This window comes from Antechinus flavipes, chromosome 2 (assembly GCF_016432865.1).
Source record: "Antechinus flavipes isolate AdamAnt ecotype Samford, QLD, Australia chromosome 2, AdamAnt_v2, whole genome shotgun sequence".
Lineage (NCBI taxonomy): Eukaryota > Metazoa > Chordata > Mammalia > Dasyuromorphia > Dasyuridae > Antechinus > Antechinus flavipes.
This window is the reverse complement of record NC_067399.1, coordinates 319261040-319837755: the sequence shown is the minus strand read 5'-3', so window position 1 is coordinate 319837755 and position 576716 is coordinate 319261040. Positions and strand designations below refer to the sequence as shown.

At 36.0% G+C, this 576716-nt stretch overlaps 9 protein-coding genes across 22 annotated transcripts; 6 read left to right on the top strand and 3 right to left on the bottom strand.

Moving 5' to 3' along the window:
* The first annotated feature begins 14067 nt into the window (after nucleotides 1-14067).
* PTGR2 (prostaglandin reductase 2) lies at nucleotides 14068-67117 on the top strand. Of its 3 annotated transcripts, XM_051977630.1 has the most exons (10): nucleotides 14068-14181; nucleotides 25480-25563; nucleotides 36543-36661; nucleotides 52577-52768; nucleotides 54928-55098; nucleotides 56161-56370; nucleotides 60427-60548; nucleotides 61341-61428; nucleotides 65719-65758; nucleotides 66722-67117. In XM_051977630.1, exons 2-10 carry the CDS (start codon nucleotides 25524-25526, stop codon nucleotides 66784-66786), a joined length of 1047 nt encoding a protein of 348 aa, XP_051833590.1. In that variant the 5' UTR covers nucleotides 14068-14181; nucleotides 25480-25523; the 3' UTR covers nucleotides 66787-67117. The 3 variants fall into 3 exon arrangements, 2 of the variants coding, with proteins under 2 accessions (XP_051833590.1, XP_051833591.1); XR_007950646.1 differs by lacking the exons at nucleotides 60427-60548; nucleotides 66722-67117; XM_051977631.1 differs by lacking the exons at nucleotides 14068-14181; nucleotides 36543-36661 and having other exon boundaries at nucleotides 25479-25563.
* A 12983-nt stretch (nucleotides 67118-80100) lies between these two features.
* Nucleotides 80101-114707, top strand: ZNF410 (zinc finger protein 410). 6 transcript variants are annotated; one of them, XM_051977622.1, is made up of 12 exons: nucleotides 80101-80199; nucleotides 87361-87543; nucleotides 92669-92804; nucleotides 96744-96962; nucleotides 97438-97629; nucleotides 101524-101683; nucleotides 102495-102676; nucleotides 108965-109054; nucleotides 109904-110029; nucleotides 110547-110687; nucleotides 113140-113278; nucleotides 113911-114707. In XM_051977622.1, the coding sequence occupies exons 2-11, from the start codon at nucleotides 87511-87513 to the stop codon at nucleotides 113265-113267; spliced, it is 1407 nt and encodes a 468-aa protein (XP_051833582.1). In that variant the 5' UTR covers nucleotides 80101-80199; nucleotides 87361-87510; the 3' UTR covers nucleotides 113268-113278; nucleotides 113911-114707. The 6 variants fall into 6 exon arrangements, with proteins under 6 accessions (XP_051833582.1, XP_051833579.1, XP_051833584.1 ...); XM_051977619.1 differs by having other exon boundaries at nucleotides 110529-110687; XM_051977620.1 differs by lacking the exon at nucleotides 80101-80199 and adding an exon at nucleotides 80200-80297 and having other exon boundaries at nucleotides 110529-110687.
* A 2711-nt stretch (nucleotides 114708-117418) lies between these two features.
* On the bottom strand, nucleotides 117419-142043 carry FAM161B (FAM161 centrosomal protein B). 4 transcript variants are annotated; one of them, XR_007950644.1, is made up of 10 exons: nucleotides 141941-142043; nucleotides 139295-139617; nucleotides 134565-135118; nucleotides 133447-133784; nucleotides 132108-132235; nucleotides 128430-128597; nucleotides 128060-128159; nucleotides 126807-126952; nucleotides 124879-125141; nucleotides 117419-121209 (listed from the first exon to the last, which is right to left on the bottom strand). XR_007950644.1 is itself a non-coding variant. In XM_051977615.1 (10 exons), the coding sequence occupies exons 1-9, from the start codon at nucleotides 141992-141994 to the stop codon at nucleotides 124994-124996; spliced, it is 1959 nt and encodes a 652-aa protein (XP_051833575.1). In that variant the 5' UTR covers nucleotides 141995-142043; the 3' UTR covers nucleotides 117419-121209; nucleotides 124947-124993. The 4 variants fall into 4 exon arrangements, 3 of the variants coding, with proteins under 3 accessions (XP_051833575.1, XP_051833573.1, XP_051833576.1); XM_051977615.1 differs by having other exon boundaries at nucleotides 124947-125141; XM_051977613.1 differs by having other exon boundaries at nucleotides 117419-125141.
* Nucleotides 142044-142305: 262 nt separating this feature from the next.
* COQ6 (coenzyme Q6, monooxygenase) lies at nucleotides 142306-160432 on the top strand. The gene is made up of 12 exons (XM_051977625.1): nucleotides 142306-142513; nucleotides 145388-145522; nucleotides 146974-147032; nucleotides 147893-148016; nucleotides 155777-155907; nucleotides 157298-157405; nucleotides 157500-157562; nucleotides 157809-157916; nucleotides 158822-159024; nucleotides 159106-159221; nucleotides 159343-159509; nucleotides 160289-160432. Exons 1-12 carry the CDS (start codon nucleotides 142339-142341, stop codon nucleotides 160316-160318), a joined length of 1419 nt encoding a protein of 472 aa, XP_051833585.1. The 5' UTR covers nucleotides 142306-142338; the 3' UTR covers nucleotides 160319-160432.
* A 151-nt stretch (nucleotides 160433-160583) lies between these two features.
* On the bottom strand, nucleotides 160584-203996 carry ENTPD5 (ectonucleoside triphosphate diphosphohydrolase 5 (inactive)). Of its 2 annotated transcripts, none has more exons than XM_051977628.1 (14): nucleotides 203852-203996; nucleotides 175774-175994; nucleotides 175104-175183; nucleotides 173574-173717; nucleotides 173037-173112; nucleotides 172739-172774; nucleotides 172272-172360; nucleotides 171867-171946; nucleotides 171019-171080; nucleotides 169533-169634; nucleotides 167811-167951; nucleotides 167546-167602; nucleotides 166431-166546; nucleotides 160584-165185 (listed from the first exon to the last, which is right to left on the bottom strand). In XM_051977628.1, the coding sequence occupies exons 2-14, from the start codon at nucleotides 175982-175984 to the stop codon at nucleotides 165099-165101; spliced, it is 1281 nt and encodes a 426-aa protein (XP_051833588.1). In that variant the 5' UTR covers nucleotides 175985-175994; nucleotides 203852-203996; the 3' UTR covers nucleotides 160584-165098. The 2 variants fall into 2 exon arrangements, with proteins under 2 accessions (XP_051833588.1, XP_051833589.1); XM_051977629.1 differs by lacking the exon at nucleotides 203852-203996 and adding an exon at nucleotides 180437-181133.
* Nucleotides 203997-204191: 195 nt separating this feature from the next.
* BBOF1 (basal body orientation factor 1) lies at nucleotides 204192-311883 on the top strand. The gene is made up of 11 exons (XM_051977618.1): nucleotides 204192-204353; nucleotides 214392-214620; nucleotides 216837-216902; nucleotides 218518-218661; nucleotides 272110-272190; nucleotides 272660-272730; nucleotides 273911-274055; nucleotides 276067-276560; nucleotides 297180-297287; nucleotides 311011-311085; nucleotides 311213-311883. Exons 1-11 carry the CDS (start codon nucleotides 204295-204297, stop codon nucleotides 311325-311327), a joined length of 1587 nt encoding a protein of 528 aa, XP_051833578.1. The 5' UTR covers nucleotides 204192-204294; the 3' UTR covers nucleotides 311328-311883.
* A 1282-nt stretch (nucleotides 311884-313165) lies between these two features.
* On the bottom strand, nucleotides 313166-333802 carry ALDH6A1 (aldehyde dehydrogenase 6 family member A1). The gene is made up of 12 exons (XM_051977617.1): nucleotides 333653-333802; nucleotides 331047-331106; nucleotides 325662-325736; nucleotides 325289-325450; nucleotides 324931-325009; nucleotides 324222-324524; nucleotides 323236-323357; nucleotides 319124-319313; nucleotides 318722-318903; nucleotides 316814-316993; nucleotides 316519-316617; nucleotides 313166-313287 (listed from the first exon to the last, which is right to left on the bottom strand). The coding sequence occupies exons 1-12, from the start codon at nucleotides 333704-333706 to the stop codon at nucleotides 313183-313185; spliced, it is 1611 nt and encodes a 536-aa protein (XP_051833577.1). The 5' UTR covers nucleotides 333707-333802; the 3' UTR covers nucleotides 313166-313182.
* A 103-nt stretch (nucleotides 333803-333905) lies between these two features.
* On the top strand, nucleotides 333906-467891 carry LIN52 (lin-52 DREAM MuvB core complex component). 3 transcript variants are annotated; one of them, XM_051977637.1, is made up of 6 exons: nucleotides 333906-334311; nucleotides 339020-339094; nucleotides 339548-339585; nucleotides 342049-342115; nucleotides 344899-344982; nucleotides 467608-467891. In XM_051977637.1, coding segments are annotated over exons 1-6 (297 nt in total). In that variant the 5' UTR covers nucleotides 333906-334280; the 3' UTR covers nucleotides 467610-467891. The 3 variants fall into 3 exon arrangements, with proteins under 3 accessions (XP_051833597.1, XP_051833595.1, XP_051833596.1); XM_051977635.1 differs by lacking the exon at nucleotides 467608-467891 and adding an exon at nucleotides 440240-443151; XM_051977636.1 differs by lacking the exon at nucleotides 467608-467891 and adding an exon at nucleotides 369363-370901.
* A 65998-nt stretch (nucleotides 467892-533889) lies between these two features.
* VSX2 (visual system homeobox 2) lies at nucleotides 533890-563498 on the top strand. The gene is made up of 5 exons (XM_051977611.1): nucleotides 533890-534259; nucleotides 536029-536113; nucleotides 540761-540884; nucleotides 559335-559515; nucleotides 560980-563498. The coding sequence occupies exons 1-5, from the start codon at nucleotides 533890-533892 to the stop codon at nucleotides 561321-561323; spliced, it is 1104 nt and encodes a 367-aa protein (XP_051833571.1). The 3' UTR covers nucleotides 561324-563498.
* Nucleotides 563499-576716: the final 13218 nt, after the last annotated feature.

Below are 576716 nucleotides of genomic sequence, written 5' to 3'. Positions count from 1 at the left end.
ATTAAGGAACTTAACACCAAGATGGCTTAGGATCCTTGTTTAAATGGAGGATTCTGGGAAAAGGCACAAGGGCAGAGGATTCTTCTAGAGGTATGAATTCTAGAATTTTCATTTTCCAGGAGGAAGCCTTTTATATTCTGAGTCTAGGGAAATTTTCCAATTGATTACTCCTTAGTTCCCTTTTTCCTCCATGAATTCCATAATCCATATCCATGAATTATCCTTATTTACTTCCCATATATTTACACACTGTAAATGTTTAACAATTAGGTCTCAAAAAAAAGTAACTCAATACACCTTTAAGTTTAACCTGAATTATTAATGTAATTTCTATCTCGAAGCACATTGGTTTAGGACTCTCATTATTTGTGGAGATGAATGCCTTGTTTTATGTGGAAGTAAGAAAGATCCAGCTAGCCTGTTAGCTGCTTGCCTTTTTAATGTACAGAGATCATTGTGTATTTATTTTGTATGTATCTTTGGGATACCCCTAAAAACAGAGTACCTAGGCTATCTTTAGAGGACAATTACTCCAGGTTCAAGATACTATTTGAGTCTGTACTTCTAAAACTATAGTTTATAAGCCCCTACCAATACATTACCTTTAATGTAAGCCAATTGACATGAATAATTGAAAGCAAAGACACTTGTGAATGACACTATCCTTTCCACATCTTAGGGATTAGGGATTAGGGTTAGGTTTAGGATAACATCGGGTTTAGGTCTAGATTCCTAAAATCTAGAAAATCCACATAAAATTTTTTGGTCCTCCCTTTGTACCAAAAGAGAAATTTGAATTATTATGCTATTTAAAGATAATGTTGACATTATACATGTTATACATATATTTTATGAATTTCACAGTTTCTAACCTTTTTTCTTTGTTGTCTGCTGGCTTTTGTGTATCATCTGCAGTTTCTGCAAAATTCCCAAAAAATTCTTGTTTAATTTCCTATGCTGACTCATCATATTTCAAAACCTCAATGAGGAAAAATCATGATATGAAAGGGATAACTGTATTCCTACTCCTTTCCCCCCTCAATAGTATTTTATTTTTCCAAATACATGTAAAAATAGTTTTCAACACTTACTTTTTAAAATCTTTGTGTGCCACATTTGTCTTCCTCCTTTCCTTACCTTCTCCTCTCCAAGATAGCAAACAATCTGATTTGGTTAAATATGTGCTATCCTTTTAAACATGTTTCCATATTTCTCATGTTATACAAGAAAATCAGACCAAAATGAAAAAATATGACAAAGAAAACAAACAAAAAGGTGAAATATACCATGCTTTGATCCACATTCAGTCTCCATAGTTTTCTTTAGATATTATTGGCATTTTCCCAATTCTATTGGAATTGACTTGAATCAGCACATTGTTGAGAAGAGTCAAGTCCATGATCATCCCACAATTTTGCTGTTGCTGCATACATTTTCCTGGTTCTGCTCACTTCACTCAGCCCAGGGAGCTGGTGGTCACCCTAAATTTTTTTTATTATAAATTATCCCTTTGTTACATTCTGCAACAAAATCTTTGGTTTCTTTATGTTCCTATTACTCAAATATGCAAAGATAGTGGAACTACTCCACTTAAATTCTAATACCTCAACCACAGATGTGCAAATAAGAGAGGGAAAAATGTTATTATAGAGAGCAAAAATAAAAAAAAGTAGATCAGATCAAGCATATATAGTGGAGGAAAGACACCCTAATTGTGAGGACTTTGAAAAATTAACCATCAAGATATGTGAGTGAGGGAAAGATACCAAAAGCATGGGGGAGGGGAATCTTGGATGTTATTTAATGTCCTCTCCCTCAAAAGGGAATAAAAAGAAAGAGTAACAGCTACTAACCTACATATCTATTTTCTCATTTATATAAAGCCTTTATGAGAATGACCTATATACAGGTTAAGTATATTCTCAATGAAGATATTAAAAAGGATCACCCCTATTACATTTCATCTTATCATTTTCAGCCAATTTTTCCTGCTCTTTGGCAAGATCTTTTTGGATATCAATTCTTTCATTCAAACATTTTGCTGTTGTTTCAGTTGTCACTGACTCTGTAAACTCTGGGGTTTTCTTCGCAAAGATACTGGAGTGGTCTGCCATTGCTTTCTCCAGCTCATTTTACAGGTGAGGAAACTGAGGCAAATATGTTGAAATGACTTGCCCAGGATCACATGGTGTCTGAGGCTGAACTGAAGAAGATAATTCTTTCTGAATCCAGACCTGGCACTTTATTCACTGTCCCACCTAGCCACCTGCTGTTACCTATCCTCCAAGCTTTGTTTCATCAGAAGATCTGATATCATCATGCCTTCAACCAAGTAAGTCATTGAAATTTTTAAAAATTGAAATAAATAGAACAGAGGACAGATCTCTAGGGCATTATAATAGAAATTCTCTTCAAGGAAGACATTAATCCATTAATCATGACTCTTTGGGCTTGGTAATTTAGCCTATTTCAAATGTACCGAACTGCAATAAATCATTCAGCCCTCATCTTTCCATCTTGTCCATAATAATATACCAAAAGAGTGTGTCAAATATATTGTTGAAATACTCTGATCCAACAGTCTGGAAACCTCATCACAAAAGGAAATGGAGTTAGTCCCCCATGACCTGTTCTTGATGAATCCATGCTAGCTTTTAGTCACTGAATATTGTAATTCAGCTTTCACATCTTTGTTTCAGTGATCATAAACTGCTCCCTTATATAAATGGAGGCTATATAAATGTGAATCATAGAACAACAACTATGAAGAAATAAAATTGTGGGTTACCTAAAAGGCATAGCAAGTATGAGCAGGCTGCAGTATGTTACCAACAATGACTTGGATACAAGAAGTCGCATAAAAGACATTTTCATGGAAATATATTCTCAGAAAGGAAATGGGTCAGTCACATAGAGAAGAATAGAATGCCTGAGTGCTGCACTAGTATTTGTGAAATATTTAAAGGCACAGAGGAAAATCTTTGATATGTCAGGAGGATTTATGGAAAAGCAGCAGGAAGATTTATAGAGGAGAAGAAGACATAGATAGGTTGCAAATCCATGCTTTCTCACAGAGAGAGCACCCACACTGATAAAGTTGCTGATCTGTCAAAGAATTAAAATCTAAGTTTTTGTTCTTTTGTTCCAGTTATGCCATGGACATTTAGTTCATCATCAGGATAAAGATTTCCATTTCATAACAGAATATATTATTTTTGTGATATGTTACTCTTTGGTGATTAATACCACTATATAGATCAACTACCTATAATATTGTATAATAAGGGAGGGAAAAGACAATTTACTTCAAAGAGATAAAATTGTAAAATATACCTAATGAATGAATGAAAAAGCATGTATTAATTGCTTGCCTATATACAAGTTCTATGGGCACACTTAAAAAAGCAAGATAAGATATTACCTAACCTTAAATTTAATAGAAGGATTTTTTTCCCTGAGGCAATTGGGATCAAGTGACTTGCCCAGGATCACATAGCTAAGATGTGTTAAGTGTCTAAGGTCAGGTTTGAATTCAGGTCCTCCTTACTTCAGAGCTGGAGCTCTATTCACTGTCATCTAGCTGCCCCAATAGGGGTATTTTTAATACAGGAGTAGTTAAGTATGCTTGGAAATCAAAAGGATAGTGAAAGCACTCAGAGGGAAAATTGACTGACATGTCCTTTCCAATAGGAATGGTAATATTAACTTTATTTTGGTTCTCATTAGAAAGAAACACTTTAAATTTCCATTCCCCAAAACAACCCAATTTCCATAATTGAGAGGTTTGAGTTCCTCACTCCCATTTCCTACACTGCCTTATTGGCACAATTCCACGAAGTAGGGAGAAAGACTGGGTTTAATCAGTTGCCTATCAGATGAATACAGGAATGGTCGCATATATTGTTGTTAAAGTTGCTATCATATTTTGCCACAAGGATCTAGAGATGCTGCCCATTAGGAATTAAGGATGAGGTCTGCCTGCCTAGAACAAGCAGGACACACCCATGTAGTTTTCAGTCTTGAATTTTAAGACATGAGGAGGCTCAGTGTCTGCAATAGGATTGCCACAGCTCAAACCTCTGTTGTTATGGGAAGAGAATGGAAAAATTTCAATTTCTCAAATTCTATTGAGGTTGTTTACAAAAAGATCCAAATAGTATATCTCTAATATACACTGCTTTCTCTTCTTTTTAAATATATAATTAATTCAAAATATAGCTTTCAAAGCTATCCTGGTTTTTTATGTATGTGTGTTTCTCTCTGGCTTCCATCTGTTCTCTTCGTTTGTAAAAGATGCCTCAATGACCTCAGTATAACTCAGTGGTGTATCTAATGTGATTTATAAAAATCTCAAATAAATTGGGCATTTTCTTATAAGCTCATAGACTAGAGTTTCAGAATTGTAAGGGTATTTAAAGGTCCTGTAGTTCCTCCATTTGACTTATGAGGAAACAAAGTCAGAAAGGTTAACCTAGGTCGCATAGGTAGCAAGAGATAGAGTCAGGATTTATAAATAAATACATTTCCCACCAGCAAATTTCCTTGCCATATGGTTCAATATCAGAAATAGATGTGGTTTTATCAATGTAAACGAGATTAAGAAACATGTATTACTATTTATTTTACCATTGTACCCTAAGATCAGTCGGCCTTTCCATTTCACTTGCGACTGAATCCCCTTACATACGTTGTTTCATAGATATGTGGGAGATGTGAGAGCTTGCTAAGCCCTTTTCAGATCTATCTTCACCCAGCTTTCACCTGTGATTTCAAGAAGCTGTTAGCATACCTAGTAGCCACATCCTAGTAAAATTGTCTCACAGATAGGCTAAATCAGGTTGAAGGTAACTGACAGGCCTCAAGTCTATTAATAAATTAGGGGGATACTTCCCTCAAGTATTTGAAGACTTCCTTTTGTAGAATGAGCAGGTAAGAATAATTTGTTCCGATGACCATGGAGGTGGCTGAAGTAGACATTGTGGAGCACTTAGAGCTTGGTCAGACATAGAAGATGCCAAAATCATCCACTGTGTCCTGGACCATCACCAGTCATCCTGATTTTTATCAAGCCATTGGATTTCAATTGACTAGGAAAGAGAAAGTGAAGCTGACAACTTTGTGCAGCTCTGCTTTACTTAAATCCAACTGATGCATAAGGCATGATCTCACCTGTGATGTCCTGGATCATCTCTGAAAACAAAAGACAAACAACATGTCTCTTATTAGATTAAGAGCTCCTTAAGAACAGGGGTTGTCTTGTTTTTCTATTTGTATGTCCAGTATTATTACAGAACTTAGTTTATAATAAATGATTAATAAATACTCATTCATTCATTTAAACTCAGGTCTTTGGAATGAGATGATTCAAACCAGTTCCAATTATTCAGTAATGAAGAGAGCCATTTTACACCCAGAGAGAGGACTATTGGAACTGAGTGTGAATCACAACATAGCATTTTCATTCTTTCTGTTATTGTTTGCTTATATTTTTGTTTTCCTTCTCAGGTTTTTTTTCTTTCTAGATCTGATTTTTTTTTGTGCAGCAAGATAACTGTGTAAATATGTATACATATATTGGATTGAACATATAGTTTAACATATTTAAGATGCGTTGTACTACCTGCCATCTAGGAGAGGTAGGGGGGAAGGAGGGGAAAATTTGAAACAGAATTGTTAGCAAGGGTCAGTGTTGAAAAATTACCTATGCATATGTTTTGTAAATAAAAAATAAAAATAAAATAAATTCAGGTCCTTGGCATCTAAATTCATTGTGCTTTCCCATGTTCTCTCCCCATATTTCCTCCTTCTCTTTCTTCTCAGAAATGTTTCTTAAACTTCACATCTTGAACTATAGGTGCAGAATTTAATTGAATGTTTTCAGAAGTAGCTAATGTGAAAGTTGTTTTTTCACATTATTTGAATATTTGATACAAAGGACCTGATTTATTTTTTTCATTTGGAAGGAGTAAGAGGAAGATAGGAATAGGAGAGTAAGGGAGGACAGAAAAAAAAAAAAAGATTGCTTTTACAAAAAGAGAAAATAACAGAAGGAAAGTCAGGAAAAAAAGAAAAAAAAGAACAGCTTTGAAAACTAGAGGTTGAATTGATAATATATTTAAAAAGAAAAGCAAGCTTATATAATGGATATCTGCAGTTTTATTTACAATCTTCCTCTTATGTTCTATTTTGTATATGGAAATGTACATTTTATTTGATTTCAAGTTCATATTTTTTTTTAAAAAAAAGCTTTTTTAAAGGGTTGTACTTCTCCAATTGAAAACCCCCACCAACTTCACTTTAGTGATATTCCTACACAACATGCTAACACATGACCTGCTGGTACAAAACATTCAGAGCCCTCTCCCCATTAAGGAGATCATTGTTCCCAAAGCATTGTGGGAACATGGTGATCCTATGGTAAGAAATTCTAAACCATTTTATATTTCATGGCTGAGTCAGAAGGGAGTAAAATTGATTTAGTTTGTGTCTATACCAACATGATAAAAGACAGGAATAGGAAACATTTGTAGGTGCCATAAAAGGTCAAAACTTTAAGGGGACAGATTGAATCATATAAATATCTCATTTATTGGATACTCCCTGTCTCCTGATGACTGATTTGTACTAACCTTAATCAGTCATCACACCTATGACCTTTAACCTGAATGTTCCCCAGACTCTTTTACTGCCAGACAGAACTTCTAGGACTCCTAGATTAGTACATGCTGGATACGATGAATAATAATAATAATAATAATAACTAACATTTATATAGCATTTAAAGTTTGCAAAATACTTTAAATATAGGATAGTGACTCCTCTAAAGTAAACCCCTTCCCCCAACCCACGTTCACAGGTTAGATCCCTGGGAGGGCAACTAACTGATATTCAAAGTATTTTGTGAGTCCAATATCTCAAAACTATAAGTCACAAATCTCTACTGATATAATTGCCTTTAATAGTCAGCTGTAACTCCAATTACCTCAAAGCAAAGGCATTTACTGAGATGGCATTATAGAAACAATAATAGTAAGGCATCCTATGGTATACTCTCCCACAAATATTCATTGTGTTTTTTGGAAAAGTGAGCATACACATAGAATACACTACTAGAGAGGCACAAACTTAGGAAATACATCTGATTATGGCAACTAATACAACACTACAGGGCCCCAGTGTCCATTCCCTTCTCATGCTTCTTCTTACATTGTTTTTCTTGTGCTCGGTCAGGTCACTCAATCTGATTCCAGGAGGCTGTGCTTCTCTAACTCAACTCAGAAAGTTCACACTCATCAGAGCTCTCTTCTGCCTCTACAATCTGGGCTCATTCCCTGCAACATGTGATATTAACTGTTAGAATAGCTTTGCTATAAAATATCATCTGAAGGGACTCTCCCTACAGAGAACTCTACTTCCTCTCCTCCCAGAGAAATGATTTCCTCTCTAAGTCTCCTATTCTTCAGAGCTTTGGTTTGCCTTGAATGCTTAATTAAAATATATCCTGATTTTTAAAATGGTCACTGGGAATGTGACTGATGGTTGGCTAGCCCAATGGCTTAGTTCCTCTCTAATTGCATCAGCAATAACCAAAAAACTTCAAATCTCCTAAAAGGGTAAGAAAGTATGTATCCTCATTGTTGGTGGAATTGTGAACACATCCAGCCATTCTGGAGAGCAATTTGGAACTATGCTCAAGAAGTTATCAAACTGTGCATACCCTTTGATCCAACAGTGTTTCTACTGGGCTTATACCCCAAAGAGATACTAAAGAAAGGAAAGAGACCCGTATGTGCCAAAATGTTTGTGGCAGCCCTGTTTGTAGTGGTTAGAAGCTGGAAAATGAAAGGATGTCCATCAATTGGAGAATGGTTGAGTAAATTGTGGTATATGAATGTTATGGAATATTATTGTTCTGTAAGGAATGACCAGCAGGATGAATACAGAGAGGACTGGCCAGACTTACATGAACTGATGCTGAGTGAAATGAGCAGAACCAGGAGATCATTATATACCTCAACAACGATACTGTTTGAGGATGAATTCTGATGGAAGTGGATCTCTTCGATAAAGAGAGCTTTTAATTGATCAAAGATGGACAGAAGCAGCTACACCCAGAGAAAGAACACTGGGAAATGAATATAAACTGCTTTCATTTTTGTTTTTCTTCCCGGGTTATTTATACCTTCTGAATTCAATTCTCCCTGTGCAACAAGAGAACTGTTCAGTTCTGCACACATATATTGTATCTAGGATATACTGCAACCCATTCAACATGTAAAGGACTGCTTGCCATCTGGGGGAAGGGGTGGAGGGAGGGAGAGGAAAAATCGGAACAGAAATGAATGCAAGGGATAATGCTGTAAAAAATTATCCTGGCATGCGTTCTATCAATAAAAAGTTATTTAAAAAAAAGAATGTATCCTGCTTTATACTTCATTTACAATTTTAACACTTTCTCTTTGTCATTTTCCCTATAAATTCTGTGATTTCATCACATGGGCTTGGGAGAAATCAAGCTTTTCTTATTCACTCTTCTTTCTAAGCATATATGAAATCATTTAATCATCACAACAGCTTTGTAATGTAGATATATATATATATATATACAAGTTCAGGACATCCCAAAAGTTTTAGTGTCGTTTTAATAAGCTTTAAGCTGAATTAAGACTTTGGGGATACCCTATATTATCAACCCCATTTTAAAGATGAAGATACCTGTACTGGGTTAGGATTAGAGGCCACAGTCTCTTCTGGGCCAGGGTCAGCAAAAGAGTCCAGAAGGATTCCAGGTGTTATCAAGGGTCTTAGTGATTAGCCCCTGCTCCCTAACTCCAAAGTTTGCTAAGCGCAAAGTAGCAAATTCCTTTAAGAAACAAAGAAGCATTTTGTATTGCCATCTATTGCTGCAGCACTAAGGTCTATGGAGCCCTCTACTGGGGGGCTTTCAATATAGTCAGTTATTCCACCACACTCAGAGGCAGGCAATCCATTGAAAAGCCATATCCAACCTATAGAAGGGAAGTCCTTTATCTTTGATTGAAGCATCAAGTCAGGGAGGGGAAGGGGGGGGGGGGTTGAGGTGTTGGGGGAAAAGAGCAAATATTTTCCAATAGAAATCGGAGTGTGGATCAGGATCAGGTGAACTCAGAGGCAGGGCTGGGATTCTTTGGAATGGCAAAAAAGGAAAGAGCTGGGATATTATGTACAGTTAGGTGGAGAAGTAGTTACTCAAATAGGGAGGACAGAGACAGGTCTGATCATGTCAGTCCCAAGGTTGTCAGATGAGACAAAAAACCCTCTGAATGGTCTCATTGTGTTTGGAAGATGGCAAGGAAAAAAAAAGGGAGGGGAAGAAAAAGTATATAGTAAAGGAAAAAGGGAGAAAAGATGGAGGAACATGTTAAGACATATAATCAGGCTATATAAATAGAACTACATACAAACATGGAAAGGATGGAGGAATAGGCTTTTACTTTCATCTAAGCTGGTCAAAAAAGGCCAGAGCACATGCACAAATAATTTGATATAGAAATGCATTCAACTCAACAGATTGGAATGGGGGAAAAGGGAAAGGAGATTTAGGGAAGGATTAGAAATTCCCCCCTTTTCCAATAGGTGGAAAAGGGAGAAAATGCTCTTTTATTAACTTTTTTAAAATGGAGATGCTATTTCACACATGTGAAATTTTGTCTGCCCTTTCAGATAAAATCATTATTATTGATTTTTATAATAACAAGCATTTATATAGCACTTTAGAGTTTAGAAAATGATTTATAAATATTTCATTTTATCTTCACAACAACTGTGAGTTAAGTGCTATTTTCATTCCCATTTTACAGACAAGGAAAGTGAGGCAGACAGAAATTAAGTAACTTGTCCACAGATACAGGGTTAGTACCTGAGACTGAACTTGAACTCAGGCCTTCTTCTTCTACAATATTAACTAACTTCCTTTAAGCAAATCTACTGCTTTTATTAATTTATTTAGTTGTTTTATTTTATTATAAAAACTCCAAATATAATGCAAAAACAAAACATATCAGTAAAACTTAAAAAAAATCTTTAATGGTTCTCTTCTGCTTCTATAAAAATATACAAACTTTTCAGCGTGGTTTTTAGTTCAGGTGTCTCAATCTCAGTGACATCTTCTTCACTATTGTTAGCAGATTCTTTCTGCTCAATTTACATCATATTGTACTTTGATATTTCCTGCATCCCCTTAGTAGAATATAAACTTCTTGAGGTTTTTAACAACATATTAAAGAAATTAAACATTTTTTTTGGTTTTGCCTATAAACCCTACTAATGCAGTAACTTGAATATAGTAGATGCTTAATAGATTTTGTCAAATGAAATCATCTATCAGAAAATTAAATGTTTAACTTAATTTATTGGTTGAGGGAACCCTATGGAAAATAATATGGAGAATTTGTTGGTTGGATCTGTTATTGGATGTCTTCAGCAGACTTGTATGAAATGATACAAAGCAAACTGATAATTATTATAATTATTATAATGATATATTGCAAATCTTTTGTCACCCCATTTTCTCCTCAGTGAGAGAAAGAGAAAACATTTCTGTTAAATTTTTTTAAATAGAGGTACTAATTCATAGATGTGAAATGTTGCATGCGTTTTCAGATGAAATCACTATATTATCAATTTATAATAATAACCAGTATTTATATAACACTTTGTAGTTTGTAAAATTATTTACAAACATCTCATTTTATCTTGAAAGCAACCATATGAGGTAAGTGTTACTCTCATTTCCATTTTACAGATGAGGAAAGTAAGGCAGTAACTTGCCCAATGTAACAGAACTAATGTCTAAAGTTAAATGTGAAGGTTGGTTAACTTTAGGGACAACTACCCAAGATATTTTCTGTATCCAGATACCTAACGCAGTCAGTTATTTATTTAAGCACTTACTGTGTGGCAGACTCTGTGCCAAGTAAGCACTGAGGATACAAAGAAAGGCTAAAAAAAAAAAAAAAAATCCAGTCATTGCCCTTAAAAGAGATCACTGTCTAATGAAAGAGACAAAACTCAAAAAAATTAGATAACATGCAGGGTAAACTGGAGATAATCATTGAAGGAAAGCACTAGTATTAAGGAGATTCAGGGAAGGTTTCATGTAGATGTTGGGATTTTAACCTGGATCTGAAGGAAGCTGTGGAAGCCAAGAGGAAAAGGTGAGTAGGAACAGCATTTCAGGCTTGGGGACAGTCAGAGAAAATACCAGAATCTCCAGATGGAATGTCTGATTCCAGGAAGAGCAGAAAGGGCAGGATCACCGGATTTTAGAATCTTTGAGAGTATAAGAAGGCTAGAAAGGTTATGATGGACTTTAAAAGTCAAGCAAAAGATTTTTTTAAACTATTTTTAAACTTCAATAGTATTTTATTTTTCAAAATACATGTAAAGATAGTTTCAACATTCATATTTCATAAGACTTGGTGTTCCAAATTTTTTTCCCTTCCATCCTAAGCTCTTCCCTCCCCAAGATAGCAAACAATCTGATATAGATTAAATATGTGCAATTCTTTTAAACATATTTCCATATTCCTCATATTGTGCAAGAAAAATAAGATCAAAAGGAAGAAAAAAAGCATGAGAAAAGAAAAAACAAACAAAAGACAACAAAAAAGTTAAAAATATTTTGTTTTGATCCACATTCAGTCTCCATAATTCTCTCTGGATGCGGATCGCATTTTCCATCCCAAGTCTATTGGAATTGCCTTGAATCACATTATTGAGAAGAGCCAAGTCCATCACAGTTGATCATCACAGGATCTTGTTGCTATGTATAATGTTCTCTTGGTCCAAACAGATCTAGTTGATCCTAGAAGTCCAAGGGAGGCCCTGAAGATTAGCGTAACAGTTCAGCGGAGGATAGTTGGAGACAGACAAAGAAACCAACTAAAAATCTATTGCAACAATTCAGGCCTGAGGCTTGTACCAGGGTTGTGTAGTGTCAGAAGGGCACAATGAAGGGAGGAGGCATAATAGCATAGCATATAGCATAGCAGGAATAACAAAATATTTCCACAAACCTAGGGTAGACTGACTCGTAAATATACATGACATCAGAGGGAACTCACGTGGCTAAGGAATATGGCAGCCAGTCATGCCTCTGACACTTCAGAGCTATAGGAGGACTGATGTTCTCAAACCATTTCTCACACATTTTCTATCAGTCTCCATTGGACTCCGCTTCAATGCTTGCTTGTAATCATCCCTGCCCTCATTTTGGGACTCAGCTGATATCTTTGCCTAGTATATTGCTGTGCACTTTTTCAAAGAACTGGAACCCAAGAGGAATCTGGGGCATTGTCATTTCCTGACCAGGATCTCTAGAGGCCAAATTCTACTCCTCACACTAACATGACTTTGCAACTGGTCTCTTCTCACAGGCTGTATGCAGTATATGCCTCCTTTCTATATCTATTTGCCTTTAAAATAAACCATTGCTGTTGGGGATGTCAAATCTGAAAACAAATGACCAAAAAGTCACAAAGGCTGTACAACTGCTAATAACTCTGAAACCAAAGCGTTCACACAGGTTATCACAACCACAGTTAATTCAGAAAAATATGAAAGAACTTATACAGATTGTAAGGGGGGGAAATTATTCCCCTGGAGGAAGAAAACTAGACACATGTGTGAGTGTCTCTTCTAGGAGGAGACCCACTTTAGGAAGCACAAACCTTACTACATATAGCAATGATGATGAAGTGAAGCTGTAGCCTTGACAATGAGAACAGCAATAATCAGACAAGTTTTATTAATAGCAAGACTTCAGGACTGGAACATGGGTTTGAAAGGTGCTGGTCTGATCTTAGAGACCACCTGGCGCTGTTGTGAAACAAGTCTGGGATTTTGTAGTGGCAGAGTCTGTCCAGCAGTTGAATGCAAAGGATTGTTGTTGTGCCAAACTTAGAGCACACAGTTTGTTTGCTGGGCCTTAGCTCTGGAAAACAGGATGTCTCCTAATAATAAAAAAAGAAAAGTAAAAAGAGAGGGAGTGATCTTGGCACAGGGATCCTGAGGGGAAGACAGAGAAGAGGAAAGAGATACCACCTCCCACCTTCCACTTTTTTTTTACTATAATTCTCCAAGAAATACAAAGGAAAAAGTGAAGAGTAATTTCTTCCATGGCAGGCTTTCATCTACACTAATCTGAAGTCTAATTGTTAGCAGATTCAACTCCTCTACTTTTTGTCTTTGCTGTCTACTTACATCAATAAGTGGGTGGAGAAAAGACACTGGTATATTAATTTTCTTTATCAGGCCTTAACAGAATCTTCTAACTCTTTCCTATGGAAATATGTTGTTGGAATGTGACCCTATCACTCGTTCTGAAAAGGACCATGTTTTACAGCTTAGAAATGCTATCACTGAAAATCTCTCAAATGTAGCCTTTATATTTCATTATCTGTTACATTTTGTAATTTTACAAATTATAATGTTACATTTTATAATTTCATCAATCAACCCAGGGGACTTGATTGAATTGATTGGTTGCAACAAGTATAAATTGATATGATATTTTTATCAAACTGTACTAATGAATCTCAATTGTATTTTAGTGTAATCGGTTCCTTTGTAACTCTACGTATTTTATGTCTTTAAACACATCATTCTGAGAAGGCGTCCATAGGCTTTACTAGACTGCCAAATGTGTCCTTGACACAAAAAATGATCAAGAACCTCTGACTCAGATGCTTTAACATTAAAAAACCAAAACAAAACCTAACACTTTTTGCAAAAGACTTTCCAAATATGATCCCATTTCATTTTCACAAAAAACCCGGGGAGATAGGTACTTCTATTCTATTTCACAGGTAAGAAAATCGGGGTACATAGAGCTCGAGACTCGTTCGGGGACCCCCAGTTAATAATAAGCGCGACAGGTTTTATTTCAGCTCTTTCTGACTCCAGGCCTAGGTTCTTTTCCACTGCGCCACCAAAGAGCTTTTGAAGAGGGAGGGCTTTTTGTGGGACCGGAGTGGCTCCCTTCCAACTGGGGCAAAAGTGCTCGGGTACTCCGGCCTGGAAGCCGAGGCCGGACGGAGGAGCCAGACGCATGCGCAAGGCAGGCAGTTCCAGCCTCTGCAAGAAGACTTTGGAGGTCCACCCCGGGCACACCGGCGTCCTCCTCAGAAGACTCTTCACCGGGTGAGTAACTGCCCCGGGTTCTGATTAAGGATCTCCCAGGCCCCAAGGGTAAATTACGCGAGGAACTGAATAACCGTGGCGGCGGACGCGCTGGGGGAGGGGGTGGGACTCGAACATTACTCCCCACCTCCACCTCTTCCGTAGCCTAGGATCTGTCCCACCTCCCTGCTCCCGTCTGCTCCCGGGGTATCTAGCTGCCTCGGTGGGCCTGCTGTGGGACACTCCTAGGAACTGAGTGATTGGAACGAGATCTGGAACGGACCTTTTAAAGATGGCCATCAAATCCAACCCTTTTTTTTTTTTTTTAAACCAAGGAGGAAACATGATATTCAGAGGTTAAATAACTTTCCAGCGTCGGAAAGGTTAAATGATTTGCCCCAAAATCACACTGGTATTTGAATTCAGGCTCTTGGAATCTCAAATTTTGCCCTGCGTCAATTTACGTTAACAAGCCTTTATTAAATACAGCATGTGCCAGGTACTGTGTTAAGTATCGGGGATATGTCCTTGCAATTAAGGAACTCCAATTTTGTTTGGGGTATACGGCATGCAAAACAATTAACAAGATATATGCAAGATAATTTAGGGATAGTTGGAGAGGAAAGGCACTACTATTTAGGAGGAATTGCAAAAGGTGGCACTTTAGTTGAGACCTGACAGAAGACAGGAGGCAGAAATTATGGTGGAAGTGTGCCATATCTGGGGGAGCAGCCCTAAAAATGCAGTCAAGTGATGCTAGTGTTCCAGCAGAAGAACTCCTAGGAGCCCCGACTCACTAGATATAGGGAAGAGAGTATAGAGTGTAAGAAGACCGAAAAGATAGTGATGAAGAAATCCCCAATCCAGAACTCATAAAATCTTCCCAGAGAGTAATTCTACCCTCTTTGGCCCCTTTGGTTGGTGACCAAAACAAGAGGCTAGGCTAGAAGATAAAAAGTTTAATTATCATCAGCTGATCAGTTGCCAAATGCCCAACAAAGAGTACACACAAAAGGTTTTACACAGTTTTTGTTTGTTGTTCAATGTGTTCAATTCTCTGTAACCCCATTTGAGGTTTTCTTGGCAAAACTACTGGAGTAGTTTGCCATTTCCTTCTCCAACTCATTTTACAGATGAGGAAACGGAGGCAAGCAGGAGTAAGTGATTTGCCCAGTGTCACACGGCTTGGGGAAAAAAACCCACTTGCTCATCATGTAGGAATCAACAATTATGTAACTTCATGTCAGGATATTTCTTTGTTAGACAGGAAATGGGCTTTCTGTTTCAAGTAAGAAACAGAAATAGAATGCATCTTCATTCTCTACTTCCTCTCCCCCACAAGAAGTTGCTATAACTGCTATAACTCCTGCACATTGGTAGATCAGAATTAAGATGTTTATGAAGCAACAAAAAGTAATGATTTTTATTTTATTCCCTTTGTTATTCCATATTATTTTGTTTCTGTTTCAGTATATGACTATATTCAAATGGCAGAGATGGAATAAAATGAATTAAAATTCTATTAAGTGCCAAGCAATATTCTAAAAGCTTTACAAATAATATTTCATTTGACTCTCATAACAATCCTGTGAAATAAGGTGTTATTATTTCCATTTTACAGTTGAGGAAACTGAGGTAGACAGGATGACACAGCTAATGTTATGTTTGAATTAAAATCTTCCTTACTTCGGGCCAAATCCTGTATCCACAAGGATCACAAAGAGTTGGAAACCACTGAAAGGACTGAGCAACAATGAATGAGCCCTTTTTCATAGGTGGTATAGTTCTTTTACCATTCTTTAAAAATAACCAATAAGCCACTTGGAAAAATGTATAATTTCATAAGGAATAAAAGAGATGCAAATCAAATCCACCTTAAAGCATTACTATATACCTATTAAATCAACAAAAGCAATTTCTTAAACAGTTTCTCAATGTTAGCAAGAATATGGTTCAGTTAAGGAATAAGTTTTGTAATAAAATTTTTTCCTACAGTTTGACCCAGTAATTCTGCTTTAGGAACACATCTCAAAGAAATAACCAGAAAGAAAAAAAATGTAATTAGCACAAAAATGCTCAGAATAGTGCTATTTGTAATCATGGATTACATGTAATCATGATTCCCCTCCCCCCACCTTGCCCAGTAGTTGATGTCATAAAGAGTAGATAAAGAGTAGATGATGAAATATTAACTTAACAGCACTCAGCATTCCCTTTACAAAATGTGAATTGTAAACTTACTGCTTCTCTGAAGTAGTAAGGGAATGTGATTGGCTGGGTGAAAATGGGTCCTATCCCTGGGGTCTTTAGCAAAGCCCCCAGAGAGTTTGGCACATTCTAAATAATTATTGATCAGAGAAATGCAAATTAAGACAACTCTGAGGTACCACTACACAGCTCTCAGATTGGCTAAAATGACAGGAAAAGAAAGATAATGATGAATTTAGAAAGAGAGAGAGGAAAATTGGGATACTAATACATTGTTGGTGGAGTTGTGAACTGAGCCAACCATTCTGGAGAGCAATTTGGAACTATGTTCAAAGTGCTATCAAAATGTGCATACCCCTTAATCCAATAGTGTCTCTACTGGGTCTGAGTCACAAAGAGATCATAAAAGAGGGAAAGGGACCCACCTGTGCAAAAATGTTTGTAGCAGCCCTTTTTGTAATAGCAAGAAACTGGAAATTGAATGGATACCCATCAGTTGGAGAATGGTTGAATAATTTATAGTATATGAATGTTATGGACTATTATTGTTCTATAAGAAATGATCATCAGGATGATTTCAGAAAAGCCTGGAGAGACTTAGATAAACTATTGCTGAGTGGAGTAGAACCAAAAGAATGTTGTACATGGCAACGATAAGATTATACAGTGATCAGTTCTGACAGACATGGCTCTTTTCAACAATGAAGTGATTCAGGCCAGTTCCAATGGTCTTCTGATGAAAAGAGTCATCTGCACCCAGAGAGAGGATTGTAGAGACTGAGTTTGAATCACACCATAGTATTTTCACCTTTTTTATTGTTTGTTTGCTTGCATTTTGTTTTTTTCTCATTTTTTTCCCTTTTTAATCTGATTTTTCTTGTGCACCACGATAATTGTGAAAATATGTATAGAAGAATTGCACGTTTAATATATTGATTACTTGCCATCTATGGAGGGGGTGGGAAAGGGTAAGAAAAAATTTGGAACACATGGTTTTGCAAGAGTGAATGTTGTTGAAAATTATCTATGCATGTGTTTTGAAAATAAAAAGCTTTAATTTTTTTTTTTTTTTAAAGAAGAGAGTTTGACATTTTTAGAGTTATAGCCTACAACTACCTCTGGAAGAAACTAATTAGGAGAATTGAGGGTGAGAGTGGATAATTGTCTTTATCCTATGTAGATTTGTAGGAATTCTAAAAAGGAAAAGGGTATCAGGGACTTATAATAGTACTGAAGTTGTGAATTAGTTGATTTAACTCCAAGTATTTCCTACATGTGTGTTTCATTACATTGTACTTGGAGTTCAAGAAAATTTTAATTTGCCCATTTAGTAAATGCCTTAGTAAATGTCTATTGGCTCACTGATGGGAACACTAGTTAGGGGTTCATGAACTATAGTGTCTAGGTACCCTAGAATCTGTTCAGCAGCCTTCTAGGAGATCTAGCCCACAAGTAGCATGAAAGTAGCTCAGACAGGGTACAGCAGTAAAAGATTAGAAACAATCCAGATGCCCAAAATTATGGGCATTTTTATTAACATTTTGCATATATCCACTCATTTAATTTTTAAAATAGCAGCATGTGGTAAATAATATTAAGTCCATTTTACTGTTTAGAAAACATCCTTAGAGGTTGAATGACTTGTTCAAAACTAATAAATCCTGATTTTTAAAATTTTACTTTGTCCAGCGCTCTTTCCATTCTCAAAATGTCTCATTAGGGGACAGCTAGTTGGTGTAGTGGATAGAGCAACATCTCTGAAGTCAGAAAGACCTGAGTTCACATCTGGCCTCAGAGACACTTAATACATCCTGGCTGTATGACCCTGGGCAAGTCACTTAACCTCATTGCCTCAGCAAAAAAAAAAAAAAAAAGTTTCATCACACTGGATGTTATATAGTTGAATCCTAGAAAAAGTTGTATAAGATGTGAGCTGTCTTGGACATGTGTGCTTCTGTTCTAATGCCCCAGATTTATTGGGAAATTGTCTTGCAGCTATTGTTTTCACTATGCCAATTCAGTGAATGCCTTTGAGCTAATTGTGTTAAATGCATTGCTGAATACATAGCTCAGAAGTTATAATTTTTGAAATGTGGACTTACATGGTATCTTAAACTTGGGGTAATTGGTGTTGAAGGCCAGAGTTAACCAGACTGGTCTTGTACCTTGGGTTTTATATTAGAAGACATAAAACACTCTTAGATAATCTGACAGTTAACAAAAGGCAATTTACTCAGTAATAACAGGGGGAAAATATTGTGAAGGACACTATATTGATTTAACTAAGAACATCTATGTTGTCCATGGTGGTCCACCAAGCAGAGAGTGTTTTATACTGGAGTCACCAGGGAGCCACATCAGGTGTGACAGGTACTATATATATACTATATATATATATACAGGTACTATGTATATATATATAATATATAATATATATACAGGCCACATTCCATGTGGATAAGTTTAGTTTTTCTTTAAAAGATATTGAAACTGATCTCAATATTTAATTGGCTCAGACAACTGATGTGGCCTATAAGTGTGAATCAGAGGCAGGGGAGTAGACCTATAAGAACTACATATATTTGGAAATTTCCATGTAGAACAGAACATTGTGGGTATGTGTGTGTGTGTGTGTGTGTGTGTGTGTGTAAAATAATGCTATTTTAAAAATTATATACCTTCAATCTCAAATGCTAGTCTTTAATAAAAAAGCTGATTACATGTAAATATATATGTATAATTTCATAACATAAATATGGATGTAGGGAGATGTGGTGGGGAAAAGAGGGAGAAAGGAAGAGGAAGGAGAGAGAGGAAGAGGGAAAAAGGGAGAAAAATTGATTGAGATTTTATGTTTGCAGTGGACATAACCTAATAGGAAAGCACTTACTTTTCCATATTTCTTTGAACCTGAATAAAGTATAGGACTGAATGAGAAAAAATAAGGTAATGTTGCTGGGAGTGAGAAGACAAACTGCTTGCAGAAATAGTAGGGCATTTTTATGGTGATGTGATGTCAGAACTGGTTGAGCAAGTTGAGCTGGTTGCCATTTTTGTGACAAAGTATATTTAAGTCAAACAGAGCATGTGAACCACTACAATTAGCTAATGCTTTGTATAAACTCTGAAGCTGACAAGACTGACTAGAAGGCAAAATACAGAGCGAGTGATCTCATTTTGGAATGATGGAACAAGAATGTCCAGGGAAAAGAAGCAAGGAGAGATGGCTGCTACCTTCAACAATTTCCAACTCTTTTCATATGCAACTGGGACTTACCATATTGATATCTGAGATTGTTTATGGAGGGAAGAGGACTTACCCTCCAATAAGGGAGAGGTTTTCCTTTATGTCCCATGATATTTGGAGTTCAAATGTCATCCCATTTTTGTTTATTACCTGCCGTAATATACTTTGTTGTAATAGACTATTGTATGGTGGAGTGGAAGGATGTGCACCTAGAAACAAGACATTCTGATATTCTCAAAGTTGATCTTCATGTGGGGATAAACATGAATCAAACCACTACTGTCATCATATTGATTCTACCACAACATTCTGTGCTTTCATCCCTTTCTCTTTTCATATAGACACCACTAATTTTGACCCTCTCCATCTCTTGGATAATTGTTTTAGCTTAATAATTGGTCTTTCTAATCTCCACAAATCTATCAAACTAATATTCTATTTTTTTGTTTTCCTCAATGGCATTTTATTTTTCTAAGTACATATAAATAGAGTTTTCATTTTTCATTTTTGTAAAATTTTGAATTCTAAAGGTTTTTCTTCCTCTCTTCCTTACCTCCCTGTAGAGGACCACAGATAGTGAAAAAATTCTGAGAAAGATATACTTGAAGCAAGTATACTTACAGCAAGGTGTTTACTCAGTGTAACTGATGAGATGATGGTTCTTTAGTTTGAATATACTTAGTGTGATATAATGATGTAATCACTCTAGTATGATACAATGATAGGATCACTTTAGTCTGATATAATGATATAATCACTCTAGTTGGCATATACTTAGTGTGATGTAATGATGTAATCAGACTGGGGTATTTAAGGGCGGAGAGGACTGGAGATAAGAGCTTGAGCTCAATCTCAGATGAGGACTTGGACACAGAAGAGACACAGAAGATGGAGACAGAAACAGAGATCCTCCTGGTGGCTCTCCTGTCTTCCTTCCACTTAAGACCAATGCTTGTTCAGAGATCCTCCAGAGAGCTAGACCAGACATTACACCTCCCCCTTGCCACCAGACAGCCAGCAATCTGATACAAGTTATGTGTCAATTATTTTGAACATATTTCCATATTAGTCATGTTGTGAAAGAAAAAGCAATAAGAAAGAAAAAAGAAATTAAAAAAGTTCAAATAGTATACTTCATCATAAAAGAGGGGAAAGAACTTCTCTGTGCAAAAATGTTTATAGCAGCTCTTTTTGGAATGGCAAAGAATTGGAAAATGAGTGAATGCCCTTCCACTTGGGGAATGACTGAATAAGTTATGGTATATGAAAGTAATGAAATGTTATTGTTTTATAAAAATAAACATGTTAGAAAAGCATGTAAAGATATATATAAATTGATGCCGAGTAAGGCAAGTAGAACCAGAGTGACAGCAAGATTGTATGATGATCCATTATGATACACTTAGCTATTCTCAGCAATTCAGTGATCCAAAGCAAATCCAATCAATTTTGGATATAATGTGCCATCCTCATCCAGAGAGAGATCTGTGTACAGATCAAAGCATACTATTTTCACCTATTTTTTCCTTCCATTTTATTCTGATTTTTCTCTACCAATGTGACTCGTATTGAAATATGTAAAAAATTAATGTACATGTATAACCCCCCAAAACAAAATGAAATAGCATATTTCAATTTGCATTCAGTCTGTACTTCTTTCTCTGGATGCAAATGGCATTTTCCATTCCAAATCTATTGGAATTGTCTTTGATCACTGTATTGCTGGGAAAAGCTAAGTCTATCATACTTGCTCCTCACACAAGCTGTTACCGTGTACAGTGTTCTGGTTCTGCTCACTTCACTCAATATCAGTTTATGTAAATCTGCCTGCTCATCATTTCTTATCAATAATAATATTTCATTACATTCATATATTGTAACTTATTCAGCCAAACTGATATTCTTAAAATTCAAACGTGACCATTCTATTTCTCTCTCAAGAAGCTCCAGTGGCTCCCTATTATCTCCAGATTCAATAACATTTGACATTTAATATTTTTTACTGTCTGGCTCTGATTTACCTCTCCAGACTTACATTCCTTCCCTTCATGAATTATGTGACCCACCCAAACCAAATTGACCTGTTTGGTGTCCTTCTTACATAAGATCCTATTGCCATGCTTTTGCAAAGCAGTCCCTGATACCCTCAGTGTGCCCCTTTCTCACTTTGGCTTGGAATCAACAATTTGCTCATAAACTAAGCTGGAATTTCTTTAATTGTATGCCAATATTTTGTTCTATTTTTAGTTTTCTACTCTCAGATTTATTTTGATCTTTGCTCAAACAAGTTAGATTAAGCTAACTTTCTAGAGACAACTAATTCAGATATGAATCCTACCTTGCTTATCATTTGTTATATATTTCTTTCTTTCTTTCTTTTTTTTTTTTGCTGAGGCAATTGCAGTTAAGTGACTTGCCCAGGGTCACACAGTTAGGAAGTGTTAAGTATCTGAGATCACATTTGAACTCAGGTCCTTCTGACTTCAGGGTTGGTGTGCTATTCACTGCGCCATCTAGCTGCCCCTATTATGTATTTCTTAAAATAAGTTTCATGTTTATGATATCCTGTGCTTGCTGACTTGTTACCCAAAGAAAGTATTCATGATAAATAGGCATGGTTTTTATAGGCATTAATTTGATTTGATTTGTTTGTCCTTCATTTTTTAAATTTTTTCTTCAGTGGTATTTTTTGCTAAATCCATTTAAAACAAGTTTTTTTAAATAAACCTTTTTATTTATTTATTTTTTAAAACTTTTTATTGACAGAACCCATGCCAGGGTAATTTTTTTACAGCATTATCCCTTGCACTCACTTCTGTTCCGATTTTTCCCCTTCCTTTCTCTACCCCCTCCCCCAGATGGCAAGCAGTCCTTTATATGTTAAATAGGTTATAATATATCCTAGATACAATATATGTGTGCAGAACTGAACAGTTCTCTTGTTGCACAGGGAGAATTGGATTCAGAAGGTATAAATAACCCAAGAAGAAAAATAGAAATGCAAGCAATTTATATTCATTTCCCAGTGTTCTTTCTTTGAGTGTAGCTGCTTCTGTCCATCCTTGATCAATTGAAACTGAATTAGTTCTCTTTATCGAAGAGATCCACTTCCATCCGAATACATCCTCAAACAGTGTCGTTGTTGACGTATATAATGATCTCCTGGTTCTGCTCATTTCACTTAGCATCAGTTCATGTAAGTCTCTCCAAGCCTCTCTGTATTCATCCTGCTGGTCATTTCTTACAGAACAATAATATTCCATAACATTCATATACCACAATTTACTCAACCATTCTCCAATTGATGTGCATCCATTCAATTTCCAGTTTCTAGCCACTACAAACAGAGCTGCCACAAACATTTTGGCACATACAGGTCCCTTTCCCTTTTTTAGTATCTCTTTGGGGTATAAGCCCAGTAGAAACACTGCTGAATCAAAGGGTATGCACAGTTTGATAACTTTTTGAGCATAGTTCCAAATCGCTCTCCAGAATAGCTGGATGTGTTCACAATTCCACCAACAATGTATCAGTGTCCCTGTTTTCCCACATCCCCTCCAACATTCCGCATTGTTTTTCCCTGTCATTCTAGCCAATCTGACAGGTGTGTAGTTGTATCTCAGAGTTGTCTTAATTTGCATTTCTCTGATTAATAATGACTTGGACCATATTTTCATATGGCTATAAGTAGTTTTAATTTCTTCGTCTGAGAATTGTCTGTTCATATCCTTTGACCATTTATCAATTGGAGAATGGCTTGATTTCTTATAAATTAGAGTCAATTTTCTATATATTTTGGAAATGAGGCCTTTATCAGAACCTTTGACTGTAAAAATGTTTTCCAGTTTATTGTTTCCCTTCTAATCTTGTCTGCATTTGTTTTGTTTGTACAAAAACTTTTCAATTTGATATAATCAAAATTTTCTATTTTGTGGTCAAGAAACCTTTTTATTTTCAAAACACATGCATAGATAGTTTTCAACATTCACCCTTGTAAAACCTTGTGTTCCAATTTTATTCTCCTTCCTTTTCCCTCACTCCATTCCTTAGATGGCACCATGTGTTAAATATGTGCAGTTCCTTGGAAAATGAGTAGATGCCTATCACTTGGGGAATGGCTGAACAAGTTGTGGTTTATGAAGGCAGTGGAATATTATAATTCTATAAAAAATGATGAACGAGCTGGAAAGATTTACATGAACCAATGCTGAGTGAAACAAGCAGAACCAGGAATACAATATACACAGTAACAGCAAGAGGATCACGTTGTGATGATCAACTTATATAAGACTAGGTTCTTCTCAGTGGTTCAGGGATTCAAAGCAATTCCAAAATACTTTGGACAGAAAATGCCAACTATATCCAGAAGAAGAAATAAGAGACTGAATATAAAGCAACACCTGCTATGTTCACATCTTTTTTCTGTTTCTGTTTTTTTTTTTTTTATCTCTCTCATGGATTGTCTTTTGCCCTTATTTTTCTCTTCCAACTTGATTCATAAAGCAATGTGTGTCAAAAATTAATTAAAAAATAAATTCTATCCATTTTAAAAAAGTATAACTCTTCTATACACATTTCCACAATTATGCTGCACAAGAAAAATCAGATCAAAATGGGAAAAATGAGAAAGAAAACAAAATGCAAACAATGACAAAAAAAGTGAAAATATGTTGTGATCCAAACTCAGTCCCTACAGTCCTCTCTCTGGATGCAAGTGACTCTCTCCATTACAAGACCATTGGAACTGACCTGAAACCCCTCACTGTCGAAAAGAGTCACGTTCATCAGAATTGATCATCATATTGCTGTGTACAATGTTCTTTTGGTTCTACTCAATTCAGCAACAGTTCATGTAAGTCTTTCCAGGCTTTCCTGAAATCATCCTGATGATCATGTCTTATAGAACAACAATATTCCATAACATTCATATACCATTATTCAGCCATTCTCCAGCTGATGGGCATTCACTCAGTTTCCTGTTCCTTACCACTACAAAAAGGGCTGCTATAAATATTTTTGCCTATGTGGGTCCTTTTCCCTTTTTTATGATCTCTTTGGGATACAGTCCCTGTAGTGACACTGCTAGATCAAAGGGTATGCACAGTTTGATAGCCCTTTGAGCATAGTGCCATGTTGCTCTCCAGAATGATTGAATCAGTTCACAACTGCACCAACAATGTATTAGTGTCCCAGTTTTCCCACGTGGCCTCCAAAATTCATCATTAACTTTTCCTGTCATCTTAGCCAAGGTATGTACTGAGGTATGTACTGGTACCTCAGAGTTGTCTTAATTTGGATTTTTCTATCAATAGTGACTTAGAACATTTGTAAAGATAGTTTTTAACATTCATTTTTGTAAGACTTTTGTGTTCCAAATTTCTCTCCCTCCCTTCCCCCTGACCTCCCCCAGATAGCAAACAATCTGATATAGATTACATTTGTGCAATTCTGTTAAACATATTTCCATATTTGTCATTTTATACCAAAAAAAAAAAAAATCAGACCAAAAGAAAAAAAAAAACACAAGAAAAAAACAGTTTCAAAGATGAAAATACTGTCCTTCAGTCCACGTTCAATGTCTATAGTTCTCTGTCTGGATGCAGATAGCATTTTCCTTCCCAAGTCAATTGGAATTTAGGCATTAATTTTATAATCAGATACTATGACCAGCTTTGGAAGAAAATACCATTTGGGGTTTTTCAATTGAGTAGGCTTTGAGAAAACCAAAAGTTAAAATTCTTGTTTGAATAAGTAATGCATATGCTGCTTTATTTCAGTTGGTAACAGTCATGATATTAATGCATTTCTTTTATTCCTTTGATAATTCAACTTTTAAAAGTCTTTTTTTGGTTCTCATTTTTTAGGAAGCTTTGAAGATAGATCTTTGTAGCTCCACTGCCTGAACATAATGATGCGTGTACATAGAATCATACTAAATTCCCGACCGGGTAGGTATTTGTTTATGATTAATGTGCATCTGTGACTACTTGCTACTTCCTTAAAGAAAGAAAAGTAATAATAACAATTGTTGACCTAACATGCAAAAATTAGATGATAGAAAATAATCTTATATTAAAACAGAAAAAATTCCACATTAGTACAAAGACCAAAGTATGTGAACAAACTGAATTACTTTTCTTTGTATTGATTTGGAATCATTTGCAGTAATTAGAATGATATTATGTATAATAGATTCTTTTTATTTATTCTTTTTCAAATTTATTATGGATATTTAAAATGTATTCTGTAATTCCTATAGAAAGAATCGGTTTACTTTCATGCCATTTGGGTAATCATAGAAGCTTAGATCTAGGAGAGGTTCTAGAACTCATCCAATTCATCTGTTGATAGATTTTATGTGTACTAGAGGTTATCTATCAGTTCATATTCTTAAAAATCATCAGAGAAGGTGAGATCTCTTGATGAATGTGAAAAATGAATGGGCATTTGTTTTCCACAGTTATGAAAAGTAAATTGGAGAAATGAAACTTAAATTAGAAAACCAAAACCCTCAAAGACATCAAGAAATAGTCAAGGGTGAAGATTATCTTCCCCCAAAAGAATGTAAGCTCCTTGAGATCAGGGACTGGCTATATAATGAGGGATAGAGATTCATGTTATATAACTTCTGTAATATCCAATTAATGGGGAATCAGGGAAAGGACTTGTGCTTCAGAATGGGAAATAAGGACTGCCTTTGGAGTCCTAAAGGTATATCTTTTCACCTAGGCACCCATTCTTGCAGGAATGTAAAATAAATCTTTTCTGCATTCATCAGTGAGTTACGGGAGTTTTTCATTAGATATTTGCTCTTATAATGGATCTAGTTTTTCCTAATATATCCTGACTGATTATCGAATAGTTATTAACTGTCTGTTGCATAGTGTCAAGAGCATTAGATATGTAATTAAATGATCTGACTCAAATCCTGGCTCTATCACTTATTATTTTGTGACCTGAGACAAATCACTCATCTCTTGGGATCTCAGTTTCTATGTTTATAAAATTAAGAAATGGAAATATAATCCTCAAAAGTTCTCAAAGTGTGATTTGGATTACCCTGAAGGATTTTAGTTCAAAACAGTTTTCATATTAGTACTGAGATGTTTTAATTTCCGATGTGGTAAAAACCCCTAAATATAACCCATACAAATGAAAGATCTGTTCAATTTCAAATTATATGTGTTAGTCACTAAATATTTATTAAGTGCCTACTGTTTGCTAGGCAATGTACAAAGCACTAGAATATGAAACTTCATCTCCATTTATTACTACTTCCTTTACAAAAAAGCATGTAATATTTCCATGTATTAATTTTCAAAACTGGCCTGATTATTTGTGCATCCTTCTTAATTTCCTTCTGTTCCATCTTATGCATTAAAAAATACTCCAGTGGCCCTCCTTTTTGTGGGGAAATGATTATTGCTAATCAACCCTAATCCCGAACTCTTCCAACCTATCTCCTTTCCCTCCATTTAAAAATGAAGAGAAAGTTAAATAGAAAAAGTAATGGTCTAGTCAGGGGACCTGGATTTTAATCCTGGTTCTGAAAGTAGTCATATGATCTTGGTTTTTGTTTTGAAAATTACGTTTTCTAAGCTTCTCTTTTCTTATCTGGAAAATTAGGACATGATTTTTATTACTTATCTTGCAAGCTAACAATGAAATATTGTTATTGTTATTATTACACTTTGTATTTCATCAGCAAATGCACAGAGGATAATCTGATTTTTATATCTAGACCTCACACCCAGCTCTGTATAAATTCATTTTTTTCCTCATTTGCTTTTTGCTATTACATAAATTCTTCTTACATCTTTCTACAGCATTTTGCTATTGAGGTTCTCTGTCTCTCTGCTTGACCAAGTGATTAAGTGTTTGCTGACTAGTGTGATTTCTAGCCTCTTTTAACCTTTCTGTTGTAATGACTATTTTTCTTCTATTAAAAACTCAAGATTCTTCCTCTGAAACTCTTTCATGACTATGGATCTCATGTAGGAGACTCTGCTGTATTCTAGGAATTAATGTAATCAGCACAAATGTCTTCTACAAATATAATCATTTGGAAGAGCTTTAGGAATAAATTGCATACTCTGTATTTTAGGTACAAACCTGCCAGAAATTTTTTTTTATTAATTTAGATTATCCTTATTAGTATTTCTACTTGAAAAGGCTAAATAATGAGGTGTTAAGCTATCAAAAGATGATCCTTTTATTAGTTGTAAATTAGTCCCTTGAGATAATCAGAAAGGAAGCAATAGACATATACAAACTTTACCTCTGAATAATATTAGAAATCAATTCATTGAGTCCACAAGAGAGACTTGGAGGAGCCTAGTTCCTAGAAGACATGGAACTGAAGTTGGAAGCTATGAGAAACCACATTGAACTAGGAGAATAGATGCAAAGACAGAAGTAGCCACCACAAAAAAAGGGGACAAGGATTCCAGAAACTATTGGGCTGATTAACATGAGGATTATATGGATAGATTCTCTGTTGCTGAAATCTCTCTCTTGTTTCTTGATTCTGACTCATGTTTCCCAATACATTTTTTGGTCATCTTCCCAATACTTAATCTTTGCACTGAAGTCACTGTATTAATATTTATCTTTATTTAATGTGGAGAGTCTTATCAAATTCTTTGTAGTATTTCTTGACCTCTTGCTATTGATATTGATATAAGCTACAATTACCTTCTCAGGGATCTTTTTGTTTATGCTCATCTTGAACAATGTAATGGAAAATAACCAAGTATCTCACAAAATCATGTTTCTTTTTGCTTTTTTGAGGTACATTGAAACCAACTCCCTAATTTTCAATTCTGAAACTTTTTCACCTTTTCTGTTTAGTTATAATTTCTTTATATCTTTTAGTTTCCTTTATAGTTAGAATAAAGCTATTAATATCTATTTCCTTCAGTAGTATGAAACTTAGTCTTTGGACAAGTATTTTGCATTTTGAGTGCTAACAAATTTATATGTAATGTTTAACCTATATCAAATTGCTTGCTATCTTGGGGAGGTGGGGCAGTGAGAGAGAAAAATTTATAATACAAGGTTTTGCAAAGGTGAAGGTTAAAAACTATCTTTGAATGTATTTGGAAAAATAAAGTACTATTCAAAAAAAGTAAGAAAAGCTTACATGTGCGCTAAAAACTGTGATTTTTAGAATCCATTTTCCAGCCAAACATTTCTTCATTCTTTTCTGTTTTTAGAATTCCTTCTTTTTAAGGATTTAAATTCTCATATTTTGAGTAGGATTAAATTATCATTCTTAAGGTAAAGATGGGAAATTTTTGCTATGCATTGTTAAATATGGGAGACAGCACTAATAGAGTGAATGGAAAGAAGATAGACCAGATAGTCAGAAAGAATTGGGTCTAAGTCTTGAATTTTAAATCTTGAGAACTAAAAGTAAAACTTTTTTTACCTTCCTAAATCCTTCTATAATTTTAAAACAAGTGATTAGGTAGTTTTAGAATGGAAGATTTAATGATTAAAGTCTGATATCTAAGATAGGTAGAAAAATAACACAAATATATAATAACAAATGTGAACAAATAGTTTTCTTTTTTAACATTGATATTTTTCCCCAGTAACGTGTAAAACAACTTTTAACATTTGTTTTAAAAGTTTAAGTTCCAAATTCTCTCCCTTCCTCCCTCCCTACTCATTCCTCTTACTGAGAAGGCACAGAAGAAGTTATGCAAAACATTTCCATAAGAAGTCATGTTGTGAAAGAAAGCATAGATTGCTCCCCAAAAATAAACTCAAGAAAACAAGTTTTAAAAAGTATGCTTCAATCTGTATTCAAACACAGTTTTTTCTCTGGGTATGGATAGCATTTTCTATCATAGGTTCTTCAGCGTTGTTTTGGATCATTGTACTGCTGAGAATAGCAAAGTCACTCACAATTGATCAGCTTGTATTATTGCTGTTACTTTGTACACAGTACATTTCACTTTCCATGAACTCATGGAAGTCTTTCCAGATTTTTCTGAAAGCATCCTGCTTATCATTTCTTTTAGCACAATAGTATTCCATCATAATTACATACCACAATTTATTTAGTCAGTTGATGTACATCTTCTCAAAGTTCAATTCTTTGCCCTGCGAAAAGAGTTGCTATAAATATTTTTGAACAGACATTTTACTTTAAAAAATTTTTTTGGGGGGATTCATATTTAATAATGGTATTGTTAGTTCAATAGGATATGCATAGTTTTATAGTCCTTTGGGAATAGTTCCAAATTGCACTATAGAATAGTTGAATCAGTTCACAATTCCACCAACAATGCATTAATTTTTGTTTTTCCCACATTCCCTCCAACAACAAGTAGTTTTCAGAAGAACTTCAAAGTATAATTGATCATTTGAAAACTTTCCAAATAAGCATAAGAACCTTGGTGGTAAAATGGAGTCAGGAAAACCTCATTTTTACTAAATAATCCAGTTCTAAAGAATAAGTGGGTCAAATATCAAATGACAAATAGAAACAATCAATAATTTTGTTAAAAATATTGGCAATGGTGGGTCAACATACAAAAATTTATGGGATGTAGCCAAAGCACTACTTAGGAGAAAATTTATTTCCAATTTCTTGCATCAACAAAATGAATATCAATGCAATTTTTTTCTCAATAGTATTTTATTCTTACAATTACATAAAAAGTTTTCAGCATTCATTTTTGTAGGATTTTGAGTTCCAGATTTTTTTCTTCCTCCTTCCCTTCTTTATCTCAACCCTCCCCAAGCAATCTGATATAGATTATACATAGTCATTTAAAACATATATCCATATTAGTCATGTTGTGAAAGAAAAATAAGAACAAAAGTGAAAAACCACAAGAAAGGGAAAAAAAAGATAAAAATAGTGTATTTTGATTGTATTTGGTTTCCATGGTTTTTTCTCTGCAGGTGGATAGCATTTTCTATTTCAAATGTATTGGAATTGTCTTGGATCATTGTACTGCTGAAAAAAGCTAATTCTGTCATAGCTAATCATCAAATAATCTTGTTACTGTGTACAATGTTCTCCTGATTCTCACTTCACTCAGAATTAGTTCATGTGAGTCTTTCCAGACTTTTCTGAAATCAGTCTAATGCAAAATTTTGAATAAAGTATTTTCAAGATGATTTTTAGCAATAAATCACAAGGATCATACACCATGACAGGTGGGATTTATTCCAGAAATGCAAAGTTGATTCAATATTAGGAAAACTAGCAACATAATTGACTATCTCAATAACAAAATTAACAGAAATCATATAATTATCTCAATCCATGTTGAAAAGACTTTTGAAAAAAAATATAGCATTCATTCCTATTAAAAACATTAAAGAGCATAGTAATAAAGAGAGCAGTCCTTAAGATGATAAGGAATTTCTATTTATAGATCTCTTGCAACAGCAAGCATTTTGTAATAGGGATAAGCTAGAAACTTTACCAGTAAGATCAGAAGTGAAGTAAGGATGTCCATTCACCTCTATTATTCAATATAATACTAGAAATGTTAGCTATTGCAATAAGAGAAGAAAAAGAAATTGAAGGGATTAGAATAGGCAATAAGGAAACAAAACTATTTCTCTTTGCAGATGACATGGTGATCTATTAGAGAACCCTAAAGTATCCACAAAAAGTTGCTTGAAACATTTAACAACTTTAGTAAAGTTTCAGAATAATAAGATAAATACCACATAAATCATAAACATTTCTTTATGTGACCAACAAAGCCTAGTAACAGAAGATAGAAAAGAGAGATTCCATTTAAAATAACTGTAAACAATATAAAATTATGAGGTGTCTACCTGTCAAGACAAACCCAGGAACTATGTAAACACAATTACAAAACACTTCACACAAATTTAAACATGATGGAAAATGCTACTAAATGCCATTAAACATTTAAATAATTGAAAAAATATCAATTGCTCATGGGTAGACTTAGTCAATATAATAAAAATAAAAATTCTGTTTAAACTAATTAACCAAATCTACCAAAATTAAACTACTAAAAAATTATCTGATAGAGCTAGAAAAAATGACCATCAACTTTCTTCTGGAAGAACAAATTGTAAAGAAAATTGGAAATTAATGAAAAAAAATACAAAGGAAGATAGCTTAGAAATAGCAGATCTCAAAGTATTTTATAAAGCAATAATTATCAAAACTATCTGGTACTGACTAAGAAGTAGAGTGGTAGACCAATAGAATGTATTGGGACCCATGACACAGTAGTCAATGACATTGTAACCTAGAGTTTGATAAACCTATAGACACTAGCTTTGGGGAGAAGAATTCACTATTTGACAAAAACTGCTGGAAAAAAAAAAAAAAACAGAAAACAACAGGACACAAACTAGACATGGACCAACATTTCACACTAGGGTAACACCATAATCAAATTAGAAGAGCAAGGAATAGTGTACCTGTCAGATCTATGGGGAAAATTTACGGTCAAACAGATAGCGAAAATTACAAACTACAAAATAGATAATTTTGATTATGTTAAATTAAAAAGGTTTTTTTTTTTTTTTTTACAAAAAAAAACCCAATGCAGCCAAGATTAGAAAGAAAACAGAAGGATGGAAAACAATCTTTACAGCAGATATCTTTGATAAAGGCCTTATTTCTCAAAATTTAGAAAATTTAGTAAAATTTATCAGCATATAAGGCATTCCCCCATTGATACATAATCAAAGGATATGAATAGGCAATTTTCAGATGAAGAAATCAGAATTATCTGTAGTCATATGAAGTGCTTTGAATCGCTTTTGATTAGAGAAACTCAAATTAAAACAACTCTGAGATACCACTTCACACATATCAGATTGACTATTATGACAAAAAAGAAAGTAATAAATGTTGGAGAAGATGTGGGAAAATTGAGACGCCCATGCACTGTTGGTAGAATCTCTGTCCCAAAGAAATCATAAAAAATGAAAAAGGACCTACATATATAAAAATATCTATATCAGGCTTTTTTGTAGTGGTAAAATATTGGAAGTGGAGGGGATGCCCATCAACTGGCAAATGACTGAACAAGCTATAGTATATGAATATAATAGGATACTACTGTGTAATAAGAAATGGTAAACAGATTTCAGAAAAACTTGGAAAGGCTTGTACGAACTGATGCTAGTAAAAGAAGCAAAACTAAAAAAAATTGTATTATCAGCAACATTGTGTGATTATCAACTATGAATGATTCATTCTCAGCACACAGCACACAGTACAAAGGTCTCATGAAGGAAAATTCTAATAAAATTCTGATTGCAAATCAAAGCATATTTTTTGCACTTAACATTAATCTTTTTTTCATGTTTTTTTTTCTTTTAGATCTTTTTCTTCTTTCACAACTCTATTATGGAAATATGTTTTACATGATAGCACATGTATAAACTATATCAAATTGCCTACCTCATTGGAAGTGGGGTAGAGATAGAAGGAAAGAGAAAAATTTATAACTCAAAGTCTTGTAAAAATGAATGCTAAAAATTTTCTTTCCATGTAACTGGGAGGAAATAAATTTCATTAAAAATATAAAAATTTTAAAAGACCATATTTTTAATTGTGCCTTGAATGTTTATTAGTTGAGTGTCCTGGAGCAAGTCATTTAACCTCTCAAAGCCTCAGTTAATCATCTATAAAATAAAGATAATAATAGCACCTTCCTCCCAAAGTTGGTGGGAGGACAAAATGAGATGTACTGTATAAATAGTTTTTTGCAAACCTTAAGTCACAATATAAATGTTGCTATTTATTATTAGCTTTATTATTTTATAATTAATAATCAGAGTTATATAAATTAAAGGAACTCTAAGGTTGAATTTCACACCATGGAAATTGGGGAATAGAGAGGATAAGCATTGATATAGTATTTGGCACTGGTCTAAGCACTTTAGAAGTATCTCATTTGCCTGAATTGGAAAAACTGACCATAAAATTGGAAAAAGCTGATTTTTTTATTGGTTATTTGGAAGACAGGCACATTAATATATTGTTTTTAGAGCTATGAATTAGTCCAGCCTTTCTGGATAACAGTTTTTAGTTATGCATGAAAAGTATCTATATTGTCCATATGATTTGATTCAATGATTCTACTATTGGGCATATAGTCTACATAATTCTATAGAAACCAAAATCTATTATGTGCCAAAATATCAATTGCTTCACCCTGGGGATTTTATAAATTAGAAACAAAGTAAGTGCCCATCAATTGGAGAATGGCATTTGAATGTAATGGGATATTATTGTGTATTAAGAAATGATGAGGCTGTCTCCAAGCAATACACTTAATCTCAGTGTCCCAAGCAAGCAGCAAGTTTATAAATTGTAAAGTGAAGATGATGAGTTCTAAATATCTAGGTTCTTAATCTTTTTACTAAACACTTCTGAGAATCTTATTTATAAATACATAAAATAAAATGTACAGTATTACAACGGAAATGATTTATATTAATATACAATTAAATCTGGAACAAAAGAAATTATAATAATGGGGAATTCAGAGAAACATGGGAATATTCATGAGCAATGTGAACTGATGCAGAGCAAAATATGCAGCTTTAAAAAAACAATATTTACTGGACCACAGTGATAGTAATGAAAAAATTAAAAGGAGTGTATAGTTGATGTGATTTAGGCGAGCAATTTCTAGTTCCAGTTCTATGTGTTTGGGGTTTAACACCAAATGAGATTGTAGGCACCAAATGTTGAGGTTTGGTCATGTGAAGAATTCACAGTGGTCTTTCTCTTTGGCAAAAGGAGAAGAAATTATAGACATCATTAATGATGGAAAAGACAAGTTCCCTAGTTGAATTCACAAGTTCCCAGAAGAAAGGAAACATCTTATCAGGTTGAAGTATGCCCTTAGCTGGAAAGCTAAATCTGTAAAATAATTTAGCATTCCAGATGTTAGTTAGCTATAAGAAAGAGAAAGAATAAAGACAAGGTGGGGAATGAAAAGAGAAACACCATATAGCATGGTAGGGATGAAAGGGGAGACACTATGTAGCATGGAGGAGGGGTAAAAGGAAAGACACCATGAGACAGAGTCTTGGTGGACTGACCCAAAAGGGGTTCAGCAATGATTGCATGAACCATGGACAGATTTATAGGGGAAAATTAACTCGGATTTCTAATCAGCATAGCAACTTGGAATTAACCACGACCTCCACAGAAGGTGGCACCATAAGGCTAAACTGATCCCCATTAATGCCCCTCTCTGCCTGCTTCAGGGAGCAATTCCATCACTATTTCTGTCTTTCTCTGCCAACTGCCAATAGTTTACAGGATCTCATCACAGTGAGTAATTGAAAAACCAATCAAGTGGGGCAGCTAGTTGGTACAATGGATAGAGCACCAGCCCTGAATTCAGGAGGACCTGAATTCAAATTTGACCTCAGACATTTAACAAAAAAAGAAAGAAAGAAAAGAAAAAGAAAAAACAATCAAGATTTGAGAAAAGAGATAATCAAATATAGTACCTTCCTCACAGCAGAGAGATAGGTGACTTCTGGGGCCAAATGTTTTATATATATATATATATTCAGATGGAATCTCTGGCTCAGATGTTTTTGCTTAACTGTTTTGTCACATGGAAGATTTGAGGAAAGGGAGGATTCAAGAAATATCTTTGAGGTAAATACAATAAGTATCAATAAAACTTTTAAAAATACATGTAAAAAGATTTGTGTTTAATACCAGTTATAAAATCTGTAGTTTCAAAGAAATATTTTTGAGAAAATCAGCAACAATTAAAAAATAAGTAGTCTCAGTGTATAACTTTAAATTATTGGGAAATGCAGCTCAAAAACAGACATTATTCAGTTCAAGTCAAAATCTATTAAATACCTTCTATGGGTCAGGCACTAAATATTGGGGAATACAGATTTTTTAAAAAGACAGTCCTTGTTCTTGGAGACTGTTTACAACCAAATAGGGGCAGAGTATAATGAAGGGAGCAGCAATGGGAGTACTCAACATGAAGACATCATGAGGTTTGATGGATTGAAAAGTAATAGAACTGCTGATAGAAAATGGAGTTAATTCCAAGGAACGCTTTGGGAGGAGCTTGTGGCTTTATCCTCCATCCTTCTAATCTGAAGGAAGAGGCAACTAAGAGAGTTGAGAAGGTGTTGATTATCAAAAACTGTGTCAGTCTGCATAACAATGAGGTTTCAGTTGATCAACTTATCTTGAGGGGTGCATGATGTTCTGTGGAGTGAAAACAAGTGGAGCTACTGATGGAAAGTGGTCATTTAAAGTGAATAAAGGAATAACTGCTAAAGGGAATTATTTTAGAAAATAATAGTTAATGAGTGGCTGCCATCAGTTGGAGAATGGCTGAATAAGTGATGGTATATGAATGCTATGGAATATAACTCTTCTGTAAGAGATGATCAGCAAGATGATTGCAAAGAGGCCTTGAGAGACTTAAATGAATTGATGCTAAGTGGAGCAGAACTAGGAGATCATTATACATGGCAACAACAAGACTATACAATGATCAATTCTGATAGACATGGTTCTTTTCACCAATGAGATGATTCAGGCTAGTTCCAGTGGTCTTGTAATGAATAGAACCATCTGCACAACATAGCATTTTCACTTTTTGTATTATTGTTTGTTTGCTTTTTGTTTTCTTTCTCATTTTAAAAATGGAATGGAATAGAAAATTCTGTGGAAATATGTATAGAATTGCACATGTTTAACATATATTGGATAACTTGCCCATCTGGGGGGGGGGAAGAGAAGGAAAAAATTTGAAATACAAGATGTTACAAGAGTGAATGTTGAAAATTATCTATGCAAATGTTTTGAAAATAAAAAAAGCTTTAATAATAATAAAAAGAACATAATAGTTAAAGAATAATTATTCTAAAATACTTTTATTGACCTTTTGTTTATCCAACATTATTTTAGGGAAAAATGGCAACCCAGTGGCAGAGAATTTCCGTATGGAAGAGATTAATTTACCAGATAAATTAAATGAGGGACAAGTAAAAGTCAGAACTCTTTATCTCTCTGTGGATCCTTATATGGTAAGTAGTAAGGTACTATGATTAAAATAATAACAATAATAATAATTTTATGAGATACACTGCATATGCAGTATTGAAAACAATTATTAGAAGGGAACAGTTAGACTTTTATAAGCATATGCCATATTTTGGACATCATATTATTGACTAAAAGGCATAGAGAATATAAAATTCCAGTTATTAATTGTTGGTTATTAAAATTTTTTTTGATTTAATCCAAGTGCTGCTTTACAGTATTTCCTCTAACAAAACATCTCCCTACATATGTCCAAATTATAAAATTCCTTGAAAAATCTAAGAGAGAACCTTTTCTTTCAGTCCTGTGACCTTTAATATTAGGTGAGATATATGCTCACCAAAGATGTTTAGTCTTGTCATGAAGAATCTTCAGCACAGAGTTCAAATCATAATGAGATTCTTTACAAATAATGAAGCTTCCTAAATCTTCCTGTTTATGGTTGACATGGTAGTAAATTTCATTTAGCCCTGGGTATTGCAGAGCTTTCTTTAAAACTTTTACTTTTAACATTTTGAATTTGATAATCATCAACAAAGATGAACATTTTCTATAGAAAAAAATAGAAAAAGGAGACTCCATATGAAATTTCCTGAAACATATAATTTGGTTTGTTTTTTATAATACATATTTAATATGATAGTTCAAACACTGTCTTTTTTTGTCTCTGTTTCTTATTTTCATCTTTCCTGTTTTCTTTAAAAAAGAATGTGTTAACACTTTTTTCTTCATTTCCTTCCCTTACCTTAATGCAGTGTTGGTAGAGTTGTGAAATGATCCAACCATTCTGAAGAACAATTTGTAACTATGCCCAAATGGCTATAAAACTGTGCATACCCTTTGATCCAGCAGTGCTACTATTGGTCTGTATTCTAAAGAAATCATAAAAGAGGGAAAAGGACACATATGCAAAAATGTTTGTAGCAGCTCTTTTTGTGGTAGCAAAGAATTGGAAAATGAGTAGATGTCCATCAATTGGGGAATGGCTGAATAAATTATGGTATATGAAAATAATGGAATATTATATTTCTATAAAAATGCTGAAGAAACTGATCTGAAAAAGAGATTTACATGAACTGATGCTGAATGAAAGAAGCATCAGCAAAAGGCAAACATTGTACATAATAACAGCAAGATTGTGTGAAGATCAACTGTGATAGGCCTGGCTCTTCTCAGTAGTTCAGTGATCAGTAGTTCAGCAATACCAGTTGCTTTGGATGGAAAATGCCATCGCATCCAGAGGGAGAACTATGGAGAAGACTGAATGTAAATCAATACATGCTATGTTCACTTTATAAATTTTTCTTCTGCTATTTTTTCTCTCATAGTTTTTCCCTTTTGTAATAAGTTTTCTCTCCCAACATGATTCATAAGGAAATCTGTTTAAAAAATGCATGGGTATAACAAAAAAAATGTTATTTTTTACATATAAATGAAAAAAAAATTTCCTTCCCTTCTTCTCCCTCCTTCCCTTCATTTTCTTCCTTCCTTTTTCCTTTTCTTCCATCTTTCTTTCTTTTCTTCGTCATTTCCCTTCTTCCTTTGTTTCTGGCTATCAGTATCATCCTTTCTCCATCCCAAAACAAAAATCCTTCCTTATAACAAATAAGTATAGTTACTCAAAATAAAATTATGTATTGGCTGTTTCTGAAAATACAGGGCTTATTCTGTACTTGTCAATCATCACATCTCTACCAAGTTGTTCTCAGTGATCTTTGCATTGATTTTAATTATTTAATTTTTCATAGCTGTTTTTCTTTACAGTGCTGTAGTCACTGTTTAATTTGATCTTCTGGTTCTGCTCATTTGACTCTTTTTCAATTCATACAAGTCCTCTCAGGTTTCATTAAGACTATTTCTGTATTCATTTTTATGATGAAATAAATAATTAAAAACATTTATTAAATGCCAACTATGTGCTAAGCATATGTGCTATAGACAGGTAGCACAGTCTGTAGAGTGCCAGACCTGGAGTCAGGAAGACCTGAGTTCATATCTAGCCTCAGAAACTTAACAGCTGTGTAATCCTGAGCAAGTTTCCTCATTTGTAAAATGAGCTAGAGAAGGAAATGGCAAAAGTACTCCAGTATCTCTGCCAAGAAAACTCCTAATGGAGTTATAAAGAATAGGACACAGCTGAAACAGCTGAACAGCAACATGTGCCAGGCTGTGCTAAACTCTGGTGATACAAAAAGAGGCAAAAAATAGTCCCTATCCTCAAGGGCTTATAATCTAATGGGGAAGACAATATGCAAACAAATATATGCAAAGCCAGTTATATTTAGGCTAAATAGGATATAATTAACAGATGAAAGGCTTCCTAGAAGAGCTAGAATTGTAGTTGGATCTTAAAGGAAGCCAGGGAAGGTCATTGCATCCATATATCATAATTTGTTCAGCCATTCTCAGAATAATAGCTACCATTTTGTTTTTGTTTCTTTCTATGACAAAAAAAGTACTGTTATAAATATTTTTGTATATGTTGATCCTCTTCATTTTTCTTTGATCTTTTTGGAGCATAAACTTAGTAGTGGTATCGAGCCAAAGAATAAATACAGTTCAGTAACTTTTTGAATATAGTTCCAAATTACTTTCTAGAATGATCAGACAATTTCACAGCTCTCCTGCTGGTTCATTAATGTGCCTTTCCTGCCATAATCCTTCCAGTAATTGTTATTTTCTACTTTTATTATTGCTTTAATCATGGCATTAATGAAACAGATGAAATGAAATTTGAGTTGTTTTTGTTTGCATTTCTTTATTATTAATGATTTGAAATATTTTTTTACATAATTGTTTATTGTCTGCTTTTCTTCTTTTGAGTATTTATCTATTAGGAAATAACTTTTATTCTTCTATATTTGTATCCCCATAGAATTTGGATCTTTTTTCAAAATTTATCAAAAAAATTTGCTGAGAAGATTCTTTTGTTTTCTTAATTATTATCCTTTTAATTCTAACCACATTTATTTTGTGTAAAAAAAAAACCCTTCAATTTTGTGTAATCAAAATTGTCCATTTTATCTTGTTATAATCTCTATTCTCTTTTTTTTAGGGAGTATTTTCCCAAAGGCATCGTTTATTTGAACAGGCTCAACAATACTTTGCTATGAATGATGAAAATGGACATCCCTCCCATACCCACTGAGTTTATTTTCATTGTTATTCTTCATTTTCATCATCTATAGCTGCAGTTTTTTTAATATTTATTTTTTTAAATAATTATAACTTTTTATTAACAGAACCCATGCCAGGGTAATTTTTTACCCTGCTCTCACTTCTGTTCCGATTTTTCCCCTCCTTCCCTCTCCCGCCTCCCCCAGATGGCAAGTAGTCCTATACATGTTAAATGTGTCACAGTATATCCTAGATACAATCTATGTGTGCAGAACTGAACAGTTCTCTTGTTGCACAGGAAGAATTGGATTCAGAAGGTAAAAATAATCCAGGAAGAAAAACAAAAATGCAAACAGTTTACATTCATTTCCCAATGTTCTTTCTTTGGGTGTAGCGGCTTCTGTCCATCATTGATCAATTGAAACTGAGTTAGATCTTCTCTTTATCAAAGAAATCCATTTCCATCAGAATACATCCTCATACAGTATCATTGTTGAAGTGTATAATGATCTCCTGGTTCTGCTTATTTCACTTAGCATCAGTTCATGTAAGTCTCTCCAAGTCTCTCTGTATTCATCCTGCTGGTCATTTCTTACAGAAAAATAATATCCCATAACATTCATGTACCACAGTTTACCCAACCATTCTCCAATTGATGGGCATCCATTCATTTTCCAGTTTCTAGCTATAATCTCTATTCTTTATTAGATCAAGAATTCTTCCTTTTTCACAGTCATGAAAGGTATTTCTTTCCCTACTCCTCTGATTAATTAATGGTACAAGAGCTTTTAAATCTAGATTTCCGGTCCATTTGGAGCTTATTTTATTATATATTATGAGTTAATGATTTATATCTTGTTTCTCTTATAATGCTTTCCATTTACACAAGAAATTTTGTCAAATAGTCTTTACTCTAGTAATTGGGTGTTCTTGGGTTTATCAAATACTATGCTATTGTATTTGATTGTTTCTGGGTCTTCTACATCTTTTTTTTCCCCTTAAGTCCAGTACTAAAAGTGTTTTGATGATTATTGCTCTGTAGTCTTAAGATGTGGTAGTAGTAATCCCTTTTTGTTTCTTATTTTTTATTATTTACCTTGAGATTCTTAATCTTTTCTTCCTTCAGATTTTATTTTTTTTTCTACTTCTGAAAGTAATTCTTTGGTTACTTTGGTTATTTAATTTAGGTATTGTTGGCATTTTTGTTATATTAGCATAGCCAAACCATGAGCAGTTATCTTTCCAATTACTTAGGCCTATTTTCATTGCTGTAAAGTGTGTCTTGATAGCTAGCCTCTCATTTTATGTATTTGATACCTATTTTTAAATAATAGCTTTTTATTTTCAAAATATATGCAAAGATAGTTTTCAACATTTACCTTTGCAAAATCTTGTATTTCAAATTTCTTCCTTCCTTTTCCCTGCTCCCTTCCCTAGACAGCAAATAATATAAAATATGTTAAACATGTGTAGTTCTTCTTTACATAGTTCCACATTTACCACGTAGTATAAGAAAAATCAGTCAAAAAGAAAAAAATGAGAAAGAAAAAAAAGCAAACAAAGAACAATAAAAAAAGTTGAGAATATTTTGTTGTGATCCACATTCATTCTCACAGTGTTCTTTCTGAATGCAGATGGCTCTTTCCATCACAAATCTATTGGAATTGGCCTGAATCATCTCATTGTTAAAAAGAGCCACATCCATCAGAATTAATTGTCACAAAATCTTCTTGTTGCTGTATACAATGTTCTACTCACTTCACTTAGTATCAATTCATATAAATCTCTCTGGGACTTTCTGAAATCTTGATACTTATTTTTAATATATTTTTTCTTCTTTCTTCCCTTTGGTTTGTCTTGGTAATATATAGGAAAGTTAATAAATATGGGTTTATTTTATCGTCTTCTATATTCTGAAGTTGTTGATTATTGACTATGTAGCTTCTCTAAATAAGCCATTATATCTTCAGCAAAAAGGTTACAATTTGGTTGCTTCTTTGACTATGATTGTTCCCTTAATTTCTTTTTTTCTTATTCCCATCTGCTAGCATTTTTAGACCTACATAAAATAAGTCTTGATAATGGACATCTTTGCTTTACCCATGATCCTACCAGAAAAGTGTCTAATTAGAGAATCTTTTAAAAGTAATCCATAGTTATTTTCAAAATTTTGGCCTTATGGCCAGATTATAAGGTGTAGTTGTCTAAAGATTGTCTATCAGTATGTGTCTGGAACAAATGCTACAAATTAGTTGACCCTTGAATTGAACAAGACTTAATAGGCTTTATATATTATTCCCTTTGAGAAATTGCACAGTATTTTTAAAAAATGATTCCAACTTTCTTTATAAGACAAAGGTCAATATTTAATTTATTTAAAATTTGCTATTTATTATTTGCATTCTTTTCTTTTCAAATTTTGAGTTCCAAATTCTTCTACTCCCACCCCACTCACTGAGAAAGAAAGCAATATGATATTAATTATACATGTAAAATCAGGACCAATATTTTTAATAGCAATAATTAAATCTAATAGTCTAATGGTAGTGTTCTATATTTGAATCATGAAGTACTGTAATCTCTGTAAAACTAACACTGAAAATTATCCAAGGAAAAAATAATATTATCCATTTTTGTAGATCATGTGATTAATTTAGAAAAATCTAAATGATTGACCTTTTAAAATTGAAGCAATTCAGTAAAATTGTAGGATACAAAAATGTAATGGTATTACTAGTGTACCATAAGAAACTACCAACATGAAGAATTGGGTGGGGATGGAGGAAAAGAATTGGGAAGACAAGAAAAGACACATGAATTGGTGAAAAATGAAATAAGTTGAAACAAATACACACACACATAATGAACGGAAAGAACAAAAAAGTGTAAAGGAATGCTATCTAATTATAATGACTAAGTTTTCTCTGAAGAAGAGATAAGAAAATGTACTTACATGCAGAAGTAGGAGAATTGTGGTTATAGAAAACCTAATAAATTGTCATACTATGATGATGAGTTGATGTTTTTGTTGTGCTGTTCCCCCCATCTCCACCACTACTGCCCTTATTCTTTGTTAACAGCGATGTTTCTGTGGAATGATATATTTGTAAAATGGAGTTAATATATAAAAAGATGATATCAACAAAACATTTTTTAAAAGAGGGAAAATGTTCTGGTCCCATGGCAAAAGCAAGCCTGTATAATTCACTCATTTATTCAAGCAATCTTTAAGTCCTTAATAAGTACCAGGTAATGTGAGAAGCACTAAGAATACAAAGAAAATGCCAAAAAAATTTTCATTCCCAAATGAAAATGGTATCATTGTCAATATAAAGTCTGTCCCTAGAATCATGAGTCAGTAGACCTCCTATGAATTCACCACAGGACAAGAATTATCCAGGAGGGGAAGGTAGCAATGGATTGTGATTTTCACCATCGGAGTAAATAATATTAAAAAGATCACAGGTCTTTTAGAATCTCGAGTCTCCAAAGTGGAGCATTACTGACGTTATACCAAGGGCTTTGTGATCAGTAAGTCAGAGGGTAAGAAGATGGATCACATCTCACCTTGCCCAAAGTAGCCAATCAAAATACTCATCTCCAACCCAACTATACCAATTCTTATGTTCTACCTCCTCTTCTATTCTTACCCTTCCTTATGCTATGCAAGCTCCTAAGCTCCCCACCTCTGACCTGGAGGGGGAGCAGTGATAACCTAACTGATACCCAAGCACCCATAGCATTAGCAGTGAAGGTGCTTTTCCCTGTATATCCATCATTTGGCAGATCCCCCTTCGAGGGTAGGCTCTGCTTTCTGGGCCCCAAACCAGATGAGTAAAGGGCTGCCTCTGTCCTTTTTACATTGGGTGGAATAGTCAAGTAGTTAAACAGACACAGAAGAGTTTTAGTGTTTATCATGGGTTTCATTACATTATCTTTCTCTGAAACCTTCCCTTTTCAAACATTTCTGCATTGAGGAGACAACTATCCTTCCACTTAGATTTACAACATCAGTGTCATTAGGTACCCCTCTCCTTCACCTCACATATCCAATGCTTTGTCAAATCTTGTCATTTCTGAATAATGTCTCTCCCTTTCTCCCCATTTACACCCCTAGTACAGGGCTTCATCATCTCATGGTTAGACTGTTGGCAATAGTTGAGTAGTGAAATAGTTTCATTCCTGTCCATTGTTCATTCAGCCATTAAATTCATCTTCCTAGCACTTAGATCTGATTCCTTATTCAGTCAACTCCAGTGACTCCCTATCACCTCCAGGATTAAATATAAAACTCGCTGTTTGGCAACCAAAGGATTTCACAACCTTACTACCTTTCAGTTTTCTTACACCTTACTCTTCCTGCCATGTATACTGCACACCAGTGATACTGACTTTGTGACTATTCCTTGAACAAAATACTCCATTACTTGATTCCGGGCATTTTCAGTATCTATTCACTGTGCCTAGAAGTCTCTCCCTCTCCACTTCCTGGTGTCCCTGGCTTCCTCCAAATCCCAGCTAAATCCTACATTCTATAAAAAGCTTTTCCTTACCTCCCTTATTTCTAGTACTTCCCTCCATTAATTATCTCTAATTTATCTCTTGCTTGTTTAGTTTTGTTTTCATCTTGTCTCCTCTTTAAGACTTCATAAGAGCAGCAACTATCTTTAGCCATTCTTTGTATTTCCAGAGTTTAGTACAGTGTACTAGAGTATTGGAATATCTTAATTGGATAACTTGATTTTCTTTCTTTCTTTTTTTTTTTTTTGTATTTGATTTATTTATTTAATATTTTCTCCCAGTTACATTTAAAACAATTTTTTTACATTTGTTTTTGAAATTTTTGAGTTCTAGATTCTCTCCCTTATCCCCACCCAAAATTAAAAAACCACATGTGAAGTTATATAAAACATTTCCTTAAGTCAAGTTGTGAGCTGTGTGACACTGGCAAGTTATTTAATCCCAATTGACTCAGCAAAAAAAAAAAAAAAAAGTTAAGTTTTGAAAGAAAACAGATCTCCTACCCTAATGAAAATAAAAATCCTCAAGGAAAATTAAGTCCGAGAGAGAGAGAGAGAGAGAGAGAGAGAGAGAGAGAGAATATGCTTTAATCAGTATTCAGACATAATTATTTCTTTCCCTTGTATTTTTCAATATAAGTCCTTCAGAGTACTCATGGATCATTGTACTGGATGGCTTGATTTTCAAAGAATGGTACATTTTAACATCTTATAACAATTTTGATGAAGTGTCTAAAGTAGTTTGCTTTTATTCTTGACACCCCTAACAGTATCCTTAAGATGTGTAATTATTTCAGCAAACTTTAGGAAGCTCAGTGTTTTGGTGCTTTTATCTAACATTTTCTTTATATTTTTTCTTATTTCAATTTATAAAGGATGATATTGTCCAGGGCTATGTTTCTTAAATTGTGGATATATTGTTTGCATTGGATTCTGCAAGGATAGCTGATGTTTTTGAAAAAGCTAATTTTGCTTTTTTTATCCTCATCCATAAAATGAAGATAATATGATTGTACATATATAGCCTGTATTGGATCACTTGCCATCTTGGAGAAGGGAGAGGGGAAGAAGGAAAAGAGAACAATTTGGAACTCAAAAATGTTATAAAAAATAAATATTGAGGATTATGTTCACATGTAATTAGAAATAATAAAAGACTATTTAAAAAATAAAAACAAAATAAAAGGATGAGAATAGCACCTGTCTTACAAGTTAGTTGTAAAAATCAAATGGAATAATACTATATTGTTCAAGTGTTTAGAAAATCTTAAAGCTCTATGTAAATGTTTGCTCTTATAGTTATTCTTTGGGTCTTGGTTTCTCATTTGTAAAACTGGAATATGTGCAATATCTACCCCATAGTCACAGTGTTGATTTTGGAATCAGAAAATTCTTTATGAGTTCCAATATGGTCTTAGAGACTTACTAATTGAATGATACTGGGCAATTTATAACCCTGTTTGCCTCGGTTTACTCATTGATAAAATGAGCTGGAGAAGAAAATGGCAAACTGCTCCTGTAAATTTTGCCAAGAAAATTTCAAATGGAGACATGAAGAGTTGAACAAAACTCATAGACAAATGTTTGTCAAATTCAGTGATATTTATTAAATAAGCATTTGTGTATTCCAGGTATTATGTTAACCACTGAGGATACAAATACAAGCAAAAAGAATAATAGTCCCTGCCTTTAAGGAATTTACTTTCTAAGTGGGAAAAGACAATATTTAATAATAATTAAATAGTAGTTTCTATGTTCCTGGCACTGTGCTAAAGGCTTTATAATTATTATCTCATGTGATCTTTATAATAACACTGGGAGGTTAGTGTTATTATTATCGCACTTTTACAGTTGAGTAAAGTGAGGCAAATAGTGACTTACCCAACATTACACATCTAGTAGGTATATGAAATTGGATTTGATTCAAGTTTTCCTAACTCCAGGCCCTATGTTCTAGCTACTGCACTACCAATATATAAAAATTGCTGGGGTGGGAGCAGTGGGAAGGTATCTGCTCAGGCCAGGAATTATCCTAACAAACCTTCTATGGTGTAGTGGAAAAGTTTAAAAAATGAAGGATAGTTTGAGCCTTTCCTGAAAATAGATTCCTGAAAGAACTCACCTATGGGAGAAGGGACCATTAGCAGAAAATAGGCTGCTGACATATAGAGGCAGAGTCTAGAGAATGAAATGTACCCAGCCTAGGCTTTTCCTCTAATGCTTCCTTTGTAAGACTTTAAAGCATTATATAAATGAGCACTTTTTAATAAATATTAAGGTATGGGGAAACAAATATTATTGTTTTGGTCATGGAGAGAAGTCCCTAAGAAATATCTTAAAACATTAGGAAAAAGTAGATGAATGACATATAGGTTTGAAATAGTGATCAGCTCAAACCAATTCCAATTGTTCATTGCTGAAGAGAGCTGTCTACATCTACACCCAAAGAGAGGTCTGGTGGGAGCTGAGTTAACATAGTATTCTCACTCTGTTGCATTTTGTTTTCTTTGCTAGTTTTTTTTTTTCTTAATCCGATTTTTCTTGTGCAGCAAGAAAACTGTATAAATATGTATACATTTATTGGATTTAACAAATATTTTAACATATTTAACATGTATTGGACTACCTGCCATCTAGGGAAGGGGATGGGGGGAAGGAGGGGAAAATTTGGAACAGAAGATTTTGCAAGGGTCAACATTGAAAAATTACCCATGCATATGTTTTGGAAATAAAAAGCTTAAAAAATAATTAGTGATCAGCTTTAAAGCCAATTATTAAAAATTTTACTCATAAAATGAAGTCTAAAAAACTATAGAGTTCTTGTATATCAATAATCAGATGTTTTGTTATGTCTTTGTTTAGGAAAAAAATGTATTTGAAATGTTCAGCATAAAAAATAGTATTTTAGGTAAATATTCTTGAGGTTAAAAAAAAAGAACCACTACTTTGTAATTCAATTGTTTTTTAGTTGTGTTTGACTCTTTGTGATTCTATTTGGATTTTCTTGGCAAAGATATTGGAGTAGTTTGCCATTCCCTTTTCCACCTTATTTTAGAGATGAGGAAACTGAGGCAAACAGGGTTAAGTGAGTTGCCCAAGGTTATGCAACTAAGAAGTATCTATTGCTGGACAAGTGTATCAATACCAAGTATTTTCTCATTTCTTTGTTCAGAAAAATGTACTTAAAATGTTTAACATAAAAAATAATATTCTAGATTTTATTCCTGGAATTAAAGGAAAAACTACTTCTTTATAGTAAGGATCAAAAAATCCAAGGATCAAAGACTAATAACAATAAGAGCAAACATTTACACAACAAAGATTCACAAAACGCTTCATACTTGTTTTGTTCCTAATCATCAAAATCATATTTTTAATAATTTTCAGTCTCAGAAATGGCTCGAGTGTGTTAACAGACACTTAAATAGCGAGTAGGAAGAAAATGTAATTAATCCAGATGGTGATATCAGGATTCTTATTAGGGAAATGGACTTTATAAAATGTTCTTTTGGACAGAGATGGTTTAGAAATACAAAGCATAAGGTTTTTAAATAGCTGTACTCCACAGAGATGCAATCTTCAAATTTCTAATGGATCATCTATGCTTTTTATCATATCAACAAATATTGTGCAAGTTATTTACTTCCTTACAATGTTGTAAAATTGAAATTGTCTCTAGCCCCTTCTTTTCCCTTTGTTTTTCCTAAATGGTGGGGCTGCCACTATTCTAATAGTATTCAGTTATGTTATGAATCATTTTATGGATCAATGGATAAATCTTTTATTATGTATTTTACATCACAGATTACTATAGGAATTTTTAAATTTTTGTATTCCATTTCAGCATAAAAATTAACCATCTAATCTGCACTGTGCTAAATGCTGGGGATAAATACAAAAAGTGAAAACAGTCCCTACCTTCATGGAGCTTCCATTCTAATGGGAAAAACTAGAGAAATCATCTCATATACAACAAATATCATATAAATGGAAGGAAGCCTTAGTGGGAAAAACACTAATTTGGGGAGACCAAGGATGGTATAATGGTGGTGGCCCTTGAGCTGAATCTTAAAGGAGAATAGATAAGAAAATGAGTAAAACTTAACACTTCCAGGCTGTGTGACTATGTGACCTTGGGCAAGTCACTTACCCCCAATTGCCTCAGGGGAAAAAAAGAAAGGAAGGAAGGAAAGAAGGAAGGGAAAGAGGGAGGGAAGGAAGGAGGAAGGAAAGGAAAGAAGGAAGGAACAAGGAAAACAGGGAGGGAGGGAGGGAGAAAGGAAAGAAGGAAGGAACGAAGGAAGGAAAGAAGGAAGGAAGGGAGGAGAGAGGGAGGGAGGAAAGAAGGAAGGAAGAGAGGGAGGGAGGAAAGAAGAAAGGAACAAAGGAAGGAAGGGAGGAGAGAGGGAGTGAGGAAATAAAGAAGGGAGAGAGGAAGGGAGGAAGGGAGGGAAGGAGGGAGAAAAAGAAAATGAGTCAAACTGAATCACAAAGCTAGAAAATCTGAGGTCAATGTGAACTCAGGTCTTTATGACTCCGGACTTGATGCTGTATTCACTGTTCCACATAGATAAACTTTTATTGAAAGGTTTGCTAAAATATAGGTAAATTAAGTCTATAGCATTCTCTTCATCCATTATATGAGTAATCCTTTCAAAAAAGGAAATAAGGTTAGTCTGCCAAGACTTGTTTCTGATAAAGCCATGCTATCTCTTTGTAATCACTGACTTTTGTCTTGCCACTGGACTCACTGACTTTGGAGGAGAGACTGAGGCTGACAACTTGTGCAGCTCTGCCACACTTAAACCCAATTCATAAGCAAATCAAGAGACCACCACATGATATCATTGGCTCTCTTTGAGAATGAAAGTTGAACAGCAACAACTGTTTTTCTTCTAGATCTTTGTTTCTTTTTCCAATTCCATTTTCAATTTTTTTAGCATCTACTATGTTCGAGGCATCCAATGATAAATTTGTCCTAAAGGCAATAATAACACACAATGATTATTAAAATATCTATAATTTCATCTTTTCTAAATAATTGCCAATCATTTCTCTAATGATCCTTTCAATAACTTCCTTAGGCATCAAAGTCCCACCATTTGGGGACTTTGTAAATAGTTTGCAGTCTCTGTTCTCTTCTTTCTTTATTTATTTTTTTGCTGAGGCAATTGGGGTTAAGTGACTTGCCCAGGGTCACACAGCTAGGAAGTGTTAAGTGACTGAGCTCATATTTGAACTTGGGTCCTCCTGATTTCAGGGCTGGTGCTTTATCCATTATGCCACCTAGCTGCCCTCCCCCCCCTTTTTTAAAAATCTAGGTTTTTGTCCATCTCCAATCCTTTGGTACCTCTCTCATTTTCCATGGCTTTTCTGATGTCACTGATAGTGATTCAATAGTCAAATCTGGCAGATCTTTCAGATTATCTGGACCAAGTCATTGGACTTAATCTAAGAAAGCTAGGAACTGTCTTACTCTCTTCTTATTTATCTTGGATATTAATTCCTTGTTAGTTTTGTTCTGTCATTTTTAATGTGAAGATTATTCTCTGCAGAGAGAAATAAAATAATAAAATAAGAATTGATCAGCTCTGTCTTTTCTCTGTTTTCAGTTTTCTCATCCATCCAAGCAAGGTTCCTCTCTTTGTTTCCCTTTTTTCTTTCAAAGTAACATTAAAAACAAACAATTTGTTGTCCTGAAATTTCCTTATCATCCTCAGAGTCTAAGTTTTAATATTCCTAGCAATTTTTTTGTTCTGAGAGTTCAAGATTTAACTATTTTTAAAAATTTTAATTCATTTTTATTTTATTTTGAGTTCTCTCCTTCCTATTATTATTCCCACATCTCTATAAGGGAAGTCAAGAAAAATAAAACCTATTACAAATATGTTTAAACATACAAAACAATTTTCTTCTTTAGCTATATTCCAAATAGAAAAAAATGAGAAAAAGAAAGATAATACAATATTTCAGTCTGAACTCTGAGGCTATCAGTTCTCTTTCTAGAATTTGATAACATAATATCTAGATTTCCTCTTTTCTATCACAAACTCTCATAAGAAATGATAACTTTTATCTGGGATCCCATTATTTCTACCTCAGTAACCAGTTTTCCCTGTTAGTAAGAATGAGATTTGGAATAGAAATTCTCCTTGTAGGTTCCTCCACCTTTTGAGGGGTGAAATTGTCACTAAGATAGAAAGGTATTATTAGTTTCTCTGCTTAATAATTGAAACACTTTATCATTAATATATCATGCATCTATATCAGGCTTGTAGTATTTCTGAAGCTTCTTAACTGTCCCTTCTTTCTGTCCAAGTTGTCTCTATTATTCTCATACTTAAAAGTTTTTATATATTTGTATTAGTTAGCCATCTCATAATTTGTATGATTTTATGAAAATTATTCCTCAGAGGTCATTATGATGAATAACAATATGATCAGTAAACCACTTAAATAATTCCTGTTTAGGTAGGGTTTCATAAGCCTTATTTTATAATGTTGCTAAAATGGGAGATCTTCCTTGATTTTTGTGGAACTGCCTAATGGAATAAATCATACTCCTTTGAGCACTGTCAATGACATTTTTTCCCTGACTGCTTGAGAGTAATCAAATCTTTTATATATGTTTTATGGCATGTCACATTTCAGAGAATCAAGAAAGAAGCCTTATAGCTTGTGGCTTTGTCTTCCTGTATCCTTTACATTTTTTTTAAATCACAAATTTTAAAAATTGTTTAGAACAATGTGTTCCCTATTAATATTTAACTTCTTTAGAAACTGTTCCTTTTATTGGTAAAATTGATTAAGATTTAATAGTGCCCTCTTCTGGGGACTCTTGAAGTAACCCTTTTGTTGTGTTTTTCATTGTTAATATTAAAGACTTATCTTTTAATAAGAATAACATGTCTAAAAATAGTCATAGCTAATCTTTAGCATATCTCTTTTTAACTGTAGTAGTGGTGGCTAGAAACTGGAAATTGAAGGGATGCCCATTAATTGGAGAATGGCTGGATAAATTGTGGTATATGAATGTTATGGAATATTATTGTTCTGTAAGAAATGACCAACAGAATGATTTCAGAGAGGCATGGAGAGACTTACATGAACTGATGCTGGGTGAAATGAGCAGGACCAGGAGATCATTATGCACGGCAACAACAATACTACATGATGATCAATCCTGATGGATGTGGCCCTCTTTAACAATGAGATGAACCAAATCATTTCCAATTGATCAGTAATGAACAGAACCAGCTACATCCAGTAAAAGAATACTGGAAAATGAATGTGGACCACAACATAGCATTTATACTCTTTCTGTTAATGTTTGCTTGCATTTTTGTTTTTCTTCCCAGGTTATTTTTACTTTCTTTCTAAATCCAATTTTTCTTGTGTAGCAAGACAACTGTATAAATATGTATACATATATCATATTTAACATATACTTTAACATATTTAACATGTATGGAACTACCTGCCATCTGGGCTGAGCGGGTGGTGAAGAAAGGGAGAGGAAACGTTGGAGACGAAGTTTTTGCAAGGGTTGATGCTGAAAAATTACCCATTCATTTGTTTTAACAATAAAAAACTATAATTTTTTTTAAAAGTGAAAAAAAAAGTAATGGCATTAAATTCATAATTTATCCAAAGAGATAACTTATGTAAAGCCCTTTGCAAAACTTAAAGCAGAATATAAAATTTCGCTATAATTATTATGAAATTTTCTGGCATTGTTCAATAAAGTCCTCCAGAAATAAGCTCAAAAAAAAAAAAAAAAAAAAAACAAAAACAAAAACCCAAAACTGTAGTATTGGCAGTGAATTTTGAATTGAAAACAGTTCTTAGTCAGAGATAAAAGGTTAAGTAAGGGCTTTGGGAAGAAGGACAATTAAAAGCAAAATAAATACTTTTGGGTTTTGGTATTAGAAGGATTTATGAGATAATAATGCTTCATGGTTCCAATACAATCATAATTACGTATTATGTAATTGTAGCAGAGGATATTAAAAATCCTCTGTATTCTCTAAACAGGCTTTTCTGATACCCTTTAAAGAGACATTATTTAAATAGACAATAGTTTAGACAAAAGAAAGGGCAAGATAAAATTTTGTTTTATATCTCAGAGGGATGCTTTACACATAACACTATCTTATTTTTTCTCAATACTTTCAATATATCCCTTTTTAATGGTTTCTAAATATATATATATACAGGTGATTTCGATATTTTCAGAATTCTAATCAATTTTTCATTTTTCAGCGTTGTAGAATGAATGAAGACACTGGTACTGACTATATAAAACCTTGGCAGCTGTCAGAAGTAGTTGATGGTGGAGGAGTTGGAATTATAGAAGAGAGTCAATATGCAAATTTGGCTAAAGGCGATTTTGTGACTTCTTTTTATTGGCCCTGGCAAACTAAGGTTATTTTAGAAGGAAAGATCCTTGAAAAGGTAATCTCTAATAAAGAGTGTGTATATTTTCCTTGGCATTTGATTCTATTTAATCTCAAGAAAGTAATGAAATCATATAGTTTCTTCTGCCTGCTAACTCATTAAATGTAGCAAAATCTATACCAACAATTGATTGATTACTTAGTTTTCATTCTTTTTTATTGCCTGAAAATTTATATAAAGAATAACATAAAAATTAGCTATGTTTTCATTGAAAGTATAGTTAATGACTTTCATTTACTATCTAAATAATGGAAGAATTAAGTATGCTTAAAATTGAATTGAGACCTTTGTGACATCATAGTAATAGCGAAATGCTTTATGGTGGTTTGGGGGCACTTCCTCCTAATTTCTCACTCACCAGTTGTCTTGTCTCAGAACTTGAAACTTTCATCATTAGTTAAAGGTAACTGTTAAAATACATATATGTATTATTAGGATTAGTGTACCAGCATTAGTGTGGCATACATCTCAACTAGATTTTTTTTCTAGCAGAAGTTGGAGGTTTCTAAAGAACTAATTTAGGAGACAGATAAATTTTGAAAGAAGTATATAGGAAAAAGGTTCAGGAACTTGGCCTGTGGCTGACTGGAGGAATGTTGCAGTTGAGAGCTAAATAGATGAAAGATAGCATGGGAACAGTAAGTGCTCAGAGGCAGGAAAGGTGTTTAAGGAGCAGTAGGGTGCCAGAAAGAGCAATGAAGAAGTCCTGAAATCTTCACAGTTTACCTAATGTTGGCCCTGGTGACAGCCACTAACAGTATTTGTATTACTTGCCTTACATGGTTATAAGGCTTGTGTTCCAAACCTGAAAATGTTATTATGTAAATGTGAAAAGTTATTATTTTATTGTGGTGATTGATCTACAAATCTGATCTTAGCTGTAAGGAATTTGAAGGTTATCTAGTTCTATCCCCCTTGTTTTACAGATCAGGAAAATGAAACAGAGACAGATTGAGTTACTTTCCCGAGATCATATAGTTAATTAGTGGATGAACTATATAGAATAAAAAAAAAAATCTTGAGCAGCTAAAGCAGAAACTTGGAGGTTAAACTTATTTTTTTTTAAATTTTTAAGCATTCTTTTCACTTCCTTGATATTTCCTTTCTTCCCCACTAAAAAATAAAAACAAAATTCTTATAACAAATGTGTATAATCAAGCAAAACAAATTTTCATATTGATCATGTCCAGAAATGTGTCTCACTCTGAATCCTAGGTTATCATCTTTCTGTCAGGAGATTTTTCATCATTGGTACTCTGAAATTATGATAAGTCAATGCATTGATTAAATTTCTTAAGTCCTCCAAAATTGTTTTTCCTCCAATATTGTTATATTTTAAGTTATTCCATTGATTCTGCTCACCATGTTCTGCATAAGTTCAAGTACTCCCAAGTTTCTTTGAAATTATTTCTTTTATTATATATTATAATTTGTTCATTTATTCAAATAATACTCATTTCATTTCTTATCTGCCTTTTTTTTTCTCTGAGACAATTGGAGTAAAGTGGCTTGCCCAGAGTCACACAGCCAGGAAACATTAAGTGTCTGAGGTCATATTTGAACTCGGGTTCTCCTGACTTCAAGCTGGTGCTCTATCCATTGCACCACCTAGTTGCCCCTACAGTTCACTTCTTTAACACTACAAAATGCAACCATAAATGTATTTATACACATAGAACCTTTTCTTTTCTTTGAGTTCCTATTTTCCCACTGCCACAACATTTGACATTTTAGAGATTGAACTTTGGCTTGAGGCTTTGATTAGAGATTCCATATTCTAATGTTGCCATTTTTATTTGATGGCATGTCATAGTATTCCACTGAGGAAAACTCCCCCCAATGCAAATTAACAACTATTTGGCAGCTTAGTGTCTGAGGATTATTTATGGTCAATGAGAGGTTATGTGACTTGCCTATAGTCGTACAGCCAATTGTGATAGGCAGAACTAGGTCTTCCTGATTTCCAGTTCCAATTCTTTATCTGTTTTGCCATATTGCTTTCAGTCAAACTTTATGCTTTAGTTTCTATAAAGTATCAGTACTTTACCAGAAATCACACAGGGTTAATTTCCACCAATGTTTTGTAATAAATGTTTGAAATGTTATGGAATAAAATTCCATAGGGTGAAATAAAATATATGCATATTTTATTTTAGGTAGACCCACAATTTGTAGATGGACACCTTTCTTACTTTCTGGGTGCTATTGGTATGCCAGGATTGACTTCTTTAATTGGAATTAAAGAAAAAGGTCACATAACTGTTGGTTCCAACCAGACAATGGTTGTCAGTGGAGCTGCAGGTGCTTGTGGATCATTGGCTGGCCAGGTAAACTTTTCTTATCATTGACTTATTTGATTTTTAAAAAGAAACATTTATAACTGAAGTCTCAATATAAAACTGTTCAGGCAAAAGCATAAAACTGAAAAGCACTAAGAAAACACACAATTTTTTGCCTAAATATTTATGATAGAAGTGTTATGTATAAATAGCCAACTATATTACTGCCATTATTTAAAAATAAACATACTGATTTGGGGGCCTAGTTTTCCATTTATTAGAAATTTAGAAAAACCAAAATTAAATGTAAATGATTGAATGCTATAATGGAAACAATCAGAAAAAAAATCTACCTCTTTGTAATTTCATATTCTGAAAAGTAAATCTGTTAAATCATAAATTAGATGATATTAAAAATTCTAAATAAACAATAAATTAATGGGGATGAAAATAAAGAACTTAATTCAGACACTCAGTTTAATGTTAACTAAACAACACATAATTTTGTTAAATTGTTGTGCCATAATTTGGAACAAATCAAATAGTGTCAATCTGAGCTCCTGTCTAGTCCCCAGTGACTGTAACTTTTGAATATCACTTGAGTTATTACTGTGTTAAGTATTATTTCTATGAAACTATTTGTTTGCTGATTGTATTATCTGATTTTTTTTTCCAGAATCCATGAGTAACCTTTAGAACATGTTTTTAGGCATATTTTTAAGTATCTGTATTGTATACAGATGAATGTAATAAACACATCTTCAAAATGAGAACTTACAGAAGTGTAATTTTTTCTGAATGCTTTTTTGACACCTCTCAAGCTCAGAAACTGAGGTTCACATGTAGCGTTGTGATGTGTTAATGATCTTGGGACTTCTTTTATAAAATTGCATCTAATATGTCCACTTGTATATCCATACAGTGACTCTATATAATCTTTATGATGTGTTTTAAACATTGCATCATATCCTGGCTTTGCTCTTTAAATCTTGTGATAGCCTTTGGCCAAAAGTTTAAAAATTCTGACCTGACCTGAGCAGCTTACAACTTTTCTGCATATTAGGTGTAACAATATAAAATCATTTAATTTTCAGACTTTTATTCTTATAGATTGGCCATTTGGAAGGCTGTTCCAGAGTGGTGGGAATTTGTGGAACAGATGAGAAGTGCTCCATCTTGGTCTCAGAACTGGGCTTTGATGCTGCAATTAATTATAAGAAAGGAAATGTGGCAGACCAACTCCATGAGCTGTGTCCATCTGGAATAGATGTTTACTTTGACAATGTTGGTGGTGACATCAGTGATACTGTTATATGCCAGGTGATCGATGAGTTCCTGCTATAAATTTGAATAAGTAATTTTTTATTTCTGTTATTTTGTATATATACATATATATATATATGTTTACACATACATACATACCTATTTTGTTACATACACATATGTGTATACATGCACACTTATTTTGTTACTCTGAGCTGCCAGCCAAAAATTCATTTGCTCTGATAGAACAGCCTGATAGTTTATTATTGTATTCTGTAGTACAATTATGTTCAGTATCTAATTGTGTCTCTTACAAAGGACAATTGTCAACAAGCACTTATTAATCATCTACTAAGTATCAGGCAAAAGCAAAACAGATGTTGCTCTTCTAATAGAGGAGACATTACATATGTTCATAAACATAAAATATATAAAATATATAAATATATATAAATATATAAAATATATAAAAAATAAATACAAAGTAGTTTGGGGAGAGGAACGACATTGGTGGCATCCAGAATATGAGTCTTATACTTGAACTGAGTCTTGAAGGAAAATGGGAATTCTTTTCAAGAGATGAGAATGAATTTTAGGCATTTGGGAGCAGCCAAAGCAAAGGCAGCTAGGTTGCAGTGGATAGAGCATCAGATCTGGATCTAAGAAGACTCTTCATCTTCCTGAGTTTAAATTAGTTCTCAGACATTTGTTAGCTATATAAACCAAGTCACATAACCTTTGTTTGTATCAGCTGTAAAACTGTAAAATGTAAAAAAAATTTTTTTCATCTGTAAAGTGAGCTGGAGAAAGAAATGGAGCAGGAAACCAGTTCAGTGTCTTTACGAAAAAGTTGGATATGACTGAAAATGACTGAACAACAATGCAAAAGCATAATGAGCATTTTGTGTGAGGAACTATAAGTAGGCCAGTATGGCTAGACTCTTGAAAATATACTGAAGAGTTGTAGGTTAAGAAGACTGGAAAAGTAGGAAGAGACCAGGTATAAAGATCAGTAAGTGAAAAACAGAGGAGTTTTTATTTTATTTTAGAAGTAATAAGGAGCCACTAGAGTTTATTGAGGTTAGGTATGATGTTGTCAGATTTGTGCTTTCGGAAAATCACTTTGGCAGCTTTGTGGAGGTTGGAATGGAAAGGAGAGACACAGGAGGAAGGGAGGCTGCCACAGTAATCCAGGCAAAAGGTACTTATGGCCCGAATGAACTAGGGTGGCAGCAGTGTGAATAAAAGAATATTGAAGAAGGGGAAATGACAAGGCATGCAACTGACTGGATATATGAGATGAGTGAGAGGGAGGAAAGTGTAACTAGAGCAAGGCTAATGACCTGGGATCGTACTGAAGACTGGAAGAATCTGGAAGTCATGATGAGCATGAAGGATAGGTTTAAGAGGAGTAATGCATATCAAACTGAAAATAAATGAACAGAATGACAGAGGTTGTATACCAACTGTTAAACTCTGACAAAATAAAACAAACCAAAGAGCCACAGAGTTTAGAGCAAAAGCTTTATGCCAACTATCAACTCTGAAAAACAAAGCCAAACAAGCAGAAAACTCAAAGAGCCACAGAGTTTATAGGCAAAATGCCTTCTTTATTCTGCTGGAGAACTAGACATATGTGCTAGGGTCTCCTCTAAGTCCAAAGCAAGAAGACTAACCTTCAATACATACAGTGGAGCCTCGACAAAGAACCAACCAGTGAAGTGTGACCACAGTAGTGAGGTGTAAAAGTGGTAAGTTTGCCAAGTGAGAAAAAGTCTGTTCATAGCAGGGTTTTATGGACCAAAGTCTTTAGGTACCTGTCTGAACTCAAGGACCTCCTGGAGCTGTTTTAAACCAATTCTGTGATTTAGCTGCAGCAAATTTTGTCCTGATGGTGAGTGAAAAGATTGTTTTTATGCTAAACTTAGGGCACAGTTGGCTTGATGGACCTTAGCTCTGGAAAACAAGATACCTTCTAATAATAAGAAAAGAGAGGAATAAAAAGAGGAGTGGTCTTGGGGTGTGGGTTTACAGCATAAAAGCATATGTAACTATAGAAGATTAGAATAAAATAGAGAAATGTCAGAGTTACTCATTATGGAAGAGTAATATATTTGGATAATGGCAAGATAAAACATCAAATTGAGGTGAGTGAAGAAATGGCTCATGAAAACTAAGCAGTATTTAAATAAATATCAAATACATGTTGAGTTCCTTAATATAAAGCATGAACTTGGACAGAAAAGGAGCCTGTGAGTCAAGTACTGAATTCATTGAGAAAAAAAGGAGGAAATATCCTGGGGGGGAGGGGAAGGTTGGTAGATAATAGACACCTGAATCTAAGTGATAATCTGTATATAGTGACTCTTAAATGTGGCCAGTTTGCTGAGTGATCAAGTGGTGTGTTATGAGCCAGAACTTGAAACAAGGTGATAACTCAATGGAATTGATGGAAGCAATGCTTGTGTGCTTAAGTTAACACCTTTGACAGTTCACACATTAGTTCACACATTAGTTCACACGTTTGGGAGATTTCAGTATTCAGTATCAGATATCCAAATTTACACCTCCCATAATCCCACTCTCAGAGGAGGAGTCAATCTTTGAGTTTATATCTCCAAAAGAGCATAAAAAGAGCTTCAGTCAGTCAGTCAGTTGCCAGGAATTGGAGTTGAGTTAGAGGCAGAACTAGAAGCAAAGGACTAGCAATAAGAGTTCTTGGAACCAAGGAGGAAGAGAATCCTCCAAGAAAGCTAACTGGGCCCAAGGAAAGAGACGAGACTTGGAAGGAGAAAATAAACGTTTGGATTTTATCAGCTGGCTGCATTTGAAGTGATTATTACTCTGAACTGAAACTAAGGCTGCCTCCAGAATACCTCCCCAAGAAACCTGCTCCCAGAGAGAACCATCATAAATTATACAAAAGAAGAAAGGACCACAGTAGTGGGACAGTCTGAAAGTAGAAAGGAGGACCAAGAAATGAGGACCTTTCCTTCCTGAGATCAGTGAGTTGGGGAACATAAGAAAAAGTGCAACCCATCCTAGATGAAGTGTCATTGAATATCAGGTCTCAATAAATATCAGAAGATGGAAATAACATAAGAGAAAAAGATGTAAGATGCAGATAAATTTGTTAATTATGCAGAACAAGAATTTCAGAGGACAAAATAGAAGAAGTGAAAGGTTATGGAGCTGTATGTTTTGCAGATAGTATCAAACATTTAGCTTTTTGCTAATCAACGAGTATTTATTAAGCATGATGCTGGGTTTCAGGAATCCTGCAGAGTTGGGAATACAAATACAAAAATGAAACAGTCCCTGCCCTTAAGGAAGGCTTTCTATCAAATGAGAGAATTTAATCCTTTTCCCATTCTTCCAAGTTAATGAATTAAAATTGTTCCTTCATAATCAGTAAACTTTTGTTGTCTTTCATGATTGTCACAAAGAATATGGAGAATATGTTAGAAAGAAAAAAGAATTAAATTTAATCAGGCCATACTGAGAGAAAGGCATATATGTGGTAGCTCCAACTAAATGGTGGCTGATCTTAGAATTCACTCAAGTTTTCTCAAAAAGAAACAAAGCTATCTTAGGGTTTGTCTTACCACTATCAATTTCTACTTACTGCTTCCAGCATTTCCAGTAGAGAAACCAGGAGAATAAACTGAAATGATTCCAAATGGATAAATATTGTATATTTCATAAAGTTGTTGTATTTCATCATGAATTTTTATATACTAAACTAAATCGTTTAGCATAATTTCAAGGTAAGTATATACTGGAAAATGAACTTCTATTTCCTTAGAGTTATAGAATCTAATGTTACATTATTTTCCTCTGGTTTGCAAATTTTACCTCCTCTCTCTATATCCATTTCTTTATCACTTCATGTACATAAATAAATATTGTGGATAATCCCTCTGCCTCCAAAAAATACCCTCTAAATTATTATTAACAGAATAGGGTTTGGGGGGAGGGTTCCTTCAAAAGATGTTTTCATTGACATTTATTCTATGAAAACATTCATACTTTTTATAAAGCACCTCTGTATTCAGTAGTTACAGAGAAAAATCTATTTCTTAAGTGGGATTGTAATCAATTTTCTTTGAATAGATGAATCAAAACAGCCATATTATCCTGTGTGGCCAGATTTCTCAGTATAACAAGGATGTCCCTTATCCTCCCCCATTGCTGCCAGAAGTAGAGTCAGTTCTGAAAACAAGAAACATCACCAGGTATTCTTTCTTTCCTTTATTTACCACCATATTAAAACCATATACATACATACATACATACTTATGGATGTATTTTATTTATTTATATGTATTCATATACATATACACATATAGATAAGGTTTTTTGCCCAGAACTGTTCCCCCATCCCAATAAACATTTATTAAGTGCCTACTATATGCCAGGCATGGTACTAACAGTTCATAAAAAGAAAGACAGTTCTTGTCTTCAAGGAGCTTACAATATAATGGGGAGAAATAGCATACAAAAGGAGGGAGTAAAGGTTTGGGTGTGTGTTGGGAGTGGAGAACATCTTGTTCCCTAGAATTGAGACCAGGCATAGAAACAGATGCAAAGTGAAGTGAGGAGGTGAGAATCTACTTCTGCTATTTATAAAGGAAAGTATTGGGAAGAACTTGGTACTCTACCATCTAGCCTTCCAATCAGCCAAAGTGGCGGAAGGAGAGTATATTAATCAGGGCTTGATTTAGCATCTTGGTAATAAGATTAGATATAATGAGTTTATCCTGGGAGAGGCATCTTGTTCCTTGGAGTTGAAACCAAATAATATACATTTAAAACCACATGAAGTATAGATTTTTTTTTAACTCAGATAATGATTTTGACATTGACTCCCTAATGTCATTTATTTCCATTATATTTATTTAAACCACATATGATTGAACTAAGTATGATTAATCCATGAAATTTGTTACATGAAAAGATTTCACAACCTTGTGAAATTGTCTAATTGCTTTTCTCCTGTTTTAGATTGCTGTCTTATTTTTCTATAGGGAAAGATTTATGGTATTGAATTATAAGGACAAATTTGAGTCTGGAATTCTACAACTGAGTCAGTGGTTTAAAGAAGGAAAATTAAAGGTAGGACTTGATCCTATGTCCTTATCAATTTATTCTTTTTATCTTGTTAGTTAAATGTGGTCAGCCTGAATTTCTGTGTAGTTTGAAAAAAACAGTTCTTTGTCTTCAAGAAGCTTCCAATCTAATGGGGCGAGAGAGCATAGAAGAGGAGGAAGGAAAGGTTGGGGGATGTGCTGTGGGGAATATCAAGGAGCATCTTATTCGGAATTGAGATCAGCCAAAGAAGCAAATGCAAAGTGGAGTGAGATAAGTATTGTTTGCTCACTAGAGATAAATTAAATAAAACCCACTTTGATATGAAGATTATATTACTTTGGTTCTGAGGGGATTCCAATACTGAGATATGATTGGAATAAAATTCTAGATCTTGGATTTTTAAAGGGTTACTCATGGATCTTTTGGGATCTGCAAAACCTTTTAGAGGGTTGTTGAGATCAAATTCATTTTCATAATAATACTAAAATAGTATTTCCTATTAAAATGCCTATTTCCCAACTATATACATCCATTCAAAATTGAATTTTTTCCATCTATTTTAAACCAACCAGAAATTAACAAATCCATGCTGGGTTACATTTTATTGTTAAACATTCCTCAATTACATTTTAATCTAGTTCAGAGGAAGTGTTAGAATTATTGTGAGCCATATGTTTGACACCTCTGATCTAGACAGGATTTCTTAAATTTTTTCTACCTGAGACCTCTTTTTGCCTGAGAAATTTTTAGCCACACGGATATGTAAATATACAAAATAGGTATATAAATCCAACATTTCCTGATAATAAATCATAATTTCATGGCCCTCCTATTCAGGTACATGCCCTCTTTGGGGGTCACAACCCACAGTTTAAGAAGCTTTGATTTAGACTATTACTATTTAATTATAGACTATATTAATGATTAGAGGCCATTGGACTTTCCTTCCAAGTTGTCTGCTCCTATTAGATTGGGTTTCTTTCTTTCTTTTTTTTTAATAGCTTTTTATTTACAAGTTATATGCATTGGTAATTTTACAGAATTGACAATTGTCAAACCTTTTGTTCCAATTTTTCCCCTCCTTCCCCCAGCCCCCTCCCCCAGATGGCAGGTTGACCAATACATGTTAAATATATTAAAGTATAAATTAAATACAAAAAAAAGTATACATGTCCAAACAGCTATTTTGCTGTACAAAAAGAATTGGACTCTGAAATAGTGTACAATTAGCCTGTGAAGGAAATAAAAAATGCAGACGGACAAAAATATAGGGATTGGGAATTCTATGTAATGGTTCTTAGTCATCTCCCAGAGTTCTTTCACTGGGTGTAGCTGGTTCAGTTCATTACTGCTCCATTGGAACTGATTTGGTTCATCTCATTGCTGAGGATGGCCAGGTGCATCAGGATTAATCATCATATAGTATTGTTGTTGAAGTATATAATAATCTCCTGGCCCTGCTCATTTCACTCAGCATCAGTTCATGTAAGTCTCTCCAGGCCTTTCTGAAATCATCCTGCTGATCATTTCTTACCAAACAATAATATTCTACCTGTCTGTTTTCCTCTAATGTTCTCATTTATAAAAATATTTTAATCTTTTTTTGTAAAAAACAAACAAACAAAAAAACTAGATTAATTTCTTCCAGGAATTCTCATTGAATTTATGCCCAAGCTGTGTTTTCCTTTGAAGCTCTACTTATAGACATTTTGGAATCATACTTTTCTTCTGGATTTATGTCTTGAGCATTTCTTTTGCCATAATAGCGTTTTATTGTGGGATTCTTTTTTTGTTTTGCTCATTCTTCCAGCCTGCTTCCTGACTTTGGTTTTAGGGCTAAGCTTTGTTTAGTTTTGTAGGAAAGGTGTGGGTTAGTCCTATTGCTACTTTCTTGGGGGTACTGAGGACTGAGTTATTCTAGAATCTTGTTATGCCACAGTTCTCTTTTATTATCCTGACTCAGTTTCCCTAATTATCCTGACTCAGTCCTGCCTCAGTTTCCCTGCTTCTCAATTCTCCAAAACCTTTCCTCCCTCTTTATCAGAATACTTGATAGAACATCAGAAAGCCTCTCCCCATCCCAAGCTATTAGAATATCAGATACTGTCCTATCAAGATGCCTTTCCCCAAGTCCAAGGTGCCTCCTCCTGATTATGTCATCTCCATCTCCAGTGGCTCACCCCACCCTGTCAGTCCAGTTCCCCTGCCCTCAGCACCCTGACTCCGCCCCTGTCTCAGTCTACCTTCTGTGTCTGAGCCATGTCATTGAGAACTCTCATTGTTTGCTAGATTCTTGGAGAGGATAGTCTCATTCAGCCCTGGGACCAAACCATGCATCCACTTTGATCCCAGTATATCTCTCCATTTAATAAATCATTAAATACTCTCTAATCTCTGTCTTGCTCAGTTTTGAGTATCCTGATTCAGGGTGAAGTCTGATTACTCCCTTACTGGTCTAAGCTCTGTTTGTTTCTAACCTGGGTGTGAGTCTAAGTAACATACATGTAGAGTTGCAGTAGAATACTCCTAAATTCTCCACAATGGAATGTTTCAAATAGTGTACATCTGAGCAAAACTCCGGTGTCTGCAAACTTCTGTTTGGCATGGGCTTGCAGAATGACTGTCTTAAATTTTTTTTCTCCAGTTTCTCAATCAGGATTCAATCTAGTACATCTTTTTCTTTTCTTCTTCAAAAATCTTATTTTTAGTTCCAAATTTTCTTCCTCTTCCCTCTGCCCATGGAGAAAGAAAGAAAAATAAAATCCAGTACAAATATGTATAGTCAATCCTATGCATTTTCCTAATATTTTTAGAGAAGTTAGAGGAGGGTGCTTGAGGAGCTCATTGTACTTCTTCCTGCTACTCCACTATCTTGACTCTCCCTCTGGTAATGACCTTTTAGTTATCTTACTATACTGATAGCTCTAATATTCAGCAGAATAGATTGGTGACTGCTGAAAGTGTTCTCATCTGTGCTGTGGCCCTGATGTTTCTGGTGTTGTTCTTGCTTATCATTACCAGTTTATTTTGAAAGATCCACTGTGAATTGATACTCATATCATCCTCCACATGCCATATCTGAGACTTGGTTATTCTAAAGTAGGGAGTCAAAGCTTGGTATTTCTGATCTTTATTCTTCTCCACATTATTATACTGCATTCCTTCAGGTGGCAGTAGAAACAGAGAAGAAGCAGTAAGTGCCAGAAATATTTAAAAAAAAAATCTTTTTCATGGCAGGATTTCTTTTTAAAATTTTCTTTTGTTTCACTATCAAATCATTTTTTAATATACCCTTTATCACCCTCCTACCCAGGGAGTTATGCCTTATAATAAAGAATAAGGGAGAGGGGGAAGGAGAAAAGTGATTCAACATAAACAACCCAGTGAATCTGGTGGTATATGCAATATTCCATTCCCATAGTCTTTCTACCTGTATAATTATAGAGGGCAGGTGCATCAAAGAAAGCATTTTAGGTAGAAGAGATTTCTTAATGATCATCTAGTCTAAAGGAGGGAAAGGAGACCGGAAATTAGAAGGAACCTATTCAGAATAAATCAGTTAATTTCTTAGTCATTTGGGGGTGGGAATGGGGAAGAGAGAGGAATGTGGGGTGCATGATCCTGGACGAGTCATTTAACCCCATTTGTCTCAGTTTCCTTGGCTGTAAAATGAACTAAAGAATGAAATGGCAAATCACTTAGTATCTTTGCCACAACCCCCTCCCCCCCCCAAAAAAAAAAAAAAAACAACCCAAATGGAGTCATGAAGAGTTAAACACAACTGAAAATGATTGAATAACAATAAAAAATTGTGTTTTGTTTGTGGCTTTTTTAATTTGGTAAAAAAAAAAAATAAAAGTTTGTTATTTCTTCTGCATTAACATGTAGTTAACAATAATGACATAATTGATTTCTTTCCTATGTGTGATATTGCAAGTATTGAATACTGCCATGTTTAGAATCATCAAAGAATAGTCATGTTATACATATATGAGGTTTTTGAATATTGCAAACCATTGACTCATTAAATTTTCCAACTTAAAAAAAGTTAAATCGTATTTGTTTGACAAAAAAAAACTTGGGAGTATGAGGTGGGGAAGAAACAAAACTATAATGTTAGTTGATAGAGAAAAACTGATGTCATTCATAAAAACATATTTTCCATAAATAAAATAAAAGTATAAAATATGCCTTTATCCACCATCTATTGCATATTAGAAGTATTACTTTCTCAAACAGGGGAAGTCTAAATAGTTTTTTGGGGTTTTTTGCAAAGTAAGGAGGAAAATTAATTCCAATTATTCTGATTTGTAGATCAGAGAAACAGTCATCAGTGGCTTGGAAAACATGGGAGGTAAGAGAATCAGAAATTTTTAAATTGAAGTTTATCTTCTCATTCTGAAACAGTACTTTAACAAACATTCCTTTCTATATCTGCGTTGTATATAATGGTTTTGTTTTCTGGGCCATACTACAACAATTTGAATGAAATATGAACTTATTCAACCTCTACCAAAAATTCAACTTAATAATAAATTTAAGAGGAATGTTTCTCTTTACTGTCCTGTTTTATAAGTTTCTTTCTTGAACTTCTCAAATAATTTGTGTGCCACATACATTTTACGGAATTAATCGGGAGTACATTTCACAGTTTATCTATTTTTCACAGATTGGGAAACATTTTTAATATTTAGTTCTCATGAAAATAGATTTGTTTTGTCCCCACATACATAGTTTTCAAAATTCTCTTGTGTCACATGTGCTTAGTCAATAAAATTTATTTTAGAATTGTTTTACTTAAAACCTTTTTATTTTCTGAAATCTTTTATTTTCCATTTTGAAAATATGAATTATATTTGCCTTAGGAGAAATCATAATTGTCAGGAATGTAAAAACAACTATTCTTCTGAAATATCATATTTACACAAAATCCTGAGTGTTTTAAATTAACCGATGTTAGTTTAATTTTCTCATCTTGTATAATCATTGTTATTTATGTTCTTCATATGGGATTATTTTAAATCTTTTTTTTTTTTCACTTTTTTTTTATCCTGAACTTACAGTGAATGAATATAATTAGTAACAGGTGGACATTTTCTGTGCAGGTATCAATGTTTAAGTCATTTCTTACCTTGATTTGGACTAATTTGTACGCTTCCAAACTGATATAATTTAGAACACCATTTAAAATTATAAAACTCCATTTCAATATATGGATATATTATGTTATTTCGAGCTATTACAATAATTTTTATATAATTGGTGATATTATATAACTGACATTAATTATTCAAGATAATTTATTTTTTTTTTTCAGTTGCCTTCCAATCTATGATGACAGGAGGCAATATTGGGAAACAAATAGTTCATATTTCTGAATAAAAATCTTTCTCCCTTCATCGGATTACACATGAACAAGAACATCAAATAGATTTCTTTTCAACTTCAACAAGAGAGATTTTGAAATCTACTAATAGATTTACAATATTAATTTAACTTTTATTTTGTATCATTTTATTTCCTATTCTGCAGCACTGATATTAGCTTCCAACTTAATAAATCTAATGTATAACTAACTATAATATAACAAAAGTCAGGATGAGTCATTTTTCATCCCCCTCCTCCTCAGGAACTTGCATTATATATGATGTTTGTATTTGATATTTTTGTGCTACTTTGTAGTGTTCTGAATAAAATAATATTTGAAAAGATACTTTATACAAGGATCTTTTGGACAATCTCAGGTAATCTTTCATTTTTAATTCAGTGCTAATTATTGGCATAAACCTTGATAGTATTTAGATCTTTCAGTTGTGTTATGTCTTAAATAAGATAAACAAATTCAAGTCTTTAAGTACTTTAAGAACATTGTATAAAGGTTTTATTGGGGCATAACATATAGCTATTTGCCTTTTGATTCTGGTTACATTTTGTGACAATTACATCTTACTAAGTGTACTTCCCCTGGGACCCACATTTTGCATTATATTGTCATTAAAAAAAAAGAAAATAAAAAATCTGACAATGAAGATAACCTTTAAATTTGTAGAAAATCCATTGAAACATAAGATGGAATGAATGGGAAAGTGATATATAATTTAGACTCCTAATTTATGACACTAATTTCTGTTAGATCTTTTTACCAATTATCTTGAGCTGAGTGGTTCTTCAAAGTATTCAAAATTATTTTTCAATTACTTTTGGGAATAGGGCACAGAACTGCATCTGTGGATAGTAGGACTTAAGATTGTTAATGTCCTAAACGCAAGCTAAGGTTTTGTAATTTGGCTTCAGGTCACTCAAGAACTCTCTGGCACCTTCTTTAAAAACAAATGAAATGACAGGCATTAAGAGTAAGGGAAAGCAGAAATATTATATTTTCTTTTACCTTTCAAGACATAATTTGAAAAGAACTAAAAGAACTTTTGGAAGGGGGGACAGAATTTTTACAAGAATTTTTATAAAATGTAGTAAAGGGGTATACACAAGTCTTTATGTAACATACACATGCAAAATCTGTCTTTTCTAAGGCCAGTTATGTTCCCCTTTCACTGTTAGGCAACAGAGATTTAGTATGCTCCAATTCCATTTAAAATTTTCAAAGTTTGAAAATAATTAATTAAAAAATTAAAATAATACACAGGTATGGCATTAGTTTCCTCATTATCTCTAGCTTCTCTCTGTAGGCTGAAGCTGACTCACTCATCCTGTTGGAGGTTAGGGTGGTCCCTCTAAATGGTTGGCCATGCGGTTACTGCTTATCAACAACAACCCTGCTGATAGGGAAGGATATACTCCTACAACTTGCTTTGCTTCTCATTTATACAAAGTAGTCAAAATGACTCTTAAACATCAAATATTTAGTAATCAATAAAGAGAAGCACACAAAAATATCATAAAATAATATTTTCAAAAGAAGAAAAAAGTTTGCATATTAACATATTATTAAAATGTTAACAGTATACCTATAAAAGGAGATACATTCTTCCACCAATGTATACTCTGTCCATGGGGGAAATTGGGCATACAAAGAAGCCTAGTAGTGAAGCATTGGCAAGATATTAATGTGCCCAGGATAATTTACAGCTGGACTGCAGACTTTAAATAATTTGTACTTCACCTGCTCTGCAGGCCTATTCCTCTTCTAGGCCTCTACTCTCCTGGTGGACATTCCTAAGGCAACAAAAGCAGCATTAAACTTATTTTTTTTCTAAACCGTTGCATTACATTCTTTCAGTGAAATAGCATACCTAATTCTACAGTGTTCAGCTTTCCAGATTTACTTCCTTAAGCTGTTTTCTGCATCATTGCAAAAGAGTAATTCATCTCTTCTTATAGCAGGATTTTATCTTCTCTAATCAGCTCCTAGCAGCACCTCAGAAGCTTTTTATTTTCTGTCCACTGGAAATTGCTGTTTAAATTTGTTCTCTCTTTTCTTCCTACTGCTTTTTCATGCATTAGTAGGCAATCTCTGCCCAACTTCTGTTTCTTTTTCTATTATCAGCTTATCTCTTCAGATGGATATTGTCTTCTCATTCTTCTTATATTTCTCCCTTTTCTCTCCCCCTCACTCCCACCATGTCCCCCAAATCAGGATTACCTCAGGAGTAGTGATTCATCTCTAACTTGAGTTGAGAAACCTAAAATTCACATTGCTATCAAGTATTCTGCATGCAATTATTACACAATAGTTCTTAAATAATTCAATGGATGGTGAATATTTAATAAACACCCATTGTAAGCATATCATTTTACAAGGTGCAGTGGGAATTTGTAAAATACCGCTCATTCAAACAGCTTACTTATGAATAAGAGGTATTAAACAATATCATTCTTAAAACTTAAGAATTAAATTCTTAAGTCACCATGTGAAATGATGAATAATTTTCACTTTCAGCTACTAATTTACATAATTACAAAAAAAGTAAGCTTTTTCTGGGCATTTGCAATATTTCTGTTTTTATCTCCTCTATGTATAAAAGCACAATTCCTAGAATGTAGTACACTATTGATAAATGCTTGTTATTGTTTAATATAAATCCTTACACATGTACTTGAATACAAAAAAAGTCAAACAAGACAATTTAGTCCTATGATGTCAAATCATTGGGCTACATTGATTAGAAAGCTATTTTCAAGACCATACTTTCATGAGATACACGGTTTTCTGCATCGCCAGTTTGCATATTTGTTTTTCTTGGCTGCTTGTCAATTACAAAGGAGGGTTTTAATGGGGAAAGGAAAGGAGAGAGAGGAGTAATAATAGGCAGAGAAAAAAAGGAATACCCGTGAAGTATTTTTTAACAGACTTCAGGGAAAATAGACAAGTTGTACAACTTTGGAAGTAATGTGTGGATTATACTTAAAAAGAAACAAAAAGAGATTTGTGTTTTTATGTATAGGCCTCCTTTTCTATTCTTTGAATTTGGAAATGCTCACATTTGTTGGTGTTTTTCAAGTTCACGATTAAAATAATGTCGTATTTTTAAAAAACAATATTTCAAATCTTGTCAAAATTACAGTCCAAATTTAACTTATCAAGTATAAAAATTAAGTGATAAAATGTTGTATTATTGGAACAAAAATCACTCTGAATAGCAACTGAAGCAGAACTCTGAGCCAATATACTTTATTAAAGGAACCTGAACCCTTCTAATGAAGTAGACTCCAGATCTTCCTCATGGTCTGAAATATCCCCTCCTTCTAGTACTTTATTTTAATAAGGCTTAATACCAGATTTATTATCTAAATATTCTAATATTTTATTATTATTATTATATATAGTTATTATATGATATTATATAACATATATAAATATATAATTAAATACCTAAATATTCTAATGCAGCTATAAGAAATAAAGTTGTCATTAGTTGACATATGACACTTAAGCTAAAATAAAAAATGATGTCTCAGCAGAGTAGAAAATATATTCTGGCTCTGGACTTGCCATCCTAGAATCAGTCTGGTTCTTCTCCTCAGGACTAGAGACATTCTGAGAGGCTATGGGTGTCTTTTCTAAGGCCAGTTATGCTCCCCTTTCACCGTTAGCCAAGAGAGACTTAGTAAACTCCAATTCCATTTAAGCAATTATCAATTAGCTTTTACAAAGGGATATTCACTTTGAAGATATAATAATAACAACAAAAATACTAGCTTCTTCTTTAATACTTCAGGGAAATATTTCCTCCTTTATTACGTCATTCTCTGTGAAAAGTAGTCTCAGACATAGTTCTATGTACTATTGGTCCTACTGATTTCATATCAAAATGTAGCATGACTGTCAGATAAATCCTTATCTCAGTTTGTACTGAACTGGGTCCTTAAGATTATTACTAAAGATCACATCCTGCAGTGATGCTGGGATCAGTGCAAAACCTGTTATGAACACTGGCTCGTAGACCCATAGAGACTCACTCTTCTGATCTTTAAAATATACAAGGTTCTTCAGATTAATTTAATTGCCTAATTGAAAGAACACATTCTGAGGCAGATGGGACAAAAATCACCCTGAATAACAACTGAAGTAAAACTCTGAGCCAATACACTTTATTAAAGGGACATGGACCCTTCTAATGAAGTGGATTCCAGATCTTCCTCATGGCCTGAGACATCCCCTCCTTCCAGTACCTTATTTTAAGAAGGCTTAATACCAGATTTATTACTTAAATATTCTAATGCGGCTATAAAAAATAAAGAATCCCATTAGTTGACATATGACATTTAAGCTAAAATAAAAAATAACGTCTCAACAGAGTCACAAGTTGGGTAAAGCAGGGAATATCTCTGCTGATTAGGTGATCACAAGATGGATAAGTTTTTTCTTAGGTTGGGCAAGAGAAAAATGATATGCGTTATACACATGATCCAAGAACATATCAGGGATGATTTAATATACACATGCTGCCCATGCTTGCTTTGGTCATGGAATTAGCAAAATAGAATGGAGATATCCATGTCAGCATTCTTGTGGTTACAAAAGTAAGCTCCAAAGCTGATAAACAGGTAGTGAACATTACATTAAAGTTTGAGGCCTATTATAAGGCTCTTCTATTAGAACCTATATTCCTATGTAATTTATACAACATATGGATTAATACGTTACTTATCCTTATACCTATTATTAGATGACTGACTAAATATATATCCTAGATGAGTATAGTAAATTATTAACAATAATTACTCCTTATATGTAATGCCAAAGAAACTGAGGCAAGATGGAGATTAGAGAGTTTTTAATATTTTATTTGAGAGGAGAGATTGTGCTGGGGGCATTGCCCCCACGGTTGATGTTTCATAGCATCCAGCAGCAAATGAGAGTTCTCAGTGACATAAAGCTCGGGTCGATAGACAAATACAGGGAGTGGAGTCCAAAATCTGGTGATCAGGAATCTCCAGGCAGGGACCATCAATCCAGTTCTGACAGGTTGGGGTTTCTTTACAAATTGGGAGGACATAAGAGGTGTCCAACTAGAGCCAGGAAGTCTGAAATTTAGAGATATAGACAATGCCAATTAAGTATCTGAGATAGGACATCTGGAGTCTTATCTTCTGGAATGTCAGATCTCTACAGCCCTAATTTTCTCAGTTCTAATGAGCAAAAAAGGGGGGTTGCAACATACGAGATTGAGGCAGAACAATTCAAGGAAACTGAGGCAGAACAATTTAGGGAAACTAGGGCAGAACAATTCAGGGAAACTGAGGTGGGACGATTAGGGAAACTGAGTCAGGACAATAAAAGGGAATTGTGGCACAACATATAGAATCATAATGAACTATAGAGTTTAAGTAGGAGTCAGCTAAAGAACCAAGACCTATGAGAATAGGACTGCATATTGTCCTAGGAAGGAAATGGCCCAAGGCCTCTACTGAGATTATACAAAGTTTAAGAGAGACAAAGTTTCTGGATAATTAATCGTTTTATTAATCATGTTAACAGATAAGACAAGGGATTAGGGGCACTCTTGAATACAAAAGATCCCTCATGGGGGATCTGAATATAAGTGGCTTGAAGGATATTAATGCTAACCAGAGAAAGAGGTAAGTTAGGATAAAGTAGAAGTCTTGATGATCAGGATGGTGAGTTTGCTAGAGAGAAACTAAAGAACTGATAATGCCTGAGGCAAGCAGGAAGAAAGTGCTGATAGAGATCATAGGCCTATGGTTCTATCTTCTGGAGAGGTCTTCCAGTTAGAAATCCAAGTTATGGCAAACTCCTGAGATCTATCCTCTGTAGGGATCTTGGGCAGTCTTATCTTGCTGTGTCCTGTCAGAAATCCCAGTCATGTCCCTGATATTAAATTCTCCCTATAAATGTACTTATGGACCATCTCATGGCTGCTGCTCTCCTTTGGGTCAGTCTGCCATAGTGCTTCCTGGTATCTTAATCCTTATCCTCCAATCTGTTATCTCTCCTACCTCCACTATGCTTTTTAACCCTAGTTCTCCTACTTATGGGCTAACTCTTTTATAATTCAAGATAATAAAGGTGCTTTGGTCATAAAAAATATTAGTAGGGTAAGAATGTCCCTGCTCTGAGAGGGAAGGGTCCCTTATCTGCAGGATTCTTTGAGTTGAGTAAGCTGAAAAAGCAAGAATTTAGCCTCCCTTTATATGTGTGATAAGGTTGTCAATGAGAACAGGATGGACTTGGCTAAAGTTCACAATGATGAGGTTTGGCGCAGGACAGAGACTTGTGGGAATCTTCTTCTGGTTGGCGCAAGTCCTTTGTAAATGAATTTATGAACCCGAAAACTTAGACTGGCAAAAGAAGCTTATTGGCACTTGGCATAAGGAATTTAGCCTATTAGAAAGACTGACTTCCAAGTGACAAGGTCCCACCAGAGAAGTAAAGGTCTAGCAGAGAAATCCTTTAGCAGAGAAAAAGGAAGTTTCTAGCAGAGAAATTCCAATAGAAAGGTAAAGAGGGTAAGGTCCTGTTAGGGAAATGTGTGAGAGAGACAAAGAGAGGTTACATTGAAAAATGAATGTCTTTTCAGTGAGCAGAGAGGGCAAAAGCAGGAATCATGCCAGACCAAGGGACCTCCCTTGGCATAGCTGCCTGCGATGGCACGTGGTTCAAGGACACTGGGCAGATATGTGGGGACCAGACATAACCAAAGAGTGTGAAAACAACTTTGTTGGACTTGGGAGGGATGAATTTAAAATCCATTTTATTAAGGAACTGCAGGTGTTGTATAAAATAGACAGACACACCTTACCAAAGAGAGAGCAAGTGCTTTTATACCTGTTCAGCTATGAAGTCCCCTTTCTGTTTCCCCATTGACTGATTACTATAGATTATACAGCCTCCCAGTCAGTCTTGTTCATACTTCCCCTTGGTATGTTTTACTTTCCACTATATGCATTGTATGACCATTAAAATGAGCCCTGACATCCTGTTTTGCTTAATTTCTCCTGCTAGCTAGCACTTTAGTTTAGTAAAATCAGATAGCCTTTTATGGAAACAAAGTCTGTTTTGTTTTCTCAACAGAAGAAGAAAGGGAAAAGGCTGGTTCAAGGACAGAAACATAGTATTCTGTCCTTCTTCCCTCCTTCTCTTCTTCTTCTCTCCTTCCCTTTTTTCTTCTTTCCCTCCCTTCCACTCTTCCTTCCTTCCTCCTTTCTTCCTCCCTCCCTCTTTTCCTTCTTTCTTCCATCCCTCCCTTCTTCCTTCCTTGCTATTTACAGGCTAGATTTCTTCCTTAAGGACCATGCTTTAAACCCGAATCACTCCAGCTCTCCTAGATTAGCCAATAATAGGTCCCAAGTCAAACCTATTTGATCATTGTTTGGACCCTGAATGGCTCTGTGAATGTAAATAACAATTCTGTTTGACCAGAAACCATGAGGATTTTCCCCTAGCAGACTGATTTTTTTTTTTTTTTGGTGACTAGATAATAACAGGCTATTCTTTATTCCATTTCTTTCTTACCTATTCTTAATTAGTGAATGGGTGCCAGTCAAAATGAGACCGGTTAAAAGACTTTCATTTAGAAAGGCTGAAGTCCCTCACTGCATCTGGGACAATCTTCAGTTATCCTGATTTATATCTGATCACTGGAACCAGATGATTCTGGAAGAAAGAGTGAGGCTGGTGACTTTGCACAGCCCTCAATCATGTAAATCCAACTCATTTGCATGTCATGACATCACCTTTCTGATGTCATGTCATGGTTCTCTTCCAGACTAATGGACAAACAACAACAGTATTCAGGGTCACACTTGACCTGGTTGACAAAGCCGGACAAAGATCTCTCTTGATAGTGGAGATCTCAGCTGCAGCAACAGTGATAGCTATCTCTTTATTCTTTCACTTGGAGACTTTTTGTTAGTCTTTTTGTTTGGCTGGTTTGGAGAGGGTGGAGAGGCCTTGGAGTACTGAGCCAAGGGCTAGGAACAGAGACAGACAGCATAGTTACTGTATAGTAAGATAACAAAGGTGTTTTTAGGGTGGCTTTTTTCCCCAAGAATTCTTTACATGAAGTTGAATTTGCTTAATGTGAATTTACATAAAGCTAGAACTATCTGTTGGGCAGCTAGGTGGTGAAGTGGATAGAGCATTGTACTTGGAATCAGGAACATTTATCCATATGAATTCAAATCAAGTCTCAAATACTAGTGTGACCTTATTTCTATTTGCCTCTGTTTCTTTATCTGTGAAGTGAGCTGGAAAAGAAAATGGCCAACTGTTGCGGGTGTGAAACTGTGTTCCCTTTTAATCTGTAAGATTAACACTCTGAAATTCTGTCCACTTTGATTCCTGACACTCCCCCACCCCACCCCAAACTCCAGAGAGTCTATGATAGCATATCCTTCTGGCTGGGCCATTTCTAAGGTAAATTGCCTCCATTAATAACAGGATCTCCATTCAAATTCAGGCTGAAAAAGCCTTCAAAGCAATTTCATCCTGATGAGAAGACATTCTCTTCTCAGTGCCAGCTTCCATTTCCTTAATAGACTTTGCCACCGAAGAACTCAGTTTTTTCTAACAAAGCTGACTTCTTATTCAACAATAAACTTCCATTTTTGTCTCCTAAAACTTCGTTTGTGAATTTTTTTCATGAAGAACCTGCGCCTCCCATCAAAAGGGGATTTCCATAACTCTCTGCCACTAGAACCCAACCAAAACTATTCCAATGTCTGCCAAGAAAATTCCAAATGGGGTTACAAAAAGTAGAGCACAATTGAGCTAACTCAGCAATTACAAAGCACTATCTGTGGGGAGAACTAATCTAATCTTTCAATGATGTTGTTGGGGGAGGAGCTGAGATAACACTTATCGCAACCGCCTTATATGTAAATTGTTCTACTGTCTATAAAAGCAGGCTGGTACTTGGATTTTGCACTTGTTGAGAACTTGGGACAATTTTTAAAATTAATTGTATCCCTAGCACTTAGCATACCTGGCATTTTGTAGGTGCTTAATAAATGTTTATTGGATTGAATTAGAAAAACATCCAAAGATACAGATGAAATCTTTTCTCTGACCTGCTTCTAGCAACTGTGCCTCATCTCTCACACAGGCAAGACTCTGATTTTTACCAGTGAGAATAATTCCACCAATGGGCTTTGGACTTGGTTAAGTAAAAAATAAAACTTAAAAAAAAAAAATCAAAACAGGCTTATCTGTGTGTATACACACACACACACACACACACACACACACACACACACACACACATTCCATAATTATAGACCATAATGAAACAAAACTAATAATAAATTATGATGCAATGAAGAAAAAATATAGAACTTCATAGAAACTTTAAAAAGATATGCTAAACAAAGACTTCCTAAATAACAATTATCTAAATCTAATCAGTTATCTAAATGAGATAAAATAGGAACTTTTTAAAAAATGCAACTAAAATGTTTGGAAAATCAAATGGTCAAATCTTGGTCCACCTAATTCCAAGTATTTCTCCAGTTTTCTTTGATTGCTTTGTTTGATTCTGATTGTTAAAGTCTAAAGATTTGAAGGTAAACCTTTGATTCACTGTTTCATCTGTCTTTTTGTTGATGTTTACTTTGTTTATAAAAGAACTTTTAAAACTATGAAAATGAATGGCATATGTGATTATGCTGTATATATTGTAGTGTAATTTCATTAAGCTGTGCATATTTAGTTTTTAAGTGCTCTGAAGTTTTGAAAACAATTTGATTTTTGATAGGAATGAAACAGAATGTTATGAAAAGTTGGAGATTATTTAATTCAAATCGAATCCCAGAGAGTAAAATAATTTGTTTGCAAGTTATTGCAGAATCAGGACTTAAATTCAGTTATTTTGACTCCAAGTCTAGTATTCTACTAGTTAATAAATTAATCATAGAATTTATGTTTGACTATTATGGAATTTAAAAACATGATTAGTGTTCTCAGAGAAGTGTAGAAGGAAAAATAATTAACATCTAAGCAGATCTAGTATCAGGTCTTAGTATCAGTACTTGTCATGTATAACTTTTGAGTTAGTCACTTAAATTTGTTATTTTCTAATTAATGAATTAATTAATTTTTTTTCATTTAAATCTTTTAGCATCTGTTTTCTCATCTATAAAATAAGGGAACTCCCTTGTTGGATGAATTTCATTAGGCTTTTTAGCTCTAACACATAATTTGTAGGAAACTGTATTCACAAGTTTCTGAACTGTATTTGGAATTGAGACCTAAGTTTCATTACTACTTTAAATACTTACTAGCCATGCAAGATAGACATATTAAATTTTTCAGTATCTGTTTTCTCATCTGTAAAATGTGTATGAAACTCTCTCATCTATTTTACAGAGTTCTTATGAAAAGAACAAAAGAAAGAAAGAAAAAGAAAGTACTATAAAGTAGCTATTACAAATGTCAGTAATTGTTGCCGAAAGAGTTTAATGCTATTGAATGATGTAAAGGGCCAGAACTCTGGAGAAGTATACTTGAAACAAGGATACTTACAACAAGGTGTTAACTCAGTGGAATTGATGAGATGATGGTAGTATGCATATACTTAGTACTTAGCATGTTATGTAATGGCTCTCTAGTTCACATATACATAGTGTGCTATAATGATATAATCATACCAAGGTATTTAAGGGCTGAGAAAGACAGGAAATGAGACATTCCATTTTTGACCATCCTCCTGGCTCTCCTGCCTTCATCATTTCTCCACCTAAAGACCAAAGCCCCTCTGAAGGACCTCCAGAAAGCTAGCCTGAACATTACAGAATTATAGCTAAAACCTTATGTTTTTCTCTTCCTCATAAGAATAGAAATTTCTTGAAGATTGAATGTAGATCAAAGCATAGTATTATTTGTTTGCTTTTTTTTTTTCTCATGTTTTTTTTTTCTTTTAATGGTTTTTTTTTTTTTTTGCCCAGCATAACAAATATGGAATATATATTTAGAAAAATTGCACATTTAATCCATATTGGATTGCTTGCTGTCTTAGGGAAGAAGTTGGAGGGTGGGAATTTAGAACACAAGGTTTTTACAAAGGTGAATGTTGAAAACTATCTTTGTCTGTATTTAAAAAAATAAAATACTATTTAAAAAAAAAAAAAAAGAACTTCTTAAGAGTCTTGCTTTTCTTATGTATCCCCAGTACTCAACAAATAGTGATGCTATGTGGCCCAGTGGATAAGAATATTGTAGTTTATTAGTAGTAGTTATAAAACTTAAATTACCTGTGTGATTTTAAGGAAGTTATATAACCTTTGGCAACCTCAATTACTTTATTTCTAAAAGGGGATAGGTTATTATAAGGATCAAATGGAATATTATTAGAATTATATGGAATTTGATTTTAAATTTTTAAATAGATTTTATCTACTTTTTGACTTTCAAGGGATTATAAAGGATTGAAATTCTTAAAAGGTATACTTGAATCAGACAACCAAGCACTTAAGGCTAATTACACATTGGACAATAACTCTATTAGCATATGTTTGGAATTGCTTTCTTTCAGTTAATGCTTGGGGTTTGGGGTTAAGAGAATTGTAGGTAAGGATTAGGGGGTGGAGTGAGAGGGGCAGAGAACTTCACTTGCAGCAGGACCAGGAGAAGGAAGGTTAGTGTTGAGCTTGTGGCAGTTTTGTCCATCTCCTTAACTTCTCTCCTTAAAGACCAAGGACTTTTACTTATTCTGACTGGCTGATACTGAGGCCTCCAGGGAGCTACTCTGGCCTTCATGAGGGATTTTAGATGATATTGATGGAATCAGACCCCTTCATTTTATAGATGAGGAAACTAAAGCCCCAAGGCAGTATATAGAGCATGGGGCTTGGAGTAAGAAAGACCAGCTTTTGAATCTAGCCAGAGATATTTATTAGTTCTGTGATTATGGGCAAATCACCTCTGGCAGTCTGTTTTCTCTTCTGTAAAATGAAGAAAATGGTATCACTACCTTTCAGGGTTATTGTGAAGATCAAATGAGATAATATATGGAAATGCTTTGTAAATCTGTAAGTACTATATAAAGGCTAGCTATTACTATTAATTACTTTATTCATAGATTTAGACTTGTAAGGAGCTTAGTTGGCATGGAATTCATTCCCTTCATTTTATAGATGAGGACACCCTGAGAAAGATTAAGTGACTTTGTCTAATGTCACACAACTGGTTTGAAGCAGGATTTTGAACCCAGGTCTTTCAGACTTTTGAGTTCAACCCTTTATTCACTTTATCCACTACTTTATATCTCCTTCAACTAACCATTCTTAAAACTCATTCATTCATTCCTTCAATATTCATCAATCTTTTTTTATAATTCATTTAAAAAATTTTTATTTAACTTTTTTGGAGTTCTAAATAGAGTGAAAAGTATACTTTAAACCGTAATTAGAGTTCATCAGTTGTCTCTGGAAGTGGACAGCAAATTGTCTTGGATCACTGTCTTCATCAGAGAAGCTAAGTCTTTCAGTTACTCATGAAATAGCCCAGGCATTAAAATTCAAGACAGCCGCAATGAGGAAGATTTAGGATTTATTTGGTACCGAGCTCGGGACTGAATGGTCAAAATTCCGTAACCTCATAACACTAAGGACAGCTTTTATATACGTTTTTCTTTGTTCGGCTATTATTACATTGGAATCTGTGATTAGCATTTTACAACAGGGTGGGAGTAGGTATTCTGTTGCATAAATAGACCACCCACCTGGAACAGATAACCTTAAGGGCATTTTTGACCCGGTCTTTTGAAATACAAAAGAGATCCCCAATCTAACTAAGCAAACTTTCTTCTGCTGGCCCGAGGCGGAAAGGACGGAATTGTCCATTTCACTCACTGTTACAATATTTATATTATTGTGTACAATGTTCTCCTGGTTCGCTTCGTCATTTCTAATTGCACAATAATAATCTATCACAATAATATATCACATGTATTTGAGTCACCCCTGAATTGATGTTTTCTGTAGATCAGCAGATCAGCAACCCTGAAGGCTTGAATTCAGGCAACTGCCCCGCTTCCTCCAACTTTGTACCCTAGGTACCCCCAACACGCCAGACTCCAAGACTGTGTTTTGAGTACAGAGGTTTTGAATGGGTAGGAAAAAAAGATCTGGCATATGATTGGATGTGGGCGATTAGAGTCCGCCCCTCCACTTCGCCACCAACCAATGATCTAGCTCCTTCGAAGGACGTCTGTAATATACTCCTCCCCGTCTCCTCCCCAGCGTGGCGTGATGTTGGAGCGGGGAGGGGGAAAACTAAAACTTCCTGTCCCGCGCTCGAACAGCTTCCGGCGGGAGCCGGAAGCCCCGCTTCTGGACAGACTCAGGGACCGGGGACTGCTGGCCGCCCAGGACAAGAAGGTGAGAGCGAGGATTATCTGTGTCCGGTCCAAGTCAGCGCCGGGTGACGACCGCGCAGCGGGGTGCAGCCTACGCGGAGGCGGAAGGTGTAGCTGCAGGTCTTTGAAGGGAAAGTGGGAGGGGAAAGGGAAGCTGCCCTCCGGAGACTTCTTTCCCGGGAGTCAGCCCCGCTCTAGGTGTGTGGGGGGGCATCTTGTCCGAGGCCTCCGGGGCTGCAGTCTTAGGCCTCGGGCCTCTTCCCCCGGAGGGCCCAGAAGCGCCCGTAAGCCCCGGGATGTCTGAGGTCTCCGATGAGGTCTCTAGGGTGACGCTGGTTTACTATGTCGGGCACACCCGGCCTCCCCCTCCCCCGAGCTGAGCTCCTTGTCCGAGGGCTCTGGAAAAAATGGAGGCCTCTGGTGGCTTTCCTCGCTTGGCAGAGGCCGCGTCCGGGCTGGACATATCATCCCACGCTGTCTTCAGCTCCCCCGTTCTTGCTGGGGGTCCACCGAGGGGAGATTCGTGCTAGAGGGAGGGTGAGCCGGCTGACTGCAGCTGCCCATCATTCCGGGAACGGGAAAGGAAGGGGCAAGGATGGCTGAAGGCTTAAATCTTTTTCCTGCATTTTGGACTAATCGCCCCTCTTCATTTAATTTTTTCGAACTCAACAGAACCAAAGTGAGTTTTGTTCCTCCTCAAACAAGGAAAAAAGAGAGATACTTTTTAATTTTTGTTAAAAACAAAAAAGTTCCTTATAGGTTCCAACACACTAAAAATATCTGCCTATCTTTATCAATTTCTTGTTCCGAGACTGGAAGCTAATCTTGGACAGTTTTAAATTGAGAATGCTTGAAGTTGAACATTTTGGTCCTTATTTTTGATAAAGTGGTTTCTCAAAATTCGTATGAATAGCCTCGTTGATTCAGTGGCCCCTGCCTTGGATAAGTTCTCCCTCTGTGACTTAACTGGGTGGCAAGTCACTTAATCAATCTGAGCTTGTTTCCTCAGCTGTTAAAATGATGGGGCTGGTGACCTTGAAGGTCCCTTTGTGTTCTGAAAGTTATGATCCTATGAATGTCTGTCTGTGTTGTGTTTATTTATGTCCTAAATACAGAAAATAAAAAATAATTTATTCAGTTTTAAAATAGGGACATTTGTTTTGTGATTGAGAGAGACCATTCTATTGCTATTGTGTTGTATAAAGGAAGGTCAGTGTTCTAGGATTCAGAAGAAATGTTAGTACTACCTTTACTTCTAAACGGCTAGCTGACATTTGGTAAACAACTGCTTAATCATTTTTTTGTCTTAAATTTTTAAATTAGTAAAATGCAGGGGATTGATTAACCTCCCAACTTGAATTAGTCTATGCTGGTCTGGACAGGGTAGGTCCTTTGCTATTCTGAAATTCATTGGTTCTAACATGATAGTATCAAGTATTCTATAATTATCAGTAGAATTTGTTGGATCTTTTAAAGCACTACTCCAATCAAATATTTGGAAATTATCAGTTTTCTTTATGAATCATATTTCTTGCTTTTGAAAATGTTTTATCTGTAAGATGCACTATCATCAGTAGGATTTGTCTGTTAATCTGTTAAAATACTGTTGACATTATTTCCTATGGCCCAAGCTACTGGTATATCATTCAGATTTTATTTATATTAATAATTTAAGCAAGTACATTGCTGTATTTTAATGGGTGACTATTAAGCAAGTATTTAAAATATATTTTTTTTATGTTGTGGACCATTGCTGCCTTATTTATTAGTTCCTATTATGTGCTAGGCAGGCACTGTGGATACAAAATTGAGGCTGTTCCTGTCCTCAAGAAATTTGTATTCTCTTGGTGAGGTACAATATTCTTAACACAAATAAATACAATATACTTTCAAAATAAACATGCACAATGATTGGTGGAACATTAACAATTATAGTAATTAGAAAAGACTTGTTGAAGGGAGATAGCATTTGAATTGAATCTTGAAGAGAGCAATGAAATTCAAATTAGAGACAAAGGAGAATGTCCCATAGCCAAGAACCAATATCTGCATGGAGGCCCCAAAATTTGAGCATATATATGCTCAAAGATAGTAGACCTGTTTGGCAGGAATGGAAACCAAGAGGAGGTAAAGTATCAACTTAGAAAGAGACTGGAACTGGGAGAAAATAACAAATAGAGCTCCTGAAACTTCTTGAGCAGAAGAATGATTTGCTTTTTAGGTTAGCCTACATTTTAGGAATATTCACTTGACAACTGTTGGGAAAATAAAGAAGCAAAAGATTAGATACAAGAAGACCAATTAAAAATCCAAAATCATGCACAAATGTGATGATCACAGTGGAGACATAAGGTAGTTGTGATGTAAGGTGGGGATAAGAGCAAGAATAAAGAAAATATTAAAGGATAAAATCAAGATCTGGCAACTGGTTGGATATGAGGAGAGGAGTGTGTGTGTGAGTGGAATTTATCTTATAAACTTAGGTCTTTCTGTAAACAGAAATAAGGAAATTAATAAGAGAAATGGGTTTACAAGGAAATAATGAGCTCTGTTTTGGATGTGTTGAGTTTATCATGTCTTTTGACATCTAATGTTTACAACTGGAGAAAGAGAGATGAAGGTTGTATCTAGATTTGAAAGTCATTGCTATAGGGAAGATAGTTGAATTGAAAGCTGTTGAGATTATAGAGAGTGCAAAGATAGAAAAGGAGAAGACCCAGGACAGTCCACAAGTACATCCACAAAAAGGTAAGATATATATAATTCTGCGAAGACCACTCTAGAAAAATCCACTGGACAGTTAGAAAGAGATACATACTTTGCAATAGAGGAGACTAGTGAATAATCTTAAATGCCATGGAGACATCAAGTAAGGTGATTACTGAGGAAAAAGCCTTTGAGTTTGGCAATTAAATGAAGATTGGTAAATTTTGGAGAAAGTTAATAATTGACATTTCAGTTCAGCAACCAGGCCAAAAGTAAAATTACAGGGGATTGAGAAATGAGGGAGATAGAGGAAGTAGAGACAATAAGTAACAAATTTATTTTCTGCGATTTTGAATGTGAAAGGCATAGTAGCTTGAGAGAATGATAGTGAAGGATAGTCAAGTATTTTCATTGTTTTATAGATGGGAATATAGATTCAAAAGCTACATTGCTAGGGAAATACAGTCTCAATCCAGAGGCAGTGCTTTCCAAGAGATTATTCCCTGGGTGCATTCATTGCAAAGTTTTGTAGAATCTGAAATTTTGTTTCAATATTTAAATTCCATTGAATAACAGTAACGTTAGGAATCTAGTGTGCTTAATGCTTAAAAAAAAAAATGATACTATGCAGATAATGGACCAAATAGTTTTTTTTTTCCTTTATGTGAATGAAACAAAAACAAATTAAGAATATGCACAGCTATTGGGGTACTTTCAGCTAGTATTTTGGTCTTATATCCCTGTCAGTATTGATATAATTATTGACTCTTGACCATGCTTTTTTTTTTCTTTTAATTTTTTATTAAATGCTTTTTATTTATTTTTATTATAGCTTTTAATTTGCAAGTTATATGCATGGGTAATTTTACAGCATTGATGACTGCCAAACCTTTTGTTCCAATTTTTCCCCTCCTTCCCCCATCCCCTCCCCCAATGGCAGGTTGACCAATACATGTTAAATATGTTAAAGTATAAATTTAATACAATATAAGTATACATGTCCTAACAGTTATTTTGCTGTTCAAAAAGAATCGGACTTTGAAATAGTGTATGATTAACCTGTGAAGGAAATAAAAAATGCAGGCAGACAAAAATATAGGGATTAGGAATTCTATGTAATGGTTCATAGTCATCTCCCAGAGTGCTTTCAATGGATGTAGCTGGTTCAATTCATTACTGCTTTATTAGAACTGATTTGGTTCATCTCATTGCTGGAGATGGCCACGTCCATCAGAATTGATCATCATATAGTATTGTTGTTGAAGTATATAATGATCTCTTGATCCTGCTCATTTTACTCAGCATCAGTTCATGCAAGTCTCTCCAAGCCTTTCTGTTGACCATGCTTCTAATGTCTTTATAGCTATTGTGGGCTTTTGGGGCGGACATAAAGATTAGAAAGTAGGACAGGGATTGGAATTGGGCTTTAGGAGGTAAGAGTTACTACCGTGTCAGCAATCTATAAAAACAGTTTTTGATAAACTAAGTAGTAGTTGAAAAACAGCTATATTTTGGGAATAGAAAGTGAAGAAGGAAGAAGAATGTCATAAGATCAAAATCTCCTTGTTATGATTGTATATAAAGCTGATTTTTATGTCTGGTTTAGATTCATTAATAAGTAAAGATTTTGGTATTTCCTAAATCAAACAATAAGATCAAACAAAAAACAACATTGTTGTATTGTTGTATCAGAGAAAAGGGGAGAATCTGGAGAGTTGGAATCGTACTGACTAAGGGTAACTATAGTTGATTATGCCTGCCTCCATAGGTGTCATAGTGAAATGGCTGACATGGCCTTCAGTTATCTGATCAGAAGCTATGTAGCCTTTAATTTTTCTCAAGCTCTTTCTCATTGTATTTAAATGTCTTCATAGATGTAGGGAAAACTAAATTAAGTTGATTTTTGTGAAGTTGGGGTTAAGTAATCCAGTAGGTTCTATTTATGCTGTTTTTATTCTTTAATATTCAGTTCAGCATTTTTAAGCACCTACTTTGTAGCAGTATTATAAAGACAAAAAAGGAAATAAGCCCTAACCTCAAAGAACTTAGGTTTTACTGAAAATAGGAAATAGGAAGAGAAAATTGACAACTTTGGGATCTGAAAAGTTATAAAACAAAAAGTATTTTGAACTCTTTCTGTCTGACACAATGTCAAGTGCTAGTAGTTGGAATAAGACAGGAAAAATAAATAGAATGATAAAATGGGTCAGATCGTCATTATTTGCAGATGATTTGATAGAAAACACAACTGTCTCAACCAAAAGTTAATTGAAAATGTATTCAGTAAAGTTGCAGGCTTAAAGAGATATATTAATGTTATATTTTGGATCTGTGATCTCATTTGTTGTGAATGTTCTCTGCAGTGATGCAGATTAAGCCCATAGATACCTGCTTTTCCTGTTTTACCATGAAAAAATCCTTTCAGTAAAGTTTTAGATAATTTTTTAAAATCTCATTAAATAGCCATTAAATATTTGGGAATTGTTATACACAGTCAACCCATACAGACAATCTCAAATTCAGTGTAGTTTTAAAGCTTATTAACTTCAAAACTTCAATTAATAATCATGAAAATAATAATTATTTATTGTTAATTTGAAAAAAAAATTCATTTTTACTCTGTTAACTTGGCCCACCAATAAACATAGAAATTGAGACTTTTGGGATACTGTAATACATGATTTTGAATGGGATAAAACTTGTGAAACTGAAATGATAGATAATTGAAGAAAATTAATGAAAGGGACATTTTGGCTGTGCAAAATTAGTGAAATAATGATAATGTTCCCCAAATTAATTTGAATATTTAAATTTGTTTTGATTATTTAAATTGAGCAGAATGAAACTAAACAGAATAACAGTGATTTCTTCATAGAATTGAATAAAATACTTAATATAGTTTATACAGAAAAACTTAATAGGTAAGATTTTGAAGGGGTTAATGGGAAGTACAAAAAGCTGGTGAATAGACACTTGTACTTCTAAAAATAAGGGCTTGGTTAACTATATTGTATGTTATCATAATGGGAAGCTATCATGTAACTTAGGTAAATATGAAGATTATAAAGAAATTTAGGAAGACCTTATGAAATCATGCAAAGGGTTTTTTTTTTTTTTTTTAACTGTTTTGCCCAAAAGTACTAGGAACAGAATATACATTGTGACCAAAAAAGAGACAAAAAAGAATATAGAGATAGAGGAAAGATGGGAACTTAAAGAGGAATAACTGGCAAGTTAGAAATAATTTGTTAATAATTTAAATATAAATCCTCTTCAAACAAGTTTATCATGGTTTATTGAGTAACATTAAATTGGCAGTTTAAAAAAATCATTACCAATGGACTTAGTTTATAGATGCAAATTATACTTTATATTATTTAAAAAGCTGAATTTGTCAACTTTTAGGATACATTGTGACTGTTCCAGAGAACCCTCTTAAGCACTGGCTGTTCCTTCCCAATATTCCAGTTTTCACTAGATGAAGAAAGAGGTCTGTTCTAGAAGCTAAAAAAAAATCAGTTTCCATTAAAACCTAATAAACAGAAAGGGTGGGAAATACTTATTAAATATTTTTAGTCTTAATTCCTGATTTCTTCTAGGTTTGGGATTCATTTCCTTGATTTGTTTAGAAGTAGGCATGTAGCCATGTTAAAAAAAAAACTTAGAGATTCAAGATTAATCTCTAGAAAAGCATAACTGACTATTGATGCCAAATAGAGATATGTCCAGCTGTACAGATAGATCCAGGAGCAGACCTTATTTTAATGGTACCTGATGAAGGAAATATTCAGGCAGTATGCCAGGTGATACAAGGGTAGGAAGTATGTTTAAGGAAAAAGAGAACAAGGTAAGTTAGACAAAGCAGCTGAAAGGCAGGTTCCTAAGATGGATTTGGATAATTTTTTTTTACAGAATCATTGCATGTAAGGTTAGAGATGCAGGAAGAATCTGAAAAGAGAGTCAGGGTATTTTGAAAGGTGAACTTGGGGGCTTGTGATTAATTTTGTGTGAGAAAAAATTTAAAATGTTTTCATAAACATTTTCTAAATTATTATTTCTGTAGGGTGAAAAATAAAAATTTAAATAAAACAAATATTTGTTGAGGATTTATATATACTGAACTTGCTGCTTTTTAGGTAATTTTTTTTTCATCCTGCTGGTAATAGCCATTCAAACTAGTATGGACTCACAGACTCGGTCTCTGAAAGAATTTAGCCGGTAAGAAAGTAACAACTTAAATATAAATTGAAGATGTCACACATAACATTGGCAGTGATCATTGTTCACTACTATCCCTTCATCATCATAACAGTGGTAAATGTGGGGGGGACTAATGAAAATTTGACCTTATAATACGTTTTGGGGATGATATTTCAAAAACTTATTTGCATTGTTGATTCGGTTGAGAACTTTTGATTTTGAGTCTTTGTTATTTACCAGGCATTCTGAGCTGATTATATTTTCTTTTCTGTTTTAGGTTAAATTGGTTTAACTGCCCAGAACAACTTAATTACAAGAAGATCATTGTACTCTTTTGGAAAATATGAGAATAACAGAAGGTGGTTATTGACTCTTAGTTGAGCTTTGTAACTCCCCTTAACAGTTACAGGATTTGGAAGCTGAATCAATGTTATCAGATGAGTTAGAGTCCAAACCGGAGGTAAGCCTAATCAGCTGAGTTTATCTTCTTTCCATGGGCCATGGCTTATAATTATTGTTTATTCTTTTATCAAAAGAGGTTCTCCTTAGGAATTTTAAATTAGTGCTTTATCCTGTCTCCTCAAAGTATGTTTAAATTAACTGGAAATTACTATAGATAATTTACAATATGATGAAATTTACATGGTTGAGAAGTAATCATGATGCCAGAAACATCATATTTCTTTCCTCTTTCCCCCCTCCCCATACAGTTGGGGTTAAATGACTTGCCCAGGGTCACACAACTAGGAAGTATTAAAGTGTCTGAGGCCAGATTTGAACTGGGGTCTTCCTGACTTCAGGGCTGGTGCTCTAACCACTGCACCAACTGGTTGCCTCATACCATATCTTTTTTATGTATTTCTAAAATATTTCAAATAATACAGAAATATAAACCATTTTTGTTTGTTTTTTATTGATGGACATGGACCTGTTGATGCTACTCTTGTTTAGGAATCATGGAATTTTAGATTTGGGAGAGGCCATCATCCCTTCTCCATACCTAACAAAAATCTTTTCTATAATATATCAGCCTTGTCTTGAAGACTGCAAATATGGGAAAAACCATTATTTCTTAGGGCAGCCCATTGCACTTTTTTGTGTGTGTGGTGAAAACTGTTTTCAAAGCTATCCTGCTTTTCTATGCCTCCTTCTAAGTTATTCTCTGCTGTGCACTTTTATTTCCATACTCTCCTCAACCTAGAGAAAACAAGAGTTAAGTTTTTGTTCATGCTCGTGCAGAAAGAAAGACAGGCAGACACACACACACACACACACACACACACACACACACACACGAAACACCATGCTATACATACTTGTTTTAATCTGTTCTTTCTTTGGGAAGATAGCATCTTTCTTCATTGATCCTTTATAGTCAGTTTGAATGTTTATGATATTCAAAATGAATTAGTCATTCAAGTTGTTCTTAGGACATTATTTCTGTAACAGTATATGTAGTTTTTTTGCTATTGCTTTTTTCACTTTTCATTGTTTCTTGTCTTTTCTAGGTTTTTCTAAAATCAGCCAACTCATCATTTCTTATAAGCAGAGTAGTATTCCATTACAATCATAATTCACAACTTGTTTAGCCATTTCCCAGTTGAAGAACATCTATCATTTTAGCCAATCTGATAGGTGTGAGATGATATCTCAAAGTTGTTTTAATTTGCTTTTCTCTAATTAATAATGGCTTAGAGCATGATTATATAATTTTCACATGATTATATAATTTTGATTGTTTTTATTAGTTTCTTTGAAATCCTTAACTTGAATGTTTTCATCAAAAAAAAATGCCTGTTCATATTCTTTGGTCATTTATCAATTTCATTCATATTATAAATTTGACAAAGTTCTTTTTGTATTTGAGAAATAAAACCTCTATCTGAGCTACTGTCTATGAAAAATTTCCCCCAATTTTCTGCTTTGCTTCTAACCATGGCTACATTGGTTTTATTTGCACAAACCCCTTTTAATTTAGTATAATTGAAATGATCCATTTTATACCTCACAATGCTCTCTTTCTTTTATTTATCCATAATTGTTCCTTACCTATGAATCTGATAGGTCATGTTCTAATTTTATCTTAATATCTGCCTTCATGATGCAGGGCATACATGATACATTTTGACTATGTCTTACTATAGGTTGAAAGATATTGTTCTTTGCTCAATTTCTACTTTCCAGTTTTCTCAGTAATTTTTGCCAAATAGTGAATTCTAACCAGAATAAGTCTAATCAATCTTCTGCATTACTGCTCTTCAGGTACTTAAGAAAAGTATATTAAATTCAGCTTCAGTCTTCTTTTTTTTCCTAGTTAACATTTCTCTTTTGTTAACATTCTCAGTTAATTCAGTTCATTTTTTTATATGGCGTGATCTTAAGGCCTTTTACCATCTTGGTTTTTTTCCTTAAATGCTTGCTCTTTTTTAATCAGTGCTTAAATTAATCTGTGTAGTAATCTTCTACATATGCAGATTCTTGCCTATTATGTGCAATGTTCATCCCAATCCACCTGTAAGTTTGCAGTAAAGGATTCACACATCCTGCTTAAGCCTGGGAAGAGGGATAAAAGAGTGAAATGGGGTACTGGGGGTAGGGATGACGAATGGCTTTCTCACCATTCTTGATGTCATGAGGATACACCAGTGAAGTAAATAACGGGCTATCTAGGGGTTATCCCATACTCTCACCACATCAGTGGAATTAGTTGCCAAATCTTGCTTTTTCTATCTCTAATAGAAACTACATCACTTAGGTTAAGGTATAATTAGATAATACCTTCTTGGGCACAGAAAAGCAGGATGCGTTATGATTAGCTAATGAAAGATCATTTTAAAAATGAAAATATGTAGTATAACTTGTTTTATTCATTATTAATATTTCATGCTTCCATGCCAGAAGACTTATAATGTTTGGTTGTGGTGGGTGGTGGTGGTGGTGGTGGTGGTGGTGGTAAAGATGATAGTGATGGTGTGTGTGTGTGTGTGTGTGTGTGTTTTAAAGTAAACTCCTTATGTATTTTTGTTCAGGTAGATGTAGTATACTCCAATGACTATATTCCTTCTGTTTCTGCCTTTACTGGTCTTCACTCAAATGCATCTGTTATGCTTCTTTCTCTCTCTAGTTAGTCATTTTCACTGCATTAACAGTTTTCCTCAATATATAATTTTATTGAAGAAAATAGAACCAATGCCATATACTAAATGAAAACATTTCAAAGTACACAAATGCATTAAGTTGTGCCTAATAAACAGATAACGAACCATACTTTCTGCCGAATAGAAAGGAAAAAACGATTCATTGTTGAGATGGGAAGATAATATTCCTCCTATAATGTTTAAAATATTTTACTAATGCACATGCCCTCCCCCCCTCCCCACACAGAGGCATATGTATACACACATGCGTAGTTGTATGTATGTGTAAATGTTATACCATTTCACCTATTTTTAACCTATCCATTTTCTAAAGTCTGCCTTTTGCTTATCCTATTTCTAAAGTCTGCTAAATCCATAGTCTTATTTTAGTCTCATTTTATGTCTCAATGATAATTGAGTTTAAATTTTCTTGCCTTACTCATCTTGCTTGTAACGTCTACTTTTGTGTAAACATCTAAAGACCTTGGGTTTTATTATTGGTTTCTTTCTTAGATTTTGTGTTTTGTGAACTTATTGGTATTTATATTATCTTTTATAATTATTATTTTAGCTGTGCCTCTGTTTTAAAAACTATTTTTCTCATTCTCATTATATATCTCTTCTCCCAACCTGTGAAGGATCCTCCAGATAAAATCAAATAAAGTCAGTCAGTAATCATCAAACTTGACAATAGGCCACATTCCACATATGTACACAGTGCTAACCCTCTTTACAGAAAACAGAGAAGTGAACTTCATCTTTGCTCTAGGACCAAGATTGATCATTGTATTTAAAGAGTTTAGCTGCTTTTGTTTTTGAATATGTTTTCCTAGCCATTCTATACACTTTCCTACCAGCTCTACTTTCTTTGCTCTGAATTAGTTCATGCAATTCTTGCCACTTTTATCTGATTTCCTTACTTTTGTTTATTATGGTACAATAATTTTATATTTATAATATCATAATTCAGCCACTTCCCAAAATATGTATCTACTTTATTTTTACTTTTTTCCTATCATAAAATTTTTTTCTACTGCCATTTTTTTTTTAATTATAGCTTTTTATTTACAAGATATATGCATGGGTAATTTTTCAGCATTGACCCTTGCAAAATCTTTTGTTCCAATTTTTCCCTCTTTCCCCCTACCCCCTTCCCCCAGATGGCAGGTAGACAATACATGTTAAATATGTTAAAGTAAATGTTAAATACAATATATCTACTGCCATTCTTTATACATTATAGCGATTTAACATAGACATTTTTCTCTCTCCTTTTCTCCCCCTCTCCCTCCCCCCTACATTTCTTTTTAGTTGAATAGATTTTTAAACACTGTAAGTACATTTTTTCCACCCCTTGTTAAGTATATGCTGAATCATATCAGGAGCACATATATAGTAGTCTAGAAATCCATATCTCATCTTTTTAACCAGTATTATGCTTTCTAGTAGGTTTTTAATCTTCCAAATCCCTTGCCTTTGATCAGTAGCAGTAATGAAAACATGTCCTCTGTCCTAAGATGTTCAGTTTTTTTTAAACAAGACTTAATTAACTTAAGCAGTACTTTTTAGATTCCTTTGTACTCATTTTTGTTATCAGAAGTATGTAGTAATCACACAGTTTAATAAGTCTTGGAGTTCTCTCTTTCATTAGAATAATACATTTGTTTTATTAGACTGACTTGCCATTTTTTAGGTTTAATTTGCCAGTTTGCAGAGTGAGATAAAACCTTGAGATTGTTTTGAAAGGCATTATCTTAGTCTGTACTTTTATGCATAGCATATAGATACTTGGTTATGACAAAAATACAAACCTCTCATGCTCAGAGAAAGACACTGGATACAGGAAAGCTTCCTGAATATGAGATTCTCTGGCCTTGTCTTATCTTGCTAGTAGCTTCTTCAACTCCATAATTGCTTTTTTCCCTCTAGCCCTTTATTTACAGCTTGACAATCATATCAATTCCTTTCCTTTCTCCAGTTAACTTCTTATTTTGTTTCATCAGAATTCTCTGTTCTTTTTTTTTTTTTTAAGCTCAAATTCTTCTTGATATCTTTATCTGCTTCTTCATTTCTTCCCAAATTTCTTTTCCCTAAATTCATTTTCTGGTCTACTTCATAATTCCAAAGTCTTTTAAATCAATACAATTCCATCTTGATTTCAAAACATCTTTTCCCCCATAGGAAAAAGAAAGAGAAAGAAAGCAATGGCTAAAATATTTTTCCATATTTAATTATTTTATCTAACTTTTTTTCATTATTATGAGAGCAGACCTCTTTTACCCACTTTTTGAATATTGTGTCAAAATTTTGTGTGCATTATCTCTTCCAGGTATAGTTAGTGAGATAAACTATTAAGCCTTTAATGATGATACCCTCACTTTTGGGGACATACAGAGATTCATAGCATCCCTTCATTTGATTTCCCTCTCTATCTTCTTCCCCTTACAGCTGCTGGTCCAGTTTGTTCAGAACACGTCAATACCACTGGGACAGGGTCTGGTGGAATCTGAAACTAAAGATATCACTTGTCTGTCCCTGCTACCTGTTACTGAGACCTCAGAATGCAGCCGGCTCGTGTTACCAGGTAACATTTACAATCACAAATAAATGAACAAAATGGCAATAGGATGATAGAATCAACCAATCTGTAAACATATCTTCAATACTTACTATTTATGCTTAGTGAGTGCTTAGCGTTTAGCATTGAAAGGGACTTAAAGTATTCTAAAATGCTTATGAACTGAATGGGTATAGTGAGAAAGTCTATCTCTATGGTAACTGATGGATGAATATGGAAAGATGAAGAAGCAATTTTGGACCTTTTTAAGGCTGGACTTGATTTCTAGATCTCCTGTTACCATGGCATCTAATGCTTTGATCATGATATTTTTGGCATAGTCTTATCCAGCAGTGCAGAAATGTACCTTATTGTTTTTGCATTTTATATGTAACATTAAATATTGCCATATGATGCAGAATCTGTCTGGAAGTCTCTAGTTTTTTCTAGATACCATCTCATTTGCTCTTGGACTCCTGCCTGTGACACTTGTGGGGGAAGAAGGAAGATAAAAAGACCAGAGAGAGAAGCATTTGGCGACTTCAGTCTGTTTCATGTTTGACACAGGAAGTATCCTAGCCAGATGTTGCCCTTGGAATAATAGAATGTTAAGAGTAGTAAGAGCACTTAGAGAAAATATGTTCAAGAGATTCCTAGCCTTTTGAAGCACAAGAACTTCTTTTTAACATTAATCAAATTTAAATGATAGTAGTTTTGCCATTACTATCTGTTGACTGAGAAAATATATTACAAGAAAAAGATAGCATGAAATTCAGTAATGCTTTTAAATAAATTTGTAGCTTATTAATCACATCTGCATACTTTTAAAAAATAGTATTATATAGTGTGAGGGATGTAGAAGACCCTTACCCAAAATGACTATGCAGAGATCACTCAAGTAGAAAACAGAAAAGTTGTTTATTAAAAACCTCTGGAGGATGAGCTGTCCCATCACGAGATAAGAAAGAGAAAGCTCTTGGTAGGAGGGCTAAAGAATTATTAAAGATATACAGCTTTTATAGGTTCTGTTATAAAGGATTACATCATAAGTTGGGGAGCATTGAGAAATAAGTGCCCTCTCCCCTAATTGAATGTTAAACATTGGTGCCAAATAGTCTAAATATTGACAACATTGAACAGGGATAAATGTCATCATTTCTGGTTAAGTAAATATATCTAAAGTTTTAAATAAATATTGGCTTGCACACACTGTACTTTATGTAGGTTACAGAGACAGAAATAATAAAAAATACAGAAAAAGAATTCATACATTCCTGTAAGTTCTTCACCTTATCTCTCTATTCCACACAATAGGACATTTATTTGATCTATAGAAGATATATTTGTTTACTTATTATACTAAGCTTAAGTACTAAGAATACAAAGGAAGGTAAAAATAATACTTTTCCTCAGGAAGCTCATTTTTAATGAACTTAATGTACACTCAAATGACTATACATACTAGACATATAGATAAAAAGAATATGTATGTAATAAGTGGAAGGTCATTTCAGAGGGAAGATCTTATTGGGAGGGAACTGGGAAATGACTTTTGCAGAAGTTGGGATTTGAGCTAAGTCTTGAAGAAGCCCAGGGAGGCCAGAAAGGATGAAGAGTGAAGAAAATGTTAAACACATTGGGATACAGTTAGTGAAAAGGTATAGAGTAGTTAGGTTGTTATATTTAAGGAACAACAAGTAGGCCAGTGTATGGAGGTAAGGTATAAGAAGACTAGAAAGGTAAGATGGACTAAATGGTAAAGGGCTATTACATACTTAACAAAACATTTTATATTTTATCCTGGAAGTCATAGAAATCTATTAGAGTTTAAGTAGAAAGTGACATGGTCATACTTACACTTTAGGAAAAGTGAGTTTGGCAGCTAAATGGGGAGAGCCTAAACATAGGGATATGGTGAGCTAGAACGTTATTACAGTAGCCTAAATTTTAGGTGATAAGTACACCAGGATGGTGACTGTGGATGGAGAATAAGTGATAAGAATAAGGGCTTTAGAACAAGTTGGATTCTGGGGTGAATGTGAGGGAGGCATTAAAGATGATGTTAAGATTATGAACTTGGGTAAGTGAAAGAAAGCTGGTATTCTTGACAATAATCGGCAAGTTGGGAAGAGACCTGGTACATATTTTCTTTTGAGTCAAAGTTGAAAATGACAATGAATATTATCTTTTGTTGTTTTTGTGATAAATGGACAATATGAGCTGATTGTCAAACTCGACCTTTGTGACTATATTTAGAACAAAGGAAGTAATAGTTTCATTTTACTCTGGTCAGAACACATTTGAGGTATTTTATTCATCCTCACTTATATTGAGGATACTATTTTTAAGAGGGCATTGTCAAACTGAGTGAGTTAGAGGATGACCAAAGTTAAAGGTCATGAATCCATGTCATGTGATTAAAAAGGATTTGAGGTGTTTTGTTATGGAAAAGGTTCCTGGTAACTCTTCAAAAAGCTTAATTTTGCAGTATAGAATGTGGATTAGATTTATTTTTTGTAACTTTGGGAACAATGAGTAGCAGTCTCAAGAAAAACAAGAGTTAGCCTAGTGTAACAAATTTGAGCTTTTTAGACATGGAAAAGAATACTGATGATAAAACTCCAAGCCAGTACATGTATTCACACAGATTGGATGACTACTAAGAGATACCATGGAAGATGTTTTTCTGTTAAATAGGGGGGAGGGAGGAAACTAACTTTTAAGTCCTAGCTCAACTGAATCTGTGAATTTTGTATTTTTTGATACTTAAAGTACATGCTATGAATGTTAAATCTGATTAGGTTCATAATAAAAGCTATTAGTTAATATAAATTTATTATTTTATATAGGACACTTGTGTATTTAACTTTTTTTTTTAATGATATTATTTTCCCTCTTTGGAAGTGATTTGCAAGAATATAAGAAAAGGGACAAAATTCTGTTTGGAACTTTTAGCAGCAAGGTGAATATGTAGAACCAGTGCTAGAAAAAACTTCCCTGTTTAGCCCCAATGACAGGCAGCTAGTAGATAGAGTGCTGGGCTTGGAATATGGGAAGATCAAGTGAAAGAATACTTCCTCATCTCTTTACACACACACACACACACACACATACTTTCCCATTTTCTTTTTCTTTCTTTTCTTTCTCTCCCCTCCTCCCCCAACTTTTAAATTTCAACTGGTCAGGGGGTAGTTACATTTTTCAAGACACATAGAATCTTCAAATATGAAAATTACCAAGCATTACTAAATATTGATTGTATTTTGAAACGTAAGGATCATTGTCCTAAGCTTTTGTTTTGATTCTTATAGGTATTCCATTTTCTCCTTTTAGAAGAGGAAAACATTCTTTTCCCATTTTATAAAAATAAACCATGAGAATTTCATATATTCTGTGACAAGCGACTGTTGTGAAAATCCATCTCCTGTCCCAAAAAGATGCTTCAAGAGCAATGGCTTATATAGCTTTTATTTACTTGAATAGGTTAACAGGATACCTCGATTTCATAAACTTCTGTTTATTTCCTAAGCTATTGCTGCCCTTTTTGGTTATCATCTAGCAGAAATTTTTTTCTTGCCTTTAAAAACCCTGCTGAAATTTTTTGGGGACATGAGCCTTTTTGGGAAATGCTCTGTTAACGATTTGATGCTTATTGTATTGAATGTATTTTTGGGGGAAAGAACGTCATTTAATTTGGCTGTATTCTATAATTTAACTTCAATTGACTATATAATAATCACAACATGTTCTGTCCTGCTGTTTAGTCTACTCTGTAACCATTCATGTTTTGGAGCATCTTTTTCTTTCTGGGCCAGTTTTCTCATTTTATAAAATAGAGATGATTCCTATTCTTTGCCTCCTCCAGAGAAGTAATTAGAGGCTATAAAATAAGAATTGAGTATATTATAGTCCTGAGCTCCTCGGAAATAGATACTATGTAAAGTGGTAGTATTTTTTCTTTACTAGATGATACTCCAAACCCTACCAGCTCCTGTAAGGAAGTTCCTTCCTCTGCTGTGTTGAGAAGCCTTCAAGTGAACCTAGGCCCTGACGGAGAGGAAACAAGGGCACACACTGTACAGAAGTCCCCTGACCTTTTGTCAACTCCAGAGTCTCCTAGCTTGTTGCAAGACCTTCAACCAAGTGACAGTACTTCTTTTATCCTTCTTAATCTAACAAGAGCAGGTATCCTTTACCTTGTCCTAGACTCTGCTTTTAAGAAAAACAAAATACTTTATGGATTATAAATATGTCAGATGCCACAGTAAAATAAAATTTTATTTCTGTTTTGTATCTAAGAAATTATAATTAATTTATGGCCATTGAGTTAGGTTTTAATCTTAGACTCAACACTAATTTTTGTGTGAATTTGGTAAAACGGTTAATAACTTTTAAAATAATAACAGTAGAGATTTCAAGAGTATTTTAGCCTGTCTGCCCATTTCTAGGCAAAACTCATAATTCACCCTAAATCTACAGAAAAATTCTGCAGTCTCCCTCATCATCTCTATGTCCTTTGTTAGAAATTTCATTTGAAGCACTCAAGCTTTTTTAAAGACACAATATCTTTATTACCTAAACAAGAGAAATTTGCCTTGATATAAAGAAGATAAGTTTCTATTTGACCCCACATTGCTTCTAATACTTTTGTCTTTTTCAGGCCTGGGCTCTTCAGCTGAGCACTTAGTATTTGTCCAGGATGAAGCAGAGGATTCTGGGAATGATTTTCTCTCTAGTGACAGTGCTGACAGCAGTATGCCATGGTTCATTCGGGTTCAGGAGTTGGCTCATGATAGTCTGATTGCTGCTACTCGGGCACAGTTGGCAAAGAGTGCCAAAGCCAGTAGCAATGGTGAGAATTTTTTGTTTACTGCTCCAATTAACTTAGTTAAACCTTACTCTAACTTAATAGAGTATCTTACCAATTAAGTAGTTCTTCTTGTTAGATACTATGTATAAGAACTATTTGTGGGTTCAGTCTCTTATTAAGATAGTTGTTAATGGGATGACTTGGTAAATATAAATATCTCTGTGAAGAAGAAATGCCACATATAAATGTTTTACTTTTTTATATATATAATCTTAGTGTTTTCATTGCAGCTGCAGAATTAAATGCCTAAAGGCTCTGTTCTCATATTCTACATTGTTATTAGTTGTAGAAAATTGGGTTATGTACTGAAGTATTTTGGTAGAGTAGTATTTGTGAATTCAGAATGTGGGCTAAAGGGAGAATAATAGTTGTTGGCTATCAAATTCAGACTGTATACTCTTCCAGAATGGGAAATGATGAAAGCATTGCAACCTTTTGAGGATAGGTGAGAAATAAAATATAAGGAATTTAGTAGAATGAGACATGAATGTAGCAGATAATCTGTTTCCACAACTATTTTGTGTTAAATAAGACTCTGGAAATATCCAATCCAACCTTCTACCCAAAATGAGAATCATATTTGTAGTATTTCTCATAGAAGCAGAATTGACCAAGTGGAAAAAGAAATATAAAAATATGTACTTATTTGAGATATAAGTTAAGAAAATAATTCCTTAAAAATTTAGATATGGGCAATTGTAACCTAATGACTCCATGAGATATCAAGAAACAATAATGCAAAATCTAAAGAATGGGACGGGGAGGGTAGAAGAAAATGCAAAACATCTTATTAGAAAAACAACTGACCTGGAAAATAAATTGAGGAGAGGTGATTTTTAAAATTTCATTTTATTTCTTTTGTTAAATATTTTCCAGTTACACATAAAAATTATTAAAAAAAAATTTAAGTTATTGTGCTCACAGGGCTATAAAACTACATAACTTTTGATCTATCAGTGTCTCTACTGGATCTGTATTCCAAAGAGATCATAAAAGACGGGAAAGGACCTTACATGTACAAAAGTGTTTGTAGCAGCCCTTTTTGTAATGGCAAGGATCTGGAAATTGAGTGGGTGCCCATCATTTGTGGATTTATAAGTTCTCTCTCTGGCAGTGGATGACATTTTTCTTTATGGGTTCTTTGGAATTGTCTTGCATTAATATTGCAGGCTAGATAAGTTTCTCTCAGTTGATCATCTTTACAATATTGCTCTTACTGTGCACAGTGTTCTTTGCATGTGAGGAGAAATAATTTAAGAATTATTGGATTACTTGAAAGCTATTAAAAAAGAAAACCTAGACATATTTCAAGAAAATATCCAGGAAAAACTGCTCTGACATCCTAGAAGCAGAGGGTAAAATAGAAATGGAAAGATTTCACCACTTACCTCTTGAGATTCCAAAAAGATAACTCCTAGAAATATTATAGCCAAATTCCAGAGCTCCCAGTCAAGGAGAAAATATGCAAGCAGCCTGAAAACAATAGTTCAAATATTAGTAAGCCACAGTTAGGATCACACAAGATTCAGCAGTTTCCATGCTTTAAATAGGAGTGAGGACTTGTAATAGTCTATTCTGGAAGGCAAAGAAGTTAGGGTTATATCTGAAAATCACCTACCTGGCAAAGCTGAGTATAATCCTTCAGGGGAAAAAAATTGATATTTAATGAAATAGAGGATTTTCTAGCATTCCTGATGAAAAGACCAGAGCTGAATAGAGAATTTGACATTAAACACAAGACCCAAGATAAGCATAAAAATGTAAGCATGAAAGAGAAATACATAAGTACATAAAGTTAAATTGTTTACATTCCTATTTGGGAAGATGATAATATGTAACTCTAAAAATTTTGTCATTATTTAGCACGGTCAGAATATATGTCAATAGAAAGAAGTGTGAGTTGATTATTTTGAGATTATTTCACATACCAAAAAATTAAAGGATAAGGAATGTACTGGGAGAAAGGAGAGGAGGAAAGAATGGCGAAAATTATCTTTCATAAAAGGTACAGAAGGAAGGAAGGAAGAATTTAATGGGAGGAAAATGCAGACTGAGCAATGCTTGAATTTTATTCTTATCAAAATTAGTTCAAAGAGCAGATAACACACACACACACACACACACACACACAGAAATCTACAGAAGTAGTTGGGAATGACTATATGAAAATGGGGGAAGTGATTAAGAAAAGAAGGGTAGATTAAGGGAGGAAGTGGTCAGAAGCAAAACACTTGAGACAGGATAAAAGAGAAGAAGGAGAAAATAGGATAGAAGGAAATGCACAGTCCCATAACTGAATGAGATGAATTCACCGCTGAAACAGAGGCTTGTATCAATTTGTATGAAAACCAAAATCCAACAACATTATCTACAAGAAACACTTGATACAGACAGACAGACAGAGACACACACACACACACACACACACACACACACACACGACACTCTTAAAATAAGGGATTAGAGCATAATTTATTAAATTTCACTTAAAATTTTTAAAAAGCCAAAATTAGATGTAATTAAAAGAGATATCAGATAAACTACATTTTGTTAAAAAGTACTATAAATAAAGTAATATCAAAAAATTTCACAAGTTTCTCTGATAAAGGCTTCAGGGATGAACTACTTATGGAATATGATTGTGATGGAATGCTCCTGTGCTATAAAGATGAGGATGATGGTTTCTGGAAAACTGATGCAAAGATCATTGTACATAGTAATATTGTAATGATGATTCAAGTATGAAAGACTTGGTTGCTCTGATCAATACAGTGATCTGAGACAGTTCTGAAGAATGCTTTCCACTCTCAGAGAGAGAACTGATAAATGCTGAGTAGAAATTGAAATATAATTTTCTCACTTTGTGTGGGTGTGTAGGTGAGAGAGAGTGACATAGTTAATATGGAAATTAGTTTTGTTTTATTTCACATATATAATTCATATCGTAGTGCTTGTCCTCTATGCCTAGGGGAGGAAAGGGAGGGAGGGAATTTGGAATTCAAAATTTAGAGGGGGGTAAAAACCCAATAGAACACCATAAAGAAAGAAAATCAGTTCTTTCTGTTTCCCCTTTGTACTGCCACTAGCTAGGATTAACTTTCGCTTATGTTAAACTGAAATTCACCTCCCTATATCTTCTTTTAGTCCTTGATCCCCTCTTTAGTCTATTTTTTTTTTAAGGTAATGTTCTCCTCGTACCTCAGCTGTTCATTTAATTTTTATAGCTATCACTCCCCTGGTTACCTTTTTCTGTATGTGTTCCTTTTAAAATTGGGCACCTAAAACTGAACATAGTTTTTCAGGGGTTATTTATCCAGTGTAGATTACATTGGGATCATTATTGCTTCTTATTCTTGGCTTTTGCTATCAAAGATCATTGACTGTTATCAGTAAAAAGCAAACTTCAGTACCTTCCTTTCTTAAACTTTTTCACACATTTTAATTGCCATTGAGTCTTTTCAGGTTTCTATAGAGACTTTTACTTTTAGAGATGTCATTTGTTATTTCTCTTTTTATGTTTTCAATACATGATTTTATTTGGAGTATTTTAACATGGTCAAATTATACCTAATTAGTTTTATGTCTTGTACTGGCATGGTTATTGAGCATGGAAAAGAAAGCTAACTGTATAGTAGTCTATTTTGTACCACTACTTTATAGCAGTCCTGGAAAAGAATTGGCAGAATGGTACTCATTTCAGATGCTGTGTGGATTTGTAGGGAAAAAGAGAGAGAGATGATTTGAGGGGTTTCTTAGGTAATTATATAATGTATATAGAGTAAGGTAGTATTTGAAAGATAATTGGGAATTAAAACATCTAAAGAGAAGTCCTTTTATTTACTCTTTTCTGGTTGTGTTATCATTTCTCTGTTGTAGGGGAAAACGTTCACCTTGTTCCCAGTGATGGGCAGTCTAAAGACTCTGGGGCCCTCCCTCATCTTCCTCAAGAAGAGAAGAGGCTCCAGTGCACAGTTGAGGGCTGTGATCGGACATTTGTGTGGCCGGCACATTTCAAATATCACCTGAAAACGCATAGGTAGGCAAATTTGAGATAATAGACCTGAGGCCAGGCAAGGATGGGAGATTTTGAGTGGACATGGTCTGCATGATATGCAAGTTAAAAGAAAGCATGGAAACTAGCTCTTTCTTGATGCCAAATTTCTTTTGCTTCTCAGTGGAAGGGATTTTCTCCTCTTTATGTATAGTCTTAGAAGTCTTGGTCATAGAACTGAGAGCTTTTTATTATGACAGACTAGGAAAAGCAAAGAGAACTGTTATTCAATAAATGTCAGAAAATAGAATTTCCATTTCCTGATTCTAGCAGATGAATGCATTTATTTCTTTCTAAATAGAAATGGAAGTCTTGGTCTTTTTTTCTAGTTCTTATCTGTGTGGGTTGAACTAAAATAGAACACCAAACAGTTCAATTCTTTTGCTCCGTCTTAATTTTTTTTCTTTTAAAGATATTTCCATTTTATATTGCACAAGAAAAATCAGATAAAAAGGGGAAAAAATGAGAGAAAAAACCTAAATAACTTTCGCTCCATTTTAAGAAGGGGAAGACTAATTGGTTTGGCAATCAGTTATTGAGCACTCATTGGCTTTAGAGTCTTCTCTGCCAAAAAGAGAGCCATACTGGTACGAAAAGAGCTGAAGGATGGCTTTCATTGTCGGGGAGCTTACACAGTAGACTATGGATGTATATACATTAAAGTAATATAAGACATCCACCCCAGATGAATAATGGTATAGATCAAGTACTGAAGTGCTGGAGAACTTCCAGTGGGACTTCTTCAAAAGAAAAACTTCTAGGGGTGGTTATTGTTTGTCTGATTATTTTTTTGCAGGAATGACCGTTCTTTTATTTGCCCTGCTGAAGGCTGTGGGAAAAGCTTTTATGTGCTTCAGAGACTGAAAGTGCACATGAGAACTCACAATGGGGAGAAGCCCTTTGTATGTCCTGAGCTGGGATGTGGCAAGCAGTTTACCACAGCTGGAAATCTGAAGAACCACCTTCGAATCCACACAGGTGTGTGCACCTGTCTCTTAGTGGCCCACAGGTCAGCTCCTCCTGAGAATGAGGCCATTGACATCTATGGAGCCTCTTCCATTCAGGCAGTGGAATGTATTCAAGTGACAGTTCAGCAAATGCTTATTGAACATTTTTTATATGCAAGGCCATGTGGTGGATGTAAAGTGATGTTATCATGAAGTACTGGAAGCTGCTTGGAAAAACTAATAGGCACTATGTGAATCAAGCAACAGAATTTGTTGAGAAAGCTTGCCTTGAATGTGGAGAAATAGAAGATGCAGGCTTTGTCCTTAGGGAGTACTTCTCCCCTTTTCTTCTCCCTCCCCCCTCCCCCCCCCCAGTTCTTCAGTTTTATTTTCAATTCTAGGCTCTCTTTCTTCTCCCTTTCCTCCCTCACCCACTGAGGAGGCAAACCACCATCACCATGTGTGAATGATCATGCAAATCAAATGTCTACATTAGCTGCTTGAGGACTTTAATGGACTCCTCATCACATCTTTGAGGGCAGAAGGAGAGAAGTTACATATAAGCATGGAAAGGAAGGCCTGGAGAAGAGAAGTGATAGTATCAAGTATAGGATAGCCAGAATTAGGTCAAAGATTGACCTACCATTTGCTTAAAGGGCAATATCTCTGAGCCATCTGGCCCCCTCATACCATCTTCTCACTGTGCCTTTACTGTAGGTGCCAGGGTCATCTTAATGAGATTGCTGCTCTACCCTTAGAGCTTGCTTTCGTTTTTGTCTCTTCTGTAAAGAGCACTGTTGTATCTATTAAACTAGCAAGAGAAAAATTAGGGAGCATTTAAAAAATGGAATTGTGGTTACTGTTACCATTACATTTGACCTACCAACTTCCTTTGCTTCTTTATTGGTCCAGCATGGCAATTCAGAAAAGATAATTGATAGTTTCTGAAGGCAGTTCAAAATCACTATCCTGAAAATAAGTTCCCTAAAGCAAAATATTTAGAGTTATGTTCTCTACAAACATAGTAAATTTTGGCATCTAATTATTAGTATTCCTTAACAAATTCAGTTATTGAGTGACTACAGTATTTATAACATTATGCTAGGTATTGGAAGTTATAAGTCCTGGTCCATAAGGTAAGAAAGCTATGTAGAGTATTATTCTGGGTGTTTGGAATGGGAGAAGTGAGTTAACAGAGAAATGAGATATTCGTGTATTTGAAGAATTCTGTCAACTTTTGATTTACATATACATTGAAAATTAAATTATAATAACATGATAGATATATGCCAAGTGGTATACTTATTTCTCCTTCCTTTTCCCCACCTCCCCACCTCATTTCTTAGTATATTACTCCTTCCATCTTCCCTTTTCCCCTCATAAACACTTAAATAGAATTAGTCCATCCCCAGAAGCTCACTTTTTTAAACATTTAAATACCTTTGAAGACATTAAACTTCTGAAGAAACACTTATTCTTATTGTTAGAATGTAAGTATTACATCATCATATAGCGCCTTTCATTTGGCAAAATTAGTTTGTCTTCGTAGGTTCTTCCTGAATTCTTCTGCTTAGATTAGAAATCCTTGAAAATCCTCTATAAAATTCTATTTTTAATTTCCCACATCCCATTCCCCACCCTCAGGATTACATTCAATTCTTAAAGGGTCAGTTATTTTTAATTGTTAGTTTATCTCTTTTGCCTATTAGAATATTGTATTATAAATCTCTTCTCATTTTTAGTAGCGCCTTCCAGTTCTTATATGATGCTGACTGTAATCCCTTGGAACTTGGACTGCTTCTTTCTGGATGCTTGCGGTATTTTTTCTTTGAAGCGGTAACTCTGGGTTTTGTTTGGGGGCTTTTTTTCTTTCTTTACTCTTCTTTCCATCTTTACTTTGCCCTCTAGTTCAAACATATCTGGGCAGTTTTTACTTATGTTTTCTTTCTTTTTTAAATTATGGTTTTTATTTCTTGATACACATTTTTGGTAGGAATTGATGTCACTGGAAAAATCCATTTTTTTTCCCCAATCTCTGCTTACAGTTGTTATGGAGTTAGATTTATAATAATTTTTGATACTAAGTAGTGTTTCCTTTGATGTACTAATTCTTCAGCTTTAGTTCCTGTATTGAGGTTTTATGTCATGTTTTGTCTCCTGTTAAACTTGGCATGTAGTGGTCATCTCTGAGTGCACTCATTTCTTATACTAATCTTCATCTCCTGGGGCCATGGAACTTTTTAGAATGTTGTCTCTTTAGATCTCTTTCTGGTATTTCAGAACTGAACATTTGAGATCTCAGAACCCCTCAAGCTGAACTGTCACAATCAGTACTGTAGAACTCTGTTAGCACAATGCTGGATACCAGGCAACTTCCTGGATCTTTCTAATTTCTTATCCTGGGACTTTTTCAGGTTTCAAGGAAGTCCTCCTTTCTTGCTGCCTCTAGACACAGCTTTGTAGACTCTGTGTGTCCTATTTTTAGTCACATTGACATTCATCTTGCTGACAAAATCTATTTTTCCTATTGCTTCCATGCTTGTGACTGATTTCTTAGGTAATTTTGGGGTAGAATAACTTAGTTATTGTAATTGGACTTCAAAAAAAAATTATTATTTAATCCACTAAGAACTTGATGATTTTGGTGAAATAGATGAGAAACTGAGCAGTCCATCAGCCATTCAGATCATTTTGGCAGAAAGTGAGAGGTTTTTAAAAATTTTTTAAATTTAATTTTAATGGCCAAAAATACCTTATCACAGACATTTTATTTTTACCTCAGCATTTACAATGTCAAATGTGATATTGTAGCTATTTGTTTACCTGTCTGCTTTCTTCCCCCTTACTTCTTTATAAGGATGGAGCTAAGCATTTTTAATCTTTGCATCCTCTGGGCCTAACCCAGCCCCTCATACATTTTTTTTGGTTTTGTTTGGTTTGGTTTGAATCTGTGATTTCACCAATGTTTGGAATCAATTCATAATAGCAATTCTCTTTTCTTCCTTCACCCTTTGAAAAATGGAATTATAGGTAAAGCAAAATAAGAATTTGTTTTGTTGGTGGTAAGAGCTACAACAGATCTCCAAATAATTGAAGTTTCCTGTTACTATTAAATCATGCTTGCATGCTATGTTAGTGACTTTCCCCAAATGCCTCACCTGTTTTTGTTTTTGTCCAGATGATCTATTGTATTTCCTCATGGCAATATTGCTTATGTCTCTATGTTTTTAAATTTTCACTAAATACTTTCCACCATCCATTTCCCTGTTCTCATTTCTAAATTTCCTCACATCAGGAGTGTCCACTATAGATTTGAATCATAAAATTTTAGAGGCCAACAAGATGTTTCTCCCTAAAAATCTGATGCTTTATCTATGGCATGGAAGTGCTTTGGATTCTCTAAGGCAGTGTTAGTAGGATGGCACATCTTATCACCAAATTAAAAAAGTTTTAAGGTTGGACATGATGGCATACTTAAATATCTTATTGAAGGGCCAATCTAGATAAAGTTTTGAGAAGCTTAGCACAGATCATTCTTCCCTCTTCCCTCTCTTCCCCCTCCCCCCCCTTCCCCTCAACATCCAATTAAGGTATTGTGTTAAAATGGATGAGGTGAGGTAGGAAATATATTCTGCATAGATGAGCCTCAGACAGTTAATAGTTGTATGACCCTGGGCAAGTCACTTAATCCCTACTTGCCTTAGTTCCTCCTCTGTAAAATGGGACTTACTGGAGAAGGAAATAGCAAACTGCTTCAATATCTTTTCCAAAAAACTCTATGGATCGAATACATGAATATAGTAGAGTGACTGAACAACAATGTAAGCAAATTTCATCTTTACATCCCCTTCTAAGTTAGGTATTTTTAGCTTCATTTTGTAGACCCTGAATACTAAAATTCAATGAATTTAAGTGACTTGAACAGTGTCAGATAATTATGTGTTAGAAATGGGATTCAAAGTCATCCAGTTGCTTTATTAACACATGAAGAGCTGGCATTCAAAGCTGTTACCTGATGGAGATATTTAGGGATAGAGCTGGTGACATTTTTTTTTTAAATTTCAATAGTATTTTATTTTTCCAATTACATATATAGTTTTCAACATTCATTTTTGTAAGGTTTTTAGTTCCAAATATTTTTTCTTTTATCTCCCCCCAAGACATCATACACTCTGATATAGATTATACATATACAATCATTTTAAACATTTTTATATTAGTCATGTTGTGAAAGAAAAATCAGAACAAAAGGGAAAAATCATAAGAAAAAGCAAACAAACCACAACAAAAAAATGCTTTAATTCACATCCAATCTCCATAGTTCTCTCTTCAGTATTTTCCATCCTAAATCTATTGAAATTATCTTGGATCACTGCATTGCTAAAAAGAACTAAGTCCATTACAGTTTATCATCACATAATCTTGCTTTTACAATGTGCAATGTTCTCCTGGTTTTGCTCACAGAGCTGGTGATTTTCTAGCACTCTTTCCACTGTACTATAATATTACTTTTTTTCCCTAAATATAGAAGCCAAGAAATGAATACCATAGTGAACATTATAAAAATGAAAATATAGAAAGAAAATAAGGCTGAGGACAAAATCTCCCAAAGAAGACCATGACATCAGGGAGGTGATGCCAGCACATGCAATGAATTGGATTGAAGTGAGGGAGTGCTGTACAGAGTCACCAGCCTCATTTTTTTCTCTAGAGCCATCTGGGTCCAGTGGCAAGATATAGATCAGAACGACTGGATATGGCCAGCTGTATCAGAAAGCATAGGAGAAAAGAGTAAGGTCCCAAGAGGCAGAAAAGGTAGGTTAGGGTAGTGTCTATAGGACTTTAAAAGCTAATCATTTTCTCCTCCATGAATTGGACTCCATTATATCTTTAGAAAAGCTCATTTTCAGGGAACTCATTATCAACTTAAACCTCATTTTCAGGAAATTCATTATCAGCTTTGATGGTGATGATGATGATGATGATCATTAAACTTTTAAGAGTATCCACAGTATCCTAGGCCCTCTCATTTAGAGTATAGAAAGAGAATAAAGACTAACAACAAAACCCTAGTTAACAATAGCTAACAGATGGATAGAAGAACTATTAAGAGTCATAAAATGAATGATCATTGTTAAGAATAGAACCAAACCAATGTAGAAACAAGTCAAGGAAAAAGGAAATTTAAAGGAGGTTTAAGGTCAATAAGTGTTTAAAGCAATGCAGAAAATTCAAAGAGTATGAATCTGGAGAAAGTTAATTGGTTTGACAACTATTAAGTCATTGGTGACCTTTGAGAAAGCACCTTAAAGTGGTAGGGGCAGTAAAAGATCTGGCCTTTAAAGGGTTACGATGAACTGGTTGAGAGTTTGTATGTGAACTAATAAATCCATTTTCAAGCAGTTATTAAGCATCATTTATAGGTTAGAATGCAAAGACAAATTAAATCTCTGCTCTAAGGGGACAAGTAGACATAGCTGATATGTTAAGAATTGTTTGCCTGTGAAAAGAAACAATGATAGCTTGAAGGGAGTAGCATAACCAACATAATTTTTAAAAATGTTATTTTAAAGCAGGAAAGGGGAATCTTTGAAGATATTGGGAATAACCTGGGAAAGTAGAGGAGATTCATAGATGCAACGAATAAAGGGGAGGAACATAGGTAGAAGTATTGGCTTTAAGGAGTTCTTAACCTGGGATTTAAAAACAAAAAAAAAATTTCAGTAACCATTTCAATATAATTGATTTCTTTTTAAAAACTTATTTAATATTTTATAAGTTGGTTTCTTTTTTAGTCTGATATATTTTATTTTATGTATTTAAAATAATCTAAGAAGGATTTCATAGGTTTCACTAGACTGCTGAAGGGGGGAGGGGGAGAGGGAACATGAGGGAGGGGGGAAGCTTAGTTTCAGCTTTAAAGGAATAGGAGAGGACTCCTTTCAGATAGGAGGAAAGCAATTGAGACATCTAAAAATATATTTTTGAATTATGTAAGGAAGATGGATAAAGGGATCTGCTAGGAGATGATGTAATTTCTTAGATTTCTAGGGGTAAGATGGAAGATGGAGGGCCTGAAAAGAATGAGAAAAGTTTGGAAAAGTCACTTTAATGTAATAATGAACTCCTTATTAGAAAATACTGAAAACTGAAAAGCTTTGAGGACTAAATTGAAATAAGTCATCTGGCAATACTGAATGGATGGGAAAAGAAATGTGTATAAATAAATGGGTGTGTGGGTGTATGTGTGTTCCATGTGTATGAGGATATATATGATGTGGTTTTTCTATGCTTGAATCTTCTCTTTTCCTTTCTCTAGGTGAGAAGCCATTCCTCTGTGAGGCTGAAGGTTGTGGCCGTTCTTTTGCTGAGTACTCCAGTCTTCGGAAGCATCTCTTGGTTCACTCAGGTAAGATTGCCTTTTGTATTGTATATAGCAATATAGAAGCTTAAGAACAGGTAGAAAATCAAAAGATGGAAGGTTAAGAGGGAAATTTGTCAGAAAAACAACTATTGTAAATGTAAGTCTTTGGTGATGCCATAATAAAGGCTTCTTAATAAGTCTTGAATTTGATTGTCAACTAAGATGAAATGTGAGTTATCTCCAGGAAGTTTGGCTGAAATTGTTGGACCTGACCATTTGTTTCAGATTGCTCAGTGAAAAGCATTAGTTGGCATTTATTTGATTGGGGTGCTATACAAATCCAGTTAGGCATGAGTCTTGCCTTCTTGAGGCTTATGTTTTTATTTGTCTAGCATATGTACACAGGGATGCTTTATTGTTACATAAATGCAAAGAGACTGATGTGGTCAACAGCAACAGCAGTGTTACTTCCTGGTAAAGAGCAGTGTGATGTATTGGCCTCTCCATTATCATAACATCTTGTGCCTCTCACAAAGGGGTCTACAGACCATATTCCAGGAAGTATAAGATTTTAGAAGTGCCATTCAATTGTCTCCCACAGGAGAGAAGTCTAAAACCAATTCATTGACCATAAAACAATGAACTATCTCTTGTTCTGGAGTTTGTTCCCTTTAACCTTATCAGTTTGCTCCTTCCATGCAGATGATCTAGTCTTTCCTGCTAAAGATATCTTTCAGAATGTATGGAAAATACTCTACAGCATACAAGCAAAAATGATGATTTTTTTACCCCCCACCTCAAAAAAGATCTCCAAATAACTAGTCAGGTACAACCCAGGGAAAAAATGTTATTTCCTTTGACTGCCTCCCATGCCTTACTTGGTCCCTATTTCAGGCATGAAGCCCCATCAGTGCCAAGTTTGTGGGAAAACTTTCTCTCAGAGTGGGAGCCGGAATGTTCATGTGAGGAAACATCATTCAAGGATGGGAGCAACAGGGAATCGTGAGGGAGAGCAAACAGGTGAGGTCAGTGGGTGTGAAGGTGCAAAGTCATTAACAGTTAAAAAGCCAAGGCACTTAATTAATTGATCTTGTTTTCTGATTCTCTTTTGGTTACCCCCGGTGGTCTCTTATATGTTAGTGTTACTAGAATCCATGAGATTTTTACTAGAGGAAGCATCTTTATCACTGCTCTCATTTCACTCTAGAATTGGCCTCCTTTCTGTCCTTCTTTAAATTTGGTATTCTTTTTCATGATTTTTTTCTTCTGATCAGTGAATAAGTAGGCAACACATCCTGTTCTTTATATTCGTACTATAAGTAGATATGTATCTCTGTATGGTAATCCTTGGCCCAGGCTTTTCATCTTTGTTTCCACTGACTGGATGAAAAGGGGATTGATATTCATGAGATTGATCAGCTTGTCTTTCCACATGAAAGTAGAAGCTGTTTCTTTGCCAAGGAAATGAGGAATGGAGATATCCTAGAGAGACTTGATCCAGTTCTCACTTGTCTTACAGCGTTCTCTCTCTCTTCAGCTGAGCCGCTAATGGGTAGCAGTTTGCTGGAGGAAGCTTCAGTACATACTAAAAACCTGGTATCTTTAAACTCACAGCCCAACCTTGGGGTAGAGTCCTTGCACCTACCAGATACTAACACCATCCTGGGAGTAGAGGAAGGTAAGACCATACATTTTCTTTGTGTCTTTTAGGGGATAGGGGCTAAATGAAGTGGTGTCCAAAATGAAGAATTTCAACTAGATTCATTCCTTGCAAATCTCTTCTGTGTATCCAAGGTTGTTGTGAAACAACTTAATAGTATATACTCTGCTCATATTTAGAATATAAGATTTGGCAGCAGATGTAGATTGAGCCTGGTGTAAGGTCTGCTTTTGCTTCTCCTGTGCCATACATGGAAGTCATAAGTACAATCTATGTTTTGGACATCTGGACCTGTTCTTTTCATTTAGGCATTTAATGAATTTTACCTAGGAAACAGCTAAGTAGACTAATATTAGTATATACAGATGTTCTTCAGAGGATGGCATAGAAAGATGCTGTAGGCTAGAATAGCATATTTCTCATTTCTCTGCTATTAAAATAATTTCAGATATTAATGTACTTTTGAAACCAAAGTGCTATGTAAATTACACCTCTTTCCCTTCAATGTGCCAGCATATTATGATGCAGTGATAAGAGCTCTGGATCTAGAGTCAAGACCTGGCTTCAAATCCTGGTTCTGCCATTTAGCTATGATTATATAAGCAAGTCATTACCTCTCTCTGAATCTGTTTTCCTGCCCCATAAAATGTAGGCATTGTATATCTTTTAAAATTCTTTATAGCTCAAAATATGTGAGCTATTTTGTGGAAGCCAGTCTGATAAGCTTGGGATGAAGGTGGAAGTAGATCAGTTTTGGGACCTGTGGAATTGAGGTGAATTTCACAAAATCCTAAATGCCCAGATATTTTAGGCTATCTAGTATTCCTATCTTTAGCCCCTTGCATAGAAGCTGTACAGTTTTGTGGCCAGTGATTTCCTTTTTGTGATTTTCTAAGTAGTTTTAGGTCATAACATCATTAATAATAGTTCCCAATTACATAGACTTGATAGCTTACAAAGTATTTTTCTTATAATATTATTGTGCTTCTAATAAAGTAGCTGCTTTTCCACCTTCTCAGAACATAAATCCCTTTATTTACCAAGTTCCTGCCTCCCCTTGTTTCATATTTTACAGATTGCTCTGCCTTGGGTCTCTTCTGTCATTCCTTGATCTGTTATATCAGGTCCAAAGAAAATTTTTTTTCCATTTCTTTTAAGGGTTTATCACACAATCTTAAATGTGGCTTTCTTGCATTTCCCAAGCGATATTTCTTGCCATTCTGCTTAAGAAAACATCTCTTTGATGTTAGCATTTTGTTTTTTAATCAAATAGTTTTTTTTTTAATAAAAATTTTATTTAGGGTCAAAAACCAGTGTTTCTCTGCTCCTTGAAAAATGTATCCAAGTGCCAACAAGCATTAAGTGCCTGACCATGCTCACAAAAAGTAAAAGACCTAGTCAAAACACTTAAAAGAGTATATGTAGGGGCAGCTAGTGGTGCAGTAGATAGAGCCACCAGCCCTGAAGTCAGGAGGACCTGAGTTCAAATCTGGCCTCTGACACTTAACACTTTCTAGCTGTGTGACCCTGGGCAAGTCACTTAATCCCAATTGCCTTAGCAAAAAATAAAAAAATTTAAAAAGGTATTGAGCTATATTAAAGTATGTGGTATGGATGGTGAGCATGGGTACAGGTCAGGAGTGAAAGGTTGGTGTGAATTGCAAAAACATTAACAGAGAATCTTTGTAGAACAAATTTTAATTGCTTTTTTATGAAAATGTCAGCAGTTAGGCAAGTTTTATTAGAAAATCCTTAGGGCACATATTGTGCCAGAATGTTTTATTCCATGATGAAAAATAAGCTTTTGGTTTCCATAAATAAGGCTGGTGGAAAATTAAAGCACAAAACATGGAAATTGTGTGTGGATATCAATTTACCAGCCATGAAAAAGGTAAGAAAATATAGCAGAAAGGTAGACCTCCCTTAGTGTCCTTTTTAATCTTTTAAGTGAAAATTTCACTCATATGTTTTAGGTGAAAAGATCAATTCTTGTTACAGTAGTGCTGATCTGGGCAGCTTTCCACCACTGTACTATTGTACAGTGTTTTATTTTCAACTTTGTATCAATTTGCATTGAAAAAATGTAACAATTTGTCATCTAGATTTTCTCTTTCTACTCAGTTTGTAATCATTGATCTAGATGTTATTCTAGCAGTCTCATTTTACAGTAGGAGAGGAAACTAAAGTCTAGAGAGAGGTTCAGGTCACATGGCAAGCTAATATCAGAGGAAGGATTTGAATCCAGATCTTCCTTATTCCAAGTCCACCATTCTATGCACTATGCCCTGCTGTCTTTATTTTGTATATAATTCCAGAACTTAAGGGTATGGTTTTCAGTTGTGCCCTCTTTCTCCACCCCCCTCTTTTTTTTAAAGGAAAGTGTTCTTACTGATTTTACTTGGTCTTTTTGTAGATCAGCTATATATGTGGGTTCCATTCTTTCTCTAGTAATACATTCTGTTGTTCACAGAGGTGCTTGCAGAAGGAGCTTCACGTTCCTTGTCTTCAGCACCAGAAGTGGTTCTGCCACAGTCACATCACCTGGTGCCCATGTCTACTGGGAGACAGTCATATGAGGTTTCTGCCTTATTACAATAAATCTACCCGAGGTAAGATAGCTGAAAAGTGTGTGGTATCAATTTATCTAACTTCTTAGTATCTATCTTGTTTGATAAATGTGGAGATTAGTTAAAACTCTGGCTTAGATAACACTAAGTATAAAAAAGGAAGCAAACCTTATTTTCTTACTTTAGCCCTAGTGATGGCACCCTGAATAATTTCTTATTATCTTTATCTAAACAACAGTTTAGCTTTGAGAAAACTGGCCATCCATCAAAATGGCCGCATTTTCTGAAGTGGAAGGTTTGGTTAATCAGAAATGCTATTTTTCATTTTTTGAATTCTGTAGTTTTCTCATCCTCTCACTTTCATGCATCCTCTCTATAATGTTGTAGATGTTATTTCTACTGAGTAGAAGAGAAAATAACAGCATCCAGGAAGGAACTGATTTATATTGACCTCCAAGGAGAAAGATAGGAATAGAGGCATAGTTTAAAATAACCAGAATTGGTTATCTATTCAGTGTCTAAGATTCTGTTGGAGGCCGATCCAGAAGTGTATATTTGGGTTACATATACTGACTAGTTAAATGGAAACTGCTATTCAAAGTAAGAGAAGACTTTAGGGATGGGGAGGTGATTTTAGTTCATTTTCTTTTTTTTTTTTTTTTTCTTTTCTACAGTTGGTAAACCAAGGTGGTATATCAGAAAAATGGACATCAGAGTGAGTGTTGATTCTTGGAAGAACTGGCTGTATGCTTGAATCCCAAGTGCACACATTGTGGTACAGAATGCTTTTAGTTTATGATCTGACAGAACTAACCAAAATGAAACTGTGATGCAGACTATGACTCTGGCCCTCATTCATCTTCCCCTTGCACACAGAATGAATGTGGGAGTGAGCATTGCTTTGAGGCCTCTTCACACTTCCCATCTGATGCAGAGGAGGAATAAAGCACTGAATGTGAACTGGGTAACTGTCTCTCCTCTTCCTATTGCATTTTGGGGCTGACTTCTCCAGAAGGTGAATTTGATTTAAAAGCATCAGCTAACATGGAATGTTACAGTTGATTGGAGGAAGACTCTTTTTTTCATCCTGCCTCAGCTATCTTTTTCACATGGATGAACAACAGTTCTGCCTATGAGACAACAAAACTTCTCCAGGAAGCTGAGATTTCAAAAGATGCCTTGTTGCTTTGGGGGATGGGGTGTTATTAATTCTAAGTGACCTTCTTCCTTTTGGTCACTTAGCAGGAGTTTTCCCCCTGTTGGGCTGCAAATATAAAATTTACTTGAATCCCCCTTGGCCCTAGGGCTGAGATGCCCTAGGCATTCTCCTACCCACCTCTACTTGGTCACTTTGCCCCATATTGTTTTCTTAGTTTCTAAAACTTATGGTAGCATGTTAAAGATTTTTAATTTAAAAATCAGATGATGAGCTTCATTTGTTTTATCTTTAAATAAACAAACCAACAGCTTAGCTCTTTTTTGCCTCCTTGTTTGGATGATTACTCATCTTCCTTAGCATGGGAATAAATGCCATAATCTAATCTCTTTTGGAAGAGTGCACATTTAATTTATCCTCAGAACTCAATACAACCAATTAGAATTGTACTCTGTGAGCAATGAGACTTGTTTGTGAAGATTTCAACTAAGTTTTCTCATCTATAAAACAAATTAGACAAGATAATCCAACAGTCACTGAATTAGCTTGTAGAAGGAAAGTTGGGTAAAGGACTATCAGGGTTTATCTAGTCCAAATCATTTTATATAGCTGGGAAGGGGACCCAGAGATGCAAGACGAGTTGATTTAGCTTACCCAGGTCGTAAGTAGTAAGTAGCAGAGCCAGAATTTAATACATATTGACTCCAATTTCAGTTTCTTTACTGCATCATTCTGCTTCCCTTGGAAAATCTGGGGAAAGAGGCTTGGAATGATTGTGAACACTTATCAATTCAGGGATTTTTCTCAACTTCTTCAGAGATGGCTTCTAAAAAAATCATTCTCCCCTCCTTGCATGGAGCTGAAGATGACTAAGTCTCCTCAGTGCCCCTCAGAGGGGATAAGGTTGGAAAAAAAAAAAAGTACCTTCCTGTTGTCTTGGATAGATGATAGTTGTGTATATTTCTGATATTCTAGCTTCCCCAAAAGAAAGAGGACTTGGGAGTTGTGGATATTAAGTCCCAGCTCTGTGCAAGGTGTCTAGCCAAAGACAGTTTTCCAAACTGTCCCTTACCCTCCTCCTTTCTTTAATTCCCTTGGTTAATAATAATTCTACCTTCTCTTTAGGTGATTTCTATTATCTATGTTTTTAGCCATAAGTTTTCAGTGGCATGCCTATAGATCTTTACATGGATGTCCTACAGATACTTCAAACTCCACACATTGAAAAATTGATAATATTTTCCCCCTAAACCAACTGATTTCATCATTTGTGTCTGGGGCATTACTATTTAACTCATTCTCCTTCGGTCAGAATCTTGGTATTATTTTTGACTGTTTCTCTTCTCATATATAGACAATTAACTCCTTTCAATTCGTTATCTGCAAAAACTCTGGATATGTGCCTTCCACTTTCTATTTCCACTGCCACTAATTCTAAATACAGGCCTTCTTTATCTTCTTACAATACTTTGATAAAACCTATGAGGTCTTCCCACAAAGGTAATCTCTCTCCTTAAATCCATTGTTTATTGCCAGCCTTGGCATCTTCCTGTGTAAGTAGTTCTTAATATAAGCTCTGATATTCAAGGATCACTAAAATCTGAAACTACTATACCTTTCCAGCATTATTTCATATTATTTTCTTCATACTCTATGCTTCAGTTCAACACTAAAATAGTTGTTAATCCTTTAGGCATATATTGTCCTTTTCTACCTTTTGTTTTCATTCTGGTTCTCATACTTGCAATGTTCTTTCCCTCTTTCTGAAATCTTACTCATCCTTTGAAGACCAATTAAATCATCACTTCCATGAAGTCTTTCCAAGCAACTAACTTATGTCTGGTATTTCTTTCTGTTCCCCGCTGTTCTTTTCAAAAGTAAGGGAACATGTGAGAAAATCAGGTTAGAAACTCCAGGAGCACAATCACTGATAACTCTTATATTGTTTGAAACTTATGGAACAGTTTTTTCATCCTAATCTTGTGACAGATAGTATAACTAACACCATTTTATAGATGAGAAGACAAGATTTATGAGTTCTCCAGTGCCATATAATTAGTAAGCAGGACTTCAACTTAAGCTTTCTGACTCTTAAGACTATTCTCTTCGTGGAACTTTTTTGGTGGTGGTTAATAGTTGTAACCATAATGGTACTATCAAATCAAAAGCAGTCTGGGAGAGTTGTAGCATAATTTCCTAAATTTTTATTTCTCCAAATGACAGTTCAAAAATTCAATAAGGGTTTATCTTTTGGAATAGCCTTTTGTTTTGTTTTAAGAAAGTGGGACATCCCTAATTATGTTGATTTAGTCATTGTCAAAATCCCTTCTTTCAGAAGCAAAAATGTTCGGTGTTATATTGCAAAAACTTCCACATTAAGAAGTGGTGATATAAATTATTGGTAAGGTATGTGAAAATAAGTTTTTATTGTTTTGCCTCAGACTTATTAGTGAGGAAATACTAAGTTTTTCTCCTCTAACGTATCAAGAAATACTCTTCTACATAAAACAGATATAACCTGTACCGTTCTTAAAGTTTGTTCTCTTCTGTTACATTTGCTGCAAATTACATTGCAAATTTTTAGGCTTGAAGGTTGAAATTGTGTCCTTTCCATTTCCATAGGAATGAATGCCTCTTTCATCTTTTTTTTTTCTATCTACTTTTCTATTCATAGCAACCCTCTGTTTGTGAACTCATCCATGTCCACTACTTACCTGCTATTGCAACTTTTCTTATAAAGTGCCCACGCAGCTTTTTCCAATTTTCTTTTATTAGGTATCTATTATGTGCAAGACAGACACTAGGCAGCTGCAAACATAAGCAAGACAATTTATCTCCTTGAAACCTAAGACATTGATTTAAGTGCATAAGAGAGAGAGAAAGTATACTGAACAATTTGAGGAGGAAAAATAATTACCTGGGAAGAAGTAACTATTCAGCAGGTTGAAATGGTGGGGAGATTATTTCATTTGAAATGGTATGAACTCAGACACCAACAACACAGGAAGATTCAATGTAGTCTGGTAGAGTAGTTTAAGAAATTTATTTCAAGGTAGAACTGGATGTTACAGTCAAGAGTTGAGCAGCCTTGAATGCCAAGTTTAGGGAATATAGGCTTTACCTTTTAGGCAATATAAGACAGCCATTAAAAGTTTTTGAGTGAAGAGACAGGATATGATCTATGCATTAGGAAGATTAATTGGTAAATGAGGGATAGGTTGACTTGAGGTAGGTAAAGGTGACAGGTTTTGAATATAGGCAATAATGCTATTGATAGTAGAAATATAAAAATCAAAGAAAAGACTTTATGAGTCTTTATGTTTTAGATACGTTAATTTTCTGGTGCTGCTAGAGTTGCCTTTCAAAAAGTCTTCTAGATGATCTTGGGTTCTCAATGGCTATGCCTAGAGTATAGATTCTGCAAAGTGCTGATACCAATTGCTATCAACCATGGTGGAAAGGCTTCAAATATGATCCTGGCAGCATACTTTATGCTTTTGAGATTCAGCCTAAGTACACAGGAGCTCATCACAACTAGAATGGTTAAAATTCAAAATGGCCCCCAGTCTTAAGCTTTTGCAGTGATGGTGGCAGTGGTTTAAAAAAAAAAAAAAAAAAGCATTACTCTCTTAAAATGGTATTACATATTTTCCACTTATACAAAGATAATTTTTAACACTCATTTTTACAAGACTGAGTTCCAAATTTTTCTCCCTTTCTCTTTCCCCTTTTCCTAAAATGATAAGCAACTTGATTACTGATAGGATTGAAGTCATGTTGTGAAAGAAAAAACAAACAGACCCAAAGAAAAACTACCTCCACCCCCCAATACATACGTAAAATAAAGTGAAAACAACATGCTTGGATCGGCTTTCATCAGAGTTCATCAGTTCTTTCTCTGTACATGGATAGCACTTTCATTTAGAAAATCCTTTAAAACTGTCTTGCATCATTGTATAATTGAGAGGAGCTAAATCATTAATAGCTGATCATTATACAGAGTTGCTGTTACTATGTAAAATGTTCTCTTGGTTCTGCTCATTTCATTCTGCATCAAGTCATGTAAATATTTCCACGTTTTTCTGAAAGCTTGCTCCTCTTCATTTCTTACAGCACAATGGTAATATTCTATTACCTTTATAAATCACAGCTTATACAGCCATTTTCCAACTAATGGGCATATTTGCAATTTCCAGTTTTTTGCCAACAGAAAGAGAGCTGCTTTAAATATTTTTGCACATATTATAACATTTTTGTACATGTAGGTCCTTTACTCTTTATGATTTCTTTGGTATATAGACCTAGAAGTGATGACCCATTTGAGCAAAGTTCTAAATTGCTCTCCAGAATGGTTGGATCAGTTCACAACTCCAGTAATACTGTATTAATGTCCCAATTTTCCCATATTCCCCCCTTCAACATTTGGCATTTTTCTTTTCTGTCATATTAGTCTTTTATAGGTGTGAGGTGGTACCTCAGAGTTGTTATAATTTTCATTTGTCTAATCAGAAGTAATTGATTTAGAGTTTTTATGACTAGATACATACCCCTTTTCATATGACAACCTATGCAAATGATTTTCTTGGCTCATATTCTGTTCAAATAAAGTTAAGATTTTATTTTTATAACATCTCAAACATAATTGTAACATTTATAAAATCATACAAATTTCACATAACATTAAAATGTAATAGTTGGGCTTGTTTTTGATGGGTATTCTAACTCAATTATTTTTCAACAATAATCAAAACTGATATTTTGTCATTGATATTTTGTCTTCAGTGGTTACAGTGAAAAACTATCATACAAATATTAGGAATAGCAATAGAATTTCTGTTGCTTTGCTTGATAAAGTATTCACCGTAGCTAAAACACATTATGTCAGGTTCAAATGCTTATTTCAACTTTTAGTACTACTGCAAGAGAAACTTAAAATAATTTTTTGTTTCGATGGAAAAAGACCAAATGAATCCTATTTGTCCATGGGTATATGGATTCTTTGTCAGTTTGTATTTAGAAATAAAATTATTTACTTCTTACAGACTAGCAAAGTAATAAACGGGTCTTTTGAAATTTTTCCTTTGCAGGATAAGTTATTTTTAAAAATTGGGAAACATTTTAAAATTTTTTTCTTTTAGACATAGTCATCTTATCTTTCTAAGCATATGAATTTAAGGATCTTGTACTGATTTCGAGTTCTGTTTTTCAGGAATATCCACCAAATATTCAGGTTTCACATGAAAATTTGTGTTACAAAATGCATTTGTTTAATTTTTATTATTACTAAAAAAAATTGGCAATTTTTTATATTAGCTCATTCTTCTAAGTATTTTGTAATGAGAAAGCCATCATGCTTTATAGTAAGACATAAATACTATTGTCTAATTACATGGTTTTGCAAATAGCCATGCTTTGGGTATATTTTCTGTAAAGTTATTCAATCATTTAAAGAACTGTAGCATATACTATGTCCAAATTGCTAATGTGTGATGATAACACATCTCTGAATGGTACGTGATATCAGTTGAATGCCTCCTAGTAAATTCTAAGTTAACATTTTTCTTTCCATTTAAAAACACAATTGTATTGAAAATTTATCTTGTGACAGTGTTATGTATGAGTCTGTCAAATAACAAAACTTTCCTAATATTAAGTTTTAGCTATATAGGGTGCCCCCAAAGTGTCTCTGTGGTTTTAAGCTCTAATAGTTTTTTAAAATTGCACTAAAATATTTGGAAGATTATTTTCTATTTTTTTACTCAAATGATCATAATTAATCCTTTACTTCATCCACTTTCAATGCAAAAAAGAAAGATTTTGATTTCTCAAATGATTGATCACCAAGATCTTTAAAAATAGGAGCAATTCTTCCAATCATTCTTGCAAGAAGAACCAGTCAAAGCTGTTTAGCATATGGTATACTGCTGCAGATAGTATACCAATATTTTTCTTACTGAAAGCGTGTTTTTATACTATCCAATTCTAGAAGCAATTTCATAAAAAATTTGCCATTAAAAGCATTTATAGTTTTTTTTTTCCTGGAAAAGTAATCTTGCTCATATATTTCATATATACATTTTCAGGATATTTCACTTTATATTCTTTCATTCACTTTGCAGCCCAAATTTTCATGCAAAGCAAATAATGCTCTTTACCATCCAGTAACAGTACTTGTGAAACCCAATGATAAGAATTGTGGAGTTTCAGAATTTTTAGCTTTTTACTTACTTTTTCTGTATTTTGACTACCTTGTCCTTGCTCTTACTAGTTTCAGCTGCTCAAATAGATTTTCCCTTCAAATTGGTTATGTATTTTATCCATTACGAAGGGATGTTTACACTTCAAAAATTAAGAACAATAAAAATTAATAGATTTAAATACTGAAATTTTCCAGTGATTATAATCATTCTTGAATTATTTTGAATTATAAATCACCAAGATTTAGGTTTAGGTTTTTAATCTTTTGAAACTAGCTTGTCAAAAGGAATGGTGAAAAATGTTATGGATATTATGTGGTATGTAATTTCCATGTATAAAGATTATTAAACTTCAATTTTACATACTTTATATTTAAATGAAGCAAATAGTATGGAAACAGAACACAACTGTGTCATGAGTCCACCAACGGATGTTTTCAACATGCAAAAAATCTGACCCCTTTTGTGCATTAAGGATTTAATATGATAACTGCACTGCATTCAATCATCTGGAACAAGTTTGCTGTTACTCTTTCTTGGCTTCTGACTTTGACTCAAACTTTGTTCTTACTGAAAAAAGTAGATCTTCACTTCCTCCCCCAGCACAAGGGTCTTGTATTCTACAATATAGAAAACTGATTTAAAGAAAGGTTGGCAAGAAAGCCAACTAATAAGCAAAGTTTTCCCAAGGGCATTTAAGGATGAAAGAGGACAATAAACTGCCAAAAGCTGGAAAAGATCACAAAGATTTCTGAGCCACTACATATGAATTCTATTATCACAAGCTTATCTATTGTTACATTGTGCTTATAGAGGAAGTGGAATTTAAGATTTTTTTTTTTTCAAAAAATATAGCTGGCCTGAACCAACTAAATATACACAGAATACTCTGCTGCAGGCAACAGTTTTGAGTGAACTGAGTTATTCTCAAGGTATCTGAAGAAGGGAAAGACACAAAAGACAGAAAAAAATCTCAGGCCTTAAGCTACTATCAAAAGGTATCTAAGCGAACTACCAATCAGCCAACATATCTTTTTTTACATTCTATACAAAATTTCTCTTTGAATAATGTACATCAAAGACATTTTTGCTGAGGCTCTCTGAAAAGCACAAGGCTTTTATAAACAATATTTCACAGCAGGCCATCTTTACCATCTTGCAATTCACTAAGGGAAGCAGAAAATAACAGGCTATCACTGTGCTTGTTTTTAAGACAAAACCAAACAAAAAGTACCTAATTTATTAGAACACCTTAATGGCTCTCCTCCTAAAAGGTGCCCTTCCATGCATATGTCAGGATTTCACAAGATTCCTTATAGCAACAGTGAGAACCTCAGTTAATGATATCATTGTGTTCAGTTATTCTTCAGTTGTATCTTTATGACCCCCATTTGGAGTTTTCTTGGCAAAAGGACTAGAGTAAGGATAGCTAGGTGGCGCAGTGGATAGACTACTAGCCCTGAAGTCAGGAGGACCTGAGTTCAAATCTGGCCTCAGACACTTAACACGTCCTAGCTGTGTGACCTTGGGCATGTCACTTCACCCCAATTGCCTCATTCAGCAAAAAAACAAAAAGAATTAGAACCTTCTCCAGCTCATTTTACAGATAAGGAACTGAGGCAAATGGGGTGAAGTGACTTCCCCAGTCACATATCTGATAAATATCCCGAGGCCAGATTTGAATTCACAAAGATGAATTTTCCTGATTACAGGCCTGGCATTCTATCCATTACACCACCTAAATACCCCAATTATCATAAGCAGGTGATAAAAGGGAGATGTGTACTCACCAAAAGCTTTCACCACTGGCATGGAAGTCTAGTGCAGACCAAAACAAGGAAGGATTTCCTATAGATGATACTATAACAGTTTCTATTTGCATGTGACATTGTACTGATTATATCAAATCCCAGAACATTACAGTCTTTTAAAGGAGATCTATAATCACTAAGGAGTTTGGCCTGGTTATGCACACAAGAAAAGCCAAGTGGTTGAAGAATGACTTTTACTTAGACAATCAAGTATTTATTAAGCGCCTATTATGTGCCCATATTGTACTAGGTGCTGGAGATGTAGGTACAAAGAATGAAGCAATCCCTAATCACAAGGAGTTTACATTCTAATGGGGGGCATAAGTATACATGAGTATGTACAGCATAAACAAAGTGAATGAACAGTCAAATGCAAGGTATATGAGAGGAAGGGTATGAACAACAAAGGGTGTCAGGAAAGGCTTTATGGCCAAGATGTTGCTCAAGTTGTGTGCTAAAGGAAAAGAGGGACTGTGAGATGCTGAGGAAATAATGCATTCCAGGTGTGTGTTGGTGAGAAAAAATACACAAAGATAGGAGATGAAGTATCACGTGAGAAATAGAGACAAGGCCAAGTTGGCTAGATCACAGAAAGTGGAGGGGAAAATATCTTGGACAGATGCTGCAAATGGAGGAGATTAGCCTAAAACCAACCAGGAAGAGGAGGAAATATGACAAACTTGGGAATTATGGAACTTTTAATGATTTCAAACTTTAACTTAAAATGAAAGCATGCCTTTTTAATATTAATATCTTCTGGTAATTTTATATGGCTGTGATTAATAGAATGTGGCAAACTATAGAGATTCCAGAAAACTGAAGTTGAAGATGACCCAAAGGGCAATGGAAAACTGTTTGGTTGTCATGAACATGAAACAACACATTAAAATGAAAAATTATGAAGGCAAAGCACTGTAAAGGATGTCATCAAGGAAATACATGGTTAAAAAAAGGAGATAGGGGTGGGTTTCAATGACAATGAAGGATAAATAATAGACAAACCTATGTGGCTTCCCCAGTATTCTCACAGAAACAGAAGCACTCAACGAAAGCTCAAATACATTAGTTATACCGACCTTCTTTAGAATATTAATAGGATTTGGATGACATCTCAATAGGAAGACCATACATAGATGGATTGCAAAAGCACCTGTATCAATAAGATCACAGATCAACTGCAGTATTGGAGACAGAGATATTCAATAAAGTGAGGAATATAGATCTGAAATTCAGAGAAAAGCTGGAGCTAATTTTAGGAGTCATCCATGAGTAATAATTAAAGCCACAAGAGCAGATGATTTGGTGAAGGGAGACATATGTAACAGAGACAGATATAAGTTGAAGACAGAAATCTGAAGAACACTTACCTATATGAGGGAAAAAGAAGCAGAGTCATGGTTAGTGGGATAGGAGGAAAACCAGGAAATCAGAGTGTCAAAAGAAAAAGGTTTGGAAAAGGGGAAGGGAATGTGTCAAAAATATAAAATGTAGATTTCAAGGATAATTTACTTTGATTAGATTCAGTAAAAAATGAGAACTAAGAAGGGGTTAATGGATTTGTCATTTTGAAAAACAATCATGTAAACCTATGGTAACAGATTAAAAGAGACTGAGGAATAAGTGAATAGCAAGGAAATAGAGATATAAACATAGAAGCTTAGTTTCCAGGGATAGTAAGATGAGTTCCACTGTATTGTGCCTAAGTCTAGGCCCCACATTTGAGAAAGGCAGACAGAAAGGGGCGAGGGGCCCTTGAACCTCTGCCATGTGAAGAATGGTTCAAAGAATCAGGGATGTTTAGCTGAGAGAAGAAAAGGCTTGAGGGAGATAAGATAGCTTTTTTTTTAAGTATCTAAAAACTGTCATTTGAGAAATTAGACTTTTTCTGTTTGGCCCCAGAAGGCCAAACTAGGAAGCAATGGATAGAACCAGGAAAGATGCAAATTTAGGAAATTGATGTAAGGAAAAACTTACTTAAAATTAGAACTGCCCCAAAGTAGAATGGGCTGTTCCAAAAGGTAGTGGGTGACTCCTCTTTGAAAGTTTTCAAGCCAAGGTTGGATGACTACTTCTCTGGAAGGCGTTTCTCTACCCCCTTTCCTCTCCCCCTCTTCTTCCCCCCCATCCAATTCCCTCCAAAAATAGGTTGAACTGAAGGATCACTGGAACCCCTTCCAACTCTAAAATTCTGTGATTTCCAATTGGCCAAGGAGTGAAAAAAAAAGAGGAGAAAGGTAGAATGGAAGGTAGAGTGAAGTAGAAAGGTTTGGGAGTTTTGTTTAAGCTGGAGGAGCCCTGAGAACGAATGAAAGTGGAAAGGACTGATTCAATGGAGAGGAAAAGAAAACATGCAAGAAAGAAGCGAATGATTGAGGGATAAAAGTCCAGGAAGAGAAGTCAGTCCTCCATAATGAAAAGCAAAGCTTCATGTGTTGAAAAGAGCTGTCCCACAATGTATGGTTTTAAATATCAACTCACAAGTAAAACAATGCTTCACGAGGGCTCAGTCACTTCCTGGCCTGTCGTCTTGAAAAACCCCAACCTACCTAGTGGCTTAGCATCTTTTCCAAAAGCAGTACTAGGAGGAGAAGGATCAGGCAGCAAATGATTTCGAAGTATCTAGTGATTCAAAGGACAGGCCTGCAAAATCTTCTTCCGAGGGAGTATGTTTCATTTCTTCTAGGGATTCTTCTGAATCATGCTGTGAACTACTACTAAACAGTTCCTTGCTTCCCTGGTGGCTGCAGAATAAATGTTAGCTGTTAGTAGGATTTAGGATGTTTGTTATTTTTAAGGGGTTGAGGGAAAGCTATTCCCAAGAGGAAAAATGGAAAAGCAATTATAACTTAGTATATCATGCAAAACTGAGCTTTAAGACTACTCTACCCCTTCTCTTTTATATGTAATTCAGAAATCAAACAATAAACAAACATTTTTAAAATGTCTCCCCAGTATCTGACACTGCATACATGGATACAAAGACTCTGTCTTCCAAGAGCTTGTAGTCAACATTTGTCGGATTCTGGGAGAGCTTCAGTTAGTCCAGGTTGAGTAGAAAATGGAACTGGCTGTACTACACAGTTAAGCCAGTTCAAATGAGTTTCCTTTCTAAAACAATCTGACGCAGAACTTTAAAAAGTGATTTCTTATCTCTTTTCTTCCTATACCCTTTGGTGATCTCTTCCCAGGAGTTCCATTATTTTCTTTATGTATATGACTCTATGTTTTCCTCCTTTTGAACTAGAGATTCTCTAATCATCTCAAATTCAGTATGTTCTTTATCTTTCCCCTAAAACCATGAGGTTCTTCTAAATTTTCCTATTTGTACCAAGGATACTACCATCTTTCCAATCATTCACATTTGTAACCTCTGTGCCATTTTCAATTTCTCACTTTTATTCATCCTATATATAATCAGTTAACAAATCTTGTCATTTCTTTCTCCATAACATATTTCTTTTTATGCAAAGAAACAATATCCTAGAGATCAAGTCTTCATCAGTTCTCACTTACGACTACTTATAATTGCTTTCTAATTGGTATCCCTGTTTTGTCTTTCCCCACTCTAATCCATCCTTTGCACAGCTGTCAAAAGTAATTTTCCTATGCTGTAGGTACACACATCCACACACACATCCACACTAGCCCCACTCAATAAACTACACTGGCACCCTATTATTTCTAGGATCAAATGTAAGCTTTTCTTTTACATTTGAAGCTCTTCCCAACCTGATTATTTCTTGTCTTTCCGATCTTACACGATTGACTCCTCTGCACATTCTATGTGGTCCAGTCATATGGTCTAATTGCTGTTCCTGTTATAGAATCCTCCATTTTTACTCTCTGGGCCTTCTTGCTAGGAGGTTTTCTCTCTTTATTTCTACCTCTGGAAAATCCTTGGCTTCCTGAAGTATTCAGTTAAAGTCTACCTTTTACAGGTCTTTCCCAGTGCCTCTGGTTCCTTCTATCTCTCCTCACTACATGCCTCCTGGAGCACACCTATTTATGTGAAGGTTTTCTCTACCTTCTTGGGGGCAGGGACTATTTTTGCTTTTGCTTTTTTTAAAGTATCTTCAGCATCTGACACAGCCCAGCTCACAAGCAACCATAATAAATGCTGATCTTGGAATTAGATATTGTCAGTTGGTTAATGTGATTCAAATTTTAACTGGTCTGGATATAACCTGAAAGAATGAAACTGAACTCAAAGCTGAACTTTAAAAATAAAAAAGCATCAGATAAGATACTCTAAAATCCTTAGAAGTGACCCTAGATAAATATAGGTTATTAATTTCAAAATTAATTAAAGACATATCAAATAGAAATTTATAGTATATTCTAACAACATCAACCTCTTGGGCCAGAGGGTGACAATTCACTCTAAAAAAAGATTAGAAAACAAATACCTGAGGGAATCAGTTTCTTCTCTGTCTTCTTCATTCCATTCCAAATCAATGGCATCTTGTCCTTTGTTCATAACAAAGTCCTCATCTAAACCAACCTTTTGTAATATTTCTCGGTATCTGCGCTCTGCCTCTTTCCTGGCACAGAACTGGAAAGTGAGATTAGATGTCTGTAACTTGTGTACCCATTTCTCCCTCTCTACCTTGTGTTCCATATATTAATAATCTTGAGTAATGAGCATGGATCTTTTATAGCCAAAAAATACCTCTTAAGGTGTTAAGAACAAAATCATACTTGGAAACTCTGTACCTTTCTTGGAGAAATGGAGTTTAAAGGCTACAATGAGATTTGATATTGAAGCCAATTGTTTGAATAAAGTTAACTTAAAGAAGTTAAGAAATATGAAATTATTCTCAGTCATTTTTAGCATAACAGCTAGCAGATGAGGGTCATGATAATTTATTTTCTCCAGGTTTCAATCAGCCAATTAGGTTCTTGCTGGGGCATATGGGACACATCTGAGTGCCCAGGAATTCCAAACAGATCACTGGGGAAACCCAACTGGTATCTCAATTCCTTGGGCAAAAATGGGATCTTAATTCTAGATGTGTGGGCAGAATAAAATCTAGCCGTTAATAACCTTAAAATGGCTTATGTCATTCCTAGATTTTCCAAGAAAATCTCAACTAAACTTTAGCTTCCCCAAAATTGGTTGGGATGAATAAAGACCAGCAGAATGGGTCTTATAAGGATCTATCTTATCCATACACAGACCACCCGATAACCATTTTGTTATCACCTTTTCTAAAAAGAATTCTGCAAGGTTGTGCTGAGGTTCAGGCCACCTAAATCGATCCTGTAAAATTCCTAATCCTACTAAAATCTGAAGAGCTACATGGGGAGGAGATATTGAGGAATACATAAAATGTTCTTGATAATATTTAACGTGAACATTAGATTGCAATAAAAACAGCAGTGGAGAAGACACTGTTTAAAGGATATCATTTTTTGTACTCTGTGAGGGGAAGCCATTATCCAAGACATATACTTGTACAAGATATAAAGATATAAAGATAAAATGATAGTGATTTTATAAAATAAAGCATCCAACTCACATCTTCTCTGTGAGATTAGAGTTAATTAATTCCTGACACCTAAATGTTAGACGATCATTAAAAAACATTCTTCCAGAAGAATATCCAACCCAAGCAGATTAAAAAAAAAAAAAAAAAGGCAATTTTAAAAGGAATTCTACCTGTGTCACTTGTTCAAAGAGATATGGTCTATTCTGGACTCTTCTCTTCATTTCCTCCAGTTCTTTCTTATACTCTTTTGTTCTTTTTTGATCATTCAACCTGAAATTAACAAGATTTCCATAAAACATTCCATTTTGTTTTAAACTGGAATACAGTAATTTCCAATTTTGTCTACTTTTAGCAAAAGAATTCATTTTCTGTTACAACTAGATCACTGGATCATTATATAAAATATCCAATTATCTTATAATTCTACCTGACTTTTTTCAAGACTTACTGTCGTTTCCAGCACTCATAGTCAATTAGCATTTATTAAGTGCCTACTATTATCTCCAAGACATATCTGTATGCTTTTTGGGGTATACTAACCAATTCTCTTTCAGCTTTGTCTTGTAAATTTCCTTTAAGCTTTTATGGGGATCCATTGCTTTTGCTCTCAAGGTCACAGATTTATGCATAGCTTGACATTTCTTCCTATGTTGCTCCATCCAGAGGGCACTCTCATTCTCTTTATCTTTTTTTTCTTCAAGGGAGCATCTAAAAGGAACAAGGAAGAAAAAGACATAATGATATGCTGTATGTATTTTACACACACACACACAACTACATACATAAAAATGGCAGTTTTAGCTACACCCAAAGAAGGAATACTGGGAAATGAATGTGAACTATTTGCATTTTTGATTTTCTTCCCGAGTTATTTTTACCTTCTGAATCCAATTCTCCCTGTGCAGCGGGAGAACTGTTCGGTTCTGCAAATATGTACTGTATCTAGGATATACTGCAACATATTTAACATATATAGGACTGCTTGCCATCTTGGGGGGGGGAGGAGGGAGGGAGGGGAAAAAACGAAACATAAGTGATTGCAAGGGATAATGTTGTGTAAAAATTATCCTGGCATGGATTCTGTCAATACAAAGTTATTATTAAATAAAATTAAATAAAAAAAAAAGGAAAAAAAATGGCAGTTTTAAGTTTTAATGAAGCTTTCCTTTATAATATAAATATATGTATATTTAATTGCAGCTTTTGTCTAGATCTTTGGCGGTTTTTGCAGAAAAATGAATCCTTGGCCTCTATGAATATATGCTTATCAAACCCTGGCATTTGCAGAGGGAATTACAAGGTTCTTTGGGACTAAATATATTGACTTATTTATAGCTGTCCATTACCAACGGCAGCTAATTGATCATTCAGTCAAAATAGCGAACTAAAGTAATATCCATGGTTGCAGAAACTTGGAGCAAACCTAGATTTCCACCAAGTTTCTTGCCTATTAGAAAGCAAAAGTGTATCTTCACAACATTAGAATAATTAAGTCCATGGGGCTTGGTAAATACAAATTCATTCACCTAGAGAAAACAGAAATGAAATTTTCAATGAGGTCTCCTTCTAGACACAGGCATCTCATCCCTTTAGCAACATGCTAGAGGTCTTCATTGAGGTATTTTAACATTATGTGGACACCAAGAAGCACTTAAAAAGAGCCATCTAACTTTTGTATTGGATCCCCCAAACTATCTTGGAATATGCTTTTCCATTTGTTGATATCTAACACCTTCCAAATCTCTTCTTGGAAAATGTGTTCAAGATAAACAGGTATGAGGGTTAGGGTTATCCGTCTATATGTCTTCTTACATTCCTTAATCCTGAATCAAATTCCCCAACGTATTCTTGCTAACTTCCTTTACGCCAAACCTTAGCACTGAAGTCCCCAAGTATTAAGCACTTAATGTTGACACAAACTGAATGATCACTTCAAGTTTCATTTTCTATAACTAATGTTGTCATATAAACTTTAACTATCTTCATGTTGCTCTGAGTCAGTTTTTATAAGGATTTTTAGCACTTTATAGGAATTATCACAAAATAAACAGTAATGCATAAAGCAGCAGGTCTTTTAATTATGGCACATTTTAACTCACAGAAGAAGGTTCAAAGCCTAAACATGGGAGAGCAGAGGCAGTATGAGGTATGAAGGAAAAGAATACAGTTCAGTCTCATGGGAATACAACTGATTTGCTCAACAGAGCCTCCCTTTAATGATCCTCAAACCACAAGAAGAGAAAGAAAGAGTCAACAAAGGTCCTTCAGAAAAGCTCCCTTTGGTACTGTTTGAATTTGGGAAACACTTCAGCTTGATCAAACTCTATTCTTTCTAATCAATATTCAGAAGAACAAAAATAAAAACATCCATAATTACCACCCCCTATTCACTCCATATACTAAGTATCTCCCAATGAGGTAAATTCACCCACCATATGTATCCTATCAAACCAACATTCACCTGAGAACACATGCACTACACCTCTTACCCCTCCTAAATTTCCATCAACCCCAAATTCATTCTCGGCCCTACATACTACAAATATAGTTTAACAAAAACATTAGATTGTTAATCTAAATTTAGGAGTTTAAACCTCCTTGTATGTCCGAGAAAGTTACAAGAACTGCTAACTCTTGAACCCATGCTTAAAACACATGGCTTTCTCACTTTTAAAGGATAATAGTCATCTACTGGTCTTAGGAACCAAAAATTTTGATGCAATTCCAAATAAAAGTAATTAACTATTTATTAAATTCTTCACTCCTATTATCCATTATTATACTCACCTTCCCCCCTAATCTACAACATCATCCTCCCACATAAAACCAGCAACTTCCCATTACTGTGCAAGAACACAGTTAAATTCGTTTTCTTTACCAGCCTCCTTCCATTAACCCTATTCATCCATTCAGGACAAGAAGCCACAATTACAAACTGACAATGATTCTCAATAAATACATTCAACCTAACAATTAGTTTCAAGCTAGACTACTTTTTCATCATCTTCATCCCTATTGCTTTATATGTCACATGATCTATCCTAGACTTCTTAACATGATACATGCACGCAGACCCTCAACTGATCCTCACAACGTCCCTGAGGATAGGAGTTATTATTATTCCCATTTTAAAGATTCAGAAACAGAGGCAGACAGAAAAAGGCAAACAGGTTAAGGGACTTTCCCAGGATCACACAGCTAATAAGTATCTAAGGCTGAATTTGAACTCAGGTTTTCCTGACTCCAGATTCAACAAACTTTCCACTGTATGATCTAGTTGCCTCAGACACTTGGTATATGAATAACTAAGTTGTACTCACCTTCATACCAATCAATGTTGATTGATCAATCAACATTTATTAAGCACTTACTATGTACCAGGCACTGGTATATAAGGTACTGGGCTAAAACTGAGGAGACAAAAATAAATAGAATACAATACCTGCCCTTAAGAAGCTTACAATCTAATAAGACAACATGTAAACAAATATATATACAAAGCAAGATATATACTGAATAAATGGAGAATAATTAACAGAGGGAAGACACTAGAATTAAGAAGGGTTGAGATAGGCTGCAAGTGAAAGATGAGATTTTCTTCAGAATTTAAAGGAAGCCAGGGAAGTCAGTAGTCAGGAGCTGAGAAGGGACAGCATTTCACGTCCAGGGGAATGATCAGAAAAAAATGCCTGGAGTTGAAAGATGGGTTTTTGTTTCAAGGAACAGTTTGGGTTCATTGAAATAATTGATTGGGGCAGATAGAGAGAGCTGTGGATAGAACACTGGTCCTGGATTCAGGAGAATCTAAGTTTAAATCTGGCTTCAGACTTAATACTTACTAGCTGTGTGACTCTGGGCAAGTCATATAATACCAATGACCTCACCAAATAAATAAATAAAAATTATTGACCAATTTTCCAAATACAAACTAATTTTCTTCCATATCAGTGCCTCAGAAGCAAAGATGTGAGGATCTGATGTTGTCATACAGGTTTAGAATTATGTACAATAGATATTCCTACATTGACTCAAGGAATTAAGAACAGTAAAATTCTACCAATTCTATCTAAGCTTCTAAATTTCATCTTATTGATGGTGGCTGAGGGTCCCAGCAGTGTGAGTTGTGGAGTTCGGGCACATGAGATAAATGTTACTTCTAATCCTGCCTGGAATATATTACATTGCCTTAAATAAATATCAAAAGGCTTAATTACTCACCTGACAGCAGATTCCCTTTTCCTAGTAGCATCTGTGATGTGTACAGGAAGGGTGTTAGGAGAGAGAGAGACAAGCCCATTCAGAGAGCGGCTCCTTTGTAATGGAGCCATGGGTGATTGTGAAAGATTCTAGAAAAGATTAAACAAATGTGATTGGGACATACAAGATGTTTCTGTATTCATTCCAAAGACCATTCAACTAAGGAGTGAAAATATTCCAAATTGGTGTCTTTAGTCTCTCTATAGCTACCCTAAATAGGACCTTGGACAATAGTCATCATCCACATTCAATTAGTTGTCAAGTCTAATTGATTCTACTTCCATAACATCTCTTAAATTGAGTTCATGTTTTCATCACTTCCTGTAAGATTATTGTCAAATTCTTCTAGACTGAACTCCCTACTTCTAGGATCTTTACTCTTTACCTATCCTTTGCACAACTGTCAAAATAAGTTTCTTACAGTACATGTCTGACCTCAATTAAAAACACAGTGGCTGCCTAATGCACCTAAAGCTACAAAGGCAGGGACTCCTGATAAAGGCTACAGCTGCCCCAACCAGGACCTTAAACACCAGGGTAAATGCCAAAAAGACCAGAATCTCAGAAACCAGGCCTGACCCAAAAGGATATTTTCCTGCCATCTTGGAATGAAACTCTTGAAGCAGCATCACATACAAATTACATAATGGCTCTGGGGCTCAGACCTTTGACTTTTAACTCCCTAATGCCCCTTCCTGTCTCCCTCTAGCTCCTGGGTGTTTGGAAAGGAAACACTGTATCAGTGCTATCCCTGCTCATCTCCCAGGAGGTTGGAAAATAGAGGCCACTATCTGGAATCTATGGCCAGCAAATGTTCAATTCTTACTCCTCTAATTCTAATGATCCAGAACTGCCATCCCTTGATTGAAAGCTCTCTTCCTCTACTTCCTTTCTCCACACTATTCTACCATCTAGTGCTCTCCTATCATTCTCTAATTAAGTCCCCTGGAATCCTGCTTAATGTTTAACTTCCCTTCATCCTCCATTTCTCCTTTTCATACTTTTCTTGTCTTCTGGTATTTATAAAAATCTGGCTTTCTCCACAAGACACTAAATTCCGACATGTTTTTAGTACTGCTCAAATCATCTCTCCTGTTCCCATCCTATTAGGCCATGAAGAACTGGCATAATATTGGCTCCCTGCTAATGAACATTTCCACTCTCTCCCTTTTCCAGTGTAACCAAACCACTACTCTCTGTACTTGACATTGTCCTTTCTTGTCACTCAGTCCAGACAGCTGTTGCCATGATATATCGGCTTCTGCATTATTTTTCCTTCCCTAAATGCTCATAACTTCACCTTTGGTTCCCCTGACTCCTTGCTTGATCTCTGTCGATGGTGAAGACTAGCAGTTCTCAACTGGAATGGTTTGTTTCGTGTTGCCTCTCGGGTCTCCCTTTTCTGGGCAGCTTCTTTTTGGAAGGATCTATAAAGACTTTTAAAGTCAGGGACACTGGGATTCACCCTTGGTCGAAAATCAAAGTGTCTCTGCAGGAAACTGAGTTTTTCTTGCCGCGTCTGAGTGGATACCCGAGACTTTGGATCAGTGTATCTGTTAGAAGTGATGGGAGATGAGGCTGCCTGCAGGAGATCTGTGGCTCTTCTCTGTATGCGATGCTTTCTGCACAGCTCAGCTTCTGTGAGAGAAAAAGCAAATTAAAAGGTTTGTGGGAGAAGGGGCAAAACACAGGTTCTTTCATGTCCATGTTATATGCTAAAACATTAAATGCTTAGATCTCAGCAATAATATTGATAATCCTTAAGGTTTCCTTGGTTCTAAGCCAAATTAGTTACTCTGCTTCAATAAGCCAAATATTTAATAGCTGGAAAAAATATCTCCTTGAATTTACTCATATTATTTTCTTTCTAAAATATTCAAAGTATTTTATATGCAATTTCACTGATTGTCATGTCCAATGGCTTTCCCACTTAAGTTAGGATTAGAATCAGGACTTGATCTCACATTTCTGGATTGTTAATATAGTTCTCTACTCAATATTCTGGTGCACAGAAACTTCAGCTATAGCTCTGTGAAAAAAGTATCAGCTAAATGAACACAAAATTACCATAAAAACCTGTTCCTGATATAGATTCCTCTTTGCGTCTTATACTACTTTCTAGCAGCAAATGTTCTATCATTATGCTGATTAGGTAAAATAATGACGTTTACTATAGGAGGTATTCTATTTGCCTTAAGATGGTGCTGAGACTCACTGATGGCTCAGTGCTTCCTTTGGCAGTGCGGAGAGCAAAGATGATGCTACCTCATAAATAACTGAAATCCTTTATAATCATTTCTCTGAGTGCATGCCCAGATCCTTTGAGGTTCTATTTGTAGGACCTCTACATGCAGAAAAAGAGCAAGAAGCTAGGGAACTAGGAGATGATGCAGGATGTCTTGGAAGACAATGTTTTACCTTTGAGCTTGTCACCCAGGGCTGGCTCCAAGACTGCCTTGGGGACCTTCCTAGTGACTTTTTGCTTTGAAGTCTTTGCTTGAGTCATTGCTGTTGAACCTTTCTGCCGAATGGCTTCCTTTTTCTGTTCTTCCTTCTTCATGAAGCTAAAGGGTTTAAAAGAAGACAGGAGCAGTTCTTTCCTCTTCTGGATTCCTGCTTGTCTGCGGGCTTCATTTCGTTCCATGATCTCCTGATAGAGAGGCAAATAGACGTGGGCTGGCACTGGCTGAGCCTGGAACTTCTTCTGGCATTCAGCTTCCTCTTGGTCCTGCTTCTCTGCTTGCTGTCTTCTTAGTTCAAATGAGGCACAGGATGGCAGACACCGGGACTTCCTATGTGCTTCCCGCAGTGTCTTGTGAAAGGGCTCTGGGGTTGTGACAAGGGAGACCCAGGCCAGGGTACTCTTGTGGGGTGGGCGGTGGCCAGAAGCAGCAGCTAAGTAACTTGCTTGAATACACAGGTTTTCTTGTGTAAGGTCAGTGAAGGGGCTGGACCGCTTCGAACTGTCAGATCTGAGGGGGAAAAGTCAAGCGTTACCTCTTCTGTTGTGGGAATCTAGGAGAGAGGGAAGTGTCTTTTTACCCTGGAGTCAGCAACCAAAGACTCCAAGTGGAAGGTTCCTCTATGTTCTCTTTTCATCAAACTTATATTCTTAGGTTCCAGATGTTACATCAGAGACAAGGGATACTCTTTACTCTTCCTACACTTTGGTCAGTATTCCTATTCCCTTAATTGTTGCTCCTTTTTCTTGGGTTATACAGACCATCTCAGTATGTATAATATTCTCCCACAACAGAATTAATGGCTACCAATTTTGACTCATGTTGTTTTCTTCTTTTGGTTCTTAGGGAGAGAGTAGCTTATTTGGGGAGAGGGAGTTTTTCTCATATCTAGTAATCTAAGTTATAGAATGTATTTATAATCCAACTATAACATGTGAGGAATTGATTTATTTTAAATTTAAGAATTTTAAAAGTACTTCAATGTGATATGTTTTATTTGTCTAAGTTCATTAAAGGATACATTTGGCCATTTCTGGAAAGTTGAGGTTAGACTGATTAAGTCTAAGCTGTTAGAATGCTTATTGTGATTGATTACAATCAATCAACAAATATTTTTTTAATTTAATTTTATTTAATAATAACTTTGTATTGACAGAATCCATGCCAGGGTAATTATTTTACAACATTATCCCTTGCACTTGCTTATGTTTCGATTTTTCCCCTCCCTCCCTCCACCCCCCCCACCCCTCCACCAAGATGGCAAGCAGTCCTATACATGTTAAATAAATCAACAAATATTTACTAAGCCCCTACTACGTGCCAAGCACTGGGCTAAGTCCCAGAGGCACAAATATATACAATAAAACAATGTTTACTCATGAATTTACATTCTAATAGAAAAGCCCCCCCCAAATATAATTAAAATAAGGATAATATATATGTGTATATACACATTTCATGTGTATGTGTATGTAAATATACACACTAATTAAATACGATTTAGGCTGGGAGAGTACTGGCAGTTGAGGGTATTAGAAAAGGCTTAATGCAGAAAATGGTGTCTGAAAAATAGACTAGAAGAGGAGAAGAACTCTATGGGGAAGAGGTGCATTATAGGCATTAGGGACAGCCAGTACAAAGGCATGGAGATGCAAGATGAAAGACCAGTTTGATTGGATTAGAGTGTCATAAAAGAAAGAGGAAAATCCAAAAAAACAGAGAAGATAGGTTAGGGCTTTAAAAGCTAAACGTTTTTCCCTCCTTGGATTAGATACTCCATTATGTCTCTAGGAAACCTTATTTTCAAGAAACTCATCCATTTTGGGACAATTCTACAGTAGCCCCATTACCCTCTGCCATCTAACTGGAGGACTGGAGGAAGAAGCAAAGAATGCCTCTCAATGCCTCCTTTTAAAGTGGGATCTTAGGCCAGCCTTCTCTTCATTTTCCAGCAGCTGCACTTCTTCACATTATCTCTATACCAGGTATCTTTTCTTCTCCTTCCTTCCAGCTTTTCAGCTTCCCTGAATGTGTTACCTTCCCCAATTAGATTGTCAATTCATTGAGGACAGGAATTATATTTTTCATTTTTATATTTCTAGTGCTTAGCACATTGACTACACTAGCACATTGTAGGCATTGAGTTTATGTTTGATTTTGGAGGCAATAGGAGGCTGCCAGAGTTGATTAAGTAGATGAGTTGCACAGATTTGTACTTAAGGAAACTTACCTTGGCAGCAATAAGTATGATGGATTGGAGAGAGAACAAACTGGAAAAATGGAGATTATTAAAGAGGCAATTGCAATAATCTAGGCAAGAGATGATAGCCTTAATTGAAGTGGTGGCTTCATGAGTGTAGAGAAGGAACTGGATGTGAAAGTGTCATAAAGAGAGAAACAGCAAAATCTGACTATTAAGTGATTATGGATCTAGGATATACTGCAACATATATAACATATATAGGACTGCTTGCCAACTAGGGGAGGGGGTGGAGGGAGGGAGAGGAAAAATCGGAACAAAAACAAGTGCAAGGGATAATGTTGTAAAAAAATTACTCTGGCATGGATTCTGTCAATATAAAGTTATTATTAAATAAAATAAAATATTAAAAAAAAGAAATATTTGAAAAAAAAAGTGAATATGGGGTGTGAACAAGAATAAGGAATCCAGCATAATACTGAGAGTATTAACCTGAGACATTGGGAAGAAGATGGTATAGAAATAAGGAAGTTTAAGAAAGATAATAAGTTCAGTTTTAGATATATTAAATTTAAAATGTCTTTGGAATATCAAATTTGAATCATTGAGTAGGTAATTCATGATAAACAACTGAAATTCAGAAAAGAGATTCAGTTGATATGGAAGCCATCTGCATGGTGACAGTTAAATTCATGGGAGATGATGAGATTACCCAGAAAGAGACTACATTACAGAAAGGAAAGCCCAGGAAAGAAACTCTGGTAATTACCCATAGTTAAGGGTAAGAAAGAACAGTTATAACGGTAGGAAACAAACCAGGAGAGACTCATATCATGCAAACCAGAGAAGAAAGAACATTCAGGAAGACAGGAGGGTTGGTAGTGTCAAATGCAATAGGCAGGTGGAGAAGGATGAGAGAGGACTGAGAAAAATCATCAGAATTGGCAATTAAGAAATCACTGGAAACTTTGAAGAGAGCATTTTCAGTTGAGTGATTAGGTTCAGAAAGCCAGACTGCAAAGGATGAAGGAATGAGAGCAGAAGAAGGGAAGACAATGAGTATAGAGAACTTTTCAAGTCTGAGAATGAAAGGAAAGCTATAGGACTAAGGGAATAGTAAGAGATTAGAAAATATTTTATAAGGATGGAGGCAACTTGGGTATGTTTGAAAGCAGTACAGAGGGAACCAGTTGATAGGAAAAATTGAAGATTAGAGAAAAAAAAGATAATTGAGGATCTAATTTACAGGAGATGATGGGGAGGACAGAATCAAATGCACATGCAGAGGAACTGATCCTAGCAAAGAGAAGGGGCAGCTCTTCATCAGAGTTGAGGAAAAGAGGAGTGAGTGGGAAATGATGTTAAGGGATTTTGAGATGAAAAGAATGGAAGAAAAGGTAACTCATGTCAAATGGTCTCAATTTTTTTTCAACAATATTTTATTTTTCCAAATACATATAAAGATAGTTTTCAACATTCATTTTGTAAGATTTTGTGTTCCAAACTTGTCTCTGTCCCTCTCTTACCTCACTCTCCCCAAGACAGCACATGATCTGATATAGGTTGAATATGTATAATTCTTTTAAACATATTTCCATATTGGTCATATTGTGTATGAAAAATAATCATCAAAAGGGGAAAAAATCACAAAGAAAGAAAGAATAAAGCAAACAAATTATAGCAACAAAAAAGGTGAAAATACTATGCTTCAAATCACATTTACTCTACATAATTCTTTGTCTGGATGTGGATGGCATTTTCCATCCCAAATCTACTGGAATTCTGGCCTCAATTTTTACAGAAGGCTAAGAAGGTTGGAGGAAGGGAAGAAAAGAAGCATTTATACTGCACCTAGTATAAGCCAGGATTGTGTTAAACACTTCACAAATATTATCTCATTTATTTCTCACAACTCTGCAAGGTCAGTGCTTTTACTTAATCCCATTTCACAGTTGAGAAAACTAAGGCAAACAGAGGGATAAATGAGTTGTTTCAGCTATTCAGTTATTTTTCAGTTGTGTCTGACTCTTTGTGATTCCATTTGGAGTTTTCTTGGTAAAGATAATGGAACAGTTTGCCATTTTCCTCAGCTCATTTTAGAGATGAGGAAACTGAAGTAAACAGGATTAAATGATGTGAGTGGGGTCAAAGGGCTAATAAGCATCTAAGGCAGCATTTAATCTTCCTGACTTTAGGCCCAGCACTCTATTCATTGCAATCTGTAGCCTATAAGGAGATGGGAGGGGTTTTAATAGAGAATTGGCAAATTTCTATTTAATAAATTTCATAGAAGAATGGGAATCCAATTCTATCTACTTTGAAGTAAAGGTCTATAATATAGAAGAGATCAATTGCAGAACAAGTAAAATGGGACCATGATAAAGAACTGGCAGAGTAACAGGCTCTCAAAAGAGTTGGGCCTTTATGAGGTTCACTTTTCCTAAAGTGTTCTCCTTACTCTAAAGAGAAGTTCTTATTTAACTTACCTAAAAGACTGATGAAACTTGGCCTGTGGTCTCCGTCTGTTACTATCTTGGAAAAAACATTCCAGTTCTTTGTCCTCTATAGAGGATTCATCATCCAGCTTTGCCTGATATACTGAGTTTCGTCTGAATGAATAGTGTTTGGTATTTTTTTTCTGTGCCTGCAAAATCTCATAAAGGTATTCATCTGAGTCGGAGGTGGTCAAGTTTGTCTCAGTCTCTTCATGGAGGAAATCTTCCAGTTTTCCTGCCCTGTGCAAGGCAATTCCATTCCCGTGTGGTTCTTCCTCTGTCTCTGTGTCTGAGGATTCTTTGGGGAGAAATCCCTAAGTGACAACAAAGATGGTTGTTTAATAAAATTATAATCTTAATTCATACCTTGAATGCTCTCCAAATAACTTCTCTAAAACTACTTTAGTGTCCAGTTTTTCAGTCTACACTATTGTTCTTTGTATGTCTGTATTTCCAAAACTGTTAATGTTGCTCTTTCACCCTTAATCTTTGTCTTATACATATGTAACACCATAGGCATTGTAAAATCTTATTTTAGCAGTTTTAGAATGAGAATAAACTTTGTGTGTTCTGATGCTCTAAAATTTGATTAGAGTCACTATTTAAAGATATTTGGAAGGGTTTGGGGGAAGAGTTCAGGAGAGTGCCTGTCTTTATTCCACCATTTTGGCTCTGCTTTCAGAAAATAAACTTTGGATAAATCTTTAACACACTATTCCTTTCACCCACTTTACTTATTTTCCCTTAAGGAATGAGTCACTCTACTCATAAGGCCTAAAGGTACCCATGATCTTTTATAATAGTTGACATTTATATAGCATTGTAAGGTATATATAAGCTTAATATATTACTTTTATAGTTTACAAAAGGCTTTCCATACTTTGATTTGATCTTCTCCACTGGCCCAGGAGGTAAGTTTTAAAAGTATTATTATCTTCATTTTATAGATAAGAAAACTAAGACCCATGGGCAATATAGCTAAGAAATGTCAGAAGTAAAATTCTAACCTGATTTCTCATGACTCTAATGCTCTTTTCCAGAAAGTAAATGCCAAGGCCTCCCACTGTATGTTGTCATTGGACCCAGATGGCTCTGGAGGAGAAAGTGAGGCTGGTGACTTTGCATAGTCCTCCTTCACCTCGACCCAATTTATTTGCACATCATGGCATCACTTTCCTGATGTCATGTCCTCTCGGAGGAAAAAGGATAAACAGTGATAACCACCACCACCTTTTCTAAGTGTCCTACTTAATCTTCCCCAAACTCTGTCAGGTAGCTCAAAAGACACACAAATCATATATATGACATACATGCCAGAGATAATATGTCATATATGCCATTTGTGGAATTGATATAAATGGGATATATATGTCCATTATTTACTGTTGGGTAATATCATACTTGTAAGTGAATAAACTGTCTCTAACCTGTGCTGGCTGATTTGTGCAAAGGTTTTGCAATACTACTAAGTTTGATAATATATTGTAGAAAATAGGTGCAATTCAGGGAGCAGACTGGGATATTTTTTGGATATGCCCAAATACTCTGCTTGACTACTGCACATTTTTACAAGAGTTTTCCTTTTCTTTAAATGAAAGTAGGGATACAAAATAAATTTCTGTTAGTTAAAAGATTTAATTTAAAAACAGCACAAAGAATGATTTGCTCAAAATTACATAGCAAGGAAGTAGCAAAACTGATATTTTGCTTGAAGACATTATTCTTTCTCTCTTTTTTAAATGCATGCTTTTTATTTTCAAAACATATGCTTGGATAATTTTTCAACATTAACTCTTGCAAAACCTTGTGTTCCAATTTTCCCCTTCTTTACCCACCCCTTCCTCTAGATGGCAAACAATCTATTATATATTAAATATGGTGGATATATATGTTAAATCCAATATATACATACATATTTATATAATTATCTTGCTGCACAAGAATCATCAAATAAAACAAGAAAAAATAAAAAAAAATGCAAGCAAACAACAAAGACTGAAAATGCCATGTTTTTCCTTTTGTTTTATATCCTCGGACCTTAGCACAATCTCTCTCATGTAATATTTAATATTAGAAATATTTATTGGATTGGACTAGATGAGATCATAATTTAGGAAACCCTGATTAAAGCACCAACTTTGCGGCTGGCAAGAATACTTTCCCTGCCTAGCACGTCCCTTCCATAGCCCTCATTTTTCTTCTCTGTATGATGACTTTTGCTTGACTATGCATGCTTATTAAGTTATTTTTAATGAGTTTTTAGGATCTCTCTTTTTTAATATCGCGATAATTTCCCTCAATATCTCTCCTTCTTATAGGCCATACTATATCAAAAATATTTTTTCAAGGAGAAGGGGAGAGGAAAAGGTATTAAAATAAACTTTTTCATTTAAAAAAAATTAATTAAAAATGAGGGAGTTAGACGATTCTATTCTATGACCCACAAGTTCCGACATTTTATAAAACGAATCAAACAAGGTCCTGTTCCATCCCCCTCACCGCCCACTCAGGCCCCGCCCCTTCTCGGGCCACCCCGCCCACCAGTCTCCATGGCAACGAAGACTGTCTCTTTCTCCATAAGGTTACAATTCCTGAACCCAACGCTGGTTCCTGTCTCCCTCTGCTCTTTTTTCTCACCTGGTTGCCTCGTTCTCCGCATTCGCGGGCTGCAGCAGGCCTCTCCACGGTCATCTTCTCAACGAGACTGCAGCGACAGCAGGGACAAGGGCGCCGCTCGCCGTGCCAGTTACGCCAAGGTCTGGCCCCGCCCTCCCTTCTTGATACTGAAAACCCATTGGCCAATTCCCACAGAGCCAATTCCCTTCTCCGTTTGATTTGTTACCTTAGTATCATCCAATGACCAATACCGGAACTGCTTTCTGATTGGTTGAGCGAAGGTACCAATTCTCTTCTTTCTTTCTGTTGCTGAGTTTGACGAGCTAAATTAAGGAAAAAAGCTTAGTAATTGGTGGGTGGTTTCCCGGAAGCATTCTGGGATAGTGGAAGAGGCGTGACCAGTTGTTTTCCTCTCAGCAATGGCAGCCTGCTGTCGTTTGACCCGTTTTCTGGTTGTCCCTGGAGCAACCTTGGGAGGCCTGCGGCTGCCGGGGCTGAGATGGCTGAGCGGCTCGATGGGGACGGACCAGGCAGTCTACGATGTGGTGGTGGCCGGCGGGGGTATGGTCGGGACCGCCATGGCCTGTGCTTTGGGTAAGATTCGCTCGGGGTGGGGGGCAAAGGAGGCTGGGATCCCGGAATGCCTTTCATTTGAGTGCTCAGGGAGGAAGGGTTTTTGAAGCTTTGCGTCCTCTCCCACGTACATTATCCCGTGTGAGCCTTGCACCTAACGTGGCGAAGTAAATGGCGCAACCTTATCATTCCTTTCACAAATTAGAAAAAGAAAATTAAGCGATATGCTCAGATTCACGAGGTAGTATTAGAATCCAGATCTACTTCCTTTTTTTCTCTTTTTGGAAAAGAGAAAATTGAGGCTCAGGAAGGTGAAATGTGATTTGCCCAAGAGACTTAATGTGCCGAGAAGAGACTCATACCGAGCTTTCCAGACTCCCAATTACTATTCTTTCCACTGCATCATCTGCTCCTTTGGTGTGCATGATAAAATAACTCCCATGCGTTGCCTGGGAGTGCTTTCTATTTCCTCCTTGTTATTTTGAGCTGCAACAGACCTTAGACTTCTAATCGTTTGGTTAGATATCATTTTATATATGAAGAAATTCAGGCTCAGAATTTATTTGTTGTCAGACATACAGTTAAGTGGCACAGCTGGGGTTTGAACACAGGACCTTTGTTTGAAAATCGAGCATACTTTCTGTTATGCCATTACATCTTTTCCAATTAGCCAATCAATAAGCATTTATTAAAAACCTACTACATTAAGTGCTCGGCATTCCAAAAGAGCCTCTGCCTAAAGGAGTTTAGAATTTAATGATGGAGACAACATGCAAACATACCTACAAAGCAAGCTGCATGCAGAATAAATTGGAAATAACTAACAAAAGGAAGTCTTTAGAATTAGGAGGGGTTGGACTAGATTTCTTGTAAAAGATGGGAAATTGGTTAAGACTTAAAGGAAACTGAGGAAGTCAGTAAAATTGAGGAGGGAGGACCTTCCAGGTATTGAGGACAGTAGAGAAAGACCAAGAGACCAGTTTCACTGGATCTAAGAACATATGTTGGGCAATGAGGTAAAAAATGATTGGAAAGATAGGAAAGGGCTAGGTTATGCAAGACTTTGATTGCCCAACTGAACTTGGAGCAATCGGCAGACTGGAGTTTATTGAGTAAGGGGAGTTGACAATCAGACCTAAACACTTCAGGAAATCCTCTGTATGATCCTCTAAGAAATAAACTTGGAGCCACTGTAGTTAACTTAATGTAGGTTTACCAGTGTCAGAATGGTCTGATCACATTTTGCAACACTTAGGCAGTCGGTTGGACTCTGGATTGAAATGGAGAGAAACTTCAGAGTGGAGGTCCATATGAAGACTCCTGTGTGGAGTGGAGAATGATCCTGAGGTCTATGATCTATTGGGCCTGGAGTAGGAAAGACTGGAATTCAAATTCAGATGCTAGTTCTGTGTCCTTAAGGGAAGTCATTAACCCTGGCCTCAATTTCCTTTTTATAAATGAGATAATAATTCCTAATTACTGGGGTTGTTGTAAGGATTAAATGAGATTGTACTTATAAAAGACTTAGCATAATGCTTGGCCCATAGTAAACACTATGTAAGTATAGCTATTAACTATCCTGTTTCTATGTTGTAGATTTCCAAATTAATTTAGAGACAGAGCACTTGGGCTTGAAAAATGTTGGCAGAATCATAAATTCTGGCTTGCAGATTCTAGACATATGAAATTATCTGAGATAAAGAGGTATTAGGGAAAATTTGGAGGAAAGTACTAAAAATGCTTCTCCTTTTCATAGTGAAAATTATCAGGAATAATAAATATTTTTTATTACATTCATCATATTTGTTTCTAATATACAGTTTGGTACACTATTTTATTTCATACTTAGAATGTTAGAGAAATACAGTATTGAACTTTTTTTTTTTTTAACAGAACTCCAATTCATATTGTTTTGAGCAGTTTGGGAAACGCTTGTAACAGTGATTGCTTTTGTTCTGAGACATAATATCTCTACTATCCTGAAATAAGATAACAGGTCAGTTGTTATACATCATGAGGCTGAAGAGGAAAGGAGCCTGGACATAGGCTATCCTAAGCCTTAGATACTAGAGATAGGCCTGTTTGCTCATTGGGAAGTCAACCCTATAAAAGTATTAAAAGAAATTTCTCTCAGCATTTTTGTGTCCTTAATTTGCCTTATGGAATGGAAAATTCCCTTATTAGTGGTTGTGTTGGGGCTTTTTGGGTCAGACCTCTTATTTCATCAATGTTAACAGCTCCTAGCTTGAAAATATGCCTACATATATAATTTCTGGATCATAATCTTAGAGATCTGCCTAGGGTTACTAAACGTCAAAGGCAGAATTTGAATTAGGATCTGACTCCAAAGCTCTCTAGCTCCTGTGATTTGTGAGTATTAAAGTGCATTAAGGGAAAATAAATCCTGTTTTTGAAAAAATTTCAGACTTTAAATAAAAATTTCAGTGTTACTGTTTTGATCTTGATTCCCTTGTTTTGTTCTCTTTCTTTTTCTCAGATTACAACTATCATTTGCTCTATTTCTGATTCTTGTCCCTGGTAAACAAACACTGAATATTTCTTAAATATAAAAAGTGGTAATAAGTCTCTGAGAACTTATAGTATCTGATGTCTCAGTAGTTTTCCTTTTTTTCCTTTCTTAATACATTCCATTTGCTAAATTGAATTTCCTGTTGTTTTCTTTGAAGACAAGGAAAAAGGTATTTTCTGACTTGGAGGTTTCATTACAATTGTGGGCTGGGTAGTTAAATTGGTTGAAATGTAAGTGCCAATTATTAACTGCAATAGTCCAGTGGTACTATTTTTATACATCATTACATCATCTGACTTCTGCATAAAAATCAGTGATGACTGTTGTCTAATCCTTTATGTGAAATAAAATGTTGGCTTTTTTAGGACACAACATTCATTTTCGTGACAAGAAAATCCTGTTACTAGAAGCAGGTCCAAACAAAGTTGGAAAGAAGTTGCCAGAAACTTATAGCAACAGGGTCAGCTCCATTACCCCAGGCTCAGCGACTCTCCTTAGCAGTGAGTACAAAAGGCTCTTAATGCTTTAGCATTGTGATGAACTCATCTTTTCACAGCCGTGGCCCTTAGTTGGGATTATCAAATAGATTTTATTGCTTATTTATCTTGTTCTAAATGGATAGTACTAAAAAATTGTGATGTAATTATGGTGTCATTGTCATTGGCAAAATCCTAATTCAACTCCTCTTTGACAATTCCTTTATGTGGCTTGATAGGTTGTGTGTGTGTGTGTGTGTGTGTGTGTGTGTGTGTGTGTGTGTGTGTGTGTTTGTGTGTTTATGTGTTTATGTTTATGAGAGAAAGAGAGAGAGGAAAGATCAGGATCAGAGTATATGTGTGTATATAGGTGACTTCAGTATACTTCAGTGACTGTGATTTCACTATGGGCATGCTTGCCTTCACTGAATAACAGAAACAGTCAACTGATTCTCTTATCCTTCTATAGATTCCCATAGACATTCAAGCTAGTGTGCTAGAGGCCTTCTTAATCTTTTTGCATTTTGTGAGTACTAATAAAATACTTTATTCTTCCCTTTTACTACACAGCTGGCCTATTTACTTTTCTAATCATATATTTTGGGAATGATGAACCTTATATACCTTATGCCATTTATTGCACATCATTGGAAATGTGTTATAGCCTACCCACAATGTTCTTTTGTCTTTATGATGGTCTTTGGGTCATATGTAACTCTTGATTCTTTGGAGTTTGTTGAACAGAGAAGCTCCATTGTGAATAACAAGCAGGGCATAAAAAGAGAGATTTTTTTTGATAAAGGTGTTTGTCATTGTGGAGAGTGGCTTATGCAGGATCCAGATAAAAGGGGGATTTCTTGAGGACTGTGATTTACTCCAGACTCTTGTTTTGGGATGAAATCTTGAAACATTGGAAGGCTTCCTTAGTAATACTGGTGATTATACAAACGATGTTATGAAAAAACAAATAGATTAAAAATATCTATTGTTCAGACTCTGAAATGTAAGGCTAAAACACACAGATGAAATTAAAAAATTATATATCTCATGCCTCAAAGGAATCAATTAATTAGTAAACTTTTATTAAATCTTTACTATACTAACCAGGCACTGTGCTAAGGAACATAAATAAAATGATCTTTTATAGTTTGAAGAAGATAGTGAAGAAAGATGAACAAATTGAATTTCTTTTTCTTCTTCAGCAATTTATTCTATAAATAGCATTTTAAAAATGCCTTTTATTCTGAAACTAGCAGGATAGTTAGCTCCCAAAAGATTATTTTTATATTTTTCAAGGGTTGAAAGTACGTGAGGGATACTAATTGTAAAAACATTTCATCCAATTGGCAAGAAAGGATGGGAGAAAAAGGGCAAAAAATGTCTATGGGTAATAAGAAGGAAAAGGGACAGATTAGGAGGAGAATGAGATTTGGTTATTGATTATTCTGTTCTTCACATTCTCCTTTCTTTTTTAGGTTTTGGTGCCTGGGATCACATCTGCAACATGAGATACAAACCTTTTCGACGGATGCAGGTGCTTCAGTCACTGCCTCTGTGAGCTGGCTAAATGTCTTTCATGGTGTTAGTATATTGAGGAACAAATGGACTATAAACTAGTTTTGTTTCTTTCCTAGATTATATAAATAGGAGCTTTTAATTAAGCATCTAAGTGATGCAGCAAGTGGAGCGTGAGCCTAGAGTCAGGGAGACCATCTTCTTAAGTTTAAGTCTGGCCTCAGACATCTGTTAGCTGTGAGACCCTGGACGAATCATTTACCTGTTTGCCTCTGTTTTCTCATCCATAAAATGAGCCGGAGAAGGAAATGGCAAGTCACTCCAATATCTCTGCCAAGAAAATCCTAAATGGGGCCACGGAGAAGTCAACTGCAACTGTACAAAACTTAACAATAGCTATTAATTATTCTTCTGTTAATAATAATCAGCTTTAAGGTTTGCAAAGTGCTTTGCATATGTTATTTCATTTGATCCTCCCAACAGACTTGTGATATGGGCACTACAGACAAGATTCTTATTTTACAGGTGAGGAAATAAGGCTTAGAGAGAGAAAGAGATAATGTGACTTACCAGTGCCTATACAGCTGGAGCATGCTAGAAATAGGATTTGAATGCAGCTCTTTCTGATTTCAAATCTAGTATTTTTTCCAGTGGTTTAGTTACTCTCACAAAAATTAGCTTTTCTCTGGGAATTCTCAGCTCCTTACATATTTACTAACTAAGGAAAGATTTTTAAGAGTTGATATATGGAGATGAATATTTGGAACTGAGGGAAAAACTAGAGTTGGCATTTTCTGCTTAGAGGGCAAAACTTAATTTTTATTAGCATTTTCCCCATGGATTTGCCTTTTGGTAAATATTTTCCATTTGCCTTTCTAGGTTTGGGATGCTTGCTCAGAAGCTCTAATAATATTTGATAAAGATGATTTAGATGATATGGGATATATAGTGGAGAATGATGTCATTATGTCTGCTCTCACCAAACAATTAGATGTCATCCCTGGTAAGAAGCTAGTTTCTTTCAGATTTTCTTATGTCTTTCAGAAGGTAAACTGTCTGTTACTGCCCTGACACTTGGTGGAAAAGGACTTCCTGTTCGCAAAAAGTACTTTTTGTCTAACTCTATTTGAGTGTCTCAAAGCTATCTCAAACTCAACTTGTCTAAAACGGAACTTAATTATCTTCTTTCTCAACCTTCTCATTTTCTCAGCCTTCCTATTAGTGCTGAGGGCATCACCATCCTTCCAGTCACACAAGATTACCATTTAAATGTCTTCTTTGACTCCTCCCTTTTTATATTCTATTTGCCAGCTGATCTTCACATCATCTTGTGTATATGTTCCCTTTGCTCCATTTCCAGTTATCATCCTTGTACAGGACCTTATTATTTTATGGAAGCACTTTTGCAGTCATCCTTTGCATTCTCACTCAGTTATTGTTTCTTTTATTTCCTTCGTAATTCTTGCTAGTATGGATTCATGTTTTCTAGTCTGCCGATTATTTTTGCCTAAAGGCCATAAGTTCTTTTTTACAATTCTTATTTTTCTTTTAAACTATTCAGGAATACCTTGCTGCAATCCCATGCTCTCTTGGGAATTCATGGGGTACTCTGCTACATCAAGAGTTAATTGATTTTCTTTTGTCTTGCTATATTTATTTATAGATGTCTGAACTCATTTAGTTGATTTGGAGGTCATATTCCTTTTTGTAATTAATGATGGTTTATCTGCTCACACTCAGGGTCTTTGATTGAGTTTTCTTTCTTTCTGAGATCCCTGATAATTTCAGTCTCTTTTTCATATTCTTCTCTTGCTCACTTTTTGACTCTTTTTCAGTTTCTCTTGGGACTGGACCACACAGCCATCTCAGTCCCCTCATAAAATGGGCAGTTCCCCTTTTGTCAGCTTCTCTGCCTACAAGGATTGGACAGACTGACACTGTCTTTCTTTAGTGATCAGGTGGAAAATACCTGCATATGTTTATGCCTGATGTTTGTGTTTGCTTTTTACTGGCCTTTCTTGCTGTTTCTTATCCAGAGCAGAGAATCTGTTTCCCTGTTACATGCATTCACTTGACTCTCCTGTAGCCCTAAAATGCTGTCTTGCTCACTTATGATTTAAAACTTCCCTGGCTGTCAGTCCCATTTTCTTCATGGTGAGTGGCTATGAGTTATCCAGTTTGAGGTATCTAAGATATAGTTGTTGCTGTATCTTATCTGGTTATTTACAGGCTAACTCCCTCATTAAAATTAAATGGGGACATTTTTGCTCTTTTTTTGTATACCCAGAGGTTTGCAAAAATACGCATATAGTGAGCATATTGTGAATATTTAATAAGTGCTTCTTGACTTAACTGTCACTTATAATTTTTTTTAATATTTATTTTATAATAACTTTCTATTGACAGAATCCATGCCAGGGTAATTTTTTTTACAACATTATCCCTTGCACTCGTTTCTGTTCCGATTTTTTCCCTCCCTCCACCCCCTCCCCTAGATGTCAAGCAGTCCTATATATGTTAGATATGTTGCAGTATATCCTAGATACAATATATGTTTGCAAAACCGAACAGTTCTCTTGTTGCACAGGGAGAATTGGATTCAGAAGGTAAAAATATCCCGGGAAGAAAAACAAAAATGCAAATAGTTCACATTCGTTTCCCAGTGTTCTTTTTTGGGGTGTAGCTGCTTCTGTCCATCATTTATCAATTGAAACTGAGTTAGGTCTCTTTGTCAAAGAAATCCACTTCCATCAGAATACATCCTCATGCAATATCGTTGTCAAAGTGTATAACGATCTCCTGGTTCTGCTCATTTCACTTAGCATCAGTTCATGTAAGTCTCTCCAAACCTCTCTGTATTCATCCTGCTGGTCATTTCTTACAGAACAATAATATTCCATAACATTCATATACCACAATTTACCCAGCCATTCTCCAATTGATGGGCATCCATTCAATTTCCAGTTTCTAGCCACTACAAACAGGGCTGCCACAAACATTTTGGTACATACAGGTCCCTTTCCCTTCTTTAGTATCTCTTTGGGGTATAAGCCCAGTAGTAGCACTGCTGGATCAAAGGGTATGCACAGTTTGATAACTTTTTGGGCATAATTCCAGATTGCTCTCCAGAATGGTTGGATTCGTTCACAACTCCACCAACAATGCATTAGTGTCCCAGTTTTCCCGCATCCCCTCCAACATTCATCATTATTTTTTCCTGTCATCTTAGCCAATCTGACAGGTGTGTAGTGGTATCTCAGAGTTGTCTTAATTTGCATTTCTCTGATCAATAATAATTTGGAACACTTTCATATGCGTGGTAATAGTTTCAATTTCATCATCTGAAAATTGTCTGTTCATATCCTTTGACCATTTATCAATTGGAGAATGGCTTGATTTCTTATAAATTAGGGTCAGTTCTCTATATATTTTGGAAATGAGGCCTTTATCAGAACCTTTTTTTTTTTTTAATTTTTATTTAATAATTACTTTATATTGACACTCGATTCTGTTCCGATTTTTTTTTTTCCCCTCCCTCCCTCCACCCCCTCCCCTAGATGGCAAGCAGTCCTTTATATGTTGGATATGTTGCAGTATATCCTAGATACAATATATGTTTGCAGAGCCGAACAGTTCTCTTGTTGCATAGGGAGAATTGGATTCAGAAGGTTTTATCAGAACTTTTAACCGTGACGATGTTTTCCCAGTTTGTTGCTTCCCTTCTAATCTTGTTTGCATTAGTTCTGTTTGTACAAAGGCTTTTTAATTTGATATAATCAAAATTTTCTATTTTGTGATCAATAATGGTCTCTAGTTCATCTTTGGTCACAAATTTCTTTCTCCTCCACAAGTCTGAGAGATAAACTATCCTATGTTCCTCTAATTTATTTATAATCTCGTTCTTTATGCCTAGGTCATGGACCCATTTTGATCTTATCTTGATATATGGTGTTAAGTGTGGGTCCATGCCTAATTTCTGCCATACTAATTTCCAGTTATCCCAGCAGTTTTTATCAAATAATGAATTCTTATCCCAAAAGTTAGGATCTTTGGGTTTGTCAAACACTAGATTGCTATAGTTGACTATTCTGTCTTGTGAACCTAACCTTTTCCACTGATCAACTAATCTATTTCTTAGCCAATACCAAATGGTTTTGGTGGCTGCTGCTTTATAATGTAATTTTAGATCAGGTACAGCTAGGCCACCTTCATTTGATTTTTTTTTTTCATTAATTCTCTTGAGATTCTCGACTTTTTATTGTTCCATATGAATTTTGCTGTTATTTTTTCTAGATCATTAAAATATTTTCTTAGAAGTCTGATTGGTTATAATTTTTTTTAAACATCATTATTTTTTTCCCCTTTCCCCTTCCTGAGACAATATGCAATTAGATATTAATTATACATGTGCAATTATGCAAACATTTCTATATTAGACATCTTGTACTAGAAGACCTGAAAGAAAGTGAAAGGTAGCTTGCTTATCTATATTCAGTCTATCGGGTCTTTCTCTGGAAGTAAGTAATGTGCTTCATCATTAGTTCTTTGGGATTGTCTTGGATCAATGTTTTGCTGAGAATAGTTAAATTGTTCACCTTTCTTCACTGAGCAATATTGCTGTTACTATGTACAATGTTCTCTTGGTTCTGTTCACTTCATTTTACATCAGTTCATGTAGATTTTTTCAGGTTTTTCTGAAATCATTCTGCTTGTCATTTCTTATACTGTTACCATATGGGTATATGAATATAAATAGCCATTTCCCAATTGATGAACATCCTTTTGATTTCCAATCCTTTGTCATGACAAAAAGTGCTGGTATGAATATTTTTGTATAAATAAGACCTTTCCCCTTTTTGGGGATATCTTTAAGATACAGACCCAGCAATGGTATTGCTGGATCAAAGGGTACGCACAATTTTATAGCCTTTTAGACATAGAGTTCTGAACTGCTCTCCTGAATGATTACATTAGTTTAGAACTTCACCAACAGCACATTAGTGTCACTCTTAACTTTGTATGATCTGCAGCTTTGATAATTATGCCATATATTCCTTTATCCAAGTTAATAAAAACATAAAACAGCAAAAGGACCAAGGACAGATCCTTGGTGCACTTGAGATGGAACCACTTAAAGAGTGATCTTTCATCCAGTTTTGAATCTGCTTTACTATTCTGCTATCTAGTCCATATCTATTTTATGTGCAAGAATAGCATTGCCAGATATTTTGCTAAAATTATAGTAAAATGGAGCTATGGAATTCTCATAAGAATTCTTGGCCCAGGTTTCTGTAGCACTTTGTTGTTAGTGACTCATTCTGACATCCATTACTTCCTTTGATGCTTGCAACAATCTTGTGAAAAAAGTTCTTTACTTTATGCTTGTTTTATAGATGAGAAAACGGGGGTTCAGAGTAGTCAAATAACTTTTCCAGGGTTACACATCTTTCATACTGATCACTTTTTTTTTCAATGTTTAGTCAATTCCTTTAATAATACATCCTAGGATCTTGTCATAAATCAAAGTTAGGTTTCTTGCCCTAGAATTTACAGGCTCCACTCTCTTCCTTTTTTGAGAAGTCCACAAAATATTTCCTATTCTTTAGTCCTGTAGCCCTTCCATTTTATATGACCTTTTAAATATCCAAGACAGTGCTTCAATGACTCACTATGACAGTTCTTTATATACCCTTGTTGGACTTGAGAACTTGAACTTAACTGGAACAGCTAACTGCTTTCTTACTTTCTCCTTATATATGTTGGATATCAAAGCCTGACTAGTATTTTTAATTTCTCCTAGAGATTATTTTCATTAGCAGAACAAAAAAGCAGCAAAATAAGATTTGAGCAATTGTGTGTTCTTTATTCTGTACAGTTGAACTTTATCTCATCGCCTGCCAGAAGCTGTCCTTTCTCTGCTCTAATCCTCCTCTTTTCTTTAATTACTAAACGAAAACAAAACAGAAACCTTTAGTGCTTTCCTTTCATTTCTCCTGATGTTGATCTTATGGGATGGTGTCATCCTTTTCTATTCATCTTCCATTACTTTATTTTGCTTGCATCTGTTGTACATGTGTCCTTAACATTTGTGTTGGTTAAAGATTTCCTGCTGAATGTAGACTGGTCTTTTTAGTTAACTCTTCCAGAACCTACAATATTGTCATGATTCCCATCAATTCTTGGTGATACTTTTGTAGTTATATTTGCTTTTTTGTATTAGTATCTTTGGTTTATTTTGCATATTATCCAGACTTGGGGTAGATTGGTCAAGGACCCACTAAGAACATTCTCTGCATCTCAGATTCCCATTGCCCAAACCCCACCAAGGGTTGGACATACAGTATCAGTTGAATGATGACCTCCCTCTGGTCCAGGTCATATCTCTTGTACTGTATCCTGACTCCCTGGACTATTCTCTCCTTTGAAGTACTTGTTGACCAGGAACATGGATACTCACACTGCTCGGATGACAGTTAACCATGAAATACATGCATATCTACATACATATGTATACACATGTGTATAATGTAAAATAGTATATACATAGAGAAGCAAATGTTGTTTCTAGTCAGTATGTGATCTGCAGGAATCCTTATATATATGATTTAGTGATCCCCTTTTCTATTTGACTTTGGCATCATGATGCCATTTGGGATTTCCTGACACTACTAGTCTGTGGTATGTAAAATAAATTGTGTGCAGTGTCTCTGAAAAATGAGCATAGCAATGCTTTCTGGTTGGGATTGTCAGAGTAAGGCCTTTGCCACCACTTTTTTTGTTTTAATTGAACAATTTTATTTTATTATAGCTTTTTAATTACAAGTTATATGCATGGGTAATTTTTCAGAATTGATAATTGCAAAACCTTTTGTTCCAGTTTTTCCCCTCCTTTCCTCCACCCTCTCCCCCAGATGGCAGGTTGACCAATACATGTAAAATATGTTAAAGTATAAGTTAAATACAGTATATGTATATATGTCCATAGAGTTAATTTGCTGTACGAAAAGAATCGGACTTTGAAATACTGTACAGTTAATCTGTGAAGGAAATAAAAAATGCAGGCGGAGAAAAATAGAAGGATTGGGGATTCTTTATAGTGGTTCACAGTCATCTCCCAGAGTTCTTTTGCTGGGTGCAGCTGGTTCAATTCATTACTGCTCTATTGGAACTGATTTGGTTCATCACATTGTTGAAGAGGGCCACATCCATCAGAATTGATCACCATATAGTATTGTTGTTGAAGTATATGATGATCTCCTGGTCCTGCTCATTTCACTCAGCATCAGTTCATGTAAGTCTCTCCAGGCCTTTCTGAAATCATCCCGCTGGTCACTTCTTACAGAACAGTAATATTCCATAATATTTATATACCACAATTTATTCAGCCATTCTCCAACTGTTGGGCATCCACTCTGTTTCCAGTTTCTGGCCACTACAAAGAGGGCTGCCACAAACATTGTTGCACATACAGGTCCCTTTCCCTCCTTTAAGATCTCTTTGAGATATAAGCCCAATAGTAACACTGCTGGATCAAAGGGTATACACAGTTTGATAACTTTTTGAGCATAGTTCCAAATTGCTTTCCAGAATGCATTACCACCACTTCTGCTCCTCACTTCTCTCTGTTTTAGTCTCCTTAGTTATCCTCAAGAATATACAGGGCCATTGGATATTTTCTGGGGACTCTGTTAGCTTAGTTTCCAACTTACTGTGATATATCTAATGGGCTTTCTTTTTAAAAATCTTAATAGGTTTTCTTTTAAAAAACATGGTGAATCCAAATTCTTTTTTTTTCATCTTTATATCCATTGGTAATTTGATTTAGTACTTTTACAACTCAAAATTTTCCTGATTTTTTTTTTCTGTTATATGTAAATTAAATTTTCCAATAGTGATCTTTTTTCCATGATCATAGCCTTTATGGGGTCAGTTGTTAATCCATGTCTTTTCTAAAAACCTTATCAGCACTAGTCTTTAAAAAGGACAAGCTTCACATCTCTCAGTCTTCCTGTTAGGATCCATCTTTATTTTGTAATCAAGTCACTTCATGAGTAAGAATGCCTTAAAAGTCTTTTTATTCATGTTCCAAGCTTTTATTGGATTCTCTACTTAGAAATTTTTTTTCCTGTGTTTTCCTCATTCTTGCTGGCATTGATTAATTTTTCTTCTACTTGTTTTTTCTCCATAACTTTATCTGGTGCTGTGTTCAGCAGCAGCAGGGGCTGGCCTCCCCTGGCACCAGGAGACTTGGTCTGGCTCAGATTAGCCTCAGGCTCATTATATGGCACAGATATTAGCCCCTTATTTCATTCCTTAAATGCCTCTTGCTTCTTGCCTCTTCTGGGCCCCTGTGTTGCTAGCTATCTTTGTCCAATTCTCATGCATGTGTGTCTTGGTCCATAGTTTCAGTGCCTTCTGTAATGCTATTGAAGCCTATGTTCCCTCATTCTATCCTTTCTGCTCACAGCTAAGAGCTAAATATCATGATTTTGATATCTTAGGACATTACTTTTATCATAATTGTGGTTTTTCTCTGGTTTCCTCCACAATCTTCATGATCACACAGATGGTTTGTGAGTGTTGCTTTTCTCTTCTAATTGTATTTATTTGTCTATGTACATAATCTTTTCCCCTTGTCAAATGTAAGCTCTTTCAGGTCAGGGACTCTTCATTTCAGCCTTTGTATCCCCAGTGCCTAGCAGAAATACTTTTGTTGAGATGTTTTTTTATTTAATGTTTGTTTTTTTTTTTTTTCTCTCTCAGATCAGGTAGAGGTTGTCTACAGAAGCAAAGTAATCAGCTATACCTGGCCTGGACCATTCTGCAATACAGAAAACAGTCCATGGGTTCAGATTACTTTAGCTGATGGCCGCCAGTTCCAGACCAAATTGTTGGTAATTAAAACTTTGTTTTCTCTGGTATTTGTTTTTGTCTATTCCTTGTCCTGTGCTTTTGGTTGCAAGCTGCTTACTGTGGATTAAATAGGGTTTCCAAGGATTAGAACTAAAGAGGAAATGTCAGAAGGCTGGGAATTTTTTTTTTGCCTAGCTCCACAAGGAAGTAGGTGGGCCTGGAAAGGTAGGAAGAGGCCAGGTTTTGAAAACTTAAGCCAAACAAAGGACTTTATATTTGATCCTGGAGGTAATAGGCTGTCTCTGAAATTAATTGAATGGGAGGATGACATGGTCTGATCTGATCTTTAGGAAGATCACTTGGATAGCTCATTGGACAATGGATTGGAATAGGGAGATTTTTGAGGTAGAGACCATTGCAGTAGTCCAGAAATGGGGTGTTGAGGGCCTGCACATCATTTTCAGCATCAGAGAAATGAAGGAGACATATAGGAGTGTGTTAGGAGGTACAAATGAAATTGACAAGTGATTAGATATGGGGGATGAGAGAATGAGAAGTCCAATGTGACACTTAGGTTGGGACCTTGGTGCACTGGGAGTATGGTGGTGCCTTTGAGAGCAACAGAGAAGTTAGGAAGAGCAGAGTAAATTTTGGGGAAAAGTTAATGAGTTCAATTTGATTTTAAGTTGGTATGAGACATGAAGTTTGAATTGTGTATCAGGCAGTTTTGAGATGTGAGATGAAGTCAAGATAGAAGATAGGGCTGCTCAAATAAATCTGAAAATGATGTGCATTGAAAGATGAGTCATCTGGAACCAAATCGGCTCCAATAGAGCAGTAATAAACTGAACTAGCTATACCCAGGGAAAGAACTCTGGGAGATGACTATGAACCACTATATAGAATTCCCAATCCCTCTATTTTTGTCCGCCTGCATTTTTGATTTCCTTTACAACCTAATTGTACACTACTTCAAAGTCTGACTCTTTTTATACAGCAAAATAACTGTTTGGACATGTATACATATATTGTATTTAACTTGTACTTTAATATATTCAACCTCCCTCTGGGGGAAGGGGTGGAGGGAAGGAGGGAAAGAGTTGGAACAAAAGGATTTGCAACTTTCAATGCTGAAAAGTTACCTATGCATATATTTGTAAATAAAAATCTATTTAAAAAAAAGAAAAAAAAAGCAAGATGAGTCATCTGGAATTGATAAAATTAAGAAAAATAATATAGAGGGGAAAAAAGATGAGAAGACCAGGGTTAGCAGTTGTGGTTTCTTCCTGCAGTGCTTTTATCTGAGGCTATTTGAATATATTTGTATTAATTGGATCCTTTGTTGGAACTCTTGGATTCCAAATGACCCGTTGCACAAGATCAAACCTGACACCCTTGAGAAGGACTCAGTTCGATCTTGTTCCCATGCAGATTGGTGCAGATGGTCAAAACTCAGGGGTGCGAAGTGCTGCTGGAATCCAGAATATGTGCTGGCCCTATGATCAGTCTGCTGTTGTGGCTACTTTGCACTTAAGTGAGGTAACATTTTTGAGCTGCTATCTGGGAACTGCTTGAACTTAAGCAGTATTACAACTAAACCTTCTCATGAGGTCTTTTTACTTCCTGTTATCAGCCCACTGAGAACAATGTGGCATGGCAAAGATTTCTTCCTTCTGGGCCCATTGCCTTACTGCCGGTAAGAGTCTCCATTTCTTCAGTATCTTTGAGAATTTTGACTCCTTTTACTTTTGTTGTAACTTCCCTTTCCCTTATACCTGTCCTTAGCCTTTTTCTGAAACTTCAGGAAATGAGCAAGATTCAATGCTTTTTTTTCCTTTTCCTGTTTATATTTCCCCTTGACTCTCCAACTTATGCTTGGGAACATCTATGAATCGATTGGTCTCTTCCTACACTTTTAAGTTAACTCTTGTACTTGAATCAGCTCTCAGATACTTTGAGCTCCTTGGTGTGGTCTACGTCCCATGAGCATGCAAAAGAACTGGTCAGCATGGAGGAGGAAAATTTTCTGGATGCCATTAATTCTGCCTTTGTGAGTACTGGTTTTTTGATTTTTGACTTAATTTGTTCTAGTGATATCTGGTAATGAGACAGATTTTGGCCATGAGAAAAGAGGATCCATAATTCCTCACTTCTCTTCTGTGTGTGCTGGTATAGTATAGAGAGGACAGAACATTTTGTAAAGTCAAGAACTTTGAATTCTAGTGATGATTTTGCAATCTCCTGGGGTTATGGCCTTGGATGAATCATTTTACTTCTTTTCAGAGCTTCAGCCTTTTAATTTACATAATTTCTGTCTCTGTCCTTGGTGGAGAGGCAGCAATGAAACCTCAAGGCAACTTCTCTAGTGGCTGATTGGTATCAGTTTAATGCTCTGGGTATATTGGATTAGGATTAGAATCTGAGAAGAGTTCAGCACTAGCCTACTCTTAATAAGTTTTTAATATTATTCTGGTTGTCTGGGTAGTCCCCAAGGCTAAATCACCCAAATGTAAAGGGATTATCCTGATTACATATTATTTTTCAGACCATATAAGGGTAGGAGCTTTGGAGAACACATCAGCCATGAGAGGGCAGATTTTTCTGACTTATGAGTTTCCGAATTTATCCCAGTAATGATTTGAAATCAGTTTACAATGAGGTGCCATGTAATAGAAGCAAAGAGAAATTGGAATAGATTTCAAGATGGTTTATAGGGCTCCTTGCTTTTATTCTTTCAGAAGTTATTCTTGTACTAGGTGTAGAATCATTTCATTGTCTTTATATTTTATCTTCCAAATGTGGCTTTTTGGGATAAGGAACAGTTTGGGTCTTTATGAGGTTTTGCATTGGCCTCTGTACCTGGAGATCTTGTCCAGTGGTCATGGAATTTTAATCCTTTGCTATTCAGTGACCAAATTCCAACTTGTATTTATTTTGCTTTTTGCTGCTGTTCAGTGGAGTGATGCTAGTCATACAGATTTCATCGACTCTGCAGGATCCATTCTGCAGTATGCTGTCACATTCCTGCAGCCCACTAAATCTTCAGCCCGACAGCTGCCCCCAAGTGTTGCCAAAGTGGAACCAAAAAGCAGAGCACTATTTCCACTTGGCTTGGGGCATGCCGTTGAGTACGTCCGACCCCGAGTAGCTCTCATTGGGTAAGAATAGAAAGAATGAATTTGGAAAATTTCTTTCTTGGTGAATAGGAGGCTAACACCTGCTTTCTGCTTTCTTTCTAGAGATGCGGCACACAGAGTCCATCCCCTAGCAGGGCAAGGAGTCAACATGGGATTTGGGGATATTTCCAGCTTGATCCATCATCTCAGTAGAGCAGCTTTTGATGGGAAAGATCTAGGTAAGGATTCAGAGTGGCTGTCTCTGGCATGTCAAGAAAGGGCTGGAGGTGAAGGCAGCCGTATGAATTGGGTTTACTGTGGGAGAGTATAGAGCATTCCAGTCATTCTTTTCTCTTTTAGGTTCCATGTGCCACCTTACAAAATATGAAACAGAGAGACAGCGTCACAACATTTTTCTTATTGCTGCCACAGACTTGTTAAAGAGGCTTTATTCTACCACTCTTTCTCCTCTGGTACTACTAAGAACGTGGGGCTTGCAGGCAACAAATGCTGTTCTTCCACTCAAAGTAAGGAGTGCTACTGCCCCCATACAAACTAATTCTGTGGGGGACTAAGGCAGACCTGAAGGTCTGCAGTTAGATCTTCATTCACCAATTATTTAACTGATTATGATTAACTGGACCCAGTTTCTCATTTATACAGTGGGGAGGAAACAGTTTCCTAGATTGGGGAAGGATGCTGTGTTATTAATGGGAGTAGATTAGAAGAGATGAAAAGTACCCATTTCTTCTGCTCAGTCTTATGTAGGTCAAATAAAAGATCAGCTAAATTTTAGATGAGGAGAATATTAGCTAGCAAATTTTGTAGTGTTTTAAGGGTTGAAAAATATTTTACAGATATCCCATTTTATTCTCACATAAACTCTGGGAACTAGGTCATCATAATATCCCCATTTTACAGATAAGGAAACTGAGACAGATAGGATAAGTGATTTGTCCAACGTTACACAGCCAGGAAGTGTCCTTGGCCCCATTTGAACTCGTTTTCTTCTTGCCACTTTACTACTTAACTTCTGCTTAAGAGAGGTAATATTTGCCATCGTAGTAAGCTTTTTATTGGAACTCATAGTCAAGACTGAATTGGCCGAAAAGCCTTTACATCCCTCTGTCCCCTATGTACATCTCTGGATAAATCAGACCTGGAAGAATGAACTGGAGAAAGAATCCAAATTGACCTTCCTTGTTTTGTTACATTACAAGTTTGGTTTCAAAAGCATGTTATCTTTAGCTTCTGCAGGGTTATAGAAGTGTCACTTAATATCTTTTTTTGTTTTTCTCCCTATCAGGAACAGATTATGGCTTTTGCAAGCAAATGAATGTCCTACTTCCTGTTCACTGTTTTGAGGAATGAAGCCAGACATAGACCAGATAGACTGCAGTAATTAAATAAATTATTTTCAAAGTGTAATAAACTTGCTTTTTTACTAGAACTATAGTTTTGGGTTTTTTTCCCCTTGGATGACAGTTTTAAGTGCAAGGAATGTTTCTGTGTAATGACAGTGTCTGACAGTAGGTACCAGTAACTTGCTGTGAGCAAGATGCAATTAGGACGAGAAAAAAGACTCATCAAAATCAAATGAAGACTGGTGGAAAATAGTCTTTTATTATTAAAATAGATATCATAGTACTGCCCAAATAAGTTTTTTTTCCTGATAACCATTAGATAAGGGCAGCATTTCTGTTTTTTACACCGTATTTCAGCTTGAGTTGAGAACTGCATATATCCAGTTGACATTTTAAATAAAATTAGGAATTTAAAAATTAACATTAAAATTAAATATAAATTACTTTAAACTTTGCTATGGTTGCACTGATCTTTCTAAAGAGAAAGCCAACTGTTGTTTGTTAATGTTGGCTATCACTTCATATCAAATTACAGCTTTATTTATAGTTCCCTCTCTGGGAGACCACATCAAAATAATAATAAATAATCTTTCTTATTGCACAGGTTTGAGGACCTCTGGAACTAGGTCAAAAGAAAATTATGATTAGCAGCAAAAGTTATGCTCATGTTGACATACAATACTCCCTCATCATTTCATGTACAATTATTATAGTCCCAGACTCCTGAGATTAAACTCTTTAAGAATAGCAAGAATGGGAAAACAAATTGCCCTAGACCCAGATAACTACTTCCACCCTAGCTTAGATCCCAACTCAAGAGTTAAAATCATTGAGGAATTTATATGGAGGCAACTGATAAAAAGCCTTGCTCTCTTTTTCCTAGGTTAAAACAAAGACCCAATTAATTTCCCTAATTTCTCAGAATTAGAAAACTCATCTACTAAGTCTTTGGTAGACTGAAGACAGAAATAGTTACTTTAAGCATTGACACAAAGATGGTAATGTTTTGGGACACCCTGACCAAGACTCAAGTAATTACTTTAAAACCTAACACTAATATCCAATACTCTAGAGTCAAAGGAGTAAGTTGCCATATCGTTTTAGTTTTCTTTCTAAAGTACCGCATTTTTGCCTCCCCAAGTCTTTTATAGGAAAATAGTAAAATCTTAATTAAAAGATTTTAAGAGATGGACAGGGTTGTTTTTCTTTGAAATCACCAACATCTGGGGAAAACTATATGATCCTTTGAGGAAAGATGGATGAAACAGCAAAAACAATCTTTAAAGGAAAGCTTTTTAATGGACTTAAGTTCAGATCTTTAGGCTACATTTTGATAAGAAACCAGTTTACTTTTACCCCAAAGTAATCCAAAACATGAGAATTATAGAAAAGAACAAATTTTCCATGTTTTAGTGTATGCAGCAGAACCTTATGCCTAATAAATTTTATAGGAGGTCTAAGTAAAATGTAACAGTCAAAATTAACTATTACAGAGTTATTTCAAGAAAAAGTGGCATTTTTTTCTTAAAGGGAAGAGCCAGTGTTAAAATGGACCACCTACAAAGTTGGTATAATCAAAAAACTAGGTGGTCTAGAGAAGTTTCCTCTTCCAGTTTTCCAAGAGCTCCAAAACCAATAAAAAAGGGAATTGTTTAAATGTATCAATGGAAGAAACTAGCGAAAGAATCAGTGGGATTCTTTAAGGATTATAGGGCTTAAAAAGTGTACCATTATAGGAAGATTCTCATCTCCACACTAAATTCATTCATTATATTCTAATTTGCATTATATCTAATATACATCTTATCACTTCTATTATATTTTAAGCTCCTTAAGGGCAGAAACTGTCTTACCTTTATATCTCCCTTAGCAGCTTTCATGGTACATTAAAACAGCAGTACACAGTACAGGTATGATAAATGCTTATTGAATCATTGAGTATAGATGAAAGACTGAATTTTGGGGGATTATAAGGAAAGTTACTATTACTATTGTTCTTTGAAATGAATAGGTTGAAGATGCTTGATTCCATAGTTCAGCATGGCAAAACCAACATGGTTTGAAGGTATGAAGCACTGGGATCTAGTGGCATCATTATGAATTTTGAAAACAAGAATGAACTTGAGAATTGGTGGCCAAAATGCAGAATATACTGTTACAGATGACTTCTGCCATTGTATTGGATAACTAAATTATGAACTGTTCATTAGGATGCTAGAGAAAATACAAGGAAGGCCAGTGATCTCACTTCCATGTTGGACAAACTGGCAGACATTACTGAAAGACTGGATCACTAAACAAAATGAACCAAGGGGAAAGGCAACTTGACTTCTGCAGAAAAAAGTCATGTTAAATCTACTTAACATTTCACCCATGAGTTCCCCTTTATTTGCTTACCCTGCTCCCTCCTCCCCAATGGCTGCTAGATGGCTCAGTGGATGGAGCACTGCACCTAGAGCCAAGAAGACCTGGTTTCAAATCCAGCATTTGATATATACTAGCTGCGTGGCTCTGGGTAAGTAACTTAACCTCTGCTTGCCTTAATCCACTGGAGAAGGATTCTCCACTCTAGTCTCTGCCAAGAAAACCTCATGGATAAGAGCATGAAGTGTCCACAACGTCACAAAGAGTCACAAGATGGCTGAAGGACTGAACCACACAACTCCTCTCAAAATACATCTAGTACCATGGCATAAAGAAGAACCAATGGATTTGAGTCATCTGCCAAAAGCCACTAAAACAAATGAGTAATTCTAGGATTTAAGAGTGAGTTTCTGATTTGAAAATTGAATCAGTGTGAGAAAATTTTCTAAATGGAGAAATTAGGGGGATGGGGAGAAAAGGGAAATTAGGGATTGCTGGTAGTATTTGTTTTAGCATCTTTATAAGTGATCCAGAAGTACACAGTGTAATCTCTAAGTTTGCAGAAGATAAGCTCTTTAGATAGGAAGCAACTACAGATGAAATGAGAATATATGGAAAGCAGTTTGCAAATTATAAGAAGTTAGCTATTATAGATGAAGACCTTAGTGGACAGAGATGTTGCTGATAAGATTTTTAATGTGGACAAGCATAAGGTAATGCACTTTTGGATAAACAATTCAAACTGAAAAATTGAGATCTTAGCATTTGAATTTACTCCCCATAAATGGGTTGTAATGACTTGGAAGCTCATAAAGAGTGCTCCCTGAGAATGCTAACCCTAATGTGTTGCTGTAGTCAAAAAGGCAAACAATGTTGAACTTCACCAAAAAATTCACCAAAAAACGTACTGAAAAGTTTTTAAAGTGAGATTTTTTTTTTTTGTCTTATCCTTCCATTAAAATTATTGCCTGCTTACCCTTGTAATACTTGAGGCAGTTCTGGCTGCCACACCTCAAAAAAAGACCTGATTAAATATAAAAGAACTAGAGAGGGGCAACCAAAATAACTGGCATATGAAAGACTAAAACAATTGGGAGGAGACATGATTAAAATCTATAAAAATACGAAATGCTGTACGTGAGGTGAATATACAAGCTTGTTCACCATACATGGAAATACTCTCTCTTAAAACATTGTGAGGTAAGTTTAGGTAACAAGCATATAGAATCTTAGAATTTTGGAGCTGAGACAGTGGAGAGATTTTTTTACCAACTCCACGCACTGGTACAGATAGAAAATACAGATTTTTAAAAAGGCTTGCTCCAATATGTGCATCATAAGAGCCTATCCACTAAGAGAAGCTGGAGCATCCCTAATCTTTAAGATTAACTTTAAGGAAGACAATAATGTGTGACAGTATGTCCTTTAAAACTGCTATTGGCAACAAAATATTCGGTTGGGTGGACCAACTATACCTATTAGAAAGTACCCAGCTTAAAAGTGATGAAACAAAAGAACAATCTATCCTTGGTGCACTGCTAAGCTTTTCTTTGGAATGAACAATCAACATCCATGAATAATCAGGTGAAAGGCATAGCCAGGGGGAATACAATTTCTGCGTTTCTAAATATTGCACTGCACATATTGGAGAAAATCATGAGATGGCTCATGAAACATTTATCACAGGGAATTCCCCATTCTCACTAAGATTTAAAATGGCTGACACAAGGCACTCTGCTTGGATAGAGGCTGTTAACAGAGTTATAATGGGCAGGACCGTACATGATTTCAGATTCAAAGTCATTTGTTCATAAGCAGATTAAAAAAAAAAAGTTAGGGGCTTCCCCTTCCCCCCCCTCCCAGCCAGTTTACAAACAAACAAACCAAAAAAAAAAAAAAAAAGGCCCTCCCCAAACAAATTGTTGTTGAACATGTTATAAGATTATAAATGAATCATTTTTCTTTTCGTTTTCTTTGGTCCCACGTGGTTGTCCAGAATTTAATTCTGAAGACTGCTGGGGATGTAGTTGACTTTCAGGGTTTGTTTCTGGGAACCTAACCCAAGGGTAAAATTCCTAACCTACCCTTTTTGGCTGATGTGCTTTTCACAACACATAAAGAGGCTCAAATGCTCAAGACTCTGGTAATGGCTCCAAACATTCAGAGAGGTCAGGTGACAGCTCACATTAAATGTGTATAATTAATTAAACAGAAATCATAAGGATCTAGGTCAAATCCTATCTATTAATTTCTCTAGCTCCCCAAAGAGCTAGCTGCTTGGCTTTGGTCCATCGTATTCTAGACTCATTCAGCAATGTGAATGGGCTGTCACTCCTCCTTCTGGAAAGGTCACTGGCAAGTGTAGTTCCTGTAGGAAGTACTTGGGTCTCAGTGGGAAAGGTCTAGAGATTGTAGTAGATGAAAGGTAGCACCCAGGGCCCAGCCAGTCTCTATGTTATTCACTTTCTTTGTGAGCTATGGAAAGAAGAAAAAAAAGTCCAAGCATTTTCTTCCTATTTCCAGTTGGCAAATTTAACACAAGTGCTAATTCTCCATTGATGAAATCCAACTGAATTATAATACGCTGAAAAGCCAGAGCAAATGGCCACTGTCTGCTCTTGGAAGCTGCTTTGCTTCTGATCTGTCTGGTACATAAAGATGTCAATTCTGAGGCTGTCTTAGGATTTAGATTCACTTCTTAGTAAAAGTAGGACTGTGATTCTGTGTAGAATCCATAAAAGGCAAACCTAAAATAGCCCCGACACTCCAGAGAGATCCAAATATCAACCAGCCTTTCCAGGCATCTTGTAAAGATATTATTGTCTACAAGTGGCTTGGACTTATACTCTAGGAACTGTGTCCAAACTAAAATGGCCCCTAGGAATAAGTCCAAATTCTGCCACAATATAATTTATAAAGAAAAATGGATCCTAGCACAGATAGAAATGAATGAAATTTTTATATCAATGATCCATTAATGTTAATATTATGTTCTTATGTATGAACATAATGTGTTAGTTATTAACAGTTCAAAAGTATTTCCTATAATTATGCAAATTTAAACCCTTCAGTAGATGATCTTCCTCAAATGCTACTGCTAAAAAATTAATCACTGGAACTCAAACCTGGGTCTCCTAGCTTCACAGCTGTCTCTGTCATTACGGAGACAGCCATGGATTAAAGTAGAAAGATCTGATATAGCCTCATTGGACTCAAATACTATTGCTTGGGATAATACTGCTACTGAAGAACTACTCATATGTTCTTCTTGTAACTTATATGACATGATTTAAAGAGTTCAGAAGGGACACCTACTTCCCTCAAAATATCATTTTTCCAGATGCCTGAAATTTCACTATTAAAGAATTTATGCTAATTTAAGTATTAAATTTCTCTGTGTTAAGCTAATCGAATGCAACTATTTTCTTAAAGGAAATAACATTAAATCAGTAGCACTTTGGTATGAATATAATTATATTAACTTTATTCTGTGACATGATAGATAGGAGTTGGCAATTGGGAGAAGGGATTTCATAGGAGGGAAGAGGAGACTGAAAAATGGTAAACAAACTTTAACCTGCTGCATAGTTTACCTATGGCCAGCTCTGATTACCAGAAAGGTTGTTGGCTCTCTACTCCTATTAATCCTTTCATCACTACCCAAAAGGAACTGGAGCTGGTCTGGGGAACATTCTGAGTTTATTGCATTGTCTCTCTCACCTGTAATATAGTGCTGTCCATGAACCCAAAGCCATCTTTTAATAAGGCTGTTATGTAACTGAGATCCATACACAGGAATGGACTGCCCGAAGTGAAATTTTCCAAGTTATCACACACTAGGCAAGAAAAAGGTAGCTATTAATACTACTCATCCAGTTAATAAAATAAGAAATTTAACTTTTCTTCTAACACTGTAAGGGTACATTTTTATTGCATTTACCAAAGCACTTGTAATTAAATTTCTTAATGCTTCACTTGGAATTAAACTAAAGATGGTCCATAAAACCTGCATTCAAAAAGTAATTTCCCTTCTCCCAATGTTCCCCATTCCTCCTTATATATAAAATCAAAATTCACCAAAACTGCTTAGTTAGAATTTTATCCTGAATGACTAAGCAAATCTGTGACATCTCAAAGAATCGAGACTAATTGCTGTTCATCACACTGCTACAATCCTATCTACTACAGATGCTAGTTTGATGGCTAAATACCTCCAAATGAAGAGTTCTGAAGACTTAATTCTAAGTTTCTCATTTGTTACTAATGCTGGCTGGCCTTGGAGGAAACAACCGGGCAACTTAATGGTTCTATTTTGAAATCACTTGAAAAGAGCATGGATATTTTTAGTGGCTAAGAAGTTCCGTGGTATGTTTAGTATCTATGTTTAGTATCAAGTGTAGTGGTGCTTTATAACAGCACTGACATTCTTCACAAGCTGTATTAAGGTTAGTTTTTTTTTTTTTTTTTTTTTTTTTGTATGGTGTAGGCCAAACATTTTAGAACTAGAAGGGATCTTGTCTATTACCCAGCTCAATCTCCTTCCTGTGATAGATGAAGGAGGTTGAGTAATCTGCTCAAATAAGCAGAAAGAACTAAAAATGCTTTTCTTCTGCACAAGTATATATGCTTCTCCAGATTGCCTTATAAACTTAGGTTACAAACTTAATAAGTTTTCTTATATGCTTATAAGCATCTCATAAACCTTTGAAAAAACTCATACAGAGAAAATTTGTCTTCTGGAGAAAGAACAAAGGGCTGAAATGCTCTATAATATTTAGTAGCTGAGTTTGTTTTATCCCTAAAGTTTCTTTAAGGTGTCTTATGATGTCACTTACCTTCCCTGGCTTTTTTTTCAAAGTCTTGCACTTTTAAAATGCCTCCCTTTTCATAATCTGAATGGAAGAGAAACATAATTGAGAGGAAAGAGACTTCATATATAGGTGAGGCTCTTGTGAGGCACCCAGAATTCTTCAGATCATGCTCCCATGTTTAGTTGCATGAGAAAAATGAAACACGCATACCCAAAAAAAGAATTGTGAAAATATTTCTCTCCTTGCCTCCCTACAGTTATCTTAGGACTGATATTTGAGGTGGACTTACCAATCATGTCCGTGTCAACAGCTCTATCATAGTAATAAGAAAAGGCATAGAAGGAGCTCTTGCGGATCTCATCTGGCTGGTGAAGTTTTCCTCGAACCACTCGGAGTACTTCAGAATAGCAGGCCTCAAACCCTGTCTCCCCTGCCAGGATAGATACATAAGAGTAAGCTTAAAGAGAGGGTGAAGATAGGGTGATAAGACCTGCGGAAGCTGATGGAGAGGAAGCAGAGGGAAGGTGGGGGATGAGGGCCAAGAAGACAGCTGAAGACTAATTCAACATCAGTCAGTCTATTCAATGTTTGTGTATGAGGCACTGTACTTAGAGATTTAGAAGATAAGAAGATATTAGTAAGGCAGCAAGCAGAAAGAGACACATGCAAATAACTACAGGATAGAATACAAAAGTGCTTTAAGACAGGTATGACATTTGCAAAAATGTTTGTGGCAGCCCTTTTTGTAGTGGCAAGAAACTGGAAACTGAGTGGAGAATTGGAGAATATCCAATAATGTTATACGTTATAGTATATAAATGTTATGGAATATTATTGTTCTGTAAGAAATGACTGGCAGAATGATTTCAGAAAGGCCTGGAGAGACCTATATGAACTGAAGCTAAGTGAAATGAGCAAAACCAGGTGATCTTTATATATGGCAACAAGATTATATGAGGATCAATTCTGATGGACATGGCTCTCTTCAACAATGAGATGATGCAAACCATTTCCAATTGTTCAGTGATGAAGAGAGCCATTTACACCCAGAGAGAGGACTGTGGGAACTGAGTGTAGACCACAACATAGCATTTTTACTTCTTTTGTTGTTTGCTTGAATTTTATTTTTTCTCATTTTTTTCTTTTTTGATCTGATTTTTCTTGTGCAGCAAGGTAACTATATAAATATGTATGCCTATTTTTACATATATGCCTATTTACATATATTTTTTACCATGTTTAACATATATTGGACTACTTGCCATTTAGGGGAGAGTGGGGGGAAAAGAGGGGAAATTGGAACACAAGATTTTGTAACTGAAAAATTATCCATGCTTAAGTTTTAAAAATAAAAAACTTTTAAAAAAAAAGAACAAATATATTTTTACAAAGGAAAAAAAGAGCTATGATGGAGCGCACACAGGAAAGGCTTCCAGAAGGTAGTGACATTTGAACTTGGCCTTAGAAGTAAATTAGGTGGAAAAAATGTCAAGGGAAAGATAATAGCAAAGACATAGAGGCAATAAAGTTTGGGTCATATTTGGGGAACATTTTGTGATAGCAAAGTATAAGGTAACAGAATATAAAAGGATTTTTGTAGCTATTTTCCATAGAAAGTTTCTTTATGATACTTCTTTGTTCTATATCTCAGAACTGTGGACACAACTAAACTCCAGCTGCTGTTTCTATAACTATATATCATGGTATTTCTGCTTAAATACTTGGAGTACTTCCCCAGAGAATTTTGTCGCCTTTAAAACTAGAAGATATATAATTCCTCAAAACAAAGTATTTATTCTAGAAATAAAATGGGGCACAGAATGACAATAGCTTTATTCACTAGGGGCTTAGGTTGGGCACATTGTGAGAGACAACAAGATATGTCTACAGTGAAGTCCTGCAGTTTGATACATCTCTCTAAAGGACAAGAGATTGGTTCTTATAGCAAAGACAAATACAAGTCCTAGAAGGCTTCTGGAATAGATGTTATTTTGCCAAAAGTCATGCTCACCTTCCTGTCTGCCACCATATTGATATTTCACTCCCCCAAAATCCCATTCTGCCTCCAACCACTTGGGTAGACAGGAACTTCGGAATGTCTGTCCGTCAACAACTAAAAGGAAACCAAAGGAGTTATGAGTGAGATAGTGGAGAAAAAGGTGGAGGGAAAATGGCTATTACATTTCACCAAAAAATGGTTGTGAGATAAGCTCTTTTTTCAAGAGTATCAGATAAGTATAGCTGAATCTTTCAGTTAAATTACTGTAGCAGCTAGTGAGGCAGTGGGGTCTGGAGGCAGAAAGATCCAAGTTCAAACCTGGCCTCAGTTACTTATTAATTATGTAGCCCTGGGGTTCACAATTTCATGGAATTCTGCCACATTTAAAATTCAATTTGTGAGTCAAAAAGCATAACCCACAACATTTTACTATTTGTGTCCGACCTATGGTAGAGTTTCCTAGCCTTGTTTTGGTATGATCTTCCACAGCTGAACATAATTCATTGACCTCAACATCTTGATATTACTTTAGTCCTTTTCAAGCTCAAAGGACAAACAACAATGTGACCCTGGACAACTCACTTAACCTCTACAGGGCTCAGTTTTCTTAATTGAAAAATGGGGACAATAACACCATCTACCTCACATGAGGTTATTTTAAGGATCACTGATAATAAATGAAAAGTATTGCTATATAAATGTTTATTCTTTCCCTACTAAAAACCTTGTTGAATCCCACATACAAAGCGTTACTCATTCTCCAGTTCATTCTACTGGTATTTATGATTCTTTTCCATAAGAAACCAACCCCTAGTTTTACTATGTACAGATAATAATACTCCACCTATTGTTATGTTTCCATGGCAAAGCCATGTTGTGCAGAAATTATTCATCTGATTTTTATCTTGCGTTGTAGAGGGCCAGAACTCTGAAGAAGTATACTTGAAACAAGGATACTTATAAGGTGTTAACTCAGTGGAACTGATGAGATGATGGTTCTCTAATTCACATATATACTTAGTACTTAGTATGATGATGCAATGGTTCTCTAGTTCACAAATTCAGTATGCTATAATGATGTAATTGCAAAAAGGTATATAAAGGCTGAGGCCTGGAAGAAACATTCCAACTTTGACCAGCCTTGTGGTAGCTCTCATGCCTCCTGCCTCCTGCCTCCTGCCTTCATCACTTCTCCACTTAAAAACTCCACCGAAGGACCTCCAGAAAGCTAGCCTGAACATTACATTGGGTAACATTAAGGAAGGACTTTTAAGACATTATGACTAGGTTTAGTTACATTAATGACTATCATGAAACAGACTAGTCAGGGAAATAGTATACACTTCCAGGGCAATAGTATACACTGCATACACTTCCAAATGCCAACCCAACAGTTATCCATTCAGGACAGATGATTGAAAAGATGGGTGATCTCAAGAAAATTATATATGTGTCTCATTCTAACCATCCCCAATACAGCAATGGGATCAAATCAAACCTTCTGTATCCAGGGCTCCCAGGGTTGCAAGTCTAGCAGCTTTTAGTCCAAATCCTAAGTAACTGCCAAAGAAATGAAAACAATAGTTGCCAAATTCATCTCTATTGTCCTCTTTCTCCACAGAATTCCTTTGAATCAACTTTTCCCTCAAATTATCCAACAAAGAGAATGATAGTACTTTTCCTTATCAACATGGTTTCTGGCTCTTTCCTTTTGGAAAAAGCAAGAAGTTTAGTTTCTGTGGATGATTAACCATTTCTGAATAATCAGTCTTTGAAACAGTTAGCCAGTGATGAAAGTTCTTACATGACTTGTTTTTAGGAATATGCAGCAAGAACTTTTATTTTCTTACTTTTTCTCTAATGCCATTCACATGCCAGCCAAAAGATGATAATAATTCCACAGATCTCACTTATGACTCAAAACTTAAAAAAAAATCATTCTAACTCTTACCTTACTAGGTACTCTAATTCCAGTTTCTTAATCAAGTTGAATGCTAATGGATAACCAGTTCATACTACAGGGCTGTAAATATTAAAGGATCATTCTCAAAGAACTTTATTTCTTTCCTAATGAACAAACTGTTATGCATTTGTGAGGACAAGACTGTTATCCTCTTTGGATTCTCTGGTTTTACTAAGAAGCATCTTGGATTACAGTTCATAGGCGGTATAAAGACCTCATAATACATTAAGCAAGAAGGAAATGAATAAAGAAAAAATAACAACCCTCCAACACATTTCTTGAAGATGATCAAATAAAATAGATATGAAAGTATTTTGAAACTTTAAGGACATTATACAAATGTGAGATACATAAAACTATTCTACCCTTGTCACCTTCTTCACCTATGTGTGTAGAGCTCATACGTGCTGTTGAACATCTCAAAGGACGTGAGATAGTCACTGGGGGTTTGTTCCAGGGTTTTCTATAAATCAAAAAAATGGGGGGAAAAATCAATGTTTAATATTGACCAAGTAGGGTTACTAAATCAGGTGGCAGCAACAGGCTAAACTACATCTTCTATGATGAAAGGACAAGAGCAACTAAAAGTCCTGAAGAGGGAGGGTGATCATGGCAAGCTCAGCTATAATAGATCTAACTCAATCACTTCCTCTAGGGACTCATGTTCTTCTGATTTAGGAATCTCTGAAGATTAAGCTGCTAAAGACAGGTCTATCCCTACTTGGTCCTAAAGTAAATCTGTAAATGGTAATAATAAAAATGAGCTGTATGTAATTAAAACTACTCACCTTAAACTGGGGCAGGAATGTGATTTGGGTGGAAGCCCCTCCCAAGTCCAGAGTTCCAACAGTCTTTGGGTTTTGACCATGCAGTTGACCTGCAGATAACATCTTACTTTGAACAACTAATATGAGGTGGCCTCCCAAACTGCTTGCTTTTTACATCCTCCTTTCTCTTATCATTGAAAAGTACTTTCTATAGTTAATCAACTAGTGAACTTTCTATTCATGGTACTAAAAACTTAAAACTGGGAAGCCATTATGGGAAAATAATCTATAAGTATATGATGGAAGCAGAAAGTAGCAATTAAGCATAGGGCAAGAGATTCTTGTCAAAACCATTACTGACCCAAGGAGAATACATAACTATAAACTCCAGACGAGACAAAGGAAATAATTTTCACCTGTTACCAGATTGGTGGGAACCAAGGTAGAGAACCAGTTGGAATCTTAAGATGAATGATGGAACTTATTACCTGTTAGAAAATTCACAGTAACCCAGGCTAATATTCCTAAAACAAAACAAAATTATTAGAATCCAGAATATATTTTATTTTCTCCCTTTCCCCATTGTATGCCAATTTTAATTTCCTAACCACATACTCCATTCACTGCCACTCTCCCCAATTTTCCCTTCCCTATATTCTCTTTTTTTACTTCAAGTTTTTCCAATTAACTAATTTCTTCCTCTTTAAATCCCTATCATGATTCTTTCCAATCATATTCTTTTTTTTTTCAATAACTGTCTCTCTTTTCTTAGAATATGCACCCTACCTTCATAGGATCCATCCATGATGCTAACACTGTCTTCTGGGACCAGGAAAGGTGATTTTTTGAAGATTTCTCTTACCTAACAGGACAGAAATTTTGATTTCCTGAACCAAACTGGTCCACATAACACATGCATTACTAATAGGCTCAGAAAACAAGCTCCTTTTTCCTCCCAAAGGACTGAATTTAATGAGACTTATTCTCCCCAAGAGAAGGAGCTAGACAAATCAATACTATCTCTTTGAGTGGAAAAAAAAAAAAGGGTCATTTCATGAAGATTCTTTATAATAAGCCACACCATACATTTTAAAGACTAGAACACTGCCTAATCTATAGGGTACTGCAATCTGTATCACTGGAAGAATGAGTATCTAGAGTAACAAACTTAAATTCTTCAAGTATAAAATGATGTTAACAATTATAAAATTAGGCATTGGAAAGATTGTCAAATTTGTTTGCAAAGGTATAGTAAAAAGAGGAACAACTTCACTTTAGAGGTCTGAGACAACTGCTCAAGTTAAAAAGGGTTTCGGCAATTACTTCCAAAAGAAGAGCCTGGGCTTTGTGATCTGGCAAGAGCCTAAGTCCTGCGGTAGCTTTTAATACCACTGGGGTCCTTCTCCAGTGACTCGGGGGGACTGATTCTTTGGCTACTTCCAAAAGTCTTCGAACAGTCTCAGCACCCTGCAAAAGAGAAACTTAGTCAATAGAATGTGAGGATCCATTGGCTGGGACTGGCTTCTTGTCTAGCCATAAAAGTTGAGGCACTAATATGACTCTAGTTTGAGAATATGGGCTAATGAAGTAGAATGAAATATAGAACTAGGACCATTTGGAGAGGGAGAACACAAGAAAAAAATAATTTTTTTCTCTGCTAGGATGCTACACTTTAGACAACCTCGATCATGATTATTACTTTTTTTTTTATCATTAGCAACAACACAAATCTGTTTTTCTGCTGTTAAAATGGCTTCTGATATAGTAGCTTATAATATCTGTTACTTTTCTGGCAACTTCTCCAGTACGGCATTACTGATCCAGGTCTTTTCCCCAAATACTCTGCTATGACTCCTTTTGACAACAGTGAACCAGAAAAAATGTAGCCTCCTTTCACTTAGAACCACAGAGGGAGGACCTAAGAAATAAATCTATTCTGGTTCATTCTGGTTTTTATATATTATGAAACTGCAGCCCAGAGAGGTTAAGCCATGGAGATGAGAGTGGCACAGCTGAAATGGGGACCTGAGTCCAGTGTCGTTTCAATTGAACCATATAAACTGTGCCTCTATCCTAAGGTTGTCTTCTGGGATGTGACTTCTCCAAACTCAAAAATCTTAAATATCAAATCTTGTTTTACATAGAATTTGGAGACTACTTAGATATGCTTATTTTTGTTAAGAAATCTTAAAAGGGTTAAAATTCTTGCTTTGTCATACTTGATTTGAGTGCAGACTCTGACAATTATATGTGCCTATTTTCAAAAATGAAAATATAAATGATGCCAATTCTCTATTCTCTCTACTCCCTCCCTCTATGAAAGATCAATAAATCAACACTGCCTAGGAGTGGCCAATCAGGACATCAGAATTCTGGCTCTGCTTTTGCCCAGGCCAGTTTTGCAGGGTAAGTCTCTGGTCTTCAGTTTTTTTCATTTATAAATGAAAGAGCTGGACAATCTAGTCTTCATGGGCTCTTTAAGCTCTATCATTTGTTGATTCAAATGATTTTCATTTACTTGGGGTCACATGATCATCCATGTTTCAACATGTCTTTATGTCTTTGATAAGTATATCTATTTTTAGCTACTAAAATTAAACCAATGACTTTAATCTTAATATATCAAACAGGAGTTATAAAGGCAATTTTGACTTTCAGAAGCTCTTTGTTTTCCCCCTAATCTGTCATACAAATTCCTGCCTAAATTCCTAAAATGGAGTTTATAATGTGGAAATAATGTCCTAACAGACTAACTGAAAAATGAAAACCAAGATATGTGGGACTCAATCAGCAATGGTCTTTGTAAAACTGGGAAGTATTCAGATTCCACATATAACCAGAAAAGTGCCTTACCTGCTTTGGTTGATCTGCAAAGGCAGAAAGACCTGGCTTCACTGAATCAAAGATTTCCCCTTCCAATGTTGGAGGATGTTCTAAAAAACACAAATTGAATGAGAGATGGTTGATCCCAAACAGAATGAATGTCTCCTTCAAGTCAGTCTTTGAATCACCATATAATCTTATCTTCCCACTAATTTTCAGAAATTCTCTCTTCCTATAATCATCTTGATCCACTGCTGCCTCTCACTAATTTGTTATTCCCTCAAATTGCTTCTCCAACTTCTAGTTCTGTTGTTAAGCACTAGACACTCCTTTAAAATGTAACAGTATAAACCCACTTTCCTAAGTAATACTGTGACTAATCAGAAGATATCCTTAAGTTTTAAGACAAAGCATTTCCTTCCAGATTCTATGAAACCTGGAGCATAATACACCTTCAGTGAAACCAGATTATAACTGTGCCTTCTGAATGCGTTTCAAATTCAGGTAGTCCAGCTCTTGTCCTCTGAATATCACCATCAGCACTAGATTATAGGGCTATAATCTAAAATATTCCCAGAAGAAATCATCTTCCAGCAGCCATAAGATATAATTCAAGTCTTACACCCTACTTTAAATTTCTGTCAAAGACAATAGCAAACCAGACTTAGAGAATCTTTCAGCAGACAGTAGCAACACTCACCTGGCATCTTCTGCACAAAGGTGTAAACATGAATTCGAGTTCCAGTGCTCCCTGCATCAAACATGATACCATACATGGTGTTCATGCTAATGTTGAGGGGACACATCGAGGACAAGAAGACCCCTTGAAACCAAGTCTGCTCTCTGGGGAAGACAGTGCCATAAACACCAGAAACTAATATGGTAAAAGTTGCAATCAGGAATGTGGCCATTCTCCAAGATCTAGATGGAAAAGAGAACTTCAGCAAATTGTGGGGACAAAGATGAATATAGTTAGCAGGTAACCTTGTTTACAATTCACTCATAATAGAAACTCTGCCCTTGGTACTCAAGGTGTGGCTGGAGGGAGTACAGCTTATACTTCTCAGATTCTAATAACTAGCACAGCAGGCTGGACAAGGGTGGATAAAGGCCTTTGTACCTTTCTTAATGACAGCTGATTCTGAAAGGGAAAGGTAGCTTAAATTGTTTTCTCTTCTATTGTTTTTAATTGGAGGTTCTACTACCTCACTCAAAACACACGCACAATTTTCAACATTTACCCCTACAAAATCCTGTGCTCCAAACTTCTTTCTTCCTCTCCACCCACTCCCTTCCCCAGATGACAAGCAATCCAATAAATGTCAAACATGTTAGCAATAACTTTTACTACTTTTTTATGATCCCAAATGAATTTTAAAATTGGCCTCGAGAGTTAGTGGAGAAAAATCTTTTAATTCTTTAGTGGTAAAATTAAATACACTATCTCATTTGAGTTGTAATGATTTTAGAAATAGGGCCGTCACACTTTATCGACCTGGAATCAGACAGCCTGTATTTATTTAGCATAATAATCTACATTTGTACATATTAGGGGCAGCTAGGTGGTGCAGCAGATAGAGCAACAGTCTGGGAGTCAGGAGGTCCTGAGTTCAAATACCTCCTACCTGTATGACCCTGGGCAAATCACTTAATCCCAATTGCCTTGCAAAAAAAAAAAAAAAAAAAAAACCAACCAACACTCCAGAGAACATTTGCACATACTATTATAATTCCCAAAGCATTTTTATATTACATATTTCATTTCATTTTCACCAGTAACCAAATAAAATGGACAAACATTGGGATTTATTAATGTGCTGAAAGCATCCTCAACAAGAAGTGACAAAATAAAGGCTGCAAGACCTGGATTTCTGTCAGACCCACTTTCCAGGATTCACCCTTTCTGAGTTTATCACTGACTATAAGCTCCCTCTTCCTGGAGAGACTTACATGAACTGATGCTAAGTAAAGTGAGTATAAACAAGAAAAAATGGAACACAGCAACAACAAGATTATATGATGACCAATTCTGATGGACATGCTTCTTTTCAACAATGAGGTGATTGAGGCCAGTTCCAATAGACTTGTGATGGAGAGAGCTATCTGCACCCAGAGAGAGGACTATGGGGCAGAATGTGAATCACAACATAGTATTTCCATCTTATATATTGTTGTTTTCTTGTTTTTATTCTATTTTTTCCCCTTTTTTGATCTGATTTTTCTTATGCAGCATGATAAATATGGAAATACGTATAGAAGAACTGCACATGGTTAACCTATAATGGATTTTTGTCTAGGGAAGAAGGGTGGGGAAAAGGAGGTAGAAAAATTTAGAGGGTTTTGTAAGGGTGAATGTTGAAAACTATCTTTGCATGTACTTTGAAAATAAAAAGCTATTATTTTTTTTAAAAAGAAATAAAAAAATCCTCTTGTTTTTCTTGTGTTCTTCCAGAAGACAAAAGACTATGTTTTCAAAATAACTTGTGAATACCTTCAGCAATATTTATTTTGCATTCATTGTTTTTTCCTTCTGTATTTGTTTACTTTCTGTTACAAAGCAAACTCCTTGGGGATCCTTTTTTATATCTGTTTCCTGAGCATACAGAATAGTACCTGTACACAGAATAGGCAGCTAATAAATGCTTGATTGAATGAAACTGCTGTTAAGATCCTGGAGTGATATTATATAGGGTTGCTTTCCTATAATTACAGTTTCAGAAAAATACAATATAAGGTAGATCACAGAATCACAAAATATTGTTTGAAAGGAACCTTGAAGATACCAGGAATATATCTTTTGACATGGAGAACACAGATCTGAAAGGAAGCTAGGATGTTGAGTTTGCATTTTTGAAATCTGGGATTAAAGCTATGTCATTGTCCCTAGAATAATATAATCTGTTCCACCTGGGAATTTGCTGATAATTTTTCTCATTGGTAGAACTGAATATAATAAAGGAGTATCAAGAGACCCACCAAATTCATTTGAGGTATGATAGTTTGTTGCAAGATTTTTTTTTTAATTGCTTTTACTTAGGTTTGACTTTATGATCCCATTTGGGGTTTTCTTGGTAAAGATGCTAAAGCATTTTGCCATTTTCTTTTCTAGCTCATTTTACAGATGAGAAAATTGAGGCAAACAGGGTTAAGTGACTTGACCAAAATCACACAGCTAGTATCTGAGGCCCAAATTTGAACTCATGAAAATGAGTCATCCTGAGTTCCAGGCTTGACACTGTATCACCTTTGCAAGTTTTAATGTGTCATTTATTCAATCAATAAAGGAGAATGTGGCCTGTTACTGGTAATCTTTATTGGTGGTACAGTGGATGAAATGTCATTTCTTATTTAAGATTAAAGTCTTCCATTCTTATCATTTACACGTTTATCTCACTAGTAAATACACTCACAGTACTTTATTTTAATAATGTATAATATATAAACTGATCTTTTAATGAATAAACTGTTTTTTATACTTCCCTCCTATAAGAATCAAGGTAATGGATTATGATTTGAATTCTAATTCTGTATTTTTGCCACACATCCCCATCTCTTTTCTTTCTAGCACAGCTGTTACTACAATATATAATCTGAGTCGAAGTCACAGATTTTTGAAATCTGATATCCTAAGGTTGTTTTAGTTTTTTAATATTCCCATAAAATTTATGCACAGCATGGTTTTGGCAGATTTTAAAAACTGAAGTAAATTAAAGAAAATTTTGTTTTTGAACTGAAGAACTTTATATCATGCTTGATAAATGGAGGTATTCTTTTTTTTTTTTCTTAAGTGGAGGTATTCTGAACTATCTAAACCCTTAACTTGGGATTGACAATTATTGAGCTAAACCCACAAATTTGTGACTTCATGAATTTCTATTATGCGATCATGAATACAACATTTTATTTTTACAAAGAGAATTTCCTCTTTGGCAACCTACAAGTGAAGCCCATTAACTGCTTAGAAAGACCTATAAAAAGAGAAGTTGAACATATAACATTCCTCTTACCTTTGCCTCCATCCACTTCACTCCTGCCCTAAATCTTCACTCTCTGATTCCTAACTCCCTTTCTCCTTAGAATCTATTAAGATGACTGCTTTTCATCAACCTATGCCTTAGTTAGCAACTGCCCAAATAATCAAATAACTTTTCTCCTTTTAGGAAACATGTCTAGAATAAAGCCTCTGGGCTTCCTTCATTCATCAGTCCAACAGATGTTTCCTAACCACCCCATGGGTGCTTGCATGTGAAGAGGGAGAACACACCCACTCTTCATCAAGTATCAGTCATATTTTTATCTCATTATGGCTTCTGAAAAACTTCCAGGTTTCTAATACCATCAAACAAATATTTGTTTGTTCTCAAGGAGATTTCAATAAAAGCAAATACCTCATAAGGTTTCACGTATCAAGTAATGAAAACTGCATAGTCATTCACCAAGTGTTAAACCAAACAATTAAAATTAAACAATACAGGAAATAAAAGTGGAGAATTTTTGTTGTATGATTTCGATGTCCCTTCTATTTCCCTACTCTAAAACTTAAATTCCATTCTCCAGTGCTTTTTTTATTTTAAAAAATAGCTATTGAGAAGTGCTTTGAAAAGTTTACTGATTTTCAGAGAAGAAACTCATATAATTAAGTAGCTTGTGGAATTTTCTACCAATTTGGCAGCATATAAGTTGATTTTTTTTCCTCCTGCTGAATGATAAAGTAATCATCTATGATAGTTAAATACTTATTACAAAAATGTCAAGGCATAAACCACCACATATCAATTCTAGTAATAAACTGATGATTTGATTATGAATTTTTTTGTGATTCTCAAGGTTTTCATTAGTATTATTAAACACTGAACTTTATTCTAAGCATAGCTATGATTTTCTGATAGTCTTATAGGATTGTTGGTAGCAACAATTTGAATGAATGCATTTGTTAAAAAATTTTATATGCACCTCAAAGGATAAATCTGTCTCCTTTATGAAACAGAATTTATTTTAGACCATTTAACTTCAGATTTTTAAGCTAAAATTCTATTCAACAGTCTCTTCTTCCCAGTCTTTTGTTTACATCAGGAATTTCCTTTGCTTCAATTTATTTTTCTTAAAACTTTGGCTTCTTTTGTCTCTCTTTTTTGGTATGTAAGTTTCTTGAAGTGAGGACATGTCTCTATCTTACTACAGCATAGTGCCTGATAGAACAAGCACTTGCTTAGTAAGTCATGTTTCTTTATACTTTTCTCAAAAAGATTGCTCTTGTATTCAGATGGCTCAAGATCCTCACACACCCATGTCTACTGCCAACTTCTTCCAAGGCCGAGAGGACATGAAAGCACAAAAAAATTTGTCAATTAGGAATAACTTACCCACTCTGTACGTGTGTGTCTTTCAGAACTTCTCTCTTCTATGCTGTTAGTTGCCCTTTGCTCCTGCTGTACTTCTGTTCCCTAATCACATTCACCTTTGGGCTAGTTTGCAATTTAGTACATGACATTTTGCTAACTCATCCTCTCTCTTTGTAAGTTCTCTGTCTCTGTTTCTCTCTCTCCCCCCCCCCCCTTCACTCTTTCTTCCCCCTCCTTTCTCTCCTTCCCTCACCGCTCTCTCTGTCTCTCTTTCCTTCTTTCCCTCCCTCCTTTCCTCACTCCCATTCCTTGTCCCCTTTCCTCCTTCTTTATCCACCCTTTTTCTAAAAGTCCAGTTGCCATATTTTTACATGTGGTATCAATAACATTTTTGCCTATGGAACAAAAGAAGCTTAAACCTAAGAACTATATTTTTTCCTTTTCTGTAACATGAATTCAAAGAACTGTGCAATGGGCAGGAAGATTAGGTGGGAACAAGGGTTTCTATTGCAGCATTAACTGAGGCCAGACTTGTAACTTCCTGAAACTATATCTGAGGCAAATTCGGTTGAGGGAGTGGGTTGAGGTGGGGAAATTACCCCATGCACTTGAGAGTGTAGTAGAGGATGACAGAGAACCTATTAATAAAGACCATAAATGGAGGGGAGGAAAGGAGAAAAGTGTGAAATTATGCTCTTCCAGAAAGGAAGAAAGACATGCTCCAGCCCATTTCTCTATGTTGGCATCCTTGGGCAAAGTCCTTCCTACACTACATAGTGTTCTCTGATAGTGCTCCTTCCAATCCTCACTCCACATGACATAAGTCCATGAAAAGTAATATGGAATAATGGAAAGTCAGTCTTGGAAGCAAGGAGATCAGGATTTAAGTCTTGCTTCTGATATACTAGCTTGTGATCATGGGCAAGTCACTTTACCTCTCAATGCTCCAGCCCCAGTAAATGACCTTAAAAACTGCCCATGAATTTGCTACCTTCATTGGTAGAAGGGTTTTCCAAACTGGGAGATGAAAACACTAATGAAATCACAAGTATGGACCAAATCCCTAAAATAGCTCTACACAATCATTTGATAGTGATCTATTCATCTTCCTATTGTGAGCAAAGCTCATACTTCCACAAAATAGATTATACTACATTTCAAAATGGAATTTTGAAGTTACATTCATCAAACAATTAGGGAATAGATAAACATAATATAAATGTAATGGAATATTGTTGTACACATAAAAATGATATGAAAAGGGAAGATTTAGATGAAAGTGACTCTCAATGAATTTAGAACCCAAATAATATTTGGGTGTAAATAATATTTACACTTAATAATTATGTAGATAATAACAGCAGCAATAAATTTTTTAAAAATTGTAATGGGACTGGGAGGAATACTTAGAAACGAATAGGACAAACTTATTACTATCTTGTTGAAATTATTACTGTATACACATTTAAAGATAAATGACACTGAAATTTAGGGTCACTAATTAATAAATATCTATTAATCATTATTATGGTGTAATTTAAAACTTTTAAATTCTTTTGTACCTAAGTTTTATGTTTTCTGATGGCTATTAAACTCAGAATTAAAAAAAAACACAACAAAATAAAAATGTTGAAGTCAATTAGTATCAAATAGACCATAAAATTCCAATGCTGAAACTATCTGTAATCCCAGTCCCAAATCCCACTGGTATGAAACTCTTTTCTCTTTGGTAGAGATTAATGCCCTGCCTTGTATGATGCATGGGACAGAGTTAGTAATAATGAGAGAGCTTCAGCCTATCTTCTTTGGGACTCTTCAAATTTGAGTTCCTTTTGGCACTCCTGGTTTCCATCTTGGATAGGAAAAATGGAAGCTACCAACCCCATTTCTGGTTGCTAAAGGAAAAGACTCTGGGAAGAAGCTGACATGAGTAGAATTGGCAGATTCCATCATGTTCCCATCTTCAGTCTGCTACACTCGAGACTTAGGGGAATTTTCCCTTACATAAGATTTGTATTCTCTCCCTTGGTTGAGCTGAGTTGGCTGGCTCCCAATGAGAAAGGTTCTTTACTCTGTATCATCTAGTATATATTCTTCTCTGTATATGTGTTAAGAGTTCAAATGTTGGAGTTTGTTCTTCTCAGGGCACAGCCGGTTTAGAGGCTTGGAGCCCTTCGGATGTCTCCAAATCCAAAGGTTCTGTCCTTCAGCCTCTGCCTCTGCTTTCTTCTGCCTCCAACAGAGATGGCTTCTGGCGTAGCTCCACTGAAATCCGTCAAAAGTGTTCTCTGCAGCAGAGTCGTTTCTCTCGAGTCTAGCGCGATCAGCCAGCCAAAAGGAAAAAATGTATTCTGGAATGGCTGTCTCGCCTTATATGTGAACCTTCTGAGAGAATGGGATTATGGGTTTTCTCCCATAGTGCTCTCTGGCCCAAAGAGCTTTAAGGTGTGGTGTAGAAAGTGTACTTTTTGAAGCTAGCATACTTGTGGAGTCCAATGAGTAAAGGTGGGAACACAAGCCTTGTCTTGATTAGTTCTACTTAGTACCTTGTTTCAGGTTCTGGCCAAAACAACTTCTTGTAAGATTAGATCAACTCTAATTACTTAGCAGTTAGTAAGGATTCCAACATCTCCCCCTTTCTTTTGTTTTAAGACATAGGGGGTTTTTGAGGGGGTACACATAAATCCATCAATATGGGCCAGAACTTTGTAACAGATATACATGGTATACATAAATCCATCAATATGGGAGGCATTATACATAATTTACATGAGCACATAGCAATATAACACAGGCTAGTAGTAATGTAACAAATAACAAGAATCAATCTGAAAATTTACACATGTCCATAAGTCCTAGAAACAGTCCAATAGGATTCCATTGTCCATTAGTTCATGTGCCAGGAATCTAATAATTCTTGTGAGCACAATCAGCAACAGAACCACCCGATATTTCTTGGGTCTTCTCCTTTGTTTCAAGGGTCTGCTCCATCTTTCTGCGATGGACAAGGCGAATGCAGCTCGTAGGCACCCATCTGATTCCTTCTCCACCTGTAGAGATGCAAGCAAATCTTCTCCCCCAAGCAGTTAGCCTATCTGGTCCCTTCCATTCACCACTTTCTGGGTCTCTCCACATCACCTGGCGATTATCTAAAGATAGTGGAGCTGCTCGCACTGGACACTGCTCTTCTGGTGGGTTATAAAACCTGTCTGCTGGAGCCAGTGCATCTTTATCAAAGATTAAAAAATTAATGGTATAGAGAACTAAATTTAGAAGTTCTCTAGGGTTACCCGTGGCTCCCCCTTTCTTTTGTTTTTGGAGGAGTGTCTTAATGTCTCTGTTTCTTCTTTCTACTATTGCTTGACCTTGAGGATTAAAGGGTATGCCAGTAGTGTGTAGAATCTTATACTGTGCACCAAAGTGTTCAAAATGTTTGGAGGTATATGCCGGTCCATTATCTGTTTTTATTTCTTGTGGCACACCCATAATTGCGAATGCTTGAATGAGGAATTCAGTGACCACTCGGGCTGTCTCTTTTGCTGCTGGTATGGCAAAAGTGAATCCTGAAAAGGTGTCTACCACAACGTGGATAAAAGACAGACGACCAAAAGATTTATAATGAGTCACATCCATTTGCCAGATTTCATTGGGTCTCAAACCACGAGGGTTCTTCCCTGGAGGCAGTGTAGGAGCGTGGAAGGGAAGGCAAGCTGTACAGCTTTTCACTATGCTCCTAGCTTCTTCTCTTGTAATCCCAAACTGTAAACGCAAAGCTCGAGCAGCCTGATGGTATTTAGAATGGGATTCCTGGGCCTCCTGAAATAAAGGCGTACTGGCCAACATAGTTAAAAGGCTATCTGCCTTTGAATTTCCATCAAAAATAGGACCTGGAAGTCCACTATGTGAATGGACATGCAGGATATAAATCTTTCCTGGATGCTTTCTCACTTGCTCTTGAAGTTCCTTAAAGAGCTGATATATATTAGAAGCTGCAAATTTTATTTGGGCTGTGGCAATTCTTTGTACCACACCTACTGAATAGGCTGAATCAGATATTATATTTATGTCGCCTGGGTAATAAGTGAGAGCTAGCATGATCGCATATAATTCGTTCTGCTGAGTGGACTGAAAAGGAGTTCTGACTACTCTTTTTACGGTTAGATCATGAGAGTATACAGCATAAATATTTTGTTTGGCTGCGTCTGTAAAGATGGTTGGTCCTTCAAGAGGAACCTTAGAAACCTTCTCTTCAAAAATCCATTGCCAATTATGCAGTAGTCTGGTTATCTTTAATGGAGATCCATGTGCAAAATTTGGAGCCATGGCCAATAAAATCTGCCACTCTGGGATGGTTTCACAGCATACATTAATTTGTGCATTTGTATAGAAGGTATATATCTTGCCAGGTCTTGTCCCAGATAATTGTATTGCTCGCTTAATGGCCTTTAATAGAATCCTAGCCACAAGCACTGGGTAAGGCGTAAGGCTTTGTTCTGGTTGTGCTGGGAGGTTCACCCACTCTATCACACTGTCTCCTTGATGAAGGACTGCTGTGGGTGCTTCTTTCGTAGCAAAAACTGATATTTCCAAGGGTTTTTGAGTTACTCTCTCAACTACATTGGATAAAGCCAGTTCAACTTCTCTCAAGGTCTCTTGAGCTTCTTTTGTAAGCCGGCGTGGTGAATTTAAAGCAGTGTCTCCCCTTAAAATGTCATATAGGGGTTGCAATTGATTGGTAGTTAAACCTAATACTGGACGCATCCATTGGATATCTCCTATTAATTTTTGGAAATCATTTAAGGTGTTCAACCTCTCTGTTCTTAAAGACAGTTTTTGTAGAGTAAGTGCCTTAGGATATATTTCATATCCTAAATATTGAAAAGGAGCATGTCTTTGAATTTTTTCTGTAGCGATATGAAGTTTGTAGTATCTTAGTGTTTCTATGGTTTTTTGTAGACATGCTTCTAGAATTTGTTCCTCCGGTGCACAACCCAATATATCATCCATATAATGTAATAGCATAACTTTTGGAAATGCTTTTCTTATTGGAGCAAGAGCAGCAGCAACATACATTTGACACATAGTGGGGCTGTTCTTCATACCCTGTGGCAAAACCGTCCATTCATATCTTTTATAAGGCTCAGCTAAATTGACACTGGGCACCGAAAAGGCAAATCTCTTCATATCCTCCTTATCCAGAGGAAAGGAATAGAAACAATCCTTGATGTCTATAACCCAAAGAGGCCATTCTCTAGGAAGCTGAGTAGGAGATGGAAGTCCAGGCTGAAGAGTTCCCATAGTTTCCATCTGTTCGTTCACTTTTCTTAAATCAGTGAGCATCCTCCATTTTCCCGATTTCTTTTTTACAACGAACACTGGTGAATTCCAAGGACTTAGAGAAGGTTATAAATGCCCTTGTTCAAGCTGCTCCTGTACTATATCTAATAAGGCCTGAATTTTATCGCTACTTAAGGGCCACTGTTCTATCCACACTGGTGTATCAGTTTTCCATTGGATAGGAATAGGTGAAAGTGTTGGCAGGCCTTCAACAGCAGCCCTGATTAAAAAACCGAAGTACTCATTTTTAACCCCAATTGTTGTAAAACGTCTCTTCCCCACAGATTGATGGGGATTTTTTCAACTATAAAAGGAGTAAAAATTCCTGTTTTGCCTTCAAAAGTCCATCTCATAGGGGCAGCACTAACTTCAGCTGCTATTGATCCTCCTACTCCAGACATATAGGTATCTGCTTTAATCTTTGGCCAGTGACTGGGCCAACTGGCACCTCTAATAACTGTACAATCCGCACTTGTGTCTACCAATCCTTCCAATGGTAGGCCATTTATATAGATAGTGAGCATAGGTCGGTCAGCCGTTACTGCTGCTGTCCAATATATTTCTGGTTTTTGTGGTCTGGAGTCAGAACCTGGGTGACTATCACGAGGCTGCTTATTAGGATTCTGTATGAGTAAACCTGATGCTACTACGTCTCCTGGGTGATAAGTCACACATTGACTACCTGTATTAGTGACTGGGATATTATCTACACATTCCCCAGTTTCCCACATCAGTGTGTGGATGGACACTGTTTTGTACATACAAAGAGGTGAAATGGTCAAGCCTACTGTGCCTGGAGGTAAGGGATCCATAGGCTGGAGAGGAACAGATTTCACCTCTCCAGGGGGTATCTCAGTTGTCCCAGCTGCATACAGCTCTATTCTCCCCAATTGTAATTCCCTTCTGCCATCAGGTTGCTTCCTGGCTGGTTGACTGTGTAATCCCCTTCTCCCATCATATGGCTTTCTGGCTGATTGGTCATGTCTGGGTACTGGACTTCTAGGCACTCTCTGGGTGCACCATTGGCTGCCATCATGCCCCAAGTGTTTTTTGCCTTGGGCCCTGGGGCTGGGCCCCTCATCCCGTTTCCCTGAATCTGTCTGCATTCTGAGGCCCAATGGAAGCCTCTGTTGCATTTTGGACATGGGGTTTGGGGTCTTGTTCTCCCACCTTGTCTTCCCATTCTATCTCTATACCAACATTGAGCTTTCAGATGTCCTACTTTTCCACACTGAAAGCATCTACGAGTCTCTCTGGAAGTCCCTTGCCAAGAGGGACTCTGTCTTCTCATGTTTGGATTTTGGGAAGTCTGCATCATAGCCTGGCTATAAAAGGCACCTGTGCCCACTGTGGCACAGCGTCTTATGAGTTCCTCTAAAGGAGCATCCTTGCGCAGTCCTAGTATAATTCTTCTGCAAACCTCATTAGCATTTTCCTTAGCAAGTTGCCTTATCAAGATGTCTGTTATTGCATTTTCTCCATTTGTTCTTATGATAGCTGTCTGCAAGCGTCCCACAAAGTCAGCGAAGGGTTCATTTGGCCCTTGTGTTATTTTTGTGAAGGCCCCCCCTTTGTCGTCTTTATTGTGAAGTGAAGCCCACGCTTTGATAGCATTATCAGCAATTTGCTGATATGCTGCTACAGAATAACCAATTTGTGCTGCGACATCTGCATAAAGACCTGTACCTGTTAATAGGTCACAGGTGATTGCCGTATGAACTCCACTTTGAATATTTTGTTGGGCTTCTATCCTACAGAGCTCACTATATTCAGAAAGCCACAAGTAGTTCTGTCCAGGTTCTAGGCATATTTTTGCTATCGATTTCCAGTCATTAGGGGTCAAGATTTCAAAAGACAAATTTTGTAATAGCATCTTAACATAAGCTGATGTAGCCCCATAAAGAGTGCAAGCTTTTTTCAGGTCTTTGAGGATTTCTATATCAAAAGGTGAGTATCTTCTACTTTCTTGACCTGAAGAATTAAACTGTTGAATTACAGGAAAAATGTGGTGTTGAAATTCTGATACATTTTTCCCTTCTTCTCTGGCCTTAATTAGTCCCTTTTGCAATCTACTCATAGGAGGAGGTGCTGGATGCTGGGGGGGAGGTGCTGGATACTGAGGGGGAGGTGCTGGATGCTGAGGGGGAGGTGCTAGATGCTGGGGGGGAGGTGCTGTTGCTGTCACTGCCCCCCCCACTACCCCTCCTCCCTCCATCCAAGAGGGTGGAGTTGATGAAGGAGAGTCAATTACCTGCTCCTCAGGTGGGGCTGAGGCTGCCTCAGATTCACCCCACCCTTGAGCCTTACTTAAGTCTCCCTGCCCTGTGGGGATATGGCCATTAATCTGTTCTTTGTCTTCCTCCTTTATCTCAGGCTTCCCCCTTTGGCTATTCCTAGAGTTTTTTCCTTTTCTCCTAGAACAAGTACGGTATTTTAAGGCCATCTGTATCGTATTATATAAAAAGAATACTTCAATGGAAACTGAACGAGGACGTTTTCATTGTAATATGCGGAGAGCTGTTGACCAACCAATGCCCAGTTTTTTAGAGAGATTTTCTCTTCCTCTAAGAGCCAAGGGGAGGTGCGTTTTAATGTAGCCAGAAGTCTAGCTGCCTGTTCCCAAGTTACAAGTAGCCCTTGATCTTCTATCAGCTTAAGCAGGCTTTCTATAGCACCACTCCTGGGTGGGTCTGGGGTTGGGGGGGTTGGGGTGGGGGATGGAGAATCTTTACCTAGGATCTGTCCCATTTCAGCCAAAAAAGGTTGTACTCACTCAGTTCCTGGTCACTGGAGACTTCTTCAGTGAAAGTAGGGTCCTTGGTTCCCACGCTTGGGCGCCAAATGTTAAGAGTTCAAATGTTGGAGTTTGTTCTTCTCAGGGCACAGCCGGTTTAGAGGCTTGGAGCCCTTCGGATGTCTCCAAATCCAAAGGTTCTGTCCTTCAGCCTCTGCCTCTGCTTTCTTCTGCCTCCAACAGAGATGGCTTCTGGCGTAGCTCCACTGAAATCCGTCAAAAGTGTTCTCTGCAGCAGAGTCGTTTCTCTCGAGTCTAGCGCGATCAGCCAGCCAAGAGGAAAAAATGTATTCTGGAATGGCTGTCTCGCCTTATATGTGAACCTTCTGAGAGAATGGGATTATGGGTTTTCTCCCATAGTGCTCTCTGGCCCAAAGAGCTTTAAGGTGTGGTGTAGAAAGTGTACTTTTTGAAGCTAGCATACTTGTGGAGTCCAATGAGTAAAGGTGGGAACACAAGCCTTGTCTTGATTAGTTCTACTTAGTACCTTGTTTCAGGTTCTGGCCAAAACAACTTCTTGTAAGATTAGATCAACTCTAATTACTTAGCAGTTAGTAAGGATTCCAACATATATGTGTTCTAATTTGTTTAATATAATTTGGATAAATGGATTTCTTTCCTATTTGCTATGTGTTCATTTGGGATAAGTATTTGGTGGGAAGAAATTCAAACCTTGAATTTGGGAGTTTATCTTCTCTCCATTTATTAAGAGATATAATTCTAGTCTAGTACCCTCTCTCTCAGAGGAGAGTCAAGTGATTATCCTTTGGCCCCAACCTCCTGTTTTCCCAGCCTAGAATTAGAATCTCTTTTGGAGAAAAAGTAAGGGAAAGAATAGGCTCCAGATGTCAATTCTGCCTCCTCTTGAATCATACAACACTTCCATGCTGCATATGAAATAAGAGGTCCTGACACAAGTAAAGGCCTTTCTACAATCTAGAAAGCATATCCTATTTGTACATATCCCTGAATATCAAAGGGAAGCTGTTTTTAACAGTGAAAATGAAAAATTAAACAGATAAGTTTAAACTGTAACTCAAATTTTAAATTATAACATGGAAATAAAAGTTAGCCAAATACTTACAAGAGGATAAAATAATCAACAAAAATGAAAATAAGACAATTATAATAAAGTAAATTTAAGGCAGATCCTGGCACAAAGGAACAAATCACTGATTCTAGGATACTAAACTCCCAAAGCCTTGTGATTTTTCAGTTTCAGAAAGTCAAAAAAAAAAAAAAAACAACAACGCTGTAGTGGTACCCTGGATGTGTCTTTCTGACATTTACAAGAGAATCAGAGGCAAGTCCTTTTGCTCAATGAAAAACTATTTTATACTTTGGATTTACCCCAAAGCCATTAATGTCTGCTGCTATATTAGCTACTTTGTGGATTTCTAGAGAAGTCTTTTTTGCTTCGATCTACCCCAAGAGAAACTATCAGAATCCTTAAGCATAGGGAAAAAATTTAGGGCTTTTAAAATGATGAGAATAAGGGAACAATTTTTGCTACAGTCCAAGGAAATAGAAACAAGTTGGCACAGGGACCTGGGTTCCAATGACAACTTCCTTATTTACTAAGTGTGACCCTGGGCACCTTCCCTGACCTTCATGGACTTCAGATTCCTCATTTATAAAATAAGAATATTGAACTATATGACCTTTCAGGTCTCTTCCAGTGCTAAATTTGTAAGAACCATAATGGCATGGACAGTCTTGGAAAATCAGGATAAATTTATCTTTAGACCAAATATAAGTTAACAACCAAGGTTAACCTTATCATTGGTGAACTATAATATGAAATAATGCATATCCTGTAAGGCTCAGTAGATACACAGGTTGGTTTTGCAATTAAAATTTCTTTTTAAATAAATTCTTTGCTATGAATGATATTTGTAGTTATAACAAGTTATCCTGGAAAGAAGGAGGATATATTGGGAAATGAAGATGATATAAAAAACAAGATAAATACAAAAGTAAACAAAAAAAGCTTGCAGGAAACCTCATACACAACTGAAATAAAGCAAAAATGTTGTGGTATTTCCCCTAGTACTTTTTCTTGAAAAAGGGAATCCAAGCCTTTTGGGGGAAGTGTGGGAGTGTGGGGAGTGCCAAAATGGTAATAGTTTGCGTTTTTATATTAGTGCTTTAAGATTCACAAAATGCTTTACAAATGTTATGTCATCTTATTCTTACAACCAACCTTGGGATGTAGGTACTATTATTATCCCCATTTTATATATGAGTAAACCAAGGCAGCAGAGGTTGTGACTTGCCCAGGATTATAAAGCAGGTGGGATCTGAACTCAGATTTTTTTAACTCTAGTCTAGTGCTGCTGTCATGTTTTTTAGGGAGTCCAATGAGTTTTACATTCTCTCTTCTTGCTCTGTTTTCTAGGCCAGTTGTTTTTTGTATTAAGTATCTTATATTTTCTTCTATTTTTCAAGGCTTTTTTAGTTCTAATATTTGTTTTTTCATGTTAATGTTTCTTATTAGAATTGTTCAGTCCATTTTAATTTTCAGGGAGCCTATTACTTGAGTCAAGATTAACTACTTTCTCTTCTAGGTGATATATTCTTCCCATACTCTCATTTTTAAAAATCTTTTCATTCATTTCTTCCAGATATTCTTGAAGTAAGTCCTTGTGAATGAGACATCTTTTTTCTGAGACTCTGCTTGGGCTTCTTTAGATCACCAATATTTCTTTATCAGACTCTATGTCTCCTATTTATTCATTTCCAATCGAAATTCCTGAATTGGAATGTCATGTCAGAGTCAGGCTTTGTCCTTTCCTGCTTTCTTGGATGGGCCTACTTTGATTTTGAGATTGATTACATGGGTTCTTACTGCTGGCTTCCATAGCTCCTGTTGGGTCTGTCTTCTAAGCACTGGTAGATTTCAGGTGATCTTGGATCACAGGATTTCATAGTTTTATTTTCAGGGCCTTTTGGTACAATTCAGATCAGAGTCCCAGTTTGAGCAATGCTATCCTAGTCTGTGTAGTACTGGACTCTAGTCCAAGGTCACAGTGCTAAAAGATTCCAATCATTTTTGTCCAAGTCTTTTGGTCTAGGTGTTTCCAGAATATTTCTAGTCCAAATTGAGAAGCTTCTTTTTTGTTTTCTCTGTGTTTAATCAAGCTTCTTTGGACAGGCTCTTTTCCAATAATAGCTATGTTTTTGTGTAATGCTGAAATGGATGAAAGCATTTACTGTAGATTTCCTCAAATGTTTTTCATTCCAGTGCTGTCTTAGGTCTTTGCTGGAGTCCTTTTGAGAAGATTGGGTTCCTCTGCCACCCTTTACTTGGCAAACTTTAAAAATATTTTATTTAATTTTTTTCAATGAATAAAAATATAGGGTCTTTCTCTCCTATCATACTCCATCCCCTCAATGGAAAAGAAACAGTAAAACAATACATTCCTGCAAAAAAAAAGTCTTAATTTGTACTCTGAGTTCATCATCTCTGTTAATAGCTGAGTAGCATGCTTTCTTCATTATATCTCTGGTTGGTCAATGCACCAGTCAGAGTTCTTAAGTCTTTCAAAGATGTTTGTTATTGTTCAAAGTTGTTATTGTATACACTATGCTCCTGCTTCTGCTTATTTCAATATGCATCAGCACACAGAAATTTTGCCAGGTTTCTCTGTAATTGTACTTTTCACTATTTCTCATAGCAAAACAATATTTACTATATTTTGTTGGAATCTTTACAAACTGCTAATTCATTAGAGTTGAGGTTTTGGGCCAGAACCTGAAACCAGGTACTAAGTAGAACTAATTGATACAATACTTGTGTTCACACCTTTACTCATTGAAATTCATAAGTATGGGAGATTCACAAAGTAAACTGTGTAACTTTGTGAATTCACATCTCCCTTGAAGATCTTAGGGCCAGAGAGCACTCTGGGAGAAAACCCATAATCCCTCTCTTTCGTATCCCACAATTCCTCTCTCTCACATATAAGATTCAGACAGAGGCTCTCAGACAGAATTCAGCCAAATTACATGGAGAGGGGAGTGTCAAGTCAGAAGAAGCCATGAGTCGGAGTTGAGCTAAAGCCAGGAGAGAATTTCTTCGGAAGTCAAGAGATTCATTCCATCTTTGTGCTGGCTGGAGGCTGAAGAAAGCAGAGGCAGAGGCTGAAGGACAAACCTTTGGATTTGGAGACATTCGGAGGGAGCTCTTGGAACCGAGCAGAGAGATAGACCTCTAAGAATCTAGCTATCCGGGCCCAAGGAAAGAGACAAGACTTGGAAGGAGAAATAAACATTTGTATTTTTACCAGCTGGCTGCATTTGGGGTAATTATTGATCTGAACTGATACTAAGGCTGCCTCCAAAAACCTCCCCAAGAAACCTTCTCTCGCAGAGAGAACTATTATATTTAAAAGAAGAAAATCACAACATCAAAACATCAACTCTAATGAGTTAGTAGTTTGTAAAGATTCCAACAATATTTCTATGCCATAATTTGTCCAGCTATTCCACAGTTAATGTTTCCTTAGTTTCTAGTTCTTTTCCACCATCAAAGAACTGATATAAATATATTTATACTTATGGATTCCTTTCTTCTTTCATAAGTTGCTCTGGTTGTTAGGCTTAGTAATGGCTTTGCAGTCATAGGTATTAAAAGTTTAGTAACTTTTAGGATGTAGTTTCAATTACTTTCAGAATGGCTGTAAATGAATTCATAATTCTGCCAACATTGTATTTAATATGCCTTTTTCCCCCCCACTGCCTCTGCTACATTTGTCCTTTTCCTTTTTGGGTAAGTTGACTTTGTCAATATGATGGGTGTAAAACATAACCTCGGCTGTCTTAATTTGAATATATGTAATTATTTGTGATTTGGAGCATTTTTTCATAAGTTTATTGATAGCCTGAATTTCTTTAAAGAAAATGCCTCTTTGACTATTTATTAACTGAAAATGGCTCTTATTCTTACCTTACTCTTATAAATTTGAATGCATTTCATAAAAATCTCTGAATTAAGACCCTTATGAGAGAAACCTGCTACAAAGATTTTTCTCTGGTTGCTCATATCCTTTATAATTTCAACTTCATTGTTTCTGTGTAAAAAGCTTTTTAGTTTTATGTAATAAAAATTGCCCATTTTGTCTTCTGTGACCTTCAATATATATACTTTGGTCAGGAACTCTTTTCCTATCCATAGATTTAAAAGGTAATTCCTCCCTGTTCCTCTATGATATCACCCTTTATGTGTAAATTATGTATTATACATTTGAAGGTTAACTTGGTATGTGGTTTTTCACTGAACCATCTTAATTAGAAGCCATATTCTAGTTAAGTACTATTCTACTTTTATTTTATGCAGCAGTATGATGGCATAGTGGTTAACCCACTAGATTTGAGTTCCAGTTCTGACACTAGTTCTATCACTCTGGGAAAGTAACACTTGTCCTTTGTGGATCTAAGTTAATTATCAACAGATTAATATATATAGGATTAGGGTTAGACCTACAAATTTGATAGAGTAGAGAATTCCCAAGTGAAGAAATTCCCTCTACCAGTGCAGGTGGGCACATTTAATCTTAAAGAGTTGCCTAGACAACTTGTTGTCTAAGTTCACACAGCTAACTTGTGTCAGTGGCAAGACTTTTTGACTTTAAGCCCTTTCTTTCCATTTATTATATTATGTTATCTCTGAATACATAAGTGCGAGATATTATTATGTTGCTACTTATTTTTTGAAACTCCCAAATCAGACAATACTATTTTTAAAATGTAGACACTGAAGAGTTGAAGAGTTAAAATGCATAAAAACTGCTACTTAAGAAACATTTTTCTTGGTCAGATACGAATATAAACTTCTGGTAAAGTGAGATATATTTAGAGATAGTGCAAAGGGGAAAAAAAAGTCATTTCTTGTGTTGGTAACACATATAAATCTAAGGATAAAATTAAATACCAAAAGAGATTGAGCTAGAGCAAGTAAAATAAATAGAAAAATTCTATGGTAATAGAACTGAAACTAATATGATCCGTTTAGTTAAGAAAAAACCAACAAACTAAACTGAAATCGTTTACAATCACTTCATTTTTAGAAAACATTTCTAATCGCAATAGTAACCATAATAACTTGGTATAGTTTAACCTATGTTAGACTGATTATTGTCTCGGGAAAGATTTAGAAGGGAGGGAGAAAAATCTGGAACACAAGGATTTTGCAAACGTAAATGTTGAAAACTATCTTTGCATGTATTTGGAAAATAAAATACTCCTGAATAATAACTTGGTACTGAAAGCATGTATAGGAAAGGTCAAGAGAGCACTAAACAGCTGATGTCGAGTTTTATAAGTTAATTTAATTGTATTTTAAAACTTTTTTATTGTGAATTCAATACTTATCAATCAAACATCTCAAGAGGGGAAGAACAGAGAAAATTTCAAGAAACTGAAGTTCTATTATATAGTCTTCTAAGTTTTTTGACAAAAATCAGTTTAACTAGATTGTAAAAAAATTAGTTTTGACTTTTTGTGCCTCTTAAGATAATTTTAAAAATAAATGAGAAATTCATCAATATAAACATTTCAAATGCCAACAAATCTGAAAACCTAACTATGAAAATGGCTAGCTATGGGGCTGGGGGGAGGAGAGGAATCAAAAATAGGATCATAAGATCAGAGATTTCGAGTAGAAAGTTACTTTATTAGTCACCTAGTACAATCCCTTTAATTTATAGATGAGAAAAAGGTGAAATGACTTGCCTAAAATTCTATGGGTACTCAATGGCCAAGCTGGGATTTCACCTAGTCTCTTAGTTCCAGATTCAGGGCAAAACAGGATATATTGTCACCAAAGGTCAGGTTCTTTCCTACAAGTCCATGTCAATTAAAAAATATTACTGTGGGTAGGACAAACATTAAGGAGCAATTTACTGTGCCCAGAGTATCTCTGTGCAGTATTGTTGGAAAGAGATCTAAAAATGCATGACTTCATTACCCATTGTTCTTGGCTTGACTAAGAGGAGGCAGCAGCAGTCACCACCAGGCAGGAGGAGACTACTACAGAGTTTTGCTTGTCTTTTTATGTATTGTGCAGCCTTCTCAAAGTGAAAAATCTCCTTCAGAGATTCCATAGATTATAAAAATATAAGCCAAATGCCAAATGATGAGACTGCCTTTGTCCCTCGATTGGTCCCATTTCTTATGGTATGTTTGAATGTTTAAATCATAGTCAGTGGAAGTCAGAACCAGGGTCATGTCTAACACACATTAGTTGTATGACTGCAGGCAAGTCACTTATTTTGGTGATTAATCAAATGGTTCTTAGATTCTAAATTAAACTGGAAAATATTCACAATGATGAAGACACAGGTTTAGCCTCACCCTTCCCTCCTCCCCCGAAAAAATCATACTTCTTTACTGAAAAATACATACTGTTTTTAAAATTTTATTCTTAGTCAGAAAAATTTAAGTAAATGAAAAAGACTGATTGGAATTATTATCATAAGAGGGCCATTACACTAATCTGGGTAAAGAGAGGCTGAATTAGAGCTGCAGCCAACTGAGAGAATAGAAGGTTTTGTGAGAATTATGGAAGTAGAACTGACAAGATTCAGCAACTGACTGAGTCTAGTAGATGATAGAGAAGGGGACAATGTGCTCTAATGAAAAGAGCATTAGAATTGGAATTATTGGATTCAAATCCCAATTCTGTCTGAAATACAATCAGAACTCCTGGACAAGTTACAATTTTTCTGGTTCCAATTTCTTGCTCTCTCCAGTCTATTAAAACCGTCAGATACATATTAATCCTCCTAAAAATATCATTGTTATTACTTCACTTTCCCCGTTTCACCTCCCCCACCATGCTCTGAAATGGCTCCTCAACACTCTTTCATAAAGATTTCATAAATCTTTAGCCTCACATCCAAGGCCCTAACCTACCTTTAGCTTTTTTCTTCCTTAGTTTCCTCACACAATCCCTCTACTGCAAACTGGTGTGCTCATGTGAACATTTTGTTCAATAGATATTTCTACCAGGAAAACCTACCCCAATTCTACTGAAATCCTCCATGTTTTTCCACCTCATAGGAAATAAAATCTTAAGTTTAAGGTTGGAAGGGATATTAAAGGACATTTAGCCCATTCCCTTCTTTATTTACAAATGAAAAACTGAAACAGAAAGCTAAAGCAATTCTTTCGATGTTAAAGAGGGAATGACAAAGCTGGCATTCAAATCTAGGTTCTTTAGTTCTAAACTCAGCCCCTTTTCCATTAGCCCATGTACTACCCACTTCCTCTGCAAAGCTTTCTTTGAATTTAAAAGTTATTTTAATTTTTTCATTGCCATGTTTTATTTTCAATACCTTTTCACCCTTTTTGCTAAATAGGAGTGGCAAAACTCCCAATGAGTTTAAAGAGGAAAAGGATTCAAAACATATTATAGTAGCTCTTTTTGAAGTGGCAAAGAACTAAGGGAATACTTATCAATTGAATAATGGCTAGACTAGTTATGGCGTATGAATATGATGGAATATTATTGTATTATGAGAAATGATGAAGGGAATGTTTTCAGAGAAACTTGGGAGTACTTGTATGAACTGATGAATAAAGAGAGCAGAACCAAAAATACAATTTATAAAATAACAAAACTGTAAAGATAATTATTTAAAATATTTTAAGAAACACTTTGTAATTTTTTGTAATTCTTTTAATCCTTGCATCACTAACATGATAATGAGCAATAATTTCTTTTTTCAGTTTTGTTCAGTTTAAGGATCAACACTCTATTCTGATAGGAATTGAAATAATCTGATCATTGTAGCAATATATTTAGGTATATTAAATCATGGTTGGTTTTTTTAAAATAGTGTTAATTTTTTCTATTATCTGTTTTTCTTTGAAAATTTCCTGAAATATAGTATCCGGATTAAGTTTTCTGGGACATCACAATTTATCCACCAGTTCTGTAAACTGGGTCTAAGTATTCTGCTGTGGCATTGTATACAATTTCACCTTCCACTATATTGTCTATTGTTTATTGCTTCTTTATATTTGTGAGGTTTTCTGTTAGCCGTTATTTTCTCTTGTTTATTTTTTACATGTTGTAATTATCAACATTTCACAGTCTGATATAAAAAAAAAATTTTCTTCATGATGTTCATGAGCAACCTCCGAATGAATATAACCTAGATTAGCTAATCCAAGTGTATGAATACCAGTAATTGACCCATCTCTTGATCAATGGAACAAGTTACCCCAGGGATAACAGCGCAATCCTATTTGAGAGCCCATATTGAAAATTAGGGTTTACAACCTCGATATTGGATCAGGACATCCAAATGGTGCAACTGCTTATTTTGTTGTGTGCTTTTCTCAGATTTGACATTTCTTTGAATTGTTTTCTATAAATTTGAGAATGTTTCTGAGGATATTTTGGACAGTTTCTTTTTCTATCTCCAATGATTCTGGCACTGTAGCTAATTTGGATACTCTACAATTAAAATTTTAAATTATTATTTTTGCTGAGGCAATTTGGGTTAAATACTTGCCCAGGGTCACATAGCTAGGATGTGTTAAGTGTCTGAGATCAGACTTGAGTTCAGGTCTTCCTGACTTCAGGGCTGGTGCTCTATCCACTGCACCAACAAGCTGCCCCTAAATTATTATACCAGCATCCCATTTATCTCATTATGAATCTTGGCTCTGTGTGTGTGTGTATGTGTGTGTGTGTGTGTGTGTGTGTGTGTGTGTGCATTTTAGCCATTTCTCTTCTCTTTGATATCTGCATCTGATATTTGTATGTAGAGTTTGGCTTCCTTCAGTATTCTGATGCTACCTCTCAGTCTAGCCTTCCTCCCTCTACTGTACTTATTATAACTATCAGTCATTTAGTGCTTGTCATGATAAAAACCTAGAAAAAGAAGAAGGTCCAAAAGAGGATGATTGAAAATGTGGCAGGCTAGAGAGGTCCACAAGGATGAGTGAGAAAAAGATATTAGTTTTGGTAATTAAGAAATCAATGATAACTTTGCAGGGAACTATTTTGTTTGAATAATTATTAAGCTGCAGAAAATGAGAAGGAAGAGGAGGCAATGATTATAGAGAGTTTTCTCAAGGACTTTAGTCACAAAAGAGAGGAAAGATATGAACTGATAGATATTGGGGATGGATAGATAAAGTGAGAGGTTTTTGAGGAGAGAGGGACATGGGAATGTTTGAAGGAAGTTAAAGAAGCAGCCAGAAGAAAAGTGAAAGAGTGAGAAACAGGGGTGGGGCAATTTGTTGGAGGTGGAATGTAATGGGGTCATATGTATAAGTAGAAGGGTATGCCATGGCAAGAGACACCTCCATTTGTAAGACAGGAGTAAAGGAGGAGATAGTGTGGGGGGGAAAACATCTGAGTGATGAAATGAGAAGGAGGGGAGGAAAGAGAACTCTGTCCAACGATCTCAGTTTTTTCAGAGAAATATGAAGTAAAGTTCTTAGATTAAGAAAAATCTTGGAAGCTTTTGAAAAGATACTATGGTGAGAGATATAGTGAGTTAACTGAGAAAGAATAAAAGCTTTCTTTTGCTAAAGCGAGTTTCTAGTTGAGGTTATGTAACAAATCTACAGGGTAATCAGTTGCCACTGTGTTCATGATTCATTTCACTTTATCCAACATTTATTAAGCAAGTTACTCTACCTGTAAAGCACCATAATAAAAAACATGTAAGATAGTTTGGGAACGGGGAATGTGAAATGGTCCTTGCTCTCAAGCAACTTACATTCCACTGAAATAGGTCTTGTTTGCATGGAGATTTTGCCACCCTAGTCTCTTATTCACATTGCTATTTTTCTCAAGATTTTACTCACAGATTGTACAAAAAAAGGAATTAACAGAGTGAAGTTAATACCACCTTGGGTATATTTTAAAGTCTTAACTAACTCCAGTCCAACTGTCTCTCTACAGTGACATGCTTCCATTTGGGAAGTAGAATTTTCAAAAAATCAGTAGGTTGTACTTTAGTAAGTAGTAATTTTAGAAGTTATTGTATATTTGAAGTCTTTCTTAGTGAAATTTTCTTCACAAACTCTGGAAAGTCAGAATGGAGCTAATTATGGTAATATAAGATACAAATGACAGATTTTTCAGGGGAATATGTATAATATGTTCCTTTGAATGCAGAAATTAGAAGATAAAAAAATACTTGTGAAAAAGGAAATAGAAAGTAACTCAAAGTCAAAGAGAGCAAGATGAAGGTGTAGACTAGAATCTGCTACAAGGAATAATTTCCTTTAACATTTTTGATCATATACTCCCATCCATAAAAAAATTGTGAGTGCCCCCATTATTTATATAAATTTACATATATATACATATATATAATATACTACTAATCATATATATGTATATATCATAAATTTTAAAATAAAAATTAAAAAATATTCAGATAAAAATGAAGTTAAGATTTGATTCTAGAGTCAATAGGAAGCCACAGCAATTTATTGAGTTGTAAAGTAACATGATCAGACCCGAGCTTTAGGAAAATCATTTTGACAGCTGTGTGAAGAATGCATTAAAGTGGAGAGGGTTGTGAGGTAGGGAGACTAATAAGGAGGTCATTACAATAATCTATGTGAGTTCCAAAGGACTCAAGATGAAACATGCTGTCAACCTCCAGATGGAAAGCTAATGGACTCAAGAGTAAAGACCAAAGTTTTCTTCCTTCTTTCCTTCCTACCTTCCTTCCATCTTCCTCCCTGTCTCCCTCCCTCCCTCCTTTCCTCTCTCTCTTTCCTTCTTCTTTCTCTCTCTCTCTTTCTTTCTTTTTCTTCCTTCCTTCCTCTTTCTTTCCTTCCTTGACTAATGCAGGAATTTATTTTGAATGACCACATATTCGCAATGTTTTTGTTTCTTCTCATTCGATGGTGGAGTAGGAGGAGGCAGGGAGAAAATTTGGAATTGAAAAAATAAAATTGAATTTAAAAAATAGTCTAGCTGAAAAGTTATAAGGGCTGGACTATGGTATTAGCTGTCTGAGTGGAGAAAACATGGGAGAGCTATGGAGGTAGCAATGATAGATATGGCAACTGATAGGACATGTGGGATGAAGTAAGAAGTCAAAGATAATACCAAGACTGTAAAACTGAGTGACTGGATAGTGGTTCCTACATTAATAACAAGGAAGTAAAAACTAATTTGTCACCACTCATCCAGGCCTGCTTATTTAATGCATCCAAAAGAACAAAGGAGTAGGGTAGAGTGGGGTTGGGGCTCCTACTCTAGACTTACTAACCTGAAAGATGGGCTAAGTGTGTCTAAGCCACAAGGAGATCTGAAGGAAAAGAGAATGCTTCAGTGAGAAGGAGGGTGGAGAGAGGGGAGGAAGAGTATCTGGATTTTTGAGAAGATACTTGGATGTCTAATGTATAGTGACAGCAGTATTGATAGAGATTAGGTAATAACTACCCTGAAGGATCTTAAGTCAGGTTCATAAGTGGGTAGGCTAGTTTATTGCTCTGGGGAGGTGAAGGAGTGTTGAAGATTAAGGATAGGTGTTGTGTTGGAGACATATTATATTGGTTTTTGACAGAGAAGGTAGGCTGTGGCCAAGCCATGTCTCTACCTTCTGATTAGAGGTGTACAATTAGTTAATTAGCAATACCTGGCTCCTCTGGGAACATGGCCTATTATGCCTAGAGGCACAAGCAAGATGACTCCATATTTATTCAACAAACATCTATTTAGTCCCCACTACATGCCAGACAGCATGGTGGACAGAAAAGAAAACCTGATTTCATTTGTTTAGCTATGTGACCATAGGTAACTTATTTCTCTCAATCTCAGTTTTCTTATCTGTAAAATGGGAATAACAGCATCTAATTCACAGAGTGCAAGAATCAAATGACATAACATTTGTAAAGTGATTTATAAACCATAAACTATAAATACTAGTTATTATTATGTGCTAGGGATACAAAGAAAAATGAAATTTTATTTGAAATTAGAATGTAATACTAGCACTTGTTTCAATTTTTTAGTCAAATAAATACTGAACTGGAAGCCATATGATGGTTCCATTAATGACTAACTAAATGACATTTGGTATGTCTTAAGCTTTCTTAAGTACCTTTCTCAAAAAATTTGGATTTTTAGTGCTTATTATGTCCTTAGCACATACATCTAGAATTCCTATGAGCTACATTTCATAAACATAAGGAAATGTATGTACAATCTATAAGAAATTTTTACAACTTGTAAGAGAGAGGACTTATATAAGTAAACACAAAGTATTATTGTTTAAGCATTAACAAAGTCTTTATATTGAAAATCTGTGGGTTCTAAGTGATGAGTGTCCAGCATTCTATTCAATTGCAATGTTTGAAAAATCCATTTGAACAAAACAGGTTCACAGGACTTAGAACTACAGAGCTAGAAATAGCTTCAGAGATCACCCAGCAGAATTGCCTTCTTTTATAGATCACCTCAGAATGACACAAATTAAATAACATACTGAATTTGGCTCAAGTTTCAATCCTCCCAGCAAGCTCAGGCCTGCTTTTAGCACTATATTCATTTTTGCCCATGATCTTACTGCTATGGATTCTGGTTCCTATTCCTGTTCTCAACTTGAATAAAAACAAGAGCCTTTGCAACAACCCTCTGAATTTGAGAGAAAATTCTGTTCTTCAATTGTATATTGGGAGTAAGCCAATCAAATGAAGAGAGGGAAAGTGATATTGAGAAGCAAACCATCATCATTCACTCAATAGATATGTTTTTCCTTGTCTTTGTCTCAGAGACTCCCTTTCTTCCTTTAAGACATAGCTCAGACCCATAACCACTGAATGTGTATAGGCTCATTCAACCTGAGACCTGTTGAAGACTTTTACTTAAAAAGGCCAAAGTCTTCCATTGCATCCAGGGTCATCTCCAGTTGTGGTCTCTGTCTTGTCACTGGACTCAGATAACTATGGAGGGGAAAGTAAAGCAGCTAACTTTGCACCACCTTTCCTCACTTAAATCTAATTCACCTGCATGTCATGGCATCACCTCCCTTATGTCATGTCTTTCTTCAAAAGGGAAGGACAAACAACAAACTCAGACTCATATTTTTTGCACATGGTAAATGTGCAAAAATTTATTTAGCTGGACTATACAATTCTTCAACAAGAGTTTTCTTTTTCTTTTTAATGGGTGAGAGGAAGATGGAGGAAGGGAAAGAGATCTATTTTGAGGAGAAAAATGGAATGATTTCACATGTACAATAAATAGTACATTTCAGCGGGTGAGGGAATGTCAAGAGGGAGAGAATTCAGAGGTCATAATTTTTTAAAAAAATAATGTTAAGTATAAATAATAAATTTATTTTAAAAAGAAAGGTGCAACTCAGAAACAATTTTCTGCAGGAAACCTTTTCTGACCCTGCTTCCAGCTCACACTATCTTGTACTTAACTTTTTGCATTTTAATTATGCAAAAGTATTTATGCTTTATATGATCTTATATGAACTCATTTCCCTTATTAGAATGTAAATTCATAATTAATAGGATTGTTTCATTTTTTTGTACTAGTATTTCCAGAGACTGGCACGGTAACTGGCACAATTCGATACTTAAGAAATTGTTTATTCATTGACTGGCTCTGCACAAGTTTCTAGGCACACAGGTTAGGATGACAATGAACATGCATCCCCTTGCCCACAAATGCCTTCAATTTGGAAAACATTTTGGCAGAATGAATTGGCAAGCAGGGAGTTATTCAAGAAGCTTTGCAGAGAGGAGTTAGCAAGAGGCCGGAGCTATGGGGAGAAGGGAACTGCAAAGGAGGTAAAATTAATTAGACGGAGATAGGGGAGGTGGAGGAAGGGAGCAAGGAGGATAGTGGTTTTGCTTGGGAACCAGGTAAATGACAGTTCAGGTGGATGCACTGGGATATGCGGACACGCGCGCGCGCACGCACGCGCACACACACACACATACACACTCACTCTCTCTCTCTCTCTCTCTCTCTCTCTCTCTCTCTCTCTCTCTCTCTCTCTCTCTCTCTCTCAATCTCTTTCTTTCTGTCTCTCGTTTAAAAACAAAACAAAACAAAACCATACACACATCACCAAATAGCGGAATTCAATGCCCCAGAGCTGGAGCCAAGCGCTATCCATATCCTAAGTACAAGCCTATCTCTCAAGGACCAACCCCGCCCCATCTCGGACCACTGACCGCCCCCCTTTCCTGTCTCCCCAAGCCTATAGGCCTGTGATCTGGGCCCGTGAGGAGCTCCCCCCACTCTGGACCTCCCCCTCCCCAAGGCTTTCAGTTCTCTTCCCTATTCGGCGATCACAGTCACTCACCACATCTAGGGCTCTTCCCGCCGCGACCTCGATCGGGTGATCTCCGGCAGCGCGCTCACCAGGGGCCCACCCCCAACCCCGGTGTCCCCTCTCCCTTCCCTTCTTTTCCCCTCCCTCCCGCCCCCAGATCTCCGCCGGCCCCGCCCCCGGAGACAGACCCCCACACAGCCCGCAGCCGCGGTGGCGGAGGCGGAGGCGGCGGCGGCAGCGGCTGCGTCCAAGCGCTGCGTCACCCCTCCCCCCATAACTTTCCCTCGCCGGACGCGCGCATATGCGTCCGTGTGTGCGTGCGCGTACGCGTTCTGTGTGTCCTGAGCAACTGCTCTAGGCTAAGCTTTGGCTTCCTTAGCGACGGACCAGCGTGGTTGTGTTTGGAGAGGTCTTGGTGGAGACTCTCCTCTGGGGCCTTGTGAGGTTAAATTTGAAGAACCAAGTCGATCAACATGGCAAAGGGGAGAGGGAGGCAGAAAGGCAGAGGAAAAAGAAGCAAAGATAAAGACAAGTAATGAGGGACATGTGAAGTCCACGTCTGTCTGGGATCTTCCTATCAGGGAATGGGGGTAGTGACAGGATTGAGGGGGTGGGGAGGTGAGAAGCTTGTGGGGGGGGGGGAAGAGTCCCTACCCTGGGGACGTGGGCATCCGCTAGAGGTAACAGGGAGGCACTAGAACTCCCTTGGGATTGTTAAATTTTCTGTGAGAGCATTTACACCTAGGAAATTAACAGATGGTACAAATCAGCGCCTGATTTTTCGTTTTATCGTGTAGATTTTAAAAAGGGATAGAGACAATATTCATAATGTAAATTAAAATTCAAAGTGTGTCGTGCCCGCTTTTTTTTTTTTTGGGGGGGGGGGAGGCGGGAAGGGGTAGAGTTAGGTGTTAAGTATTTACCCGCACATCCCTGAAGAGGTCAGGAAGGTGGAAAAAGAGTGGGTTAGGAAAGGGAGGCGAACCACAGATCTGATGTTTTCTATCTATAGAAGCTATGTTTCATAAAATAGTGGGCTATAGGGATTACAGCACACAAAATGTTAGAGCTGGAAGAGACATAAAAACCCAACTCCAGTTTTTTACTTGGGCAGCTAAGTGGCAAAGTGAAGTTAATATTCGCTGGTGTTCAAGTTCCGTCTCCAACACTAGTTATGTGACCCTGGCCTATAGTCAGTTTAACCTCTCTTTGCCCCAGTTTCCTCACCTGTAAAATGGGGATAATAACAGCACCTACTTCACCAGGTGGTTGTGAGATCAGATCCTATTTCTCTACTGAGTGTAATAGATACACAATAATAATAGATACACAAATATGTGTTTTTATTCTTTCATCCTTGGACCAGTTAATATGAGTGACATTCAAGTGTCAGCTACTTCCCCCACCCCCACCCCTTCTTCTTATTTGTATAGCCTTCTACTTGTGCATCCTGATTCCATGAGACAATTTTCCCAAACCTTTCTTATTCCCTCAGAGTATTCCTCTATTCCTCTCCTCCTCTTTTCTTTCTTTTAAGATTATCAAGACATAACTGAAAGTGCTAGACTTTCTGCCTAATTAGACTTATATTACCTATTATAATGATGGAGCATAGAGGGACCATATATATCATCTCCCTGTATTGGAAGGCAAATCATTTGGCCACTTACAAGGACTATTTATCCATGTTGGTCCTGCCCACTCTCCACCGAGGAAAGTTGGGAAATCCTATTTCATTAATGCAAATAGTAGTCATTTCTGTTTTGACCAGAAACCCTGAGGGTCTTCCCCTCCTGTATTTGTTTAGATTTTTTTTGGATTAGGTGAAAGAGGAGATTCTTTGTTTCAATTGCTACCTAGTCATAATCACTGAGTAGGTGTAGCCTCTATCAAACTGGTTTAAAAAGGCCAAGGTTTCCCATTTTATCCAAGGCCATCTCCAGTGCTCTTGATCTCTGTCTTGCCACTGGACCCAGTTGGCTCTTGGAGAAGAAAGTAAGGCAAATGACCTTGCCTCCCTCACTTAAAAACACCCCTGACTTGCATGTCATGGCATTACCTCCTTGATGTCATAGACTTCTTCGAGAATGAAGGACAAACAGCACCTTAAAAAAAAAAAAAAAAAAAGACTTTATTTAGTCTGTAGAATTATATTCGATTTTGTTGGGTAAATTATTCTTGGCTGGAAACTTATATTCATTGCCTTATGGAATATCACATTCTAAGATCGCAGCTCCTTTATAGTATTAGTTACTGAATGTCTATGATTCTGACTGTGGCTACTCAGTATATGAATTCTAATTTTTGATCGCTTGAAATATCTTTAAATTTTGACTATAGTGTTTCTGGTAATTTTCATTTGGGAGTTTCTTTCAAGAGATGATAGGTGGATTTTTTTGTGTGTCTGACCTCTGGTTCTAAGAAATCTTAGCAGTTTCCCTTTAAGTTTTCTTGAAATAGGATTCCATATTTATTTTTTCATTTGTCATGTCTTTTAAGTACTCTTAAATTTTAAAAATGATTTTAAAATCTTTTTTCTCCTTGATCAGTTTCCCACCTTTTTTTTTTTTACTATGACTTTCCTTAAATTTTCTAACATTTTTTTCAGTCCTTAGATGTTGTTTTGATATATCTTAATGTCTCATGGAGTTATTGTTTTATTACTCTGTGAAGTTATTACTCTGTGAAGTCTGTATCATTTGTGCCAAGCTGTTAATTCTCTTTCCAATTCTTTCTTGTCTAGCCCTTACATCTTTTCCATTTTTTTCTCCTCTATAGAGATTTCATTTCATTGATAAAACATTTTTAACTTTTTATTTCTCCTATTCTTGTCCTAAGACAATGTATACAGATGTTTTAGAGTCTGTCTTTTTTTCTGGGTTTGTGTCTTGAGTAACTCTATTGCTATAGCAGCTTCTCTGTGATAACATTATTTTTTATCCACCTAACCATCCATCCATCCATCCAACTACCTATCCCTGCATCCCTGCATCTATCCATCTATGCCTCCATCTATCTATCTATCTACCTAGCTAGCTATCTTATGTAGCTGAATTTGCTCATTCTTCCAGTCTTCTTTCTGATTTCAGACCTAAGGTTAGGGTCAAGCTTTGTACACTTTTGGAAGGAATGACTGGGCTGGTGCTGTTGTTTTTTGCTTGGCATATTTAGTGTTGTGTTATTCCAGTCTCTCAGGGACAGTCAGGTTAGGAACTTGGTCTGATGGAGAATTATGATTTTATACCTCAACTTCCTCCCACCCTAAGCTCTTCAAGTTCTTGACTTGCGTTTGAGTCAAGAGCATCAGTAGGCTGCTGATTACTCAACTACTGTCAGCCATCTGGGGAACTTTGTAAATTTTCCTTTGGATGGAGATTCTTGCCCTGATGACTCTTCCTTAGACTTCAGTCAGGACTAGAACTGGAACTGAGACCCTTCTTGGCTTGTTGAGTTCAAGCCACACAGATGCTTTTTGTTTCTGAATTTAATTCTTGCTTTGTTACATAGCCCAAACCTGTACCCTTTTCGCTGGGGACTTCTGTCCCTAGGTATAGATCCTCTTCACTATTTACACTGGATCTGTGACTCAGGACTCTAATGGCTGAGAAAGCTGCCAGGACATCTATTCCTGAACCCTGAACAACATTGTAGTGCCCTTTATGGACCTGGGACCTGTCTTGCCCTTTTGTACATTTTCTAAATTCCAGCAGGCTGCATTCCTGGTCCTCTCTCATTTGTATCCTTGGGTTGACATGGACTAAACAAATTACAAATGATTTTTTTCTGTTGAGTTTCCTGATTGGTTAGGCCAATCCAATAAGCATTAAGTGCTTACTGTATACTAGGTATTGTGCTAAGCTCTGGGAGTAATTAATAAAAATAAAGATAAGTCCCTGTCCTTGAGGAGCTTAAACTAACACACACAAAAGGAGTCAGGAAAGTGGAGGAATGGGGAGGGAAACACACAAGAGGGTATCTCGTTCTGTGCTGTTGAGCAGCAGATGTAAAGTCAAGAGTCCAGTTTCTGTCCTCTGTAAAGGAAGACATTAGAAGGAGTTTGGTGTCAAGCAAGACTTGAATTTACAGCATAGTGGTGAGTTTAGAGGTGATGAACTTGTGCTTTCATAGGTAACATATATCTTAAAATCCAAATGCCAAAGAGAATATTAACATCCTGTACATGGAATATGATACATCCTGTACAAGGATGATATACAAATTTATGGTGATATACAAATTTGTGATGTTTCTTTTCTTAATTTCTTTTCTTTTCCTTTCTTTCTTTCTTTCTTTCTTTCTTTCTTTCTTTCTTTCTTTCTTTCTTTCTTTCTTTCTTTCAAACAAAACAAATGTAGCCAAAATTAAGAAGAAAGCAGGGAACTAAGGGAAAAAATTCACAGCAAGTTTCTCTGATAAAAGTCTTATTTTTGAATTATCTAGGGAATTGAACCAAATTTATAAAAATAAGAGCTGTTCCTCAATTGTTAAATAGTCAAAGTATATGAAGTCAGTTTTCAGAAGAAATTAAAGCTATCTATAGTTATGTGAAAAAAATGCTCTAAATTGCTAATAATTATAGATATGCAAGTTAAAAAAAAAAGTGATGTAGAACTTTACACCTATCAGGTTGGCTAACTTGATAGAAAAGGAAAATGACAAATTCTGTGGGAGATGTGGAAAAATAAAGACCTTGCACTGTGGCTGGGACTGTGAACTAGTCCAACTAATTGGAAAACTGATTTGGCACTCTACCAAAAAGTTATAAAACTGTGTATACCCTTTGACCCAGCAATACCACTATTAAATCTGTTTCCCAAAGAGATCAAAGAAAAGGAAAAAACCCTGTATGTATAAAAATATATCAGTTCTTTTGTGGGGGCAAAGAATTAGAACTTGGAAGGGATGTCTTATCAACTGGGGAATGATTGAACAAGTTGTGGTATATTATTGTGAAGGAGACTATTATTGTGCTGTTAGAAACGGTAAACATGGTAGTTTCGGAAAAACCTCGGAAGACTTAGATGAACTCTGCTCAGCTCTGTGAATACAATTATAAAAAGAAAGATAGTCCCTGCTCTTGAGGAGTTTACGTTCTAAAACACAATAGGGATCAGAAAGTGGAGCTTTGGGCAAGGAGCTATATAAAGGGATATCATGATATGTAGTGCTTAAAACAAGCAGAGCAGCAGATGCAAAGTGGAGTAATTGGAGTAAAGATGTGAGCACAACCAGGAGAATACTATACATTGTAACAGCAATACTGTAATGATGATCAACTGTGAATACTTGGATACTGTGATCAGTATGATCAAATGAGCTAAGACATTTCCAAAGAATTCGTAATGAAAAATGCTATTAATAAGAAAACCAAGACTCGTACAGAGTATTATTTCACTTGCCCAAAATTAGATAAATAGTAAATGTTGGAGGCAAGATTCAAACCTTGGTTTCTTCCGAAGTTAAGTCCAGCACTACTTCCATGCCACTGTTGAATTTGTAGTGTATCTTATATAGCTGAAACTCTAAGAATTAACCAGTGAGGAAACAAATGAAAAGGTTTGAAATAACCTATTGCTCATCATTGCTATTCTTGTATATTTGTACTATTTCAGTTAAATTATGGTAAAACTTTAATAATATAAATTATAAGTTTTTAAAAATGCAAATTATAATTCACTTAATGATATATGCTGTTCATATATCATTACATTATCATTAGTTACCTGGTAACTGGTCAAAGATAATCCCAGACTGGTTAACTTTGAGAATGGCTTATAGAAATAGGGAAAAGTTAGGAGAATAAAATAGCTTTGAGGAGAAGGTTATAAATTTGGTTTATTGAAGGTTGAGTTTGAGAAGTCTTTAGATCACCCATGTGGGGATTTGGAAATTGGGAAATGGAGTTCCCAAGAATATCGAGAGTAGAGATCTATATCAAAAATCAGCTATATAGCAGATATAGTAGGGATGGCTTAAAATAGGCAGGCAGTAAGCCTTGTGCCAAGCATTCTTTGGGGACACAAAGGCAAAAGTGACACAGTCTCTATCCTTAATAAGCTTATATTCTATCTGGTTGACAAGTGATAAGTATGGACAAGAGACATGCAATGCACAACACATAAGTATATACAAGATGGGTACAAATAAACACCAGCTTTTGAAAGCGGAACACTAGTAGTAGCTGGAATATTCGAAAAACTTCATGTAGAACGTCTGTCTTGAGCAGACTTTTGAAGAAAATGAGGGAAGTATAAGGGGATGAAGTTCATATAGGAGAGCATTTCAGGCAAAGGCTTGGGAATAGCTTGCAGAGTCATATGTGAAAAGCAGCAAGATGGCCAATTCAGCTAATAGATGGGAATGGAAGTAATGTATATGATACAGTTGAAAAAACTAGGAGCTCAGTCATGGAAGGCTTTAAAAAATAGAGGAACTTATATTTTATCTGAGAGCTAATAGGGAACCACTGGAATGTAATAAGTACAGAAAAACATATGATTTGAAGCAGAAAGACCATATTGTTGTTTAATTGTTCATTCATTTAGTCATGTTCCACTCTTTGTGAACCCATGGACCATAGAATACCAGGCCCTTCTGTCCTCCACTATTTCTCAAAGTCTTAAGTTCATTGTTTCCATGATGGTTTATCTACCTCATCCTCAACTGTCTCCTTTTCCCTTTTCCTTCATTCTTCCCCAATGTTAGAGTCTTTTTCTTGAGTCTGGTCTTCTCATGATGTGGCCAAAGTATTTAAATAAGCTTCAGTTCCTTGTTTCCATGATGGTTTATCTACCTCATCCTCAGCTGTCTCCTTTTCCCTTTTCCTTCATTCTTCCCCAATGTTAGAGTCTTTTTCTTGAGTCTGGTCTTCTCATGATGTGGCCAAAGTATTTAAATAAGCTTCAGCTTCAGTATTTGACCTTTTGTGAATAGCCTTAATTTCTTTTTAAGTATTGACTGATTTGATCATAAGAACTACTATTGTAGTAGTTCAGTCATGAAGAGAGAATGCCTTGAACTTAGTAGCCAAATGATTAGAGTAAGTTGGGTCAATATGAAAGATAGTGTGGAGGCAGTAATTACAAGATTTGACAACTGATTGGGTAACATGGTAAAACTGAGAGGTCAATCTGGGAGATACCACTTTACACCTCACAGATTGGTTAAGATGACAGAAAAAGATAATGATAAATGTTGGAGGGGATGTGGGAAAACTGGGACATTAATGCATTGTTGGTGGACTTGTGAAATGATCCAACCATTCTGGAGTAATTTGGAATTGTGCCCAAAGGGCAATCAAATTGTGCATATCCTTTGACCCAGCACTGTTTCTCCTAGGCTTATATCCCAAAGAGATCTTAAAGGAGAGAAAGGGTCCCACATGTGCAAAAATGTTTGTGGCAACCTTCTTTGTAGTGGCTAGAAACTGGAAACTGAGTAAATGCCCATCAATTGGAGAATGGCTGAATAAGTTATGGCATATGTTCTATAATAAATGATGAACAGGTGGATTTCAGAAAAGCCTAGAAAGACTTGCATGAACTGATGTTAAGTGAAATGAGTGAAACCAAGAGATAACTGAATACAGCAACAAGATTATGTGATGATCAATTGTGATGGACTTAATCTCTTTTCACTAATGGGGTGATTCAAGGCAATTCTAGTAGACTTGTGATGGAAAGTGCCATCCACATCCAGAAAGAGAACTATGGAGACCGAATGTGAATCACAGCATAGTGTTTTCATTTTTTTTGTTGTTGTTTGTTTGCTTGTTTTTTCTTGTGTTTTCTTTTTCCCCTTTTGATCTGATTTTTTTTGTGCAGCATGATGAATGTGGAAATATGTTAGAAGAATTGCATATGTTTAATCTATATCGGATTGCTTGCTGTCTAAGGAAGTGGGGAGGAAGGAGGAGAGAGACAAAAGCATGGGTTTGCAAGGATAAATGTTGCAAACTATCTTTTTATATATTTGGAAAAATAAAAAGCTATTATATATATGAAAATTTAAAAAAATGAAATACTTTTTCCTCTTATTTAATATTTGCCCCAATTACATTTGAAATGGTTATTTCTACTTTTTTTTTTAAACTTGTGAGTTTCAGATTCTCTTCTTTATCCTCACTCTCAGCCCCCATTAAGAAACTATATGTGAAGTTATGCAAAAACATTTCCATAAAATTCATGTTGTGAAAGAAAAAGTAGATCTTCCACTCCAATTTAAAAAACGCTTAAAAATGATTCAATCTACATTGAGACATAATCAGTTTCTTTTCTGGGTATGAATTGGATTTTTCGTCATAAGTCCTTCAGAGTAGTCATGGATCATTGTCATTTGAAATATTTCACAGACAGTTGGAGATTTAGATTAGAATTCAAAATATAGAGCTTAATATGTGGAACAGAATAATGTTTATATAGACATGTAGACAGCTGAGAAGGTAGGTTTTCTTTTGAAAATGTCTGTCTTCTTCCTTCTTGTGTCCCTCCTTTTGCTTTGCTGGTATAGAGATTTTCCCTCCTAGAGTTTTCTATTTCCTTTTCACAATTCTTTCACTATGCCATGTTCTGACTTGTTTAGATAGTCTTTTCTCCATTGTTTTGCTAGGGTATGACTGTAAATAATGTCTAAGTGTGCTAAAGATTTAGGAGTGGTTTGAGATAATTCTGTGCAAGTTTTTTTTTTTTTTTTTTTTTTTTTTTTTTTGTCTCAGAATAGATGATCAAGTTCTTCATTCTAAGCTTAATGGTGAACCAGTAGTATATTAAAAATTTTTTATGATAGCTTATTTTCAAAACACATGCAAAGTTTTCAACATTTACCTTTGCAAAACATTGTATTCCAAGTGTTTCTCCCTCCTTCCTTCCTCCTCCCCCAGACAGCAAATTGTCCAACATATGTTAAACATGTGTAATTCTTCTATACATATTCCCACAATTATGCTGCCCAAGAAAAATCAGTTAAAAAAAAGAATAAAATGAGAAAGAAAACAAAATGCAAACAAACAACAACAAAGAGTGAAAATCCTATGTTGTGATTTGAATTCAGTCCCTATAGTCCTTTTTCTGGATGTAGATGGCTCTCTCCATTATAAGTTCTTTGGAAATGTCTTGAATCCTCTCATTGTTGAATAGAGCCGTCTCTATCAGAACTGATCATCACATAATCTTGTTGCCTCTATGTACAATCTCTTAGTTCTTGCTTCATTTAGCATCAATCATGGAAGTCTCTCCAGGTCTTTGTAAAATCATCCAAGCAGCGGCATATTTCATGAGCTGTTTGTCCTTTTAGTTTAATAGTTTCTCAAGAGCATAACTGAGGCAATCTGGGGCTTGTTTTCTGTCTACCTCTTGTACTATGAGCTTTTTTTCATTTCTGTTGGTTGTCATCATCTGGAATGACTCTCTGGGACAGCCTGGTGGACCTTTGAGGCAGCAGCTCCCTTCCCTTCTCCCTTATCGAAAGAGAAAGCAGCACAGGTAAGGGGATAGAGGTAGGCTAGAGGAGAGGAATTCTTCCTCTGGAAGGCTCCAAGATACAGAAATATGATCTGATACTTTATGATTCCGTAGTTTTCTGATTGGGAGGAGTTAGGAATAAGGCAGATAGCTGCACTATACAGAAACTGCTGAAATTAGTAAAAGGAAAGTTATGGAATGTAGTTTTAAGTTTTAAGAGGCAGGAAAATGGCCTAATAGGGAAGAGGTGTTAATCTGGGACTGTGAACTTGATTTTAAAAACTATTTTTATTACTATTTCAATATAATTGTTTTCCTTTGTAATCTTATATATTTTATTTTTTGCATTTAATGATACTAACAGCTAACATTTATATAAATAGCACTTACTATATGCCAGATACTATGCTAAGAACTTTTAAGTACTGAGCACTTCCCCTCCCCCACCAAATTTTATCTTATTTGATCTTCACAACAGTCCTGAGAAGTAGGCATCATCATTATGCTTATTTTAAAGATGAGAAAACTGAAACTGAGTTAAGTGACTTATTCTGGAGCATAATTATCAGTGTCTCAGACTGGCTTTGGATTCAGGTCTTCCTGACCTCAGGCCCAGAATTCTATCTGCTGCACCACATACCTTCTCTAAACAATGAGAACATTTTTTCTGAGAAGAGGTCCATGAGTTTCATCATCTTGCCAGAGGTTCATGATATTTAAGAAGCTTAGGAATGCTTGGCTTAAGATGAGTTTGTGGTAGAATCAACTGGCCCATTTTTTCTTACATTCTCCAGAAATCCTGAATTGGGATTGTAGAAATTAGTTACAGGAGCTTGTCCAGGTTATAAATTAGTAAAATAGGAAAGAAAAAAAATGAAGGGACAAGGGATTCTATTCTGTTGGGTACAAGGGAATAAGAGGCTCTCATAATTCTTTCTTTCCAAAAATAAATCTCTTACTTTTTCTTTAATTTTTCTCTCTTTGTGCATATGTGGTATTTTTAGACATTTTCAAGCTTTGAGTTTTTTGATACTTAACATAGATTTTAAAGGATTATATTTATGCCCCATAGAGGAAAATATAGTAATTATGGATAAACTCTTCTTTTTCAGGAAAATGACAAAAAGGGAGGAAACAGAATTGGAAAGAGCCCTCGCTAATGCTTCCCTTTGGGAGGCCAAACTGGAAGTCTCAGAAATATCCCGGGATGGGTATCGTGAGGCTGTTCGGATATTGGCACAATGTAATGAAGACTTGAAGAAGCAGCAGTACAAAACGGAGAAAGATACAATGGCTGTATTAAGCTACATTAAAAGACAAGATTCAGAAAAAGATCTTATTGTATGTAGAAAATCCTTTGAATCTTATTTTACTGAATACCTATAGTAGTTTTGCTGGTAGACTAACTTGCATTCGCTAAAAAGCTCTTCACAGTGTATACAAACACAACTTAAAAGCTACAGGATAGCTCTTTCCTTATCTCCTCAGTTGTTTAGGGCTTTCTTCCTTTTCCTCCAGTATGCCATAAGTACTTGTTTGATAATTCACAGAGACAGGAAAATTTTCAATTTTTAATGTAATTTTGCTTGGATTTATCTGTACAGTAGCTGTTCTTCACTCCACTCTGATGAAATTGATAAATTCTTTAAAATTGTTTATTTTGAAATATAAAATGCAAAATCTCTCCTGTTGCCCTTACTTTTATTTTATTGAATGCACATTGTGATTTTGCTGGTAGACTAACTTGCATTTGCTAAAAAGCTCTTCAAAGAACTCAACTTAAAGGCTACTAGATAGCTTTTTTTTTTTAATCTCCTCAGTTGTTTACGGCTTTTTTTTCCTCTTTACCAGTATGCATAAGTACATATTTGATAATTCACAATGACAATTAGGAAAATTTTCCATTTTTGGTATAATTTTGCCTGAATATAGCTGTCCAGTAGCTGTTCTTCACTCTACTTTGACTGGTTGAATAGATAAATTGTTTAAAATTCTTTATTTTGAAATAAAAAACATAAAACTATCTTGTCATTCTTACTCTGTTTATATAATTTGGGAGAGTACATTTCTGTTTTGCAAAACTTAAAATAAGATCTCTAAAAATTAAGAACCAAGTCTCAGTTCCATACTTTTGAGGTCATCTTTTGATGGTTTTTAGGAGGAAGTCCAAAATCCTAAAAACACCTTAAAAATATAGGGAAAAATGCTAACCAGCTTGACATTTTTATTGAGTGTTGGGAAAAGAAGCCTTTCTTTTTTTTTTTTTTTGTGAGTGAGTACAGCTGCAATTTCTTCAGCTAATTCCTATTTTTAATAAAGTAGAGGTAAAGAAGCTAAGAAGCTTAAAAGAATTACAAAACTGAGATTAAATTATTAATATTATTTATTTAGTTAACAACCACAATGTGCTAGTAACCATACAGTACATCTCCAAAGAACATAGAACTCAGACTGTTTGATTCTAAAGTGGCATTTTAAATCAGCCTTAATGATTATTTCCAAAATTCTTGCACATACTCTTGTGTCCTACAAAAATCTTTATTTGTATACATTTACCAATAATATAATTGGATATTGATTTATATCTGTCAGTGCCAGTTATATTCCCATTTTCTTTTCTATATGTCTATGTATTCTGTATGCCTTAGAACCATATTTTTATGTAGCAGATAATTGACTTTTTCTACAAACATAGATTTCTATGAAGACAGAAGAAACAAAGACTAGAAAGAAAAAGTTATACAGTATAGTGCATTAATCAATGATTAACTTTTTCCTGATCTTATTGGTGATTCCATTATATCCTAGAAACATTTTTTAAGTAATTCAGAGAAAATTGGAAGACTTTTCTCAAGAGTTGGCTTCTAAGAGGTGGCTATGAATTGTGAGAACAAAGAAATATGTCTTCCTTAAGTATAGGGGAAAAATTTCTATAAATCTTGAGTATATTACAGTATTACCATGTAGTAAAATATAAAATAATGTTTTGAATAATAACTGAATCATGAGAAAATAATGGGTTTTTTCAATTAACTCTTGCAGTATTTGTTATTTTCTGGTTTTGGTCATTTGATAGATGTGGGCAATCTCAGAGTGACTTTAATTTGAATTTCTCTGATTATTAGTTATTTTGAGTTTTTTCAATATCACTGTTAAGTAGTTTGGATATCTACCTTTGAGTGGTATTTTTTCATATCCTTTGACCATTTGCTAATTGAGAAAATAGCTCTTATTCTTATAAATTTGAATCAATTCCTTATATATTTTGGAAATGAGACTTTTATCAAGAGAAACGTGCCTCATAAAACACTGATCCCTTTTCTAAATAAATATCTTTGGAAGACTTTGCTTTGACCAAAACAAGATATTGTAATAAATTGAATGTAGAAATAGATATGAGAATTCGTTTGTCTTCTTTGAAGTCAGACTTTTTTGATCCTCTATAAATGACTTAGTGACTTTAATTGCATTTGAAAGTTTGGCTACTTCATTACAGTGTAGAACATTTTCTTCACCTTAATAAGTCTTAATAAGTCTCCATTTCTATTATTATATAGATTGAAAAACTGAAACAGCAGTTAATAGAAGCAAAAGACTCATGCGAGATCGAGAAGGAAATTCTGGTGAGTAATCTGTATACAGAGACATTACTTCTCTAATGATAATGTTTCTCATAGTCTTATCAGTCTAGAACACAATTAAGAATCTGAAATAGTTTTTTTTTTTTCCTAAAAAAAAAAAAAAAAACAAGCAAACAAAAAGAAATCATGGAACAACACAAATAGTTGTCACAAAGAATATGCATTAAATCAAAATTCATGTATTTTATGCATTCAGAGGGCGGCACTGTATGTCAGTGGAAAGAAAGCTGACTTTGTATAAAATGGTTTATTTTTAAATCCATGCTCTGCTTCTTTTTATCTGTGTGACTTTAGCAAAGTTGTTTAACTTCTTGGGGCCTTGATTTCCTAATCTATAAAATGAAAACAGTGGTCTAGGTGACCACCACAATTCCTTTTCTAAATCTGTGATTCTGTGACTCTTATTCTACTTTGTTGCTGTTCATTCTTTTCAGTTATCTCTGACTTTTTGTGACCCCACTTGGAGTTTTCTTGGCAAAAATTCTGGCATGGTTTGCCATTGCCTTTTCCAGATCATTTTACAGATGAGGAAACTGAGGCAAACAGGGTTAAGTGACATGCTCAGGGTCACATAGCCAAGAAATATCTGAGGCCAGATTTGAATTCATGAAGATGATTCTTCTGATTTCAAGCTCAGTGTTCTATATGCATTGCTACCTATCTGCCATTTCTTATTCTACACAAGCTCATTTTGTTTGTGATCCTACAACAGATAAGAAGGGAAAAAGTAGTATATTAAGAACATGCTTGAAAAAACAAAAATGAATAAGTGGCAACTAGAAGCAAAATAAAAGAAAAATAGACATGAACTATGAAAGAGTGAAGAAATATGCCTTCTTAAGAAAAGGTCTTCCTATAATCCTCTTATTGTTGTATGTTAAAATATAAAATAATATCCATAATGATAAATGAAAATACCAAACAATGATTAAGTTATTTGTATAGGGTCCCTAATCTGTAAATCAAAATCTCCCAGAATATACTTTTAATCTCAAAGACCTATATGATAGGACTATAAGTTGGCTGTTTTCATCATTTCATTTTTTTTAACCATTCCACTCCTTCTAAGGGTTTCTATCAGTACTAGAATTTCTGACAGACTAGAAATAGTGCTTGTAGTCCTTAACCAATAATAATGACTGCATCTAAATATGGAGCAATAACTGATTAGCTTGGTGATCAGAACTGCCAAATGCCTGTCCATACACCTAACATATATCATTAGAATCAATATAGGAGGATTCCTTTACTATTGTTTGTTTCCATAATATACTCCTTTAATGAATAGCTTTCACTGTATCCTCAATGCACTCATTCCTATACTCAGATACTGAACTATCAGTAGCTCATAATTTCCTTTACACCTCAGATCCTTCTTTTCAGTATCTCAGCACTTCCTTACAAGAAGATTAATGATTATTGATTCATAATATGCTCTGATTAATAAGACAAGTATTCTAAAATGTAATGCAATTTAGAAAAATTTCCAGTGAAAATACTTAAATTTTTAAAAATGTCAATGCATATAGAAATAAACTTGTTTAGAAACTCTTAAAACTTTACAGTAATTTTTCTTAACTTAATTTCTTCTTTACAGCAAGAACACTACTCTTATAAAATTAATGAGTTGGAGGGGCAATTCCATCAGAAAACTAAGGAAATTGGCTTAATTCAGATAGAAATGAAAACAATAAAGCAGTTCCAAAAGAGGAAAACTCAAATAGAAAGAGAATTAGAAGAGGTAAGATTTCCTTTTTAAAAATCATAACCATATTTTCATTATTATTTTAAAAGTTTGATTTTATAAGGGGGCAAATAATTGTCTTTGTAAATTTAGAGGCCATTAGATTGAGAGAAAGCAAGTCATCACCTGATTTATCATTCACCAAGCATTTATCTAACACTTAACAGGTGCCAAAGACTATGCTAAATCTTAGAGACAGAAAGACAAAAAATGCACGTTGTTTGGTTTCTAGCTTAATGTTAGATGGATTGCATAGAGTGATAGGCCATATATGGCCTATCTACTAATATAATTTGTAAAAAAGTCCATATATCTGTACTATCGGATTCATAGTTTGATTTCAGTCAGAAATCAACAGACTATTGTTTTGTACAATTCTTGAACATTTCTTAAGAAGAGTTTCTGAGGAAGCTGTAGTGGCACATCCCAGCTCCCAGAGAACTGAGACAGTGGACCTTGAGCGCGCTGTGTGAGTCATAATGGGCTGGCTGTATTGTCTGCTCTCAGTTTGGCACTAATCGGATGAGCCCCCCGGATATTGGGAATGGAGAACCAGCTTGTTAAAAGAGGAATGAACCAGCCCAGGGAAATGGAGGAGGTCAAAGCTCTGGGGCTGATCAGTTGTGGGGTGGGACCTTTAATATTTTCAGGCTTGGTAAGATAGGGAGACATGTTCTTAAACAGTCACTTTTGTTAAATACAAATAATCTCAAAAAAGTCTATTAATTGGTGTGGTGGAAATGAGAAATGAGAAATAGCAAGATGGCTTCTCTGAACACTCCACCCTCATTGTGGTCATCATTGCTCTGTCCCTACTTTGAAGTCAGTACCTTTCCTAGAATCTCACAGTGAGAAGGAAACGCAGTGGTCATTTGCACTGCTTTTAGTTCTGCCGTCTATCCTCTTTCATATAACAGTTGTTCATAGATTTGGATATCTGTTTTGGCTCCCAGGATGAAATCAAATACTCCTTGTTCCTGCCCCTGACTAGTATGGCATTATTTCCAGTCTCTTTACCACCTTTGTCACCTTCCTTTACTCATTCTCTGGCTTGTCAGTGTGCTTTCTAAAATGTGGCATCCAGAAATATGGGAAAACCACAAGATTTGGAGTTAAAGGATCCAGATTCCTGTCCTGGCTCTGCTACTTTATGGTTTGGAGGAATTCTTTGAGCCTCAGTTTTCTTGTCTGGGTAAAAGGAGAGTGTTGTTTAAGATGATATCTGAGGGCCTTATAAGAACTACTAAATTTTTATCTTATTAGATTTAGCCCATTGTTCTGACTTATTAAAATTATGGCTGATGTTTATTGTATTAGTGATATCTCCCAGAATAGCAGATTGCATATGCATTTATCCAAATTATTGATAAAAATGTTGAACAATGCCCTAGGCTGCTTCACTATTTAGTCTAGGCTGACATAAATCTACTAATTATCTCTTTTTAGGTCTATTTATTCACTGAGTTCTGAATCCTTTTTAATTGTGTTACCATTATGTAGCTCATGTCTCTTCTTTTTTTATAAAGTTGTGGATAAAACAAAATGAGGTACTGAAATTCAGGCACTCTTTGCCTATAACATTCCCCTGACATACCAATCTAGTTTTTTTAGTATTATTAATCAACATCAATACTCATATATTACTGGCAAATCATAACCTCTTGTCTTGACTATTTTCAAAAGTTGCTATGGGATTTAAAAAGCAACAATTCATCACTTGATGTCCATCCAAATTTATTTAGGTTTATTCTTAAATAAGAGGTATGTAATCTGATTTCAGCTAAATGTAACTTGTTGATTCTAAGCTCCCTTAACTCTGGGGCATCTAAACTAACCTGAAATGCAATGATAAAAGCATCAGAATAGAACCTAACCTGAAATTCAGTGATAAAAGGATCAGAATAGAACCTAAGTGTAGGACCAGTCTACTGACCCATCTAAAAAAGGGAAGGAAGGAAGGCAGGGAGGGAGGGAGAGAGGAAAAGAGGGGAAGGAAGGGAAAAGGAAGAGAAGGAGGGAGAGAAAGATGAGTAATTTGTTCTTTATGAACCTGTGCTAACTCTTGTGATACAGTTTCCTATCCTGGTTCTCTCAAATTTGGGCTTTTATATATATACAAAGTAGAACAGAAAAAAAGGATTGTTCAGGAAACTATCAATTTCTGTTATATGCATCTTGCTTTTCCTTTTAAATATATAACAAATTCAATTTTTTAACTTTCAAAGCTTTCTTCGATTTTCTTTTGTCCTTCTGTTCATTTAAAAATTATAATTTATGCTCAATTAAAATATTCCAAAATGAGTATTTCCATAAATACAGCAGAACTAAAAAAGATGAATCTATGAATCACTATTTCATAATGTTTGATTTAAAAAGTATATGCTGAGTGACTGTAGGCAAGTCACTTAACCCCAATTGCCTTACCCCCCAAAAAAGTATATCATAAATTATACATATTACTTTTAAAACTGCTCTTCTTCTCTCTTTTTCCTTCTGAACTTTCTTCTCTTCTATGCATTTTTCTTTTTTTCTCTTATTATAGCTTTTTATTGACAAAACATATACATGGGTAATTTTTCAACATTGACCCTTGCAAACACTTCTGTTCCAACTTTTCTCCTCCTTCACTCCACCTTCTGCCCTGGATGGTGGGCAATACCATACATGCTAAACATATTAAAGTGTATGTTAAATATAATATAGGTATACATATTTATACAGTTAAATTGTTGCACAAGAAAAATCAGATTTAGAAAGAAGATTTTCTTCCTGGGAAGAAAAACAAAACTGCAAGTAAAAAACAACAGAAAGAGTGCAAATGCTATGTTGTAGTCCACACTCATTTCCCATTGTTCTTTCGCTGGGTGTAGCTGCTTCCATCTATCATTGATCAATTGAAACTGAGTTAGATCTCTTTGTCGAAGAAATCCACTTCCATCAGAATACATCCTCATACAGTATCATTGTTGAAGTATATAATGATCTCCTGATTCTGCTCATTTCACTTAGCATCAGTTCGTGTAAGTCTCTCCAAGCATCTCTATATTCATTCTGCTGGTCGTTTCTTAACAGAACAGTAATATTCTATAACATTCATATATCATAATTTACTCATCCATTCTCCAATTGATGGGCATCCATTCAATTTCCAGTTTCTAACCACTATGAAAAGGGTTGCCACAAACATTTTTGCACATACAGGTCCCTTTCCCGTCTTTAATATCTCTTTGGTATATAAGCCCAGTAATAGCACTGCTAGATCAAAGAGTATGCACAGTTTGATAACTTTTTAAGTATAGTTCTAAATTGTTCTCCAAAATGCATCAGTGTCCCAGTTTTCCCACATCCTTTCCAACATTCGTCATTATCTTTTCCTGTCATCTTAGCCAATCTGACAGGTGTGTAGTGTGATATCTCGTCTTAATTTGCATTTCTCTGATCAATAATGATTTAGAACACCTTTTCATATGAGTAGAAATAGTTTCAATTTCATCAAATGAAAATTGTCTGTTCATATCCTTTGACCATTTATCAATTGGAGAATGGCTTGATTTCTTATAAATTAGAGTCAATTCTCTATTTTGGAAATGAAGCCTTTTTTTTTTTTAGATAACTTTTTATTGACAGAACCCATGCCAGGGTAATTTTTTACAGCATTATCCCTTGCACTTACTTCTGTTCCGATTTTTTCCCTCTCTCCCTCCACCCCCTCCCCCAGATGGCAAGCAGTCCTTTACATGTTGAATAGGTTACAGTATATCCTAGATACAATATATGTGTGCAGAACCGAACAGCTCTCTTGTTGCACAGGGAGAATTGGATTCAGAAGGTATAAATAACACGGGAAGAAAAACAAAAATGCAAGAAGTTTATGTTCATTTCCCAGTGTTCTTTCTTTGGGTGTAGCTGCTTCTGTCCATCCTTGATCAATTGAAACTGAATTAGCTCTCTTTATTGAAGAGATCCACTTCCATCAGAATGCATCCTCAAACAGTATCGTTGTCATTTCACTCAGCATCAGTTCATGTAAGTCTCTCCAAGCCTCTCTGTATTCATCCTGCTGGTCATTCCTTACAGAACAATAATATTCCATAACGTTCATATACCACAATTTACTCAACCATTCTCCAATTGATGGGCATCCATTCATTTTCCAGCTTCTAGCCACTACAAACAGGGCTGCCATAAACATTTTGGCACATACAGGTCCCTTTCCCTTCTTTAATATCTCTTTGGGATATAAGCCCAGTAGAAATACTGCTGGATCAAAGGATATACACAGTTTGATAACTTTTTGAGCATAGTTCCAAATCGCTCTCCAAAATGACTGGATGTGTTCACAATTCCACCAACAATGTATCAGTGTCCCTGTTTTCCCAATCCCCTCCAACATTCCGCATTATCTTTCCCTGTCACTCTAGCCAATCTGACAGATGTGTAGTGGTATCTCAGAGTTGTCTTAATTTGCATTTCTCTGATTAATAATGATTTGGAGCATATTTTCATATGTCTATAAATAGTTTCAATTTCTTCAGCTGAGAATTGTCTGTTCATAGTCTTTGACCATTTATCAATTGGAGAATGGTTTGATTTCTTATAAATTAGAGTCAATTCTCTCTATATTTTGGAAATGAGGCCTTTATCAGAACCTTTGACTGTAGAAATGTTGGAAATGAAGCCTTAATCAGAATCTTTTAACTATAAAGATGTTTTCCCAGTTTATTGCATCCCTTCTAATCTTGTCTGCATTAGTTTTTTTTGTACAAAAGCTTTTTAACTTGATATAATCAAAATTTTCTATTTTGTGATCAATAATGATCTCTAGTTCCTTATTGTTACAAATTCCTTCCTCCTCCACAAGTCTGAGAGGTAAACTATCTTATGTTCTTCTAATTTATTTATAATCTCATTCTTTAGGCCTAAATCATGAACCCATTTTGATCTTATCTTGGTGTACAGTGTTAAGTGTGGGTCAGTGCCTAGTTTCTGTCATACTAATTTCCAATTTTCCCAGCAGTTTTTGTCAAATAGTGCATTCTTATGCCAAAAGTTCCGGTCTTTGGATTTGTCAAACACTAGATTGTTGTATTGGCTATTTTGTCCTGTGAACCTAACCTATTCCACCAATCAACTAGTCTATTTCTTAGCCAATACCAAATGGTTTTGGTGACCACTGCTTTATAATATAATTTTAGATCAGGTACAGCTAGGCCATCTTCATTTGATTTTTTTTTTCATTAGTTCTCTTGAAATTCTTAACCTTGTTCTTCCAGATGAATTTTGTTATTTTTTCTAGGTCACTAAAATAGTTTCTTGGGAATCTGATTGGTATAGCACTAAATAAATAGATTACTTTAGGTAGTATTGTCATCTTTATTATATTCGCTCGCAAGAACATTTAATAATTTCCAATTGCTTAGACCTGACTTTATTTGTGTGGAAAGTGTTTTGTAGTTTTGCTCATATAGTTCTTGACTTTCTGGTTGGCAGATAGATTCCCAAATATTTTATACTATCGACAGTTATTTTAAATGGAATTTCTCTTTGTATCTCTTGTTGTTGGATTTTGATTTTGTTAATGATGTACAAAAAGGCTGAGGATTTATGTGGATTTATTTTATATATGGCAACTTTCCTCAAGTTGTGGATTATTTCGAATAGCTTTTTAGTAGACTCTCTGGAATTCTCTAAGTATACCATTGTATCACCTGCAAAGAGTGATAATTTGGTTTCCTCATTACTTAACTCTAATTCCTTTAATCTCTTTTTCATCTCTTATTGCCAAAGTTAGCACTTCTAATATAATATTGAATAGTAATGGTGATAGTGGACAATCTTGTTTCACTCCTGATTTTATTGGAAATGGTTCCAGTTTATCCCCATTATATATGAGGCTTACTGATAGTTTTAAATATATACTACTGACTATTTTAAGGAAAAGTCCATTTATTCCTATACTCTCTAGTATTTTTAATAGGAATGGGTTTTGGATTTTATCAAATGCTTTTTCTGCATCTTTTGAGATGATCATATGTTTTTTGTTAATTTGGTTATTGATAATAGTCAATTATGTTACTAGTTTTCTTCCTAACATTGAACCAGCCCTGCATTCCTGGTATAAATCCTACTTGGTCACGGTGTATTATCCTGGGGATGATTTTCTGTAATCTTTTTGCTAATATTTTATTGAAGATTTTTGCATCAATGTTCATTAGGGAGATTGGTCTATAATTTTCTTTCTCTGTTTTCATCCTACCCAGTTTAGATATCAGTACCATGTCTGTGTCATAAAAGGAATTGGGTAGGACTCTTTCAATTCTCATTTTTTCAAATAGTTTACATAGCATTGGAGTTAATTGTTCTTTAAATGTTTGGTAGAATTCACATATAAATCCATCTGGTCCCGGGGAATTTTTCTTAGGGAGTTGATTAATAGCTTGTTCTATTTCTATTTCTAAAATGGGACTATTTAATCATTTTACTTCTTCCTCTGTTAATTGGGACAACTTATATTTTTGAAGGTATTCATCCATTTCATTTAAGTTATCAAATTTATTGGCATAAAGTTGGGCAAAGTAACTCTTAATTATTGCTCTAATTTCTTCTTCATTAGTGGCAAGTAAAACCTTTTCATTTTTAAGATCCAACAATGTGATTTTCCTCTTTTCTTTTTAAAATCAAATTTACCAAGGGTTTATCTATCTAAACCAACTTTTTGTACTTTTTGTACTAAAACTACTTTTTATTTATTAATTCAATAGATTTTTACTTTCAATTTTATTAATCTCTCCTTTTATTTTTAGAATTTCAAGTTTAGTGTTTGAGATTTTTTAATTTGCTCCTTTTCTAGCTTTTTTAGTTGCAAGCCTAATTCATTGATTTTCTCTTTCTCTATTTTATGCAAGTAGGCCTCTAGCGATATAAAATTTCCCCTTATTACTGCTTTGACTGCATCCCACACATTTTGGTATGATGTCTCATTGTTGTTATTCTCTTGGGTGAAATTATTAATTGTGTCTATGATTTACTGTTTCACCCAATCATTCTTCAGGATGAGATTATTTAGTTTCTAATTACTTTTTGGTCTATTTTACCTTGGCTTTTTATTGAATGTAATTTTTATTGCATAATGATCTGAAAAGGATGTATTTACTATTTCTGCCTTTTTGCATTTGAATTTGAGGTTTTTATGTTCTAATATATGGTCCATTTTTGTATAAGTTCCATGAACTGCTGAGAAGAAAGTGTACTACTTTTTCTGTCTCTATTCAGTTTTCTCCAAAAATCTAGCATACCTAGCTTTTATAAAATCTATTTACCTCTTTAATTTCTTTCTTATTTGTTTTGTGGTTTGATATATCTAATTCTGAGAGTGCAAGGTTGAGATCTCCCACTATTACAGTTTTGCTGTCTTTTTCTTCTTGCAGCTCTCTTTAACTTCTCCTTTAGGGATTTAGATGCTATACTACTTGGTGCATATATGTTTAGTATTGATATTTCTTCATTGTCTATGCTACCCTTTAGCAAGATATAGGTATTATCTCTTTTAATTAGATCAATTTTTGCTTTTGCTTTATCTGGGATCAGAATGGCTACCCCTGCTTTTTTGACTTCACCTGAAGTATAGTAACTTCTGCTCCAACCTTTTACCTTTACTCTGTATATATCACCCTGCTTCAACTGTGTTTCCTTTAAACAGCATATTGTAGGATTCTGGCTTTTAATCCAGCCTCTTCTTGAGATGTAGTACTTCCACATTTCCCTTTTTTTTAGTACAATTTCCTTTCTACCTCTAGATCCTTTTTTTATATTATAACAGCAAAACCAAATTATACATGTACTCTTTATGTACTCCCAATATTCATGGGTTCTGACAGTCAAATACCAATTCCAAGGCTGAGTTTCATAAAAAATAGTTTGAGGGTAGAGGAGAGCTCAGAAAGACGCATGTGTTCTCTCCACCATCTTGGCTTTGCCTCTTCTACGCATTTTTAAAATTTCATTAAGCCTCTTCTTTTGGCATCAATATTACTAACCCTCCCTTTCTCTCCCTACTATTCATCTCCCCTCAATTAAAAATAAAGAGAAACAAAAATTTTTTGTAACAAACATTCATTATCAACTAAAACAAATCCACATGGTGACTATACCTTCTCTCTCTCTGTCTCTCTGTCTCACACAAAACACACACACACACACATACACACAAAGAGAGGGATGGGGAGAGAGAGAGATCTTTTTTAGAGACATGGTTGATTTTTGCTTTAATAGTTCTTAAGCCTGCCAAAATTATTTTTGTTCTCATGGTCCAATAATATTCCATTACATTCTCATGTCTCAGATTGTTTAGGCATTTTCCCTCTGATTCCCTTAGAGTCTATTATTCCCTTCCTTTCTCATTTACCTTTTTCTTTCCTTTTTAGTCAGGAAGTTTGTTTTGCTTGTGACTCTCCTCTCTGACAATATCCTCACTATCACCCCACCTCTGTTTCATCTCCCCAATCCTCACTTGTTTCTTTCTTGAGTTTGATATATATTTTTTCTCAATAGTATTTTATTTTTCCAATTACATATAAAGATTGTTTTTGACATTCATTTTTGTAAGACTTTTTGTTGTAGATTTTTCTTCTTCCTTCTCCCCCCCCCAAGACAGCAAGCAATTTGCTATAGATCAAATATGTACAGTCATTTGTCATTTTGTGCAAGAAAAGTCAAACCAAAAAAAGGAAAAAATCATGAGAGAAAAAGAAAACAAAACAAACAAAAAAGCTGAAAATACTATGCTTTGATCCACATTCAGTCTCTATAGCTTTTTCTCTGGATAGGGATGGATAGTGCATTGAAATTATCTTGAATCATTGCGTTGTTGAGATCATAGTTGATCATAACATAATCTTGCTATTACTGTGTACAATGTTTGCTTGGTTCTATTAACTGCACTCAGCACCAGTTCTCATAAGTCTTTCCAGACTTTTCTGAAATCATCTTGCTCATCATTTCTTATAGAACAATAATATTCCATAACATTCATATACCATAACTTATTTAGCCATTCCCCAACTGATGGGCATCCACTCAGTCTCCTGTTACTTGCCACTACAAAAAAGGCTGCCACAAACATTTCTGCACGTGTGGGTCCTTTCCCCTCTTTTGTGATCTATTTGGGTTGTAGATCTAGGTGTGAAACTGCTGGATCAAAGGGTATGCACAGTTTGATAGCTCTTTGGCATAAATTGCTCTCCAGAATGGCTGGATTGCTGAATTTGATATATTTCTTTATCAAACTCTGTATCTCTGTATTTATTCAGCCTTTCTTTGTTTCGTATAAGTTCATCTGATATTCTATTCCCAGACTGCTTCTTCCACATTTATATTATGATTCTTTACATACTCTACAATTATGATATATAACAAGTTCTACTCTCTTCCTCCTCCTTTCCACTTCATGTATTCCTCTTAAATTCCTTTTTCTTTCCCCTCTTTGGCCCTCAGAATTGAATCAATTTAATACCAGGTTCTCTGTTTTCTTATTTCACTCCCTTACTATACTTTGAAGACATTAAAGTATGAAAAGACATTTGTTTCTTCTCCTTTTAGAATATTAGTATTACATAATTAATTATACAGCTTCTTCCAATTGCTCAAAAAAAATTACCTTCCTAAATTTCTTTTGACTAGTGAATTTGTATTTCAAGGTTTTTGTTCAGGACCTCTGGGAAGCAGCTAGGTGGCACAGAATGTTGGTCTTAGAGTTAGGAAGCCTTGAATTTGAATCTTGTCTCAGATACTTTTTAACAATGTGATCTTGAATTCTCTTAACTTTTCTCAGCCTCAATTTCTTTTTTCTATAAAATTTGATCTATATCCTGTGGTGGTTGTGAGAATCAGAGGAGATACTGCATTTAAGGTGCTTTATAAAGCTTAAAACTTTCTATAAATGTTACTTAGATTGTTTTAGTCTTTTCATCAGAAATGTTTAAAAAGCCCACTAATCCATTAACAATCCATTTTTTCCACTATGGGATTAAACAAAGCTTTGCAAAGTTCTTGGTTGTTGACCTATATCTTTTGACTTTTGGAATACTGCAGTCTGAGATCTCTTTTTGTTTATGGTAAAAGCTGCCAGATCTTATGTGCAATCCCAGCTGTGGCCCATTGGGACTTGAACTACTTCTGGATGCTCATATTGTTTGTTGGCTTCTCCAACACTTCCATGACTTTCCAGAATCATAGATAGCGCCTTGATTCTAACTTCCACAGCTTCTTTCAGATCAGTTTCAGCCTGCCCATGGCTTCTGTTTTTGTCTCTGGGACTTCCCAGGGAAACCAGTTTGCCTGGATCCAGCATTTAACCTTTCCCTGCCTTTCCCTCTATGTCAGCCTTGAGCCAGCCTTCCTGCCTGTAATCTCCTCCCTCTTTACTCTTCCCAAGATGCCCTTCATCATTCATTGTTCATTTTGATACCAGGCCTATGGCTCTTGTCTTTCCTCCAGAGCCTTCTCCAGTGCTCAGAAAGCCATTCTTGACCCAATTCTCATCTCAAATTGCCAATTCTTCCTACTTATTCAACTTTATCTGTTATTGCCCATTTGAGATGGGTCTCCTAGGCTTCATAGCAGTCAACATCAGTACCTACCAGAAGGTTGGAGATTGAGGGAGGACCTTGACCAATGTAATACCTGCTTCCCAATACTTCTCTCCTTCAATAGATTTTTCTCCAGATCCTGGTAATTGCCTGAATTCATTCCTCAACATAATCCCACTTAATATACTTGCCCTGTCTTAATGATTTTGTGCCCCTGACTGCCATTCTACAAACCCCTTTCCCTGTCCTCCATTATCTGTTCTATCTCTCCTGTTCTCAACTTAATTCTCTCAATATCTCATTGTAGATCTACTTTCGCTTTCTAAAATCTGCCTACTCTATAGTTAAGAAATTTGCTTTCATGTAAAACATCTTCTGGCACCCCTGATGCCCTCTTGATGATTCATATTCCCTGGCTACACTTTCTGGCAATGGTTGGAGTTTTATTCTTGCCCCAGTTCACTCCTAATGGCAGTAGAATCAGAACACTCCTTACTCTATTGTGACTTCCAGATTCTTCCTCTACTTCCATTAGATAGTAGTCTCTTCTTTGAAGGTCATTCAGTTGAGATTCTGGTAGCTATTGTCCACTAACTAGTAATAGCCTAGCATCTCTCTTCCTCCCCACCTCTGCCACCATTTTCCTTCCTTAATGATTAGTTCATTACCTGATTCTTAGTCTTTCTTTCTTCTCCAACTCCTGCCTCATACTATAAGACTTCAGTATACATATTGGTATTTCTTCAAATGCCCTATCTTCCTAATTCCTTAACTTAACCCATATCTTATGGCTTAACTGTTTCCATTCTATCTCAGCTATAGACAGAAATGATCATACCCTTAATTTTTCCCATTACCCACAAGTATTCCATTTCTATATTATCAAGCTCTTAAATTCCTTTGACTATAACCTTTTATCATTCCATTTTTTCCTTTTTCTTATGAAGTCTAATTCTCACCATGACTTTGTCACTCTACCTTTCAGTTCTTTCTGAGGTCATCCCTGCACTTCCTGCATTCTTTCAGACTTCTTGGTGAATCAGTTCAATTCTATACTATCCTCTACACTAGAATTCCTTGCCCTCTTATCCTATTATCAGTCATTTCCTGCCAAGCTCGGGCCTTGGGTTATTCCTAAAATCCATTATCTTTGCTTTTTTTTTTTTTTTAATATGCTATGAGAGATGAGAAGGTGTGTTAATTGTATCTGATACAAATTTCTATTTTACAGTCTTAATTTAGTCCCTCATTATAGTAAAATGGTCTTTTTTATATCTTCTCTATTGATTCATTATCACACTCTTTCACAGCTTTAAATGCTCTTTAAACTCACAAATCTCCCTTCAAACTTGCCTTGGCTTCCCGTGGCTTTCCCTTCTCCTATACTATCTGCTGGGGAAAAAAAAAAAAGGTCATTTGTTGAGCATTCCGAACCTCTTCTCTTTATCTTATATCATTCAGATGCCTTCTGCTATCTCCTCCATCACCTTTTTCACATGAATAAGCTATCCTTCTCAAGGTTAAACCCCTCTCTACATGCACAAATGATCCCATCTCCTCCAGAAGATTGTTCCCTCTGTCATTTCCATTCTCTCGCTAATCTTTAATCTCTCCCTATTGATTGGCTGCTTCCCTATTGCCTATAAACATACCCCTATCTCCCCTGTACCTAAAAAACCTTCACTTTAATCTACCCACATAGTATCATCTTATATTTTTCTTCTTTTTCGTAGCTAAACTCCTTTTGAAAGCCCTATGTAGGCTATGCTTCCATTTTCTTTCTTCTCATTCTCAATTTCATTGACATGGCTTTTGAAAACCAGGGGTAAACCTTCATGCTGCAATGGAGCACTAAAGCAAAATTTTGTATGTATTGATACAACGGTTTATTCAGCCATCCTCCAAGTATTGGGTATTTATATTGTTACCAGTATTGTTCGCAGTTAGAAGTAAAATTGTATTTGTTAAAATAACTTCACCCCTTTATAATGACAATTGTAAGGTATAGTCAGTCAAAGGATATGATTATTTGGTGGTTCTTGTTGTAGTATAGTTATAACAATGTATAAATGGGGCTTAGCTTGTAATCACACCAGCACTGAATCATATTACTTTTAAGTATGTTTGCAGATTTGAGATTGGAGTGGCATTTCAACAGTGTTTTAATTTACATATATCTAATTATTAATGAGAGTGAATATTTTTTGAGATTGTTAATAGTTCAGGTACTTTTATTTTAATACACATTTTTTTATGAATAATATTGAGAGAAAAATAACAAAAGGGAAAAATCATGAGAGGAAAAAAACTGAAAAAAGTGAACATAGTATATGTTGATTTACATTCAAATAGATATTTATCTTTCTGAATGTAGATGGCGTTTTCTATCTAAAATTTATTGGGAATGCCTTAGATCACTGAATCACTGAGAAGAATCAAGTCATGCATAGTTGATGAGTGCATATTCTTGATGTTACTGTGTACAATGTATTCCTAGTTCTGCTTGTTTCACTCAGCATCAGTTCATGTAAATCTTTCCTGGCTTTTATAAAACCATCCTGTTAATCATTTTTTATAGAACAATAATATTCCATTACCTTCATAGACACAGTTTATTCAGCCATCCCCCAACTGATGGGCATATACTCATTTTCCAATTCTTTGCCACCACAAAAAGAGCCATTACAAACATTATTGCAGATGTGGGTTCTTTTCCCTCCTTTATGATTTCTTGGGATACAGATCCAATTATGGAGCTGCTGGATCAAAGAGCATGTACAATTTTATAGCCCTCTGGGCATAGTTCCAGATTGTTCTCCAGAATGGTTAGATCATTTCACAACTCCACCAACAATGCATTAATGTTCTAGTTTTTCCACATCCCTCCAATATTTGTCATTATCTTTTCCTGTCAATATGAGGTGTCAATATGAGAGGTGTGAGGTGATACCTCAGAGTTGTTTTAATTTGCATTTCTCTAATCAATAGTGATTTAGAGCATTTTTTCATATGACTATGGATTGCTTTAATTTTGTTGCCTGAAAATTGTTCATATCCTTTAACCATTTATCAATTGGGAAACAGGTATTTTCTTAAGTAAATCATATATTAATATTCTTTTTCACCTGAGTCTTACCTTTCTTTCTAGTTTTAATTGTGCCTTCTCCTATATCTTTGACTCATTGATTACAGAGGGAAAGGTGGAATACTCCTTGTTCCTTCCTCAGTACTACTTCCAGACTCTCCTATTACTGCCATCACTCAGGAGCCACTTCTCCTTTGGGTTTCACTCTACCCAAATTTATCACTGAATGTAGATTCTGGTAGTTCTACAGGCCACCAGAACATTCTCTCATCTTTAAAAAAAATAAATTCAAGGCTTGGCTCAAGTCTTCCTCTCAATCCCAATTTCTATCCTTATATTAGGTGGCTTCCACATAAATGTTGATATTCTCACAAGCATCCTAACCATTCAGATTCAAACTAATCACTCTTATGACCTCCACTTTACTTCAGCTGCACCCAGAGTAGCCCTTTGAGCTTGCCCTCAAAAACAATTGTTTTCATTCTAGTCTCAATCTACACTTTTAAATCCAAGTTTCATTGTGGATTCTCTGGAATTGTGGCTGGTCATTGTGTTGTTCAGAATTTGTGTCTTTCAAAATTAGTCACAGTAGTATTGTTGTTATTGTATAAATTGTTCTCTTTGAACATCATCTACTTATTTTAATTATGAATTTACTGCAAGGCCTTATCCTAGGCCCTTTTCTCTTCTTATTTCACACTTTTTCACTTACTGGCCTTATTAACTCCCATGGTTTATTTATCATTTCTATGCAAATAACTCCAAGATCTGTATATTCAGATACATTTTTCTTCTGAGTTCCAGTCCTACATCAGCAACTGTCAGTTGAATATATCGAACTGTCCTGAGAGTATTGCAAATTCACTATGTTTCAAAAGAACTCATTGACTCATATCCTGTCCCTTTCCTGAATTTTCCTATTTGTTGAGGGCACCACCTATTTATCTGAGTTTGAGATCTTAGTGTCATCTTAATTTCTCACTTTTCATTAACCTTGTATTATCTAGTACATATCTTGTGTTTTTTTTCTTTTTTAAAAATGTTTTTATTGATACTCTGTTTCATCATAAGATCATCATAGTTATCTTAAGTATAGCTTCTCCTTCCCTTCTAAAAGGCTACTCCATATGATAATATTTTTAGAGAGGAAAAAAAATGTCAGTAGAACTAGTAAACACATTGAAAAAGACCAAAAGCATGTACAGTGTGTAATACCCATATATTTCCCATCTCCATGAAGGTGTAATTTTGGGGTATCTTTTTATTGTTTAATATTTTTATTTTCCCCAGTTATATGTAAAACAATTTTTTACATTTGTCTTTAAAACTTTGAGCTCCAAATTCTCTCCCTTCATCCCCACCTCCAACCTCCATTAAGAAGGCATATGTGGGTGAATTCCAGGAATATGGTAGAGTAAGTCAATAAATTTTAAGATCTCCAGATTTCACCTACAACAAAACAAATTTGCACTTCAGGACGAACATAGATTGGTGAAAAATTTCTAAGACGACTTGGGGCAGAGCAGGGGTCCTCCCAAAGAAAGACCCCCACTAGACTACTCCACTTATTGGAGGTGCTTACACTAATACTTCTCATAAAAAATGAACTAGCAAAGAAGAAAGAATCTAATCATAGAAAAGTATGGGAACAAGAAAGACTGGGGTTCATCTTCAGAGGAGGATCTTGAAGTAAAAAAACCTTCTACTCTAAACAGTAATGTTAAATAACTCCCTGCCCAAAAAGAATTTATAGAAGAACTCAAAAAATAATTTAAAAATCAAATCAGAGAGGTTGAGGGAAAACTAAAAAAAAAAAATAAAAACTATCCAAGAAAACAAGAGTTTATGAACAAAAGTTAACCAACTAGAAAAGGAGATAGAGTCTTAAAGATGAAAATAACTCTTTGAAAATTAGAATTGGGCAAGGGGAAGCCAGTGAAGCTATAAGAGACCAAGGAATAACAAAACAGAATATAAAAAATGAAAAAACAAAACAGAATGTGAAACATAAGAAAAGTAACAGATCTGGACAGCAGATAAAGAAGAGAAAATATAAGAATATTGGAATTCCTGAAAACTGTGACCAAAAAAACAAACAAAAAAAAGAACCTTGGCACAATAATGCAAGAAATAAGCTAAGAAAACTGTCCTGTACATGAGGGGAAAGTAGAAATTTTAAAAATTTCACTAATCATTACTTCAAAGAGATCCTTTGTGAAAAATACATAGGAATATTATTGCCAAATTTCAAAACCCCTAGATCAAAGAGAAAATTTTACAAAAAACAAGAAAAAGCAACTACACTGGAGCTACAATTAGAATTATACAGGACTTAGCAGCATCCACAAGAAAAGACTGCAGGTCTTAGAACCATATCTACCAACAATCAAAAAACTAGACCTGCAGCCAAAAATAACATGTCCAGCAAAATTATCCATAATGCTGAATTAAAAAAAAAAAAGACATTCAATGAACTTAGAAATTTTCAGGACTTTTAACTAAAACTGACTTCAATAGAAAATTTAACATATAAGAGACAATATCAAAGATCAAATTTCAAGGAACTCACCATGGACAAATTGCTTATGTTTTTTACATGGAAATGTACACCATATGTTTAAGTTGAGATCAGTAATTGGGTAACTCAAAAGAAAGATTGGGTCAGAGTTGAGCATGATCTGACTTTAAAAAGCTTGTAGAGGGGACTGGAAAGCTTATAGTTTTCAAAGCTTCCCATCAGGAATTAGTTCAATAGGCAAACACTACATAAAAACCATGAAGAATATAGCTTACATGGCTAGTAATCATTGATCTTGAACAAAATCAAACTATAGTAAGCACTTAATTGTTGGAATCCTTACTAACTGCTAAGTAATTAGAGTTGATCTAATCTTACAAGAAGTTGTTTTGGCCAGAACCTGAAACAAGGTACTAAGTAGAACTAATCAAGACAAGGCTTGTGTTCCCACCTTTACTCATTGGAGTCCACAAGTATGCTAGCTTCACAAAGTACACTTTCTAACTTCAAGGGAGTCCACACCTTAAAGCTCTTTGGGCCAGAGAGCACTATGGGAGAAAACCCATAATCCCATTCTCTCAGAAGGTTCACATATAAGACGAGACAGCCATTCCAGAATACATTTTTTCCTCTTGGCTGGCTGATCGCGCTGGACTCGAGAGGAACGACTCTTGTGCAGAGAACACTTTAACGGATTCCAGGGGAGCTACGCCAGAAGCCCTCTCTCCGCGACAAGTTGGTGGCTGGGCTCCCCAGAGGGAGATAAGAGAGACCTTCCATCTCTGTCTTGGTTGGAGGCAGAAGAAAGCAGAGGCAGAGGCTGAAGGACAGAACCTTTGGATTTGGAGACATCCGAAGGGCTCCAAGCCTCTAAACCGGCTGCGCTCTGAGAAGAACAAACTCCAACATTTGAACTCTTAACACTTAATAAATGCTTTTTTATTTAAAAAAAATAGGCACATGTGAAGTTATGCAAAACATTTCCATTAAAAGTCATGTTGTAAAAGAAAACATAGATCTCCTCCCCCAAAAAAGCCCTTAAAAAATTTAAATAAAAAGTATGCTTCAATCTGCTTTCAGGCACAATCAGTTCTTTCTCAAGGTTATGGATAACATTTTTCATATTTAGTCCTTCAAAGTAGTTGTGGATCATTTATATTGCTGTGAATAGCAAAGTCATTCAGAGCTGATACATCCTTACAATATTGCTATTACTTTGTACACAGTACGTTTAATTTTCCTTGGGTTCATGGTTCATGGTTCATGGTTCCAAGTTTTTTTTTTTTTTAAAGAACATTCTGCTCATCATTTTCCATAAAGTAATAATATTCCATCATGATCACATACCACAATTTATTCAATCCCCAATTAATAAACATCCCCTCAATTTTCAATTCTTTGCCCTGAGACAAGAACATTTTGAACATGTAGGTCCTTTTCCCTTTTTAAAAATCTTTTTTGGGATTCATGCTTAATAGTGATATTGTTAAGTCAAAGGATATGAATGATTTTATAGCCCTTTAGGCATAATTCATATCTTTTGATTATTTATCAATTGGGGAATGATTCTTATTTTTTTCATAAATTTGACTCAATTTCTTATACATTTGAGAATGAGGACTTCAAAACTTGCTTCAAAATTCTTTCCCCAATTACTATTGCTAACTATATTTCCCCCTATTTATTCTACTCTCTCTCTCCTTTCATCCTGATCCTCCTCAAAAATGTATGACTCTCCTCAAAAGTGTTTTGCTACTATCCCCTCCCCCCAATATGCCCTTCTCTTCTGTCACCCTCCCTCCTTTCTGTGTCCCCTTCTCCTACTGTCCTACAAAGTAAGATAGATTTTTATATCTATATTGAATATGTACATTATTTCGTCAGCAGATACTGATGAAAATCAAATTTCATTCACTGCCCTTCACTTCCCTTCCCTTCCTCCCCCTCCATTGTTAAGGCTTTTTTTGTCTCTTTTATAGCAGATAATTTACATCATTCTATCTCTCCCTTTCCCATTCTTACCGTACTTTCCTCCCTCATTCCTTAATTTTTTAAAGATATTATCCCTTCATATTTAACTCACACTTGTGCACTCTTTCTAATTGCCATAATAATGAGAAAGTTCTGATGTGTTATAGGTATCATCCTCCCATGTAGGAATGTAAGCAGATAAATGTTAAGTCCCTTATGATATCCCTTTAGTGATTAACTCTTTATGCTTCTCCTGAGTCCTGAAATTTTCTATTCAGCTCTGCTCTTTTCATCATGAATACTTGAAAATCCTTTTATTTCATTGAATATTTTTTTCATTTTTAATTTTTTCAACCTTTTCCCCTTAAGGATTATACTCAGTTTTGCAGGGTAGGTGATTCTTAGTTGTAATCCTAGCTCTATTGCTCTGGAATATCATATAACAAGTCGTCTTATCCATTAATGTAGAAGCTAATACATCTTGTTTTATTTTGACTGTGGCTCTTCTATATTTGAATTGTTTCTTTCTGGATGCTTACTGGATGGATACTTTGACCAGGGAGTTTCAGAATTTGACTATAATATTCCTGGGAGTTTTAATTTTGGGATCTCTTTCAGAAGGTGATTGGGGATTCTTTCAATTTCTATTTTACCCTCTGATTTTAGAATATCAGGACAGTTTTTCTTGATAATTTCTTGAGGGATGGTGTCTGGGCTCTTTTTTTGATCATGACTTTAAGGCAGACCAATAATTTTAAAGTTATTTCTCCTGAATCTATTTTCCAGGTAAATTTTTTTTCAATAAGATATTTCACACTGTTTTCTATTTTTTCGTTCTTTTAGTTTTGTTTTATTGTATCTTTATTTCTCTTAAAGTCATTAGCTATCATTTGCTCAACTCTAATTTTTAAGGAATTATTTCTCTCAGTGAGCTTTTGTACCTCCATTTTATTTGACCAATTTTACTTTTTAAAGCATTCTTCTCCTCATTAGCTTTTTATATTTCTTTTTGCACAACTCTCAATTCTCTTTACAATTTTTCCTCTTTCTCTCTTACTTGATTTTCAAAATTCCTTTTGAGTTCTTCCATGACCTGAGACTAATTCTTATTTTTCTTAGAGGTTTTAGATGTAGAAGCTTGGACTTTGTTATTATCCTGAGTGTGTTTTGATCTTCTTTGTCACCATAGTAATTTTCAGTGTTTGCTCATTTTCACAGCTTATTACTCAGCTTTTAATTCTTTGTTTTAAAGTAGAGCTCTGTCTCCAGAGTGGAGGGTGCACTGTCCCAAGCTACAGGGGATTTGTGCAGCTGTTTTCAGAGATCCTTCTAGGGATAGGACCACAGGCACTCTTTTCTGCCCTGGAACCATGGGGAGTGTCCCTTCCCCACTGTGCATATATGTTCTAGTGTGCTAAAGCAACAGAATCCTTTCTCAGTTCTAGTACAGAGATCTCCTGTGAGCAGAGGCCCCCGAAATTGCTGCTATTGCTGCCACCTAAGCCCACTTAGGGTTTGTTGGTTTCTCAAGGCCCTCTCAGCCTACTGACAAAATCTCTCCTGCTGACCTTCCAAGTTGGTTTAGAAGCCTCCAGTAGTACTGCTTATGCAGAGGCCCTTTATGCTTTGCGGATGTCCACACTGGGCCTGGGACCAGGGCTGTGCTGGCCCTGAGCTGCTCTAGACTTCCACCTTGGTGCCATAGACCTTTCCTGCTGACTTTCTGAGTGTCTTTGGCTGGGAAAAGCTCCACTCCATCTGTGTGCTCTGACTTCCCAAAATTTGTTTAGAGTCATTATTTAAAAAAAAATTGTAGGGGTTTGGGGAGAAATTTGCAAGTCCTTTCCTTTTCTGCTATCTTGGCTTGGCCTCTTGAGACTCACTTGATCTTTATAATTTTGTTACATTTACTTTTGATTTTTTAGTGTGGTGTTCTTTTCATTTATATTATTGTAGTTACTATGTATATTATTTTCTTGGTTCTGCTTACTTCATTCTGCATCAATTCACGTAGAATTCTCCATGCCTCTCTGTATTCATCACAGATATTTCTTATAGCATAGTAACATTTCATTACATTCACATACCACAATTTGTTTAGCCATAATTGTATTTAGCCACAATTGTTGGGCTTCTACTTGGTTTCCAATTCTTAGATATCACAAAAAATGTTGTTAAAATATATTTAAGTAATTGGGAACTTTCTTCTTAAAAATGATTTCATTGGAATGTAAGCCCAGTAATGGATTCTTTGATTCAAAAATATAGATATTTTGTCATTTTATTTGTAGAAGTCCAAATTGCTTTCCAAAATGGCTATACCATTTCACAGTTCGATCAACAATGTATTAGTGTGCTTATCTTTCTACAATCTCCAACACAGACTATTGCCATTTTTGCCAATTTGCAGAATGTGAGGTGAAACTTCAGGTTTTGATTAGCATTTTTCTTATTAGTGATCTGGAGCATTTTTTTCCACATGGTTGTGAATACTTTGTAGCTCTTTTAAGAATTATTTGTTCATCAACTCCAACCATTCTGGAGAGCAATCTGGAATTGTGCCCAAAAAGTTATCAAACTGTGCATACCTTTTGATTCAGCAGTGTTACTTCTGGGCTTATACCCCAAAGAGTTACTAAAGAAGGGAAAGGGACCTGTATGTGCCAAAATGTTTGTGGCAGCCCTGTTTGTAGTGGCTAGAAACTGGAAATTGAATGGATGCCCATCAATTGGAGAATGGCTGAATAAATTGTGGTATATGAATGTTATGGAATATTATTGTTCTGTAAGAAATGACCAACAGGATGAATACAGAGAGGCTTGGAGAGACCTACATGAACTGATGTTAAGTAAAATGAGCAGAATCAGGAGATCATTATACACTTCAACAATGATATTGTATGAGGATATATTCTGATGGAAGTGGATTTCTTTGACAAAGAGACCTAACTGAGTTTCAATTGATAAATGATGGACAGAAGCAGCTATACCCAAAGAAAGAACACTGGGAAACGAATGTGAACTATTTGCATTTTTGTTTTTCTTCCCGGGTTATTTCTACCTTCTGAATCCAATTTTCCCTGTGCAACAAGAGAACTGTTCGGTTCTGCAAACATATATTGTATCTAGGATATACTGCAACATATTTAACATATATAGGACTGCTTGCCATCTAGGGGAGGGGGTGGAGAGAGGGAGGGGAAAAATCGGAACAGAAGAGAGTGCAAGGGATAATGTTGTAAAAAAATTACCCTGGCATGGGTTCTGTCAATAAAAAGTTATTATAAAAAAAAGAATTATTTGTTCATATCCTTTAGCCACTTAACCTATTGAGAAATGGCTGTTAGTATTTTGTATAACAAACCTTTACCAGAGAAATTCAACATACTGATTTTTTTTACACTCTCTTCTTATCCCACATGCATTAACTTTGTGCAGAAGCTCTTCAGTTTCAAGTAACTAAAGTTAAAATTTTATCTTTTGTGATTGCCTTTGTTTCTTATGTGGTTAAGAATATATGTCTCCAGAAAAAAATAAAATGGAGGGAAATAAGCAAATAGTAATTATAACTTTGAATGTGAATGTGAATGTGAATGTGAATGAATGTGAATGAATGTGAAACAGATAGAATGAATTAAAAATCATAATCTGACAATATGTTGTTTACAAGAAATTCATTTAAAAATGAAAGATATATAGAGAGTTAAAATAAAGATCTGGAATAGAATTATTGTGCTTTAGCTGATGCCAAAATTGCAGGGGTAGCAATCATGATCTCAGATTAAGTTAAAACTAAAATAGATTTAATTAAAAGAGATAAAACAGGGAAACAACATTATTTTAAAAGATACCATAGCAACTGAAACCTATATGATATGCACCAGAAATATAGTATCTTATTTTTTAAAGGAAAAGTTAAATGATTTACAGGTGGAAATAAATAATGGTATTAATAATAGTGAGGGGATTTATTATTCCCCTCTCAGAATTAGATAAAATGTAATCAAAAAATAAATAAGAAAGAAGTCAAGAAAGTGAATAAAATTTTAGATGAGCTAGATATGATAGCTATCTGAAGAGAATTGAATGGGAATAGAAAAAATATGTCTTTTTCTCCTCAAGATATATAATACTTAGGTCATATAAATTTTATAGTTAAATGCATAAAAGCAGAAATATCAAATGTATCTTTCTTAGATAACAATACAATAAAAATTATGTTGAACAAGAGACCATAGAAACAGAATTAAAAACTAATCAGAGACTAATCTAAATTTAAAGAGTGAGTTGAGTTAAAGAACAAATCATAGAAATAATTTCACTAAAGAGAATGATAAAATCAAGCAATATATTAAGACCTATGGAATACATAAAATATATTAAAAGAGGAGTAATCAGAGGAAAATTTTTATCTCTAAATATTTATATCAGCAAATTAGAGAAAGAATAGATAATGAATTGGATATGCAGTTTAATTTTTTTTTTAAAAGAACAAATTAAAAATCCCCAATTTAATGTTTATTAACCTGGAACTTCTAAAAATTAAAAATGAGATCAACAAAATTGAGTGTAAGAAAATCACTGAATTAATAAATAATAGCATAAATTGATTTTATGAAAAAAATCACAATAAAATAGGCCATTGATTAATATGGTTAAAAAAAAAGAGAGAAGCAAACCAAATTACTAATATTAAAACGAAAAGGATGAATATACCACTAATTAAGATGAAATCAAAGCACTTATAAGGAGCTATTTTGTCCAATTTCATGCTAATAAATTTAACTATTTAACTGAAATGTAGGAATGCTTACAAAAATATAAACTGCCTAGATAAACAGAAGAGAAGATGTAATACCTAAGCAGGCTTATTTTAGAAAAAAAGAAATTGAATAAGCTACAAATGAGTTTTCCAGTAAGGATTAGACAGTTTTACAAGTAAATTCTTCCTAACATTTAAAGAACAATTTATTCCAATATTAAAAGAATTTTTTGGAATAATAAGAAAAAGAGGGGTTCTACTAGATAACTTTTATGAAACAAATATGCTACTGATACCCAAAGTAGGAAGAGTAAAAATAGAGAAAGAATATTATATCATCAGCATTCCTATGTATCACCAACAAAAAAACCCTGCAAAGAGATACTAAGAGATGTTCCATTTAAAATAATTGAAGACAGTATAACATACTTAGGAAGACCACTGCCAGAAATTATATGAATGAAATCATTAAAAATTTTTATACAAATAAAATCAGATTTAAATAATTGAGAAATGTTCATTGTTAATGGGTAAACAGGATCCATATAATAAAAATCACAATTTTATCTAAATTGATCTATTTATTCAATACCACCCCAATTAAATTACTAAAATTATTTTACCCAGTTAGAAAAAATAAAAACAAAATTCACTTGGAAGAACAGAAAATAAAAAATATTAAAGGAAGTAATGATAAAAAATGTAAAGGGAAGAGAAACCTTCTCATCTTAAATTATAAAGCAGTAAGTTATCAAAATTATCTAGTACTAACTAAGAAACAGAAAATTGAATCGATGGAACAATAGATACTTAATACATAGCAACAAATGATTACATTACTTTGTATTTAACAAATTTAAAGATTTTAGTTTTGGAGATAAGAATTCATTATTGACTAAAAAAAGAATTCTTGGAAAAGCTGGAAAGTAGTCAAAATAGATACATGATTTAGACATTAAAGGAAATATCACAAGAAAATTAGAAAAACATGGAATATATTACCTGTCAGTCTTATGAATAGGCAAACAATTTGTGGATAAACAAGAGATAGAACCCAGGAACTATATGACACAATTTCATATTGTAATTCTCATTTCTCACACAAATAAAGTCTGGTTTAAACAATTGGAAAAATATCAGTTGTTCATGTATAGGCTGAGCTATTATAATTAAAAATGACAATTCTATGTAAATTGGTCTGCTTGTTTAATGTCATACCAATCAAACTGTCAAAAAATTGTAGAACTAGAAAAAATAATAACAAAATTTATCTGAAGAACAAAAACTCAAGAATATCAAGAAAATTAATGAAAAAAAAAATACAAAGGATGGTAGCCTAGTAGTACCAGACCTAAAACTATTAGAATGGTTTAACTAAAAGTATTTGGTACTGGCTAAGAAATAAGAGTGGTGGATCAGTGGAAAAGATTTAGATATAGAAGACACAATGACTACAATAATCTAGTATTTGATAAATCCCAAAATGCTAGATTTTGGAATAAGAATTCACTATTTCACCAAAATCGCTGAGAAAACTGAAAAATTTTAGAAAGTTATTATAGACCTATATCTCACACTCCATACCAAATAAGGTCAAAATGGGTACATGATTTGGACATAAAGGGTGGTATCATAAGCAAATTAGGAGAATAAGGGATCATTTACCTATCAGATCTATGGAGAAAGAAGGAATTTATGACTAAAGAAGAACTAGAGAACTGCAACTATTGAAATTTTTATTTTCAAAACACATATAAGGATAATTTATTTTTATTTTTATTTAATAATAACTTTATATTGACAGAATCCATGCCAGGGTAATTTTTTTACTACATTATCCCTTGCACTCGCTTCTGTTCCGATTTTTCCCCTCCCTCCCTCCACCCCCTCCCCTAGATGGCAAGCAGTCCTATATATGTTAGATATGTTGCAGTATATCCTAGATACAATATACGTTTGCAGAACCGAACAGTTCTCTTGTTGCACAGGGAGAATTGGATTCAGAAGGTAGAAATAACCCGGGAAGAAAAACAAAAATGCAAATAGTTCACATTCGTTTCCCAGTGTTCTTTCTTTGGGTGTAGCTGCTTCTGTCCATCATTTATCAATTGAAACTCAGTTAGGTCTCTTTGTCAAAGAAATCCACTTCCATCAGAATACATCCTCATATGATATCGTTGTCGAAGTGTATAATGATCTCCTGATTCTGCTCATTTCACTTAGCATCAGTTCATGTAAGTCTCGCCAGTCCTCTCTGTATTCATCCTGCTGGTCATTTCTTTTCTTTTTTTTTTTTTTTTAATAATTTTTTTATTGATAGAACGCATGCCAGGGTAATTTTTACAGCATTATCCCTTGCATTCATTTCTGTTCCGATTTTACCCCTCCCTCCCTCCACCCCTTCCCCGAGATGGCAAGAGTCCTTTACATGTTGAATGGGTTGCAGTATATCCTAGATACAATATATGTGTGCAGAACCAAACAGTTTTCTTGTTGCACAGGGAGAATTGGATTCAGAAGGTATAAATAACCCGGGAGGAAAAACATAAATGCAAGCAGTTTATATTCATTTCCAGTGTTCTTTCTCTGGGTGTAGCTGCTTCTGTCCATCTTTGATCAATTAAGGCTCTCTTTATCGAAGAGGTCCACTTCCATCAGAATACATCCTCAAACAGTATCATTGTTGAGGTATATAATGATCTCCTGGTTCTGCTCATTTCACTCAGCATCAGTTCATGTAAGTCTCGCCAGTCCTCTCTGTATTCATCCTGCTGGTCGTTCCTTACAGAACAATAATATTCCATAATGTTCATATACCACAATTTACTCAACCATTCTCCAATTGATCGACATCCTTTCATTTTCCAGCTTCTAGCCACTACAAACAGGGCTGCCACAAACATTTTGGCACATACAGGTCCCTTTCCTTTCTTTAGTATCTCTTTGGGGTATAAGCCCAATAGAAACACTGCTGGATCAAAAGGTATGCACAGTTTGATAACTTTTTGGGCATAATTCCAGATTGCTCTCCAGAATGGTTGGATTCGTTCACAACTCCACCAACAATGCATCAGTGTCCCAGTTTTCCCACATCCCCTCCAACATTCATCATTATTTTTTCCTGTCATCTTAGCCAATCTGACAGGTGTGTAGTGGTATCTCAGAGTTGTCTTAATTTGTATTTCTCTGATCAATAGTGATTTGGAACACTCTTTCATATGAGTGGTGATAGTTTCAATTTCATCATCTGAAAATTGTCTGGAGAACTGCAACTAGAAATGCAAAATGGAAAACTTTTATTACATTAAATTAAAAGGTTTTTTCATAAACAAAACCAACACAAAGAAGATTAAAAAGGAAATACAACGATGGGAAAAATTATGCAGACAATGTTTCTGATAAAGTCCTCATTTCTAAAATATATAAAGAATTCTGTTAAATTCATTAGAATAAAAGTGATTCCCCAATTGACCCCAAATGGTCAAAGGGTAAGAACAGACAATTTTCAGATGACAAAATTAAAGCCATTTCTAGTCATATGGAAAAATGCTCTAAATCACTATTGATTAGAGAAATGCAAATTAAAACAACTCTGAGGTACCATCTCATACTTCGCATATTAACTAAGATGACAGGAAAAGATAATGATAAATGTTGGAGGAGATGTGGGAAAACTGGGACACTAATGCATTGTTGATGGACTTGTGAAATGATCCAGCCATTTTGGAGAGCCATCTAAAACTATGCCCAAAAGGCTATCAAACTATGCATACCCTTTGACCCAGTAGTTCTATTACTCAGTCTGTATCCCGAGAAAATCATAGAGGGAAAAGGACCCACATGTGCAAAAATGTTTATAGTGGCTCTTTTTGTGGTGGCAAAGAATTGGAAAGTAAGTAGATGCCCATAACTTGGGGCATGGCGGAATAAGTTATGGTATGTGAAAATAATGGAATATTATTTTTCTATTAAAAATGATGAACAAACTGATTTTAGAAAGGCCTGGAAAGATTTACACAAATTGATGCTAAGCAAAACAAGTAGAAGCAGGAATACATTGTACATAATAACAGCAAGAATGTATGATGATCAACTATGAAAGACGTGGCTCGTCTCAGTGGCTCAGTGATCCAAGGCAATCCCAGTAATGTTTGGATAGAAAATGCTATCTGCATCCAGAGAGAGAAATATCGAGAATTAATATAAATCAATACATACTATGTTCACTTTTTCCTTTTTCTTCTGTTTTTTTCCCCTCTTTTGGTTTTTCTCATTTGTTGTTATTTTTCTCTTCCAACATGTTTCTTAAAAAAATGTATATTAAAAAATTTAAAGTACATGTATAACTAGAAAAAAAGAAAACAATAAAAAAGTCAAAAAAAAGAATGAGATCTAGAGCAGTGTAAAGTGTAAAATGGATAATTCAAATTGTATTAAATTTAAAAGATTTCTAATAAAGAAAAAAGATCAGAAGGAAAACAGAAAATTGGGGGTAAATATTTTATATAGTTTTTCTGATAAAGGTCTCATATCTCTATAAAGAACTTGATCAAATATATAAGAATGCAAGTTATCCCCCAATTGATAAGTGATCATTTATTTTCTGATGAAGAAATCAAAGCTATATTCAGTCATATGAAAAAATGTTCTAAGTTACTGTTGATTACAGAAATGCAAATTAAAGTAAGCTTTACACCTATCAGATTGGCAAAAATGATAAAAAGGGTAAAGCAACATATGTTGGAGGGTATGTGGAAAAATTGGAATTCTAATTCATTATTTGTGGAACTATGAACTAATATAAACATTTTGGAGAGCAATCTGGAATTATGTTCTAAGAAATGTTAAATTGTCTATACTCTTTGACCTACTATTAGGTCTGTTTTCCAAGATGATTAAGGAAAAAGGGAAAGAACTTATGTGTTTTAATATGTTTATAGCAACTCTCTTTGTGGTGGCAAAAAACTGTAAATTGCAGGGATGCCTTTCAATTGGGGAATGGCTGAACCAGTTGTGGCATGTAATTGTGATAGAATACTACTGTAATATAAGAAATGAGAATTTTTTTGCGAATTTTAGAAAATTTTAGAAAACATTATTAATTTTAGAAAAACATGGAAAAATTTGAATGAAATAGTTAAGAGCAAAACAAGCAGAACCAAGAGAACATTGTATATAGTGACAGCAGTGTTATTTTAAGAACAACCTTGAGCAAGTAAGTAATTTTGAGTATTATACTAAGATTAAGTACAAAGAATCTATGAAGGAAGATGCTATCTGCCTCTAGAGAAAGAATTGATAAATAGAAGTGTATATAATATGATTATACATATATTTATATTTAATGGTAGCCATCTCTAGGGTGGAGTGAGGAGGGAGAGAAGAAAAAAACCCTGCATAGCAGAGAAGAAAAAGAAATTTAGAAGGAAGAATAGAAAACAGAATAACTTTGAAAATCATTTATAGTATTTATTACATAACTTTTCAAAATTAATAGTGTGAAATATAAATTTATGGTTTTATAGTGAATCCTTTTGTGCTATGTACATATATGGAGACGTTTTATTTTTTGTCTTTATGTGTTTAAATGAAAAATTAATTTAAAAATATGTTTCCTACCCATACATGTGAAAGATCTATGATCTGTTTCTTTGCTAAATTTTTTTATAATACAATTATCAACAAAAAAGTCCCATGTCTGTTTAGATTGTATTTTAGAATATGATGTTGATCTAAGTCTAATTTCTGCTTGAAGGTGTTTTCTCCTTCGATATATATATATATATATATATATCATATATTTATATATTTTTAAATTATAGCTTTTTATTTTCAAAATATATACATGGATAATTTTTGACATTCACTCCTATAAAACCCTGTGTTCTAATTTTTTCCCTTCCATCTCCCCACCTTCTCCCCCAGTTGACAAGTGATTCAATATATGTTAAATATGTGCAATTTCTCTATACATACTTTCACAAATATCATACTGCACAAGAAAAAATCAGATCCAAAAGGAAGAAAAATGAGAAAGAAAAGAAAATGCAAGGAAACAACAAAAAGTGAAAATACTATGTTATGGTCCACATTCAGTTCTCTCTGTTCTCTCTCCGGATGCAGATGGTTCTCTCCATCAGAAAACCACTGGTACTGGTCTGACTCATCTCATTGTTGATTGCAATATATATTTTCTACCTAATAAAATACTGCATCATTGAGTTCTGTTGTTTCTGAATCTCTTGTCTAGCTTATTGCATTGATCTTTTTTTTTTTTTTTTTTTTTAACTGAAACCAGATAATTTTGATGACTGCTGCTTTATATTATTATTTGAGGTCTGGTTAAGTGCAGTTTTCCCTTTGTCCCTATGGTTTTTTTCCTCATATTCTAGCTCTCTTGGTTTTCCAACTGAATCTTGTAACGACCGTGCTAGCACCCAAGACACCCCAGAATCAGCCAGAGTCAGGATACTCGGGATTGAACAGGATGGAAGCAGATTCTCCCTGACTGCTTTCTCCCCCATCTACCACCGAGAGTGTGTCCCTGGCTAGCTTTACTCCACCCCCTAGTCCCTCCTACAATCCTCTATACAAAGTACAGAGAGACCCCTGTGATCTCCTTCTAATCAATTGTTCAGGCCCCTTACCATCTGTGGGCTCAGAACTTCAGAAGAAGCTGCTGACACTGCTGATTCATTGGCTCCCAAGGCCTGCCGCTGGTTTTCTGGGGCCAGGGCACAGCCTATGCCAGACTGTGCTCCTCTCTTATCCAGATGCAGCAAATCTTTCCTGCTAACATTCTAAGTTGTCTTTGGCATCTGTGGACTAAGAGATCTGGAAACCACCAGTGCTGCCACTGATTCAACCCCTCTGAAGTCTGGATTTCTGGGGCCAGAGCTGTGCTGGTATGGCTTGAGCCCAACAGTGTGCCATTCTGATCTTGGTGCAACAGACCTTTCCTCCTGCTCTAAGTTATCCTGGGCTAGAAAATTGTTTCAGTCCATCTTTTTGTAGTTTCTGCTGCTCTAAAATTTGTTTAGAATCATTATTTAAAGTCATATTTAAAGTCATTAAAGTCCATATTTGGAAAGGCTTGGGGAGAGCTCAAATGAATACCTGACTTTGCGATCTTGACTCCATCCTCAGCCATTCTTTTTAGCTTAAGTACAATTTCTCATCCTTTATTTGACATATTTAGTACTGAGATATTGAGTCAAAATGTGATTTTTCCATTCTCAGAGATGATGAAAACACATCACTTTAGAAAATATCAACAAATCTATTACATTTTCTATCTAGTTGTCTTTTTTCTTGCAGTTTTATCCATAAATATTTTTGAGATTTCTTAAGTGAATCTAGTATTAGGCTTTTTGTAGATTTTTCCATTGTTTGTTGCTACTTTGTGAGACAAGTACTGACATATTGAGGAAATGTATTTTGGAAAAGGAGACAAATTGATCATGTAATAAGGATTAACAGGTATATAGTCATAATGCTGCATTGTTATCCAAGAAATGTAAATGGGCCTAAAAGAAGGCCTTTAACATAATAGGTCAATCTCTTTCAAAGATCTGGAGGAAAACATGAATAACAATGATAATTATTATTAATATCTGACGTGTGTATACATATGTATTTATACACACATATAGTGCTTTAAAGTTTTTGAAGGCTTTACAAATATTACAAAATCTCATTTTTTCCTTGCCACAACCCTGAAAGATTGGTGCTATTATTATTATTCCCATTTTAGTATGAAGAAACTGAAGCAGAGGTTAAATGGCTTACCTTGGATCACACAGATCTGAGGCCAGATTTGAACTCAATTTTTCCTAATAATAATAGGGTTTCTTATAAAGTGAGAGAGTGGGATTAAATGGTTTTTGAGGCTATTGCCAACTAATAGACTTGTTAATGTAAGCTCCTATGAATTTTTCTAGGTAATAATAGCCAATGTCTTTTAGCCATCCCCCTCCATTTTTTAAATCAATATATTGAATAAGTCAGATTGGAACTCTTATAATTGCATTGCTTCTTTTCTTCATATTTATATTTCTAATTTGGTATTGCTTTTGAACTTTGCTTTAATTAACCTATGAACTGCATAGATAGATGATTTGGATTCATTCTTACATCTGAAATTATTTTCTTCTTGCTAAGATAGAATCAATTTTAGTTTTTGTAATATTGTTCACTGTTTAATATAATACAAGACCATATTAACTTTTTTGGCTATTATTTCATACTGTTGATATTCTTCCTGTTTGCTATTTGTTTTTTAGATAAACTGCTATCTAACCATACAGTCTTAATCTTGGACTTGTGAAATTGTATGTTTTTTAAACTTAAATATAATATAAATAAATATAAGTATTATATTTATTCTCATCAAATTTCATTTTATTCAGCTTGATCCAATGTTATACCCTCCCCAAATGTTTTTGAATCTTGACTCTACCCTCCACTATTATTAACTTTCTCTCAAAGCTTTGTATCATTTGCAGATTTGACAAGCTTATCATCTGTTCTTTATCCATTTATTGTCTAAAATGTTAAACTGCTAAAGATCAAGCATAACTAGGATATTTACCGGAGACATCCTTCTAAGTTAACATGATTATTGTCAACAATAAACATTTAATTACTATTCTTTGGATTTGGCTATTCAACAGTTTGAAATCTACTTAATTACAGTATCATCTAGGTCCTATCTCTCCATTTTGTTCACAAGAATAACAGGAAAGACTTTACCAAAATACTGAAATCTAAATAAACTATATTTATAGAATTCCCCTCGTCTACTAGCTTAGAAACTGTCTGAAAAAATGAATTAAAATTAGCCTGGCATATCCTGTTCTTGATGAAGTCATGTTGGTTCTTTGTGATCACTGCTGTTTTTTAATATGTTTACTAATTATGCCTTTAATAATACATTCTAGGCTGGAAATATGCTCAAATGCTTTCTGTTTGACTGTTGCTGTGATGATGATGTTAGAGCAGAGACAGAGAAAGAAGAGGGAGGGGAAGAAGTAGAAGAAAAAAGATGAAGAGGAGTGTGAAAAAAAGGAGGAAGATGGAGGACTGTTGCTTTACCCAAGAGGGTATGGCTATATTTGAAAGACTTAAGGACATAGATTTCCCTTTCTTAAGGACCTTTACATTACTAGATCAAAGATAATCAAGCAGCTCCTGTCTACCCCTCAATTTGCCATTTGAATATTGTGGAATGGATGTTCACACAAATATAAACTTCCTTTAAGGAATCGTTCCCCACTTTACAGAAATGCTGATTTGAAAAAATAAGGGATGGCAAAACTACGTCATGAGATGATGTTGTGTGGCCCAGAAAACCAGAATTTCACAAAGGGCTGTACCAATGTAAAGAAGCAAATCTATTTCTTGGATCAATTAATGAATTTTATTACAAGTTTGTATCATGGAGACAATAATTTCTTCAACATGGAGAATTTCCACGACTGTAAAAGAAGAGATGTTGAGGAAGCTCTTCTCTAATTCACATCTTCAGCAAATCCTAGACCTCAAGTTAAGTTCTTTGCCCTCTGCCTTGGAGCAGAGCAAAACATTCACAGACCATTCAGTCTGCCTCTAAAGTCTAGGGAGTCTATGCTGGAAAAGTTTTCAAAAAAATTGAACAAACTCATTACAGTTCTGACAAAGATTGAGAAAGAGTGTTCTGGTCATTCTGGAAAAATGGCCAACAAAAGCAGCAATAATTTGAACTGCAGCTTCTTGTAGCTCCTCACAGATTTCCATTGATTGGTTTTTTACAGGTCTATGAGAATGAACTGTGGGGGAAATGCTACCACACAGCTTCCAGGGCCAACTCCTATAGCCCATTATTGCCAGTTTGTGTACCAAACTCTGATCCTCTGTGACCAGGAGCTTATAACTATCACTGAAGTTATTGACACTTATAAGAAAATGGTGGAGACATCACAGAGGCAAAAAGAGAAATGCCGTTGTGGTTGGAAACAATTGCATGATGACTTTGTTCTCAAAAATAAAAGAACTGAAGCATAAACTGGTTTTTCAAAGGTACTCTACAGAAACTCAAAAGTATGACAGAGGCTAAGAGGTTATTGCAGCGTTCTTTTGACTTAGATTCTATTTCTGACTTGGAAGGAGAGGGTAAAGGTTTTAGCTGGGTCAGGTTTTTCCAAGCTGTCATCAAAGAATGAAAAGCAGATGTAGCTGACTATAGGCACCTTTTCAGGATGATGAATGACAAATCTGGGAAAAAAATTGGTGTTCCAATAAAGAGTTTTTGAAAACCTTTGCTTTCTAATCTCCTTTATTTTTCATTTCAGTTGAAGGTACCATCATTCTTTTTCTAGTATTATTTTATTTATTCACCTTTGCAAAACCTTGTATTCCAAATTTTTCTCCCTCCTTTCCTCTCTACTCCCTCCCTAAGAGAGAAAGCAATCCAATGTAGGTTAAACATGTACAGTTTTAATATGTTTCCATATTCATCATGCTTCACAAGAAAAATCAGATCAAAAGGGGAAAAAACATGAGAGAGAAAAAAATCACACAAACAAACCACAAAAAGTGAAAATACTATGCTTAGATCCATTCAATCTCCATAGTTTTCTCTCTGGATGCAGAGATTTCTTTACATCACAAATCTATTTAAATTGCTTTGAATCACCTCATTGTTGAAAAGAGCCAAGTCCATCACAGTTGATCATCACATAATCTTGTTACTGTGTCCATTGTCTGATTCTGCTCACTTCACTTAGCACTAGTTCATGTAGGTCTTTCCAGGTTTTTCTGAAATCAGCCTACTCATTGGTGCCATCATTCTTAGACTAGTCAACCAGATTCACAACCTTAGAGTTGTTCTCCCCTCTTAAGGCATTCCTCACATCCAATCAGTGGCAAATTGAGTCCATCTCCAACATTTTCTTTATCCATCTCCTTTGTGTTTGCTTAAATCACAACTATCCTAGTTCTTCAAGACCTCATAACCTTGACTCAACTATTAAGATAAGTCCTAATTGGTCTCTCTGCATCCAGGCTCTTCTGTCTACCCAACACTGTCTCCCACACTGCTACCCAACTGATATTCCTAAAGTCTAAGTTTGACCATTGGACTCCTAATGATTATTTAGAGCCCTTCCCAATCTGCTTCCAGGCTCTGTTTCCTAGCTGATTATATTTCATTCCCTTTTAGACATACTAGATTCCATCTGTAACTTCTTTCAAGGCTTAGCCCAAGTATAATTTTCTTCATGATTTTCATAGTTGTTAAAACCCAAATAATCTTATATTTGTATTCACTTATATATGAAAATGTTATTTTTCATCCCCCTCCCAAAGTAGAATGTGAGCTTCTTGTAGATAAGAGATTGTTTTGTTTTATTTCTGTTTGTGTATCTCTGGAGCCTATTATAGCACCTGGCCCATACTGGGAATTTTTTTTAAATTTAATTTTATTTAATAATAACTTTGTATTGACAGAATCCATGCCAGGGTAATTTTTTTACAACATTATCCCTTGCACTCGCTTATGTTTCGTTTTTTCCCCTCCCTCCCTCCACACCCCCTCCCCCAAGATGGCAAGCAGTCCTATATATGTTAAATATGTTGCAGTATATCCTAGATATAATACATATTTGCAGAACCAAACAGTTCTCCTGTTGCACAGGGAGAATTGGATTCAGAAGGTAAAAAATAACTCGGGAAGAAAATCAAAAATGCAAATAGTTCACATTCGTTTCCCAGTGTTCCTTCTTTGGGTGTAGCTGTTTCTGTCCAACATTTATCCATTGGAACTCAGTTAGGTCTCTTTGTCATAGAAATCCACTTCCATCAGAATACATCCTCATACAATATCATTGTCGAAGTGTATAATGATCTCCTGGTTCTGCTCATCTCACTTAGCATCAATCCATGTAGGTCTCTCCAAGCCTCTCTGTATTCATCCTGTTGGTCATTTCTTACAGAACAATAATATTCCATAACATTCATATACCACAATTTACCCAGCCATTCTCCAATTGATGGGCATCCATTCATTTTCCAGTTTCTAGCCACTACAAACAAGGCTGCCACAAACATTTTGGCACATACAGGTCCCTTTCCTTTTTTTAGTATCTCTTTGGGGTATAAGCCCAATAGAAACACTGCTGGATCAAAGGGTATGCACAGTTTGATAACTTTTTGGGCATAATTCCAGATTGCTCTCCAGAATGGTTGGATTCGTTCACAACTCCACCAACAATGCATCAGTGTCCCCATTTTCCTGCATCCCCTCCAACATTCATCATTATTTTTTCCTGTCATCTTAGCCAATCTGACAGGTGTGTAGTGATATCTCAGAGTTGTCTTAATTTGCATTTCTCTGATCAATAGTGATTTGGAACACTCTTTCATGTGAGTGGTAATAGTTTTAATTTCATCATCTGAAAATTGTCTGTTCATATCCTTTGACCATTTATCAATTGGAGAATGGCTTGATTTTTTATAAATTTGAGTCAGTTCTCTATATATTTTGGAAATGAGGCCTTTATCAGAACCTTTAATTGTAAAGATGTTTTCCCAGTTTGTTTGCATTCGTTCTGTTTGTACAAAGGCTTTTTAATTTGATATAATCAAAATTTTCTATTTTGTGATCAGTAATGGTCTCTAGTTCATCTTTGGTCACAAATTTCTTTCTCCTCCACAAGTCTGAGAGATAAACTATCCTATGTTCCTCTAATTTATTTATAATCTCGTTCTTTATGCCTAAATCATGGACCCATTTTGATCTTATCTTGGTATATGGTGTTAAGTGTGTGTCCTTGCCTAATTTCTGCCATACTAATTTCCAGTTATCCCAGCAGTTTTTATCAAATAATGAAATCTTATCCCAAAAGTTAGATTCTTTGGGTTTGTCAAACACTAGATTGCTATAGTTGACTATTCTGTCTTGTGAACCTAAGCTTTTCCACTGATCAACTAATCTATTTCTTAGCCAATACCAAATGGTTTTGGTGACTGCTGCTTTATAATATAATTTTAGATCAGGTACAGCTAGGCCACCTTCATTTGATTTTTTTTTCATTAATTCCCTTGAGATTCTCGACTTTTTATTGTTCCATAGGGACAATATTGTTGTTGTTATTTTTTCTAAATCATTAAAATATTTTCTTGGAAGTCTGATTGGTATAGCACTAAATAGATAGATTAGTTTAGGGAGTATTGTCATCTTTATTATATTTGCTCGGCCTATCCAAGAGCACTTAATATTTTTCCAATTATTTAAGTCTGACTTTATTTGTGTGGAAACTTTTTTGTAATTTTGCTCAAATAATTCCTGACTTTCCTTTGGTAGATAGATTCCCAAATATTTTATGCTATCAACAGTTATTTTGAATGGAATTTCTCTTTGTACATACTGGGAATTAATAAATTTTTCTGCATTTATTGATTTGTCTCCTTGGTAGTTTTTTGATGGTTGATGGAATAAGCATAATTTAATATTTACTTGTCTCATCTTTCACATCTTGCCTCCCTAGTTAGATTGTATGACCTCTAAGGTAGAGGGTCTTTTCCTCACATATTCCACATGTGCCAACACATATCACACAGAGTATCTGTCCCATAAATTAATATACAAAGCTATTCACAATCAGAAATTTGCTGTCTCAAAGACTGTTTGGACTCCCACAGATGATATAGACATTTAGAATAATGTCTAGAATGATATAAATAGCAATTGCTTAGAATTAACCTTATAGAGTGGTGGAGACGAACAGTGTAGGGAAATAATAGGGAATTACCTATTTGATTGTTGTCAGTGGCACAACTCTGATTTATTTCCTGAATGTAATAAGGATTCTATATGTATCAATTTTGATGGTCCTACTACTGCATTGTTGGTGGAGCTGTGAAATGATCCAACCATTTTGGAGAACAATTTGGAATTATACCCAAAAGGCTATCACACATACCCTTTGACTCAGCAGTGTTTCTACTAGGCTTATCTCAGATCTTAAAGGAGGGAAAAGAACCCACATGTGCAAAAATGTTTGTGCCAGCCCTTTTTATAGTGGCAAGAAACTAGAAACTGAGTGGACGCATCAGTAGGACAATGGCTGAATAAGTTATGGTATATGAATGTTATAGAATCTTATTGTTCTGTAAGAAATGATGAGCAAGCTAATTTCAAGAAAGCTTGGAAAGACTTACACGAACTAATGCTAAGAGAAGTGAGCAGAAGCAGGAAAACATTATACACAGTAAAAAAAAAAAAAAAAAAAAAAAAAGATTATGTGATGATCAGTTGTGATGGACTTGGCTTTTTTCAACAATGAAGTGATTCTAGGCATTTCCAATAAACTTGTTATGGAAAGAGCTATCTATATCCAGAGAAAGAACTATGGAGATTTCTGAATGTGGATCAAAGCATACATAGTATTTTCACATTTTTGGTGGTGGTTTGCTTGTTTTTTCCCTTTCATTTTCCCCCTTTTGATCTGATTTTTCTTGTACAGCATGATTAATATGGACATATGTTTAGAATTGTATATGTTGAACCAATCAGATTGCTTGCTGTGTGGGTCAAGTTAGGGAGGGGAGAAAATTTTACAGAGGTCCTCAAGCTACAGCCCGCGGGCCAGATGCAGCAGCTGAGGACGTTTATCCCCCTCACCCAAGGCTATGAATTTTCTTTATTTAAAGGCCCACAAAAGAAAGTTTGTTTTTACTATAGTCCGGTCCTCCAACAGTCTGAGGGACAGTGAACTGGCCCCCTATTTAAAAAGTTTGAGGACCCCTGTTTTGGAACATAAGGTTTTGCAAATGTGAATGTTGAAAAATATCTTTGCAAGAAGATCTAATTTAGTTCCAATTGATCAATGATGGACAGAATTAGCTACACCTAGAAAAGGAACACTGGGAAATGAATATGGACTACATGCATTTTTGTTTTTCTTCTCAGGTTATTTTTACCTTCTGAATCTAATTCTTCTTGTGCAACAAGAGAACTGTATGGATCTGCATACATATATTGTATCTAAGATATATTTTAACATGTTTAACATGTATGAGACTGCTTGCCATCTAGGAGAGGGGTTGGAGGGAGGGAAGGGAAAAGTTGGAACAGAAGTGAATGCAAGGGACAATGTTGTAAAAAATTATCCATGCATATATTCTGCCAATAAAAAGCTATAATTAAAAAAAAGAAAAAGAAAAATATCTTTTCATGTATTTGGAAAAATAAAATTTTTTGGATGGTCCAGAGAGATTGGTCTTGCCTGTCCAAAGCAGCATCGAAAGTGGTTCTCTTACCAGGTGACTTTCATTTGAATGTTCCCTACTACTTCTCTCTGCCAAATCTCACATGAGATAATTGCTGGAATGAGTTTAAGTCTTGCCTCGGATATCATTTTTGTGACTCTGAACCTCATCTAAACCATCTGAACTTTAGATAATTTTTTAATGAATGGTTGCAATTTGCATGAGAGAAAAGAGTTCCCATACCAAAGAAATTAGATATTTCATGTTTATATATATATGTATATGTGTATATATATACACACATATGTATATGTATATATACATACATGCATACATATATAAATATAAAACATATACACATAAAATATAGCACTACATGAAATCTATTATCTATTTTTTATGGGTACCTCACAAATGCAGTATATGCATTTCTTTTCTGCTTTAGTTCCATGAAGAGCTGTGGTAAAAAATACTGATTATCTAATAATGAACCTTTCTGAAAAGCTAGATAGGTTATTATATGAGAAGTCCCAGTAAATCATTAGGTCTAATCCTTTTCCTCCTTGAAGAGCTTTGCCAGAACTTGCATTCTGATGCCATAGACATCATGGTTCAAATTTTAACTTAGAATGGAGATAAGGAATTGCATTTCCTTGTTATTGAAGAAAAGATACACTGCTATAGGTTTGGAATGTTGAATCTTGGGAGGGCTGTGCAAAGTCACCTGTCTCACTTTTCCCTCCAGAGACATCTGGACCCAGTGGCAAGATACAGATCAAGATGACTAGAGATGGCCCAGGATGCAGTGGGCGACCTTGACCTTTATAAGCTAAGGGTTTTAATAATACTCAGTTTGACTGAGGTAACACCCATCTAGTGATTGTGTAAGAAAGAAATGAGTCAGAAAATGGTCTCTTTTAACCTAATCAAAAAAAGAAAAATCTGAGAGGGGTAATTGCTTCTATTATAAGGGTTTGCTCACCAGCAGGGAAGAATATATTAATAGGGGAATAGATATAAGAGCTTGAAAGTAGTTTAACTCATTTTATAGATGAAGACCTGAGGCTTAGCAAGGGTGCATAACTTTCAGATTCCAAGTCCAAAACTGTTTTTCAGTATATATTCATAAATAATATACAGTTATAAAATGTATCAATAAAACTTAAATAATATATAAAATAAAACAGTTTTGATTAAGCTCTGTGAAGGAAGAATATGCTGGAGAGTGGTGTATATATAATTAGCAACTAATGACATATTTAAAACTGACCAAGTCTTTTTTTAAAAGGTACTCCAATTGTTGTAATGGGAATTGAAGCCAAGCTTACCAGTTCAGTTTGTTATCTTTTCTCTTATTTGAAAACTGAGACAGTATTTGTCCTCCAGTCATGTGGGATCTTTCCCATTCAGCATAGTTTTATCAAAGAAAAAAACCAGTGACCTGTTGGGCAAATATATCTAATAGTCATTTTAGTGTCCAAAAATGTAAGTCATCTGGAGCAAGGGACTCGAATTCATCAAGGGCAGTTAGGTGCTCTTATCTTGAATATTGCCCTCTTTTAGCTATCTTAGTTCTTCCTATCCAAAAATTTTCCTTCTTGGAAAAGAAACCAGAGATTGAATAAGATTTAATCATTTCTGCTTTTATCTCTTATCAGCTGTCATTGTTTCAATCATAAAACAATTTTTCCCAATATGACTTAAAACGTCATCTCACCTCCCATCTTAGTGTTATCCTTAGCTTTCTTTATCAGCTTTGATTTTTATTACAAGCTTTAATATTCTTGACAGTGTTATTTTTTAAAATTGATGTCTTTTGTTTCTTTATAAAACTTTTTTCTTCTCCTGGAATCCTTCTTCATTATTTAGAGTTGAACTTCCTTTTAAGGATATTTTCATTTATTTTGTTATATATATGTGCTTTTGATTATGCTTCTTTTATTCTGCAAAATTTTATTAAATTGTCCCTTATTTCTCTCAATTTGTATTTTCTTCCATATTCTAATTAACTTATACAATTTATAATTATCTTTACATAGTATAATTTTTTCCAAAAATTCTCCCTTTCTTAAAATTTTATAAGTGAGTTTTTATTCCAGGCCAATAATGCTTTGGCTGTTATATCCCTTTTGTCAAGTTAAAGTTTTTTGCTGGGTAAGTAGTGTATAGTTGTTTTTTTTTTTTAACCTCCTAATTATGGAGATTAATTTATGTGAATTAAACTTCTTTAGGAACTAGTAGTAATCCATATCGCTATTCTTTTACCTATTTCTTTGGTTTTTGGTCTTAAGAGCTTTTAAAAATAGATCATGCTGGGGCAGATAGGTAGTACAGTGACTGGAGCCACCAGCCCTGAAGTCAGGAGGGACCTGAGTTCAAATTGGATCTCAGACACTTAACACCTGCTAGTTGTGTGACCGTAGGCCCAATTGCCTCAGCAAAAAAAAATTAGGTCATGTTGTATGACACATCTTCTTATTCCTTCTCTCCCAATAGTATCTTATTTTTTTCAGTTGCATGTAAATATAGTTTTCAGGATTCATTTCTGTAAGATTTCAAGTTCATTTTTTTCTCCCATCTCCTATTACCTACCCAAGACAGTAAGTAATATGATATAGGTTATTATATATGTATAATTATTTAGACATATTTCCATATTAGTTGTCTTGTGAAAGAAAAATCAAAACAAAGGGGAAAAAACAGGAAAAATAAAAAACAAAAACAAAAAAAGTGAAAATATATGCTTTGATTGGTATTCAGTATCTATAGTTCTCTCTCTGAATGTGGATGGCATATTCCATCTGAAGTCTATTGGAATTATCTTGGATCACTGCATTGTTGGGAAGAACTAAGAGTATCATAATTGATCATCACATAATCTTGTTGTCTTTGTGAACAATCTTCTGATTTTCCTCACTTCACTCGGCATCAGTTCATTTCTTATAGACCAATAATATTCTATTATATTCCTATACCGTAACTTATTTAGTCATTGTTGGGCATCCACTCAATTTCTAGTTCCTTGACATCACAAAAAGAGTTGCTACAAACATTTTTGCACATGCAGGTCTTATTCACTCTTTTATGATCTCTTTAGGATACAGATCCAGTAATGTCATTGCTGGATCAAAGGGTATGCACAGTTTGATAGCCCTTTGGGCATAGTTCCAAATTACTCTTCAGAATGGTTGCATCATTTCACAGTTCCATCAATAATGCATTAGTGTTTCCACTGATCTTTTCTTTTTCTACTTTATTCATGTAACGTCTAGAGATATAAAATTTCCCCTAAGAACTGCTTTGGCTACATCCCATAAGTTTTGGTCTATTATCTCAACATTGTCATCCTCTTGGACGGAATTACTGATTTTTGCTATGATTTGTTGCATTCTTTAGGATTAGATTATTTAGTTTCCAATTAGTTTTTGGTCTATTTTTATATGTCTTTTATTACATGTCATTTTATTACATGTCTTTTATTATGTGTCATTTTCATTGCATCAATATCTGAATAGGATGAATTTAATATTTCTGCCTTTCTGCATTTGATTGTGAGGTTTTTATGCCTTAATTTGGTATCAGTTTTTGTCTAGGTGCCATATGCCACTGAAAAAAAAGGTCTATTCTTTACTATACTCTTTCAGTTTTCTCCAGAGGTCTATCATCTCTGACTTTTCTAAAGTTCTATTCACCTCATTAATTTTCTTCTTGATTATTTTGTGGTTAGATTTATGTAGTTCAAAGACAAAAGCTAAAATTCCCCACTAGTATTTTGCTGTCTATTTCTAAACTTTTCTAAGAATTTGAATGGTATACCACTTGGTGCATATATATTTAGTATTGATATTATTTCATTGTGCAATTTCTTATCTTTTAAAATTAGATCTATTTTGCTTTTGCTTGGTCTGAGATCAGGATCGCTACCCCTGCTTTTTTTTTTTTTTTTTTTTTTTTTTGCTTAAGCTGAAGCATAATATCTTTTGCTCCAGCCTTTTATCTTTATCTTGTATGTATCACTTTGATTCAAATATGTTTTTGTACTGTAGGGTTCTGATTTTAATCCATCTTCTGTTTTATGGAAGAGTTCATCCCATTTACATTCACAGTTACGATTACTAACTCTTGTATTTTATTCTGTTTTTCCCAAGTATTACTTTTCTCTCTCTTTTCAACCTTTCCCACCTAACCAGTATTTTGCTTCTGACTTGTACCTCTCTCTACCCTCTTTTCTATCAGCCACACTCTTTTCTTACTCCTTTGTCTTCTATTTCTGCCCTCTCTCCTATCAGTTTTCCCTCTTCCTTTTTCTTTCCCCTTCTCCCATCTACTTTCCTAAAGGGTAAATAAGATAAATGAATATACCCAATGAGGTGTGGATGTTATTCCCTTTTTGAGCTAAATTCAATGAGATTAAGGTTCAAACAATGCTTATCTGCCTTCCTTATGGAGTCTTTTGTGCTTCTTCATGCAATTTAATTTGCTCCTTTTTATCTCCCTTTTCCTCTTCTCATGGTATAATCCTTTTCTACCCCTGAATTTCTTTTTTATATTATTATATCAAAGTCATATGCCTTTTAGCTCTGTATACACTTTCTAACTGCCCTAACAAAGATACAGTCCTCAAAAATTAAAATTATTATCTTCCCATGTAGGGATGCAAAAATTAAACTTTTGAAAATTTTTTTATTATATTAATTTTTTATTATAGATTTTTACTTACAAAACATATGCATGGATAATTTTTTCAACAATGACCCTTGCAAAACTTTCTGTTCCAAATTTTTCTTTGCTACTCCCACCCCCTCCTCTAGATGGCAGGTAGTCCAATATATGTTAAATTTGTTAAAGTATATATTAAATCCAATATATGTATACATATTTATACAGTTCTCTTGCTGCACAAGAAAAATTGGATCTAGAAAGAAAAAAACTGAGAAGGAAAACAAAAATACAAGTAAACAATAACAGAGTGAAAATGCTATGATGTGGTCCATACTCAGTTCCCATGGTCCTCTTTCTGGATGTAAATGGGAACGTCCTTCATTACTGATCAATTGGAACTGATTTGGATCCTTTCATTTTTGAAGAGAGCCACGTCCATCAGAATCACTCGTTGTATAGTCTTGTTGCTGTGTACAATGATCTTCTGGGTCTGCTTATTTCACTCAGCATCAGTTCATGTAAGTCTCTCCAGGTCTCTCTGAAATCATTCTACTGGTCATTTCTTACAGAACAATAATATTCTGTAACATTCATATGCCATAAATGATTCAGCCATTCTCCAATTGATGGGCATCCACTCAATTTCCAGTTTCCTGCCACTAGAAAAAAGGGCTGCCACAGACATTTTTGCACATGTGTGGTCCTTTCCCTCCTTTTAGATCTCTTTGGGATATAAGCTCAGTAAGAATACTGCTGGGTCAAAAGTCACAGTTTGATAACTTTTTGAGCATAGTTCCAAATTGCTCTCCAGAATGATTGGATGTGTTCACAACTCCAACAAGGTATCGTTGTCCCAGTTTTCCTGCATCCCCTCCAACATTCATCATTATCTTTTCCTGTCATCTTAGCCAATCTGAGAGGTATGTAGTGGTATCTCAGATTTGTCTTAATTTGCTTTTCTCTGATCAATAGTGATTTGAAGCACCTTTTCATATGTTTTAATTTCTTCATCTGGAAAATTGTCTGTTCATATCCTTTGACCATTTATTAATTGAAGAATGGCTTGATTTCTTATAAATTTGAGTAAATTCTCTTATGTTTTAGAAATGAGGCTTTTATCAGAACCTTTGAATGTATAAATGTTTTCCCAGTTCACTGCTTCCTTTCTAATCTTGTTTGCATTAGTTTTGTTTGTACAAAAACTTTTAAACTTAATATAATAAAAACATTTTTTTCTTTCTTATTTACCTTTTTATTCTTCTCTTGAGTCATATTTTGGAAAATCACATTTTTGTATGGCTCTGGTCTTTTTATCAGAAAGAATTGAAAATCTCTGATTTCATTGAATGTCCATCTTTTCCTTTGAAAAATTATATTCAATATTGCTGTTGATGATAGTCCAAACTCCTTTGCCTGTAATCCAGGCTCTCCGAGCCTTTAATGTGAAAGCTGCCAAATACTGAGTAATTTTGACTGTGCCTCCTTGATATTTGAATTGTTTCTTTTTGGCTGCTTGTAATATTTTCTCCTTGATCTGATAATTCTGGAATTCAGCTACAACATTCCTTGGAGTTTTCATTTTGGGATCTCTTTTAGGAGGTGATTGGTGGATTCTTTCAATGACTATTTTATCTTCTGGTTCTAACATATTAGGGAAGTTTTCTTTGATAATTTCTTGAAAGATGTTTAGATTACTTTTTTTTATCATGGCTTTCAGGTAGTTCAATAATCCTTAAATTATCTCCCCAGGATCTATTTTCCAGGTTGGTTATTTTTCCAATGAGGTATTTTACATTTTCTCCTATCTTTAAATTTAAAAAAAATTTTATTTGACTGATTTTTGATGTTTCGTCCAGTCATTTGTTTCCATTTGTCCAATTCTAATTTTTAATGAATTCTTTTCTTCAGCTATCCTTTTTACTTTCTTTTCCTTTTGGCCAATTTTATTTTTAAAGAAATTGTTTTGTTTAGTGGATTTTTTTTTTCTCATTTCACATTTCACTCTTTTTTAAGGAGTTATTTTCTCAGTATATCTATTCTATTTTCCATTTTATCAAGTCTATTTTTTAAGGAGTTATTTTCTTGAGTCAGTTTTTGTGCTTCTTTTTCTAAGCTATTGACTTTTTCCCCCCATAATTCTCTTTTATTTCTCTCATTTCTTTTTTCAATTTTTCTTCTTCTCTTACTTGACTTTTAAAATCCTTTTTGAGCTATTCCAAGAGAACCGTTTGAGCTTGAGACCAATTTATATTCTACTTTGAGGCTTCATATGTAGCTACTGTGCCCATTGCTGCTCTCTTCTGTGTTTGAGTTCTGATTTTCCCTGTCATCACAGTAACTTTCTATGGTCAGGGCTCTTTTTACTTTTTTTGCTCATTGTTTAAAGTTGAGGGCACAGGTGTCACTGTCTCACATTTCTTTTGCAGAGTGATAGAGGCCTTGCCACTGGCTTTCCCTGCTGGAAAGAAGTGTTGGCACCTTTTCCACTGTGCTGGGTTGGCTTAGCCTGTTTTGGCGAGTTTAAGGCATTATAATTTGCCTTCTGTGTTGGGCCTGGAGACCTCACAGATGGTCTGTTGAACCACTGGCAGACCAAGTCAAGCCTGCTGCTGATCTGTGCTGTGGCTAAAAACCTCCTGCTGTATTGCCTTGACTGTGCCTGTGCTGGGTCATGTTCCCCTTTTTACTCAAGTGAAACAGATCTTTCCTGAAGTTCTTCTATATTATCTTAAGTTGGAAAATTCTTTTACACCAAATTTTTGAAGGTTCTGTCACCCCAGAATCTCTTGAATAGGATTGATTTAGCATTGATTCCAAGGGAAACTGAGGCGAGCTCAGACAACTTTCTAGCTTCTCTCCACCATCTTGGCTTGATCCCCCTCCTCCCATGTTTTCTTATATAGACATATGATGACCGGGTATTTAAAATCAGCTGGAGTCAGGAATTTAGGTTAAGGGAAAAATCTTCAATCTTTATTCTCAGTAGAGGTGAGGGGGGATTGTGATAGCAATATGGGCAGGAAGGATTGCGATAGCAATGTGGGCAGCTGCAATAGGAAGCCAGCTAGCAGAGGAAGATCGGAGCTGAAGGGCCGTCGCAATGGCAATGCGAGCAGCTATGTCAAGATGCCAGCCAACAGTCTCTCCTTCTACTTCCCTTTCCACTCCCTTGCCTCCACCCACCAAAAACGTCATTTCCTATACAACACATCAGGACTTGCACAAAGAGTGGGCGGGGACCATTCTTTCTCCAAGTATATATATATTAATAGAGTATGGTCCAATTACTATTTAGCCTCACGTGCTTGGGACCTCAGTGCATAAACTCAAGCCTCAGCCCATTACATCTCCTGCTTTCTTTTGTTTTAGAACACAGGTGGTCATGCCATCGCTGACTCCTCAGGGAGGTCAGAGCCCCAAGGGGAGGTGATCACACCTCCCTGACTTCTCAGGAAAGGAGGTGAAAGCACAGAAAAGTAGATGATCATGACCCCCCTGACTTCTCAGGAAGGGAGGTGAAAGCACTAAAAAGGAAATAATTACACCCTCCCTGACATCTCAGGAAGGGAGATGAAAAGCACCAAAGGGAAGTGGGGGTTGCTAGTGGGTTTCGGGCTGAAGGGTCTTATTATGCACAAATCCAACAGCATGGAAGATATTACACAGGCACATAGCAATAACGCAGAGGCTATTAGTGATGACTCTCCCCACAGTCAGTGCAGGCTTGATGTGGTGTAACAAACATGAATTGTACACACAAGGAATGGTATAACAAACAATATAAATCAACATTGTGTTGTAAAAGATTGCCAGAAGTCCTAGAAGGAGAGTATGTAAACAGCAGTCACACATACGCCTTCTTCAACAGCCAAGAGATAGTCCAAAATCAATCTATTGTCCATTGCTTCACATATCAGGGAATCCAATGATCCCCCCAAGTTTTTGAAGTCCTGCAAAAGTCTTTTTATGTGTTAGGGAATCCAATGATTCCAGCAGATTTTGAAGTCCTGTAATAGTCATATAATTTCTCAGAAAATCCAGTGATTCCTGAGGGCTTTCAAGTCTTATGTCTCAAAGAGTCAAATGATTCCTGAGGGTTTTCAAGTCCTACAACAATCTTATGTCTCAGAGAATCCAATGATTCCTGAGGGTTTTGAAGTCCAACAATTTTCTATGTCCATAAGTCAAATGCCATAACTGCCATGCTCTTTCAATGGTGAGCACAATCAGCAACAGAACCACCCGATATTTCTTGGGTCTTCTCCTTCGTTTCAAGGGTCTGCTCTCTCTCTGCGATGGACAAGGTGAATACGGCTCGTTGGCGCCCATCTGATTCTTTCTCCACCTGTAGAGATACAAGCAAACCCTCTCCCCCAAGCAGTTAGCCTATCTGGTCCCTTCCATTCACCACTTTCTGAGTCTCTCCACATCACCTGGCGATTATCTAAAGATAATGGAGCTGCTCGCACTGGACACTGCCCTTCTGGTGGGTTATAAAATCTGTCTGCCGGAGCCAGTGCATCTTTGTCAAAAATCAAGAAGTTAATAGTATAAAGGGCTAGATTTACAAGTTCTCTAAGATTACCTGTGGCTCCCCCTTTCTTTTTTTTTGGAACAGCGTCTTAATGTTTCTCCTCTCTACTATTGCCTAACCTTAAGGATTAAAGGGTATGCCAGTAGTGTGTAAAATCTTATACTGTGCACAAAAGTGTGCAAAATGTTTGGAGGTGTATGCAGGACCATTGTCTGTTTTTATTGTTTGTGGCACACCCATAATGACAAATGCTTATGTGAGGAATTCAGTGACCACTTGGGCTGTCTCTTTTGCTGCTGGTATTGCAAAAGTGAATCCTAAAAAGGTGTCTACCACAACATGGATAAAAGATAGATGACCAAAAGATTTATAATGGGTCACATCCATTTGCCAGATTTCATTGGGTCTCAAACCACGAGGGTTCTTCCCTGGAGGCTGTGTAGGAGCATGGAAAGGAAGGCAAGCTGTACAGCTTTTTACTATGCTCCTAGCTTCCTCTTTTGTTATCCCAAATTGTAAACACAAAGCTCGAGCAGCCTGATGGTATTTAGAATGGGATTCCTGGGCCTCCTGAAATAAAGGCGTACTCGTTAATATAGTTAAAAGGCTATCTGCCTTTGAATTTCCATAAAAAATAGGACCTGGAAGTCCACTATGTGAGTGGACATGCAAGATATAAATCTTTCCTGGTGCTTTATCACTTGCTCCTGAAGTTCCTTAAAGAGCTGATATATATTAGAAGCTGCAAATTTTATTTGGGCTGTGGCAATTCTTTGTACCACACCTACTGAATAGGCTGAATCAGATATTATATTTATATCTCCTGGGTAATAAATGAGAGCTAGCATGATCGCATGTAATTCATTCTGCTGAGTGGACTGAAAAGGAGTTCTGACTACTCTCTTTATAGTTAAGTCATGAGAGTATACAGCACAAATATTGTGTTTGGACGCATCTGTAAAGATAGTTGGTCCTTTAAGAAGAACTTTAGAAACTTTTCCTTCAAGAATCCATCGCCAATTATGTAAAAGTCTGGTTATCTTTAATGGAGACCCATGTGTAAAATTTGGAGCCATGGCTAATAAAATTTGCCACTCTGGGATAGTTTCACAGCACACATTAATTTGTGTATTGGTGTAAAAGGTGTATATCTTATCAGGTCTTGTCCCAGATAATTGTACTGCTCACTTAATGGCCTTTAATAAAATTCTAGCCACAAGCACTGGGTAAGGAGTAAAGCTTTGTTCTGGTTGTGCCAGGAGGTTCACCCACTCTATCACACTGTCTCCTTGATGAAGGACTGCTGTGGGTGTCTCTTGTGTGACAAAAACTGATATTTCCAAGGGTTTTTGAGTGACTCTTTCAACCACATTGGATAAAGCCAGTTCAACTTTTCTCAAAGCCTCTTGAGTTTCTTTTGTAAGCTGGCGTGGTGAATTTAAAGCACTGTCTCCCCTTAAAATATCATATAATGGTTGTAACTGATAGGTAGTCAAGCCTAATACTGGTTGCATCCATTGGATATCTCCTATCAATTTCTGAAAATCATTTAAGGTGTTTAGCTTCTCTGTTCTTAAGGACAGTTTTTGTACTGTAAGCACCTTAAAGTATACTTCATATCCTAAATATTGAAAAGGAGCATGTCTTTGAATTTTTTTCTTCTGTTATGTACAATTTGTAGTATCTTAGTGTTTCTATGGTCTTTTGTAGACATGCTTCTAGTATTTGTTCCTCAGGTGCACATCCCAATATATCATCCATATAATGTAATAGCATAACTTTTGAAAATGCTTTTCTTATTGGAGCAAGAGCAGCAGCAACATACATTTGACACATAGTGGGGCTGTTTTTCATTCCCTGTGGCAAAACTGTCCATTCATATCTTTTATAAGACTCAGCTAAGTTAATGCTAGGCATTGAAAAGGCAAATCTTTTCATATCCTCCTTATCCAGAGGGATAGAATAGAAACAATCCTTAATATCTATGACCCAAAGAGGCCATTCTCTAGGCATTTGAGTAGGAGATGGAAGTCCAGGCTGAAGAACAGTTTCCATCTGTTCATTTACTTTTCTTAAATCAGTGAGCATCCTCCATTTTCCCGATTTCTTTTTTACAACGAACACTGGGGAATTCCAAGGACTTAGAGAAGGTTGTAAATGTCCTTGTTCAAGCTGCTCCTGTACTATATCTAATAAGGCCTGAATTTTATCGCTACCTAAGGGCCACTGTTCTATCCACACTGGTGTATCAGTTTTCCATGGGATAGGAACAAGTAAAAGTGTTGGCAGGCCTTCAACAGCAGCCCTGCTTAAAAAACCGAAGTACTCATTTTTAACCCTAATTGCTGTAAAACGTCTCTTCCCCACAAATTGATGGGTTTTTTATCAACTATAAAAGGAGTAAAAACTCCTGTTTTGCCTTCAAAAGTCTATCTCATAGGGGCAGCACTAACTTCAGCTGCTATTGATCCTCCTACTCCAGACATGTAGGTGTCTGCTTTAATCTTTGGCCAGTGACTGAGCCAATTGGCACCTCTAATGACTGTATGATCTGCACCTGTGTCTACCAATCCTTCTAATGGTAGAGCATTTATATAGATTGTGAGCATAGGTTGGTCAGCTGTTACAGCTGCTGTCCAGTATATTCCTGGATTTTGTGGTCTGGAGTCAGAATCTGGATGACTATCACCAGGTTGCTCATTAGGATTCTGTATGAGTAAACCTGATGCTACTACTTCTCCTGGGTGATGTCACACATTGTCTACCTGTATTAGTGACTGGGATATTATTTACACATTCCCCAGTTTCCCACATCAGTGTGTGGATGGACACTGTTTTATACGTATAAAAGGGAGGTGAAATGGTCAAGCCTACTGTGCCTGGAGGTAAGGGATCCATAGGCTGGAGAGGAACAGATTTCACCTCTCCAGGGGGTATCTCAGTTGTCCCAGCTGCATACAACTCTATTCTCCCCAATTGTAATCCCTTTCTCCCATCATATGGCTTTCTGGCTGATTGGTCATGTCTGGGTACTGGACTTCTAGGCACTCTCTGGGTGCACCATTAGCTGCCATCATGCCCCAAGTGTTTTTTGCCTTGGGCCCTTCATCCCGTTTCCCTGAATCTGTCTACATTCTGAGGCCCAGTGGAAGCCTCTGTTGCATTTTGGACATGGGGTATTGGGTCTTGTTCCCCCACCCTGTTTTCCCATTCTGTTTCTATACCAACATTGAGCTTTCAGATGTCCTACTTTTCCACACTGAAAGCATCTACGAGTCTCTCTGGAAGTCCCTTGCCAGGAGGGACTCTGTCTTCTCATGTTTGGATTTTGGGAAGTCTGCATCATAGCCTGGCTATAAAAGGCACCTGTGCCCACTGTGGCACAGCATCTTATGAGTTCCTCTAAAGGAGCATCCTTGTGCAGCCCTAGTATAATTCTTCTGCAAACCTCATTAGCATTTTCCTTAGCAAGTTGCCTTATCAAAATGTCTGTTATTGCATTTTCCCCATTTGTTCTTCTGATAGCTGTCTGCAAACGTCCCACAAAGTCAGCAAAGGGTTCATTTGGCCCTTGTGTTATTTTTGTGAAGGCCCCACCCTTGTCTTTATTGTGGAGAGAAACCCACACTTTGATAGCATTAGCAGCAATTTGCTCATATGCTGCTATAGAATAATTAATCTGTACTGTGACGTCTGCATAAGAACCTACACCTGTTAGTAGGTCACAAGTGATTGCAGCATGAACTCCACTTTGACTATTTTGTTGGGCTTGTATCCTACAGAGCTCACTATATTCAGAAAGCCACAAGTAGTTCTGTCCAGGTTCTAGGCATATCCTTGCTATAGGTTTCCAGTCATTAGGGGTCAAGATTTCAAAAGCCAAATTCTGTAATAACATCTTAACATAAGCTGATGTAGCCCCATAAAGAGAGCAAGCTTTTTTCAGGTCTTTGAGGATTTCTATATCAAAAGGAGCATATCTTCTACTTTCTTGACCTGAAGAATTAAACTGTTGAATTACAGGAAAAATGTGGTGTTGAAATTCCAATACATTTCTCCCTTCTTCTTTGGCCTTAATTAGTCCCTTTTGCAATCTACTCATAGGAGCAGCTGGATGCTGGGGGGGAGGTGCTGTTGCTGTCACTGCCCCCCCCCCCCACTACCCCTCCTTCCTCCATCCCGGAGGGTGGAGTTGATGGAGGAGAGTCAATTACCTGCTCCTTAGGTGGGGCTGAAGCTGCCTCAGATTCACCCCACGCTTGAGCCTCACTTAAGTCTCCATGCCCTGTGGGGATATGGTCGTTAATCTGTTCTTTGTCTTCCTCCTTTATCTCAGGCTTCCCCATTTGGCTGTTCTTAGAGCTTTTTTTTTTTTTTTTTTTAATATATAACTTATACGATTTCTTAAGGCCAACTGTATTATATTGTATAAATAGAATGCCTCAATGGAAATTGAATGAGGACCGTTTTCATTGTAATATGAGGAGAGCTGTTGCCCAATCAATGTCCAGTTATCTGGAGAGATTTGCTCTTCCTCTAAGAACCAAGGGCAGGTGTGTTTTAATGTACCCAGAAGTCTAGCTGCCTGTTCCCAAGTTACAAGTAGCCCTTGATCTTCTATCAGCTTAAGCAGGATTTCTATAGTGCCACTCCTGGGTAGGGGTGGGGATGGGGGGTTGGGGTGGGCAATGGAGAATCTTTAGCTAGGATCTGTCCCATTTCAGCCAAAAAAGGTTATACTCACCTAAGTTCCTGGTCACTGGAGACTTCTTCAGTGAAAGTAGGGTCCTTGGTTCCCACGATTGGGCGCCAAGTGTGATGACCGCATATTTAAAATCAGCCGGAGTCAGGAATTCAGGTTAAGGGAAAAATCTTCAATCTTTATTCTCAGTAGAGGTGAGGGGGGATTGCAATAGCAATATGGGCAGGAAGGATTGCGATAGCAATGTGGGCAGCTGCAACAGGAAGCCAGCTAGCAGAGAGAGACCTGAGCTGAAAGGCCGTCGCAATGGCAATGCGAGCAGCTATGTCAAGACACCATCCAGCAGTCTCTCCTTCCGCTTCCCACTCCCCTGCCTCCACCCACCAAAAACATCATTTCCTATACAACACATCAGGACTTGCATAAAGAGTGGGCGGGGGCTATTCTTTCTCCAAGCTTATATATTAATAGAGTATGATCCAATTACTATTTAGCCTCATGTGCTTGGGACCTCAGTGCATCAACTCAAGCCTCAGCCCATTACATAGACAGCTTATTTAGACCTGACTCCTACATCAATAACCAGTTAAGTGAAGGTAAATCACCATGGAGGGTTATCTTCAGAGGGTTATACTGGGAGAAATGCATGGTATTTATAAAGAGGGAAGATTTAGACTTGATGTCAGTGATAACATCCTAACAATTAGAGCTATCCAAATGTAGAATGGCTTTCTCCAGGAGGTAAGACTTGACTACCATTTGATCAGGATATTGTCTGGATAGATTCTAAAACTAGAAGGGTTTGACTAGATATGATTGGGTATAACTAACTTTTAAATTCCATTCTAATTTGGAATGTCTATAATTCTGTGATTTCTCAGGTCCCTTTTAAATTCTAAGTAGGATTCTGTGATTCAGTTTATTTCACAGGAGTTGTTTAAAAAGATAAATATAATAACATCAGATCATTTGAATAATCCAAAAATCTTACTTTCCCTAAAAATTACTTTTAATTTCTCTAAAACTAATAGCTCAACCAGCCCTGGTTAAAAAAAAAAATGAACAAGTGGTCTTAGATATATATATAATATCATCATGATTGAATGATAGCTTAGGTTTAATATAGTTGCAATACTTGATTTTTAAATTCTTTACGAGTTAAACATTCTAGATTCAAGTGCATATTCTTTATCTCAAAACAAAATTTGTGAAATATGGTTCCTAGATGTTGAAAAAGTATGTAAGTGGATTTTTTGCCTTTCATGTTCAGGATCAAGAAATTTTGGAGAATGTTTTGATTTGCTGAGTAAAAATTTTACTGACACTATATAGAAACAAGTTTTGTTTCAAAATTGACTATTAATTTTGTTTATTTTTAGCTAAAGGATGCTTTAAGAAATTCAGAGAAGAAGCATCAAGATGTTCTTCGAAGGTTGGAAGGCAGATTTTTTGAAGAAAAGGTATATAATGCTAGGATCTGTTTAAGAAATTAAACTAGAACTCATTCCTGATCTTTCTGTATATAATTATTTTGTCTTAAATAAATTTCATAATCTGCATGCAATAACTCAATAACTGTTTTCAAAAATGAAAGGAATTTAAGAAATAAATATGTCAGGTTGGTGTATTCTGTAGAGAGCTACTGCGCTCTATTCTTTTCTCTATTCCTTTCTCTCTAGTTCTCTTTTGGAAAAAAAGGTCTTCCTGTCTTTTCTTTTTTACTGCTATTAAGTTCTTCATTTGGTAAGAGTACTCTTGATATGGCTATGACTGTTTTTCTTTCTCCTATCCCACAAAATGATTAGATTAATTCAGCTGCTAATTTTGTTGTGCTTTTAAATATTTTTTTTCCCAAAAATGTAAATCCTTTATGTATGTTAACATTTTTACCCAAAACAAAATATGTAACCAACTTACTCTTTCCTTCAGTGTCGACTAGAGAAAGAAGCTGAGAAGAAGGTAGTCATGCTGGCAGAGAGAGCCCACCAAGAGGCCATTGTGTAAGAAATTGTTTTTGTCCTGCTGCTTCTTCCTTTTCTTTTCCAGTTGCTTCTTTAATTTTAGCTCTATCTTTTTTTCTAAATCTGTCTCTTTCTTATTCTTTATATTTGACTTTCTGCATGATTTTTTCTGTTAATTTCTCTTGATATTTCTTTTGTCATTTTTGTCTAGGACAGTAATTTAAGGACTAGGTCAATTAACAAGGAATTGAGGTTTTCAACCATTTAATATTTTTAAAAGACAAACATTTTCTTGATATTATTATTATTTTCCTTTCCTTGCCCTCATCAATGTCAGAGGTAAATTGGCCTAGTTTGGCAGCCCAACTGCCAAACTTTTGTGCTTTTGAATTTTCTTGAATTTGTACTTAAAGTTATTAAAAGATAAGTGATTTCATCATTTTCCTACTATTCATTGAGTGAAACCATTCATGTTTTAGGATTAGAGATTTAGAGCTGAATTGGATCTTAGAAGTCATCTAGTTCCCAGCTTCCTAAACTGTGGTTCATGACTCCACATAGGGTCACATAAATGAATGTGGGAATCACAAAATTATGATTATAATTAAATGCTTAATTTGTATACCTATTTTTATATCTATATACTTGGAGTCATGTAAAAATATCTTGGGTAAAAAGGGGTAGCAAGTGGAAAAAGTTTAAGAAGCCCTAATCTAGTCCAACCTAATTATTTCATAGATGAGAAAATTGAGGCCCAGAGTAACTTACCAGGGTGACTCCACTAGGAAGTGGCAATCAGAGTTAGAAATTAGGGCCCTCTGATTGCAGATTCAGTTTCTGTCTAGTCTTCCTCTGTTCCTGTGCTCCTACATCCCACCCTCCCTCCCAATCTTTATCATCTTATAGTGAGTCTACCTGTGATAAGATTCTTCAAACTTGTTAGGTTGGTACTCAGAGCACTGGTGTCAGACTTCAATCCACAAGCATTTATTAAGTGCTTACTGTGAGCAGATCACTGTGATAAATTGTGCTGTACAATTACAAGTAAAGACAAGGTCAGAGCTCACACTTCCTGACATAATCTTGGTGTCTTCAAGGCTGATTCTACTTCACAATGAGTTGTTAGTGCAGGACTTTTGTGGAAATTTTCTTAAGTTGTTATCTGCAAATGTTGACATCATAGTGGTCATGCATTTACTTTTATATCTATCTGTTGCAGTCAGTTGGACAGTGTTGGGAGAGCTGTATTTAAAGAGAATGTTCGTCTCCAGAAGGCTCTTGCTTTCCATATGAAAGAAGCCACTGATCTGCAGATGACCTCAAAAAAGTTGCAAGATAACCAGACTTTGCTCCTACAACAGAAGGTTCTTGCTACTGTTTATATCTCTGGGTTTATAATATCACAAAAAGATTCCATAACATTACCTTGATTATTCAACTCTATCTTCATGTTAATCAGAAAACAAATATAAAACTGTGACTTGCTATGCTAGAAACTGCTCAAAACAAGTCAGAAATCTCACATTTCAGTTCTCTAGAAGAAAGTGGTAAGCCAGGTGATAAGTCTGGGTAACAAGACTGGGAAATGTAAAAAGGATTCATGTTAGGTAGAATACAGGAATGCCTAGTCCTAACTGTGCTAGCTAGTCCCAACTCCTGGTTTTGTCACCTTGTCCTAATGAACTTTAAAAACCTGAGACTGAGACAGCATTATTGGGAGAGGCTTCAAAAATACTGAGGAGTTGTGTTTAGCACATTAGTGAGAGAGGATGATTAACAATATAAGGTTATACCTATTGAGTGATTCTTGAACATATAAAAACTAAAACTGGAGCCTACAAAGTCAGTATATTTGTCTACTTTCATGACACTTTGAATATGCTATACAGGATCATAGATTTAGAATTGGAAGGAGGCCCAAAGGTCCAATTCTCTCTAGTCCAGCCTTTTCATTTTACTGATTAGGAACTTTGAGTGGCTAAGGTGATTTGCCCAGAATCATACAGCTAGTAACTGACAGAGCAGGAATGTCAAGTTAGGCCCTCTGATACCAAATCCAGCACTCTTTTCATTGTAGCATACAACACTCAAATCTTAAATTTAAGATCGATTTGGTAAATCAAGATGTCACTTTCCCTCTAATGTTTTAATATCTTTGTGCCCTGTTTATTATTGTATGATAGCTCCTGAGTACAGGCATTTCTAGTGGGGAAGAGTTGTATGACTAGAAGTTGCCAGTATAGGGAGGGGCTTAATAGAAGTGCCTTCCAGCTTTCTGATAGTTCATGCTCACTCCACTTTCCTGGGTATGGTCCATTATCAAAGATTCATCCAACCTCGTACTAGTACATGGGACTAAAGTTAAAGAAGTCTTAGCAATTTGTTACGTGAGCTTGAACTTGAAACATGAAAAAATTACTCTTAGAAGGATGGATTAAAAGGAGTGATTGAATACAAGGAAAATAGTGAATGAGGGGCAGGATTTTAGTGGTGGAAATGAAAAGAGGGATAAACCCAAGAGGAAAACACTATCAGGATTTAATTGTTACAATATGATAATGATAATAATAATAACAATTTTTTTTACACCTGTAAAAAAAGAAACTGGTTTCTTTGTGAAATATATGTTTATTTTTTATATTGTATCAAAATAAAATCCTAGTTTTCTGATTGGGATCATGGTGTGTTGTTATGACTTAACTTAATGGGAAAGTGAAATTTTACAATAGAAATGGTAACCAATACTGTCAAAATTATAGAAAAGCTGTATTGTAATTGCAGAAATATCTACATGCAAGAAAGTATTTACGATTTGGATCAAGGTTGCACAGGGAAAGGGAAAGAACACCAGTTAGGAAGAGGAAGGAAAAAAATCTCTTTTTTCTGATGTTGGATAAGCTGCTTTATCTTCTTAGATCTTTCCCCCCAATTTGTACAATAAGATAACTGTGAACATCTTTTCTTGTACTAATATTTTGAAATGGAAAGTAAGGAAATGCAATGCCTCCTTCTAGTGATTTCTTTTTCAACTTTTGCCATGTAATTTGAAAGTACTTAACAAATGTTTATTTAAATGAATGCGTTTTCTTTTACTGTCAGGCCAGCTCTGGAATTGTAAAGAAATTAATATATCTAGATAGCCATTACTTAATACAATAAGAATTGAAGGGAAGCAAGCAGGGAAGGTTTCAGTTGTTTGTAAAGCATATGAATTGTGCCCAATAGTCAAGGTGACAAAGATTTTAATTCTGAAGCTCCAAACTTAGAAAGGTTTTTTTTTTTTTTTTTTTTTTTTTTTTGATAAATCATGAAAGTATTTTTGAGTTTTGGATTAATTCAAGAAAAATTAAAAATCTCTTTTTCATTTTGCTTTAGGAAACCAATGAGTTGTTGATTAGGGAAAAGATCATGCAAGTTACTCAGCAGAAAGACCAGATCGAGTGTCTCCAGAAGAAAGTGAAAAAACTGGAGACAGCCCTGGGACACATGGCTACTGAGTTTGAGACCGAAATTAAAAAAATTCAAGAGCGCGCATTTATAGAGAATCAGGCAGGCCGGGTGGAAATTAACAAGCTGGAACAAGTCCTTCAGATGAAGGACAAAGAGATGAATCGAGTGAAGAAGTTGGCCAAGAACATCTTGGATGAGCGAACAGAAGTGGAGCGGTTCTTCCTTGATGCTCTATATCAAGTGAAGCAACAAATAAGTCTTAGCAGGAAGGAATACAAAGAGATGGCACAAGCAGCTTTTAATTTTAAAATGAGAGAGGCTTTTGCAGGAAGAACAGAGTATCCCAAAATCCGGACATTTGATGGCAGAATCCACAGCACCAATAGTGTAAACCAAGATCTTAGGCAGGCAGAGAAATGGTATGGATAATTCTTTAATATAATATCCTATGTGGTGTTATGTATTTGTGTACTACAGTTAAGAGATTAGAATTCTTTAAAGTCCTCTTTGTATCTAAAATAAGAACATGTCAAAAGTAGAAAATATTTGAATACTGGAGCCTATCGTGAATCATGAAGAAGGATTAGTTTTATTCTTGGTTGAAAATTTAAATCCTGATGCTCCCTTTGTGACTTGTAGGCAAGTTTCTTAGAATGAATTATCTTGGAGGATAGTCTTTAAAAGATACTAAAATAGTTGTAAGAGAACTTTTTACACATTATCAGTAATAAGGAGCCTAATTTTCCAGTTAGTTTCTAATATGTGCTAACCAAATAGCCTTTCATCTTTTACTGTGAGGAACAACAGTATTCTGTCACTCTAGCTTAAAGATAAGATGTAGATTTTGCTAGACATCAAACCTTAATTCTCTTTTTTCTTCCTTTTTTATTAAAGCTTTTAATGTACAAAACATATACATGGGTAATTATTCAATATTTATCCTTGCAAAACTTTCTGTTCCAAATTTTTCCCTCCTTTTCCCCAACTCCTAGATGACAGGTAGTCCAATGCATGTGAAATGTTAAAATATATATTTAATTCAATATATGTATACATATTTATATGGTTATCTTGATGCATAAGAAAAATTGTATCTAGGAAAAAACCTAAGAAGGAAAACAAAATGCAAGCCAATATCAACAGAAAGTATGAAAATGTTATGTTGTGATCCACACTCAATACCCATAGTTCTCTCTCTAGATGTAGATATCTCTCTTCATCACAGGATGGTTGGAACTGGTTTGAATTGTAATGCTAGAGAAACTGAGACAAGGTAGAAATTAGAGAGTATTTAATATTTTATTTAAATGGAGAGATTTGCTGGGACCAAATGGATCCATGGTTTGGCCCCAGGGCTGAAAGAGATTATCATCTCCAAGAATCCAGGCAACAATGTGAGTTCTCAATGACATATCTACACATAGTTCAGACTCAGGGGGGTAGACTGAGTCAGGGATGGAGAGTGCTAAGAGTGGGAACAGGACTCTGACAGGGTGGGGTGAGCCATCAAAGAGAGGGATGACATAATGGGGGGAGGCACCCCGAGATGGGGAGAGGCATCTTAATAAGACAGTATCTGATATTCTAATAGCTTGGGATGGGGAGAGGCATTCTGATATTCTAAAACATAAGATAACTTTTATCCTTCTCAAATATTCTGATAAAGAGGGAGGGGTGGTTTTGCAGGATTGAGCTGAATAATTATAACTGAGGCAGAACAGTTAGGGAAATCAAGGCAGGACAATTTAAGGAAACTGAGTCAGGACAATAAAAGAGAACTGTGGCATAACAGAATCATCTCATTGTTGAAGAGACATGACTCTCTTATATTGATCCTCGTATAGTCTTGTTGTTGCTGTGTACAATGATCTCCTGGTCCTGCTCATTTCACTCAGCATCAGCTCATATAATTCTCTCCAGGCCTTTCTGAAATCATTCTGTTGATTGTTTCTCACAGAACCATAATATTCCATAACATTCATATACTGTAACTTATTCAGCCATTCTCCAATTGATGGGCATCCACTCAATTTCCAATTTCTGGCCACTACAAACAGGGCTGCCACAAACATTTTGGCACATACAGGTCCCTTTCCCTTCTTTAGTATCTCTTTGGGGTATAAGCCCAGTAGAAACACTGCTAGATCAAAAGGTATGCACAGTTTGATAACTTTTGGAGCATAGTTCCAGATTGCTCTCCAGAATGGTTGGATGGATCCACAATTCCACCAACAATGCATCAGTGTCCCAGTTTTTCCACATCTCCTCCAACATTCTGCATTATTTTTCCCTATCATTCTAGCCAATCTGACAGGTGTGTAGTGGTATCTCAGAGTTGTCTTAATTTGCATTTCTCTGATTAATAATGACTTAGAGCATCTTTTCATATGTCTAGAAATAGTTTCAATTTCTTCATCTGAGAATTGTCTGTTCATATCCTTTGACCATTTATCAATTGGAGAATGGCTTGATTTCTTATAAATTAGAGTCAATTCTCTATACATTTTGGAAATGAGGCCTTTATCAGAACCTTTGACTGTAAAAATTCAAATCATAATTCTTTACCACCTTTCAGTATGTAGCAATTTGTGGTGGTTTTGCTATTACACAACAGGTTCATGGTCACGTATTCCTTTCCTTTTATTGAAACAGCAATATGAGATGCTCTATGTCTTCAGGGATCTTATAATTTAGTTGACTTCTCAGCAGAATATAAACAAAAATGAAAAAGTAGGATAGCATATGAGCAAGAAGAAAAAGTACTGCAAACTTAAAACAACTGTGACAGTAAATGATTATATTTGTAATCAATTGTTCTCCTCTTATTTACCTAAAAGCAAAAGCCATATTAATTTTAACAAGACAGTAGCAAAATGATCCTATATATTATTATGAATTTTTTCCTATTTTTATTTTATATATTATTCGCTTTTCTTCTCTTTGTATAATTTTCACTTAAGTCTGAACATATTTCTTTGAATTTTACATATTTTTCAACTCCAAAGAACAGCTGCTATGATTCAATATTATCCTCATAAAAGAAAATCAACTACCATGTGAGGCTGAAGCTAATGAATCTTTTGAGCTCTGGAATTTTGAGCTGCAGTGGGTTTAGCTAATCTATTGTTTGCATTAAGTTCAGTCGACAAAATGTGCACTAGGGAGATGGGGGAGACCAGGTTGCTTAAGAAATGATGAATAGGCCCAGATTACAAACAGAGCAAGCCAGAACTTCAATGCTGATAGTGATAGAATTGGGCCATGACTACATCTTATCTTAGCCTAACTAAGACAGGACAATCTGGTCTTGTTTTTTAAACAAAGAAAGTAATCAAGGAAGGTCCTTTTTCCTCTAATCCCAGCTCCACTACCTCCCAAGCATGTTGGATGAACTCCCTATGATGAATATAGGGGAGAGACAGGAGTTGTAAAGGATGAGTAGTATTGGGCTAATATATGGTCTGTTTTGGTAGAAGGATTACCCACATTGAAGAAGATCACATGTCCACATGAATAATTTGAGTATATAGAACAATATAATATTTACTTCACATTTATATATTAAACTAATCTAATTAAACTAAATCTAATCATTCAACTTAATAGTTTCCAGTTTTTTTCTAAGAAAAATAATACTACTAAGAATATTTTGTATGTAGACAGAATTTTTTCTCTTATCAGTAATCCTTTCTGGATTTAATTAGTGGAATAAAGGACACAATATTTTCATAACTGTTATTATATAATAATTTTATTTGTCCCCCCCCCCAAATAAAACAATTCATAGCAGCCTATTAAGGAGTGAGTTGTTTTTTTCTTAACCATACCAATACTGAATTTGATCATTCCATACTATCTTTGCCAAGATAATGAATATAAGGAGATAATCCCAGAGATGTTTTATTTGGCATTTTTATTAAGTATTAAGGATTTTTAACATTTTTAAAAGTAGTTTGAAGGTCTGGTTTCTTTTTTGAAAACTGCCTGTTTATTCTTATCTTTTGGAAAATGGCTCTTCTGTAAATTTGTGTCAATTCCTTAAAGGTTCTAGTTGTCAGAATTTTATCAGAACCTGGTCTCTACCTTTGATTCTTATACTGGATTGTATAACCTATATCAGTTCGCTTGCTGTCTTGGGAAGGAAGGAAATAAGGAAGGAAGGAAGAAAAAAATTTGGAACTCAAAATCTTACAAAAATGAATGCTGAAAACATGTAATTGAAAAATTGATTCTTATTCTGGAAGCACTGCTTTGAAATGTGCAAAAGCATTTTATTTAATCTATTCAGATATATGTGTCTTTGTCTCATGATTTCCTTTAAGTAATAGTTGGTTAAGAATTAGCCTTAAGAACTGGATTCCATTCACAATTATGAAATATATATCATTCCATTTTCAAATGTTTTGCGCTATCCATAGCTAGATGGCAAAATGGATAGAATCCAAGACCTGGAGGCAGGAAGACCAAATTTTAAATCTGCTTTTTGATATTTTTTAGCTGTGTGACCTTGAACAAGTCACTTAACCTGTGTTTGTAAAGTAGGAGAGATAGTACTTCCTTCACAAGATTACTAGGAGGACCAATCTTAGAATATCTATTGAGGATCAAATGAAAGAATTTCTATTAAGAACCTTTGTAACCTTAAAGAGCTTCTTTGTAAATGTGCTTATGATTATTGTTTATATTGAGATCATAGATACATTTAGAATTTAAAGCATATGAAATAAGAATGTCTTTACTAGAGATTTTTATATTTTGGGATTTATCATAAACATTTTGTTTTAATTGTTTTAATGTAATCTGTTCTATTTAACTACTGTTTTTTTTTTTTTAATCCAGCTTCAGATAGTTTTGATAATTAGGACTTCAGAGTTTAATTTTGGCTCTTTCTTACTTTTCTCTTCATTATTGATAGATATTACTTACCTTTTGCTCTTTGATGTCATTTTTGGTTTTGTATCGCATTTTGTGAAATGTCCTATTGATATTTTGATTCCTAATATCTTAAATCTATAAATTAATTGTTTATTAACCATAGGATTAATTAGTTAATATAATATTAGTATTAATTAATAAAATAATATTGTTATTTTTATTATATTACTGTTACACAGCTATGATAACCAAATGTTTCTCCAGTTATTTAGATTTCCTTCGTTTCAGTGAAAATTGCTTTGTATTTATATATTTGTATTTATATGTGTGTTTTAGTGTTAATTCCCAGATAATAAATATTATTATTTTAAATGTTATTACTTTATATAATTTTTTCTGGCTATTGTTATGATATATAAAAATGCTAATTAATTTTATAAGTTGATTTTATATTGTACCATTTTACTCATTTTCTCAATTAATTTAATTTTTCTTGTATTTTCAACACAGAACAGCCACCATCCATAAGCTCTTGTTTTAGTTTTCTCTTTTCCATTATTTATTCTTTAAATTTATCTTTCTTGTCTTATTTTTATAACTAACATTTCAAATAGCAATGGTGAGAGAAGGCATTATTCCTTGTTTTATTCCTGTTTTTAGCTGGAAAGCAAAAATTGGTTTTGGTTTTTATAAAAATATGTTAAATAAAATCCCAAAACTCTAATACTTTTAAGTGTTTTCAAAGTAAATAATAGTGTATTCAATCAAAGGCTTTTTCTGCATCTCTGTTACGCTATTTCCTCCAATTTTGACTCATTTTTCAATTCTTTTCTAATTGTAACTTGAAGTGTAATTGCAACTTGAAGTATATTCTTATATTCTATTTGTCCAAACTTTATTTGACATTTTTGTATCAATATTTATTTTGCTAGTTTGGGCACCAGGGCCATATTTTTCTCATAAAAAAACTGAGTAGAATGCCTCCTTCTTGATTTTCGAAATAAGTTTACATAGCTTGGGAATTCTTTGTTCTTTAGCTACTTGATAGAATTTGCTTACTAATCCCTTCTAATTCTTCCCCTTCTCTTTTCTTCCCCTCTCATTCTTTGAGAATTCAGATAATTTGTATGGTACAGAGAAAGAGAACTGACCCTGGAGTCTTAGGATCTGGGTTAAAATTCTGCCTCTGCTATTTAATTCTGCAAATAACTACATACAAACAAGTTATAATTTCCCTGCTTGAAACCCCGAGGGAGCCAGGTAGCACGATAGCACACAGAGCACTGGACCTGAAGTCAAAAAGACTTTTCTTCCAAATGTGACCTCTGACATTTCCTAGCTGTGTGACTCTACTAGACAAGTCATGTAATCCTTGTTTGCCTCATTTTCCTCACCTGTAAAAGCAACTGGAGAAGGAAATGGCAAACCTCTCTAGTAACTTCACCAAGAAATGGAGTCACAAAAATTTGGACACAACTGAAGAATAATGATTTTTGATTGATTACCTGAAAGATTCAAATGGAAAAGTCTCTAGCCTTGGAGAATTTACCCTATCTTGGGGAAAATATGATGTATATATAAAATTTTTTTAAAAAAGATATACAAAATAATTTCCAAGGAGGACACTAGTGGTTGGTACTAATTAGTAGACTGTATAGGAAGAGGGGAAAAGCCCTGACTTTGGAGTTGTAAAACTGAGGTTCGATTCTTGGTTAAATTCTTCTGGCTTTATTTTTTCCTCTGTCCAGTGTTGGGGAATTCCTCAAATCACAGGTTCCAAAATCCTCTTGAGGAATAATTCCTTACACTTTGTTCTGTGTGATTGAAGATCAATAAAGTAAGAGTCAAGACTTAAAAGATTTAATTAATATCCGTTGGTGGACATTTGCCTAATTGTTAGCAGCTCCAGTAGAACTATGGGAGAGATATACATACATATATTTCTATATCCTTATCTCTCTGTAAGATTGTATATCTATACATAGATATATAGTTTTATATAGCCTTAGGATAACAAGAGACAAAATGATTAAGATTAGGGTCCAGTTAGCCTTGTGAGAGTTCAGGTTAATTCTGGTGGAGATATTTTGTTAGGTTGATGCCATCAGACTATCCAGGCAGGACTTAAAGACTCCTTCAAGGAAAGGTACCTGTATGTGCCAAAATGTTTGTGGCAGCCCTGTTTGTAGTGGCTAGAAGCTGGAAAATGAATGGATGCCCATCAATTGGAGAATGGCTGGGTAAATTGTGGTATATGAATGTTATGGAATATTATTGTTCTGTAAGAAATGACCAGCAGGATGAATACAGAGAGGACTGGCGAGACTTACATGAATTGATGCTAAGTGAAATGAGCAGAACCAGGAGATCATTATACACTTCAACAACGATACTGTATGAGGACATATTTTGATGGAAGTGGATTTCTTTGACAAAGAGACCTAACTGAGTTTCAATTGATAAATGACGGATAGAAGCAGCTACACCCAAAGAAAAAACACTGGGAAACGAATGTGAACTATCTGCATTTTTGTTTTTCTTCCCGGGTTATTTCTACCTTCTGAATCCAATTCTCCCTGTGCAACAAGAGAACTGTTCGGTTCTGCAAACATATATTGTATCTAGGATATACTGCAACATATCCAACATATAAAGGACTGCTTGCCATCTAGGGGAGGGGGTGGAGGGAGGGAGGGGAAAAATCGGAACAGAAACGAGTGCAAGGGATAATGTTGTAAAAAAATTACCCTGGCATGGATTCTGTTAATATAAAGTAATTATTAAATAAAAATTAAAAAAAAATTAAAAAAAAAAAGAAATTTGAATTCAACAACAACAACAAAAAAAGACTCCTTCAAGAGAAAAATTAGAATTATTGGGTTTTTCTTGTTGCTAAATAAAATATGGTTGTTGTTTAGTTGTGTCCTACTCATCTTGAATCAATTTGGGGATTTTTTGGCAGAGAGACTGGCACTCAGTGGAGTGGTTTACCATTTCCTTCTTAACTCATTTTACAGATGAGGAAAATGAGACAAACAGGATGACATTGATAAAGTCTAGATTTAGGGAGCCAAAATGAGATTAGGGTTTCTGGTTGTCAGAGAGTTAAATGATAAGGTCAAGTGGCATGTTTGGGGTTCAAGGAACCAAATGGAAAGTTTTGGTTCCACTGCACCCCCTTGGGATTCGGCACAAGGGTAGGGAGTTTTGGGGACTTCCTTCTAGCAGTGCATGAGTTCTCTGTAAAGGAATTTACAGACCCGAAAACTTAGATTGATAAAAGAGGTTTATTATATATAGTGTTATGCCACAGTTCTCTTTAACTGTCCGGACTCAGTTTCCCTGCACTAGTTTCCCTTGTCTAAGTTTCCTTAACTGTTCTGTCTCAGTCCCCTTAGTTGTAAATCCCCCTCTGGCCCATTAAGACTGAGGACGATTTGCTCTAAGGTTATAAATTGTTAGCAAGATAAACAAGAGAGCAGATTTCCTGACTCTTTTCTGTCCTCAAGGATTTACAATATCCCTCTAAAATATTCCAAGATACCTCACTGATATCTTTATTTCTGTGTATTCAGACATCCTGTCTCTGGGTTTTTAGGATTTATGACCTCCCCTATCCTGACAGAAGTTTTCCCGTGCTTCTTACCCCTTCCTTTGCTTAGAGAAAAGGTATTTAAGAAGTTGGGGTTCCTCCATTCATTGCTGGAGGCTGGACGCTGGAGGCTGGATGCTGGATTCTTTGAGATAACAGTCTCCTCCAGCCCTGGGACCAATATGGATTCCTTGGTCCCAGTATATCTTTATCTCTGTCTGACTGGATAATCTGAGATGAGAATCCTGTCCAGTCAATTATACTCTCCCATTAATAAAATATTTAAAACTCTCTAATCTCTCTCCTGCTTCAGTTTCTCCAGCATTACAATAGGGATTGGGAAGTAAGATTAGAAATCCTGACAGAGAGGCATAAAGTCTCATTAGGGAAATAGATGAGGATAAAGAGAGAGTAGCACTGGAAAAGAATATTATTCCAGTGGGCAGAGGCCTCCTTGGCATAGCATGGCATGTTTAGAACCTTTGCAAAGAGAGGATTTTAGATGGGCTCTTTTATAGCTCAAGGTGAAGGGAACTCGTGGATGGAGTCCCAAGCTGGCTCATCTGGGTTTCAGCTTGAGCTGAAATGTAATGAGTTTCTGCAGTTCTATAGGATTGGACTTCCTTTGCTAGATAATACAATGAAACTGTCTTGTTTGCTTTCCCTTTGCTGGGGTCCCTCAATGAGGCAGAGTTGAAGGAGATTTTCTCCTTCAGGGAGTTTTAGAGTTTCAGGGTCCCTTCTTCAACATGACTTCCCAGGATCACACAGTTAGTGGGTATCTGAGGCCAGATTTGAACTCAGAAAGGTAAGTGTTCCTGACTTTAGACCCAGTGCTCAATCCACTGTGCCATTTAGCTGTGTTATGCCACAGTTCTCTTTAACTGTCCTGACTCAGTTTCCCTGCACTAGTTTTCCTTGTCTCAGTTTCCTTAACTGTTCTGTCTCAATCCCCTAAGCTGTAAAACTCCCCCTTTAGTCTGACTGAGGACTATTTGCTCTAAGGTTATAAATTAGTAAGATAAACAAGAGTACTCTCTTCCTGATTCTTTTCTGTCCTCAAGAATTTACAACATCCCTCTAAAATATTCCAAGATACCTCTCTGACATCTTTATCTCTGTGTATTCAGACATCCTGTCTCTGGGTTTTTAGCATTTATGGCCTCCACAGAAGTTTATCCAGGCTTCTTACCCCTTCCTTTGTTTAGAGAAAAGATATTTAAGAAGTTGGGGTTCCTCCATTCATTGCTGGAGGCTGGTGGCTGGTGGATGTATGCTGGACACTGGATTCTTTGGGATGACAGTCTCCTCCAGCCCTGGGACCAACATGGATTCCTTGGTCCCAGTATATCTTTATCTCTGTCTGACTGGACAATTTGAGAGGAGAGTCCTGTCCAGTCAATTATACTCTCCCATTAATAAAATATTAAAAATTCTCTAATTTCTCTCCTGCCTCAGTTTCTCTGGTATTATAGCTGCTCAGAGTTTTATTTATACACGTCTATATTTTCTTTGAAGTCTAATGATACTGGTGAACTTTGAAATTGTGTCCCCTTTAATTTGTAAAATAATCACTCTGAAATTGTATCCTCTTTGATCTGTAAAAGAAGGGGAGATTGAGTCTGAGAGACAGGCCTATTTTCCAGACAAACCTTTTCTTAAGATAAGCAGCATCATTCTCTTGGAAATCCCGGCCAAAAACACCTCCCCTCTTTCGTCCCCTTTCCTCAGTCCCCCACCACCACCATTGATCTTTTGGGTAGCCTGTCAGTTCAGGAAACTATAGATTCTGAAAAAAGCCTTCAAAGTGATTTTCATTCAGTTGGGAGATCTTGGTCTGATAATCAGCTCAAACTGCCCCCAGCCCGACAAGATCCCATAAAATAGGTTTCATTAACTCATTCTTTGCAAATCTCCTCATTAAGAGATTTGTCTTCTAAGAGAGAGCTTCTTAGTGAAAAATAAAACTTTTTGCCACAGACTTTTGGGTTCACGAATTCTTTAGCATTTGAACCCTAAGCAGAGGGGATCTCTTCCCCTTCCCAAACAGCATCACTAAGACTTTTTATTCTAAAGAGAAACTATTGCCTTCAAACTTATCAGCACACAAATTTTATCTATGTCTCTACAAGAGTGAGAGATGGGACTAAATGGCCCCCAAGGTAACTTCTGATTTCATAAAGGTACTTTATGACCCTGTCAGCAATTGAGGATTTAGGATGAAATTCCAAAGAATGTGCAGTTGGGTTGAACTTGGAAGGCAGCTAAGGATTATACAAGACAAATATGAAAAGCAAGTACATTCTAGGAGTAATGGAGTTGACAATGATCACTTAGGTATAAGTTTGAAACTTATTAAACTATGGGAGGGCTGAGAATAAGATTTTGTGTACAGATATGCATCTAAGCCTTCCCCTTTGATCTAGGCATATTTGTACCTCTGAAATAAATGATACAAGTCATAAAAGAAATCCACTCAGTGGAAAGTAAATCCATACCTTCTTAAATCTTTTGCCTACATTGAACGAATAAAGAAAAATCAATAAATATTTAAAGTTTTTTTTTTTTTAAAGGGAATTATGCTTGGCAGATGAGAGTTTTTCCCTCTCATCTTCCTTATCCTGTTTCTCTGCATTTCTCTAGTGACTACTCTTCCTTTCAAATGAATGTGTTGTTTTCTACTGGTCCAGTCTTTCCTACCAGCTGAATGCACTGTCTGCTATTATTCTGGTCTATGTTTTCAGTGGTAAGGTCATTGAGAAGGAAGTCAGCACACTGAAACATTGCTAGTCCCCCTCCCCCCTCCAGTCATTGTCAATAAACATTTCATTATGTGCCAAACACTATGCTAAAGAGCTAAGGTTACAAAGGGAGATAAGACAGTTCCTGGCCTCAAGAAACTTGTAACTAATGGAGGAGAGGACATAGAAATAAAGAAGAAAAATGCAGGATAAATAGGAGATAATTAACAGAGGTAATGCACTAGAATTAAGAGGGATGTGGAAAGGATTCCTATGATATTTTAGTTGGAATTTAAAGGAAGCCAAGAAAGGTAGTAGGCAGAGTTGAAGAGGAAGGCATTCCGTCTTTGGGGACAACAAGAGAAAAATGCTCAGAGATGGAGTATCTTGTTTTATGGAATAGCTAGTAAGCTGGTCTTACTGGATCCAAGAGTATGTTGGGAAGTAAGTTGTAAGAAAACTAGAAAGGTAGGAGGGGGGGGCCATATTATGAAAGATTTTAAGTGCCAAACATAGCATTTTGTATTTGATTCTGAAGGCAATAGGGAGCCATTGGAGTTTATTGAGTAGAGGGAATGACCACTTAGCTATTGGAAAATGTCTTTTAGCCTTATCATGTTTGTTAATTGTTTATATATCTTGAATACCAAACTCTTACCAGAGAAATCTGATAATTTGAAAATTTTCTTCCACTTGGTTGTATCCATTCCTATCCTAAGTGATTTTATGCAGAAGTTTTCCAGTTATGTTTTTATTATAATAATCAGTTTATCAATTGCTTCTCTTATTTGTTTAGATATGAATGTTTCCTACCAATAACTGTTAGTGTGTGGGAAAAAGGTGAAGAACTTACAGATCAAGCACATAATGATCAGGGACTGTTATCTAAAGCCTTTTAAGGCCTCAGTTTAGGAAGCATGTGATTTTAGATAAGGCCTGGACTTCATTCCACTGTCCAAAAGAGGATTATGTGGTGAGGAAGCATGTGATTTTAGATAAGACCTGGACTATATTCTATTGTCCAAAAAAAAGGATACTGGTGAGAAAGTTATACATATCTCCTTGCCTTCTACATTCCATTGACCAAATAGGGAAATAGAGCTTATGTGACCAATCACACCATATAGAGGGTGGGATTTTGGGGGGGTTCTTTGTCTGAAATATATAAAAACTGTGAACATTTTCAAGTGAGTGGCTCTCTGTCTTGCTGTAGGCTTTGGCTCACAGACCAGGATGGGGGTCTGCTTCTAGAGATTCTAATAATTCTGCTTTCTATGAGTGATCTTGATGTGGGTTGTGGTCCCTTTAGGAAACTAGTCCTTTCAGATTCATTTATTCCTTTCTGATTCCCAACCCTTCCTGGCTGATGCATTATCAATTCAGGAACCCTGCACCTTTGATTCACAAATCCTGGTCATGTAATGCCAGAGAAACTGAGGCAGGAGAGAGATTAGAGAGTTTTTAATATTTTATTAATGGGAGAGTAAGATTGACTGGACAAGACTCTCATTTGGAATTATCCAGTCAGACAGAGATAAAGATATACTGGGATCAAGGAATCCATGTTGGAGGATTCTGTCATCCCAAAGAATCCAGCGTCCAGCATACAGCCAGCTGCCAGCCGCCATCCTCCAGCCATGAATGGAGGAACCCCAACTTCTTAAATACCTTTTCTCTAAACAAAGGAAGGGGTAAGAAGTGAGGGAAAACCTCTATCAAGATGGGGGAGGCCACAAATTCTAAGAACCCAGAGACAGGATGTCTGAATATAAAGATATCAATGAGATATCTTGGAATATTTTAGAGGGATATTGTAAATCCTTGAGGACAGAAAAGAGTCAGGAGGTCTATTCTCTTGTTTATCTTGCTAATTTATAACCTTTGAACAAATAGTCCTCAGTCTTACTGGGTCAGAGGGGGATTTATAACTAAAGGGATTGAGACAGAACAGTTAAGGAAACTGGGACAAGGGAAACTCATATAGGGAAACTGAGTCAGGACAGTTAAAGAAAACTGTGGCATAACATTCCACACTCTCTCTCATAAATATTCAAACCTTTGAATCTTAGCACCTTCCTCTAGGTACCCAGGAGGTCTTTGACCCACCCTACGTAAAGCAAACGAGCAAAAATAAAACTAGAAAAATGTAAGGACTCATATGGCAAGAGCAAGTCTCTCCCTGATAACCCCAGAGTTAGCAGCTGTACAAAGGCTCCCTTGTTGCAAGCATGTCAGGTCCTCTACAGTTCTGGAGCACCATCTCAGCCAGAGAATCCAGTTTGAGATGGACAGTTAGATCTGTGGTCATTTGTGCATTTAACTTAGTCTCTGCTTACAGATCAGCAGGGCGAAAGGCTCAAGCCCATTCAGAGGGGCAGATCTCTCCAGGGGAGAAGGGTAAGGCTGTAGTAGCTCTACCTGTCCCCACTCAGAGAAACAGGGCTGCTAGTAGAATACAGATTTTTCAGCAAATTATGCACAGTTAGACCATCACGGCAGGCAAACCCCAAACTTTTTAGGTGCCTGATATTAAACAAGGTCCTTTGAAATGCTGAGGTACTTAATGAACTGGGGTTACAGGACTGGAAAAACAGATCAGAGAGACTGCCATTGTCAGGACAGGTGTCTGATTTCTAAAACTTTTCTAAAAAAAATAATAATCCCCAAAACTGAGTCTGCCAGGGCAATTTTAACAAAATAAGGGATTCTAAAGTTAAAACATCCAAATTCAATCTGAACTAGTGAGATAGGGGGTGGGGCAGAAATGCTTAAGGCAAAGTGAATAGGAGCTAGGGGTTCCCATTCTTTCAGGTATTTTGAAAAAAACACACCAGTTTCCCCAATGTTCTCTCTTCCTCCCCTCCTTTTTTATTCTCATGGAAAGGAAGTATCAAATGACCACTCCCCATATAAATCCCAAGAGTGAATCAAAATTCCTGTACATAACAGACTAGTACAGTAGCATTTCCTAAAAAGCCCTCAAACATAACAGCAACAATTACACAGTTTTAACAAATCCCATCCCAAATCTTAAACACACAGTAATAGATGATCCAGGCAAGGTTTAACAGTCAGTCATCAACCATTCCCAAGGTCCCTCCTATCAGTCCAAAGTACACCCGATGCAGGGTCCAATCCATGGTCTCATTTAAAACTGCGGCTCCAGGCTGTGAAGTGATAGGAGGCTCTCATTCCTTGCAGAGTGGGTGCGTCATGCTGACAGTCAAAGCTGATCAAAGCTGATCCAGGTTCCAGAAACAAGCCAATATCTGTAATTTGACCAAAATCTAGAACAAAAACACAAATCTAACAAAGAAAGATTAGATCAGTCTCAGATAGACTCAGTTCACCAGACTGCTACAAAATATGAGGAGGCCAAAATAAATTGGCCAGCAGTTTCCATGTGAAGAGATGAGTTTGCTTTACAGGCCAAGCAAACGGGCACAGTCCCAAGGTGTAACATCAGTGAGGTCTCACAGACCTCTGTTAATTGTCCTCTTATCATGTAGAAACCTCAAAGAAACAAAACACCAATATCCAGTAACAGACAGATGACCAGGCGAAATACTCAGTTACCCTAGCATTTAGGGTACAATGATTACATATAACCAGACTGAAAATAGCAAAGCATGACATAATTGAATTGCATTAACAGTTCTATTGACCATTGCTCTGATCAGGGAGATCAGTTACAGAAGGAAAAATGCAAGAACATAACTATAACATAACATAAGCAGTTGAGTTTTAACTGTTGATCAATTGTCCCAGTAACTGTCAGAGGGTGGAGCTTTAAAACTCCCAATAGCATTAACTAATTAACTCTAAGCCCAAGAAATTTTCCCCCAATAACAAATTCCATTAATCAAATTTCTGATAACTCCTAAACAAAGATTTATCATAACTTTATAGTAATAACAGAAAGAAATTTTGTCTCAATAACTTCACAACTTAGAACAATTATCATATCTGGGTAGATGTTACATAAGTGAACATTATACATACAAATCATTTTGCTTTTTAAAATACCCAATACATAGAAAAAAAAATCCCAAATTGCATATTGTCCATAACAAAAACATTTTCAAAAAGACAAAGAAAAAAACTATTATGTTCAGAGACCCTTTAAATAATCTCAGGATGACCCAATATAATCAATTTAAACTTATACAAAAGACCCAATTCCACATAAAAGAATTCAAGAAGGTTTTTTTTTTTTTAAATAGCAATTAAACTTTTAGAAATATTCCTACCAACATATGGATCACATTTATGACCATATCTCTTAACCAAGAAAACCTTTATGAAGAAACAAATATTCAATTAATTAACCTAAAAGTAAGCATGCCCTTTAAATCACAGTTTGCTGCGCTGGCCATAATTAGATAAGAAAAAAAACAGCAGGAATATACTTAGAGGGATAAGAGGAAGAGAGGATTCCATGTGGCCACCCTTCCCCCACTCCTGCCCCTTAGAAAAACTTCCCTCGGGTTCCCCACTCAATTTCCTACATGGGGATCCTTTTCAAGATTTAGCCCATCAGTTTCCCAACATCAGGTTTCTTCCCAAATCCACCGATGTCCAACTTTCTCTTTCTCCCTGGCTAAACACTTGAACAATCTCCTTAAAGAACTTTTCTACCAGATGCTCCTTTGGTAAAGTAGCAGAAGACAGTGGGGGTGGATGGCTCCCTCCCTCACCTCTTCACCTACTCCTTCTTTCACCTTCCTAAAACCATGCAAACCTCTAATTGCCCTACAAGTCAGTCCTTCCTAAATCACCTGCATTCCTCTTTCCTTTTTCCTTCAAAAACCTGTAAGATTCACACTATGTGAATAGCCCAAACCTCCACAAAACCCACACATGTCCAGCAGAGCTAGATTTAAAGTATAACTTATGTTAATAAATAACTCAATATATTTCAGAAGATAACAAACTCCGAACCAAATTAGTACAGCTGTTTTTAAAAGTTTTTTTCTTTTCTTTTCCTTTCCGCCACCTTTCTTCTAACAGGTATTAGCATCTTATCTCCAGAGCTTTTTATTGCCCAGGCCAGGGTAAGCTTGAATTTTATTGCTCTTTACTCTAGTAGGCTTTTCCTTTTTTTATTTTTTATTATTGTTCTTTTTTTATTTTATTTTATTTAATAACTTTATATTGACAGAATCCATGCCAGGATAATTTTTTTTACAACATTATCCCTTGCACTCATCTCTGTTCCAATTTTTCCCCTCCCTCCTTCCACCCCCTCCCCTAGATGGCAAGCAGTCCTATATATGTTAGATATGTTGCAGTATATCCTAGATAACAATATATGTTTGCAGAACTGAACAGTTCTCTTGTTGCACAGAGGGAATTGGATTCAGAAGGTAAAAATAACCCGGGAAGAAAAAGATGCAGATAGTTCACATTCGTTTCCCAGTGTTCTTTCTTTGGATGTAGCTGCTTCTGTCCATCATTTATCAATTGAAAGTTAGGTCTCTTTGTCAAAGAAATCCACTTCCATCAGAATACATCCTCATACAATATCGTTGTTGAAGTGTATAATCTCCTGGTTCTGCTCATTTCACTTAGCATCAGTTCATGTAAGTCTCTCCAAGCCTCTCTGTATTCATCCTGCTGGTCATTCCTTACAGAACAATAATATTCCATAACATTCATATACCACAATTTACCCAGCCATTCTCCAGTTGATGGGCATCCATTCAATTTCCAGTTTCTAGCCACTACAAACAAGGCTGCCACAAACATTTTGGCACATACAGGTCCTTTCCCTACTTTAGTATTTCTTTGGGATATAAGCCCAATAGAAACACTGCTGGATCAAAGGGTATGCACAGTTTGATAACTTTTTGGGCATAATTCCAGATTGCTCTCCAGAATGGTTAGATTTGTTCACAGCTCCACCAACAATGCATCAGTGTCCCCGTTTTCCTGCATCCCCTCCAACATTCATCATTATTCTTTCCTGTCATCTTAGCCAATCTGACAGGTGTGTAGTGGTATCTCAGAGTTGTCTTAATTTGCATTTCTCTGATCAATAGTGATTTGGAACACTCTTTCATATGAGTGATAATAGTTTCAATTTCATCCTCTGAAAATTGTCTGTTCATATCCTTTGACCATTTATCAATTGGACAATGGCTTGATTTCTTATAAATTTGAGTCAGTTCTCTATATATTTTGGAAATGAGGCCTTTATCAGAACCTTTAACTGTGAAGATATTTTCCCAGTTTGTTGCTTCCCTTCTAATCTTGTTTGCATTAGTTTTATTTGTACAAAGGCTTTTAAATTTGATGTAATCAAAATTTTCTATTTTGTGATCAATAATGGTCTCTAGTTCATCTTTGGTCACAAATTTCTTTCTCCTCCACAAGTCTGAGAGATAAACTATCCTATGTTCCTCTAATTTATTTATAATCTCGTTCTTTATGCCTAGGCCATGGACCCTTTTTGATCTTATCTTGGTATATGGTGTTAAGTGTGGGTCCATGTAGGAGGTTTTTCCTTAAAAAAAATTTAAAATCATGAGCAAATTTTCCTTAATCATTGTTTTTAAAACTTAACAAAGCTCTTAAATCAGCAAACAGACTAGGGGCTTTTTCCAAGACCTCCACCCCCAGAGAGAAGTTTGTTTCACCTTGAATTCCCTTTTCCCATTCCAGAATCCAAAGGGGTTTCTGTGAACTGCCAAACCCATTTAGTGTTTTTCTCTGCCTTCACAGAGAATGCCTAGATATTCCATTCAAACTTCTTTTCTTTAAATGTTAGCACACTGCTCTTCTATATATATATATTTTAACTTTCCGAACTTTCAAATCCCTTTCAATCTATTTTTTAAATTCATTTCCTTTTTTTAAAATTTCTGTCTTTCTCTCTTTTTTCTCCCTTTTCCTCACAGGCTGCTGCAGTCAGCCAGAGACAGAGAGAGAGAAAGATTTTTCAAACTTCTTGATATTTTCCAAGCCTGCAACATAGAGGCTGAATTCTTATCTCTTACAAGCTTGCTAACTTTTAACACAGACACACACAGGCATACGTGGAGCTCTATTTTACTAAGCACAGTTGCAATGTTGTTCTTAAAATTTTTTCCAACAACATAACAGACAGACAAATCACACAGAACATAGAACACACATCACACAGACTACACAGTTACAACATTAAACAAACACATAACACATACCCAGAGGATATTTTCCAGCGTCCCAGAAAATACCGTCTCAGAACTTTTAAACCCGTCGGTATTTATTCTGAGACTACAGGTTGCTAGCAACAGACCAGACCAGAACCAGAATAACCAGAACCAGAACCAGAACCAGATGGTACCCCAAAAAAGGCACCCATTCAGACTTACTCTCCCAAATGCCGAATTGATTTTGTTGTCCACTGTAGGCCAGACTGAGGCTGAAAAACTGCTTCCTTTTCCATCCAGAGTGCTGATCTTTTCCCAAGGAATAGACTAAAATCCTCAGCCTCCTCAAGCCTAAGCCTAAGTGGAGATGGAGAGGTCTCTAATCTCTAATCCAGTTCTCAGTTTCTGTTATCTTGCTGGGGTCTTCAAAATGTAATGCTGGAGAAACTGAGGCAGGAGAGAGATTAGAGAGTTTTTAATATTTTATTAATGGGAGAGTAAGATTGATTGGACAAGACTCTCATTTGGAATTATCCAGTCAGACAGAGATAAAGATATACTGGGACCAAGGAATCCATATTGGTCCCAGGGCTGGAGGAGACTGTCATCTCAAAGAATCCAGCGTCCAGCATACAGCCGCCAGCCGCCAACCATGAATGGAGGAACCCCAACTTCTTAAATACCTTTTCTCTAAACAAAGGAAGGGGTAAGAAGTGAGGGAAAACCTCTATCAAGATGGGGGAGGCCACAAATTCTAAGAACCCAGAGACAGGATGTCTGAATATAAAGATATCAATGAGATATCTTGGAATATTTTAGAGGGATGTTGTAAATCCTTGAGGACAGAAAAAAGTCAGGAGGTCTATTCTCTTGTTTATCTTACTAATTTATAACTTTTGAACAAATAGTCCTCAGTCTTACTAGGTCAGAGGGGGATTTACAACTAAAGGGATTGAGACAGAACAGTTAAGGAAACTGGGACAAGGGAAACTCGTACAGGGAAACTGAGTCAGGACAGTTAAAGAGAACTGTGGCATAACAGTCAAAAGCATCCCTTTGAATTCCAATAGAAGATCCAGGCCTGTCCCAGCCCCCACTGGATCTGAGCCAACTTGGGCTGTGCCAGCCCCCATTCTAATGATCTGCTCAGGTTTCCCAACCCCCACCAAGCAAACTTTAGCCCTCACTGAAACCCATTGAGGAGCCAACTTGGACTCTACCCCACGGGCCCCTTTAGCTAAATCTCCCATTATAAAAGAGCCATGCTGGAGCGCTCTCTTTTCAGAGATTCCAAACATTCCAGCCTTACGCCTGGCATGCCAAGGAGCCTCTGTCCACTGGAATCCTGTTTCCAGTGCCCTTCTTATCTCTTTACTTTCACCTATTTCCTTAACTAAACTAGAACCTTACTTCCAATCCCCATAATAAACCTCTTTTATCAGTCTAGGTTTTCAGGTCTGTAAATTCCTTTACAGGGGACTTTTGCACCGCTACTAGACTTTATTTAACTCTGTATCCTTGCGCTGAATCCAAAGGGGTTGCAGGAGAGCTCCATTTGATTCCCTGTACCCAGAATCTGCCACTAGATCTCAATTAAACCCTAATTTCATTTAGGTACCCCAAATCTAGAGCTCATCAATTTCTGTTGTAGTCAGTTTGGGTAGGTCTCTTTTTGTACCAAACAAGAGGTATATGATCTGTTTGTTTTCAGTCTAGTGCTTTATGACCCTTTAGAAGTTTTCTTAGCAAATATATTTCAGTTGTTTGCCATCCTTTCTCCAGGTTTTACAGATGAGGAAATTGAGGCAAACAGACCTGCCCAAGTCATACAGTTAATATCTGAGGCCAGTTGTTAATGATTCCAGACCTCCCACTATGCCACCTAGCTTATTTTCTATAGTACAATCTTTGATATTAAGGTCAAATATTTATATTGTAGAATATAGTATAAGGGGTTGGTCTAAGTAAGCTTAATTCTGCTCCAGTGCTTTCCAGTTTTCTCAGCAGTTTTTGTTTGTTTATTTGTTTATTTTATTTTACTTTTTTTTTTTTTTTTTACAAGTAGGGAGTTCTTTAATAACTAATTTTGGTTTTTTGACATACTGAGTTCCATTGTTTCAGATTTTCCCCTTTACAGCCTGTTCTGTTATTCTACTTCTTTAATTTTTTAATTCAAGATTGGATGGTTTTGATTTACTGCTTTATAATTTGAGGTCTTAAAGTATTCCATTCCCACTTTGTTGCCCACCTCTTTTCATTATTTCCCTTGATATTCTAGATCTTTACTTTTTGCAAATTAGTTTTGTTATTTTATAATTTATAATAGCCCTTGAAAAATTTTACTGGTATCACATTAAAAGTATAAACCGGAAGTATTATCACTTTTAATATATTGGCACAGCCCAGCCACCAGCACTCATCCCATTAGCTATTTAAGTTGATCTTTATGTCTTTAATAGTAAGAGGTTCTTAAGTAGGTTAGATAAGTTTTTTTTAGGTCATTTCCAACTCAATGGCTTTCTTTAGAACGGAACATAGTTTGATTTAGTAACAGATAAAACACATTTAATATGATGATTATGAAACTCTTATTTTCTATTGCCCCAGTATTTTTTGGAGATTTTACATTTTTCTTCAGAAGTTTCCATTAGCTGATTTTTTACTTTACACTTAATTTTTTTCTTTGTAATTATTCAGGACAAACATTAAAAAAGGAATGGATGTGGATATTGGAGACTTGACATGGGAACAGAAGGAAAAAGTTTTGAGATTACTCTTTGCAAAAATGAATGGCAATCTTCTAGGGTAAGTCCCTGATTCTGCAAATAATGGTAGTAGATCAAGATCAAGTTATGTCAACCCTTGTTAACCAAGCAAAAGTAGGGAGCATGAGCTGGTATACTGTCACTCAGGGATGAAGTTGGGGTTAAAACTATCTGGGTTGTGTTCAGAATCTTTGAAAGAAATGTAACAATTTTTAAACAAAAAATTAGGGAGTTAAATTGAGTAAATGCATAGGAATATTAAGAAAAGCAAAGGTAAAAATCTTGGAAAGGGAAATAAAGAAAACTCTAGTTGAAATATTCCAAATATCTTAAAGATGTAACTCTGATAAGAAAGGTTATTGGGAAGTAAGGATTTTTGCCTGGATAGTGATAAAGGTAAAATGACCATAATTTGTGTGTGTGTGTGTGTGTGTGTGTATTTTTAAGTAGACAAGAAAAATTAACTTTTATTTTTGATACTTTTGTATAACAGTACTTTAAATTTTACAAATATAGTTTTTTTCCTGTTATTATTTAAACTGTACCATTCTGAGGTTTAAAAATCAAATGATTTCTTGTTTTTCAATGGATCCATGTACTTATTTATGCAGAGGTAACTTTACTAATGTGATTTACACGTCATACATGTCTCTTTATCCTACATGATGCTTGCCACTGTCTTCTTTTAAATCTCCTGGAGAAAAAATACACCATCTTCTAAGGGCTTCTTATCTATATTAACATTTCTGTGCTACCAAAGTAGCAGTTGGGCTATCCATTTCTTGTTATTCTTTAGTCTTGCGTCTCACTATGAGACTCTCTCATTTTCTAGTCATCTTTGAAGCCAGAATAAAATGTACTTAGGAAATGTTTAATAAAATAAATAAAAAATGTAATACAACATAAATAATGTTGATTTGTAGTTGTCTAAGTCAATATGTGATCTGGACCATTGATATTTGAGTTTGACAACACTGTTTTAGACTATTTCTTAAGGACAAATTGTTATTAACATGCTGCAGCTAAAAAGGCTTATATGGTAATGTTTTACATGATTGAATATGTATAATCTATAGCATATTGTTTACTGTCTCAGAGAGGAGAGGAATGAAAAAGAAGGAGGGATAGAATTTAGAACTCAAAAATTAAAAAAAATGTTTTAAAATTGTTTTTATATGTAATTAGGGAAAAAGAAAATTAAGCAAAACTATCTATCCTAAAATAGTGGAGTAAAGACAGGGAATCACCTGAACTCTTCCCCTAAATCCCTCCAAATACTTTTAAGTAATGACTAAACAAATTCTTAAGCATCAGAATCCACAAAAATGAATGAAATAAATTTCCAGCCTAAGACAACTAACATAGCAGGAAAAGTTTGTTGCACCTGGGTGAAAGCGGAACACAGTCCAGCACAGATTGCACCAGCACAGCCTCTGCCCTAGCAAACTAGAAGCAGGCCTTGGGAGCCACTGAATCAGTGGAGGCGGCATCTGTTTCTGGAGCTCTCAGCCCATAGATGTTTGCAGTGTTCTTGGTAGTTTTCTAGAGGTCTCTGAGCAACCTTCCTTTCAGTAGATTAATCACCACAAGAGTAGCCAGGTGTTAAAGTCCAAAAGTCTTGTCTCCTTCGCCTTCTCGTGGCCTTCAGAGGGGATGGTTTCAGTGGAGAAAATGCAGGAGGACAGGCCTGCCACCACAGGGTGTGAGATGGGATGAATGAAACTGTCTCTCAGTCCCCCAGGAGAACCACCAGGAGCCTGACTGAAGATGGAATGAATCTTTCTCCTTGGTTCTGAGAGCTTGAGCTCCTGCCTCCAGTCGTCTGTCTTCTCTGCCCTGACTCTGGCTGAGGCTCCCAGCTTATATGCTCTACACTGAGCATAAATCAATCAGTATATCACTAGGAAACCATTATTTGTTGTAAGATTAAATCAATCATACTGAATTTAGAGAACTATTAAACACCATGCTAAACTAGATAACCATTGTCTCATCAATTCTACTGACTTAAGACCTTGTAAGAATCCTTGTTTCAGAGTTCTGGTCCATAACAGATGTTGAACAACTGGCCAGATGATAGGGGTCTCTTTGCTAACATGGCAGCTAACATGCAGTTGCTTTACCCATATTGAGATCTGGGTCTCAGTGGGTGGCAGTCCCAGAGTGAGGAGCACAAGCACACCAGAGCTCTCGCACCCACAGTGGAGCAAGGAAAAAGGTGCTTGTGGTTACTCAGACCAGAGCATAGGCCATGAGAGTAGTTAAACATACCTCTTCTTAGATCATACCACCTTGGAAGAACTGAAAACTTAAAGATCCCTAGAATTATCTTTGGAAACAGCTGCACAAAACTGCTGAAGCTTGGGACAATATATCCTTCATCCTGGAAGCAAAGCCCTACTTTAATAGAGGCACAGTAATTGGCTTTAAAAATAAGCAAACAACAGAAAAGATTCTGAGTATAGATCCTGACAAGAAAGATCAAAACACATACTCAGAAGATAACAAAGTCACAGCTCCTATATCCAAATCCTGCAAGAAAAATATGAATTGGTCTCAGGACATGGAAGAGGATTTTGAAAATCAGGTAGTGGAGGTGGAGAATAAATTGGAAAGAGAAATGTGTGATACAAAAAAATCATGAAAAACAAGTCATCAGTTTGATAAAGGAGACACAAAAATATGCTGAAGAAAATAAAACAGACTAGGCCAAATGGTCAAGAAGGTACAAAAAAAACAATGAGAAGAATGCCTTTAAAAGCAGAATTTACCAAATAGCACTAAAAATTCACTGAACAACAACAACAAAAAAAGCCTCCTTAAAAAGTAGAATTGCCCAAATGGGGGAAAAAATCCACTGAAGAAAACAACTCCTCTAAAAGTAGAATTGGCTGTATGGAAAAGGAGGTACAAAACCTCACTGAAGAAAATAATTCCTTGAAAATTAGAAATTAGCAAATAGAAGCTAATGATTTTATGAGAAATCAAGAAACAATAAAACAAAACCAGAAAAATGAAAAAAATAGAAGACAATGTGAAATATCTCACTGGAAAAAACAACTGACCTAAAAAATGGCCCCAGGAGAGATAACTTAAAAATTATTGGACACCTGAAAGCCATGATTAACAAAAGGAGCCTAGATATCATCTTTCAAGAAATTATCAAGAAAACCAGTCCTGATATTCTAGAGCCAAAGAGGAAAATAGAAATTGAAGGAATCTATCCATTACCTCCTGAAAGAGATCCCCAAATGAAAACTCTCAGGAATATTATAGTCAAATTACAGAGCTCCCAAATCAAGGGAAAAATACTGCTAGTCAGAAGAAACAATTCAAGTATCTTGGAACCACAGTCAGTTGTAGCAGTTGTAGCAGCTTCTACATTAAAGTATTGGAGAGCTTGTAATATAATATTTCAGAGGGCAAACGAACTAGAATTAGAATCAAAGATCATCTACTTAGCAAAATCAAGTGTAATTTTTCAGAGGAAAAGGACTTTCAAATTCTTTGAAATAAAGGACTTTCAAAAATTCTTGATGAAAAGACCAGAATTGAATAAAAAATTTTACTTTCAAATACAAAACTCCAGAAACATAAGAAACAGCTAATGGCTCAGTGGATAGAGCACCAGCCCTGAAGTCAAGAGGACCTGAGTTCAAATCTGGCCTCAGACACTTAACACTTCTTAGCTGTGACCTTGGGCAAGTCACTTAATCCCAATTGCCTTAGCAAAAAAAAATGTGAGAAGCAAGCATAAAAAGTTAAACAAGAAAGGGAATCATAAGGTATTAATAAGGTTAAAATGTTAACAGTCTTACATAGGAAGATGATGCTTTCAACTCGTAAGAACTTTTTCTCACTATTAGGATAGTTAGAATAGGTATATAGAGTATATATAAAAGATGTTAGTTAAATGTGTAGAGATGAATAGCTAAAAAAAAATAAAATCAAGGGATGAGAGATGAATATAGAAAGAGGAAGGGAGGGATAGAATGGGGTGAATTATTACACAAGAGGCAAGAAAAACATTTTACTATGGAGGGGGGAAAGCAAAGAGCTAAGAAGGAGTGAGTGAATTTGACATCAGAATTGGCTTAAAGAGGGAATAATGTACACTGAATTAGGAATAGAAATCTGTCTTACCCTATAGGAAAGTAGAAGGGAGAGGGAATAAGAAGAGGGAGAAAAGTGATAAGAGTGAGGGCAGACTGAGGGAGAGGATATTCAGAAGAAGAGAATGTGGGAAAAATGAGATGAGTGCATTAATGAATTGGTAGAGTTGTGAACTTGATTCTACTCTTCTGTAGAGCAATTTGGAAGTATGCCCAAAGGTTTGTAAAAATCATGCATACCCTTTAACTTTGCAATATCACTCCAAGGCTTATATCCCTAAAAAAAAAAAAAAAAAAAGAAAGAAAGAAAGAAAGAAAAAGAATCTATAAACACAAACAAAAAATTTATAGCAGCTCTTTTCTGGGGGTAAAGAATTGGAAATTGATGTATACCCATCAATTGGGGAATAGTTGAACAAATTGTAGTATATGATTATAAGGGAATGTTATAGTGCTGTAACACTATATATAATATAGTATGTAATATAATATTTGAGAGGGCAAATGAACTAGAATTAGAATCAAAGATCATCTACTTAGCAAAATCGAGTGTAATTTTTCAGGGGAAAAGGATATTCATTGAAATAAAGGACTTTCAAAAATTCTTGATGAAAAGACCAGAATTGAATAAAAAATTTTACTTTCAAATACAAAACTCCAGAAACATAAGAAACAGCTAATAGCTCAGTGGATAGAGCTGATGTGAGCTGATGGAAAGTGAAATGTATTGTGTACAAAGTAACAGCAATATTGTAAGATGATCAGTTATGAATGACATAACTATTATTAGCAACACAACGTTCCAAGACAACTCTGAAGGACTTAATATGAAAAACCCATACATAGAGAAAGAACAGATTGAAGCATACTGGCTTTTTTTTGTTTATGTCTTCTTTTACAACCTAATTATTATAGAAATATTTTGCTTGACTACACTCTGCATGTATAACCCTATATTGAATTCCTTGCAATCTTAAGGAGGAAGAAGAGAGAGAATGTAGAACAGAAAGTTTAAAATCAAAAGTTAAAAATTGGCTTTTTACATATAACTGGGAGAAAAATATTAAATTAAAAAAAACTATCCCATTCATAAAGTTTCTTTTTTAAAAGTTAATTTATTGGGGCAGCTAGGCACAGTGGATAGAACACCAACCCTGAAGTCAGGAGGATCTGAATTCAAATGTGATCCCAGACACATAACACTTCCTAGCTGTATGACCCTGGGCAAGTCACTTAACCCCCCAATTGCCTCAGCAAAAAAAAAAAAAAAAAAAGTTAAATTTATTAATTTAATAATATTCCTCAATTACATTTAAGACAATTTTTTTTGACATTTGTCTTTAAAACTTTTGAAGTCCAGATTCTCTCCCTTATCCTCACTCCGAGATCCCATTAAGAAACCACATGTGAAGTTATGCACATTTCCATAAGTGTCATGTTATGGAAAAAAACATGTAAAAAACAACATGTAAAAAAATCAGCAACATAGATTTTTCCACCCTAATTAAAAAAAAAGAGCCCTCAAGAAATATAAAGTTGTATAAAGAAAGTATGTTTCACTCTGTAGTCAGACATAATTAATTTCTTCTCTGGGTATTAATAGGATTTTTCATCATTTGTCCTTTAGAGTAGTTTTGGAACATTGTATTGCTGAGAACAGCAGTCATTTAAAAAGCTGGTCATCCCATTGCTATTACTTTGTATAAAATATATTTCACTTTGCTTGGATTCATGGAGGACTTCTCAGGGTTTTTCGGAGAGCATCCTGCTATCCTGCTCAACCTTTCCCATAGAACAATAATATTCCATGACAATTACATACCATAATTTATTCAACCGTTCTCCAATTCATGGGCATTCCCTCAATTTCCAATTTTTTTTTTTTGTCAGAGAAGAGAGCTGCTACAAATATTTTTGTACATATAGGTCCTTTTCCTTTAAAAAAATCTCTTGGTATTCTTGCCTAGTAGTGATATTATTAGGTCAAAGGATATATATGAATTTATAGCTTTCGGGGCATAGATCTTATCTTTTGATCATTTATCAATTGGAACATGGGTCTTATTTATTTATTTATTTTTAATAAATTTTGACTTAGTTCTCTCTTTGAGAAATAAAACTTTATCAGATAAATTTGCTTCAAAATTCTTTCTACATTACTTTTGTTAATTGTATTTCCTCCCATTTATTCTATTCTCTTTTTCATCCTATTTGTCCTTAAAAGCATTTTGCTACTGACCACTCCCTTTCCCAATATGCCCTTTCTTTTATCACCCTCCCTCCTTCTCTTATTCCATTCCCTTTCCACTTTCCTGCAGAATAAAATAGATTACTTTACCCATATTGAGTGTTTATGTTATTTCCTCTGAGCCAATTCTGATGACAGTGAGATTGGTTCATTCACTCTTTCTCCCCCTTTCTCCCTCCACTGTAAAGGCTTTTTCTTGCCTCTTTTTATGGCAGATAATTTACACCATTCCACTTTTTCCTTTTCCTTTTTCTCAGTATCCTTTCTACCCCTTAATATACTCTTTTTAAAACAAGATATTATCCTTTTATTCAATTCACAGTTGTGCCCTCTATCTATCTATACTCCTCCAAAATGCCATAATGATGAGAAAGTTCTAATGAGTTACAAGTATCATCCTCTCATGTAGGAATGTAAACAGAGAAATATTATCAGTCTCATTGTTGGAAAGAGTCACATCCATCAGAATTGATCATCATATAAGACTGATGTTGCTCTGTACAATGATCTGGTTCTACTCACTTCATTCAGTATCAGTTCATGTAAGTCTCTTCAGGCTTCTCTAAAATCATCCTGCTGATCATTTCCTACAGAATAATAATATTCCATAACATAATTTACCATATTTTATTCATATACCATATCATCATTTATTCAGCCATTCTCCAATTGATGGGCATCCACCCAATTTCCAGTTTTTGGCCACTACAAACAGGGCTGCCACAAACATTTTTGCACATACAGGTTCCTTTCCCTTCTTTAATATCTCTTTGGGATATAAACTCAGTAGAAACACTGCTGGATCAAAGGATATGCACAGTGTGATAACTTTTTAAGCGTAGTTCCCAATTGCTCTCCAGAATGGTTGGATTTGTTCACAGGTTCCACCAACAGTGTATCAGTGTCCCAGTTTTCCCACATCCCCTCCATTGGTCATTGTTTTTTTCCTGTCATCGTAGCCAATTTGAGAGATGTGTCTTACTTGATTTTCAAAATTCCTTTTGAGCTCTTCATAGCCTGAGACCAGTTCTTATTTTTCTTGGAGGCTTTGAATTGCAGGAGCTTTGGTTTTTGTTATCTTCGTCTGAGTGTGTGTTTTGATCTTTCTTGTCACCAGTACCTTTTCATAGAAAGGTCAGAATCTTTTTCTGTCATCTGCTTAATTTTCCCAGTCTATTACTCAGCTTTTAACTCTTTATTAAAGTAGAGCTCCATTTCCAGGGTGGAGGTGAATTGTCCCAAGCTTCAGGGGTTTTGTGCAGCTGTTTTCAGAGATTTAGAAATAATTGTGTCTGTTGGCATTATCATTATTTAGCGGTCCCTCTGACTCTTTAGTGTAAAAAAGTGCACAGAATATTAGAACCTGAGGTAGCATCCATCCTCTGGGAATTCATGTGTGAGTGCAAAAGCAAGTTAGAGGAATAGTCCAGAAAAGGTGCAAGGTCCTTAGCTGAGAAAATGAGGGCAAGAGGGAGACATAGATGCATTGAAGGGAGATTTGGAATATCAATAAAGAGTAAAATAGGTAATCCTGGGGGGAATTAAAGGATTATCTTAATATAGTGGAGCCTTTAATGTAGAAACAGATGTTCAGTTCAGCTCAAAACTTATTAAGCAGCTAGTCTGGCAAAGACATTGAATTAGCTCCTGGAGATATAAAGATAGACATAGAATGGTCAGTTCCCCCAATGAAGTTACATTCTGCTTGGAGGATGCAATCTGTGCTTTACCAACAGTCGATTGGGCAGATATTTTGTTGGTGAGTAAGGAACTAATAACTCTCTCTTGGCTCCTTCTTTCCCTATCATGCCCTACCCCCAACTTCCCCATATGTGGATGCCATTTTTCTTTTCCAGCCTCCTTTCAGGTGTTGTTTTTAGTTAGTGTTCTTCTTTGCTTTGATCCCTGATGTGTAAAATACATGGAAAGAGGAGATGCTTGAAAAAAAAAATTTAACTCCATCTTGCTTACAAATCTCCCATCAATAGATAACTCTATAACTCATTTTGTATCTAGGGTGGTCCATAATTGCTTAATATTTTTCTTTTGGGACTATAAACATGAATAAAATCTCTTTTGTTTAGCTTGAAGTCCCCTAGCTAAAAAGCTTCTAGTAGTTATATCTTTTTTTTAGTGAATATATCATCTACATACATGTATATGAATATACACACACATAGCTCAGTTTAAAACCTACTTCTCTTTTCTATACTTTTTACCACTTTTGACCTCTTTTTCAGTTGCACTTAGTAATTAAATAGATCAGTAATGGAATGGTTGACTATACATTTTTTTCTTGATAACTGTTTAGATATAACAAAACAAAACAAAAACCAGTGAAACAAAAAGCAAAATAAACTCAAGAAACAAGGATTGAGAAAAACTAATTTTTCTCTTTGTAAATAAAGTAAGAGTGGGATAGTAGCAAAAAAAACAAACAAAAAAGAAAACAAAGTGTATGTTCACCAGTTCTGTTCTCAGCAATTTGAATGGCTTCAGTTGTTTTGTATCGCTCTATTTTGTATGGCTTCGACATAGTTTGCTCTCAGCATTTGCTCCAATATATGTATTGTGGTGTTTGCAGTTTGCCCTCCTAATGTGCTACTTTGGCCTTGGTGTGATTCCCTACTTTCCTGGGAAGGGGGTTCTCAACATACTCCGATCCACCTCTGATCCAACCTGCTTGATCCAGCTTCAGATTTTTTTCATATTATTTCCCTTTATTACCCTCCTTGTTTTAGCCAAATTGACCTACTAGGTACTTTTTGAACTTAGCTTTCTCTTATCTCTCTCTTCCCAACAAAGGAATCATTCTAACTGGATTTTTTTCCGAACTTAAAATCACTTCTAATCCATCTGTCTCTTTCATTTCTGCTCTGGTTTCACTTTTCTTCCCTTCCTAAATTCAATTGTAGGGTTAACATTTCAACTATTACCCTTGAATTCCTTGCCTCCTTTCCTATCATGATTCATTCTTGATAAACCCCAACCATGTATTATTCCTACCATCTACTTACACTCCTACTTTTGCTAAACAGTATTAGAGGAAAGCACAGAACTTCTTTCTAGTCTTTAATTTCTACAATCTATTGCCTCTTCTTCTACTTAAAAATCCAATCTCCTCATCCTTTAAAAAAAAACAAAACCTCAAACCCAACTCTTAGTAGATCCTTCCATATTTTGAACCTCTTGTCCTCTTATGATTCTCCTCCCAATCACAGGCAATCTCTCAGAAAAAATGTATTTGTTTTTGTTGCCTCAGTTTGCTGTCTTTTTACTTCTCAACTCATAGCAATTTGGCTCAATCTTAATGCGCAACTGAAACTACTTTGCAAAATTATCAGTATCTTTTTTTAATTAAAATTTCTTTTTTTTCCAATTAACAAAAAATTATTTTCTCCTCCACACTTCCCTGCTATAACCAACAACAAAATCCAGAAACCAAAAATATTGAAACACATATGCATAGCCAAGCAAAATAAATTTCCACATTGCCCATTGCAAAAAATGTGTCTCATTGTGTCCATTACTTCTTTGTCAGGATGTGGACAATATTCTTCATCATTAGTCTCTTTTAGTGTTGATACGTATATAAATTATTCTTTTCTGAATCATTGAAGTCTTCCCAGGTTTCTCTGAAAACATCCTTTTAATAATTTCTTACAGCATAAGAATAGTATTTTATTACATTCATGTATGCTATTTTTGTTCAGCCACTTCTAAACTATTAGGCCTCTTCTTCCTCCACTCTTAGTTTCAAATTGTCTACTTGCCAACTCTGATATTTTTCCAGTCTTTATTTTCTGTGCTGCATTTGATACTTGAACATCCTTTTCCTGATAACTGTGTCTTCTCTGGTTTTTATGACGTTTTCTCTTTGTTCTAGCCTACTCTAACAACGAGTGTGCAGTCTTGGATTTTTATCTCTTTCAAATCTCTCAGCAAACTTAATTTTCTTGCAATTATACAGATGACCCTCCAGCGCTTCAGACTTATTTCACCAACACTCTATTAGATATTTCAGTCTTCCACAGACATCTCAAACATGTATAAAAAGAACTCATCATCTTTTCCCCAATCCAAATCTCTTCTGATTTTCTCTATTTCCTTCCAATTACCAGGATTTGAAATGTTTTTTTTTCACTCTAATCCAATTAATTGCTACATCTTGTTGATTTTTCTTCCACAATATCTCTTATCTGACCCTTTTTCTCCATTTATACGTTCATTTATCTTATCTCTCACCGAGGTTTTTACAGTAGTCTCCTTTATTGGTCTGCTTTCCCTTCAGATTTGACTTCATGCTCCAAATAGCTATTGAAGGGATATTGGAATATTTTTTTCAAATTAAAGATTTTTATTTTCAATATATACAAATAGATAATTTTCAATATTCATCCTTATAAAACCTTGTGTTCTAATTCCCCCCCCCCTTCCTCCTGACCCTTTCACTAGATGGCAAATGATCCAATATAAGTTAAACACATTCAATTCTTCTATAAATATTTCCACAAAGGTCATGCTGCAGAAAAAAATCTGATCAAAAAGGGAATAAATGAGAAAGAAAACAAAATGCAAGCAAGCAACAACAAAAGAAGTGAAAATACTATGTTGTGACCCACATTCGGTTCCCACAGTCCTCTCTCTGGGTGTAGATGGCTCTCTTCATCACTAGGTCATTGGAACTGGCCTGAATCATCTCATTGTTGAAGAGAGCCATGTCCATCAGAATTGATCATTGTATAATCTTGCTGTTGCCATGTATAATGATCTCCTGGTTCTGCTCATTTCATTTAGCATTAATTTTATGCAAGTCTCTCTAGGCCTCTCTGAAATCATCCTGCTGCTCGTTTCTCACAGAACAATAATATCCTATAGCATTCATATATTATAACTTATTCAGCCATTCTCCAATTGATGGGCATCCACTCAATTTCCAAATTCTAGCCACTACAAACAGGGCTGCCACAAACATTTTTGCACATGTGGGTCCCTTTTCCTCCTTTAAGATCTCTGGGGTATAAGCCCAGTAGAAACACTGCTGGATCAAAGAGTATGCATAGTTTGATAGTCCTTTGACATAGTTCCAAATTGCTCTCCAGAATGGTTGAATCAGTTCACAACTCCATCAACAATGTATCAATGTCCCAGATTTCCCACATCCCCTCCAACATTTGTCATTAATTTTTCCTGCCATCTTAGCCAATCTGAGAGGTATGTAGTGATACTTCAGAGTTGTCTTAATTTGTATTTCTCTGATCAATAGTGATTTAGAGCACCTTTTCGTATGAGTAGGAATGATTTTAATTTCATCATCTGAAAATTGCTTGTTAATATCCTTTGGCCATTTATCATTTGGAGAATGACCAATTTTGAATTCATTCTGAATTCTTATAAGTTTGAGTCAGTTCTCTATATAGTTTAGAAAGGAAGCCTTTATCAGAATCCTTGTATGTAAAAATTTCCCCCCCAGTTTATTGTTCCCCATCTGCTTTGGTTTTGTTTATACAAAAACTTTTTAACATTCAGTAATGTACTTGAGTTCTTCTTTGGGCACAAATTCCTTTTTTTTCCACAGATCTGAGGTAAACTATTCTTTGTTCTTCTAGCTTATAATATTATTTTTTGTTTAAATCATAAACCCATTTCGATCTTATTTTGGTATAGGGAGTTAGGTGTGGGTCAATGCCTAGTTTCTGCCATACTGATTTCCAATTTTCCTAGCAGTTTTTGCCAAATAGGGAATTCTTATCCTAAAAGCTAGGGTCTTTGAGTTTGTCAGAAATTGGATTATTATAGTCATTACTTTGTCCTGTGAACCTAGTTTATTCCATTAATCAATTATTCTATTTCTTAGCCAGTACCAAATAGTTTTGATGACCGCTCCTTTATAATATAGTCTTAGGTTTGGTACAGCTAGGACACCTTCATTTGGATTTTTTATTAATTCCCTTGAAATTTTGACCTTTTGTTTTTCCAGATTAATTTTGTTATTTTTTTTTAGCTTTGTGAAGTAATTTCTTGGGAGTTTAATTGGTATGGCACTGAGTAAATAGATTAACTTAAGTAATATCAACATTTTTATCATATTACCCCAGCCTTCCCATAAGCACTTGATATCTTTCCAGTTGATTATATCTGTGTTTTGTATGGAAAAGCATTTTGAAATTGTGTCCAATATAATTGCTGACTTTGCCTTGGCAAGTAGACTCCCAAATACTTTATATTATCTAGTTATTTTAAATGGAATTTCTCTTTGCATCTCTTCCTGCTGGGCATTGTTGGCAATATATAAAAATGCTGATGATTTATATGATTTTTTATCCTGCAATTTTGCTAAAGTTGTGAATTGTTTCTAGTAGTTTTTTAGTCAATTCTCTAGGGTTCTCTAAATATACCATCGTATCTTCTGCAAAGAGTGTTAATTTGTTTTTCTTATTACCTACTCTAATTCCTTTCATCCTTTTTTCTTCTCTTATTGCCAAAGCTAGCATTTCTAATACAATATTGAATAGCAATGGTGATAGTGGGCTACCTTGTCTCACCCCTGATCTTATTGTGAATGGTTCTAGTTTATCTCCATTACATTAGATGCTTGCTGATGGCTTTAAATAGTTGCTATTGATCATTTTAAGTAAAACTCCATTTATTCCTAAACTGTTTTTTAAATAGGAATGAGTGTTGGATTTTGTCAAATGCTTTTTCTGCATCTATTGAGACAATATAATTTTTGTTAGTTCGTTTATTGATATAGTCAATTATGCTAATAGTTTTCCTAATAATGAACCAGCCCTACATTCCTGGTATAAATACTTGGATTTACACACTTATTTGGTGTATTATCCTGGGGATAACTTGCTATAATCTTTGCTAATCAATATTCACTAGGGAAATTGATCTATAATTTTCTGTTTTGACCCTACTTGATTTAGCTATCAGCATCATGTCTATGTCATAAAAAAACTGAGATTATTAAAGCAAGTTAAACCATGTCACTTCTTTGCATAATAAACTCCAGTATCTCCTTCTAAAAATCTGAAAATACAAATTCCTCTGTTGGGCATTTAAAGCTTTTTATAATCTGGTTGCAATCTGGCTGACCAGTTTTATTTATGCCCTTCACTTCATACACTCTACATTCTAGCCAAATTAGGCTTCTTATTGCTCTTCACACATAACATTCCATCTCTACTTTCTATACCTTTGCTCAGGTGCAGTAAACTCACAAGGCAGGTCTGGTAATAAATAAACCCAGTTACTTGTCATTCACAATTCTCAAGGCAACTAAATAGTCTAGCTATCTGAAGTTTGTGCTTCATCTAATATAAGAGAGAATGTATCTGAAATATATATAGTGCATGGAAAAAGACACTAAATATCATCTTTGTTTTTTCCCCTGGTAGGAGTAAGAAAAAAGCTGCTGTCCCTTCAGTTCCACACTATGTTACTCTCAACACTAGAAAAAAAGACACTTTGAGGTAAGATCTTAGATGATAGTAAACTGGTTTAAAATGGGTGCTAGGCTGGGTGAAGAAAATAGTTAAAATACACAACTGTGTTAATATCTGAACTAAACTTTTGTTTACTGACTTGATTTTATTTCAGGGATGATGATAATATCCAGGATCAGACCTTCATCACTCAGCAAGTTCCACTCACAGGATCTAGTGACCTTGTCCTTCCTACTATTCCAAAAAGACCAGATCATAGTGTATCATAAATCTGATCAGTTTCATATCCTTTTAATCTTTCCCAGTGAAAGCACTCATTGGGAGTTTCCTTTTTCTAGACAAGGAGTTCTTAAGGATCTATGCTGATAAATAGCTCAATTATGGGAACAGGGAAACTTTTAAAGTATAGCCACATTGAAAAAGAAACATTGTTTCTAGTATAAGATGAATTATGCCTCCCTTAGTGTGACATGTAATTATGGCTTGGCTGTTTATTTTAAAAGACAAATATACACATCCTTATGAGCTAGTGCCTTTAAACTACAATTGGTTCAATTAGTGCAATCTCAAGAATCCCTAAGGCTATGAAATTTATATGATGACTTTCTATTATTACCCAGGGTATGATTTGGAATGAAACATGAACATATGTATGCACAGATATAAATTCACATACATTATGGGTTCTTATATACACAACCTAGATTTAACATATATTGCCCATCAAACCACACAATTTTATTAAGAGGATAAAATAAGGGGCAGTCTGCCTTTCCAAATATAGATCTTCATTACCCTTATTAAAAGTTAGCACTTTAGAAGAGATGTTCTTATTGTGCCATTTGTTTTTTTTTTTTTTTTTAATTAAAACTCTTATCTAATTTGATCTAACATCCCATTTGGTTTGAGGTTAGCAATAAGTTTACTACAAATATGATACTTGGCATTTTAAAGTATCTGATAATCTTTAATTTACTACATAAATAAGTTTGGTTAAGACAATTTAACTAGATAAATAAGTAAGTTTCTTATCTTTAAATGAGAGGATAAGACCAGATTATCTTTAAGGGATGAATACCAGAGCTTATTATTTTGGGCTCAGAAACTGATATACCATATTAAAAGTATATGAAAGATATTTGGAATCACCAAAAAAGAGAGATTATCTATTCAAAGTCAATATCTTAAATTTTAGTTCCATATGACCAATTTGGCTTACAATTAAAATGAAGGAAAGCAAGGCATAAGGTCACTTGAAACAAGGCATAAAGTTCATATTGCTGTCATGATAACACAGTCCAAGTTTTATGGTATTTTTGTCAATGAAAAAAATGGAAATTTCTCTTCTACCAAGAGATTTCTATAAAGGAATTGTTCTCTAATAAAAAGACATAACTGAAAAATGCAGAGCATATACATGACAGACAAACTGAAGAGTCCTTCCATATAAGAAATCAAGAAATATGACAAAACTTGTTTGCTATAAGACTCCTTTCCCACGTCACTGTAAGATCTCTTCATTTCTAAGAATGACAAAACTCCTGGAATAATATGTTGAAATAGTCCTCTGTTATGTGTGTGGTCACCCTTCTAAACAAAATAGTTGAACAAAAAAGTTATGGAAAAAAAGTACTCAGTAGTGGCAATCTGAAATAGAAGGAAGACTGACAACCATAAAAATAAAACATAATCAGTGAATCACTAATATTATGATGGAGGGTTATATTTTGGGGACCAAAAAGAGATGTCCTGTTCTATTTTGTGTTTTATGACTTCTTCCACCATTATACTAAAAGCTCTTCTTTGGAGACACTCATGTCTCCCTTGGCCGTTTCCCACTTTGACTATCCCCTGGGTTCTCCTTTTATTTAAGAATTTCATAGATAAAATAGTTACTTCACAAATAGAAATAATAAGCAATTGAAAACCCTAAATTGAAATTTTGAATACTAGGGGGCTGTCTTTGTGAAGGAACAAAAGCACTATAAGAAAAGGAGGTCACAAGGATCATCTGGCTAGAGTATTGTGCATTCCTAATGCATTGTATTGGCAAAATCTGTGAGAGAAAGGGTTAAATAGAGAGAGTAGTTACTCAGGATAGAAAAAGTGTGCTAAAAGTTCTTTTTAATGGCCCATAGTTGGCATAACTACAGTAGGTGCTGTTAGCATGGAGTCTTCTTCTTTCCACTGAGAAGTAATGGTTTTTAGCTGTGTGTAGAATTGGATACCCTAAAAGGAACAAGAGGGAAAAAAAAAATCAGCATCAGTTTGAATGATTCCCATGTTAACTCAAAGAATTACTGTATTGTCTGTATTGTATTATCTACAACTAAAACTCAGTGTTATTAAATGTTGCAAAAGTATGAAATGTTTATGTAGAAGAGTCAGAATAATTGAGAGAGTTATTAAAAAGTGATATATTTCCTCTTTTTGGAAATTTGTGGAGAATTTAATTGGTCATCAAAATCCAAGGACACTTTTGAACATTTGGGTTATGAGTAGAATGTGTTTGATATTCTTATTCATTTATAAATTTCTACCAAATGTTATGAGACCAGTCTCTAATTTTTATTTAAAAAAAAAAAACAAAACACATTCTCTGGACCTTAATTGTTTCAAGGCCCTGATAACTTGGAAAATGAGATCTTTATCAGCCTATCCACTTATGCTTGCCAATATTGTATAATTTGAATACTCATTTCAACCATTTTTCAGTGAATAATGACCAAAGGATTACTACTTTTGATAAAGTTGGAATCCTCAACTTAAACTATAGATAGATTAGATAGATGAAAGTAAGCAACTTTATCAACTTCTGAATAAATGAAATTTTTCTTAATTGAAAATAAAATAGCTGATAACTCTCATCAAGCCAAAATGATTTTTTTTTTTTCTATAACATGTCCTGCCCCCAAAATCCAGCTTATATTTATCTGTTTGGTATATTTTTAAAATACCACAAAATGTTCCTGACTACATACACTTCAATGGAAACTTATGGCAATGTGGGTCTAAAAGAGTAATCTATAATGTAATATGCTCTATCATTAATTTTAATATAATAGCATAAAAATCTATTTTGAGATAAAACATATTAATTGAATTTCTTAGATGAGAAGAAAAAGAACTGGCTTCAATCCTGCCTTAGATTCTTAAATATTAAAAAATGAAATATGACCATGATAAACATCTTTCTAGAATTATTTGGTAAAACCTGACCCATTAATCTAAGGAAAATTAAATTTGATTCAAATATACATTATTTACGATAAAAGGTATAAAACCCTACTTTTTGAAACTTTTAGATATAAGACAATGCATATACCTGCAGTTTCCATATGATGTAAGAATGACAATTTCCTTATGGCAATAAACAATATGATTTAAAAATCTCTACTCATTTTTCTAGCCTCATTTTTCATCATTATTAATAAAGGAAGAAGTATAAATATAGAAGCATATAATCCAGATACTTAATATGTATATCTGTGGTATTTCTGGCAAAATATTTACTGCTATTGCTAGTATCTAAATCAAATCAAGACTTGGGATCATAGAGCTAGAAGGGACCCTAGAGGATCTAATATTGATCACTTTATTTTATAAAGATCTAGAGAGATTATATTACTTGGACAGTATCACATAGGTAGCAAGTGCCAGAGTTGGCCTTCATCTCTAAATCCAAGACTCCCTCCAATGCATTCAAACAAGTAGTACTTGTTTGAAAATGTGTTTTCAATTGTTCTATTTAAGCAATTTTATTTTATATAAAGGAACATAGCCATCTTTTAAGCAGATTGTTTGGGTAAGATGAAAATCAGAATCCTTTTTATCCTCAAAGAAACTGATCCCTAAACAATAATAATTTTGCTTGACTACTATACCTTTTAATTTGGGAAGTCAACTCATTTTGTGATGTTTCTTCAGCTGTCAAATCTAAGCATAAACTTTGGGGTAAGATAGCAAGTATAAATGAAACTCATACATGATTCTCAAAGTGCTTGTTACTAAAGCTGCCTTGTTACTAATAGTAGCTGCTAATAAATAGAAACATTGTTTTAATCATAAAATTGGTTACCAGATGGCAAATTGTTTTTACCACAGCAATCACCTTCTAAGATATGAAAGGATTTTGATGTCTGTTGGTAGAGCAAGTACCCAATAATGTTGAAATCACAGCTCCTTTAATATTTTAGTAACTTATTTCTCCTGCCTGTAGCCTATGAATGAGCAGTGTTCCAAGGCAGGAAAAAAAGAAGCAATCAGATCTGGATAATAGTTAAGAGTCATTACTCAGAGATACGTAACCAAATGCCAATACAACATTAAGCCAAGAAATTAAGTTTCCATTCAGAATTACATTTGCCTTGTCAAAGTAGGGGCATAATCACAACAAAATAATGATGCTATTGGTATAGAAAAATGGAAATCAGCAAAGTGTGCAATTTAAGAATAGTACTTCTCTTTAAAAAGGATTACTAAGAGTAATAAAAATATAAATACAACCTAACATTAATGTATGATTTTAATCTTTTTTTTTTTTTTTGCTAGTTAGCAGTTTTATTCTATGCAGCGTACAATGAGGAATTCCTCTCTGTTTCAGGAAATCTCCCTCTCCTCCCCCTCTCCGTCCCCAAGATCTCAGTAACAGTAATGAATATTTTGGCATTGGCTGTGGAGGTGAGGAACTAAATACTCCTTTCATTGTCCCCCTAAACTAAGACCCACAGCCAATTCCAAAACCTGAAAAACCCTGGTAAACCAAGGCCAAAGAATATACATACTTACATACAGAATAGGCCCAATTCTTTGCTTAAAAGTGAAGCCCTGAAACCAGAGTCTACATTTATTCCAGTGAAAGGGCTCAAAGTTTATCTTCACAGTTTAGGGTTTTGGCTATTTTATCTCCTCCCCTTGATCCTCTACAGACAATGCCATTCCTATTTATGACTTCTAGAACCTAGTCACCAGAAACCCAGGACTTTCATTTTCAAGGTATTATCTATCATATATTTTATTTTTAACAATATTCCTATCAAGTAGGTTGGAGGCTTTTCATTTTACAGAAGAGAAAAATGAAAGCAGATTCTGTTTTCTGTGGGGGAAACTGAACTCTTTACCTTTTATTTTAGTCTGTGCTGAAAACTAAGCTTAGTGTGTATCAGTGCCTTTTCTATAAAATCATACCACCCTAATGGTACATAGAAGATTATTTGACTACAACTTTCATCTTTTGGTCACATCCAGAGAAAGTCACATAGATCCCCATGGCAAAATCTATGCTAACTTCCTTCCAGGGAACCAGATAGTTCTTCTGAACTTTACCTTACTTCACAGAAACTGTTGACAATCAATTTTTTTTCAGTAGCCTGACAAGTATGTTATTTTTCCTCCTGCATATATCCAAGAAGTTCATCAAGCAAAAATATAGTAACTATTTCTAATATTTAAGTTATTTACCTGTTTGCCATAAAAATTGGTGTCACCTCTGAAGGAAGAGCGAGAACCCGTAAATGAGAACATTGGCAAAGGCACTGGAATAGGGACATTCACACCCACCTAATACAGAACAAATACAAACAACAAATAGAAAAAAATTTTTATCTAGTGAAAATTTTGAAACCCCCAATGATCCCTATTTCATGATTGGAAGAGAGATTAGTGGCATATCCCACTCTCTTAAGTGGGTTATATTAATTGCTTCCTTTGTTGACTACCAAACTAATGAGACCCATGTAAAATATATTTCACAAACCTGCCCCACATCCACCATGTGAGAGTATTTTCGAGCAATGGCTCCATTGGTGGTAAAGATGGCAGTTCCATTTCCATATGGATTATTATTCACCATCTTGATGGCTTCATCCAAAGTTTCTGCCTCCAAAACAACTAGAACTGGGCCAAAAATCTCTTCTTTGTAACAGGTCATATTTGGCTGATAAAACAAATGTGAATTGTTAAAAAGAATGATATGAGATGCTGAACACTTTATTATCACATAATTCCTCTCGCTTTTCACATACAATCATCACAACAGTAATTCTTCCCCAGTGAACACTGTATAAAACGCTCCTCATTTATAATTCTAATTTACTACCTTTTTCTCATGCATCTGAAAATAATGTTTGCCTCTTTTAGCCCAAACAACTTGTTAAAAATTATCTTAACAATTTATGCCAGGAATAAAGGAATGTTTAAGGAAAATTAACATAATAGATTGGTATCAGTAACATTAGTAACAAAAAAATCATATAATTATATCAATAAATGCAGAAAAAGCTTTTGACCAAAAAAAAAAAATTCATTCCTAATAAAAAAGTTTGAAATCATGGGTATAAATAGATTTTCATTAAAGCACCTACTTTAAATCATCAGCAAGTATTACTTGTAATGGAAAAAAAGCTAGAAGCTATCTCAAATCAGGAGTGAAACAAAAATGCCCATTACATTATTCAATATTGTATGAGAAATGCTAGCAAATATTAATAAAAGGAATCAGAATGAGCAATGAGGTAATAAAACTATCTCTCTTTGCAGATAACACAATGATATACGTGGAAAATCTTGAGATTCAACCAAAGAGCGAGTTGAGAAAATTTTAACGAAATAGTATGATATAAAATAAACCCACATAAATTGCCAGCATTTCTATATGTTACTAATAAAACCTTGCAAGAAGTGATCATAAGAGATAACCCATTTAAATAATTGAGGATGGCATAAAGTACCTGGGAGTATACCTACCAAGATAAACCCAAGAACTACATGAACATAATTATAAAAGTTTTTATATAAAGCCATATTCAAATAATTGGAGATGTTAATAAAGTGAGAATTCTGCCCTAATGCCACCCCAATTAAATTACCAATAAATTTTTTTATAAAACTAGGAAAAATAATAAAATTCATTGGAAGAACAAAAAGTCAAGAATAGCAACAGAAATAAGTTTAGTAGTACCAGATCTTAAAACTATAAGGCAGTAATTATCAAAACTTAGCTGCTACTGGCTAAGAGACAGGTGAATAAGTGGAACAGAGTAGATATATAGTAGCAAATGATTACAGTAACCTTATATTTGACACATGTAAAGATTTCAGCTTTTGAGATAATTGATGGGAAAACTGGCAGATAATAGTTGTAGACCAATATCTTACACAATATGCTAAGATAAGATTAAAATAGATACATGACCTAGATATAAAGGATATATATGTTCTAATTGACAGAACATGGAACATATTATTAGACTTATGGACAGGAAAGAATTTTTTGCATAAACAAGAGATTGAGAACATTGTGAGATGTAAAATGAATAATTTTGATTACATTCAATTAAAAATGTTATTTGTATTAAAAAAAATCAATGTAGCTAAGATTAGAAGAAAACAGAAATAGATCCTACTTGACTGTAAGCAGCCAAATGATTTACCCCTTGGGTTGGAGATTCTGGGCTTACATAGGATGTCCCAAAAATCTTAAAAGAATTTTTAGGGGCAGCTAGGTGTAGTGAATAGAGCACCAGCTCTGAAATCGGGAGGACCTGAGTTCAAATCTAACTTCAGACACTTAACATTTCCTGGCTACGTGACACTAAGATTTAAATTCTGTGTTTCTAACCTGAGCAATATTTTTAATATAATTTAGATGGTTATCTCTATTTACCTTGACCTTTGAGATGATCGTTGGTCCAACGAAGTTGCCATTTTCATAGCCTTTAACTTTAATTTTTCTTCCATCTAAAAGAAGCGAGGCTCCTTCCTTTGTTCCACTCTCAATGAGATGACAAACTCGTTCTTTGGCTTGTGGGGAGATTAGAGGGCCCAAATCAGCTCCAGGCTGGTCCCCTATAAAACAAACATCAATCATGTAAGATAATGTTTTACTATGATGATGATGATACAGAAATCATGACAATAACAAAACATTTAGAAGAAAAGGCACAGTGGAAAGAGGATGATATACTCTTTAATAGGCATCATTAAAGTCACAGAGCCAAACATTCTCTAATTTACAGCCATTTCATTGCCTTAGATATTGACTCCCAAGATGATCACAAATAGTTACCAGCATTAACTCGCAACTTTTTGGCACGCTCCACAAGTTCTGGCAGCCAATTCTTTGCTTCCCCTACCAAGATGGCTGTGGAGAGGGCCATACAGCGTTGCCCCGCGGCTCCAAAAGCTGCTCCTACCAGTTGGTTCAGAGTGTTTTCTTTATTGGCATCTGGCATGACCACCCCATGGTTCTTCGCTCCCTAAGGACACAAAGAAAGCAAACCATATTCTTGCTGAATGTGTCTAACTGTTAATAGAAACTGAATTGATAGTCAAAAGGAACTATAAAGCTTTATTTAGTTCTTAAGAAATGGAAACCAGCAAAGAGTGGTAATTAAACTAGGGGAATATGGGATCTCAAATCTTGTACCTTTCAAGCAAATATGGGAGGAAATGGATTAAAAAAAAAAAAGATTCTCGGTTTTGGGAGATGAAGGATATGCTTTCATTTTTGATATCACTAAAATCTTGAAAATCCATAACTCCTATCTGTTGTATGAAGAACTCCAAGTTGTATGAAGAACTTGTACACAAAATAAACTAATTACAGACAGGTGATATGAATATTCATGTTACATAAAGAGTAAAAAAGATGGTGGGAAGTTTAACTTGTTAGGATCGCAGAGTTCCGCATATCATATGGGATGTGAACTTAGATTTCCTAACTCCAAGTCTACCCAGTTCTACCACAATATCACCTAACCTTTCATGAAGGCAGGAAAATTTCATCAAGCATCACAGCTGAGCTAAATACTGCAAAGATAAACAACCCTTCCCTGAAGAATCTATTAGAAGACACAATATGCAAACAGATAGTATATAATAAATATAAAATATAAAAAAGTTAATATAAAATAACGTGAAGGACAAAGTACTATAGATGAAAGGTTTCATATAGGAAGTAGCACCTGAGATGAGCCTTGAAGACTAGGACTCTAAAAATTCCAGTTGATTGGGACTTTCCACAAACTTTATATGAATTGATAGGTTGATACCAGATTGTGAAGGTCTCTAAATGCTATGTTGAAGAGTCTGTTATTTTATTCTTGAGGTAAAAGGAAGACATTGATTATGTTTAAACAGGGGAATGATATGTTTTAGTTTAGATATGTTTATCATTTAGGAATGATATGTGGAAGATGGATTGGAGAGGAGAAGACAAGAAGCAGAGAAGTACCCCTATTGGGGTACTTATTAGTTCAGACAATAGATAATGAGGGCCTTAACTGGGTCAGGTGAATGGAAAGATACTGTAGAAGAAAAGACCTGGTAACTGATTGGATATGGGAGAAGAATTTTTTTTTTTTTGCTGAGGCAATGGGGTTAAGTGACTTGCCCAGGGTCACACAGCTAGGAAGTGTTAAGTGTCTGAAGTCAAATTTGAACTCGGGTCCTCCTGACTTCAGGGCCGGTGCTCTATCCACTAAGCTACCTAGCTGCCCCAGGGAGAAGAATTTTAAATCTGAAATTAGAAAAGTTGCAGGAAGGATATTTTGGATATGTTGAGTTTGAGATATCATGGGATATATACAATGAGATGTCCAACTAGGCAGTGATAGAGAGTTCAGGAAATAAAAATTTAGGAATCCCCTGCATAGAGGTAGAAATTTGAAGAAAAAACAGAAAATGAGACTTTACAAATGTAGAGGATTCTATATAGAGATTTGGGGGATAAACTCATGTTTACAATGATGATCCAGCAAAGGATACAGTACAACAATCTGGTAAGAGAAGAACCTGAAAAACATGGTGTCACCAAAGCCTTGGGAGAAGAGATTCTCCAAGCAGGAGTGGCAAAAGTGGAAGAGATGTGAAGAGTGAGAGAAGAGAAACAGCCATCTTATTTCACAAGAGAGACAAACTCGTTCTTTGGCCTGTGGGGAGATTAGAGGGCCCAAATTAGCTCCAGCTGGTCCCCGTAAAACAATTTGATTGATTAACTTAGGGCATTTTCAGTCAAGTAAGTGGGAGCAGCAGATATACAGCAAAACACTGAGTAGTGAAGTAAATATGGAGAAAATGGAGTCAGGAATTTGGTTGTGAAAGGGAAAACACAGTCTGAGGCGATGGCAGAGTCAATTTTTTTTTTTTTAAAGGATGGAGGTTTATAGGAAGCTGGAAAAGTGACATTTCAGATGAGAAAGAATATGACAGAAGAGACAAGCTCCTGAAAACAAAGATAGGATGAAGTATAAGTAGGTTTGCCTTGTAAGGAGAAGAGCCTTGTGTCTTCATAAGAGATGAAAACAAAGGAAAAAGAACTAGAGATGATGACATAGAATTTCGAAATATGGTAGATGGGAAGAGAAAGAGCTCACATGGATGACTTGTAGTAAAGAATTTTTAAATTCAAGTCAAGTACGAGGTGAGGTCTTTGGAGATAAAATAGGAGATGGTATGATGTAGGGATCTTGAGGAAAGAAAATGTATGGAACAACCACTGTGGAGACTTAATTTTTTTTAAATCAGATTTTTTTTCATCACCACAGTAAATTTCTGGTGAGAAAATTCCTTGTAGAATTTTGAAATATGGTAGATGGGAAGAGAAAGAGCTCACGTGGATGACTTGTAGTAAAGAATTTTTAAATTCAAGTCAAGTATGAGGTGAGGTCTTTGGAGATAAAATAGGAGATGGCGTGATGTAGGGATCTTGAGGAAAGAAAATGTATGGAACAACCACTGTGGAGACTTAATTTTTTTTAAATCAGATTTTTTTTCATCACCACAGTAAATTTCTGGTGAGAAAATTCCTTGTACCAATGCAAGATGGCACCTCCTTTACAATTTATAATCTTAAAAGAGCAGGTTGGAGAACTGAGAGGTTAAGTCACTTGCCTAGAGTCACACAGTATTGTCAGAGGAAGAAGCAGAACTTAGGTTTTACTGACCCTGTGGCTATCTATTACACCAAACTTACATATGGCTGGTCTCCAGTTAGAAATCTATTTCTATATCTATATATCTATATTTTTTTGGCTGAGGCAATTGGGGTTAAGTGACTTGCCCAGGGTCACACAGCTGGGACATATTAAGTATCTGAGGCCGGATTTGAACTCAAGTCCTCCTGACTTCAGGACCAGCACTCTATCCACTGTGCCATCTAGCTTGTACTACTTTCCAGTTTTGTTTTTCCAAATATTCTAGTATAGGCCCATAATTTCCTTTTACTTAAGTTAATGTTGTATCTTCCTAAAAAGTCTCCTTACCTCCAGTTTCTCTCTGATCTAAATCATTCAATAAATTGGGACATCCTGAAAAATCTTAAGATTTAATAAGTTTAAAACTGCACTTAGATTTTTGGGACTCTCATAGTTCTTTCTAAAAACACACAGCACTATGAAACTCCAATGTTGAAAAACTTCCATAATCCTGGACACAACAGATACTTGATAATCTTATTGAACCAAACTGAAAATAGTTGAAGTTTAACTGGCCAAAATAAATGGGATTTCCAAATGTAGCTATTCCTAAGAGACTACTGCAGGCAGATAGCATTATAAATAATTTCTGCAAAATTCTTCAGAAAAAGTGGTGATGGCCACTGAGACTTATATGGTCAGACTGAAAGGTCAGTTCATATATGTAGTACAATACAACATATACCTCATTGCATACATTACACTTTCCCTAGAGGATATAATAAGTCCGGGTGGTTTAAACTTTTTCCACTTGTGAACTCTTTTTGTCTGAGAGATTTTTACGTGAGTCCAGCTATATAGGTATATAGGGTTTACAAATCAAACACTGATAATCATAATTTTGCAACCTCCACATTCAGTTATAGTTTAAGAAGCTGAACCTTAGGTAATTCCTAATTCCTGAACATGGGCAAAAATAGTATTGAAAACGCCTTTCAAATAATCATTGAAAAAATGGCCAGAAATAAGGTTGGAAAGACAGGAAGAAGGGAGGGAGGAACACTTAGTACTGATGCCACCAAAAATCTATATATGGATGAGGAAGTATGTATTCTCTATTCTTTACTAGCAAGTTTGGGCTAAAGGGTGAAGTTTTCATTAAGAAACTATGGTATACTAATAAAGGATGAGTGGCCTTTTGGTTGAAATCTTGGTTATTTTTAAAGCTGATGAGATCTGGGGAGAAAGGGAAAGGGAAGTTCACCAGATTTGCTTGAACTCTCTTGCCATTTCTTGACCCTCTCTCATAGATGTATTCTCCAGCTTGATTGGAGCCCACAAAGCTGATTGCTTTTATGTCCGGGTGATCACAAATAAAATTCACAGCTTTAAGGAGAAAATAAGTTATTTTAATAAACACTTAATAGATTCTTCTTAACCTAGCATATTTCTTCCTTGTTGACCACATCCCCATTGTCACAAGTTTGATTCTTTCCTACTTCAGCTTTTTCCTTTTCCAATTTTCCTTTATAACTTGATTCTCATTCTTTTTAATTTTTTAATTTCAAGACTACAATTTCCAATTTTCTTCTGTTCTCACCCTAACTTTGAGAACTTTAGCTTGCTTTTTGTATTCTTGCCTACCTCCAAATACCTGCCTTCTCTTACTCCATTTTCTTGGCATTTTTATCTTTTTTTTTTTTTTTTGGCTGAGGCAACTGGCGTTAAGTAACTTGCCAAGGTCACACAGCTAGGAAGTATTAAGTGTCCGAGGCCGCATCTGAACTCAGGTCCTCCTGACTTCAGGGCCGGTGGTTTATCCACTGTGCCATTTAGCTGCCACAGTATTTTTATCTTTTAGAGTGTTTTATGTATTGCCTCCATGCATGAGTTCTTAGATAACACTGTACACAAATCAGTTGCACTTCACATCACACATAAGTATCTTAATTTTTCTTGTTTTAACTTGTAAGCTATATACCTTTTTTCTTAAAACATTTTTAATAATAATAAGTAAATGTCCTTTTTTTTTTTTAACAGGTTCTTTAACCCTCAACCAATATTTCTAGTTTTACTGAGTAAAAGATATCTAACATATACATTAATAGCAATACCATCCTTAAAACACTGGAGGTTATGCTAATAACACTTTCTTTTGTTATTCTTTAGGCCTTTATCTCAAACTTCAATACCTGTTTTTCATTCTCCTATTGGCAGCCAGATTTAAGATCCATTTTTAGAGACTTTTACCTTCTTGTTGTCCATGGATAATGTTCAATGTCCCATCTGGAGCACCAGAATCTTGCAGCAATTTGCTGAGAAACATAGCTGCTCCAGGTACTCGCTCAGATGGTTTCAATAAGTAGGTATTTCCACACACCATGGCCATGGGGAACATCCATAGAGGAATCATGGCAGGAAAATTGAATGGAGCAATGCCTGCACATACACCCAACGGTAGACGGTAGGAGTAAATGTCCATGTCTTTGGTAATGGAAGGCATGGTTTCTCCCATCATGAGGGATGTCACACTACAGGCATGTTCAACTACCTCTGCAACAAAGAGTGACAAATCAGACTATTTTCAAATTCAGAGCCATCGCACCTCCAGCAGGGGCCTTTGCTAAATTCCTCTTCCTGGTCTGCTCAGCATGGCAAAAGATTTCTATTAATGGTGGATAGCTGATTGGTCCTCAGTGCATATCAGTCTAGTGAAGAGTTCATACAAAATAATATCCTCTAAAGGGGAAAGAAACTGATCTGCAACACTAGGTTAAGTAAATAATGAACTTTTGAAAATAAATGAATATCATACTCTATTCATGAATCACTAGGAAAATTCTTAAGGATTGATCAACTATATATCCTATAGTGAAAAAACTGATTGTTCTAGTATCCTCTTCCTCCCTCCCTCCCTCCTAGAAGCTTCTGAAATCCTTATGAAGGACTGTCAGCTTACGAAGGCCTCGGAATACATCTCCCTCAGCATCAGCCAGGGTCTTCCCTTGCTCCAAAGTGATTAACTTAGCAATTTCTTTCTAAAAAGAAAACAAAATGAAACCAAAGAGAAGAAAACCTTTCCCACCCTCACCTCCCTTGAATATTTCCCACATAGCCAAGTTGATGAGTAAGTAGGCAAATACTACTGGGGAAAAGCAAACTTTAGGCTTGGGTCTGTGCTGTTGATTTCAGAATAGGTACCAAGGGAAAGAGTCATTATGGAATTGAAGGATGTGACCTACGTGACAGTACCAAGGATAGATGGGGACTCCTCTTGTCATATTATCAAGGAAAGTATATTATTTAGATTTTCTCACCAAGTTTTCTTTGATAAGCTGCTGATACCGAAGCAGAACCTGCTGACGACTTAGTACAGATGTTTCTGACCACGAGGGAAAAGCACGTTTGCAGGACTCCACAGCTGCATTCATTTCAGCTTCTGTGGCTTTGGGAACTCGGCCAATTAACTCATTAGTAGCCTGGAAGATAGAGAAGCATATCATACTTTATCTTTGTCCTGAGAGACAAACATATCAGACTTTTTACCTTTGTCCGATTTTTTATCCCATAACAGTTTCAGGATGCAGTAATCAGTCGATTGGTTAATAACATATTTATCCTATATTTCCCCATCATATTCTCAGAATATTCTTAATTGGTCAATGTGGCTTCTAGAACAACTTTTCTTACAGGGTTGTGAATATCGATCCACTTGTCACTTTTAGATTCAACAAATTTCCCATCTATGAAAAGTTTGACAGTTGGCTGAAAAAGAACAAACAAAAACAATTAGTTACTGTTGGGAATCTTTCTGTTTTTTCCACAACGTAAGGAATTCTAAGTGATTCTGGAAACTTTTGATCTCTATACATTTCACTAGTGAGAAAAAACTAAAATTATTTTATCACAGTATACAACATTTGGTCTCCATTTAATGCGAACTCATTAAGTGTTGGTGTATTTTTATTCTGAAGTAGCATAATAAAATGAACAACAGATTTGAACTTTGGGACCCAAGACTACATCCCAGCAATTCCACTTACTATGCAACCTTTGGACAAGTTAGTTATGGAAGCTTCAGGCCCAAAGATATTTTTAGTAAAATATTGTCACTATTTTCCTCACATATAAGATATGAAAAATATTTTGTAAATCATAAAGCACAATATAAATGTCAGTTTTTATTGTGACAGTGGAATTATTAATCATTAATACATAGCAGAACCTAATACTAATAAAAGTAAATATACATCCACTGGAAGCACAAAAACAATCAAGAGATTAGCATGTTAGCAAAGGGAATTAGTTTTCATGAAACTTTAATTCAAATGATTTTCTGTATGATCCTGGCTAAGATCTTTAGGATGACTACATACTGTAAAATATTTTTTGTCTTCCCTGCAACATTGCTAGTAAGAACAAACACATAAGAAATGATATACCAGTTTATTTCTTCATAAATATTCCTTCATAAAATTTCAGTACTTTCAAGTTGAAAATAAGAAATGATGAAGTAGGGGAAAGGAATGAAAGGAAAGGGACTAAAGGAGCCAGTAAAAGTATACTACTTGAACTCCGGAAAAAACATTAACAATTCAGAATTCTTCGAATATTCTTTAAGATGATGGAAAAAAAAAATCTAGAGCAGGATTTTAATCTGATCTGATAATCTGATAGGGTTATTTCCAAAAATGTAATTCTTTTTTTTTTAGAAGTATTAATTAGATTATTTAGAATATTAATGTTAAATCTGAAAGATCTAAGTTTCTTTTATGTGGAAATGGGATGGACAACATGCGATTTAGAATTTTTCTTTGTATTTGAGTATTTTAAAGGCAAAATGATCTGTGTAATGTTAAACTTAGAACTATCTACTTAGATAAGAAAGATAAGCTGTATAAGTTGTGAACTTTCTAGGATGAACCCTTTACTGTGATTCTTGAGAACTAGATTCATCTGAAGCCTTGATTAATGATAATTGCGGTAGGAGATAAAATCTTTTGGGACTGCAACTAATATTTAGTGGGAGTTCTGAATTCAGGTATGACTGCATAGGTCATAAGGTGATCTGCATAATGACCTATGCAGTCATAAAGTGGAATGGTTAAAACTTATGGACAGTTACCTGAAGTAAAACTGCCTTAAATAGATATTTTAATTTGCGGCCAGCCAGACTTTGGTCCTCTATTAATCTTTTAACCTTTTACTTCCTGGGGCTAGAGTTTCTTTATCTAAAGGCTTACTTGGCCCAAGTACTAGGAGCCACTCCCCACTTTGCCTTTTGTTCTTTGAGAAAAAGCTGGGAATCTCATCATGCCCTGATTAGGCTAAGGTTTAGGCCCTAGAGCCTTTTACACTGTATGTTGATGGAAGGCAGGGCTATCTCTGGAACCCCAACTTATCAAAGATCTATATTGTCTTTAGATGGATTTTTCATGTTTTGCATGACCATGATGGTGGTGGTGTTTGTGGTAATATGGAAAGAGAACTTTTGACACCCAAACAATTCCCCATTAAATATGCAGAGAAAATGAAATGAAGGGGAATTCAGTCTAGATGAAGGGAAGGAGGCTTATAGGATCAGCTGCCCATGTTGCACTGCTGATCCTTTGCTCCTGATCAGTGGCTTTCCTTTCTAAAGTATTAGATTTGGGAGCCAAAGGATGGCTGATCTGTGTACAAGAGTTAATTGATTTTCAAAACAAAAGTAAGAGGATTTACAAGAATCCCCAATGCCTGGGGGGAGTAAACTGGTTTATAGATGAATCTTCTAGAGTGGTAGATGGGATATTGTTTTGAGGCAAGGGGAAATAGATTAGCAGATGAGAAGGCCAAGGGAGCTAGAGACCAGGAGATTTCTCATATAATGGCCTTGATAACTGTACTTCCCCCTAGTCTACCCTCTCCCAGTTTTACCCAGAAGGAAAAAGAGAAGGCCTCGACTCTCGGAGCAGTTAGGAACTCGGAAGAATGATGGCTCTTATCTGATGGCAGAGAGATACTGACCAAAGCAAGTATGAGGCAGGTCCTTCAGCAACTGCACCAGGGCAGTCTCTGGGATGTCCAAAACCTGTGTGATGCTGTGCTGACAAGGTATGTTTCCCCTGGCCTATATACAATGGCCCCACAACTGGTGGACGGCTGTCTCGTTTGTCGAAAGACTAACAAGGCTGCTCAATGCTAGATCTCAAAAGTGGGACAAGCTCCAGGAATCGGGCCATTCTAAAGCATCCAGGTGGACTTCACTGAGCTGCCTCAAATACTTGCGGTCATAGTGGACCATCTGACATCATGGGTAGAGGCATTCCCCTCAGCCTGAACAACTGCCTCGACAGTAAGGTCTTATTAAAACAGATTATTCCCACATATGGAATAGTGGAGAGGGTAAACTCGGATCAGGGAACACATTTTTCTGCCCAAGTATTGCAGAATGTGATTGGGGCCTTAGAAATCACTTGGGATCTCCACATCCCTTGGCATCCTCCCTCTTCTGGGAAAGTAGAAAGGATAAATCAAGAAATAAAATGGCAACTGACTAAATTATCTTTAGAGACTCAACTACCTTGGACTAAATGTCTTCCTCTTGCTGTGGTCAGAATCAGAACCAAGCCATGTAGGGCTTTCACCTTATGAATTATTGTATGGTCATCCTCTCCAGGCTTGTCCTATGGGAAACTGGGACCCTATCTTAGAGACAAAGGATTTATTTCTTAAGAGATATGTTAAGTCATTGCTAGGACTTCAGCAAAAAGGTTAATAGCTCAGACTCCTCTAGGTTTCCGTTCCTGGAAGGATGAGAAGAAGCTGACTCCGTGCTGGGATGCACCCTACCAGGTGACAATGACCTCAGACACTGCAATTCGCACCCAGGAACAAGGCTGGACAACCACACCAGAACAAAAGGACCTGTGGTGCTACCTTTATCTGAATGGACAGTTGAAGATGTGGAGACCTCAAATTACATTTGAGGAGGGGACCTCCACTGAATGGGAACAAAAACTCTGAATCCAGCGCATTGTAACTGTATGACTTTTCTTACACTAATTACTTTGGAAAACCCTCATGGGGCTTTCTCTGAGCTTGCCTATTTCCTCATGATAGCCATAGAAACCAGACCTTTATCTTTCAGAGATAAGAACCAGCTTCTCCTGCTCATGCAGAATATAGGGAGAACTTTTAACTTATCAAATTGTTGGATCTGTGGTGGATCCCAACAATTGAGCTAATAGCCGTGGGTACCTATCCCCTTAAGCCCAGACTGGATCCTTAGTAACTGATCCCAGAAGATAGGATTTGTTAAACAGGGCAAAGTTTGAAGCTGGGAAATAGTGTATGTGAGTGGACTTAACTCTGGACAAGGTAAAAGACTTTTTCTCTCCTTATCTTGTAGTGGACACTGCAGTCATCATTTGGAGCTCTTGGGAGCTCTGGCACAATTCCTTAGGAATTGCTGTGGATTGACAAAAGGCTTTCTTTTGTCTGTTCTGTCTCTAGGAGATACGAGGGAGGCTGCAAGGATTTGGAAAACTAAGTTTTTACCTGTGTAGACATCAATGGGGTTGGTGCAATGTCACCTCAGGGACACCTGGGAAACATGGGACTGTTTCCCACATTTTGGAATACCTCTAACCTAATAAATCAATGGTCAGTTGCCAATTGTAGTTGGAGGAAAGAGCAGGGTCTATGGAAATGTCATTGTGTTACCTTTGTAAGGGAAGGTCCCCTAGAGATGAGAGACCAGCAATATTACCCTTTTACAAGGAATAGTTCAGACATATTTTCGAGGGAACAACCTATTCTAAAGGGACATTATTGGATCTGTGGCTTAACTGCTTATACTCATCTACCTCTTAATTGGGCAGGGATTTGCTATATTGGACTAATAAGGCCAAAATTTTTCTTTCTTCCTGAATAGGCAAACCAATATTTAGGGATTCAGTTGTATGATGATTTGGGAAAAGGGAAACGGGGTTTAGATACCTCGATTACTCAAACTGAAGATGCAAATGGTTGGGGTGATGCCTGGCCTCCAGAGTGAACAGTTAAAGAGTATGAGCCAGCCACTTGGGCTCAAGATGGAAGTTGGGGATATAGAACCCCAATATATATGTTGAACAGGATAATTAGGCTTCAAGCAGTTGTAAAGATTATCACCAATCAGACGGCTGAGACACTAGATCTTCTGGCTGATCAAGCTCCTCAAACCAGAGAGGCTGTTTTACAACATAGACTTGTACTGGATTATTTGTTAGCTGAGGAAGGGGAAGTTTGTGTGAAACTAAATTTGTCAACATGTTGTATAAAGATTGATGGAAATCTAGTAAAAGAAGTCATTAAGAACATTAGGAAACTTGCTCATGTTCCTGTACAGACCTGGACCTCACTGTTCAATACTTCTTGGTAGTCCTGGTTTGGGGGAAGCTGGTGGAAGCAGTTCCTTTGGTTTGGTCTTACCTTGTTTGATCCGATTGATAGTCCAAACCTCATTATCTAGAATGATTAGGTTGGAAGAGAAAGCTGAAGGGTCTGTTATATTGATGGTGTTAAAAAGGACAAGGATGGGAGCCAGTGGCCCAAGGAGACTGACAGGAACCAGAAGGGGATGAAGAATTCGATAGGGAATGTGAAGTTATTTGAATATCTCTCTTTTTTTTCAATCATGAATCCCTTGAGATTGTCTTGGATCGTTGTATTGCTGAGAATAGCTAAGTCATTCACAGTTGATCATTATATAATATTGCTGTTACTATGTATAATGTTCTCCTAGTTTTGCTCACTTTACTCTGTCAGTTTGTGCAAATTTTTCCAGATTTTTCTGAAATCATCCAGTTTATTTTTATAGCACAATAGTATAATACAATCATATCCTACAACTTATTCAGCCAATCTTCAACTGATGTACATCCCCTCAATTTTCAATTCTTTGCCACCGCAAAAAGAACTGTTACATTTTTGTCCAAACAGGTCTGGATAAAGCTCTTAAGAGATAATGCCACAGGAAAAATAAATCCATTTTTCTAAGGATCAGGGATATTAACTATCAATAAACTGCCTTTTATGCCACCATAAACTTACCACTGAAGATGAGGAAAAACACGATGCTGGATACCAAATAGGGTTTATCTTGAAAGAAACCTATGAGACAAAGGAAAAAAATGTATCATTTTTTGGAGTAGAAATTCAATGAAAAATGTAGGGGGAGAAGAAACCACTTGTATCCCCAAAGCTAAACATCACATAAAGTGTCAAGTTTAACAGAGGAACTAACACTTTTAATGTAAAGTGATAGATTTAATCTCATAATTATCACTTAGACTTACTAGATAGCTTTCAAGCCACACTATGGTCACAGAAGGGCATACTTTATTCAAAAGGAACATATTAACTAAAAAGCTATTATGAAAACACTATAATTTAAGAATATACAATTGTGTTAAAAAAAAATCCATAAGACAAGAATGATAGTGAAGAACAGTTGGGTGAAAGATAAATGGAATTTAAAAACACTGTGATAGAAACATATTCAGACAGAGGGATATAGATAACTTGGGAAAGAGATCAAGGCATGAAGGTATAGTAAGTAGTAATAGAAGACTTCATTTATCAAATGATACTACATATGTAAAGATATTGACATGTCTTTTAGAATTACATGATTAACTCTTCATCTAGGCATATCAAAGTAGTCAGCTAAAAGCAGAGCAGGTGATAACATTTTAAAAAGAAGTTTTATTGATATTTTAAAAAATATTTTCATTTACCAATTACCCTTCTTAGTAGAACTGTGACAGAAGTCCAATTAACATGTTTATCACAACTGTATACCTCTCATTCTCTACCTGTAATGTACCAACTCTCTCGAAAATGGTGTTTCATGATGATTAACAAGCCATCTGAGGTCAAGAAATGGTTCCTTCATTGGTCTAAATTCTGACAGTATGATTTTCCTTTACAGTAATGAGGTCATTGTATTTATAGTTCAACTTGTTTGTTTACTTATTCTCCAATAGTTTTTCTGAATCTAATTGTTAAGAACTTGACTTGCCTTAAAGATAATTTCATTTTCAAAAATGGAAGAAAGTGAAAAGCAATACTATTCTGGAACCGATTTTGACAAAATATTTGGAGACAAATCATGAGAACCTTGGAACACCTTACCATTTGACTAAATTTACCATTGTGTTTGTTGGTTTTTGCTTAATTGCCTTTCATTATTCCAAGGAAGGGCTTATTTAGCTGGAAGGATTTTTATTTAGAAATGACAAAGTAAAAAAAAGACAATTCAAAAAACACTAAACCCAAGGCTTCAACTGAATTGGGAGAGATTTTTCAAGAGCATGGGAGAACGTAAGCTGATTTGGACGTTCATCTAGTTTAGTTTTTCCTCTAAACTAGATGTTTGGCTTTAAGAATTTTAAAATTGATAATGTTATGCCAAAGTTCCCTTTTAATGTTGTGACCCAGTTTCTCCAATTGTCCTATTTATTTATTCTGCCTTAGGTTATAACCTTTCCCTCTTAATGTTTGAGATAAAGGTTTTATAGACATTCCTTCTTAATGTTTGACAAAATAAAGGTTTATCCATTTTTAGATGTCATTAGAATATCAGTAATCTCCCCCACATTAGGTTATCTCCATCTAGGTGCCTCCCCCACTATGTCATTATTCTTATTAATCTATAAAAAGTTTGCTGTCCAATACTCGGGGCTACACTCTTTGAGATGATAGTCTCGTCTAGCCCTAGGATCAAACATGGATCCATTAGTCCCAGTATTTCTCTCCATTTAATAAACTATTGAATTGGTCTCTAATCTCTTGTCTTGCTCAGTTTCTTCAGCGTTATAATAAAATGTTTCTGGTAGATTCGTCCCTAATGAATAGATTACACCATTATTCTGTCTCTGTCTCTCTCTCTCTCCCTCCCCGCCCCATAAAGAGATTGGGAAGAAACTCTTAGACCAAAGGCAGCAGAAAACCTAGGAGAGTGAAAAGTTCCTTCAAATGATCTTCTCTTTTTCTCCCCTCCTTTCCCCACCAAGAAGTCCAGAGTTCAGAAGACATCGTGGCTGGAGGAAAGCAGGGTGAAAGGAGGGAGCTGTCCTCCCTCCCTCCCCCCCTCCCCCCGCTGCAGGCGCAATTTCCATAGCAGTTGTGTTTGATTTCAGGGACTCCTTTTGACAGTTTTTTAAAGCCTACGAACTCCTCACGATGTTTTTTAAACGCATACAACAAAATACACAGCATCATGAAAGAAGCTACTTTAAATGGGGTTAACAAAGGTATTTTTTCAGAGCGGCGCGCAGGTAGACGCCCGGTGAGGACTCCCTGTGCTACAGGGTAAGGTAGTAACCAGAGCAGGGCGAAGAGGGAAGGGGAGAGCAGGGAGGAGAGGGAAGGGGAGGACAAGACGTATCAGCAGAAGGAACACTGGGTCTGGGATGAAAGTTCAAGGTCAGGGTTTTAAAAAAGCTTTTGTACGCTAGAGATTGACTGGCAGCAGGCAAGAACCGGGATGGGGGTGACAGAGACGGGACAAAGGTGTGGGAGGGTGCGAGGATTGAGGGTCAGGGGGGTAACCAGACTAAATCCAAGGGATGCAGGTCCTGGGCCGGGAAGGGGGAAAGGAGTCAGCTTGAACCCGGATCTTTCCAGAGATTCGAAGTTCTCCCTTTTTTTCTCACCCGAAGCATCCGGGTTCGTAAGCCCGCCGCTGCCGCCACCGCTACCACCGCCATCGCTGCCTGTCTCAGTTAGTCACGGGATCGGTTACTAGCCTGACCGCCGCCTAACTCCGCCTCCCTCGCCTTTCTATTAGCAAGAAAGAGGAGGAGGAGACCCTTGGTTCAGGCCAATCATGCGGCATAGCTTCCTTCCCCGCCCCCCTATCCGCCTCCGCCGAAGACCATCTGGGAAAGTATCCTAAGCCGAATTCGGCTCTTCTTAGGCTCCAGTCTCTCACCGCTACTTCGATTGGCCGAGGCTGGGAAGACGCCCCCTTGTTTTCGGGTCTCCAGCAAGAGAAGACGCCTCCTCGTACGGAGTTTGGATTGGCCAAGGGGAAAAGCTAGGCTCCGCCTCCCGGGAGGCGGAACGTAAACAAGAACTGGGAATTTGGGCCCGGGTCTGCAGAAGTCAAGGGGTGTGACTAAGGGGTGAAAGGGAAACAGGTGGGAGGGAAAAGAATGGGCGGTGCTAGAAAATAGGCTGCATTGATTGGGGAAAGGAAGATGGGGCGGGGACGGGATAGGCTCCAGGGGCGGAGCTTGCTGCGCCTCACTTTCCCGCCGACTGTTAGTTTTATCACGTGACATGGGTCGGAAGATGGCGTCTCCCACGGACGGTAGGAGCCGGCTAGGAGCCCCACGGTTTTCCAGCTTTTTTCTCTTCTCCCGGGAACCTCCTTTTCTTATCAACCTCGGGCTTCTTTTTTCACTCTTCAGAGCCCATTCTCATCCCTCTTAATTCCCGCTATCCCGACTCCTTCCCTGCTTCCACCTCTCCGGGGGCCCCACCGCGGTGGTTTTGGAGCTGGCTAGGAGGGAGTAGCCGCGGTACCGGGGCAGTAGGGGCCGGATCACGAAGACATTCCTGGGGAAGGAGAGGAGAGCGCGAAGGGGCAGGGGAAGTTCGTCCTTTCGGACTCTGGGGATGGTCCTCCTCATTGGCTTGGGGAGGACGGAGTTAGTGTGCTAGGGATCAGAAAGAGAGAAGCTTGGTTGAGGAGGTGGGGTAGGGAGGTGGGAGGCGGGGAAAGGAAGGGCCGGGGCTGTATTTATTTTTTCTCCCAACCGATGATCTCTAATATGGTTTAAGAACCAGTGGTTGATTGTTACCGTAGGAAAAATGCAATATCCCTAAAAGTCTTCAGTTGGATTCCGGTTGCCTTGGCAGGAGTTGATTAATTAAACTGGAGAAAGGAGAAGCTGTGGAGACCTTGCACTCCATCTCTACGAGAATGGAAATTGCTTTTATAAGAACTTCCCCCTCCCCCTCCCCCACATAATTGCTCTTCTCCCTCTACCCCCACATTTTTGATATAATTAAAATTTATATCTCTCGGGTATGATTAATCTCCAAGGTCTCTTACTTTACAGCAGTGATTCTATGTACATGATAGAGGGGAAGTTCTGGATAGTAGGTCATGGGAATATCTAGGAATTCTGGAATTTACATAGTATAATAACTATCACAAACAACATATTCACAGATAAATACAGGATATATGCAGAAATAAATATATACTACTTGTGAGGAGAGAGATAATTAGGAAGGATCTCTTGAAATCTTTTAAAAAGTTATTTTTAAGCATTCTTTTTTTTTTTTAATTGGAGTTATAAATTCTCTTTCTCTAGATCTTTCCCTCCAATTGAGAAGACAAGAAAACATTTCCAAGGAAAACATTAGCCATGTCTCCCAAACCCAAGAAAAATAAAGTGAAAAATATTATATTTCAGTTTGTACTCAGAATTTATCTATTCTGGAGGTAGATAGCATTTTTCATCTTGATTCCTTAAGATTGCCTTGGATCATGTCTTGATCAAGATAGCTATGTCTTTTGCTGACGAACATCATTACAATATTGTTGTTCCTGTGTACAATGTTCTCATTCTACTTCAGTTCATAGATGTCTTCTAGTTTTTATGAAACTATCTTCCTAGTCATTTCTTATAGTACAATAGTAATCCATCACAGTCATACCACAACTTAGTAAACTATTCCTTAATTAATGGGCATTCCCTCAATTTCCAATTCTTTGCTACCACAAAAAACCTCTCCCAAAACTTTGCAATAAATATTTTTGTGTCTAGAAGCCTTCTGACTTTTTCTTTGATCTCTTTGGGTTACAAACCTACTAGTAATAATACTGGGTCAAAGAGTGTACAGTTTTATATAGCTCTTTGGGTAGACTCCCATATTGTTCTCCAGAATAGTTTGGCTAATTCACAGCTTCATCCACAGTGTATTAATGTCGTCAATTTTCCACATTTCCTCCATTTGTCATTTTCCTTTTCTGTTAGGTAAGCCAATCTGATAGGTATGAAGTGATACCTCAGAGTTCTTTTAATTTGCATTTCTCTAACTAATAATGATTTAGGACATTTTTCATGTGACTTGATAGCTTTTCTTTTTCTGAAAACTGCTTGGTAGATGGCTTTTGTTTTTATGAATTTGGCTCTCAATTGCCCATGTAGTTTGATATTACTTCATTTTGTATAGTACCTTTTAGCAAAATGTAGTTTCCCTGATTACCTTTTTCAGTTAAGTCTGATTATGTTTTTGCTTTGTCTGAGATCATGAGATTGATAGTCCTACCTTTTTCCTTGCATATGCAGCATAATAGATTCTGCTTCAACCCTTTATATTAACTCTATGTGTACTGTTCTGTTAAATGTCTCTTGTAAACAATGTATTAATGTATTTATATTTCTAATCTATTCTGCTGTATGCTTCTGTTTTTTCCCTCCCATTCATATTCACAAGTATGATCACTTGACTATTTCCTTGGCTTTTTGAGTCTTGAAGGGAGCTAGGAATTCCCAGGAGCAGAGGTGAAGAGAGAAAATAATAGGCATAAGAGGTATAGACTACGTAAAAGTACAAAAACAGAAGATAAAATATTTATGAGACATAGCAAGTAGGACAAGTTGTAAAATACTGAACAGAGGTGTTTGATCTTTATCTTAAGGGCAAATGTGGAACCATGATTTAGTTAGATTGATATTTTAGGAATATAAATTGGTCAGCATTATGGAAGATCGATTAGAGAGGAGAGAAATAGAAGATAGGGAGACAAATTGGGAAACTGTTGCAGTAGTCCTGGCAAATTATGATAAGGGTAATTATTATGTGAAGAAAAAACGGAATGGGTATGAAAGAGGCTTTTATTTTTGACATTCAATTATGATTGACTTCCCTATTTGGGAATTTCTTGGCAAAGATACTGGAATGGTTTGCCATTTTTCTCTCCAATTCACTTTACAGATGAGGTAATTGAAGCAAACAGGAGTAAATGATGCCCAGGGTCTTACAAGCTGTGAAGTGTTTGATGTTAGATTTGAACTCATTAAGATGAATTTTCCTGCCTGACTCAAGATCTGGCACACTATCCATTGTACTGGGAGACTGGCTAAGGAGGTAGAATTCACAAGAAAACTGGTTGAATGTGACTGAATATGAAGAGATGAGGCTAACTCTGAGGTTATGGTTGAGGATGATTCTGGGTTCCTAGAAGAGTGGTGGTATTTTGACAGAAATCGGAAATCAGGAGGTTGGGGGTTTGAATGAAAAGATAATGAGTTCTGTTTTGGAAATAGTGGATTTGAGATGCTTATAATGCATTCAGGTGGTGATGGTAGAGATATGGAACAGGAACTCAGGAACCATATAAATACTTAGATTTGAAAATTTATTCTTTACTTTGATGTTTGCTCAAATTCTTATTCCTTTTTAACCTCATTTAATTTTGGATTTTAATCTGAATTTTCTGCCATAAATGTTGATGTTCTTAATTCTGTTATGTTAAGTTTTGTTTTTCCCTGTATTTTTTTTTTTTTTTTTTTGTCAAATCCCTGTATGGGTTATCCAAAAAATGAAATTCTAACATCTGTGTTCACTAAATTTGTAGTTTTGACTTTAAAAGTTCGATTAATTTCATTCACTTAATTCAGCTTTCTGGTTAGAGAATCCCATCCTTCAGTTCTTATTTTTCTTTTTAGGTAGACAATTGGGGTTAAGTGATTTGCCTAGTGTCATGCAGCTAAGAAGTGTTTTTAGTGTCTAAGGCCAGACTGTGCCATCTAGCTGCCTTCCATTTTTTCAGTTCTTAAAACTTCTCTGCCTTAATTAAAAAGAAAAAAAAGTTGGTAATTGTTTTTTATATCATTTATTTTTGAATGTGCTTCCCTCCCCCCTTACCCTCCCCAGAGAGCCATTTCTTCTAACAAACATTAAAAAATAACAAAAGAGGAAAAAAAGACATTAACAATATAACTATGACAGTATCTGTCACCTCTCTAGTCCCATACCTCAGCAGTGAAGGTTTTATCGGAGGCCAAGCTTGGTTGTAGTACTCTGTGCCCCATTTCTTTTGTTTTGTTTCATTTCTTTCTTTCTCTTTCCATTGTTATAATATTTACATAGTTTGCTTTTTGGTTGAGCTTTGTTCACTTCACATTGGTGCTAGTGTGCCTTTCCATGCTTATGGATTTTTCCTACTTGTTTTTCAAGGACACTAATTGTCCTTTACATATACCATAATTTGTTTAACCTTTCCTGGCTTGATAAATATCCACTTTGTTTCTGGCTCATTGCTCCCAGAAAAAGTGGTGCTATAAAGTTACTTTTTGGTGTATGTTAGACCTTTCTGTGTTTGACTTTTTTGAAATATATGTTTTAGTGGTATAATCTCATAAGGGTATGGACATTTTCATCATTTTAGCATGATTCCAAATTGCTTTCCAGAAGGGTTAGACATATTTAAAGCTCTCTAAAGGGTGTATTACTGTGCCAGTTATTGTTCCCATAACCTCTTGAAATGTAATCATTTCCTTGCATTTCTCTCAATGATGATTTAAAATAATTTAAAAGATGCTCATTGACTGTTTTCAATTCTCTTGAAAACTCTTCGTATCCTTTGACCACTTTTCTATTGGGCAATGCCTTTCAAGTTTTAAGGCTAAATTAATTATGTTTCATCCCGAAGTTAGTTCATTAGTCTCTAATTAAATTATGTCTTTTTCTAAACCATCCAACAACCATATTCTTTGGGGTCTTTTTATAGTGTTCACTCTATCTGTTTTTCAAAACTAATGGAAAAAAAATATTGTTTACTGTCTTACTTGAAAACAGTTTACACATTTAGTGTTAAATTGTAATGTGGTTTTATTTGCAAAGGAAGTTGAAGGAATTCAGGTTGTACTATCTCAATTTGGTCCAAACCATTATTCTTAGCTATGGAGGTCCAGTACCCTGATACAGTCTCTTTCTTGAAATAAAATAGCACAGATGTTGTGGCTAATGTCTGTTTATGTCTGGGCGTGTTATTTTAGGGACTGACCTGGAAGCATCTTTGCTGAGTTTTGAAAAACTTGATCGAGCCTCACCAGACCTCTGGCCTGAACAATGTAAGTTATGTGTTTCTTTTTCATCATATGTGATACTTGAAGGATTATTGTCATTTGAGGGAGGCTTTGAAAACAAGCTCACTTAACTTTTTGAGCCTTACTTTTCTTATTTGTAAAATGGGGGGGAGGGTGTTGGACTAGATAATCTTAGAGCATATCTATATCTATTGTGTATGTACACAGACCATACACACACATGCATAGAGCATGTATGTATATCTATGCATATACACATGTATACTTGGCATAATGTGTATACACGTGTATATACATGTGTATATTCACATCTACTTAGAAATGCATACAGAGAGGGGAAGAAAATATCTGAAAATAATTTTTTTTTTGGCACTTAGTTTTGAAATTGTAGCTAATTTGGACTGAAACATTGTGTTTTAAGTTAAAAGGTACTGCTATGTAGTATGGAATTATAATGATCTTTCTCTTTTTTTTCAGTGCCAGGTGTTGCTGAATTTGCAGCATCCTTCAAAAGTGTAAGTGAGGTCTTTGGTAGTAGAAATTTTTCCATATAATAGTTTGTTTCAGAATTTGTAAGACTTATTTGTATAGTATTTGTTTGTATAATGTGTTTATATGTACTTGATTTTAACTCCTTATAACTTCATTACCTTCCAAATGATGTGTAGTGTAGATATTGGAAAATCTTTTTGCTCTCGAAGTTAGCATGAGATAGAGAGCTGACCTTGAAGCCAGGAAGGCCTAGATTCAAGTCATTTCTCTTAATATAGACTTTGTAGCCCAGTAGTGTGACCTTGGGAAAGTTATTTACTTTCAGTGTCTTGAGCAGTTCTCTAAGAAAACAAATTTCAGAGAAAGTACCAGCCAGCATTAGAGAAAATTTCCCCTCATTAATTAAAATTACAAGTCCAAATCCCATCTTTTCTTAGCTATAAGAATATAAACTAATGGAAATAATGTATCCTGTAAAGAAGTCAAAATACCTAAATTTCTTCAGTGGTTCCTTTCTGTTATAGTGCTTTATGGTACATTGAAAATAAAACTGTTTTGGGAATCAGAAGCCTAGGTTTCTGACTGATGCTTTACCTTTTTGGCTGTGGGCCAAGGAGATTGTCCTAGATAACTTGATGGTACTGTTCAATTCTACATCTATGATTCCATAAATATAATAGGTTCTCACTGATGATTCCTTTTATTCTTTGGACATAGAATCTCAAAATTACTTAGAGTGATAAGATTCATATGTTGGAAAAAGGAAGGCTATCTCCCAAACCCTTCTGTTTTTAAAGACATTTCTTAAGATTTCTTATTAATAAGATTATCTTGTAAAAGTGGATGTCATCTTAGTTCTGACACTTAATCCTGAGAGGCTTAAGCAAGGGAAGTAATATTGGAATAAGACTGAGCCAAGACTGGAGTTAGAAAATCAAGTAAGTTTTCCCCCCCACTTCTTTTCCATCCCTTATTTTGAAGGTGATTTGTGTATTGGCTTTGGGTTGGTATAGTGAAGATTTTATGTCTCTGTTTTGGTATATCCTGCCTTGAAAAGATATTATTCTTTGGGAGTTCTTTTTTCTCCCTTTTAATTCTCTTATCTGATGGCAAAAAAAAGGTACTTTTAGTATTAGCTCACACAGACCAATAGAAAAACAAACGAACAGTACTTTCTGTTTCAGTCCTACTCATTGAAGTAAGGGAAAATACATTGGTCAACACATTATATCTTAGATAAGGTATTTTATCTCTGCTAATGTCAGAACAGGTTTGGAGGGGAGATTGTTTGCTGTTTCTTTATTTTTGTTCTTTTTTGTCCCAACTGTGATTGTGAAAAGACTTTTGAAATATTTATGTGCTGCACTGGGATTTTAACATTCCATTCTTGAGGGCATTTTAGTATAGTAGCTACTTATCTTTTTTTCTTCTCAGCAAAGCAACATAAGGCCTTAAAAAGGAAATTCATCTGTTAATGCCATTCTTTAGAGTTCAAGTAGGGCTATTGGGAAGCCAGATTTTGCTTCTCTTTACAGCCAAATAAGAGATTTGAGGAAGCTTTGAGTTGAGGCTTGTTTTTACACTTATGACTTGAGGATTGTATGAGAGACCCTTTGATTTGAGAGTGACCATTGGTGAGAGTCATACATGATGTATGTCTACTTTATGTCATATACAGATAGTGGCTATGGATACTTGGCATAAGACCATATTTGAGTTAATTAATTTATTTAGATTATTATAATTTGTATCTACTGCAGTGGTAATTGAGTTTTGGCCTCCTACTATTTTCATGCATATAAAATGATTAGCTTAGGTGGTTTTATTATCTGTATTACATTATTGTTGAGATATTTATCTGGAGTGTTTATTTCTAAACTAATGATAAAAATGCTGAAGGTAAATAATAGATATTCTTTCATATCTCATGCAAAATGAAAAAAGTTAACTGAAATACTCATTTTTTCCATAGACAGTTGTGAATTTTTTCTAAAGTTGTGAATTACAAGTTGATGATTATTCAGTATTTCCTGTTCTCCTAAAAGTTAAGGATTCTCTGATTTTGATGGATTTTAAAAAAATCTTTAACTCTGTTAAAAAATAACATTTGCTGAGCTTTTCATAGAACTCAGGGTGAGAGTTGATTTTTTTGCTGAGTAGACTTAACTGGAGCAGGACTCTCTTACTGCTAGTTCAACCTGTTCCACAATAATTTATCCTTAAACTGATTATTACCCCTAAAGAAGCTGATTTAAAGATGAACAGTCTCATTTTGTATGGTAGGTGTTCTTATCCAAGCAAAAGATAGCTTTTCAATCTTTGTCTTTAGTTTTGCTAACAATTTCATTTATTCCCAGCTTTAATTTAGTTCATACTTATTTAGTATATAAGCCACAATTATTTTCTTGTCAAAGAATAGGATCTATTTATGTTGTCTGTGAGCCCTTAATCTTAATCTTAATCTATATATTCTTATTTTCTGATAGCCCATCACTAGCTCTCCACCCAAATGGATGGCTGAATTAGAACATGATGATATTGATATGCTGAAAGGTAAGAAATGATGATAATCCATGGACTTTAAGTCAAGACCCTCGATAATGTGGCCCCACCTTGTCTTTCTACGCTTATTCCCCACTATATGAATCCTTAGACTAATCCTTTGAATACAGTTTATGCTTTCCTTTCTCTGAATTTTTGCCCATTCTGTGTTTCCTTTGCTCAAAATGTGCTCCCTTTTTTAATTTAAATCTTAAGACCCAACTTAAATGGAAGTGATTTCTGCTTCCCTTAAACTTATTTTCTTTGTTATTCATTTAGCACTTTTTATATGTGCTCAGTTGTTAGAAAATTAAATTGTGAGTGTTTTGAATGCAGGAACTAATGTTTTGTATTTTACATTTTGTAACCCTTTCCAAGCCTTGCACATAGATGGTCAATACATATTTTTTGATTGATTAATCAAAATTTTAGCGCCAATTTCAGTTAGAAAATTTTAAATGAGGCAAATCTTTTTATTATTCATGCCTTCTCCTTGGTGATTCTTTTGTCAATAAACATTCCATGCTTGTCAAGAAATTAGATTAAAATTAAAATATGAACTTGATTGAGATTAAGATAAGTCTGCTTTTTAAGAATTAAACTTTTTTAAGGGAATAGACACTACAATTTTATTTAGCATAATGGAAAGAGCAGTAGACTTGGACTCAAACCTAATAACCTAAGATGACAAATGATCACTACTTCTTAAAAATTGTGATAGAGGAAAACTCTGGGCATATGTCTTAGATTTTGGGAAAGCAGATTTCAGAAAAGTGAGGAAAGATGTGAGATCTTATGGAATGCTGAAGAGAATGAAGTTTACAATAAAAATAACAAAAAAAATCATAATCAGAGAAGATCTAAGATAAGTAGAATAAGGGAGATCTGTGCTTGCTGGGCTGGTAAGCATTTTTGTCATTGCTTTGGATATTGGTATAAATGTGATGCTCATCAAATTTGCAGATAACAATAAACTGGGTTGGAGAAATAAGCTAAAGTGGTAAATGCCAAAGCATGTATCCAAAGGATTTTGACAGCCTTAGAGGATTTGCCTAAAGTCAATTATGACAAAATTTTTTGGGGAAATGAATGTAAAGTCTTGCAGTCGGATACAAAAAATCAACTTCCCAAGTGTAAGATTGGGTGGCATGGGTAGATAGTAATTGTTCTGAAAAAATCTGGGCAGTTTAGTGAATTGCAAGCTCAGTAGTATGATATATAGCAAAAGCTCATGTCAAATGAGATAATATTTTCAGCATTTTGTAAACCTTAAAGCACCTATTTTTGCTGTGATGATGATGATGGTGGTGGTGGTGATGGCGGCGGCTCCAGTAAGGTTTCCAAGAATGAAGTAGTAATAAACCATCTTATTCACACTTTTATCTGGAGTTTTGTGTTCTGGGCCACATGACTTAAAAAGGATATTGACAAACTGTGGAATACCTAAATGAGGGCATTTAGGCTGCTGAAGAGCCTGAGTTCATGCTATCATAAGATCTTTATTTAGCCTGGAAAAGAGAAGACTCAGGATATTTTCGGTAGGGCAGCCAGGAGGCACAGTAGAGTGCTGAGCCTGCAGTCAGGAAAACCAGAGTCCAAATGCTGGTCTCTATAACACTCACTAGCTGTGTGACCATGAGCAAATCACTTAACCCTGATTGTCTCAGTTTCCTCATTTGTAAGATGAGCTGGAGAAGGAAATGGAAAACTACTCCAATATCTTTGCCAAGAAAACCCCAAAAGGAGTCATAGAGAGCCAGACACACCTGAAATAACTGAATTTAGAAGCAGCTATTTAAAGGTCTTTCATAAAAAGAAGGGGTCAGGCTGATTTTGCTCCAGATGGCAGAGCCAGGCAGGAGCAATTGGTGCAAGTTGCAAAGAAGCCAGTTTAGGTCAGATGCCAAGAAAAACCTCACAATTTAAGCTAGGCCAATTTGGAGAGGTACCAGGTTTCCCCTTCTTGAAGGCTTTCAAACAAGTGCTGTTACTGCCATTTGGGTATATTTTGATGGGGATTCCTTTAGGATATGGGTTGATCTAAAATGGTTATTGAGGCCCGTTACCATTCTCAAAATCTGTGATTCTGGAATTTGAAGTCAAGTCTCCCTCGTTCAAAGTCTGGCACTCTATCCACTATATCTAACTTAGAAAAATTGGGAACTTTATTTGGGATGCCTTGGCATTGCTGATTAATTAGCTAGCTTATGTACTTTTTCCAAAGGCTGATAGCAATGGTTTCTCAGTGTATAATAGGAACACTTGTTCTCACTAGTGCAGTGCAAGACGTGACAAGTCTTAGAGCTAGAAAAACTTTGTCTGTGTGCCTTGCAGCAGACTGTTGTCAGAAGACCAACACGGCTAAGCTAGAAGAGGCTTACCACCAGACAGTTGTATATCGGGGAGACAATTCTAGCATTTTGTCTACTAAATGTGACCATCTTTCAGTGAAGGAAATACCAATACCAACAAAATGAGGGGTGGTTTTTTTTTTTTAAGTAATAGAGACATATACCTGTAATAATTTGTTTTATAAAATGTAAAAAAAAAATTAATTATATTCATTTTCCAAGATGAACTGAAGGTAGAAATAGCAAAATAACTTTTACACTATTCAGAGGATAGAAAATGCAAGTGTAGAACATGTTAATAATGTAAGACTATTTATATACTGACTTACCTCTCTTTCAAGTGGATGTACTTAACCAAGTATGTTTTAAAATTAACAGATTCCTTACTCATAAAGACTTTGGGAAATCAAAACAATATTAAATTCACACTTATTCTGTTTTCAGAGTTGGGCAGTCTCACCACAGCTAACCTGATGGAGAAAGTACGTGGGCTGCAGAATCTAGCCTATCAACTGGGGTTGGATGAGTGTAAGTACCCAGGCCATAGTTGTTCTTGCTATCTATTGTGTGAGAAATGTAATAATTCTTTGAAGAGTTCTCTTTTTTATAATTAAGAAATATTTTTATTAAAAATTAGAATGGTGAGTACATTAGAAATAAGACAAAATGTGAGAAATCTTTCTATTGGGAATCAGCACATTAGATTGCTGAGTCTAGTGGTGATAGTATAAGACTTCGGAATGATCTTTCCTTGCCATATAAGTGAAAACATCTTATTGGATAGTATGCATTTTATGTTTGGGTGTTTTCTATTTCATTATACTTCTTTCTTCTACTATTATAAAATTGGAAAAGGAATTTTAGAAAATTCACACTTTGTAAATAAGAGGGAAAGATTGCTAGTGCTGATAAATGTTCAACAACTGGCTCTCTGGGAGAAGAAAACTATACAGGACATGCTTTTTAGTTTAATCTACATTGGTTAACATTTCCTTCATCATTTAAGTCTAAGCCATCAACAAAAGAATAACTGATTTGTAGCATTTGCTGATTTCTGAGGTCTAAATGTTCACAATGAAAATATAACACTTAGTTCATCCCTGATTCCAATCATAAGGATCTCTCCTTTTAATTGTTTTAGTGTTTATTATTAAATTTTTTTTGTAATAGTAATATGGCGCTCTATTCCATATTAGTTTACATGAATGTGTATCTTTCCTGTACTTGTCTAATCTCTCCAGCTACATTGCTTCTGGAGGTCAGAAATTTTGTTATCACTTTTTTATAGATCTCAATTTCCTCATCTGTTAGATTAAGTGATTGCTAAAGTTCTTTTCTGGGCTAAAATTCTATGATAATCTTTGCTATATTGAGCAGAGGGTTATGGAAATTGAAATAATTAAGTACCTTAAGGAAGTCTTGCTTTAGTTGTTAATGTCTTATAGTCACCAGATCTTTTATGAGTCCATTTCTTTGCAAAACAAAATTTTTAGTAGCGATCAGATACATTTTTAATAACAGCGAAACATTATTGGTGTCCTGGTGAAAACCCTTTTGGTACTGCAACTGTCAAGCTCTCAGTTTATTTATTTTTCTTTGTTGAATTTAAATCTGTTTGGCTCAATATAGTAACAGAGGGCTAAATCTTATAATAACTTACATTTATATGGTACTTTAAGGATTATTTTATCCTTATATCAAACATATGAAATAGATGCCATTATCCTGAATTTCTTGATGGACTTTCTCCAAATAAAAATTAGAATTGGCATTTAATGTTCTAAATCCATATTTTTAGTTTTCATATTACTTTGGAATATTGAAGAGATGTGTGTATAGAAATATAAAGCTAGAAGGGACTTTGAGAGAAGAGATCTCTGTTTCCAGAAAGGTGTAAGACTAAACTTAAACCTATTGCAACAGAAATGATCTTTATTGCCAACTAGTAAGTCCAGTGATCAGAGCTCCTTGTTGGATCAGAACCATCTTGTTGGAAATTACAGTTTTATTTGACTTCTGTACTAGTGTTTAGTGGTAGATGATTGCCACTTTAATTGACTATTATGCTTTTTGTTAGAAACATCTTGGTGCCATGTGGAAAACAGGTGCTAATTTAGAAATAATTTCACTGATGTGTATCAGATTTTCTGGAAAATGTCTTCTTTTATTTTCTTGTCCATGGTGTATTTGCATAAAAACAAGATTTTTGTTCCTTATGGATATTCATCTGCTGTAGGGGTTGGTTTTTCATTTGACACCCTAATCTGGTGCTTCAATGTCTCAATCCTCTCCCTAGTATTAATTGAGAGGATGACATGGATGAAAAATAAGCAGCAGGAGCTGATGAATCCCCAGAGATCAATGATCTTGTTTTCATGCAAATGTCCCTGCTGATAAAGATAATGAGGAAGAAAAAAAAAACCACAGAAAATATCTACCCAAGAAGCAGGATTGCTTATTTTTGCTTTCAAGGAGGCATTGTATGATGTTATTTTAGAAATAACACGGACCTTTTTGAGTTTTGGCACTGATAAGAATGACTTTCTTGGAAAAATCTTTTTCCTGTTTTGTTGTTTCATGAGTTCTAAAGCATGCTTCAACTGGGTTTCCAAGTACATTTAGCTTTCAAGAAATACTGCATTTTTAATTTTTTTTTTTTGCCAACTTGTTAAATATTTATAGCTTCTTATTTTTAGAAATACTTGAAACTACCTCATCTCCACTCTCCCTGAGTTTGTTTTTTTTTTTTTGTATGTTGTTTTTTAAATTTTCACTTTATTAAAAAAAAAAAAAACACAGAAAAAAGACAGAAAAGTAAAACAAAATAAAACAAAACGGAGTATTGTCATATGCCCAGCAGAATATCATAGAGGATTCAGAATATATAACAATAAATTAACAGTTCAAGAAAGGATATATAAAAATAGAAATTGTATTTATGAGTGTGCATCTTTTTTTTGCTATCTTTTAGGTGGTTCTTTTGTTATCTACTATGTACTTTTTAAACTTTATGCCTTTTTCCCCCTTTCATTCCCTCCCCCCACTTCCCTCAAACTGGCTATAGTTAACCACAAATATATTTAATAGCTGTATACACACACACACACACACACACACACACACACACACACATTCTTACTTGGCTTTCTTTAAATCCCAAATAAGATCCTATCTTCAACAGGAAATATTTGTTATAGAATTTTCCATTATTTATCTTGCATATAATTGGTTTGTATACATTTTTTCTCTTGTCTCTCCTAATACCTTCTCAAGGAACTCTAATGGGCTTTTGACTTTTTTGTATTCCCAGTGATTAACACATAGAAGGTGCTTAATAAATATTTATTGGTTATTGACTACTGAAGGGGTTATATCCAGTCCCTGAAAAGCATGGATATATTAAATTAATAGTACACTTTTGAAACGACAAATTCCTTATTTGTAGAGATTAGTTCTTTTCTCACTGCTACCATCTTGTTGAGTCTCTTTATCACTTCTTATTAATAGTCTTCTATTAAACACCTACTGATAATTTTGTGCAACATACTACTATGACTATAACAATGTAAATGCCAAGGACAAAAAAATGACATTGAACATTTTGTAATTATAATGACTAAGCATGGTCCCAGAGAAGAATTGAGTGAAGGATCTTGTTTTCTCTTTTTGCAGTGGAGGAGGGCTATAGATGTATAATAGTTCCAGATGCTATTGAGCATTGAATTGTTTGAGAGCTAGAAGAAACCTTAGCGAGTTATTTTATTTTATAAATAGGAAAAACAGGGCCCAGAGAAGTTTAAATGCCTTGCCCAAAGGAGAAGACAACTTGATTTAGTAGAAACACTTGAGTCAGGAGACCCTGAGTTCAAATCCTTCATCAGGCATTTACTGGCTAAGAGATGCTGGGCAAATCACTTAATCTCTCTATTTCCCAGTTTCCTTGTCTTTAAAAGGGGTGTGTGTGTGGGGTAGTCATAGTTGTTGTAAAGATGCAATGAGGTAATTTATATAAATTGACTGTATATAAACCTGACAGTCTTATATGAATGTTAGCTATTGGCTATTGTTACTGATCATAGAAATAGCAGATAACAGAGATGGGATTGGTCCTCCAGTTATCTTCTCTGATTTTAATGAAGTACTCTTTATTGCTTTCTTTTAAATCTTTTAAAAAATTTTATAAAGGATGTCCTGCTAGGTAGGGAAGCAGGGAGGAATATGTTTGGAAATTATATAAAGTGATATAAAAACAAAAGATATTTGTAAGAAGAAAGTGCTATCTCTGCATACTTGACTCTGAATAGATGAGTAGACTCATGGGGAATATATCGCTTACTGGTTTATTTGTTTTTTCCCAAATTTATTTTATTTGAAGAAATAATAAGAAAAAAGAAAAATAGAAAAGCAATACAAAACAAAATGAAACAAAGCAAAAGAGAACATTATTATGTGCCCAGCAGAACATCAGGGAGGATTCAAATTATATAACAAATACCAATTTAAGAAAGTTTATATATTAGTAGAAGAAATTAGATTCATATTCATCCATCTTTTCTTTACTTCCTTGTTAATTGTTGTTTTATTCTTTGCTGCTCACCTTTTATACTTTATTTGTTTTTTCCCTCTTTCATCCCCCTCCCCACTCTCAAGCAGGCTATAGTTAAGAAAGGATATATGTATATATACATATGTAAATACACACACACACACACACACACACACACACACACACACACAGGTCTTTCCTGTCGCTGACGATTTCATAAAATTCTGCTTCTAATTTGCCTTGCTATTACTTAACTTCATCCCACCTAGGGATCCTTCCCTTGTCTTCTCTCATCTTTTGCTTCCCCATCTGCCCATTCCTCCCCTCTTATTTCTTTAAGATTTTGGAGGGTGCTGTACCCTTCATAGTGTGTGTGTGTGTGTGTGTGTGTGTGTGTGTGTGTGTGTGTGTGTGTGTGTAGAGATAGCCTATTTAACCCATTCCCAACATGAGTAGGTTTTCAGAACTACAAACCTTCCTCCCCGCTCTACTGTCTATTCTTCCTATGCACCTTATTTGTATAACATGATTACTATTTTTACCTTTACTCTGCCAGTCTTTCTTTTGAGCTTACCATATTGTTGATATAAATCTTAAACATAAAGTTTATATCTCCCAGGTTAAAAAAACAAACAATTTATCCTTGTTTAAACAGTTTTTTCATGTTGAGTTCCTTAAAATTGTTCTTTGATATTGGCTCTTATATGTTCAATTTTCTGTTAAATTTAGGTTTGGTTGATAGAAAGTATAGCTTACTTTTAGTGATTTCTGTTTTGGCTCTTACTCTAACTTAGCCTATTATGGAATTATATCTGAAGTGTGATGCTGATGTAATCTTTTGTAAGTTGTCTACGTTTTGAGAAGGAAAATGTTTTTCGTATATTTATGGATTTAATAATAATAATGGTGATGGTAATAATAGAAAAATTGTGTTTTCCTCTGTAAAATGAGAAGGCTAGACCAGATGATCTCTAAGGTCCCATCTGACACTAAGATTTATAAAAGTCAGGGAACTTATTATCTCACATCTAGTTGTGATGGAACTTTTACTTGGAATATCGAGCTCCTGACTCCTGGTCACTTCTTTTTGCCCTGCTAGACTAATACTGGATAAAAGGTTCTATATTCATAGTCCTTGTAATAATCTGGTAAGGCAGGCAAAGCCTGTATTATGTATTCATTTTACAAATGAGAAAATTGAGTCTCAGGTTAAGTGACTTGCTGAAGATAATACAGTAAGAAGCAGAATTGGAACTTGAACTTCGATCTCTCAACTCCAAATTCAGGTTCATTTCACTTTTGCAAGGTGAACAGAAATTTGTTCATTCTGTGGGCCTCAGGAATTTTATCTTCATACTGATTCCCTGCCTCTCCTACCCCCCAACCCCACCTCTGAAGGATTCCAGGCTTTGGAAGAGTTGCTTCTACACTAGCATTTAGAATAGGTATTTTCTTGGAATGTATTAGGCCTGGACGTGACTACTTTTTTTTTTTCCTTTGTCTAAGACAATATACTTTACCAGTCAGAGCTGTAAAACACACATTTCATTAGTTTGAAAAAGAAGTGTGGACTGGTCACATAGCTAGAGGCTAGAAAAAACAAATGGACAAATTGAAAGCTTTCCTGGACAGCTTCCACCTTATTGGGTTGAGACTTTGGAGAAGATTTTGAGGAGATTATGGATGGCACAGGATGAGGAAATGTATTGGATTGTGATCTACATTGGAGGAGGGAATGCTCACATTACATAGAATCTACTAAAGAAATATGGATCACCAACTCAAGATTTGTGCTAATTTGGCTGACTTTTGTATTGTGTTGTACAGAAATTCTATGAAAGGAAAGTGTTATAATTGAGAAGAAATATAAGAGGACTAGGCTGGCCTAATAGCTGACTTGAAGTCAATAAAACTTAACCTATTGCAGATATTCTTCTGTGTTTCTGGGGATCAACTAATTAATCTCTCTTTGCTTCATCCAAGCTTTCTAAACATATAAACTATAGATTGGTTACAATCTGCTTTGGTGGAAGAAGTTCCCACATCAAGAAAATTACGGGTTGTGATTTCTTGTTTTCTGCACTGTAAAGGATGGGGGATGAGGGAGTAGCCTTAAATGTTAGTGCTAATTTGAACTTTTTTTTGAACTTTTGAACACTTGAACATTTTAAATTGTACTACATAGTTTTCTCCTGAAATGTCTGTCTTCTATTTTTAAAACTGGTTTCTTAACCCCTGGCTGGGACTCGATGTTCTTAAAAGACAATCAGCCATTTTCCTGGTGGCTTGTTTGGTGACTTGAACTTTTTTGAAATTGATCCATTTTAGGAAGAAAGGGAGGTTAGAACTGAGCTGGCAGGGCTGAATATAGGCCCTAGTGCCAGAAACGGGAACAGACCTCTTCCAGGGATAACCTCTAGATGGCAGCATTAGCCAGTCTGTTGACCATTTGCTTGTTTCATCTTTCTCTTTAAAATTAAAGATCTCTACCAAGATGTTGAATTACGCCCTCTGTCTTCAGCCCACTCTTCAGCATTGTGTCTTTTACTTCATCTCTTTATCTTTGGCAAAAAATTGCTGTCCTTAAGCAGTGTCTAGTTCTGGGATGAACAATTTTTTTTTTTTTTTTTTAGCCCTGGTAGCATTAGAAAAATAGCATTTAGCTTTTGGTGGAGGAAGCCAGCAGTGATGCTCAGGTAGGTGGAATTGGCATTTTTCAGAAGCATTTAGCTTCCATGGCTAGGTCAGAATCCTTCAGCATGAGAAATGACCCCCTGCATCTTGGTTAGTGGAACTATGCTGGAAAAGGGGGGGGAGTCCTTAAAAATGCACTCATTCTACTTCACTGTTTCTGTTGCCTTTCAACATCATTGGTCAGGACATAGCATTTCATTTAGTGATACCCTGTATAAAACACTTAGGAGCTGAAGCAGTAAACTTTTAAAAAAGATAGTGATTTCAGTTTGGGATAAATTTTTTTTTCTAGCAAAGAAAAACTGAATTATTTTTATTAAGCACAAATATATGTTCACATTTCTGAGTTATGAGACCATGGGGAAAGAATAATAATAAATAAATTATCTAGTCGTCTGCAGTTTATCAGGTATTCATTTATATCCTTTTCAGAACTTCATAATAACTTTGGAAAACAGGTAGTTCAAGTTTTGCAGATGAGGGAGATACCTGAGTCCACTTGTTCAAATTCACATAGCCTGTTGGTGACAGAGGACATACCCAGTCCAATATTCTTTCCATTGTACTTTGCTACCTTTAATTAAATACTAGCTGAGAAATACTGTGGTTTGTAAAAAGCATATAACTGTCTTAAACATCTCCTATGTTCTTTTATTTGATATCCTTATCTTCATGTACTTTTTTTTTTAATTCAAAAATATGTTAGGTATTGTGAAGGTTGGAGTTGTTGATAAGGAAAAAACAGTAATCGTTTTGAATTCAATCAGGTGGTATGAACAAAACAATTGGTGACATAAAAAGTGTACAATGAGTGATTTGATCACTAGGGAAAGAAAGTGAGGAAATAATAAAGAATAATAATAACATCCATTTGACTCTTTAAGATTTGCAAAAATACTTTACAATTGTTAGCTGTTTTGATCCTTATAGTAACTCTGGGAGATAGATACTATTATTATCTCTTTTACAATGAAGAAACTGAGGCAGGAAAAGGTTAAGTGACCTGCTTAAGTCATATAGCTAGTGAGTATTGAGAAAAGATTTGAACTTGAATCTTCCTAACTCCAAATTCAATATTCTACACTTACAGAAGGAAATTTGGGGGTTTTTTTGGTCATTTTTTGACATGTCCTGAGGCTCCTTAATTAAAACAAAAAATTGTACTCTATAGCTTTTTTGTCCAAGGTAATTCTTTTCTGGTTCTTTGATTACTTAAAGCTGTTAAACAAAGTTTTTTGGCTTATGTATAATTGATTTATGCAGAATGGGTATTAAGTATTGCTTGAATGAATATTGCAAAAAATTGGGTTTGAAAGGCTGAAGACTGATTCATTAAAAGCTGTGTTGTTGAGAGTTGTGACCAGACTAATCTAGTGTTAAGCAGAATTGGGCCTGATCAGCACTAGAGAAGGCCACCATTGGAATGAAGACTTTGCTTAGGTATGTTTTAGGACTTCAGGAATTGGTAGTTGAGGGGAGGAAAGCAATTCTGTTGTCAACTTGCTAGGCAGGGCTTTTGCTTTAGGTTACCTTTGGTTCATCCCTTCACAACCCATAGCATGGCCATTGGATATTTACTTTTGAAGACTCTTTATTTATTATGTCCTGTCCACATCTAGCTTTCTAAACTTTTATTCTTTCTTGGATGCATTTGAGTTATAATCAAGATGGCATATTTGTTGTTTGATCTTTAATTAGAGGTGATTGTTAGTGTTTTGGTTTTATTTGAAGAAAATTTAATGTATTCATTTCTAGAGATTGAATATTCAAAGGATGGGTATTTTTTGCTGCTTTAATTGTTTAAAGATTAATTAGGTAAAAGTTAGACAAGGTTAGTTCAAAAGCACCCTATGGGCAGTACTTAATTGTTGTGAAATGTATTACCAAATATTAATGACACACTGTTCTTATAGTCATTATCTTAGACTATAGTAGAGATTCATATTATAATCAGTGATATGACATCCTATTTGGGAAGTAATACAATTGAAATATTAGAAAATCCAGGATTTCCTTTATTTTCATGAGGAAGTGTTAAAACAAAAAACAACAACAAAATCTTGAGCAAGATTTACTCTCAATTTCATCATTTACAAAATGAGTAGGTATGGAAGGGGTGTTGGCATGATGGATGAGGGATGGGGATTGAATTAGATGATCTCCAAGATGCCTAGGTAATAATGTAAAGCTAGAAATTAGCATTTTACTCTAGGGATTTTACCTTATAAAATTCCTTAATAATAGAAGAATGGGCAGGATTGTTTCCTCTGTTGTTAATAAAGTAAGATATATACAAACTGATTAATTTTTCAGAACTCAAAGGAAGCATTAAGTACTTGATATACTGATCAGTTTCATTTTCATAAAAAAAACTCTGTGGTCTTATATAAAAGTAAGGTTTTTAACAGACTGCATAAAGTAGCTTCAATTTTAATTTCTTATTTGTATTTTTGGAGGGGGAGAAGAAAAGGAAGAAGAAAATAAAAATCATTTGAATTAGATTTGGTTAATTCATAAATTGTTTATTTTTCAATGACTAAATTGAAATTGACCAGATAGGGTCTGGTCCTGTGATTTACTAGGATGGATGGACTTCTAGTGAAGAAACTTTATTAATACAGATCTGCATCTTATGATCTTAGAGAGTTGTTGGGGTACTGTGTAAGCATTTGCCTAGGTTCACATAGCCATTATTTATCAGAGGCAGGTCTTGAACCCAAGTTTCCCTGATACAAATGTGAGCTGTTTACCCACTCAGTCATGTTAATGGTGCATATGGAATATTCTTTTATTTCACATAAATATATAATATTGAAGTAGTTGTAATTCAGCCCAAGGAATAAAGAGATAGTTATTTTAGAGGTATTAACATTGTCATTTTTTACTTTAAACCTCTTTACCCTTTAATGAATTATATATAATGAGAATGATTTAATAATCTTTGAATAATTGATCAGTTTTCTCAAAAGCAAATTATAAGTAATATGTCAGTAAGCATTAAGTGCTCCTGTTTCAGGCACTTTGTTAGCCATTGGGAATAAAAATACAAAGGTGAGATAGTCCCTACCCTCAAAGAGTTTACATTTCAATAATGACTGATAAATTAAAAGTGAATGATGGTGTATCATTTCCATCCTTTTCCTTCTTGTATTTTCTTTGGATTGTGATATATTTTCCTAACAGAATATAGATTGGGGTGGGGGAGGGGAGAAAGAGGAATAACTAAGTTAGTTGCAACTATATGGCTGAAGATCATTTTGTTGATTAGCATAATAATTGTTTCATAAGCAGAGCTTGTACAAGAAATATTTGTGCGGTTTTTTGTTTGTTTTTTAAATTGGCTAGTCATATCCTTGAACTGTCAGATACATGGAAAGTGTTTTAGGTATCAAATGGAAATACCTACTTTCATTTCTTCTCAGTTCTTTCCACTGTGTAAGGGAGGCTATAAATATGATCTGGGATGCAAGTAAGGAGATGGAAAGGTTGTAAATGGTGATAAAGTACCTTTTTCTGGTAAAACATGATGGGTGCCTTATTATTAAATTTAACATTCTGGAAGGAAGAACAGACAGATTTAGGAAATTCTAGAGAAATGTCCTGAATTGGTAAATATGTAAAGATTCATTGCCTGCCTTAGTATTTTTTCAAGTAATAGGTATTTGCTAAATGTTTTGCTTAAATGTAATTGGTAAAGGTTTGATAGGAGCTAATATGTGAATATGAAAGAGGATAATTAGAGGAATGCAATAGGAGGAGACAGGGAATACTTTTAGAAAAAAAATTTAAAGTTTGATATATTTAAGCCTAGGATTGGTAGTTAGGAAAGGGAGAATAGGAGGGAAGGATTCAGCTTGACCCTGTATAAAAGTAATAATTGTGCTTGAGAAATCAATTGATGACTTGGTAATAAGGATGCAAAGTGGGGAGAGCTAAAATGACATTTCTCATTCAGTTCTTAAAATGATTAGTGGCCTTTGTCATTTTTGTCCTCATGAGGGTACCTACCAATACTATAACTTCTTACAGAAATATCTACTGATAGGACTTAGGCTGAATACATTCTTCCTCTCCATTTTCTGGAGCAATAAGTCCACAAGCTCATTGATTTATTGAATAAAATTAATTTTTAGAAGACATATGTTCTCTTTGAAAGTTTTTTCCTGTTCATATATTGTCTAATTAAGAGGGGATAGAATAATTTTTACGTGACCTATATAATTTTGACTAAAAGGTGTCAGATGAATACATAGGGATTTCATTTGGTTTATAAAATGAAAGTACCCCAAACCATACAAGTTGCATCTGGCAACCCAGTAGAGTACTTGTTATTTGAGCTTTTAAGTGGTAAGGAAGAGAAAAGAAAACCACTGTTGAATCAAAAAGAGTCTTGCCAAAGAGACCAGCTGGCTATATAGGTTGGTCCTCCACAAAGTGGCTCAGAAATTCTGTCTTATTGATCCACTCAGAAATATTGGACTTGGAGAAGTGATTTGTGCTAGCCAAACACAAGATTATTAAATCTGAATGAAAGTTTTTGAATTTACATTGAGAAATTTGACTGTTGAGTGGACCTAGATTCTCCTGTGAGCTGGACACTGTATTTTATTTTCAATAGAAAAGCCTATTTAAAAAACCAAATTAGTAGTGGAAGGCTACTTAGTGATTCTGTAGTAGGTGCCTTGTCTTCATTATAGAGGTATATGCTTGGAATGAATATTTTTGGCATCTTTTCCTATAATGGTAGTACCACATTTTTATCTGTTCTTTCACATGGAATGAACAGGAGCAAAAGGAACAATACATACAAGCAAAAGATCACTATGGTTGAAAGCACTTTCTTGTAGGAAGACTTTTGAATAGGAAGACTTTTGAAATTGTTTCCAAAGCCACTGATTTTATTTGAATTATTAAAGACTTAGATCAGACTTATCCTTATAGGGCTATGTAGTTTGATGGAACCAGAAGTGAAAATATTGATACTTTTAGTAGATTTTTTTCTTAGAAATATTTGAGTCCATTAAATGAAGTATTTTTGAAAAAATTAATACTTTTTCTATACAAGAAAATATAAATGTTATTTGGTGCTACAATTTATAAAACAAACCTGGACCAAATCAACAGGAATAGTCATTAGGTTAGCTATAGCAAAAAGAAAGAAAAAATATAGTTCCTGAAGTTGTCTAAATGGGAAATCTTCACTAGATCTATTTCTGAGTATTTATAGGGAAACTTTTTTTTTTATACTAATGCATAAATATTTAATGGCAACTTCTGAAAAACTGCTTCTGTTTTTAGTTATGAACTTCTTCCTTCAGGAATGTAACTATGATTAATGTTGGGCGTATGGCTAGCATTGAGATACAAAACCTTTTTACTTGTGTTTGTTAGTATCATTGTGTACATTTTGAGAATGAATCAAAAGACAATTTTCTAAGAAGAGATTTCTGGAAAGCTCTGAAGCAGAGAATCATGCTATCTTAGCTGGTATACCAAGACTCAAGAACTTAAGTTTGTCTGCTGTAGAGAGAAGAAAATGTTCCTGGTAGGATGAGAGATTTTACTATGATTGTTTAAAAAAAAAATCCATAGTTTTACATTTTAAAAACTTTTTTTTTTGTAAAATTAATCTGTAGAAGTACCCATTTTCATTTTTTTTTTAAATAGTTGAGGAAAATAAGTCCTAGAGAGATGTGATTTCCTAGGTATGATCATCTGGGGGGAAAACCAAAACAGCCACAGATCTAGAAGTTAGAAAATCTCAATTCTAATCTTGGCTCTTCTATTACCTGTGTGACTTAAGGCCAGTCCTTTTTCGGTGCCTTGGTTATGTAAACTATAAAATGATGTCCTGTGTAAGAAAATTATGAAAGTTTTTATTTAATGTAATATCTTTATGGTTGTTGATATAATCACTATAATGGGGCTTTAGTTCAGTTTGGGCCAAATGATAGATTTAGATGTATTTTGTCAGATGGGCAGTCTAATTAGGTTTTGAGAATTTTGTTTGGGAAGTTAATCAGTAGGTGATGAATTGTTCAAATGCTGTAATTAGGAAAAGTGCAAAACACAGAGGAATTGTGATTATCTCCTATCATTGAAGGGAGAAACAGTGATGCAACCATGGACCCTATAAGATTTAAAGTATAAGTGAGTGCACACAAGAGCAAGGAAGAGTCTGAAGATTTCCAGTCTGATGTTCTTTCTGTTACTATTCTTATGGATTATATTATCAGTGAGAGTCTTCTCTGGGAAAAATGGTTGAGGGCTGGATTCTAGTCCATTTGTACCATTAATTTTCTGTGTGATATTGGGCAACTTAATTCACTCTTCTAGATCTCATTTTTCTCATCTGTAAAATTTAGGATTGGGTTAGATGAACCCATCCTATTTTAAAGTTACCTCCTGGTTCAAATGCTCTCTCATTTGAAGACAGAATTATTACCTAGACACCTTTTTTGCTTCTCTCTCATTTAATTTTGTGTGTGTATACACAGATATATATAAGAAACTCTAGGAAAGTACAAAATAGGTATTTTTAGTATCTTTATTCAGTCATTGGTTAGTTTTTGTTATTTATAAATTCATTGAGCAGCTACATAGCACAGCAAATAGAGTCATCTCAAGCAAAATCTATGAAACTTGGGATCAGGAAGATTCATCTTCCTCAATTCAAATCTGTACTCAGACAATTAATAGCTGTGTGACTCTAAGCAAGCCACTTAACCCTGTTTGCCTTGATACAATGTACAATGAGCTGTAGAAGGAAATGGCAAATCATTCCATTATCTTTGCCAAGTTTTGACTTTAAAGAAAAGGTAAATGTATACATACATGCCTTTATATTCACAAGTAGTTGGTAGAAGAAAATGCAAACTTAATGATTACAACCTTAAATGTGAAGGGATTAAATGTAGGAATGGATAAGAAAACAAAATTCACAATTTGATATACAAAATGAGCATTTAATATATCCAAACACACAATTGAATAAAAATGAGGGACTAGAACAAAATATGAAATGCTTTAGGCCATTTTTAAAAAGCAGGAATTACAATAAAAAATAATAAACAAGTGAAAACAAATGAAGAAATTACATTACACCTTAGACAGTTTTAAAAAGTTGTCATAAACAAATGCCACAAACAACAAAGTTCTTAAAATAAAAGCCAGACAAATTGTAAAAGACAGTGACACTAACAATAGAAAGCTTTAAAGCTGGATAAATCCAAATGAGAAAATGAATGGGAAAATATAAAATTAAATAAACTATCTGATAAACTGGATTTGATTACCCAAAGATACTTTCTGAATGGGAATAATAAGGAATACACTTAATTCTAAGCATCTTATGATAGTTCTATAAAAATGACCATGTTCTAAGGCATAAAGGAATGATAAATGGAAAAAAGCAAATAGAATAAATACATCCTTTATGGATCATAACAGTAAAGAATAAATAAAACATGGACAAAAGATAGAGAACTAAATAGAAACCAAGTAATGATATCCTAAATAATAATCAGGTCACAGAACAAGTCATGGAATCAATAATTGTGTCAAAAGTAATGATAACAAGGAAACCAAAATTTTTGAGATGCAGTTAAAGTAGTTTTTACAGGAAGTTTTATGTGAAATGAAATAGAAAAAGAGAAGATCGTTGAGCTATTTATGCAGTTTATAAATATGAGAAAAATGAAAACATTAGTGATCCTAAAGGAATACATTATAGAAAAGCTAATAAGGCCATAGAATCAAAAAACCAAAACTACCAGAACAAGAAGAGAGAGAAAAATTATATTACCAAAATAGTAATTGACTAAGGCAAGACAGTTGAAAGAAAAATACAAATAATTATGATATGACTGTTTGTGACTATATGCTAATAAAACTGATCATTCACAAGAGTTGAATGCATATCTACCAAGAAAATTCAAATATCCAAATTAACAAACAAAGAAGTATTAGTCTTAAAAAACCTAATTTTAGAAATGTTGAGCAAGCCATGTCATAGAGAAAAAATTCTGCCAAATTATTTTAAAAAGAAGGCTATCAGACATTCAAAGAACTATTAATACCTACTCTACAAAAATTATTTTCAAAGATAAGTAAAGTACTTCAACAAACTATTTTTATGGGACAAATGTAGTTTGGATACCTAGACAAAACAGAAAATAAAATCCCCAAACTAATAAGTTTCTTTTAATTTCTACTATTTGAGACTTGTCATTCAACTAGGTCCAAATCTACTCAATTGTATTATCATATTTATAAGGTAAACATAAGAAACTTGTCAACATCTCTGTTGACATATGAATATATTTTATTGTAGGGTCAGTGCAGAGGAACGAGCACCAAATTTGAACAATGAGATCCTGGGTTCAGATTCTATCTTTGCTACTTAATACTGCATATTAAGCAATAAAATCAGGAGGAAAGCTACTTAGATAAAGCCAAAATAATTACAAGATACATAAAGTACTTGGGAGTTAGCTTACCAAGACCTACATATAACTTAAATAATTATAACTACAAAATATACTTTATAGCAATAAAGGGTTGCAAATAATTGGAAAATATTCATTGTTCAAGGTTGAACTGTGCCAATATGATAAAAATGACAATCCTGTTTAAAATATTTAGTGCTAATCAAATCACAAGTTTTACTGCAAATTAGAAGAAGTAAAAATAAAAGTTATTTAAAATAAAGTAACAGAGCATTTGGATAGCATTTTAAAGTTTGCAAAGCACTTTATAAATAGGATCTCATTTGGTTCTCACAACTCTTTAAGTGGATATCATTATAGTTCCCAGTTCAAATGAGGAGTAACTGATGTAAATAGAGATCAAGTGACCAAGAATTGAAAATTCTAGAATTTCAAGGGTAATTGAGAAAAAAAGCAAATGAAACATACTTGACATTATCAGGATTTAAACTGAAGTAGAAGTCATCAGAACTAAACAACAAATAAACTAATCATCCAGAGAGCAGATCTGTAGAACATGTTCAATAAGTAAGAAACAAAGGCTTTTTGAAGACAGTAAGTAGTATGGAATTCAATAAGTCCAGTTGTTAGTAAACATTTTTAAATTACTTAGGTGGTTGGCACTGAGAGAGGCAAAAACAGTCCCTTCCCCCAAGGAGCCTAAGTTTGTTTGATGAAAACAACATGCATAAAACCTATAATGAACCAATTGCATTGGAAGGAAGAAAGGGGAAAAAAAAGCTTTTTGCAGATTTGAGTTGAGTTTTGAAGTTAGTGAAGTCAGGAAGCAGAGGTGAGGAAGTCAGAAATCAGTAGAAGGAATGTGATATGGGAGGAAAAGCAAGAAAGATAGTCACTGGATTGTAGCGTATGTAGGGGAGTAAAATGTAAGAAGCCAGGAAAGTTAGGCAGAGGGCCCAAGTTGTGAAAGATTTTGTATTTGCTCTTGGAAGCAGTAGAGAACTACTATAGTTTATTGGGTAGGGTGTGACATGATCAGACCTCTGCTTTAAGAACATCTCTGGCCATTTGATGGACTACAGTGCGGGGAGAGACATGAGGCTAGGAGACCAACCAGAAGGATATTTCAGTAATCTGGGTGTAATGGGATGAAGGCCTGAACTAGGGTTGTCGTTCTGTTAGACAAAGTAGAAGGACATACACAAGAGATGTTTTAAAGATAGAAATAACAAGATCTGGCAACAGATTTGATATATGAAGTGAGTGAAAGTGAGGAATTGAGGCTAACACTTAGGTTGGGAACCTGAGTAACTGAAAAGATGGTGGGGAACTTGCCAGTATAAGGGAATGAAATGCTATCAAACATAAATTATTAGGGGAAAGACTTGCTTTTTTGATACCTGCTGGGAAAACTGGAAAGCAGTTTGGTAGAAATTAGATCTGGCTTCTTAATTTTTTTTGAGGGGGAGGGGGTTATTATCTTTGGCAGTCTAGTGAAGACTATGGACCCCTTCTCAGAGCAATGTTATTAATGAATAAAATGCATAGGATCATAAAGAAGAAGTTAATAGGCACTGGGATTAGGCCACCATTTTAGTCATCTCAATAAATTAAAAATGAATATGTAGCTTAAACATAAAAGGCCTCATCAGTAAAATATTAGATTGAGTATCTTTCACAGCTATGTGTAGGAGAAAAATTCCTTAACCAAATGTGAGATAGAGGAGATTATAAAAGATTAAAAATTTTTTTTACTATTCAAAATTAAAAAGCATTTGAATGAATAAAGTTTGTGAAAATAACTAGAAAAGAAATTGCATAATACAAAAGTTAGTCTGCATAAAATATCAATAAAAGTCTGAAAACTAAAATATATAGAAACTTGGCAGTTGGCAGATAGACATCAAGTATCATTCCCTAGGAGATAAGTCGTCAAAGGATATGAACAGTTTTCAAAAAAAGATTTTCGAACTGATGAATAGAGAACCAGTCTTGAAATCAGGAAGAACTGGGTTCAAGACCTGCCTCTTACATACACTAGCTGTCTGATCCTCAGCAATTCACTTCATCTCTCAGCACTCTAGACAGCTCACTATTAAGACTAAGAAGGTGCTGATCTGCATTGATAGAAAGAATCATGGATCTTGTCCTCTTACTATGTGAGAAATATAGTCTTAAATCATGAGTAGTAAGAGAAATCCAAATTAAGATGAGCCTGAGATTTTTATCTCACTAAACAAATTGACAAAAATAGAAAAAGTCAGAACTCTTGGGAGAAAATTGTCTGAGGATTTTGTGTCTCTGTTGGGGGGAATTGTGAGAAGATATAAAAGTAAATACACGGTTCGAGGTTCCAGGGTCCTTTTTTTTTTTTCCCCCAATTTGGAATTGTGCAAGAATTGCCCTAATCCATTAATCTCTAGAATAAGCCTAAAGAAATAAGAACCAGAAATTTTAGGCCCAGGATATACCCAAAGATTACTAACAGCATTCTTCAAAACCATGTAGGAGCCACTGATTAGAGAATGGTTGGAGGGAAAACAACAACTATGGTATATACATATAATGGGATGTTATTACATAATAACCAATGAGGGAGTAAGGAATACAGAGAAATATGCTAAGATGTATGCAAACTACCAGAGAGTAAAATAAAGACTATTAGAATGATGCCCACAATAACTAATCTGAATAAAAAGAATAAATGTGAATTGGACTCTTGAGTAACAGAAAATTCTATGAAGATCTCAGAGAACAAGTATTGAAACATACTTTCTCCCACCTGGCAGAAAAGTGTGGCCTTATTAGGGCAAAATATTGTATTCATTGTCAAATGAGATAACTATAACTGGCTTTTTTGCAACAATTTTTAATTTGTCACAAATAAGGATTCATTTATAATTGAAATGATTGTGCTATTAAAACAAAAGGCATCGATGAGATATGGATTTATAGAATAGAGATTTGGATATGATGATAAGTCCAGTTGTGTGAGGTATATTAATGCTTCCAAAGACATCATACTTTCTGTAACTTTGTTCAAGTATCTAAAAATTATTAATCCAATTCACTATTGAAAAACAAGTAGCACAGAGAAGTAATTCTTTTTTCTAGTTACAAATATTGTAGTCCTTTGAAATCTCTTTTGGAATGGTGACAAGAGATAAAATGAAACTTTGAGAATGGTTATTTATTAGGGAACACGAAATCTCAAATTTCATTCAGCCATTGTAGCTCTACTTTCTCATTTTAATGTCCACATCCACAGTGGTGATGGTAAAATGGTAAAAAATGTCCCTTCACCTCCTGCCATCTCTGTAGGTGTAGGACATCACCTTTCCCTTTATTGCTTGTTGCAATTTGGCTTGTTTACAGACAGGATTACTCTGTACGCTTCCCGGTGGAGGGGTATGTGTCTAGAATTGGAGTAGCAACCAGTAACAGCATTCACACATGACCTGTGAATTGGCTAATTTTGATTTGCAGTTAGTTAAGAAATGATTACAGCCTGAAGAGTCATGACCTCAACTTTTCATCAGCTCCATTGGATTGTGCCTCAGTTTGGAAATGAAGAAGGTATAGGGGAAGTTTTAATTGTACCTGTGTGATTTATCCCTAGTCAGCTCTTTAATTTCTTCTGGCTGTCTGAGGTTTCCGACATGCTGTAAATTTCCCCAACTTTTTCATTATCTGCAATTTCTTTATGACTCGTGAATCGGAGTGGAGAGAGAGTGTGGATTTACAGCGGAGATAAACATGTCCATAAAGTCTGTATCTGTGTCAGTAATTGTACTGCTGTCAGTGACTGTCCTGTTTTACAGGTCTCTCTTGGGAAAGGAACAGGCTTCACTACCAGTAGCAATGGAGAGCTTGCTTTTATTTGCATTAACTTTCCAGGAGATTAGGTTGGAATGGTCGGGACGGAAATTGAAACTGGACCTTGGCCTCTTGTTTTTTCTGGATGAATGACTGACTAGAATAGCCAAGTTTGGGGAGGAAATAAGAAGTTCAGACTGTGTTCACAGCCTCCTAAATAGAAGTGCTACTGTTATTATTGACATACTTGTAAACATTTTTTTTATTTCAAAGCCTCTTTCTAGTTTCTTCTCTGTTCTATAATTAGACTTTGATCATGTTGTTGACAAGTCTTCTTAGAGTTCAAGTACGTGACTTCTTCATTTGAATTCAACCAGAAAACTCAGTGTTTGTCCAGAGTGGTACTTAAGGTTTGATGAAGTCAGTACCAGGTTGACCACATCTGAAATTGTAATTATTAATGGCTCTCTCCTTCCTGCAACAAAAAAATCTGTATGTGATTTTTGGTAGAAGAAAAGGAAAGCATTATTAAAAATGATTTTTCAGTGATACAGATTTAAAGACATTGTACTTTATTAGTTTTCTGCCTGTTTTTATTTTATTTTATTTTATTTTTTGTTTTGTTTTCTTAATACTATCTTCTCTTAAGATGCTAGTTTCTCTTAAAGTGGATTCTGTCCTTTACCTTGATTCTCCTTTGGCAATGTCATTCACTACCATAATTTCATATGTTACCTATATCCTAATGACTTCTAATTCTGCATCTCTGGCCCTGACCACTCTACTGAGCATCTGACTCACATGTCCATTTGCCTAAAGAACACCAACACTTGGATGTTGCATCAGCATATTCAAGTGAACTTAATGATTTTCCATGTGAATATTCTTCTCCCCAATTTTACTATTTCTGTCTTTGACACTACTATTTACATAGTTTCCTATGTTAGAAAATGTTGTTGTCTTTTAACTTTTCCTTCTCTTCCATTTTTTAATACCCAATTATTTACAAAAACCCTATCCAGAATCATTCTCATTTTCACTATCATAACTCTAGCAAAAGCACAGGCCATCATTATTAAATACAGGCATTGTTGCAACCACTTTCTAACATGTCTTCTTGCTTCCAATCTCTCTCCATCTTTCATGCTGCTACCAGTATAATCCATGGAGACTGATCTTGTCAGAATTCTAAAATCTTTGGGAGTTGACTATTTTATTTTACTTTTAGTAGTTCAATTGTTATTGTAGTTATTGTAAGTTATTGTAAGAAAAGTTAGTTACTATAAATAAAATACTTTATTATCCTTAAAGCAATATTTATATAAATTTGAGTTATTAACAATTAGTACAGTAAATATATAATTTTTTAAACATAATAAGAATAATAGTTATAGAAGCTAAATATATAAGAATAATAAAAACCTTGTCCTTGCTTTTAAAACCAATCTTTTGCCAACCTACTTTTCTAACTTTATACTTTTTCATATATTCTGTGTTTCACCCAATCTAATCAATTTCCATTCATGCCTTGTTTTCCCACCTTTATGCTTTTAATCATATTATTTCTAAATCTAGAATAGTCATGGTCTCTTTCTGTCTTTTGAATTCTTGTCCATTCTTCAAAGCTGATTTCAGATACTTTCTTTTATCCTTTTATTCCTTCCTTCAATCCCATCCCCTTTCATCATATAGAACATTTTTATAACTTTCATTTATTTATCATGTGTAATTTTGTATTAAAATAGTTTGTATATATGCTATTTCGCCTTACTAGAGAGTGTCAGCTCCATGAGGGCATGAATTGTGGTTTACCTTAGCCTTATATCTCACCTTGCCCTTAACAAAATGTCCTATAGATAGTAAATGTCTAATAAATGTTTGTTGAATTGAATACAAGGAGCACAGTAAATCTCAAACTCATCAACTTTTGATTATTTGGATATTTGTCATCTTTTTATATCCTTCTCTGGCCTTTTGTACATTTACTGATCATTAGCACTTCTACTATTTGACTGGACAGAAAAGACTAAAGGACATTAGACTCGAGAACTTTGACTACTTGCTTTGCCTATAACAGTAGTGAAAAGTTTGGTGGTAATAGAACTATAACTAAATTAAATTTTTGTAATTATGTGTTGATTTCAAGACTGTAGGAATCTCTTTTTGTCAATTCCATAGTTTTATTTTTAACATAGGTATACCTAAGGCTGGCATGTTGGAAAGAATTTGGTATAGTGGGGAAAAAAAAAAACTGTGTGACTCTGAATCTTAATTTTTTTATTCATTAATACTTGTGGATCTGCTTCAAGGTTTTTATAAGGAAAGTGCTTTATAAATCTAAAAGAGCTATCAGGTATATTATTAATACATATCTTGTAGATATTTGTGAAGGCTGTATCCCTTTTTTTCGTATTCTTTCTCACTTGGTGATCATCTCATCAGCTTTTATAGGTTCAGTTATCATCTCTATGTTTTGATTCTCCAGTCAATTTATCCAAAATAGATATCTTGTAGACATCTCAAATTCAGCATTTCAAAGAAAGCTCATTTTCTGTCCCAAACTCTCATTTCTTTCCACCTTTCCTAGTCAAGAGTACTACCATCTTCTTAGTCACCCACGTTGTAAACTGTGATGTTGTGGTGACTCCTTGTATTAATAAAAAATTGTAATCTCAAAATTAGCAGATGGTGTTATGATTGGCTGTGGTCAAAAAAAGTAATAAAGCCACCTTACATTTCCCTAGACTGGAATTCAGATAACGGTGTGTCACTGAACTCTTAATGGAACACTTTTCAGGTAGGTTAAGTCTTGTCAGAGTCTTTGAAAACTCAGGCGTATTTCCACATCACAATGAGAAATTGGGATATGGTTTTAGTAGCAATTAGAATAATGCTTTGGTCCCACATGATATTAGCTTCCAAAGCATTTCTTATTATGTCAGATTAAAAAATAAATAATGGTCTATTGGTTTTATTTATTTAGATATTACTGCTAAACCTGCATTTTGTTTTGTTTTTTTATTTTAATTATAGCTTTTTATTGACAGAGCCCATGCCTGTGTAATTTTTTTTTTTTTTTACAACATTATCCTTTGCACTCACTTCTGTTCCGACTTTTCCTCTCCCTCCCTTCACCCCCTCCCTCAGATGGCAAGCAGTCCTATACAAGTTAAATATGTCATGGTGTATCCTAGATACAATATATGTGTGCAGAACTGAACAGTTCTCTTGTTGCACAGGAAGAATTGGATTTAGAAGGTAAAAATAACCTGGGAAGAAAAACAAAAATGCAAGCAGTTTACATTCATTTCCCGGTGTTCTTTCTTTGGGTGTAGCTGCTTCTGTCCATCATTGATCAATTGAAACTGAGTTAGATCTCTTTTTTGAAGAAATCCACTTCCATCAGAATACATTCTCATATAGTATTGTTGTTGAAGTATATAATGATCTCCTGGTCCTGCAAATTTCACTCAGCATTACTTCATCTTAGTCTCTCCAGGCCTTTCTGAAATCATCCTACTGGTCATTTCTTACAGAACAATAATATTCCATAATATTCACATACCACAATTTATTCAGCTATTCTCCAATTGATGGGCATCCACTCAGTTTCCAATTTCTGGCCACTATTAAGAGGGCTGCCACAAACATTTTGGCACATACAGGTCCCTTTCCCTTCTTTAGCATCTCTTTGGGATATAAGCCCAGTAGAAACACTGCTGGATCAAAGAGTATGCACAGTTTAATAACTTTTTGAGCATAGCTCCAAATTGCTCTCCAGAATGGCTGGATGTGTTCACAATTCCACCAACAGTATATCAGTGTTTCTGTTTTCCCACATCCCCTCCAATATTGCGCATTATCTTTCCCTGTCATTCTAGCCAATCTGACAGGTGTGTAATGGTATCTCAGAGTTGTCTTAATTTGCATTTCTCTGATTAATAATGACTTGGAGCATATTTTCATATCTGCCATTTGTCTTCATCATACCATTAGTGACTCTTCTAGGAAAAAAATTCTGGTGACAACTATTTTGATGAAAGACTTCATTTTTATTTATACGTTTAAAGTTTTCCAGAATCTTTATATATTGAAACTTTTTATCCCTTTGATTTCCTCCTATGTGCTATTTGTATTTGCAAGGTGTCTGATTTCTATGTTAAGTTGATAGTGAATAGGATTCCTAGTCAAATCTAACCAGATCACTTCTGATCACTCAGGATGAAGTGTTTATTACCACCAAGAATCTCCAAGGAAGTAGTTCGATAGTAGGCTATATTCTTCTTTTTTTCCTCCTGGGGCAGGAGTGGGGGGAGGTGTCTTGATTGGAAATAAAACAAATTGTGCCCATATGCTTCTCTGTTTGCCATTATCAGTTGTCAAGATCCATAGAAATAGTGATTTAATTTAATTTATCCAAACCTTTCTTGAATGTGTTCCAAAAGTATCATTGAGAAAACTGAAACCAAAAAATCATGTGAGTGTTAAATAATCTTCCTGTTCTTCTTGGAAATTGTCACTGGCAACAGATTGGTTTGCAACTTTGTATTTAGAATCTGATAAATGGACCAAAGAACTTGACTCAGTCTCTATATTACCCGCTTGAAGTAGGCTACCCTTACTAGTCTCGCCCTCATCTATGCTTCCTACTCAATCAAGCTGAGAATTTAATCCATGGGTAGTCAGGCTTGAAACTGAAAGCATATCTGGAATATTGATCTAATTTTTCCCTTATAAGTATCAAACTTTTTGAGAAATCTCCTTTTAGAAAAGCATTTCTTTCTTTTTTTTTTTTTTTTTAAATGAAAGAGTACTAGAATATCTTTTGTATACTCAATAAAAAGGAATATTGGGTCAGAGGGTGTGGACAGTTTAATTCTTTTCTTGCATAATTATAATTGGAAATCCAAAATCCTTGGTCCATTTCACATTACTAACAATGCATCTAATGTCTTTTTTCTCATAATCTCACCGCTTACTGGTTTTCATTGTCATCTTTGCTAGTTTATGTAAAGGGAGGTTAAAACATAGAGGTATATTAATTTGCATTTTTTTTTTGCCAATACTGATTTGGAGAACACTTTCATGTGGTCTCTTATTGTTTACATTTTTTTTTTCACAATTATTTACCCTTTCATCACTTATCTATTGGGAGAATGACTCTCATTGTTATATAAATTTCATGCATATTTTATCAGACTTTTACTGGGAATATTACAAAAAATTCCCCCTCTAATGTTTTTCTTTAATTCCGTTTTCATTGTCTTATTTTAAAAAATGATCTCTTCTATCCCTTGTTTGATTAAAAATTCTTTTCTCAGTTATAGAATACTGTCAGACTCAGTTAATGTATTTGTTAGTTTTTCTGAGCTGCCTTTTTTTTTTTTTTTTTTTTTTTTTAATAGGGCATGGGGACCTGGTTAGGGAAGAAGAGGACATTTGGAAATGAATATGATATAAGAATAAAATATATCAATAAAAACTAATAATCTTTAAACAAAGACAAATAAGAATCTAGTCTCCAACATCTTGACTCCAGCTGTAATTCTCACTTTCCCCCCATAGGAGCCTTGCTAGCTTGTTTTAGTATATTTAACATTTAGCCCAATGCCTGATACATAGTACTTAATAAATCATCTTTATCTAAGAATTATTTCTCTGTCTACTAGTATGGAATACTATTAGACCTGGTGAATATGTTTGTTGATTTGCTGGCTTGCTTTTGTTTTTTTTTTTATTATTAAAAATGCTCCCCCATCTTTAGAAATACTCATTAGACCCAACCTCCCCGCTAACTATCATCTTATACTTTTCCTTCATTTCTTAGCCAGACTACTTGAAAAAACTATTTTTTCTCAGTACATTTACTTCCTCTGCTCCTATTTCTCTGTAGTCTGGCTTCTTTCCTACATCACTCAGCTGAAACCACTCTATCAAAAGTTTCCAACGAACTTATAAATACCAAATCTGATGGCCTTTTCTCAGACCTCATATTTGTATTTGACATTCATCTACCTTTGCTTTCTGGATTTTCATAATTCTTAGCTCTCTTTTACTAAATTATCAATCACTTTCTGCCCCCCCAACAAGCCTGACCGCTCTCTAGGCTTGCTTCTCTTTTCTCTATACTTCTTCCATGGTAAACTCATCAGTTCAAATGGGTTAAGTTATCTTCTCAATGAAATTGACTCCCAGATCTCTATATTCTATAAACATGTCAAACAACATATCCAAAGCAAAACTTATCTTTTCCCTAAAACCACCATCCATAATTATGGTTAAAGGAAGAAATTTTAAAAAAATATTAAAAGATAATTTTTGTTTTTATATCACTAGTATTTTTGAATATCACTTAATGATCTTCTGTCCTTCAAGCCGTCCTTTTTAACAAGTGATACAATATTTATTAAGCTCTTACACTAAGTTGAGCACTAGGGATACAAGGATAAGAGTGAAACTGCATTCTAATGAGGAGAAAACATATACTTATGTAAGTATATAAAGAACAAATTTTTAAAAACAAGATTTTTTTGGGGGAGGGGGGAAAGGGAGGTATTAGCAGCCAGGGAATCAGGAAGGATATAGTAGGTCGACCTGAGCTGATATCTTAAGGGAAACCAGTATTTCAGAGAGAAGAAGCAGAAATCCTGTCAGAGTTGGGGAACATAAGAGTATAATGACATAAAGGTGGAAGTTAGAGCATCATATATGTGAAATACCAAGTAGTCTAGTAGTGGTATAAGGTGTAAGAAGACTGAAAAAGGTAGGAATTAGTTCATCTCACTTAATCACCACAACATGTTACCTTTTCTGATCCTCTCCCTTGCTTGGGCCTCCAGCACTGCTTTTCTCCTTCCCTCTCCTTACCTGGCATTTAGTTTTTTCTATATTTTGTATCTACTTCTATATGTATATGTTATTTGATGGTAGAAGTCATGAGTCCCCTCCTCCCCCCCTTTTTTGTCTTTGTTTTTGTCTTTGCATTCCTGGGGCCTATCACAATGCCTAACATGTAGAAAACACTCAAAAAATGCTTGTTGATTGATAGTGAGCTACAGGATCTTCAATTTGGGCTTCTTAACCTGAAATCTGTAAACTTAAAAAGAAAAATCACTGTATTCATTATAATTGGTTTTCTCTGTAAGCCCATCTATTTGATATCATGCATTTTAAAAACATGATTCTAAGAATTGGGCCATAGAATTTATCACACTGAAAAAAGGTCCATGACACACAAGAAATTTTAAGAATGCCTACTTGATCTCAAAGACTTTAGGCATTAGGGGCACATTTAGCTTACTTCTCTGCCTTTTCTGCTCCTCACTCAGCTCTTTACTAGTTCCTTCCTGCCCCCAAAGGTAGGAAAGTTCATCAGATTCCCTTCCTTCCTTTACTTAAAGAAATTCTCTTCTACAGAAATTCTATCTTTAGCAATGAATCAGATATTTATTGAATACTATTTATTACATGCTTAAGAGAATACAAAAGAAGTTTACTACTACTGCCTTAGAAGAACTTAATACCTTTTTTTAAAAACTAAGACTACCAAATCTGGAAAAATAAGAGATCAATGCAAGATGGCATATCATTAAATACAAAATGCTATAAAAGTTTAGAAAAGAAAGAAAGCAGTAAATACTGAGACAGGATTTGATACTTCATTGAGGTGGTGGAAAGTGGAAAAATTTGCAAAATTTGAAATTTAGATTAAAATATGTGAGAAATGACATTAATAGTCAATAAACATTTATTAAACACCTACTATGTGCCAGGTACTATGCTAAGTGCTAGAGATACAAATACAATTGATGGGCATCCACTCACTTTCTGGTTTCAAAAAAGGGCTGCCACAAACATTTTTGCACATGTGGGTCCCTTTCCCTCCTTTGTGTTCTCTTTGGGATACAGGCCCAGTAGGAACACTGCTGAATCAAAGGTTATGCATAGTTTGATAGCCTTTTGACATAGTTCCAAATTTTTCTTAAATCTTTTCTTAAAGCACTTTTTCTTAAATGGAGGTTTTGGAACTCATGGCTCTACCTTCCAATTAAATTGACAGAGAAAGTGACTTGGGATATGAGAAATTAGAGAAGTTCCAAAGTGGGACAGTTAGATAAGAAAGGAAAAGAGAGGGAGTAGAGAAATGGGTTATAAATTAGATGATTAAAGAAGCCTTGAAAGGCAGATTTGGAACTCAAATCCAAAAACATTTCGTAGAATTAATTTCTTGAACTGTGATTTGCGACCTTGTATAGTAGCTCATAACTGAATGTGGGGTTTGTGAAATTATGATTTAGTATTAGTAAATATTTGATATGTTTACTGATTTTATATACCTGTGTACCCAGGGTCATGTAAAAATTTCATGGGTAAAAAGGAGTTACTAGTGGAAAAAGTTTAAGAAGCCCTGTGTTAGAAGAACTAGCTAATTGCATAGCATTGTGTTAGTTGGCTAAAGATTTCTCTCCTACATGTGAGCTCCAGAGAGGAAACTCCCTTTACCATTATAGATAGGCAGGTTTTTGCATTCTATGCTTTTTAGAAACTGCTTTAAATTTGAAAGTTAAGTGATTTGCTTAGTTACATAGCTAGTATTTGACACAGGCAAGACTTAAACCTTCCTGACGAGGAGGCCAGCTCTCCTCACTACACCATATAGCCACTACTTATATAGCATTTTGGATTGTTTCATGTAGATATATGATAATATAGAGGTTGTATATATTCTAAGGAACATCCTTATTTGAACTATCTGTTCTTTAATGTGCTTTTGTTTTTTTTTTTTTTTGTTTCAGTAAAAATAGCTATAAAGTTCAATTAGTTTATTTGGAGTAAATCATAAATAATCAGTCGTAGGTTCGTCAGAGATTATTAATTTAGAACTAACAGGAACCTCAAAGGGAAACTGAGGCTCAGATACTTTAAGTGGCTCACCCCAAATTTATTAAATACCAGGCACTTTGCTTAGTTGCTAGGATATAAATACAAAGTAAAACATTTCTCTCAAGGAGCTTACATTTTAATTAGTAATGACTAGTTAAAAGAAAGTTCATCGTTTCCATTCTTTTTTCTCCTACAATCTTTATTGGTTAGTGGTATGTTTTCCTAACAGAAAGACAAATTTTAGAAGAAGTATACTGAGTTATTCATAGCTGAATAACCAAAGATCATTTGCATTTGAGCAATGTTTCATAAGCAGAGAGGTTGTCAAAAACATTGTCATACCCTGTTTTCTGGTTTTTCCCCTTGGCAAATGTAGAAAAGTAAGCTCTGAGTAACAGCTAGTCACAAGTAGAGAACTTGTGAGGGTCTTGAGAGGAACAGCTGCTATGTTTTCCCTTGGCTGAGAAATGAAAGAAATATAGTATATTCCCTCTGTCCGTTCAAAAATGGGACTGGTAATTTTTCATTTGGAACATAGCCTTTCAGAGCATTTAGGAGGCTTAGTAGGTAGAAATGAGTGACAGTAATATTTACATGCATAGAAATTAAGTTTAGTTCCAAAGCTTAGAAAGGACAATTTTTGGTTTTGGCAAACACAGATAGTAACACTTTCTGTCTTTTTAATTGACTACTGATGACCTTGAATTATTAGATATATGGAAAGTGTTTTTGGATATCAAATGGAAATCCTAATATATCTTATCCTATTGTGTAGGAGAGGCAATAAACATGATGTGGATGATGAGTTAGGTTACAGCAAAGTTATAAAATATTTCCTTGGAATGGACTTGCAGTTTCATTAATAACAGGAATTACTCTACTAACACATATGGGCAGTTATTTTTGGAGCTTATAATCTTAGTGAGTTGCTGGTAGCACTGAAAGATTAGGTGACTTTCCTAGTATCATCATACAACTAGTATATGTCAGAGGATGGACTTGAAGCAAGGTCTTCTTGACTGTCCAGTAGGGGGTGCTGCTTTTCAGTTCTGGGAGATATGGATGTTAGAAATTGTTTCATTTCATTTTTATGTCTCCCAGAACCTCTCTTTTAACTTTCATGAGCATAATTTGAAGATAGAATAGCCAAGAGGAACAATTGACACTGGTGGGTTTTGAGCATACAAATGGTGTGATGAAAGTAATGTTTAAGAAAAATTAGTCTGATAGTTGTGTTTATTCCAAAAGATGGATTAGAGAATAGAAAAATAGTCAGAGAGACCAACTAGATTTCTGTAATTATAGTCATCTGTTTTAGAAGGCTGTGGATTAAGACAGTGAAAATGGAGAAGAAAGGATATGTGTGAAATCTTTTTAAGGAAGACTTGATAATCTTTGGCGATTTCCTGGATATAGAAGAGGCAGTAGTGAAATGCTATTCTCAAGTTTTTGTGCCTGGATAACTAGGAAGATGGTGGGGCCATTGACAAAGAAGTTGAGAAGGGAGATCCTTTGATGAGAAAAGGGGAGGAGGATGGTTTAGATTTAAAAGATGTTGAGTTTGATTTAGTGGCTAGAAGTATGATTTTTTTCCTATTCTTGGCACAATTTGACTAAATTCTTTACCACGTGTGTGTATGCACATGTGTATTTAAGCACACATGCATATACATGCATACCTATCTGCATCTATATATTCACATTTCATTAGTCCTATCATAAACCACAGTGTGGAATGGGCAGGTCAGGGTTTGCAGTCAGGAAGACATAATTCATACATTTAGTAGATGTGAAATTCTAGGTGTGTCAAGCAATCTCTGTGTAGCTCACAAAATTCTCTTTAACACTTAAGTACTAAGAGAGAGACTACAGATTTACACAAGAGGGAATTCACACACCAAAATTTCCTTATCCTAGCAAAAATACATGTGTTTCCATTATATGCTAAGTACTACTCATCAATATCAGTACATAAGATGGAATTTGGCATACCTGAGGTACTTTTGATGACAAAGTAGCGCTTCTAACCATATATTCTTTTTTTCTTCTTTTTTCTCTCCTTCTCGTCCTCTTTTCATGCTATCTTTTCCTCACTTTCCTTCTTGTCATGCTTATGCCTTAATTCACTTATTAATGTTCTTTAGCTTTCCTGATGACACTCAACATTAAACTGACAAAAAGCAAGGTTCTGTCTTGGGCCCTCTTCACTCTGTAAATCTCATCAGCTGCCATATATCTAATTATTATCATTTCTATATTGATAATTCTCAGAACTCTCTTCTGCTCCAATCTCTTTGTTAGCCTCCAACCTCACTATCTCCAACTACGTTTGTATATTTGGTAGACACTTCAAACTCATTATATTTGAAACTGAGGGCCTCTAGGCTCCTTCCCACCTCCTGTCTTCCCTGTTATTGTAGAAAACAACACCATTCCCTGATTCCCTTGGGTTTAAAACCTTAGGTATTATCCTCATTCCTTACTCTCTCTCATACTGTTGATTTACTTTTGCATCTTGTCTCAAATACACTCCTTTCTCTCCCCTGACAGTACCATCCCCCTAGTGCAAGCCATCATCACCTCACACCTTGACTACTACAGTAGACTGTTGGTGTGTCTGTCTACCTCAAGTCTCTCCCCACTTTAATCCATCTTCTAATCAGCCACTAAAGTGATTTTCTTAAAATATAAGTGTGATCATGACAACCTCCCCTCAACTTCAGTGCTTCCTGTTGCCCTCAGGATCACATTTAAAGACTTGGCTCCCTCCTACCTTTCCAATGTTTTTAATAGTTTATTCCTTGCCATATACTCTTTGATCCAATGACAATGACTTCCTGGCTGTTCCACAACAAGACACTCTATGTCATGTCTCTGAGAATTCTTTCTGCCTGCCTCTTAATGGTGGAACATTCTCACTCCTTGTCTCTACTTGCTATCTTCCCAGTCTTTCTTTAAGTCCCAACTAAAATCTCATTTTCTTCTGGAAGCCTTTTCCAGCATCTCTTAATTCTAGTGCCTTCACTAGAATCTGTTAATTATTTTATGTTTATCTTCTTTATTTGTACGTATTTGTTCTGTTGTTTTCCACATTAGACTGTTAGCTCCTTGAGAGCAGGTAGTGTCTTAATCCTCCTTGGCACCTAAATAAATGTTGATTGGTTAACTGACTTACAGATTTTATGTGACTCTTTGTATGTAGTCAGTATATAAACTATTGTACATTTTATTCTTTTTTCTTTGTAGGCATGTCTTGTGTATTTTAGGTCACAGTGTCTTAAAGGTACAGAGTTCGTGACTCTTCATCTTACCTTACATAATGTTTAGCATAGTTTTGTATTTCATATAGGTGTTGAATAAATATTTTTATAATGGAAACACATATTTTTTTTTAGGATAAGGAAATTCTGGTGTGGAAACACCCTTTAGTTGTGCAAATATGTAGCCTATCTATGACTTAGTATTAAGTATTAAAGAGAGTTTTGTGAGCTACATAGAGATTACTTGATACAACTTGAGTTTCATAGTTAGTAAATGTATGAATTATGTCTTCCTGATTCTGAACTCTAACCTGTCCACTCCTCCACACTGTAGTTTATGAGGGGACTAATGCTGTGTGTATGTAGGTGCACATGTGTGTTTGCTTGCATGCATTAATACATACATGTGACCATATGTGTGTGCACTTGTGTATATACATACATGTTTGCACATTTATCTTATTTTGAATACATTAGACCTTGCTGAGTGATGGCAACAGACAAAGATACTGGAAACAGTGATGGAAAACAAGCACATGAAATACATTCCCTTTAAACTCCTCAAACCCAGTGTATTGAGGAGCAAGACAGAATATATACTCAGTACTAGAAAGATTGTTCATGTGTGAAGTACATTCTAAAGGACCAGATCTTTATGAAAAACAGCTGTAATCTTTCCATAAACTGAATCCTGGTACTATAGTCAAAGACAACATACTAAAATAATGAAAGCAGAGCTTACTGTGGGAGTTGTGAATCCATAGACGGTCTGTGGTTTAGAATATGACTGTGAGAGTAGTGGAAAATAAAAAGCTAAAAAGACAAATTGGGATAAGATAATATAGTGTCAGACTAAATAATTTGACCTTTATTCACTTCATAGTAGGGAGCCATTTAAGTTTTTTTGAGCAAAAGAGTGATATGATCAGAACTATGTTATAAGAAATAGACTATAACTCTTATTCGAGACATTTTTAATAACTGAGGTAGCCCAAGTATGTTTATAGTGAAAGAGAAGGGAGCAATTAGAAACTGAGAGATTGAAGAAGCAAAAGAGATAATACAGGAAAAAGGTTCCAAAAGTTCAGGAAATTATGACATCAAGAATATTTATAGAGAAGTTAACCTCAGAATGGACTTAAGACTCACATGCATTCTATATAAGACTTAAGGATATTTGTGCATGAGCTTGTGTTAGATGACCTAAAAAGCCATCATCTTGTAAAGATTGAAAATGATTATCAGGTGATTGATCAGTCAGTCTATAAGTATTATTTATTAAAGCCCTATTCTGGGCACAGATTTAACTTAAGGAAATCCTTATTGGAATACAGTGAAATAATTGCCCCATAAAACTAAATAAAAATGATATAACTTGTAACAAATTATGAAAAGAAATGATTAGTAAAAGCTGGCACTGGCCTTCTCAGCTTCCACATTGACCAGGGTAGAAGTTCTGGGGCAGAAAGACATCCCCAGAATAATGGGAACTCTTCCAAAACTGAAGTTATATTTTGGGCTTTTTATACATTTAGTTTTTCAGAGTAACCATTGAGAATGTCCTCCTTAAAAGAAACATCTCAGTTTTGTATAATTTGAGTGTTGTCAAACAGAAGCATCTATGATATGTGGGAGGGATGATGTAGGAAGAGAGAGGGAGAGGAAGAGAGAGAGGATATGAATATGAATGAATGAGAATGAGAATGAATCTTTTTTCTTAGCCATGGTACCTTCTATTAGGGGAAGCAACATGCACTTATCATAGTATCAATTATCATGCTTTCATGAGCTACAAGGGGCCTTAGAGGCCATCCCTTGTTTTAAACTTAGGAAAATTGAATATTACAGAGATGAAGTGTCTTGATAAGATTCTCAAAAACAGTAAATGAAAGAATAACATTTGAATCCAGATCAGCATTTTTTCATTGACTGTTTTATGGCTGCCTGTGTCAGATTTAAAAACTGATCAGAGCAGGTGAGTTGATAATTTTCGGGGGGAAAAAAATACAAACAAGCTATCAACAGTCATGAAAAAATGTTCCAAATCATTTATTAGAAGACAACAGCTTTGAAAGACTAAGAGTTCTGATCAATACAATGACCAATTATGATTCCCTAAGATTAACTATGAAGCATGCTTCCCGTTTTTCAAAAGAGATGTATGTGATGGATTAGAGGTACAGAATGAAGCATAGATTTTCAGAAATGTCCAATATGTGGGTTTATTTTGTTTGACTCTACTTGTTACAAGGGAAGGCTTTTTATGTAGTGGGGGAGGGGAACTGTAAGAAAGAATGAATGGGTAGCAGTCATACTGATACCAGAAAGAAACAACCAAACAAACCCTAACTCGATAATTTATTAGAAGTTTGATTTCATATATAATAATTTTCTGCATAATGAAATGTTAATGTTTGGCAAAATTCAGTTAAAAATAAAAATATGTAAAAATAAGAATGAAAATGGTCAGTTAAAGAGAGGTGAGAATTGAGGAGAGTTGAAGAGTTTGAAATAGTCACTTTAGAAAATTAAATTAGATAGGGGCCAACAATAGATAAATAATTTCTCAACAGAATTGAGGAGCTAGCTTAATTAGGTTAGATGGTAAAAATGTTAAGTAGAACTCAAAATTATACAGGATATGACATGGAAAAGACTTAACATTTGTAAAAGGGAATAATCCACAGTGATGAAATATAACTCAAAGAATCACAGTAATTTTGTGACTGCTTCAAGGATTTCAAATACGGTTAGAAGTAATATTGTGTTATCTCAAATGGACCTGTAATTTCTGTGGAATTCTCAAAGCAAAACTATCAATGTAGACCACTACTTTCTTTGCAATTTGTAATCTTAGTTGCTTAGAAGAAAGCGCCCTTATATACACCAAAATTACTGTACCAGTACTTTTTATGATGGCAAAGACTGAGAAGCAAAACATATGCTCAGTGATTGGGGAATGGTTAAACAAAAGATGGTAAATATTTTTTACACAGTAAATAAATGTTGCATGTAATACATGAGTATTACTTTGTTGTAAGAAACAATGAATATGATGAATATAAAAGCATGGAAAGAATTGCATCACCTGATATAGAATGAATCAAAACAGAACAAAGAAAACAATATATACAATTGCTACAATGATATAAGTGGAAAGAACAATTACATAAAAGTTTAAAGTGAATGTTGCAAAATTGCAAAGAGCACACACGTGATTCCAAAGAAGACATCTTTATCCCATTCCTTTGCAGAGCAGTGTATAAGTTTTCATATTTTTCCAAAAAGTTGGTTTTTTTTTACTTTTTTTTCTTTTAAAGTATTATTTATTTCATGAATTGAATGGCTCTCTAGGAGAAGGCAAGATCCTGGGAGAAATTTTGATGATATGAAAAAACGCAAAAGTTTTTCATTAAGCTTCCTCCTTTTCTCCCTCTTTCCCCCAGAATAAAAAAAGCCTGCCACAGTCTGTCTACTTCTTGTTTTTCTAATCTACTTCTCATTACTATCTTCTCTACTTTGTAGTTCAACCATAGACCCTCCTTTGCTTTCCTTCACATGAAGTCTCTATTCTCCCACACATTGCCTTTGTACTAGCTATCCTCCCATTCTTCCTCCTCACTTCTCCTAGCTTCCCAGTTCTTCCAGCTTCTAGTACCTTGTTCTCTAAGCTTACCTTTCTTTTACTCAGTATGTCTCTTGTATAGACTGTATGTGCAAATGCTCTTCCTCCATTACAATGTACCCCTTTTGATGATAGGTGTTGTTTTTATTTTTATTTTGCATTCCCAGAATTTTAGAAAGTGTCTTAACACTTAAAAAGTGCATGCTAAATGTTGGATTGATTGACCTCAGGATTAGCTTAGGCAAATTTAGAGTCTCTTCACTAGGTTGCTGGCAAGAAGGTGTATCATTTTTTACTACATCTGCTAAGTTCTTAATAACTCTTAATAGTGTTCAATAGTTCTTAATAGGGTTGGTGGAGGAAGTAATCACAAATCCTAGAACCATTAAAGTACATTTAAATAGAATGATCTGTTATAAAATTATGCTTAATAATAATAATAGCTAGCATTCATATAGCAATTTTAGTTTTACAAAGCAATTTACATGTTAACTCATTTGATCCTGAAAGGTAAATGCTATTTTTGTTCCCAGTTTACTGATGAGGAAACTGAGATTGAGAAAAGTTAAATGCCTTATCCAGGGTTAAACAGCTTATAAGTATCTGAGGCAGGATTTGAATCCAGTTTTTCCTGACTACCAGTCCAGGGGTCTATCTGCTGTACCACCTAGCTGCCTGGATGTATAGTTCATATACATATATTGAAATGGATTCATAAATATTTACATGGATTGTCATTTTGAAGCAATGACAATTTGGTATTTATTTTATTTTGTTGAAAGTAAATTTCAGTATATTAATTTTGATCCTTAGGGCCTTGTATAATGGAAGCCCTTGGGGTGACCTTTTAGGCCAAAGAAAAACCTACTTACTGTCATAATTAAGTTTGCTTTTTTTCTTTTTACCATAAGTACATATTAAGACGCACCTCTTAGCAACACTGTAGAGTGAAATGAGGCAGATAATTTCATTTGGAAGCAGTTTTTGAAAACCTGGCCCATAGAAGAAGATGAAATAAATAGTTTATGCTGCTTTAAAAAGGTTAAAATAAACATTTCATTATTTAGCCTTTGAAGACTTATTTCCTTGCAGTGCTTTGTTCTTAGCAGACAATAACCTTTTTTATGGATAAATGAGTTTGTAGCATACTCTTTGGAATCAATATTAAAGCAGCCTTCCTTACCACCTCTATTCATACCAGGGCTGCCTAGGAATGAGTCCACTTATTGGATAATATAGCTACACCTATCTTCTGTGACACTATCTTCACTGCCTCATTAACTCTTGAGCATTAGAACAAGATAAAAATGGCCTAAAGCTGCTTATCTGATGTCTGGTATAACCTGCTGAAAGCTGGAGTGCTATTAGTTTATGTTGAAAGTCAAATGCCCTTCTCCAATGCAGGAAGTACTGATTAAACCCGAAGTCTCCCTAGAGGCTTCTGCAGCTGTCAGGAAGGTGGTAGTTGTCCCTCACCAAAAGGGAAATAAGGCCAGAGGTCCCAGTGGGGCGGGTACTCTGAGAACTTGCACGTGGCTGCCCCAGCTGTTCTGCTTTGCCTAATGAATTGTTTTACAAGAAGAGGCTGGATATTGTCATCACAAGCTGCTTTCCTTGGGGACAGACATAGGCCTGATAATAAGTAATGTTAGTGGTAGTAATTGAAATGTGATGGCTCTCCTGGGAACCAGGCAGCCCCAGGGCTGTCAAGCACTTGTGGATTGTCCTGTCTTAGGAAGACCTGACTAGAAATGTGCTTTAATTGCTTCTTTTTCATAATATGGCCTGTGTTGGCGATTTTTGTTTCTCTCTTTTGAAGACATCTATAGAGATTTAAAGAAGAATTTTCAGGAAAGACACTAAACATAGGTTAGTAAATAGAAACTTGGTCTTAGGATCTGAAATACTTGGGCCAAATCCTTTCTCTCTCACTTATTCCATGTGACTTGGCCAACTGTAGGTAGAAGGAGTCTTCACTAGGAGCCATTTATATCAGTGAAACTATAGTCTGGGGCAAACTTTTTAGGTGTTTAGTAGTAGTTTCCTTAATTAAGGTTATTGGTTTTTCAGGATTAAAGGGTAATTTTCTTCTCAGAACTTTAGAATCTAACCTCATAGAAGGAGATGGTAGCAGGATGGGTTATCGAAGGATTATTTTACAATAGATTTTTGATGGTCTTTCTTTGATTGGATATGTGTCCTCCTCTGTTCTTGCTATCCCAGATGGTACAGATGGGTATAAATGCTTATTACCAGATTTAATTGTATTGATTCAGTTTTTTATTCCATAGAAGGTGATTTTTCTGCTCTTCTGAAATGTTGACCTAAATTTAGTTCTGCTAGAACTAATTAAAAAATAGAAATTTGGAAATTGGAATAAAAAAATTGATACCCTAAACTTAGAACTGCACCATCATTTGAATAGTAGTGCTGTGATTTGCATCTAGCTGTTTTTTAAGCTTTCAGCCAGTTAAATAAGGAACATTTGTCCTAGATAGCTGGGAGAAAACAAATAGGTGAAGTTGGACAAGGTCCAGAGGACTGTCTGGCTGCTTCCTCTGAAGTTGAATGTTTTTTGCTAATTTTCTACTTCAGAAGTGCCAAGAATCAAGTTATGAATGCATTAGTGGACTTGGAAAATGATTTGTCAGACAATGGAAATGAGGAATCATGTTAATTTTTTTTTTTAAGTTTTTATTTAATAATTACTTTATATTGACACTCGTTTCTGTTCCGATTTTTTTTGGAATCATGTTAATTGTATAATAACTTGTCTCACAAAACTATCTTGGGCCTCAGTACTTGTATTCATCATGAACTTTGAAGCCTCTCTTAGGAATAGTAGAATGACCCAGCAAACTGGATTTTCAAGGGCATTTCAGGTCAACCTGAAAGGAATTTATTCTCTGCCAAACTAAAATAGTTGTACTCGCATCTGTTTTCTATAGAAAATAAAGATTTTTTAATAATTTCTGTATACATATATATGCTTACAAAGTGCCTGTCAGCCCCTTTTATATGTGAAAAGAGTTATCTCATGAAATAGAAAGGATAAGTGTCATTAGCCTCTTAAAATTGGTCATACTTCGGCAGCTTTAGAAAACATCAATTTACCTGTCCTCTGGGGAATGAAACAGGTACCCAATTTACCCCAAAAACATAGAAGACACATGAAAATGGAGGAGGGTAGGCCATGAGAAACTGTATAGAGTTGGAAGAATGAGAGGATAGATAAATAGAAATAATCACTAGAAAGAGTGAATACTAGGCGAATTTTGTAGCTGACAATATGAACATGTTGTTGAAACCCACTCTTGCTCACCTCATCTCTCAACTGTAGGCCACAAGGCATTTATTATTATTTTTTTTCTTTTTCCCCTTGGTCTCCCTCAGAGGTACCCTCCTTCAAATATAGGAAAAATATGTCACTAACATTTTTTAATTTTAATTTTAAACATTTTTAAAATCACAGATTTTGTCAAAGGACTTAGAACTGAGAGAGAAGAGGGGGAGGAAGAGGAAGAGGAATTTATTTATTGTCAGGGACATTGGTAAATATGGAACCCTTCTCAAAATAATAATTTTTTTTTAAAGATTCATGTTTGAAGGAAATACTAAATTTCAATTAGTGGTTAATAAAAATAAAATTGCAATTTTTCCCCCCATTGATGTTTATGAACCCCCTGAAATCTTATCTGTAAACTCCAGGTTAAAAACCTTTTTCTAGTCAGTGAGTCAGCAGTAAGATAGTGGCATATAAAAGTGGCTGAATAATCCTGCTCAACCCATTACCCAACTGCTGATAAAAGTGGTGAATCAATAGTATATAATACTGTTTATCAGTCTTAAGTTATATGCCAAATTCAGTAATTAAATGTTATTTTAATAGAATTTGCAGTCTACCTATCCAAATTCTTGTACTAATAGTTTTAGCCTCCATTTGACTTTGGTGGAGGCTGGTGGCAATAATTGTTTTATAGGATCATTTTCTCTGAGAGAGCATGTCTTTGGAAAGAAAGACTATAAATGGAGTTCTTCTGTTATGGCTCTTAGGTAGTCAGTAAAGCTTATGGACCACTTCTCAGAATAATGTTTTAATATATGTAGAATAAAATTGTGTAGTAGACGATCATATTAAAATATAGATTTCCATATATTAAACAATACAAAAAAAAAAAAAAGAGTTCACAGATCCTGAGCTTAGTATAGTCTTGTTTATCTAGACCAAGTCTTCTTAAATTTTTTTTCAATTTGTGATCCCTTTTTGCCTGAGAAATTTTTATGTGACCCTAGATATATAGGTATTTTAAATAAGGAAACAAATCAAACATTTACTGATAAAAAAATCATAAAGAAATTTATTTTTAAAAAATCCTTTGGTATACAGATCACTTATTAAAGATGAAAGCAAATTTGCATACTAATGAGATGGACGTTCTTGTTTATTTTTACATAAAGAATTAAATCCTGGCAAGAATATTTGATTCTTTTTACTATTGCCAATTTTTTTGGAGTTTGACCCACAGTTTAAGAAACTTTCTACAGCTATAAATCTCAACAATGGCAATTCCAGTGATTCAAGACAGTTCTAGTAGACTTATGATAGAAAATGCCATCCACATCCTGAAAGAGAACTATGAAACTGTGAAATGTGAATCAAAGCATGGTATTTTCACTTTTTGGGGGGGAGGGAAGGGAGTAGTTTTTTGATCTGATTTTTCTTGTATAACATGGCAAATATAGAAATATGTTTAAAAGGATTCTGCATATTTAATTTATATCAGATTGCTTGCTGTCTTAGGAGGGTAAAGGAAGCAGGAAAAAAAATTTGAAACACAAAGTCTTAAAAAATGAATGTTGAAAACTATCTTTACATGTAGCTGAAAAAATAAAATAATATTGAAAATTAAAAACAAAAAAAACAGCAGCAGCAGCAGCTTTGATCTAGACCTTGCCCAGGGCCTCTTTATGAAGGGCTGGTGTTCCTCAGTCACAGATTAGTGAATCGGGTCTCTTGAGCCAGTCTGAAGATTGCTCATCTCATAAGTGAGTGGCAGGTGCAGGAACTGAACAGCCCACTTCAGATGACAGAAAGTAGATGAGTTTAGAGCTTATGCAATCACTTCCTGGAGCATTCAAATAAATGAACAGGGGTATGACTCTTCAATAAGAATTCATTTGCTTTAGTTAGAATCTGCAGTATCCATAGTATAATGCATAGAACTTCAATGTATAATGCATAGAACTTAAATCAGATTCAGCATTGCTTTTGTGTCTAATTACTGGAATTCTTACAATCAGAGAGTGATAACCTGCACTTTGCTATATCTAATCAAAAAAGTTATTTTAATTCATGAAAAAAAATCTTATATAATCAACATCTGGTATTTTGTGGCAACTTAAAAGTTAAACTTATTGCTTTCCTGATATTTAGGTTAATATAGACCATCAGAAGTGTCCCCCACTGCATTTTCCTGGAAAATTTAGATGCCTTTTTATTTTAAAAGATTTTGTGTTATGGATCGAAAAATAAAGTGTAGTATAAGTTGAGTTGGTTTCACAGTCTGGAAAACCTGGTTTCAAATTCTGTTTTTGACACAGGACTTGTCTTTGTGATTCTGGATAAGTCATTTAAACTTTAGTGCCCCAGACAACTGTCCGACTTTTAAAATTGCAGAACTATTGCTTTTGTCCACGGGTAAAAGAAATTGCCTTACCTGGAGTTCCCTACATCAGTGAAATCACAAGCTCAGACCAAACAAATAATTTCTTGGCCTGTTTTCTGTGGCCTCACAATTCTTCTCTTTCAGTTTTCCTTGTATTTTATTTTTGTGCCCCACAAATAAACACACACTCACATGCACTGTTGTTGTCCACCTAGATTTGTCTTGGCCCTGTTAGTCTGTCATTGTTAGTCTCAGTTGACTAGATAAAAAACCTCAGGCATCAATAGGATCAGGAATATTAAAGAGTGGTTCTTCTATGCTTCCTTTTTTAATACTAATGTGGGATGTGAAAAGTGAATCTTAATGAAAATTAAGTAATTTGCCCACAGGTTGTAAACATCAGAGCTCTGATTCCTTACCTACATCTGTGATTTAAACCAAAAGGGAAATAGGCCCTATTGTTCAGTTTGCTCCTTTGTTCCTATTTTATTATTTCCGAAGAGCATTCTCTCAAAGAGAGGTGAACCAGTTTATACTTGGCCTATCTGGTCTTGACCAAAATCTTTGATATGTTCCCAAGAATAGCCCAAGTGTTCTTATGATTTAAGATCATCATCCTTAACAAACATTCATTGAATTTCTACTATGCATAATACATCAAAATTACAAAGAAGTACAAGATATGATTCCTACCTACAAGAAACTGTTAGATTTTTTGAAGGACCATTAATGCCTCTACTACACACATTTTTTCTTTAATAACTTATTATTTTTCCCAATACATACAAACAAAATTTCCAACAGTCACCTTTGCAAAACCTTGTGTCCCAATTTTTTTCCCTCCTAACCTCCTCTCATTGATAGCAAACAATCCAATATAGGTTAAACATGTGCAATTCTACCAAGCATATTTCCCCATTAATCAGGCTGCACAAGAAAAATCAGATCAAAAGGTAAAAGGAAAATATAACAACAAAGTGAAAATACCATGCTTTGATCCACATTCAGTCTCTCTAGTTCTCTCTCTAAATAAAGATGGCTCCTTCCATCACAAGTCTGTCTGTTGGAATTGTCTTGAATCACCTCATTGCTGAATTTAGCCAAGTCCGTCACAATTGATCTTCACATCTTGTTGTTGCTGTGTACAATGTTCTCTTGGTACTTCACTTAGTATCAGTTTATGCAAGTCTTTCCAGGCTTTTCTGAAATCAGCCTGCTCATCATTTCCTATAGAAAATTAATATTCCATAGCATATACAGACTATAACTTATTCATTTAATCCCAAACCGAGGACATTCACTCAGTTTCCAGTTTCTTGAAAGAGCTGCTAGAAACATTTTTGCACATGTGAATCCTTTTCCTATTTTTATGATTTCTTTGGGATGCAGACCCAATAGAGACACTGCTAGATCAAAGGATATGTACAGTTTGATAACCCTTTGGGCATAGTTGCAAATTGTTTTCCAGAATGGTTGGATCAATTCACAACTTCACCAGCAATGCATTAGTGTCCCAGTTTTCCTACATTCCCTCCAAAATTTATCATTAGCTTTTTCTGCCATCTTAACCAATTAGAGGGTCACACATTATTTTCAAAAACTGAAAGATAACTTACCAAACTCCTATGAGATGAATAGATTTCTAATATCTAAACCAGAAAATGATACGGGCGTATACCATTAATGAATAGAGTTTCAAAAATTTTGAGTTTTGGTCCATCATTTGAAAGTCAAAAGGCAAGATGGACAGTTTTTCAATTATTCAGTTGTGTCCAACTCTTCCTGACCCTGTTTACTGCATTGTCTGTGGGATTTTCTTAGCAAAGATACTGAAGTAGTTTGCCATGTCCTTCTTTTGTGAGAACTTTCCATGCAATCATTCTCCTCTGCCACAACAAGGCAGAAATTTAAGAGGGGAGATGTATAGTAATTTGTCCTATTAGGTATAAGTCTCCCATGCTGGGAATGTTCTTCTTCCTCATCTTTACCTCTACCTTTCCTGTCTTCCTTCAGATGCCAGATAAAATGCCATCTTCTACAGGAAGCTTTTCTCATCTGCATACAAGTGTGTGTGTGTGTGTGTGTATGTATGTACGCGCGCGCGTGTGCCGATTTTATTATTTATTTTACACTTAAATACAAAATGAAAAAAAGAGAAAAAACACATTTCCATGTACTCAGCAGAATATAAAAGAGGATTATAAAATAAACTTTCATTTCAAGAACATCTACATAATAAATATTACACATTTTCTTTTATTTTTCACCCTTATGTTTATTATTGTCTATTCATACAATTATATAAATAGCAAATGTAAACTAGTCAATATAAAATAAACTGAGAAAGGTCTCAGGAATGGTCCCAGTTAGAGAGTGGTGCTCCATTATTTATTTTGGTAGTTTTTTCAAAGAGATGCCAAGCTTTTCTTTTCCTTCTAGGTTTTCATTTTCTGCTGTGTACTTTTAACTCTTTCTTCCACCTACCTTCTCTTATTGTCTCTTTAAAGAAGGCTTTTTTGATGAAGTCTATTTTGTCTTAAGCTTTGTCTGAGATTGTAATTATTACCCTTTTTCAAAAAACAAATTCTACTCCTAATCTTCTTATAACATTTCCTGAAAAAAACATCCTGTTAAATTCAAACTTTTAATCTGCTATCAGTTTCCATTTTATGGGTAAATTCATCCCATTCACATTCTAAGCTATAATTACTTGTTATACATTTTCTTCCTTCCTATTTTTCCTCACTTTCCTTTTCACTGTATTACTTTCGTTCTTCATCCCACCCATTTTAATTTAAGTACCTACTTTCTGCTAATTACATATTTCCAATTTATCCTGGATCCAATTTATAACTCTTTGCAGAATTCTCCATTAGACTGTGAGATGCTTGAGAGCAGAAATGTTTTTTGCATTTCTTTCTATCCCCACACTTAACCCAGGGTTTGACATATGGTAGATACTTTAATAAATGTTTATTAATTGACACAACAAGCAAAAGAAAGAAGTGAAATCAACCATAACTTTATTTTGTTTTTTTTCTAAGACATGGTTAGACTAATGATAATAATTAACATTTACTGTATTACTTTTTAGATATTTCAAAGACCTGTCAATAATCCTGAGCTTAAGTAGTGGTTTTTGTTTTTTTTTTTAATTTCCCTTTTACAGATGAAAAAACAGTTGCTCCTTGATTAAATAATAAATGACTAATGTGGGATTTGAATTTGAGTCTGGGCTCCAAGTCCAGCACATGATTTACAATGGATCTCATGCTGCCTCTTAAAGTCTGCTCTGATTTTGATGATGCCTATTTTCAGTACTAAATGTACTCACCAGAGCCTTGGAAAAATACTTGACTTTTGGATTATGGTAATTTTTAGCTTATGATATGCTTATGGTTAATGGTCTATGATAAAATGCTATGGTGTGCTTAAGACAGTTTAGGATTCAGCATTGAAGCGCTTGTGGTGCTTGTGGTCACTGTGCGTAGTAGTACTTCTTTAAACAAAAATCCATTCTGGATTATCCAGAACTGTTTTTAAAATGAGTGCTTAATTCCCTAACAGCATAGTCAATAAGCTTTTATTTGGGGGTTCAAATCCTTGCGGTGCAAACATTTCACTTGTAAGGGACTTTGACCTAAAGATTCAAATAGCATCCCCTGCTAGGCAAGAGTAAGTTTTCACAGCAGACTCTTCATGTTCTTTTTCCTACTTTTTTAATAGAGAACAGCAAATCCAGTAGTTAGCATTGTGTTTGTGTTTCTATTGTAGGTACTGATAGTCTATTTGCTTTAATAACAGATCTTTTACCTTTGATCATTAGTATCTTTTAGGGAATGATAACATGTTTGAAATTCTATGTGTAGTTAGTATTTTATTCATCTTGAATTTTAGTGCCAGGAGAACCTATACTTTGTCAATGTTTTCATTTGTTGATTTTTTGAAAAATAAGTTTTTATTGACAATTTCTTAACGTCATCATATATAGGCTGAATATCTTCCCTACCCTCTTTCCATCCCTTATAACAAATGGTATTTTTTAAAGAAAGAACACCTGTTGATGTTTGAAAATTAAGGCCAGGAACACTCTTAGGCTAACATAATTATTTTTCATAAAGAAATTATTATTATTATGACTCAACTTATTAATTTCCTAATGTTTCCCATCTAGATCTTAACATTAGCTTCTGCATAGGGTTTTTAGCTAGACATTATAAAATTATTCTTACCTATTCTTGCAATAGGCAGAGAGAGAAGCAGTTACATAAATAATCCAAAAACCAGTAGATTATTTAAAGCTACTTATATTTGGCTTGGGGAATACATTATTTGATTTTTTTTTTTCCTAAAGCATGAGACTTCTCTTCCTAATTATGTTTTTCCTTAGCCGATTAATAAAGTTAGTTCACATTCTCAGCATACACTGGCTTAATGAGAGGAGGTAGCCCAATATCTTACAATTTATTAAGTAGGGAAGACAGTCTGATATTTTTAAAGAAAAATTGACCAAGGATATAATCTTTAAAACTATAGCTAGAAATTGACTTTGTTATTTATATAGCATTAAAATGTTGGCTAAATTCTTTATGGGTTTTATATTTTCTCTTTTCTCAGAAGAATTCACTTCTAATTACTGCCAAAATCATGATTCCAAGTTTTATGGTCTGCTTGTGTCCCTAAAACACGCTCTTTACCTATTGTGCCTATTGAGGCATTTAGTTTGGTTTTTAATGTTACCCTCAAGGGTCTTTATTTAATCAGTATTGGCCTTTTAATCAGCAGTGGTCTATTTCTAGGACCTTCATAGTGAATTGTTAATTGAATGGAACCATTGAAATTATAAGGCAAAGCTGGTCCATAACAGTTTGAAGATTTAAAATGGTACCCAGTTGCTATTCTGACACTTTCATTTGAGAAGCAATTGTTTAAATAATTTTGCTTCTTGTTCCAGTATGCCATTGGTGTTAGTTCTACTAAGAATTATTGTCTTTTAACACAGTAAGGTTCTCAGCTCCTACTCCATTAAGGACCACTTTTCTGCCAATCAAAAGACGGCATCCCCGAGATTGATTTTTGTTCAAATGAGTAGTAATACCTGCCTCATGACAACATTTCAAACTCTTTTATGTAAACATAAAGCAATCAATGACTACTAATCCTGGGGATTATGTGGCTCTAAATCCAGTGGCCAGAGGAAGAATCTCAGCAGTGTATTTCGCTGGTTCCTTTCCTTCAGGTGGCAAACAAGCCTGTTCCTGTCCCTGAAAGCTTTCTTGCTGCTGCTGCCTTTCCTGATGCTCCTGAATGGAATTCAAAAAGACACTTAAATTTCCATAAATAAATTAGGAATTCAGTGGCTTCTTCGGGCTAATCAGGGCAGGCTGATAAACCTTGCTAGCTGTTTAATAAATGAATTGTGACTGATTACCTATTAATATGGACGCCTCAGGAATTCACCCTGGGGGAAGCAGAGCAGTGAAATAGAGAGGGGCACGGCCCCCTGGGAAATCAGGGCTTCATGTTTGCAGCTTAAATATCTCTGTGAAGTATCAATAAGGAGGTAATTGAATTTTGAACACAAACATGAGTGCCGGATGGATGAAAGGGGGATGGGGGGAGCTGATCTTCTCTTCTCTGCCCCTTCATTCTCCCCTCCTCTCTTCCTCAGAGACCACTCTAGTGAAGATAGATGCTAAATCCATTAAATAAAGATTAGACTCTGTCGTAGTAGAAAATGGCAGCTTAGCTAGATCCCTGGGCAAATTGGGACCTTTCACAATACAGAAAATTAAAATATACATTTTTTAACAAGGGTGCTCTCTCCCTGGCAATAATGCCTGGCCAGCTTGTAGGATTTACTCTTCCTTCAGACCAGCTTTGTTTGGGTAGATCACTTTCCCTTATTAATGCCAGTCTTCCCTATATTCCTGGAGCAGACGGTTAGTTTTATTTATTTATTTTTAAAGCTTCTATTCAGGCCTTTTCTCTAGCATCAAGCTTGCTCTAATCACAGGAATGGGAAGAAGATTAGTTTTCCATGAATTGAAGGTAGATAAATGTTCCTTCCTCTTAAATGGTGAGTCTGGGAGAGGTCCATCACTTGTATTTCATGGGTGATTGGAGGCTGTACAGGAGGACAAGAGTAAGGATTAAAAACAGAAATAAATGTTGATGTATTAGATATACTTTTACTTGGTTTTATTTCTTCCAGATAAAGCTATTAATTTTCCACTTCATTCCTCTGTTTTAAGCCAGGTGACTTAGTAATATAAGAAAAAAGAATTGGCTTCATATGATTGCAGGTCATAATGCTGGCCTCTTTAGGTGCAGTAATAAAAAAGGTTACATCATATAGTATTGGTGCCTTTGTGGATACCAATAACCATAATTCTGGATTAGCTCTTAGAATCTGTGGGGTTCTAATGCTCTTTCTTTTTGGCTTTTTTCGTGAACTTTCAATTAGTCAGTCTTGGTTCCTTATTGCAAAATGAGGAGTTGGACTTTAAAGGAGGCATTGGTGGAGTGGAAGAAGCCCTGATGTCACAGATTTTGTGTTGAATCTCAACTTTGCCACTTCATACTTGTGTGACCTTGGGCAAGTTATATTGATGAGGTCCTGGGTTACTTGATGGTGCTGGTGAGAGAGCCTGAAGTACTGATAAAATTATTCCCTGAGGCAGGAAGGGAAGGGCACTATTGGGGATCAGTTTAACCTGATGCACTCTTTATGGAGGTCCTATCTTGCTCTGCCCAGTCAGAAATCCAAGTTATATCAGACATCTGTGGTTAAATTTCCCCAATTAATCTGTCCATAGCTCACAAATCTCTTTTGCTGAATCTCTTTTGGGTCAGTCCACTAAGGTGTTCTACCTTGGAATGTCTTTCTCTTCACCCTTCCCCCATGCCTCATGATGTCTTTTATTTCAGTCTCCTCTACCACCATGCTTTCTGGTATCTTTCTCCTTCTAATAACTAACTAATTCTTTTAGAGTGCTAAATTTCTCTATGGATTTAGCCTGCCAGCAAAGGGCATACTACAACCTCATGGGATATCACCCTTCTCCTGATTGTGAGTTCCACTACAAAACTTGTCTTGTCCAAGGTTAATTGTTATATGCTCTCCCAACACTATTTCATATTTACCATTCCTGGTGTCTGTTGTATTGAAGAGGTTTGGCTCTCCTCAATTCCCAGTCAGGGAGCCAAAAATGATGAGATAAGGCACAGGGCAGGGAGTTGTGGGAACCCCCTTCTGTTGGCATAGGTTCTTTGTAAATAAATTTATGAACCCGAAAAGTTAAACTGGCGAAAGAAGTTTATTATTAAAACTGGGAAATCAGCTTTTGCTAGGAAGACTGACTTCCTTAGTGGCAGGTCCCAACAGAGAAGTAAAGATCTAGCAGAGAAAGTTTCTACCAGAGAAATCCTGACAGAGAAATAAATAAAGTTCTTGTCATTTTGTCTATAACCTCTTCTCTTAAATAAACCTACCTTTTGCCAAACCATTGTGAATTTTTCACTTGACTGAATCTTAACATTTGGTGCTGAACCCCAGAGACATCATTTGGAACTAGCAGTTGCTCCCCTTATCACATCAGTATCATTTTTCTGAGCCTCAGTTTCCTCATCTGTAAAAAATGGACAAGGATTAGTTAATTTCTCATATTCCTTTCCACTCTAAATCTTTGGTCTATGAGTAGGCCTTCAAATCCATTTCCAGCTCTAAAATTCTACTTCTTGAATAATTATCTTGTTCTCAGCATTACCCTGCCTGTTGATGAGGGGAGCCCCAAACTCTCACTTGGACTTTGGGAGGAAAGCTTGGCAAACTCCCTCAGAGAACTTCTCCCCTGAGAAACCCACCCCAGGGAATCAAGATAAAATGGTTTCATTCTGTTTTGTGGTGGGACTGGTTGAGTCTAGGACGACTCCTACTTAGGCTGAGCTAGAGATCCAAATTTCTCTCCAACTCTATTGAGTTGGAGATTAGTCCAGGGATACTTATTCAAATGGAAAATTTCTATTCAATTCCAAAAATCTCTGTCTGATTCCAACTCAAACTACTCAAACTGCTCCTCACCCCCCCCCATCTCCTCCCTCTCCCCCCCTCCCTCCCCTCGCCGCCCCCCAGCCTCCCACCAAAGTTTCCAGTTATAAAAAGAGGCAACTTAGGGCTCATTCTTTACGAGGACCTAATCATTCCAAGGACCCTCTCTCTCCCTTTGGCATAGTTGCAACCCTCTGCCTGCTGAAAAGACATCCTCTTTTCAGTGTTACTCCCTCTTTATCTTTCTCACCTATTTCTCTAACAGGACCTTATTTACCTCTCTGTCAGGATTTCTCTGCTTAGATCTCTACTTCTCTGTCAGGACCTGGCACTATGGAAGTCAGTCTTCCTAGCAAAAGCTGACTTCTCATTTCTAATAATAAACTTTCTTTGCCAGTTTAACTTTTCGGGTTCGTAAATTCATTTATGAAGGACTTGCGCCGAACAGAAGGAGGTTCCCACAACTCCCTGCCCTGCACTGAACCTCATCACTGTGATAGTTTTACCATAAAGTCAAAGATCAGCTCCCTGCTTAAAGAAACTTATAGGCTTGCTGGAGAGCTTGAAGGAGAAAAAAAAATTAACAATATAACCCAAGAAGCCAGGAAATGCTGGAGTAAAATAACTTGAAGGCATGGAGATGGAACTGAACATGGCATATTCTTTGAAAGTCTGGAGACTCCCTTATCTAGAGAAGTTAGAGCTTAGACTTCATTAGCCTCCTTTGAGAGCAGTATTAAGAAAGAGAATTGAATAAGTAGGGTCAGCTTATGAAGAGCCTAAAGAATCTGGCACAAAAATTTAAATGTAATGAATTTAAAAACAGTTTGCTATTGAAGATTTTAAAAGAGAACAATGGCATGTTGAAGATGGTGTTTAAGGAATATTAATCTGGCAGCACTTTGCAGGTTAGATTAGATAGAGTGGGCCTTGCCATTAGGAATCTGTTATGTACAATCCAAAAATGAAATCATGAACGTTAGAATGGTTGCCATGGAGAGAATGGAATGAAGAAGAGAGATTTTAAAAAATGATCAGTTAGATTTGGCTATTAGCTAAGTATAGTAGGTGGAATTAGTTTTACTTTATTCATTGCTAAGATTTCAAGCATAAATAATTATTTTTTTCTGTTTATACTTTTATTTTTATATTTTTAGATGCACAGTCTTGTGTTCCCAATTTTTCTCCCTTTCTCTGCCCCATCCCTTACAGCAAGGAATTCGGTATAAGTTTAAACATATACAATTCTTCTAATACATTTACATATTCGTCATATTACACAAGAAAATCAGATCAAAAGGAAAAAAAAAACAAGCAAACAACAATTTAAAAAAAGATGAAAATACTATGCTTTGATCCACATTTACTCATGTGGATGGCTCATTCCATTATAAGTGTATTGGAATTAACCTTGAATCCCCTATTATTGAAAAGAGCCAATTCATCACAGCTGATTTTGTTGCTGTATACAATGTTCTCTGGGTTCTGCTTACTTCACTTAGCATCAGTTCATGTAAGTCTTTTTAGGCTTTTTTGAAATCATCCTACTCATAATTTCTTTTCTTTCTTTCTTTTATATATATCTTTTTATTTACAAGTTATATGCATGAGTAATTTTACAGCATTGACAGTTGCAAAACCTTTTGTTCCAATTTTTCCCCTCCTTCCCCCCACAACCATATAGCTTTTTATTTACAAGTTATATGCATGGGTAATTTTACAGCATTGACAATTGCAAAACCTTTTGTTCCAATTTTTCCCCTCCTTCCCCCCACAACCTCCCCCAGATGGCAGGTTGACCATTGCATGTTAAACATGTTAAAGTATAAATTAAATACAAGTATACATGTCCAAACAGTTATTTTGCTGTACAAAAAGAATCGGACTTTGAAATAGTATACAATTAGTCTGTGAAGGAAATAAAAAATGCAGGCAGACAAAAATAGAGGGATTGGGAATTCTATGTAGTGGTTCATAGTCATCTTCCAGAGTTCTTTTGCTGAGTGTAGCTGGTTCAATTCATTACTGCTCTATTGGAACTGATTTTGTTCATCTCATTGCTGGAGATGGCCACGTCCATCAGGATTGATCATCATATATAATGATCTCCTGGTCCTGCTCATTTCACTAAGCATCAGTTCATGTAAATCTCTCCAGGCCTTTCTGAAATCATCCTGCTGGTCATTTCTTATAGAACAATAATATTCCATAATATTCACATACCACAATTTAGTCAGCCATTCTCCCATTGATGGGTATCTACTCAGGGCTGCCACAAACATTCTCATACATACAGGTCTTTTCCCCTTCTTTAAAATCTCTTTGGGATATAAGCTCAGTAGTAGCACTGCTGGATCAAAGGGTATGCACAGTTTGATAACTTTCTGAGCATAATTCCAGATTGTTCTCCAGAATGGCTGGATGTATTCACAATTCTACCAACAATGTATCAGTATCCCTGTTTTCCCACATCCCCTCCAACATTGTCATTCTAGCCAATCTGACAGGTGTGTATTGGTATCTCAGAGTTGTCTTAATTTGCATTTCTCTGATTAATAATGACTTGGAGCATCTTTTCATATGGCTAGAAATAGTTTCAGTTTCTTCATCTGAAAATTGTTCATATCCTTTGACCATTTATCAATTGGAGAATGGCTTGATTTCTTGCAAATTAGAGTCAATTCTCTATATATTTTGGAAATTAGGTCTTTATCAGAACCTTTGACTGTAAAAATGTTTTCCCAGTTTATTGCTTCCCTTCTGATCTTGTTTGCATTAGTTTTGTTTGTACAAAAACTTTTCAATTTGATATAATCAAAATTTTCTATTTTGTGATCAGTAATGATCTCTAGATCTTCTTTGGTCATAAATTCCTTCCTCTTCCACAGGTCTGAGAGGTAAACTATCCTATGTTCCTCCAATTTATTTATAATCTCAATCTTTATGCGTAGGTCATGAACCTATTTTCACCTTATCTTGGTGTACATGTTAAGTGTGGGTCAATGTCTAGTTTCTGTCATACTAATTTCCAATTTTCCCAGCAATTTTGTCAAACAGTGAGTTCTTATCCCAAAAGCTGGGGTCTTTGGGTTTGTCAAATACTAGATTATTAGTTATTGACTGTTTTGTCCTTTGAACCTAACCTATTCCACTGATCAACTAGTCTATTTTTTAGCCAATATCAAATGGTTTTGGTAACTGCTGCTCATCATTTCTTAAAGAACTGTAATGTACCATTACATACCATAATTTATTCAGCTGTTCCTCAACTGATGGACAATCCACTCAATTTCTAGTTCCTTGCCCCAGTAAAAAGAACTGTTACAAACATTTTTGCACATAGGTGTCCTTTTCCCTCTTCTGTGATCTCTTTGGGATAAACGATCCAATAGAGAGACTGCTGGATCAAAAGATATGCACAGTTTGATAGCCCTTTGGGCATAGTTCCAAATTGTTGTCCAGAATGGTTGGATCACAACTCCACTAACGGTGCATTAGTGTCCCAGTTTTCTCACACCCCCTCCAACATTTATCATTTTTTCCTGCCATTTTAAGCCAATCTGAATGGTATGAAGTGGTACCTCAGAGTTATCTTAATTTGCATTTCTCTCATCAATAGTGATTTGGAGCATTTTTTCTTCTGACTGGAAATAACTTTAATTTGTCTGAAAATTATCTGTTCATATCCTTTGACCATTTATCAATTGGGGAATGGCTTGTAGTCTTATATATTTGAGTCAGTTTATTATATATTTTAAAAATGAGGCCTTTATCAAAAAGACTGGCCATTCCCTTCTAATTTTGGTTTTGTTTGTACAAAAACTTTTTAATTTAATGTAATAAAAATGATTCATTTTGCATTTTATAATGTTCTGAAGTTCTTTTTTGGCCATAAATTCCTCCCTTCTCCACAGGTCTGATAGGTAAACTGTCCCTTGCTCTATTAATTTGCTTATCATATCATCCTTTATTTCTAAATCATGAAGTCATTTTGACTGTATCCTGGTATAGGTTATCAAATGTTGGTGCATGACTAGGTTCTTCCATACTGTTTTCATTTTCCCAGCAATTTTTGTAAAATAGTGAGGTCTTGTCTCAGAAGCTGGAATCTTTGGGTTTATCAAAACATTAGATTGTTTGTCTGTTGTCATTGACTATTATGTCTTGGGAAACTAACCTATTCTATTCTACTGCTTAGCTAGTACCATATGGTTTTGATGACCACCATCAGGCCTGATTAATTCAAACAGCGGTGATATCATTAACAAGAAGATTGAGTTGGGGCACTGTTTTCCTGGAGAGGATGATGATTTTGGTCCTGTTTATAATATAAAACTAACATATAAAAAGCACTGATGCTTGTGCTTAGGACATCTATAACTTGCCTTATATTTAGTGATTTGAAGATAATAGATCATTTTTGTATTTATGAACTGTTAAATAAAAGAGTCCATTTACAAAAGTAAAAAAAAAAAGTAAAGCTTTTTAAAACATTTTTTAGGTGGTCATTGTGACAAGTGTTGTGCTAAGCCTGGGGTACAAAAAGAGGCCAAAGATAGTCCTTGCTGTCAAAGAGGTTACAATCTATGAAAGAGATAGCCTGCAACAAATATATAACAAACAAGCCTTATATACAGGATGTATAGGAAATATCAAAGGGAAGGCACTAGAATTCAGAGCTATTGGGAAAGGCTTCCTGTAAAAGATGAGATTTAGTTGGAACTTAAAAGAATCCAGAGAAGTCACTTAGTGAAGTTGAGGAAGAACATTCCAGCTATGGGGGACAGCTAGAGAAAATGCCCAGAGCTAAGAAATGCTATGTCCTGTTTGTTCACAAGTCTGGAGACCAGTTTCACTAGATCTAAGAATATGTATCAAAGAATAAGTTATAAGTAGATTGACAAGGTATGAAGGTGCTAGGTTATAAAGGGCTTTGAATACCAACAAAGCATTTTATATTTGCTCCTGAAGCCATGGGGAGCCATTAGAATTTATTGAGTGGGAGCATGATGTGATTTTAGGAAAATAATTTTACTAGCTGAATGGAGCATGAATTGGAGTGTGGAAAAATATGAGGCAGGCAGACCCACCAGCAGGCTGTTATAATAAACAAGGTATGGGGTGATGGGGCCCTGCTCTAGAGTAGTAGCAGTATCAGAGAAGAGAGGGAGTTTTATTAGAGAGATATTGCAAAGATAAAAGCAATAGATGTTGGCAGTAGATTGGATATGAGGATCAGGGGTGAGAAAAGTTTCAAACCTGAGATACTAGGAGGATGATTATTTCCCTTTATAGTAATAGAAAATATAATGGGGAAGGTTTAAGAAGAAAGATGAGTTCAGTTTTGGACTTGTTAATTTTATGATGTTGATTGGATTTAGTTTGAATTGTCTGGAAGTCTATTGGAGAGAGAAGATTAGATTTCAGCAGAAGGACTGGGGCAGGATAGGTAGAGATGGTGACTAAATCCATAGGAGTTAATGAATTCACCAAATGAACTAGTGTAGAGGAAGAACAGAAGAAAGACCTGTAGGTTATCTAGAATTAAAAGAAATGATCTAGATGAGGGTTCAGCAAATGAGACTGAGAAGAGGTGGTCAGATAAATAAGAGAGTGGCATCCCCAAAACCTAAAAAGATCAAGGTATCAAAGAGGAAAAGGTGATCACCAGTGTCAGAGAATCAAGATGAAAAGACCAATGGATTTGGCAACTAAGAGATCCCTGGTAATTTAGGGGAACAGCGTTTTTGCTGCAAGGAAAAACTCAGAAACTGTTATAAAGATTTAAGAAGAAAGAAAATGGAGGCACCTATTGTTAATGGGCTTTTCAAGAGGTTATCTAGAAAGGGCAGAAGAATCAGATGAGGATATTTTAAAATGTTATTTTTTCAGTTCCAAATTCCCTTCCCCTATCCATTGAAAAGGTAAGAAATAATATACCCATTAATAAACAAAGGGTTTTTGAGGATGGAGGAAGCATGGGCATGCTTGTAGGCGTTAGATTGGAGGGATTGAAAACTTAAGCGTAAAAGAGTGGAAATGATAGAGGGGGTGTTCTTTTGGCAGAGATGGGATAGAATGGAGTCTCTTGAACAAGGAGAAGGGTTAGCTTTAGTAAGGAGTAAAACCACTTCATCATGTGAAATGGGTGAAGGAGGAAAAAGTGACAGGAGGCATCTAAGTTATAGATGAGAAAAAGGGGAGAAGAGGGAGTTCACAGTGAATGGCCTTAATTTAAAATATGAAGTAAGGATCTCATTTGAGAGAATGGGAGGAGGGGAAGCTTTGAAAGGTTTGAGAAGGGATGAGTAAATTTGGAAGAACCAATGTGAAGAGTGGGATAGTTGATAAGGGATTTGAAGTAGGATTTGCCAAGCAGTAGAAAAAGAATCCAGCTGAGGTTATGTAGCATAAATTTGTAGTGGAGCAAATCAGAATATTGTGTGATTTTTCTCTACCTTCGCTCAGCAGCATATGTTGTAGCAGTAAAGACACCAAATCGTGGGAATGATCTAGGGCTGAGACTCAGCAGGATATGACAGGGGGCTAGAGGAGGACAGTATAAGGTTGAATTGCTTCATCAAGGGGTCAAATTGGGGGAAAGAGAAGAGAGTGGCTAGTGAGAAGGAAATAGTTTGGGAAAGAATTGAAGGATCAAGAGACAATATCATGGTGCCAGTGAAAAGTAGGGTTTTACAAGGAAAAGGACAGGGACCGGTGAAAAGGTAATAGGTTATGGTCAGATAAGGGGATTTTGAAATTCTTGGGTGTAGAGGTGGAACATTTGTAGGTGATGACCATCTTTATGTGTGGCTGAGTTGAGATGGAGGATAAAGTCGTGGGGCGTGAGTTCCTTACTGAGGAAATGAGTGGTTAGATATTTGAGGGAGAAAATCATAAACTATGTTGAAGTCCCTTAGCATGAAGGCAGGAGTTGTGGAGGAGAGAAAATTGTGAGCCAGGTACTGAATTCATTGAGGAGGAAGAAAGTGGAGAACTTAAGCATTTATATCCACCTCACATCATGTGTCTTTCAGTTTAAAGATGAAGGCCATTACTTTACATAATTTAAGTCTAAGAATCCAATCCAATTCATTCTTAATTGTAGGGCCAAAATAGGAAGGATCATAGAAGTGTAGCCAGATTGTCACCTGATCTCTTAATTTTTCACATGTAGAAACAGAGACCATTGAAACTTGCCCATAGTCACTCCTATGTTCTATAATTAAAATTAATACAGAATCACAGTTCTAGATCTAGAAGAAATCTCAGGGACCATCTAGTCCAATGCCTTTATTTTACAATTGAGGAAATGGAGGCCCCGGAAATTAAATTACTTTTTCAACAATACATATCAGAGGTAGGATTTGAAGCCAGATCCTTTTCTTCTAGAACCATGCTCTTGCCACTGTACTGCCATAGAATGCAATTCTGTGGGATGTACTTGAGTCACTTTTAATCCTTTCAGGTCTAATGATGTAACTGTTCTCTGCAGCCATGCTTATGTCTTTCCCTCCTTCCTTTAAAAACAAATTTACGGAGATTGGTGTCACTTGAATTGGATGTCCTCTGTGTTTCATTCTTTTTACATGACTGCTTTCTTTTTAATCATTTTGTTGTTCAGTTGTTTCAGTCATATCTGACTTTTCATGACCGAATTTGGGGTTTTCTCAGCAAAAATACGAGAGTGGTTTGTCATTTCCTTCTCCAGCTCATTTGACAGATGAAGAAACTGAAGCAAACAGAATTAAGTGACTTCCCCAGGGTTGCATAGCTGGTAAATGGCTGAGGCCAGATTTGAACTCAGAAAGAATCTTCCTGACTGCAGGCCAGGCACTCTATCAGCTGTTCTGCTAAGTGCCCCAATTTCTAATCATGAATATCCTTAATAATGTCCTTAATTGCCACTTTAAAAATACAAGTGAGTCATCATAAGTAGCATGCTGTACCTTATTTAACAAATTTGATTAAACAAATAGTTATTAATATCCACTTATAATATCAAGGCATTATATTGGCAATGAAAACATTGCCTTTGATCTCAAGGATATAATGGAGGGGGAAAGAACAACATATGTATATGTAGATATAATTCAAGGTAGAATATGATAGGAACAAAGGAAAGATTAATGCATTGTGCTTCAAGAAAGTGTGAAGATGGAGGAAGCAGTGTTAATTGGAGGCCTAAAGGATGACTTCCTTGTGGAAGTGGCACTTGAATTAGGGTTTTTTTTTTGGGGGGGAGGGGGCTTTGTTTGTTTGTTTGTTTTGCTGAGGCAATTGGGGTTAAGTGTCTTGCCCAGGGAAACATCTGAGGTCGCATTTGAACTCAGAGCCTCCTGACTTCAGGGCTGGTGCTCTACCCACTGTGCTACCTAGCTGCCCTCTGAGCCAGGTTCTTAAAGGAAAAGAAAGATTTCAGTAGGTCGAGATTAGGAAGAAACCCATTCTAATCATAGAAGTTGCCTCTATAAATATATAAAAGTAGGAGAGATGATTTTCTTGGTAGTGCCATTTGGTTAAAACATAGAATGTGTAAAAGTTAAGCCCCCTCCATCACTATTACCAGTAGGGGCCCATCCCCTCTTTCTTTTTCTTACCTTCTCCTGTCCTTATATACCTCATTTGGTCTACTTGATGGCCCATAACCTTTAGATGAGATAGGAGTTACAAGCTTTGTTTCTTCTGGTAAAATGGAAGACTGTTGGACCTTTCAATCTGGGCAGCCACAATGTCCCTGAAGTCAGCCAGCCTTAATCATCTGCCCAATTTTTATGCCCCCAGGACTCCTAAGCACTTTACCTCCCACCTACTGAGGCAGCCTGTGAAACCCTGCTCCTTGTTGTCAGCCTAGTCTCTGTACCCTTGGCACTTCCAGATCTATTTATGCACTCTGCAGAACTATCTTTTTTTGTGTGTTTTCTTCTTCAAGCTTTTTGAAGTGTGAGTAGGAACTATCTCACTTTTTCTTTTTCTTTTCTCAGTAGCATTTTATTTTTCCAAATACATGTAAAGATAATTTTTAAGATTCCTTTTTGTAAGACTTTGTTTTCCAATTTTTTTTCCCTCTCTTCCTTACATCCCCTCCTCCCTAACACAGTAAACAATCTGGTATGGGTTAAACATGTACAATTCTTTTAAACATATTTCCCTATTTGTCATGTTCTGCAAGAAAAATCAGACCAAAAGAGGAAAAACCTTGAGAAAGAAAAAAAACAATCAACCAAAAGAAGATGAAAGTATATTCAGTTTCTATAATTCTCTTTCTGGATGGCATGTTCCATTCCAAGATTATTGGAAATGTCTTGAATCTCACCACATTGCTATATCTCACTTTTTTAATTTGTATTTTCAGCACTTGGCACAATACTTGGCTCATGGTAAAAACTTAATAAACACTGTTCATTTAGATATGTAAAATAAGGCTAGAAATACACTATTATATTTCCATTGTTCTTGAGATTTTTTTGTAATAGATTTCTTCTGAAATGGTGATATTACATAATTTGTAGCTGTCCAACATCACCAGCACAATTTTGTTATTAAAGGGATTGCTTTTTATTATAGTGAGAAGTTTGTAATCATTGAAAGAACGCATTGTACCATTTAAAAAATGCAATCTAACGTAAATCTCTGCACATCGTCCGGCTAGAGACCTTGTCTAAGATATTTTTATGTTTATTGTTATGTACTGACTTTGCAGTCTTGATAGTTCATCTGCTTGGCATTTTTCTTATACGTTGTTTTTCCAGTACAAATGATAATTTTGTATCACTATTATATGATGCCATAGTGCCAAGTTTGTCACTTATTTCCTCCTTTTATCAGGTGATCTGATCTGTAGTATATTTCCACCAAAATATCATTTATTTCTGCTTCCATTTTTACCTAAATGCTAATCACTGTGCTTTTCACTCTGATCCCTAGATTTCTCCAAATTCCTATATATTTTTGGAATACGGTGCTATTCTACTATATACAGTCACCCGCACACACGCACACCCCTTTTCCTTTTCAATAACATTTACTTCTTGATTGTGTCATTCCTTTGAGTTTTACTGATGGTCAGTGAGGTCTCATTTACTTCCTTACCTTGAAATCTCAAGTTCACCTTATTTATGACTTAAACATTCTTTAATTTGTATATAGATATCTCCTTATTTCTTATTGTATTTTGTGAATCACTTGTTTTTTTTTTTACTGACAATCTTTCTTGGTTGTGCCTGCTGTTCTTTGTGGTATCTAGCTTAGAAAATACATGCAGTCAGTTTCACCCTTCATTCTTACCTTAAGGCCCTGTTGATCAGATTCTCAAGACTCCAGGCAAATGTTTTAGTAGTTCTTAATAAATCTCAAAACACAACATTCTTAGGTTTTAAGCTGTGATTCTGAAATTAGGTCCTGCTCTCATAAACAATTTTTGGTATCCTTTTAACTTCTTCAATCTTTCTTTTTTTTTTTTTTTTTTGAAGCCCCTTTTGTTAGATCTGCAGGATAAAACACTATTAACATTCCCATTCTTATCTTAAATTCCATAATCAAGCCACAACAAGTATTTCTTAAACACTTATTACGTGCCAGGAACTATGTTAGGTGTTAAGGGAATCAAAGTAAAAAATGAATCAGTTCTAGCCCACAAGAAGCTTTACTTTCTTTTATTGGGAGAGGTGACATGTACACATATAAAGATGCACAAAATATGATACCTATAAGATAAAAGAAAGTCACTAAGGAGCCTAGCAGTGGGGGAAGAAAAACTTCACATTAGTGCTCAGGCTAAGCTTTTAAGAAAGCTATGAGTTCTAAGAGGTAGAAGTCATAAGAAAGTAAATTCCAGGGGGCACAGCCTATACTACATGATGAGATGACAGATGAAATGTCATGTGTGAGGAGCAGCAAGAAAACCAAGCTATCTATACTGTGTGTGTGTGAAAGTGAGTGATGTATGTGCTAAGCCTGGACATGCAGGCTGAAGTGGGATTGTGAAGGACTTTAAATGCCAGACGGGAGGAGTTTGTATTTGGTCCTAGGAGCAAGGAAAAAAACCCATTGTAGTCTATTGAATTGGTAACTTGTCCAGCTAGTAAGCTAGTAAATTGGGACCTAAGGTCCCAATTTAAACTCAGATCTTCCTGACTGAGCCTGATATTCTATTCAGTGTTCCTCTAGTTACTTATATAAATTAATAAGTAAATATACACTTTAGGGAGGAGGGTATGCTCAAATTTTTTTTTTTAATCAATATGATTAGGTGATCAGAGTGATGTGTTTATAAGTGACTTCTCTGGGGACATGTACCTAATGTGTGTTAGAATCAAAATTCGCATGTAGTTCTTGCTGACTTAATATTCATTATGTCAGGCTGCCTTTCATAAGTGAAACATACCCTACCCAATAATTCCCAAACAATTAAATGACTGCGATTTCCCTCCAATATAGTCAAAACTACTCCATTCAGATTCAGTATTTCTTAAGGACCTACTAGTTAGACTATGTTGTAATCTTAAATATGCCATACCTGTAGTAACATTTTTTACTTAGTAACTGCTGTAAGCTGTATGTATAACTATATGTGTAAAATATGTAAAGATGCGTACTTTGTGGCTTGTTATGGTTTAAGAAAATTCTGCAGTATTGTTACATATTTTCATTTTGAGATTATTAGGTAAAAATTACATTTGATTGTAGTTGTTCACAGTAACAGAGAAGAACTTTGCTTCTGAAAAGATCTTTTAGATATTCTTTGTCTTTCTAGAAGTTATCTTTTTTTGTTGTTGTTGGGGATGGGAGTGGGTGATCCACCTGTTTTTCACAGATTCTTTTATTTATTGTCTTCTAAGCATTTAATTAACTTATTCTTAGCATTTCTGTTATCACTTGGAAAAGTTAAGTTACAGTCAATCTAATACTTCTGCTGTGGTATTTTACCAGACATCTTTTTTCAAAGTGATTTAAGGCAGTTTATAATCACTCTTTGCAGTCTCGAGACCAGTTTTCAATTCATGTGACTCATATATCCTAGCCAGTTTTAATTAATTTTGCAAGGAAGATGTCAGGAGGAACTATCACATGCTTTCCTATAATCAAATTATTTTCATCTATTAGATTTTCTTTGCCCACTAATCTTGGTATTCTGTCACAACAAAACACAAAAGTTTCTTTAGCATGGTTGGTTCTTTAACCATGTTTATAGATTCTTAGTGTGTGTGGCCCAGCTAACCTTTTTTTTTTTTTTTAATGAATTTTCTGATTTATCTCTTTTCCCTGTTTATTTATATTTTAATGTCATTTTTTTTCTTAAAGAACTACATACATTTGTGGTGCTGATGGTAAATGTAACAGACTAGACAGTGTCACCTGATTTGTACTTCAATAGAGATAAATTGGATGTATTCATGATTTTAATCAATGTATATACTATTTGAACTCTGACAATTGTTTCTTACCTTAAAATATAAGTTTGTTACAATAAGGGGTTGTTTTTGTCCTTTTACCCCAACTTCAAGCACAAATAGTAGATATTTATTAAATGCTTATTGATTGAATGATTCACAGAAGATCTATTCAGTGGAGGCCTAGAGTCTTTCCTTTGGTCTTCACAAACATGTGGGCTATATGTGTTATCCCATGATCTTGCTACAGAACACCCCATATCTTCTTGTCTAATGATGCCTTTTGTGCAAGTAGTTGGTAATCACGTTTCCTTCAGTCACCTTTTACTTATTCTGTGACTTTTAATATTGTCCTTGCTTTGCCTACAAAATCCTTCCAAGATCATGATGTTCTATAGATTCATAGTCAACAGCAAGAAAACACTGTTGTTTCAGAAGGTGGGGGAAGGGAAAGGTGGTGTAACCAAGAAAATTTCCAAAAGGATATATGACTCAGACATAAAAGCTAACATAAAAAAAAAAATTAAAGCAGCAAGGAAGAAATTACTTTTTGCAGCTATTGATAAGGGAAGTATTCATAAACAAATAAGGAGGAAATCATCAAATAAATAAAATGGATAATTTTAATTACATAAAATAAAAAAGTTTGTACAAACAAAATTAATGTAATTAAAGTTAGAAAGGAAACTAATTTTTTTCTAAAACAACTAGAAAAAAAAAACTTTGTAGTTATTCCCTTATAGACAAAGATAGGCACTTCTCAAAAAAGAAATCCGGAGTTTCCAATCACTAATAATTAAAAAAATATAAATTACAGCAAATATTATGTTTTATCTCATATCCATCAGATTGGCAAAAATGGAAAATAACTCTTCTTAGTGAGACTGTAGAAAAATGGACACATTAATAACTGAATTGGATTTAGCTCTTCTGGGAAGCAATTCAGAATCATACTTTCTGACCTAACCATACTACTATTATACCTGTATACCTCAGGGCGATTCAAGTAAAAGTATAGAAGATCTTTTTGTCATAACAGAACTGGAAGCTAAGGGATGTCTATCAGTTGTGGTATGATTTAATAAATTGTGTGTTGTACATGATTTGCCATAAGAAGCAATGAAATACACTATTTCAAAGAAACTTAGGAAGATGTCTATCAGTTTTGGTATGATTTAATAAATTGTGTGTTGTACATGATTTGCCATAAGAAGCAATGAAATACACTATTTCAAAGAAACTTAGGAAGACAGTGAAGTAAGCAAAACCAAGAGAACAATTTTAAAAATAAGAAAACATTGTTTAAAAGAAATAAAAATCTTTGAAAGATATAAGGTGAATGTAGTCCATCAGCCAGACAGAGGAATGAAGATGAAACATGGTATTCACTTACTGAGAGAGAGGTGATTGAACAAAAAAATGCAAAATTATAAAATAAACATTTGCACACTTGACCAATGTGGGAATTTGTATTGCTTAACTTGCCATAAGAACTTGTTTTTCTTTTCTTTTTGTTTCCCTGATTTGAAGTTGAAATGGGAGGCAGAAGAGCGATAGAAAGCAAAGAGAGTCATTGATCCATCTTTTTAAAACTATGCGCAGAAACAATCACAAAGAAAATAGCTTTGAAAGTTATAAGTTGAATTTATTATGTTTTAAAAGAAAAACAAGCTATATGCACTTGAGATCCACAATTTCATTTTTTGTATTCTGGTTTGTATTTGGAAATGCCATTTTGTTAAACGTTAAAATCTGTTTATCAGCATCAACAGCATACAGATGTGTCCCAGTTTGTTGTTATTCATCCTTCATAAATCTTCATTGTTTGTGTTTAAATTTTTCCAAGAAGTTCATTTACCTTTCCTGCCCTAAAAAATAGTAATAAGCTTAATAACCATCAAAAGAAGCAAACATGTTAAATAAGAAGCAGCTCCTTATACTTCATCCTTTCCTACTCTCTCTCTCTCCAAAAGCAGTGCCAATAGAATTAATGAGTAAGAAGCAAATAAAATGCTTCTGTCTACAGCCATTTTCAGAAAATTTGTACTATCCTGGCCAGAGTTTTCTTCTTTTTTATCTTCTCTCCCTCCTCCTCCTCTCCTTCTGCTATTGTCCTGAGTGTATATAATTCAGTCTGCATGCATAGATTCTATTATTGCTTAGGTTGAGTTTTCCATTATGTTTCAGTATTTATTTGATCATTCTTTAGTTATTGGGAGTGAATTTTTTTTAAAAAATCCTTTTTTTAAAAGAAACAATTTTCCGAACATTAGAATTATTTTCATATTTATTATCTAATAGTTTAAAGTTTTAGACAAGTAAAAGCCCATTAATACAATGTGTAGCCCATTGATTATTAGCTGCTGCTAGTTTAGTAGACATGGTTTTACTTTTTGACATAGGACTGTGAATTCAGCTTTAACCTTGGGTGGTGTCTCTGGGGAGAATTAGGTTGATGGATCTTCTTTTCTGCCAATCCCTTATGGCATCTTTGGAACGCAGGTGTTGCTTGTACAGCACTACTATTGGGGAGTCAAGCATGTACCTCTGATCAGGGCTTAAATTCTAAAAACCATTCAGGCTAGTCTCTCTCTTGGGGAAGACGCCATCATTGGCTGTCTATGCTAAAAAAACTAATTATCAACTTGCAGAAAATTTCATTCAGCCAAATCCCCCTAGGATAAAGTATAGGTGACGAATGTTCCCAGGGTGAAGGCTGAGCTGTCACTTGACTTTTTAATGGATTATTTATATGTTGATATAGAAATTCATATTATCTTCCTCAAAGTAGAAAAGAACTGAATTAGATTTTCAAAAACCTAAAAGGTCTTTTGGTGTATCATATGTAGCCACTAGGAAATTAGCTAGATAGATCTTTGTTGGCTTTTGTTTTGTTTTTTGGTGGGGAGTTAAGGGAGGGACAAGGCTCTTCTTTCTATCTCTGGATAAATTAGAAGTCCAACAACCACTCACAGCTTGGTTCTCCCAGTCATTGTCATAGTTACTTTGACCTGCTTCAGTTGCAGACATATTATAGCTATGCTTTAGCTAATGGCCTAATCTATTAGCTTCAGCCTTCTCAGTGGCAAAGATTGCAAGTGAGCTTCATTACACCCATCTTGTTTTATGGATCTTAAAACATCTATGATAAATTGTTGCCTACTTACTTATTTTTCTTTATTATATTATCTTTTAAGGGAGAATTTTGTGATGACCGCATATTTAAAATCAGGAATTCAGGTTAAGGGGAAAATCTTCCATCTTTATTCTCAGTAGAGGTGAGGAAGGATTGCGAATAGCAATATGGGCAAGAAGGATTGTGATAGCAATATGGGCAGCTGTGACAGGAAGCCAGCTAGCAGAGGGGGATCGGAGGTCAAGAGCAGTTGTGATAGCAATGCTAGCAGCTGTGTCAAGACGCCAGCCAGCAGTCTCTCTGCTTCCTTTTCCACTCCCTTGCTTACACCCACCAAAATCGTCATTTCCTATACAACACATCAGGGCTTGCACAAAGAATGAGCAGGGGCCATTCTTTCTCCAAGCATATATATTAATAGAATATGGTCCAATTACTAGTTAGCCTCACGTGCTTGGGACCTCAGTGCATCAACTCAAACCTCAGCCCATTACAGAATTTGATTATATTCAACATAATGTTTGTTGGGTTTTTTTCCTTATTAAGAAAAGAACCCTAAAGGACCCACATGTGCAAAAATGTTTGTGGCAGCCCTTTTTGTAGTGGCAAGGAACTGGAACCTGAATGTCCATAAGTTGGGGAATGGTTAAATAGGTTATGATAATATGTGAATGTAATAGAATATTCTTATTCTATAAGAAATGATGAGCAGGATGATTTTAGAGAGGCCTAGAGAGACTTACATGAATTGATGCTAAATGAAGTGAGTAAAAGCAAGAAAACACTGTACACAGCAAGAAGATTATGAGATAATCACTGTGATGGACGTGACTCTTTTCAACAATGAGTTGATTTAAGCCAATTCCAATAGAATTGTGATGGAGAGAGCCAACTGTATCCAGAAAGAGATCTAGGGGACTGAATATGGATTACAACATGGTATTTTCACCTTTATTGTTGTTTGATTGTGCTTTTTTTTTTTTTTTCTTTTTCATTTTCCCCCTTTTCAATCTGATTTTTCTTGTGCAACATGATAAATATGGAAATGTGTTTGGAAGAATTGCACATGTTTAGCCTATACTGGATTACTTGTGCATCCCAATGTGAGGGGAAGGGAGGGAGAAATATTTGGAATGCAAGGTTTTGCAAGGGTGAGTGTTGAAAATTATTTTTGCATATATTTTGAAAATAAAAAGCTATTAAAATTTTTTTAAGTAGGTGTTTACAGGTAGCTGGATTTCAACTTAATGTTATTAGGAAGAACCTTCTAACAACAAGAGCTGTCAGGCAAATGGAATGGATTGACTTACTAAGGTAGTCAACTTCCTGTCATTAGGAATAATTAAATAAAGGCTAGATGAATATATACTCCTCAGAGTTGCCATGTTGAACAAGAATTTGGATTCTTGGGCCTGTCAGGTCCCTTCCAACTCCTACTCCATGATTCAGTGATGTCCTTTCAATAAAAGAGCTATAAAAGCTAGGCTAAAATTTCACCTCATATTCAATTTGAATTCAGTTTTCAAAATGTTTATGCTTTCTCTTATACTTAATGTGTCATTTGTTGTATTCATTGAAAATAGGTAATATACTTAGTATTTCCCTTGATTTTATAAGTGATAAGATAATCAATCAGCAGACATTAATTATCTATTGTGCTAAGTGTTGTCCATGCAAATTTAATAAAAAAATTAGTCCCACTGATGCATTGTTGGTGGAGTTGTGAACGAATCCAACCATTCTGGAGAGCAATCTGGAATTATGCCCGAAAAGTTATCAAACTGTGCATACCCTTTGATCCAACAGTGCTACTATTGGGCTTATACCCCAAAGGATTACTAAAGAAGGGAAAGGGACCTGTATGTGCCAAAATGTTTGTGGCAGCCCTGTTTGTAGTGGCTAGAAACTGGAAAATGAATGGATGCCCATCAATTGGAGAATGGCTGGGTAAATTGTGGTATATGAATGTTATGGAATATTATTGTTCTGTAAGGAATGACCAGCAGGATGAATACAGAGAGGACTGGTGAGACTTACATGAACTGATGCTAAGTGAAATGAGCAGAACCAGGAGATCATTACACACTTCGACAACGATATTATATGAGGATGTATTCTGATGGAAGTGGATTTCTTTGAACAAGAGACCTGAGTTTCATTAATTCCCTTGAGATTCTCGACTTTTTATTGTTCCATATGAATTTTGTTGTTATTTTTTCTAGATCATTAAAATATTTTCTTGGAAGTCTGATTGGTATAGCACTAAATAGATAGATTAGTTTAGGGAGTATTGTCATCTTTATTATGTTCGCTCGGCCGATCCAAGAGCACTTAATATTTTTCCAATTATTTAAGTCTGACTTTATTTGTGTGGAGACTTTTTTATAATTTTGCTCATATAATTCCTGACTTTCCTTTGATAGATAGATTCCCAAATATTTTATGGTATCAACAGTTATTCTGAATGGAATTTCTCTTTGTATCTCTTGCTGTTGAGTTTTGTTGGAGATGTATAAAAATGCTGAGGATTTATGGGGATTTATTTTGTAGCCAGCTACTTTGCTAAAATTATGAATTATTTCTAATAGCTTTTTAGTAGAATCTCTGGGGTTCTCTAGGTATACCATCATATCATCTGCAAAGAGTGATAGTTTGGTTTCTTCATTGCCTACTCTAATTCCTTTAATATCTTTCTCGACTCTTATTGCCGAGGCTAGTGTTTCTAATACGATATTAAATAATAATGGTGATAGAGGGCAACCTTGCTTCACTCCAGATCTTACTGGGAAAGGTTCCAGTTTTTCTCCATTGCATATGATGCTTACTGATGGTTTTAAATATATGCTCCTGACTATTTTAAGGAAAAGTCCATTTATTCCTATGCTCTCAAGTGTTTTTGTTAGGAATGGATGTTGGATTTTATCAAATGCTTTTTCTGCATCTATTGAGATGATCATATGGTTTTTGTTTGTTTGGTTATTGATATAGTCAATTATGCTAATAGTTTTCCTAATATTGAACCAGCCCTGCATTCCTGGTATAAATCCTACTTGGTCATAGTGTATTATCCTGGGGATGATTTTCTGTAATCTTTTTGCTAATATTTTATTTAAGATTTTAGCATCAATATTCATTAGGGAGATTGGTCTATAATTTTCTTTCTCTGTTTTCAGCCTACCTGGTTTAGGTATCAGTACCATGTCTGTGTCATAAAAGGAGTTTGGTAGGACTCCTTCAATCCCTATTTTTTCAAATAGTTTATTTAGCATTGGACTTAATTGTTCTTTAAATGTTTGGTAGAATTCACATGTAAATCCATCTGGTCCTGGGGATTTTTTCTTAGGGAGTTGATTGATAGTTTGTTCTATTTCTTTTTCTGAGATGGGACTGTTTAGGATATTTACTTCTTCCTCTGTTAGTTTGGGCAAGCTATATTTTTGGAGGTATTTTCCTAACTGAGTTTCAATGGATAAATGATGGACAGAAGCAGCTACACCCAAAGAAAGAACACTGGGAAACGAATATGAACTATTTGCATTTTTGATTTTCTTCCCGGGTTATTTTTACCTTCTGAATCCAATTCTCCCTGTGCAACAAGAGAACTGTTCAGTTCTGCAAACATATATTGTATCTAGGATATACTGCAACATATCTAACATATATAGGACTGCTTGCCATGTAGGGGAGGGGGTGGAGGGAGGGGAAAAATCAAAACAGAAGCGAGTGCAAGGGATAATGTTGTAAAAAATTACCCTGGCATAGATTCTGTCAATATAAAGTTATTTTTAAATAAAATAAAATTTTAAAAAAATTAGTCCCCAAATTGAAGGAACTTATATTCTAATGAACGACAATGTTAAAAGGAAGCCTGAAGATTGAGGAGGGGAAAATGTATCTATGCAGGGGTAAGATAGATGAGAAAATCAGGAGCAGAGCCAGAAAAGGAATGAGAATGGATGAACTGGGGTCCTTCCTAAAATGGTGGTCCTAGGCAGAAACTAACTTCACAGGAGTGAGTCATAAGGCAAAGATATCTTCACAGTGGGAAGGCTGTTGATAGAAGTAGGAGAGTAAAATACATACTTTTCTTTCAGGGAGTATACATTCTAATGAAGGAGACAATATGTAAATATATATATGATATATGTGGAGTATATGGAAAGGTAATCCAAAAGAAACATAAGCAACTAGAAGGAATAGGAAAAACCTCCTGCCTAAGGTTGGGTTTGAACTAAGTTATAGGAAGCTGTAGAATCTAAATTGCGTCAATGAAGAGGAAGAGCATTCCAGACATGGGGATGGAGCTTATGCAAAAGCACAGAAACAGAATATAGAAAAAACATTGACTAATTATCTTTGAACTACATGAAGACCAAAATGGAATGGATTTGTTGCAGACTATGTAAAATTTAGGAAGTAGAAGACATACACATCTGTCGCAAAGTCTGGAATGAAAAGGAAGAGTTTTAAGAAGACAGTGAATGGCGATGATAACTAAAATATTTTGGGGATCAATGACAATGAGTATTAAAAAAGACTTGTATACATATGAAGTTAGAGTCATCTGCTAAGAGTTGTAAAGGACTGTCTTTTTTTAGACATCGGGTTTTTTATTTGACATAGAAGAGAGCTTAAAGAAAACATCTAAAGTAGTTATCCTGGTAGTATATGAGAAGTAAATAAATAGGATTTTTTTTTTTTTTAGCAGTCCTACTATTCACTTCCTAAGACATCAGAATTTATTCTTTTTATTTTCATCCCTTCAGAACTGGAAATCTCAGGTGTGCCTTGGTATACCCATTCTATTAATCTATCAAATTATTTCTGTGAAACAACTATGTCTTGATTGCCAAACCAAATAGGCATAAAGCAGGGAAATAGAAATATAGACGTATATCACTAATAAATATGGATGCAAAATACTAAAATCCTGGTAAAGAATATAAAAATATATCAATGGATGGTCAAATTGGGTATATTACAGGAAAGCAAAGATGGTTCAACATTAGGAAAACACTGTATATCTAGCAGCTACAGGCTAAAGGGTTGGAAAATAGTTAATGGGAGGAATGAGTAAGCCTGGAGTTAGAAACACACATTTTCCAAAGTTCAAATACAATGTGAGATAGTTACTAGCCATGTGACCCTGAGCAAGTCACTTACCCCCATTTGCTTCACTTTTCTCATCTGTAAAATGACTTAGAGAAGGAAATGATAGAAGGAAATACTCTAGTACTTTTGCCCCCAAAAAACCCCCAAAAGGGGTCACAAAGAGTCAATATGACTGAAAAATAACTGAACAATCAACAGCATATTCATGACAAAAAGCAGCACAAATTCACATAAGTATATTTTAAAATTATTCTTCTTATTATTATTATTAATATTATAGCTTTTTATTGACAAAACAAATGCATGGGTAATTTTTCAACATTGACTTGTTGTTCCTTCTGTTCCAACTTTTCCCCTCCTTTCCCCCACTTCTTCCTCTAGATGGCAGATAGTCCAATACATGTTAAATATGTTAAAGTATATGTTAAATACAATAGATGTATACATATTTATTCAGTTATTTTGCTATACAAGAATAATCAGATCTAGAAAGAAAGAAAAATATCTGCGAAGGAAAACAAGAATGTAAGCAAACAATAAGAGAGAGAGTGGAAATGCTATGTTGTGGTCCACACTCATGTCCTACAATTCTCTCTCTGAGTGTAGCTAATTCTCTTCATTACTGAACAATTGGAGTTAGTTTGAATCATCTTGTTGAAAAGAGCCACGTCCATCAGAGTTGATCATTGTGTAATCTAGTTGTTGCCGTATATGATGATCTTCTGGTTCTGATCGTTTCACTCAGCATCAGTTCATGTAAGTCTCTCCAGGTCTCTCTAAAATCATCCTCCTGATCGTTTCTTACAGAACAATAATATTCCATAACATTCATATGTCACAATTTATTCAGCCATTCTCCAATTGATGGGCATCCACTCGGTTTCCAGTTTCTAGCCACTACAAAGAAGGTTGCTACAAACATTTTTGCACATGTGGGTCCCTTTCCCTCCTTTAGGGTCCCTTTGGGATATAAGCCCAGTAGTAACACTCCTGGATCAAAGGGTATGCACAGAAATTAGGCATGGACCTACGCTTAACACCATATACCAAGATAAGCTCAAAATGGGTTCATGACCTAGGCATAAAGAACGAGATTATAAATAAATTAGAGGAACATAGGATAGTTTCTCTCCCAGACTTGTGGAGGAGAAAGAAATTTGTGACCAAAGATGAACTAGAGACCATTACTGATCACAAAATAGAAAATTTTGATTATATCAAATTAAAAAGCCTTTGTACAAACAAAACTAATGCAAACAAGATTAGAAGGGAAGCAACAAACTGGGAAAACATCTTTACAGTTAAAAGTTCTGATAAAGGCCTCATTTCCAAAATATATAGAGAACTGACCCTAATTTATAAGAAATCAAGCCATTCTCCAATTGATAAATGGTCAAAGGATATGAACAGACAATTTTCAGATGATGAAATTGAAACTATTACCACTCATATGAAAGAGTGTTCCAAATCACTATTGATCAGAGAAATGCAAATTAAGACAACTCTGAGATATCACTACACACCTCTCAGATTGGCTAAGATGACAGGAAAAAATAATGATGAATGTTGGAGGGGATGTGGGAAAACTGGGACACTGATGCATTGTTGGTGGAGTTGTGAACGAATCCAACCATTCTGGAGAGCAATCTGGAATTATGCCCGAAAAGTTATCAAACTGTGCATACCCTTTGATCCAACAGTGCTACTACTGGGCTTATACCCCAAAGAATTATTAAAGAAGAGGGACCTGTATGTGCCAAAATGTTTGTGGCAGCCCTGTTTGTAGTGGCTAGAAACTGGAAAATGAATGGATGCCCATCAATTGGAGAATGGCTGGGTAAATTGTGGTATATGAATGTTATGGAATATTATTGTTCTATAAGGAATGACCAGCAGGATGAATACAGAGAGGCTTGGAGAGACTTCCATGAACTGATGCTGAGTGAAATGAGCAGAACCAGGAGATCATTATACACTTCGACAACGATATTGTATGAGGATGTATTCTGATGGAAGTGGATTTCTTTGAACAAGAGACCTAACTGAGTTTCAGTGGATAAATGATGGACAGAAGCAGCTACACCCAAAGAAAGAACACTGGGAAACGAATATGAACTATTTGCATTTTTGATTTTCTTCCCGGGTTATTTTTACCTTCTGAATCCAATTCTCCCTGTGCAATAAGAGAACTGTTCGGTTCTGCAAACATATATTGTATCTAGGATATACTGCAACATATCTAACATATATAGGACTGCTTGCCATGTAGGGGAGGGGGTGGAGGGAGGGGAAAAATCGAAACAGAAGCAAGTGCAAGGGATAATGTTGTAAAAAATTACCCTGGCATAGATTCTGTCAATATAAAGTTATTTTTAAATAAAATAAAATTAATTAAAAAAAAAAAAAGGGTATGCACAGTTTGATAACTTTTTGAGCATAATTCCAAATTGCTCTCCAGAATGGTTGGATTCATTCACAGCTCCACCAACAATGCATCAGTATCCCAGTTTTCCTGCATCCCCTCAAACATTCATCATTATCTTTTCCTGTCATCTTAGCCAATTTGACAGGTGTGTGGTGGTATCTCAGAGTTGTCTTAATTTGAATTTCTCTGATCAATAATGATTTGGAGCATCTTTTCATCAAATAAGTATATTAATAGAGAAAGCAACAAGCATTCACCAAGCCTTTAGTATATGCCAGGTATTGTTCTAAGCACCAGGGATACAAACACAAAAAGAAAGACAGTCTAAATTGGTCCAGTTTTTATTTTTTAAAATAATATTTTATCCCCAGTTACCTATAAAGGCAGTTTTTAACTGTGTGTGTGTGTGTGTGTGTGTGTGTGTGTGTGTGTGTGTGTGTGTGGTGTCTCTGTCTGTCTGTGTTTATATTTATATGTAGGGAAGGCATTTGGGATTAAGTGACTTGCCCAGGATCCACCTAGTAAGCATCTAAGGCTGAATTTGAACTCGAGTCCTTCCAATTCCATGGTCCATTGCTGTTATCTACTGTGCTACCTAGCTGTCCCACATAATATTCATTTGAAAAATAATTTTATTCCAGATTTTCTCTTTCCCTCCTTCCCCTCTCCCTTACCTAAGTCAATAAATAATTTGATACATATTCGATCATGCAAAAAATGTTACCATATTAGTTACATGACACAGACCCAAAGAAAAAGGAAAAAAAAAACTTTAAAAATGCAGACTTCATCAAGTCTTTCTCTGAAAGTGGATAGCATTTTCACAAGTCCTTTGGACTTGTTTTGAATCATTATATTGCTGAAAATAGTTAACTCATTCATAGTTGATTATTGTACAGTATTGCTGTTAACAATGTACAGTGTTCTTCTGGTTCTGCTCACTTAACTGAAACTCAACTGCTTAGCATTTCTTTTTTTCTTTCTTTTTAAAAAAATTTTTTTTTTGTGAGGCAGTTGGTGTTGCATGACTTTTCCAGGTTCATACAGCTAATATTAAGTGTCTGAGACCAGATTTGAACTCAGATCCTCCAGCCTTCAGGGCCAGTGTTCTATCCACTAGCTACCCTCAGTATTTCTTAGAATACAATAATTTCTTAAGAATACATTATAGTTATATTTAACACTATTTTTGTACAAATGAGTTCTTACCCTTTTTCAGTTGTTTTTAGAAAATAATTTGAAATTACACAAGAACAGTTAGAAAACTTTTCTATTTTTCCATCCAAAAATTCCATTGATAGGCAACTTAGGACTAGGGGTGGGAGAGGTTAGTGACAACAAAAAGAGACTGATCTGTACAAAAATATGCAAAGCAGCACTAATTGTAATAGCAGAAAGTTATAAACAAACCACGTGGCCAACAATTGGAAAAATAGTTGACCAATTTGGAACATATGAGTGTAATAGAATGTTACTATGCCATAAGGATCTGCAAATATCAATAATTCATAGAATTGTGGGAAGATCGCTGTGAAGAGAGTGCTATAGCATATCCCAAACAGAACACATTTTCTAATCTTCACTCTCATGATCTGAACCCTTTTTGCTGTCAGACTTGGTTAACATGGGTTATCACTAGTCATTCAGCATAATTAATATATTATTTATTCTTTCCCCCTTTAAAAAATTTAACATCTTTTGTGTTATAAATTTAATGAAAAATCAACAAATATGGATGTCACTGTACACACAAATAGAGCTGAGTATGAAAACTGTGAACTTGTTGCATATAGTTTTAACATGATACTAACAAAACAGCCCTGCTTGTGTTCCTCCTAAGCTTCTTTTTGTTCTTTTAAAATATTTCATTGATGCTCTTTTCTCTTATTTTCTTCTATCTACTACCTCCCCTATTCCCAAATGGAAGCCCTTTCTTGTAACCAGTATGAATAGTTAAACAAACCAAATCATCAGCTAAGTGTGACACTTTATTCTGTACCTCTTATTCATTACCTCCCTGCCAAGAGATTGGAAATATGCTTCATTATCAGTCTTCTCAAGTCATGATTGGTCTCTACATATTTATTGATGTTCTGAAGACTTTAAAAGTTGGTTGGTTTTGTTTTGTTTTGCTTTGCTTTGTTAGATTATCTCAGTCATATAAATAGAGTTTTTTGTTGTTTTTCATTCTTGTCCAACTCTTCATGACCCCTTTTGGTGTTTTCTTGGCAATGATACTGGAGTGGTTTGCCATTTCTCCAGCTCATTTATACATGAGGAAATTGAGATCAACAGGGTGAAATGACTTCCTCAAGGTCACACTAGTAAAAGTCTGAGGCTAGATTTCAATATAGATAGGAAGAGAAGTTTTCCGACTGTAGGTATAGCACTGTCCACTGTACCACCTAAGTTGCCCCAAAAAATTGAGCTTTTGATTCTATACAGTTTATATAATTTTCCCCAGGTTATTCTGAATTTGTCATATTAATTTCTTATAGTCCAGTAATATTTCATTACATTGTTTTAGCATAATTTGTTTAGCTATCTCCCAATTTAATGGATTCCTTGTGTATTTAGTCATTTGTTACAACAGAAAGTGATATTGTAAATATACTTATGGCTTCTTTTCTTCTTTCTTTGATCTCTTTGTATCCAAAATACTGATCACCTAGTAATGATAATTGCTGAATCAAAGATTTTTTGGTTGTAGTGCCAATGTTTTCCAGATTGGTTGGGTTGAGTCAGTTCCAACAACAATGTTATAGTGTGTCTTTCCTCTAAGAATTGCCATTTTTCTCTTTTATTTTATTTGCCAATCTGATTGAGTGTAAAACATTTTCATAGTTTTAATTTGCATTTCTTTTATCATTATTGTTGTTGTAGTGTTCTTTCCTTCTGGAGATTTTCCTCCCTCTTATTTTATTCCAAGCATTTATGTTTCCTCATATCTTTCATATTTCTCTTACTTTTTCTAGAAGTTCTTTTTTCCTATAAGGATTTCTCATTTCTCCCTCTCTGTTGTGTCACTCTACCACTATTTTGGCACTTAATATATTGTCTCTCTCTCTTTTTTTTTAAGTTTCACAGATGAGGTGGTGAGTTTTTGGGTGGGTGGAGTGAGGAAGGACTACCCTTTGTATTTTTCACAAAGCTTTTCATTACTGTGGCTGTCATAGGTATCAATAAAATTATTTCCTAATACTTTTTTATGGTGTTATAGTCTAAGATTTTCTTAGCATAAACTTATGATAGAATCGTAGATTTAGAAATAGAAGAGACTTAAAGAGACTATTTAATTTTTTATTTTATTCTGAAGTTAAACACTAACAAAAGAACATTTCTATATACCAAGTAGAACACAGAAAAGAGAATTGATTGTACATGAACCTGTGAATCTATTCTGTACTTTATGCCTTTAAAAAAATTTAATTTCACACATTGCTTCCATAGCTGCCCTGTTTTTCTATGTTGAGAACTACCTTTTTTTTTCCTGCAGTTAACAAAAATGTTTCTGTGGGTCTCCTCTTTTTTACTCCAAATTTTGAATTTATGCCAGTCAGTTCACTGTTTGCTGCCCTTCTGAATTGCTTACAGGTCTAAACTATGGGTTCCAGACCACTTTGGGTTTCCCTTATAGGAGCCCTCTGTTTTTGTTCCCTCCAGCTACAACAGCCTTACAAGACTATAAGTAGTCTGTGCCAGTCTCTAGTTGGCCAAGGAGTTTTCCTCCTTATTTGCCTGTGTTTAATGTTGGCCTTTCTGTTTCTTAGCTCATATAATGGATAGAATGCTAGGCTTGGCGTCAGAAAGATTTCATTTGAAACCCTTCATCAGATATTTAAAGCTGTATTTTTCTGGACAAGTCATTTACTGTCTCTGAGTTTAAGTTTTCATATGTGTAAAAGTCGGGGGTAATAATAGCAGCTAGCTTACAGGGTTATTGTGAGAATCAAATGATATATGATATGATATGAAACTTTTTGTAAACTTCAATAACAACAATCTGTCTAGATCTATCTATATTAACTCTATTAACTCTATTATCTTTAGGAGATCCCTTTTCCATTTGTCCATGGGCTTCTGATTGACTTTTAGTAATGTTCTGGGGGTGGAGAGTAATAGTTGCATACTATAGTTTCTTGATTTTTTTTCATGGATACCCTAAAATTTATTTATTTTTTTAGCTTTTTATTTTCAAAAAACATGCATAGTTTTCAACATTCATCCTTGCAAGACCTTGTATTCCAATTTTTTTTCCTCCTTCCCTTCCCTCCACCCCTTTCCTTAGATAGGAAGTTGTTATCCAATATATGGTAAATGTGTGCAATTCCGTTTCTATCAATTATTTATTTTTTATGCCTTATAATTTTTGATAAAGCTATTTATTTTAAAAACATACATAGTTTTCAACATTCTCTCTTGTAAAACCTTGTGTTCCAGATTTTTTTCCTACCTCTCTTACTCCTATCCCTTCCCCTAGACGGCAAGTAATCTGATAATATATGTTAAACATGTGCAATTCTTACACGTATTTCCACAGTTATCATGCTACATAAAAAAAAAAAATCATATCAAAAAGAAAAAAAAAGTAGAAAGAAAACAAAATGCAAGCAAACAACAACAAAAACTGAAAATACTATGTTGTGATCCATATTCAGTCCTCACAGTCCTCCCTCTGGATGAAGATGGCTTTCTTCATCACAAGATTTTTGGAACTGATCTGAATCATCTTATTGTTGAAAAGAGCTATGTCCATCAGAATTGATCATCGCATAATATTGTTGTTGCTGTGTTCCATGTTCTTTTGGTTTTACTCACTTCACTTAGCATCAGTTCATGTAAGTCTCTCCAGGCCTCTCTGAAGTCATCCTGCTGGTTGTTTCTTAGAGAACAATAATATTCCATAACATTCATCTACCATAACTTATTCAGTTATTTTCCAACAGATGGGCATCCATTCAGTTTCCAGTTTCTTGCCATTACAAAAAGGATTGCCACAAACATTTTTGCACATATGGGATCCTTTCCCTCCTTTAAGATCTCTTTGGGTTATAAGCCCAGTAGAAACACTGCTGTGTCGAGGCATATACACAGTTTGATATCTCTTTGGACATATTTCCAGATTGCTTTCCATAATGGTTGGATTACTTCACAACTCTACCAACAAATGAAATTTTATATTTAGTTTTTTTTTTTTTAACAAAAATACATTAATAAGGCTGTATCATATGACTGGAGGGCATTTATTGAATCAGTTTTTCCTTACTAGTGTTTAAATCATGATTTAAATTTAAAAACATCTTATATTAAAAGATGGATATGTAATGAACCTTAAGGATTTGCAGTTTTACTTATTTGTTTTTAATTCTCAACAAAAATTCAGCTTCATTTTAAAACCTGTACCTTAAGTTTATAAAGAAGGCTATTTCTATTAAAATAACATATGTAACTCTTGCACATGAAACCTCAAAATCCAATGAACACCGAGGCTTGGGAGATACATACATACACACACACACACACACACACACACACACACACACACACACACATAAAATTTCAATGTTTCTATATACTTTACTTGGTGTCAGATCTAAGATTCTTAGGATATAAAGTTCCATTAAAAAATAATAATAATCTCAGCCCCTCCTTCCCCTACATTTCCTCCCCCTGTGCACTCATTTTGTATAATATGGTAATGATATCACCGTAGCAGTAATTACGGGTCATCTTCATTTCTTTCATCTCTGCCGGTTCTGATGGCTTCATTCCTTTGACGGAGAAGATTTGGCTCTGGGTGCTATGATTATTTTGTTAAGCGTTATTCGAATAGACAGGAGTGAGAGAAATTAATCAATCCAAATGCAATTAGCATCATGTTTAACCCAGTGATGGACGTCTCAAGGTGAAACAGCCAGGGGAGTTTCAGACATTATTATTCAATCCAGTGCTCTTATCTAAATTATAATCAAGAGAGGTTTTTATTGGCTTCACAGAGAAGAGATGTAACTCTTTCCCAGTCCTAGGGGTCAAGAGATTGGGCCTTCATCTTTCTGAGATCCTAGCTCTTGCCAGCTCTTTGAAATAGGAAACACCACGTAGCTTATCTTAATATCTGAAATAACTAAAATTGCCTTTGTTGTATTAGTCTTGTTTTCCTTTGACTTGAAGTAGTCCTTAAAAAATAAGTCTGCTGCCATTTTAGGGATGGGATCTAATTTTAGGGATCTAATCTGTGGCAAAATGGCAGTACTAGTGTCTTATTTAATTCACTTTTTTAATAAAGTCATTATCATTACTTTTTTATTTAAACCCCACAAATTGGATTATTGGAGTGGGATATTATCACACTTTATAGATGAAGAAATTGAAGCTCTGAGAATTTGATTAGTTCAAGGTCATATAATGAATATGTCTCAGATTTAAAACCATATAAGGGCATGGGCAGTTCCTGACATATCTGTAGGTATTTAATAAATATTCTAGTTATGAAAATAATAGGGATACAGTTCCTGGATTTTTGATTCACATTACTCTTCATTCAGTTAATTTTATCCTTGAACACAAGTCCTATATACTTTTGAAGAGAGTGGGGTGGTTGGGAATTTGAGAACTAGTCATACTTTGCACTGAAGAGGGCATGACAAAAAGAGCTGATAGAAAAACCAGACTTTCATTTGGATATAGTAAAAATTTTGGATAACTGACAACTAAAGAGTCTTCCTTTTTTACCTTTTAATACAGATGTTTTAAGAATAAATCTATTGGAATAGAACAAGCTAACTGCCTAAGAAAAAGTCCCCATGACCAGATGGATTTACATGTGAATTCTATCAAACATTTACAGAACAATTAACCCCAATGTTATATAAACTATTTGAAAAAATAGGAATTGAAGGAGTTCTACTAAATTCCTTTTATGACACAGACATGGTACTGATACCTAAACCAGATAGGACGAAAACAGAGAAAGAAAATTATAGACCAATCTCCCTAATGAACATTGATGAAAAAAATTTAAATAAAATATTAGCAAAAAGATTACAGAAAATCATCTCCAGAAACATCACCATGACCAAGTAGGATTTATACCGGGAATTCAAGGCTGGTTCAATATTAGGAAAACTATTAACATAATTGACTGTATCAATAACCAAATTAACAAAAATCATATGATCATCTCAATAGATGCAGAAAAGGTATTTGATAAAATCCAATACCCATTCCTATTAAAAACACTAGAGAGGGGCAGCTAGATGACACAGTGGATAGAGCACCAGCCCTGGATTCAGGAGTACCTGAGTTCAAATTTAACTTAATACTTAACACTTCCTAGCTGTGTGACCTTGGGCAAGTCACTTAATCCCAATTGCCTCAGCAAATAAAACACACACACACACAAAACACCACTATAGAGTATAGGAGTAAATGGACTTTTACTTAAAATAGTCAGTAGCATCTATTTAAAACCATCAGTAAGCATCATCTGTAATGGTGATAAACTGGAACCATTCCTAATAAAATCAGGAGTGAAACAAGGTTGCCCACTATCACCATTGCTATTCAGTATTAAATTAGAAATGCTAGCTTCGGCAATGAGATGAAAGAAAGATTAAAGGAATTAAAGTAGGTAATGAGAAAACCAAATTATCACTCTTTGCAGATGATATGATGGTATACTTAGAGAACCCCAGAGATTCTACTAAAAAGCTGTTAGAAATAATCAACAACTTTAGCAAAGTTGCAGGTTACAAAATAAATCCTCAGCATTTTTATACATCACTAACAAAATTCAACAGCAAGCGATGCGAAGAGAAATTCCATTTAAAATAACTGTTGATGCTAAGTAAAACGAGCAGAACCAGGAGATTATTATATACCTCAACAATACTGTTTGAGGATGTATTATGATGGAAGTGGATCTCTTCAATAAAGAGAGCTTTAATTGATCAAAGATTGACAGAAGCAGCTACACCCAAAGAAAGAACACTGGGAAATGAATATAAACTACTTGAATTTTTGTTTTTCTTCCCGGGTTATTTATACCTTCTGAATTCAATTCTCCCTGTGCAACAAGAAAACTGTTTGGTTCTGCACACATATATTGTATCTAGGATATACTGTAACCTATTCAACATGTAAAGGACTGCTTGCCATCTGGGGGAGGGGCTGGAGGGAGGGAGGGGAAAAATCGGAACAAAAGTGAATGCAAGGGATATTGCTGTAAAAAATTACCCTGGCATGGGTTCTATCAATAAAAAGTTATTTAAAAAAAAATAATAATAAAATAAAATAAAATAACTGTTGATAGTAAAAAATTTTGGGGGATCTATCTGCCAAAGGAAAGTCAGGAACTATATGAACATGACTACAAAACACTTTCCACACAAAGTTGGATCTAAACAATTGGAAAAATGTTAAGTGCTCTTGGATAGGCCGAACGAATATAGTAAAGATGACAATGCTACCTAAACTAATCTATTTAATGTTATACCAATCAGACTCCCAAGAAACTGTTTTAAGAACCTAGGAAAAATAACAAAATTCACACAACAAAAGGTCAAGACTTAAAAGGGAACTAATGAAAAAAAATCAAATGAAGGTGGCCTATCTGTACCTGATCTAAAACTATATTATAAAGCAGCAGTCACCAAAACCATTTGGTATTGGTTAAGAAATAGATTAGTTGATCAGTGAAATCGGTTAGGTTCAAAGGACAAAATAGTCAATAACTTTAATCTAGTGTTTGACAAACCCAAAGACCCCAGCTTTTGGGATAAGAATTCATTGTTTGACAAAAACTGCTGGGAAAATTAGAAATTAGTATGGCAGAAACTAGGCATGGACCCACACTTAACACTATACACCAAGATAAGATCAACATGGGGTCATGATTTAGGCATAAAGAATGAGATTATAAATAAGTTAGAAGAACATAGGATAGTTTACCTCTCAGACTTGTGGAGGAGGAAGGAATTTGTAACCAAAGAAAAACTAGAGATCATTATTGATCACAAAATAGAAAATTTTGATTATATCAAGTTAAAAAGCTTTTACAAACAAAACTAATGCAGACAAAATTAGAAGAGAAGCAATAAACTGGGAAAACATTTTTATAGTTAAAGGTTCTGCTAAAGACTTCATTTCCAAAATACATAGAGAATTGACTGTAATTTATAAGAAATCAAGCCATTCTCCAGTTGATAAATGATTAAAGGATATGAACAGACAATTTTCAGATGATGAAATTGAAACTATTTCTATTCACATGAAAAGGTGTTCCAAATCATTATTGATCAGATAAATGCAAATTAAGACAACTCTGAGATACCACTACATACCTGTCAAATTGGCTAAGATGACAGGAAAAATTAATGACATGTTGGAGGGGATGCAGGAATACTGGGACACTGATGCATTGTTGGTGGAGTTGTGAACAGATCCAGCCATTCTGGAGAACAATTTAGAATTATGCTCAAAAAGTTATCAAACTGTGAATACCCTTTGTTGCAGCAGTGTTACTACTGGGCCTATATATTCCAAAGAGATCTTAAAGAAGGAAAAGGGACCTGTGCAAAAATGTTTGTGGCAGCTCTTTTCATAGTGGCTAGAAACTGAAAATTGAATGGATGCTCATCAGTTGGAGAATAGCTAAGTAAATTATGCTTTATGAATGGTATGGAATATTATTGTTCTGTAAGAAATGTCCAGCAGGATGAATACAGAGAAGCCTGGAGAGACTTACATGAACTGATGCTAAGTGAAATGAGCAAAACCAGGAGATCATTATACACTTCAACAATATGAGAATCAGTTCTGATGGCTCTCTTCAACAATGAGAGGATCCAATTCAGTTTCAATTGATCAGTGATGAACAGAGCCAGCTATATCCAGTGAAAGATCACTGGGAAATGAGTGTGGACTGCTTGCATTTTTGTTTTTCTTCCCAGATTATTTTTACCTTCCTAAATCCGATTTTTCTTGTGCAACAAGAGAACCGTATAAATATGTACACATATATTGTATTTAAGATATACTTTAACATGTTTAACATATATGAGACTTCATTCCATCTAGAGGAAGGAGTAGAGGGAAGGAAGGGAAAAATTGGAACACAAGTGTTTGCAAGAGTCAATGTTGAAAAATTATCCATGCATATGTTTTGTCAATAAAAAGCTATAATTTTTTTAAAAAAGAATAAATCTATTGGTTAAAGATCTTTATCTTTTTCTGTTGTGGAAGGCTAGCTAGAAGATTTTTCAATATTAGTGGTGTCCAAATTTGTTTAACTGCAGATGAACATATAATTTATCATCCTTTTGCTACATTCCCTAAGAGTGAGCCATTTGTTAAATTTAAGGAGAATCTTTAATGTATATTTAATTTCCTGATTCACAAAGAAAATAGTCTTATCTTATCCACTTTTGAAAAAAAAAATCAATTGAAGTTTCTGCTGTGTGCAAGACATTATGCCAAGTGCAAGGAATATAAAGATGAAAGAATGTTCTCTGAGGAAGGAAGTGTTTTTTAAACTACTTCCTTTGAATAAATATTGGTTATTACATCTACTTGAATTCTGAAAATTTAAATTTTCATTGTAGTTGGATATATTCTCCCACTTTGATTTTCTTCAGTTTCTATTTATACAAATCTCTCCATATGTCTCTTCTTATATTTGTCATAGTTGTGTTGCAGTATTATTTTTCTTGATATAATACAATTTGCTTAAGTACTGAACACTTTATTTTCATAGTTTTGCTACTCAAAAAAACAGTAGTTTAACTACACTGCTGGAACTTATTAGTAATTTCTTTCCAAATTGTCTTCTGTACCATTTTACAACTCTACCACCAGTATATACTTAACATACTGGTTTTACTAGGGCTGCTCCAATATTAATTGTTTCTGATTCTTACTATCTTTGACAATTTGGTAAATCATAAGGTGTAAAACTTAAAGAACTTTTATTTTACATTTTTCATCTTTTTAGTGATTTGGAGCTTTTTTCATGAAAGTGGTTATTGATAGTTTGAATTTCTTCTTTTGAATCTATTTTTCTGGTTTGACCACTTTTCTGTTGAGGAATGGCCCTGAATCTTATATATTTAAATCAGTTCCCTTTATATCTCAGATACCAATTTTCTGAGAATTAGCATCACCTCGGGATCTAGACTAGGAGTTAGGAAGACCTAGGTTCAAATTGTGCTTTTTTTTCACTTGCCCGTTTTGTGATCATGAGCAAGTCCCTTAACTTCTTTGAGTCTTAAGCAACTCTCTATACATTGTCTCTAAATTATAATCTGATCTATGTGGGTACTTTATCATGAAATATAGATTCTTGATGTACTGATGGATCAGATTTTTATCAGAGGTGGCTAATGCAAAGGTATTCTCTACATTTTTTGAGTTGTATTGATTTTGTTCATATAAAAGTTTAAAAATTTTATTTTTCTCACTTACAAGTCCTTTATGAAAATAATCTACATGTGTATATCAAGGACATTCTCAGCTTGTGACAAAGAAGCAGGTAGGCTTTTGTAAATTGTATATTACAACAGGTAACCTTTTTAAGAGTCACACAAGTGAAAGATTTAGAAGATTAAAAATCACTTTATGCTTACTGGTTGCTGATTTGAATTCAAGAATTATTTGTTAATACAAAAACAAAAACTCCCTGTCTTCTAGGAACTTATATTCTACTGAGAAACAATAATATACTCAAGATAAATAATTATAAAGTGACTACATATAATAAAGTGACATCTTCCATAAAAATATCTCCCATATTTAAATGGATCTATGAACTCCTACGATTGGCATCTTTCAACAGTACAAGTTGTGTCCCATCTGTGCCCTTTCATTCTTTGCGACTCTTATCAGCATCTTCCTGTAAGTCCAACAAAAGAAATCTTTCAAATGAACTGAGGTGATTCTCTCATTACCTGGATATAACAGATGTCAGTATAACATACATGTTTCTGTTGCACAATTTTTGTTGGTAATGTGTTGCAGCCTACCTATGTGCCTAATATGCCTCCATTTTTCTCTCTGTACCTACATACTTTAATTTTTTTTTAAGACTATTATTTTATAGCAGCCATACAGCATAAATATTGTTTTTAAAAGGTGTTCTGGGAGAAGGTTGGGGTGATTAAAAGCACTGTATAGTTTCCCAAAAGCAATCCAGTTTGCCCTCTTTTCATTTCTGAGCCTATGTAATGCACAATGCACACTTAAAGCTGACTTATCATTCTAACATATGCTAACTAATGTGATGGAAACACTAATTAGACTTACACTCCTCAATGCATGCAATCAAACTTCTATCAATCAGTATGTGCAAGTAATACAAATAAATCACTAATCTGAGCCTTATTGGTCCTGATAAGCATCTCCTTACTGATAACCATGTCTAGGTGGAGGTTTTTTTCAGAGTGGCCATCTGACAAACCAGATCATCAATCCTCTCATTTGAAGACTAGCTATTTGAGTCTCAAGTTCAGGGAATGCAGGAACCTGTTCTAGTCATGACTAAGGAATAGGCTTTTCTGGTGAATTTCTTATAGTTACAGTTATGGATATTTCTAATTTATTTTCCACATAATTTGATTAGTAGTTTATTATATAAACTACTGACAAACATTTATGATATTTTTCTAATGGTGGTCTATCCTAGCAGAGGATTCATATGCTTGTTTCTCAGTTATCTAAGAGTGCATTGTGCTTTTTACTATATTAGACCACATTTCTATCTTCTTATTAAAGAGTTGTATGTATCTTTTTATTGAAAAACAACTTGTTCAAAACAACTCAATCACAAAATGGAGACTTAAAACAAAATGATGTTAATGTAACTGACAAACATTCCTACTAACTTACTCAGGTAATAGGACATTCTTACTCTAGTCTAGCTTATGGTTCATGCACATTTTCTACCTAAGATATTTGTGTTGATGGACCAAGTCCATGGACTATAGAATTGTTATACTATTGTCTTAACAATAGGCATTTTTCATCTATTTGTTTTATTCCCCCAGCATTGACAGATACACTGAATTCTTTTAGTGCTTATCAGTCTCATTTAGGAAATTTTGAAGTATTCATGGGTTTGATATAATCATCACATTGTTTTTGCTTTGCATTTGGTTCTGTATTCTGTGCTATGTAAATATCAAAACCAATGAGTCTCAGACTTCAAGGAGGTTTTTTTCCCCTTAATAATGTCTTATTTTCCCCCAATAGTACTTTGTTTTTCCAATTACATGTAAAGGTAGCTTTCAACATTAATTTTTATAAAATGTTGAGTTCCAGATTTTTTTCTCCCTTTCTTCCTTCCCAAGACAGCAAGCAATCTGATATAGGTTACACTTGTACTACCATTCACACATATTTCTATTTCTGTCATGTTATGAAGGGAAAAAATCCTGAGAAATAAAAAGCAAACAACAACAAAGGGTACAAATAGTATGCTTTGATACTCATTCATTCTTTATATTTTTCCCTTTACAGGTGGCATTTTCCATCCCAAGTCTATTCAGATTGTCTTGGATCACTCCATTGCTGAGAAGAGCTAAGTCGTTGATCATCATATAATCGTGTACAATATTCTGGTTTTGTTCACTTCACTTAGCATCTGTACATGTATGTCTTTCCAGGCTTTTCTGAAATCATCCATTCATCATTTCTTATAGAATAATAATACACCATTACATTCATATATTATAACTTGTTCAGCCATTCCCCAGCTGATGGACATCCCTCAATTTCCAATTCCTTGCCACCACAAAAAGAGCTGCCATGAACCTTTTTGACATGTGGAATCCTTTTCCCTCTCTTTGGGATACAGACTCATTAGTGAAATTAAAGAGTATGCATGGTTTTATAGCCCTTTGGGCATAATTCCAAAATGTTTTCCTAAATAGCTGAACTGAGATGAATATAGTTACCATTAACCATTTATCAATAGGAGAATGACTTAGAGAACTGACTCATTTAAAAGACTAAGGTCAGTCATAACCAAGATTAGAAGAGAAGCAGAAAACTGAAGAAAAATTTTTATATCCAAGGGCTCTAATAAAGGCCTCATTTCTAAAATATGTAGAGAATTGATTGAAATTTATAAAAATACAAACCATTCTCCAATTGATAAATGGTGAAAGGATATGCACAGAATTTTCAGACAAATTAAAGCCATTTCTATTCAGATGAAAAAATGCTCTAAATCATTATTGATTAGAGAAACGCAAATTAAGACAACTCTGAGGTACCACGTCATTCCTCTCAGATTGGCTAAGATGACAGGAGAAGATAATGATTGGAGGGGATGTGGGAAAATTGGGACACTGATGCATTATTGGTGGAGCTGTGAATGGATTTGTGGATGGAAATGGAAAGAAAAAAAGAATGGGGGAAATTTGGTCTTATCTGTAAGCAATAGAGAAGTAGTCAGTAGGTCAGGAGGAATTGTTAGATGTTAGAGTGAAGAGAGATATTAAATGGAATAATATGTTGGAGAAGACAAAAGGGAGTGGGATCAAAGGAGCATGTAGAAAGATTGGTCTTAGCAATGTTCAGTAAAAGATCATGTCTTCATCAGAGGATAAGAGTGAAGGGGGAAATGGTGTCCACGAATATGAAGGCAAGATAAAAAAGGAGAAAAGGAAATTTACCATGAATAGCTCCATTTCTTTAAATTGTAGCATGAATAGAGATCTTCAGTTGAGAGGGTGGAGGAAAGGGATGTCAAGACAAGCTTAAGCTTGAGAATAAAAGCTTTAGAAAAGGCTGGGATATGTGAAATAGAAAAGCAACTGGGGTGAATTTGAAGAATTTTCATACCGTATTGAAATACGGTCCCAGTTGAGTTTCCTGATTCCAGGCTCGATGTTCTAACCATTGTATTGTCTAACTTCTCCAGGAGTAAAGTAAGTCATGGTAATTGAATAGACCAAAGAATTGAGAAATTATGGTATTTGAGAGAACATCAACACATATTTTGAAGTCCTCTTATATGGCACACTAATAATTGTTGGTGGAGTTGTGAACTGGAACAACCATTCTGGAGAGCAATTTGGAACTATATCCAAAGGACTATCAAACTGTGTATACTCTTTGATCCAGCAGTGTCTCTCCTGGGTCTGTATCCCAAAGAGATCCTAAAAGAAAGAAAAGGATCCACATGTACAAAAATGTTTGTAGCCCCTTTCTTTAGTGTCAAGAAACTGGAAACTGAGTGGATGCCCCTCAGTTAGAGAATGGCTGAATAAGTTTTGGTATATTAATAATTTATAATATTATTATTCTATAAGAAACAATTAGTAGAATCATTTCAGAAAGGCCTGGAGAGACTTGCATGAACTGATGCTGAGTGAAGTGAATAGAACCAAGAGAATATGTATACAGCAACTAGAAGATTATGTTGATCAACTCGAATGGATGTGGCTCTTTTCAACAATAAGGTGATTCAGGCCAATTCCAATAGAATTGTGATGGAGAGAGCCATCTGCATCCAAAAAGAGGACTATGGAGACTGAACATGAATTACAACGTAGTATTTTCACCTTTTTTTGTTATCATTTGCTTTTTTTCCCCTTTTTGATCTGATTTTTCTTGTGCAGCATGGTAAATGTAGAAATGTGTTTAGAAGAATTGTACATGTTTAATAACCTATATTGGATTATTTGCTGTCTGAGACAGAAGGTATGAGGAAGGGAGGGAGAAAAATTTGGAATACAAGGTTTTGCAGGGGTGAGCATTGAAAGCAATCTTTGTGTGTATTTTGGACATAAAAAGCTGTTATTAATTTTTTTTTAAAGAATGTGAGTTCTCTGTTTTATAGATGAGGCCTTTTTCAGAAACTGGCTGTAAAAATGTTTGCCAGCTTTCTGTTCCCTTCTAATCTTGGCTGCATTGGTTTTGTTTGTGCAAAACTTTTTAATTTAATGTAATCAAAATCATCTATTTTGTATTTCATAATGTTCTTTAGTTCTTCTTTGGTCATAATTTCCACAAATCTGACAGACTATCCCTTATTCTATTATTTTGGTCAATACCAATGGTTTTGCCATAATATTTTCCAATTTTCCTAGCAATTTTTGTCAGATAGTGAGTTTTTATCCTAAAAGTTGAATCTCTGGGATTTATCAAACAGTAAATTATTAGAGTCATTGATTATTGTGTCTTGCAAATCTAATCTATTCCACTGATTTACCACTCTTTATTTCTTAGCCAGTACCAAATGCTTTTGATAACTGCTGCTTCATGATACAGGTTTAGGTCTGGTTTTGTTAAGTTACCTTTCTTTGCCTTTTTTCCCCCCATTAATTCCCTTGATATTCTTGATCTTCATCTTTCCAGATGAATTTTGCTATTTATTTTTTTCTAACTATATAATAATTTTTTGGCAGTCTGATTGGTATGGCTCTGAATAAGTAGGACCTTATCTTCTTGTAGTGATAGAAAACACGTACAGGAGAGTGTTGGCCATGGAAATTACAGAAACAATGAAGTCATTGGACAAGTGGGATGCTTTTTCCAGAAATAGTAGTTTTGATTTGGTTTCTTTTCCTCAATCTAAAAGTGAAAAAGTAGTTGGGAAGGAGAGAAGGTTATGCATATGAATGAATAGAGGGTCTGAGCTGGGCTAGATCTGGTGAAACATTCAGGGCAGAGCTGCAAGAGGAGCTGGAATTCTTTGTTGTGGTGGTGGGTGGGACTGATTCAGCAGCATTGCAGGCAGATTTCCAAAGAGCAGAGCAATGAGTTTGGCTAAGTTTAGATGATGATAAATTTCTACTAGCAAGGAATATAAAGCATCAAGACAAAAGGATCAAGGCTGAGGTGCAGTGTCATGGCATGAAGATGTTCAGCATAGATAAATGACACTGGGTTTTTTTTGTTTGTTTTGTTGTTGTTTTTTGCTGAGGCAATTGGGGTTAAGTGACTTGCCTAGAGTTAATGTTAAGTGACCACATTTGAACTCAGGTCTTCAGACTTCAGGGCTGGTGAAATGACACTGTTAATATCAACCAAGTATAAAATTGGGAAACATGCATTTGCCAAAGGAATTTTGCTAACCTCCAGTACAGAGACCAAAACTGAAATAAGATTGCTTATAAGCTTCCCTGAGACATGGTAGTCGTTGCTTCTAACCTATCTTCTACAAGAAACCTTTCCTGACCCCTCTTAATTCTAGTGCTTTCTCTTGTTGATTATTTCCATTCCATCATGTATAGAGCTTGTTGATATATAGTTGTTTGCATTTTGTCTCCTCCATTAGATTAACTAACGAACTCCTTGATGGCAGAGACCATTTTTTGCCTTTTTTTGTATCCCCATGCTTTCTAGGCCTGGCACATAGGAGGTACTTAATAAGTGTTTACATTATAGATAGTGAAGTTCTCTATGTGCTCCTTTTGGTAGATGATAACATCAAACCCCTCACACTGCCTAACCTTCTAATGAGATACATGGAGTGTTTACATCTCTGGTGTGAGAGTTTGCTAGGGTCTTTTCAGTATTGCTCATCCACCTTTGGTGCCCACCTTCACTTAATTCTCATTTGTGACTCAAAGATGTCACTTGCACTACAGCCACACTCTGATAAACCATCTTACCAGCTAAACCAGGTTGATGGTGACCAAAATGCCTCAAACCCATTGGTGAGTTAGAGGGGATGTCTACCTTAAGCACGTGAAAACTTTCCTTGGCAGAAGGGGCAAATGAGAACAGTTTGTTCCAGCTGTCATGAAGTGGAGCTCAAACAGCTTGGTTAGGTATCAGAAGCACCAAGGCTATCTACAGTATCCTGGGCCATCACCAGTTTTCCTGACTTTTGCCTTGACACTGGACTTTGATGACTCAGGAAGAGAGAATGAGACTAATGATTGCCCAGCTCTCTCCCACTTAAATCCAATTCACATCCAAGCTAAGACATCACCCATGCTGTCATTGATCCCCTTCAAAAAACGAAGGACCAATAGCAAATGAGATATGTCACTACTCGAAAGAATTCTGAGTTTTCACATGGAAAAACTAAAATAGATGAAGAATATCTTTTGCCCAGATTATTATATATAGTTAAGAGAACTGAATTCTTTGTGTATCTCTTATCTTGGATAGGCAATATCAATATCTGAAAGGCGTTAGCTTTTTAAAGAATGTACTTCCACCATTGCTCTTTACTCAGTGAAGAAACCTTTATAAGCAATTAAGCAAAACCTTTATAAACAACTAAGTAAATCTTCTTTATTGTACTCAGCTGGAAGCAGAGACAATCTGTGATGTTAAAGGAAGAGCAGAGCTCACCCTCATTCCTTCCCCAACATCCAGAACACTTGTTCTAATTCTTTTATATCTATTCATTGCCTAGTATATACTTGACTCATAATAACTATCTTCCTTTTCTGTTATGGATAGGTCTTCAAGGATGCAAAAGATTTTTTTAAAAGTAGCCAAATGCCATAAAATTGACAAATGCCATTTCTACTCCAAAGACGCCTTCTCTGTGACTGGTCACTACAATATCTTTTTAGGACACAGATTTGAATTGAATAGTGTTTCTAACTCTCCTTTCTGACTTTTAGTCATAAATTGCTGTCCAAATAAATAAATATAAAAAAAATAAGTTGCTCATCAGAGGAAAGACCAGCCACTGGTCTTATGACATGGTATTTGATCTTCTGTTTAAAAGTGTTTCACAGAAATAAGTCATTAATGTTGCCATTTGCTTTATTTTTTCCTGACTGCCCATAAATTTGATTCTGTTGTTTTTAGAGATGTGGGAGAACTATTGGTTGTGATCCCTTCTGTCCTTGTTGCATTTTTCTTGTTATTTTGTAGTATTGGAAGGAGCATCAGGACCAGTAGTTTTCACTGGGGATTGAAAACCAAATGTCATGTCTCTATTTGATTAAAAAGTTACTTAACCTTTAAATTGTTCCCTACATAAAGATCCAATGGAATTATGCTAGGCAGCTGCCTAGAAGTTAAAATCTGGAAAATCTTTGTAATGAAACCCATATGTCATGAGGAAAGGATGCAAACTCTTGGCAGAGTGGGCTGATCTTACAAGAGATTCTGTACCCAATCTTGTTAACCAGAGCGACTACTGGTAATCCCTCATTCTCTCACTTGTAAGAAATCAATCTATACCACTGAATCTTTTTCAACCAGCCACTACAAAATTTACTGCAGAAAGCAGTTTGGGGACAATCATCATGGAAAGAAAGCCAAAGGCAAGGCTAAGTGCAGGATTGCGGGATTGGAAGTTCTAAAGAAGAGGCTATATTAAACCTGGTTCCTCCCTCTCAACAAGAAGAGATAAGAGTCCTCCCTTTAGCCCTGACCTTTTTAGGTAGATACGTGTGAAATTGGGTTTAGAGATCATGGTCCCATCATTCAACTGGCATAAGAATCCCAATTATTTATAGCTGCAGTGATTCCAAATCTTTGTATATATGGAAGTCCTGGGGTAACTTACAAGGAAGTAATAAGATTAATCTAAATTTAAAGTTTCATTGTAATTTATCCATTTAGCAACTTAAATATAGTACATAGCTAGAAACCTCTTTACCATACTAACTGGAAAATTCATTTATTAACTCTATGGAGACTATCTTTTGTTTGTCATTTTGCAATATTTGCAATGCAGCTATAAAGTTCTGTAAATCATGATTGGACATGGAGGAGTCACATTTCTGTTCTTCACAGTATAGATTGTGGCATTTACAGATTGACATATCCTCTGGCCACAGGCATTACAATGCATTAGTAGTGTTTCCTTCTGATTCTTATTTCTCTGAATAAAAAGCGTAGAATCATAAATGTCTGATTAAAAAGGTCAATAAATGGTACTGGCCTGAGACAAAAGTAGTTTTGTTTAGGAACATTGTACTATTTTGTCTTGCCCAAAGGAAAAACTACAAATTGAAAGAGAACCTGAAAAAAACCAACTTAGGAAGAAATAGCCTTGCTCTGTCTCAGAAAGCCAAAAATACATTTTAGCTGTAATAGTTGAAAAACTGGAAGAAGGAACAGAGCTAAACAGGAATAGTAGTCATACTTTGTAAAATTTCTGTATCATTTCTGCTTCTACTTAGAAAAAGAAAGTCGGGGTCCTTGTTGAGAGATTTTTAGTGATATACAATTAAAAATAAAAGAGTGTGTGTGTGTGTGTCTGTGTGTGTGTGTGTGTGTGTGTGTGTGTGTGTGTGTGTGTGTGTGTAGAAGAAGAAGAATACAGAATAGCAGAAGGCTGTCTCCTGCTCCTAATGGGATTTTGTAGCAGCATGTGTGTTTGTTTCAGAAGTCAGAAATGAACAGATGTTGGTATAAATTACCTCTGTGTCTGATGTCTTGCAAATTAAAAGCGCGGTTGGCATCACTAAACAATTTCCCCAGGTTGGGGGGTGGCATTTAGCGGGTGGTGATTATTGTAGCAGGTCGGTAAGAATCTTTAAGCTGCAGCAGAGCACGGTAGCGTGGATAAAGAAATGAGGAATAAAAGGAGAGGTCTGTGAATTAATCAGAAATGTTAACATCTCTGATGACAAGTGAACAGGAGGGCACGTGCTCTGGAGCAACCCCCAACCCACAGTAATTTCTCTCTCTGCACAGAAGGGGCTGGTATTTGCAATCTGATTTATAGGGCACAGCCCTCTTTTGGGGAGCGGAGGTGTCATACATTCGTATATCTCCTATATGGGACTGGTAGAAGAGAAAACTTTCTTCTTTCCCAAGTAGATGATGATGTCTTTTGAATTGCTTCTACTTTTACAGTGATACCTGCCCTTTCTGCAGTTGGATTAGGTTGAAGGGGAAGGAATGATTGAAGGGGAAAGGATCTGTTAAATCCAAAAAGTACAAGCCACTGGAAGAAATTGCAAAGTTCATTTTTTTTCTTTCAGACTCTTTTGATCTCTCAATTAGATTAAATCTTTGCTCATTGTGGCATCATAAAATATTGTCAACCTTTCATTTTGGAAAGACATTGGAGAATAAGATCCAATTTTTTGAAGCAAAAAGTGCAACAAGATGAGTATGTAATTAGTGAGATTAGGGCCGTGTTCCAGGCCCAAATGCTTTTGGTTACAGGGATCCTAGCCAGCTCTGAATTTCTGCGTTGCCCCATGGCACCTTTCAAGAGCAGTTGAGCCAGCTGTGCTCTAGAATCATTTGTTCTATATGCTTTTTGAAAGTCCTCAGGCAACAAGCACCCTAAGGCAGGCAGCCCAGTAGAGTGGGCCAGATGTTTTTCTTTCCACAAAGCAGACTAGACTATTTGCAAAGAAGGCCAAGGCATATTTCTATGATGATGCCAAGCTAGAGGAAGGAGTTTCTTTGGAACTTCTGGAAACTGGTGATGTCATAATACTGTTGCTTCAAGTCTGGATTAAAGTCATATTCTGCTTCCTATTTTGTCAAAAAGCAAGGCATCTGAAGCTTGAAAATCTGGAGTTGTTTGACCTTTCTGAGCCTTAGATTTCCCTATCTAGTGAAGGAAGTGAGGCCAGTTGATCTCTAAAGTCCTCTCCTATTCTAAGTCTGTGATCCTATGATCCTAGTAGAAACTTGTCAACTGCTCTGGAGGATGGAACCCCAGGAGGGTCATACTTTGCTAAAATGAATGAGGACATTGAACTATAATTTTGTGCCTACATAGTCTGTAATCAGAGAAAGTAGTAGAAGAAAAGCCATGGTCAATATGAGAGATTCAGTATTTCTGTTCAGAAACTATTGAAATAGTTGTAGCTTTGAACTTCTTTGGGCTTGTTTTTTCATCTATAGGTAAGAAAAGGGGTTGATAATGTTTGTATTACTCACCTCACAGTGATGTGAACAAAGGGTTTTGTAAACCCTTAAAGTTCTTTTAAATCAGTTGTTTTTACTACAACTTTATTAACCTGAAAGAGTTATTGGATTATTGTCTTTAGAATGATCCACGTTCTTGGGCCACAAAAAGGAACTAATCTCTCCCCACTCAAAAACTTCTGTCTCTGAGCCTTCTGTGCCTGAAACATCCCCAATAAATTTGGTTGAATGTGACAAATATGGAAATGTGTTTTAAAGGATTGCACCTGTTTAATCTATATCATTGCTTGTTGTCTTGGGAAGTGAGAAAAATTTGGAAAACAAAATCTTACAAAAATGAATGTTGAAAACTATCTTCCCATGTAATTGGAAAAATAAAATAATATTGAGAAAAGAAAAAAGAATTTGGCTGAAATAGATATGGCCTGAGCATTATAAGAATTGTTCTCTGACTGGGCCTTTCCCTTCTGTCCTCTGGTTGTTTTGGGGTTTTGTTATTAGGCTTTCTCTTCTTAGCTCTGTGACCAGCCATTGACCATGAACAAGTTACTTAATTTCCAAACCTTGGTTTTCCACATGTATAAAATGGAAATAAAATGATTCTATTATTTTACAGAGTTGAGAAGAACATATGTAATAATGTATGAAGTATTTTGCAAATCCTATGTGAATGCCAGCCACCTTTAAATTTAAGAACAGAAGTAAAAATGCATTCTTTCACTATCTGTTTTGTATCATTCTCATTCCTTCCCATTTTCTTAGACAGAGCCAAGACACCATTAAGAGCAGGGAGTCAAGCAAACAGCCTCTTTACATCATAGGATCATTGTTATCAGGGATTTCAAAGGCTTTCTAACTTAACCCCCCCTTTTTTTTTTCCCTTAGATGAGGTAGCTGGGGTCCTGGGACATGACTTACCAAGATCACATGTAGTAAACATGGATAGGATTTGAACCCAGCTCCTCTAACTAGGGATCAGTGCAGTTCTCACTATACCAGACTACCTATTCTGACTTCTGGGACAATCACATCATACTTTTCACTAGTCCTGAAAGTGGCTAAGAGATGAAATGATGAGTTAAACCATATATGGAGAAGATCATTTCCTGCTACTTTGGACAAAATAAACACAATAGAGGGCTTCTAGGTAGTGGGTCTTGTAATTGAGAAATGTTACACTTTCATTTCAAAGCCTCATGTGTAAGAAAGTAGCTGTATAAACCCTGTTTTGACTACAGCACCAGAGATTGATGGTACTGAAAGTCAGAGAGAGACACATAAACCCTGCCTGGCTATATTAAATATCTAGGAACTGACAATGCCAAGAGAGAGAAGACCAAAGCTCTATAAACTCTACTTTATTATATCATCCATAGATGAACAGCACTGAGGGAATATAAACTATATTATATTACAGCATCCAGGGACTACCACTCCTGAGACAGGGCAAATGATCTCTAATTTCAATGTGAGATTATAAAAATCCAGAGGCCAAAAGCCCAGAGAGGGCTCCATATTTCCAGTTGTATTTTAAGCACATCTCTTTGAGAATAAGAAGACATGCTAGATTACACCATTCGCACAAATTGATAATACTGAATAAGGGAGACCATTTTTCTACTCTGATTGAAAATTCCATTGTGATCTTTTAAGGGAATGGAGATGAGAGGCTGTGGGAATTTTTTTCTGGCCTTCTAAAGCCCTCAGTAGTTATCTTGATACCATTTAGGCTATAAACTGAATCCATGCAAACAACTTGAGAATAACGTTGCCAAGTTTTGGGTGGCTCTTGATTTTTTAACTTATCATAAATATATTTGGTATCAAAACTGAGGCCAGTTTTAATTAGTTTGTCCTCTTTGATGGCATTATCAAGTCTAATGTTTACAATGGTTGACCCTTCTTTTCATTTTTAAATTTCAGCTAGAGAGATGACTCGGGGAAAATTTCTCAACATTCTGGAGAAACCCAAGAAATAAGCCACAACTTAAGAATCAAATATTCAGTGGACTATGAATATTCTTCCTTCCTTCCAGTACAGACCTGACAGCTCTCCCACTGGCTCCTCAGGCCTAGGATATGTCATCGGGAACACACTGCTCTACTGCTTCTATGGCTGTGCTTCTTGTAGAAGACTTTGGTTGGGAGAAAAGGATCTGCACTCTATAAGGATCATCACTTACTATTGTTTCATAAGTATTGAGGCTTTGGTATACTAAATCTAGGTCATCAGAAATTCCTGTTTTATTGCTAAGAATGGAGTTCCAACTTCTCTATTTATACAGAATCTATGTGGGACTTACTTTGCCTCCTTATGATGTCTTTATTGGTCTGATTTAATGTTATATCTGGTCTAAATCATGCCATTTGAATCTGCTGCTTGTTGAGTAGGCTCTTTAGTCATATTGATCTCTTAGATGGGTTGTCTATGATAAGAAAAGATGACTGACTGGGGACTTGGAATTGGCCCGTATAGGATTCCATCTATCCTGAAGTAGCCTAGTATGTTCTAGGTCCTAAGCATCCACATCCTGAGAAATGGGAACTTCTTAACATATATTCTGATTGTAAACTTTCTTACCTTTCATTATAGTTTCATTTCCTATCATGGCACTTATAACTGTTTCTTGGTAAGGGGTACAGGAATAGAAAGGGCTTAATGGATTGGTCTTTCTAGAATTAGTTTGTATTGTGAAAGTTATGAATGGGAGCTCGTATCATTTTATATCATAAAATAGTATAGTTCCATCTTTTAGTATCAAATACTATAAAAGGCAAAGAAAAAGATTCCTTCTAGCTTATGATTAGCTATGGCAAACAATTCTATTCCAGCCTAGTTCAGTGAGTCAGTGTAGCCCAAAGGTGGGAGAAACTAATGCCATGAAAAGAGAACAATTTGGAAGAGTCAGAAGATCAGAGAATAGAAATCCTATTTAGCTTAAAGAAATGTAACTGTTGAGGGGCAGTAGTTTTATCCTTGTATTCATATTACTTCATCTGCATTAAGACATTAATTAGTTAATTATCTTTCTAACAGAGAAAGGATATTTTGGTTCAGATGCAACTATTTCAAAGCTTTGTAACCACAAATGTTATTGTGGATAGGTTACAACCCCATATATGGGCTGAAATATTACTTTTTTTTTCCCCTCAACCTCCCAGAAAATATGTTGGCATTTTGCCAGTTGCCATGTTAGAAGTACATTGAGAATGTTTCCCTAAACTTCAATGAATATCACTAGCCAAAACATTTGTTTTATGGTAGCAAACTGTCTTTCTTTGAATTTGGAAAGACTTGCTGGTGTTCTTTGGTCTTAATTGTCTAAAATAGTGAGCAAAATTTTCTTAGTTCATCCAAGGAGACACCAGTTAAAAAATTCCTCAATCAACCCTTTTTCTTGTAGTAGAATTACTACTGGATTTTCTCTCCAATAAGATTAAATTATTTAAAATAATTCCATCTAGTGAGGGGAGAAAAAAAATTAAAGAAAAATGAGGAAAGAGGAGAATGTTCTGTTTGGTTGCTATTCGTTTAGATTTGGTTTACAAACTAAAACTTTTGAAATTTCATTTTTAAGTTAAATATGTTGCTGACATTCCTTTATCTCAATAAATGCTATTGAGCTTTGTACATCTTATATATGTATATATATACATATATATGTATGTATGTATATGTAATCTAGCTCCATGTGGGTATAGATGTGTATGTGTGTGTAGCCCTCAAATAATTGGCTGAATGTTATATTCTTCTTTTGCTTATGTATTTTGGAGAGTTGGCACATTTAATGCTTTGGGAAATTAAAAAAATATATATGAATAGTATTGGAATGCCTAGAACTCACATCTGTAATCTGACACTGAAACGACATCATTGGTTCCCTGAGCTACTTTTGTTCTTTTTTTATCTTAATTTTTCACAGCACTTAATTGTTCTCAGCAATGTGGCAAATAGATACTTTAAAATTGCAATATTTATTGGTTTTGTCACCCTTAGAAATGTTAATGATGTATTTTTATATTAATAATATAAGTCTATGTATAGTGTATGTATGTATGTATGTACTTTACATCTGGGCAGAATATAATTTGTATATGCTGTTGCTGTCATAATAAATGTATCTCATTTTATAGCAGAGCATGAAGTTTTTCTAAAAAGTTTCAGTCTACATATTTAAACCCTAGCCATCTTTGGAAAGCTCTGCATTTAATATTAAAGAACCAAGTTATTGTATTGGGCTATATTAAGTATCCAGAAATGGCTTTAAGCTCTTTGGAGAATTTAGCTATTTTTTAAATACAAGGTACTACTATAATAAAGTGAAATTTTAAATATTCGATTTTAAAGCAAACAATCCAGGGGTGGGTATCCTCATCCATTAGCGTACTGCTAACCAGTGGACAATGCCAAATGAAATTGAACCCTGCTTGTTCACCCTGGATTAGTGTAGATTTGCACAAGGGGCCACTGTAATATTTTTTTGGATTCTTTTCAACATTAGTAACTAAATTTGGCTCTAGGCAAAATTGTGAAGTAGCTAATTTGTCTTTGTCATGCTTAAACCCTTCCTTTTCAGCACCTTTTACTTCCCCAAGTGCTTATCCTACTGTTCCCTGAGTACCCAGAGAGCCCTGTCTGATTATTGTGTCTCACCTTGGCCTGCCTTCCCCAGATGTTCATGTTATATTTTGTCATTTATGGACTTGTCATTGCCCCTATGAAGCTGTAAAATTCCTTCAAGTCAGGGATTATATTGTTTTTTATCTTTGTATCTTAGTGTCTAGTACAGTGCAACAAACATATGAAGTGTTTAATAAATGTTTATTGAACTGAATGATACTCCATGCTCTCCATCTTTTCTTCTCTCTCCCATTCATCTTTTCCCTTTAGTCCTGAATCAGAATTTACTTCCGTATTCTATTCCATCTCAGCCAGTGTATTATAGGAAAACAATTCTGTGAGCCCAACCCAGCCAAGATTAAGGTTATTATTGACATCTGCTTGTGTGTTACCCCTATAGGGGTATCTGTATATTAACAATTCCTGGATGTATAAATCCTTAATTCAAAGAAATGAATCTTTGCTGGAATATTTCAGGTACAGTGACAAGTCAATTAGAAAAATATTTAGGGACCAGAGAGACTTTAAATCATGAGAAGGAGACTTGTATAGCTAAGTTGAATTCCTGAATGAAGGCAGACTGTCCAGCTCTCAAGTACCTATTCCAGTAAAACCCTGAAATTCATACCAAGCCAAATAATGATCACAGAATCCAATGAGAAACTACAGTAAACGATTCCTTCTACCCTGAAACTGCACAAAAAGTCATCCAGCAGTGTATGGGCCAACAGAAATGGGGGTGCCAGTAAAGTCCTTGCTTTCCTCCTTACAACCAAAATGCAGATCTCTCATGTCATTCTTTATATTTGTACCCTAGAACTTAGCATGGCCTGCTTCAGGCAGAAAGAGAACTCCAGGAGTTTTCTGGATAACTTTAGTCCCCCATCATTATTACAATATACCTTTGTCTACAAGCTTTTAATCTCTTAATACTTTAGATTACAGTGGTTCTCAAACTTTTGTTCTCAGTATTTTTATGTTGTTAAAAAAACCATTGAGGATCCGTTCAAAGAGTTTTTGTTCACATGGGTTATATTTATGGCTATTTACTATATTAGAAATAAAAAATAATTTTGAATTTGTAGTCCCTCTGAAAGGGTTTCAGAGACCCCAACAATTCTTTGGACTACACTTTGAGGACCACTGCTCTAGAACAATACTCAGAGAGACAGCAAGATGACTAGGTCAATGCAATGCAATGCCAAGGTGCCCATACTTTTCAGGAGGCCTGACACCAGCACTATTTCTGATCTCCAGTTGACTCGTCAGAGATGGACAGAACCATTTCCCAACTGGGGTGTGTGCAAGAAGACAGATGGGTCGAGGTCAACACTTGAATTTGATCACCAGGAGACCTGGGAAGGAGCTAAACATTATATCATAATATGAGGCCTGGTCATAGCATCTCATTCAGTACTAGTGAGGCAGTGTAGGGCCTGCCCATCCCAACCAAGCTTGTAGAAGAAAACAGAGTGATTGTAATACAAAGTGCCAATCCAAGAAATGAGACCAGTAGTAGGAATACACAGAAAAAAACTGAATGCGATGAAGAATCAATAATGGTAACAAGGAAGCTGAAGAGGTAAAAGAAAAGATAGGTTTCATGTGTATAAATGCTCAGAAGGGGAAAAAAACAAACTTCTTAGCTATAAGGATTCTAAGGATGACTAACAAGTGAAGCAAGAGATAAAATATAAAATTAGAATTTTTGAAGAAAAACTTAAAAGGAAAATAAATAGCTTAAAATAGAAAGTGAAAACCAAAGTAGTGGTCTCCCGGAAAAATAGAATTGACATGAACAGTTCAATGACTTTAAAATTTCTCAGATTTACTAGAACCAATAGCAAAATGAAAATAGAATATTTGTCACCTCCTTTAAGTAAAAAAGCCAAAATGAAAACGTGTTATTATGCTACAGGCAAAATAGAGTTCCTAGGGCAAGGACAAGACACTGTCAGGTATCCAGAAAGAGTTCAAATACTAAGGAACTACATTCAGGATCACAAAGAGAATGTTCCAACTACTACGAAGAAAAAGAAATCCTGGAAATCAGTATCTCAAAAGGTGAAAGAAAGAAAGGTTCACAACCAAAAGTACATCCTACAATACTGCATATGATCCTACAGGGGAAAAATACTTTTATTAGAATAGAAAACATTGATTTTATTGGTGAAAAGACTAGAATTGGGTAGAATCTTTGATACACACAGGAGATAAAAGAAATCTAGAAAAATAAATGCATTTGATCATTTGAAAGGGCCTGGATGAGGGAAAATCCCTCATTCTCTCCCATGGTGATTTATTCTTCCTGTTCCTCTTAAATAATCCTCAAATGTCCACATTCTAATTCCAAATTTTATTAAGTATTTATGCATAATTGTGCTGGGTTCTAAAGACCTAAAACCAACAATGAAACAGTTCCTGCCCTCGAGGATTTTTACATTTTGTTGTGGTATACAGCCTGTGACCAAATTAGTACAGTCCAAGGAAAATTGAGTGAGAGAACACAGCAATGGGAAGGACCATTAAAGGCTTCACAGAAGAGAGAACATGGGCTGAGATAACTCTGAAGAAAGACAAAGATTTCAAGAGAGCTGAAGAGAGAGAAAAAAAAGTACATTCTAAGAATGAGAATTGGTTTGTACAACCACTTAAAGGCAGGAGATGGAATATTAAGTTCATGCTAATAATGAGGAGTCCAGTTTAATTGGAATGTTGTTTATCAAAGTATTAAATAAAGGTGGAAAGGCAGGAGAGATCCAGATTATAGAGGCCTTAAAAACTAAGGAGTTTGTATTTTGCCTTGTAGAAAATGAGTCACTGAGGTTTTTGAGGAAAATGATAGGGTCAGACTTGTTGCTTTGTACCAGTATGGAAGATTTAGTGTGTATTTTTCAGTTTCTCTTCTTCATTATCATGAATATTAATCAATTTCACAGTATTTCAGTTCAACAGGTGTCCTTTCATCTCCCTCTGCAGTATATAAGTTGTTATATTTCCTTATCAATGAATTGGCTTCACCTAAACTTGTGTCTTCATATGGGAGTCCACTGAGATACTATATTCTGAAAGACTCTCCTAAAAAGTCCAGCTACCAAATTTCTCTACTCTTTTTACAATGTTTTTTCTACTTGTGCAAGGAGATGGTTGGGCTTCCGGGCAACAGATGGACTGAGATTGTTGGTGAAAGAAGTGCTGGCCCAAGCTTGTTAATTAGCACAGCAATGGCATCACCAGTGCTCCATCAGCCAGCAAAGGCAGTAGAATCTTCTCTCCTCCCATCAGTGTTTTTCCCTAATGAGAGCTAGAAGAGGGACCCTCACAAAACACTGCCTCAGAATAATATTGGGCTTTGTCCCCAGGAATAACGAGAGGTGACAGGATCACTCCGGACATTTCTTTTCTAATTAGCACACTTCCAGCATGGTCTGAGCCAACAAACAGAGAAAAGCGATCGGACAACCGTACGGAATTGCAAACACAAAAAGGTCCGTTCCCGGTAATTAGGTGAGACAATTGCTCAGTCTTTTCTCGGCTGGAGTTTGCCACTAAAGCTCTTGCTGTTTTGGTCCCAGCAACACAAGTTCCATACCTCCCTGGGATACTAATAAGCCCCAAATTGTCTTCCCGCTTCACACAGCTCAAAGTAGACATTTGATTTGGGGAAAATTTGACTAACGAGGAGGTCCAAGTGCTTCTCTCTGCCCCAAGCAGCCAACCACTGAGAATCAAGAGCTGTGGCCCATTGGACCAGAGAAGGAAGAACAGTGGGATTGAAGGTTCTCTGAGACCAGGCATTCTGACACTTGTGTGTGACAAGGACCAGAACTCTGTAGAGAGCTAGAATATCTTGCCCGTAAATGGTCGTCTGCTTTTTGCTCCATCAATTATATTAGTTTAGGGTTTTTTTTTTATCTTTTTTCCTTATGCTCCCATTCATTGATTCACCTGTTTTTTTGTTTTGTTTTCTTTTTTGCAAACTACTGACAAGCAGCCTTCTTCACATATTTTGTATTTATGTGTGTGTGTTTATGCTCTGTTTCTTCCTTCCCCCAGTAGAATGTACTTGGGAGCAGAGACAATTAATTGCCTTTAAAAATGTTTTTATTTCTAGCACCTTGGACAGTGAATACAAGCAATAGGCACTTAATAAAAATTCACAGATTTGAATTGATATCATCTGTAAATTACTTGTTGAATTCTTGTGGAATGTGGTTTTTGTTCTCTTTATAGCCAGTGTTTTGTACATAGTAGGCACTAAATATACACTTGCTGGAATAGGTCGAATTGTATCCCATCACACAAGCCTGCAGCTACATGAAATGCTAAATCTCTGAGGAAAAAATAAGTTCACAGTTTCTTATACAATTCACTGTTTTCTTTGTATTTTAAAATGTCCATGATTGTTAATGTTTATTAAATCCATTATATTCATGCATATACACATATAAAATGAGAGTGTGATTTTCTTGGTAGAGCAAATTGTTGGCAAGAGTATAAAGGAACATGTGAGAGACTGGCATCTTCCTTCATGTCCATTAATTTAGTCAACAAATATTTGATAAGTTCCTACTGTATGGCAGACACTGTACTAAAACAGAAAGTTCCCCTTGCAGGCTCTATTAGAATAGTATCATACATTAAAGCCAAAGAACCAGTTTCATGGAAACACTAATGAAGGAACCTCAGATCTGTTGCAGAAACAGTGGTATACAAGCCTGTAAGACCTGTGGAGATTAGGTTGAGAATGCAGTTTTACAGTATGGTATTCTGCAAACAGTGGCTGCAGCTGAACACCAGAGAAGGGAATTTAGCACATCTTCATTGGGAAAAAAGGATAAATTCATGTTTATTTTCCCTCTTGTACACAAAAAAAACCTACTTCTGACCCAAAGGACAACAATATACACATCCTGAGGTGAAGACTATAAGAAAAATCTGTTTGTATTTAATGTTGGAAGATTTTAAAAATAGTTTCTTCTAAAGTAGCACTTCAGATACAAAATAAAATATTAAAACCAGTGTGTATATGTATGATTGGGACATTTTTCTTAATATGAGCAAATTCCAAGTATAGTATCACTTTAAAAAAAACCCAACATAATAAATCAGCAGATTTCCTCCACTCAGACATTAGTAAAGGCATGTATGTGTGCATGTGTTACATATAAAGACATGTTACGCGTATGTACATATAACACATACCACATGTATGTATAATACATTGGTTGTTATATGAATTGTATTTTGAATGCACTTGCGTAACACAAATGTACACACTGTTTTGCACTAAGACTTCAGTGGATAAACACATGGGCATATATATTATACACAAGTACATTTATATATATCACAATTGTGCATACAGAGGTGCATATATTACTATATATATCATGTGTATCATACTATAAAATATCCATTATTGTGTTCATGTATTACACGCATGTGCAAACATGTGCCTGTACACATGTTTGTGCATAAGGATCTTGAAGGGAATTTGCTTATTTATTGTTTTGTTTTTTTGTGAAGTGATGCTGTAAAAATACTTGGAGTTTTCCTACATTAAGAAAGAAAATATCTTAAGCATATTTATTGTGTATCCTGGTTTATGAAAGTAAATAACAGAGGTCAAAAGAAAAAACAAATATGATCCTATGTAATTTGTAGGTATCTGTTTATCTCTTGTTGCCCTCATTAGAATATAAGTTCCTTGAGGATTTCCTTTGTATCTCCTATGCTTAGCATAGTATTTGGCACATAGTAAATAATTTAACAAAAGTTTCTTGATCTGAAAGAAAGAGCTTATTCCCATGCATGCATATTTTCTTCATCAGCACTGATGATACTCCATTGGCTCTAATCTCTACTGTCAGTGTCCTCCTTCTACTAAGAGCTAGAAGAAAGACCTTTACAAAACAGTGCTTCAAAATAATATTCTTTCCTCAGGCAATTAGCTACCTCTGTTCTCTAACCCTATAGATTCTTCTTTTTCTCTCCTCTTTCCAGATCCCAAGGATTTTTCTTGACACATTTACTCCATTCCCCAACCCAGTAGGAACTGATCAGTCAATAAACTTATCAAATACCTACTGTGGATGTGGTACTTTTCTAGGCCATGGGGAGTGATAGAAATACAACCAAAGAAACTGCCAGGCTGCCCCTCATCCAATAGCAACAACAGGCATAGTAGTGAATCATTTTTTAAAAAACGACTCTACCAAGCATTTTCCTCATTATAATCTTGGAAATATGGTCTTCCACGCCAGAGGAGTTATTTAGGGTGAATGACCTGAATTCCAGGATGAGCAAGATGGGAGCCAACAATAAATTATATTCATAACCAGAACAGAGGATTTTGGAAACCTGAGGGAGGAGTTGGAAAATGTAAAAACCAGCTCTGGGTTAAATAGAGGAATGTTTTTTAAAAATTCATATCCTTTCTTCTATTATGATCCTTAGTTGCATTTCCATGAATAAGGTGACCTCCAGTATTGTGTTCTCTAGTGTGGCACAAAGTAAAGAGTTTGAAACTTGAAATTGGGGCTCTGGGTTCAGATTTTAGCTCTGTTCCCCTACTATCTTTAGATAACTTGAATATGTTATTCAAATATGCCCTTTTTTGAACTGGATATCCTGTGAGATAGCTTCTAGCTCTGAATTTATAATTTTATGCCATATTTGGGAAACAATTATTCAGAATCCAGACAACTAGAGAGCTCAAATAACTGATATTCGTGTCATAATTTGCTTTTGCTTAAATTCAATGTTCAAGTTTGCTATATATTTCAGAATAGATTTGACCCCATCCTTTAAAACTTCTGCATTAACAGACTTTTATAGTGGTTACTTATATAATGGCCTGATGACTCTGAAGCTCTATAAAATCCTGGTGGAAGACTTGGAGTAAGAAAAACTTGAGTTCCACTCTAACCTCAGACCCTTACAAGCTGTGTGACCCTGGGCAGATTGTTTAACCTCAGTTTGCCTCAGTTTCCTCATCTGTAAAATAAGGGTCATAAGAGGATATGTCTCACAGGGTTATGAGGATCAGATGGAGAAATATATGTAAAGTATTTTGAAATTCTTAAAACACTATGGTAGCTATCATTGTTATCATCCTGATCATTTAAAGATATTGAATTAGATTTAACATAATTTTTAATATTGTACACTTCATTGTGATTTATTTTTTTAAAAAATTGGTGACCTTCATGTCCTACACAAATAATATCAAGCCTTCTTTACTTCTATAAACTGAGTCTGTGCTTTGTCTATAGTAATCTGTGAAAGTTATGATCTGACATACAGTAGCTGCATGTTAAATTTTTATTGGTGGAGACTGAAGGTTTGTTGTTGTTCCTCCCTCATTCTCAAAGAGGACCAATGACCTTGAGAGGATGGTGTTTTGACTTGGAAGTGAATTAGATTAAAGTGAGCAGGGGTGTAAAGTCATCAATCTCACTCTCTCCTCCAGGGTCATCTGAGTTTAATGACAAGATATAGGTCAGGACAACTGGATTTAGCCCTGGATGCAGTGGGAGACCTTTGCCTTTTTAAGCAAACTGAAGACTGAAGGCAGAGCCTTATTGAATCCTCAGAGATGATGAGCTAAGATTCTAGTTGCAGAACTCTCAAAGCCATCCTGCCTAAATGTATAGTAATATCTTCTATCAAATAAACTCCTGGGACTTTAGAGACCATCTAGGCAAAAGTTCTTAACTTGAAGTCCATGAATTGATAGATAAACCATTTCAATATAATTGATTTCCTTTGCAGTCCTATTTTGTTTTATGCAATTAAAAGCATTATTTTGAGCCAGGATTTGTAAAATTTCACCAAAGCACCAAAGGGATCTATGACACAAAAAAATGTTAAGGGACCTCTGAGCAATTTTTCTCATTTTAAAGTCTAGAAATGTAACTTGCTTGAAGCGATATATTTATTAAGGAGCAGAGCTAGGAATCAAAGCCAGGTCTATTGCCAGTCAATCAATAAATATTTATTAACCATCTACCATGTGGCAGGCACTATGCTAAATGCTGGAGGTACAAAGAGAGATAAAAAGCAGTACCTACCCTCAAGGAACTCACAATCTCATGAGGTAGCATGAAAATTGCTGTGCACAAACAAGCTATCTATAGGATAAATAAGAAATAATTAACAGAAAGAAGATACTAGAATTAAGAGGCTTTTTTTTAAAAGTAGGATTTAGCTTAAAAATAACTTGAAATAAGCAGGAGGTGGAGATGAGGAAGGAGAATATTCTAGGCATGGGGGTCATTCAGAGAAAAATGCTCAGCCAACATAAACTTGTATTTTTAAGGAAAGAACATTTTACCTCGAGAATCAAATATCAAATTCTCTCTGCATTAAAACCTTCCATAATCTGACATCCCTCCCCATCTCTCTAGTCATCTTACACTTTATACAAACACCCCATTACCACCCAACATACTCTCTGACCCAGTGACACTGGCCTCCATTCTCTTCTTTGCTTAAGACAAATGATTTTATAATTCATCCTCAAAATGAAGTGTTTTTCCAAGAAAGTGAGAACTCTCATCCCCTAACTTCCTTGTCTTCTTCCTCTCACTTTTTTTCCTCTCTCCCCAAATTTTTTTTCTGTGGTGTAAACTTCCTTTCATTTTTTTCAATTGCCTTTCCTGGGCTGATGAAGGCTCCAAAAGGTGAGTCATCCCTTTCCTGCCATATTTGCATTTGGTTTTTACCAGAATTTTCTGAATAAGTATAGTCCAGCCTCATGCAACCTAACCCCGGTAGGCAGTGATCTGCCTAATTAGTATCAGCATGGGAGCTAGAGGTCAGCAACCCAAGCCCTCAGGGTAAATGGCCATTCTCAAAGACACCAGCTGTCTCAAATCAGCAGATCAACACAAAGGAGGTCAAGGAGAAAAGTCAAGTCTAAAAATGGTGACTTTGACGGCTGTAGTTCAGTGAGAAGCTTCTGGGAGCTTTTTAGAAGGTCATAGGGCTTAAACTATCAAATCTCATTCAGTGGTTCTCAATATTTTTTGTTCCAAAAGTTGCTTTCAACAACAATAAAAAATACATTGTGACCCATGACATTATTTAACTTACTCCTAATATCCTGCAATTATTTTCTGCCATTAAATAAGGTGCCATTAAATAAATTTTAGCCCACATCTCTTGGACCATTCTTTGGAACCACTAAATGGGCACCACTAGTCCTCCCTAGACTGTCATTCACATATTTATTTATATGTTGTATCATTCCAATAGATATACCCTTCAAGATCATGGATTGTCATTGTATGTCTGTAGGGTATTAGCCTGACTTTTGTTTACATGAGAATAATCAGTGGCTGATTACACCAATCTTGAAGATTAGAGTGATCAGTTGAAAAGCAACCTCAAGTAGCACTCCAATACCTGTTTGACCTAAGGAATTATCTAATTCTACCCTCATTTTATAGATGTGGAAATTGAGACTCAGTAAGGGGAAGGAGCTCTGCTTATGAGTGGAGTTATTAGCAATTTAGGCTCTAGAGAAATCATCCCAACTCCACTGTGGCATTTCCACCTACCTCCTTAAACTGTTCTTCCCTGAAAATCTACTTAGTACAGGGCAATGAGAAGACGGAAAATAAAAGGAAACAGTCCTTGCCTTCAAGGAACTTATACTCTATTAAAAAAAACCAATACGTCTACAGAAAATTAAATTCAAAACAAGTTCAGATTTCTGGAGGAAGGAAATTAGAAATATAATGGAAGAGAACTAGATAAGTTTCCTGTTGACACTTCAAATAAACTTGAAGGAAGGTAAAAATTCTACCAAAAAGTGGTTAGGAGGCAGTGTTTTAGGCATGAGGCACAGTATGTGCAGACACAGAAAGGGTCATGAAGCAGGTCAGTTTGACAGGTACACAGATTGAAAGAAAAGGACACTGTGAAAGACATGAAAAGCCACGCAGAGGAGTTTTATATTATGTTAATTATATTTTAAATATATTAATAATCTGTTATATATAGTAATGTGAAAATATAAATTTATATTATTTTGTTAATTATCTATTTTAACATAAGCAATACATTAATTATATCTAAATAGAAAGAGCCCTGGACCTCTTGTTGACTTTAGAAATACCAATGTCATCTGTTTGGAAGGTGGATCAGAAAGTGGGGGCGGGGGAGGGAGACTGATGTTTAGGAGGAGGCTCTTATAATAGTCCAGTTAAGTAGTGAGGAGAAACTGAGTAAGTCTAGAGAGGAAACAGATTTGATACATTGTGAGGGTAGAATTGACGAGACTTGGCAACTGATTGGCTACATGGGGTGAATGAGTAAAAAAATGAATATCTGTCAATTCATCGACTAGCATTAAGCAATTACTATGTGCCAGGCACTGTGCTAGATGTAAAGAAAATTATGAAAAAAAAGTTAATCAATTGGAAAAAGAGATAAAAATCTTAAGGAAGAAAATAACTCCTTAAAAACTAGAAATAGGTAAATGGGAGTGAATTTCATTATGTCATCAAGAAATAATAAAACAAGAAAAAAAGAGAGAGAGAGAAGAGAATCTGAAACATTTCATTAGAAAACCAAGGAGCTAACATATTCTATTGGGGAAAAAATATGTACATAAATATATATATATACTAGACAAATACAAGATAATTGTGGAAGGGGAGAAAAGACCACTAGCAACTAGGAGAAATAGGAAAAGTCTAACTTTGAAGAAAGTTAGAGATTCTCCAAGGTGGAAATGAAAAAAGCTTATTTTATATCATTCACTAGTAAAAATCTAATCCCAACCAGAGTGGGTTTTAATTTGCTCAGTACCAGCCCTTAAAGCTATGTGCCATGTTGGGTATGGGATTGGAATAAGAGCAACCTAAGCATTTGCAGTCTGATTGCTCACTAGTGGCTGGGGGTAAGGAGTGGGGTTAGCTGTTACGATCTTTGAGGATCCAGGCCTGCAACAGAGAGGCTCACAGCTGATAATTCAAAAAGTGCACTACCTGGTGAACTGAAAACTATTCACTTTCTGCCCCTCACTGTCAGAATAGTTGGGGCACACAGCTGCTTCCTCTATATCAGGTTCCCAGTAAGCTGTGGGCACAGGACTGATGTCTTCAATCCCTGTAAAAGAAGAGGAAAAGTGAACAACAGACCCTCTAAAAGCTCACCTCCTTCTGGAGTACCCAAAGCTGGCCAGCCTTCAGCCCTGTAGCCCAAATATCATAGCCAGACCTGATCATCTCTCTGTAAAGGAGAAGGAAATAGTCCCAGGTTAGTAAATAATACAATTGTTCTAACATCTGGATTGTAGGGAAGGTGACAGTTCACAATATTTCTGATGATGGATTTAAATTGGTTTGGCTCTGACCCTGTCACATCAGAAAGGATAATGATTCCAGCAGTGTCAGGAGTTGGGGGATGGGGTGGTAGGGACTGTGCAGATTGGCATTTAGCTTCACATCTTCATTAATGATCTGAAAGACAGGGGTAAACAGCATGCTAATGAAATCTGCAGATGATTGGTGTTGCAAACCCCAGAGAGGACAGAGAAATAGCACAGAGGGACCTAGAGAGCATAGAAATATGAGCAGGCGATTGTCAAATGAGATTCGTCCTAGGAAAAATGAAAGCTAATGCGTTGGGGTAGAATGATCAAGACTTATTTAGTAGAACTGTGAACCTAGAAAACAGCCATGAGCAGTAGTGAGACAGATGGTTCAATGGAGTTTATTTGGCTTACGGAGCCTAGGCAGTGGGGGATAAGGGGAGAGACACTAAATAGACTCCACTGAACTATTGTGCCTCACCCAGCAATCAGAGTGGTATTGAATGGGGGGCAAAAACTTGTCCAATGGAGCATGGCAAAAGAGCAAGTTATACTTTCCAGTTGGACTGCGCTTGGCTTCTGGGCTCCTTTCCAAAGCAGGGACCTCTGATTTTCTGTTGTGCAAAATATCTATATAATTGAATCAGGTTTATACAGGACTGGATGTATAAAAGAACTGAAGTCCGCAGCATGTTGGGTGGATACTTCTGTGTGGTGGATTTGTGGTGGAATAAAGATGAAAGGTATAGAGATATGTCATAGTTTGTTATCTACATCATTTGAGGAAGAAAATACCTATATCACTGAATCAGATCAAAATGCAAGGGACTTTTGGCCTTAGTTATTGGGGCGTTTGTGGCCCTGGTGCCTGTTCAAAAGCAGAACTTCCTGGAGGATTCTGAGAAAGCATCGTATTTGTGGGAATGGTTTGCATTTTTCAGTGTTATTCTTCCAAGCATCTCAAAATGTGGTATTATAATTTATAGAGGAAACCAGAGTTCTTGGGAAAATGGCTTGTGATTAGGACTAATAAATATTTGGTGGTGTGATTTTGATTTGGTTAACCTTAGCTTCTCTCCTTCAAATCTAAATATTTGGTTTTGAAAAAAATCTGCCATGGTCTATATAATCAGAGACTTGTTTGAAGCTCCCAGGGTTTAGAAAACCATATTGTAGTTTTCTTATGCTTAAAGTCTACTCCTGTCAAACAGTTGAGGCAATGATGGTGGTTTCAAATGAGTGAATTGATTCAAGATTCCTGACTTTTAACTATCCACTGATTTCCATTAATTTCATGAAAAACATTAAAAATTCACTGTAACACTATTCTGAGAGTCCTTGTTATGGGTCTATCTTGTAGGTGAGAAAGAGACATTCTTTGTTGCTTCAGTCATTAAACCTCATTGGTTTGGGCCTACAATGGACCTTATATAGAATTCCTACCTTATATAGAATTCCATTTTATGGTGAATAATTTAGTAGATAGATTTAAAAGGAAAGAACCCATACCTGAACAAGAATCTTATTTACAACCTATTGGAAAAGTGGTCATTCAACCTTTGAAAACTAGAATCCCTAGTTCCCATCAAAATTCACCTCAGACAAATGTTTTTTCTGTTCCCCCAGCTGTTTGTGGCCTCTTCAAAATTATCTTGTTTTATATATTCTGTATGTAAAATGTGTTTGTTATCCATGATATTTGTGGGTCCACAAAAGTTTCTTTAGATGCTGCTTGAAGAGACATGAATAATATCTTTACAATCTCCATTCACTGTTGTCCAAAAAAAACCCTTCCTACCTGGAGGGGTGTAGAACATTGAGGCCATGAAGCTGAATGGTCTGTCCTTTTCAGAAATGAAATACTAGACTAGAATTATACCTATCCACCTTCCTCCAAACATTGTTATTCTAGGGATAACAATTTTCAGGTTCAAGCTCTGCTTCTGGTCATTGTCCCTTTATAATGAAGGAGGAAGGACCCCAAGTTTTATATCTAAAGGCTTCAGCCCAAATGCCAATCTCACAAAGACATAATGAATAGTGAATAAACCTATTTATGCAAGCTTTTAATAAAAATCAGAGAAGTTATACCAATTAGAGCATACTAAATAATATGGAGAATCACTCCATTTGAGTGTGATATCTCCAGGACTTGAGAGGGGAAAAGTCTCTGATCTCATCCAAAGGAAACTCACAGAAGTCTCTAGTGTGATAAATTGGGAACAGGAATATGATTGAGGTGCCGGCTCTTCTACACGTGGGCTTCTTCCCAGAGTCTTTCTCTTTCTCCCAGGACCTCTCCCTGAGAAAGCCCAGAACCATGTGTATTAGCTTCTGAAGCCTGGAGACCTGGGATCTCTCCTTTATCAAGCTGTCATCCATTCTGCCCCTCAAGCAGACATGGAAAATTGAGTAATCATTCCCACTAATGAGGAGAGTCTTAAGCAAATGAGCTTGAGCCCTGAGTTACATTTATATATGTACATATTATTTCTTCTGATATAATGAAAAATCCTTAGGGTTTGTTTCTTCTTTAGCTTTGTATCTCAGCACCTGGCACGTTAAGCACTAACCAAATGATTGGTTGGTTGACGATAGATAAACCCACCCATTTCACATTTGGATAATCTAATTATTAGGGAGTATTTCTTTACACGAAGCCTAAAGTTGTCTCTTTGTAATTCCTATCCATCACTCCTGAGTCTGCCCTGTGAAGCCAAACAGAGCAACACTAATCCTACTTTCACAAGACAGTCCTTTTAATGCTAGAAGACAGCCATCACGTCTCCCTTCATCATCCTGAATGTCCTTCTCTGGATAAGCTTTCCAGCTTATCAGTGTTTTTCCAAGACTTACATGAACTGATGCTGAGTGAAGTGAGCAGACCCAGAGAATATTGTACATAGTAACAACAAGATTGTGTGATGATCAACCTCTAATGGACTTGGCTCTTTTCAACAATACAGTGATCCAAGGCGATTTCAATAGACTTGGGATGGAAAATGTCATCTGCACCCAGAGAGAGAATTATGTATGGATTGAAGCATAATATTTTCACCTTTCTGTTTGTTTGTTTTTTCTTTCTCGTGTTTTTTTTTTCCTTTTGGCCTGATTTTATTTTACATGATATGACAAATATGGAAATACACTTGAAAGAATTGTATATATTTAACCTATGTCAGATTACTTGCTGTCTTGGGCAGGGGAAAGGCAAAGGAGGGAAGGAGAAAAATTGGGACACAAAGTCTTACAAAAATAAATGTTGAAAACTATCTTTATTTGTAAAATAATACACTATTGAAAAAAAATTTTTTTTCTAAAATGTGATACCCAGAATTGAATGTAATGTTCAAATTATATATGACTAGGGTAGAGGGTAGTGGGACTATCATTTCCTTAGTCCTGTACATTATTCCCATCTCAATATAGCCTAATAGTTGTTTCTTGACTATTGCCATGTCATTGACTCAAATTGAGTTTTCAGTCCACCAAAAAGCCCCAGTCAACACTTTTCCCATATATATTTATGAAGCTGAATTTTAAAAAATGAAGTATTTATCCTTATTCACTTAGAAGACGTGGGGGATGGTCTTGCCTTTGCCAAATTAGCCTCTCCTCAACACTTAAATTCTCTGAATCTCTATTCCATCATTTGGATTAGTATCTTCCACTTTGACATTTGGTGGGTTTCCCCCACCTTTATTCTTTGACAAATAGTAGCTATTTTCCCTATCACTACCAGTAGTAGATGGTGATTAGACACAATACAAGTTAATTAGACCTAAAAAAAAATTTCACTTCCACTCTCCCCATGACGTGAAAAGAGCCTAGAAAGATGTAGCCCTGCTGACTTTACAATACTCCAAAACCACCATTCTGGAGCTAGGGCAAGTCAAAGTGGCATCTAGATATAAGTTTTCAGAGGACTTTGGGTTTTAGACCTCAAAGGAACCCTGGAAATGATCTATTTCCAATGCCCTCATGTTCCAAATGAGGAAACAGGCTGAGAGAGGGAAATGATTTATTTGTCCAAGGTCATAAAGGTAATAAAGGACAAAACTGGAAATTAAATTCAGAACTTTAGTCTCTAATTTTTAATGGTAATAGCCATCATGCCATGGTAATACTCTCTAGAGTCAAAAACCTAGCCCAGTTTCAAAAATCAAATCTACCTATAGCATTCATAGATTGGGTAAGATTTTTTTCTTTGTTTCTTATTATTTAAAGTGAATTGGAAATATTTTTGACTTACTCTTCCAACAAATTCCCACATGATTTGGAGGTTCCCCCACATGATTTTTTTTTCTATGTTCAGACATTATTCCACTGTCAGGATGAAGGGGGTATGGTCAGAAAGATATTTGAGTATATATGCTGCCCAAGCAAGCACTAGAAAGATATTTGAAAGGCTGTCAGCAGGGGGGAAGTATTGTAGAATACAGCAGGATGAATAGTATTCTGATTTGTAAAAAGGAAATGATTAGAGTATACAGGTAGATCAATGAATTTGACTAATTCCTGGGGAAAATGATAGCAAATATTAAAGTGATGATGTGTAAACAGTTAGAAAAAGAAATCACTGATCACAAAGAATCATCACTGCTTCATACCAAGAGCAAGAATGAGGAGAGTCTTATGCAAATGAGCTTGAGCCCTGGGTTACACTTCTATATGTACATATTATCTCTTCTGATATGATGAAAAATCCTTATGATTTTTTTCTTCTTTAGAAAGAAAAATTCCACAATTCCAAAAAAAATCTTTTAATTTAACAAAATATCAAAAAGGATGGAGTATCCTGGAGGAAAAAGTGGTCATCAGTGTCAAATGCAGTAAGAGAATTCAAGATGAGGCCTGAGAAAAGGCTATTTGATTTAGCAATTAAGAGCCTGTAATCCCATGACTTTAGATCACTGGTAATTTTGGAGAGAGTTGTTTTAGTTCAATGATATTTCTGCTGCAAAAAATTTATAAGAGCAAGAAAAGAAGTGCAGGTGCTGCATGTAGATGGCCTTTTGAAAGAGTTTAGCAGAGAGGAGAAGGAGAATTATGAGAGAGAGAACAATAGCTAGTAAGGCTGCTAGGATCAAGTAAGAATTCTTAAAAATGGAGGAAACAAAGACAAATCTAAATAACTTATGATGGAAAATGTTATTCACATCAAGAGAAAGAACTGACAGAGTCTGAATGCAGATTGAAGCATATTATTTTCACTTTATTTTTTTCCTTTTGTTCTGTTTCTTCTTTCATAACATGACTGATTGGGAAATGTGTTTTACATAATTGTGCAGATATAATCTGTATCAAATTATTTGTCATCTTGGGAGGAGGAGAAAATGTAAAACTCAAAATTTTATATAAAAAAGAATGTGAAATTGTCTTTACATGTAATCGAAAATACAATTTAAAAGAAAAAAGAATGGGGAAAATTTGGTCTTGTCTGTAAGCAATAGGGAAGCAGCCAGTATATAGGAGGAATTGTTAGATGTTAGAGTGAAGAGAGGAGATGGAATAATATGTTGGAGAAGTCAAAGGGAATGGGATCAAAAGAGCATGTAGAAAGGTTGGTCTTTGCAATGCCCAATAAAAGGTCATGTCTTCATCAGAGGATAAGAGTGAAGGGGGAAACAGGGTGTCCACGAATGTGAAGGCAAGATAAAAAAGGAGAAAAGGAAATTTACCATGAATAGCTCCATTTCTTTAAATTATAGCATGAATAAATCTTCAGTTGAGAGGGTGGAGGAGAGGGATGTCAAGACAAGCTTAAGCTTGAGAATAAAAGTTTTAGAAAAGGCTGGAATATGTGAAATAGAAAAGCAATTGGGGTGAATTTGAAGAATTTTCATACCGTATTGAGGGCCCAGTTGAGTTTCCTGATTCTAGGCTCGATGTTCTAACCATTGTATTGTCTAACTTCTCCAGGAGTAAAGTAAGTCATGGTAATTAAATAGACCAAAGAATTGAGAAATTATAGTATTTGAGAGAACATCAACACATATTTTGAAGTCCTCTTATATGCAAGAGTTGAGGTAGGGAGAGAGAGAGAGCCTGGGAACCACTGAGAAAGGAAGAATAATAACCAGAGGGTCAATAGCTAGTAGCCACTAAGATCTGGATTGAATAGTAAATTTGGATTGGGTAAAACTCAAAGGAAGAAAAAGGACAAGTCTGGAATTAGCAATTAGGAGCAAATTGGTATGGAGAAGTATGAAAGAGTACAACTAATGCTAGAAAAGATGGCTAAGGACCCAGTGGCTTCCAAGGGAAGCAGGGTTGGAAGGAAGAAGAGAGAATGGAAAACAGAAAAGAGGGATTTTAAAAGAAATCCCTTGTTGGAATCTTTACAAACTGCTAACTCATTAGAGTTGATAGATTATTGATCCGATCTTACAAGAAGCTGTTTTGAGCCAGAACCTGAAACAAGGTACTAAGTAGAACTAATTGATACAATGCTTGTGTTCATACCTTTACTCATTGGAGTTCACAAGTATGGGAGATTCACAAAGTGAACTGTGTAACTTTGTGAATTCACACCTCCCTTGAAGCTCTTAGGGCCAGAGAGCTCTCTGGGAGAAAACCCATAATCCCTCTCTCGTATTCCACAATTCCTCTCTCTCGTATAAAAGAAACAGACAGAGGCTCTCAGACAGAATTCAGCGGAATTACATGAAGAGTGGAGCTGGATTGGAGGCTGAAGAAAGCAGAGGCAGAAGCAAAGGACAAAACTGCAAGAGCTCTTGGAAGCAAGCAGAGAGATAGGCCTCAACTAACCAGGCTACTTTTGAAGGAGAAAATAAATGTTTGTATTTTTACCAGCTGGCTGCATCTGGGTGATTATTACTTTCAACTGCAATTAAGATTGGCTCCAGAAAACCTCCTCTAGAAAACTTCTCCCCCAGAGAGACCCTTCATCTTATATATATTTAAAGAAGAAAAAGATCACCACAATCCCTATGTGCCAAGCATTATGCCGGTGCTTGTCCTTCATTCTTGAAGAAGACCAAAATGACATCACTATGTTAGAGTTGAAATACAGTGTTTTTAACTGTGGCTAATTAGACCAGTACAAGCTCTGACTGCTCTGCCGCAGATCAGACACAAATAAATCCCTATGAACATTTGGGGTAGCTTCTCTAACTTTGCACATCTTGGATTCTTTTGAGTTAATTCACTTCTGGTTTGCTCTTAGAGCACAGCACCTTCTCTAATGAGGATATACCACTCTGGGCAAGTCTTGTGCCAGTGAATGTCCTATACAATAGATTCTAAAAGAGAGACCTTGAACTGGGATACTAATATATTGTTGGTGGAGTTGTGAATTGAACCAATCTTCCTGAAGAACAATATGGAATTATGCCCAAATGGCTATCACACTGTGCATATCCTTTGATCTGGCAGCATCTCCACTAGGTCAGTATCCCAAAGAGATCATAAGCAAGAGAAAAGGACCCACATGTGCAAAAATGTTTGTAGCAGCCCTCTTTGTAGTGGCCAGAAACTGGAAACCGAGTGGATGCCCATCAATTGGAGAATGGCTGAATAAATTACAGTACATGAATGTTATGGAATATTATTGTTCTGTAAGAAATGATCGGGAGGATGATTCAGAGAGGCCTGGAGAGACTTACATGAACTGATGCTAAGTGAAATGAGCAGAACCAGGAGATAACTATACACAGCAGCAACAAGATTATGTGATGATCAGTTCTGATGAATGTTGCTCTTTTCAAACAGTGAGGTGATTCGGGCCAGTTCCAATAGTCTTGTGATGGAGAGAGCCATCTACATCCATTGAGAGGCCTGTGGGAATTGAATGTGGATCACAATTTATTATTTTCACTTTGTTGTTGTCGTTTGCTTGCATTTTGTTTTCTTTCTCATTTTTCCCCTTATGATCTAATTTTTCTTGGGCAGCATCATAATTGTGGAAATATGTATAGAGGAATTGTCTATGTTTAATATATTTTTGGATTGCTTGTTGTCTGGATGAGGAGTAGGGAGAAGGGAAGGAAAAAAAATTGGGAACACAGGATTTTACAGGAGTGAATGTTGAAAACTATGCATATATTTTGAAAATAAAAAGCTAAAAAAGAGAAAGAGATCTTGAAAGTGTCCCTGTATCACTTTTTCTATCCACCTTGTGAGCACTTGCCCTGTATGAGTTCTCCAATAAAAGTCTTTTTGTCAGCCTTATAGTTGGCACAGTGCTAAGCATGTTACAAATATCTTGTTAAATCATCACAACAATTGTGGGAAGAAGGTGCTATTATTAACCCAGTGAAGGAAACTGAGACAGAGACTAAGTGACTTGCCTAAGGTCACACAGTTCTTCCAGACATTAGACCCAGTATTAGACCCAGCACCCCTGGCTGCCATCTAGTCCCAGAATGTGGAAGAACAAAAGAAGAGTCCTAAAGTGAAATGCTCCAATTATGGCACAGATGATGCAAATGGCTCAGTGGAAGGGATAGATAGATCTGGAATTGTTATGGGCCAGAACTTGAAATAAAGTGTTAAATCATTAGAGTTGATAGAAATAATGTTTAAGAGTTTACACATTAGCGCTCATTGGAGTTCAATGTGTCTCTGCGTGTAGATGGCTCTCTTCATCACTGAATAATTGGAACTGGTTTGAATTCATAATGAACTTATGAGAGGACAAGAGTCACATAGGATAGGCAGTAACCTATGACTTATAAACTAAATCCATTATGGAAAAACCAAATGAATGAGATCACAGATCCATTTGAGTTTGGTGTTTACTATGTCCAGTCTTTTGCAATTCTAGTCTTAAAGAAAGTCTACTTCAAGAACCTACTGAGGTATCTTTAAAAACAAAACCAAAAAAAAAAAAAAAAAAAACAGTGACAACAACCAAAAAACCCATGGCCTCCTTTCATTTCTTAATCTCCAAATCATGTTTTTCAAAATATTTCAATGCAATCCAATTTGACAAATGCTTATTCTGTATCAGGCACTGTACTAGGCGGTGAAGATTCAGAGACAAAAACAAAAAGAGTTTCAGGGAACTGACTACCTTTCTACTGAACACTACTATTCATATTAAAGATCCTAAGGATCAATCAAAGTATAAATGGTATAACATACAGGGAGTTAAGTTCTAAAGTTGTCACATCAGACAAAAATCAGGTACAATTAAACTACCCCTGAAAACCCAACAATTGGAGCTAGAAAAGGCCTTTAAAGTAAGCAGTCTGTATCAGGGAGCAGATAGTTATGAGATGGTTACTATGGAAACAATTGAATGTAAATTTTATTTTTTTACAATACTCTGCTAAATATTATCTAAGAAGAGTGAGAAACTAGGATAGCTACTCAAATGGAAATAAATAAAAATAGGTAAAGACTTAAATGGCCTAAAAACTGATAACCAGAGATAAAAATAATCTTGAAAAGACTTGAAAGATAATTTAGGGTGATAATGACAACAGATATTGTTCTTCCTATTTCTCCATGGGGCAAGAGAGAACATAAGAAAGTCAAATGGAACATGACCGAGCTTCTAGTTCCTCAGCAATGTCCAGAAAATCAAATAAGAGTGCTCCCTATTAATTCTACCACTCTAAACAGAATACATATACACGTGATATGTCTATGAAAAAGAAACAATTCTAGAATACAATCTAGCCTGGTAAGATGCCCAACTTATGTGAAAGACCTGAGGAATTGAGACTAAGGGAATAGCAGATTAAAATTTTCCACCTTCATTCATTCATTCATTCAATGAATAAAATAACTGAAATAACTTCTCTGGGAATTTAATTCATCAATCATTAGCTCTTTAATATTCAATTTATTCAAATCTGCTCCTAGCCCCCTTTCAACAAAAATGACCATTTCTCTGTTTTCTAGTGTTTTTATAATAGGATTGGGAGTTGCAGTTTATCAAAAGATTTTTTCCCTTGAATCTATTGGTTATAATCATATGATTTTTTGACTGGGAAGATTTGGGTTCCAAATGTAGTTTCAAACATTTTTTAACTGTGTGAGCTTGAACAAGTCTCTTGGCCACTATTTGCCTCCGTTTTTCATCTGTAGAGTGGGGGAGGGGTGTGGGGAATAGTACTTACCTTCCAGTGCTGTTGTGAGGAAAAATTGAGAAAATATTTATAGTGTTTTGGAAATCTTAAAGGCTTACCATTAATAATATAGTCGATTATGATTTTTTGCTTTTCCTAATATTGAACCAACCTTGCATTTCTCTTATAAATCCAACCTCATCATCATTAAAAATACAAACAAGCCCTTCATTTGACACTTTTCTTGTTATAGATTGTACCATTTCACAGCCAAACTTCTAGTAAAAGCTGCCTAAACCCATTACCTTCACTTCCTCCCCACAAAATCTCAGTATTTTGCAATCTGGCTTCCAACCCCATCACTGCTCTCTCCGAGGTTACCATTGATCTCTTAAATGCTAAATCCAATAGTCTTTTGTCAGTCTGCCATCATTCTTGACCTCTCTGAAGCATTTGGCGCTGTTGGCCACCCTCTCTTCCTCCATAGTCTGATCCTTTTGTTTTCATGACAAATGTTTTCTTCTGATTTTATTGGTCTGCTTATTCCTTCCTAGTCTCTTCTGCTACATCATTATCCATGGCCTGTCCCCTAAAGCTCTGTCTTGAGCTCTCTTTACTTCTTTCTCTATACTCTCTCTAAATGTTCACTGTCATTCTTTCTACGCTCTCTCATAGATTCAGTTATTGTCTTTAGGCAAATAATCCCCAAATTTGTTTATCCAGGCCTATTATTTCCCCTGAGCTCTTTATATCACCAACTTTCTATTGGCTATCTTCTACTAGAAATGCTATATCCATCTCAAACTCAATATGTCTAAAATGGAATTAATTTTCTAACTTCCAGATACTCTTCCAAATTTTTCTATATCTATGGCATTCTTTCTCCCCTTCTCTATACCCATTTTGGGCCCTAATCACTTCTTGCCTGAGCTATTGCTAGTTGCATTCCCAGTTTCCAGTCTTTTTTCATTCCAACCTGTCATCCATACAGTTGCCAAAGCACAGGTGTGATCATGGCAACTTTTTGCTCAAGAATAATTACCAGCTCCCTATTACCTTTACAATAAATTCAAGCTTCTTAACTGGTATATAGAAACCTTCAAAATTTGACTCTCGTCTATATTTTCGGGCTTATTTCACATTATTTTTATTTATCAGTCAAACTGGCTACTTGTTATTCCCTAAACTTATCTTTCCATTTCCAATCTCCAGGCCTTTGTAAAAGCTATTTCCCTGTACCTGAAATGTACTTCTTCTTTACATCTGCATCTTAAAAGTCCTGACTTTCTACTAGGCTCACTTCATGTGACATTTTTTACAGCAAATTTTTCTTTTTTTATTATTATAGCTTTTTATTTACAAGTTATATGCATGGGTAATTTTTCAGCATTGACAATTGCAAAACCTTTTGTTCCAACTTTTTCCCTCCTTCCCTCCAGCTCCTCCCCCGGATGGCAGGTTGACCAATACATGTTAAATATGTTAAAGTATAAGTTAATAAATACAATATATGTATACATGTCCATACAGTTATTTTGCCATACAGTAAATTTTTCTTAATCCTTTAGTTATTATTCCTTTTATCTTCTCTAATTTTTTTTGTATTCCCTAAAATGTAGTATTCTCCCAGTAAGACGTAAACTCCTTGAGGAGAGGGAATGTTTCAATGCTAGCTTCTTATGCTCCTAGCACACTATCTGATGTATGTTTTTGTCTAGATAGAAAATGTCAACACTTGGGCTCAGTAATAATATTTAGCATTTACAAGGCATTTTGACGTTTGAATTTTATATATTATCTTGATCCTCACAACTGCTCTCTAGAATAGGTGCTATTATTATCATTCCCATTGTTCAGATGAGAAAACTGAATCAGAAAGATGTTAAGCAACACACAGCTAGGAAGTGTTTGAGTCTAGCTATGAACTCAGGTCTTCCTTATTCAAAAGCTCTATCCACAATGCCACCTAGCAGTTCCTATTGACATAGACTTCAAGAACTCAAGGACACCTCCTTCCCACAATGTAGGTAAAATACTTGCATCTCTGTGGAGGTTTGTACTTTTTTACAAAATAAAAAAAAATTGAGATAGTTAAATAAAGTACCTTTCTACTTAAGCTATGTGATAATACCACAAAATATCAAAAATGTGATTAAAAGAAACAAAAAATGATAAACGAAATGGTATACATTTTTTCATATTGATTTTAACTGATTAGCTTCTTTTCTAAACATTGGCTTGTTCCCTTTTTTCCTAGTTAAAAATAAAGGGTTTCTGTTTCTGGCATTTTCTATTTCAGTTTATACTTTGCTGTGAGTAAAAGTCAAGCAGTTAGGTAAGTAGGAGAAACAAAAGGCAAAGAAAAATATCAGAATTAGATTCTGTCTGGATTTTTATTCATGAAATGTATTATTTGTCTGTTCATATCTTGTGGTTGCCTCTCCTAAGAAATTTCAGTTTTTAGTAAGCATTTATTAAGTGTCTACTATATACTAGGCACTGTGCTAAGTCCTAGAGGTACAAAGTAAGACAGAGGAATGACCCTGCCTTCAAGACATTTATAATCTAATGGGGAAAATAACATACAAATAACTGTATAAATAAATTATGTAGGATCAATTAGAAAATGACCAACCAAAGGAAGATGTTAGAATTGACTTAAGTTTTTCTCTTCCTCTCTTCTTTCTCCAGTGGGACTAAAGAGTCTAGTAGCCAGGGAAATTCCTGGAGATATCTACAGGTCAGTGAAAAGGAGAGGCAAGGTGAAGATTGAATTAGACAATTGAATTGCTCTGTGTGGATTAGCTTTTGCTTGTGTCTATCAGTGTTAGTTCAAGGAAGACAGTTGTTGTCGATTAAAAGCATCTGAGCACATTGCATATTTTTTAGCCAAAAATAGTTAGAAACTTACTCTAAATAAATCCAAATTTATTAATTCCCCACAATAGAATTTTCAGAACAAGGAACAGGTAAATAGATAGTTGGTCCTGTCTCTTAATTACAGACGTTAGCCAAGTTAACTATTCCCCAAAAGAAGACAAGGATAGTATTTTAAGAAAGTACAGAAAGAAAGAAAAATCTTGTAATAGCTTGGATGGTGAAACAGAATGCTGGTGAGAAGATATGTTCAAATCCAGCCTCAGACACTGTCTGAAGGCTAAATGAAGATTAAATGTAATTTTTATAAGTCTGGCACATAGTAGTTGCTTAAAAAAATAATCATTGCCTTCCCCCATGTTAATGTTTTCCCAGAATTAAGTAGCATCTTTAGGTGCATTAAATGGAGGTTGTTTTCTTTTTACAGGAAAAGTCTATTCTCCAACCAGGAGAAAGAAATGCTCCTTGAAAGAGAAGAAGTTAAAAATGAAAAGTGGAAAGGAACGAGAAGGCAGAATGAAATTCTAACTTAAATGAGGAATTTGGAGGATGAGAAAATGTATTGTAGAAGAAAGAAGGGAAGAAAATCTACTTAACTTTTGGAACTATAAAATAGAATTGAGATTTTTTTTCTACAGAAGATGTACAGGAAGCAGCAGCTTGTCCAGGTGTCATCAGGAGAAAGAATATTCAGTATTGGTCAGAAGAAGAGAGAAGGGGTATTGCTGTATAATGGAAAGAACGCTTGGTTTAGAATTAAAAGACCTGAGTTCAAATCCTATCACTACCACTTACATGTTTGAGCTTAGGCAAGTCACTGAATTCCCTATCATAAGAGAGTTTACCTGGAAGACCTCTAAAGACCCTTTTACTCCTAAGTCTCTGACCCTTTGATTTTGATTAATGATTCCCTCCTAAAGGGGTGGTGGTTGCCCTCTGTCTACATGAGATGAACAATAGGGAGGAATTACCTTCTGAGGGATGTAATGGATAGTCTCCTAACCCTTCCCAAACCTGGGAGGACACTACCTACTTCTGGTGATTTTTGTGGGAAAAGATGATTCCAGGAGGAAAAAAAAACCTAGAAGGCAAAGAGTTTAAGGTCTTCGGCAAAAAGTTTTGGCTCTTTGGAGCACATTTTAGGAAGGCAACAACATCAAAAGGATGGAGCCAAGATGGTGGAGTGATAAGAAGCACTGTGGTTCGCCCTATCTATGAGCGCCTCCAAACAGATTTAGAAAATATACTAGTTTGATATTTAACATGTATTGGTCAACCTGCCATCTGGGGGAGGGGATAGGGGGAAGGGGGGAAGGCAATTGTCAATGCTGTAAAATTACCCATGCATATAACTTGTAAATAAAAAGCTATAATAAAAACAAATATATATATATATATACTAGTTTGACCTTTATGTGGAAATACAGAAAAGGCTACAATAACTCATTTGTCCAGTCCAGTCAAGAATTGAAAAAGTAATTAATAGCTTGGCACAAGACAGACAAGGGAGGTCTGCAGAAAATGGGGCTGGGTCAGCTAGCACTCTAGCACCCATGGAGAGACGATACACCAGAGCACAAGGAGGTCCCTGACCTGTACCAGAACATCACCAGACCCACTGAGGAACTGTAATGAAGACAGGAGCCAAGTAGAAGCTTTGTTGCTACTTATTCCATGTCACAGATCCAAGAGGGACTGAGAAGGTCACCTGTGGCTGAGAGTGGTATTCTGGCTAGGGAAGCCCTGGGCTTTTCTACTGAAAAAGGAGGAAGTTTTGAAGCCGGCAACAGCAGCAATAGCAGTGATATGGCTCAAACTTCAGATTCAGAGCAATCTTTCACTTCCAATGTCTAGCCTAACCTGCAGAGCACTAACCAGAGCAGGAATCCCAAGCCAAACGAGAGCTTACAAATCTTCCACTGAACCCAAAGCTTCTCGGCTGGCTGATGGGGCAGAGTCCAGCAGCAGATTAGTCTTGCTCAGATCCGTGAACAGGTTAGGAACTTGAAAAGTTCAGATCAGGGGCTCATCAGACTTCATTGTGGATCAGACCACTTTGAGAGCACCAAAAGCTTGTGGGTCCTCAGCTTGCCCCTGAGATCCTGGAGTAATATAATACTCAGTATCCCCAAGAAAGCAGAAATGCCACAGAGCCCAGCCCTCACAGCATGTCTGAATTCAAAAGTGGGTTAGAAGAATGGGAAAACAAGGAAAGCACCCCACCACGGTGAACTATTATAGTGATGGGGATGCTCAAGACACAATGCTCAGGAAAATGACTTTAAAATTCTTAGAAGCAATATTTCAGAGAATAACACAACTTAGGCACGAATTCAGCCAGAATTCCCAGAAGAAGTAAAAGTTTAATAAAGAATAAAAAAAAATTTTTAAGTGGAATGAGAGCATATGAGAGAAAAAATAACACAAAAAGAATTGAAAAAGTAATTAATAGCTTGGCACAAGAGATTTAAAACTTTGCCTGAGCAACAAACTCCCTGAAAGAATGTACCAAATAGAATCTAATGACTCCATGAGATAAGAAATATTAAAACAAAATCAAAAGGCTGGGGAAAAAAAGATAGTAAAACCAAAAACAAAACCTGACGTAGAAAATAGGGCTAGGTCGGGGGAAGGGGAGGAGGGGATTAAGAATTACAAGACTAGTTGAATGTTAACCAAAAGAAAGAATGTAAACATGATATTTTTTAAAATCTTAAAACTGTTCAGAGCTCTTAGAACCAGAGGACAAAGTGGAAAAAGAATTCAGCAATCACTTTGTGAAAGAAACTCTGAAATGAAAACTCCCAGGAACATCAACAGCCAAAATCTAGAGCTTATAGAGAAAAGAAAAGAAAATACTGCAAATAGACAGAAAAAAGTCAAATACCAAGTAACTACAGCCAAGATCACACACAACTTGGCTCTCTCCACTATAAAGGAGTGAAGAGCTTGGAATACAATATTTCAGAATACAAATAATATGGGTTTACAATCCAGAATAACCTACTCAGCAAAATTGAGTATAATCCTATGGGGGAATAAAGATGGATTTTTTTTTTTTTTATAAAGAAATAGAGCACTTCCAAACACTCCTGATGAAAAGACCAGAGTTGTGGAGAAACTTTGAAGTTCAAATACAAGAGCAAAGCTAAATATAACAAGGTAAACATGAATGAACAATAATAAAGGACTAAAAAAGAAAAAAACAGCTTATATTTCAATAGAGGAAGTGATGCATGTGTCCCCTTTGAACCCTATTATAATCGGGGTTCCTAGTGGAAATCTAATTAAAGAAGGAAAGTCTAATTAGAAAAAGAGAAAGGAAGAAGAATATTCTTTGGGGGAGAGTGTGGGAGGTCAGGGGAAATTATTTCATAATCAATTCACATAATTGTATAAGTAAAATTTTAAATAAATAAGGAAAAATGATTTGGGGGTTATCTTTCAGGGAGACTACTGAAAAAAGGGAAGGAGCCCTTCAGACTGGAAAATCTTTCAGAGAAAGAAGAGAGAGGTTCCTTAACTCCTGCAGAAATATGCAGTATAAATATTAGTCATGGGAGCATCTTTATTTCTTTCATCACAGAAAATATATGACAGAAAGGGCTCATTGGAAGCTATAAGCAAATATAGCTTATTAGACGCCTTACACTGATTTACCCTTTCCCCCCACATACTGGAAGATAAAGACACTTTGGGGATGTTTAAAAAACACTCTCCATTTACCTTCCACTTGCACTATTCAAGCTACACGAGCAATGCCATCGGCTCTTAGATTTACAGTTGGAATCCTATAGTTGCAAACCTCATTTTTAGTTGAGGAACCTGAGATTCAGGAAGCTTAAATGATTAGTGGAGATCAGCCATGCAGGCAGTGAAAGAGGGTCAGGATTTGAATTTTGATCTATTTTTTCTACTATACTATGCTGTTTCTCAAGCATATTCTTCTCCCACCTATACTTCATTCTCAACTCCTTTTCCCTACTTCTCCCTTCATTGCATGGCTTTAGTTCTTCAGCTGTAAATCTATCTTCTAATGAGGATTTTTTTCTTTCTTTTTTTTAAAATAATATTTTCTTTTTACAATACATATAAAGATAGTTTTCAACATTCACTTTGCACAACCTTGTGTTCCAAATTTTTTTCCTTCTCTTTTCCTTTCCCCCCTCCCAAGACAGCAAGCAATCTGATACAGATTAAACACGTAAAATTCTTCTAAACATATTTCCATATTCATCAGACTACATAAGAAAAATCAGATTAAAAAGAAAAAAAGCATGAGAAAGAAAAACCAAGCAAATAAATAACAACAAAAAAGTGAAAATAGTATGCTTTAATCCACATTCAGTCTCTATAGTTCTCTCTCTAAATGTGGATGACATTTTCCATCATAAATCTATTGTCCTGAATCACCTCAATGCTGAAAAGAGCCAAGTCCATCACAGTTGATCGTCAGATAATCTTGTTGCTGTGTACAATATTCTCTTGGTTCTACTCATTTTACTCAGCATCAGTTCCTGTAAGTCCAGACTTTTCTGAAATCATCCTGCTGGTTGGTTCTTACAGAGCAATAACATTCCATAACATTCATATACCATAACCCATTCAGCCATTCCCCAACTGATGGGCATCCATTCAGTCTCCTGTTCCTTGCCACTACAAAAAGGGCTGCCACAAACATTTTTGCACACGTGGGTCCTTTTCTCTTTTTGGGGGGATCTTTTTTCTTATCCAAAAAAGTTCCCCGTTAGGGAAATCTCCCAAAGACCTGTGCTTCATTCTTGAATTCAACAATCTCCTACTGGTCCTCAGAGAAATAAATAGAAAAGCAGAAGACATTTAGGAGCTTGAGGTCAATCAAGTAATTCCCTGCTCGGCCCACATGGATAAATATAATTAGCCCACCATTTGCTTCTCCTTCCAGTCACCATTTATATTGATTACACATTTACTTGTATTTTGTCTTCCCCCTCAGAAGGTGAATCTTTTGAAGGCAGAGACCAAGTTTTTCTCTTTATTTGTATCCCTTGGTTCTTATGCCAGTATTTGGTATATGGTCAACGATTAAGAAATGCTTGTGACTGAGTGTCCAGAATGTCACTATTATTCCTGCGAATAATGAAAGAACCTGGGAAGGCCGTTTGGGAGCCCACCCCCTGTGTTCCTAGCTTTCCCCTAGTGCTGCTGCCGCTGCCGCCACTGAGTGTGCCCTGGTGAAAGCCTTGCTTGCCCGCAGCTGGCCAGGGAGCAGGGGGTGGCACACGGGGAGGGAGCTGGGAAGGGAGTAGGGAAGGTTGCCCATCACCTGACTCCCTTCAGCCAATTCACTGAGACAAGATGTCAAATTAATGAGCCCTCAGGCCTGTAATTAGCTGTCAATTACCTCAAATTAATCAACTCCTCGCCTAATTAAGCATTATCGGCAGGTGGGCAAAAAACGGGCCATTGTGTGGGAGCCATGAGAAAAGCATGGCTGGCAAACTTGGTTAGGATCAACAGTTCATTCCCTGACCCACTGCTCCACAGCCACCACGCTGGCCAGACAGGTCTTAAAGGTACACAGGCCTCTTTCTCCAATCCCTTTCCCCCAGCGGCTTCAGCGGGCTTAAGATGGCACCGTACCATCTTTGTTGTACCAGGACTTCCTGGGCACGTGGCACCCTTTGGACGCTGCAACTTAGTAAGATTGTGATGAGTTGGAGGAGAATCAATGATTCAAAACGTATTTATTAAATGTCTGATATATTCTAGACACTGTGCAAACCGCTGGAAATACAAGCACAAAGAATGACACAATCCTTCCTCACAAAGCATCTAAATCTTAATTGGGAAAGGCAACACGTACATATGAAAACATATAAGAAAAACAATAAACAGAAAGTCAGTAAATAAAAATATAAACAAGATATAAGGTAGTTTGGGAGAGAACGTGGTAGTAGTTGGGGGGATCATGAAAAAGAGAATGCTTGAGAGTGCCATCTGCACTTAAGGAGAAATCTCTCTGGAAGCAAAGTATAGGAGGGGCTGGATTGGGGAAGACTTGAGGCAGAGAGACCAATTGGGAGCCTATTGCTATATGCAATACAAAATGTAATGGCAGTGGTGGCTGAGGAGGAAGAGACAGGTTGAATGTGGAAGGCAGAAATGATTGGTTCTTGGAGGGAGTGAAAAGTCAAGGAGGATGCTGTGGATGCAATCCTGGAAAAATGGAGTGATGGCTGGTGGTGATTTCCACAGAACTGGGGAAGTTTGAACCAGAGACTCACAGAAATGAGCCTTGTAGAGGAGGGGTTCGCGGGAGAAGAGCTCTATTGTTCAGATAACTGGGTCTGGAATTTTTTTAGCATCATGTTAGTAAAAGTGGCGTTTAAGACTGGAAAGAAGGTTGGACTTGGAGGTCAATAAAACAACTTTGGAGTCCTGCTACCAACACTGTGACTGTGGACGAGTCACAGCTGTCTGAGCCTTAAGCAAGGTCTTCTTGGTCATAAAAGGACAGCATGACTTATGCTGCTTACTTTGGGGGAAAGAAAGTCCCTTATTGGGGCAGCTAGATGGCACAGTGGATAGAGCAACAGCCCTGAAGTCAGGAAGACCCGAGTTCAAATCTCACTTCAGACACTTAACTCTTACTAGCTGTGTGACCCTGCACATGTCACTTAACCCCAGATGCCACAACAACAAAAAATAAACCTAGGAACAGAGGGAAAGAAAGTCCCTTGTAAACGGCAACAGATGATACAAATATGAATTGTTATTAGGGGTATCCTTAGAGAGAGGCTATGGGATACTGATGATTTAAAAAGATGTTTTATTAATGCTTAAAAAAAAAACATTGCTATTACTGACTGACCCATCAATAGCATTCTCTTGTAAAAATAACAATAGCAAGCATTTACATAAGATTTGTAAAGTATTTTATAAATTTATCTCTTTTGGTCTTTGCAACAATCCTGGGGGTAGGATAGCTGCAATTTTGTTATTATTGTTCAGTTGTTTTCAGCAGTGTCTGACTCTTTGGGACCCCTTTTTGGAATTTTCTTGGCAAAGATACTGGAGTGGTTTGCCATTTCCTTCTTCAGCTCTTTTATAGATGAGGAAACTGAGGCAAACAGAGTTAAGTGACTTGGATATGGTCACATAGCTTGTAAGTGTCTAAGGTTACATTCGAACACAGGTCATCTAATCTCAGATCCAGTGTTTTTCACACTGCACCATCTACTTGCCTAACAAAGAATACAGTTAGACAAATCAAGCTGATACATAAATCATGACTGACAGCATCCTATGCCCTTGATAGTCACCATGCAAACACAAGAATGAACATACCTCAGTCCTGGACCTATCTAATGGTGGGAAGTCAGGACCATCCATCCTCTCTAATCAGGCTGTTCCTGCTTCTTTTCTCCAATTTCTATTTATCCTTCAAGACACAGATAAACTCAAATCATCTCTGTGTCCCAGTTCCAAATGAGTTCCCCCTCCTTTAAATCAGCAGAGTGGGTAGGGTGCTAGCCTTGGCTTCAGAAAGAATCTTGCTTCTGATGCTTATAGAAACTTGGGTCTAGAGCCAGAAAGATCTTCAGATATCATGCTCATTTTACAGATGGGATAACTGAGCCCCTGGGGAGATGAAGCTGCTTGTACAAGGTCCCATAGGAAGCATCCAAGGTAGGATTTGAACCCAGGTGCTCTGATGGAAGAGCCAGCACTTCCTGCCAGGCTGCTTCCCCCCACTTATATGCTAGATGTGTGAGACCATCGTGGACACTCCTTTTCTGAACCTCAGTTTCTTTCATTGTAAAATGAGGTTGTACTGGAAGACTTCCAAGGTTCCTTTTAGTTCTAAATCCATAATTCCATGAATTCTCTAGTGCTTGAGCTCCCCACTCATAAGAGCAGAGCAATCCCCCAAGTTGCTTTATTCTGTTTACCTCAATTTCCCCATCTGTAAAATGAGTTGGAGAAGAAAAGAACAAACTACTCCAGTATCTCTGCCAAGAAAACCCCATATAGAGTCACAAAGAATTGGATATGACTGAAAAACAAACAATTGTTTAGTTAGCTTTTCAAGTGGCCTTATATGTTTCCACACATGTATAAGCAGATCCATGCACATATACATATGATGAGGATATAAACACTGTATCATATACACACACTGATATGTGCACAGATACTAACAAATGTATGTCATATTTATACATGAATATTCATAAATACTCAACATTTTTGTAGATGGACAAATAAGTATATATCCAAGGACAGATATATTCCAGGCATATCTAAAAATTAAATGAGAGAATAAGAATTAGGATGGTGACTTTGTGAACTGAGAGAGGGGGATATATGACAGAGATGCTCTAGAGATTAAAAAAAAATGACAAAATTTGGTTACCGATGTGCAACAGTGGAGGAAATTCCTTGCTGAGAATTTCCTAAACCAGGGAAATGTCAGGTCTGGCCAAGTGTGCGTGTGTGTTAAATAAGTATGTGGTGAGAGAATAAAATTAAAGTCATAGTCATAAATATAAGCTGATAAGAGAAAAATCTGTCCTGATTTATTGATGACATTATAGTTTACTTTTTAAAAATTATATGGAATCAACAAAAATGAACTGAAATCATGAATAGGTTATGTAATTAGAGGCCACAAACTAAATCCACAATGATCAACAGCACTGCTTTATAGCAACAGTGAAATCCAAGAAGCAGAGATAGCAAGGAAAGTTCCAATCAAAATAACTATGAAGTATATGAAATACTTGGGAGTCAATCTATCAACATATTCTCAATATGTGAATAGATATGATTATATAATACTCCTTAAAGAAGTAACAAACAACTGAAATAACTGGAGGGATGTTCAGTACTCATGTGTTGGTCTATAGCAATATGATACAAATACAATGCTACCAAAATTAATTTATAAATGTATGCTCTGTCAATAAAATGACATTTTTAGAGCAAGACAAACATTTTATAACAATTTATTTTGAAGGAAAAAATCAAGAAAAATAATTTTAAAAGTAAGTATATTTAATATGTATTGGACTACCTGCCATCTAGGGGAGGGGGTGGAGAGAGAGAAGGGAAAAGTTGGAATAGAAGGTTTTGCAAGGGTCAGTGCTAAAAATTACCCATGCATATGTCTTGTAAATAAAAAGCTATAATAAAAAAATTAAATTAAGTATGAAGACAGATTAGCATTCTATTCTTCAAAGTATATTATAAAATTAGAAACCCTCAAAATTATTGGGGCTGGTTAAAATGTAGAATTAATGGAATAGATAGACAATGAAGAATCAGAACTAATTAATTCAATACTCAATGTTTTCACTAAGACTGAAAATATAAATTAACGAGAAAAGAACATCCTATCTGACAAGGATTGTTGGAAAAACTGAACAAGATGTTATGGGACATCTCTTCACTTCTGATTTCAATTGGAATTTTTCCATCGAGGTGCTACTTACCACTTCCCATAGGAAGGATGGATTCTATCATTATTCTTTCAGCTTAAAACTCAGAGGCTTTTCTGCCATGATTCTTTTAGAAAAGATAAAGCACTTTATTCCTCAGTAGATCTATGGTTTTCCTCTCCAGAAGGAGATTTCTTGTCCAAAGTACCAAGCTCTTTGAAAAATAAATCAGAATTGTCCAGTTAAACTTAATTTTTAATTGTTTTTTTAAGCTATAAATTCCTAATCACTAAGGGCTATCTGTCTATGTTAGATCAGAAAGCCTATTCAATTCTCTGCTTAATTTCCAATTGCCAAGCTGTATTCATTTGGAGACAGTCCTTTAAATTCATTTCTCTCCTCCCAATCCACATTCTCAATTTGAAAACTCTGCTGATCTTCCCGTGCAAGTGAGTAGAAGGGAAAACATACAGGAACAAAACTAAGTGTCAGGTAACCAGGTAACTGTCTCTCCCCTACCTAAATGAAGTCTTGACCTTTCATATGTGGTCAGCAAACTTTCCAGACTTTAAGTCTATCCAATACAGAAATAGGGCTGGAGTGTTACGCACTAAAAGGGAAATGATCAATTCTTTTCTTCTTCTCCCTGTTGTTGTTGCTCAGTCTTTCAGTCTCTTGACCCCATTTGGAATTTACTTGGCAATGATACTAGAGTAGTTTGCAATTTGCTTTTCCAGCTCATTTCATAATTGAGGAATGGAGGCAAACAAGGTTAAGTGGCTTGCCTAGGGGTTACACAGTTAGTATCTGAGGTCAAATTTGAATTCATGTGCTTCTTACTCCATACAAAAAAATACCAAAAAAAAAAAAAAGACAAACATAAGAATGACAAAAAGAATATGGTATAGTAGAAACATCATTTAATCTAAATTAAATACCTTGCTTCCAATACTACCTCTCCTATTTACTTTTCTTATGACCTTGGACATAGCCTCATTGGGTCTGTTTCCTTATCCATAAAATAAAAGAGTTGACCTACATGATTGCTTTTTTTTTAGACAGAACAATCTTTGTATCACATTTTTAAAAAGTTTTATTTTTATATTTTGTTTTTTTAATATAATCATTTATCCCAAGAGGCCTTTTGTAATGGCTATATAAAGCTAAAAATACAACTTTATCTCAAAGTGTATGCAATATTTCACATCTGGAATAACTTCTCTTCTCCTCCCCCCCCCTCCCCCGGGAAGTTTTTTTTTGGTTAAAAACAAACAAAAAAACAAATCTGTTTTCTTTCTCTTCTACCTCCAAACTCCATTGGGGGAAAAAAAAAGATAAGAAAAAAATTTCTTGCAACAAATATTCATAATCAAGCAAAACAAATTCTCTCAAAGGCTGTATACCATAGACAGATACAGATAGAGACAGACAGAGACAGAGACAGAGATAGAGAAAGCTATCTATGTCTAATAGACATAGACATAGAGAAATAGACAGATATAGATAGGCAGATAGACAAATAGATAATCTTGATTCTTAAGGTTTCTTCTAGCTCTAAATACTCTGATCTAATCTGCAATGGATAAAGAAGCAGCAAAGAGACTAGAGTAAAGGGTATAGGAAAGCTAAGTGACAGAATGGATATAGCATTGGGCTTGGAAATAGGAAAACTCATCTTTATGAGTTCATATCCAGTTTAGACTTACTGATTGGGTGATTTTGAGCAAGTCACTTCACCCTGTTTGCCTCAATTTCCTCATCTGTAAAATGAGCTGGAGAAGGAAAGGGCAAACCACTCCTGTATTTTTGCTAAGAAAATTCCAAATGGGGTCATGAATAGTAGAACATGACTGAATAACAAGAAGTATATTCTAAGCCTGGAGCAGTGTGGGATGAGAAAGGGAGAAAAAAATGGAGTAAAGGATCCCAAATTACTTTTATAGTTGAATCAACAAAATGATCAAGACCAGGAGTAAAAGTAGAATCAAAGGAGGGGAATTATATCAAAAAACTGCTCTCAGATTCTGTACAAGGCCCCAAGAGACCAGTTCCAGGGAGTAAATTCATCATTCACAGAGAATACTTTCAATTAGAATATGAGGTCCTTAAGAGAGAGACTATATATCCTCCATGGTATCTAACATAGCGCCTATGGCCTATACATTAGGGAAATGTATATGGATTGATTAGAAAGCAAAAGAAAAGAACTGGCCAATTTATTGAGGCGGGAGTAGTGATTTTGAAAAAGTATAGAAGGTAAGAGGAAGAGGAAGGAACTTTGAAGATGAAGCTGTGTTGACTGTAAAAAGAAAGTTTTTAGGATAAAAAGGGGGTGTGCATGAAGATGGGTTGATTCAGGGAGTTGTCTGAGGCATTTCAAAATAAAAATCTTTCATGATATTGAGAATAATTATGTTTTATGTTTCTAAAAAGTCATGGAATGTAAAGATAGAAGCAAGAAGAGGGATACCAAATTTGCCCCAGATTTCCCTAAGATCTGGTAAAACTTTCATTTTGCATAATGAAATGAAACCCAGAGCTCAAGCCTATTTGCATATTATTCTCCTCATTGGTGGAGAATGATGTTCTGTGCCTGTACAAAAAAGAAACAAAAGCTTTGAGAGACAGAGCTCCTGTTATCACCCAATGGAAAATTCCCTCAAATCACTAAAGAGACAAGCTGGATACAGGATCATACTTGAAACTCCTCTACATGACAGCTTCTTGCTGGAGTCTTTTCTTCCAGAGACCTCTACCTGAGGATCCTGGGACCATGGGTCTCAAAGCCAAAAAAAAAAATTAAGATTTCTCTTCTTCCAAACTCCTACTGATTTTTCCACCGAGGACTGAGTAATCTTTCCCTACCAGATGAAGACACTTACAAAAATGGTCTTGGGCCCTGGAGGAAGTAGTAGGTGCTAGCAGGAGTCAAGAATCTTGTAATAACAAGTATCTTGTAATGATGGTTTTTAATAAATCCCATTTCATTGCCATCCTTGTCATTTGTAGTAGGCACAATATCCTAAGACCCTGCCTCACTCAGGATAAGTTAGTTTTTCCTTAAAAGGTACTGAAACCATATTCAAAATTTAATTGATGCAGATGACTAAAGACTCAGCCCATTGAAGTAGTTTCCTGATACTTACTTTTTGAAATTCTGCCTCACTTAAATCCAGTTCAGGAACAAGTCAAGATATGACTCCATGATGTCACTGGTCCTCTTAGAAAATGAAGGATGAATAATAGCAACAAAAGCCAGAGCACAAATAACCACTGGGCTTCTCCCTTGAATTTTGTTGTTGTTTTGGTTTGGCTTAAGTTTTGTTTTTGTTTTTAAAGACTCATTCTCACTTAGTGGATGCCCATCAGTTGGGGAATGGCAGAATAAGTTATGGTATATGAATGTAATGAAATATTATTGTTCTATAAGAGATGACCAACAGGCTGATTTCAGAAAGCCCTGGAGAGACTTAATGAACTGATGCTAAGTGAAGTGAGTAGAACACAGAAACAACAAAATTATGTAATGATCAACTCTGATAGACGGGCTCTTTTCAACAACGAGGTGATTCAGGCCAGTTACAATAGATTTGTGATAGAGAGAGCCATCTGCACCCAGAGAGAGGGCTGTGGGGGATTGAATGTGATCACAACATAGTATTTTCATCCTTTTTTGTTTTTGTTGTTGTTTGCTTGTTTTTTCTTTCTAATTGTTTCCCTTTTTGATCTGATTTTTCTTGTGCAGCATAATACATATGAAAATATGTTTTGAAGAATTGTACATGTTTAACCTATATTGGATTACTTGTTGTCTAGGAGAAGGGAAGGAGAGGAGAGAGAAAATTGGAACACAAGGTTTTGCAAAGACAAATGTTGAAAATTATCCTTGCATATATTTTGAAAAATAAAAAGCTATCATTATTACAAAAAAAAGAGACTTGTTCTCTTTAGCTCTCCCAAGCTAGAGTACAGGTTTTTTTTCCATGGCTAATCCCACTCTGATCATCAGGGAGACTCAAAACTCCATATCCAATCTGGGTTCATTCCCTCCTTCTTATATAACCTAGTGGTCCCCACTTCTATGAACAAACAACAATAACAGCCACCCTCTAAGCCCTAATTATCACGCCCATGGGCAATTGTAAAAGCTCTGTTTAGATTATCCCTCCTCTAGTCCATCCTGCATGCTGCCTTCAGAGTCGTCTTTCTAAAATCATTCTTATCGTGATATTTCCCTGCTTAAAAACTTCCAGTAGCTCTCTATTGCTTTTGAGAAAAAGTTTAAGTTACTTATTTGACTTTCTACAATTTGAACCCAGACTGTGTGACTGATCTTGTCTCCCACTACTTCTAAGCATGCTCCATGCAGGCTAGCCTTTATCCCATAATAAATGCCCCATTCACTTGTCCCTGTTGTATCCCTGTTCATGCTATTTCTTAGCTTAAAATACCCCTCTTTTCTGTCTGTTAAAATCTTTCAAGGCTCAGCTTGTCCTGCCTCTTCCTTAAAACTTTCCCCAATTGCTTAGTTCCTCAGTGATTGATCAATCTTTGGCAGAACTACCTATGCCCTTAGCTGTGTCCATTCATCTGGCACTGAATATACAGGGGCTAGTATTGTTTGTAGTAAGTTTATTTTTAATACACATTGCTTTAGAAATCATGTGGGGAGAGAAAAATCAAAGCAAAATGGAAAAATCAAGGGAGAGATTTAAAAAAACAGAAAAAAAGTGAACATAGCATGTGTTGATTTACATTCAGTCTCTGTAGTTCTTTTTCTGAATGCAGTTGGTATTTTTTGTCCAAAGTCTATTGGTATTGCTTTGGATCACTGAACCACCGAGAAGAACCAAGCCTTTCATAGCTGATCATCGCATATTCTTGCTGTTAAGAATTTTTATTTTGTACAATGTTTTCCTGCTTCTGCTTGTTTCTCTCAGCACCAGGTCGTGTAAATCCTTCCAGGCCCTTCTATAATCAGCTTGTTCATCATTTTTACAGAACAATAATATTCTATTACCTTCATATACCACAGCTCTTTCAGCCATTCCCCAGTTGACATTTACTCATTTCCCAGTTCTTTGCTACCACAAAAAGAGCTGCTGCAAACATTTTTGCACATGTGGATCCTTTTCCTTCCTTTATGATTTACTTGGGATACAAACCCAATAATGGCACTGATGGATCAAAGGGTATGCAGAGTTTGATAATCCTTTGGGCATAGTTCCAGATTTCTCTCCACAATGATTGGGTTGTTTCACAACTCCACTAACAATGCATTAGTGTACCAGTTTTCTCACATCCCCTCTAACATTTATCATTAATTTTTTCTGTCTTCCTCAGGGGCTAGTATTGTTAATCACACCTTCCTTCCTCCTTTCCTTTCTTTTTTTCAGTTTTTTTCAACATCCTTTCTTCTTTCTTTCCTTCCTTCCTTCTTCCCTCCTTTTCTCCACTTGAATAGATTTGACACAAGCCCAAGGAATCTCTGCTGAAATCCCCACTGCAGCCCACCCTGAGTGAATCTTTCCATTTAGTGCTAGATGCCATCTCCTCATCCTGCTAACAATAGGCAGCATTTATATAATGCTTTTAGGTTTGTAAAGCCCCTTACACATATGTATCATCCCCTTGATCCTCACAACCCAATGAAGGTATTATCCCCATTTTCCAGTTAAAGAAATAAAGCTGATAAAGAGTAAAGCTGTATCTCCAGTGTCACATGAGATAGGCATTAAGTATCTGAAGAAGAATTGGAACTCAGGTGTTCTCACTCAGGTCCAATTCTTTATCCACTATACCATTTAGTTGCCTACAAATCTTTTATGTCATTCTTTCCTTTGTGTGTAAGCAGGAAAGATGGAATTAACAGCTTTATTTCAAGCAATATTTCTTCATTGATATGAAATGGCTTCCCAATAAAAATGCTAGATACTTGAAAGGACAGCCTGATATAGTAAGAGAAGATGGGATTTGGATAAAGAGGGAAAAGGTTTTAACAGTTGGCTTTGCTTAATAGTTATATGGCTGGTCACTTGTCTCTGGACCTCAGGTTTTTTACATATAAAATGGAGTGAGGCAGTGTGGTGCAGTAGAAAGTCAAATTGTAGAAAGTGGAAGCTGGACACAGTGAGAACCCCCAGTTGGGATCTTGGTCTGCTATTCACTATTCACTATTGGGTGGGATCCCCAGACCTCAGTCTCCCCATCTGCAAAAATGAGGGACTTGAATTAAATAACTTCTCAAGGACTTTCCAATTCTGGATCTATAATCCTGTGCCTGGATAATCTCTAAGAAACTATTTAGCTTCAATTCCTAGGATCCTATAAATCTCTCCCAGTCCTTGAGTTATATGTCCTGCTCCCTCTGGCGGTCAGAGACATGAATGAACTCTAAGAGAACTGGAAGGACAGGACCGAGACAAAACAAGCCCGACATGGGGAATTCTGGGTCCAAACTCAAATGGGACACTTAGAAAGGGGAACTCTCTTCATTTAGAAGTGCACCTTTTTTGAATAATCATACCTTAAAATGTTCCCTCTCCCTTCTACTGTGTGTTTGAATCTGAACAGGAATCAAAGCCTTAACCCTAAAAGAATAATTTTGGTAGGAAGGAATATGGGCAAAATAATGGAAGGGAAACATATACAAGATATATGTCTATCTTGTAGGCAGTGGCCCAATCTGATCATGTGAAGAACGGAGAGATTTCTTGATTTAGAGTCAAGTTCAAATCCTAGTTCTTCCATTTGTATGTGTGTGTATGTGCTTTGTGTTTACCCACAAAACCAGTTTTTTGTGTTTACCCACATGACCAGTTTTTTATGTTTAGCCACATAACCAGTTTTTTGTTTTTTTTGTGTGTTGACCCACATGACCAGTTTTCCTCTCTAGGTCTGTTTTCTCCTCTATAAAAGTCAAGGTGTTGGATTAGTTAAAACCTAGGATTTCTGATGTAAATCTCTGGTCCCAATTTTGTTTACTCTCCTTCATATTCTGATTCTCATTGAAGTGAAAATCATGGTTCAGAATTTGAAAGAATTCAAAGAGATTCTCTTAAAGTCACAAAAGAATTTATTTATATCATAGCTATTGGGCTAGTCTCTAAAGGAAGTCTAGCAAATTAGAAATAGTTTTAAGAGAGCTTTATATTCTGAAAATTTGGGCTTAGCTAGCAGGCTAATAGCCTATATGGTTGTAAGTTGTAAAAGAGAGATAAGGAGCCAGAATGTCTTTTCATCTAGTTAAGGAAACTGAATGTCTTCTAGCAAAATACTGTCAATCAGTACTTAAAAAATTTTTTTTGGTATAGGACAAATAAGGAGCAACAGATAAGTATTTTGCTCCATGATCCTTAGCTGGATATAAAGTTTTGAGTAGACCCTTGGCTCTGATTCATCATCATTATCACACTCAAACCTAATTTGATTTGATTCCCATTTATTTTTTTTTTTTTAACTTCTGGGGCTCCCAATTCAAAATGAAAGTTGTATACTGCATTAGTGTTGTGGCTATTCAATTGGGTCTGACTCTTAGTGACCCCCACTTTAACATAGAATTTTACACTTTACAAAAAGATTTCCTGGTATAAATGGTGCAAGTATTTTTGGGGGGGAAGGGAGAAGGGGGAGGCAGAAGAAGAGAGGGAAGGAGCTATGATTTTACTTGTCTAGTGAATTTTCTTCACCAATGCAAATCAGTGACCGTTCTTCAATTTGTAGTTTTATAGAGTTGTCTGAGGCATTGAAAGATTAAATGACTTGCCCAGAGTTACATAGTATGTTTCAGACACAGGATTTGAATCCAAGTCTTCCTGACTGAGATTGGTTCCTTAACTCCTCCCTTCTCCCACTGCAAACATTTTTTTAAATTTTTTGAGATAATTGGGATTAAGTGATTTACCTAGGATAATATAGCTAGTAAATTTATAAGACAGGATTTGAATTCAGATCCATCTGCCTCCAGGGCTGGTGCTCTAGCCACCTGGCTGCCTCTTATTGCAAATGTTTTTAATTCTTTTTTATAGATAATAACATTGAGATTGATTTGTACATAATAAAAAATATGTACTAGAATAGGGATTAAAATCCAGATTTACTGACTCCAGTGCTCTCTCTACTATAGCAAAATAATTACTGAATTGAATAATTTCCAGTTTAACACCCACATATGCTTGTGTTGACTTAGTCCACCAAGAAGTGACTACATTATTCAGCCATTAAGATCCAGAGTTATCAGGCCTTCTATTTAGATGGGGCCTCCACTTGATAAAGAGGAGTAAAAGGAGCAATTAGTCATTCATTACCCTTGTCTGCCCATGGTACACTAATGGGCATTGAGTGTACTTGAGCACCCTGCCAGCACTCATTGTAGGTGCTCTGGTGCACAAAGAAAAATGAGCGCACAAATCTAGAGACATCTTCATCCCAAATATTCAAATGATCTTTTGTGCCTGATCTGTGGTAGAGCCTTCAGAGGTCATATTGGACTGATCAGCCACAATGGAACATATTATATTTTGACACCAACATTGTGATGTTACTGGTCCTCATTGAGTAACTGTTATTATTTGGAAGAGGACCATGATGGCAGGAAAGTGATGCCGTGAACTGGATTTAAGTGAGGAAGGGTTGTGAAGGCTTCCTGCCTCAGTTTCTCTGGAGCCATCTGAATCTGGTAGCCAAATATAGACCAGGAGAACTGAGATGGCCTTGGATGCAGGGGAGACCTTGGTATTTAACAAGTTTCAGGTTGAGGCAATTTTCCAGTGATTAAGACTAGGTAAGAATGAGGCAAAAAATGGCTTCTTTTACCTAATCAAGAAAACATCAATCTAGAAGATGCTCAGAGTCACAGTGAATGCAAATAGGAATTATTCTTTTTGAGTAATGAGGAAGAACACTTACAGCTCTGGTGCAAAGAGAAATTCTAAAACCTTTAAGCAAAGTGTTCTAAAGGCCCCTCAGACCCTTTGGTTACTGCATAAGGAACACATCTACAGTTTATATGGTGCCATCTTGCAATGCAAAAGAGCAGAATGAATTGAACCCTGGACTTGGAATCAGGCATTAAATTCTGTCCCAAATAATTACTGACTGAGACCTTTGGAAGTTCACCTATCCCTTCAGAAACTTTCTTTCCTCATCTGTAAACTGTAAATAATAATATCTGTAATTCTTATTTCACAGGCTATTGTGGGAAACAAATGAGATAATATGTGAAAAGCACTTTGACAACCTAAATGTCGGTTGTGATTATTAGTTTGAGGCCTTCCCAAAGAGAGATCTTACTGAGAAAACAAAGGCTGTTTGTGTCAAACTCTGACTTCTCCCATTTTATATCACAAAACCCCTTGACATCTTCCAAACTTTCCTCCTTTGCTTCAGTCTCTAATAAAGGATGGCCCTTCTCAACAAGGCCAATCCCTTCCTTAAACTCTTGATTCCATCTCCTCTCACCTCCACTAGCAGCATTCCCCTTCAGTCATCTTCTCTCTAACTTTGTCTCTTTGTGTCTGTTCCTGCTATCTTTAAACATTCTCATTATTTAAAGGAGCTTTCATTTGATATTTGTTGTCCTTAATTTTTCCTCTCTTTTACAGTTAAACACTCCTTGACTCTATGTTGACTCCTATTATTGACACCTCTCAACCTTCTGAACTTGCATTTTTGATCCCATTACTCCACTTATATGTGAACATTCCATTTCTCCCAATAGAAGATAAACTCTCTTTGGAGTTGGACAATTTCATTTTTGCCCTAGTATATCTAGAACCTTGGACAGCACCTGGTTCACCTTAAGAACTTAAATATCTGCTATGAACAGCTGGGTTGCACAATGGTTAGAATGCCTGTCCTGGAATCAGGAATACTCGTCTTCCTAAGTTCAAATCTGACCTCAGACACTTACTAGCTGTGTGACCCTGGGCAAGACATGTAACTCTGCTTCAGTTTCCTGATCTGTAAATGAATCAGAGAAGGGAATGGCAAACCACTCTAGTATCTGCCAAGAAAATCAAGAGTTGGACATAACTGAAAATGACTAAACTTATACCTGCTAAAGAAATTGGGTCTTTTTTACTTCTTTTCTATGTTCTATGTTCTACTTCTACTATGTTCAAAAAACATAGATGTTTGAGCAAATGTTAAACACAAATGAACTTTAAATTCTTTTTTATTAAAGTTTTTTATTTTCAAAACATATTCATGAATAAATTTTCAACATTGACCTTTGCAAAACCTTGTGTTCCAATTTTTCACCCCCTTTTCCCCACTTCTTCCCCTAGATGGCAAGTAATCCAATATGTGTTAAACATGGTAAAAGTATATGTTAAATCTAATACATGTATACATATTTATACAATTATCTTGATGCACAAGAAAAATCAGATAAAAAAGGAAAAAACAAGAAAGAAAATAAAATGCAAGCAAATAACAACAAAAAGAGTGAAAATGCTGTGTTGTGATCCATACTCAGTTCCCACAGTCCTCTCTCTGAATGTAGAAGGCTCGCTTCATCACAAGACCATTGGAACTGGTCTGAATCATCTCATTGTTGAAGAGAGCCACGTCTATCAGAATTGATCATTGTATAATCTTGTTGTTGTGTACAATGATTTCCTGATTCTGCTCATTTCACTTAGTATCATGAACTTAAAAACCTTTAACGTACTAGAATTCTAGAATGCTGGGGCTGCAAAGACCTCAAATATTTTCTATTTTAATCCACATGTTTTACAGAGAAAGAAGCTGAGATTTGGAGAAAGAACTTAACCAAGATCAATCAAGTAAATATTTATTAAGCACCTTCTATGTGTAAGGCCCTGTGCTAAGTGCTGCTGATACCAAAAAAGAGGCAAAAACCAGTCCTTCCTCTCAAAGAGCTAACAATCTAATGAGAGAGATAACATATGAACAGGGTTGGGACCTAAGTCTTAAGATCCCTATCACTGATTCGCTCACCAACAAATATCATTGAATTAGGCCATAGGTACAGCCTAAATACTTCTCTTGTATTTTGGATCTTGTAGATTCAAGCCTGGGGGTAAAAATCAATAACTTTAAAATATCCATTTAAGTATTCCTACCAGTGATATTGATTACATGCCTTCCATAGTATAGTAAGAAGGAAGAAAACAAGCATTTATTAAGCACCTACTAAGTGCCAGGTCCTGTGCTGAGGGCTTTACAAATATTATCTCATTTGATCCTAGAAATAACCTTATGTTATAGGTGTTATTTAATATCAGAGGTATATAGGGTGTTCAGAGAAGATCAACACCTCTGCTATGAGGGCTGCTAAGCCCTTTCTGAGAGATGCTTATTGACCTTTGATATCTGTCTGCCTCCCAACTGTGGCTTTAAAAAGCTAAAGCATGCATAGTAGCCACATGAAACTGCATGAAACTGTGTTGGCAAATGGGCTAAACCAGGAAACAAGCCTCAAACACGTTAGTGAATTTAAGGAGATGTCCACTCCCAAGCATATTAAGATTTCCCCCAATGGAATGGGTGGGTGAGAACAGTTTATTCCAATAACCATGAAATTGAAGCAGCTTAGAGCTTGGTTAGACTGGTCACCAGTCTTCCTAACTTTTGTTATATTACTGCACTTTGACTCTGGAAGAGAGAATGAGGATGAATTAAATCCAATTCATATCTATGTCAAAACATCACCTATGATGTCACTGTTTTTCTTTGAAAATGAATGATGATGAAATTGAAACTATTACCACTCACATGAAAGAGTGTTCCAAATCACTATTGATCAGAGAAATGCAAATTAAGACAACTCTGAGATATCACTACACACCTGTCAGATTGGCTAAGATGACAGGAAAAAATAATGATGAATGTTGAAGGGGATGCGGGAAAACTGGGGCATTGATGCATTGTTGGTGGAATTGTGAACGAATCCAACCATTCTGGAGAGCAATCTGGAATTATGCCCAAAAAGTTATCAAAATGTGCATACCCTTTGATCCAGCAGTGTTTCTATTGGGCTTATACCCCAAAGAGATACTAAAAAAGGGAAAGGGACCTGTATGTGCCAAAATGTTTGTAGCAGCCCTGTTTGTAGTGGCTAGAAACTGGAAAATGAATGGATGCCCATCAATTGGAGAATGGCTGGGTAAATTGTGGTATATGAATGTTATGGAATATTATTGCTCTGTAAGGAATGACCAGCAGAATGAATACAGAGAGGCTTGGAGAGACTTACATAAACTGATGCTAAGTGAAATGAGCAGAACCAGGAGACCATTATACACTTCGACAACGATATTGTATGAGGATGTATTCTGATGGAAGTTGATTTCTATGACAAAGAGACCTAACTGAGTTTCAATGGATAAATGATGGACAGAAACAGCTACACCCAAACAAGGAACACTGGGAAACAAATGTGAACTATTTGCATTTTTGATTTTCTTCCCGAGTTATTTTTACCTTCTGAATCCAATTCTCCCTGTGCAATAGGAGAACTGTTCGGTTCTGCAAATATGTATTGTATCTAGGATATACTGCAACATATTTAACATATATAAGACTGCTTGCCATCTTCGGGGGGGTGGAGGGAGGGAGGGGAAAAATTGAAACATAAGCGAGTGCAAGGGATAATGTTGTAAAAAATTACCCTGGCATGGATTCTGTCAATACAAAGTAATTATTAAATTAAATAAAATTAAAATTAAAAAAAAAAGAAAATGAATGATGAAGAACAACATTCACCATCATTCTTTTACAGATGAGTAAACTGAGGCAGAGGTTAAATGGTTTGCTCAGGTTCACTTAGCTAGTAGTGGAGGTCATTTGAACTCAAATTTTCTGACTCCAAAATTCAGTGCTCTAAACTCTGTATTTCTAGTTGTCTAGATAGTTGCATGAGTTGTGGTGGCCAAAGAGCTTCATTGTCTGGTGGCCAAAGAGTTTCGTGGTAATGAGCCCTTTTGAATTGAGAGAGGCTGGCCCATCCATCTAGCCATCCATTCATTTTTATACTTATTTTTGAGGACTTGTTTTTACCTGCCACAAGCTAATGGTTTATTGAGTAGGCTTAAAAAACCCAGAGTTATCTGTACCCTTGGAACAAAGAAATATTAAAAGAGAATTAAATACTCACAAGTAAAATAAGAACTAAATAAAAAAAAAAAAGGAAAAAAAAAAAAAGCTTTATCCTTCCTGAGGTATAAAGATCTTGAGCCAGAGGAATGAAGCCATTATGGTAGAATTTCAGGCATCATCTCAAAAAATAATGTTTTGGGAAGACTGCAGCCTATCTTTGGCTCCTGAAAGTAAATGATGCACAAAATCCCTCGTATGGCCTCTCACCTTGAGGGGCTGGATGGCGCAAGGGAAGGTGTGCTGGACTTGACGTCAGAAGACTTGGATTCAAATCCCAGTTCGTCCTTTAGTAGCTTTGTGACCTTGAACAAATCACTTAACCTTTCGGAGCCCCAGTTTCCTCATCTGCAAAATGGGGGGGATAGACTAAATGGGTTCTCTGGCCCATGTCAAATCTAAATCAATGGTCCCATGATTCTTAAACATATGAATAGGTATACAGGGTCCTATTCCTCAAGGAATCATTATTTCTTGTTCCATTACTGCCTCTGGATGGGCTCTGTTTTTAGATCCAGGAGAATTTTCCATCCTCAGTTTCTGCTTCTTGTCATGGTGGAGACCCTGGCCCAGACTGGCCCATCTCACCCTCCTCATTTTTCCTTAACACTGGCCACTAGAGGGAGCTGGAAATCGATCTGAATGGGATCCATGTCAATCTTTTCTTAGGTCTTGGGAGCACACTGCTTGACTGATTGGGTCAAGAGCATGCTCAGGAGAGGGTTGGCAGCATTCTTAAGTGCCTAAGTGGGCCAGGGGATGGAAGGTTGAGGGGGTCAGCTAGCATCTCCCAACCTAGGAGATGATTGGTGACATGTCAGCCATTTTTCTGCCCATAAAATAGAACTACCAGCCCCCTCCTTTACTTTCCTTTCGAAAAAAAAAAAAAAAAACAAAAAACACAGGTTAGAAGGGGTGAAGGCAACTTAGATAGCTGGCTCTTTCATACTTAGACTGTTTTGCTGAGTTAAAGGGGCAAGGATAAATATAACCCTTGTTCTGAATATCTGTCTTGCAAAGTCTATGGAGCCTATTACCCATTATTTAAGAGTCTGATAGTTCAGGTTCTTTTATGAATCTTTCTTTGAGATGAAAATAGAATGTTGAGAGAATGACAGTTTAATAAATAAATGGTTCCTCTTCCAATGGGGTCAGAGAGAGACCATGTGGTTATTTGGGTTTTGTTGTGGTTGTTGTTTTTCCCCTGTGATCCATGAGAATCTATGAAGAATTTGTATTGTGTTCCTTTTTCTTATGGAGTCAGGGAGAGAGTGTGTACTGTGGACCTTTTGTCCATGAGGATCTATTTGACAAAGTGGGGAAAGGCAATTAAATTGATGGGTTGTGAGGAACTAGAAAGAGGTTTCTTGTCATTGCTGGCAACAAAGTGGGTAAGACAGAGAGAGCAAAAACGTGGAAAAAAGGAAACTTTTCTCAACTTTATCTAGTAAGTAGAATTTAAGAGGCTTTATTTGATATTTTGAGAGACACTGGAATAATATTAAATTTGTTGACAAGTAAAGAAACAACTACTGATACTTTAAGGGTCTGAAGTGATTGGTGGTGATATTGTTCATAGTCAAAATATAAATAATTTATATATATATGTATATATATGTACATTTATGCTGATTATTGCTCTTATTTGTTAATATGCAATATCCCCAAAAGACAGGGCAATTTTAAGCTTCAATAGTTTTTATGTTCTTAGTAATTTTCATATTTGCTTAAGTGCAGATACTTATAAATAAGATACAGATAAATAAGAATAATTATTATGGGAAGCTCAGTGGGGGGGCTCAGGAGCTGTACATAGCATTAGGAGTGTGTCAACTCAGAAGTTTACCCCTAGAATCCTGAGAGTTATTTTAGTAACTAGCCATTCCTTTGAGGATCCAGCCTGCAAACATTGGGGAAATAAATGGATTTTAGGTGGGAGGGGAACACTACACACAATGGAAGAAAGTGAGGCTGGCATTAGTGAACTGCCTTATTCAAAAATACATTGCTAGTAAAAGCAACAACAACAACAACAACAACAACAACAAAAGAATACATTGCTAGTGGCAGAACCCAGTTCTTTTGACTCCCATCCATGACTCATGTATCTCTGAGGCTTTGAGCTATATTTTGAAAGGCCAGGAATATAGTAGTTAGGCTGCTAGAAAGAAGAAAACATTTACCTTAGCATCTGTGCTTACCTTTGTACCTTTCCCTTACTCATCTGTATTAGAGAAGAGAAAAGACTTTAAGGTCTGAAAATGGGGAAGTATGAGTCCTAAAGCTGTTTGCTAATTATTAAGATAATTGATTATTATCTGATTTCAGTCTAGCTTTCAGAAATTAAGATTGAGAAGTATAGGGAATGTTTACCATAAACTAAAGTGTATTCTCAGACATAGGGAATCAAGCCCCTTGGCCAGGAAGAAGAGTCCAAATAAAAAAATAAAACAAATAAAGGCTAAATAAAAGTCTAAAGACATTGACTAGCTGGAAGATTCTGTTCTTTATTCTATTAGTTTAGCATCTGAAGCTCTGAATTGTATGAGTAAATTCCCTGAAAGAATCTGAGATTTTTTTTTGTTGGTTTCTGGAAAAAGAGTTTTATATTTTCTAAAACATCTAGAAAAAAGTCAATGGATTTAAAACCAGAAACATATATGTTGTTCTCTGAACAATATGGTAATAGCCCACTCTTCTCTGAGGAAGAAACAGCTAAGATCTGTTCAGATCTGTCTATTTTAAGACTAACAGGAAGCAAACTCATTAAAAGCAGCACAATGATATCACCAGAAGATATCAGCATCAAAGTTACAAGCTGTTTTTCTGTGCTTGTCCTGGTTACATGTATTATCTATGTATGTAGATAACTGCATGCATATGGTTGCCATACATGTTCCTTATGTGTGTCTGCTTTGCTGTCAATCATATGTTGTCTGGATTTATGGATTTGTGTACCCAGTTTTGTGAAGGAAATTCTTTGTGGCCATTTTTCTTACTATGCTATTTTATTAAATGCCTTTGCTCTGAATTATGTCCTCTGTATGTTCTCAGAAAATCCCAAGAATAATTATATGAACAGATGAAAAGTAAAATAAGCAGATCCTGGAAAACATTATACACACACACACACACACACACACACACAGAGCAATACTGTATGATGAGAAATTGTGACTGATTTAGCGAGTCTCACAATTACAATGCTCTAATATAATTTTGAAGAATTTATGATGGTAAATACATATTCAGAGAAAGAACTGATAGAGATTGAATGTAGATAGAAGTATATTTTTTCTTTACCTTTTTTGGGGAGGGTTGTCTGTCTTTTTTTACATGACTAACATGGAAATATGTTTTACATGACTACCTTCTCAATGAGAGAGGGACAGAGAGAATTTGAAAATCAAAAAAATTTTAAGTTTTAAAATTGTTTTTACGTGTAATTGGGGAAAAATAAGAGCATCCAAAAAGTCAAGAAAATTATGGAAGGAAAGTCAATCAGCTGAAAATAGAGAATCCAAAATGTAAGAAAGAAAAAAATTCCTTGAAAACTAGAATTGGGCAAAGGGAAGCTAATGACATTTTAAGACACCAAGAAATCATAAAATAAAATCAAAAGAATGAAAAAATAGGAGAGAAGATGAAATGTCTCACTGATCTGGAGAATAGATGGAGGAGAAATAACATAAGAATAGTTGGATTACCTGAAGCTATGATTTAAAAAATTTGTGTAATATTGCAAGAAATTATCAAAGAAAATTACCATGAAGTTCTAAAACAAGAAGATCATATAGAAATAGAAAAAAATACATTGATTACTACCTGAAAGAGATCTGAGGAAGAAAATTTACAAGAATATCATGGCCAAATTTCAAAGGTCCCAGATTAAGGAGAAAATATTGGAAGTACAAGAAAAAAAAAACTTAAATAATCAAGAAGCTACAGTAAAGATTATACAAAACCTAGCAGTTGCTACATTTAAAGACTGCAGCTGTGTCTTAGAACACCATATTTCATAGAGCAAAAGAACGGGTTAAAACCAAGGATAACTTACCCAGAAAAGTTAAGTATGAATGAAAAAAAAGGATATTTAACAAAGTCAAAGACTTTCAGATTTTTGTGACAAAAACAGCAGAACTTCAAGGAAAAATTGACATATGACATTCAGGAGAAAGATAAACATTAACGACTAGTTATAAGGAACTCAATAAAATTAAATCTTTTACTTCTTATATGTGAAAATATTAGCAATACTCTTATGATTGTCATTATTATTTGGTAGTTGAAAAGAATGGCATGGGGTAAGTTTAATGGGGGGATTCTAAAAATAGATAAAAATGAGTAATAGATAAAAAGGAATAATTATCTCGTACAAATGAGGTATAAAAGGAAAAATTGATACAGAAGAAGCTCATAGGAGGAGGTCAGGTAAAGCTAGAACCTCACTCATGAAGAATAGGTTAAAAAGGGAAAAAATACAGATACACACACATACACACACACATACACATACATACATATAAGTCTTCTAAATTAGAAAAAATAAGAGGGTAAGGAGATAGGATGGGAAAGGAGATGGGGAGGAACTTTTAGAAGGGTAGGAGGTTAAGGAATAGGAGGACAAGGTAATAGATAGAAATAAAACAGAGAAATGAAGAGGAATAAGGGTAAATAGGGTAAGAAAGATAGTGACGAAAAAACACAAGTAATTGTAGCTTAGAATGTAAATGGAAGTACCCATAAAATGAAAACAAATAGACTAAAAATTTGAATTCAATAATATACTGCTTTCAGGAGACATTATAAAAACGAGAGATACACACAAAGATAAAATAAAGGGTAGGAATAGAATTTAGTATGTTAAAAAAAAAAGCAGGAGTAGTAATTATAATCTCAGACAAAGCTAAAGTAGATTTAATCAAAAGTGAAAAATAGAGAAACTACATTGTGTCAACAATATTATTCAATATTGTTTTAGACCATTTAAAATAACTAGACAGCATAAAATATCTGAATATATACCTGCTAAAATAGACACAAGTGCTATATAAATATAAACATAAAATAGTTTATATATAATTAATTTAATCATATCAATAATTGAAGTAATTGTTCATGGTTAGGTAAAGTCAACATAATTTTGTAAATGACAGTTTTACCTATTATTCAATGTTATCTCAATTAAATTACTAAAAAAAAAAATAACAAAGCTCATTTAGAAGAATAAAAAATCAATAACTTCAAAGAAACCAGGAGAAAAAGGCTCAGCAGTATCAGACCTGAAACTATATTATAAGTTGAGCATTGTTAAATGGCAAAAAGGGTAAGTATGATCATTTTAAATTTAAAATTTCTTGTATAGGTGCAGCTAAGTGGCACAGTAGATACTAGGGAACACCAGCCCTGAAATTAGGAGGAAGTGAGTGCAAATATGGTCTCAGACACTTAACACTTGCTAGCTGTGTGACCCTGGGCAATTAACTCCAAATGCCTCATAAAAAAAAAATCTTGTATAAATAAAATCTATATGGCAAAAATAGAAGGAATGAAGAAAACTGGGGGAGAAATACTTTCATAGACAATCTCTCAGAGAGGATGTAATTGGGTTGGAATATTTCTGTGGTATGGGCAATGATGCATTGGTTGATTTAGAAAAACATGAAAAAACATTGACTTATGAAAGAAAATGCTATGCACTTTCAGAAAAATAGATTATAGTGTGTTCTTACATACACATATATGAATATATGTGTATATGTATATGTATCCACACTTAATTGTAGCCAGCATTAGGGGTGGAGGTAGAGAAGTAAAAAGTATACAGTAGAGGAAAAAAACTAACAAGGAAGCAAAGAAAAGCTGGGCAACTTTGAAAACAATATGTAGTATTTATTATATAGGTTTTCTTGAAATGGAATTTTTTGTTTTATATTTAATCCTCTCTTGTGGTTTGCTGTGTATGTAAAATGGCTTTTATTTCTTTTATTTTTTAAGTTTGAAACAAAAATAATTACAAAAAAATTTAAAAAGAATTACATCCTCTGATTGACTATTGAAAGTAGAGACATTGATGGAGGCTCACGAACTATTATTTTAAAGACTGTAGAAGATTGGATCACTTGGGGTATCTCTTCTCTGAAGGACACACACTGTGAGTTGGAGGTGACCTTTGATACCAGATGTACTAAATGGCCACCATTTGTGGGCAGAAAAAGACATATCAGAAACACCAGTGTCATAAATAGTAAATGTCTGTATGACCTGAAATGTACCCTCAAATCGGTTTTACCCTACTAGAAGTGTGAATATGGGGGAATAACCATATCTGGGACTGACACGGAAATATCCCTGCTTTCCCACTATATCTGCATATTTCTTAAACAAGTCATTTAACCTTTCTTGGTTGGGTCTTAATTACCTCCCGTATAAAATAAGAAGGTTAAACTATGTAGGCTCTAAAAGTCTCTTCCAGTTCTAGAGCTATAATCCTATAAGTCACTTATTTTCTGTACTCCAATTTCTTTGCCTAGAAAATGAGGAGCTTGAACTGGTTGACCTTTGAGGTTCCTTTCATCTCTAAATCCTGGATCCTATGACTATTTCACTTTTACTGTGAAAATCCCCACCCAATCTTCCCCTCCTCCCCCACTTTGAAAGATCTCTGACTGTCCTGAGTCAACGTTGGGTCACTTTTTCAGCTCCCAGAGGGGCTCAGTTTGGCCATCATCCTTTCTCTCTCTATATACACCTTCTGCTGTTTCTCATTTACATAAATTATCTCTTCCCAATTATCCATCCAGCTGTCCAAATGGTGATCTGTAGCTAAATTTAAAATGGAATATAATTTAATAATGGCTGATTAGAAGGAGATTAGTTGTAATAGAAAAAGGGAAAAGCAAGAGACAGCTAGTTGTCCTTAATCTGAGCCAATCCTATAGTAATTATGGAAAACATGGCCACCATCCTTCTCTTCAGACTAGTCCATATGCCTCTGTATCTCCTATTCTAAACAGTGAGAATCTCTTGCTTCATTTTCCATTCCAGAAAGGAAAGACTGAAAAAATGAAATGAGGAAGGTCAGACTACATCCAGAAGACAGCCCAATATTTATTTATACCTTTTGGGGACAGGGAAATTTTGTAGGTAAGAAAACAGACTCTGAGAGGTTTTGTGATATGGGAAAATGTTTGAACCCTTGGGAAAAGAATTAATCAATAATCATTTTTTAAGCATTTACTATATGCCAGGCCCTAGAGATACAATGACAATAATGAAATAGTCTTTGTCTTCAAACAACTGACATTGAATTTTGTAATGTGGTTGTCTCAATGTGGCTCAAAGGGAGGCAAAAATAAGCATCTCCTCCCATCCCCCTTACCCCACCCACCCACATCCTTCTCAAGGTAGACTTTGATTCTTGCCAGGAGGGAAAGTAGGAGGTTGAGGTCAGAGGCTGGCTGCTACTCTGCTCTACTCAGAGAGAGAACTATATCTATGTGCTCTCCTGAATATTATTGGTTAAGGCCAGCACCTACAAAAATATTTATAGCAACTCTTGTGGTGGCAAAGAATTGGAAACTGAGGGCATGTTCATCAATTGGGAAATGGCTAAATAAATTGTAGCATATGAAGATAATGGAATATTACTGTAATTCTATAAGAAATAAGCAGGCTAATTTCAGAAAAGCCTGGAAAAACTTACATGAACTATGTTTAGTGAACTGAGCAGAACCAGGAGATTATACACAGTAACAGCAACAGTATGACCAACTATAACTTTCTTAGCTCTTCTCAGCAATGCAGTGATTCAAGACAATTCCAAAAAACTCATGATGGAAATTGTTATCTACATACTGATAGGAATCTCAATGCATATCAAAATATTATTTTCAATTTTTTCAGTTTTTTTTCCCTTTTGTTCTGTTTCTTCTTTTACAACATGACTAATATAGAAATGTTTTATATAACTGCATATCAAACTGATTACTGTCTTAGGGAGGAGGTAGAAAAAATTTGGAACTTAAAATTTTATTTTAAAAAGAATGTTAAAAATTGTCATTATATGTAATTGAAAAAATGGAATGCTATTTTAAAGAAAAAAGAAAAAGAAAAATATTATTGTTCTAGAGGAAGTGATTTTTTTTTAGATTTAAATTAAATCCCCAATTATTTTTCATTAATAGGGAAATGGGAGTTCCATGCTTTAAGGCTTGAATACCTTCCCAACAAATAGTAGTTCTACAAGCAACACACATAACAAATAGCAAAGAAACTCATTTAACCTGGGTTGATAGAAAAACAGAAACCAGAGAAAGCGTGTATAGGAGAACATATACCAGACAATACTCAGAGTAAATGAGCTCTTCTATTGGGAGTAAAATAACAGTTCAACCAAGAAAGAGACACTGATCTCATCTACGGGAAAATTCTCTGAAGTCCCTGGTGTAGTAAGTTGGGAATGAGGGCATGGTTGAAGTACTACATATCACCTTCTCTCCAGTCTATCTCTCTTCTGGTATCTGGAAAGAGATTGAAATGGTGCATCTTCTCCCTCAAAGTTGGAAGCTAAATGAATTTGAAGAGATTAAAAGACCAAATTTCTCTTCTCTTTCCACTCTCACCAACCCTACCCTGTTCCTCACGGAGAGACAGAACACTAGGATCTCCATCAATGAGGAAAAAATCCTGTACCAATGGGTTTTGGGGTTAATATTACAATATAGTGTTGTCTGACATAGAATTTGAAGTCATTGAATTATTGATTCTAATTCTAGAACTCTCAATCATAGAACCATGTTCTCCTCTTGTAAATCTTGAAAAAAAATATTTTGGACAAATAAAAAGGTTTTGCTTTTATACACAGTAGCCAGTAAGCTTATGGGACTCATGTCTACTTTAAAGTGATAAGAATTGAAAAAAAAACCCAGTTTTTACAGAATTAGAATAAATTCATGGATGAGAAAATCATAAGGGAAGCTGTTCCTATTTAGGGCATATCTTAGACCTCTAAGGTGGGACATCTCTTGTAACTCACAATACTGTTCTTACTTGCCATCATCAGACCTGGGATTCAGGACCAGTGATGGCATAGACCTGAAAGAGACCTTTGAGGCATCTAGAGTAATTTCATTCTATAGGAATTCTGTATTTCATTCTGTAGGAAATTGAAGAATGGAGATGTTAAGGGACTTGTACAAGAGAGTTGGATGTTGGTGGGCTAATAATAATAATAATAATAAACAATACAGTAGAAGGAGGAAGAAGAGGGGAGAAGACAGAACAGAATTGGGATGCCTGAAACTACCAATCTTGGGTCATCTGGATCACTTATTATTCCTTAGCAAATGAGATATCAGGAGCAACAAGGAAGGGAGTTATGGAGTGTCATTTGAAGGGGGGCTTTACAAAGAGTGCATTCTCTCGATTCTGCCTAGGATGGGCTTCTTTGGGTCTATGATCTCCCTATGGAGATTGTGGCTTAGGATTTACTCCATTCCTCAGATCTTTGAGTCATTTGGGCATCAAAATAAGCTAAGAAGGCTGGTTTCTTGGCTGCCATTTTTCCCACCTAGCCAGGAGGGGGGATAACTCCTGACCCAGATATAGTCCAGTCCCTATTTTCCCTTCTTTCCCCAACACTTCACCCCATTCCAAGATTTCCCCTTACCTACTGTTTCCATGTCCTTCTTTATAAAAATCTGGTCTTTTGCAAACCAGTTTGCTTTTAGCTGGGCATTGCCTGGAAATTATTAATTATCCAAGTATTCATTTGCTGTTTGTTGAATCCTCACCTAGGGACCTTAGCATCCTCCTCCTCCCCTTTCTCCTTTGAGTATCCCTGCCAGTGCAGGTCCAGGTGGTCCCCAGGCCCCAAGAGGCCTATTTCAGTAATAATTACTCTGCAGACTGATCTTCCAGAATGGAGCCTAAGTGAAATGTTTGTCCATATTGCTTGAGGGGAGGCTTCCCCCATCCCCAGCTTCAGGATAATTTGATATTCAAATCCTGGCAAAGACCTGCTACAAATTGCAGCAAATTAAGCTGATTTTGCCCCTGAATGAAGGATTTTCTCCTACAGATCAGCTCTTCCCTGGAGTTGATGAGGTTGGGATTAGAGAAGGAGGGACCAAAAAAAGGAAGGGGGGCAGAGAAGGATTGCTCTTAGAAGAGAACATATACAGAGGGAGAAAGGGCAATATGAAAGAAACTATTAGATTCCTAAAATTTCACTAGTGTTTTAATTTTGCTGTCTTAATATCCAGAGGCAGATTTATCAATGATTTTCAAAGCGGGGGGGAGGGGGGGAAGAGGGGGCATGAGGGAAAAGGGGAAGGGGGGGGAGGGGGTGGTCACAGGAAGGTCCAAAAAAGCCTCTTCTCTATAATCAGGGGACCTTGAAATAGAAAGAGCATTGGAATGGATAGAATAGGAGATGCAGATTCTAGTTTTGACTTTGTGATTCACAAGCCTCAATCTTGAGGACATTTTAGAAAGCTTGTTATTTTGCTACAGAATACCCAGAGAACCTCCAGTTTAGTAAAAGGTAAGGTCAATAAACTTAGAAAACCAGTGGAGAACCATGTCACAGAAGGAAAGATTTTTACCTTATTTTTATGGAACCCTTTTACAAGTCTTGGGAAGCCTAACAGTACTGTGGTTTGTTGTCTACATTCAAAATTGAAGGGAATGCTAAATTAGTGGAAATACAATTTAATTTTACCCCTAAGTCTTTAAATGCTCCCCTTGAAATCCCATGGATCCCCAAGTGAAAAACTCTGGGTTAAAGGGACTGAGGCTATTCCTCACTTCAGTCTTCCTCTGTCAGAACTCAGCTCAAGTTGCCACCTTCACCAACTCTTTCCAGCTGCTAGTGATTCCTTCCTATAATCTCCTTGTGTTTATTCTGCATATATGTATATGCGAATAAATTGTCTCCCTCAATAGAATATAAGTTCCTTGAGGACAAAACAGCTGTCATATTTTCATCTTTGTATTCTGAACTGCTTAAGTTGCACCAAGCACAATATTAAATACTTTAAAAATGTTTATTGAATATATGAATCTTTGAAATCTTATCTCACACATGTTACCATTTTTTCTTTTCTGTTTACCACTTGAGAAGCAGCATAGGATAGAGGAGGAGTGTTGAATTTGGAATGATGATATATCATTAGTAGTGTGATATTAATATATTAGTAATACATTAATATCATAAGATAGCTGATACAATGGATAGAGTGCTGAGCCTGGAGTCAGGAAGACTCATTTCCCCATGTTCAAATCTGGTTTTAGACTGTGTGATCTTGGGCAAATCACTTTACCCTTTATGCTTCAGTTTCCTCATCTGTAAAATGAGCTTGAGAAGGAAATGGCAAATCACTCTAGCATCTTTGCCAGGAAAATCCTAAATGGGGTCACTGAAGAGTCAGATATGACTGAACAATAAAAGCATTTATGTAGTATTTTAAAGTTCATAAAATACTTTACAAATATTCTCTTATTTAATCCTTATAACCTCCATGGGGGATAGGAGCTATTATCCCATTTGAAAGGTAAGGAAACTGAGGCAGAAGTTAAGTGATTAGCCTGAGTCCAAATTTGTACTTGGGTCTTCCTGATTCAGGACTTAATGTTCTAATCACTGTACCATATAATTGCCTTAAGTGCAAATTCTGGTTCTGTCACCTGCTAATTGTGTGACCATGGACATGGCCTGGGGGAGGGGAGGGAGGACATGGAAGATAATTTTTGCATGACACACTCATAGGATTGTTTTAAAGAAAGTGCTTCATAAATCCCAAAGCTTTGTAAAAATGTTTATTTCTTCATTCAATGAACTATTATCATTACTTCTCAATATTCATTTCCATGCTAGTCAGGACAGACATCTTACTATTCCTTCTATTCTCCAAACTCATTCTCACCTCAGTGCCTTCATTCATGCTGTTCCCTCTCTCTCCCACCTAACTAAATCCTATCCATCCTTGCACCCAGCTCAATATTTACCTTTTCCATAAAATTCTTCTTGTGAATGCTTACAGAAAACAAGAAAGCACGGTTGATAAAGAGTTAAGCCTGGACTCAGGAAGAATCAAGTTCAAATCCTGTCTTATACACTTACTAACTACTTAACATATGTTTGTCTCAGTTTTCTCAACTGTAAAATGGGGATAATAACAACATATCATGGTAGTGGTGATAGTGGTAGCAGTGGTTCAGTCATTTCAATCATAGTCAATTCCTTGTGATCCTGTAGGTCTCTGTCCATGGGGATTTCCTGGAAAGTATACTAGACTGTTTGCCATTTCATACAGCTAGGAAGTTTCTGGGGCTGGATTTGAAATCAGGTCTTCCTCACTGTAAGCCCAGCACTCTATCCATTGTGGTACACCTCACTGCCTTCCAAGGGATGTAGTGAGACCATAATGATAAAAAGCTTAAGTGCAGGGCCTGGTGTATAGGAAGTTTTACATAAATGTAAATTATTATTATTACTATTATCTCCCATTTACATTTTAATCAGGTTGCGCTATGCTACTCTCAAGTTCATACCTCTGCTAGAAAGTCTCAGTATCACACTTTCAGATATTCTCCTGATCTCCCTCCCGATGGCTGACCACATCGTCAGTGCTTTCTAAATATGTACTGAATGGCTGATTTCAGAAAGTTTGGAAAGACTCACATGAACTGATGCTGAGTGAAATGAGCAGAACCAGGAGAATATTTGTTATAGTTACAGCAAAATTTAGAAAATGATCAACTGTGATGGACTTGCTCTTTTCAACAAGGAAGAGATTCAAGGCAATTCCAATAGACATGGAATGGAAACTGCCATCTTCATCCAGAGAAAGAATTGTAGAGACTGAATGTGGATCAAAGCGTAGGATTTTCACCTTTTTGTTGTCGTTTTTTGTTTCTTTGTTTTTTTTCTCATGGCTTTTCCCCTTTTCTTTAATTTCTCTTGCACAGCATGACAAATATAGAAATATGTTTGAAAGAATTGCACATATTTAACCTATATCAGATTGCTTGTTGTCTTAGGGAGATAAGGAATGAAGGGAGATAAATTTAGAAGACAAAGTTTTATAAAAATGAATTTTGAAGACTATCTTTACCTGTTTTTGGAATAAATAAAATGCTATTACAATAAATAAATTTGTACTGACTTATCCTCAAAGGGTGCATGGGATTAAGAACAGTTTGTGGAGTTCTATGAGAGTGGCTCCTTCCTCTGGGTTAAGCTGAGATTAGGGTTTGGGATGACATGGAAGCTGAGGAAGATGTTGACTGGAAATGAAAGAGGGCTGAGATAAAGGCATGGGTCTCTTTGGGTAGAGCCATGAGTAGCGGGTCTGGTGCTAGGGGAACACTGAAGTTGTGTTAGGTGGAAGGGACAGAGAACAATGAATTTGTAGCTGTAGTAATGTGAGTAGTTGGTCCCCAAAGGAATCTAGCTTGCAAGTTTCTGATGACCCGTGATCTATTATACCAAGAGGATGAAGTAGCAGGTATGGTGTGTAGTGCTGGGGGAAAATGAGCCTTAGAGAGGGCTATGACATCAAAATTAACCTGTGAGGTTCAGGTAAGAGAGCAGGGGTAATTATGATGTGGTGTAGGGCAGTATGTGGGGGCCACAGCATGGACTCAGTGCCAAACCATGAATTGATCCTGATATAACAAGCTAAAGAACATCTGTAAGGAAGAGGCACATGGCAATATCATCAAGACCTGGTCATCTAACTCTAGTTACAGTTCTGTCTTTGGGAACATAGTTTTCCATGTCATGGTAGAGGAGTAAAAGATGGAGGTCCTTTCCTGGAAGGAACACTTGACTTTAAACTTTATGGGGCAGGAGGGAATTGTGCCAGGATGGATAAAGGGAGAGTAGGTCAGTCCATGATTCCTTCCTCTTTTCCATCTATTTATCCCCTCCCCTTGAGACTCTACACATCTCTTTTCCCTCCCTCCTCTCAGATTCTCATTTCCATCTGGTTGAACAGGAGCTATACTGTATATTGCTAGTATTTCAAATTGCACCATTAAAAATTTTATGTGGGAGATGTTAAAATTAAAAATATCTATGAGCAAATAGCCACAATGAATTTAATCAATTTGATTTAATAGAAAACAGCAAATGGAATTTATGGCTCTCAAAAAAGAGGAGAGAATTTTTTTAAATAATAAAAGTACTTTGTGGAAAACAGAGAAGGAGGGGGGGATACCCATCTGAAGAGTTTATTAGAGTCTAATCCTCTGAGAACAAGCCCGGTAGGGACTGTTTGCTTGTTAATCCCAACTGCCATTAAAATATTAAAGATAAATCTAATCGTCTCTTTATCCAAAATAAGCGACTTTTGTGCAGAGAGAAAACATCTAACCCTTTGGGAGGAGAATTACTCCTAATGCATCAAATGGAATTCAGTTCAGACTGGGGCAAAACAGGGTTTAGAAGCAAATGAGATGGTAATAGATTTAAAACCTAGTATAACAAATTAAAAATCCTCATTTACATGAATTAAAATGGCTCATAAAGGGACTTGGTAACTAACCCACCAACTATTGTTGTACCTCCCTTCACTCCCTTCCTTTCCTGCCCCCTTTCAACCATGTAGGGAAACCAAGGCACTAAACTCTACCTGACCAATTCCCAACAGCTTCAATCTCCAGATCTCCTACAATCACTCTGATTCATTCTAACTTGGAATTGTCGTTATTGGGTCATTTCAGTCATGTCTGACTCTTTGTGGGTTTTAGGTTGGTTTCTTGGCAACGATGATATTATGGTTTATCATTTCCTTCTTTAGCTCAGTTTACAATAAGAAAACTAAGGACAACAGGATTAAGTAACTTACCCAAGATCACACAGCTAGTGAGTGTCTGAAGCTGAATTTGAACTCAGGAAGATGAGTCGTTCTGATTCCCAGCCCAGTATACTTATCCACTGACCCATCTAGCTGCCCCCTAACTTGGAAAGCCTTTCCCCTAAAGATTCTCATCCTTGGAGAGTAACTTCTATATCCAATAGGAGATCTTGTGAGCCGTTTTACATCAGCTTCTCATCAAATTTTCCTCCTTGGTTCTGGTTCTCTTCTCTGGAGGTCAGACAGAACAAGGCATTGTGGTAGGAAAGGCATGGAATTTGGAGACAGGAGGTGTGGGTTCAAATCCCAGGTCTCCCACTTGTTGCATGTGTGAATCTTGGAAAAGCCACTTACCCTCTTCAGCCCTATCAGAAAATCAGCTCTCACTTATTAAGGCCTATTATGTGGCAGGCACTGTGCTAAGCCCTGGGGAATAATACCAAAGCATATCATCTAACTTAGACTTTGGATGACTTCCTTCACTACCTTGGTCCTCAGTTTCCTCATCTGTGAATTGAGGGATGTTCTACTAATTGTGTTTGAGGTCCCTTCCCATTCCGGCTCTATCTGTATGATCCTAGGACAATATTCCAGGTGTGCTCAAGCAGAGATAGAACAGTAATCTCACCCTAGAAATGACTAACACTATCTTTAGGGATCCTCATGATCTGATTTGCCACCTCCCCTTAGGGTCATACTTTTATAGGGTTACTACTAAATATCGAGCAGTGATTTAATTGGTAAACATATAATACATAAGCTAAAATATGAATACCAGTAGGATCACAAGTGGGCGAAGCTATCACAGTCAATAATTTAAGTGGTCATAAGATGGTTATCTGTTCCTATTAGACAAGCAATTGGTCCCCAGGTTTTCCATGTAGTTGTGATCTCTGCCACACTGGGCTTGGTCATCATGACAAGGAAAAACAAGGGTGGAAAGCCTTTAGTTAACTTCCTATAATTAAGCAAGTGAGCTTAGAATCTGCAGCTCACAGTTCTGAGACCTTATTTACAGAATTTTGATAGGATTTCAGCAAATTGATTAATACCCAGTGAACCAGAATAAGGGTCCAAATGAATTATTTTTCTCAGTGGCATCTAGGTTCTTGGGCAGCTAGGTGACTTGGTAAATAGTCTGCCAGGCCTGAAGTCAGAAGGACTCCTCTTCCTGAGTTCAAATCCGACCTTAGACTCTTACAAGTTGTATGATCCTGGACGAGATACTTAACCCCAGTTAAGCTCCCTCCAAAAAGGAAACCACCCAGAGATTAATACATCCTTGGCAGTAACTTATACCTGTGCTAGAATGAACTCATCAGGTCCTTTTTTGTGAACATGTTTTGATAGCAGAGGGGAAAGAAAACGTAAGAGCACTGGATTCTCCAGAATATTAAGGAAGAAGCATCAGAAAAGAATACAAAAGCTGATAAAAGAATGATAAACTTCTCCAGCTTCCTAATTTTGCTATAGCTCAGCTTCATATCTCTGTTGCTTCTCCTTTCATATTAAATACTACATACACCAAAGTATCCCAGGGCCTGCCCCCACCCAGATGCACTAGACCTGTGGGTTCTCCCTCTCCAGGGATAGATAGAACCCAGTCCCTTACCTATCTCCATCCCTATACCCAGCAAAAGCTCTTCTCAGTCCTCTTAACAAATCTATTTGAACAGACAGCTCATGTTGACAGCATTTTATTATGGGATATAAAATGGAATTGGATTTTGAAGCTAAACCTCTCCCTGGCCTGGTTTTGGCTATAAGTCAATCTCCTATCTACCACCCCCCACTCCAGTCCTTGCAGATAGGAGGGAAAGAGTTGAATGGACCCTGACTTATCTCCCAAACTCTTTCTTCCACCCCTCCTAGCCTGTAATTCCCTCATTTCTAAGTTCCCACAGCCTCTAGGGAGCAGTTCACAAAAGAATCCATTTTGATACCATCTCACTTAATTCTCACAACAATCCTGAAACTGTTTGAACATTATTGTCATAGAAACCTCCAGACAAGGCTCTAATTGGCCACAAAAACCTTCTCAATTCTCAAAATTCCCTCAGTGTGAGGGGAAAACTTTCCCTCCAGTCCTGATCTCCCTTCAGTATCCACTCTCCCTAAGCAGGGAAAAGTAGAATTCCCAGGATCTTTGTATCCAGTCCTAGTACCATCGAAGGGATGTTAAATTCTATCCATCCTACAGATGAGAAATTGAGGCCCATTGATTGCTCAAAAGTAACAACTAAATAAGAGGTAGAACAAGGATTAGAATCCAGCAAAATTAGCCAAGTTGGCATTTTCTTCACAAATCCTGTCACTGTGTAGATCCCTAGGATCTTGTCGACTGAATTCATGGAGAGTTCTTGGGTAGCAGACTTACCTCCACTAGGCAACCCTGAGGGGAGATGCTGCTGTGTCCTTAACACTTCAGGTCCCCAGGGATAAATGAAAGGAATGCTGATTGGGGAAGAAATCCTGTATAAGGAAAGGAGGAAGATCTTGATGGGAGTTGGTGAAGGGAATCTGAGAATCAAGTGAGCTGAAGATCATGGGATCATAAATTTAGAATTTGAAAGCACCTCAGAGGTTCAACTTTCTTATTTTACAAATGAGGAAACTGAAGCCTCTAGTACTCTCTCTTAAGAGTAGCATTAGACTAGCCCAAGTTGGCTGGATGTTAAAACCCAATTGTGGGAGCTAGCCACCACTTCAAATTCCATCTTGTCCACAAAGCTCTAAGTGACCACTTAAGCTTTTCTCAGAGCTTCCATGACAATTATTGCCTGTCATTCCTAAGGATTTGATTTATACTGCATTGTGAGTTATATTTTTATTGGTATACATCCTCCTTTCTCTTCAATAGACTTCTTAAAAGCAGAGACTGGGTCTCAAATGTCTTTGAATCCCTCACAATTGAAGGTTTACAACATCTCACTCTTTTTCCTGGTCAGCAATAAATTGCTTTTTGGACATGCAAGTCTTGTGTAGAGAGTGAGTTATCACACAATCACTCACTTGGAGAGACTTTTGCCACCAAATAAAAGAATTGAGATGGGTTTGAGAGCTGCTGATCTAGTCTGTTCATTTTTGAGTTCCACTTACTCAAGGAGCCCTAACTGCAATTATTGCAGTGAGTGGCTCCAATATGTAGTTGCTGATGCAAGGGTGGAGTTTAAAATAGAGATTATAGTTCACAACAGAAGCTAGAGCTCAAGATAGATAGACCTAGGAGTACACAGATATGATTAAGTCATCAAGAAAGAATGTAGAGAAAGGAGGAGAGGAAAAAGGGAGAAGGAGGAGAAGGGGAAAAGGAAAAAAGAGAAGAAATAGTTATAATGATTAGCAAATGTTGCAGAAAGATTAAGAAGGGTGAGGATTGAGGGGAAAGCCTTCAGTTTTAATCATTTAGAGATCATTGGCAGCTTTGGAGAGAACAATTTCAGTTGAGTAATGTGAGAAATCAAATTGTAAAGAGGAAAAAAATGAATGAGGGAAGTGGAGGCAAGAAGTGTAGATGGCTTTTTCTAGTAGTTTGAAAAGGGAAGAAAGCTGTAGGATGATAGCTTTAGGGGATGGTAGGGCCTAATGAGCCTTTATTAAAAGGATGTGGGAAACTTAGATATAGTTGTAGGTAGGAAGAAAGCATTATATAAAAGAAATTGAAAATTAGAGGGAGGGCTAGATGGCTATAAAGGCAATCTGTTACAAAAGAGAGGCAAGAATAAAAGGGTATATGGGTTGGACTTGGCAAGAAGGGAGCCACCTTTTCATCAGAAACGAAAGTAAAGGAAAAGAAAATTGGGGATGATGTCAAAAAATGTGAGGTTTAGAAAAGAGACGAAGAGAGAGTACATAATGAATGCCCTCTATCCTCTTATTAAATTAAGTGTAAAAGTCCCCAGTTATGAGAGTAATGGAAGCAGGTACTGTGTGAGTGCTTGAGGAGAGAAAAAAAAATTGATAACTCTATGTTGAATGGGATAAAGATTCAATTTAATTAGGGAAAAGCAAAAGAAATAAATTTGAAGTTTACTTACTTATTAGTGGGTATCATCTTGAGCTGATAATAGCTGAAGGAAAGTAGGGAAACTGGATATGGATAGGGAAGCAGGACTGCCTGCCACCATAGGACACTCCCATCTGGGCAGCAGCTAGTACATACTGCTCCATCCCAGAGAGGATGTAAGACATCTAAAAAGAGAGGATGTCTTGTCTTTGCCCCAGCACTGTCCATTGTACTGGAATTAGCATGAATAGATGCCAAAAGGCTAATCCAAGACAACTCCTTCCATAAGCACTTGTATCTCCCAAATTGCTGTCTTGCTAGAATCTCCCTGTTATTCCTTCATACACTAAATATAGAGTCTAAGATTCTAGATTCAAATCCTGTCTCTGACATTTCTGAGCAAGTCCTAAACCTCCCCAAGCTTCAGTTTCCTCATCAATAATGTAAGAAGATTTTTTAGCTCAGAGCTTCTGGATAGCCCTGGTTACTTGACTGATTCTGGATTAGACCTATAAACATCTTTCTTTAAAAATGATCTCATCATTACTTTTATTTTTTGCTCTATAAGAAGAGCTGTTGTGACATTTATCAGAAAGATTTTGAGATATCCTGATGAAGGGGTACTTTTTCCTGAGCTATATTTCTATAATTTTGCTGAGGAGTGACAGAGCCAAAACCATGCTTTACAGATATTAATTTGCCCATTATGCAAAAGATGGATAAGAAGAAGTAGACTGAAGGGCCAGATCTTCTGGACATTTGGGAATGGTTCTTTAATCACTTCAGATACTAAATGATCCTGCTAGGTTCACATTTTCCTCTGAAAAATCATGTAGCTAAAGAAGCAGTTTCCACTGGGTTGCCAGAACTGATTGATAAATTAGCAACCTCTCAAAATCAAAGCCAGGTTTAGAAACATCTGCTGCTTAGGATCTCTATTCAGTGACCTGAGTTCAAGGGAAGAAATATAAAACAGAGTAGGCAACCTGGGATTTGAGGTCCAACCGTAAGCTCAAGTGCACATTCCTATTGCCATGAGCTTGGGGTTACAGCTGCCATTTCTGCTTAAGGAAGAGAAATCTCCTTCTTTTGCTAGAAGTCATAGGGACAAGAGCTTGCTGTAACACGAAGAAATGGTAGTCCCAAAAGACAGAATAGAGCTCTTATTGAGGGGGAAGGTTTTTACAAAAGACTTAGGAAAGATGCCCCATGATATTCAAGAGTACAATTATTTTCAATGATACAGTCCCCAGCAATGGAGACACATGTGAACCAATCAATAATTGCCACATTATCTAAGTAAAGTGAAGCAACTATTTCTTAGCAAGAGTCCAATGCAGAAGTCTAATCCTCTGGAGTCAGGGGATATAATTTTTTATTTATTATATTTATATGACAATCTATATAATATGGATATATGTATATAATATATACTATATACCACATGCTTTTTGTATTTTATCATCTTATATACATTCATATATGTATTTATGCTTATATATGTTTATGTCATATATATATAATGTATTTGTACATAAAATATATGCATATGTACTTAAGCATAAAATAACTAAGTAAAGTTAAATAATGTAAATAATCTAAGTATAGACACAAATGCATATTCACAACTAGAAATAGGTGCACATGCATTTTTATAATTGCACACTACATGTTTATATGTGTACATTTAGAAATATGTACATATATTTCTATTCACATGTATATATACATGAATGTTGCCCAAACTACATGTTTATGTGTGTGTGTATACAGAAATATATATATGTATATATAATCCTATGGATATATCCATTAAAACATATACACATAAACAACATATGTGTTATGTAAACACATGCATACACACCTAACTAGATATACATTTTTATTTACATACATTCATAAATAGGGTGTCCCAAAAATCTTAATACAGTTTTCATTTTTAATTAAACTTTAAAACATGATCTCTCTGATCTTAAAAACAATAAAATCTGTATAAATAATTACTTAAAATAAGAGTCATCCCTTGTAACAAAGGATAAAAAGATCTTGGGGATACCTTACATAAAATACATAATATATATACATATATATGGTATATAAATTGGACCCTTACAGCAACCCTTGGAGAAAAGTATTAGGATTATTCCCATGTAAAGTGAAAAGATTTGACTATATGATTTCTCTTTTCCTTCTAGCTCTAAATCCTTTTGCATACATTCACATGGATCTAGAGATTTCCTTTCACTAATCTGACACATTCTGACTCTAGGTTCCCACTCTTGCCTCTGGCCCATTGCTCATCTTCAGACTAACCTTGCAGCAGGCTTCTGAGGCATAAAAAGGTGAGCTTTTCCTGTTTGGGAAACTCAATACTTTCCTCATTTTGTAGTATCTATTTCTTCCTAATATGGCTCAATATGACTATGTTACTTAAAATTTTTATTTACATGTTTTTAATATCACCTTTATTCCTTTACATATCCTACCCCAGAAGGCATCCTTTATAACCCAAATAAAATTCTTAAAGAAGGGGAGAAAACAATTCAGCAAAACCAACCAACATATTAACTGTTTAATAGTATTTGCAATATTTCATAGACATAGTTTCCTCGCCACTTCTGCAAAGAAAATGAAGATGGGCTACACCCATTCATAAAGGTTAGTGCTCAGCTTAGTTACTTCCCTAGGGCTTAACACTGGCTGTCTCTGTCTTTTCTCCTGTCAAAGCTGACATACTCTATGACCCTTCCCACAAGTCTCATCAGAACTATGGACCTGTCCCAAGCTCAGTCTGCCTCTAAGATACTCTCAAAGTAGTAAGTCACTTTTAAGGCAACTTCCACCATCTCATAGAGGATTTATTCCTTTCTAGAATCCCATCTTACTAAAAAATTCCAGTAATTTACACAAGACTGTCATGATATAATATTTCCACCCACAATAAGAAAAATGCCATTTCATTTCAACTTTGTTGTTTGTCAGATAAAGTATAAACTGCTCAGTTTGTCATTAAAACCCACACCCCACTCCACAATCCCTACTTCTTCTCCTACACAAGACTGGTCAAACTGGACTGTTCCATATTTCCTGAACATATTCTATAGCTTCAAGAGTCATTGTGGTACAGAGAAAAGTAGCACCAGAGGACTTTGGTTCAAACAGAAGTGTTCATTTTACAAGTCAAACCTTCATGAATTTTTTTTTTAACATTCTTATATCAGGTATAGATTTAGATAAAAAATAAAAACTACAAGTAGTTTGTAAAAACTGAAATTCTCTGAAATTTCAAGTTTGGAAAACCAAATTTAGGAAGTTGTACTAAACTATATTAAATCTTCTTGTTGGCAGATTTTATCAGAATTACCTAGTAATCTCTATAAGTGATTTGGAATCAGAGAAGCAGAGCCCACTTTAGAACTTTCCTGAGAATGAGGCATATTCCAGAATGTCCAAGAAAAGCTATTTCCAAGGTCCAAATGAGACATTTGAGAATTAAGGTAAAATAAGATAATTAAGTAGACATTGGGAGTGGGTTACTAAGATACAAGGAGACTTGAGATTATTTAATAGTGATGATCATCATTGTATTGCTTTGGCCTTTTATTTTATAGTGTTTACTGAGTTTTCTTGATTACTTTAGTGACATGTAAATCACCACTGTCAAAATTAGTCCCTTGTGAATCATCTAAGTAGTTTGACCTATATCCTGACTTACATAATTCTGATTATGAATATATGGAAAATCTTATAGATAAGTGATTTATGGTGAAGGAGGCAGCCCCCTCCTCCAGGAATCAAAGCAGGGAGAATTAAGTGAACCATCTTGGATCCAACTCAACTCTATTTCTTTCAATTATGGATCTAGTCTAGTTTCTGCCTTGTAAGAAAACTTAATTCAATTATAGGTATTTTGGAAAACTGTATTGCCTCGTTTGAACCTAGCCCTGTAAGGATGAGAAGGTGGACCACCTCTGCCTGTTGCTTAGAGACTCTTATCTAAGGTTATTCTTACCAGAACCCTAGTCAGATCTGAAAAATGATGCAAGAAGTTTTCTCACTATTGTATATTTCAAGCAACCCATATGTATTATCTGAAAACTGGACCAATAATGGTCAGTTATTGTTTCCATGTTCCTTTGATTGAATACAGACACTTGGGAAGAGTAGGACACCTTTTTTCTGATTTCAGGGAAATTGTTCCCTCTGCCATCTTAAAAATCAGTTTATCTAATTATACATCCTGTCTTGTATCCTGCTTGTTATTTTTAATACATAAAAATCTGTCTCCCCTTGTATTCATGACTTAGTACCAAAGTGAAAAGTCCTGGTCCTGATCTGTTAGGCAATAAGCATGCATTCATTGCTTAATAAATTGATATTCACAGAAATTTGAACTTTTGTTTCCTAAGTCATTTCAGTTTTCACCCTTCACAGTTTATATTCCACCTCTGATGCTTATTATCTCCACAATCTTGGGGGTGTCATCTTACACCTTTCTAAAGTGCATATAAATTCTAAACCTGTGATCACTCTAGCCTAATTCTTTCCTTTTATGGGTATGGAACTCATGGTGTAACTCAGCAAAAGTCTCACAACTACTGAGGATTCAAGGCACTTAATAGCTAAGAGTCAAACCAGATCTTCTGACCCTGAATCTAGTGTTTGTCTCATTGTCTTGTTTTGTCTCCCATAAGGGATATTTTGGTTCAGTTTGGCAAAAAATGTATCAAAGAGACCATTATATATCCTATTGTCCACCAAGGACATTTTTACCATGGTATAAACCAATGCTATAGTGAATTTATTACACTTATTAGTCTGATATAGTGGAATAGCCCACAAAGATAGTTGTTCTGTTTGCATTAAGGAAGTCACTGTCTACTATGTACCAATTTCTAAATAATCACATACTTCTGTAGGTTTCTGCATAATCATCCTTTCAGTTCTTTTCAAAGAATCACCAAATCCCTAAATTAGGATAGAACTCTGCTAACAGATAGCCCAACTTTCCTGAATAGAAATCTCCTCTCAATATTCTCCAACAAGTAATCATTCAGCAGCCTCTGGATTTTATGCACTAATTGGACAGAAATAAATATATTTCTATCCTACATCTTTCTCAGAGTTCCTCCCTCAATTTTGACTTAGTTTCCCTTTAGAAACTGATTAATAAAATTTTTTTCAGCTATGGCCAAAATGGAAATTTGTTTTGCTTAATTAACTTTGCATATTTTTACAAGGGTTTCTTCTCTCTTTCTCCCTAGTGGCAGGGGTGGGAATGAGTTGAAGGAGAGAAAATAAGTGCTTGTTAATTTAAAAACCACACACACACACACACACACACACACACACACACACACACACACACACACAAAGAAGGGCAATTAGATAGCACAGTGGATAGAATACTAGACCTGAAGTCAGAAAAATCCATTTTTCTGAGTTCAAATTTAGCCTCACTTAGGTATATGACTCTGGGCAAGTCACTTCATCCTATTTGCCTTAGTGTCTTTATCTGTAAAATGATCTGTAAAAGGAATGGTAAAATACTCCAATATTTTTACCAAGAAAACCCAAAATGAAATCACAGAGTCAGATATAATTGAAACAAATTAGTAGCAACATATATGAAGAAAAAAATGGGTTAACCCTTGTAAAGAATACTGAGGATATCACACTAAGACACTGATAAAGTGTTGAGAACATTTTCTCTTCAGATGAGATCAAGGACTTTAGACAAAAAGACAGAGAAAGTCTGATTTCTTAATATTTCTTAAAAAACAAACAAACAAACAAACCAGAAGAGTTGTCTTAGAACAGGTGAGCAGAGGTTAACATGCTTCCAAATCCTTAAGTCAATTCCTTTCCATGACTATCCACAGTCCCTTTAATCTATCCTTTTATGGCATTTTTTAAATGCCTTTCTCATCCTAGTTGCCTTTTTTAGACAAACTCTGATTCATCAATGTCCTTCCTAAAATGTGGTACCTGACGACCTCTCACATTGACTAAAATGACTAAGGAAGACTAAGATAACAGGAAAAGATAATGATGAATGTTGGAGGGAACTGGGAAAACTGGGACACTAATGCATTGTTGGTGGAGTTGCGAACTGATTCAACCATTCTGGAGAGCAATTTGGAACTATACTCAAAAAGTTATCAAACTGTGCATACCCTTTGATCCAGCAGTGTTTCTACTGGGCTTATATCCCAAAGAGATATTAAAGAAGGGAAAGGGACTGACTACTGGAGGCTGACCTCTCTGGGAGAGAAGAAATCTTAATAAGTTTCTTAGGGGAAGCTTGAAAAATGTTTGTGGCAGCCCTTTCTGTAGTAGCTAGAAACTGGAAATTGAAGGTATGCCCATCAATTGGAGAATGGCTGAATTGTGGTATATGAATGTTATGGAATATTATTGTTCTATAAGAAATGATCAACAGGATCATTTCAGAAAGGCCTGGAGAGACTTACATGAACCGATGCTGAGTGAAATGAGCAGAACCAGGAGATCATTATACACGGCAATAACAATACTGTATGAGGATCGATTCTGGTGGGCATGACTCTTTTCAGCAGTGAGGTGATTCAAACTAATTCCAATGGAATTGTGGATGAAGAGAACCATCTGCACCTGGAGAAAGGATGGTGGGGACTGAGTGTGGATCACAACATAGCATTTTCACTTTTTTGCTGCTATTTGCTTGCATTTTATTTTCTTTCTCATTTTTTCCTTTTTTATCTGATTTTCTTGTGCAGCATGATAATTGTGGAAATACGAATAGAAGAACTGTACATGTTTAACATATATTACATTACTTGCCATCTAAGGAAGGGAGTAGGAGAAAGCAAGGGAGGAAAAAAATTGAAACACAAGGTTTTCCAACAGTGAATGTTGAAAAATATCTATACATCTATGCATATATTCATATGAAAATAAAAAACTTTAAAAATAAAATAAAATGTGATATCTCTTCATAGAGTGAATTAAAATAGGCTTGGATTTGAGCCATGCTCTGACTAAATACATAACCTAGAACTAAGGAGAGAGAACAGTCTACAGATACAGACAATGCTTCTTGGAACAGTACTTTCTGTCTATTCATCATTTCCTGTTTAATGTAGAGCTTGTTTGTATATATTTGTTTGCATGTTGCCTTGCCATATTAGATTGCGAGCTCCTTGAGGGCTCTTTCTGCTTCTCTGTGCATCCCCAGCACTTAGCACAGTGCCTAGCGAACAGCAATGGCTAAATAGATGCTTATTGACTGACTGGTTTCATGCAGATACTGTAGGGAAGATATGAAAATAGAGAAGTATAAGCTTTTGGAAGGAAGATGAACATAGAGACTTGGGGGTGAAACAATTGGGATTAGTTAACTTGACCAGGGTCACACAGCTTATAAGTCTAAGTGTCTGAAGTTGGATTTGAACTCAGGTCCTCCTGACTTCAGGACTGGTGTTCTATACACACTGCTCCTTCTAGCTGCCCCTAAGAAACTTGTTAAAATTTCTTCTCTCCCTGGGAGATCAGCCTCCAGTAGTAGAAAAAGCACTGGACTGAGAATCAGGAGATAGGAGTTCTAAGTCCCACCTCTTCTACAAAGCTCTATCAGGGGTCCTCAAACTTTTTAAATAAGGGGCCAGTTCACTGTCCCTCACACTGTTGGAGGACCGGACTATAAGAAAAATAAAAACTTTGTTTGGGGGCCTTTAAATAAAGAAACTTCATAGCCCTGGGTGAGGGGGATAACCATCCTCAGCTTCTGCATCTGGCCCACAGGCCAGTTTGAGGACCCCTGCCTGGGTCTACACCTTTGGTGTACCAAAGGTACCCCTTTGGGGTCTCACTTCTCTCCTGTGTAAAATGAAGGGGCTGGACAAGAATTTTAAACTTAGAAGAGATTTATGCTTTTTATTAATATTGATTCAAATTAATGCATAAATTGAGTCAATTTATGCACCATCTCCTTCCTAAGGGAGATCTTTCCCTAGTTCTACAGTTGTTAGTGCTTTTTTTCCTTCATCTCAAGTCATCATATATGTAATAGAGGTGGAATGGGCTATGAGAAGCTTCCTTGAAGTCTATGCAATATTTTCCACCTCATTTTAGCCCAAATGACTATGCCGAACCTTGGATTGACCCTAGTGCTAGTCATAATGACTCTGGGGCTGGTATGGACTGTTAAGAGATCTCAAATTGGCTTTTGAAGCTAATAAAACTGGATAATGACTCAATGAATGCTGAATCAGAATTATTTAGGACTGCTTCTCTATGGCTGCATAGGGATGACAATCCCAATGACAGCCCTGTCTCTCACCTGGCCAATGGAAGCCCTTTCTATTAGACATTCCTGGGTTTTTTTTTTTTTTTGCATTTAGATAGAATAAATGTGGATATATTAAATATAGAGATGACATGGATAACATGGATAGATATCTGAAATAGTATTTAACCTGCTTCTTTCCAAAAAGACTGATTTCTACCTTTGTAGAAAGTGGGAGAGCCATAATTGGATCCTACCAACAGCCTTGTGAGGAAGGGACAGGAAAGATATCTCCAGGACACTGTTGGCTGAGTAATCTCTTCTCCAGTCTTCTCTCTCCAAAAAAGTTATTGAGTTAGAATTGTATCTACAAGACCTCCAATATTTATAATATAGGGATACAACAATGAGGTCTGAATAAAAGGGTGCTTTCTTCATTTGATGTCAGAGGGAGGGCGATACTTAATTTACTAATGCCAGCTTAGTTCCCTCCCACCAAAGACTGGTTATCCAAAAGACCATTATACCTAGTGAAGCTCTTTATCAAAGTAAGCAATCAATAGAAATTGGAAAAATTATGCAGATTAGAATAGACCAAACAATATACAAGAATAAATGAGCTTTTCAGCTGGGAATGATATCTCAGTTCAAATCAGGAGAGAGAATGATCATCTCACTGAGTGAAGACTTTCTTCCTCTCAATAATCCTGAGGATTGCAAACTCTGGGAGTCATCACATATGTTATATTGGGGTGGATAAGAGAGAGATACTCCCTATGTGTGACTTCTAACTGCCAAAATCTGTTCTTATCTCTAAGCCTCTTTCAACCTACTTTTCCTGAGTGTATCCTTTATTAATATCTGGAGTTCCTTCCCTATTTATGCAGGTATATAGCTTTTTAGATTAACTTTTTCAGCCATTCAAAAGTCAAGTTCCTTTACATAGATACAACAAGCCTGTTCTTCAGCATACCAACCACTGAGGCAGTTGTCCAGTCATGTCCAACTCTGTGATCCCATTTCATGTTTTCTTGGCAAAGATACTAGAATGATTGCCCATTTCCTTCTTCAGCTAATTTTACAATGAGGAAATGAGGTAGAGTGAAGTGACTTGCCCAGGATCACACAGTTAGCAAGTGTCTGAGACCATATTTGAATTCAAAAATATGACTCTGATTCCAAACCCAGTGCACCACCTAGTTGCCCCACTGAGGCAATGGAGATGTTCAATTCACCTCTCTAAGAAGGTAGCTCCAATTGGATATGTCCAGGTAGCAACCTGTACCATTAGTGATTGGAGCCTAGTGGCAATAGCTACTGGAGATGTTAGTGGTTTATGATAATAAAAATGCCAGGATTAGAAGCAGAAAAACTGCCGCTCAATGAAAGTGGCTGTTTCACTGGAAAATGAATGGATGCCCATCAATTGGAGAATGGCTGGGTAAATTATGGTATATGAATGTTATGGAATATTATTGTTCTGTAAGAAATGACCAGCAGGATGAATACAGAGAGGACTGGCGAGACTTACATGAACTGATGCTAAGTGAAATGAGCAGAACCAGGAGATCATTATACACTTCGACAACGATATTGTATGAGGACATATTTTGATGGAAGTGGATTTCTTTGACAAAGAGACCTAACTGAGTTTCAATTGATAAATGACGGACAAAAGCAGCTACACCCAAAGAAAGAACACTGGGAAACGAATGTGAACTATCTGCATTTTTGTTTTTCTTCCCGGGTTATTTATACCTTCTGAATCCAATTCTCCCTATGCAACAAGAGAACTGTTCGGTTCTGCACACATATATTGTATCTAGGATATACTGCAACATATCCAACATATAAAGGACTGCTTGCCATCTAGGGGAGGGGGTGGAGGGAGGGAAGGGGAAAAATTGGAACAGAAACGAGTACAAAGGATAATGTTGTAAAAAAAAAAAATTACCCTGGCATGGATTCTGTCAATATTAAGTAATTATTAAATAAAAATTAAAAAAAAAAAAGAAAGTGGCTGTTTCAGGGAGCACTCTGAACTACAATAGTAGTGGTAATTGAGGAAATAATTCCTAGGAAAGAATCCAAAAGGAAAGCCCTAAATGTATGTATTTATTTATATCAGGAGTCCTCAAACTACGGCCCTGCGGGCCAGATGCGGCAGCTGAGGACATTTATCCCCCTCATCCAAGGCTATGAAGGCCCACAAAACAAAGTTTTTGTTTTTGCTATAGTCCAGCCCTCCAGCAGTCTGAGGGACAATGAACTGGCCCCCTGTTTAAAAAGTTTGAGGACCCCTAATTTAGATGCATCTCCACCTTGCCTTAGGGATATATCCAACTCTATTTCTATCCTTCCAATGCAAGCTTGAAGACAGGAATTTTTGTTTTCTCTTTATTTCCAGTGCCTTATACATAATAGACATTTAATAAATATTAACTGATAGATTACATTCAAAGTGTCACCCACATCATTCTGAATCTTCATAACCTTGTGATGAGACATATCATCATTTGCAGACAGGAAAATTGAGATATAGAGAAATGAATACACTTGCTCATTGTCACATAGCAGGGTAGTATGGATCCGGAACTATATAATCTGGTAGTATTTTCATGATTCTATGTTGTCTATGTGGGTGGAAAGACAACTAGTTGATACAATGAATAAAAGCTCTGGGCTTTGAATCAGACTCATCTTTAAGAGTTCAAATCTGGCCTCTGAAACTTCCTAGCTATGTGACTCTAGACATGTCACCTCATCTTGTTTGCCTCAGTTTCCTCATCTGTCAAATGAGCTGAAGAAAATGGCAAATTACTTCTGTATCTTTGCTAAGAAATGCCCAAATGAGGTTACAGAAAAATGGAAAAGACTAAAACAACTAAATAATAACTAAAGGCGAATGATAGTAGCCACTCATGTTTATTATTGAGATTAGAAAGGATTTCCCTTGTGATAATCCTTTGAGGTAGGTCATATAATCATTACTCTCTCCCTCTTACAGATGAAAAAAACTCAGAGGAGCAGCTAGATGGCACAGTAGACAGAGTACTGGCCCTGCAACAAGAGGACCTGATTCAGTCTTAATTTAAACACTTTCTATCTGTGTGACCCTGAACAAGTCACTTAACCCTAATTGCCTTTCAAAAAAAGAAAAGAAAAGAAAGCTTGGAAATTAATTCAGAGGATCATAATTTTTATTAATTTATTTTAATATACATTACTTTATAAATCATGTTGGGAGAGAAAAATCAGAACAAAAGGGAAAAACCATGGGAGAGGAAAAAAAAACAGAAAAAAGAAGTGAACATAGCATACGTTGATTTACATTCCATCTTTAGAGTTCTTTTTCTGTGTGCAGATGGCATTTTTTGTCCAAAGTCTATTGAGATTGTTTTAGATCACTGAACCACTGAAAAAAACCACGCCTTTCTTAGGTGATCATTGCACAGTCATCCTGTATTTGTATACAATGTATTCCTGGTTCTGCTCATTTTCCTCAGCATTAGTTCATGTAAATCTTTCTAGGCCTTTCTAAAATCAGCTTGTACATGCGTTTTTATGGAACAATAATATTCTATTGCAGGGGATCATAAATTTAGAGCTGGAAGGGACCTCAGAGATCATCTTGTCCAACCTCCTTCATTTTAAAAATGGAGAAGTTAGGTGACTTTTTCCAAGTAATAGACATTTGAACCAGGTCTTCCTGTTTCTAGTTGTCACTCTCTCCACTACATACCACACTGCTTCAAATCACATGGCTTGTAAAAGTCAGCTGAGATTAAACAAGGATTTTCCTGACACCATGTCCAGTCTCTTTCCACCATATCTCATGGCTTCTCCATGACTCTATATGGATGTGCCTGAGAGCCATCCACAGACTGTGCCATTTGAGGCAGGGTAGACAATTGCAAAGCAAGTACCTAAACTTCTGTGATACCAGACCAATAGCAAAATTTAAAACCTCATCTCCCCTTCTTCCTCGAGCAAAGTTAGGTGGGAGATATGGAAGAAATGTAGCAAACAAAATCCTAGGTCATAAATTTAAAACTGGAAGGGACTTTGGAGGTCTAGATTAACTTCATTTTACAGATAAAGAAACTGAGTCCCAGAAAAATTGAATGACAATTATGAGTCAACTCTACTGGGGAAAAAAGAATTTTACAAAAGTGATAGAATGCAAGCCACCCGATCATCTGAAAAATGCTGGGAAACAAATAGTTTAAACACCCTTTTTTTCAGGATAGTGCTAAAGAAAATTTCCCAGAATTCTTAAAACCAAGAGACTGACTATAGATTGATAGATTTCTCTGAACATCCTTAGAGAGAAACATGATATTTGACTGACCCAGACAGAATACCATCAAACTCCTAAGCTACATTGATAAAAAGGGGTGGTTACAAGCAGCTAAAAAGAAAAATACAATTCATCAAGGTACCTGAGTTTAAATCACATAGGATTACTTACTTGTCAGGGTAAAAAGAAGAAAAAGATGGAAAGTGATTTAAGATAGTCAAGAGGAATCAGACTTTGTTCCTGAATATCCTACCCAGCTGAACTAAAAATAATGTACTCAGATGAATTTATGGTCTCATCAATGTGCATATTCCCACACAAGGTGATAGGAATGACACTTACATAGACCAGGCCAGTTTCTCTTGAAGGAAGTAAGGAGGTCATCCTATGAATTTAGCCAGTCCAGAGGGCTAGGAAGAAAGCACTGGTGAGCTTTTCTTGTTGGTTAAGACATAAGGAGCCCAGCCTCCTGGCGTTTCTGAGATTTGGATGAAATTCCCCCTCCCGGGTAGGAATTCTTTCTGATATTTTGTTGCTACTCTGGTGAATGTGGAAACAAAAGAAGCAACATCAGTTCCTTATATGTTGTATCCTTTTAATATTATTATTATTGAATTTTATGGTTTGTGAGTCTTTTATTGTTCCTGAGCCTGAATTTCTGAACTGTCTTGACTTCTAGGACTGACCTAGGACATTTGGCATCTCTCTGTAAGACTGTATCAGAGTGACTTCATTGCCAATTTTGCAGTTGAAGTGGGGGAAGAGTCTTGTGACAGAAAAAGAACCTTTATATTTTATTGTTAGATATAGTACCTTGTCACCTTGGGGCTGTTGCCCTTCTAGGCACCCATGATGAATCCTCTTAATGAAATAAGAAGAGAGTCCCTTTGGACCCATGGAATTAGCCCCGTGGGTGCCTGAAGCACTTGAGGGGAAGAACAAAAGTATGGAAAAAGCTAGTATTCCCTGGCTTTTATTCATAGTTTTAGAAAAGCTGGACTGCCAGAATAAGTAAAATGAAAATAAATGGTCTTTTTACATTCAGTGATTAGGGACAGATATGAACATACCTCCAAGTCAGAAGCTATCATATGAACTTAATGAAAGCACAGGTAAAAGAGGCAGGAATCATTAAGATAAAGATGGGAAACATGGTGGTCTCTGACTCAGGTCTTACTGAAGAATATGTTGAATTACATTAAGATGAGGGTATAACCTTAATCTTCTCTTAAGATTGATATCTTACATTAATATAATCTCTGCCCTCATAAGGGAAGAGAATGGGAGTAGAAGTGAGAATGAAAACTAGGAACCAGGACCAATGGTAGAAGGACTTTCAGTTTATTCTTACTGCTACCCAGGTGATGTCTTTCTGGGAGACCGGGGTAGGTGGGATTGGAAGGTAGGTAAGCTTCTACTTCTAAGATAATTGAGAATCTACAAAAGTAACTGAATGAGTCATTAGAGTAGTAGTTAATTAGGGTATGTTTCAATGGTTCCTAAGAAGAGTTTTTCCAGGTGAGGAATTCCATTGGCTTTGGAAGCTCTCAGAAGATTTTTGTGCATCCAGTTAAATAAATTAGAAGCCTCAGATAAGAACCATTATTTCTTTTTTTTTTATTTCTAAGATGAAGAGTTCTGAATAAATATGAATTCCCTCTCCAGCCGGTTTCCCAATGGGAGTCAGCAAAGGGAGAGGATGAAATTCCTAAATTTGGATTTATGCTGCTCTTCTCTTCCCTTAACTATGACCCCATCCTATGTTAAGAGAAATTAATTAAAATAGAAGCTGTTTTTTTTTGGGGGGGGTGGTAATCACTTGAATGGGAGTCATCTGCGAAAAGATGATAAATGGACCCATGGCAATTGTTGATGTGATTTCAGAGGGAGAAAGTATAGAGAAAAAAAGACTTATCTGCTCAAAAATATTCCTAGCAGCATTATCTGCATAACTGCCTCACACACTCCCTAGAATAATTCTCCAGCTCCATAAGTACTGGCAAGTTGCTCCTTACTTCTTTTACTTACCTTTCGCTCTTTTTTTTGGGTGGGTGGGGGAAATTTAAGGAATAACTCCATGGCCTAGGTCTCCAGTATCATCATTTACATATCAAACCATATAGGTTTCCTTTCCATTGATTATCAGCTCATATCTTCACTTAACTTTTTAGGAATATTTACTAGGCAGTACAATGATCCATGATTATTCTGAATGATCTTATTCATATCCAGAGAAGGAACTGATTGTGCCTGAATATAACTTGAAGAATTCTCTCTTTTATGTTGTCTCAACTTTATTTTTCTTGATGGTTTTTCTTTCTGAGTGGGAGAACTATGTTTTCTTTCATAACATGACTTTTATGGAAATGTTTTGCACAACTTCATACATGATTTCTTTTTTTCTTTTTTTTTTAAAATTTTTTAATATCTTTTTATTGATAGAACGCATGCCAGGGTAATTTTTTACAGCATTATCCCTTGCATTCACTTCTGTTCCGATTTTTCCCCTCCCTCCCTCCACCCCTTCCCCCAGATGGCAAGAGTCCTTTACATGTTGAATGGGTTGCAGTATATCCTAGATACAATATATGTGTGCAGAACCGAACAGTTTTCTTGTTGCACAGGGAGAATTGAATTCAGAAGGTATAAATAACCCGGGAAGAAAAACAAAAATGCAAGCAGTTTATATTCATTTCCCAGTGTTCTTTCTCTGGGTATAGCTGCTTCTGTCCATCTTTGATCAATTAAGGCTCTCTTTATCGAAGAGGTCCACTTCCATCAGAATACATCCTCAAACAGTATCGTTGTTGAGGTATATAATGATCTCCTGGTTCTGCTCATTTCACTCAGCATCAGTTCCATACATGATTTCTTAATGAGGGATAGATGTAGGGATAAGGAAGAGAATCTGGAACTCAAAGTTTTAAAAAGCAAATGTAAAAAAATTGTTTTAAAAATAACTGGGGAAATGTTTAATTAGTTGATTGATTTTTTGAAAAAAAAAGGAATATTTACTTGGGAAGTATTATAATTGATATTAAATGAGAACTCAAGCACTCTATCCCTGATCCCTTCCTCCCTCCCCTGTCCAAGTTCTCTATGAAGAATGGGCTTAAATTTAAAGTATTATGGTGAAGTATACTTGTACTTAGAGCAAAAGGATAACTCACAATTTCTAATGACTGAGAGTCTCTCCTTGAGTTTATATCTGGCTTCCTTCTTTGGAACTTGGGGTTCACATTCCTCGAAGTTGCTTCCTCTTTTGAAGCCTCTTTCTATTTCCATCTGAGTTCACACTTGCTTTGCCTTGATGTTTTGTGTGCTGCTGGCCCATCTTCTCAAAGAACATAGTCAGTGGGCAGGAGGGAATGAAACCCTTCCTTTGGGATCTTTTCCTTCTCCCTTTGCTCCTTTTGGTACAGGAACAAAGATCTGACTCAAAATGTTGAGATCTTGGAATCCTCTATCACACAACTGGTTCCTTGCTATACTGAAGGAACTACTTAAATTCCTTCACTATTTAAAGCCCCCAAGGCCTTGGCTTCCTCAATTATTAACTAATCAGCTATTCTCTTCTTAATCCAATTAAAGAGGAATTCACATCTTGCAAAGAGATAGCACGTGGAAATGATGTTTATACATTTCAAAAATTCAGTAACTCAGTCAATAAGCATTTATTGAGCACCAAACAAATCTCAGGCCCTGTGCTAAGCTTGGAGATACAAAGAAAGGAAAAGATAGCCATTGCTCTTAAGAAATTCGCCCTCCTCATATTACATTTACTGAAGTAGAAGTATAGCACCCCTTCCTTTTATATCTGTAACATTAAAGAAGACAAGAACAATAGAAAACTGGGAATAAATTAAATGTCTAGGGATTGAGAAAGGACTGGCATATATGTAAATATAAAGGAATAATATTGTGCCATAAGAAGTGATGGCATTTTTAAAAAATTTTAATTCAACCTAACAGTCATTTAATTAAGTACCAACTCTGTGTAAAGCACTGTGTTGTTCCTAGGGATATGTACTCAAAAGAGAAAATAGTTTCTTCTCTCAAATCCAAGAGACAGTGTGAGGCAGAGTAAGAGATGCTGGCCTTGGAATCAGAAGACCTGGGTGCCAATTTGAGTTTTGCCACTTTGGATGAGTCCCTTTATCTCTCTGAACCTCAGTTTCCTCCTCTGGAAAATGAGGGCTTTCGATTAGATGGCCCCTAAGGTCTCTGTTAAGAGTAATTATTTGACTCTCTGATATTAAATGAAAAAAAATGAAACAAAGCTTTAAGTTCACATGTAAAGATAGCAATAACATGACAAATTTATATTATTCACAGTCAAGAAAGTAAAAAAAAAAATTGGGAAACAAGGATGATGAGGGAATCACCATGTTAAAGTCAATATACACATCTTTTGAGGGTGGGGTTAGCAGTCAATAAATCACAGAAGCTTAGGGAATGTGTATTCATTTACAATCTCTTGTTATCTAGTTTCGGGTTATACACTCATTTTTCACGGTTTCTTTACTTATGCCCTTGTTCATATATTTGAATGTCTGTACTTATCAATGGAAGTCAAAATAAAATTTATATACTTTTAAAAAAGCAAATAGAATAGAACATGATAAATGCAGAAGGAAGGTATGAACAAATTACAATTCAATGTCTAAGAAAGGGAATTCAACATTAATTCAATAAATATCTATTAAATGCATGCTTTGTGCAAGACACTGTGCTAGGTACTAGGGAAATCAGGTGAATTACAAAGCAATCCCTCTCCCTCAAGAAGCTTATTATCTAATTGTGGTGGATAATTTCTGATTACTGGGAATCATTTCAATGGAGGAAATAACACTTGATCTGGGTCCTGAAGGACAGAAAGTATTTCAAAAGGCAGAGATTATGGAAAAAGAAGAAAGGCATTCCAAGGATAAGTAACAGCTTGAGCAAAAGCAGTAGTTAAGATTATTTGACAGATAAACAACTGCCATCTTGGATTTTGTTGTTATTATTTGTTGTTTTATTTGTTTTTTAGTCTTTCTCTTTCTTTATAGATCTTCTCTCATCTGCGCTATATAGGACAAATGACATGTAGGCATCCCTCACCTTCCTGCTGTTAGATGAAAAGTCTAAAGCCCTTTCATCATTCATGTCCATCTCTTTCCCATCATACCTCTTAATCATAGTCTCCTCCTTCTTAGCCTCTTTCTTTAGTCCTCAACCCTTCTGCTGAAAATAGAGAATTAGATTCTGTCAAATTGACAAAGGTGACAAAAAAGGAAAATGACAATCTTTAGCTGGATTGTGGGAGGACAGGTGCACTAACATTAGTGGAACTGTGAGGTAGTCAACCATTCTGAAAAGCAATTTGGTATCATAGCAAAAATGTGTTTCAACTATGCATGCTCTTGGACCAAGTAATACAACTTTACCCAAACATCTTATATTCCCAAAGAGATCAAAGAAAGCTGGAAAAGACCCATATGCATAAAAAAATTGTATAATAGCACTTTTGTTGCAGCAAAGAAGTGAAAACAAAGTGGAGGAGGAAGAAGAAAAGGAGAAAAAAGGAAGGAAGGAAGGCAGGAAGGAAGGAAGGAAGGAAGAAAAGAAAGGAAGGAAGGAAGGAAGGAAGGAAGGAAGGAAGGAAGGAAGGAAGGAGGAAAAAAGAAAGAAAGAAAAAGAAAGGAAGAAAAGGAAGGAAGGAAGGAAGGAAGGAAGGAAGGAAGGAAGGAAGGAAGGAAGGAAGGAAGGAAGGAAGGAAGGAAGAAGAAAAGAAAGGAAGGAAGGAAGGAAAAAAGGGAAGAAGGAAGAAAAGAAAGAAAGAAAAAGAAAGGAAGAAAAGGAAGGAAGGAAGGAAGGAAGGAAGGAAGGAAGGAAGGAGGAAGGAAGGAAGGAAGAAGGAAGGAAGGAAGGAAGAAAAGAAAGAAAGAAGAAAAGAAAGAAAGAAAGAAAGAAAGAAAGAAAGAAAGAAAGAAAGAAAGAAAGAAAGAAAGAAAGAAAAAGAAGGAGGGAGGAAGGAGAGAGGGGAAAAGGGAATGAGGGAGGGGAAAAGGGAATGAGGGAAGGAGGGAGGGAAGGGAAAAGGGAGAAAGGGAAGAAAGAAAAAGAAAAAAGAAAGGAAGGAGGAAAAAAGAAAGAAAGCCATTTGAAGGATACTGACACCAGGGGTGAATCTAAAAGAGAGCAGCTAGGATTCGAGGAAACTAAAAGTCATAAAATCTGAAAAGAATGGGGAGTTTTAGTATAGAAAAAGTCTTAGCTGGGGTGAGAGTAGGAGATGAAGGCTGAGAAAGAGTTCTCAAATTTTAAATATATATGAAAGGGCAGTTAGATGGAGCAATGGTTGGATAGTGACTGGAATTAGGAAGATCTGAGTTCAAATGTGATTTCATACATTTTATAATTACTAGCTATGAGAGACAACATATTTAACCACAATTTCCTTGTCCCACCCCCCAAAAAAAGAAGAGAAACTAGAAGGAATCACAAACAAGTAGAATAGCTGTAAAAGTCCCATTGATTTTTTAATATATTTTTTAAAAAACAAGTTCTACATAATAGAGATTTATAGCTTCATATGATTCTCTCCTTTTATTCTACAATGAATATGGAAATGCTTATTTTATTTGTTGTTTGTTACTTTCAGATTTTTAAAAGGGAAAAGAGAAAAATACAAAAAAATCTATTCTCTGGGAAAAAAAGAAAAAAGCTATCGGAGGAAGGTGATAGCTATTTTCAAGGATCTGAAGAGGGATTGGGACTTGTTCTCCTTGGCTCCAGAGGACAGAACCATGAACAATAGTTGGAGGTTGCAGAGATGAAAGTTTCAGCTACATGTAAGGAAAACCTTAATAACAATATTTCCTCACCTGTCCAAAAGTGCCCAGAGATGGTAAATTTCCCATCACTTAAGAAGCTAGATAAGAACCTTATAGAGGATGGTATGAAGAGAGGATTCTAGTTCTGAAATTCAGAGCCATAACTAATAGTCCTTGTGCCTAGGACAAGCAGTATAAAACAAACCTGTACCAACCATCATGGCCATGTGCCCTAAGGCCATAGAGGTGGGGACAGGAGAGTTTACCTGCGATGCAGCTTTGCGGGGGAAAAAAGTATGAGAGAGAGAGAGACAAACAGACACCGAGAGAGAAAGAGACAGAGAGAGACAAAGAGACAGACTGAGAGAGAGACGGAGAGATGGACACACACACACACACACACACACACACAGAGAGACGGAGATTAATAAATTGTTAGTTATCACTATGTTCTGGGAACTGTGCTGGGCTCTGGGAATATAAATATAAGGGAATAAGGTAATACCTACTCTCAAGGAGCTCACATTCTAAATGAGGAAGACACAAAGGAAAGATGGGAAAAGAGGCAAAGGGGAAGAGGAGACCCACAAAGGAGCAAGGTTGCTAGTGAGACTTCAGTACATGCTTCTTATCTGGTTGTTTCTATTTGCTGTAAAAAAAAAGATGTCTTTTAAATTTCAGCATACTGAAGCAAAGCCACCATCATTCTGCCATTGTTTTGGCTCTGCCACCTGATAAGGGTGACATAGATTGAAATGCCTCTGAGTTACTATTTTTCAGTACACATTTATGATTTCCCTTCTCCTTCAGGACTACCTTTGGTAAAGTTTGCTCAGCTGGAGAAAGAGAAGGGATATTACTTTGTGTATGGGTTGACTAAATTGAACATTGAGGTCTCTTCCAATAATCAAATGTGGTGGTTCAAAAATAAAAGATATTTTAAAAACAAAAGATATCAATAAAATGATTTTTAAAAGGCTGCCTTTTGTTCTTCAATTCAATTCCAATAGAAGACCATATAGTGTGATTACTTCAGGGTCTCTCTCTCTCTAGGGATGACCCTAGATATAGCATTCTTCCCCTTTCCAGGAATAACTCTGACCTTAAGTCTGATGCAGAATGGCAATTCACATATTGAGATGAGAGTTACAGAGCAGTAGCAAACAACATATACTTAATCTGCAACACACACACACCATTTGCTCCACCGACAATTTGCAATGTGGCCCCCTGAGATTAGTTACAAAAATCCCATCTGCAAAATTCATGGATTGTGAATGGACACCAGGAAATCTCTGCTACTCTGTTTCTATTCCCTCAATTTGGGAACCCACATTTATTCTCTTTGGAATAAGGACCCTACTGAGAGCTTATGAACCCCATCTCAGGATTATTTCACCAGAATTGAGATCTGTCACCTTCCCCAGGAGTTGGTCAAGGAGTTTTTCATCCTCATTTCCTGACAAGAACTGTTTTCCATCATTCAAATCCTGTGTTTTCCATCACTCATGTCCCTCCTCGTACTGTTTCATCCAGCTCATCTTGGTTGTCATGTGATGTTGGTGACATGACAAATGCCATTAACATAACATACACATTCATCCCCAGCCATAAAAATGGGAATCTTTGAAACAGACAGGTTTCATTCCCCTCAGAGACCACCCTTGTTCTAGCTACTTTTTAAAAACATTTGAAATTTTTGTCTTTTTCTCCCAGATGCTTTGTAATTACAAGGAGATGGGCTGATAACGATAACAAGTGCTACCATTTTCAAGGTAATGTATAGATTACAAAAACATTTTTTATGTTGTCTCATTTAAGTAATCAACAAGCATTTATTAAGCACCAATTTTGTGGCTGTCACTTTGGGATACAAAGATAAAAATGTAATGAGCAATCTCTGCCCTCAAGAAATGTATATTCATTTACATATATACATACACACACACACATACATATCTAGACTTGGAATCAGGAAGACTCATCTCATGAGTTCAAATTCTCATTTTTCAACTCATTCGTTCAACTTTCAAACTCATTAATCATTAATTCAAATCCTTAATAGCTGTCACCCTGAACAAGTCACTTAACCCTGTTTGCCTCAGTTTCCTCATCTGTAAAATGTGCTGGAGAAGAAAATGGCAAGCCACTCCACTATCTTTGACAAAAAAACCACAAAATGAGATCAGAAAGAATTGGACATGACTGAAAATGATTGAAGAACAACAATAAACATTGAGATAGAGGTAGGACCTGTGATTTCATTAGCATAAGGAATTCTAGGATGAGGAAACTCCCTCTATCAATTCAAGTTGGTACCTTTTATACAATTTATAGTCTTCAAGAGATGTCTAAATTCTAAGAGGGGGTAGAATAAGTGACCTTCTCAGAGGCAATCAGCCAGAATGTGTCAGAGGAAGGAGTTGAACCAAGTTGAATAGTCAATTCAAGGGTCAAGTTTCTCTTGTCTTGAATTTGCTCCTCTTTTATTTATGGGATATATAAATTTTTGCACTGGATTCATCACTACTTGCATTATATTGCATGATAAAAATCCTCAATGGCTGTATAATCTGATAGAGGTTATATCTATCAGAGGATTCTAATCTTTCATAGAACTCCAAATCCCCTATTAATATCACTATGGACAATGATGGGCTGGTCCCCAAAACATCATTCTTCTTTTTGTGACTATATCTCTTCCATTTGGATCTCTTCTTGGCTTTCCTCAAATGGATTGAAGTATCTTTCAGTTAATTTATTTAAAACTTTTTTTCCTTTTGATCAATTAATCCATTTGTTTGCATGTTTGTATCCATCTTGGTTCCAAAAAAGACAGTCAATAAGCATTTTTTAAACACTTGCTACATGCTGGGCTCTATGTTAAGCACTGGGGATACAAATAAAGAAAATAAAAACAAAAATGCAGTCTTTGCCTTCAAATAATTTACATTCTAATGAGAAATAGTATGCAAAAACCCCCAAAACTATGTACATATAAGATATATACATCTCAGAGGGATAAAACACATATACATATAATCTCAATATTATCTATAAAATATATTATCTCAGTAGAAAGGCATGAGCAATTCAGAGTGAAGAAAAGAGAGAGACCAGGAAAGACCTCTTACAGAAAGTGAAATTTGAGCTGAGTCTTAAAAGAAGCTCAGGAAACCAACCAAGAGGAGGAGATGAGAAGGAAGAGCATTCTAGTCATGGAGGGCAGTCAGTGAAAAGACATGGAGTGAAGTAAATAGACCAGGGTGTTTGAATTGTAAAATATGTGGAAAGGAGAAAAAAATAATAAAACTGAACAGATAAGGAAGCCAGGTAAGGAAGTACATTAAGTGCTAAAGAGAATTTATATTTGATCTTCATGGGGAACCAATGGAGTTTACTGAGTTCCATGGTTCAGATCTGCACTTTAGGAAAATCACTTTGACAGTCAAGTAGAATAAAATTAGAGTGGGAACAAATTTAAGATAGGGAGACCAATTATAATTGTCTACTGCAATAGTCCAGGTATGAAGTGATGAGGCTCTTCACCATGATGGTGGCTATGTGAATTAAGAATTATACTAAGAAATATACATGAGAAGTATAGGGGGCAGCTAGGAGTCAAAGTGGATGAAGCAGCAAGCTTGGAGTCAGAAAGATTCATCTTTCTGAGTTCAGATATGGCCTTAGACACCAATTGGCTGTGTGACTCTGGACAAGTCATTTAACCCTAATTGCCTCCGTTTCCACATCAGTAAAAATGAAATGGAGAAGAAAATAGCAGTATCTTAGTAGTATGCCAAACCAAACCAAAACAAAAGAAATCCCAACTCCCAAATGGATTCAGACAGACACAAATGAACACAAATAATAGCAGCAAAAAGATAAAACAAAATTTATTTAGCATCTAGGACTCTAGAATCTATTCTATTTAAAATCAAGGACTCCAGAATAATAGATTCAAGTTAATCTGCACTTAAGAGGTAATGGAAAAAAACCCAGGACTTAAAAGTCAGAATTGCTAGATCTTAGTATGGTTCATTATTAATTAGCTCTGAAGCCATTAACAAATCAGTTAATTTTTTGAATTTCATTTTCTCTTCTTTAAAATGTGGACAATGAGATTTACCTTACCTGTCTCAAAGAGTGGTTTTGTAGATTAAACAAGATGATCCATGTGAAAATTCATGTGTAATACAAAGGTATTATTTGAGCCTTTGCTTCTGACCACTAGGATGACTTTAAGTAAGTCATTTCTCTAATTTAACTCGTGTCCTTCCAATAGCTTTGATTGTCTCTGCATCCATCTGGGTAGTACTAGAGGTGGCTGGTCTCTTAACAAGGAAATAGCTAATATCTGTCAAGGACACAAGGACCCACCCATTCCCTGGGAGCTGGAGACTGTCTTTCTTGATTAATAGACTGGGGGTTGGGAGTTGGGGGGGGGGAGGTGGAGAAGAGATCCACTTGCCACACTCCTGAGATGACTCAGTCAAGAGCCCTATGATGTTTTTTCTCAGAGCCCCAATTTTTTCATGCTAGTGACACCTTCCCCCCATTGTATCAGAATGCTTTTTCAATTTTAGCCTCTTCTTGGTAGGGCTAGGTTATGTTTGAGTTATTTCCTTTTCCTATTTGGTACAATCTTCTATTTTTGACCTTTTCAGTAATCCTAGATCTTCATTAAAATGACTGTTCCAACAATTTATTTTCTCTTTAACCTCAAACTCAATCCTACCCCAAAGTACTATTGGTTAGATAGCCAGCATCCTAGTGTCTTGCTGAATGGTAAGTTCACTGCAACATCTTCCTCCCCTCCACCCCACACATATATGCACAGAAACATCCCTAACATGTTTCCTCAGATAAATTCTGAGAAAATGCCATCCTCTCCAAGAGAGATAACCCTCCTCTTTCTACTAGGATGACTTCTCTTAGCCAATTCTCTAACTGCTCTTTATTCTAACAGAGATTCTATTTACAAGTCCTTTCAACTTCCCCCTGGAATATCCTCTTCTCCCCTCCACCCCCAACACAAACACGACATTTCTTTTTTCTTCCAGATCTCCCCTCTGGTCCTTATTTTCTACTTGCCTGGGCAGCATCATTTAACCTCTCACTGTCTCAGTTCCCTCATCTGTGAAAGCAGAGGTTTGGTTTTCTAACTGTGATCTAGTCTCCTTTCTGGGTACTGAATGCATAGATAGCTTTCTTCTCCTCTGTTGAGACAGCTTTTTTAAAATGGTCCCTTTCTCTTCAGCACTGCTGCATGGACCAACTCTTTGGGCCTGAAACTCCTTGGCTCTGTTTTAGACATTTGGGTTTTGTTTTGTTTTTTTGGCCAGGAAATTTTTTCTAAGTTGTCTGAATCATCTTCTCCTACTCCTTAGATTCCTCCAAGTATTCCACTTGTCCAACACCCTTTCCCACTCCTCATCTGCTCCAGCTGAACCTCTGTCCACTTTCCCCAATCTTTCTGTTCTCTTCTTTGGGCCCCAAATCTCTTTGCCATGCTGTGCCCTAGAAACAGGGGCCTATCTTCCAGGTCTTCTCCCTAGAAACTGTGTGGATCTCTGTGACCAAAGTCCTCACACTGATCAGAGCCCTCTTTGGCCTTTTGGTCCCTGTCCTGGTGCCCCTGGGGCACTCTGTGCGGCCTGCTGCCTGTAGCCTGTAGCCTGTAGGAATTTTTTGGAATTCCTAATCGCTCCTGGCCCCGGTGATTGGCTGCTCAGCTCTGACCCCACTTGGGCTGCTGCCTGGTTGGATAAAAGGGGAATCTCCTTGGGGCTCCAGAGCATTAGACACCAGAGGGGGCACCTGGGACCAACTTCAAGAGGAGGGGAGAGACGAGGGGGGGTGGGGGGGGAGGAAAAATCGGTTCGGGCTCTGCCCCTCCAAAGCACCGGAGATGACAGGGAAAGCTGGGGAAGCGCTGAGCAAACCCAAAGCCGAGACTGTGGCCAAGAGTAACTCGGGGGGGAACCCGCCCAGGTGCACCGGTTTCGGCATCCAGGAGATTCTGGGCTTAAACAAGGAGCCACCCAGCTCACATCCACGGGCCGCCCTGGACAGCTTGCCTACGGGGCACCTGCTGACTGCCCGCTCGGTACTCAGCCCGGCCGGTGTGGGGGGAATGGGGCTTCTGGGGACAGGGGGGCTCCCGGGCTTCTACACGCAACCCACCTTCCTGGAAGTCCTGTCCGATCCCCAGAATGTCCACCTGCAGCCCTTGGGCAGAGCTTCGGGGCAGCTCGATACCAGCCAGACGGCCAGTTCAGGTAGGAATCGAGCAAGAAGGGATGGATGGTGGATGGGAGAAAGGGGGAGATTCGGAGGAGAGCCTGGAGAGCTGTCCATTCGCCACCCTTGGAATCCTTCCCCAGGACAGACAGCAGAAAAAAAGTTAGTGGCCCACAAAGTGACCGGAGCTGGGAGAACAGAGACCCTCCGCTTCCATCAGGGCATCCCAAGGATCCCGGTTCCCAGCATTTCCCATCCTTAACCCACCCGACCCCCGCACCTGGCCGTCCGCCCCTGCTCAGCCTGGCCCCCCTCCAACCGCCCGCCGACAGGAACGGCTTCACGATTTCTCGGGGTTTCCGGATAGGCCCCCTCAACCCGGGACGCCGCCTTTCGTTGAGAACCTGGGGTTCGGCTTAGGCTGCAAGGCCAGGGAAAGAGAGGGGGCGCTGGGTGCCAGAGTCCGTTGTGTATTTCGGGGGGGACATAGATGGACGCGCGAGAAGCGCGGATCTCTTGGGGCAGCTCTCAGAAATCTCCGTTCATTCCCGGTTCAGGTCGCCTGGAACCTGGGCAATGAGGGCCAGATAGGCCGGGGGCGAGAGATGAGTTAGGAGGGAGCCCTATTCGTTTTCCGAGAGGGGAGCGGGCCCGGCGGCGGACACTCCTGGGATTGCGGAGCCTAAGCCGCCGCAGGCTTAGCTAGAATCCGCGGTTCCCTGGTGTTGTTGCATGCTCCTGCTGCCTGCGTCCGAAGTTCTTATTCCACTCTATCGCTCCCTTCCTTTTTCGGTTGTTCTTGGGGCTTTTTGGGGGGGACTTCTTTTTTTACTTCATAAGACCAAAGATTTTTCTTTTGAAAAAAAAAAGCCAACGAAAACTGACCAGGAATGTAACCTCCTTCCATTCTTCATCAGTTAAAAAAAAACAAACAACCCTTGGCGGGGTATACCATCGAACACGTCGATAACCAACCCATATTTTAATGAATTAATTTATTTAACATTTATTTTCAATGAGCCATTTCTGGCTCCTGGACTGTGATGCCTCTCAGTTGTGCTCGGATCTCAGCTGCAGCTACTCTTCCCCACCCCTTCCATTCTTCTCCTTCTTCTCCCCTTCAACCAGAGGGGTGAAGACCCTACAATTTTCATTTCTAATCTCTCCTTCAGGCTCCTTTTTCTTTCTCTTATTTTTCGTTTTCTTTCCTTTTTTCCTACCACTAAATGTCGGGCCTTCAACACACCTCCTCGTAGAGGTGACCCGGGAATCTTGCCCTTATTTTCTCCCATTTTTGTTCTCCCCTTCTCTCTCCCCTTCTCTTTCACTCGTCCAAGCCAGGTTTTCCTGCCAGCGGTTCCTGGCTTTTTGGGTCCAACTTTACTGCGTGTGTGTGTGTGTGTGTGTGTGTGTATTGAAGAGGGAAGGGGAGGACACAGAGTCAAGGCGCTCCCTCTGTTCCCTGGATCTCCCCCGGGACTCGGGGCACAAGCCCTCTTTCCCTACCCACCCACCTCTGCTTCTCCATTTACTCTGTATGTCACTCTCTCCGCTGATCTTTTCAAGACACCAAGGGCTTCTTCTTTTCTGTCTCTTTTCTATCAAACAAGTCTACAAAAATCTTTCTCATAATTTGTGTTGGGAACGGGAGGATGTGGTGAGAATAGCTGTAGGGATAGGGGTGATTCCAAGTGGAACATTAGCCCTTGGGCACCAAAGTTTGACCCCCACCCAAAAACCACTATTCAATCAGAGCAAAGAGGCGTGATTCCACATAGTGCTACTTGTTCCTCATTACCCTTTTCAGATTCTGAAGATGTTTCTTCCAGCGACAGAAAAATGACCAAATCTTCTTTAAACCAGACCAAGAAACGGAAGAAGAGACGACACAGGTAAGGGCCATTCACTCACTAGTCACTACTATGGCTCAGTCCAGCCCCTACGGGAGACTCCTTCTAGCTCTCTTTCCGTTCAGTCCATAGTCTATCCTCAACCCACCCCAAGGTCTGTACCCCTGCTCCCTAGGCAAAGGCTTTGTGAGTGGAGAGAGGCAGTCTGATTTTGTTGAGAAAATGCGGTGTTCTGACCTTCAGAATTATGAGTCCGATTTAGGGCTACGAGGAGCTGCCGGCCCAGCTGCGAATTATTCTCCTCCCGTGTTTGCCTTTTCTTTTTAATCCAAAACGAAATAGGCAGAAATCTGGGTCCTAGACAAAGTGGGAACGGGGAAAGCGACCACCTAGATTTCAGTGTATCAGCATATTCCTCAGATCTGCACCAATTCCTCGGCTCCCTCCAAATCCACTCCCGCTTTCAACTAAACCTGATTCCTTCATCTCCCGGCTGCCACGACACAGAAGGGGTACTATCGGGGACTAGTAAAGCGATTAGATTCCCAGCTTGTTAGTCTTCCAACAGGCATGCCATCTCTTCCTTCAACCATTCCTTGACACTAGATATTTCTCTTACATATTTCAAATCTTCTTTTAACCTTAATTTTTTCTCTCTCTCTCCTTTCTTATTCTCTTTATTACCCTTAGTACCATTCCTGTTCTGCCCCCTCCCCCCCTTTATCATCTCTAGATTATTCCTGATTCCATTTTTCCCCCCTTCCTCTCCATCCTATCCTAGCAATTCATTTCTCTCCTTCCTACTCGATTACATTCTCATACTAAGTATCGAGACCTCTTATCTACTGTCCCCTGATCTTTTTGTCCTTTGGAAATTCTACTTTCTATTCCCATCTCTCTTTTTATTGAAAAATTCATTTTATAGATGCCTTCTTTCTTAATATCACGTTTTCCACTACCATCTCCTCTAAACTAACCCCCACTTTGGACAAATTAAGCAAAAATAAAACAAAACAAAACCACACTGATATATACAATATGTTGTCCTAACAGTCCTCTACCGCTTTGCTGGGTAGAAGATATTCCTAATTATTCTTTAAAAGTTGTTCTTTAACTGAACCTTTTTTCTAATATAATCTTGAATAAGTATAAGCCTGGAGTTTTCTCCTAAATTGACAATATCACTTCCTTTCAAGTGGTTTCTTCTTTTTCTGAATCTCTTCTAATCCAGTCCCTTACTGTTTTCCATCAGAATTATACATTTCCCCAAGATCCTACTCATCTAACACTCCCTTTCCACTCCTATCCTCCCCATCTCTTTAGGATGAGAGGGATAAAAGAGATCCTGGATCAAAGTCAAAGCTAACTATTGCTGAATAAGTGCCATTAGTGTTTTGCAAGCTCTCTAACCCAGTATCTTATTATTGAAAAAAAAAGTTTATTACTTAAAATCTTGGGTGCTCCCATAATGTTCCTTATATTTCAGTTTCTTTCTTTCTTTTCTTTTCTCTCTGTCTCTCTCTATCTCTTCCTTTCCTGTTTTTCCATATATTTGATCCTGTTAGATCAAAATGAGAGATCATTAGGGTATTTTTCCATGCCCCTTTTCTTAGTCTAACAATTCCAACAAATCTGCTTTAAAATTATGAGCTCTGAGATGGGTCATCATTGTAGATATTTTGAAAGACTCATGAACATGAAAATTAAACTAAGCAATTAGAACTGTGCAAGAAATGGTCTCCCTTAGAAGGCAGTAGATTCCCTCTCATTGGAGGTCTTCAATTTTGTGATTTCTATTACAGCTTATCCTTTCAATCCCCCTCCCCCTTCATTCAAGTTATTTCAGAAGCATAGGGACCTGGGAGTAGTGGAGATTAGAGAATAGGCTAATTGTTGACACTTGTTTTTTATTAATTGAAGTAGATTTTCCCATACTCCTCTGATTTGGGAATGTTCAACAAAAGAAAATGAGAGGCAGATTTTTATCTCTAGGAAATAATCCAGGTTTAAAGAGACACCTCACTTAGTTGGGGGTTGTGGAGGAAGATAGGAAAAAATCAAAGTCAGATATGGGAAGAGGGACCAAATTCTCCTGGTGCTGGTCCCTTCAGATTCCAGAAGATAATTTTAAAAATGCAAAGTGAATTCTTTTACAGATTAGTTTGGCATCAGATTTTGAATGAGATGATCCATTTTTACAAACATAGGGTTTGAGTCACTTATGGGATCAGGACAACTATAGACTGGGCAGGTGTAGGACTTGGGTCCCAACTAAAGGAAGAATCAAGATTGGTGTTCCTAGAGAGTAAATTTGAATGTAACAATCAGCCTCCAAAACCAAATGGATTGGGAGGCAGGATTCTTGTATAGCCCTATCTACCTCTGATCCTCTCTTTGACCTTGACCAGATGGTATGCCTGTGCTCATCCATTTCAATAATTATGAAAAGGAATTGTGATTGGGGTGATTTGTGTTGGTGAGACCCTCCAGTTATGAATAAAAGAGAATCAGAATAAAAAGTGAACTTTCAAAATGCCAAAGAATTTTTTTTTGTACACTTAAACCAGGAAAACCAGGTTTTGTATACAAAACCAGGAAAACAGTGAGGGGGATGAAGGGGTAGTGGAATTTAGAGAGTTAACTTGGAACTTTCTATAAAAAGTTGATTTCTTTCTTTCCTTCTCAACCCCACTCCCAACAATATTAAGTCAATCTCTGGTCCACTGTTTACTGTCTTACATGTAGTATACATTAATAAGTACTTATTGAATTGAGAGTAGATACTACATTTGTGATTCCCCTTTAATTAATGCTATTTACTTGTTTGGAAAGAAAACGGGGGATTCTAAGCATTCTTAAAGTCCTGTAGTATATCTATTTGATTTAATAGATTTCTGTTGGGATCAACTATAAAATATCATTAAAACAGTTTCAGGATTTGAAGCCTAGCTTGGATTTCAATTTTCATTGTTAAACAGTGTCCAGGTAAATGTCACCTGAAAACAATTTTGATATCAATACTTGGAGAAGGAAGAGGTTGTGCCCATCTTTAGATGGCAAAAACAGATTGAAGTGCTTCCCTGGGAGATTACAATATGCCCCATCTGCATCTCGGGTGCTTGAGAATACTGTAGTTCAGGGCTTCTTAAACTTTTTCCATTAGTATTCCGTTTTCACTCAAGAAATTTTTACATGATCTTGGGTATATAGGTTTATAAAAAAAAGATATACAAATCAAATATGTACTGATAATTAATCATGATCTCATGACCCCCACATTCGGTTATAAAATCTCATATGGGGTCATGACCCACAGTTTAAGAAGCTGGGCTGCAGAGCATTGTAGACTGAAGTGGTGGAAAGATCTGGATGAAAATTCCAGAACGTATCAGGGGAATTGATAGCAGAGCTTTGGCTATTTGACATTTTAGGGATCCCAATGAAGGAAAAGCAGAGGAGAAAGTTAAGAAAATAATGGTATAGGATTAAAGTTGTAATGCAAAATAGTCTCATAAAAGAGTACAGGGAAGATAATGGGTGAGAAAGTCTGCAGGATATATTTCTTTAGTTATAGTTACAATGGAAATATAAGAAGTCTCTGAATTTTGGAAGGATTCATGGACATGCTTGTTGAGTAAATGAATGAATGGTATCTATAAGGGGATAGAGATTAATGGATCCTTTCCCCTTTCTCAATATCTGACTTTTTCAAGGACTTCTTGAAAAACCTTTCAGTAGGAACTAAGAATTCTCTCTGCTATACATCTTTGATCAAACACAGAAAGACTTCTAAATGAAATGTCATTGACAGGCTCAGATAAAACAACACACTACTAAACTAACTAAAGGGACATATAGGATTCCAATCAAATAAGTTAAATTGTTTGCATGTTTTTCTGTGTGTGCATAATTCTAGGTATTATTTTTTCTGGGTAGAAGTGTCTCAGTTCTTATTCCTCAGAGTGGGGCATCAATATAAGGTCCAAGCTATATTGGATCCATCCAGAACTATAAACTATACTGCCTTGACTTCTCTATTGGAATTAGATGTATGCTGAATAGCTGGAGTAGTACAGTGCAGAGAGTGCTAGAACTGGAATCAGGAAAACCTGAATTCAAATTTTCCCTTTGACATTTATTAACTATATGACTCTGAATAAGTAATTTAATTTCTGTCTGTCCTAGTTTCCCTATCCATAAAATGGGGATAATAATAGCATCTTCCTCACAGGGCTATTGTGACATCAATTGAAATAATGTGTGAAGCACTTTGCAAAACTTAAAGTGCTGAAAAATTCTAGTTATTAGAATTACTATTATTATTACTGCTGACAGTACTTTCATGTTCCTTTGTGTGAAGAGAGAAGGGAAGGGCTGGGGAGAATCAGCATTCTAACTTAAAGTACTATAAAAATGCTAGGTATTATTACTAAAGTAATAATAATGTGTTCTTTTCTAGGGGGAAAGGGAAAGGCTGACAAAAATTATCGGTCTAACTTAAAATGTTATATAAACATTAGTTATCATCATTATTATTATTATTGCTGGAAATGTTTTTGTGTTCCTTTAATGGGGGGAGAAGTAACAGAAAGGGGAAAGGCAGGGGAGGAACATCAGTCTAACTGATAGCTGATAACTGATATTGTTTCTTCTGCTTCCATTATCTTCAATAAGTTTTGTCTCCCTCAGGACGATCTTTACATCTTACCAATTGGAAGAACTAGAAAAGGCATTCAATGAAGCCCACTATCCAGATGTCTATGCCAGGGAGATGTTGGCCATGAAAACAGAACTTCCTGAAGACAGGATACAGGTAACCTATCTCCGAGACCTTGTGTCTTCCTTCCCTACAATTTGTGCATTCCTCAGGGTCAGAATGCAGGGTTGATTTTCATTGTCCTATGTACTGCTTCTTCAGAAAAATCCTTCTTTGCTTTCTGAATCTATAAACAAGGTAGTCCATTGGTTGATGAGTATCTTGAGAAGTCAGGTGGCTTGCATTGGAGAAGAGCTGAGCTAAAATCCCACCTCAGAGAAACTCAGACCAGTAGTTGGAAGGAACACAGAGGCTATCTAGTCTATCTCCCTCACTTTAAGGGTGGGAAAACTGAAGCCCAAGGAGACTGTGACTTGTCCAAGTTAGTAAGTGACAGAAGTAGAATTTGAATCAGACCCTGATTCTGGAGCCAATCTTCTTTCCAATGAACTATAGTAGATAGTAACTGTGTAGACCTTACTTAGCAAGACACTTACCTTTCTAAGTCTGTTTACCTTATTTATGAAATGGAAATAATAACAGCATCTTTCTCACAGCGTTGTTATGAGGATCAAATAAGATGCCATAGTTTGTATACTTTATGTGATTATATAAGTGAATGAATGAATTCAATGAAAAAAGGAAACAGCCCTTTTCCTTAAGGACCTTATATTCTAATAGGGAAGATAACACATACTTAGACTTAGGGGGAGAATGTCTTCAAGAGCAATGACACAGGATGGATATGTCTGGGAAGTGATGTTCAAAGCTTGGATCAGGAAAAGGTGAAATGAGAACATGGTCCTGAGGGTGATGCCTTCATGTAAATCATAATCATTAAAGAACTGTTTATTACATAAGCAAACATTTGTTTTGTTTTGGGTTTTGGTTGGATTTTTTTTTTTGAGGCAATCAGGATTAAGTGACTTTTCCAGGATCACACAGTTTTAAGTGTTTGAGACTGGATTTGAACTTGGGTCCTCCTGATTGCAGAGACTATACTCTATTCCACTAGCTGCCCTCGCAAGCATTTGTCAAATATTGTGATTCTGTGGCAAGTGCAGTGGGGAATATAAAAGATATGATCTGTCTTCTGTGAGCTTAAGTATAGTTGAAGAGGCGAGACTAATATTTTTCAATATCAAGAAGTACATTTTATGAAAGAAATGATAAAGGCTAGAGGTAACCCAAAAAGGGAAAAATTCATGTGAGTTCTTGGCTCCATTTATGATCTATGGTGACAGGGACCTTCCCTCTTCTTACCTGAGACTGTGACGGTCACAGAAAGTACTGAGTGGATGTGCCTACATCAAATGTGAAAAAGAACTGGAAGTTACCTCCTGAGATGTCCAAGCTAATGGACTTTATTTCATGGCTATTGAATCTCAGAACAGAGCTGAGATTTTGCCCTTTCTTATTGCCCCCCATTCTCTTGAGAAAAAGAAAAGTTTCTTTCTTGCTTCTTCTAACCAAACAGGTCCTCTTGTTTCTCCCAAATCAATCCAGGCTCCTGGCTCTCCTGGTCTCCTGTTCCCACTCAGAGAACTTACAGGCATTCATCTGCCCTGGCGTCTGGTCTTTTTTTAGGTGGCTATATGGACCCAAATGTTCTGGACCATTCTGATCAAGCTGCACCAGTGACCCCTTTAGCACTGATAGAATAGGGGTCTCTTTAGCATTGATGTAGGGTTTCACACCATTACCCATGGTGTGAAATTCATTCTAGTTGGGGATAGGGTGCAAATGTTGTACTTGATAATTCCCTGGGTAAAGAATCAAATAATGCCCCATTCTCCCCCATTCTACCCCCTATCCCTCACACCAGGCAGGGAAAAAATCCTGCTATCCAGATAAAATATCAGTGAAAGGGATAGAGAGAGAGAGAGAGAGAGAGAGAGAGAGAGAGAGAGAGAGAGAGAGAGTGAGTGTGTGAGTGTGTGTGTGTGTGTGTGTGTGTGTGTGTGTGTATGTGTGTGTGTAAAGATCCTTATCCAACTAACTGTCTCCATAGTAACTCAGTAGCTGCTCACAAGGGACTATCATTGTGATGTTTTGTCCCTGCACGCATTGCTCAGTACGGCTGGGTCGCCACTTGAAAATGATTTTTCTAGGATTATTCCCTGTCAATCAAATTTTCATGTAAGTGACATGGCAAATAGAGAGCAGGATTTGGAGTCAAGAGATGCCTGAGTAAATCACTCAAATGCCATCTGTCTCAGTTTCCTCATCTGTAAAATGGGATAATAATAGCACCAACTTCCCAAAGTAATTGTGAGAATAAAATAATATTTTCAAAGCACTTTTCCAATCTTAAAGCCTACAAATGATATTATTATTATTCTCCCAATTATGTTTTTAAAAAATAATAATTTAATCCCCTGCCTCATACAAACATACTTTGTAGAGGGAAAAATGTAATAAAGGACAAATGAGAAGTTTCCATAAAGAAATTTTAAAAATAAAGAAATTTAAAGAGGGAGAGTTTATTTTCAGCTGGGAAAAAGAATTAGAAAAAATTTCATGGAAGAGGTAATTCCTTAACCTGGTAAACTGGTCCTTTTCTTTCTTTATACTTATTTTTAATTTTTTGCCTGATAACAATTGTCTAGCATTAGCTAGACATCATTATATGATCTATATCAGATCATATAATCCTGGTTGTTGTCAGTCAGTGAATTAGAATTTAAGTATCTACTATGTATCAGTCACTGTATTAAGTGCTAGGGATATTTAAAAAGACAAAGGCAAAAAAAAAAAAAAAAACTCCATTCTCTCCCTTTAGATAGCTCACAATCTGTTGCAACCTGTAACTCCCGTTCCAAAGCCCATTGGAATAGGACTGTCTCCTCATTGATGAAGATGAACACCTTGCTCTTTATGAGAGGTAGGGCAGAAAAGAGTCAAGGAAAACTTGAGAAGGGGATCAAGAAAAGCTTCTTGTAGAAGATGAAACTTAATCTGCAACTTGAAGGATGTCAGGGAAGCCAGGGGATAAAGCTGAGGAGAGAGGATTGTAGGAATGGAGAATTCGCAATGAAATTACTCCAAGATAGAGCATCTTGTTCAAGCAGACTCCTGGGATAGTAGCTTACTCCCACCATTTACCACTGACACTCTTTAGGAAAATGAGGTAGTCTGAAAAAAAAAACCTTTTGTAGTCAATTCAATTGAGCTAACACTCATTACCTAGTCACTGGAAATGACACTATGTTAATGGCCAGGACTAACCCTAATTCTGAGGCCATCTTGTCATGTGAAATGAGTGATAGAAGAGATATTGGCAGAAGATATCTGAGTGATGTACGGAGGAAGAACAGGGAGAAGAGGGGAATTTCTGCAAACGGCCTCAATGTTTCCAGTGAAATGAGACAAGATTCTCAACTGAAAGGGTAAAGGCGAGAGGAGATGTGGGAGATTGGAGGAGGGATGAAAAAGTGGAAAAGCTGCTATGGTGAGTGGAATGGTTACTTCATAGGGAAATGTAAAAGAATTGCCTTGATGAAGTGAGGGCCCAATTGGTATCAAATAACATAAACTTGCAGCAGACCATCAGCTTGCTTTTATCATTTTCCTCATGCTTTGTTCAGCAACATGAGAGAAGCAACGACTGGAGGTGATGGGAGTGATACAAGGCTGCTAGAGTTTGAAAGGGCAAGATCTTCAATGGGATAAAAGGGAAGGGAATGAGAGGAGAAATGTAGAATTTTTTTTGGAGAAATGTAGGATTGAACTGGTTCACCAAGTAGTCAAGATGGGGAAGGCAAGAGAATGTAACCAATGCAGAGATAATGGTCTGTGAAAGAACTAAAGTGATGATAAAGAACAGGGTTTGGATTTGCAAGGCAGAGAGAGAGGTGGAATGGTAAGAGATGATCAACAGATAAAGGAATTTGAGAGACCATGAACATAAATGTAGAACATTTATGGGTTATGGTAAGATCAAAGCGTAACTATTTTTACATGTGGTTATGGTAAGATAGAGAAATAGGATGAGGGAAATGAGTAAATTGAAGAATTGGGAGGTTGGAGTGTTTGAGAAAATATCAGTATGTATGTTAAAAACCCCTAATATGAAATTTAGATTTTATCCTAGAGCCACTGATGTTTATTGAGTGGGAAGGGGGAATGATATGATCAGATCTGCTTTTAGGACAATCAATTTCACAGTTAAGGAAAGGATTTATTGGCTTGGGGAGAGAAGAATCAGGGAAGTTGGGGAAGAGAAAAAGACTGTGAGCCAGATACTGAATTCACTGAGTATGGAAGGAGAATGTCCTGTTGCCCTATGGGCACCATGATCACAATGATGGGGATGGGGATTGATGGGTGGCAGGGATTCTACACTATGAAACTTGGTTACCCTATTTTGTGATCAAGGCATTAATGGCATCAGGGTATAGACCCATACTCATAAAGGCTTGAGGACTGCTTCCCTCAGCATTTCCACTTCTCACCAATCACATATAGTCCCTCCTTGTACAGCACTTGAGAGTGATGGGTGGTTGCACTGGTATCAGGGGCAGTGCCTGAAATTAATTATGTTTGGGATTGTTGGGATCATGCTTTAGTACTTGAGTTGGATGAATTCTCCTGAAAGTAAAAATGGCCCTCCCCTTCTCTAGGATTAAAAGTCATACTAAAAATGCAACCAGATGGTACAGTGGATAAAGAACTAGATGGGAGTCAGAGAGACTTAAATTCAAATTCACCTTCAGATATTTATTAGCTGTGTGACCCTAATCAGGTGTCCTAACTTCTCTGCCTCAGTTTCCTGTAAGAATTGAGTTGTAAGGATCAAATGACATTGCAGTTATAAAGTATTCTACAAACCTTAGTATTTTTAAATGCTATTATGTAATAACAATATTATTGCTATTATGATTACATATAGTTAGATAAGGGCTTGCCAGCCCTTGAGTAGGAGGATGGTAGGGAATGAATTTGAGGCATTCATTGTTGTTTAGTCATATCTGTCACAGCCAAATCTTCAGACCCATTTAGTTTTTGGGTTAGTTTGAGTTGGATCCAAGATTTTTCCTTAACTCTTACAATAGAAGTGATTATTTAACACAGTAACTTTAGCTCACTGTGAGGTACTTCAGTTCATATTTCATCCTCTATTTCTCTGGGATACTCTGGAGAAGTTAAGGCAAGTCTGACAGTTATTTTTACACGGGGGAGAACAGGACTCTCAGTCCCATACTATGCTTCTCTGAGATAGCAACCATTGGAAGATCCAACTCTTGAGTTGAGTGACTCCTGGAACCAGGAGTCAGATAATAGGAGCTTCAGGAACTTATTCACTTTTTTTAACTTTTAAAAGAGGAAGGATCATATGGCACCAACCCAACATTATGAAGATTAACACAAAGTTTCAAAGAACTTTGAAGGTTTTTGTAGACAGTTATGAACATAGGAGGGGAATATTGAGAAAGGGATTTTTTTCCTTAACAGGAAGAGTAGGATTTGAAATGAGGGTTTGATAGGAGCTGAAACCAGCGATCAGTTAGGATGTGAGAGATGCCAGAGGGATTGAGATGGAGAAAAGGAGGGAATGGGATTTGCTGTCCTGCTTTCTATGACAGGGTATTTCCTAGCATTTAATTCAATCCATTAGCAGTCGTTAAAGGACACCACAGATGATTGTGCTTTAAGAGCCACATTCACTGCAATGGGAAGGTCCTTAAGATCTAAGGACCCTGCCAGAGTAATCTCCGCGACATTCCAGAGTCCTTGAACAACTGCTTCTCTAATCAGAGATCAGTGGAAACTCATTATTAGGGTGGAGGGATGAGCAGGGAAGCAGTGTTAGCCCTGGATAAATTGGGTTAAGGCTTTGCTAGCCTAATAAATAATTATCAAGCCTAGCTTCAGCCATTGTGCACCACTTGCATGGAGAAGTTGAGACTAGACTGTTCCAGTTACTTACTGGTGCTTTAAAGGGTGGAATGCTAGGTGGTACAGTGGGTAGAGCACCAACTCCAGAAGTCCTGAATTCAAATCTATCCTCAGACACTCATTGGCTGTATAACCCTGGGCATATTACTTAATCAGATTGGCCTCAGTTTCCTAATCTGTAAAATTAACAGGAGAGAGAAATGGCAAATCACTCCAGTGTCTTTGCCAAGATACTCCCAAATGGGGGCACAAAAATTGGACATGAGTGAACGATAATACTCTAAAGAGCAGTTAAATTGTACCACGCCAGAGAACTAAACTGTGTTATAGCATGGGAAGGGCCCTTTGCCACCAACTAGACCAGAGCAGGGAGATCTTCAAGGAGCAATACTCCTGCAAAGGCTTCTAGAACCTCCTAGCAGGGGCTCTTGGGAACCTGGGAGGTGTGATGACTGTGTCTTCTCCATCTAACTGTTCAGTCTGGGTAAAGAGGAAATAGATGGGGAGGAGCTGGGGTAAAGGGCTAATATTGTATCATCTGAAGCAGGGATGAGGAACCTTTTTTCTGCCAGTGGTCATTTGGATGTTTATAAAATCACCTGTGGACCATATAAAATTATCAACTTATAGATTTCAAGCAGTAGATGGTTATTGTACCCAGCTTTCAGCTTACAGCAAATTACTTTAGAGGCGTTGTGGGCAGGCTGGATGTTCCCCACCCCTAATCTAAAGGATAGAACAGGATTTATCCACACAGATTTGGAAGGGAAGTTTCAAGTTCCCCTTATCTTAAAATTGGAGAAATGGAAGGCCAAAGGAGGGGACCCACTCTCATAGGTATCAAGTAGCAGAACTGAGATTTGAACTTACATCCTCTGACTCCTGTGTTTCCTATTATTATTCCATGTCTCTTACATGAAAAACAAGGTCTTACTACTTGTTCCCTTATAAGTGTCATGGTAGATTGAGTGCTAAGAGTTAAATCCTGTCTCAAACATTTACTATCTAAATGTTCTTGGGCAAGACATTTAACTTCTTCCAGCTTCAGTTTCCTCACCTGTAAAATGGGTATTATAATAATAGTACCTCCTTCCCAGGTGAGGATCAAATGAGATGGCATATTATAAAATGTTATGTAAATACTAACCATTAGTTAGTTAGATTCATTATCTGAATCTTAGCTAAGTCCTATTTCTACAAAAGTGTTGTACAAAAGCTCTACTATGACTGAAAGATAGGGGATATTTTTGTGTCAGACCCTATCCAGGAAGCCTGGTTTTAACTAGAAAGGGGTTGTTTAAAGAAAGACCAAATCTTTTCTTAGTTAATGTCTATCTATTTGAATGAGGGCAGGGGGATGGTAGAATTGCCCAGAGTGAAAGGGAGGCGTTTCTGAACCTACCCATATTTAGAAATGTATGTGTGTATCTCTGTGTGTGTAAAGTGGGGGGGGGGGAAATTTTAGGGGTGAGAGAGGAGCCACTATTGGAGATTCCCACCTTCAGGGAAAGGAAGTCCTGTGATATCACTGGATTGTGTATTAGGAGACTTAGCCTTGAATCCTAGCCCTGCCACTATTTAGCTGTAAGAACTGGACAAGTCATTTAACATGGGGTTCTCATTCATAAAGTGTGGGGGTTGGATTATATTATCTGTAAGATGCCAGCCAGTTCTAAAAGTCTCTGACCTTTAACAGAAGAAAATGTTGTGATTAGCTATGCAGCCCATGTCCCACCTTTTATGGTTGTCATCTTGCCTCATCTCCTTTTTATACACCTCATAGAAAGAGCTGTCACTGTTAAGACTAATAATAACCCTGAATAGAGGGTAATCAGAGCACTCCCTGATTGTGATGGTGGTAGAGCCCGCTTTCAGAATCAGCCTCAGAAAGAGCGAGTCGTGGACTGGCCGAAGCCATAGCTGGCCAGCTGGGATCTGTGCCTCTTGGTGCTACAGGTCTCTCTCCCTGGGATATGGCTACAAGTGTTAAGCATAATGGAGGGACCAACTGTATCCCTGTAAGACTGACTCATTTGCTCCTTTATATTAAGTTATTTTGTCTTTGCCAGAGGAAAGACGCCCATCACAGTTCTCCATATTTCTAGGTTTGGGGATGGGATAGGAAGGCTGAAAACAAATCTTATTCAAGAGATCAGAAATCCTGGGGCCCCATGTCAATCACAGTCACATTTCCAACTTCTTTTATCTCCTAAAAAAAGCCCAGGATCTGTGTTGCTGAGAGATCCTGCCTAATATAAGGTTGAGGGGATGGAAACTGAATTTCTATTGTGACAATCATAATAATCTTTAATGTATTGAAGAGTGAAGAGGTGATAATAATATTATATTACATTTTATATAGTTTATATAGTTGTCTTCTTTGGAGTCTTGATTTTCCTAATACTTTTGAATTTAGTTCCTTTGATTGAACAAATAGATTTGCCTTTTAAATATTCCTAGCCTTCATGGGAAAAAAAATAAGATTTTAAAAATGGGTCCCACTCATCTGTAGCTTATAGTCAGAGTTGCCTTTGGTACTGGGATATTAAGTTATACAGTCATTATCTGTCACAGACCAAACTTGAACATTTATTCTTGTCTTCCTGGGGTTAAGACCAGCCCTCTATTCACCAAATTTGTCAACCATATACTGAGAGACTACTGAGCCAGCCTCTGTGCTATTTGAAGATCCAAAGACAAAACCGATAATAGTCCTTGAGGACTTTTGTTTTCCGGAGGGGATATAACATGTGTGTCTGTTGGAATTACATGAAAAAAAGAGGCGTAAGTTGAGTTCGAGATGGACAAAATGAACTCCGGGGTCCTGTCCATCCCTGACTCACCTGGACTAGTGTAATGATGAGAAACTTCACGTACTAAACTACCACCTGGTGGCCACTGGAGTCCGCATTTCTAAAGGGTCCAGATCTGAAAACGGCTCTGCTGAAATATGGTATTAGAAGTGCTGAGTGGGGCTTGGTGTGTCAGGGCACTAAATCATACCAACAATGAGGCTAAATTAATCAGCTTCCAGCTCGAGGAGAGGAAAGTGCATGAGGGAGTCTCACTAATGCAGAGGCAAAATGGCTGCCAATGCCTTGTCTTACTGAGGACCTGAGAGCTCAGGCTGGCTGTGGGGGAGAGGCTGGAAGAAAGCAGGAGGTGGTCAGTGTCTCTAAAGGAATTTCAGGTAAAGGCATCTGTGATTAGTGGCTTTTGACAAAATCAATGAGACTCGTTAACCAGGGGGCAGTCGTCCCCAAGATGGGACCTTAAAAGAAACAAAGCAGAGCCCATGGTGACTAGTATCAGGCTGCTACTGGCTGGCATTTCCAAGCCCGGGCCAGGCCATAAATGTGTACCAGTAGTGGTCGTGTCAGGTATCCACCATGGGAGGTGCTTGATTTTCCAATGAAGGAAAGAAAAATAAAATAGGTAGAGGGAGAGAGAAATATATAGTCCAAGAGGAAGAAAGAAGAGGGGGGAAAAGGATAATGAAGAGAGAGACAGAGACAGAGCCAAAGACAAGAGAGGGAAGGGGAGAAAAAAGGAAGGAGGGAGGGAGAGGCAAAAAGAAAGAAACCAAGTGAGAAAGAGGGAATAGAGAGAGATAGACAAAAAAAGTGAGAGAAAGAGGCAGAGAGACAGACAGACAGAAACAGACAAGAGAGAGATGGAGAAAAATGAGAGATTCAGGGAGAGAGAGACAGAAGTAGACATAGACATAGAGGGAGAGAGACAGCCAGAGACTGACAGACAGAGGCAGAGGCAGAAAAAGAGATTGAAAAAAAGTGACTACTGTTGGGTCTACCTATCATGTCTTCTGTTGGAAATGTGCATGTCTTCTTCTGTGTCTGAGAATATACTTCTGTGATGGGTATTGGTATTTGAAGGCAGAAATGAGACTTCTTACCTGAAATCATGGAATATAAACCCCATTTGAACAACAATATCTTACACTGGCATTACTCCTTAATACTTGAGAGCATTTCTCATGACAATCCTGTGAAGTAGTTGGTACAAGGAAGATGATCCCCATTTTACAGATGGGAAAACTGAGGTTTAGAGGCTGAATGTCTTACTTAAAATTTCAGATCTAGACAGTGTCACAGTTGGGATTTGGAGAATCCTGATTCCAAGTATAGAGGATACTTGACATTATATCATGCTAAGTAGAAATGGTCCAGTTGCCTGACAGCAAGGTGGTTAACTGGGTCGGAAGGCAGGCAGTCCTGAATTCAAATCCAGAATCAGACACTTATTATTTGCTTGTCTCTGGCCAAATCATTGAACTTCTCTGCCTTAGTTTCTTCAATTAAATGAGGATGATAACAGCATTTACCTACCAGGGTTATTGGGAGATTCAAATGAAATAGTTGTAAAACTTTCTTCCTTCCTTCCTTCCTTCCTTCCTTCCTTCCTTCCTTCCTTCCTTCCTTCCTTCCTGCCTTCCTGCCTCCCTGCCTCCCTCCCTCCCTCCCTCCTTTCCTTCCTTCCTTCTTCTCTCCCTTCCTTCTTTCTTTCCTTCCTTCCTCTTTTCCTTGCTTCTTTCAACTACAAAGTCTTCTTAACCCTCTGTTAGCTGAGCTTTCAATCTATTCCATTTTGTCCTTTAATCTAAACCTTAGATGGCACATGGATCTTTCTTTTGGAGTCTCATGCCTCTCCCTTACTAGGTAGGATTAACCTGAGTTATCCTTGGCTCTTGACCTAAATGTGGCCTGGGTATGAACTCATCCAACATATTCTTCAAGAGTTATAGTATGTAAACTGAGGTCATGGATATGATTAGTGCCTTTACACTTAAAAAAATGTGTCTAGTGAGCAGGGTCCTCTCCACTATGAAATGAGGAATACAGACACCTGAGACACCTGTCTCTGTCTCTCCCTGTCTCCCTCTTTGTCTCTGACTCTCTGAGTTCTATAACCTAGTACTGATAATGAATCCCAGGAAGGAAAGGAGACTTCATGAGAGAGATGGAAACTAAGCAATTGAGCAACAGGAGAAAGACATTACCAGGAAGAAATGAGAGAGAATCAACCAGGCAGAGGGCATAGTTTGTGTAAAAGTGAAAAAGAATGAAATAAAATTAGAGAAGAACAGAAAGTTGAATTTGGTTATATTTTAGAGTGCAAGAAAGGGAAGTACCATGAAATCAGCTGGAAAGTTAAGAAAGATAAGAAGGTTCTAGGAAGAGAGTTTAGAAAAGTAGTTATTTTGTTTTTGTTTTAAATTAAATTTAGTAGGTGCAGTTAGGTGGCAAACAGAATTGAGCACTGGCTGTAGAGTCACCTGCCTGTGTGACCTTGGGCAAGTCATTTAACCCCATTTAACCCCAATTACTTTAAAAACTTTTAAAACCTAAATTTAAATTATATATGCTCTCTGCTTCTGGGAGCTTGGAAGAAAAATTCTCAATACTAGGCGTGCACAAGAACTAGGTGTTGGGCATATGACACATGGATATATTTATACTTAGACTCCTAATTAATAAAAATGCTGTTAGATATTAGAATATTTGAAATCCTATACTAGAATAAGATGTGCTCATCCAGGGTCCCTTGAGGAGATAAGCCACAGGAAGCATCTTGGAGGAGAAAGGTGCAGTCACCTGACAAAGTGCCTTTGGTCAGTCCATTATGTGATCCTCCTCATTATAATTGACAGTTGCTCCAAGGTGTATATCCTGTGTCACCCTTATCCTAGTCCAGAGGAGTAGAGCAGAGGTTGAAAAAGGAAGAACAGGTAGGAAAATGCCTTCATTAATTCTCACCACTTTGTATACACACACTCAAATAACATTTATAGGAGTCACCTTACTTTAAAAAAAAAAAAACCAAAAAACCAAAAAATGAATCTGATGGGAAAAAAAATTAAAAGTACTCAGAATAAACTCTGTTCCCTTGGCAACTCCCCCCAAGGTCTCTGCTTTCAGACCCTGGCTGGCCAAAAGGACACCATTTGGGCCACCTAGGTTTCTTCCCTGGATCTAAGCATCATCTGCTTAGCTTGGCATCCCAGAAGCCAAACCCATTGAGTTGAGCAAGCATTGATTAAATACTTACTTATTCTATGCAGGGCACTATGTTGGGCACTGGGGATACAAAAATAGATATGGCACAGACTGTCTTCTCCGGGGGGTTTCAGGGCTCTGGATGGCTCCCAGATTGGAGTTTCAGCTGGCACTGAGCAACTCTGGAAATCACCTCTGGGCAAAAAATAATCTTGCCCTGAAGGCCTGATCTTGTTCTACCGAAAGTTATGAGGCCCAAGAGAATAACTTGACTCTAAAACATTTCCCATACACATTACCCAGGCTTTCTCTAAAGCCAGAATTTTTAGGCCCTGAGGAAATCCCGAGTCTTTACCCCTATTATATAAATATCATTGATCCAGACAGAAGACCCAATTTTACCTAGGACAGATAGCAACTCCTCTGAGTTTCAGAGCAGCTATTGAACATCCATTTGGATAGTTGTTCTCTCTTGCCATCTTTGTCCCCAGAGCAAGCTGGGATGCCACGGATATTCATGGGACATCTGCTGCCTACCTGTAAAATATACAAACTAGACTGGAAAACTGAGGAGAGATGACGGGAGAAGGAAAGGGACTGGAGGAAGAACTGTCCACAAATCTACCTTAGTCAGTTGTAACCAAAACACTTCACCAAATAGTCTGGGGAACAGAACAAGTAGGTGGGTGGGCTCCTAAGAAAAATGCTCTCTCATTATTCTATCCTTAATGCACTATGGATAGAATACTAGAGCCTAGGCAGGTCATTGCACCTCTATCTCATTTTGTTCATATGTGCGTTTGTAACATTTCCTCACCTGTAAAAATAAGCTATATTTTCTGCCGAGAAAATTTTAGGTGGAATCACAGAAAGTCAGACATAACTGAAACTGAACTACAACAACAAAACAGGAATGATAATTGCACCTACCTTTCAGAGTTTTGCAAACTTTTTAATACATAAAATTATTAATTAATTAATGTTAATATATTATTATATATTGACAAGCTGGAAGCTGATTATGGAGTTTAGGAGGGAAAGAAAATAACATGTATGTATATAGTCATATATATGCATGTATACATATATTATTATATATAAATAGATTATGTATAATTGTATGTAGTGTATAGGCATATATTATGCATTATTATATATAACATGTCTATATGTCTATGTTATATATGTTTGTATGTAATATCATTATGTCCAATATAATATGACATCATATACAATACAATTACAATGCCACATATAATAATGTGTCAAATATCACATGAATAATTATAGGTGATGTCATATTATATTCTGTATAATGTTACTTTCTGTACATAATACATATGTGTATACATATATGACTATATACATGTGTGTTATTCTGAACTCCCAGCTTGTCAGGTGATGAGTCTGTCCTAAGAGCTAAAAGTAATTAGTCGACATAAAAAGAGGCTTCAGAGAGATAGTAGCCAGCTTCACTGTGCAGTTTGTGAAATAGAGATAACCCATATTCCCTAACTACTATGATGAAAATGTGCTTTTAGCTAACACTGGGTTCATAAAAAGGAATCTATTTTTTTTAACTTGCTGATGTAGTGAATAAGAAATATTCATCATAGGGCCCACAATACATATTGATTTTTGAGCTAGAAAGAACATCCAAAGTCATCTAGCCCAGCCTCCTTATTTTTACAGAAGAAGCTAAAGCCTGAAAAGGCTTATCCAAAGTCACTGAGACCGTATCAGAGCTGATCTATGAACTCAAGTCTAGCTGAGTCTAGACCAAGCACTCTTTCCTCTCTGCCATAATGTCTTCTGTGTTGTTGCTTATGTAGTATAATTTAAGGAATCCAGCAATGGGGGGGCTTCCTATAGAGTTTTCATATACTAAGTCATTCTTTAATAGTGTTCATTTATATAACATTTTATTATTTACAAGTGCTTTCTTCCCTTTAGCCCAATGAGGTAAGCAGTATAAGTGTTAGGTCAATGTGTCAGAGACCTATGATTTTTTGATGCAGGAACTCCTTCCACCGAAGCAGATCACAACCAGTCTATCACTTACAGTCTTAGAGAATTGTTTGAAGCTCAGAGATGTTAAGTAATTTACCCTTGTTCACACAGCTAGGATGTGTGAGACTAAAATAAGATTTGAACCCAGATTTTCCTCACTCCAAACTAGGCTACCTCCCAGTGCAACTATTATTACTGCTTTACATGTGAGAATATTGAGACTCAGAAAAATTGAGACTCATAATTCAGACCTTCTGTTTCCCACTTCAATGCTTTTTCCATCCACTGCCCCCATCTTAAAATACATTGATTTTTATGGGGACAGAGGACAGAACAGACAAGATAAGGGGATTGGATGTTTTAAGCTGTGGACAGGACACATAAAAATGGAGAGAGAGTCAAAGAAAGATGATAAGAGGGAGCACGGAAAGTATTTCTATTTAAAAAACCCAAAAATGACCTGGCCTTCTTCTAATATCATGCTTCATTAAGATCCCTTTAGTCTGTATATCCCTTCTCAGAATAATGTTTTAAAATAATAGAAGGAAATACTATTCAGTTTGAAGCCAATGAAGATAAAGATATATATTTGCCTCCAAATTCCCAGACTCCTTGAAATCTATTTATGGGCTCCCAAGGAGATCGCAAAACAATGGCTTATTGAATCCAGAAAGAGGCAGGCCTGAGAGTTCTCAAGTCTAGATGGATAGACTATTTGGATTTTTATAATGTACATCTAATTCTTTCGCATCCTGGTGCTTTTCAAAAGACTGTCAGAGATGATGGGTGGGAAGCTGTGCTGGGTTTCAAATGATAACTTCCTCTTTCATAATACTGAGTATTCTGTTATGGAACCTTCATGTGGAAATATAGGACAGAAAGTGAGGAGGCTGAGAAATAGAGATGCCAGGTCTACCAAGAAGCTGAAGAGGGGGGAATGAGGAAGATACCTTTGGCAACAATTTAATATCTTGGTACTTAACCCTTTCCTAGCTCACCCCACAGAGCAAGAAAGAGCTAAATAAAAGCAGAACTGGGAGAGCCACTGGGGACTTAGAAGTTTAATTTACTCAGAAGTAAATTTATTTAACAGCTAGGTATATTGGAATAAGTCCTGGCTTTAAAGTGCAAGAAGCAGGAGTTCATATGCCACCTCTGATATTTGCTACTTGGGTGATCAAATCACTTTACTTCATTGGGCCTCAGTTTCTTCAACTGTAAAATGCTGAATTTGGATTGGATGGTCTCTTAAATTCTTTCCAGTTAAATAACTGGGACCTGGAGGAGGGCTGCATCCAGAGATGGCCGACTGAATAAGGGATCCCCTCTCTTGAGGGGAGATGGGCCACCCAGTGGGGGTGCAGTCACCTACTGGAGTGCAAATACAGGTCGTGGCCAAGGTTCTTTCCATTCTTTTTTTTAAACCTACGATCTATCTGGAGACAGTTTCAGGCAAACCTTAGCTGGTCCTTCAAGAAAACAAGATTGATTCTTGTCAAGTCTCATCAGAGGCACCTCAGTACGGCATTTATTCTCTTTGCATTGTGCGGAAGAGAGTCTGTGTGGGGGATGAAGAGTCAGGGACCAGGAGAGATGGTCTTTGCTCTGCCACCCAGCGCCATCAGACTGCCTGGGGAAAGCCAAAAGCATCCTTCCATTCATCCCTCGGGCTGGGGAGCCCCATGCCGGGAGTCGTCAGTGGTCTTACTCCTCCACCTGCTGGCGTTGGCAGGAAATAAAGTATCCGTGATGTTGCACCAGAAGCATCCTCAACCCACTCGTGCTCCCCCTGGTGCTCAGTGGGGCAGAGCCCTCCGCCGGCTAACTCTATGTAGGCTCCGCGTCCCCAAGAGGGGTTCGTGGAGGGGAAGGAGGGAGGAAACCCAGCTTCTGCACGCACACGTGCCCCAGTGCTTGGGTCTGGGGGGTGGGTGCGACAGCTGCTTTTCTTCCTCCTTCTACCTCACCCCCTTCCCTCCAGCCTCCACCCCCGCCAGGGTGACAGTAAAGAGTTAAACTGTCAGCTCCCGCGGTGTTAAACAGGTGTCAAAGGCGCCTCCATATATCTGCAGATGGAAATCAAATTCTTTGCCGTATAAAAAGATAAATTACCCAGGCGCTGCCGCCGCGTCCCACTCATCACGCCAGCACCAGACGGCAAGCAATTTTTTTTTAATGTGCTAACGACCTAATCAAGCAATCAACTAGGAGAAGATTGCAGAGTGACCCGGGCATCCATCTGCCAGCGAACCCCGTGCATTCATCTCTAGCCCTGCCCGCACCTCCCCGGAAAGGGATGAGGGGGCGGGGGCGCTACCGGTGTGTGTGTGTGGGGGGGGGTAAGAAAAAAAAGTCCTAAACAAATTAACACCCAATTTTCCCTGTCTAATTAGTTAAATGAGAAGTGTTTGGGGGTCCCCCGGGAAGGGGGAAGCTCGGCTCCCGAAGAAGCGTGCGCTAACTCCCCGGCATTAATTAGTGCGGGTCAATGGTGAGGCTCCCGGGAGAGCCACCGCTTTAATTTCCCGTGATATTTCAGTGCCTGAGGCCCATCGATTCAAACTGAAATTAACTTATTTTTCAATCAGCCCAGGGCTGCCCCTGGGGGTGACTCTTCTTTTGCCGCCTCCTGAATAGAGCTCGAGCAATTTTTCATCAAAAGCTGATACCTCCACGGGCAAGGAAAAGGCTGGTGGGGGGAGGGGGCGGGGGCGGTGGAACGGGAGGGGGAGAGGAGGGAGGGGAGGATGGATGGAGGGCGGGAGAGAAAGAGAGAGGCGACAGGAGAAGAATGGAAATCAGAGAGAGAAAACTAATAGATTTTCCCCAGCCGATCTCTACCCCCCTCCTGTCCCTCCTCCCAAGCCCCATCCCCATCTCCATGCGCATCCTCATCCCCTTCCTTTCCCTTCTTCTCTGGTACTCGCTGCCCCCGGGGCACCCGTACCAGCCAGGCAGAGAGATGCAGTCTCCAGTTTCTTGAAGAGACGAGGGTCTTTTTTTTGCCTGCGTTCAGAAGATGAAGCGGGTGCCTTCCCCCTTCTCTGCGACGAGCCCCCTCCCCAAGCCTCAATCTCAGCATGATTGCAGGGACAGAATTCTTTCTTTTCTCCTAAATACTGCCCTACAGTTCCCGTAGGACCCAACAATCACTCATCTCTCCTTTGGCTGGGATCTCCTAGGGGCTCCTGAAAAAATGCCGACTCTAAAACCCTACTTATCCCTTACTCTTATGTAAAGTCAAGAGTGAGATCGCTTTGGGGAGATGAGACTGAGAGGCTAAGTAAAACTAGGATGAAGAGACGTCTCTCTCAGTTATCAAGGATAATGATAATAATAACTAGCATTTATATTGAGCTAAAGTAAGGCTTGTAAAGCATCTTACAAATATGATCTCATTTTATCGTCACAATTCTGGGAAGTAGGTGTTTTTGTAATTTCCATTTTACAGAAAAGGGAACGGAGGCAGACAGAGGGTCACACAGCTAGTAAGTATCTGAAGGAGAATTATGATCTTCTTGATTCCGGGTCTATGGGTCTACTTACTTGATCACCTAGCTGCCCTACAGATTTAGGAAAAGCCAGATTCCCTTTTCTCTCTTGATGATGATGGTTACTTTCTTAGGTGGCCCCACGATCTAAATATTCCCTCCTACCAAGCTCTGTGTTCCCCACCTAGTTCTCCACTTTCCCTCTCTTCCTTTTTAGACTTCAGTGGAAAGTGTACCGATCCAGAAATAGAGGACAAGAGATGATCTCTCTCATGCTTATGACCTGGATCACTTAACCTTTCTGTGATCCTATGATTTCCCTACTCAGCAAGATCAACTGTACCTATGATTCAGAGATGGGGAGGAGGGGGGAGGAAGGGATAGCCTGCAGTGATCATCACAGCTGACATTTACATGCAGCTTTGCGTGTATTGTGTCCCACATCAACATCCTCACAGCCCAGTGAGGAGGGTAGTAGTTATTATGATCCCTATTTTGCAGATGGGTAACTGAGGCACAAAGAAAATAAAGTCCAGTTTCACAGCATTAGTAAGTTGGTAGGCAAGAATTCAAAACCATGTTTTTTTATTCGAAATACTTTTTGAAATTATTGTAGAGGTCTGTATTTAGATCCTATTGAGAAACAAGTTGTGGACAACATAAGAGCTTAATGAGTGGATAATCATCATATCACTACCATCTTGAGAAACTGAATTCCATGATATTGGAACCTAAGCATGATTTTTTTGGTTGTTTTAATGCATGAGTAGTGTTTACCGGAGACTTTGAACCTTACCTTTTAATATATGACTTAGATTGTAAATTTATAACTAAAAGCAGTCAGAGATCATCTGGTCCAAATCTGTCTCTGTCTCTGTCTCTGTCTCTGTCTCTGTCTCTGTCTCTCTCTCTCTCTCTCTCTCTCTCTCTCTCTCTCTGTCTCTGTCTCTGTCTCTCTCTCTCTCAAGGAAAGTGAAACCCAAAGAGTTAAATGAGTTGCTCATAGCTACATAATTAATAAGTATCTAAGTAGCACTGTGACTATCCAGCATTCTATTTACTATACTACACTACTCTGTTTTCTTCCTCCATAGGTCTGGTTCCAAAACCGCCGAGCCAAATGGAGGAAGCGAGAGAAGTGTTGGGGCCGAAGCAGTGTTATGGCAGAATATGGCTTGTATGGAGCTATGGTTCGCCACTCTATTCCATTGCCAGAGTCCATCCTCAAATCTGCCAAGGATGGCATCATGGAGTCCTGTGCCCCATGGCTACTCGGTAAGATACCATCATCCTTAGGGTCCTTTATGGAAGCAGTTGTCCCTGGGCTAGAAAGACAGAGCTCTAGACTTTCCTTGTAGGCCCTGCACTAATTCTGAAAAGCTGACTTTCAACCAGATAGGATGGAACCAGATGAGGAGGAAAAAGGAATGACTGAAAAAGAGACCTGAAATTCTGAAAATGAAGTATTTCTATACCTAATAAGAATCCTCTCCTGGAGACCCTATTAGGGACCAGCTGTCCCATCTTCCCCATGCCCTTAGAAAAAGCATTTCTGTTCAGAGCTCAGAACCCTAGAAAATGTATATTGCTGCCTAGATGTTGGAATTTAGATAACAAGTATCTTTAAGAGTCTATTACAGTTAATATTATCTAAACTCATCCTTTTCTACTGGGGAGCTATGTCTTCATATCTAATAACTTATATGTCTCAATGGCTCCTACAAAGAGTTCTTCTCCCTCTTCAGTGAGTATGGGGGTAGTTTTTAACACTGCTCTAGAATTTTTTCATCTCTTCTCTCTGCCCCAAGCTTTAATGTTTATGAATGAGACAGTCTAGATTTGCAGGCCTTACGTGAATCATAAGTCCCTTTGATCTGCCTGCTGACTCTCCAGACACCCTCTAAATCAGGAGTTTAACCACACTCCTTGTGTGTCAGGGACCCCTTTATCTATATGACCATAGACTGTCAAGGAAATTTAATGAAAACCTAGAAAAAAATCTGGGGACCTCTTTTCAGAATTATATTTTCAAATAAATAAATAAATAAATAAATAAAATATATTTATAAATATATATAAATAAATATAATATATTTATATGGCTGCAGTGGTGGGGGTCAGCATAAATAAAATATATAGATTTAATTACAAAGGAAATCACTTATATTAAATGCAGTTATCAATTTCTAAAATAAAGTTTATATACTTTTTAAAGCTCACAGAGCCTACTTTGAGAAACGCTGCTCTAAAGATTATTGGCCTTACTTTCCTCTCTCCCCTCCACAAATCTTATTTTCTTCCCTATTTTCTGGGTGAATTTCTAACAAAAGCATCTTGATGACAAAGACTATATTTTTGTACACCCAGCTTTTTTTTTTAATCTCCATTCCTAGTATATAGAAAGAGTTTAATAAATGCTCATCAACTGACTGACTGACTGATGGTATGAATAAATAGGCCAATAGCCCCCACCTGAGGCTGGGTTTTTTCCCCCAAGTGCCCTGAAGCTTCCTCCTTGATCTCTCCCACTCCCTGGCACTAGGTTTCACTTCCATAGCTTTATTTCTTCATCCCTTTCCCCGGTGCCCTCAGCCCTTAAGTGACTTCGGTGTGAAGAAGCAAGGCTTTCTGCTCATCCTTTAATTCTGGCCTCTCTTTTATCTTTGCTGTTTTCAGTTCAAGATGGCTTTCCCATGCCCAGGCGCTTTTCTAAACCCGAATACCAACAATTCTTTTTAGGGATGCACAAAAAGTCTCTGGAGGCAGCAGCGGAGACCGGAAGGAAGCCCGAGGTGGAACGTCAGGCCTTGCCCAAGCTTGACAAGAGCGAGAAGGAAGAACGGGGCCCTGACCCTCAGGCAGCCACCATCTCTCAAGAGGAACTGAGGGAAAACAGCATCGCTGCCCTCAGAGCCAAAGCTCAGGAACACAGCACCAAAGTGCTGGGGACCATATCTGGGGGGGAAACACTGGCTCGGAAATCAGAGAAACAAGAGGAAGTGGAGGAGGAGGAGAGCACCCCCGAAGAGGAAAGGCAAACAGAGAGACCCCCACCACTGCAGCCAGAGGAGAAGATGGGTTAAGTGGAGGGCAGCCCCTAATGGGGTTTCTGCAGGACTCTTCTCCCCAGGGAGCCGTAGCCCTTGATGTTTTGTTGGTAGGGGTATCCTGGATGTGGGGTCCCAAAGCCTCTGGGCAGTGCAAAGGCCCCTGCTCTATATGGCTCCACCAGAGACTCTTCCCAACCTCACCCTGCACTCCATAGACCCCCTCAGAATCCCCTGTTAAGTGGCACTGAACAGCTACTATCTTAGTCTTGGACAGAGGCTTTGGACCATATTGACCTATCTCTCTCCTATTATCTCCTATGCTCAAAAGACTCTCTCACTACCCTTAAACTATCCCTGCTAAACCTCTTTGCCTCCCTGTTTCTAGTAACACTTTGCTGTCCTAAATCATCTCTTCACTGTCTCTTTTGTAGACTTGATTCTAAAGCCTCCTCCAGCATTGCCCATTCCCACTCGGCTTTCCGGCCCCTTTTCAGATCCATCCTACTTGTTTCTGAAGACCTGTATTTACAGTCTAAAAGAGATGGAAAACCCAAACTCCTACTCCAGTACCCTCAACACACTAGCACGTAGGCACTCACTCAGACTGTCCTTCCTTTGTATCCATCCCTACCCTCTATAAGAGGATCTGCTATTGAGCAGCTGAGGTCCATTTATTTCCTAGTCATTTAGGGGCGTGAAGCTCATCCTTACACTTTTCCCGTTATTGATATACCGATTCCTACTCAAAACCTACCTCTCATTGGTACAGACGTGTGGTCCTGTTTCCCAACCACTGTACCCTCTTAACCACTCTCAATCCCTTTCCAGACATGCAGCATCCATGCTGGACACTCAAACTCTTCTGTGACCTCCTAGTCATCCTTCATTCATTCAAACAGCCCATTGCTGTTTGCCTGGAGGATGTGACTCATCCCTTTCACATCCCCTTTATAAATTCCCCTGATTCTGTTTATCACAGGTACTAACCTCCACTTTTGATTGGATTCACTGGAGCCCCCAACTATAGACCCTGCCACCTGGCTTGAGAAGGGAGTTATTGTTCCCAGCCTCCCCTCTCTCAGGTGCCTACAGCTCCCTGTTCTGATGGGGCACATCTAGACCCTGATCTTCTCAGGTGCCGAACACCTGTTTGGGGGGCTCTGTCTTTGCTTTTTTAGGAGACTCACTTCCCAATCAATTCATGCAATATTTGTGTATTTTTATTCATTTATATATGCCATTCCAATGGGAGAGAGGCAAGCTGTAGACCTTATGGGTGGATAGTCTGTATTATCCTCCAAAGGCCAGACAAGACTATTGGAGTTGATCGCCACAAAACATACAATAGGGGTCAATCTCAACCAGAGAACTGAAGCAATCCCTGAAGAGAGTATGCAGGAAACTCAGCTGCATCTTCTGGAAGTTGACTCCCATATGTATGTAGTGACTATCCCACAATCACATATACTTTTGAATTATGCAGTAGTAAGGCACTGGGGAGCCCCAAAGAAAACTGGCTTTGGAATTAAGAAGACTCAGGTTCAAATTCTGCCTCTGACAAATACTAGTTATGTGATCCACGGGCTCAAGCCTGCCTAATTTCTTGGCGCCTCCCAGGAAATTTTCTAAGATTTTACTGCTTTAACAGAGACAAAAAACACAAACCCCAATTCCAATACCCTCAACACTATAGCAAGTGACCACCTCACTCAGTCTTCCTTCTTTAGTATCCACACACACACACACCCCTTCTATTCTAGCTGAACTCTCCCTAGAGCATAGATAAAACATCACAAGAAGGACCCAGTTCCCTATAAAAGAAACTCTTGTTTCCCCCCATCCCTCTCTTCCAACAATACTCTCTGACTTCCAATAATACTCTCTGAAAAGAAAAGGTCCTAAGAGAACGAGTATTTGCAGAGTCTTTTATGGAGTATTGTTTTTACTTTGTATCAAAAGGCTGATCTGTTCTTCTCTCCCACCTTTGCACCTATCATCCCCCTCGTCCTTGTCTCTGTTTGTGTTAGATTATAGCCCACTCCCACTCCATGTGTAAATACTGTACATACAGTGAGAAAACAACTTGATATTGAAGTGTTTGCGATATGGAACTGTACCAACTGCTAGTAATTCTGAATCTGTGATTTCTGTGTCATTTTCTGTAAAGATGCAAACAAAAATAAAATTAAAGTAAAGACAACAGGGAGATGGAGGAGGAATCAGTATCTATTTTTGATAGAGAGTGTGTGGTCCAGGACCAGATGGAGTCATATTTGTACTACATGATAGCCAATCACTTTATGGTCAAAGGGCTTATGTTCCCTCCTTTCAAAGAGATAGCTCTAAGCTAAGTATGTCTTGTATCCCACTGGGCATGGCAGTTGATGATGCCTCTGATTGTACGCCGAACTACAGGTAGCTTAATGGATAGAGTGCCAGCCCTGTAGTAAGGAGGACTTGAGTTCAAATGTGGTCCTAGATATATAACACTTCCTAGCTGTGTGACTTTTGACTAGTCATTCAACCCCAATTGCTTTGTCAAAAAAAAAAATCTGACAAAATTCTACTTCAGACATAACCTTTCTGTGACTCAGTTTCTCCATTTGTGAGAGTATTTACCTTTATAGAATTGTTAAAGTTAAAATGAATTAACATATAAAAATACTATATAAATGCTAGCTATTATTATTATTGTTGAAATCATTTTTCAGTTGTGTCCAAATCTCTGACCCTATTTGGGGTTTTCTTGGCAGAGATAACTACATTTTGCCATTTCCTTTTTCAGTTCATTTTACAGACAAAGAAAGTGAGGCAAACAGGGTTAAATGACTTGAACAGGGTCACACAGTAAGTGTCTGAGGCCAGATTTTAACTTAGGAAGATGAGTCAAATATTATTATGCAGAAGTAAGGCACTGGAGCCAATATCACAGTTATTATCCCCTATGTTGAAAGCTTTCCTCTAGCCTTTTAACATTTCCTAGATACCAGCACAATACACAGCCCTCATTGTGCAGCTGGCCTAGCTCCTATTCCAACCATCCATATATTTTTTACTACCCATGAAACAAAGGTATATAGAATTGCTTTAAAAAAAAAAAAGGCAAAAGTATCCTAGAAATGATTGTCAGATAAATCTATGCAAAATTCCAGCCAAAGAGAAATGAAGTACATTTCCAAAAGATCAAGACTAAGGAAGGGCTAATATAAAACTGGAAAAGCTATCATCCACTCAATTATCTAAAGTATAACAGTGACCTACCAACTTGATGGTCTGTGGGAAAGAATTATAAAATAAGAGAGTGAAGTGAGCAAAGTAGATAGATAGATTGCATTCGACCTTTAGGCTCAGGGAATCTCTTAAGACTTTTTCAGATTGGCTTGGAGATACAAGCATCTGACAGAAAGGTGAGGAGTCATCCCATAATAAAAGAAGAATAATTTGTAACAAGATTTCAGTTTTGGATATATTCTAGGGAATATATAATTCTCCTGCTTTGGAGAATAGTGTCCTTATTCTTGTTTGAGCTGCATGCTATTGAAAGTTCTGTGCTGCCCCAGTAGGGACCAAGTCCGAGTCCTTGCTAACTAGACCCTCCATAGGGCACTCTGTTGTTCCACAGAACTTTAAGTGTCAAGTGAACAGTGGTTATGGTGGAACGGATGCTAATTAGACTTTTAACACAGTGCCCCCCCATTCGTTCAATCATTTTCAGTCATGTTTGACTCTGTGTGACCCCATTTGGAGTTTTCTTGGCACAGATACTAGAGGCATTTGCATTTCCTTCTCCAGTTCATTATACAGATGAGGAAACTGAGGCAGAGTTAAGTGACTTGGACAGGGTCACATAGCTGGTAAGTGTCTGAGGCCAGATTTGACTCTAAGCCCAGCAGTCTGTGCACTACGGCATCTGGCACATAGTAGGCTCTTAATAAGTTGTCTATTAATTATCTATTAAGTCTAGGGCCCAAGAGGACATGGGGTAGTGGAAAGCATGGCTTGGAACTACCTAGGACTAGCTGTTTACAAAGAATATAAGATTAGGGATAGGGAATAGACCTGTGACTTCAATGAGATTTATCTAAGTGAGGACATTCTACCTATATACAGATTGAAACTTCCGAAACTTGTAGTTTTTTAGCTGTCTGGAGCACGTAGAGTTCAAGTGACTTGACCAGGATGCTACAGGACTTGGATCCAGGTCTTCTTGGTTTTGAGACTGGCTCTCTTTCCACTAAGCTATGCTGCTTCTATGTGTGACTGTAAGCAAGTCACAATTTCTCAGCTTGCATTTTCCCACCTGTAAAATGGGGATAATAATGGGTATACTACCATCTTTTCAGATCTGTAATGAAAGCACTTTCTAAAGGGAAGGGATTAAGTCCCTACTATATGCCAGGCACTTGCTAAGCACTTTATACAAATATCTGATTTGATCCTTACAACAGTCCTGAGAGATAGAGGCTATTATTATCCCCATTATATAGATGAAGAAACTGAGGCAAATAAGGTTAAGTGACGTAGCCAAGGTCACCAATTAATGAATATCTGAGGCCAGGTTATTTGAGGTCAGTTTTTCCTGACTCAGAGCCCAGGGCTCTATCTATTGAGTGCCAGCTGTCCTTAAACTGAATATACTTCAAGAAGACAATGTACTCATAAATTTGGAAATATGTTTAAAAGAATTGCACATACTTAACCTATATCAGATTACTTGATATTTTGGGGAGGGAAGAGGTAAGGAAGAGAGGGAAAAAAATTGGAACACAAAGTCTTACAAAGTGAATTTGAAAACTATCTTTACATGTATTTGGAAAAATAAAAAAAAAAAACTACTGAAAATTGTTTTTAAAAAAAGACAATATGCCATGATGGAAAGAGCATGAGACTGGGATCAGAAGACACAGATGTGAATATTGACTCACAATTAGTGTGAATGTGTAAGCCATTTAATTTTTCTGGTTTTTCTTTCCTCATCTCTAAAATGGGATAACAGTAATGCCTTCAACTTTCTCATGAATTTGATAGAAGGATAAAATGTGATAATGGAAGATATGGGGAAAAACAACATATTCATTAATGACTTAGTCAATAAGTATTGTTAAGTGCTCACTATTTGCCAAGAAAACTCCAGATGCAGAGAGAGAAGAGGGAAACACAGAGAGACAGACACACACGTACAAAGATAATAAGAGACAGAGATAGATACACACACACATATATACATGAGACAGACAAACAGAAAGAGACACAAAGAGAAAGAGAGAAACAGAGAAAGAGACGCAGAAACAGACAGACATCGACATAAAGACAGATGGAGATAGAGACAGAGAAGAGATACACAGAGACAAAGACATACTCAGAGAGAGAAAAAGACACAGAGAGACACACATGCAGAAAAACAGATGTTTAGGTGTACATTTTAGGAAAATTACTTTGTCAGTTGAGTGAAAGGTGAGTTGGAGCAGGGACAGATTAGACGCAAGGAGTCTCTTTAGAAAGCTCTCAGTGTAGTTGGTGAGAAGTTATCAGGCCTGCCCTAGGAGCCAGATGTGTGAATGGAGAGACGGAAGCTTACAAGAGATATTGTGAAGGTAGAAACGGAATTTTGCACACATCTATGTGAGGTGAACAGTTCAGATTTAGGGCAAGGCCTCCCACATTCTCATTTACTTTGGAGATTTTTCCCTAGCTAGGGAAAGGTTGACAGAGCAAAAAAAAAAAAAAAATGATATCCAGGGACCTAAGAAAGACCTGTTTCAACCCTCTATCAACCGGCTCCACTAGAAATGAGATGAGAAAAATAACCCTGTAAGATTTCAACCCAGGAAAAGACAAGCCACCCTCTGCAGAGAAATATATAATTAGGTTCACAGATAATCAATGAGAAGAGAGCTCTGGGAGGTCACAGGAACCAAAGGAAACCTGCAGCAGGAGGAAGTAGGGCAGTTGTCATCTGGCATCTGAGTCAGACAAAGAAGGAGGCAGTGAGGGAGGGTGAGCGTGCCCCCAGAAGCGTCCCATAGCAGAAGCTTGCCCCTTGCTGACTGGGGCAATGTGGAACCAAGAAGGCTGGTTTTATGTCGGGTGTAAGCTCCAGAGGCAGCAGATTGTTCAGAGAAGAACTAGAAGAATGATACAATAACTGGAGGGCCTGATTTATGAGGGCTGCTTAAAGTTGCTGAATATGCCTGGTGGGGATGAATGAAGGAAAGGTATAGAGAGAGAATGGATAGGGGTCCCAAGCCTGAAAGAAGCCAGGCCAGATGAGGGAGACAACACTATAGACTCCCTTGGGTGGGGAAGTGAAGAAGCTGAATAAAGGGAAATTTTATGTTCAGAGAACCCATTTTGGGTGTATAGTGCCAGACCTCTGCCATGGTCACTGCTGGGTCCTGTCTCCCTACTATGCTTTCTCATTTCTTGCCCTCATTCTCTGCAGCAAAGTCTTTCTTCTTTCAGCTAACTCAGGCTTAAATCTTTAGCATGTTTGTTTTTCACATCAGATTAAGTGGATATAGACAAAGACGGAGGAGTTTCCATTGCACCATCCCAAGGCATGCTGCCCAGAAAAGCTGTTGTTGTTTGTCCTTCCTTGTCAGAAAAGGACCATGACGTTATGGAGGTGACGCCGTGACATGCAAGGGAATTGGATTTGAGTAAGGGACCAAAGTCAAAAATACAATGATAGCCAAGAAGATATTTAGGCAGACACAAGGCCAGGCTCTAGGGAGACCCCTCATCAAGGGAGGCTTTGTCCATGGTTTTCCATGGTCCCTTGAATTTCAGGGAATAAAATTAACCATAGATGGAGTTAAAAAAAAAGGGGGGGCAACTAGTTGGCACAGTGGATAGAGCACCAGCCTTGAAGTCAGGAGGATCCGAGTTCAAATATGGCCTCAGACACTTAACGCTTCCTAGCTGTGTGACCCTGGGCAAGTCACTTAACCCCAATTGCCTCAGTAAAAAACCAAAACAACAAAACAAAAAAACATGGATGGGGTAACTAACATCTTGTCTCCATCTTTTCTTCTTTCAAAATTCCTCACTTCTTCCAAGAAGTCCTTGCTGATTAATGCCATCCCACCTGGATCATTCCTCGTTCTTTGTCCCATAGCACTCATGTATTCCATTACTAACCCAATGGAATCTCTTTATAATTATAATTTATAATAAACAATACCTGACTTGGAAACAGCAATAGAATAAAAGACAATAGTCACGCTGGACCCTGGAGATTTAGAACTAAAAGAGACCCTAGAAGCCAACTGGGCTAACTCCATTTTACAAATGACTTTCCCAAGTCCACAGAGAGTCACATAGAGATCACTGAATGAGGATCTAAACTCAGGTCCTCTGATTCCAACACCTTTTGCAGTGGATCTCATTGCTTCCCTAACCATAACAAGAGTATCTGACATGTGTCAAGTGCCTAATAAATGTTTATTTATTGACTGATTGAATGGAAGACAGATTGGATTCATTCTGCTCGGCCTCAATATGCATGATAGGGCTGTAAGGATTGGGTAGAACTGCAGAGAGGCAGATTTCAGTTTGGTATTAGGAAAATATTGCTAACAACTAGGGCTGTTCCAAGGTGGAACAGGCTGCTTCAAGAAGTACTGAGTTCTCATTAAGTGGAAGTCTTCCAATGGAATCTGGATGACTAATTAGAGAATGTTCATTTATTCATTAACCCAGAAAAACTATAAAGACCTATCCCAAGGTGGGTGGGGGAATACTACTTGATACTTGGCTCCTATTCTATCATTTATAGGGACCATACACTCCCTCTTCTACTCCCTCTCTGTTCATTTTTCTGTTTGCTTCCTCTCTCCATAATAGACCTGTCATCTTCTATATGCTCTCTATGTTTATAGGGAAGATGGGTTCTCTTTCTTTCCCAATGGCTCCATCTGCCAGAGTATTATGAGCCTTGTTTCTTTCTTCTCCCCTTCCTACTCTTCCACCTCTTATCTCTACTCTCCAGACATAAGTAGGCAAAGTTTACTATCAGAGTACATCTTCTCTCCTATACCCATATTTTCTCATGCTTAATTCCAACTGTCTAGGATTATCCACTGCAGAGCAGAAAAGAATATTGTGGCCTATTCTCCAATCATAGCCTTCCCAATGGATGCTATCTGGCCTGAGTCCCCTCATGTCCTCCAAATGGTGGCAAACTATTAAATAAATATTGGTTAATGTATTGATGAGCAATAGTGTCTCTGAGATAGAAGAAAAGACTAAAGGGACAATTGTGTCTTTTCTGTGGATCTATCTGTAACATGAGAAAGTTGGACTTGACTAGGATTCCTTTCAGTTCAAAATCCCACAATCTAATGATTTTATGATATAAAAAAGCTTCACAGCTTCTCTTTTGGGTTAGAGTAAGGGGCAGGCCCACTTAACTTCTCTCTAGTTCATATAATCATCACTAACATTTCTTATAGCATTTTATGGCCTGCATATTATCTCATTTGAGCTTTACAAACAACCCTGTGAAGTAGAGACTATTATTATTCCCATTTTATAGATGAGGAAAACTGAGACTTAGAATGGTTGAGATCACAAAGTTAATAAACAGCTGAGGCAAGATTTGAATTCGGATCTTCCTGACTCTCCACTCCACCACATCACTTGATTGACATGCCAGGAGCTAGAACACAATCATTCCTAGTACTCATTTGATTCCCTAGTTCAGACCAGTGTGTTGTCCCAAGAAACTGCTGGCATTCTTCTCTTCTCCCTCCATCGAAACTGGTTTGTGGAAGAATAATATTCATTGTCTTTTTTGATATTACACCTCAGTTTCTTTGTCTTTATTTGCTTCCTGTTTCTCCAATCATTACCCCGCTTCCTATCCTGCTAGGTCCTCTCCCCTTTCAGAAAGTGATCATGTCTATTTAGTCACAGCTGAGCCAGCCCCAGAGTGTTTTGCTTCCTTAATTTTTCATCACAGATCAATCCCTCCCCTCCCTAATTATTCTCATTGCTCTTCCCACATTCCCTCCCACCCTTCAATTTATCTACATCTCATGGCTCCCAAGGTACCTCCAACATATCCCAAGATTCCTGGAAGCCTGTCATAGCAGAGGGGAGAACAGTGGGGAGAGAATGGGGATAGGGACTTCTTTGAATCAAAACAGCCACTGCCTTCCCATCTGTAAGCCTTGGGGATTTTTTTGCCACTAAAATGTGTCTATGGCTGCAAGTAAACTGAGTGAAAAAGAGTAGAGGGATCGAAGATGACTCAGGACAGCCCTTGACCACTATTGGAAAGATATTCAAAACTCATGCTGTAATGGGAGTCAATAACATCATGTATCATCTTCATAGTGATCAAGGGATTATTGAGTACTAGGAATCCAGCCCAATGCTGGGAGATATAGAAGATTAAGAAAGCACTGTTCCTACCAACCAGGACCTTATAAAATAGTCGGGAGGCTTAAATCTTATATTAAGTAATCTGTGGATAAGCCAATTTGAGTGGAAAAAATACTATCTTTGGCATGAGAAGATTAGGGTTCAAATCCTGACTTTCCCAGAGATTACCTCTGTGATCTTGGAAAAGTCACTTTATCTGATACTGTTTCCTCATCTGTGAAATCTCTAGTTCATATTTGTGATCCCAAAAACTAAAGTTCTGAGTTGTGAATTATAAAAAAATTGTAGACTATATAAAGTATGGTCTGTTTCTTCTGTCTGGTTGAGTTGTTTCAGTTGTGCCCTACTTTTTGTCACCCCAGACCCAAGACTCTATCCAAAGTTTTACCTAAATACTCTATATCCCTAGACGCTTTTTCACACACTATATTTTAATCAAAGTGGCTCAGAAGTTATGGATTCTATCAATCAGTTTCCCAGCCCCCAAATGTTGTGGCTAAATTATTCTGAGTAATTCCACCTGCTACCCAAAGGGAGCAAAAAAGGGAAAACGACCAACATGGGAAAAAATTATTTCTAGCAGCTCTTTTTTGTGGTGACAAAAAATTGAAAATTGAGGGAATGTCCCTCAATTGGGGAAAGACTGAATAAATTGTAGTGTATGAATGTAATAAGAACACTATTGTGCTATAAGAATGATGAATAGGCTGATTTCAGAAAAGCCTGGAAAGACTTACATGAACTGATGCTGAGTGAAGTGAGCAGAACCAGAAGAATGTTTGTATACAGTAATAGCAACATTATGTGATGATCAATTATAATAAACTTAGCTCTTCTTAACTCTACAATGATCTAAGACAATTTCAAGACTCGTGATAGAAAATGCTATCCACATCCAGAGAAAGAACAGGTGAGTCTAAATGTAGATCAAAGAATATTATTTTCATTTTATTTTTTCAAAGGTTTTTTCTTTTGTAAACTGTAATTTTTTGAAAACCATTTCTTCTTTTACAACATGATTAACATGGAAATATGTTTTACATGACTGCACTGATAATCTATATCAAATTGTCTAACCATCCAGAAAGCAATTAGGAATCATACAAAAAAGTTACTAAACTTTCCATATACTTTGGTCCTGCAATACTACTATACTCCAAAGAAATAAAGAAAATAGGAAAGGATAATTTGTACAAAAATATTCATAGTTACTTTTTGTCAAGTAAGGAAATGGAAATAAAGGGGGTACCCTCCAAATTGAGGAGTGACTGAACAAATTATGTCAAGGAACATAAAGGAATATTTTTGCCCATGGAGGATTCAGAGAAACTGGGAAAGTCCCATGAACTAATTTAGACCATTGCCTTACAAATAATATTCGCTTAATAAATGCTTATTGAATTGTATTGAGGTGGCTGGACTTGATGCTAGAGCAAGCTACTACTAGGTTTGGATCCGATTGTTAATTTTCAGCATCAGCATTTATATTTTGGAAATAAGCAAATGCTACAAGTGAGGGCTTGATTTATTGTTCTGTTGATTGTGTAGACTTATGAAAGTGTTGGAGAAAATGTTAATTATGCAGATTAAACTTAAAAGTATATTCTGTGTACATTTTTTCTGGGGAGCTAATTGTTAAACATTTACCAGCACACCCTTGCTTCTGCTCTAAAATTCTGATTCTATGTTCAAGTGTGTGAATCCACAGAAGGAATTTTTAGTCAGACAGACAGATGGATAGTTAGCAAAACATAGTCAGAAAATTAATATGAAATGAATTCATTTGCAGGGATCCCTTTGCTTATAACAAGAAAGAAGCCTACCTAAGGCCATAAAATATTAAATGTCAAAGCTAATACTAGTATTAATAAACATCCTCCCATAACCATATTGAGGATGAGATTGTAATATATGTAAAGTACTTGGCAAACCTTGAAGTAGTACATAAATATAAGCTATTGTGACAGACTGAGGAGCTATCAATATTTGGGCTGACAGTTTATTAATTGACTTTGTCTTCTATACTAAAACTAAGCTCCTCCAGGACAGTCATGGTGCCAATTCTATTCCAGCTGGGCCCTATCTGAGTTAGTGCTGGCTCCCTTCACCCATGTGCCCAAACTCATGAGACATTTTCTGACATTTGTCATGGTATGGAGGAAAGGAAGGAAGGAAACAAGCCCTAAGCACCTATTCTGTGCCAGTCAGGTGACATGGTGGATAGAAAACTGAAATCAGGCAGACCTGAATTTAAATCTGGTCTCAGACCCTAACTTTGTGTGCTTTTGGAGAATAAAATAACAAGCCATTCCAATGTCCTTGTTAAGAAAACACTATGGAGAGTATTGGCTTAATACAATCCACAGGATCATGAGAATCCTACATGACTGAACAATAAATGTGCCGAGCATTGTGTTAAGCAAACAAATGCTCTTATTTGAAACTCATAATAACTTTGAGAAATAATGGAAATGGAAACAAAGTGGGTGCCCCCAAATTGGGGAATGGCTGAATAAGGAAAATAAAGAAATATTATCATTTCACAAGAAATGATAAAACAAAGAGTCCAGAGACACCTGGGAAACTCTTGTGAACTACTTCAGACCATGGCCTTGCAAATAATATTCACTGCTTCTTGAGTTGGATTGAAGTGGCTGGACTTATTGATGCTAGAGCAAGCTCCTATTGGCTGTGGATCAGATTGTTAATTTTTAGTACAAGCATTTATACCTCAGAAATAAACTATTATTTTCCTCACTTTATTGTTGAGGAAACTGAGGCAAGCAGAAAGGTACATTATATTAAAGTATGCACAATAAATATAGCAAATTCACAATATTTACAGTTTTCCCACAAGCCCAAGAGCATACCAAATCCAGGACCTGACCTTCTCGTGGGTTCCCCAGAGATACTCCAATTCCAACATTTATGTCATTATATCCAAGGACAATGTGTGCTAACTGTGAGGATGGACAGCATACAAAGGAAACAATCTCAAGTGGAGAAAGGACTGCTGAAGCAGGAAAGAAGAATTTCTAAGCTGTTAGAGGATAGGGACAATAATTTTAAAAAACCAGTATGCTTTAATTTTCATTCAGTTAACATCAGTTCTTTCTTTCTCTTGATGTGAATTGCATTTTTCATCATGAGTCCTTTGTAGTTGTCTTGGGTCATTATATTGCTGGAAATAACTAGTCATTTACACTTGATCATTGTAAAGTGTTTCCAGGGGACAATGCTTTATATTTATTTTGTATCACCCATAGTATCTAGCACACTGACCAATAGAATCATAGATTAGAAACCAGAATCAACCTTAAAGGTCACTTAGTCCCAAATTTACAGACTGGAAAGCAAAAACTTAGAGATGTTCAGTAATTTGCCTAACTTGGCACAGAACAAAGTGATAGGGGAAGAGTGAGAATTCTGACTCTAAACCCAGCATTCCTTCAAATATTCCAGTCAAGAATATGTACTGAATTCAATAAGAAAATGAAGCAAGTTTTCTTGGCTTGACAAGAGACTTCTAGGCAGGAGAAGAACTCAAGAGAAGTAGGTAGAAATAAATTGAATTATACCGATGGCTCTTACCCTGAGGCAGCTAGATGACAGCAGAAGATAGAGCTGGATCTGGGGAGTTGGGAGGCCTGAGTACAAATTCAACGTAAGACTCTTAACTAGCTGCATGACCTCTTCCTGACTCGGTTTCCTCAACAATAAAATGAAGATAACAATAGCACTTACCTCTCAATGTTGTCGTGAGGATCAAATGAAAGCAAATATGTTTGCTTAGCACAATGTTTGGAACATTTGTTGTTGCTCAGTCATGTATTGTGGACCATATTTGACTAATACTGTCCAAAACTGGTTTTCTTAGCAAGGATATTGGAGTGGTTTGTCATTTCATTCTCCAGAGGCAAATAGAGTTTAAGTGTGTGACCAGGATCACGCAGCTACTAGGTGTCTGAGGCTAAATTTGATTTCCTGACTCCAAGCCCAGTGTTCTATCCACTGAACCACCTAGCTGCTGTCTGTCTGGCACATAGTAAATAGATTGTTGTCTCCTAGATGAATGTAATCTTTCTAAGGCCACAGGCTGGATCATTTTTGGTTTTTTATTCCATTACCTACCATGGATTTGCTTAATAAATATCTTTTAATTGATTTAGAACTGGTATTTTTAATTAAAAAAAACAAATTGGTGAAAATTTAATGAACATAAAGGTGCTCACAGAAGCAAGTGAATATGAGAAATTGAGGCAGAAGGGCATGATATGCTAGAGGAAGTCTAGGAAATAATTGCCATGACAAATATAGAAGCCAAGCTAGCTCAGAGACAAAATGAGAATCAGAAATTAGAAGCAACGAGGAGTGACTTTTTTTTTAATTAAAATTTTTTATTTTCAAAATGTAGGCAAGGACAATTTTTCAACACTGACCCTTATAAAACTTTGTGTTCCAAATTTTCCCTTCTTTCCCCCCACCCCCTTCCCTAGATGGCAAGTAATCCAATATATATGTTAAATATGTTAAAATATATGTTAAATCCAATATATGTATACATATTTATACAATAATCTTGCTGCACAAGAAAAATCAGATCAAAAAGGGAAAAAATGAGAAAGAAAACAAAATGCAAGCAAACAACAACAAAAAGAGTGAAAATGCTATGTTGTGCTCCACACTCAGTTCCCACACTCCTCTCTCTGGATGTAGATGGCTTGAGGAATGACTTTGGAAGACTGATAAGGAAGCAGGTCACAGATTTCTTAGAGAAGTGATAAATTAGGGATGAAAAACAAGACCAACAGTTTCAAAAATAGCTGGGTTGTTGGAGTTTGGGGACTTGTTTATTTTTTATTTTATTTAATTGCTACAAAGGAGATGTGGGAAGGAGGGAGGAGTAGGGAATGAATGGCAGATTTTTTTTTTCAAAGAAAATAAAACATTGGATGAAATAGCAGTGTCAGAGGAGACTATAGGCATTGTAATTCTGGGAAGAGAAACTCTGCAGTACTTGTTGAAAAGGATAAGGATTTCCTCATTCTTTTTCAGAGATTAAAAAATCTGAAGCCATCAAATAAGATTGGAATCTCCCTCAAATCTTGGAACTTCCTTTGGGGCCTTGAGACCTTCTCATTTTGAGACATTTCTCGGCCCTGTGGCCCTTTCTCCCATTGGTAAGTTTCTTTCAGGGCAAACATTTTGGGAAAGGACTCAGGCTAAACATGCTCCATTCTTCTCTCAGGTCTGCTTGTGACTATGTGTATTTTTTTCACCATTTCACAACTGGTATTTACCTTCTTCCCCTTTTCCCTATTGGAGAAAAAGACAAGCTAGTCATAGGCAAAATATTATTTGGGGTGCTTGTTAACAGGGAGAAAAACAAGTTGGTGGGAGACAAAATATTTGAGGAACACTACGGGACTCACTTTTAAAAATGGTATTTTCAGTATTTTATCATGAGTTTGTTCTATAAATTTATTAGCTTCCCATTAGAAGGGACTTTAGAAGGTCTCAGGACCACCAGGTCTAATTTGATAAGACAATGCCTCTCTGAATTAATTTTTATTTTTTTCTGTATTGTAACATTCTAGAACATTTGTCATTCTGCAACTGATGGGCACCTGCCTTTGTTTTCAGTTGTGAAAACAGAAGCCCAACACCACTGATGATAGAGTGTAGAGCAACCAGAACCGAACTTGTTTTTTCATCACAAAATGGGGATAATAACAATATCCACCTCATGGGATTGTTGTGAGAAAAAAAAGAAAGGAAGAAAAAGAAAAAAGGAAGGAAGGAAGGAAGGATGGAAGGAAAGAAGGAAAAAAGGAAGTTTAGGTAAGTTTCTGAGATCAGATTTGAATTTAATTCTTTCTTGGCAGACTCTAGGCTAAATATGCTAACCTTTCTCTGTTCTATAACTCTGGACAAGTCATGGGATGGCAAATGTCTGTACTGTGATGCAATCCCAGTCAGGGTGGAGGGAGGAAGGGAACAAGCTGAAGACAGCAAATCCAAAAATAAACTTGCCTACTT

Coding starts and splice junctions, on each gene's coding strand:
- PTGR2 (XM_051977630.1), top strand. CDS start 25,524: ATGATGCGTGTACATAGAATCATACTAAATTCCCGACCGG. Junction 56,371..60,426: donor GTGATACTGTTATATGCCAG/GTGATCGATGAG, acceptor TTCTTTGAATAG/ATGAATCAAAACAGCCATAT. Junction 60,549..61,340: donor AAAACAAGAAACATCACCAG/GTATTCTTTCTT, acceptor ATTTTTCTATAG/GGAAAGATTTATGGTATTGA.
- ZNF410 (XM_051977619.1), top strand. CDS start 87,511: ATGTTATCAGATGAGTTAGAGTCCAAACCGGAG. Junction 97,630..101,523: donor TGCCAAAGCCAGTAGCAATG/GTGAGAATTTTT, acceptor TCTCTGTTGTAG/GGGAAAACGTTCACCTTGTT. Junction 101,684..102,494: donor TATCACCTGAAAACGCATAG/GTAGGCAAATTT, acceptor ATTTTTTTGCAG/GAATGACCGTTCTTTTATTT.
- FAM161B (XM_051977613.1), bottom strand. CDS start 141,994: ATGACCGTGGAGAGGCCTGCTGCAGCCCGCGAATGCGGAGAACGAGGC. Junction 133,785..134,564: donor CCTGGGTGACAAGCTCAAAG/GTAAAACATTGT, acceptor TTTCTCTCACAG/AAGCTGAGCTGTGCAGAAAG. Junction 128,598..132,107: donor AAAAGGGAATCTGCTGTCAG/GTGAGTAATTAA, acceptor TGTTCCTTTTAG/ATGCTCCCTTGAAGAAAAAA.
- COQ6 (XM_051977625.1), top strand. CDS start 142,339: ATGGCAGCCTGCTGTCGTTTGACCCGTTTTCTGGTTGTCCCTGGAGCA. Junction 147,033..147,892: donor AACCTTTTCGACGGATGCAG/GTGCTTCAGTCA, acceptor TTGCCTTTCTAG/GTTTGGGATGCTTGCTCAGA. Junction 155,908..157,297: donor AGTTCCAGACCAAATTGTTG/GTAATTAAAACT, acceptor GTTCCCATGCAG/ATTGGTGCAGATGGTCAAAA.
- ENTPD5 (XM_051977628.1), bottom strand. CDS start 175,984: ATGGCCACATTCCTGATTGCAACTTTTACCATATTAGTTTCTGGTGTT. Junction 171,081..171,866: donor TATGAGCTCTACACACATAG/GTGAAGAAGGTG, acceptor TTTCTTTGGCAG/TTACTTAGGATTTGGACTAA. Junction 169,635..171,018: donor GGGAGCCCTGGATACAGAAG/GTTTGATTTGAT, acceptor GTTTCCTTTTAG/TTGTTGACGGACAGACATTC.
- BBOF1 (XM_051977618.1), top strand. CDS start 204,295: ATGGCAAAGGGGAGAGGGAGGCAGAAAGGCAGAGGAAAAAGAAGCAAA. Junction 214,621..216,836: donor ATTCAGAAAAAGATCTTATT/GTATGTAGAAAA, acceptor ATTATTATATAG/ATTGAAAAACTGAAACAGCA. Junction 297,288..311,010: donor ATGAATGGCAATCTTCTAGG/GTAAGTCCCTGA, acceptor TTCCCCTGGTAG/GAGTAAGAAAAAAGCTGCTG.
- ALDH6A1 (XM_051977617.1), bottom strand. CDS start 333,706: ATGGCGGTGGTAGCGGTGGCGGCAGCGGCGGGCTTACGAACCCGGATG. Junction 324,525..324,930: donor AGATGTATTCCGAGGCCTTC/GTAAGCTGACAG, acceptor TCTTTGTTGCAG/AGGTAGTTGAACATGCCTGT. Junction 319,314..323,235: donor AGAGAGTTCAAGCAAATCTG/GTGAACTTCCCT, acceptor TTGTGTCCTTAG/GGAGCGAAGAACCATGGGGT.
- LIN52 (XM_051977635.1), top strand. CDS start 334,281: ATGGGTCGGAAGATGGCGTCTCCCACGGACG. Junction 334,312..339,019: donor GATGGCGTCTCCCACGGACG/GTAGGAGCCGGC, acceptor GTGTTATTTTAG/GGACTGACCTGGAAGCATCT. Junction 344,983..440,239: donor TCAACTGGGGTTGGATGAGT/GTAAGTACCCAG, acceptor TTTAAATTTCAG/CTAGAGAGATGACTCGGGGA.
- VSX2 (XM_051977611.1), top strand. CDS start 533,890: ATGACAGGGAAAGCTGGGGAAGCGCTGAGCAAACCCAAAGCCGAGACT. Junction 536,114..540,760: donor CGGAAGAAGAGACGACACAG/GTAAGGGCCATT, acceptor TGTCTCCCTCAG/GACGATCTTTACATCTTACC. Junction 540,885..559,334: donor TTCCTGAAGACAGGATACAG/GTAACCTATCTC, acceptor CTTCCTCCATAG/GTCTGGTTCCAAAACCGCCG.